This window comes from Melospiza melodia, chromosome 11, assembly GCF_035770615.1.
Source record: "Melospiza melodia melodia isolate bMelMel2 chromosome 11, bMelMel2.pri, whole genome shotgun sequence".
Classification (NCBI taxonomy): Eukaryota; Metazoa; Chordata; class Aves; order Passeriformes; family Passerellidae; genus Melospiza; species Melospiza melodia.
This window is the reverse complement of record NC_086204.1, coordinates 14,069,990-14,551,442: the sequence shown is the minus strand read 5'-3', so window position 1 is coordinate 14,551,442 and position 481,453 is coordinate 14,069,990. Positions and strand designations below refer to the sequence as shown.

Below are 481,453 nucleotides of genomic sequence, written 5' to 3'. Positions count from 1 at the left end.
CGAGCGACAGGCGGCCGCGGTCCGGCGCTGCCGGGCTGCTCACGGGGGCCTCCCGCCCCGAAGCGAAGTGCCGCACGCGGTGGGCAGCCCCCGCCGCACCGGGATGGCGGCACTGAGCACCGGGAAGGCGGGAGCACGGCGGTGGCTCTGCCTGCCTTCGGGGCGATGCTTCCCGCGGGCCTCTCCCGGGCGGAGCGGGACCGGCCGCCGGAGAGGAGGGCTCGGGAGCCCGGCCGTAGTGGGACCGGCCGCGGGCAGGGCTGGATGCTGGGGAAACCCTCGGCCGCTCATGCAAGCCGCTCTCGCGCTGTGCAGGGCTGAGCTACTTGTGGAATTCCTTTAAAAGTTAGAGTATGCGAAACTTGGAACAACTGTGGGAGACGGAGCAAGAGGGACGAAAGAGGCGCGCAATTGTCGCAGTGAGATGTAGCTGAGATGCAGCAGGACGACGGGCTCACGCTCGTCTCGATCTCTGCTCCTCTCCATCTCCATGTACTCCTGGGCGCGGATCCCGCGGAAGGCAGCATCTCCGGAGTTTGTTCGGGTCCCCCTTTCCTTCCTTCCCGCGGCGTTCAGGCACTGAAGGACGGGCTGCGCTGTGTTAGTGGCTGCCGGGAGCCGTGGGAGTCCCGTCCCTCTGTGGAAAGCACAGGGCACACGCGAGGTTTGCGTGCTGGGCATACCAGCGGGATTACACCGGATCCAGCCCGTTCCTGGGAGCCAGCGGTGCACCGCGGCTGGCATCGGCGCTGAAGCCACTCTGGAAAGCGAGTACACAGTGAACACATGGTCCATTGAGTGAAGTCCTGACCCGAAAATACAGCACTGTTTCCTTCAGTGTTAGAGTAACCCTAGGCACGCAAAGTAACCCTTCAAATACGGTTAAATTTTAACATATTTGAAAATAAAAATCGTAAGACGATCCATTGGTAGGACTGGTTGTATAAGGCACAGCAGGCTATAAGGCTGGAGCTGTGGCCCACTTAGCCCCGCACTTGGTATCCCACGGAGAGAACAGGTCTGTGCCTCCATGTCATAGCAAAATATCCGGACTAAACAGTCTTATCTCTGGCTGAAGCCAACGGGGCTCTTTCAAAAGTCTTGTGGTGGGGTTGTAACAGTGCTTAGGGGCGGGCAGGGCAGCCCGCAGGTTGTTTTGTACTGCGGTGCTGTGGATCAGCTCAGCTCAAACCGCTTCTCCACTGCGCTGCCTCTAAGGAAAACAGCCAGGGCTGTTCCTAATTAAAGGAATCAGAACTGCCTAAAGAACCCACTGGGAAAAGGAAACTGTGCAAGAGAAGCAGGAAACTGAAGAATGGGGTGAGGGAATGGCAGTTCACATAAACATAATGAAAGTTCATTAGTTTTTAGACATTCATGTTGGGATAAACTCATCTTTCATAGCCTCAGAGAACATGTGATTTTGGGCTAGATTCAACATCCTCCAAAGTCCTTGGAAATGTTTCCATTGACTTAAATGATGTTGGATCAGGACATACTTTGTTAATGCTCTCAATCATTTTTGCTGCAATACACAGTGGCTTGGGAAGTTTGAGACATTTACAGTTGGTATGATTTCCTCAGCTCCATAAATTATATGTTTCATCAATTTTGGAATAAAATGGTCCTGATTAGTAGCAGACAAAAATATGGCTTACCATTTCCTTGCTGTACAATTAGGTTTAAGTTATCCTCAAACAAATCCTGTAGTTTGTGGGGGTTTTACCTCATCTGAGCTGGGCACAAATACAACTTGTTGGTTTTTCTGTTGATACTGAATATCTGATTAGAAAATAACCAGTGTTTTGGGGTGATGGCTGCCGTTTATTCTGTGACCAGGAATATGCTCACACCCTGAGGGAAGAGGCTGTACAAGAAATATTTGAGTGTAGTTAAAATCACATTCTGTTTTGCATCACTCTGACAACACAAAGCAAATTTAAGCCTGTCAATGCACTACAAAGCAGCTGGAGCATACTGGGCAAGCTGGCTCATTATGGGTAAATCTCTTATCTTTGTCCTATTTTTCCACATTTCTTATTACTAAGGCTGTTTGTATGGAAAGAGGATTTGTAGAAGAATTATTCCCCACCTGAAATCATGATCCTCTTTGTGACACTGTAATAACTTCTTCAGCCACCACACGTAATATCATAAACATGCACTGATGACTTAGTTGGAAACTAGAGAAAAAGAGCTCTGAAGAGACTAAGTCGGTTTTCTTGGAAACATGGACCATAATCTTAGAAATATTCTTGCACATGAATTATTATAAGCATATGTGTAGTCCTGTTAAACTCCCTGAGTTTAAATTATCCTGTGTGTAATTCCACCATAATCTATGGAATTAATGTGGCTCAATCAAACTTCTAAAACACATTTGATTTCTGTGTTCTGCTCAATGACTGAAGACGTGCAAGGGGGTGACTGGTGAGTCCTAGCGGTGGGGGTGAGCCCAGCCATCTCTGAGGTGGAGCGTTGTCTCCTTCCTACCCATCTGATCCTTATAAAGGGCCTTGGTTTAATCAGCTGGCTCAGCTGAGGAGTGGGATGATTTCCCTAAAGGATAAAGGAGATGGTTTGGGAGAGCTAAGCTGCATACAGGAAGATAATTTGCCAGAGTGAGCTCTGAAGGGTGATCCATAAGGGAAGGAGGAGTGTGCTGCTGGGTGCTGTGGCTGGTGTGAGGGAGAGGAATGGAGTTCTGAACTGGGGAGAATGGTGGTGCCAGCCACCGGGCTGCGTGGAAGCTGATGAGGAAATATACCACCATGGGTGTGATTTTTGCCTGGAGCACAGGAGTAGGTTCCTGGGTGGGAGCCACAGAGCTTGGAAGCACAGGAGTGCAGGGAGAAGGAAAGCAGGAGTGGCGCGGCCCCGGCAGGGCAGGAGGTGGCTGAGGGGAGCAGGGGCTCGGCGGGGCAGGAGGTGCCTGAGGGCGGGAGAGGCTCGGTAGGGCAGGAGGTGCCCAAGGGGAGCAGCAGGGGCTTGGTGAGGCAGGAGGCGGCTGAGGGGAGCAGGGCCTCGGTGGGGCAGGAGATGGCCGAGGGGAGCAGGGGCTCGGCGGGGCAGGAGATGGCCGAGGGGAGCAGGGGCTTGGTGAGGCAGGAGATGGCCGAGGGGAGCAGGGGCTTGGTGAGGCAGGAGATGGCCGAGGGGAGCAGGGCCTCGGTGGGGCAGGAGATGGCCGAGGGGAGCAGGGGCTTGGTGAGGCAGGAGGCGGCCGAGGGGAGCAGGGGCTTGGTGAGGCAGCAGGTGGCTGAGGGCCACTGTGCTCTGCTGCCGTCTCGCTGGCCTGCAGGTAATGGGAGGCTGGCTAAAGATAGGGCTGGCCACCAGCCTGGGCCTTGAGGAAGGGGAAAGATACTCTGGAATTTCTGAGTTACAACTGTGCTGTCTCGTAAGGATTAAGGAAAAAAATACCAGTGAGTGAGCTGACCTGGTGAGGCCAAAGCAAGGCTGGGCTGCTGTCCTCCCCTCTGATGTGCCTCAGCTGAGACAAGGAGCTAACCAAGGCCTTTTGCAATTCTCTTGTGTTTGGGGGGTTTTTCTCAGGCTGCCATGTCAGTGTGCTGACTACTCCCAGTGTTGTGAAATGGCCCGTCCCAGATAGGCAGGGACACTGACACTCAGAAATGTTTTAGCCTAATTAACTTACGTGACTAAAGTTATTAAAATTGCTTTAGGATAAATACAACTTGTGACTCCAGTAAGACTTGAATCTTACTGATGGTCAAGGCCAAACATTGGCAGTAGCAATGAAACTGCAAAGAGAGAACTCTACAGAACAGCCTTAGTACTACACAAAACTGTTCCTAATCTTTCATTTATTAGGATTCCTTTTCAAAATAATGCATGTCCTAGGTAAGCTGTTTATTCATATGTTACCTCAAATATCTCCTTTAAAACCTTGCTGTGCTCATACTGCTACTTACTCTGGAACATTCTGGGGATATGCAGCACTGCCTTTGGTACTTTGGTTAGATGTGGTGTGCTGTATTGCCTCTCAACTACTTCACCAGACCATTGTCATCCCATGAGAGATCCTCTTGCCTTGTAGAACAATTGCAGACAGTAAGAGGTGTTCATAGCCCACTCCTCTTTCCTCTGTACCAGACTACAGAAGACAGCATTTTCTCAACAGTCATTAATTCTACCTAAAAGTATTTTGCAAGTGTCTTAAAATCAACATCTGGAAAAACTAAGCACAGAGACTTCTTTCAAATACCACAAACTGAATCATGGGGCCAAATTCAGCCTTGATGGAATTATTATCTGATATCTGTGTTCTGTGTTTTTCCTACGTTGCTTGAGTAAATTCCCTTATATGGAGATGTTTTCTGAGATGCACATGATGCCAAAATGCTCAGAGAATCGCATAGGACCAAGCCTAAAATACTGAAGTAGAAAAAAAAAATCAAACATAGACTTTTCTTGAAAGTGTGTTGTTCAAATCCCTCTTTTGAGAAGGGAACTTAAGTATCAGTTCTGGCAGTATAATACTGGAGCCCAGGTCTTAACTTTGGGAAGACTCCCCTTTGGGATTAATTCTTAAGGACATAAATGTTACTCATGTTTATGATAAAATAACTTGCTGAAGGGAAAGACTTATCTACATGTTTGTGTTTTTAGAGATTAAGCTGTATTTTAACAAAAACAATATATTTAGTTTGTTAGAATATCTAAATGTTTTCTTCTTAATCCATCACTTTTTCATTGATTCCAGCAGTGATGTCAGCTTTTGTCCCCCATACTTTTATGAGGATGGGGGGGGTTGTTACCTGCTCGTGCTAGCTATTCATAAATAAGCTTAAGGCAGACTTTTCTGCTTTTTTAAAATCTTATTTTAGGCTCGTGACCTCCTCTTAAAATGAGATAGCTGCATTCTTATCAGTGGGGGTATCACTCAAGAATAGTTGAATGCTGAAGCACATTCCATAGTAATATAGGGGAAAAAATCAAATATAATTTACGTGCAAGCTTATTACTGTTGGGGGTCCTGTGTTGTCATGTGCCCCTCCCTGCTCTGGTGAAAGGCTTGTTGCTGGTGTGGGTTTTTAACTTGCAAAATCCACTGCACAAGCAGAAGGCAACAAAGGACTTGAGATTGCTTGCTGTGCAACCCAAATGCCTGGCATACTTTAGAGTTCTGTCCTCGAGTAGGGGAGCAGCAGTGTGCTGGCCTGCAGCAGGTGGGTCAGAGTGCCCTTTCTCCCTCCCATTTGCTGCCTTCACTTCCCCATCCCCACCAGTGGGACCTGACCCTCGCAGCCAGGCTGTCCCCAGCACGCAGGTGCTGGAGTGTTTGACTTCCATCAGTTTTATTCACAGCAGTATTTACCTGCAGCTAAAGGAAATGCCTGCAGGGACAGCATGTGCTACCAGAACCCTCCTTGTGAGGAAGACAAGACTTTGTGTGTTTTCCTTCTTTGTTGGATCTCGTGTGTATGAAGAAAAAAAACAACTCAGCTCTTGTATCTCAACTTGAGGCAGACTTTGGTAGGAAAGTAACTTGGCACTGTATCTTTGTGCCACTTTTAATCACTAGACCTAAGTGTGTGCCCTTTTCCTTCTTAATTATTTTGCTTCTGCCGGCTCTTCTTGAACTTCCCCTCAGTCACACTGTAGCTCCTGAGGTTCACCAGGCCACTTCCTTGGGAGCCTGGATGAGCCAAGGCTGGGAGCAAGCAAGCAGCACAGCCCAGGATTTCTCCTCCCCGCAGCAGTGAGCCAGAGGATGGGCACACACAGCCCTCCTGCCACAGCTGTACTGAGCTGCAGTCCTGTGAGGGCAGAGGGAAAGGCCAAGTGGCTTCACACGAGCTGCTCTGTTGGCAGCTGCCTGGGAACTGCTGCCCCGGAGTGCCCTGAGCCACAGGCACCTCTGAAGGGGCTGCTGCCTCAAAATTATAAACACTGAGCATTAGGGACGTGTTCCACTCTTAAACTCTGAATGGATGCAAAAGTTAATGATATAACAGGTTAATTCTAATGCACAATGACTTTGAAGCCTGAAACTCCTTATTTTTCTGTGAAACTTCACAAGTCAGCCCTCTCCTTCAGGGGGGATAACTGCATGAGGAAATCAAAGAAAGGGAGAAAACTCTAACTTTGGTATTTTGTGCTTCTGTAATTCTTGGCTTCCAGCTACCACTTTAACTTTCCATGTATACATACGAAATATAGATTTTTCACATATATATTTTGAAGAAGCAATTTCTATCTCTCCAGGATGCAGAAGTTATTACATTTACTATTTGGCTGAAGCCTGCTCAGCATGATCTGAGATTGATTTCAACACTTTATCTCCTTTCCTGAACCTCCAAACTTGATTTTTATGCCACTTGAGCACATTCTCCTTCCTTTTATTTCCTTAACAGGTCTGGACAAATTCACATCTTTCAAGGTCTGGTGTGTTAACACCAATTCTTTTCTTCATTCTCCATTGTGTTCCCAATAATAACCTCACAATAGGATTGATTCAAGGTAGTACATGGTAACTTTTTTCAGGCAACTTCATGTTGCATTATTCAAATTTATAAATGTGAATGAGAAACACAAAATAATTACAATTGGCCTGTGAATAGAACAGTTATTTGATGGTTAATGGCTTCATGCACACTTATTGGAACAAAACTATTCTTGAACAGTGCTGATATTTTAAAAGGTTGGTTAATTATCCAGTAATAGTAATCTTAATCCAGTCTTAATAACCAAAATGTTAATATAGGAAAAAGGAATAAAACCCTTATCCTTGCTGCCTAATTCCATGACTTCTTCCAATTTTAATTATCTCAGCAGTATTTTCTAAATGAGACTAATTCCATGTCAGAAATATTTTCCACCTCTGACAAGGGATTCTCACAAGCTCAAGAAAATGTACTGGTTTTTGCCTGTTAACTTTAGTTCATTATCCTTCTGTGAAATCTCACATTAAACTTACACTTAGAAATTAAGATAATTTCAAGAGCAAAACAATACATAGCAAGTGATTGTGAGAGTGCTTTACAGGGTTCTTTGGGACTGGGATGGTGCAGTGGAGCAGAGTGCTGAGTGCTGCACATGAGTGACTGGCTGAGGCACAGTGGCATTTAGCCAGAGGCTGGCTACCATGGCATGGAAACTCAGTTATTACAATAGTTTGGATCCCAAATCTGTTTGAATAAGAGAGGTTTCAAATAATCCATGTCACTGTTAATGTACTTCAGTACATGTCAGAGGATGTGATTCAGACTTGGGGGAGAGAAGGGAATTAGGAATAGCTGATGCTCAGATAACTGAGACTGTACCAGAGCACAGAATGCTGAGGTTTTTAGCCACTTTATCCCAGATCATTAATCTTGTCTATTTTATGCTCACATTGCATCCCACAAAACTTCACAATTTCCAGAAGATGTTGAGTGTGGGGTTTTTTTGATGGTTTGGGTGGTTTTTGCTTGTTTATTTTGGCTTTGTGCTTTTTTGGTGCTATGGAAAAGTACTTTTTCCCCTTCTTTTTCTTTTTTTCCCCCTCCCAAACTGAAACAAAGATTTAATATTTTAAATATTTATTTGCTCAAGTTTTAGTGCAAGCAATACCTATTTTTTGAAGCTCAGTGGTATCAATGTGATGTACTTAGTGCCTGCTAGGTGTGCTTGCTCAGTAGTAAATGCAATGTTGGGATGGTTCAGTTCTGTATCTGCAGTTCCCACGTGTGTTGGCCCATCTCCAGAAGGGGCTGTGGGATGGAGTAGAAAGTGCTGGTAAAGATTAGTTGTAGAAATAAAGGAAAATCCTGGTCATGGGGGTTAAAGCTGCAAGTGAACAGGTAAAAAATAAAGTTAAATCTGTGGTCAATAATAAACTTTCTTCAGAGGAAAAGCTTGGCAAAGGAGCATATAGAAATGTTCATTACATCACAGCGCTGCACTGGGTAAATTCAGTCTAACCAGTATAAAACCTTAATTGCTTTGGCATAGATTCTGATTCTTCAATAAACCTGGAAGGATTGATGGGGATGGGAGGTGTGTTAGGGCAGCAAGGCAGCAGTAACAACTGCTTTCCTCTCAGAATTACCTGTTCAGCCTTTCCAAAGTAATACTTTACATGGAAGTAGCTCTCTCTGTATTTCCTCAGCCTTCCTATTCTACCCTAGTGTTATTCAAAGAAAAAGTTAGATGAAGATTTTCAGGAATTATCTCTAGTCTGGAATTTAATGAAAAATTTGTTTAGAATTGTGATGTGCTCTGCTTTGCTTGTCAGTGGTCATCTTCTATCTGCAAGTGACAGAAGAGTGGAGATCCACCAAGAATTTTCCAAGGTTATTTATTTTGTATCTAACTGCATTGAAAAATCTTAGTATGCCTTCTTATGAAGTTACTTTTTAAAGGAATTATTACAAGTGTTAATGCAGAGCTGCTAAGATATCACTTAACTGCTTCTTTACAAATACAGCTACATTACCTTTAATGTTCTGCTTTTCAGTGTGGATATGAAAAGCACATTTAACAGTAATTCCCAGCTGTCATGCTTGCTTTTTTACAAATGGGTGCCTGCAAAAACAGGCCCTGTTTACTGCTGCTGAATAATAATTTCTGGATTTCATCTTGGCAGTGAATGTTGGGGAGATATCCTTTAAGCCACTGAATTGAAGGTTAGGACATTCATTTCAGTGTCAGCTGACATCCCAAGCTGGATCACAAATGAAAAGCAGCAGAGTTCAATTGCAGTGTTTAACAATAAAGCAGGAAACTCTAATTGCCAAGCTCCTGGCAGCTGAAAGTTGAATTTACTGTAATGCTAACAGAGCAGATCTGACTGTTGATGCAGCATCACAAATGTCCACTCCTCCTTAAACCAGGGAGAGGGCTTCTTCATTTTCAGAAGCTACTGTGCACTGATGCATAGAAGGGGTAGGATTATGCACAGCAACTTCACTGTAGGGTCCAAAATACTTCCTAAGTCACAATATTTAAAAAAATACTAGAACCTTTTTATGGACTCCTTTAAAAATTATTTGCTGCATAGTACAAGGCCAATTTAATCAATCCAAGAATATTTTCTTTCTCTTCCTCTGAAGTTTATACAAGATCTCTTTGAGCAGTTTCCTAAATCCAGTACTGTCCAGGTCATCTCACTGCATAGTCATCAATATCTGACTTTTGTATTAAAAAACCCCACACCCCCAACACACTTCCTCAAAAAAACAGAAAGGAATAAAAGGCACTCCAAACTGCAAATGAAACATTCTGGGTGGAACAGTGGGCTAATGTCTGTGCTACTGTTCATTAATTTATCAATTTACAATACACATATGCATAATATCTTAACTGATAAAGTGTTAGAAGTTTTTTTTAAACATTAAACATTCCTCAGAGAGACCCTCATTTTCCCCAATTTTGCCTGTTAAATATTATTACTGCTGTTCTGTCCCTTGTTAGAGAATAACAAACACATCACACCTTGTTTAGCTTTGTTCCTCAGGTACATGTGAAGATAACATGAGGCATGTGTAAAACTCACATTATCAATCAACAAATGCATCTTTTTATAGATGCATGCATGGTTAAAGCCAATCCTTGACACAGCTAAATGTGAGATTGCTTATTTCTGTTGCAGGCATACTTATGTCTGACTAGTTAATGAACTGGATTATAAAACATGTTAAAAAATTTTGGGCAAGGGAGTGAAATAGATACAAGAAATTCTAAATGGGAAATGTTATACTCTGCAGAAAGCGACCTGAGCTGAAATAAGTATGTCAACAAAGGTCCATCTTCACGTATCATATGTCACTTTCATTTCCTTCTCCTTTGCCACTGCAGCATGAAACAGCAATGAGAGGAAAAGTGTCTAAAGCTCTTACTGTGAGAGCTACTGGTTTTCCTGAATTCTTGTGCAAAATTCTGGTTCTTACCGAGCAGCTTATGCAAGATGATTACTTCCTATTGATTTCAACAATACTGGTCATGAGACTACCATTATGCTATCAGGAAGTATGGTCTTTGGAAAAAGTCAAATTCAAGTTTCAGCAAGGTCTAGGGCTCAGTTTGTGCTGAGAGCAGCCTGAGGGCTCAGTGCTTGCTTTGCTAGATCCTCACCCAGCTCTGGAACAAGCAGGAGTTTGCTGGCACAGCCCGTGGGGCCAGCCAAGGAGAGGCTTATCAGAGTACTGAGAGCCAGGCAGCTCCCTCAGCCCTGCAAAGGCAGCACAAGCGTGCTGTGAAGGAGAGACAAGCACTGTGTGTGCAGTGTGTTTGAACAGCCATGGAACATCTACCCAGAACCCTTCATTTCCACTGGGGAGATGTGAGAGACGCAGTTGCTAGAGAGAAATGGTGACAGCGAGTCTTTTGTGCTTTTTCCCTGAAGTGTGGGGCAAAAATGTCTTCAATTGGATGGTGCCTCTTGGCACTAAACAAAGTAAAGTAACTCTGAATATTTAATATTTGTCAGCTAATGCATATCTAGATAAAGCAATCTGATAAAGAAAATTCATTTAGAATTTGGCTTCCATGCTAGGACCCAGAGAACGAGTTTCTGGATGCCTTCTGTTCTCTTTGAAAATATTTGCCAATTTTTATGATGATATTTCCATAAAGTCATATTTGTTTTCTTTAAGAATATATTTCTTCCTCATTTTGCTTCAAATCTATAAGGTATTACTGTTTCCTCTTTTGGAGATGGAGAAAAAGAGGTAATGTATTTCACATCAAACATTCCTTGTATGTAATGCAAATGTGTTTGCCATAATATTAATGTTTAAGGGAAAAAAAATGAGACATAGCAAACCCCAAGAATCTAAACTTAAGGAATCCAGTCAGTGACCTTTAAGTCTTTAGCTAGACCCTGGGAGAGCTGTTTTCTGTTCTGTTCTGGGAGAGGAAGAATGCAGTTTTCCCCTAGAACAATAGACTGTTTGGTTGTACCCACCTTCTAAAAACAAAAGATAAGAAAGAGCTTCTCAATAACAAAATGCTAGTTTACTTCAGCTCCCCTGTGCTTTTGGAGAGAACTAGCAGTTATTTGAGATAATCTTCTCAAGGAAAAGTCACTCTGGTTGATAGCAAAACTTCCTTTAGAAGAATTTGAGCCAAAGTCTTTTTTTCTGAACTGTCTCCTATGACTGTGATGCAGTGTTCTGTTGAAGGCTTTGGTCAGTCAGGCTGTGATCTTCCCATTTTGGTTCTAACTGCTTCAACTCTAGAGACTCCTGGGTCATTTCTAATCCAAGTTTTTACTTGCTAGAACTAATTATAAACTGCTCAAAAGTAAATGCCCTTAACTCAAGTAGGCACTTGAGCCAGTTAGGAAAATAGCAGTCCCAGGGAATGGGTGCCATCCCACACCCTCATAGCCAACAATCTGCATTAAAAACCACTTCATATGTGCTATTTTAACCTGTGTTTCCCAGAGTAAATAACATGCTGTGGGGGACCATAGACTGAGATATTCTTGACTTTGCTCCCCCAGAAGGCAGCCAGTGAGGAAAAGTGGGAAAACTCTTCCCAAATCCTTGAAAATGAGACTACTCCTCATCAGATGGCCTGGAGCAATTCAGTTTTTCAGTATAGCCTCCTGTGAAGAAATCTACTGTTACCTTCAGAGTGTTTACATGGGAGGTGACAAGTCTGAACAGGCAAGTTCTTTCTTTTAGTAGTAGTCATTGCCATGCTGGTGACAGGTGAAAAAAATTCCTGGAACTCCACAGTGTTCAAAGGCAGACTCAAAAGTTTATGAACCCGCAGTTGGGAAGCAACCAAAACCCCAAACCCTGCCCTGGGCAGGGCTCTGAGGGAGTAACGGAGCAGCCAGGGATGATTTTGCTGAGGTGAAAACCCCGAGTGGGACGAGGCCTCCGGGGCCGCTTCTGCTCTGCTCAGGTCGGGGGCAGCGCGGCCCGGCTGTGCTGGGGCAGGGCAGGCCTGGCCTCACTGCTGGGCCTGGGCTGCAGCAATGGCAGCTGCACTGCCCTGCTCCTGCCAGCCTTCTCCAAACCCCAGCACACTGAGCCTGGGCTGCAGCAATGGCAGCTGCACTGCCCTGCTCCTGCCAGCCTTCTCTAAACCCCAGCACATTGCTCTGCTACGGGCTGTGCTGCAGCAATGGCAGCTGCACTGCCCTGCTCCTGCCAGCCTTCTCTAAAGCCCAGCACACTGAGCCTGGGCTGCAGCAATGGCAGCTGCACTGCCCTGCTCCTGCCAGCCTTCTCTAAAGCCCAGCACACTGAGCCTGGGCTGCAGCAATGGCAGCTGCACTGCCCTGCTCCTGCCAGCCTTCTCTAAAGCCCAGCACACTGAGCCTGGGCTGCAGCAATGGCAGCTGCACTGCCCTGCTCTTCTCAGGCTTCTCTAAACGCCTGCACACTGAGCCTGTACTGTTGCCCCTTACCCAGAGCAGAGGAAGAGGCTGCCTCTGTCCCCTTCCCCTCTACTCTAGTTCCCTTGTAAAACAGAAAGCACTGATCTAAAATAAACTACCATTAGCCATAATAGAGTCCAGTGTATCTCCAGCTTATCAAACTATCTGCAACCGTGCAGAAAGTCATGATAAGATAGTCCTCACTTCAGTTCAGGGGAAAAAAGCCCTTGGACACATCAGATTTACTTCAACCAAGTAATTTTCAAGGACCTCAGTATGTGCTACACAAAGTCCTTCTCACATAGCCTTAACCTATTAACTGCTCTTTAATTTCAGACATAATCTTGGTTAAAACCCACAAAACTCCCTGTTCTCACATGTGACCACATCAAGGGACTCTGCTTACGCTGAGGATTATTAAGCCTGTTGGACAGGTTGTAACAGCTGGCTTCCCCACAGGGCCCTGCAATATCATGACAGCAGTTTTCTGCACAATGTTTTCTGATGATTTCTAATGGTTTTCTGCATGAAGCAGCCCATTCCTCTGGACCCTTGTTTCCTAACAGCAGGAACTATTGTTTCTGTTGAGCTGAATTCCACCCAGTTCCCTACCAGAAGAACTGCTGCAATGTTTTGACATCTGATGCTGAGGAAAAGCCCTCCCTGAGTCTCCTCATGAGGAGCTGCTTGGGCTCCACCAGAGCCAGGCTGTGCTCTCTGGAGGGCGTTTCTCCTCTTCTTTGAGCTTTTCTCTTTGTTTATGTTTCTGTAGCCAGCCACAGAGCTCTCTGTGTGTACAGATGACAGATGTGTTTACATTGCCTTATAGGTGGGATAGTTGTAGAATTACACTTTGCCAGATAAATGTGAAATGCTGGAGTATGCTTTCAAACGTTTACTGCCAACAAGATTCCTTTTAAAAGCTGTTCCAATGTACAGGATACCATTTTTCATGGCAAAGCCTTAAGTATAAATTGTACTGTTCAAAGTAAGGTGCTTAAAATGAGAAAACAGGATATACTGGAAGTCAAATTCACTGTATCAGGAAAAGAGGGAAACTCTGTTCTTTCCCTTTTTTTTTTTTCTCTATTTCAGAGCTTGAACCAGTTCAATTTCCCCAACTGACAGTTTTGCTCTGTTTGGTGTAGATTTGGTAAGGCTTTTTGCACATAAGCTTTGAAGAAAGTCTTCTTAAATGGGTAAGTATTGCGCCTGTAGCATGACACTTGTCACCTTTTTTATTCATCTTAAGAAGTGAGCAACAATTTTCAAAAGGTGCACAACAGATTATAAGGACAGCCTTGACAAGACCAGAGGGAAAAATGATACTTGTTTAATGCTCTGGGGGTTTTGGAAGACTGTAAAGTACAAACTGTCATGAAGCCAACTTAATATAACTGTTTCCTTTATTCTCTAAGGATTCACAAGGGACTTCACCACTAGCATGAAGGAAATAAAATCTGTTGTGCTAGAAAAAGACCTTGTTGCCTGCAATTTTAAAAATGACACAAAGTTTCCTTACAGGAAATGTTACATTCATACAAATTCCCATATTTATTTGTAGACAAGAATTACCATTCACATAGCAGAAAAACTAGATGAAAACAGAGACAGGATAGACTTAGAGCCACTATAAGTTATTGGCAAACAGATCTAAATGATAGCAATAAACACAAATGCACACAAATTTTACTTAAATGTAGAGAAATCTTTATTGTCTCATTTTAAGTACCAGCCTAATTTAGTAACAGGAATTCTGGAAAATAAATTACTACAGGAATGCAAGTGAGGAGCAGGTAAAGTTTATCTTGTCTTCTGTTGTTACACTATTCGACCAAGATACACTGACTTGGGATATTTTTTCTTTAGATCAGGCCACTGAACAATGAAATAATCTGAAAAGTAGTAAAGAATCTTTCCAGACAAGGATAAAGTTTCCACACGGCAGATGCTCTCTACATACACAATAATTGTTCTCTTTATTCGTAGAAGGCCAAGAAGAAAAGCAGATAAACAGACAGGAACACATGTTCCTGGTCCATTGCACAATATCTAAAAGAGATGAAACACATTACAAAAGTAAGTAATGAGTTTTTTCATACAGCAAAGAATTAAGTGTATATTTATTTAACATTACATTTACACAAAAAATATATTTCAAAAAATATATTTAAAAACCCAGAAAAGGCAAGTGAATATAAAAAAATAGGAGGGGCAAACAAAACACATTACTTCAAAGTACCAAATAATACAATATGCAAAATACCATATTTTTTTACATGTTATGAAGGAGGAAAAGACCTCTGAGATGGCACAGTTATTTCTATGAAGGAAAAGTTTACAATTCCTTGATTCATGGGTCTATAACCAAAACAACTTCCACTCTCACTCACAGCTTTGTGTTGTGTCAGTCATTAAATCTGTGCACATAATAAAGCCAAAGAAGTTTAATTAGGATTAAACCTGGGATCCAGTTATAAACCTCTTGAACCTTGGCTTAAGTCAGCCAAACACTTAAGAGTTCATCAAAAATGTGCTGATGAATTAGGACCTTCACAAGAATCTATTAGCTGATATATGTGACGAGATTTTATTTTTTATTTTTAATAAACATTGGGAGACAGTTAAAAGCATACACAAGGAAGGAGTTGTGGTAAAAACATGTCATGCCCTTCGAGCAGAGATCTCAAATTCACTTATAAATGTTAACAATAAAAGAAAGTACTCTTTTAATTTTAGACATTCAACTGAAAAACAGATTGCTTAAAAGTACAAGGTTTAAACCAGGGTATATTAGGCACTCCACTTGGTATCCAAATTGATTTCAGGCAAGAAATTTCTTACTAAACTTAAATAATACCATGTAATCAGCACTTTTCTGCACAGCTGGGTTACATGGAAATAAAGAGTTCTTTTATAAAATCATGGCCCTATACCCCATAAACTCACATTTTTTTTGTTCCAAGTTCACCAGCTTGTGAAAGATATTACACTGGTGGGGGGGAAAAGTCTGAATTTCTGCTTCAAGGCTGTTCTGAACTGACAATTAGTTCAGAACATTTCTGCTTCATGGCAAGATCCCACTGATAATCTGGTTAGCAGCACCTTGCCTCAGCAAAAAGCAGCAACAGATTTGGAGTTCCAAATTCTCTCAACTATTCTCTGCCTTTATTATAGCCCCAGAAATACAGCTTGGGGATGTGATGACTGTAATGCTGTGTTTTCTGACCAGAATCAACAGACTGTAATACTGTTTCTAAAAATGTTCTGATTTTATTGTTGATCTCAATTGAACTATTTATTAATGCAAGACTTTGCTGATGTTTTCTCAGAGTCCCTTACAAGTAACGTGCTGTATGCCGTTGTAATCTGGAAATTTTAGGGTATCAACAGCCACAGCTACTTGAATTTGAAACTTGCAACTATGTACTTATTTTGTATTATTTTTGTATTATATAGGTCAGAAGCTGAACACATCATCTTTACATCCTAGAGTTTTGAAATCAGAGAAGAATACTGTGGTTTCAAACCTCCTGCTGAACCTGATTAAAGCACATCCACACTGGGACCTTATAGCCTACTCTACAATCTACTGAAAATGCAGATCTGTTTTTTGTACATTTGACTTGGTGAGTAAGGACACAAACCAACTACACATGCTGCCTTTTTGCATTTCAAAGAAACTTTTCCATATCTGTAAACTAAATAATGCATTTTGCCATATTTCCTGGGAAGTTTGATTAATTTGCATGAATGTTGGCTGTGATGCTGGTACATGGCTACTGACATGTAACTTAAGGCATGTTTAGGTATCTCTATTTGTAATAACACTTGTTTCTGTAGTGTAAATGTAGGTAGGCATAGGAAACAATTTGTTCTCCTGTGTCTGCAGGCAAAACCCACCAGTATCCCTGCAGAAGCTGGCCTGTTCCAGATAAGTGCATAAGAAACACCCAAAGCCCCAAAAAATTATTTACTGGTTATTATTTTTGTGAGTTGAATATACAGTCTAACTACTGATTTCCTATTCAAAATCTGGTTTTAAGGGAACAGACCAAAATGTGCACCACTGCTGAACAGAAACTCCACTTTCCCCTTCCTTAGCAGAGCCACCTGGAGTACACATATTGTTCTATCTTCACTGCTCCCTGGCCCTTTCTCCATTCTATTGCTATCCTTTTCCACCAATTTGTCTGTACCCTACCCAATCCTCTGAGATGTCTCCCACCCATCCTCTCTTTCCTTTTGTTTTGGGATCACTGGTGTTCATCTCTCTTTGCATCCCTGTTCTCAGGCACCCTTCCAGCTGTCTTCCTTCCTGAATAGCTCTGCACTCTTTTAGCCTCCATCTACAATGAAAGCTCAAACATTGGTCCCTTACTTTCCACAGTGTGACACAAAATATACCAATACACAATATATAGTTGAGGATATGACTTAGGTCAGGTAGCCATCCTAACATTCTACTGGGCCCAGAAGTTGAGAACTGTAGAACTGGTTTTAGAAAAAGTTGAATTTTTATTATCATTGTCTTTATCAAGCCATAGACTTCATCCTACTTGTCCCCTTTATTAAGCCTGGCCAGCAGCTCCATTCCTTTTGGTATTTTGGTATTCTTGTGTCTAGATGCACACATAGAGGTAAATGCCACAGTGAATTCCAAACTAAGTGTACTCACAAAAGATGTAATGAAATAAGAATAAATTTGTGAATCTCTGTGTAGCTCTGAAGGCCACAGTGAGCTCTCTTATTACTTTGCTGAGGTACAAAACAGAAAGACAGCTATCAAAATTAAAATAGTAATAAAATACCTCTCCTTTATTCAGGTTTTGATATGATGTATTCAGTTTTTATTTTCTAATGACTGTTTATAATTTGTAAGCTGCCTCTCAGATGCCCTTTGATACACAGAAAAGTACTTGTATACAGGAAAAATGATCAGGAAAATGATGGACTTGGCATCTTAAAAAAAAACATGGTCTGATCATAATTCATGTCCTCTGCTCTTTCCCTTTCCACACATATGAGTTCAAACAGGGCAAAGCAGATGTGGCTCTATAGGATTTCTGTATGCAAAATGCTCATATAATGCTCTGGTATATAACTCTAGATGTTCCTATCCCAAAATGCTTGGATTTAGGAACTGGCCATGAAAAAGACTGTTATAAACCTGCTGAAACCCACAAACAGATTCCTATCTGAACTGGTGGCTGTGTTCTGTAAGTCAGAACTAAAAAGCGACCTTCAGTTGACCTTCAGTACGTGTCTACAGGCATGTCCTGCTTAGAACTGGTGTAGTTGCAATTGCAGTGGCAATTCCTCTCCAAAAATCTGGTCTGACCAGTCCAATTTACTCTCTCTCACACTGCCAGCAGGAAGGGAGACCAGTGGTCCTTCTGCTTGGAGTCCAACATCATAAACTCTTCAAGTGTCATCATACACTCTTCAAGTGTTTGATGTACAGGGAAAACTTCAGAGAAAACAAATATGTACATTATAAAGACAAGGAACCATTGCAGAAGGTGTAAGGTAGAAATGTTGCTGTTCAGCTCCTGCTGTACACAAACTGGAAAGGATGATGGAAAGGAACTGAATCACCTACAGCCTTCCTTAAAGATGAGAAGGTGAGCAGTCCTACTAGTGAATTTCAAAGCACTATTCAAAAGTAAATTTTGGAGAATGATTGATATCTTACACCTTGAAAAGACCAAGGCTTTTGTTTTTCCCCACCAGCAGAATGCCAGTATCTCCCATGGCAATCACCAGTATGCTCTGGGGAGGAGGCAGGCATCTATTGGACAAGGGACCAGGCCCTCTACAAGGTCAAGCAGCTATTGAGGGTGTTTCCCTCAAGCATCTATTTACAAACAGCATTTGCAAATGTTGTTTCCCTCAGAAATCTCGTTCCCTTTATCAGTTTCCCTCAAAATCTATTTACTTTAGCTACAAGGCTGCCTGTAGAATATTTGTATTGCATGAGATATGTCTCTGAAAATCTCTGGGTTCAGCCTACCTTAATGAGGCAGCAGAAAGGGGGGAAAAGGGGGCCCAAGACAATTTTTGTGTCACTTTTTGACCTCTTGAGTTGCAATTGTCCAAGGACGTTGCTGGTCACTGGGGGTTCCTGCTTTGTTGCCAAGAAGCTGTAAGGGATCGTTCCAGAAGCCAGTGCTACAGGTCTCTCTACACCATTCATATGCACCTCTGATGCAAGGAAATGCCCAGCTCTCTGTTAAATTGGCTCACTGGCTGCCTGGGCTCACAGCTAGGTCTATAAACTAAGTCCTACATACTAAAATTCACTGCCAATTCAACCTAACCAAATTCTAAACAGTAAAAGAAACAAATCAAGCTGTATATTAATGGAGGTTTAAAAGTAAAGGATCAGAATACAACATTTACCTTCAGCAACTCTGTAAATCTAATTTCCTATTAACCACTTTTATATAAAAATGGAATAGTTCTTGCCTTTGTGCTTCAGATATTTTCCACAGCTGTTGAAAGAAAATAAGCTAAGCCAGCAGTCTGGGAACACCAGGAACACTGGCACATGGCACCACTGCTGATAAAAGCTACTTTAGAGTTGTAGCAGACTGACATTTACTAGGGAAAACACTGAAAGCAGAGCTTGCAGCTTCACTGGGATTAAATGTCACTGGCCAAAGCAAAAATGAGTAAAGAAGTAAACTTGTAGTTTCTCTCATAAGTACATACAATTGCTGCATATCTTTTAAAGAACAAGTGTTTACTTATGTTCCCAAAGTACAACAATCAAAAGGAGGACAATGTAGTCCCCCTCAATTTAGTAGAAAGTGGAAAACTAATTTGCAATTTGCTTTGCATAGGGAACTGGCAACACCTGCTGCTCTCCTTAATGACTCTGCAGAGATTGGCCTTTTGTCATCTGGTCAAGAGCAGAAAAGCTGCCCTGCTTGCTGGGGCTGATGGTGGTGTGGGGATGTGCATGTGTGAGCTGAAGGTTGTGCTGCTCACCAGGCATGGAGCCACCTCCTGGAGCCCCTGGGGACACTGCCTGGCCTCCTTTGTTCTGGTAATGCTCCCTGCTCCTCAGTGCTGAGCACCTGGAGTCAGACTGAGGGAATAGGAGGTGGTGGTGATAGGCAACCAAAAGGGGCAAAGGCAAGTGGAGTGAATCAAAATGGACCAAAGCTGGGTTAACTGAATGATCCAAATCTATGCAAGCGCTACCTTTTAACTGCTATGCAATACCTACTTTTTAACAATGTAGGAAAAACCTATTAGATATTCCTATGTTAGAGCAATAATGAATTCTTTTGTTTGTGTGGTTTTTGTTTTGATGGGGGGAGGTGGTTGTTTTTGTGGCACAAGAAGAGAGAATCTGCAATGAATTAATTTGTATTCTGCTATGTAAATTACAGCATTTCATGAACTCATCAGCCCTTGCTTGGTTTTAATATTATATTACTATTTCAAAAACTTCACACTCAAATACTTAAGCATGTTGAGAGGGTGTGCTTATGGAAGCTTTTGCTCTTTAGTAGGTCTGAAAATTCAAGTTTTGAACATTGAGAAAAATTAGCTTAGAATTGTTAATACTTTTTACAGTTTAAAAAAGGCAGGAACCTTATTATTGTTATTGATGGGGAGAAAGAAGAATTTCAGGTTCTGTTTGCACAATAGAAAGGTCATTAAACTACCTACTGGTTTATTCTTTTTGAAGAGTGAAGATGAGTGAAGATCTTATCCAGTTCACTTTCCTCCACCACCTGCATATAAAACCAGGTAAAACTTCACACCCTATTTTCTGTTTGAACTTACCTACAGAATGCAAGGCAGGACAAAAAAAAAAAAAGCTAAAACTAGCTGGGTAGTCTGATGTAAATCAGGTAATTAAGGTAGAACTGAATTATACCTGGGTGCACTTTTATCTTCTGCTGTTTAAATCACTTGAATCATCAGGGGTGCAAGAAGGTGGTTGTAGTGTCCTACAGGAACAGCTTGTGTTTGGGCTGTAGCACTGCCATGGAAACCTTTCTTGTTCCCCTCTGGATCTCACTGGTACAGTAGCTGTTATTATTATCATACAATACAGCAGTAAGTGAGGTGCTCTTCAAAACAAGTGCAGACATGTGTGGTCCTACAGGCAGATTACCTAACCAGGATAAATAAGATTAGTGAATGCCAGAGTGGGGAAGAGAGAAGTGGAAGAGCAGGACTCTAAATTAGTACACTACAAAGCTGGGCTCCTCTTTGTTTCTGAGTGTTACTTTCATCATAGAATGAAATAGATTGGGAAGCATCACCTTTGATACAGCTCTCACTTTCAAAAGGTTTGGGGAGAGACAGAAAAAATCCTACCTAGTGGATTTTTCTATGGAGGAAAGGGAGAGCTTCTGCAAACCCACTAGGAACTGCATGTAAGGTTTTAATTGTAACAGCGTTAGGCATTATCACTCCTGCCTTCTAGGCCTGACCCAGGCTACCAACCCACTGTCCTCAGGGGCAAGAGACAAGGGAAGAGGCCCAGCTGATGTGATTTGCATCAGCCTCTGAATACAAAGCAGTGAGGGAAGCTCCCAGCCCCTGGATTTCAGCAGAGCTTAGCTATGCATGTGGCTATTTGACACTGTAAAGACTTAAAACAGCTCAGGCCTGCTTGTGGGTATGCCCAAGGGCTTTACTGATGAAAAGAGAAGATATGATTGGGGTCATTAAGAGTGTCAGAAGTTAGGCAACAGCTTAGTGAGGAAGGTTCATTTGGATACCTAAAGAAACATGCAGGCTTTAATTTTTTCTAAGGAATCTAACCTTAGGCACCATACCTAACTGCCCCTGTATGCCAGGTGACAGGTCTGTCATTGGGATTAAAAGGTCTTTAGAGTGGTAGTTTCCATCAGCAAACTTCCCAGCCTAGTTGCCAAATGTAAAATGAGAAGCATGGAATGATCAATTAAAAATAATAATAAATGACAGCTGTGAGACTGGTACTAAGGCTCAAGTCTGTGAAATTGTTAGTGTTGGTTATTAAAACATTACATCAACACCCAGGCTGTCAGTGCGACCAACAAAACAACCATTGAGTCTTTTGAGACACTGTGGGAGATGGGTTGGTTAAAAAAGAACAAGATTACCAAAGCAGATACTATGTGGAGAAAAAACTAACTCCCTACCTACGTTACTATGGAATGGGTATGTGGTTTATTGCTGCTGACAAATTAGTAGGAAGTAGAGGAAATTTGACTTAGTGTAGATGAAAAAGTTGGTCATAAAAGAATTCAGTAAAAAACTTGTGCCAAGTAAATTAAATGGTAGTTACTGAACTACATCTTTAGCTACAACACTAGGAACTATCTGGCTTTCAGCAATGTCACCTTGGCTGAATGTGAACCTGACCATAGTCTCTTGGTCACCATGAGAAATACCATCCAACCTTTTAGAGCCTCTTTACAAATAATTTTTATATCTCCTCATATAGAAAGTACTGCTTGTTCTAGTAGCCTGCTCCTACTCAAAAGGAGAAATTAAATCCAAGGACTTTAAATAGACCACTAGTAGTAACATATATGAGTATAAAGTTGAGCCTTTAATTGCAAATCTCAGTGTGTCTTTCATTAATCAGACATTTGTTTAACTTCAACTTAAAAGCAGTGTTTTAGGTTAACTAAACATGATATTTAAATGTTCATAAAACATCTCTTGGGCTACTGCCTAATCACTGAAGTTGGTATAGCAAGAATGTGCATCAAATACCTGCCTGAAATATCTTCACAGTGTAAGACCTAGAGGTGTTGGCACTCTGTCTCTGCATACCAGTGGTTAGATTTAGCAAGACTGTTATGCTTTATAACATACATGGAAGTGTGACCAGGGTGTGCATTAGGTTCATAATGACCCTGATACTTGATGAGTTAAGACTTTTACGTCTAAAACTGCTTCCTTAAATCTAAGCTAAGATCTCAGTTCATCTGCTGCTCCTGTCCTCCCTGTGAAAAGCAGTGTCTATAGGCAGTTAATTAGCAGTCACAGAAAGGGCAGAGCTACAACAAAGCTTTCAACCAGCTGACTGGAATAGCTCCAGATGTTTATCTGCGCTCGGCACAGGGTAATTCTGCACTGGGCCTGCAGGGAAGCTGTACACAAGGTAGGAGGGGTGAATAAGACTCATTTTCATCAACACTGACAAGTTAAACAAATTTTGCTGCCTTCATTTTGTTTTCTTTTTGGATGAAAAAAATTGTATTGCTGAAGTTCTTAATCCAACGTTCTCACTCTTGCTTATTTTGACTGTTTTGATCAGAGAAGAACATTAGTAGATCAGACATACAGTCTGGTCCAAAGAATAAACACTGTGGAAAGATGCAGTGTACAAAAGAATGCAGCAGATAGTTCTAATATTACATTATACAAAGATCACTTGTTATAAAATGAATGAAGAAAAAAATGCCACCACCCAGATTTTGTAGCTTTCCACAAAGTTCCAATTAGAACCATGATATAAGGGACAATAACTTACTATTTGTCACAGTAATTTGTGAGAGTGTTATGAACTTAAGGCATTTTGGGCAGAGCACAAAGAATGGAAAATTTTAGCTAAATGAAATAATGATCTCCTTTCATTTAGCTTACTGTGCAAACACTTCTGTAACCAGAAGCTGCCTCAGTCAGATTAACCAGTCAGGGGGTCAGGCGTGTGTGATGGGATGTGCAGTCATAAAAGAAGAGGTGATTGCTCCAAGCATGATCAGCTGTGCAGGTTTCAGGCTCCTAGAAAGAAGTTTCATTCTCATTCTCTGACAGCAGAACATGTACTTGTTGTGCAAACTTACTACAGACTTCCCACAGGAAGGAGGCCCTAATGTGGGAGCACTGCCTTGTTAGCCTGATTTAACCCAGGTTTTCCCAAATAGCAGTCATCTGAAAATATCTGCTTATTTCAGGCTCTGTAGAGCCCCGAGGCAGTGGGAACTGTTCAGAAGAGTCCCCAGGAAAGGGAAAAAAGTCTGGTCCTAAGGGTCCAGGATGTGCAATCTGCTAATGAATGGAGCTCTATGCAGCATTTCTGCACAACTGTAGGTGAAATTTAATTATATTAAAGGATGGCAAATCACTGACCCAATTACATAACCCATCTATGGCTGAAAACAAGGACTGGATACAATATTTTGCAGCTTCTGCTGTATGGTAGGGGCACATTCTTAATTTTCAGTTTGGATTTCAGGTATGCCAGAATGAGCAGGGTAATCATGATCTAGACAAAAGGCTAGATCACCTGAAAACTTAGTTGCAGGCTTGGCAAACTGGCCCAAAGACAATGGTTCTGTAACCAGCAAGAGAACTGAAGACCAGTTTCCTTTGAACTTGTATCTACTGACTGACTTCAAGCATATTAAAGGAAAGGTGTAACTTTAGTTTAGTCCTTCTTGTATATCAAATGATCTATGTAGGATGCAGTAATTTTCTTTATCCTTGGAAAAAATCTCTGTGCAGCTTGTTTAATTTTCTATAAATAAGAAGGATTTGCATCCTTTTCTAGATAATAGATTTTATCTTATTCTAGTTTTATGTTTCTTTTTAGCCTTTCTCTCAAATGAAGACAACAGAAGTCTCTCTTCTCTGACCAGCTGCCTGTTTTCATGGTAGGAATTTGCAATCTCTGAGGCTGCATGCTAAATCTGGCTGCAGCTGATGAATGGTTTTAAAAGCTTTTCTGGGGGAAGGTGGGTGTAAGCAGTGTGTGCTGGCACAAGCCTTTCCGTCCCTGGAATTTCAGACCTTTGTACAGGAAACCTATCTAAGGCAGATAGATGTTATAAAAACTGCTCACCATACATTCACCTGCAAAACACACTGATATTTACATTTCTGTAATTCTTGGCTATAGAAACACAAGCCGATCATCACTTCTGACATCTTAATTGTTACTTGGCTTAATATCTCTAAAGGGACTTAAGCTGCAGAGTGCAGATGCTCATAACTCAGAAACGGCCCTCCTGAAGATGATCCCAAGCTGAACAACTCAATTGACTTTCACATTTCTTAAACTCTCTGGAGGCCCACTTCAAGTGTGGGTAAAGTCCTGCAAGACAGCAAAGATCTCCTGGGAGTTGTTCAGTTCTTTCTGAACTTACTATCTTGATGAAGGGCCAGATGGAACTGATTGCTCAGGAAAACTGATGCAAGAAGCTTTGCCAGATCAGTGTGAGATACAAAAGAGACCCAGTGCTCATCAAGTAAAGCACATATCAAGTGCTCATCAAGTAACTCCAGTGCAGCTGGGTTTGCTGTTTCCCTTTTGCAGCTATTTGCACTCCCCAGACAAGCTTAGGTTGGCATAACTACCATACCTGTACCAAATCTTGCCTTTGTGCACCCAATGGTTTTGGGCTCCCTTTGCAGTACCTTTCTTGTTCTGCATTTCTTGACCACTGCAACACTTCTGTGTTTCTCTAGCTTTAGGCTGCCTACAGAAGACTTCAGTCATTGCTTCATGTGTACACATATTTCTGACAAGCCTGAAAGCAAGTGTAAGGGTTTGGGGATCACTCATACACACAAATGACTTAGAAGCAAGGTTGTCTTTCCCTCCTGCAGTTAAACAAGACCAGTGTCTAGGCTGAAAATGTACAGTACCCATGAGCTCTCCTGTTTAAAAATGTGAAGCTCTCAGCATGATGTAATACAGTGCTAGTTTCTAAACTCAGTTGTTGATTTCCATGCCAAAAGTTATAGATGAACCTGTGAGTGCCAGCATTTATCCCAGCCTTGTTCTAGTTCTTTGCATTACTAAGCATTACATTTTGCTTAGTGAGTGAGTTTCAATTCACTGCAAACATTTTTGTGGAAAGGCAATTAAATACTACCAGTTGCCTCACATACCATACAGTCTTTTCACTGGCAATGTGAGGTATTTTAATCCCTGAAACAGTCTCCTTGGCTAAGTGTTTTAAAATCTTTGCAGCTCTCTGAGTTATTATATTTTAGAGAATTCTTAAACTAAGATATACATACAAGTAGTAGTATGTAAGCAGATTTCAAGTGGTACATGATTTGTCATAATGCCATGGATGCTTCTGCCAGCTGCTATTTTCATTGATAATAGCACCTGACAAAAAGTAATTGGGGTTTGCCTTCCCCTCCAGATCTTTAACCATGGATAAAGACTCTTTGGGTCTCATTTTGAGACAGGGGTTACTTTAAACACTACAGTGGGCTTAAAGGCCTTGCTAAAACCTATCCTTAATTTTACAAGCACAAGTGTTTTCCAAAATGTTAGTTTGATAGCTTACCACAGTTATCAGCTCCAACACCATTTCTAATAACTATGTGTGTAAATCTCTATGTCACTTTAAATTCCTTTGGTAAACAGAAAACATAGAATTAGATTAGTAACTTCCTGCTTCCTTTATTAAGCTACACAGTGAGATTTTTCCAATCAATTTCTTCTGCAATATGTAAAAAAATACATTAACAATACAGTGGTGTAGCAAAGTTATTACTAAATAGTTGCTCACATTTTTCTGTCAGCTCATGTCAACAAGTGTGACTATTACCACTGCCCCAATCAAAACCACTGTAGAAAGAATAGCATGCCACCTTCTCCCCTCTCTCAGTTTTATCTCCAGTTTTCAGAATAGGTTTGAAAAACAGCAACTACCAAAAAAACCCTACTTCTGTTGCCTTGCACACTAAACTGTTTGAAAAGTTCAGCAAGTGAGAAGCTTTTGATCTGACAGGAACTGACCAGTACTATTGAAGCAAATGAGATCACGTTACTCACAGCAGCCTCTCTAAACATTCAATGTACCACAAACTTTTAAAAGCCTCTTTTGAATTAGCCATGCAGTTAACAGAGGGATTTAAAAAGTCTCCTTACAAATATGTGTGTGTATAGATGCTACTACTAAATTTTGAAAAATATTTTGTAACTGCACTAGTTTTTACATGTTTCATTTAAGCATTTTAAACCTCATAAAGTATTAATTTGAAATTCTGCTGAACTAATACTTTTTAAAAAATCCTCAAGTTTAGATTACTGACTCCTTAAGATGACAACAACAGAAGTGAGCTGACTTAAGTGTGTGGAATATTTTAAAATAAATGTAATTAGCGTGAGAGTGCAGTTTTCGGAACAGCTTGAAAAAGCTACTGAAGTGCTGAGGAGTTGCTACTTCAGCAGTGATGCTTTTTGACATTAGATGAGATAATTAATGTCAGCCAAAGACTAAATAAATATGCATTGTAGCTCAGAAGTCCATGTAAGCACAAGAACTGAATCTGTATATATTTGTGCTGGTCTGAACCTGTCTGTGCCAGACTGGTCATACCATTTTAGAAGCAAGTCCAGCCAACAGGATAACCAGGCTTTCAGGCATAGTTTGTGCTGCTGCAATCCTGAAGAGATATTATCAGGAAGCAGCAATCTTGTTTTTGCTGGCTCTACCAGCATAACAAGGGAGTGACTTTGTGAAGGTACTTGCAAACTTTGCGAGGGAAAACTGGTATTTGCTATTCTAATTCACCAGCAGTGCAACCTGTTCTTGCTTTCTTGATGTATTGCTGCTATATTTAATTTAAAATTAAAAATAGTTTTCCTGTGAATTATAAACCTAAGCATACATATGAGATGCAGTCTGCATATGCCAAGTGCTTTTATAATGCGGATTAGCAAGTTCTCAATAAATTAAAATTTTCTTTACCTACCAAATCTGGTTTCCGTTTGTAGGTCAGAGGGAGAGCGTAAAGTATGGAGTACAGTGTTGTTAGCACAGAGGAGACCCAGGACTGTCTGACCTCCCGGCTCCTGGGAATGCGATCCAGGCTGAACTGGAAAAGAGCACGAGGAACGGAGCTGTTACTTTCCTGACAATGTTGTGGCTCCTTCTTGTTAAATCTATCTGTGCCAGCCTTTTTCCCCCTTTCCTTAGTCTAGTTTGGGAAGGTTTGTGTATAAAAAGTCCACAGTGCAGCACAGAGACACACCGGAACTGGTGGCTGTTGCTCGGTGCCGTCTCGGCTTCCCCGAGCGCCGGCAAGCCGCAGCAGCGCCGGGCGAGGGCGGCACCTCGTGGGCACCGGCGGCGCTCGGAGCGCTCCGCGGCTGCCGGGCGTTCACTGCCACTGCGGGAAACGCGCGGCTCTGCTCCGCTGCTGCCCGCCAGAGCCAGCTAACGTGAACAAGCCAATATCATCGCTCCGCGGCTGCCGGGCGTTCACTGCCACTGCGGGAAACGCGCGGCTCTGCTCCGCTGCTGCCCGCCAGAGCCAGCTAACGTGAACAAGCCAACATCACCACCCTTTAAATGAGTACTCAGCGAGTATTTAAAAGATATGCGCAACACATATTCAAAATGCAAAATATCTGCGTAAAGAAAGAGGAAAGAACATCTTATCCTTAAGTAAAAAATAGGTAAAGAAGTAACTTTCTTTGTTCTTTCCCTAAAGGAAGATTATTCATGGTGTGTAAAAGGTATCAAATCAATCAAGCAAGGATGATTCCTTTTGTCTTGAAGGCCCAGGAGCAGGGAGCAGTTGTTAGGCTGCCTCCCTCCTTGCAGGTGCCCTTACCTCAATGGAGAGGAGCTGCACCTAAGAATTATTGCTGTGGCAGAAGGCACTCCTGATGCCAATGACATTTTGGCCTGTGTAAATGAAAGGCAAATGTAGTGGCTGCAGTGCAGGGTTCAGTGATGCTGACATGTGGATAGTGGTGGTTGCCTCACTTCACATGGGGGTAAGAAACTAAACTCTGAAAATTGCCCAGTTACTTCATGTGCACATTGCTAATTGTCATAGCTTAGTCCTGCAGATTTGTGCCCCTGAAAGAGGATGTTAACAAAACCTGTATGGTAAATACAAACTACAAATCTGTCTTGAATAGCAGTAACTGGGACTATTTTTGATATATTAAGTGGAAAGGATTTTAAAAACCCCAATATTTGTAAACGCAGAATGTTAATTTTCTCATCTGAGATTATCCTGTTTCATTGTGATATCTTTCTTCAATAGCTGTGACACTGGAAGGCATTAACAGATGTTACAAACTGATTTTTTAATGTTTTATTTGCAGGTGTTAAAACTCTGATTGCATTACTCTGACAACAGAATATGGAAAGATAAACATACTCCCTGCTCCCTATTCAACAGGTTTCTGGTTATCACTGCCTCTGTTTCTCAAAGCTTTGGATGAGTTCAGATGATAAAAAGAAATGCTCTAAGTGGAGTTTAGACCCTTGCATAGTACTCAGCCCTGCAAGAAATATGGATATGATAAAGGGGTTTTAGGCAATCAGCGTCCAGTGGAACTATTCAGATGAACCTTCACTGTAAGAATGGTGTTAAAGAGCATTTGACAAAAAAACTGTAGGTGATTTTCATCATCATTAAATAACCCAAATAATTTCAGCAGAGCTTGGGAGGAACTCCAAACAGTATCAAAGTAGGAATTTACTTGGAGAGTTCAAGCAAAGATCAAGATGATTTTATCTATACTTTTCAAAAAATATGGTGGAAACTCTGTACATCAGTGTCTATGTCATGTTATGACTTCAGTCCACACATCAAAAAACTCCTAGGTATAAGAATTAGAAACCAGAACTGGGGGGTGTTGTTTTTGTTTGTTTGTTTAGAAGCCATGCCAGATGCTTCTGTAATCCCAGCCTCTCCTCTCATTAAGTGCTGTCAATGTTCCAAAGGTACATCCTGTATATTTTGCTGGAACACTGCATAGTATGTCTGACACCAGAAAAAGATTTCTCCCCTATCTACTATGGTGTCATATTGTTGCATCTTTTTTTCTTTACATCTTTAGGGCACTCAGAATCTTTTTTCTAATTTGAAAACAAATGTTCCAAACTGGCAAATCTGTAATGTAATTTCAAAACCAGTGATGTTGTCCTTTACCTAGTTAATGTTGTTTTGCAAGGATGTAAGGAAAAGCTAGTGGAAAACTGCAACTGCTGTGAATTATTATAATATTCTCAGCTGAATATTGCAAAGAAATTGAGTTTAAATAATGCTTTTTCATTATGAGAAATAAAATTTCTTAGCATAGTACCTCTCATGAAATGGAAAAGAACATATGGTCAGAAGAGGTTTATGTAAAGGTTAGTTAATCTGGTTGCTCATCTCCTATACCATGGGGGGGTGTAGGAATTCATGCTCTTCAATAAGTTGTCTCTCTGCTGCTGGAGTATGTTGCCAGCAGCTGAAACAGGTTCTCTATGAGCACAGAAGGTTCCTGAGTACCAGCTCTGGGGGCATCCACGTGGAATAGTTGTGGTTACAGGTGGGGAGTGATAGAGAACAAAGGCCAGTGAATGCAGGAACAGAGACTTTTCATAGGTGGCATTTTTTAGTTCTTTTTTAAGAGGCTTAGTGGGTTGAGGTGCAGCATTTTTCTTCTTGTAAGCAAGATGCTCATTCTGGCTTCCTTTCCTTCTCCCTGAATTGCTTTTAGAACAGAGCTAGACCACAGATCAAAAAGAGAATTATCTGGAGGGGCGGGGAGGTGTGTGTGTTTAATTTTCTCTTACATCACTGGTATTCTGTTACATCATTATTTTAATTTGTCTTCCATCTGGTCCCTAGTTCTGGAAAAATCTACTTCCTTAGCAGGATGAGGAAGGGAATGACCAGGTGTTGAAGCATTCAGACAGCATTCAGACTTCTCCCTTTCACTTATGCAAAGCTTTAACAAGTTACTAAGGCATAATTTTAAAATTCATGATTTCCAGTGCCCCCAATTACAAAACACACCGTTTGTGTGTGTGTGTGTGTATGTGTTTGTGTGTGTGTGAAAGCACACTCTGAAATTCATCAAATATATGTTACAGGCATGTGATGTTTACTTTCCAAAATTTATCTTTCATTTTCACTCTAAATACTTTTGCTTAGTAGAAAGAGAATGGACAAAGAAAATGAGCATCTGTTATCCAGACATCAACTCACATGCAGCCAAAAATGCTCCTCTGGCTTTCAGTGTTGAGGAAAAATATAACTACAGGATCTGTTAGTAGTTGGAGAGGTTATAAAAGAGAAGCTTAGCAAAAATAAGTGATCTATGAAAACCATATAACCTCTTAATGCTGAAAATATGTGTCTTTAGGAAATCTAATAATTTAGAGTTGGATATTCTTCAGGTAAGTGAATATGACTGTGTGAATGGCTATTTACCCAATCTGAACAGGAAGAACCTCTGGTCACTTTAATAAACATTCATCCTTGGTGCACAATGAGATGTGAAAGTTGCAGTAAACAAACTTAAAAATATCATTCCTTAGTGAGCCTTAGCAGCAGTTGCCTAAATTAACAGGGTTTATTCTGAAAGTCATTGCTACTGAGTCCTACAGTCTTTTCTCCCAACAGCACTGCTGAAAACAGTAGAAGTGCACCATATGGAATCAACACCATGCAAATAATTAATTTACTGTGTGTTGTACTATTTGCTCAAAAGGACCTAAATTTTTTGTAGCCAGAACATTCATTTCCATTGTACTTATTCCACTAAAACTTTCTACTAATTTCACTGGATGTCAGATCACACTTTAAGTCAGCAGTTATGGTGCTGTCTGTTAATCATACAGCAAACGAGCTGAAAGCCAGCAAGCATCTGAGAAAGAAATAAACAAGATATTTTAATGATTTTTTCATGAGTTTTAGGAGTTCAGCATTTGCTCAGGTCATCAGCCAGAAAACTGACATTCAGAGGTCTTGCATCCCTTTCAAACAAACATTTAATACTTTATTTTAAAAATGCAACCAAGACACAGTCTAGAAATATACAGAGCCAATACAATTTAAATTAAGGTTTTCTTAGATAAAATATTTTCATATATAATTTCTTTCAAAAAAATATTATGTGTCTGAGGGAAATGCCAAACTAAAAAAAAAATCCCCTCTGCAATATTTTTGCCCCAATATTTTACAGCTACAAGTAACACTTCAGTGGCTAGCTGGTATAAATGTCCTTTCAAAGAATCATTTCCAAATTGCCTTCAATTAGAATGTCAAGATAATTTTTCTTACATGAGTATTTAACAAGTTACCTGGGACTCAGAGAAGGTTTCAGCCCTTTTTTGTTCAAAAGAACGAATTTTAGCTTCACTCATCTTATCTGAGTCTGCCAAAACATAATGTCTAGGAGAGTATGACTCTGACAAACAGCTGAGTAATCTCAGGATTTCTGTTGTGTGCCCACCTGTAAAACAAAGCAAACTGCAATTAGTGTGTGAAAAATGTCATAACTTTCCATTTCTTCAGCTGAATCAGTCACTTTTCATTTTGAAGCACGTGAGTATTACTACTGCCAGTGAGAAAGTATTTTCTGAGAGTAAAGATTCCATCAGAGGATGGCTGAGACTGTTTACATAACATGGAGGGAACTCAGCTCCCAGGGAAGTGGTATTGATGGATGTTTTCCAGTGAAATGGGATTGAACCAGGGTCACACAGGAGTCTGATGTTTGTGTTTAATGTCCTGTACACGGTGCAGAACAACCAGGCACAGAGTGACACTGCTCTGCACTCAAAGGCCACCCCATGGGCCATGGCCAAAATGCAGCTGGACAGGATCTGGCTCAGGGCTGCACCTTGGAGGCAGAACTGCCACTGACCCTGCCCTGTGCCCAGTGCTGTGCCCTGCCAGGGCAGGCGTGTGCTAGCCCAGCTCCTCACACTGAAACCAGCCAGGCAGCCAGAGCAGTGACAGCCACAGCAGTGTCCCCCTGCAGCCACAGCAGTGACAGCCAGAGCAGTGACAGCCACAGCAGTGTCCCCCTGCAGCCACAGCAGTGTCCCCCTGCAGCCACAGCAGTGCAGCCACAGCAGTGACAGCCACAGCAGTGACAGCCACAGCAGTGTCCCCCTGCAGCCACAGCAGTGACAGCCACAGCAGTGTCCCCCTGCAGCCACAGCAGTGTAGCTGCTGGCTGCTGACAGAACAAACAGTGCTGCTTCAGGCACTGCTCTGAGCACTGCCCTTGAAGAGGCCTTCACCACCTTCTAACTGCAGGGTCACTCTGTCCCAGAGCTGAACTGGCACCAAACCAGAGTGGGGGAGGCTGTACATACTGGGCTTTTTGGCAGCTGGGTAAATTTTTGGTTTCTTTGTCATTTGAGTTCCCTGAAAAGCAGATAGAGGGATATTGTTAGAGTGGAAGGGGGGGAGAAGGAAGATTGTGTGTGTAGGTGAAGTGGAGCAATCTCACCTTTTATCTGCTGGACTGCATCAGACCAACATGAAACCAGACCCACAAATACATCATGTGTTGACTGGATGTGGTGCTTTTGTGGTGCTTTTTTGCAGACCAAAACCAGTAAACTGCACGTATTCCTACTACCTCCTGGTGTTCAGGGTCACTGGGCTCCCAAGGACCTCTGCTGCACAGGTTAAACACTCACAGCTGGTGAACAACTGACAACAAGGAGAATTTGCACTAGCAGTGCAGCATTGCACTAGACTTTGCCACCTTTCCATACAATTTCGTGTGGTATTTTTCAGATATGTTTGGAGATATTTTCTCCTGAGTGGTGTTTGTTAAGGTTTCACAAATTTTAATGCAATCAGCTGAGCACTCACAGAAGAGCAGGAGATTTCTACTTACAAGCCTTAAAGAATAGGCTTGAACATTACGTGGATCTTAACTGACATGTATTATTTCATCTGGTAAGCTTATGTACAGTGGAACTATTCTTTTATTACAGATGAACTAGATGCCAAAGGACTGAAGGAAAAAACCACACATTTCCAGCCCTAGTGGATGTAAAGATGACCTGAAGAATTATAAACCTGCCAGTCAAACTAAGATGCAGAGAGATCTCAAGATTATTAGTTAGTTGGTGTGCAAAAACCAAAGGGATACTGAAGTGCTGAAATCACAGCTGACCTGTATTTGTCAACTGCAAATTTTCAAATAAATTTCTTGGAGGTAAATTAATTGCCCTCAACTCTGATAACAAGGTAACAAGGAGTAGCAGATGTGTATATCCCCTTTAGCGAGGGGTGACATTCTTGTCTCTGAGGGATCCACGTGTGACTCTTGTAAGCAGATCACAGCACCGCGGTTTGGGTAGATTGCAAATGCCACGTGTGTGAGGGGCACGCCAGGGCTTCGGAGCGCCGTGCCTGGCACCGCCTCAGCAACCTGCAGTCAGGCCGAGCAGCTGCACGGCTCAGTCCCGCACCGGTGCTCTCGGTGCCTCCACCGTGACCTCGGTGAAACGCGCAACAATGACTCGAATGGAGAACCAAAACACCCAAGGGCAGGCGGCAGCCCCGAGGACACCCGGCCCGCGCGGGGGCACCACAGGAACTGCCGAGGCGGGGCCCCGGCACCGGCCTCTGACACGCGTAACCGCGACTACAACTCCCGGCATGCACCACGGCATATGGCAGCGTTACGATAGCCGCTCATCGCGCTGCATGTCGGGACTCGTAGTTCCAGGAATCTGGAGCGGCGACTCTAGGGTGCCGCTCGCTCCCGCTGGCGGCAACCGCCACTCACCAGAGCCGGCCACCACCAGGAGACTGAACGGAGGCGTCCGCCGACCGCGGCGCCTCCTATCCAGGAGCACCAGCGGGACAAGCAGTGAGGAGAGGAGGAGGAGCAGGACCACGACGACGGGCAGCTCCTCCATGCCCGTCGGACGCCACCTCTCGCGGAAGCGGCCGTGGCACCTCCCCCGTACGGCGGCCGGCGCGGTTCAAACCTCCGCGCGCTCTGAGCGCGGTGGTGGCTCCGGGGGTGGCAGGGGCCGCGGACGGACAGGCGGGCGGGGCTCTGCGGGGTCGGGGCGCGGTGATGCGGCGTGAGGGGCTCCCCGTGTGCCCGCCCGGTGCTCCCCGCGCCTCCGAGCACCCGCTGCGCCCCAGCCGGCGTTTCGGAGCTGTGAAATACCGCCCTAAGCACGGGGGGAATGAGGGCCCGCAGGCCGAGCCTGTCGACTTTAGCACAGGCTGCAGGAGCCCAGAGAGCCTTGCCGGCTTTAGCGGGGGCTGCAGCGGGAGCCGAGAGGGGCCTGCCGGCTGTGCACGGGCCGCGGCGGGGCCGGGGGCTGCTGCAGGGTGCGGGGGTTGCGGCGGGGGCCGGGCGCTCCGTGACGCGCATGGATGGATGGATGGATGGATGGATGGATGGATGGATGGATGGATGGATGGATGCATTCCTGCGGGAGCATGACTGCTGTATGCACTGATACTGATGCAGGTATGTCTGCTTACATGCAGCTGTAATGTTACACAGCCTACAGTAACGCGTACAATAAAGAATATTAACGTTTCACTGCCTGTCGTGGTTCTATTCTTCATTCACGGTAATACTTAAGCTTTTCATTTCACTAAGAAGCATGGAGCAGCAGATCAGCACTCTTTCTGCCTCCGTCAGCATCCAGCCTTTGTTAAGAGAAAGCGGTGATTCAGCCCCTGGGCAAATCTCAGATGCGACGTGTGTTTGCTAGAAAGAGTAATATTCTGCATGTTATGATTAGGAAAGAGTTTGTTCATCATTGTCCTTAAATTATCTGCCAGGGAGCAAGGCCCTCCTCTTGGCCAGTGAATCAGGAGCTGTGAACTCTGGAGCTTTATGGAGAGGTTTGATGCTACTGCGTTATGGGGTGAGTTGTCAAACACATGAAACGTGAGAGCTGTGCATTGTACCTCGAGTGTACAACCACAATAGATCAAACACATTGCAATTCTGCATCTCCCTGCCATTGTTTCTCTGGCTGTTTTTTTTCCCCTTTTACTCGTCCTGAAAGAATTGCACTTTTTGTGTCCCTACCAGCCTTGGAAGCTTAATGTTTCTTTCTCATTTTAACAAAGGTGTTCCAGTTGTGGATTCCAATGGTTATTATATATCTTAAAAGTAAAAGATACAAGCTCCACCAATCCTTTGCCACCTTAGGATCTGAAGTGAGTCTTTGTGATTCATGCTTCACAGCTCTACAGATTGTTTTTTTTCTTTATGTCACTGTGACATATAATTTTGCAGTTGCTTTAAGCAGAGGGTATTAAAAACAGTATTACTATGGTGAGCTTGTCTTCCACCCAAATGAGTAACCTCACAAAAAGTATTTCACTGCCTAGTCATTATTGACATTTGGAAGCAACAAGGTTTTAATTAAAAGTTCTGTTGATGATGCATAAATTTCCAAAATTCATTTTGATTTCCATTTAATTAGCTACATAAAACTAATAAGTAGGGACAATAGAGGTGCAAGTCAATGACAGAACAAAGTACCGCAATACCTTTTCACGACATAAACTACTAGGTTAAAACGAGACAGTAAGTTCTATAGACAATTTCAATACTAATTTTTGTCTATGGTCATCTTTTCCCCACTTGTAGTCTCTTCAATGAAAATAAATATCATTGATGTAGAATTTATCCCAGTTACCACAGGAGGTGTAGCTAGCAATTGTTTTATTTAAGGTGGGTTTTTTTCAAGATTTCTCAAGATTTTTGCTCTTATTTTTTCCTACCATAAATGTTGAAGAACTGCTTTATATGAGGCATTTGATTCCAAGAAACAGTCCTGGAAACTCAGCAGTAGAGATTGATATAAAAATCTTCAACTTCTTTTGTCCTTTTCATGGTATTTCTTCTGTATGTACACACTTCCCTTTCTAATACAGAATCCTTCTGTAAATGTATCTGGTGAAATTAATGAGAAATTGACCTACAACCAGGGAAGCTGGAAGGCATTTAAAAATAAGAGGAAAAAATTAGTGATGCAGACTTGTTCTTTGGAGTGGACAGTTTCTTGGATGCAAAGCAAAGGTTTTGACTTTCAAGGAGTCTAAAAATCTGAGCAGTGACTTTGCCTCATAAACTTCTACAGCTAGTAAGTCTGCTTACTCATTGTTAAATTTGCAAGAGTAGGAGATATAGTTTTCAAGTAGTATCCACAGAAGATTGCAAGGCTTTAGGGAGGATTCAGAATTTGGTAAGAGTGGTTGAAATAACTAAAGACTGAGGCAACAGTCTGATACCTAGTTGCCATAAAGTTTTGTGGATTTTTTTTTTCTTTGTGAAGACTGAGCAGAGCTCATGAAGATCCCTTTTGTAGTGTGACACTGCTAATCCTGCCTTTTCTCAGTAGGACTTAGGTGTACTTGTGTTCTTTCATCGTGGCAACTCCCTGCTCCCTTGTTACCATGCTCTGGGCCTGGGAGACTTCAGTGCAGCACTGTTAGCAGTTCTGAAGAGAGCAGGTTTCTGTCTGCTCCTCCTGGTGCGTGCTGAATGCTTGGCCATGATTCCAGTCTGGGGAGTGCCCTGAGAAATCTTCATCTCAGCATCAGCAGTGCATAAATGCACAGTTAATATGAAAGTTCATGTGAAATGCCAAGTTTAGCACAGCATGGCTGTGTTAGCTCAGTGATGTCAAGCAGGTGGAGTGCAGGGGTCCATGAGGAAGGCAGTGCTTAGTGCTGATACTGCTCTCCAGTCTGCACAATCACCGATACTGCAGGTGGGTGAGTGGCCTGGGTGTGTGGTGCACTTGGTCTGAAAAGGCAGCTGACAGAAAGTGGTGCAGGTGCAGAGGCTGCCTCTGACACCTCTGCTGCCGATGCAGGAAGTTAGCTTGGAACTTTTCTGGAGGAGAAATGAACCACACTTGTTCTAAATAATTGGTCACTGTTGTCCAACTCTATAACTCCTGAATAGGAAAAAATAGATACGTTATTTTTTCCATGTACCACTTGTGAGACAATGTTCCAAAGGAAGACATGCTGCTCTCCTTTTAAATGTGAATATTCTCTGTGGAAGCCTCCTGGTACCTGGGGTGCATGGCTCCTTTGAAATTTACACTGCTGGGCACTAAAGGGAACTGAGCAAAGCTGGCTCTTTGTGTTTCAGGTTCTTTTGTCTCCAACAGGAAAGGCTGTAATTGGAATATAAATAAAACCATTTTTTCCCCTGAAATGAAATGTAGACAGACAGCTTTGGCTATCTGGCAGTAAGTCCCATTCTGAGTTTCCCTGTAAGTGATCTAACTCTTAACTGTTAAACAAGAATCTTTCCAATACACTGAAATACACCTTATATTCATGATTTCTTAACTGGCACTTTGAATACTTGTGATGTTTGGGGTTTTTTTTCCTTCTAATTACAGGTTCTAAAATTACACCTATGAACAAGAGTGAGTGTACTGCTGTTTTCTAAAATGAGGTCATTTTTTCTCCTTTTGACTTAGAGTGCAGCTCCACAAACAGTTGCATCAGCACTACTGATGACTAAACCAGCGAAATGGTAGAAACAACTGGGAGAGAAAAAGGGCAGGAATCACTTGGCCTTTGCTACTGGAAAAAATTGTAATGTGGAGCCATTTATCATATTAAAGCTCAGTAATTGATTTAAATGTATCTAAATATTATTCTTAGTTTCTGCATGATATTTTTATAGAAGTGATTCATAAGAATATATACACTACATAAGGAAACTTGTTTGATTTTTTTTTTTTTTGCCAGAAGCAGTTATTTCTTTGTATGTGCTAATGGTGTTTTTAGGAGCACTATGAGAAGTGGTGTGCCTTTGGATTAGGCAAAACCTGAAGACTTCTAACTGGGTTCTTCTTTAATATTAGAAATGCAAACTGTATCTGGAAGACTCTAGAAGAGCATTAACATCCTAAGTGTTATAACAAGTTCTGTGGTTGGGTAAGAAAGGTATTTTTAAATTAATCAGTGGAGTAGACCATTTGGGATCAACTGGAGACAAGCTACTGGCTGATCTCACTTGAAGGAAAAATTAGGATGTTATCAGAGCCAGTGTGTGGCAAGATTGTCCCTTTAGACAGCTGCTACTTTCAATAGCTTTGGGCAAAGTGCAGTCACACTTTCTTATGAGTCATTAGAATTAAAGGAATGTAATCTTAGAAGTCCTGATTTGTATTTGCAATCAATAACAGCTGTAATATTTATGTTAACATTACAGTTAATGCTGTGCTTCCTGGTATAAGGGCACTTCTCATATATATTTCAGTCTCTTTTGTTTAGATATAAAAGTTCAGCACTTGCAAACACTTAAACAATGCTTGTGCTAAATACCAAAAAAGTGGAACCAAATAATAAGACTTATTCTGTATTAAAAACTTTTTAAATTTTTCATTTTTTCCCCATTCACATTTGCTTTTCTTTACACTTTAATTTTCAGTGACAGACAGCAAAGTGAATGTGAGTTTACAACAGCTCAATAAATAAGGTATCCTTCGCTCCTACATTTCTCTCTTGTTGGCAATGTCAAGTTTTCTGAAAATAGTCTTTGGAACTGGCAGAGGAGGTTGTTTTTAGAAATTTGTTTGGGTCTAAATACCATGTACAAATTTAGAATCAAAGCAGCAATTTGTAAGGAGAATGTTTTCCTCTGGCAGGCAGGAGCCACAGTGCCAGGCAGTGTTTCTTTAACCTGCTGCACCTGAGGTGTCTGGAGGGCTGGTACGAGTGCCTTTGATGACTCACGGTGCTGTAACCATTTGGGTGCATTCTGAGGGTGCTTTTATGGAGCAGAAACTTTTGTAGTAGACAGCACTGACATGACATAATGCAACTTGTAATTGCTGGGTAGTGTGTTCAGGAGCAGTCCCTGTAATGTAATGTAAAATAATGCTCTTCTCTCTGTTCAAAAGGCCAGGAGAAAGAGATTGATGTTTCACTCCTTAAAAGTACTGAGTGGCCTGGAGGTCACTTGGGTGTCTCAGGCCACTTGGCCTGTAAAAATAAGGTCTTTTTTAAAGCACACACCTAAAAATAGATGTGAAGTCTATTTTTAATCTCCTGGAAATCTGTTTTCTGATCTGTAATGTTAAATGAAACTTGCAGGATACTTGGGGGTTAGGATGTAGGATTCTCTACCTATTCACTGCTGCTTTTTGACTGGGGTTTTCCTGAGCTTTCCACGTAAGCATCTGGAAGGAGGATGAAGAGAAATGCACATTGCTTTAGCCTTTCCTGGGTTCCTGCTGTCAGAAAACTTGACCACTGCTTGTGCAGGGAGATAGATGGGACCAAGCTCTCAGCTTGTTTTGGGTGCAGAGCTTTTCCTCTCTCAGACTGAAACCCAGGCACCTGTGGGGCTGCTGCTGCTGTCACAGCTCTGGCTTTGAGTGCCCAGCCCTCCGCATGGCCAGGCTTGGGGAAAGGGCATCTCATCCCTCTGTGCTCTCTCCCTCCTCTCCTTATGAGGATTCAAAATGCAGCAGAACTGAAACCCTTCTCTGGAAGGTGTCATTTCTACTCAGTTGAAAGTGAGGACAGTTTTCTGAGCTGTTCAGGTTTCTAAAGGTCTAGCATTGAATTAATGCCATGCTGGACTGGAAATAACTGGTCATATTAAAAGAGAAGGGAAGATGTCTTCTGGTTTTGCTCTACACCGTCTTTCATGTTCTTTTCCTCCCGTTTTTCTTCTATCTTTTATTCATGCAGTCTTGTTTAAAAATATATAATCTGTTGATTATTGTTTTGGAGATGTTGCCATGTATGGCTGTGGATTTAGGGATTTGATCAAGTGCTATTTAAGTCAATTGAATGTAATGATTCCACTAGCTCTCAATGGAGATAAATTGAATTCTTTGCAGAGTTTGCAAGAGCTGCCAAAGGTATCTCAGTATTTTAATTTCTGTGTGTTTGTGTGTATGATACTTGCAAGGCAAAATATTATGATTTCAAAATATGAAATTCTTTTTTTCTTCTATCTGTTTAGTTAAAGTATGTATGATATCAGCCATAGCAAAGCCTATTAGCTGACACAGTCTAAAGTCCAGCTATTGCCAACATAATTTGCCCTCTGTACTGTACTTTAACAGTCTTTAATTATGTGATAAGATTTAAAAACAGATATGCCTCGCATTTTTTTTCATCAAGCACAGGTGGGTGATGTGTAATACTGTCCTCTCTCTGTTTGACAGTACAAGGAAAGAATGTCCTTGCCTTTATTACAGTTTTAATGAATGTTAGGAAATTATAAACCATTTGCATTAGTTACTGTGGATTTAATGTGTCGTTAAGGTGTCAGGAGGGTTAGCTGGTCGACTCCAGTGCCTGTGAATTAAACAGTGATAATGAGACAATTGCTTAGGATTAAGTTATGGTGTTAATTATTTAGCTGACTTGTGATTAATATATTACTGAAAAGAAAAAACTTTATACCTGTGGAAACACAAGTTTTAAGTCAGCTTCCAATGTCTGCTTCCAATTTACTAACACTGACTAAAGCAAATAAATAATAGAAATAATTTCCAAAAGGAAATATTACATGTGATTTCATACTCTTTTTAGAATAGTTTGAAGAAAAAATATGTTGTCTTTTTGATTGTATGTTTGTATTGGAGGACTGGTACAATTGTATATGCAAGCAATTGTTTAGTAGCTAATAGTCAAGCCAAGAGCTGGTATAAGTCTTGATGATTATTATTATTATTATTATTATCATTACTATTATTTAATTGATGAATTGTTTGTAACTGCAATCACCTTTAAAGAGTACTGTACACAGAAAAGAGAAAACAGGTTTGTTCCAGGTGAAACTGAGGAGTGCATACGTGTGGAGTACAGTGTGGCCAGAACTCACCTGCCTTGGCACTGCAGAACGTGGCACTGGACTGGAATGTTTTGGTCTGTGTGTGTGCACTACAGTTGTCCAACAAACCTTTAATTGTAAAGTTTCCACTTACAGTGGTGAGATTCCTGTTTCCACTGGAGCATAATTTCCAAACAGAAAAAGAGGACATCACCCGAGGCACTCCAGATGTGTAATGTCCCTTATTCAGCAAATCAGATGAACAGGTGCTGAAATGCTGGCTCTTTGAGCAGTCCCAGTAGAGTTATCACGGAAAAATGTGTATGTTTACAACAAAATAAAAGGAAATGGGCAACACTGAAAAAAAACCACAACCAAGATGTTCTAATTTTTGTATATCACAATGCAATTTTTCTGCAATTTATCCAGTTAGACAGTATATTTAGTGCAATTCACAAAGTGACTTTTCAAATCCACTGATAATGTTTGAGTGATAGATTTTCATGGTGAAACTCTTCCACCTTAACATTTTTAGTCTCTATCTATCTATCTATCTATCTATCTATCTATCTATCTATCTATCTATCTATCTATCTATCTATAGAATTAATTTTGTATTTTCTTTATTTTTAGGTATTCTTGGGTTTTGTAGTCAATGTTTTTCTAGTATTTGTCTAATCAGTAAGGTATGGTGCTGAATAGTGTCATTGGAAGTAGAAGCCTAAACAAAATTCCTCACTTGATTTGAAAGGCAGGCTGTCTTTCTGTACTTTAGCACTGCTGTATTTAATGTAGTTTCATGTCTTTTTGTATGTTTTTTGTAGTTTTGTCTTTTTGTATGTCTTTTTGTAGTTTCATGTCTTTTTGTATGTTTTTACCAGGACTGCTGTCATAAATCTTAGATTTGAAAGAACACTATAGAGCATGATATCCTTCCTAGGACTAGAATTGTACAAAGGAACATGTCTGTGTGAATTAATACACAGAACAAGGCCTTGGGAGGGGAATCACTACAGCTCTTGATATCAATGCAGACTAACAATTAAACCCTAGGTAAGAATCTATAATAGTGCCAATGCAAAATTAGAAAATAATCACAATATTAACAAGTAGCAGTGGTAAAAGCAGGGGCTTTGCTAGAATTCATTATTAGTAATAAAGGAAAAATGAATAATACATTCTGGACCTCCTAAACTGACAAAATTAAGATATAAATTATATTTACTTTTGAAACAATGTATGATACCACTTTAATATCTATTACCAAATATGAAATTTAAAAGTTTTAATATTTAAGAAATATAAATTTTTAAGTCATGTTCTCTGAAAAAAAATTATTGCAAATACTATTGACTACTACTTTTGACAACTATGTGGAAAACAATTTCTTGCTTTCTTACTCAGTTTTTTAAATTTGATTTCAAAAGTATTTAGACATATATAAAGTGAGTATGGATCAAGTTTTATTGTTTCCTTGTGTCATCAAGCCATTTTCATTCCTTGTTTCCTCAAGGCTTTCATAGATCAACAGAAGATCAAAAAATCACTAAACATGATAGAAAGTTTTTTGAAAAATCTGAAAAAATTGACAAAGCATTCAGAGGGAATTGTATTGTCTGAAGCTACTTGACCTGCTCAGGCTGACACATCTGCCATTCAAGTGTCCTTCCCAGCCATTCTTTCCAAGCTGTGGAAGGCTGCAGGAGGCACAGTGACACGCTGTGCAGCTGCTGTGGCGTGTGCCCGAGCTCAGACTGAGCTAAGCCAGGCTTAGGAGCTATCTTTAGCACACAGACGAGTGATGCCATCCAAAGCACGTGCTCTGTCTTTTTACCTGAAAGCCTGATGCTATCACATAAAACAAAATACCTTGTATCAACAAGGACTGTTTTGTTCTGCACTTGAATTGTGCTGATTTTAATTACCAGTCAGAACATTAAAACCTGGATTGCTTTCTGACCCTCTGTATGTTGAATTATTGGGAAACATTTTGTTTGATTTTAGCACTGCTTGGCACCAATTTTATTCTTTCCAATTGTATGCCATTACAAAGTACATATTTTTCAATTTTCTGCTGTTCTGACATCATCAAATTCTAGTTACTACCCTGTTCTACAGTGCTTTTGTTGCTAAGAGCCTCAGCTCACAAAGCAAAAGGAAATACGTGCATGTGAAGAATCGGGTGTTATTTCAAAATTCCTCCTGCTGTTTGTGGTGTGCTTCATGTCAGAGATTAGGGAACCAAGAAGTTTTCTAAATCTCAGAGCTCTCTGGCTTAAACCTTTGGGAATGAAACACTTTCTCTAGACCTTTCTGGTTTGCAGAGCCCAGAGATGCACCCAGTTACTGCTCTGTTTACTGAAGAGCCAAGGGCACGTTTAACAAAGCTGCAGTACTGCCTCCATTACGCTCCTTTGTGCAGGCACATCAGAGGGAAGAAAATGCGTGGAGGAATGTGAGGTGGACACTGAAGGAAACCAGGGGAGGAAGAAAATTAAGTGACAGGAAAGGAAAAGGTGCTAGTAAAATAGAATGTAAAGTAGAAGAGGGGGGGAAAGGGGGAGACAGTGACCTGGAAAATAAAAAGAGAGACGGCGTTCCTGCGAATTCTGTGGATAATACTCAGCACATCTGTCTTAATGTGGTTTGATGTCTTGTCATAATGCTGACGTGGTGCATCAGTGCAGGGGTTTCTAGTGCAGCATGGAAAGCTCACAATGTGCTGTTTTACAGGTCCTCAGTAGCTTCTGGACAGTTATAATCAGGACAATAATACCAGTGGAGAGGGCAATGCTGCAGGTGAGGTGTAAATAGATGAAAGAGACAGCGTGTGATGAGAGACACAAATGGAGAAGACAGAAAAACTGGAAGAAAACTGAAGAAGGGACAGGAAGAGGTTCATGAACAGACAGCTCTCCAGAAACAAGCCTTTGTTCTCTTATGGACAGTAAGTAGTACTGGCAGAAATGCTCTCTCAAGTGGGAGGTGACAGGAGCTGGGAAAGTTAAACTCACTGACTCAGATGAAAAATGGAGCGTGTGTTTACAGGCAGTAAGCTACAGCAGGGAGAGTGAAGGTATGTTACTAGCTAAAAGCGTGGTAGGATATGTTACCTGTGCTGGAAAGGTGTGACACTCGTTCTGCAGCACTTACCTGAGTAGGTGTAGCACAGTATGCATCAACTCATAAAATGTGGCTGCTGTTTGGAAAGCCAAGATAACACTTTCCCTTCAGGGAAGCATACAGCTCAGCCACTGTTAGCTGGGTACCTGCAGGGTGTTAAAAAAAGCCCAAAGCATACAGATTTGTTCTTTGGTCTATGTAAATTTTTTTTTTTGAAAGGGAGGACTTTTTAGAAATGGAGATTTTTGTTTTTTCATTCCACTCACCATTTTCCTGCTATTTTTCAGGGGTTTTTTAACTGAAACCAAATTCAGATCCTTTCTTTTCAGTCTCCTCTTTTCAAGCTTGAGCTTTCTGAATTAAATACTGCAATATTAGCTGCCTGCAGTTCCTGTGATTGGACTCCATGGGTGGCCCAAGTAATTTTCAGACAATGGAGCTGGTTCTTTTCTCACTCACACCACTGTAACTCATTGGCTTCAGTGAAGTTACTCTTGATCCACAGTGTTGTGAAAGAAGAGTTGGCTTGCTCTTTCGTATGTTCTTTAATCTCCATGATATTTTTGCTTACATGTATAATTGATTTTCTGGGAACATATTCTGCTGCTGACAGGTAGACCTAGGAACTTCCTAAGACAGAAATAAATGTAAGCATTTTTTAGGTCACTGAATTCAATCCGCTGCTTCTACAACACCATGTTATATAATTTCTTTCATAAACTGCTCAGGCTTTAAGCATTCATTAAGATCTATTCTTACTACAGTGGGTAAAGGTTAGTTACATCCTGTGTAAATTTAAAACCACAACTGAAATAATCTTCAAATGCTCTATAAGTATTTTTCTTTCTCACCTATGTCTCACTTTTCAGTATAGCAACCATGATAAAGGCTCAGCTCTGGGAAAGCACGATTCTGAAATTACAGGCATACTTTGGAAAGGTTACTGTGTATTTTTCTTTTATGGTCACATCTCTCTTGCAGATTTTAGTGGGAGCAGTCATCTGACAACACATTTTTACCATACTTGAAGTGCCACTCTGAAAGTAATTCCAGAAGGAGAAGGATACAGAACAGGTGTGTACAACTCAGCTGAGGATAGATTACTGCAGAGTTTGACTACTTATCTTGGGTTGCCTTCCAATTACTGCCCTGTTGTAACAAATCCCATCCATTTTATCCAAATTTGCTCTTCATTTATGGAATTAATGGGTCTAATTGACATGAAGTTGAAAATCATCAATATAATCCAGAAGTAATTGTAATTAAAGGATAGATGAAAAGCACAGCCCAATTTTTCTCTTACATAGTACAAATAAGATGATTCTGCAGAAGCCAACAGAATTATGCTGCTACCTGCAAATGCTACTGTGATACCTCCCCATCCTCCCTACCTTTGCTATGCATATGTGTTGATATGGAATACACTGTTATTTTTTGTCTTGTGTTGCTAAATCTCTGTTGTGCAGCTCACCTTAGCAAGCCCAGTGCCAGTACTTCCCTTCTGTTCTGAAGCTTCACTTCAGAAGCTGCAGCTGTTACAGAGGAAAGTCCTTGGCACTTGCTGTTTAGCAGGGGCAGCTTTGTTTGCAGCAGCTGGAAGGTGATGGCTGCACATCACAAGGGAGGGAGGAAGAGGTGTATTAGTTGTGAAGGCCAGGCTGTGGCCACTGTACAGCAGGCAGTGGGCTGTGATACTGCTCTGGTGGCTCTTTATCCCACCCTTTGGCTACTCTATTTCTGATGCAGAAAAGGGTGCTCCAGTTGCATCATGCAAGTATAGTAAGCCTTATACTTACAGGATTTGCTGGAAATGCCCAAAGTAATTGTGTGGTCTGTTCATGCAGCAGTTGCAGGAGTGGTAGAGCACTCCCTTAGTTTTGCTGGCATTACACTGCCTATAGAATATGGGCCTGTGGAGTTTGCTCTGAGGTCTCTCTGGGATTGCTGGACATGGGACATCCAAGCTTGAGACTGCTGCATGTATGCAATAACATGATGAGATTATTAGATACCAAGAATCCTAGATGTACACAATTCGAAATCCTAGACATACACAGTCCTTAAAATCTCCTGGAAAACAGTTCTGGTTGGAAAAGAGGACAGACAACCAATCCAAGACAACCTGGATATGGTAGCCATATCTAACCATGTCTACAGGTCTCCCTTCTACTGCAATGCCTTCACGCTTCCCCATAGCTAGTGTTTTGTTTGCAAAGGTTTGCAGAGGTACCCTGCTGTGTGCTCATGTGGAGAGGGTCAGGAATCCTCAGTGCATCACCATTCTCACCTTTGCAGTCAGCAGCTCTCAGGCCAGCACGTGTTATGGGATGGGGCTGTTGAAAGAGGCCATTGCCCCTGGTCACGATCTGCTGCGTGCCCAACAACGTGCTGGTCTCGGGCCAAGGAGAGAGCAGCGAGGCAGGACAAACTCGTTTTCTTCACCCACACAGCACACTGGGCCAGAGGAATTCTTTGGTAGGCTGTATGCTACTCAGGCCTGATACAGAGGCTTGGGGAGAGTCTGGTTTATCTTCTAGATGCTTCCTAACTTGTAAGTGCATGATGGTGATGGGTCATTTTGAGGCTTAGAGCTCTGATAAGTGGTCTTTGGCAGAGTTACCCATTCAGTTTAAGCCATTACCACTCTCAAGTGTCTATTTTACTCTGCTATTAGGTATTACTACACTCTCACAGTGGAGACTCCAGATCACAGGCTGGCATGTTAAAAGAATACCTAAATTCATTGTTGTACTCTCTTAGAATGATTGTGACCTCAGGCAGTTGAGAAAAATCACATTTTAAAACACAGCAGCTAAATCTGCCAGAGCTTGTTGTTCAGAGCCTTTGGCCTTTGCTTCTTAACCATGAGAGGAAAGAGTCCTTGCCGCTACCTGCAGGCCTGAGGACAACCATTTGTGCCTTTACTGCCACTGCAGGTCCTCTGTCACGCCAGAAGCCCACTGCTGGTCAATATGGAGTACTGGTGTCACAGCCGTTACAACTCAAAAGAGAAAAGGGTATATGTAAAGAAACGTTGAAATCACTGATAATGTATTAAGCAAAAAGTGAGGGCTGTTCTTTGGAAGGTGAATTAATGAAGAAAAAATTCTCTTGGAATTTTTATGGTTTATGTGATCTTAAAAGTGGTTTCTGATCCTACCATGGAGTTCTTTGGATTTAGTGGCTATTCTGATTCACCAAAAATTGCAGATGCAGTAGAAAATAGGTTGAAATATTTATTTATATCAAGAATGATATGACATCAGAGTAAAACATGAGGTTTTAAATTTAATTTCACTAAGAAATTAGATGATTGTGTTGATACTATGTTCACATGGTATTCCTGTCTTTGTTTTTCCATCTGTTTTTGAAATGGAAGGAGATTGGAAACAGGAATGGGATCCCCTTCACTTGTCTGAGGACATCCCATAAAATTTTGTTAACAAAAGTCAATTCAAAAGCTGGTCAGTCAAAAGACACGAGTCTACAGGAAAGCAAACTTCAGTAGTTCTGATGTTTACACAAACACCTGGTCGTTGGTTCATGCCCAGCAATGGATTATGCCAAGCTGGCTGGAAACAGTTAGAGCTGCTGGCAGTGTGCCCTGCCCACCTCCCACAGGTTCCCACTTCTGCAGCAGGAATGGCTCAATGCCTCATTAATCAGCACCTGGGTTTCTGCATTTTCCAGATTGGCACATTAAGGCAAGCCAACATCAGTTTCTGTTCAGGCCAGAGCATTTCTGCTGCAGGAGATGTTTGGCAAGAGAGATCAGCGTACATAGTGGGGTAGATGACTTGCCAGCTGCAGCTTAAACTATAGGGTGAGATGTATAGTAGTACCTTCATCATTATTTTGTTAGAGGAGAATTTTTAATTTAATCAGAAATCATTAATGGAAATGTAAATTTGAGGTGGTTTAGGATGTGGATGATAGCAGAAGAATATCAAGAGGAACAGTCATGACCATTACATTTTCTAGTTGGTGAAACTACGTCTATCTATCATCTTTAATTTTGTCAGCGTAAGATTGCTTCTGTTTTTCAACACAACAGCTCAAAAATGTAAAATAAAAAAAAAAGAAGTTGTCATAAATCATAGCATTGAACTTAGTAAATGGCAAGTATTGGCAATACCTGTTCTCTCTACGATGGGTGTGTTCCCCATGGCTCTGTGCTGTGCAGTGCTCCCAAAGAGTGCATAAATGGATTCCCAGGGCACGAACGGTCACGTCAGCATTTTTCTCATGACACATTACAGACAACCGGGCTGTGCAAGTGAAAGACACAGTGACTAAAATGTTGTTGGAAGGTGAGGTGCAACGGCTGACCGGCCTTTATGCTGGCCCAGCACAAACACCATGAATGTTTAGCGGCGTTCAGGGCCCCGGCGCCCGCGCTGGCCGCTCGCAGGGGCTCGGGTGCCACCGGCGGGGCTCGCTGTGGGCACGGGCGGTGCTGCCCGCGCGCTGTCCCCGCTGGCCGGTCCCGGGCCATCGCCGGGGGCGCCGAGCCCCGCTGTGCGCGGCCCTCCCCGGGGGCGGCTGCGGAGAGGGGGCGGCGGCCTCAGCGCGGGGCGGGCGGGAGGAGGGTCCGGGGAAGCCGCGGCCCCTCGGAGGCGGCGAGCGGAGCCCGGCGGCAGGTGGCGGCGGCGGCTCGGCCCCTTTAAGGCTACGGCTGCCGTAACCCGATCCCCGCCGGAGCATCCTGCGCCCGGGAAGGGCTGTCCCGTCCCCGACGCGGGGAAGGCATGGAGGAGGAGGAGGCGGCGCCGCAGCCCCCGTAACCCCGGTCCCAGGTGCGGCGTGCGGGGAGGGAAGGCGGTAGGGCGCTGAGAGGCCGGGGCTGGCGGGGCGGGGGCGGTGCGGCCCCTTTCCCCCGCCCCGCGGGGCTGCGCGGAGCGGCTCCCTCACTCCCTCCCTCCCTCTCGCAGCGCGGGGCGGCCCCGGGGGCCGAGGGCCGCAAGCGGCGGCGCGGAGCGCGCTGACAGCGCAGGGCTGCGCGGGGCCGCCTCCTCCGCCGCCGCGGCTGGAGCGAGTGCGGAGGGTGCCCGCTGCCTGCCCGCTGCTGTGCTCCCCTGCCCGCTGCTGTGCTCCCTTGCCCGCTGCTGTGCTCCCCTGCCCGCTGCTGTGCTCTCCTGCCCGCCTGCCCCGCGGCCGCCGCGGGTGACCGGCACCGCGAGGTAATGCCCGGCTCGGGGCAGCGTCCCTCGGGGGCAGCCCGGGGCTCTCCGCGCCCACCGAGTATGGGCGGGCTCCCTCCTGGGGGCTTTGCGGCTCCAGACTGCCTGCGGGGTTTGAGGAAATTGGGTAAATGGTATCGCAGCGGCCACCTCATCCTGAGTACACTGCCTTTATGAGAATGCTTCATCCGCCGGTTGCTTTGATGTTCTAAGAGCAGAAAGCTGAGTGGAGTTTAGGGTGTGAATAGCCTTAAATACAAAAGGGAACGGCTTAACTGTGAGTGGCTTGAATTTTGTTGTGTTTCTCCTTAACGCTGCTTACTGAGCTAAATAAGATATCAGACGAATAGGATCTACCATTGAGAACCAAGAGCGCAGCGAAGCTCCGGCACTGCTTTTGTTACTGGGCTTATTATAAAATGCGGGAACAGTCAGTAGTCCAGTGTTGCTCTCTGCAGATTGCTCTGACAAGTTTTACAGCTATTGGATTTGGCTTTCAGTTTTAAGCGGATCGGGAGAGCACAGTATTGCATGCGATGTCCTGGTATCAATAGCAGCTTTACGGTGTAATCTTGTTTGGAAATTGATCCAACTCATCTGGAAATCCAGCCTCGAAGAAAGTAAGGGCTGTGGGCCTTAAACCTTCCACTGCACCTTCTTACCATGTCTCGCTATACTGTTGCATTTCTTATTTTGATGATGTGGAAATAGTAAGAGGAGGAGAACATAAATGCTAAATGCTTTTGATGATACAACACTTGATAACTTTCCTGCTCCTTTATCCTCTTTCATTAAGTGTCAGCTTGTTTCTATCAGGAGTTCATAGTGTTACCGTATTGGGGGTGAATGGATACTGCTTTTTCTTCTAAATCTCAAGTAGAAACAGAATTGCAGGAAAACCGCTGCATGTTAATAGCAAATGAAAACTAATATATTTTTAGCTCTTATGGAGTATAATGAAAAAAACCTGTGTTATTAACCTTTTCAAAGTTATTGGGTCAATGGAGTAATTTGAAATACACAAGGCATGTAAGCAATACCTTGCTGAAAAAAATGTTAGTTTCAAGTGTTTGGTAATGTTTATCTACTGAAGACTCCATTGAAAAGCTACAAGAGTGAAGTTCTGATCATACGTAGTTACTGTCTAACCGAATGTTTATTTGGGTAATTTTGGGTAAGCAAGGCAAATGCTAATGGTGGAGACCCAGCCTGTATATTGTACTGTTTTTCCTGCATACAAAGTGGTTACACTAGACCTCCTGCCCAGCCAGCCTCCCATTAGCTCAAACCCTGTATCAGCTGACAGAACAGTAATCAATGACTATGCAGTTTAGGTGATAGAGTGTCTGTTCATACATAATCCACAAAGTTCTGTATCTTGATCAGACTTTGCTGTACAGCTAATAGAAGATACTTGGAAAAAAAACCCCCACAGTGTAGTTGAAGCTGCCTGGCTTACTAACTTTGGACTTTGTCAAGGAAAATTGTAATCAGAAGCTAATTGTGCTTGTTTTAAGTCAACAAGCACAATGCAACAAGCTGCTTAGGTTCAGCAACATGAATAATTTTTCTTGTAAATGAAAAGAAAATCTGGTAAAAACCAGTAAATTTTCATGTTAAAAAAGATACAGTTGAAAGCAACCTAGGGATATGAGAAAATAACAACCTATAAATATGGGACAATATTTATAGCTGAACACATGTGAAATGCTGTATTTACACCAGGTCATTGAATTGAATTAAAATATGACACTATTAATTGCTGAGGTAAAGCATAAAATTATTCTGGACTTGGTACTTACTATACTTAAACAGCATCTTGATAAGCATATATGAAATCAGGCTTGAAAAACTTGAGCATCTGTTAGACCAACCACAGAGGTTTAGTGATTAATTTTTTGTCTGCCTCTCTTCTTCTCTAAAACCATTGTACCATTCTCCTTCATGGGCATCATGGTTCTGCACTTGCTGAAAGTCAGGTCATGCACTTTGCATGCAAGTACCTTTTTAAAAATGAGTTCCCTCCACAGGCTCCTTAGGTGAAAGATTAGTCTTCTAATGCATTTCTTTCAAGGGATGTTTGCAAGGTTTGCTTAATTCCTTAATCTGTACTAAAATGAACACCTATCAAAAGCTGAAACATTACTTACCTAATATGACCTAATATAATCTTCTGGTACTAAGGAAACAAAACAAAACATGGCTTTCTCTTGTCCAAGAGATTATGTTAGTGTCTTCGAAACTAAGAGATTCTAGTGTAGTCACTGCAGATAAATAAAATGTAGCATCATGGGAATTGCTGTGTTTTCGTCAAAAGGATAAAGTAGGTGTGGTTAATGCCTAGTGGTTTTGCTGTTTTTCTGAAGAGATTGTACTTGACCTGGATTTTGGCTTCCTTCATTAAACCAACTGATAATTTCTTTTTCCTTATGTTGTCCAAGAGAAGACTTGGTTGCTACAAATGAGATAATGTAATAACAAAGCTTTGTCCTTGGGGTTGGAATCTGGAACTCGACACCATACAGCGCTTTTCAGTGGGTTTAAACTGGTAGATACTAAATTGTTTTATTCCTTCAAATGGTAAGGTTTTAGAAAGTTGAGCTTAACACCCATTGTCTCTGGTACTTTACACTATGTGAAAAGGATATGATGTTTGGTTTGTGTTTTGGTGTTCTTGATCAGTGGAGGCAAATGGAGAAGTATGTGGAGGATCAAGAATACAGAATATTCAGGATTGTAATTGAAATTGGATGTTTTGATAGAGTAATGTTAAAAAGTATGCAGGACTTATATGCTGCTGCACTAGAACAGGCCATCAGAAAATACGTGGAATCAATTAGTTTGATGCAATGCACTGCAGTGTGTGTGCATAAAAATTTTAGTTTGGATTAAAAATGCATTTATGAACTGAATCACCCCCTGTGATTTGTGTTGCATAGCTGTCCCAGAGTCTGCAGGCTGGGTTCCTTTTGGGTTCATCTGGGCAGGAAAATAGGCCCTAGGAGCACATCAAATATGTTCCAAGAATTGTGGAGTCCCTAGGACAGAATTAAAGCTGTTCTGAAATAAGCACTTGAAATCTACATGATAGAGGCAGGTTTCACTCAGCAAATCTGCTCTTATTTATCCTGCATTCTGTTTTTATACCTGTAGCTCTGTGGGCACTAGTCAGAGGAAGTTTGTTGTCTTTAGTTCTGGGAGAATAAATAGAAAAGGAGGTAGAGGGGGAAAAGTTTGATACCATTGAACCTTCTGCTTCTAAGTCTTTGAAGATAAAAGTATGTTTTTTCTGATCTATATGTTTCAATATACTCACCATTTACACCCCAAAGTGAGAATATTGTACTTAATTTTAAAAAATGTTATTATTTTGTTATTATGGTGGACTTTATCCTCTGTTTTTTCCTCCTGAAGTTCAAGTTTCTTACTATCTGCAATGCAGATACAATTTCAAAAATATAAGGCCTGTTCACTGGTTCTGTAATGCACGTGAAATAAAGGTAGACATAAATGTATTATGTCATTGTATTGCTCTGCTGACCATTAGGTTGCTGTGGTAACATCAGATTATGCTGTCCTAAAAGTCTTCATTTTATTTTTAGATATTTTCTTAAGTAAAACTAAAATAAGTGACAGCGGGTTTTTAATAGGTATTAATTATTTAAATATTTGAAATGAAGCCATTTGACTTTTTTCCCCCTTTCCAGTTCAACATAATATAAATTGACATTTTTTGAGTTTGTACCTTTTACCAGTCTTGGAGTGTACACCACTTCACTGTCAAATTGGGGATGCATGTCAGAGGTTTGTGGCTTCTGGGAAAATATCATTCTGTGTTGCAAATACTGGCGACTCAGGAAAAACAACTGAAGCATTTAGAGACTGACAGTTCTGTTTGGAATTGTTTTGGTATTCAGACCTCATGAAATAGCTGAGCATCCAGCAATTGAAAAGCCAGGCAGCTCTGATGGCTTTCCACTGAGTGTGGAGGTTGGAGTTCCGTGGAGGAGGAAAGCTCCAATGGCCCACAGCCCGTCCCAAGGACGAGCTCTTGGCTGAGCACAGTGGGAATTGGGAGCTACTGTCCCTGCAAAGTGCACAAACTGGGCTGCAGCAAGGCCACTGCTTCTCTGGGCTGGCCCAAAAACCTCTTTTCTGGGCTTATCTGATTGCTCTGTTGCGTTTTGAGCTCCTGTTGGCAGCAGGCAATCTGGCAATAATGAAACAAGTTTTGACTTTGGAGGTTCTTGGGACAGGAGTGGAGGCTGCAGAGCTGGCAGTTGGCCTGGTCAGTGGTCGTCACTGTTCTTTCTGTGAAGATAAAATACATGCAATTTTAGGCCACAAAAATGTATAATATGCAAATGTTAAAAAAAAACCAAAAAAACAAAACAAAACCAAAATGCAACTTGTGTATCTAAAAGTTTGGGCATACTTTTATACTGTTAATGCTTAAGTAGAGACATTGAAAAAGTAGAAACTTTTAGTGAATAATGTTTCTGTTGATAAGTTTGCTGTCACAAACACTTTCTGTGCTTGCTTAAAATAGTTAAATGGAGAATAGAGTGAAATGACCTTCTGCTTCTCTTCACAGATTGAAGAACAATGGCTTCCTTCAGCAACCTGACTATTGGCATTGCTCTTGCTAGTTTTACTGTATTTCAGCTCCTGTTCCACGTTGTAAGTTCTTGGGTGTCAACACGAATAACACCTGGTTTTAACAATCTCAGCCAAAAAAGGAAGATCGAATGGAATTCAAGGTAAAGTGTTCAAAACAGCGCCAGTTAAAGACTTAGCTGAAATAATGCACACCTGAACCACCTGTGTGTGTGTGTAAGACTGAAGAAAACTCTGTTAGTTAAAGGTAAAGATCAGAGGGCAGGCTCTAGACACTGGACAAATAATGCATGTGAAATGCTGTGGCCCTTTCATGGAAACACAGCATTACTAACACTTGCACATTAAATGCTTCGTTAGACAGTGATGCCCAAGTAAAAGTCAGTACAAAGATAAAACAGTGACTAGTGAGAGGTAATAAACTGAAGAGATGCTCTGTGATGCTTCTAGTAAAGAGAAGAGAGAAAAAATTCCTTTCCAAACATGTATGAAAATCAAAACTATTGCAATTTATTAAAAATCCCAGTGTATCTCTGGTCATGCTTTTGGGAGCAAAGCAGTTTGTTCACCTGCTACAGACTGTTTTATATTGGTTAAGGTTTCCCAAGGAATTTGTTGACACTTGGGTGTAGTATTGAAAAGAGTCAGGGTCATGTGTGTTGTAGGGAAGAAGACTGCAGGAGGAGGAAGGGGAAGCTATAGCAGACACAGGGTACACATGCAGGAAGGAGTTGTGGAAACTCAGTCCAAAAACGTTCCTCGCTCTCTCTGTATGTTTCTGTATTTCAATCAGTGGGATGGATCCACCTGCATTTCACTTGTCCCCTCAGATACAGGACTTCTAGGAACTTGTTTGACCTGTGAGTCTTTTACTTCCCACAAGGGAAGTATAAGATAGTAATTGAAAATGGGGTGAACAATGAGGTTTTATTTGCAACATACTACTCTGCAAGGGTATATATAGTACACAAGGTTCTCCAGTTGAAATGAATAGGTACAGTATACCTTTGCCTATTAGAACTTTAAAATATTTTTTCAGATGTTTCCCAAATTTAAAACTCAAAAATGTGTACTGTGTGGTTGTCACTGCACTCAAAATGCATTAGTTGCAGTTCTGTTCCTCCTCAGTGCTGTTTAGTGTCAGGTGGATACTTTTAAAGTTGTTTCCATTGTTCTAGGCAGCATTAGCAACTCAAATAGCCCTGTCCTTCCGTCTGGCAAATGTCCACTTGCAGTGTTCTTAAAGGCACCATCTTGATTTCAGTTCCATCTTTGAATAATTACCTATCTGCCAGAACAACTGTGTAGGATGCCAGTTCACAGTATCAGTGCAGCTTAGGTTTACCTCTCTGTTCCAATTAACAATAAGAGGCAGACAGGGAAAGTAAACTAAACTGTTCCCATGTGAAGCTATTGTCTATAAGCCACATCAAATGGCCTTTGAATTGCATAATAGGCTTTATGAGAACTTACCCCATGCCTGGTAGTGCTGTGCTGGTGTAGTGCTTTGCATAATAACATGAATTGTTTTACACATCACAAGTGTGCTGGAAATAAGCTGCTCCAAATCTCTGGGCTACTTTGTTCTAAGGTGTTTAACTGCTCAATTGATACAGTACTCCATACTGTGTCCTTTTTTACCTCTTTGCACATTTTTTTCCCTTGGGGTTGATAGCAGGATATAGATGTTAGCACACAGGTGGGTTGTGGTCCCGGGCTTCATCCAGCTCAGGCGTTAGAAGGCATGAAGCACAAAGCATGGTTCATCAGCATCTTGTGGATGTTATAACTGAGGAGGGCACGAAGGGAAAGAAAGGCTAGCTGTGCTTGTGTTACTTCAGCTCTGCTAACCAAACACAGTGTTTGTTAGACTGCCCTGTCACTCCAGTGTTTCACCGAAACGAAGAGAGGCCTCAAGGAGTATCTTGCAAGTTCAGAGAATGCAGATGAGTATGTATTTATTCTGCAGAGAGCTATGAAGGTAGAAACAGTTACTATGTCCTAGTAAAATCTGTTGGTTTCATTTAAATTATTTAAAAGTAGATGGTTGTTATTTTGTCCTATATTGAACTGGTGTAGGGAGTGCACACACAAATGATTCTGTTGGCAGTGCTAAGGAAACTGGCACAGAGGATGGTTATGCATTTTTATCAGCTCAGCTGGGTCTGGAAGAGGGCATCTGCCTGAAATGAGCTGTAGCATTGAAAATATATTGTTACAGTTTGGAGAGCTTTGTAATCAAGCATTTGAGCTGCAGCTCTTGGCTGTATTTTCCATGCTGTCAGTTTGTTCATTCTGACCTTCCAAGAATTATGAACCAATAAAGTAATTGCTTCTGGCATCTGAAGTATATGGACACTCAAATTGAGTTAAAAACTATATTTGGTCATGGATGTAGTATAATTCTTCAAGTTGTGCATATATTCTTGTCACCTCTCCTGTAATAGATGCTTGTACTGCTATTAAGTAGTTATGAAAAAAATATATTCAATAATAAAAAAGCAAGTCTGCAACCTAGCATTGCAGCTTTTTTTGTTTGCAGCTTAATGAGGAGTTAAAGGATGCAAGCTTTGAAAAAGATTTCAAGGAAATATACAGAGCTTGATAGCTTGACCTAGATTCCTTATTAAAATGGACTGTTGTACTATTTCCCTTTTTCTGCCCTGCCTATGGAGAAGCTTCAAAGTCCAGAGTTAAGGAGGAAATCTGCTGCCTTTTCTTTCTTGTTTTTTCTTTTATTTCACTCCCATTCAAGTGTTCTACTTGTGTATAACTTGTATTCTAAACAGAAGGGTTCAGGTTAACGACCTCTTCAAAAACAAATTACAACTGTAAACTAATGAGCTATATTTTAGGACAAATTTTCCTTCTTGTAGCATTATCCTCTCCTCAAGTTCAAAAATTCCAGGTATTTCTCAGACACTAATATTGCATGTTCTGCTTTGTTTTAAAAAAGAAGGAAAGTTCCTATCTTTTTTAATCCAGTGTTACAAGAGTAGACCTTTTAATTAAACTATTAATTATCATTACAATTCTGATAATTAAATTTTCTTTCTTTGTTCAAAAAAGAGAGAGCAGAAGTGCAGCCTGTGCTGTAATGATTATTAATTGTTCTCATCCAATTTTTGACTATCATAATATACTAACCTCCATTCATTTTCTGGCACACTGTTGAAAAAGCTGCTGAAAATAGCACAGTGACACTCTTGAAACAAATTGTAAATACAGTCTCTTTTATGAACAGTTATGGAATCTTCTATTGCCAGTAGATAATAATGCCACTTTTGGAAATGGAGTAGGGATTATAACCCCTTTCTTTGCAAAATCTTCTGCAGGAAGTCACATGTTTTCTTCAACTCTTGCATGGTAGATCTTAGATTCCTGAGAATGCCTTAAGGACATCTAAAATATTAATGACTTTCAAATACATGTATTCAATATGTACAAAGACAGGAATGATAACTAACAGTGTCTGTGCATTTGTGTGTATATGTTGGTGCTGTGAATATGTGTGTGAAGTGAATATGGTGTGGAGTGTTTTCAGTTACACAGCACTGAACTTAGTTCTCATCTTTCAAAAAGTATCTGTGATTCCCTATGGATATTTTTTCACATCTTTTTTCTTTCTAATTACATTTGCAAAGTGGGAAAGCCAACAGTAGCTACACAGTATTAGGTGCAGCTTATAGTTGTGTTAAACCCATGGCTGGAGCAGGAAGGTTACACATTTTGGAGCCATGCCCATTGCATTGTTCTACCTTCCAAGAATACATGTGGACTGAAAGGGCAGGAGGGGCCCTGGCCTGTGTGCTGGCAGAAACCCTGCTGGGCCTTCTGTAAATAGATATTTCTCTAAAAGTGCATGCTTGTTAGCATGTAGAGTTTATCTATACTGTGCATGCAGCCTGTAAACTGGAGACTGTTGTCTTTGGGGGAAAAATGTGTCTAGTACCCAGGTAGGGACAAGGCAACTTTGGTTACTGTGATGTTCATTTTATATTTCCCTTGTCCAGTACAAAGCTGCTAATTGATACAAACCTGTAGCTGTTATACCTTGGGTACTCAGCTACAACCGAGTTATATAAGTTTTCTCTTTGAAAACCAGAATCTACTTCAAATGCACTAGAAATTCTATCTGAAGCTTAGGATTTTTCATTTAATGCCACCTTCCAAATCCAAACTAGACTTATTATGGGTCTTTTAACTTGGTGCCTGAAAGGAGAAACCTGCAGCTGCAGGACTTCTGGGCTAATCTGAGTATGAAATTTCATATACATTTTCCACCAAATGGGACAATACAAAAAACATGTGTTAGAGAGCTAGATGTCATACTGTCTTTAAGGATTCATTAATATATGGGATAATTTGAAGAAAACTTAGATCTCCCTTACTTTTAAGACTCACTTTGTATCTAGTATCACCAATCCCACTCCAATCTAATAGACTTCTTCTTCTGGACTGTTTTTTCCCACCTGTCATTGTAAGGGGTTGGATGTAGCATAGGGAACAGATGATTGTCTCCCACAGAAGTATCTGCAGGTAGTTGAGAATGCCTTGGGATACATCCTACCTTAAGCACAGCATGGGAAGTTGTGAATGGCAGTACCTCCTTGTGACTGTGATCTCTTTTTCAGGACAGTGTCCACATTCCACGCTTTGGTGGTTGGAGGGTTTTGCCTTTACATTTTATTGTACGATGATGCTGTTAATGCTGACCATCTCTGGTAAGGCATGTTGCATGCATGTTGTGGTTACACAATAAAAGAACATAACTGAGAAGAATAAAAAAGAATCCTGCAGTGTATTAAGTATTGAATTATTGTTTTATTTTCCATTAAAATATATAGTTGTGATGTGTTCATTTTTATGTCTGTACTATTTGAAAATTTGATAACTATTGTGTCAGTATTAATGTCTTAGTTCAGTGTGTCTCTGTGAAGTGGAATAGATAAAATACAAGCAGTCGATTTGAAATATTAAATTAAATATTAAAATTTAAAAAGCATATTAAATTATTAAAGAATAAACTGTAACTATAAGTCAGTATGACTGAAACTCTGCTATTTACAGTAATCATTTTTAAGTGGAATTGAAAAGCTGTAGTTGGTCTGGATAGTGTATATCTGTGGGAAAGTTCTCCATTGAACCCTGCAAAGGGTTTGGGTTCCATGGAGAGAGAATGTGGTACCACTGTCAGGTAATGCCTGAAAATAGATACAGTAGATCATAACAGGGACTGGAGCATTGGTAAGCTCCAGGGAGACATCAGTGTTGTGTGTGACATTTTTTGATGGTCTAGGATTTCTCATAAAACTTTTCCTTTTTTCTCAATGTACTAGAGACTAACATAGATGATGTAGAAATTGTTTTTATAGTGGTGAGAATCACATGGTAGAAAATGTGGAGGTGGTAGAGATCAGATAAGGAGAGGGAGAAGACGTAAATAAGTGGATTATGTTGTAGCTTCACAGGAGAACAGGCTCCTTCCTATGAGTCCTTCCTATGACTGTTCACTTCATAGTCATTACAGTTTTTCAAGTGTGATGTTTGATTAGCATTTTATATGACTCTGTATCTGCAAAGAAGTTTGAAGAAAGTCAGTTGCATGGACTTTTGTTTGTTCTATCTGCCCGTGCATCTTCATGTGTAATTCATTTGCGACACATGCCTTCTTAGCAATCACCAAAGAGATAGTTCTTCCCATTTGCTTATTCAAGTCACTCCCTGTTTGTCACTCTGGGCTCGTGCTTGCATCAAAACTGGCCTGCAGACATCAGGGCTCATTAATTCCATTGCACCTTCCATTCAAGAAGATAAAATTTAGTCTAAAATCTTCCAGACTGCCTGACCTAAGTTCTCCATTTATTGAGAATAATTTGGGATTCTGACATAGGGATGTGTCTTGAAGGGATGTGACAGGTGGGACAGTGCAGCCATATATATTGTTGAAGTGTTGGTTTAGAAAGCCTAGAGGAGGTTTGATGCAAATTAACCATTCTCTGGGGGGAAAATAATGAGAGGAGTGAACCATTCCCTGTTCCATCCAGTTAAGTCATGTCTACCATTATCAAGGAACCAATTTCATATACTCGGTCCTTTGCATGTTCTCTGGAGAATACGAAGGCTCTTGAGTGCAGGCTGTCTTGGTAGTGATGTGCTGAAGTGTGTTGGAACCCCTGAGAAGTTCAGTTATGAGGTTGCTGCTGCAGCTGGGAGCTCTAACATGAGGCCTCTATGTAAAGAGTTCCTGCTAAAGTTAGGAGGACATATCTGCCCCTATGTCTAAACCTAAAGAAGCACTCAGCCCACAATATATGTAGCTCATGTAATCAAATTTTGAAGCCATAGAAAAATGTTCCCATTTCAAGCTGTATTTATAAGAACGTCTATGGCCAGTCTTAACAGATGGAGTGAATTCCAGACTCTCCTAGTAATGGTTTTTTTTCACCTAACAGCAGAATTCTGGTTTAGTGAGTCTTATTTTTCTGTAAACTACCCTATCACTGAGGGAACAATTTGTTTTAGACACTAAGAAAGCTTTACAATTTAGTGATCAGATTGTAATAATACAGGAAATCTCTTCCCACTGCTCCATTCCAATAGGATTAAGAAAAATAGTTAAGTAATAGCATTTCACTGTGTTCTGGCTGAGGCAGACTTTCTATTGGAGGTGGCTGTAAGCACAGTTAAGTTCCTTTTTTCTGGAAAGGTTTACAACAAGGATTGTTTTCACAGCTTGTCTTGAGCAGTCTACATTGTATGGATCTATTGACCTCTCACTTGAAGCTCAATTCATATTTACACAAAACATAGCCAGATTAGTTGCATAATTTAATATAAAAATTAAGTTACAATCCTCATGCCAAGGAAAAAAGACTTGCTTACCAAACTCCTCAAAGTAGGAATGCACAGAGAACAGTGGAGAGAAGGACAAACATGGCTTGCTCTAACGTGGATGCTTCCCTTTCTGGAGCTGTATTCACAAGTTTGGGTTTGTTGAACATTCCAGAGAAACTGAAGCTGTGTGTGTGTTACTAAGAGCTTTGCCTGCTGAATGTTTGGCACCAAAAGGGAAGGGATAGAAGGTGTGGAAAGTACTCTGAAAAGCATTTCTGCTCAAAGGTTCTTTGACTCCAAAGAACTGGCAAATAATTCCTTTCCTGTGTCCTTCTACTCTGTTTATCCCTATAAACATCCATCTGATTATGAATATGAAAAGCACCAGCTGAACAAGATATTTTTGTCACCCTTACCAAACTTCTAGCATTGGCAAAAAACAAAAATGGAGACACAGAGTGTCAGTTAAAGGGCTAAGAGACAGAGACTGGGCTGTTCCCTTTTATCCTCAGTTTCCTGAGAAGCCAGCTCAGAGTACTTGCTGGGTTTCAGTTCAAATCTCCAGCAAGGCTCTTGGGGCAGTTTCTGTGCTGAGGCAGGGGTTGATCCTCATTAGGGTAGCTAGTAGGTGTCTTGTGTTTGGGTGGAAAAGGAATTCACTTGTGATTAGAACCCTTCTTAACTAGATTGCATAATCTCTTACTGATGAGCCAAGAATAATGTGCCCTGCTGGCATTGTGTTTGAGATGTGTATGTCCTTTGCAAATTAGGCTGTAACTATGTATTTTTGGTGTGTTTACAGGGGTGACCCTTCAATTGTGAAGCTGAATATTGCTATTACCACAGGCTACCTCATTTCTGGTAATTATGCAACATGTAAACAGCATGCATGACCTGTTTATTTATATTGAGTCACTATACCTTTATGTTTATCCTGAGCCACTGTGGTGGAGATGTGGTATGTGTATACAATACAGTTCTGCTGTGGCTTTTAAAATTGCTGATGGGTTTGTGGGTTGTGGTGAAATCACAGCATCTTGCTAGCAGATGTCAAAGATGGAATACCTCCCCAAGCACTGAGGAAATACCACTGTGTGGCTTTGTCATGGTTTCATGTGCAGCCACCAGCTCCAGATCAGCTTTGTCCTTTGGCCAGCTGAGAAGGTGTTAGAGCAGTGCCCTTCACTCTTCTCAGTGCCTACAGCTCGTATCTCTTCTATCAGGTGTTTCTTCCTGTGACCTCAGAATGCTGGCAGAAGAATTTTAGTAAACCTCAATACAAGCTGAGGCAAATGGATCCTGCCTGCCCATCTTTGTCTCCTTTTAAGCCAAAATTCAATCATGTATAAAACATGGCAATTATTTATTTTGTATGTTATTTATTTCTACATATGTTTTATGTTCTTAATTTTTCTGTCAATTAAAATTGGCAAGGGAATTTTGCTACAAAATGCTTTGGAGCTTTCTTTTATGTTGTGTGGGGATTATACTGGCTTGTCAAAGCAAAACCTTATGACTTGGACTACTTTCAGTGAAAACTTCTCATGTTAGGATGAAGTTTCTGATCAGAGACTGGGCTACAGTCTTGGTTATCTCGTACTGGATTTCTCCACCCAGTGGAAGTGATAATCTGGTGATCAGCATATTCAGTTAAACTGTGCATTACTTTAAGTGTCTGGAGTTTTTCATAGCTTCAGCTGCCATGTTTAAATTAATCAGTATCTATTTTTGAATAATTATACATTAAACTTTCATTATGAATTAATGAATGCCTTTGAACAGGCATCTCAACCTGACCACTCATTCTCTCTCACTTCCCTATATAGCTGATGTTTAATTATTAATAGGAAGTGAGCAGCTATGTCAGATGATGTAGAGCCCTGCCTGAGGATAGCTAATACAAAAGAGATCAAGGCACACTGGACTTTAGAAAGTCACAGGGGTAAAGTCTTTGATTTGGAACCTTGGTCAATAATATTCCAGTCCAAAGTACTCATTTGCAGAAAGTAGGGACAGAAATTGCTTGTTCCAGTAGAGAGAACAAGATCTTCTGAATTCTCAGACCATCATGGGAAAAGAAAGATTTTTTTTTTTTAGGTTTTTTTTTTGGTTTATTATATGTTAAAACTTTCTTTTTAACACTAACTTGCTATGTCACTTTTGCAGTAATTAGAAAATTGGGATTTAATAAAGTAACTATGCTTCTTATTCCAAATGCCTCTTGCAAAATAGTTTTGGTAAATGGTACCAAATTTACTAATGTACTTTACTTTTTGATTCAGAGGTTCTCCATGATAGATCCCTGCATTTGTTGCATGTATTTGTATGTTTGCTATGCCCCCTGCAGACCTGCCTTTTTTTATGTCATATGTTCCAGATTTTTGGGGTTATAAGTGTGAGGTCACTATGAGATTCAGGATCCACCTTTTCCTTCCAAACTACTTTGGCTAAAGTTACTGCATCTGTATTTCCATTGATGTGGAAAGTAATAATTTGTGGAAATTATTGGGAGAATGCTGTTGCCTAATACTTTGACTGAAGTGAAGTCTTTGGGATGAAGATGTTCTCTTCAGACATCATTAATTCAAAGGGTTTCTACTGATGCCATGTCTTGGTATATCTCTAAAATGTAGAGAAGGTATTCTGAGGTCAATGATTGTATAGTAAATAGTTCTTTATAGTTATTTCTGTTCTCTTGTAGATCTATTGCTTATTATTTACTACTGGAAGGCAATTGGTGACAAATTTTTTGTAATACATCACTTGGCAGCTCTGTATGCTTACTATTTCGTACTGGTAAGTGCTGTATTTTCTTGTAATATAAGCAGATGAGATTAAATAAACAGCTTTTATAGATCTCACTTGCTTAATGTTAAAAAAAATTACTGGTTAATGAAAGGCATACTTATACTTTGAATCATTATTTTAACTGTTTTTATCAGTTATTTGTGGTAAATGCATGACTTTTCAATGTTACACTACAACAAAAATGTGTAACTTCGTTGAAATTAAAAACTCTTCTCAATTTTTGCTGTAAAGAGACTTTGACAGAAGAACTTTTTATATGATTATAGAACAGGGTTTTAAATAAAACCACAAGCTTGAATATTTAGTTGGAAAGTTAGAGGGAAGTGGTTTCAAGTGGTTATGTTCTGCTTCTGTCTCCCAGGTAACAAGTGACGGGACAAGGGGAACTGGCCACAAGTTGTGCCAGGGGAGGTTTAGTTTGGATAGAAGGAAGAACTTCTACATTTAAAGGGTGGTCAGGCAAGTGTTCAGGGAAGGGGTGGAATCACCATCCTGGGAAGTTGGAAAGGTGTGTGGATGTGGCACTTGGGGATATGCTTTAGTGGTGAGCACACAGAGCTCAGTTAAGGGTTGGACTCGATCTTAGAGGTCTTTTCCAACCTTAATGATGGCTTCCCTGCCTACTGTGTGAATCGCAGGCTTATAATACTGAAAGTGTTGAGATGCCAGATTACTGTCAGATTTCTCATGTAAGGGTTTAAAGGGGCTGAAGTATGCTGTCAAGTAAATACTCTGTTTCTGGTTGGAGATAATTAAATTTACTATTATTATCATGGATGAAAGTGAATTAGAGCTGAATATTAAATAAATTAAAATACCACTACCAAAGCTAATCCTCTGTGCAGAAAATTCATTAGCTGTTTCTGGAGGAAACAGAAAGCATAATATTAGTGTGAGCTTCTTTAAAAGCATTTATTTCTATGTGGATATAGCTCTGCCTGTGGATGCCAGTGTGTCGTCTTCAGAGAAAGTCACCCCTAAATATGTTATTTCCAAATTGCCTTTTGGGGATAAAAAGAATTTGGTTAAACACACAGATTTTCTCTTTGGTGTAGTGCAAACCGCCATGAAAAGCTTGAAGCAGTGGGTATTTGCTTGCTTGGTGGGGAAAAGAGGAATCATGACGCCCACTCCATAGGTTGTTCAGGGAAGCTAAGGAAAATAAAATCCCCCAATCTTTTTATCTCTACCCTTGTAAACTGGTGCTTACCCAGCAGTTGTGTAAGTGGATAGTGTGTGTCAGCTGGAGGGGATGTGGTGTGGATGTGCCCCACGGAGGAGCTGTGCCCGGCCCAAGGGCAGGACAGGGACTGGCAGAGCCGCTGGCAGAGCTGTCCCTGCCCTCTGCAGGAGGGAAGGAAGGGCTTCCTGTGCCCTTCCCTGCTCTCAAATTAGAGCTGGCAATTCGTCTTTGGCAAAATATGCTTCTACAGCAATGCAGGGAGATTTTTCTTCAGCATAAAGTGTTTCTATTTGGGCTTGTTTAAACGTTGAAAAATCAAAAATGTTTATAATTATTTCAGGCAGTAATGCTATCATGGTTATTAGTAATCTATGACTACTTGTGCAAGTCTTCTCTAGTTAGCTTTTCATGGCCATTTAACTGTAGGTCTTATAAGATTTATTTGAAGTAAGAAGCTACTGATGGGAGATACCTGAAGGACAATTGCAGCTTTTGTGAAAAAAACTTGCTTAGACAGTGCAGGAAACGTGGCCACAGCTGGCAAACTCAGCTTGATTAAAGAAGTTGAGATGATGTATCATTCTGTGTATACTTAAAGGCTCAAATGACAACTTCACATCTACATTGTTGATTTTTGTGTGTCTGTTTTGTTTTGCTAACCAGAGCAAAGGTCTGCTGGCTTATTTTGGAAACTTCCGTCTCCTTGCAGAGTTCTCCACTCCTTTTGTCAATCAGCGGTAAGTGGTTAGGGAGGTTTTCCGTAGCTCTTTTAAAACTGAATCTGCATTACTATTTCTGTCACTTAGGAAGTCTTTTTATAGTTGTGGAATGTCTGCTGACAGGGAATTTATATATATTGAACTAAGGATTACTATATGAAAGTCTTTTTTTGCTATGAAAATGTTTTGCTGCTATAGCTGCAACAGTATAACTAATGTATTCATCTCCCAGTTCCTTTCTGGATTAGACCAGGCTTTGTATGAAATACCAGCTTTTTATGAAAATATCAGACAAAAAAATCACAAATAAAATATTCTTTATTAACTTTTGTATATTCATTCATTTATTTTTTATAATAAAGCCATCTTCAACATGGATGCTTTTTCTTTGTATCATGGATGAGGAAAAGAGGCAACATAATATTGTAATCAGAATCCTAGAATGGAATTGCATTGTCCTGTATAATTTGAAGTTTATTTTCCAGTATTCTACACACATGGATCAATATTTATATATGCATATTAATATCTAGAATAATATAAATGCCTATTCTTTATTTGCCTTCAAAAATAGTTCTGCACGCTATTGTCAGCACTTAACTATAATGGTTATGGTTAATTTTCACACCTGTGGTTAGAGAAGAAAGGGGCTGAAGCTTCTCCTGCAGAACTCGGAGCCTGCCCTGGCTGCTGGTTGAAGTGTTTTCCCTGATGTGCTGCTGTATCAGAAAAGGAGGCTGGTAATGCCTCGTACTGCTGCAAGGGGAAAGCTGTCATTGGAGTTCCATGGTGCTGAGGGGAGGGTGGCCTCTCCCTTACTCTGTAGCCTTCAGGCCACAGCTGGGGCTAGGATCTGCCCCACAGAGACTTCACCTCAGGTGAGGGGCTTAGGTACAGAGCAGGGCTGCAGCCTTCTCCTCTTTCTCCAGTTTTCTGCAAGGTAGGATGAGGACTTTCAGTGTATCAGATGCCATTTTCTTAACCATGCTTTTGGGGTGTATTTCTGCTTTACTGCTTCTACAAGTGTGGCATCTGTTTGCTTTTCCAGATGTCTGATAAAGAAAGGATAAGGCAAATAGAAACTGTGTTCCTCCTGCAGACAGGCTATTGCCCATTACTGCATTGTTACTTAATCTCTGAAGTGTTTTATGACAATGTAGCATTCCTCAGTGCTCTTACAGATAAAAAAGATTGTGCTGTGGTCCCTTTTGAACATCAGTTTGGTAAACTCAAACTCCCAGGAGGACAGGGTGGGATAATGGAGCTCTCCAGAGGCTGCTCTCCTCTGCCTCAGTGCAAATGAATGGGAGATACCAGTCTGTTGTAGCCTGTGCTCTGTGTGCACAGAGGAAATAAAGACTAAATAAACACTTCCTCAAACTTAATGAAAAAAGGGTTTATATTGATATTCATGTCATAGAGAATGGCTGTTGTCCCAGCTTCTATCAAGATAGGATGTCATCCTGGGTTCATGTGGGTTCCTACTCTGATGCTTACCTTTCAGACTGTGGCATTAGAAAGAATTGTGGTGAATCTGGCTATTAAAAGTAATTTATACTTTTAAAAGTAATTTTATACTTTTAAAATGCCCATGGTGAGATTATGGGTCTTTGAATACTGACATTTAGCACTCTCTCAGAAAAGCAGAAATTGCTGCAGGAGATAATAAAGTCCCTTGCACTAAGAGATGTCATCTCATTAGTGCATGATTTTTTTTCCATTAAATTTGAAGTGAATCAGACCCTTAAGAGAGTAAGTAGTGGATAATGATAACGACTTACATTATGCTTCTTGTTTGCATTCTTAGTCTACCAAAAGTGCTCTTATTAAAATATAAAAGATATTCTAATCTTAGAACTGTCTCTGTGTTTCCTGTCTGTGTTGTTAGGGATCTCTAATTGGATGTTGTCTCCATGCCAAGCATTTAGATCTTTTAATGTTAGTATCAACGTTTATGTAATTAATTCTGAACTGTGGCGGGTAAAATTGTAATGGTAACTGTTATTTACAGACTTTTTTTATTTGCTGGGAAAGGGAAGTTGCTAAACAGATGCAAATTACCTATACTGGCACATTGCAGTATGTTTGAAAACCATTTTTTACATTAATTTTCGATTCTGCATTGTATATATCTTTGGAAGTGAGAACTTTGATTGTAAATCTGACCAAACATGTCAGGTCTTTCTCTTCATGTCAGTAAGTGTTTCTATGGTGAGGGCTCTTGCTTCCAGGCTGGACTGCCACCTCGAGTGCCTGGATTTTAATTGTCCTAGTTGCATGCTTAATGAATTCCTACAATATTTCTGTTAGAGCTGGATGTCTGGAAAATCTTTCTAGTGTATTTATAATTACCTAGGTAATTATAAATTATTATAATCTGTAGGTTATTAAATTAAAAATTACTTTTAAAACCAGGTTTAGAACTGTTTTTTTGTTAAATCATTTTAGCCGTGTATCTTATTGGAGAAAAACGGATTATTTAGTTCTCTTCCCCATCCCTCATTATGAATACAGTGATTTAAGTTATTTTGCTCTGGTCCCATCTGCCATTGCTGCACAAATTTTACTTGTTTATTCTGGTTTAAGTGTGAATGACAAAGGATTAGTTTGTTGTTCCTTTTTCAACCCTCAGGTTCTGTGTGCTAGGCAATAGATAAATTAGGCCTGTCTACTATATCCAGGAATAAATATGCAAGAATTCTTTTTTAAAGGCCATTTATGACCCAGCAGTAGATGGAGAGGCAGTTTTTAGATTTATCTTTTTTTATTGGGTAACGTTCCAAGTTGTGACATGATCAAGAGTTGACAATGTCTGGTTCTGAAAATGTTCTGGTTTTGAGCTGAACAGAAGCAGTCAGAAAATCCCAGTTACAGGAAATTAGAGCTCTGTCTGGATTACCAAATCCAAATGCAATTTTAGAGTTGCTTTCAATGAGACAAAGAATTTTAGCTGCTGTTGGTATAAACTATAACAGCAAGTAATAAATATGTCTTTATAGTTTTATTACTGTATTTTATACAATAGTCAGTGAAATGCATGTGGTTTGTCAACTGGTTCACAATTCATATCAGGATTTTCTATGTGTTATTCTGCAGTATACTGGATCTCATACACTGCTTAAGTGGTGGGAAAAAAGTGCAGCCAAGCATAAGGATTTGTAACTAAGCCAAGACAAAGTGCAATAATTTAGAAATTATAAAGGTAGAAGCAATTAATACATGATGAATTAAAAATAAACTTGAAGCGAAATCATTTTTAATGAGATGGCTTCAAGTCTGCCTGGTATTTGTGAACACTTCTTTTGCAGGTGGTTTTTTGAAGTACTGGGATATCCCAAATCTTCAAAGGCCAACATCCTCAATGGTGTGCTGATGACAGTTGTGTTCTTCGTGGTGAGGATTGCCGTCATGCCTGTGTATTACAGCCACGTCATTTCTTCATTTGGAACAGAAGGCTTCCGGAGATTAGGATTTGCAGCCCAGAGCGCCTGGATTATCTCAAGCGTTGTCTTGGATATTATGAATGTGATGTGGATGGTCAAAATTGCAAAAGGATGCTACAAGGTCATTTGTCTTATTGGACAGGAGGAAGCGAAAACTCATAGAAATGGAAAATCTGCCTAGAAATCATACATAAATTAAATTTCTGCTATGAAAATAGTTTGGGAAACAGTGCACATTTCTGCCATGGAATGCTCCTATTATGGAAAAAAGGTATTACCTCTGTACTGACCTTACTCTTTCCCTAGCCACACTGCCTGCACACCCAGGGCCACGCTTTGCGGATCCTGTCCAGTGAGGAATAAAAGCAAAAGCTCACACAGATGAGCTCCACATGCCTGTTGTAAGCAGTTGCAAGCGTCAGAAATTAGAAAGGAGCAGACTGGTTACTGCTTATTGTCCACCAGTGTGTTCAAAGTGTTTCTCTCAGGTTTCTCCGATTAAAATGTTTTATAAATCCAGTGAATACTGACATATCTGTTTTTTTAGGAAATGAAAAATTCCCCAAACTCCTGATATGGTGCAATTTTCCAGGCACGTTTCTATGTTTTCTTCTAGGAGTAACAATCAAGATTTCATTCTTGACAACTTTTTAATTTTTGCAAGAAAAGCTAAAAATTTGGCTTTGATTCTATGAAGTCTTTTACTGCTTTTTGTTCTGCCTTATATGAATGCAAACCATTTTGGGAAATTTTGAAATAATTTTATCTAAAATGCTGTATTATAAGACCACATGATATCTTAAGAGCTGTTAAAATTCTCCCATTGATGGGACGGATTTCCATGTGCTGTCCTAGGTTACATGCAATTGTACATCTTCTAAATTCCTCATGGAACATTTTTTGTAAGTTAATGTTGTAGATGATGTGTGGAAATGGCATAGTTCTTACTGAAGTGCTCTTTCCTTTGCTGCTACTACCTTTGAGAAGTGCTGCAAGTCTTCTCAGAGTATTTTTAACCATTGGCTATTTGGATTCAAAGTTTAACTGCAAAGACATAAAAATCTTGTGTATATGTGATGTGTAACTTTAAGTAATACATTTTTCTTGTATCACAAAAATGACCTGTTTGATATGAATCGTTGAGGGTTTTTGTCACATTTTTGATGCTAATCAAGTCAGAAATCCAAGATCTGACTAAGAACACTATTGAATTAACTGTGCCAAACTCCTCTAAAACTGTGTGGTAATTCTGTAGAAGGAACAGTTGACCTCTGTAGACACAATTTTTTTTTTTTTTGTTTTAAACCACACATTTGTCAATAGATACTCATTTGCTCTGTCTGTGAACTTGAAGACTTGGAGGTCATCACAGAGGATTCTCACCATCTAGGAATAGTCCTAAATCTCATTCGTGATTCAATTTGAGGAAATTCTGAGTTATGTTTTATTTAAATTATTTTGAGAGCTGTATTTATGTGTAAATTTGTTTTGTTTTACTTCTTTTATCTGGAATTGTGACTGATTAACTTCTGGGTTTTTTTTCCTTGGTGTAGGAGTGGTAAAAGTGTCCATTTGCACTGTGACTTCAGTGCACGTCCCAATTATTGTAGCAATCTGTTTAAGCAATTTATTTTTAAACAGAAAAGTAGCATATTGACTCTGTGTAGGGTGATTAGTCCTGTTCCCTCTGACAAAGCTGGGTGACATGAGCTCTCCCCTCGGTAGTCAGAGGTGTGAGTGCCCCATGCTGTCCTCCGTGGTGAGGGACTAGGCATTGCCCTCATCCAGAAATTGCATGTAAGACCCAGGAGAGCTGCACAGGCTGAAATGCCTCCCAACCAAGGCAGCTGCAATGAGTTTAGCTCCCCAGCTGAAATGCTGTCAGGGAGTATTGTTTGGACTTGTGTAAAATGCACTTTTGAAAGCCTAGTTCCATTGCTCAGCTCGGCAGGCTTTTTTCTGAAAGTTTCCCAATCCTGCCTCGTTGAGGGAGATAGCAAGGATTGTCAGTACTTGTGTGTTTGGATCCCATGGTTATTAAAACTTCACAGCCTACAGACAAAAGATTGGGAGAGTTAACAATTCACCTCTTGAGCTGTATGATCTGAGTGAGTGCATTGCCTCTTTTGGGTACCAGTAAATCCACAGAGTCCATCCTGCTCAAAGCAACAGACTCTCTTTTATGCTCATTTGCAGAATCTGGTATCTTTTAAAATGTGATTTCAGTATACCTGATGCAAAATAATCTTTTCTTTACTTTTTACATCACTAGATCCCTGTGATTAATAGTTTTGTAAAAGCTTGTTCCTTTGGAAAATTGAGTAAATTCAAGCGTTTTGGAGAAGTATGCTTGAAAATAGAAGTCTGCTTTTCTTTTTAGGGAAGTAGGATTAAAAAATTGATGAGATGATTTGGAGAAACTCTTAGGGTGATAATTCATAAAAACTTTCTGAAATTTATAATTTCTTACACTGATTTTAATATTTCAGTATTTTAAATATTTTGTTGTCAGTAGAGGCCATTCATTAAAATGCCCTACTTCTTCCACTTCTAGATAGACTTGTGTTTGATAGGGGGGAAAAAAAAGTAAGTCAAGCTATAATAAAATTGATGTTAAAACTAGATTTAGAAACAAAAACCAATCCAAAACTCTTCATACTACACTTTGGCCAACAATCCAGGATTGAAGGGCAGTGAGATAATTCTTTTAGAACAGCTAGTATTTTGCATTGCTGCACAAAATTAGTGTAATTAAAAACCTCTTTTGCAATGCATTAGCTCTAAATTTTATATTTTTTTAAAAAAGTTATTACAGTTATGTCCTGATGCATCAGAAGAAAATTTTCTTATTTAAAAAACTATTAACAGCTGTGGTTTCAGCAAAGACTTCAGTAAACAGGCAGCCAAGTTGTGATGTACTGAATACAGTAGTATATAGGGCACTTTTTACCTGCCATTAAAAGCTTATAATACAGCAAATTAGATAGCTGTGGCACCCATTTTTAAATTGCACTTTATTAATTTTAAAAATGTGGTGAAATATTGATAAAATTTAATGTTGTAAGCTTGTGTCTTTGCTTTTTTAATGCAGAAAAGTAAATGCATGGTAATTAGCATCGTAACAAATGCTTTTGAATGTAATATCTTATTAGTGGCTTAAAAGTTTATTTTTTAACAGATGCATTGTAAAAGCAGACTCTTGGCATGTCACCAGGTGTCTTTTCTATGGGCATATCAAATGGAAGGAGTGATCTTGTAAAAAATAGCTTGGTTTTCTTTTCTTTTCCATTCTTCAATACCAGGTGACAGTAGCTTGCTGATCATGGGACAGACTATTGATTGGTACCAGTTAGGCTGTATGTAGAAATGCAAGTTTCTCTTTTATATGGCTTTAATTTTTCATCAAAAGATGAGTAAATACCACTTTCAGAACTCTGCAGGAGAGTGGTAGGTTAGGTGTTCTGTAACTGATTGTGGAATCAGTACTTGCAGAGAGGAAGTATACTTCAAATACTCATTTTCTCAGAGTGTTTCAGTGGATTTCAGTGGAGGCTCACACAACAGGGATGCTGTATGGGTTAACTGTGTGAATTCTTCAGTGGTAAGAATTACATCTCTGAAGCCTATTTTACCTCTATAAATACATGCTATCTTGAGGGAACTCCATAATTTAATAACTTAATTACTTAAAACATATAATTCATTGAAAAATGAATTATAAAAATGTGCACAGGAAAATAAGGGGAGCTGGCTTCATATATAAATTCTTAACAATTCCAAATTATGTACTAAAGTTTATTAAAAGTTTAAATAGTCACAGTGTTTGGAAGAGAATGACTTCCATCTTTGCTTCAAATATTGTGGGAGAAGATTACTCATATTGCAGAACTAACAACCTAAGGGTAAAAGCCTACACAAGTGAGCAAATGTATTCAGGCAGCATTAAAGAGGAGAGGAGAAGACTTTGAGTACACACCTAGAGATCCAGATGTCTTCCTACTGCCGTGCTTGGGACAACAGCAGACAGATACATAGCAAAAACGTTTAGGTGTTTGTGTCTCTGTTCGTGATGGAAAATGAAATTTTATTCTTTAGAACTTTCAAGCTGTACAAAATGGAATACCAGTTGTTGATTATTGTATGAAGAGGACTTTTTCTCATGGCTTTGTGCGTGTTTAAGCATATGTATGTTCAAGCTTTATGTAAAAGACAATTTAATAGAGAAGTCTGAAAAATTGTTTTGTGATGCTTCTGCTGAGCCAGTCAGGAAAATAAAGGGCTGCTTGACAATGACTCCATCTTAGGGTCTGCTGTGCTGTTGGCTGCTGCTGAAAGCCATCAATGAAGCAAATAGAAAGGACTAGAATTTTCAGATGAAAAAGTGCAAGTATGGAAGACTGAAAACTATTGCAAGCCCCTTTCATATTTTAATACCCTACTGTACAACAGCATTATCTGGCTACAAGGAACTCCACGAGGGAAGGTTTGTTCCTGGTCAGATTTCTCTGTCTGTGGAATACAGGCAGAAAAAGAATGGAACTTCATTGCTGATACCCTGATTGATGGCAGCCAGATGGAAATAGTGATAATATTTGTGAACTTTTAACCTTCATCCAAACCTGGATAAAATCTGTATTAGGTGAAATTCTTAGGATTTTCTGAAAGCAACTTGAAAGTTGTTTCTATGGCAGAGAAGTTGAAATATGTGCTGCCTGGGTTGTTTACAGATCTGGGATAAAGCGTCAAGTCATACTTTTAGATGGTAACACTTGGTAAGGTTTCTTATCCATTAAAAATTCCTACTAGCTACCTCCTTTCAAGTCTTGTTCTATTTATAATAACCAAGCACTTTATAGCTCAGTAAAGAATGGAAGGTAGCTATGAAGAAAAAATCATATTGTTTGGTATAAGAAATATTTTGGCAGAATTTCTTCTGAGAACAGTTTCATTGTGTGATGTCCTGCACTGAGAGAGGGCATCTGTTTAATACTTAGTAAATACATTTTTAACCTAGTTGTGAGTAAAAGAAGTGTCTGTAAGAGAGTGAAGTATGAAGAGATCAGCATGGCTTGGTATCAACCACATAATGATTCAGTGTGCTATTTATAACTTCCTACTTACTGAAATTGAAAACACAAAAGCAAATAAAATATTCTGTATTGTATCTTTATTTTTAATCTATGTGTGGGATGTCAAACATTGTACTTGTCTTGTGGACAGGACATGCTTTTATGAGCCTATAAATATTTAAGTATATGAGAATCTGCACCCAAATGGAACATGTTGCATGTAAATTGTCTTCTAAGTTTTTAAATTTTGGTATTTTTAAAAATTTGCTAGGTTTGAAAGCAACATTTAAATATGAATACTAAGCTGTAATACAGAATACAAAATTTTGAATGCAATGTGGTTTTGTTTATAGTAATCCTATTCCAGTTTCACAAGAAACACCAAATCATAAGGGGAAGGGAGGAAAAGGGCTAATCATGAGCTCGGCTATATAATTTGCACACTTAATATGCACACTTCCAAATGTCCTGGATTTGTTTCTAGCATGCATTTACCAAACAGTGTTTTCTTCAATATTGACAGATACCTATTTATGTAGAATAAGCACAGCTAACCTGTTACAAAATCAAATTAGAAAGCCTGTTTGGAACGAATGAGTTACAAGTTAGGCATAAGTAATGGAGCCTGTAATTTGAAAATGTTTATATTATCTATCTAAGAAGAAACTTGATGAGTTTAGCTAACTTATGTGCAGATTCAGGATGAAAACTGTAGATTCTGCTAGACTGATTTCTGGTAAATCTTGACAATCTGGTTTGCAGTAAATTCTATTACTGTCACAAAATGTCAGGATCACGTTATTAAATTCAGCTAGTAATGTGACCTGATTGGAGTAGCAATCCTTATCATGGCACAAGAACTTAAACATGCAATATAACAATTCTGAAGATTGGTGATAAAAGTAATCCGTCATAGCAAAGTGAATTATTAAGTATTATGGGTTTAAATTTACTTTCTATTACAGGACAGAATCTGAATTATTTGTTAGCATTTCAGTGATATTGTAAAGCATTTCTATATTTTGTTTGAACTGTTTAGGAGCTTGCATAAAATTATATTGGCTGACTTTTTTCCCCTTTGATATATGCAATAATGTCAATAAGCAATAAATTGCATGTTGTATGCAAGGTATTGGTACATCATAATAAAGGAAAGAACACAGCTCCTTATTTTGTGAATCTTTCTTTCTTAATATGGTAAGAGCTTATGTACCTATAATGAGTACTTCATGAAAGAACAGTTTGGGGGGTTAAATTCTGAAACAACTAGCTTTAATGGTATCTTGAGATTTCATGCTGTATCTGATTTATTTTAAAGAAGGTGAAGATGGGTGTATGAGGTCTGAGCCCCACTGTTGCTCAGGTGGCTGGAATTTTGAATGCTGAAATTCTATGTAGGACATCACAGGGGCCAGGAATGTAACTTAAACTACAAATTTGTGTATTGGGGAATTGTACATTATGTAAATTTATGTAGTGGGGAAGAACTTTTGGATTGGATAGTATAATTCTATTGCATTGTCTTGCAATACCACACGTGCCAGGGCATAGACTGGACAGTTTTCTGAAGGCTCTGGGGATAAAGAGCTGCTGTTGTAAGCATGTTATAAATATGATGCACTACACAGTCCCTTACTGAATACTAAAATGGCAATTAAGTTCCTCAGTATGGCAATTCCTAGGTTCTATATGTGCATGGAAGCATGAATTGTGTGGTAAAGCCCACAGGTTTCTTAGAGCATCCCTAGAGATTGCTGCTGTTTTATATCTTAACCACTGGCTTCCAAGCACAGGTTTCTTTGGGTTTTCTTGTGTTATGCAGTGGTTAAATTGCTTGAAGAAAACACAAAGCAGTACTGTGTTTTTACTTTTTTTTCCTTTCATTTTTTGAAGGGTATTTAGTTGCATTTGTAGATTGTATACTTAAGGTACTAATTTTACACTGCTAGTGTAGTAAACTACTCATGAACTAATGGCTCTGTTAGAAAGTGAGTGGGAGTTTCTGGGAACAGATGTTCTTTGGGGTCAGATGCTATATAGGTCAGATTTCCAACTGCTTGAGGAAGGAAAATGGGGCTTGGTAGGAGGCCTTTGTATTGGCACCAGGCAGCTTTTAACACTGAATAGTGGGAAGGAAGGACTGGGCACGGCTGGGAACAAGGGATGCCTTTCAGTGAGCCATTCTTAAACTGATGCATTCAACAAATCTTGCTTAAAGTGTGAGAAACATTATCTCTCCCTAAGATGTAGGATATAGGAAGTATTTTTTATATCCACTTCTTTGTCATATTTGAATGTACAGGTGCTTTTCATTTTTTTCCTAAATTTTTTTATTACTCTTTGAATTCTTGCTGAAAACTTTGGTTTCTCTCCTCATATTGGCGTGATAATTTTGCACTAAGATTAAAACAAAAAATCAATCTTTGCAATGGATATTTGTCATATTTTAGAAGTTGGGGTACTGTGGTGTCTTTTTTTGCTCTACTTTTCTGGAGTTCACAGTGCAATATACCTATGGGCAGACTCTGCTTCATTGAGACTGGGACCTTGGTGTTCTTTGTGAAGAAGCCTTTACATTGAGTAAAAAATATTTTGCTACTTGGCTTATCTTACAATAGTGAAAACTATTATCTATACAATGAGTAATAGTGCAGCTGTTGCTTGTGGTGGAGAGTGATGGTGGAAGCAGAGAGATGGCATACTGACATCTACGGCATTATGTACTTGAAGAGGAAGGAGTAGGAGCAATTTTCCATTTGAGAACATCAGAGAGACAAAATCTATTTTACCATAGAGTCCTTCTGCCACTGACTTGAAATACTTAGAAACAGAGATTTCAGTTGCTCTCTGGGAGGATCTTATTAAACAGTGTCGTTAAGTGAAGACAGGATGGGTGACTTGTGGCTGTTCAACCTGGAGAAGAGAAGGCTCTGTGGACACTCCAGAGCCCCTTCCAGTATGTAAAGGGGCTATAGGAGAGCTGGAGAGAGACCTTTTACAGAGGCATGTGGTGATGGGATAAAGGGGAATGGATTTAAACTGAAAGAGGGCAGGTTTAGATTGGATGTTAAGAGAAATTCTTCCCTGTGAGAGTGGTGAGACAGTGGAACAGGTTGCCCAGTAAAGCTGTGGATGCCCCTGTTGAAGGCCAGGTTGGATGAGGCTTTGAGCTACCTGGTGTAAGTGTCAGGAAAATTAATCCACAAACACCTAAGGTTTATGTCCAAAAAGGAGACAGAGGAGTCCTGTAACTTTGTTCAAATAAAAGGAGAGGTCATGGGGCATTCCCATGGGATCTCAAAAGTTTTAGGGCACACAGCCTCCTTTTTACCCTAATTTCCCGGCTGCATTCTTCCTCTCTCCCCATTGGCTGAGGTACTTCAGAGGTACAGACTCCCTGGAACACCTAATACCCCCCCACCCTCTTTTTCTTTTTCCTTGTGTCTCCATTATTTTTCTCTAAATCCAGAGATTTAGCACAGTCTTGAGTGAGTAGCAGACTGTGTCAATTAGTGGAATTCCTATGGAATTTGTGGTTTCCCCCATTGCTTTTCACCTCTGCATCTGACCATATCTGCCATCAAGCCCACAGCTTGTTTGTTAAGACACCTCCTTCTCATTCCTTTCATGGGGAAGGTGTCCCTGCCTATGGCACAGGGGTTGGAATGAGAGGATCTTTAAGGTCCCTTCTAACCCAAACTGTTCTGTGGTTCTGTATGTGTAGCAAGGGAAGACACAAAATGATTGTTCAGTGCTGCTTACACAGCTGTTACTGTGAGTGTAGTCTCAGATGGATACTGCAGTAAAGCCACATATGCCTGAACTGGGAAATTATGGAGGCAGTCAGAACGTTTTCTAGGGCATATAGTAGAGATTCAGTTCCTGACATAATAGTAAATTTCTATCTTAAGGTTCTCAATATGCTGTGCTAATAATTCCTGCGTGCAGAGGGGGTAGAAAATAATTTCCTCTTAAGTAATCAAGTCTATAAAAGGGCAAAAATGACTGAAAGGATGAATCTTTGGTATTGTTTTATACTTGTATTTTTATTTCATTTTCACACTGAATGGCAATGTCCTTGTTCATAAGAAAGATCCTACTTTGAAAGATGGCATGTAAAAGTTTGGATTTTCTTCATCCTAAACTACTGTAATAACTACGTCACTTGAAGATTAAATTCGTTTACCCTTTAATTCTATTTTAAAATGTTACAATTACATAACTATTTGGAAAAAAAACTGTAGTTATTTCTTACATCAGTTCTAATTGTTGTACATTTATAATGAATGTTTCTTGGCTCCCCACCTGCTTTTTGCACCTGACAGCTTCTTTAGAGAGCACGAGGTGGGATGAACATTGAAATAGTCCTGTGGGATTTGTACCTGCTCTTACAGTGGTTACTGCATAGCCAGGTCTTAGCACTTGTTAGTCAAAAAGGGCTGTGATGAAGTTAATATTCTGTGCTTTGATGCACACTGAGCTCCATCTTCTGTGTGTTATGCACAGTACTTCACACGTGCAGGTAAAATGCATCTTCTGGCTTGGAAATAAGGCAGTTTGCTTAGGAAACCTTAAAAGAGCTATGATACTTTTCTTGGCTAGTTGATGTTTAAAAATAATCTTAAATAACTTTACTATCTCCGCGAGTTAAATACTAAAGAGGATACACCTTCACGGTATCGGTGCTGCTAGTGGGTTCCTTCTATACTTAAGCAATTACTCGCGGTTTTAAGGGGCAATGATTTCACACACAAGCCCTCAGCACGAGGTGCGAGCACAGCTGCCCGGGGCTTCCCGCGAGCCTCTCTTGGCACGGTTCGCTCTCGCTGGCAAGTTCGGACCCGGCTCTCGTTCCCGGGCTGCCAGGCCTGGGCAGCCGTGCGCTGGGCGAGGGCTCAACCCCAGGGCCGCGGGGGACTCAGCCCTGTGCCCGGCGGCGGGAGGGGACCTGCCCCCTGCCCCGCCCCGCTCCCGCAGCCCTGGCGGCGGGCGGAGAGCCGGGCCGGGACCTGGGCGGGGAGCCGGGCCCGTGCCCGCCCCTCGCCGCCGGGCGCAGGCGTGCAGCGGGGCCGCGTTCTCGCGAGGGCTCGGGGCCGCGGAGGCGCGGGCCGGGCCGGGCCGGGCGAGGTGAGGAGAGGAGGATGAGGAGGACGAGGGTGCGGGTGCGGAGGATGTGCGGGGCGCGGCGGGGAGCGGCAGCGCCGGCCTCGGCGGCGCTGGGAGGCGGCGCTGGGGCGGCCGGGGCGCGCGGAGGGGCGGGCCTGCCCTGACCTTGCGGCTCGGTCACGGCGGGGGCCGGGCCGGGGCGGGAGCCGCTGTCCTTCGGGGCATGCGGGCACAGCTCCGACGGGACCGTGAGGAGCCTGGGCAGCAGCTCGGGGCAGCCCCGCTAGGGCCTTGGGTTTTGTTTGGGCTGGAAGCTTGTTACTTAAATCGATTTTTCAGTTAATTTTTTAATTTGTGGTGCAGTACTGCACCTGCACTTGGCGTTCACCTTAATAAATAGCCGGTGTAGTTTTGTGTTACGAATGTTTGCTTTCTTTTTGTTTAGAAATTTGATCTTGAAAGGCCCGGTGTGCAGAGGCCATGGGTTTGTCCGCGTCCTCCCCGGCTGCCACAGAGCAGCCACCGAATGCATCCAGGCAATACCAGACGGCGTCTCCACCTTCAGAATGTCCCATGCACCAAGAAAAAATGAGCGGTAATCATTCTTGAAACCTAAATTAGCTAAACTCTATGTGGAAACAAGACTGAAAAGTCTTGGTGGGGGGGGGGGGGAGGGAGAAATTCTTCGGATAAATTTGAGGTTTTTGTTCAAAAAAGTAATTCTCAAATAAATTTTACTTAGGAGGAGTCACTTGTTCACCAGAACACTGTGCAGGCTGCTTTGTTTGTAGAGACAGGAGGTGCTTACTGTAGAAGCTGTGGGTCGCTTCCAGTTGTCCGGTTTCCTAAGGGCCCTGCAGATCTGTTCCATGGTGTGGCACAGCCACAGAGGGTCAGGGAGCCCCACAGAGATGGTGATGGGTTGATTGGTTGTCATTAAAAACCGTGCATCTGGAAAAGGGCTGCACAAGGGTGGAGTGAGATGGACGCCTGGAGAAGGATGTCAGCTCTTCTGTTGACTCAGTAAATGCACTGGGTCCCTTAGGAAGTCTTAAGTACAAACAGTTCAGTATTGGGACCAGGATGGGGAGTGGGAAATGAGCATTCAGAGACTACACAGGCAACTCAGGGTTGTCATGATTTTTGGGGCCTGACATGCAGGAAAGAGAGCAGTCAAAACTGTTAAAAAGCTCAGAAAAAATAATGAAATACCCATTTGCATTTACATGAGCTTTCAATGAACTTTTCCATTTCATCTATTGGAGTTTTCATCTTGTAACAAAACGTATACTGCTGTTGTGTTTAAGGTTGTCCAATGCACATGAAGAGTGCTGATCATAGAACTGAGAGCACAGATGATGTTCCTGCACATCAAGAAAGAGCTTATGAGTTTGTAGCATGTCCTGTGAAGTCTGGTACAGCTCAAATGAAAGATGACATAGATCCCAGCAATATGGTAACTTTTGGTTACTTCATATGTTTTCTTTAGTCTTCTTTCTTCTGAAGTATTATACCCAAAAATGTAAATAGTGTTACTATGTAAGCTGGAAAGTCTGGGAAATAACATTATTGTTTTATTTTTAAGACTGCATTTTCTCTTTTTTGTGCAATTTTTTATTTAAAAACAAGTCACTTCTTATTTAGCACTGTATTAAAACTTACATCTCTGGTGATTTTCTTGTTTTTAAAGATATCTTTTGCTCTCTATTTACTAGTTACATAAATGTTTTTTATGATACATTGTTGGATTTTAGTTTCTGTGTAACAGCAGTATGGTTAAGTTCTGATTAGCATCTCTGAGATTTCCTCTGATTAACAAAAAGCATTGCTCTTTTGAAAATTGAAGTTTAGGCAGAAAGCTTTCCTGTAGTCTCCTGATGACAAACTTGTGCAAAGAGTTCTGCTGAAAAAAAAAATGGTGGAATTAAGTAAAGGCTGAACTTCTTGATCTTTGTAGGAGTTGATTGATCATGCTTTGATTTTTCTCAAACACTGTAACTTACCAAAATGTTAATAATGTAGTTTGTTTTTGGTTCTCCTTGTTCGCTAGATGCCTCCTCCCAATCAACAGCCATCTCCAGGTCAACCATTTCCATTGTCAACTGTTAGAGAAGAATCTTCCATTCCTAGAGCACATTCTGACAAGAAATGGGTCTATCCTTCAGAGCAAATGTTCTGGAATGCTATGCTAAGAAAAGGGTAAATACACTGTGAACTATCAGATATATCTGTGAGCCTAGAATTCATGAACTAGTATCATTAGTTATTGGTCTTGGGGGGTTTTTTTTTGGGTTTTTTTTTTTTTTTTTGAGAGTTTGTGGCTTTTAACCAGAAAATAATAAAATAGCTCTTTTAAAAAAGAACTTTTCTTATAAACATCTTTATATTTTAAAGGGTGAGTTGGTCTCAAAAAGCCATGTGTCTTCTAGTGATTAGGAGGATGGTAAAAAATGTCAAGCAACTGCTGGTGGCTCAACGTCCCTGTACAGGGGTAGACAAAGTTTGTATGATGGCAATCATGCCAGCTGCACGATTGCCAGTTGGTTTCATGCTATTGCTGTGAAATGACAGTAGAAGTTCTATGTGAGAACTTCTAACTTTGCACAATGGCTAAAACTGAGGAAATTTGCAAGTAAATATTTTTAGTATTTACAAAGATTTAGTGTACGCAAGACTAAAAATCCTCCTGTGCTGATGTTTCTGTGTTCTTTTGTAATGATTTGTCATTCTCTAACAGGTGAAGTTTACAGGTAGTTGACTTTTGGAGCAATAGTAATTCTTTTTCCTACATGTCATATTGAGTTCGTAACTCAATATGACATAAGCAGCCTGGATGGAACATACAGGTTTGGCTCCTGTAAACACTGAAATGTCTTAAGGTTATGCTAGTTGAATAGGAAGCACACATACAGTCAAAATGCAGTGTCAAGATAGATGGAAAGTATTCCTAAGTGTTTGCAAAATGTATTGAATACAGGACTTCTGTGCATTAGGAATGCAAGTGGGATTTTTCCTAAGCATTTTTTATTAATACTGTGGATGTGGTGATGTTTGCACACCCTGATAACTTTCTGATCCAGTTAAGCTGTTAATTTAGCTACATAGAATTTGCAGATCTCTGTGATGGTAAGTTGGATAGCCACACTTGTGCACAGAAAATGAAGTGGTTCTCAAGATGCTTAAGCAGATGAGCCAGAAGTTTGCATACTTGTCTTGTGTCTTGCATACAGCTGTAAATCTTCATTCAAAAGTTTATCAGATAAAGCTAGGAAGGTAGTTATGCTGTAATGTTTATAAACAATTTTCAACTTCTTATTTTTTAGGTGGAGGTGGAAAGATGATGATATAACAAGTGAAGACATGACCAACATTATTAAGATTCATAATCAAAATAATGAGCAAGCTTGGAAGGAGATTTTGAAGTGGGAAGCTCTACATGCTGCGTACGTACCTGTGAAATATGGAATATTTGTTATGACAAAGATATGAGTTGTAAACTTGGATTAGCATGACTGGTGACAAGACTGTCACTTTTTAGATCAGCATAGTCCCTGTTCCTACAAGACACAGACTAGTTAAGCATTTGGTATTGTAATTTTTTCTCTGAAATTCCATGATCATTTTTACACAGTAGTTTGGATTATGGTTTTCTATTCTTTAATCTGTTAAATCTGTGGATTAGATTTGCAGAGAACTGCTTTGTTGACAAATTAGAACAATGGTTTGGAGCAGATCAGGGATACTGATATACCAGCAGTAAATGCTGACAGAAACTGGGTGACTTTTCAAAGCTTTAGAAAAAGGAAAAAATGTTGGGTTATATCACTTGTAATTAATTTTTTACTGTTGCTTTTTTCTACTCAGTTTCTGTGTTGCTAAAACGAATTACCACAGTGGTTTAATCACTGAAAACAAGACTGTGTTAACAGGTGAAAACTCTTTTCTTTTTGAATTGTGTGCACAGGGAATGTCCATGTGGGCCCTCACTGATGCGGTTTGGAGGCAAAGCAAAGGAGTACTCGCCAAGAGCCAGAATACGTTCATGGATGGGGTACGTAGGACTTTTCAGAAAAAAGATCTCCAGTCTCCCATAGTCTTTTTTTGACTATTTTTGACTTTTTTGAATGTTTCTCAGCTCCCCATCTGCTTTTTGCACTTGACAGCCTCTTTAGAGTCTACGTGGTGGGATGAACATTGAAGTGGTCCTGTGGGGTTTGTAGCTACTGTTACAGTGCATTGCCAGGTCTTAGCAGTTGTTGGTCAAAAAGGGAGGCTGGAGAAATGTGTCTGAAAACATGTTGTGGAATTAATTTAAAGATGTTTCAGAACTGGTCTTGCAAGTTAGAATTGCCAGGAGATAGATGTACTAGTGGGATCTTACGGACAAACAAATCCTGAATGGGCGTCCCTCTCCCAGGTTCATAATCGCCGTTAATGTCTCCATGGGGTGTTCCCTGTCCCCTGCAGGTACGAGCTGCCCTTTGACAGGCACGACTGGATCGTTGACCGCTGTGGCAAGGAGGTGCGCTACGTCATCGATTACTACGACGGCGGGGCGGTGGATGAGAACTACCAGTTCACCATCCTGGACGTGCGCCCCGCGCTGGACTCGCTCTCGGCCGTCTGGGACAGAGTCAAGGTGGCCTGGTGGCGCTGGACTTCATAACTGCTCCTGCGGTGTGTACTCGAAAATAACCACTTTGCTCCTAGACAGTGGACTGTCAATATCAGGACTTGAGACAGAGGTTTGCTGCAGCTGTCGTTGCTTTCATCATCACCACTCTTCTTTGGGGGTGGGAAGGGAGGACAGGGAAATCTCTCCCTAAGTACACCAATGCTTTGTGGTGTTTCAAATGGAATAATAAAGTTACAGTGGCAAAAACATGTATCTTAATTTTCTTAAGAACTGGGAAGCCTTTCTTTGTCTCAGATTTTGCGGAAGCTTGCCTTCTTTTCATTTCATGACTTCAGTGCTGCTCCAAGTACATTGAAATTCTGATTCTGACTGGAGCTTTGAGTATTACTTGATTATTGAAAACAGGAAATTTCTGCCATTATTTCACATATTTAAAGTATTTGGATACCTCCGTGATGAATAAATGGTAAAAGATCTGAACTCTTTCAAATTACATGTTTTATTTACATAATAAAACCATGTATTTGTTTTCACATAGACATTTTACCTATTCAAATACAGCCTCAGAAAACTTCAGTTAATTAGTTAAAGGAGGTGTAGTGTGGTATGAGTATTTTAAAGGTATGTTATGTAGAAAAGGAGAACACTCATGCCTTAATCTGCAATTTTTCTTTGAACCGAAGAACACTGCTAGAACCAGGAAATGAGTGTCACTTTTAAAACAGCATTTCTGAAAGGACAAAATTTATATTTAACGGCTATTTATTTGAATATTTAAAAGTTGGTTTTCTGACGTAAGAAAATACATTATTACAGTATTTTCATATCCGTAATGTTTGTCATGTAATGAATTCAGGACAGAGCTAAGCCTTATTTAAAGCACCTCCTGCAGTGCATCTGCATTTGGCATCCTGGCTGCATTAATGATATTTAGTACAGCATAGTTTTTTATATAATAAGGAATTGCACAAGGGGGTGTGGCTACACAGTCAAACACGTGAGTATAGTGAGGTGTATTACAGGTGTGTACATAACTGGGCTAAAAGGGTATCAAAAGTGCCAAGGGAGGAGGTTGATTGGAGTGTTTTCTAAGGGTGATGCATGGCATAAAGATTTGATTATTGTCTGTGCTTAGTAAGGGAAACTAACTTTTTAAAGTCTTCCACTGTAATAGCTTTAAGTTTGCACGACTCAGTAAATTTCAGGTGCTGTGCAAAACACTTGGAAATGGAAAGGAGTAAGAGAATAGCACGTTGTACCTTTTCAAATGAGGGAAGCTGCCTTCTTGAAACTCCCAACCTTAATGGGAAAGTAGCTGTACATTTCATTTTCTGAAAGTGGCCTGTGTTTAACTGACTGGAACTTTCCCTTTCCCTTTCCCTTTCCCTTTCCCTTTCCCTTTCCCTTTCCCTTTCCCTTTCCCTTTCCCTTTCCCTTTCCCTTTCCCTTTCCCTTTCCCTTTCCCTTTCCCTTTCCCTTTCCCTTTCCCTTTCCCTTTCCCTTTCCCTTTCCCTTTCCCTTTCCCTTTCCCTTTCCCTTTCCCTTCCTTTTTTCTTTTGATAGGAAGCCCCTCTTAATGTTTCAGGAAAGTCATTTCCCATTTAGGGAAAAATCAGTCAGGGAAGCTTTCCTCCTTTGGAATTCCAATGATCACAACTAGTTCCCATCTCATAGACAACTGTTGTACATGGTAGGAATAAATATTATCCAGAATCCTAAGAGGTAAAACATGCTCTTACCCGTACGCACTTTGTTCATTCCTTTTTCAGCTTTTCAGTGATACATATATATATGTATATATATATAAAAATTATAAACAGGGAAGATAAAATTTCCATCTAAATAGGCAATATATGGATAAGATAAATGAAAAGAGAGCTTGTATGAAGCAAATGAAGGAACTGACTCATGAAGGAACTGCTCTGTTCTAACAGTAAAGATTGAGGAGTACTCTTTTTGGGGTGGTGGGTTGTTTTCTCTTTTTGGGGTTGTGGGATTATTTTGGTAGTTGTTGGTTTATGTATTTGGCAACTTGCTACACTGAGGATTCTGTATTTCTCATAACTAAATATGGAAAGGCTAAACCACTGTAGGGAGTACTTCAGAAGCTTCAAAAGCACGAGTTTGCTTTGTTGATTTTGGCAGTGTGATGTTGAGAGCATGGAAATTGTAATTGCTGCTCAATCTGGGGAAACTGTCACAAGCCACTTCATGTGTTTACTATCTCCTGTTACCTTTATCTACCACAGATTCAAAATTGTTCTTTTCTGTGCTACTGTTAATGCAATGTACTACTTTGTCATCAAACTAAAAGGAGAATCAAATAAATAGACTTTTCTTAACTTTGGTATTTGGTGATCATGCTTTTAGCTGTAAGAATTATTAAAATGAGCTTTTACATGTGTCATATGAGATTCTAGTCTGTTACAACTAAACTCTTACTATAGAGTATATATTTGATATTGTTATTATCTGTTATTGTATATTACTACAACTTAACTATTGTCACATCTTTGAATATATTCTTACTCATTTTTCAGGTGAATACAAAACAAAAACCCAAGGACCAAATTCAAGTGTTTACTAACCGAAACAGCAGTTCTCAGAATAAGAGCATATGACAAAAAATACATTCATCCTGAGCCTGGCTAACTTGAGAGGAATGCAAGGAAATGTAAAAAAAAATCCTAAAAGACTAAATGAAAATAATTAATTTCTACAAGCAGTAAGACTTAAGGAAGTAAATGGAGCTTTCTTCTTTAGGCTTGGGTTTCTTGATGCATGATGCATGGATGTTAGAATTAAAATTATAATTCCAATGTAAATTTGAAAAATGGTGATTTAAGTTGGGCTTTTTTTAATCCTTAGGAAGAGTGTTTTAACTAAGAAACTATTGTTCAGGCTATATTAAAAGAAATGTGTGTATATATGCATAAATAAATACATTTATATTCTTTGTAAGTATAGGAAGGTCTGGAGAGCTCATGGAGCCCAAGAAAGTGAAGTATCCTGATCAAGTCCTTTCAGGGAATTCTGCAGTGACATCAGGCTCCCAATCCTGGTCAGGCTGAAACAGAATTTTGGAACCTGTCTCAAACTAAGGTTAACCTCGTGCACATTACAAAGGGAAAATGCAGACACTCACTAAAGAAAAGCTGCTTCTATAATTAGTTCTGTATTTAGATACCTGAAGTTCGCCTGTGTTCTGCTTTGCTGTATCAAAGCCCTGCTTGACCTACTGTGTTTGACTCTTGCAGATGAAACAAGTTAGAGGTGCCCTCCTGGCCTGCCCTGTGCTTAAGGATGTCACAGTGCCCAGAAACTGCACTCTCTGGGACTGGTGGAAAAGGACTCCAGCATAACATTCCCAGCTGTAATCACATGCAGTCAGGAGTGGTTCTGACCTTGATTTCCTGGAGCAGGAAGCCATTCTGCATTCAGGTATGGGTTTTGGCCGCTTGCAGTGGTGTCACTCCAGGCTGCAGTGGCTGCCCTGCACAGGGTGCCTGGCACTGCTGCCACTCTGCAGGGGCACCAGACTGCCTGCTCTGCCTCCAGCACCCTCCCTGCTCAGTCACAAGGGACCAGCTCTCTGCTCTCCTGCAGTTTGTCCTGTCAGTATCTGGCCAACAAGAGTGCTCTGTAACTGGGGAGTAATTCCGAGGCTGATCTTTCTGGGATGCTTGGAGTTCCTGACTGAGTCATCCTGCATTTTGCCCTTGGAAGCAGTTTGGAAGGGGGAGCTGTAGCTCTTCTGTCTCTCATTTATTTTTTTTTCCTCTGTCCCCTAGAAACACTTCTGCTCCTTCCTTTCATACTATGCTCATGGTCCTAGCTTCAATCCCTCTAAGAATTTTTCAGCTAAGGCTTAAAATTTCTGCCCTGCTTTGCTGTAAAAGAAAGAGACTCTATTGCTGTAAGATAGTTGTGTCCATTCTTGATTATTGCTACTTTCTACTGCCAAAGCAAAGTGTTCTGGATTACCACTTCTGAATTATGAGGTGAAAGAGGCATGCTAGTTTAGTGTGAAATTTTGTCTAGTGTTTACATAATTTATTTACCACCAGGACTTTAATGTGCTCTGTAAATTTGAAGTCTCAAATGTGCTGATGAATACAGTTCTGCTTTCAAAAGGTGTGAGAGTGACAAAGGATCTCAGTGCTCTGAAAATGGTCATAAATAGTCTGTCATCTTACACGCTCCCATTGTGTTTGTTCCACTCTTGTATCCAAGTGTGGGGGAAGAGGAGCTAATGTGCCAGCTGCAGGAGATGGAGGCAGATATATTGTGTTAGCTCAGCAGCCAAAAATGAACTGCCAGACTAAGAAGCATTTCCTAATATTTGGACTTCTACTAATGTTTGTTTTTTATAGAGGGTAGAAATGCCTCTTTCAGAGCCATCACTTTTTAAAGGTATCTGTTCCCAGCACTCACTAAATGATAGGGCACACTAATTCTCTGTCTCCTTTGCTTACACCTGGAGGAGAATCCATGTAGTGAGGTTCCACAAGCCAATGTACTTGATGTGGCAGCTGAATGTTTTAAGAAAAGATGCTAGATGTGCTCATTTCTTCAGTATCATACCCTTCCCTACCCACAAGTATTTTTACATATGTTATTTTAAAAAATGCACAGGATTGCTAGATTTTTACAAATTTTTAGTAGGCAACTTCATGCATTTTTACTCCCACTGAAAGAAGATGTATTCTGTTTATCATTCTACCTTTGTACAAGGTAAATTGCATGCAAAGATCTTTATGCAGTGAATCAAGTAAGTATTGATTCTGTCATCAGTGGAATCTATGGTCATATTAGACATGTCAGGTCATAAAAAGCAACAATTTTAGTTTGCATTAGATGGCTAATCACTTTTATGTGCTTCTCCTTCGAGAAAAAATGGCTTGTCAAACTCTTAAGGGAAGAATCTTATATTCTTCTATGAATGTGACAGTTACATCTATTTGGTCTTACTACTTGTACATCACATTGCATAGAAGCTTCTGGGCAGAGTCCTGCACCCCAGGCCTTATCATGAGGCCTTGGCCACGTGTGAAATGACACATTATTTCCAGGGAGCCACAGATTCTGATGGCAGCTCCCCCAGTATGGGTCTGCTTATCTGCAGTGTGGGTACAGACTTCTGACTGGAGTTGAAATGAATCCAATTTTCAAAGGATTATGTAAATTTATTGGAAGTATTAGGATAATTATTAGGCTTCATTAAGAAAATTTAAAAGATTAGATTATTATTTTTGCTGACATTCAGTTTGGACCATGGCCTGTCTCATAAAATAGAAACCATCACATTTGTTTTCTACATATTATGGGGGAAAAAAAAAAGACTGTCACGTTTTTGTTTTCCCATGTTATGCCAATTTTGTGGTAACTACAGAAAGTTTTAGCTATTTTGCTAACATGCTGCTGTTCTTGCCTCCAGCTTCTGAAGACTATGACCCCATAAACCTCCTGTCTGCAGAGATAGCTAATGCTTTAATTGATCATTAGTACACTTTCAAAATGAGTTTCCATCTGCCAAAAGATTAAGTGTCTCAGGGAATTGACTGAGAGCAGTTTCATGCATGGAGGATAAATGCAAGTGCCTTTAAAAAGCACTGCTAGATCACAAATCCTTGAAAAACTTGCTTCTAAAATACTTACAAGGAAAAGTAATAGGAAAGGTTTTTCCTCTGCTTTGTTTTGCTCTCAAATTAAGTATTTTTTTATATATCAATGAGAATTTGTTGCCTCATTTTCAAGAATAGAAAAGTGAAACCTCATGAAAATGCTGAATTTAACCTTACAGCAAACCATGCAATTTTCGGCAGCTTTAATTTGCAATGTAAATTTTTTGTTAAATGGGTTCATTTAAACTGTAAAAGAAAAAACACAGGAAAAAAAAAAGAAAATGTTCCAGTAGCTCTATTTAAGAATACTAGGAGAAAAATACTTCCATGTTTTATCATGTGTTTTCACAATTAATGGGTTTGCTTCTCTTTCTATTTTCTTCAAGCTTTTGCCTTAGTTTATTTGAAAAGATTTTTACAAGTTTCCTGTTGGTTTCTCTCTGCCATTTTTGTACAAGGCACTTTGGGTAAGACTTTTACCATTGCAATAGCACTTACAGTTGTTATTAGAGAAATGGTAGCTTCTTTCTCAGGTCTCTGAAAAAGTGGTGCTATTTAACTCAGGCAAGGACAGCTCTGGCTGTGCCATTCTGGCTGCATTAGAGCTGGCAGCACTGTTGTGTCAGAAAATGTGGGCACTGCAGCAGTCCCAAAGGCAGAGTGTTGCACTGGTCAGCTGCCACCTTCACTGTGGTTATGGGTTCCTCATCAGTGTTGGTCTTGTGAACCCCAAATGGGCAACTGCAGTAACCCCCTGCACCTCCTAGTGTCCTTCGTGCCTTCTGGAGGATGTGCTTGTAGCACTGCCTGCACTTAGGATCGAGGAGGTGGCAAAGGGGCTGGCATGGAATTGATGGTAAAAGATACAGATGGATGTTCCAAATTTACTTTTTTCCAAATGTCTGTCTGCTCCTGTGGGAGGATGGATTGTAGAAGAATAAGAGTCAGTGCTGAAGGCAATCTCACCCCTGAGGAGCTGCAGCTGTGCTAATTACCGATATTAGGAACAGGCCTGCCCTTAATAGGCCACAGGTGTATCCAGTGAGTGTTATAAAAGGGTGGGCTGGCAAGTTGAGAGGGAGTTGGAGTCAGTTGGCTGTGAGGAGCTGCCTGTGAGCTATCATAAAAGAAGGTGTGAAAGTTTTATGGTATGACAGTGACATACTCCTTCTCTGATTTGTCACTCAAACAAACTGGTCCAAATGCACTATTTTATATATATTCACTAGAGGTTGTTGAAACAATACCTGGCTGAGGCTGTAATTATACTGAATGGGAGGTAAAGGATACTGTTTTTGCAAATAACCCTGGGGAGATTAATCTAACCTGTGTATGAAAGGTTGCATTCTGTTTGCCTTGTCAGGCAAAGTGGCGATACTGGTGGCACTATTGTTTTGTGACAGGATGTTGGAGCTGGCTTAATGTAGGCTGACTAAGAAGTGAAGCTTTTCTTTTTTAACTTTATTTGCTGTGTGTTCATGGGGAAGTATTCATTTAGAGAATGTGGCTAAAATTCTATCAAACACTTCAATGCTTGAAGAAATAAAGAGAGGAAATAAGATCTTGACTTTCAATTGTAATAATGCAATATGAAGGCCAGATTGTAACTGTAGATGTTCATTTCAAATTTAAATATTTAGCATTTTCAGTTGTCTGTGAATACACGAAAATTTATTACATTAAGATGGAATTTAGAACTTTGACATGAAGCTGATATTTTCATAGAGTGAAAAATATCAAGCTGACATTATACTGTCTCATTTGATGACTTCCAAATGTCAGAGTGCAGTAACTTATTCATAGGGACCTCTATGTCTTGTGATAGTGTCAATTCAAAAGACATTTACATCGACTTTTTTATTTAAACATGTAAAATGGAATATGCAAAGTGGCAGAGAAGAAGAGGGAAAGACCAGGGCAAGGAAGTTCTTAATAATAGAATGGAGGCACTTCTAAGGCTAATTTCCACCACAGCCTCATTTCTGATAGTGGCCTGGCTGTGCTGCTCCCTCCCAGCATCTTCCTCCTCCCCTGCTCAGCCACCACTTAGTTCTTGTAATTTCAACACAAGTTAGGGGGTTAGAAATCCTGAAAAGTAACCCCCCAGCCCTTGCTTTTAAAAGTGATTTTGTACTAATAGGAGATACTGGATGATTTTGCCTGGGAGTTAATTGATGCCTATATAATTAAGATCAAAGTTACAAGGTGCTTATATAGCTTGAGTTATAAGATCTCAGTATAACTTGATGTATCTATATAACCTGATATCAATATAACCTAAATAATCACTTTTTATATATCTATATAACCTGAATCATAGTTTATTTTATACCTATATAACTTGAATCATAACTTTCATACCTATATAACCTGATATAAATAACTTTTTATGTATTGTAATGGCTAGTATATGGTTAACTAGTTGCTTAATGCTGAATAAGCAAAAAGGAAGAAACAGCTTGCCAGGTGGATAGCTTTAGAGATAGGTAAGTATAGTACTAATGAGAAATTGACAAGGGCAAAGCCAATTAGCCACAAAACAAAGAATTTGGGCCGGTCGAGACCAGACAGACCAAGGAACACCATAACTGTGCATGGTCTGATGACAAAGTTGAAAAGTTCAGATGTGAAGAAGACCTTGGAAGCCTTCATCAAAGAGCTCTGACAAACTGGGGAGGCACAAGTGCAGTGCAGAAGAACGGTCTAACAACCACCATATCACACAACGTAAATTAGTTCTGGAGCCTGTGTGATGATGTTGTAGTGACATGGTGATACCAAGCAGTACTTACTGCGTAAATATCCCACAGCACAGACACGGGTGGGTGAGTTAGGGGGAGGCAGCCCCCTCACCCCCAGTGCTGCAATAAGCTAACACCTGCTCTATAGACACTGGTCTACGGGGATTTATTTCCAGCCTGTCTTTCGGGCATCGTAATGGTGCTGTTGGTAATGCACAACCTCGGTGTGAGGGCTGGTAACGGGTTGTGAAGCCACAGTAGTTGATTATAAGAATTATTATTTTGTATTCTAGTAACTGTGCAGGGCTGCGTGTGGCTGCGATCCGTGTACAGCCCAAGGCCGAGCCGGCTCTTCCTCATGTGGGTCAGATCGTCGCACAGCGCTCCGCTGCGAGACAGGGCCGGGCGGAGGCAAAGAGCGACAGAGGGACACGGCGCGGGCCGCACGCAGCGGCCATTTTGTTCCCCTCGCTGCGGCGCGCTCCGGGCCGGCGGCGCCCCCTGGCGGCCATGGTGCAGACCCCGCGGCCGGCAGGGGGCGCGGCGGCGCGCGCCGGCGGCCATGTCGGAGCTGGCTCGGGAGGAGCTGTCGGCGCTCGCCGCCATCTACTGCGAGCCGGGCGCCTGCGAGGTGCTGGCGGCCTCAGGTGATGCGGCCGCGCTCTCTGCCCACAGCCCGGGCTCGCCCGACCAGACCCCGGGAGGAAGCACGGCGGGGCTCAGCACGGGCGCACTCGCTCGCTACGGTCGCTTGTCGCGTGTCCCTACCCCGCCGGTGTCTGTGCTGGCGGCCGCGCTTGGAGCGCGGAGCCCAGCGGGCCCTGCTCGGTTACAGTCAGGGACCTGCTCGGTGCCCTGCGGCCCAGCGCTGGGAGCGGGCTAGCTGCTCTCTAGGCAGACGAGCAAGTGAATCTTGTACGCGTTAGCAAGCCCAGCTGTTGTCTGGTAATAGCGAGTAGGGTACAGCTGTTGCAGTGTCTAAGAAGCATTGGGTTATCTCTGTATTTTTCTGGAGTAAGCTGACTACCTGGGCACTGTGATGTGCCAGATATTACTGCTGCTTCAGCAGGATGTTACGGCTGTAGGTTTTACAGGGTACTGAGGCTGATATTCGTGTCTGCTGTGGGTGGAATGATCAGGTTTGTTGTACTTGCTGCCACTAGCTGCTGGATCCTGTAGACAAGGAGTGCAGTAGATGCCTTCATGGTTTGTGCGCCAGCCATGGTGGCCACTGATCAGAACATAGTATTAAGAGATGGCTTTTTTTAGTCTGTGCTGTACCGTGCTGTGAAGATGCCTCTTCAACAAGGGAGAATAAATCTCAGTAGTTACAGTGTACAATAGCAGCTCTGTCAGGCTGAATTGTCAGGTAGGATATGCAAGTGTTGGTGTCTAGATCCAGGCCATTAGTAAATTTTGCTTGGTGCCTACCACAGATGTGACAACTCTTAGATACTTGTTGGAGAGAGATACACGTGCACATATAAGCCCAGAATATGCCTATGCTGTGTACCACAGGTCCCCGGTGTGTGGGAGCTCTTGCAGGGTCTGCCCGGCTCCTCCACACAGCGATGGACAGGGAGCAGCTTCCTGCAGTGAAGTTATGGGGAATGCTGCTGGAGATGGATGCAGCGGTCAGATTTTGTCTGCACATGCATGTATTCAGCCCTAAAGAACTGAGATTGATAAGGAGAGGTTTTTTGTTCTGAGGGTGACTGAGTGCTGGAGGCTGCCAGGAGAACTTTTGGAGTCTCCCTCACTGGAGATAATCCAAATGTCTGCACATTGTCCTGTTGTAGTGACTGGGCTTGAGGGAGAGGCTGGATGAAGGCATTAGTGTCTGTATTAACCAATTAACCACAGTAATCTAAAACTACCAATTTTCTATCTAGGTACACGACACACCTCCTGCTCCAGTGCAGGCATATAATTCTGCCATTTAATTCTTTTAAGTTGGTATTTAGGCTTGTATTTTTGAAATGTGATTGATGAAATGTTTCAACTGAGCTTTTTTTTAAAGTGAAAATTCCAAGAATGTTATTTTGGGCATAGTTTGAAAAAGCAGTATGCAGGCTTATCAAATGTTAATTTTAAAAAAAGTGAGTATATCCAATCATTGCATATACACATCTGTTCCTCCAAATCTGTTGGAAAATGTAGGCACATTCTTCTCTGTGCTTCATATATGGAAAAATGATTTTGTGTTTATAAGTTACTAGAATCTAAAAGGTTTAAAATCCTTCCTGGACATAAAGTGAGGTGCCACAAGCGCACAGTAGGAGTAGACTATTTTATTTATATTGTTATGTGGTGTTGGAGGGCCTCTAACCAGGCCCTGTGTTCATGATATGGTAGGATCAGGTATATTTGATTGGTTTACATAGTTCTGCTGGAATTGAAAAGATTATTTTACAACAATGGTTATTTGTATTTTTCTAACTCTTGGAATTTACTTGTTGGAGCTGTAGAATCTCTAGTCAGTTTACAATTGACTTGCACTCCAGTCATTAGATTACATTTGCTTTAGCTCTTCAAACCATGTAAATTGTCATTGACCAAGGGTGCACAGGCATAACTTCCAGGAAGACTGTTATGTTATGCAATCTCTAAGACATTAAGAGTAATTTGTGTGTAGATCCATGGGATCAAAAAGGAGGCCATTGGGGATTCGTGGTTTTGAGAAATGTGAGAGAATGCTTTTACAGGTCTCTTAGTATGGTAAAAACTTTGGCTTTTTGGAATTTAAAAATGAAGTATTCAGAATGTAAAATGTGTTTTTATCAAAACCAATGTGTGGATGAATTTAAATAAACTAATTACACTGTATCTTTTTTACCTTACCTATCTATTTGCGAAGATTAGTGTTACAGATAGAAATCCATAATTTAATTGTTAATCTATTCTCTTTTGGTCTGTTCACCAAGCTTGCTATAAAAATATATTTAGATATTCTAAGCTTGTACGTTAGTAGGTGCCATTTTCTGAATTTAAAAATAGACTGCATGTGTTGCATAAAATGCCTTTGGGCAGGAGAGGAGGGGGATATCTGTCTGGTTGACATGGAACATAAGAAAAAATCTGAAGTATGCTAGAGCTAAATATACTGATAAGCATGCAGCTATGGGGGGAAATGAGTTAAAATGTATTGAGTTTGGTCTGATTAGCACATTAAATGCCAGCAGAACAGTCATACCCAAGCTTTTATTTCAGAAATAATCATCATGTTGCTGTGAAGACAACTCGGCCCTTGTAGCATGTGCAAACAAAGGAAATATTTCTTTGGAGCCAGGTTGCGTGGGGTGCCGCTGCTTTGCTCTTTGTTCTGCCACTGTCTGCAGCGCTGGTGCAGAAAATGGATGCTGCAAGGTTTAGTTAAACTTAGATGCTGTAGCCCTGCAAAGGTCTTGAACTGATTCTGCTTTCTAAAAAAGTAAAGTCTGAAGCAGAACTGATTCTGCTTTCTAAAAAAGTAAAGTCTGAAGCAGATGTAAATGAGCATGGCCGGGCTTTTCCTGATGGCTCAGGGTGATACACCTTGGGATGCGAGGCTGTTCTGCCTCCTTCAGATTAGCTCATCATAAGGAGAGGTGTGAGATTTTTGCAGGTTTAAGAATAAGATCACTGCAGCAGGAGGCCCTTGTCAGAGGGGCAGGGTTGGCCTGTCTATCCCTCTGTTCCTTCTGAGTTGGTGAGGTCTGTTGTGACAAGCTAGTGGAAAAATCCTAGGAGGATTATCAGAAAGGTAACATGTATTTCTGTCACTGTAATTAAGCTGGTGATAGAGCAGTATTTTTCAATTTATATAGGCTGTGCATTTTAAAATCTCGTGGCAACATAGTTGGAAACCAAGTGATTCTCAGGCAGGATTCAATAGTGCTGGCCCCATTCAGGCAGGCGCCAGGTGGGGCTGCCCTGAGCGGGGGCAGCTGAGGGGCGTGGGGCAGCAGCACTGTCTGGTGCAGTGGCTGTGTGTGCAGACAGCTCCGTGCTGGCCAGGAGGGTGCTGGGGCCCCAGGACACGCAGGGCAGGTTTGCTGCCTGTGCCTGTGATTGTGTGTGCTGAGCCTAGTGTAATGGCAGAGGAGCTACTGCTGCTGGCACCCAGGAAGAAACACTCGTTAGGGCATGAGAAAACAGAAATTAGGAGTGGGATGGCTTGAGGTCCTCCTCAGTAACTGCTGGCCATGTGCAAGGGTCTTCTTCCAAGGCTGGTGTTTTTCTGAGGAATGCATTTGTCTTAAAAGTAGTCTGGAACCTTTGATAGGGACTTGGAGGATAGAAGATAAAGAGTCATTTCCTGTTGTCTGGAAATGACTCTTTTGACATGTGGTGCCTGTAAATATGGGCACGGTTGGGTGTGATTTCATTGAATTCACTGGAATTGCATCTACTGCTTTCACCACTGGATTTGACTTGGAGACTTCTTCATAGTACTGCTAGAATTTGATTATTGGGTTTGGAGGTATGCGGATTTTATTTTGTGACTTCTCTGACCTGGAGAGTTTTTTGTATGACTCGGGAAGGAGGTTTGAAAACAAGCCCTTGGATAAGCTTTCTAAAGTACTTCTGTCTGTCCAAGTCACTTTTAGATTCTTTCACTTTTTAGTAGGTTTCAGATATAAAATCATACATTTCATGTGAGAGGCACTGTGAGAGGTTGGTTAGTGGCATCAGTAATACTAATCAAACATAATTCATCTGACTGTCATGTAAAGGAAGGGAAGGTAAGGTAGAGGGGGAAGAGTGCAAGTCACTTCAAAAGACCTGCTCTGAAGCTCAGCTCTCCTCTAATCTGCCTTTCAAATCTGGCTTCTTCTGCCCTCATACAGTGAAACAACCTGACATTTTAGCAATTTTTGAAAGAAAAGGAGTGAAGTGTTTAGAATGCATCAAAGGGGTGAAGCAGAGAACATCTGAAGAAGATCATCTTTTGTCTGATTGATACCCTCTTACTTCATGGCAGAGGAGCGAAAGAAAGGTCTTTGTCCGTGCTTTGTACTTTGTCAAGTTTTGTATTGTTTTTCTGTGAAACTTCTAGTTAAGGTTTTATTTCATTAAATGAAATACTGTACATAACTTTAATATTAAGCATCTTTGCATCTTTGATTGTGTGATTTATCAGGATGATGTGATCTTCAGCCTTTCCTGCTGCATACTGAGTGTATCCTTTCCACTCTGAAAATAATTCTATTCTTAAGTAGCCCTACAACAGATTTGAGCAGCTATGAAGATAATAAACATACATTAATATGAGTACATGCATAATTAGATATGTATTATCTAGGGTCAGGTGTCCAACAGAGGTGGTTTCCTTATGTCAGTCCAACTGTTGTAGAGGAGTTGGCAGAAAAGATTTAAGTGTATTTTCTCTGCAAGTTGTGGGGGACAAAGAATCTGACTTCTTTCTTTCCAAGTCTCTGCTTAGTGTGGAAATGCTTTTGAATGATTGTCTTAAAAAATACCTGGTGCAAGTCTGTTTGCCTTGCATTAGTATTGATGTTAGAAGCCTTACAGATTTCTGTAGGAGTAAACTTAGGGCAGTGCTGAGTCCATCCAGAAAAGTCTGTATTTTCAGTTGCCCTTGCTTTTGCTGTTGAGCTGTGGAAGCTGAGTTATGTGTTTGAGAGAGACAATTCTTTATTACTGGCTTGTCTAGACTTTGAAAGAGCCAAAAGGTGTGAATGCTTTTTAGAATGTGTTAATAACTTTTCTTCTACTATGTTATAGAAGTGTTTCATTTCAGGATTCCCTGCAGGTATAGCTTGAGCCATTGGCTGCAAGCCCTCACCCTGCAGAAAAAAAAAATCACCCCCTCTTATTTTATAGGAAATGTGAATTATTTGAGTTGAATTGTTGAAGAAAATAACATGATTTAGTGATATATATCTATTTCAACTTCAAGCAAACTATTAATGTTGGGATTTTTTCTATTTTCCAGAGACGCATGGAATCTCATTTAGAATTCAAATCACTGTGAAGGAAGTGCTGGATACAGATGTACTTTTAAAGCTGTTTTTTCATTTACCAGTCAATTACCCATCAACTGTACCAGATATTTCTGTTACCTCAGACCAGCTTACAAGGGCCCAGTGTGTGGATGTGAGAGAGAAATTACTTGAAGAAGCCAAGCAGCATCTTTCTGAGCCCATGGTACACGATCTGATTCTTTGGGTACAGCAGCATCTTCAAGATGTCATTAAGCAATCAGCAACAGTTTGCAATGAAAAAACTACTTTGTCAAAAGGAACAGAAGATGGTATCTGGATGCTCCTTTTGCATTTAGATCACATGAGAGCAAAGGCAAAATATGTGAAAACTGTGGAAAAATGGGCTTCAGATCTAAGGCTGACTGGAAGACTGATGTTCATGGGCAAGATAATATTGATTCTTCTTCAGGGTGACAGGAACAGCATTAAGGTGCAGGAACAATGAATGCTGACTAGTTGTATTGATTTACCACTGAAACCTCTGTGTCTGAATATTTTGTGTGTGTTTTTCTAAGATTAACAATTTTGGAAGCAAATTGATCATTACGAGAGTAGGAAGACCCAGCGACTTTATTCTGTATTTAGGAAAAAGGTGTTCTGTTCTGTCTACAGTGATACCTGTAGACCTGTGGCATGCATTGCTTTGCTTGCCATTAGAACTATACCCTATATACCCCATATCCCTTTGTTTCCTGACCTTAATATGCCTAGATTCAGTTTCCTATATTTCCCTAATGCCCCAGAAAGTGGAAAAGTTTTTGGTGAGGAATTAGTAACAGACAAATTTCTAACTCATTATTAACTGTCTCTTTCCTTAAAACCACATAGTGTTCCTAGTGCATGCCTGGGCTTTGGAATTCTTGTCTGTACGTACAAACTCCCACTGCTTTAGATGAGCTTTTGTGGTGATGTTGGAGGAGAATGTTTTGGCTTTTGTAACTCCTGTTCTCTTAATCAGTTAGGCCTGCTTCACTTAAAGCTGATGAATAGAAGCAGTTGGGCACTTTTTGGCATGGGCACTTTCAAAGTTTGATTGTGGTGTTTTAAAAAAGAATACATTTTGAGTGAGCTTTTGCATTTGACTAAACTTTGGAAATACTAGGTGACATTTAATATTTTGGGATTTCTTTTTGTCATTTAGGAGTACTTGATTCTTCAGAAAACTTCTAAGGTGGATGTGAACTCAAGTGGAAAGAAATGCAAAGAGAAAATGATGAGAGTACTGTGTGAGACAGAACTACAGTCCCAGCATAAAAGGTATAATTTAGTGCTGTTGGGGGTAGAAAAGTAACAGAATTGATAATAACATTCTGACAAATCCAGGCATATTCATGAGTTTTCCTTTTACAATGTAGGTTTCAGATGTTTGAAGTCAAAGAATATTCAGCACTGGAGGAGCTACAAAAGGAATTTGAAACTGCAGGACTTACAACTCTTTTCTCTGAGTTCGTGCCTCCTCTCTTAAAGTAAAATTAGAAGAAACCACTGGACCTCTGACCAAAGCAGTAGACTGCAGATGGAAGATAGAAGGACTAATGTGGCAAAACAATCTTGAAGCTTTTCTGCAAGAAATACCAGTAGTAGTCAATCTTTTGCAAGAAAAAGGCAATTAATACCTTAAGAACTGATAATTTTTTGCCATTCATGTCAAAAAACAATGTGATGTTGATTGTAATAATTGCATGGCAAGCATGAGAGACTGGGAAGAAATAATGCTAAAAAATAGTCTTGTAGTCAGACTCTGTTTTATAGTCCCTGTTTTCAGTGCTCTGTTTCCTCTCTCTCATGGTAGAATGTGTCAATAATGGCTTGTTAGAACACGTGATTAATTTTGCTTTGGAAGACTGTATGAAGATATTTCCATAAAAACATAGCAAACACACATTTAAATATGTGAGGACAGCATATACTTAATGTCCCTTAGGAGTTCATATGCTAATTTTTCATTCTCCCTTTAATTGATTACAAACACTAGATGGTTGATTTGAAGAAAAAGCTCATGTCACTTGAGGCCTGAAAAAAACTTAGTGTCTTTTTAATATTAGTTTTCATTCTAAAATTTATAAAAACACCCACATAGAGGATTTAAATTGATGAAAAGCTGAGGTAGAGCCAATTGTAATATTTTCTTTGGTAGTTTACAGATGTCTTTTTGCACTTTATCTGGTTTTACTGTCTGTGCAGCTTCAGGTATCTTGATTGAATTAAACTGTTGGAGCAGTATATATGCAGACTTTAGTCTTCCATCTTTCAAGGCTTCTGCCAAGTTGTTTTTGTTTGTTTATTTGGGTTTTTTTGATTGGTCACTGGCCTTGGCCAACCTGTAAATTTTTTTTATCAGTAGTTTGTGCTTTATATCTGTATAATGTTACAAATTATATGCATAATTTTATGAATTGTGCAAGTTCTGTTTACCTAGGGAGGATTGGATACTTATTTATTACAATTATTAATGTGTATCCTTTGGTTTCTATTTTACCTGAAACCATTCTCCACAAGACTAGATAAATTATCCAGTAATAAAAATTTTGCAATCACGATTTTCTTAGTAGCTGGCACTGCCATTTGCCATTTCAATTGGCTTTAGCATGTAGCTAAACATGTGCTTTACTGCTCTCTAAAATTCATTCTCAGAAGCCAAATGTCTCATGTATTCTGTAATTAAACAGATTTGATCAATTCAGTATAAACTAATTTATTTCCATTGTTCTGGGGGAAGACCAGAACTATTTGTTTAGTTCCGAAAGTGTGGTTTGGCAAATCATTATGTAAGATCTGATTTCCTGTTTCATGCTCAGACCATGAGGTCATACATCTTCCTTTATATATTCTAGAGAAGTAACTAAAGCAGACTAGGAAGGTTTTTATATTTTACTCCTTGAGATATCAGATGCATAAAGGGTTCTGTATTGTTTGTGAGTCTCTGAAGTTTTTCAGGAGTTTGGTGATTTTTCTCATATGGAGTGTCTCAAATATGTATGTTGCATGTTATTTTATGCACTGATGCAAATTTACTGAGATAGTAGCAAAGTTCTTCTTAGTGAGTATTTCATGTTTACCACATACAGTACTTCAGGCTCAGAAGAAGAGAGACTGGGTTGAACAGGTTTTACAAATCTGTTCTATGTTATTTTGAAATTGCTTCCTGAGGGACAGGAAATCTAATTTTCTATCATTTTAAGTGCATGTGAAGATGAATCCTCACTTTTACAAAGAAGAATAAAACACAGAAGTATCTTTAAAATATTAAAATAACATGTACTTTAAATTACAGTTTCCAGAATCAAGTTGTTATCAGGTGTTGAAAAATTATATGTCAGTGCAGTATAAAGTTTTGAAAAGCTGCAGGGAGTCTCTCCTTCTACTGTGACACATCTGACAAATACCAAACTCAAGAAAAGACCTATGCCTGTACAGCATAAGGAAACATAATCAGTATCTCTCTGCAAAACTAAATTGTTAAGATTTTGCATTGTGAATCTGCTGATTTTCGGAATCAGGTTGAATGGCATTACCTGCTTGTGTGATCTCAAAATGCATGTGACTTGAAAAATAATTGAGCCATAAGTTGGGGTGATCATCTTTCTTGCAAGATTAGATGCAGACTTACTAAAGTTTTCCTCTCTTCTAGAAAAGCCATTTGTGGTATGAGTGGCTGCCAGTTGCACTTGAATATAAACACGTGTATTTTTTGAGTTTTACTGTCTGATGCCTTCCTGGTCAACTGTTTGGCCAGAGCTGGCATTGGAACAGCCAATTAAAAAGAAAAAGTTAATAATTGGGTAAGTTGCAGCTCTCTCCTGATGTGTGCTCATCTTCCTGCCAAATGAAGCTGTAAGAAGCTGGATGATTTCTGTGTTTCAGGAGATGGAAAATGCAGTTTTTACAATGGATTTTTACCGTAGTTAAATTTGTTACTCACTAGCTCACACTGGACAAATCCACAAGTTCACTGTAGGAAAGGACTACAGTTTATAGCTTGGTTTGATGTGCCTCAGGAAAATTACAAATCTGATCAGCTTGATACAGTTCAGACAGCAGAGAACATGAGAACTGATGTCAGTCTGATTCTGTTAAAGCAAATGCTCTTGCCTACCTATCAATCAGTCACTTATTTTGAAGGGTAGGAGGATATCTTCTGTTCAGACAAGTAAACAATCTGGAAGGATGTTGCAGCTGTCTGTTAACTGATGGTTTGTTTGCATTCATTGTAAAAAGAGATGAGCTAGCCTGTGAATGTCTGGGGCACAAAAATCATCAGAATGGGTCCTGTGCTGCATGTTCTGCCTTCCAAGGGAGCTGAGGCAGACACAGAAGAACAAAATGCACAGATACAGAAGAATAAGAAGCAAGGAAAAAAATGCATCACTGTGTAAAAAGTTAGTGAAGAGGATGTAACTATTGGAATCTGTCAATTCATTTGCAAGGAAGAAGAAATCCACAAATTAAAGTGGTTTAACAAATTAGAAGCTAGCATTCTTGTGGGTGTGATGTTATAAACAGTTCTTCAAACAGCATGGTCAGTAAGGCCTTGTTTCCTGTGGCCTTGCTAGTTTCTAAGCTATAGCACACATGAAGCCTTCACTGCAGGAGATACATTCCTGATGGTGTTCTCCAGGTGGGTTTCCCCGTGCCTGGTATTGATTGTGCATAAATTGATTATTTCTTGCATAAATCTTTAATGGATGAATAGCATTTTTTCACCTGTTGCCTTCTTCATCAAAGTTGTAGGTACTTGGTTTCTTTCAGGTTGTTAACCTTTCATTTTAATTGAAATTACTTAAATTCAAAAGTTATAGGAAAACTTTGTAGTAATAATATGCTTGCTTCTGTATGGACAGCACAGATGTATAATCATAGTTTCCTTTAAAAATCAGGCTAAAATGAAAGATGTTGCAATAGGAATGACAACTTGAAGAATCAAGTTTTTTAGGTTAAAACAGGTTTTTTGGTCTTTTTGAATACCTTGGCTTATTAAGTATGAAGAGAACAAAAAATAGGTTGAGGAAACAAGAACAATCCCGAGGGGGGAGATAAATGGAGAACATCAGTATTGGGAATTCACCTGGTTTTCATGCTTAGTCTCAGTAATTCTTCCCTCCACCACCCCTAAATTTGTTATTTGATATTACAGGGAGGACAGGACACTGTAAGAACTCATACATGAAAATCCTTGACACAATCAATTAAAAATAAATGAAAGTAGATTTGATTGTTTTGTGGATCAGCCTGATTTTTGTGGTTTTGTAGTTACATCTCATTTTCCTATAATAAGAGCATTTGTCTCTTACTTCTGGTGTGAATGACCCACAAAACCCACTGAGATGAGTATGAATTATATGCAGAGGTAATGTAATGAGCCTTAAGAAACTTCATAGTGGAAAAAATATTTTGTTTACGCTGTTTCTTTTAAAAGTAGTTTAATAAACCCTACATATGGATGATTTAAAGCCTAGTGTCCCTTGATTTGTTTAGCTTTATCTGTGAAAATACAAACATAACCATGCTATAGTACATTTGAAATAAGATGATGAAATGTTGCACTCACTATATTTCTGCCAGAGTTTGGGACTGAAATTGCTTATATTATGAAATAGTGCAACTGCTGGAATCAACTTTAATATATCTTATAGTAGTAGTAAGCATTATCTTCCTGTCTTTTTGTGTATAACACATGCAACACTGGCAGCACTCTGCTATGGTATTATATTTTGTGTGTATACTTAATTTTTCGTTATCTTATGCAAGAGTTATGATTGTTTATATTCTTAATTGTAGACGTAAATGGAACTTGGAATATAAATATGCTGATAGATTTTGCAGCTATTTTTCTCTGTGCTCATGTATTGGCTTTTATATTAGTTTGTGTTGTCTAACTTCAAAGTATTAATCTGCAGTGAAGAGAACTCGTTAGGGTAACATAAAAATTTGCTTAAAATACATTAAATTAAGGAATTCTTTGGACTCTAAAGGTGAATCCCTTAATGTCTTGAATTAATTATGCACTCAGATGCTTTAATTTTATGCTAATAAGGTAGCAACTGCTGCACTTTTTGAATTTTCTTTGTGTTTCTTAATGTAACACCAGTAATCAGTTTGTATCCTGTGTTACAACATAGCTGATCATGGAATTGAGGTAATATTTTATTAGTATTTCCCACTGTAAATATCTCTGATTCTTTACAGGTATACGTTATTATCTATTGTAACTTGAATGCAAAGCATTGTTTTAGGATGAGACTTGTTACAAAAGAGCTCTGCATGAGAACATTAACTCTACTTTGTGCTGCTTTTCCTATTGTCAACTTTTACATTCCTATGTATCAGCTATGGGAGGCTGTCCAAGGATCAGTTTTCTGGAGCTGAGCTTAACAGGCCAACCCAGTGTGTCAGACTAGATCTCAGTGCCAGCTGGGTGGAGGCAGGCTGCTCTCCAGGCCTTTGTGGGACCACTTTTGATAACATCTAACTGCCACTGAAGGGATTAGCTGGATATTTCTTGAACTTTGTGTAGAGAATCGATGGATGAATTCCACCAATGCAGAAGGTGAGTGGTTGGCTGCTGCTTGATCTGAGCTTTACATGGGGAAAGCTCTCTGATACTCCTTTTATGTTAGTGCCACAGAGGGTAATAAGCTAAGTTTACACATGTGCTAATCCCAGGGAACGCTGCACAGCAAAATCAGTGCCACGATTTTAAGACTGAAGGTGGTAAACTCAATGTACTTTGACCATTTTTTAGTTGTACTTAGAAAAAAGACCAATGGAAAATGATTTTGTTGGTCTCTGATCAGTCACTCATCTGTAGTGGTATAGAGACAGGGTGTATTTTTATGGGAGATGGTGCTATGTCTACCTTTCAGCCAAGATACAATAAAAAGCAGTTCTTTTTTGAAGTAAAATAACTGAGTTGCTTGTGAGAACACTGTCCATGTGAGATGCTGAACGGAAGCTGAGCTGTGCCAGAGGCTGATTTTTATTTGGTGGAAGTGGAGGTGTTAGAAAGGAACAGGCAGCAATAAAAACACTGGTGATGTGGCTCTCAGAGAAGCCAAAAGGAAGGGTTTTTGCATTGATTTCTCTCTGGAAAGAAGTTCTGAAGTGTAAGCAAAGACATTTCTACTGTATCCAAGCTTCAAGTAGAAATGTCTGAAATAAATATGCAGCTTCATTGTAATTTTCTCTTTTTAGCAGAACCAGCATGTAGAACTGAGAACAAGTAGTGGAAGTTTTCATGAGTATAGAAATGACAAACCTCACTCAAGAGCTGTAGGCTGTCCGTGCAGGAATTAGCACAGTTCTTAGAAATTGTCCTCAAATGACTCAGAAATGACAGAGACTCTGTAGAGACAACAAACTCCAAAAGTATCATGGTTTGAAAACCAAGCTGTTGTGTCTCTGAGCAGTTGGGAGGATTGATGGAAGAGGTGCCCAGCAGCTCCTAGGAGCAGATTTTCTACAAAAATTGAGCGTTCTGGAAAGCAAGGGCTAAGGGGCTAACGAATCACTTTTGGGGAAAAAAGGTTCTGCTTACATGTGGAATCAGAGAATACAGGTAAGTGTTTAATTTTTACAAGACTTTTTCTGCATTGATACTATAGACACATGGAGATTTTAGATGGTCCTTGCTCAAATAGTGTCTAATGTCTTGGGAACCTGATGTATTTCAGTTCATCATCAATTAAGAAGATTTTTGGGTGATATTGGTAGTCAGTGGCATGAAAAGATTTAAGTACTGCAGACCTATTCTGGATCAAGGATTTGCTCTGGAATTAGGAAACATCTTTTAACTATTAATTAGACAAGGCACATCTAATATGAGCAAAAACAGGAGGGGAAGAAAACTTTCCACTGGAATAACTACAGGAAATCCAGAAAGTCATGTTTCTGAGGTGTGGCAAAGGAAAACTTCACGTTACCCTTGCCCCGACAAGGAGCCAAATGCTGTAAACTCATCTAGGTGTGAGGGTGTCAGTCAGAATTTCTGGGCTGTACAGTCAGTGCTGGGCACAGTATTTGTGTCTTCTCTGCCAGCATTGCACCAGATTTCTTTATTTTTTTCAGTCCCTTTAATTTTTTAATTTATTTGAAGGCAGCTGCAGAAAGGGAGCTTGCTATGAATTCTGTTCTTACAATACTAAAAGATGCTACAGGTTTCATTCAGACTAATTTTGAAGAAGCAGGGGAATGCTTTTTAAAACAAATAAGAGAACAGAGATAAAATCTCAGGAGAAGCTGTTAATTTACATATTGGAGCTGTGAAAAAAAAAAGATGTATCACAAGAAGAAGAATCATAAAGCAGAGTGGGAATAAATATGTCCCCCCACTGGTCCAGAGCTGCCATCTCTCTGAGCTGTGGCAGAAGCTGATGTTAGTGCTTAGCAGAGAAGAACAGGTATTTCTACTCAGTAGTGCCTGATGCTGGCACTAAAGAGCTTTTTGTGCTGGAAGACTGGGGACAGCTAAAGGAAAAGCTTGGAAGCACAGGCAGCATGCTGACAAGTTTTGGGGTCTCAGCTTTTGAACAGTCATGAAAGCTGGGCTACTCACTGTGCAACACGTAATACCCACAGGAGCTCTGGTATTGACTCTTATTTAAGAGATCAAGTCTATTAGAAAAGGTAACAAAATTGAATTTGTGTAGTCATTCCCAAAGAGAGGTGGTGATTGTAGAGGCTGAAGCTGTTCAGTACTGGAGAGCACTGGTTTTGGAAAAATGGATAGTTTTCAGCAGTGGGGCAGTGAAAAGCTTAACTGTGGTGTTTTTTTTTTTTTTTTTTTTTAACATGGTTCTTAGCTGTGAAAAAGGAAAAAAAAAACATTGATTCTTGCTTATGTAATTATGGAATTTTTTTTCTAGAAATTTATTGCTAAGTTGAAACAAATGAGTTGTGGATAATTGTTTATCAGCAAAAGTTTTACTGCTTTAGGTAGAATGTGAGAGAGTTCTAAGAGAAATTTTAACTGTTAGGTTTCTTATGGATCTGAAGTAGGAATGAGTTACAGCTTCTTAAAAAGTCTTATTAACAGCAAATCATTAAATAACTGACACAAGCATTAGAAAAATTTCAACTGCTATGGAATAAACTACAGGAAAAAGTTGTGAGTATAACTGCTGTTATTCAGTATTTTTCAGGGACCCTTGATATCAGCAGCAAGGGGGGGTCAGAATTTTCTGAATAGTAATAATTTCATTTTGTTTTCCTTAGCCAGCAAAGACTTTCCATTTATGCCAGCTTTCTGACATCAGAAAGAAAAGGGATATAATTCTGGAATACCATGAAGGGGTAACAAATTTTAACAAATCTGTAGGTCTCATTCATAAATTTCAAAACCAAACACCATCGAACCCCAGAACAGGGAAAGGATTACTTTCATGATAAAATATAGCTTGTGGCAATCTGAAATGATAGCTTTTGGGTTGTGTACATGTATTTGAGAGATTGTCTGCACAGGTGTCTTTTGGTTTGGTTTTGTTCTTTTTTTCCTGTTAAAGCCAGAAGGGATGCTGGAATGTGCTGAAACACTTGAGCCAGAACTGGTATGTGAACAAATAACCTGTAGTAAACCTCAGGTTACTGCTCAAGGTCAGACATGATGTGAGCTGTTCCAAAGGTGTGCTGAGGAATACATTCAGTGCAGGGAGCTCTGGGTGAGCCCCAGCTGCAGGGGAAGGGCCTGAACTGCTGCCCTTGACCTTGGCCCAGCTGGGGACTGGACAGGAGCCCAGGGTCCCCAGACATTCCCACCCTTGGGTTGTGAGGGGTAGAAGCCCTGGTGTTCCTTTGGGGTCCCTCCTCAGAGGCACCAGCTCCAGCTGTTAGTGTGTTATTTAGTTATTGCACAATGATCAAATTATCTTCAGGAGCAGGGATCTGAGGCTGTGCCATGGCACAGCTGGGGTTGAGCTGGTAGGGAAGTGTGGTGTGACTGAGAGTGGGATGTGCAGCTGGGAAGGGGCCTCAGCCCCAGCTCCAGTGGTGTGAGAGGCATGGCCAGAGTGGCTCCTGCATGGCTGGACAGGAACAGGGAAGCTTCCTTAACAGGGGCTAGTTACCCTTGAATACAGAGGAAGAAGGATTGAAGTTCTTCAGAGAACAGGAAGCCTTGGCAATTCTGGAGGATAATTACACAATATGGTAAAAATCATAAATGTGCAGTGGTTAATGTTACTCTTTGCTCCATTTGGCTTTACAACCCCTTGCATAGTGAATGCAGACAGAATGGTAATTAAAGGGCTAGTGATTACTAATTCTAATTTAATTATTAACTGTAAGTAAAGATGTAGTGATTGGCTTATGGTGGCTGCATCCTAAGGTTTTTAGTGATGAAGTGTCATTTCCCTGGAAAGCTGTAGCTGGCATGCTAAAGCCACTGCTTCCCACGGAGGGTGCTTGTGGTCAGGACAGGCTTGGTGTTACTTCAGTGTCTCCATTTGCCAATAATCACCTAGAGAAGAGAACAGAGGTTTGCTTGTTCCAGGAGCAGGCACATGCTGCGAGCAGTGTTCTCTCAGGCTTTCTCTCCTGCAGTTTGTGTTGGTGCAGCTGCTGGCTGAAGGGGCACCAGATGGGTAGAATTTCACTCTGGCTGGCCTCAGAACTGAGGAAGGGGCTCTGGCAGCTGGGGCTGGAAGAAATGGGAAAGCCATGTCTGCTCTGTCCAGGCAAAGGGAGCAGAGGCTGTTCCCAGCCCTGGTTGTTCCTGGCCACCTTGTCACAGGCACAAGGGTCAGGTGGCTATCAGGGCTGGATTTAGGCAGCATGAGGACTGGTACTGACAGTGCCTGTGGGGACACCTGACTGTCACCCCACATACATTATGTGCCACATTGTCCCATCAACTGTCCAATTTGCAGGGGTGCTTTTGTGTATATGGGCATTTCTAGCCCGGACACAAGGGACTGCCTTGCTGTCATGAGGATGGGAACATTCCAGAGCTTTGTGCTACAAATCACCATCCTTTTGTCTTTTTACCATGAAATGCCTTTCCATTTCTACGCAGTAAGAAAATAACCAAATGGTGAAAGTCAACTAGACAGCAAAATACTGACAGCATGGGATGTAACTGTCAATCTGTCACTTATAGAAATGGAACAATAATTGTTGTTCCTCTTCAGAAATGTAGTTTGTGGAGTCTCTATAAAGGCGTATTATTTAGTACAGTGCAAGGAAAATTCGTTTTTCCTATCTGAAACAAATTTAATGTTAACTGATGAAACCATTAGAAGATACTGAGCCCAGTATGAATCCCTTTGGTGGAATACATGATGTGGAGGTGGGGCTTATCTCACAAAATGCCTGCCTCCATTTTGGAGGTAATGGGTTTTTTATTTTTTCGCTTTCTTAATAATAGAGGAAGAGAGAGGGATAGATCTGCTAGAATATTCTCCTTATCATCTTTGCAGCCTATGGTCTCATGGAGAGGAATAGCTGAGAGTTGAAAGGGGAAAAATCCTGACTATTGTGCTTTCCCTGAGATAAGAAATATTTTAGAATCCCTTGTCTCATGCATGAAGCCTGGTAAAAGGGTTCCATATTAACATATGGAAGAATTTTTTGGGAAAAACAGATCTTAGCCTCAGGAGTCTGCTTTTGACTCTTGGCTTGTCTGGGTGTTTTATATGTCTTTGAAAATGAATGTTAAAAGGGGGACTATGAGCCACACAAGCTGAGATTGCTGCATTGACCTCAAGAGGTGAAAAGCACATTTGAAAAGGTCTGTTTTAAATGTTTAAGGAATTAATAATTGCTGAAAAGTGCAGATACTTGAAGAACAAGTATCTTATATGCCGTGTACAGACAGATCTGGCACTCATGGGAGGCATTTGTGACAACAGTCTTCCAGTGGGTGACATTTATGTACATGATAAAGAGACAAGACCTCTTTATGTAAAATTTACAATGAGCTTTCTAATGTCATCAGTTTTTTTAGGCTTACAAAATTGTCTCTCTTATAAAATTAACTCCTCATGTTCGGCCATCGGCCTTTGGGAGGTGTGGAGAACAGTCCCACGGGTGTGTGTGTCAGGGGGTGCACTGGGTGCCAGTGGGGCTGGGGACACTCAGAGACACAGGACAGGATGCTGCTGGCCACGGGCATGTGGCCATCAAAATGGCTCTGGGCAACAGCTGCTGCTGTTAGACAGAGTGCAGTCAGCCTGGAGGAGACTGAGGTGAGACCTCTCTGCAGTTACAGCTTCACCATGCGGGGAAGACAAAGGGCAGACATTGATCTCTTCCCCGTGGTGACAGTGACAGGACCCAAAGCTGTGTCAGGGAAGATTTAGGTTGGATATCAGGAAAAAGTTCTTCACCCAGAGGGTAGTCAGATGCTGGAATAAGGGAAGTGGTCACAGCACCAGCCTGGCAGAATTCAGAAGTGTTTGGACACCACTATCAGGCACATGGTGTGACTTGTGGGGATGGTGCTGTGCAGGGACAGGAGTTGGACTCAGTCCTGTGGGTCCCTTCCAACACAGGATATGCTGTGGTTCTATGAAAGTGCATCATTATTCCCATTTTTTCCTGAAACTCTATTTGAGCGTTGGGAAGACACTTTTTATTGATGAGGGCCAGCAAAGAATTAAAAATAGAGAAGAAATAGTCTGTACTAAATACTAAATGAAGGAGGAAGAAAAAGACATTGGATTAGAAACTGATGCCAAAACCGGTGTGAGGGAGGAGAGCAGAGTGTGCCAGACAGAGCACAGTGTGTTAGAGCAGAAAGTGTGAGTGGAGACCACAGACTGCAGCAAAGTGTGTGTCTGTGTCTCCCTGCAGCCTCCTCTGGGCAGTGTCACTCATGTCACTTGGTCTCCCAACCTCTGTAAACTCCAAGTGTAGGCACTGACTGCTTGGTTCCCTTGTTTGGAGCAGGTGGCTTCTACATGATGGAGATCAAGAGAAAGCTGTGTGTTCTGACTTTAATTAAACTGGGAATTGCCTCTTGTGGTGAGAACCCTGGTGAGAGGTTTGTGGCATTGTTCACCCAGAATGCTTTCTCATTTTCAATGTATGAATTGATAATCACTTTCAGTAGAAAGCCATAAGCATTGTGTCTCTTGAAAGCAACAAGATTCTTTCATCTCTCAAGCCCTTTTAAAAAACGAAACCCAGTAATAGCTAGAGCTGTCCAATCTGAATTAATTTTCTCAAGCAGAACTCTGTATGCTAGAATTTTTTTGTTGGGTGATAGATGGATAAGGCTTTGAATTCAGCCATCAGTTGACATTCGTACCTTCAAAAGTAAGTATTTTGTTTTAGGGTATTGTAGGTGACACCTTTGTGGGTGTTTGAAGGATATGCTCTCTCTGTAGGATACATGTTTTTGTCCAACCTTTCTGCAGGGAAAAGGCAATATGTACAGGGAGGCTATGTTTTGCTGAGCAATGCTCTGGAAGGACAGTTTCAGCTTGAGAAATCCAAGGAGGTGAATGGGTGCTCTGGGGAAGTGGTGGGGGCTCTGACCACATGCTTTGGCTGGCTGTGATCTCTCTTTACTCGTTTTATCCTGTTTAATATGTCAGTAGCATGTACAGGAGAAGGTTTATGGTGCGGAAGTGAGCTCCCCCGGCTCTCACAAAACTCTGCCTTCTTGCTGAGCCTGCTGTGTCTCTGGTTTAAAGCAGAATAAGCTGCATTTTGCTAAGAAGTTCACTAAACCATTCAGATGCTGTCTTAGATCTGGCAGCCTGCAGTGCATCAGAGTATTTTGATAAGCATCATGTCTCCTTGGAAACTACTACTTAGCAGTAACTTGACGCTACATTTGGAGTGTTATGATTAATTTAAGCCTTGCTTCTGCAAAGACACATGGTATGGGCCTCCTCCTACAGAAGTGCAGAGTCTTGTTGAGCTTATCAGAACAGCTCGCGTGTTCCAAAGTGTCCCTGTGGGGTTTAGGAGTTCTTCTCTGCATCTCTTCAGGCTCTGCTTTAAGCTCGTTGGTTATAAATCTCACTTGTTATTCTAAGGTACATTTTTAGGAGTCTGTTGTCTAATTTGATATTTTAAAAACATTTCTAAAAAGTCTACATCCACAGTTATGAATAAATATAAAGCTCCTTCTGAGGCCATTAAATAGTATTTTAATTAGGCTGGCGAAATTGCTTTTGGCTTGTCTTTAAAGTCTTTAGTATCTTATTTCTATTAACAAAATGGTAATCAAGATTAAATTCTAAAATGTAACCAAAGTAGGTCATATTTTTATTAACTGGAGATAGATAATGAATGTGCCCTATATAAAGATTTGGATTAAATCTTCTGAGATGCTGAGGATAGTGTTTTAATTAAGGTAATCCTTATTGCATCTAGCCAACACTATTGCTGCTTAGGAATTTAAGATCTCAGTCATGCATATTAGTATATTACCTCAACGAATCTAATAGAGATTTAATACTTGTATTTGAAGTAGCAATCTGTTATAAATTAAAAGCATTTGAATAATAAATTTAAATCATGTTATTCTTTTCAGAGTTTTATATAATTAAGGAATGCATTCAACACATTCATAAACGCTTTGTAATTTCTGTAGTGCTAAGAAAGTGTGCTTTGTTGTTGCTAGTTGTTGTTTTCACCTGATTGTAATATAGAGAAGTCCAGCTATTGCAGCAGTGTTTTACATATGTGCTGTGTCTCCCTAATCCCCCAGGCATTTGGGATACTTGGCATAAAGGGTGGGACTATGTACTATCCCACTGAATTCTAGAGTGAGGTTTGCAAAATAATGCTTTAAAATTAAAATAAGAATATAAATAATTCATTAATATAGAATAAAAATAAAAGAATGCTTTAAAATGCTTTAAAAATTGACAGAAGGGTTACTGATTTGCGCTGTAAGTTTCAGTGTTTGAAGATTTGGCCTGTGGTACTGGCAAAAGGGCTGTACTTGATGCAGTATGTTGTATTCTCCCAGTATAGATGTGTATGCAAAGGCAGTACTCATCTGATTTCAGTGAGAATTAGCTTAGAAGTCTAGGCAATTTTTATGTATTAAATAACATAACTGGAGGCTTTTACACTGCATACATTCTGAGCATCTTTTTTCCATAAAACATTACTGTTCCTGTGATTTCTCGGTTGCATTTCTGACCTGTGCTCTGTATTAATCTGTGGCAGGAACAGCTCAAAGGGAAGCGGGCAGACACTTTCTCACACAGCTCTGTGCTCTCTGTGTGCATTGTGATGCCAGGGTCAGCTGGAGTTTGAGTAAGAGCTTTTAGAATACCCTGAGTTAGGAGAAATGCCAATGTTTGAACTCAGCTTAGCCTGAGAAATACTGGTTGGAGTGTACTGAGGTGCTGTCTGCCTCAGCACCTGCTCCCAGTGAGCAGTGATGGATGCTTGTAGAACAAGGATAAGGAATGGGCAGTATCTGCGGAAAGGCTCCTTCCTGGTCCGTGTTGCTTTGGTCCTTTTACTTGCACTGGTTTCTCCTGAGGAGACCATCTGTCACTTAAAATAGGTGATGTACAGGGACTTTCTGGCCATGTTACCCACCGAGCCCCACTCCCCATAGGAAGGGAAGAATGTGACAGCAAATCTGCCATCTTCTTCCATTAAAACGTTCCCAATGCTGATGTTACTACCATTGTGCCAGATCTTTCTGTTTCACTGGGATGCACAGAAGAGTCAAAGCACATCCAAAACTGCTTTGTCGAGTTCCTATAGGGGTAGGGGTTTCCTTACCTCTTTTAATTCTGCTTTTCCTCATGGGAGAAAATCATACTGATATTCAAACTTTAATTTTTGTTTGCATAAATGTAACCCTGCTGCTCCTTTGGGAAGCATGCTGCACAATTCTCATCTCGTGGGTATTTATGGCCATCAGAAACAGTATCTTTCTTGCTCACAAATGAAAAACAAATCAATGGGAAGATCATAAAAATTATCTTTATTAGCTTCCTCCCTGCATAACTCCACAACCATAAAACAATGTTCTATAAATTAACATTGTTCTATAAATTAATGTAAAAGAATGTTCCTGTTAGGAGTTTCCTGTTATATATGCAGTCAAGTAATATTAAATAATTTATTTATGTCAAAGTCACTGAACATTACATATTCTTGCTCTCTGTAGATGACAACTACTAGAGTAGTCACAGATGAATAGCTCTCTATTTTGGGATGGATAATTTTGCTATCCTTGATCTGATGTTCTGTTTTGTGGTCTAGTGAGGAATATAAAGATAAGCTGAGACTACTTAGTACAACCAGACAAGCTTGTTTAGGTTCTTCACTAACTGTTAATATTCACTATTTGTTACAGATTTGTAATTTAAATTGGTAATTGATATATAAACTTTACACTAATTTACACTGTTTGATTTTGGCATCATTAGTTAGAAAATTACAACCTTTCCTATGTTTGTTATACTTTGTATTCTGGTTGCAGTGATTCTGCCTCTCTCCTCTATTTTAGCATTCCCTGGATTGATGCTGAAAATTACATGTTATTTTTTTCCTCCTTCATAAAGCAGTGTCACAGAAGTAGAAAGACCTCAGCTATTGAGATCAAAGGTTGCTCAGCTTTGCTGGATAGCATGGCATAAAGTTCGGCCGTGATGAATGGTGCCAGGACTTGAAATAAGAGTAGCAAGTCTAAGAGCATGAGTCACTGTACTAGGTCTTCATGCCTGCAGAAAATTTGTGTGAACTTCTGGCTGAAAGCATTGACAATTTTCCATTAGTAATGAATTACAGTAGTAATTTCATTAATTTCTTCACCTCAGTCAGGATATGTTGGTGTAAGTTGCTTAACCAAGCATCAGAGGAGCCATTGCTGTTAACCTTTAGTCCTTTGCTGTGTAACCAGGACCAGTTAAGAAGTAAATTAACGTAGCATCCCTTTAAAAAAATTACTTTAGATAAGTAGTGGACATAATTTTTGCCTGTTTTTAATTTAATAGCAGGTTTATGGTTTTATGCAAAACCATTCACGTTACAGCTGACCCTCTGGGAACTGGGCTTTTTCGTCTGTGTAATTTGGTGTCTTTAATAATCTGCTGTCTGTTAAATCCAGCACAGGCTTGATTAATGAATTGTGATGAACCAATGCATTAATTTACAGGTTTGGTCTAATACCCTAAAAGGCTACATCAGTGCTTCCAGTTATTAATGTTAATAAACTTGTGAAAGAAAGCAATGTGAGGAGGGGTGAGGGAAGGTAGTATGTAGCAAGTTTTGTCTTTATTCAAGCATTTATTTCTGCAGCTATTTTTCTTACAAGAGAACTGCAAAAGCCCTGAACAACAGACAACATCAAATGGAGAACAGCTTAGTAGTATTTAAAAAGACTGTAGAATTTCTGAAGCTGTCTGTGTTCCATAGTAAAATCTTTTTTTCTGTGCTGAAAGTCCATATTCAACATAGGCTTTCATGCTGTTTTTCTAAATACTGTGTAATAGTTTTGAAACCCATTGCTGTTAAATCTGTGGCTGAAACACAATCTTGAATATGACTGTCTCTGAAAAGTCACTCCAGAAGCCTGGCTAGTAATAGGTAGATGTGCATATAAGGAGGCATATGCATGAGAATGGTGGGTATTTGACATTTATGGCATTTGCTATGATGAGCAGCTCATTTCTAAGATGATATTGAAGCTTTTAAGACTATCCTTTTGAAGACTTTAAATAAATCTGCAAGCTAAATTGCAAAATTTTTTTCCATTTCATTTTTTAAAAAAATCCTTCATGTGTCTATTGCATGTAATGATTCCAAAGAGTAGAGTATATTCTGTTCAGTCTCAAAAGAGCTGGCACATTGAGAAAAGAGAATAGTAATTGAATTTATTTATTTTTTATTGGGAAAGTAGGGTTTGGGAATGGGATAGTAATATGGTTTGAAGATTTTAGGAAGGTGTAAAAAAAGTATGAAATTTTGTCTTTGATGCTGAGCCTTTAGATCTTGAAAACATCTTAAAACAGCATAGAAGTTCAAAGAAGGAGCTATGTGTCCTCTCTCCTTGGATATTAGCTCACAGTACTGGAACTTAGACTTCTTCAAATTACAATTCAAGCCTTTCCTTGTTCTGATAAATATAATCTAAGAATTATTATTTTAGACATTGATGTATCCATCTTTATGTCTATTAAAATATAGCATGACGTTTAAAGCCCATTTTAGCAATCATGCCTCGGGCATTGTCTTTCTAGTGGGGCACAGGAATTTTCACTTGTCCTTGAGATAAATGACACTGGTATTGAATTGGCATCTCTTAAGTCTTGCTTCAGCATCCATGGCACCAAAGTATTGCTGGAAACATTGGAATGAGACAGAGAACATTGTTTAGATTGAACAAAATAAATTCCCCCTGTTTCTGTTGCTTCTTCCACTTCCTTACTGGTAGGGAGAGAATAATTTCTGCTACATCTTGGCTACTTTAATAGGATTCAGAATGCATGATCACATTAGATACTGTACCTGAGGCAATCTGTGTTTAGACTGGTGATAATTACATGCAAAAGTCATTCAACAATGAGGCAATTAATGCTGATGAACTTTAATAAAGTCAGCTGTCAGCAATAGATATTGCTGGCAAGTTTCCTAATCCTATATTTATAATACTTTGAAATTCCCTTCTGTTCTATTCTATAATGCATTTCTGTTTAATGTGTTAAAAAAAGCACCAGAAAATATTGCCAACAACATATTTATATATGGCACAAATATGAACAAAGAGGTCAGAAGTCAGCCTGCTTACCAGATTTACTGCAGTGATTGGTATTTACCAAAGGAGATGATAGACAGAACAAGGCAAATCCTCTAACTCTCTCAGCAGAGGAAAAGGAAAGCATTAGATAAGGAACACAGGGCTTACATTTCCCCTCATTGTTGATTAACAAGCATTAAATTATGCTTAATGTCAAATGTAGGCAGGTCATTGTTATGTGGTGTCACTGTAAATTAGAAGATCAAGCCAGTTAGTGTCTGGGATTTGAAAAATTCTGGAATCTTTGTAATTTGCTGCAGAGACATACTTCTGTGAATTTCTTATTTATCTGAATTGGTTATATGATCAGATGAATTTTGTAATTGGAAAATTTCATTTTAAAACCATTATTCTTTGGAACAGAAAGCAGAAAGTGACTCCCAAGCTTTTTTGCCTTTCCAGCACAGGCAACTATGAAGTTGCAAGGAGTAGCCAAGGGAGGAATGGGCGTCCTCCTCATTAAACTTTATTGAGCATTACAAGGGCAATGCAAACCCCTGTGTGCCTTTTCCTGGGGATGGGTCGTTCCTTTGGTGGGTTGCAGTTCGGGAACCACTCCTCTGATATGAGGAAGATGGAAAATATGGAAAAACCTGCCACAGGCTACAGATGAGAGAGCTAACACAAGGGTATGGAGCCTTCTGTGAAATGATATAAAAAGTCTAAATATGGGAGTTGTTTTAAAATGGCAGAAATATAATTTGTCTCTTTCCTAGTCCAGTCAAATTCAGATAAATCATGTGGCACTGCAGAGCTGCTATGTGTTAGGTTTAGGACATGAGCTTGCTCTGGGTCTCCTGGAAGAGCTGTTCTAACAGGAACACTGCAAACTGCCAGTTTGGGGAAGGACTGCTCTTGTCAGAAGCTTTCTCCCCCCTTTTTAGGAATGCAATGAGAAACAGCAGAGAGGTGTTCTTCCTTGTATGTTTTCTTGTTACTATAAAGGCATTCTCTCTAAGGCCACAGATGGCCAGAGGGACTATCCCTGTAGGTGTGTGTGTTCTCCTCCTTTTCCCTGTTGGCTGGGATGAGAGCCCTTGCCTGGATGCCCTGGTGGTCTAAGCCAACGTGACTCTTCTCACTCTCTTCCTTTATCTGCCTGGAGCAAAAGCAGTGTTGGCAGTCCCACAGGGCAGTGAGCAGCTGTTAAATACAGGTTCAGTAGCTGAAGCTACATAGTATTTTCTATTTTAGCAGTTGTACTATGTTAATCAGTAAAAAACATACACAGCTGAGGAAAATCTGTTTATGGTGGCTGAAAGTGTGTTGTGACTGTTAAGGTTATAGATGATGGTTCATGTGTGTAAGCCTTTGGTTTCAGTTAGAAAATTCTCTGGTATTTGAGATGAGGTTAAGTTTCTAGGGTGAGGCTGGAGATGAATCACAGCTGGATTTTGGCTTTTGGCTTTAACATCTACAATCTCTTTTTGCAGCTGACAGAAAGATCACATTGTACTAGATAAGCTGTACAAAATTCCTGCTGTTTTAACCTGAAATCGTATGATAGAAAGGTTGAGAGTCGGAAATGGAAAATGTAATGGAAATGTTTGTCATGAAATGTTGGAGGCAAGGTGCAGCAAAGCCCCAGCAGGAGACAGGTGAGAGTCAGGACAGTCCCACCTGGGTCTCTCTGACCATGGAAAATGTCTGTTTTGGCCTGTCTGGCTCTGGGTGCTTGTGTCCCACAGGAGTGAAAGTAGAAGGGAGAGAGGAAACTGAGACAGGGACTCTGGGGACAGTGAGGGGATGGGGGCCTTGGCCTAGGGAGGTGGAAAGGCACAGGCAATGGGGACAGAGGAGAGGCAAGTGATGAAGAAAGAAGTTAATGATTTAAAATAAATGGGGTTGGGGGTTCAAATATTTTCCAGCTTGCACTGAAGCAGGTGACAGCAGCATGGAGTGGCTTTTACTTGCTAGTTAGATCTGTAAAGTATTGAAACATCTGTTACACTGGGTAATGACTCCTTGAATTGCTCAGGCACTTATGGCATAAGGCAATGCTGCATAAACAAGCTTGTCTGTAAAGTCAAGTGTAGGACATTCCTGTGGTTTTCCTGCTTCTCCACTCTTTGATAGGAGTAATGGTCTTTTCCAGTGGTTGGATTGCTTATTCTGCCTATGGAGGAGGTTTGGACAGAGACATTTCTTTTTGTGCTATGTCAGTACAAGACAAAGCACTTGTAAATAGGAGGAGGCTGGCAAGCACCCAGCTTAGGATGGTGAGACCTGGATGGGTGGAAAGCAGTGAGGATATAAAGCCAGGGTAGGTCTCAGGAGGTTATGGGTGATGGGTCTTGCTCTGCATGTCACAAGTGTGGTACCAGGGTCTGTCCTGTCTGATATCCCTGTCAGTGACCTGGGGAGGTGATGCAGGGCACTCTCAGCAAGTGTGCAGGTGTCAGCAGCTGCAGCTGAGGGAGGGATACCTGTCAACATAATGGAGGCCTGGGCAGATCTACAGGGAGAATTAGCCAGGCTGGAGAAGGAAGCTGCCAGGGATCTCATTAAATTCAATGGCAACGAATGCGAAGTTGTGCCCTGGGGAAAGAGAAACCCCTGGGGTTCCCCTGGGATGGGCTGTGTGGGGACAGCTCTGTGGAAAAGTGCAGCAGAAATGAAGGCTGATAGCATCCTGGGCTCTTAGCAGGAACAAAGCCAGGAAGCTGAGGAAAGTGATTATTTCCTTCTCTGGACTTGCTAGATCTTGTCTAAATATCCATGAAGTTTGTGCCTCCAATACAGTAATGACATCCTGAACGTGGGTTTCAGTGAAGGGCCAGCAGCTTGCTCTGGGGCTGGAGCCCTGGCAGGGAGGTGAGGGAAGGGGACTTGCTCAGCCAGGGGAGGGCATGGAGGGTGGATTTGGTCACCTTCCAGCAGCCTGCTGAGGCACTGTCCCCATTGTGGGGTGGCTCCAGCAGTGCAGCAGGGGGAGCCTGTGCAGCCTCCACTCCTGGAGGTTTTCAGGAGCCTGACAAAGCCCAGAGTCACCTGGTCTGGTCTCCTGGCTGCCCTGTCCTGAGCACAGGCTGGATAGGATGGACTCCCATGCTCCCTTCCAAGCAGCATTGTCTGACAATTCAGACAACTGAATATAAAAAGGAGGAGGAAAAGAAGAGTTGCTCAAAAATTCAGTGGTAGATACCCTAATGTTGTGACTCTTAGACACTTAGGTGTCTGTGGACTCCCTAGTTCAGAATCTGTTTGCCCAGTGCAGTCTGTTTAGATTAAATTTAACCATTTGCATTTGTTCTGGTTGGATAATTACTTGAAAATAATGCTGTGGGCTAATTTACCTGCTTTTATGTACTTGAATGACCCTGGAGATATTTGTAACTTCAGATGGGGCTCTTAAAGTTTTTTTTTCCTTTTTTTTTTTTTTCCCCTTTTTGAGATTTTTTTGTGAATTTTTTTTTAAGAGATTGATTTTGCCCACTTATTTTTGAAAAAACTGTGTTCTGTGATGGGGTGTGTTTTAAGTACCATACAGGCACAGTGAAATAGACAACTTTCATGAATAGTCTGAAAAATGCAAGGCCTCACTTTTTCATTTTTTTTTGGAGGGAAGCAAACAAAGCTGGAAAACTGGATGTAAAATTCAGCTGCTGGTGCTGCCTGAGCAAACGCAATTCCTTTTCTAGGTGCAAGAATGAGTCATGCATTGTGCTAGAGTTTGTGATTTAGGCAGATGTGCTTCATCTCTCCCTTCCAGCAGTACTGTGTGGCAGTTCTTGCCCTCAGTTCCCACAGCTCAGTGGCAGCACATGAGTTGCTGGTGCTGTCCTAACCCACGGATGGGTCTGTGCCTGCACAGCTCTGCCTGTAAAAAAAAAAAAAAAAAAAAAAAAAAGGCAGGATTAGGACAAGAAATGGTGTGCAGTGGTTTGGTTTGTCCTCATGAAGAGGTCATTGTGAGATGTTGGTCCAGGGTGTGATGGTGCATGGCCTGGGCTCCTGTGCAGGCACTGAGCAGTGGCTCCTGTGTGACCCTGAGTGTGTCCAGAGCGCTGTGTCAGTGGATTACAAGGATGTAGAAGAGATTGTGTAGAGAGCCTATGGGCAGGAGCCTGATAGCCCATGCTTGGGGTTTAACATGAACCCCTCGAGCCTTTGCACAGCAGAGCTGCAGAGCCCCGTCCCCAGGGCTCTCGGGGGCCTTCGGATGTCAGGTAAGTAGCAATTATTAATCGCTAGGGCTGAGATTATTCACACTGTTTGCTTTCTTCACATTCATTCCTCCCTTTCTTGTTCAAATAAAGTGACATTTAGTAGAAACTTAGAGTGGAGCTTTTTATCTCCCTTTCAGTGATTTATTTGATTTCATTGATCTTTTTAACTCATAACCAAACTGATTTTTGTATCCAGAAAGTGTCTGATCTTACCCCTTTTATTTTCCTGTGTACTGAAGGAGCAGTTCAGTCTTGCAGAGCTCAACAGCCGTTGTTAGAACCAAGTTTGGGCCGGGGCTGTGGAGCAGTCTGGGCTTTCTGCATGTCCTGGTGTGGGACAGGAGAGCGGAGCCGTGGGGGACATGGGGGCTCCTCCCGGGCTCCTCGTTGAACAAGGGCTCGTTGCCTAAAATCAGGGTCCATATGCAACGCCTAATATCATATATGGCCTTTTAAACCCAGCGAGGGCCGCGATCGGAGGAAGTTTTGGAGAGGAAATCTTTGCAGAATTGCCAGCTTGTCTGCTAAATCACCTGTCTGAAGATAACGGCATTTTAACGAGACGAATGGACATTTCTGAACCTTCCCCGCTGGTTTTCCCTCGCTGGGTGCCAGGAGGAGCCGGACGGTGAGGAAGCACACGGCGCAGGGAGCGGTACGTGTCCCGGGGAGCAGGGCCGCTGCGGGCGGTGTCGCGGCCGGGGCTGCCCCTGCGGCGGGCGGAGCGGCGGCAGCGCCTCCCCGGCTCCGCCAGGGGCTGCTCGAGCACCGCGGCGGCGGCGGCCGGACCGGGCCCCGCTCCGCACCGAGAGCTCCGAGATCCTCGCTCCGCTCCGAGAGCCCTCCGCCCCGCTCCGCCCCGAGGGCTCTCCCGGCTCCGCATCCCAGGCCCTCCGGCCGCTCCCCTCGCCTCACTCCCTGAGGCGTGCGGGGTTTCCCCTGCCGCCCCCGCCCCCCCTTACATGCAGGCTGTAATTAATTAATTCCCCGAGCCGCACGGGATATTTTTCTTTTTTAAATTTTTTTTTTAAATATTATTATTTTAATTTTTTGGTAAATTCTTCCCCCCCAAGGCATGAGCGCGGTGATTCAAACTCTAGGTCCCGGCCCGCCGGTGCGCTGGGAAGGGCCGGGTGCCGGCGAGCCCCGGCGCTAATCAGAGAGGAGCGTGTTCGCAGGGGATAACTCACGCGTCTCCCTTCCGTGAGGCGCTATCAGCGCGATTTTCATCTTGGCTGTGTGCCAAACACAGTGTCGTGCTGCCTGCTTATTCCTCTTCCCGGGCTCTGGAGTTATTGGCTTCTTTCTGCTTGGTTTCTGTAAAATAATGATTTGGATATGTATTGTTTTAACATTGGAATTAATCTAAAATGCCCTAAAAACGTTTCTAGCAATGCTACCGTTCGAAAGGTTGATCTGGGATGGAGACCACCCCATTAGGTGTTCCTTCAATGCAGAAATACGTAAGGTAATATGGCATTGAGTAATGCATTTTTTGTTTTCCCAAGGCTAATATCTCACTTGTAATAGTTAATGGGTTTACACCAGAGATACAATAGATTGGAATAAGCAAAGGCAAGGCTTTACAGATTTCATTGCAATTTATGGAGAAAATCTGGTGTCAAGCAAAAAGTGCATTTTGTGTTTTCTGAAAGCGAAGTCACGGTAATTAAAATGCTTTGATAAAATGTTTCACCTTCATAATTGGTGTCCTTGGTCTGTTGCTTCTCAAGTGTTGCGTTTTTTGTTTATTTGGTTTTTGGTTTAATTTTGTTTTGTTTTCATCTCCCAAATTTTTACAACAGCTGCAGTAGAAGGACCACAGTCTCAGAGTTTTGGGAGAAAAGGAGTTTGTTCGTCCTGGTTTTGTTTTACTTTTGAGTTGGTTTCAGGAGTTTGTCAGTAATCATGCTGAAAGCATGTTTGTAACTAATAGTGCTCTGTTGTCAAAAACCTTAGCAAACCTTTAAGTGCGTCTAATTAAAGCAGTCTTTGATAATGGAAATAATAAAAGATTGCTTTAATTTACGCTGTAATGAAAGGATTGTGCCATTAAATGCTACAGGAAATAGTAGAACTGCTTTTCCAGACTAGGCAGAAATTGCATGCTGTGCTTTTATGATCTCAGTCAAGTCCCAGTGATTGTCTTTCCGGCCATCAGCCAGAACTTCAGAAATGAGGTAGTTCCTCCCTCTTCTGAGAGAGAGGCATGTGTAGTCCAGTTATCCTGTTTGGTGTTTCCAGTATGTGTTTCTTCTCTAGACCTTGCACATCTGCCCCCAAAGCCTGTCATTTTAATGGAGCCTGGCAGGCTTTGTGCTATCTGAACACCAAGCTTTGGGCTGGAAACACTAAGATTTTTTGGTTGGTTGATTGATTTTTTTTTTTTTTCCTCCTTGACATTTCTTTTCCATTATATTGTTTCTTTATGTTGTCCTTTAAGCCAGGATAGTTCTGGAGACAAGAAATGACAACTTATTTTTTGGACCATGGTTCTAGATACCAGTTGGATTGCCCTTCTCCAGTGAACAGGTTGCCAGCCTGAGAGCAGTGGTGGGGTGCTACAGACATGCCAGCAGGACACGTGGCTTTACACTGCAGGGTAATCCCCAGACAGCCTCATGTCTCTTCTCCACTTTTCTGCTGCAGGTTCTGCTTTCTTTTGTATTGTGTACTGAATTTTATATTTATTTTCATGGGACCCTGGATGAAGCCTGAACTTGTATGTTTTTGAGAGGAGAATCCAAAACAGAAAAGTAAGCAACTTACCGCAGATTATTTCTAAGGTAAATTAGAACATTGTAGTTAAGTTCTATTTCATTTTCTGACATTTCAGTGTTGTAGTGAATGAGCAAATGAGGTTGCCAAAATGTGACTAATTCACACATTGTACTAGTCTTTACATGATAAGCTATTGGAAGGACTAATACCATATAACTTTAAATATTGAGAAACAAGCATAAGAGGAGACTCAGGAACCTCAGAGCAGAATATAAAATGATGCTGCTGCAGCTGGAACTCATGCTGATTCTGTGTATTGTAGAGGAAACACCATCATAACAATAACAAAAAGAAGATAAGAAACTGAACTGTGAATTCCGGGTTCATTTTTCAGTTCTACCTAACTCTTTGTAACTTTACAATGAAAGATTCAGAAATTGGAGCCAATTACCATAATATGTGGTGGTTTGGTGGGAGCATGTTCTACATCAGACAGTTAAAAGGTTTTATTGCTATTAGGAGCTTGTTAATGCCCTTGATAATGTCTTTAGTTGCTTTGTAATGTCTCTTGTTGAAGTATAGAATTCTTTTATCTTCTTATTACATTATGCAGAAACTTGAATTGAAACGATATTTGCAGGAACATTTAAAGTAGTGCATCAATCAGTTTCAAAGAAGGGAAAATGTTCTCAGAATAGGTTATAAAAGGGTAACTGTCAGTTTTATTTTGGATGAACAAAGAAACCAACGTAAAAAGCACTTTATTGTAAAAGCACACTGTGCAATTCAATAAATATTCCATATAAATATAAAGGAAAAGAAAGTTCATAATTATCTGATGGCTTGAATATAATTTAAGTAATACTTCCAGAATACAGCAAGCAGTGAAGCTCCTTCTTCTTTCTTGTGTATTCTAACCCCAGCTCAAGTCCTCAGTAGGAGATAGTTTAAATCGACTTGTTAATGATTTGAATGGCTAAAATATGGTTATAATTTAACATTATCTTGCAGGGATGTAAACCTCCTCACAAAACACCTTGCTGCACAAGAAAAACAGCAGTAGGACCTTTCGTCACTCTCCTTGCCTTTTGTTTGTTTCGTTGGTTTTCTCCCTCAAACGTGATTTCTTGTTGTTTGTTTTCCCTCTGGCATTTTTTACCTGCTTTAATACAAAGTTATTTGAGTATTTATACATTTGGATTCCAACCCTTCTATATGATTTGGTTAGAAAACACTTGCAGGGGGTGTTATCATCCAGGAAAACAGTTGCAAATACTCTGCTCCCTGAACCAGTAGTAGCTTGCTAGACCACACAAAATATGGCATGTTGCAAATCTCATCTTGTAGCCTGTAAACCAGAAGCAGCACTCTGCCCTTCCCCCCTTCTTTATCTTCTAAAAAAAGAAAGAAAAAAAAAAGAAAATACCAAAGACTGCACATTGAGAATTGTAAATGCTCTGCTCACATGGCAAATGTTTCCCAGAGAAATTTGAGTCTTGCCCTTTGGATCCATTGTCTTTTCAGAATCCAATGTTCACCCTGTGACTTCAATAGAATAGAGTATTTCTAGTTTAAGAAATGTATGTTTATTTCTGAAGAGTTTATTAAGGCAGAGAAGTAATTGACTGTGAATGCACAGATTTTGGTTTATTTACTTCAGTCTATTTTGGTAACTAAATTCTATGGGCAAGGCATTTCTAACCTTTTTTGTTGGTCATTCTGAAAGGGTATGCAGCATGTACCTGCATTATTCAACTGTTTATTTTTAACTTCTGAAACTTTGAAAAGAAAATTTATTTTTATTAAATAATCATACCACAATAAACTCGCCTTGTTCATGCCCCATTCTCAATTCTAAGCTTCAACCTAGGTATGTTTTTTAACTTGCAGGTGGTTTTAAAATTGTGGGCTATTAAAAAAAACTCCTGTGGGTTTTAGGAACTTACAATAGTGATTTCATTGAAGTCTGCTATAATTGATCAATCAATGCACAATATTCACAATGAATTTAAGATGAGATTTTACTTGCATGGCACATTTTTCTACATAGGACTTCCCTCCTTTAACTGCTGCCCTGTGTTTCCGTGGCTGTGCAGCAGCTCCAAAGGCTGGGATGCCAGGTGGCCTTTGTCCCTCCATCCCCCTGCCCTTCTCTCTCTGGCCAACACCTGCCTTTTGTGGCACAGGTGTCATTACAGTGCCCCAAAAAGAGTTTATTTCGCAACACTTCACGCAACCTCTGAAGGGGCGCCCCCACAAGTTAGCAAGCTCTTGATAAAACAGTAATTCCCAGTGAGCAAGCTGCTGGGCTGCGTGCATCCGTGAGCTTTGCCTGGGAAAGCAGGGTTCCCATGGCAACTCCCCACGCTGTGCCTGTGGCATCCCGCACAGGTGAGGCTGGGGCTCGCTGTGAGCCCTGCACCCGGCTCTGTGCCTGCTGCATCCAGCCCTGCCTGGCTCCACACTGCTCTCCCAATGGGCAGGCTCCTTCCTTAACACTTGGCAACATCAGCCCTGGGCTAGAAACCCCAAACACCCAAGGTAAACAAACATCACACTCTAAAAATGCACAGAAATCAAAATCGAGCCCAGGATCATCCTGGGATCTTACAGAAGGCATTGGTAAGACATCAGATAATCAGCTCTTTCTTTGTTTGGGAAGGAATGTTTACTTGCCTTAAATTTATTTGGCTTTTAAATTCAGTTATTAATAAAGGAGCTTTTGCTGACCTGAGGTGAGAGCAGAAGAGCAGTGCTTGCTCCAGGAGCACATATCAGAAACCTGACTTGAGCAAGACACTAAAACCAGGCAGTCAGAGCAGTTTGCACTTCATCTGTTCCCAAATGTAGGTTACTGTGCCAAGTGTGATGAAGGTGGCTCTCATTTTGCAGGAGTTCCTAGTGACTAGACCTGATGCCATTTCAGAGCAGGACTTTGGCTGGGGAGGTGGCCAAGCTCTGCTTTCACCTAAAGGTGCAAAAGAGGTAAAACACAGGGCATCCTTGGGGAAATGGGGGTTGAGGCTTTCTAATCCAGTATGGGTTAAACATGAGAGACCTGTGGCATATAAGGAATTACACAAACATATGTAAAATTGTTGCTAGTTGAGTTGGAAAGCCTCTTGTAACATGTAATACTTTAAATATCTGTGAAGATAGGAGAAGGAATCTGGCTTTCCTAGATAGAAGCATTTTTGGAGGAGAAGTAGAAGATGTTATGAATAGATGTGACAAAGGCAATGACAAGACAGACTTTTGCATGAAGCACAGAAAGCTGATCTATAGGAGGAAATGTAGTGGCTTGGGTGACAAGAGTGTGAACCACAAAGAACTTTAGAACGGATGGGTGTTTTACTATTGTATGACAAATAACCAAAAAGAAGGGACAAGCAGCAGCACCCACAACACCCAGCCAAGAACAAGAGATGTGAGAGACTCCTCCTTTAGTTTACCCCTTTCTAAATCAAAATGGAGGGGAGCCTGTAGAAGGGAAAAACCCTTCTGAAGGAATAGCCTTGAATGGTTTCTTCTGGCTGCTAATAATGCTTCTAAAGGTGTGACCTGATGTACAGAATGAAACCTCTGGCCCAGGTAGTGAGCATCACATCACTGTGACAGAACAGGGCTCAGTTCAGATTGCAGCAGAGGAAAAGTGATGTCTTGGCAGAAGAATTGAGTGGGAAGTGACAGCTCTTGCTGTAAAAAAGCAGACAGTGTCTAAGAGTTAAAATAGATTCTTCTCTGAAATGCCCATATAGCTTCAATAGCTCCACAGGAGTTTTAGGATTACGAATGACAGCAAAATTTGTGCCATTCTGCATAATTGTATTCTCTACAAAGAAAGTTTCCTACATCTCCTAGTAAAGACGGTACTTTCATTAGAAGGAAAATAATTTCAAAATTACATCTCTTTGTGCCAAGGATTAAAAAGATCTAACAAGGAGTTCTTAAAAAAAAAGGCATTTACATTGAATCCTTTGGTTTTACAGGTAGAATAATGACATGAAATAAAAGGAAATTTTAATTGGTGAAGGGAAGGGGAAACATCCTAGTTCCTGACTCGTCACTATGTTCACCCTCTCTTGTAGCTCCCACCATTTTCACTCACAATATACAGGACTATATTTGTCTTTACTGAGGTTCAGGTCTATTAAAAACAATCCATTTCTATCTGTCTGACAGTGTAAGATTTCAGCCGTCCTTAACGCAAGTCTCTGACAGACAAGGAACCCAGAATGTCTTGGTTTGGCAGTGGCTCAATCCCCTGTAATTTCGTTAATTTAAATGTAGTGACAGGCTGCACTCTCAGGAAATGCCAGCTCTTTTTGCCCCACCACAGCCTGGAAACTCTCCGTGATGGCTCTGCTGTCATAGCTGGAGAGCACGAACCCTCTGTGCTCAGCTTGCAGTTCCGACTGCCATGTATGGACATTTCTAATTACTTTGGAGGCGCTCCATTTTGTACTGCATGCATAATTAGTTAGTTATTTACATTTTATTTCAGCATTTTTCCTAGCCGGTACACTAATGAAATCCCGGCGTGACATCAGAACCTTCCTGTTGAAGTGGGTCTTCCCTTCAGGGATCAGCCACCCTTTTAAATTAATGAGCCGCTTACAGAAACAGCTTCATGGTTTTATGTGCACTGTTTGCAAGGAAATTTAAAAATGGTCTGGCTCTTTTCAGATCCAAAATCTGTTGAAATGAAAAGAAAATCTCCCACTAGTATTGCACGCTTTGGGTCATCTCTTATGTGGATTTTTTTTTTTCTCATGTATTTACCATAACTCAGGGAAAAAGGTCCTCCTCCATCTTTCACACAGAGGAGCAGATGTATGGGTGGGAAGGAAAAAAAAATGGATGTAAGGAAGCTGATAAGCACTGGACCCCCCCACCAAAAAAAAAAAAAGTATAAAATGGCCTGTAGGTAAGAATCACTAACATCATATTATTAAGAAACTTGTTTTTCATTAAAAGACTTTATTTGAGGAATATAGGAAATACAGTTCAGTTAGTCTCCACAAAAATGAGCTGCTTTTTGAGGCACTGTTTTCATAAAGAAAATGAGATTGTTAATTTTATGTTGTTTTTCTTGTAAGTGCAATTGAACAGAAAAAAGAAAACCAAAACAAAAAACCCCTCCTAAACAAACCAAACCGACCCCAAAAAAACAAACCAAAAGAGAAAGGAAAAAGGTGTTGCTTAGCAACAGCCTCATTCAAATGGTCAGAAATTGGTGTATTTGCTGGAATTTTGGAGATATCTCACAGAGCTTGCCAGGTGCACAGGATAAGGAAAGAAAGAATCAATGTCCAAAGTGGAGAAGGGAGCCACTACTGCCATCAGATTAAGCATGTGCACTTGGCTCAGTGTGGTTTGCAACACACTGCTGATGGCCTGGCTTAAGCACGTTTGCACCTCCTCACGTGCCCCCGTTGTTTCAGTGGCTTGTTATGTTTGTTAGTGTGTTTATTTTCCTTCATTTTTAGGTATGCTCATCTTCTCTCTCCTCAGCCTGGCTTACTCACAGAGCAAGCTTGTCTTGAAGGGTAGAGCAGGAGGACACAGCAGCTGATGTTTGCAGCAGCCACCTCTCCCTTGTGCTTTCTTGCCTGTTCAAGGGTCCAGCCCAGTGTGGAAAAAGAGCAAAACTGCCCAGTGAGCACACCAGTCTGTCTGTATGTAGAGGAGTGGGGGAAAGGAGGGCTTGAGAGTGTTTATTCCTAAGTGAAGTCCTGCACCTGCCATTTTCTCTGTCCCCTAGGAGAGGCAACCCTTACCCTGGAGGCCTGGGAGAGCAGCATCATTGCTGAGTAGGAAGCCCACAGGGCACAGCTGAAGGCTGTATTGGTGCTGTCCTGGCTGTGAGCTGCTGCCTTTGGTTTTTTTTGTCTCCAGTAATGCTGTCAGCTTTGTGCACTGGTAGGTGACCACAGCTGAAGGCTGTATTGGTGCTGTCCTGGCTGTGAGCTGCTGCCTTTGGTTTTTTTTGTCTCCAGTAATGCTGTCAGCTTTGTGCACTGGTAGGTTGTGTTGGGGCTGCCATGGGATTATTGGTTTGTGGCTTGGATTGTTTTTCTTCAGCCTTTTTTGTTCCCTCCCTTTTTTTTTCCTATGGTATTTGAGGAAGGAGAGAGAAGTGACTCAGTACAATTCCTTGTACTCCTGATTTGCCATTCATCAGCCTGGAGAGCGATCTCCAGCCTCCACATATCCTTAAGTCAGCCCGGATGAAGAGAATGTGGCACTGGTATTTTGTATACCTGGGCCTCAGGAAAAGCACCCTTGAGGGTGTGCATTATTCTGCATCCCTGTTGAGAGCTAATTAGCCTTTTGCTTTCCTCAGTATTGCCAGGGATTTCTTTAATATCACTATAAAAAGTGTTTGTAAGTCTGGTTGTGCTCTTTAGACCCTGTAGCTGGGGTATGTTGACTTTGTGGCAGCCAAGTATTTGCGCTCTTTGTACAAGAGAGGGGAGGAACTGCAGGAAGGTGACTGAAACATCAGCTCTGTTTTGGAGTTGACCATTGCTTTATTCCTGCCATTTCTGTTGCTTTTTGGGAATGGCTGCCTTTCCCACACAGCTCCAAGTAAGAAGATGTGCAACAGAAAAGCTAGGAACTTTGCACTTGCACAAAATGAGGAAGGAGCTCTGAGAGGGAGAAAGTGACCAGACCTCACAGGCAATTAGGATTCTGTGGCTCATTCCCTTTGCAGGGGAAGAATCTCATTCCTATGTGGATTGACTTACCAACTCATTTGCAGAAAGAATTATAAAATGCAAATATTTATAAATCAATGCATATGTTGTAATCTTATTTCTAAAACAAACATTGCTTTCTACTGTGCCTCCTGTGTGCTGTGAGTTGAAAGATTTTCCAGTGTTTATCCCATTTTGAGCAATAAGCTGCAGGGAATAAATGCTGTTAGTTAGACTGGGATGCAGTGTCTCCTGGAGCATTTGTCTCCTGGAAAGTTGTCATGTCTTTTCAACAAGTGTTAGTAAAAATATTCAAATTAGCATTAAAACTGGGTAAAAATATTCAAATTAGCATTAAAACTGGGTATTTTCTGATATTTAACTTATAGTTTAGGCAGATGTTATAGCCAAACAGGTGATAGCATTCTTGTTAAAGGTCTGGCTGTGGTTTCTGGTTTGCAGGAAGGAGCTTCCTTCAGTGTGGCGCTTCTCCTGCAGCTGGGTGTGGAGGGCAGGCTGTGGAGACACAAACTGAGCCTGCTGTGTGCTGAGATGGCCTGAGGCAGGGACAGCTGGAGGGGGAGGGAGAAAGGGCTAAAGACCCAGGGGACCATGGAGGTTTGGGATTTGGGTTCCTGCACAGTGAGCCTGCAGGACAGGGAAGGAGGAGTGCTTTGTGTTTTTAGGAAGGCAGGGTCTTGCAGTCAGGCTGGGTGGGATCCCTGATGAGTGGGTGTTTGTTCCTCATTGAGGGGATACCTGCTGGGTGGTGATGGTGACACCACTGCTGCCCCTTGCAGCCCTCCCTGGCAAAGCATTCTGCTGAGCAGCACCGGGCAGGGAACTCTCCTCTTCTTGGTCTTGGCTGTGTCAGAAAACCTCCTGTGAAAAAAGTCAGCTGTGCTGATTTTGAGAGAAAGCAACTTGTGATCCAGTGTATTGGCAACTGGCAGGAAATAAGGCGGCTGCCATAAATTATGCAATGAATATCTCTTTGCACGATGAATTCTGGCACCCTTTCTTGATTATATTTCTTCTTATAAGAGGCTAAATAAATATTGAGGCTAAATAAAAGAGTAGTGTGGCTGCAAGGAGCTGCTTTGTGTCTGGAACAATTGTTAATATGGTTGTATACAAGTGCTGATGGTTTGCATGAAGGCTGAAGACTTCAGTAACTGGGTTGGTTATAAAGATTAAGACCAGTCCTGATGGATGGGTGCAATGTCCTTCATCAAAACAAGAAAGAAAGAAAACAAGAAAAATAGGAGAGAGTAAATCAAAAGGTATGGAGGAAGGAGATTCTTTCATTGTGGAAGATATCTTGAGCATTAATCACTTCCTTTTGCTAGATAGATGCAAGCATGAGAAAAGAGATTATTTCCTTCCAAATTACACAGTGGTTTTTAAGTAAGGTATTAATCCCTGTGCAGAGCAGTAGGTGCTGGTCTCTGAGCTGAAAATTATTATGCACTTCTTAATTTGTCTCCATTTATGATTAAGCTCATATAAATCAGGGTATAAACGCATTATTAGAATGAAGTTATATAATAAGCGTATGCCTCTAATACTAATATGTTATCTGAATGCTATATGCAGCTGCATCACACAGTGTATTTATTAAAAATCTAGCAATTGTACATTCCTGAAATTGCAGATTTTTACTCACCTGCTTGTGAGCCTGGGGATATGCAACAGCTGTTTATCATTGTACTCTGCTGAAACCCTGATAAAAATGAAACTGCTGCAAAGAAATGTGGCCTTACATTGGGAAACTAAGATTTCAGGTACTAATAACACTTCTGCATTTCAAAAATTGACTTATGCCTTTGCTTATTTTCAAATAACTCCTTTATAAAATAGCAAAGAATATGTAGTCTCTGTATGCTCATTATGTCAGAGATAGTAGAAATAGAAAAAAATTTTTAAAAGGCAAATTGAATATAATGTTATGTATTTAGGATGCTTCTCAGCCTGGTTTTGATTGCTCTCGTGTTTCCCCAAGAAGTCAGACTGCTCAAAGAATAAATGAAATAAAAGTTTAAATGACAAGATCCGGCCATGGTCAGAGGTGATGATGAGGAGCAACACATTGGTGAGATTGGTGAGTCAGAGCTTTTCAACTTTCAACTTTTTTCTTTTTTTTTACCTCCTGTGACAGGTCATAAATACTGTTTCTGAAAAAAAAAAAGGTAAAAGTCTACTAATAAGTAAAATCTTATCTGAGAGATTATGAAATGGACTGCAAACACATTTTATTTGATTATATTTCTAACCATTTAGCTTTTGGGCAAAAGACTAAACACAATAAAATTGTCACTCTTTTGAGCAGTCTTACAGGTAATAAGTAAACAGGAGAAGGCAACTGTCTCCCCTCATTACAGTCATCAGGGTTTTTCTTGGAATATAGACAGTGCAACAAGGAGCTTCTCTGTGAGTTACTGGAGGGAGTAATCCACAGGCAGAAGAGCACACACGTGCTTTCAGAAGCAGGATGGCTGTCACAGCTTGCTGAGAGTGGGGTTTGTTGTGGAATACTGTGGGATCCCTTCACTTTTACCAGGCCTGACAACTTCACAGGTGTGGGTATGAAGGAAGACCTAAAATTCCAGTTATGGAATACAGAAAAAGGAGCTATTTTGTGGCACAATCCAAAATCTTTTTCTTCAGCTATCATGTGGTGTTTCTTTTTTTTACTTAAGCCAGACTCCTGAATGATGAGAGCTGGCTTTGTGCTTCATCATTTGCTCTCACAGGAGCAGGGAAGCACAATGTGTTTTATTTCATGTTATTAGCTGGGCTATCACTGGATTGCTTCATGATTGCAGCCCTCTTCCTCTTGCCTCATCGTTTTCTGTCGTGGTGGTAAAAGCATGGCAGTGGTGAAGGAAGCAACCGGCCATCAGGAAGGAATGTAAACACTGTAAATTACAGTAGGGCAGGAGGATCTGTAGCCATCTCTTGTTCCCCTTTGTGGATGTCTCTATAATTCTACTGGCCCTGAGCTGATGTGAGAAGGCAGTAAAATTTCAAATAGAACGGACCGTGGGCAATGGCAGCACGTGGCTGCATGGGTGCTCAGCAGTGGGCAGTGCCTGCAGTGCCAGCAGTGGCAGTGCCACCCATCCTCCTGTCCTGCACTCTTACATAGCTGTGTAGGAGGGCTGGAGCAGACTGAGCCTTCTGCAAGGAATGCAGGTTTCCAAGAACTGCTGCAGTGATCCATGCGCTGCCAGAGGCATAGTGTGGAGTGAGCTTTGTTTGAAAATGCATGTTCCTAGTGAAATGTCTAGAAAGAATTAAAATCAGGATTGTCATAATGAATGAAATGGGAGAGTCACCTCCTTTGACCATTTGAGATCTGAGGACATTGCACAGCTGGTATCAGAAGTAGGGGAAGTCCTTCTATCAGAATTTGCCCTCATCACTCCACAGTTGCGATGTTTTGTAAGAGCTGCTGAGCTTGTATTCTGCATTTGAAAACCAAGTGGCAAAAGTACAGATTATCCAAACCTTCAGTAGGCTGTCAGTTTCCAAAAATGGCCCCAAATATTGGTTACCTTCAGGGTAGCATAGCAGCAAGAGCCTATTTTGAACTTGTCCATGACTATTTAAATGGACAGAGATGCTTCCACTGCGAAGGCAGTGCAGAAATATTATAAATGCAGCTATTCAATAGTTTGTTCTTTTTACTTTTTTTTCAGATTAAAATACTTTATACAGCTAAAGCTTTTCTGAATTTCCCAACTAAAACAGCCAATATGTATATTTTCAGGACTTTAACTGCTTGTATATATTATGGTTTTAAAAGCTATTTTCCCTTGCAGAATGGGAATATTAGAATCAAAATTATTGTGCTCTGTAACTGAAATAAATCACAGTTCCTGGCCTGTGCTGTTGTCTGTCCAGAGATGGGCATAGTGACAGAGAAATCCTAACCAAGAGTAGAGAAATGCAAAGGTTCTGGTCCAAAGGAATGTGTCCATAAACAAATATTTCCTAATGGAGTTTATAAAACAATTGGTTCTGAACTGGTGAAGGGTAAAATTGAGCCTTTATGCTTAGTTTTCCTGGGAATAACTTGTCACAGCAGTTAAGAATTGAAAACTGCATGGTTTGTAAAGCCCCTCAGTGCAATAAAACACCTGCTATTTGCATTGGAGTGTAATTGTGCTGTGTGTACCTGGATATGAGGGCCTGTAGCACCATCAGTGAAAGGTGCTGCCCTCCTGACTTCTGGGAAGTAACCAAGCTTTGGACATAAACCTCAGGGATGAAAAGTATTTCAAGAGAAACAGCTCAGCCTGGTCTTTGGTGACTTCCTGTTGACTCAAAGCAAGAGAGTGGAAGGTCAATGCCTCTGACAGGGCTTCAGAAATAATGCTTAAGGACAACACCAAGAAGCAGTACTGCCGTATTGTGTTTAGCGTGACAATTAAAAGATAAGTTGCTAAAGGACTGAGGATCCAAGAAACAGCAAATCAAAGAGGAAAGAATTGGTCCAGAACAGCAACACATGATGAGCCATGGTACAAAAGAGACAAGAACCACTTTTAAATGAGCACCAAAAGCAAAAGCTGCCATTCCTAAAGCATATTATTGAAGCTATTTTCTGGCAGCACACCGTACAGTTTTGCAACATTGTGTAAGCTTTTAAAGAACAATGGTTTTACCTTGGATCATAGACTAAACTACTTTTTTATTGTATCCCCTGGTGCTAACCTCTTTTGTACTTGACTTTTGAAACTCCTTGCAAGTTTGAACTCCTCCTAGCTTCTCAAGTTAATCTTTTGTCCTCTGAATTGCTGAAATGGGCATCCCAGCCAATGAAAATATTATTTAATTCTTCCCTATGTTTTCCATTATTTCCCTAAAGAACACCAGAAGAAACTTTCATATTATCTCTGTATTTCTCTGTACTCAGTAGGCCTTTGGAAAGAACTGGCTGTGGCAACTCACCCCCAGTCTGTGAGTGGATAAGCAGCATTTAGCTAATTTTTAATTTTTGGATTTTATATTTTTCTGCACTGGCTAGAGCATCTTCTGGGGGAGTTTATGGATTTTCTCCCATTAAACCAGTCCATAGCCTGCATATCTCTCTGTGTGCTAATTGTCATTAATATCTTAGTAGTACCCCTGTTCTAGAATGACATATTGTGTTTAATTTTCCTGCCTTCTTTCAAATAGAAATTACTATATTTGCACATAATGTGGAAACTTGGACTTAATTATTTAAGAGGTTGGGATTGGGCTGAAGAAGGAAGTAGGACACTGGTGTTTTAGGAGTGTGAAAAACCAAGAAATGATTTGGACCTTATAGTAAAAGTGTCTTCTTACCTTAAGTAGACCATGACTCTGACAGAGGATGGAGATGTACCCATCACATTTGCAACAGATTTATGCTTAGATTATCAGAAGGGGAAAGAAGAAATATGTCTGAAAAAATCGTGACTGAACATGACTAAAAAAATGAATCACTTATGTGTAAAAGTCCCATTTAAGGATGGTTCTCTTCTGAAAAGCAGATGTCATCTTCTAACAGCTTTCCAACAGTTGACCAGAACATAATAGCCATTCAATGTTAATATATACTATGCTCGGCTACTCAAATTTGATTTTTATTTCTTTTTTCTGAATGATGCAAAATCTACCAGTCATCATTCAGTGAGCTGTTTTGTCAGAGGCTTGGAGGAAAGTTATTCCCCATGCTAGTGCACCACTAACACAACTTTCTTTCAAAAATGCTTTTAGAAAGTGCCAAAGATTTGATCTTAATTTCGTAAATGCCATTTCAATCACATTTGTGCTTTTGCTACCATCGTTCAGGAGCTCTTTTGTGCTAGCTGTTGAGCATTCCATACCTCTGGTTAGAGATTGAAGATTTTGGTGTTTGAGTTCTCTACATTTTTTTCTTTTTTTTTATGGTCGAAGGCAAATGCATTCCTAGATTTAACAAAGGAAGATTAAAGGAGAAATCCTGGGCCAGTAGTGAGCAGCTCTGGAAACAGGAGATAGAAGGATACTACAGCACTGCATAGTTTTTAGCTTCCAAATGGAAATGCGATTCCTAATGCAACAAGCATGGTAGTTTCCTGGTTTGGGTGAGCAGCGCTGTTGCTGTGGGCCAGGGTCAGGTCCCAGGCAGGCTGTGATGGTCAGTGGGTGACAGGGGTGGCTGTGCCTCATCCGCCCTGGCCAAGGGCAGCCCTGCTCGCCTCCTCTCCCAGGCTCTTACCTCAGCACCTGCATTTTCCCTGCTGTTTCTGCTCAAACATGCTCAGCCAGGCAATAAAACTGGGACAGTGAGTGGAGCATTTGTGATGGATACTGAAAACATGAAGTGTTTCCTTGTGGGATGAGAGCCTGTGTGTCTGCAAGAACAGCACTTTGAAGAAGCAAAGTAAACTCATACTGATACATCCCTTTACATGTTGAAGTCATGTCGTAAGTACAACTCCAAAGGAGCTTTTGATGGCCTTAGAAAAGGCAGACTAAGAAGGAAGACTAGCACAGTTATAAACTACCCACAGTTGTAAATCTTGTTTTTGGTTTTGTTTTCTTTTTTCTGATCAGCACTACCCACGTAGTGTAATGTCTGGCAGACCTAATCTTTTCATGTTGCTGACCAATAAAAATAAGTGTCACTATAAGCCATTTAGATTGAAAGGAGCAAAAAAAATCCCTTTTGTGTTAAAATCATTCTTCAAAGTACAATCTTAAGAATTATGTATAGCCTCAAGCAAGTCTCATTGCTTGATCAGACTCTGTAAAGAATGGCTGGGGCAGTTTTCCTGGCCCAGAAATGGAAAAATGATGCTGTGAGTGTTCAGAGAGTCTATCTCCAGCAAAAGGAGGACATCATTCTCTCCATGCCATGAAGGCATGGTGCTTTCTTACCTCCATAAATACATGTGCTTATTCTGAGGGTATGAATTCCTAAAGCTGGTGTTATCCCTTTCTTTCCCCTAAATGATGAGGAGGATGTTTGGAGAAGCAGAGACTTCAGGTGTGACAGTGCAGTCAGTTTTGCTAGGAATACTGAGGATTGATTTTATGAAAGTTAATTCTTCTTCCTTTCAAGGACTGAAGGTTGTATACAAGGGCATGAGAATATATTGACTGGCTGGGAATGAATGTAGGGTTTAAGGAGTCTGAGCTGCTTTGTGACACATGTCATTTCTGGAAAAATGAGCCATCCAGAGAAACAGTTTGTCTGCCCTGATGTGCCAAGGAACTTTATGTATTGGCAACAGTGATGGAGTGAGAGTGCAGCAAAAGCTAAGCATTGTGAAAGACTTGAATTTTCATGAGGTACATAAGCAAAAGACAGAGCTGTCTCAAACGCAGACCATAAAAACTGTGCTAATTTAGTGAACCTAAGCAACATGCTTAGTAGGTATGTACTGCAGGTGTACCAATAACCTAATCAAGAACAGTCACAGCCCACTCAGTTACATAAAGGACTATACAGGAGGCTTAGGTAGCTTGGGAAGATAAAGAGGGTTTTTTGGTTGTTGTTGTTTGGGAAGGGGGTTTCTTGGTTTGTTTTGTTTTTAATTTATATTCCTTTTGATTGGGGATTTTTTGTAACTACCGATGTCCCACCAAAAGATGTTTTCTGCTGGAAAAAAATAGAGTTTTAGCAGCCTGAGGTGCTATTTCTTAGAAGGAGTCTTTTGAAAGTGATCTTTTTAGTTCTGTTATCCACAAGTTTGAGAGCCATTTCCGCCTGGTGGCTTGGGCTGCCTCCTTCTTAAGGTTATAAATCTTGCCCATCTTCTCAGCAGTTTTAACATATAAGGAGAAAGTGCCTTCACTGGTCCCTGCTTGCTCTGCAGACAGTTATCTTTGATATGCTTAGACTGTGTTTGATCTCATGTCCTGGAATGGGTCTGTTTTTCCTGTTCAGGAGTCAAACACCATATCCTTATGCTCAGTGTCAGATTGGAAGATGGCCAGTGGCTCTCTCTGTTTGGACAGCATTAAAAATATCTGCTTGCAAAGGAAGTTCTGCTGAGATTTCTTCTTCTGACCTACAGACACAAGTCTGCTATTCTTGCCTTCCTTCTGGCAGCGTGGAGGGATGGAGGTGGGTGTAGCAGAATGCAAAGGTATGCATTCTTTGAAGCAAAGAGTAGAGCACAGACAAAGAGAATACTGCAGGGGTAAGAAAAAAAGCCCAGGAAAGCTTAACTATCAAAGAAAAAAAATACCAAATGAAGCAGTTATCATGGTCAGTGGTTTTCAGGGCTTTGGCTGGACTTCTGTCCTTTGTGCCTGCTAGTGCAGTTTTTTGCACATGACTAAAAAATAGAGAACCTAATATCTGGTGGTTTTTTCCCCTTCCCTATTGAGCAAACCTTCTGCTTTTGATTCATGCTTTAATGTAGAACAGGTTAAAATTAAAAAAAAAAAAAAAAAAGAAAGAAAAAAAGATAGTGCACATCCTCCCTGTACTGGTACTGTAGGACTATTGAAATTTGTGAGCCACAACAGATGAAAGCCTGATATTAGATGTTTAATCCTTAAACGTTTCTCCTTCATTTCATCCTAAACCATAAACCATCCATCTCCACTCAGGAAACAAAACATACATGCAAACCTAGAGTATCAAAGCTAATGGTTTTGGCATTATTTTCCTAATACAGGAGCCAAGAGTCTTTTTATTAAAGATGCACAGTGGCTATGCTTCTTTATTTTTTGAAGAACAGCACATTACTTGACTGAATACAGAGGTAATCAAAATTCAGTCAAGTGGGATGACTCTGTGAGTTCTGACATCAAAGGGCAATGTGTTTGATTGATATCAGTCAGATGGCAATATTGTTTGAAGAAATGTAGTCAGAAGACTGGCAATTTAAAGGCTGTAAAAAGTTAGGGGATATGTGAGTGCAGTGTTCCATACTGATTTCCAGTGTACAAGACTGTGTATTAGAGAATTGGAACTAGCATGGCAATCTTGTCTCTCAGACACAGGCATCATTCGAAAGGACAGAGAGGAAGAAAATCAAGCTCCTACTTTTCAGGCAGGACAGTCAGCAAGGCATTAAAGATACAGTAGTAAAAAACTGTTTTCTCATTGTGTTCCTTGGTGCATGAGACCAAGGTTTGCATTTTGCTTGAAATATATGCAGCACACGATATAACAGGGCTTTAATAAGCAATGAGAACCTTGGCATGCCTTTTTGTGGTTTTCAAAAGCCTAACCCAAGGCGTAACCCAAACCTTAGGCAGCCTTTGGCTCAGGTTGGTTCCAAGGAAAAAGCTGTGGAGGAAGGCATGTTGTGGCAGTTTTGTGTTCCCCACTGAGAGTTTGGGTGTTCATGCTCTGAGAATGCTGAGTCACTTTGGATAAAAGGCTCATTGCTCCAAAGCTGTCAGTGCAACAGAAATAACCATCACACACAATGAGTAACTTCTGAGGCATGTTAAGGGTCACACAGTATTCTGTTGCTGTTCAAGAGAGGAGAATCCTTCTTGGAGGTAACATTACCATTTTAGTTCTTTCATAGTAAGCTGTGCAATCTTGCCACTTGTTTAGTTTAGGGATATTTCCTCATAACTGTATGGAAATACTAGCTTGGATTTTCAGCCAGGCAAAATGGCTGGTGTTGCTGTGAAGAATTTGTAGCATGTAAAAGACAGGAGCTGGTAACACTGTCCACCTGATTAGTGTTCCATCTTTCAATTCCAATTAAGTGGTAGTAAACCTGTTAACCTAAAGTTTTTTTTGTCTCTTTTGTTTGTTTGTTTTTTAACCAAAAAAGAAAAAAGAAGAAGAGAAAAAGGCAAAAAAGAGGAGTTTGGAAACTCCTTTGGATCTCTAAACATAGTTTTGTTGCCAACAAGCTGGGGGATGTAGGCTGACATGCATCCTGTTTCTAATAGCACACACACTGTTTCTTTATTTAGAGCCTCTTTACCAGTATCAATTAAACCCCAGTTAAATTTGACACATCTTAACCTTGCGTTGGATCCAATTCATTGCTACAGCAGAACCCATATGGCACTGAGACAGTTGCAGGCATCAATTCATTGCTTATGTAGAGTTACTGGCTAAATGCCAAGCAGTAATCACTGCTTTTTGTTAATAGACATGTTTGCTTTTGCAGTCGTTTCTATACACAGTGCTCTAGATTAATTAGAACAAAATCTGTCATCCATCTAAGAAACAACCAGAACTCTTGGGATTTTTTTGCCTCAGATTTAAAGAGAAATGAGTTTTGGCTACCAAAGGTGGTGGTGGAGGAGAGTTGCTTATTTTATATACTTTGTTTTTTCTAGGGTAACCTATTCTGTCTATTCAACATATAAGTATCTGCTATTTTCTTGCATTACTGGTGTTGCATTTTAAAGATATTTTAACTTGTGATTATACAGTTTTGGCCTCCCACCCCCAGCTTGATGCCTGAATAATTAACATAGTTAAGTGAACTACTGGATATTGAAGTCTTCTGGTTAAATCATTAGCAATTTAAGATCAAATTACTTTATATCCAGATCTGTTCTGGTGAATACATATATGATGCCCTCTGCTAAGCCTGCAATGTACTTGAGAATATTTTACTGTGCTAAAATAGGGCAACCCTTTTAATCTAGTGCATTACATGATAGAAATATCATAAATTCTTTCACCAGAAATTCTTATATTGGTGCCTACCATCATCAAAGAAGTTTAGGAAACCATTTTGGGGCACATTGTTTAATCAATTGTGTAGTTTTTTTATCTCTATAAGGATATTTTTGTGGTGTTTTCTTTAGGGCAACTATTTTTGTTTGCATGAATCCACAGTAAATCATTTTGCTTACTCTGATTTATAAGTAAAGCTTTCTGATACCCAGTTTTTCCATTCAGAACTGTGTCACATAGGACCAGATGAAAAATCTACTGAGACTTTCCAGTGGATTTATTAGGGATTGGATGGTGTCCACTGTCCTGAGTAAAGACCTCAGACTATTGATTGTCCAACTACTCGCTTGACTGTTTCTTGCTAAGGGTTGGATATGCCCCCATTTGAAAGGAAGAGGTTGTTGTGTTCAAGGACCAATGGCAACTCCAGATTTCATTTCAAGTAGCAATGCTGTTTATAAACTTTGAGGTATTTCTGTTTATAGAAGTGATTTAATATGATTTAAACCTTAGCAGAGGATCTCATTAACTGACTCCCTTACTTCTTCCTCAGTATTCCTGATTTATGACCCGTACATGTTACATAAGAAAACATGTGTATATACAGATCCGTCTATCTATCTATCTATCTGTCTATCATAAATAATTTCTCTTTGCATGAAGGGGCAGTAAAAACACCTCTATTTTATGGAAGTTGTTATCTCTTTCAAAACTTTTTCCTAATGTTGCGTTAATGTTTTAGTATTCCAGTGCTGTTGGTCCATTGTTCGGAAGTACAGCTTTATCAGCAGAATGTGTGGCAGATGGTTTACATTTGCATTAGCCTTCTGGAAAAGGAATCAGCTCCCACCAACATAAGCTTCATCTTTTCTTTTCAAAATTTACAACAAATTCGTCAGAATGGCATTTTTAGAGGAAAAAAACCCCAATCCGACTGTCTTTGAGTTTCCTTTTTGAAGAGAAAAAATGAGTCCTGTTCTAATGCCCTCATCTGCATATATATCTTCTGTCCCCTCCCCCAGTGTTTGTTAAAATGATTTAAGTATTTCATTATGCAAAATGACTTTTATAAAAAGACCTTCCTTTTTGCCCCACAGTCATTCTTAATTTCATTTGTCACTTGTTATAGAGTGGAGTTATGTGAAGCTAGGATATATTATTTGTTCTAGTCTGTATTGGATAATTTATTACATTAAGAAACCAATAATTTTCAAATATAATCAGATTTAAGTTTTTAATAAGATTCATCCTCCCATTCACACTTGCTTAATTTAAGGATATTAAATGTGCTCAGGAATGAGCTGCCTCTCAAAGCCTCATGTGCCTATTAAAGGATTTTATTCCTGATGTGTTAATAGGATTTAATTACATTAGCCTTATAGTCCAGAGACACACCACAATTGTTAAACTTGATAAACCAGGCAAATACATGCTAAAAGAGTCATGGCCAGCTCCTCGAAAAGAAAAAAATTACAAGGTGTTAATATTTTAATATCTCTGCTATGTAACTATAGGTTTGCATAATGCTGAAATTTTAAATATTGAATGTTTAACACATTGCTAATACCTTTTTTCTCACAAAAAATGAAAATCAAGGCTAATGCAAAAATTAATAAGGGTTTCTATTGAGTGTTTGTATTTGTTTCTTATTTCTGATTCCAAAAGATTAATTTAGATAAACTTTCAGCTTTTCTCTTCTTATGACATCCTCTTGTGTACAGACAAAAGCTGCAGCAAATCATTCTGGAATTTCAGCATGCTAAACACTGTCTTGATTTCTTGTTTCCTATTGCTAATTAGGTTAATGGCACAGTGACAGAAACAGACAACAATGGTTTGGGACATTTTGCAGAGGTGTGGCTGGGGAGAGGGAGAGAGAAGCAAGCACCGAGGGCTGCAGTGTGTGAGTGTCACCAGGATCTCTGTGGGCAGCAGTGGCTGGAGCAGGAGCTCTGTGGGCAGCAGTGGCTGGAGCAGGAGCTCCCTGGGCAGCAGTGGCTGGAGCAGGAGCTCCTTGGGCAGCAGTGGCGTGGAGCAGGAGCTCTGTGGGCAGCAGTGGCTGGATCAGGAGCTCCTTGGGCAGCAGTGGCTGGATCAGGAGCTCCTTGGGCAGCAGTGGCTGGATCAGGAGCTCCCTGGGCAGCAGTGGCTGGAGCAGGAACTCCCTGGGCAGCAGTGGCTGGAGCAGGAGCTCTGTGGGCAGCAGTGGCTGGAGCAGGAGCTCTGTGGGCAGCAGTGGCTGGAGCAGGAGCTCTGTGGGCAGCAGTGGCTGGAGCAGGAGCTCTGTGGGCAGCAGTGGCTGGAGCAGGATCTCCCTGGGCAGCAGTGGCTGGAGCAGGAGCTCCCTGGGCAGCAGTGGCGTGGAGCAGGATCTCCCTGGGCAGCAGTGGCTGGAGCAGGAACTCCCTGGGCAGCAGTGGCTGGAGCAGGAGCTCTGTGGGCAGCAGTGGCTGGAGCAGGAGCTCTGTGGGCAGCAGTGGCTGGAGCAGGAGCTCTGTGGGCAGCAGTGGCTGGAGCAGGAGCTCTGTGGGCAGCAGTGGCGTGGAGCAGGATCTCTGTGGGCAGCAGTGGCGTGGAGCAGGATCTCCCTGGGCAGCAGTGGCTGGAGCAGGAGCTCCCTGGGCAGCAGTGGCTGGAGCAGGAGCTCCCTGGGCAGCAGTGGCTGGAGCAGGATCTCCCTGGGCAGCAGTGGCTGGAGCAGGATCTCTGTGGGCAGCAGTGGCTGGAGCAGGAGCTCTGTGGGCAGCAGTGGCTGGAGCAGGATCTCCCTGGGCAGCAGTGGCTGGAGCAGGAGCTCTGTGGGCAGCAGTGGCTGCATCAGGAGCGCTGGCTCCTGTCAGTGCTGAATGCTCTGCACACGGCAGGACGTGCAGGGATGGAGGCACTGAGGGGGGTGCAGGGAACCACAGGCAAGGGAAAACAACTTGCAATCTGCCATCCAGTTGGACATCTTGCTTCCAAAATTAGATTGATGTGCGTTATGGCACATTTCTATTGGTGATCACAGACACTCAAGATGTATTTTGAGAAGATTTAGGCCCCGAGTTTTTCTCTTGCTTGCACAGAGTTAGGCTTCAGGCCTCTGAAAACATGGTCCAGGCCACATTTGTTTGGAGGAGCTAAACATGTAAAGTAGGCTTTCATTTCAAAAAAGGAACTTTCTGGCACTTATCCTTGCCATGGTAGCCTTGGAAATGTGAACTGATATAAGCTCTTTTTTGGGTTAAGCGGGAAGTAGGAGCAGGGCTGTGTCCTGCCCGGTGAGCGCTTGGTGTGACTGCCCAGGCTCTGTGCCACCCTCCTGCCCCGGCCTGCCCAGGCTGGAGAGCTCCTGAGCAGGACAAGGAGAGCTGGCACTGGGATGGATCTGCAGGGAGAGGCCTGAGAGAGTGAGCACAGGCTCCACACATGAGAGAACTCCATCCTCACCAGTCTTGTGGCTCTAAATAAAACAGGCTTTCTGAAAATCCCATTACTCTGGGCACTCCAGCTTGTGATTGAAAACACCCAGACCCACACCAAGGTGGGAGATGGATGAGGTGAGCTGCAGCTGAGGTCAGCTCTTGTTAGGGCTTAGGCTGGGCTGCCTTTGGACCACCTACGCCAGACTTGGGAGCTGTTTGATGTAGGAACTGACTGTGGGGTCTGCATCCAAACCTGCAGGGAGGACCTGAGGCAAACTGTGACTCCTAGCTGCCAGACCTTGGTTTCCTGCAGAGTGCAGGCATATAAGCATCTATAAGAGAGAATCTAGTAACAGGCACATAATTATGGTGGCCTTCTTATACTTAAGGTCGGTTCTGCTTTTTTGTACACTTGTAATGCCTTGTCTGTGTCATTCCTAATTTATGAATAGCTTTTTAAGACAGCATTACAGCTTTCACATTTATAGTTTGATAAACTCTTGAAAAAAATTTTCAGGCTTGGTATCTACTGTTTGAGCAGGATTATTTATTGCTTTGTTTGTCTGCATTGGCATATATAAAAAGCTGTGTGTGTTTATTAAAGACAGAAGATATCTTGCTTAAAGATGACTGCCTGTAAACATGCAGCTCGTCACCATTTATACATATATTCACATTTTTTTGCCAGCAATACTGTGCTAGGTCTTTCCTAATTTGACTTGAGATTTATGGCTCTGTGGTGTTTTTTTTCCAGTTAGGTGCCCATATTTCCTTTCACATGAATCTCCCAGGCATTTAAAGGGATATTAGCTGCCTTGTGTTGCCACTAGAAGCTGAAGCTGAAATGGTAGCTGCCGGCAGGGATTAGCTGAGTGTGCCTTTGTTGTATCAGATACCAGGAGCATGAACACAGCCGTCTGGCAGGTCTGGCAAGGCAGTCACCCCGCTCTGCCTCCTCACTGCTCCTGGGGTTTGTTGCTCGGTTTATAAATGATGAAAATGGAAATGACATAGAAATTGTGTTCCTGTGAAAAATATTGAGATTTTGAAATTCACCTTTGTTCCTCTTCCAGAGTTTCAGGACTCATCACTGAAGCAGGAAGGATGGTTACTCAGTGAGATTGCTGCTCCCAGGGGTTATGGGGCTTGTTCTGGGACACTGGGGCCATGCCTTGTCAAATGCCAGAGAAATGCTCACATGGAAAAAGGGTCTGAAACCACATCTCAGGCTGTAAGCAGTGCCAAGGAACTAAACCATAAAAGTTTAATTGCAAAGGAAAAACAGGAGACCTGAGAGTAGGGGGATGCATTTCACAGGGACTCCCAAAGGAGAACTGATATACAGTTTGAAAAATAATAGCAGAGCTGAAGAAATCAATGGTGTTGAGCAGATATAATGATAAAAATTAGGAGTTACTTTCAATGGAGACAAGAATTAGACTGTGATGTGAGCAGAAATAGGTCACAGTGCGCAATGAAATACAGAAGTGGGATGAGTTTCATGGCATTAAGTGTAAGGTCCTCTGGTGCAGGTGTGATAGGGAGAAGAGCAAAACCTTTGTGGGGACATCTGTGATGAGACATTACAGCCCCGAAGGAAAGATTCTTCTGGGCTGAGGCAGGTGGAAAAGACACAAGCCTCCTCACTCCCTCCAGACATACCTCCCATCCTTGGAAAATGTAGCCTGGCTTGGGAAAAAACAGCAACCTGACATGCCCTGCTGGTAGAGTCTGTTGGCAAGCACCACAGTCTTTAACAGTGTTGAATTTACTCTGCACATCCTTTTTATACCCACTGATGCTTCTCTCCAATGCCTCGTATGTTGGTGGGGAGGAGTATCTATTTGCACTTGAGATGCTATTGTTATTCCCATGGTCTGTATCACTCACACTTTACCTCTCACATTATACTGACAAGATGATTTTACTTCTCATCCTTTCAGTGCTATTTTTTAATTGGCTTGCCAGGCTCCTGCCTGCATGTCCTGCATGTCTGGCTCTTTCTACATCTCTGTTCAGGCTTCTAGTAGGACCTTACTGGAGTACAGTAGGAAATTCACAGTTCAGCTGCTTTTCTCTACATCTCTCCTTGCCATTCCCTGCACCCATCCAGCCTGTCTGGCATGTTTTCTGGCTGATGTTCTCCTTTGTGATGCATTCATTTGTTTTTTCTTTTTCCCTGAACCACTTCAGCTGCTGTTTGGAATCCTTTCCACCTTTTTCTTCCAAGTGGGAACCATCTGGTTCTCTGTTTGGTGTGTCTCCCACAGGATTTGGGTGAGAGGAGGTGCAAGGATCCTTGCATCCTGTGCCATTGGGTGCCAGGTCAAGGTCGAGCAGAAGTTGCTGCTTCTGTGTCTTCCTCACACCATGTTTGTCACTGGCAAGTCTTAGCTTCTCTTGCAGTTGTTCCTGAATTCTCATCCTTCTCCTTTTCTTTCAGACTTAAATTGAGGCTGAGGAAAAGGTCACATTAATAACAAAAGTATTAATTTCTAGGCGTCCAGAATAGTTCACTTCAGTGCTACCAGGCATTGTGTCGTCTTGCTTGTGTGGTTCATGAACTACATGCTAATTTTCTTTATATTTAATTACTGTCGAATGCCTCCTGTGCTTCAGGGTACAAGGCATCTTCTGAACTAATTAGGGCTTTTTCTCTGAACAGGCTGTTCCCTACAAGTCTACAAAGGGTTTCTTGTGCTTTCCTTTGAAGCATGTGGTAACCGGCCTCTGCCAGCAGTAAATGGATTGCTGGACACTCTGCTCCCAGAGTTCCTCTGTTATTAAATCCACAAATTTACACAAAGCAAACTCAATAAATGTAGAGCAGGCTTGGATCAAATCTTTGGCACGCAGATGTAATGGACTGCATATTGGACAAGCTACTGTGCTTAAAAGAAAATAAATATATTTTATCTTTAGACAATTACACATTCTTTCATCATAAGAGTGCACTCCATGTTAACCCCTTCTAGTCCAGGCTTTATCAGGCAAGTCTCCCTTGTCATTATGTAAAAGCTGTGCAGATATCAGAATTTCATCTTCTGTACTGCTTGGTCAGTGATTAAATCAGTGCATGCTGAATGCAAAAAGTGCTACAGCAATGTTAAATATTATTATTGATTATGCATATAGCAGTCAATACCAACATATTGTGTTTCAACTGCAAAAATGATCATCTTAATTAGCTAATGATTTTTAGTCTGGTTTCTCAACAAAATGAGAAATGTGGTCACTCTTTCTATCTGACTGTTCTCCCTCTCCGCTGTCCCTGTCACTTCTGAACTTGCTGGGTTCAGACAATGTCAGTCTGGTTTGACTGAGGGTGGAGATTTCAGCGGCATCAGGTCCTCACGTGATTAAACAGGGCATCAGGAAACCTCCCTGATACAGCAGTGATGTGCTCAACCAGGTCAGGCACTGGAGCCACCTGCAGGCACACACCTTGGGAGGAGCAGCAGTGAGGCTTCACTCCAGCTGTTGCTCAACAGTTCAGAGGATGTTATCAAAACTTCAGTTTTTCACTTAAGAAGAGATGATGCTCTCTCCTAAGTAGATGAAATGTTGAGATCATGTGAAGAGCCAAGTCATGGTGACCACCTGCTCAAAAGCAAAACTTTGTATTATTTTTCTTTCTCTTGTAGATGAGGTTATCCATTTCAATTAATGAACGAAACATGCTAGGCTGCTGTAGTCAGTCTTTCAGAAGGAATGAGAGCCATTTAATGTACCAGTTTGTGGTGTAAATGACAAAAAGCTGCCTCCGCAGGCAGGACTCCCCTTCGGGACGGGTTACACCAGGCTTCCTCACACAGCAGTCACTTTCTACTAGGAACTACATCTCCAAAGCCTTTTTACTGACATTAAAGCATCTCATTTTCTGAAGCTGGGTCATGTCCAAGCATATGAGCTTCTTCAAGCATGAAATTCCACTTGACCCCATTAAGGTTTCCTTGGCATCAGATATGTACACCACAGAGTGGATAATGTTCATAACTCATTTCACATTACCCCCGGGTAGTGGCAGTGGAGAAATCCTGTCTAGTCTAATGTAATCAAAGCTGTGAATATGAGGAAATTGAAACATCTGGCCAGGTTCCTTGTTGTGCCCCAGGAGGTGTGACATGAGAGATTCAGGTCAGAAAGAAGGGGAACAAAGGCCTCTCTCTAGGGATGCATGCTCTGCAGAGGACAGATGTCCCAGCAGTGTCACCAGCAGCACCAAGGGGTGCCTTGGCTGAGCCTCTCGCCTCAGCTAATTTCTTACACTTACACTGAAGTTCAAAGGTACAGTTACAGTTCATGTAAACTTGTCTGAGCTAACCTGAGAGTAGGGATCTGCACACAAACAGGGAGATGCTGTGGGCAGGCAGAGCTTTTCTGGACTAGCTGCATGGATTTTGGAGTGCACTCCCTCATTCCAGGGCTGTGGAGGGCTGTGGCTCCAGGACTGCATGCTGAGGGAGCCCAAGGGCAGAGGCTCAGACCAAGAAGGCATGCTTAAATCCTTAGAGAAACTGTTTTCATTACACTTGAAAATTTGTCATCTTTTTTTTAGTGCCCATATTCTAAGCTTGGTCTTGGCCCCTCAATTTTGCAGTGCTGGATATGAGGTTCTCCAGGCTGGTTTCTTACTAAAGGAACAAATATTTTGCTGGAAGTCTCCAGGACGCACTGCTTATGTCTGTCAGGGATGTTTTTGCCTATGCTGAGAAATTTTCCTAATGCTCTTGTTGCTTTTGTCCTTATGTTCATAAATATTTTTAGATTCTTTAACTAGAATTTCCCTATACAATGTGTAGGGTATTATTCTTTCATTTCTTATTTTTAAAGGAGGAGGCATTGTTCTTTGCCTGCAAGCACTGAAACCTAGAGCACTGCCATTTCCTTCTCCATAATTTGATACCCTTGCCAGAGTTTCAACTATTGTGATAGACACAGTTCCTTCTGAAACTGCTGAAACTTACTGCGTGCCTTGAAAAGGAGAGGAGGGAGAGGGGAGAATGGTGTGATCAGATTTCAGCTTTTAAAACCATGACATTTTTTACTGGGTATCTCCTGAAGTGATGCTTTAACAGTGATTGATGACTAGGTATTTCTAGTCTTTACATTTTCTAGCTCAGTGGGTTTCAGTACAGAGGAGACCACAAACTTGTTCTCACACAAGAGTGATGATGGACAGACTAGAAAAAAATAGTTTGTAAAATTGTCCCTCATCCAAGTTTCAGGGAATAATACTTTTACCATTAGTGTTCAGCAGAAGTCACATTAGCTAGGCTGGATGTGATAGCATAGCTGTACTGCCTTAATTAAAGCCGTTAAACTGTTTATTCACAAAGTGCCAGTGTGTCTAGGATATGTGTTTGGAAAGAATGAAAATCAGCTTTCCACAGAGGATGCTTTCTTTTTGAAGGATGTTTATAGCCCAGTCCCCAGGTATTCTTCCTTTCTGAACACATCCAATTTTTTCAGTTATCACTGGCCGTTCACCACGATGATTGATAACAGCACAAAAACAAATAGTTATTTAACCATTATAAAAAAAAGCCTTTCAAAACAAGCCTTGAAGAATGGCTCACTTTGTACAAGTAGGATTTTGCTGGGCTGTCTGAATCAAAATTAACCTGCTTCCTTCTGTGTCAGGGAGGATGTAATGGATGGCTCTCAGGGCTGGCAGGTTACTCCCGCCTGCCTGCCTGAAGTTACTCCTTCGAATGTGGGCCAAGTTGACACAACTTGAAATTTACCCTCAGGCAACATTCAGGACCATATTTGATGATTTTTGGGCTCAGTCCTACTCTCTCTGGGCATATGTTCTCACAATAAAAATATGCTCCCCTTCCCTGGCTTGACACTAATTGCTCAGCCAGGAAGTGAAGGATTCTGACACTGATTTAAGCACGTACTCGAAGCCATCACTCTTCAGCACAAAAATCAGAGGCAGGTAACACATTCTTAGCTGCACTTCAAGTGCAGCAGCATACTTTAACACATGCTGAGGTGCTGTCCTGAGGAAGGGCACTTTCTGGGTCCAGTCTGTGACCTGTCATTTCTTACCTAGATCTCACTGGCTAAAAATGATGTGGCAACATGCATGGATGTCCATGGCACCTACGATTTTTCCACAGCATCAGGAACAGGGAAAAGTCATCAGTGGGGCACTTTCTGGAACAAGTAACTTCCCTTTTATCCTCTCTGCATCTCCTGGGAGCTTTCTCTTGTTTCCCTTCTCCAGTGTTAGCTAGCTGGAGCCTTGGGATACCATATAATGTCTGGAACCTTTTCTTCGGTGTTTTTATTTAAAGCCTTCATAATTTACAAACAGAAATCTAACTCTGAATAGACAACTAGCCAGCCCCATGCTGCATGATTACTAGCTGCACCACAAGGAGGAGTGAATGTGGGAGCCAATGCCTGGAGAAATGTTTTTTTAAATATATTTAATTTTTTTTTTACTTTGGCTTTCACTCCTTGTTTTCAGAATGTCTGTGGTTTTTGACATGTAAATTTGCCTGTCCTGAAATGCATGTGGCTCCTTGAATGCTCTATAGTAAAAATGTGTTTTTGTTTCTCACTACCTTCCTAATCTTCAGCTCTCCTGCCTTTCTCACTGGGGAGGCTCTGTTTTCTCTCCTGTCCTCAGGAGAAGTGTCAGCACTGCATGTCAGAGGGGCAGATCCTTGGGGTCCTCCCCATAAGTACCTACTTGGGATGACTTCTCAACTCTAACTAGTTACTTCAAATTACTAAGATGAAACCTGACTGCCTGTTTTTAACACATTAAGTGCTAACTGTGTTGACCCCATATTATTTGATCCCCTCTATCAGGACTAGCTAGTCAAATATCCTACAGAAGGCTAAGTATATTGCCCTTTTCAATGAAACTTGTATTTTTCTTAAGAAAGGTAACAACTACTTGAAAAGTTCTATTCTTCTCCATAAACCCACATTGTTTTACATCACACCACCTTTCATCACTTTTTTAAAAGCTGCATTCTGTATCAAATGCTTCATTATTTTCCTCTAGTTTCAAGTAGGGCTGAGAAGTCTACAACTATCTCGATTATCTCATTTGCCCCTGTCAAATATTGACACTAAATATTTAATAGTAAGTACTGATAGTAATGGGTAAAATGTTGAATCTGGTGACTGTACCAGATTCCTGGCCCTAATGCAGGCCAGGCAGGCTCTCAGCCCTCACTGTGCTGTCCTGTCAAGGAGCTGAGGGCCTGAGCACCTGAAGGAGACACAGAATGAGAGTCCTACCTCCACTGTGTAACCCTCTCTTCTCTTCACTGTTAGCCATTCCAAGTGCATGCTCACTTTTCCTTTAGACAGTGCCTGAAAGCTATTTAGGAATCAAAACAACAGCACCATCCTCCCAGGTGAGCCCTGGGTTGTCTGTGGCATTTCATGGTTTTAGGCACTTCTACTGAAATCTGGAGCACAAAGCAGATTCCCTTCTGATCAATGTCCCTGGGAGATAAATGTAGGGCTATTCATCAACAGTGTTAGGAGACACCTTGCAAGTGAAGCAGCTGTAGTTTCATCTGTTTGAAAAGTGAAATCAGATCCCATAGGTACTGTGTGTGGATGAAAAATAGTCAAGAGTTTTGTTCTAAGGTTTCCTCCTTTTGTATTTGCCAGGATGTGTGTGTGAAGCATCCAGCATCACCAAACAGGTGGTGCTCTTTGCATCCTGTTCATGTTCCTATTCATGCATTTTTACTGTGATTGCTCTTTCAGGGGCTATCCTCTGTGATAGCTGAACAAATTAAGGCAGCCCTGAATTGGAAGGTCTGCAATCACCAGGTTGACCTATATCAGCCAGTTGTATTACTTTAATTTCTTTGCATGACCTCTGCCTCTTGCATGACAGCCTTCTAGTATATGGATGTTTTGTATTGGAAAGATGCTGAATGAGGAAGAAAAAGCTGGCCACTCACCTTGAATATGAATCATGAAGAGCTTTCTCAGAGCTGCCTCTTCTTAATTTCCTGTGGTCAGTCTGTTAGGGACATTGCTGGTGGAAAGCCAATATGGTCTGTGTTGCTATTTCAAAACAAATGCCTCTTTATCTGGTAAGATTATGTGTTCTTTCAGCTTCCCAAGCAATTCCAACCGGAAATAAAGGAAAATCAAATGGCATTCTATTATTTTTTTTTCTCTTTCATATTATTTTCCTCACTGTTGGAAGTAGAAATGCTTAAAAAATACTTAACACATACAAAATAATAGTAGTAATAATATTATATGGGGATATCTTGTCTGTAAATCAGTGGTGACAGAGTAACCTGCAGCCCAAGCAAAAAAAATGTTCAAATGGCTTTATTGAAAATCAATGTGCATTTGTAACTGAGGATTGTTTTTTAAATCCTTTGTGTTCATTGCTGGCTTTGTAGCGATGACACTTGCAGGGACACTTACAGCTTTGTTTCCAGGAGTTAGTCCTAAATTGCAGGAGCAGATAACTGAACTTCCTCCCTGTTTTCTTTTTCCACTTGCCCTAACTGCCATCATTCTTGAGTAAAAGGAAGCTGGGTGGCAAATGCTGCTGTAGTTTACACTATTGCCTGTGGCACAGGCAAGTCAGCAAAGGCAGGTGGGACACAGGTCCCTGTGAATGGCTGGCAGTCACCTCCCCATCTATAGGAGAGGACATGACATAAAGCTGGAGGATGAGAAGGACCCTGGTGCTTGGCTGTGCCCCTCAGACACTTGCTCTCTTGCCATGGATGTAACACTTCTGACATTGTGGTGGTGGCAAATTTTCCAGCAACAGTGTGAGAAATGTGTGTACCTGGTGTTTTTTCCTCTGCACAAAAGAGAAAAGCACTTGGACCTCAGCCAGTCCAGGGAGTGCAACTAAAACTGATGTCAAAGGCAGATTTCCATTGAAACACTGAGTTTGTGTGGGGCAGCTGAGGTGTTAGTGTGTGAACTTCCTCCATCCCTTGCAGAACCCCAGAGGGGTGGGACTCCTGGGAGCTGCAGCAGCTGATCCTGGGCTTTGATTGCCCAAAGGTCCAACTGGCTCTAGGTGTGAATAGAGCTTTTTAGGGGTCCCTCAGCTGAGTGGGTTTGTAAAGGTTACAGGCTGTGGTTGGGGTGGTAGCTCCTCAAGCTGGATTGTCCAAGAAAAAGTAGGTTGCTTTTTTTTTTTTTTTTTTTTTTTTTTTTAAATTCAGTTTTGTATTTGTGTGTGTCAGCTGTTTGTTGGAGAACTGTTTTTCAGCAATTTCTACTTCTGTCTGTGTTGGCTTCTGGCGACATTTTTAGTTTATGCAATCTGGTGTGTTTTCAAGGTTGTTTTTCCTCACTAGAGATCTCTCCTGCATTGTTATTCTATCCATGTGCACGCTATAAACTTAGGTGACCTTTTCTGTGCACAGCCCTCAGGTACATGTGGATCTCTGGAAATGCTAAATCACAGAACTGCTGTGATCAGGTCTGTGTGCTCTGCACAATCTCCAGTGACTGGGCCAAGCTAGGGTGCATTTTTAGAAACTGAGTAATAGAAATTAGAGTAAAAAGTGTTTTGTCTAGGGAGCATTGTAATTGTCAAGAAAAAAAGACTGTTCTGACCTTTGTAAAAATGCAAGAAGATTGTCCATCTTATGGACTGAAGATTAAAACAGGGAATGCTGCTTTCATTTGACTTTTGCCTGATCGTCTAAGCAGTTTCACATGTATGCCATATGCTTGCATTATTTATACTTTCACATTTCGTTATGTATATATTACTCCATCTGTGTTTTTTTTCCTTTTAGTCTTTACCATTCTACATTAGGATTGTATTTGAATAGAAGTGTGTAAAATAAGTTAAAACACCTGTTTCACTACTTGAAGTGCAGCATGATGTATTTTTCAGACAGGAGTCCTAATTAATGTTTTTTCTGGTTTTCTTACAAGATACAAGATGATGTATTGGGCATAGAAATGCTATCTTAAGTTATGGCCTACTGACTTGTTAAAACAAGACTGAATTAAAAAGAAAAGTCTGCTATAGGCAAATCAACTTGTGTTATCCTTGGTTGCTTTATTTGAATAATTTTGCATATAAAGTGATAACATTCTGGGCATAGTAAAGGCTTTTTGTAGAGTTTCTGAGAATGGCAAAACCCGTTACTTTTCACCTAGTATGTGAAGCAAATACTGTCTAAAGCAGACTGTTGTTAATTATGTTCTATGTGTGGTGTGTTGGCTGAAAGTCCCTATCACCTGTGCTGCTGTAAAAAGAAAGAATTCTTTAAGGTGTGTCCTTTAGCTTCAGAAACCATTCTATCAGCAAAGGCAGTCTCTTTGAAAACACAAGGGAGTGAGAGAGAGAAAAAGCCAGGTACCACTTGATATGTCTGAATCCTATCCTAGCTGCTTACAGAATATCAGTTTTCCAAAAGGAAAAAAGTTGGAAGAAGCTTTTGTGCTCTGCTGTTAGAGATGCCACAGCTCATTACCACCTCTTCTCAAAGAGGAATGAGTTAAACACAGCTGACTTGGGCATCACAAGGATGGACATGGCACAGAAAACCAGGAAAGAAGAAACCTAAAATACAGTGAATTTTATCTAAGAAGCTTTTTAGGGAATATACAAAATTAGATTAAAAATGTCACATAATATGTGTTTGTTTCAGTGTGGAGGGAAAAAATGTTGCTTCTTAATTAATGTACTGGCATGAAACAGTGCTAAGGGTTCAATTGAGTGTTCACACCTGCTGCTTCACCAAACTATGAACCTTCTGAAAGTTCCTTTGTGGCTGAAATATTGAGTTCCATCTGATAAATAACCAGGATTTTACATATATCTGTTCTACATGATGCAATTACTTGAGCTAGCTGTAAATGGGGTAGATAAAATATCCGAAATAGTTGAACTGCTAAAATGTGGCATATGTGGAGAGCTGCTTAATCCCACTGGGCAAACAAAATAATACTGCTGCTTTTATGCAAGTTAGCTGCTGTCTAGACATACCTGTAGCCTCCTAAATCTCTTAGTACTTTTGAAAGTTTTACCGTTGCACTCATCACTCATTTTATATGCTTTAGAAAGCCATGAAATGGCTGTTTAATTATGCAAAGTGAAGGTATAATTAAATTTCACTGGAACTGTGGGGATTTGAATATGATGAAATAAAATGGGTTTAGTTTTACAGGCTCAGTGCGCCACAGAGTAATCACAAAACCTTCTGATCTTCTGATCTTTTTTTTTTTTTTTTTTTTTTTTTTTTTTTTTTTAATTCATATCTGTGTACCTCTGGGGGAAGGGAGAGTGTGTGCCCAAAGTGGGTCTCTGCCTTTATGCCAGGCAATATAGATGTACACTTTAAAAAGTCAGATGTTGCCAAGCACAACTCAAAGATGATATTTGTTTTGCTCTAGAAAAGCTGCCAGTGTTGTTATATGCACATCTGGAACTTCTTGAACCTGGTAATAGGAGCAGTGACAAAGGCCAGATGAAGAGTCTGAGAAAGCAGTTCTACAATGCAACATTCAAACATAGCAGCATGGAACTGGACACCAAAGCATGAGAGCAGAGTACAGTACTGCCAGCGTGAGAGCTGCTAGCTCAGCTGCTCTGGGTAATTGGGCTGCTTGCCTAAAAATGGGTGTAAGAGATTGGCTTTTCCTTGATACTGGCAGCCTTAAATCTTCCTCCATCAGCCTTTTAACATGGGGCTGACTGGTTGCTTCTGTGTTTCACTTTGCTTATTCTGATTTAAGACCCATTTTGGAGAAGACCAAGGTTGTTGCTTTCTAATGGAGTGGAGACTGGGGAGGAAGAAATGGCTGAGATAAGGAAAATGTGGTGGGAATGCAGCATTTCTTATCTAGGCCAGGCTCTCCTGAAGGATGCTCAGTGCTGTGGGTTGGTACATGCTGGCTTTTCTCTGTCTTCAGTGCTATAATTTTGAAAGATAGAGGAGGGTGAAGTGCTTTGTACAGTTGTGGATGGGAGGCACAGCTCAAGATCCTGCTCTGATGTGGTTGTCTACTATTGCAACTGTATTGTACAGTGATATAAAATATGCGCCTGGCATTACATAGGTGTTAAGGGCAAATTTATAGCTAATATCATGACTCTTATTTCTTATAGTGTTGTCTGATTGTACCTGTTGAGTCTGAATTTTTCAACAAGTTGTCTGACTTGAGCTGGACTCCTTTTGTTCTCTCCAAAAAAAGTTTGAATGTAATTCAGCCATTTCCAGAGTGGGCCTATGTAGAAAATGGCTATTTTTTTTTCTGTTTCCATCTTTTGTGGTCTCTTTTGTGGTTTGTCTTTTTTTTTCCTTTTGGGATTAGTATATTATTTTTTCTCCTCAATCTCTATATAATATGTCAAGAATTCAGTTTTATTTGTATGTAGTCACACAGCCCCTGTAATTGTTTAAACAAATGTTTTGGAGATCCTGCTCTACAAATAACTGCTGGTGGGTAGGCAATAAGTGCATATGTCAGGAAAGCCTTGCTGGCCTTGGCAACCCCTGTACCACTGCAAAGCCCTGAGGTGACAAGCAGCAAGAAGTTTCCCTCTACATTATCTGTCAGCTGAGGAGGAAAACTACATTCAGCAGAGATACCCTGCCTTTATTCCCTCAGTACTGCTTCCCAACCTCACCTGTGGGCTTTTTGGGATATGTGTGTGTTTTTCTCTATTCTCTCATAAAGCTGCCTGAGTGTTACTGAGTGGTGTTGGACCATCTCTGATAGAGCTGGCTCCTGCCGTCTGAGGAAGTTTTGACCAACTTGTTAGGTAATAGCTGTGGTGTATAAACCATTTGCTGACTTGCCTTATTTGAGCTATTTTCCTTCAGAAAAAGGAGCAAGGCTCCCCAAGGATAGGTGAAATTGAAATGCAATTGCAGAGGAAAAAGATGCTTTTTGAGACAAAACAGCTGTTTCCCTACATTCTTTTGAGGTAGATGACTGTGCCTCTTTAGGTTTCTCATAATCTTTCTAGACTGCAAAGTAAGGCAAAGGAAAGGCTGAAACCAAAGTGGAATGAAGTTAAAAGCAAATCAAATACTTTAAGAGATGTGCTGGATGCACTTGTGACACTCTTACCTAGACCTGAAATGATGTTGAGAGGGAGGGGTAGTAACCATTGATATCACAAAAATGAAACAAAAAAACCCCAACAAGATGGAATGATTCCTTCCAGAAAACACAGCTACTTGTTTATTCTCCATTTTTTGTCAACACACTTGCAGTGAGGGAAGGAGGAAATCCTAATGGTTCCTTTGAATTTAGTATTTGATATTTTAGTTGTGCTCCTCACTTTAATACTTAAGCTTCAGAACATTTGCACACCTTCCTTCGTAACTGCCCTTGGTTTTTTTCCCCTTCTTTGTGAGAATATCCTGAATTACTGATGAATTGAACATTTTCAATGGTTTCTGTCACTTTGTCAGTGCTGTGTGGTTCCTTCACCTTTTCAAAAATGTGATGTTATGGGAACTTGAGGTAGCATATACAGTAAATGGGTGATATTTTTCTGTCATGTGATTAAACTTCGAACAACAATATTTGGGGCTTGTGAATGCCTGAACTATAATTCCTGCAGGGAGCTTATGGCCAAGCTTGCAGGTGACTAAATAGATTTGTTTGCAGAAGTGCTGAATGGGTAGATAGCATGACTTTCCACTTGGCCCTTGCTTTTCAGATTTTTTTTCCTTTTCAAATATTATTTTTCTCTAGAATACAGAGCAGGTCCTTGTTAATGTTTTCATCTTTATTTGGGCAGGCTCTACAAGAGTGACCTTATGAAAGAATCATCTTTCATTTCTTTGAAAAAAGCTTGTCTACTAAGGAAACCAATTGGTTTGAAGACTTGTGATTATATGTAACTGAGATCTATGAGGGAATGAAAAAATTAAAAGAAGTACAAGCTATTCTGACTTAAAACTGTAATAAAAATAGTTTGTCAGCAACAGGTGTTCCTTTCACGCTGCCAACTTTCTGTTTATTACACTGTTTTCCATCTGTGTAGGTCTGTTGCTCTTGGAGCTTCCTAGTGAAATGAACAGGATATTTTTCTCCCTGAAATCAGTATTCTATTGAAATCTGCAGAGCAGCACAGATGAGGGAGTTGATCTTACCTTGTCCCTTTTCCCACAGGCATTGTTCCAGGGTCTGCGTTTTGCTGGCAGTGTGTGAGGGTTGTGTTAAAACATGAGAAGGGGGAAAGAGGGGTTGAGGTGGTGCTGGCTGTGGGGAGAGATGAGAGGAGCTCTTTAGTACTGGGAGAGAGGGCCAGAGGGGAAAAGGAACTGAACATGTTTTTTGTTAGAAACGTCTTACAGACAAGAAGCCAAAATAAGCAGTGAACAAGGGTTCTCCCTTTTCTGAATTCTGAAGAAGGAGGAAAAAAACAGTGACAAGCTGTAGTACATGGGCTCTATAGTCTATGGGCTAGTATGTTCAGTGACATGAGAGCACATCTTTATAAAGTCAGAGTGCATTTCTGGTTTGGTCTGTGGTGACCACTAAAGGCTTTATACTAATGCTGTTACCAGGGGCAGCTGCACTGTAGTACTGCTTACATGTTTATTCACTGCACTGACAGTCACATTTCATGTAGCAGCTGCTGAAGCCACAAATGTTCAGCAAGGATGAAATGTGATAAAGCTTCAAAGAGGCTTTCTTCTGCAGTATTAATTCTTTATATAGGAACAAATAGTTTTCTATTACTATTTTTAACTTTTCTCTTTAGTATTATCAAAGAAATTCATTAGCTACTGGTTAGGAGTGTCAAGTTCACTTCATAGCATTTTCTTATATATGTATCTGTTCTAGATTTGTACAACCTAATTCAGTAAAGTCTTTACTATGATAGGAACAGCCCACCTCATGTTATGAACACTTGCAAATTTCCTTAATTCCTCTAAGTATAATGAAGACTTAGCCTCTGGGCACAGGGAGGAGAAAATTCAAGTGTAATATACAAATGATTTAAGAAACTCTTGGCATGTGCAGAAAATGGTATCTGTTTTGGAAGGATTATTGATTGTGTCTGCTTTTTATCTAAGCTTCGATGGGGAAAGGGCAAACTCTATCATGCAGGATACCAATGAGATTCTCAGGTTAGTAAGCAAATGTGACCAGAATGTCTGTGGCTTAAGGGTCTTTATTCTGCTGTAATTTTTTAGTGTAGTTGTTTTTTGTTGTGTTGGAAACTAGATCAGACATATCTGGGAGCTGTGTAGGGTTTTGGAGTTAGTGGGGGTTTTTTGGGTTTTTGGTTTGTTTTCGTTTTTTTCCTTTGTTTTGTTTTTTGTTTTGTGGGTGTGTTTTATTGGTGGATTTTTGTCATTGCTTGTGAGTTTTTACTTTGGGGCTGGAAGTAGCAACTTGTATGGCTGTGACTGAAGGTTCTGGGTTTGGTTCCTGCTGGCAGCCATGCTCTCAGGAGCAGCTCCAATGCATTTGATCACGAGTGCTAAAATGTCTTTGCCTGGTTGGGGAGTTTGTGATGTGGTAGCCAGACCTGTGCTGGCAGGATCCTGTGGTGGCTGACCCAAGACAGACCTGCTCCCTGCCTGTGGCAAAGCTCATGGTGCAGGGACCAATCTGCCTTTGGGAAATTACTCCAGAGTAGAGCACAGATAGTTTCTCATCTTTTCTCTGTCTGCATGAGGAGTTTGGTACTGCCCAGCAAAGAACAACACTTAAAGGAAAAGGTTGCTTGGCTTATTTCTGTTCATGATGTGTTGCATCCTTCACTTAAAACTGATACTTAACTTTGAAGGAAAGTGTCTATCACTTCTGGGGAAGTACCAGAAGTCCAGTTCCAAGAAGTCTCCTACCAGAAGTACCAAATCTGTCCAGTTCTAGACTCTGGACAGTAAACACATGTTCCAAGGTAATTGATGCTGTATGTGTAATCAAATCCTGACATAAGTTGCTATCATAGACATGTCAGACTTTCTCATGGTTGAGTACTGGTAGCTCTGAGAAAATACCTTTGATTTGGGATTTGCTGCCCATGATAAAGAAGGCAGTATTGGTACTTGCATTTCACATGCTGAAGGTCCCTGAAAAGCAGAGATGTTTTGTCTTCAGTACATATACATAGGACACCAATAAGGTGACCAAAATGAACACTAATGTGCTGTCTCAAGATGTTGCCCTCACACTTCTCATTTTTTTGTGAGCTGTTACATAGCTGTAGTGATGGAAAACAAGCTGCTATATTTAACTGTATTTTTAATATATATCAGTAACTGACATATGTTTCATATATTTTGCTCTAATTAACAGGTTTCCACATTTATATTATCTAGCTTTCTGTAAGTGTTTATTTTAGTGCAGCACATGTAATGTTATATTCACAGAACTGGTCAGATATTTTTCAACAAAACAAATGTCAGAAAGTGGCAATTTGTTGGAAATTTTTTAGGGAATATGGAATTTTTAATGAAAAACTTTTTTCCTGAGAAGCTTTGACTGGGGTGTAGGAAACTGAAGGAGCTGATATGGGATGTGCTCATTTTGGCAGAGCAGGGAGTTAGTCCTGGTGAATCATCTCTCTTTGGCTCATCTACATCCCAAAAGGGAATGCAGAAATACTAAGTCTCAAACATATCCTATGTAGATCTAATAATCATAATAATTTCACAGCAGAAATTATTAAGGTTCTGCAAGTGATAAAGCCCTGTTAGAACTGTTGCTCTGTTTGTAGGACAGCTGGCACTGGGTGCTGCACACTGAGCTCATGGGCAGTGCTGGGCTCCTGGAACCTGCCTCTGGTTTCATGTGGCAGTCCTGGCTCCTCTTTCAGCTCAGCCATGCTTTGGAAACCAGACCCAGCCTCCATGGAGACCTGTACCTGCCAGGGTGGTACAGGGATAATTCTGCTTGAGAGGGCTTCCTCTGGGCCAGGAGCCAGGGGTGGGATAAACAATACAGTTTTCTGACAGTCTCTTTGAAGGTATCTGGGGGGAAAAGCCATGCCCCAACTCCTCCCTCCTCCCTTGTGTTCCAAACCTCGTGCTCATTTAATTCCTTTTGAACATTGGATATCAAACATCAAATACTGAATCTGCTCCTCATTCACACTGGTCTCAAAGAACAAATTCACAGGAGCTGGTGAGAAGTTTGCCAAACCCATTTGTCTACCTAAAGGTTTATAGGATAAAGGGACACAAAACCATCTTTGTTTGCTTTTCAGGTCATGATCTGTAAAAGGCAGCTGCCTCTGCTGGTTGCTATCAGGTCCCAAGGAAGGGCTGCATTCAAGGGAGGGTGGGACAAACTCATGAGGATGTTTGTGAGCCAAAATGCAAGTCTCCATCCAATAAAGCATTCTTGTTCTTGCAGGGAGTTTGTGACAGAAATGGTGTAATTTACCCTGAGTACAGTTTTTGCCCTCTTTAATTCCTAACAGCAATAGGTGACATTCTTTCCCTATAGAGAAATTTAATAGAAATTCCAAGTTTGTCTCTCTAACACCAGGTGTTTCTGCACTGGACCCAGTGGAGCCAGAGCTTGATATGCCTGGGCTGTGTGAGGTGTTCAGAAAGGTGTTTGTTGCCTTCACTAGGCTGTGGATGTGGCATTGCTGCTTGCCATGCTTTCTGAGCTTTCCTTTAGCACTGGGGCTGGTAGTTCTACTTTTCTGATACCCCAGGCATGTAAAATAACTTTGTTGTTTGGAACCCCATGCCTTAGCTGTGCTCTGTGCAGCTCCTCTCTCCTACGTGATAAAGGTCAAGAAAGCATCAGCATCTCACTTCTGGCTCCCCTACTTGTTGCAGAAGTTTCAGTAAATCACTGCCATATTCACTGCCTATGTAGCATTTGACTTTTTTTATTTTTTTAACTGAGCTCTGTATCTCTCGAATGTGATGCCACGGTTTCCATCATTACCTTCCCTACACAGGGCCTGATTTTGAAACACACATTTTCACTATGGTGAAACCATCTGCTGCGTGTGGGGAATTAGCAGTACTAGGCATAATGTTTCTTTATACTATCTAGAAATGTGCCCAAATAGTGCAATATGATGGGGTATAATAAGATTTAAATGCCTGTTCAGTGCATAGATCTGCAGGAAGGCCATTTTCACATCATCTTGCATTGCCTTACATTATGCAGTATTGAATTTCATTTCAGGTTTTGTTTGCTGGTGTCATACAGGGCCTGCTGTTGTCATTACCTCAGATACATGTGTTTTTAATAACAGTGTTCTGAGAGTCAGATCTAGTTGGGGTTACATGAGCTGAACCATGAATGTGTTATAAGCTGTCTTGTATTTACTGGACAGTAAAAGCATACATGTGGGTAGTTACTGTAGAGTAGAGAATGTATTGTAAATTCACACAACCTCCCAGGTGGAAACTGTTTGTGGTGCCATATCTAAGGGTGGTCAGGAGTTACAATAATATTATTGTTGTTCTTTTCCTAAATCCATAGCATTTATAGGGCTTGGAGCAAGCTATATACTTATTTTCACAATTGCTGTTTTTCTTTAAAGACTTCTGTTTTCTTCTTTGCTTTTATTTCAGCATGTGTCATATACAAATCTGGGTGCATTCTTTTCATAAAGCATTGAATTACACTTTCATGGGCATCATAGAAAATGTTTTCCCCCCCAATACCTGGTGACAATTTTGTGCCTTTTCAAGCCTTAAGTCTCTTTAAAATATTAATTAATCCCTAGCCTGTAATTATAATCTGTAATTTGCAGAAGTTAAAACTGAGGCAGGGAGGTTAACTTGCTGCAGATGTAGTGATAGAGCAGTAAAGCATGAATTAATCATTGCAAGCCTCCTTGTAGCACCACGAGTGCAGAATCTTGTCAGACATCTGAAGTGTGTGTGTGACTTCCCAGCTCCCCAGCCCCAAATTGCAGCAGCAATCTCAGAGCATCCCCTCTGTGTTTGTCTTGTGTCCCTGATGATGGCTGCTCATCCAGAGTGATGTATGCTGTGCTATTAGTTATGTTTCCATACTGCCAGAACATAAAAACTACTGATGGTGAAAGATGTGGGGACACCTTTTGCTCCTTCCCTCCTTGCTGTTTCTGCAAGCCTTTTGCAAATTATCAGTGTTGAAAGAAGTCATGAGGGAAGGAAGATGAACGCATGACTGAAGAGAGCTGGAGATGCTGGAAATCTGATAAGCTTCTCATGTCCTTTGGCTTCCTGGCAGGCTGTGAGGGACCAGAAATCTGTTTTTACTGTTTCTGATTTTATGAAATGCTGTTGGCTGAGAAAAGGAATGTTGAGGCCAAAATATTGGTTATGAAACACTTTATCATTAATTTTGTTCAGGCTGATAGTGTTCAGAAAAAGCAAATGTTTCACATGGATCCTTGGTGTTCTGTGTTGACATACAGAGAAATGTGACTCCATTCTCAGCACACTGGAGCAGGAGTTCTCTCACATGTTTTTTGTCACAGATCAGGCTCTCTCCATACCAGAAGATTGATGTGCTCTCTAATAAATAATAGTAATTATTATCTAATAATATAAATAGTATATTTTTATTTGATTAAATAAAAATATAATAAATAATATAAAATAATCTCCTTTGATTCTGGCCCACTTTTATTTTGTGAAATTATACTCACAAGAAAAATCAAACCAAGTTTTACTTCCTTTTATAGAACCTCCCTGCCTCTACTGCCAAACACCACAACTTGTAGGAGGAGTGGGATTTAGGCTGTGGTGTATTACAGTTGCAAATATTCATCTTGGTACCATGCCAAGTGGTTAGAGGACATTTCATCTCCACAAAGCAATGAAAGAAATACAAAAATCTAATTGGAATTGGTGTTGTTGAGAGGAGTGGGAGGATTTAAGGCTAATATCTAATAACTACAAGCTATGTTCGTCTGCTATTTGTGGAAGTGAAGCACTTGGAAAAAGCAAAATGGCTTCTAAAAGAGCCTTCACAATAATGTACAGACTACAGGTTGAAAACATTTTTATGTCCAGAAGAAAGGCTTGAATCTACTTTTTGTTGTCTTTCATTTGAAATCAATAAGAAAAACTGTTTGCTTGCTAGATTTCCCCAAAAAAGGAGTATTGCCAGCTCTTGAAATGATAGATGTATTTTTCTCATCTCTGTTTCTCCAGACTCTAAATACATTTGGGTCTGCCTTGGACCTAAGCAATGAAGCACTAAGCATTTCCAAGGGGTTTGTGGGGGACTTAGGGGCAGTGTTGGCTGGGCCACAGCATCATCCAGTCCTGCTTGTGTTGTGTCTCTTGTGTCTCTGTGTGCTGAGTTACAGCTGGTGAGGGCACTCCAGATGCAGTCAGTGCTCTCTGGGCTCCAAGGGACAGCTTCTTGGGAAGGCAGTGCTGTGAACCGGATCATGGTTTCAAGTGCATTTTGTGCAGGCTGCTGAAGGCACACCAAGGTGCTTGGATGTTATCCCCCAGTGGCAGATTCAGTGAGTACCCTGCAGCCAGGAGGTTTAATGCTGTTCTACCCCTCCCATCAGATTTCCCTGCCCTGTAAATATCCTCCTCTTCTGCATCCCTCTGCTGCTTCTGCAGACCTGTGCTCTGCTGTTGTGGCAGGAGCTGTACACAGCTTCTGGCTATGCAGCACTTCCAAAGCTAAGTACTAAACTGTCTGGGAAGTACTGAATTGTGTGCACCCCACAATTCTGGGCACTTTCCTTTAATGTTTTAGGACAAAGGATATTATTGAGTTACCTTAAGTTTTGTGGCTCTCAGCTGTTTTATTAGAATTTTTAATTTTTTAAAATTTCAATCAATTTCTCAGTCTGGTGAGCTGATTGGCCATGTACAGACCAATATAAATGGTAGTGGTACCCTGACTGACTGGGGTGTAACCGTGTAGATTGAAAAAAGCTGCTGCCAAATGTAGGGCTTGCACAAGCACACACACCAAGAGCCCTTTTATTCCTGTGGCATCCCACAGCCAGAAGCAGGATGGACAAGATGTGAGGGAAAGAAGAGAGGCAATGTAAGGTTATCCCTGTCGAACAAGATGGAACGCGGCTGTTTGGTCTGGAGACACAGGATTACATTTAGGACTCTTAAGAGAAGCAAATGCTAAAGTCAATCCCACTTTCACCTAGCAGATGGACAGACTGTCTCTTGGTGACAAAGACCCTCTGACAGGCATCAGAGCAAGTGAAGCTTGCTGTGTCACATTTTGTGGAAAATAAGATTGGACTCATTCTATCAATCTTCTTCTCTAAACCTCTTTCTTTTTTTTCTTTTTTTTTTTTTGTTCTGCTGCACACCCCAGAGGACATGATGGTTATTGGATATATTTGTTTGCTGTGTCAGATGAATGAAAAGTTTTTCTCTGATGCTGTGGCTCGTTCTGAGCCCCTGGTTGTGTCTGTTCAGCTGAGGCTCCCATCTGAGCCTGCAGGTGTGAGCGTGAGCACGTGCAGAAGCTGCCCGTGCCTGCCAGGCACAGAGAGAGCTTGCTGTTATTGCTGTCTCATCTCCATGACAGATTTATTTTCTTCTGCATGGTTGCAGTGACTCTTGCTCGTGTTCTATCCTTATTGGTGTCACTAGCCTCTCTGAGTCTGATCTAATGCAGGAAGGAAAATCTTTGCTGAGGCTGTTGGGCTCCTTGGCTTTGTTCCCCTGCTGAATAGCAACTTGAATTTCTTGGCCTCTTGTCCAAAGTCCCACTGTGCTGCTCCACAGCAGGCCAGGCTGTTGTGATTTGCGGCATTCCCTGCAACCATCAGTGCCCAGTGCATAGGTGCCTTGCAGCTTGCTGTGCTGCTCTTCTACTTCCTGCAGCTCCTTGGGGAGCTTGCAAAGCCTCCAGGAGACTTACAAACTCAGATTTCTATGTACCAAGTTTTTGAGACAATAATAAACTTGCCATGAATTTCTGCTGTGTCCATGAGCATCCTTAGTGGCTTGTCTGGTGTTTTCCTTCCTCCCTGGCCTTGTGTGCAGAAACATTCTGTCCAGAATGTTTCCAGTCCTTTCCAGAGTGGGTCCCTGGGAGAGCTGGCAGGATTTGCACAGGTCAAACACATTTCTTGTATTGGTGAGATTTTGTTGGTGTCTTGCTAGCAGAGTTTTCCCAAGGTTATCCCAGGATGATGGAGGGAGCTCCATCACATGGTGTAAAAATAAACTGGAGGCAGTAATGATGGTTAACTGGAGTGTCTTACAGCCAGAAGCTTGTTCTTTCTTTTTTTTTTTTCTCTCAGTGAACCAGAAGCTAAGCATCCAAAAGCAGACCCAGTCCTGAGCCTATCTGCAAGATCTTAAAATGGAGCCAAAATCCCTTCTAAATAGGGCTCCCTGGCTTTCAGTTTCAAGAACATCTGAGCTCTGGGAGTCTGTCACTACCCACACCCAGGCTGGTTTCTGCAGTCTGGTATCAGAGCTCACTCAGCTTTGCTTTCTTAAAAACCAGCCCTTGGGATCCATCACAGCCACTTTTGGCCAAACTGAATATAACCTAGTGGTCTGACAGCAGCACAGTCAGCCATGGCAGGGGCTGTGAAGGGACCAGATACCCAGTTTAAAGCTCTAAATTAAAATGAAACTGCCCAAATAATATAGAAGAAAAAGAGATTTGGCTCCTCATGTTCACTGACTCTTTGCGATGAACAAAACTCAAACCAGTTTTGCAGTGGAAAGCAGTCATTTAACTCTGTACCTAGTTAATTATTGCTTGCTATTGCATTAAGTGAAGAATTATTGTTACAAATGATTCTACTCTGTTAGCAAATATACCCATACTGTCCTAGAAAAGCCCTTCTCAAAAAAACTTACCTTGATTTTGCTGTTCCCAGATCCTAGAATTTCCAGTAAGATCCAGATAGTACTTCAGGTTGTATTTCAATTGACCTGCTTGGTATGTTTCTGCCACTAAACACAAGTTCTTCCCCAAAAGTGCTGCCTGCTCTCCTTGAAATATCTAGGGTAGTGCCTGATGCTGCCAGCAGTAAGTAACAGCCCAGGTAATGGAATTGGTTCCTGCTCAGTGAAGAGATGTGAAGGAGTTAAAATTTCTCAAAAGTGGACTGTAGATGGAACTGAACTGTGCTGATGCTGAGCCTCTGAGATCTATTAGTTTTGACAACCTCAGTTATTCTGGTGCTTCTCATCATCTGTAAAGTTAACAAGGGCTGATAAGAGATGATGAGGTACCACACAGGTTTGTATTTCAGAACTCATAAATATCTCACAATACCATTTTTCTTACAATCAGATACATTAATTTGTCGACTGTAGATGTTGCTGAATATTCACTTGGTGCAGAGGTTTAACAAAGGCACTGCAAGGATAAACATTTTTAAATCAGCAGATGGGAGCCATGGGTTGTGCTGTGTGCTCAGCTGTTACGTGTTTTCAAATGCATGTTCTAATTTTACTGAAATTGTTGATTTCTTTGACCTGCTTTCTTCCTTGAAAGTATGATTCATAGGCAACCTTCTCCTCCAGCTGTATTTCTGTCTCTTTTTGGTATGACTTGGTAATTTCATACTAGCGAGTTAGATACCTGGGAGTGAATTTAATTTGAAATAAACCTTACTCTTGGAAGAACAATTTTTACGAGGGGATCAAACAATGTAACATACAATTTTCTCAGGCTGCATGTCACCTGGAGATGCCTGCAACTCAAGTTAAGATGCTCTTTCAAGCAAAAAAATTATGCGAAATATAGTGTGGACAAACTCTCCAAAGTAGTAGTTATTCTTGCTCCTGCTATAATAAGATGAAGCACACAAATATCACTTGATTAACAGCTGCAGTATTAATTTCCCTTTTTGGTTGCTTGACTCACAGCAAGAATCGTGTCAATGCAGCAGAGAAGCAATTAAATTGATTTTAATCTTTGTCAGAGAAGATAACATGCCTTTTTCTCTTCTCATTTAAATAATTAAAGTTTCAGCAGGTATTATTTCTGGCTTTAAAGAAATTGGTATCTTAATGTAATAGAATCCTTGTAATTATACACTTAATGGATCTTAATAAGTTAATCATGGTTTTTCATTTAAAATGTTTTTTTTTTTACTTATTAAACTTTTATTTGCTTTGATGGTTATGCTTTTAAGAGGGTAGAAAATATTAAAAAAATGAAGTTCTAAAAAAAGCCTCACATCTTTTTTTCCGTATTTCTACATGGCCTTTCAAATTCATTCTCAGTAGCTGGATTTCAACACACGCTTTAAAAATTCTTATCCAGTGAAGCTTTCTGTTATGCTACAGTTAATTATTTTGTTGAAAAAGCTTCATGTAATGAGGACAAACAAATAGTCTTTTATCTTCGTTGTAGTGCAAACTCCAATTCTGCAGGAGTGTAGCAAATATTTTTTTGTCCTCTTTGATCCAAGCTGTCAGGCAGTATTTGGGGTCCTGCAGGTTATTCCCATTAGGCAGGAAAATGGCTGGTGGAGCGAGGCGTGCCTTTGATGTGATGCTCTGTTTACCTGGAGCGTGTGCTCAGCCTTCCCCTGCACCCAGTAAGGAGACACTGTCTGCCTGGCACACCCGAGCCTGCATGCTCAGGCAGCACTTTACCCCACAATCTTTCTCTTGGTAATGACTTGACATTGCAAACTGCATTTATTTCTTTTGCTTTGAGTTTCCCCCACTCCCTTGGAGCAGGATTGCCACCAGTCTTATGTTATTTGTTCTGGTTTTCTGCATGACAGAGCCTTAACCCTTCTTGCTGAGAAAAAAACCAGATCCAGCAGCAAACCACTTTTCTGTGGAGCATCCCTGAATGCTCCGTGCTCTGTAGTGACCCACTTCATGTAGGAAAGGCTGTAGTAAAAAGTTTGCTTGCCTTTTAAAGGGGACAGATGCCCCAGTCTAACTTGGGAGGGCTGTCCCTGGGAAGACTTTATTCTTGGGTTCTGGGACCCCCAGCCCTTCCAGGGCTGTGGTGAGCCCTTGGAGCCATGAGTACCTTGTACTCATCAAGGGCAGGCACTCACTGGTGCAGAGCCAGCTTTGCTTTGGAGTTGCAGCCTGTGTCTCTTGTGATTCTTCCTCTGCTGGCAAGAGAGGGGAAAGGAAAAAATAACAGAGATTAACTACTTTGCAAATAGTTAATCTCTGTTATTTGGTTTAGGTTTAGTACAAAGGGCTCTAGAAATATCTGCAAAGTGAGGATGTTTCTATCTGGTAATCTTACATTTTGAGAATAAAAATAATGCAAAATAACATAGTGACAGATCATGCTAAGTTTCAATAAAAAAAATCATAAATATGACTAACATACTTTGTTTTCTATAAAGAAAAATTGAAAATTCCTGTACCTACTCTATGAATCACTAGAAGTTAACAAATCATTGAAACGGATGTTTTTCCTTGTAGGGGATTTGGTCATGCTCTTTGAGAATTCCCATTTGCCCAGTGACCTCAGTAGAAAATATTTGTTTGTGAGTATCATTGTTCACATTCCTGAATCTGCACTGAAATCAGTTGCATCCTAATTTTTTTTAAATAAGAACTTTTTCCCCATGTATAAATTATGGTAGTGATGAGCAACACCACACCTAAGCAGCAGGGAGCACACCAGCATCTGATTTATGTCCATGCTCGACAGCAGCTCTGTATTTCTTGTTTTTTTTTTACTGCATATTAAGGTTCTTTTTATGATATTTTTTTCTCTTTGTCTAGAAAAATGCTTCATATTTGCTTCTTTTCTTTGAATAGATATAAAATCTTCTCTCCTAAAATACCTTGTTATGTGTGATTTGGAAGCTGTATTAAAGTGACAGATTTCCTTTTCCTTGGATTTCATCACAGGTGATGCAAAAATTTTGGCAGGGTCTAGATGTAACAGATAGTAAAACTACATGAGAGATGTTTATCTGACTTTTGTGTATCCCTAAATCCCAGAATGAAGTAATTAAAAAAAAAAAACCTGAAGAGCAGAGACAGTCACTTGTTTGTAGTCTCTTTCAGCCTGGTTCTAATTTCTCTGTGAGTAAAGCTACTGCAACGTGATTGCTGCACTCTCAGGATTGTCATTGCTTTGCTTGGTAAAGGTCTTCACGTATCTTTTGAGCTCTAGATATGGCTGTGCCAGTTCTTAGGTATGTATACTTCAGGGAGACAAAGTTTCATAAAGCAAATATGCATAGAAAGACTGCTATTCTTTCATTTCCAGTTTATGAAAGGAAGAATTCCTCTCTTCTGTGCACAAATAACTTGTGTGTGCAAGAGCTTGTTGCTCTGTGGCTTGGGTGACACCTCTGTGTTCTGCATTGGTGAAAAAATGCTCATCATTGAACTTAAAATCTGTTTCATGGGGTCTAATACAATCAATTAACTTGGTCTTGTCTTGTTTATATCATTGTGCCATATGGTGTGTGTGCAGGCAAAGATTTAGTCCAGGCAGAAATTTTATGGAAGAGAATTGCAAATGGGGAAGCAAGGGAGAAACAGAGTGGTTAATCAGCAGAGCTGGGTTCTTGATAAATACATACTGTTTACCCTAAACAGGGGAAAGATACGTAACAGATGCTGAATTCTTCAGCACACTTGGCAGCAGAGCATGCTTGGTAGCAGCAGCAGTGTGAACAATGTGAGTGGTGTAGCACATAGGAAGGGATGGATACTCCTTAACTTGGGAACCAAGGGATGGATACTCCTTAACTTGGGAACCAAGGGATGGATACTCCTTAACTTGGGAACCAAGGGATTGATACTCCTTAACTGGGAACCAAGTTGGAAAAGATACTGCTTGTTGCTGTGCCTACCAAGTCATTACTGGGAGTGTTGCAGGCAGTCTGCAGATAAAAGATAACACTGTCTGAATGGAGTAACATTACTACCTACATTGCTCTTTGTTTTTCTTCTTTTAAAATCTCTGCTCAAAATGATTGCAACTGCTTCCTAGTATTAGATTTTGTAGGCCAAATATGCTCTGTCATGTATTCTCAGTTGCATCCTAAGTTTTTGATCAGAAATATAGAGATATAAACCTTTATCTAAATGATTTTTGAGACGTTATTTTAAGAATAATCACTCTTGGCCATCCATGTCTCTTAAATGTCAGCCAGTGGATATTTACCACTAGTAATACAGTGCACAGATTGTTTTGTTTAAACTCTTTAGGTGAAGCCTTTGAATTCTGGTTTTTTTTGTGATGAGCACAACCAAGAATGTTTTTGACTTAATTGGTATATGTTTCAGGTTGATTTCCTTATTTGCATAGTTCTTGCAGTGCTCTGAGGGTTGGGCTCAGCTGTGTCTGGCCAGGCAATGCAGTCTCAGCAAGGTGGCTCTGCTCCAAGGGTGCCTGGGCTGGGTGGCAGCTCCACACGTCTCCATGCCTGTGCAGCCTGGGGCCTGTGCTGCTTTCCATGTCAGATCCTGAAATGCATTTTGTGGCTTCCTAATGCTCCATGCCAACCAGCTGAGATGGAGCATTCAAGAGCTTCAACCTAGAAAATTAATGGTCTGATGTTTCAGGTGTGTTTACCTTTTGTGGCCTGCAGGATACTTACAGCTTGCACAGGAGGAAAAGGAAGCGGAAATTTCACATCTCAATTAGGCTTGGTTTTCAGCCTCTCAGGCTGCTGGCAGTGCCAAACACTTTTAAGTAATACCAGCAGTGTGAGCATAGTTTACAGTCAGTAAATTTGTGTGCTCCAGACTAAGCATGGCTGCTTTATTTTGCCCTCCTTGTGAAATTGCCCATTGTCAATACTGTGAATGGAAGGTGTTTAGAGTAGCAGTGGGAGGATGTAATGTGGTAACAGGTGTGATGAAGGGCAGGAATCTGTTAAAGAAGCCAGAACTGTAGCTGCAGCACAGAGGCCTTTAGGGCACTGTAGTTACAGCAGTGGTAAGATGTGAGCCTCTGGGGAAGAGTTAGAGAATGTGTACTGACAGTTAGACTTGCTTTTCTCTACTTTTATTTATTTGTGTGAAGTTTTACTAACAGTCACTGTTTTCTTTGCCTAGTATGAAGGTCTTGCATTTTTTTTGTCCTGCAGTGCTTTGGTAGGGTGGTAGGCAGGGTAAAAGTGTGGGTGCTCTGCTATGTCCAGTCTTAGTTGAACACTTCCAGGGATGGTGATTCCACCATCTCCCTGGGCATCCCATTCCAATGTCTAATCATCATTTCAGTGAAGAATTTTTTCTTATGTCCAAGCTAAGCTTCCCCTGGTGCAACTGAAACCCGCGTCCTCTGGTCCTGGACTCTCCCCAGGTTTGATCCTTGACCTGACAAAGGATGCTTCCTTTATGGCTTTGGTTATGCCTCTTCAGGGAGAACAGAGTAATAAAGAATAGAAGCCCCCTTTTCAAATGAATTTCTCATTCATAAAGCTTAGATGAGAATGTGGGACTTGCAGAATAGTGAAAATGATATTGAGAGTGTGAGCTCTGATTTTACCTCATAAGTCTGTGCTGCAGTTTTTCCTGCTTTCCTGTTGTGATAATAGTGGAAAGATAACTTTTCTTTCACAGTGTCTATATGTAAAAGCTTTGCTGTTTCATTTCTTGCCAGTTCACCTCTGCAGACCAGTTTTCCTGTGCGCTCCCAGCGTGTTTGTCCCGTGCCAATAACAGAGCCATAACTGGCGGATGGGCAGGTGGGAACTGCTGTGGTGGCTCTGCAGCTCCACAGGTAAAGCTGAACCACAACTGGGCACCTGCAAATTAAATGAAATTCTGGATTTTTTGGATATAACTCTAATACTGTTGCAGTAACTTCTGTAGGCTTTTTCTATATGTCATGTTGTCCACTTCAAAATATATTGCCTTCTTGTATCATTGAGAGCATTGTGTGATATGAAATCTTTGAACACATTGAAGAGTTGTACAGGTGCACCTAGCTGACCTCTCTCACTCCATTCACTATATTTTGTGTCATATTGTTTCATCTTTTGCTCATCTCTTCACTAGCTAACTTTCCCTTCTTTTTAATTGCTCATTATAATGCTTTTTTCCCAAACTTGTAGTACTTTTCATTTTACCTCTGTGAACCTATTTTGATTTTGATTTGTGGTTTTTTTGTCTTCTTTTAATAATTGACTGTGAAAAAATATGGCATTATGTTGGTTTTGGCTGGGGCATAGTTAATTTTCTTCACAGTAGCTGCTCTGGGGCTGTGTTTTGAATTTGTGTTGAAAACAGTGTTGTTAACACAGGGATGTTTCAGCTATTAATGCAGCACTTAGCATCAAGACCCTTTCTGTTCCTCACCTCACCCCACCAGTGAGGAGAATGGGAGTACAAAAGAATTGGGAGGGAAAACAGCTGACCCCAGCTGATAGCCCAGACCATATGGAGATATGCTCAGCACATGAAGCTGGGGGAGAGAGAAGGAAGAAGGGGTGTTTGGAGTGATTACACTCAGCTGCATGGTTTCATGGGCATGGTGGTATTTGGTCAATGGTTGCACTTGATAATATTTGAGGTTTTTTCCAACCTCAATGATTCTGTGATGGTGTTTGTCTTCCCAAGTCAGGATTATGAGCAATAGGGCCTGGCTTTCCTGGAAATGGCTGAGCACCTGCCTGCCTGAAGTTTTGAATGAATTCCTTGCTTTGCTTTGCTTGTGTGTATGGCTTTTACTTTCCCTATTAAACTGTTTTTATCTCAGCCCACAAGTTTTCTCACTTTTACTTCTCTGATTCTCTCTGCCATCCTGCCTGGGGGAGTGAGCAAGTGAGTGGCTGTGTGGTACTTAGTTGTCAGCAGGCATAAAACCATAACCAGTAAAAGATGAAGAATAATGATATAATAGCTCCAGTTGTCTTCACTCCTATACAACCTAATGATTATCACTAGTGTTGGGAAATGAATTTTCAGAATTTATGATTCTCCAGGAAAAGAGGTAAGAGGGAAACAGGAGTTGGGGCATGCTGTTAATAGCAGAAATGACTTCAACAGAGAGATTCTTTTTCACCTTGTGTCTCATCTAATTATGACATGATTGCTGTTCTCTGGTATTTTACTGTATGGGCAGGTGAGCCCATTTCTGAGATGTAACAGATCACAGATGAGAAAGCATAGATTAGCCTGAGCTTTCTTCTCAGTCTTGCTGTCTCCAATGTTGTCTGCACCAGATGCTCCCTTTATTACCAAACTGTTCCTGCTGGGTGTTTGTTGAGGGGTGCTCACATGCAGGGAGTCAGGGGTCTCAGCTCTCACTGACTTCTGCTTGGCAGATTCTTGAATAGCAAACTGGATGAGTTATTGAGAAATAAAGGTGGCGTGCAAGCATAGTGCCCAGAATAACAGCATTTTATCTTCTTGTAAGTATGACTTCAACATTCTAGTTTTGGAAGTCTAATTTAAAAATAATTCAGTGCTTCACTGTTTAATTCTCTTGTGCTGTTGATGTGGGAGACTTCAGAGCGACAACAAAAAAAGGCAATAAAAGCAGACAATGACTTTGGTTATGTATTGTGTATCATAAATATTTGTGTCTCTGACTGGTTTCATTTTAGCTAGCTGAGGAAATATAACTTGCTGAAGGCGGTTACCTTTGTTCAAAGCCAACTGAGACAGCACCAGCACTCAGTAATTACAGCCATACAGTTTCCAGGAGACTCCTTCTTCACCAGACCTGTCGTCTCATGTCCCCATTTGTAACACTGTTCATTATATTCAACCTGCTGCCGTCACTCCAGAGCTTTCAAAAGGTGTTCTGTGGGCGATCGTGCTGCAGGACGTGGATAATGAAATAGTTAGACGTGACTTGTATTATAATGGGCTCACCTAACTTTCATTTGGCTTGAAAAGTAGACTTAATAAAAGCAAGAGTGAAAGGCATTTTATGTTTTTAATAAGGAGTCTCATGTGCTATAACCTGCCGTTTTTCATTGTGTGTCTCTTCTCATGGTTTCTTTTTGAGGCACCTGACAGAAGAAGAGCAGTGAATGTCTCTTAATCTTAAAGCTTTTTGAAAATCTGCAGTGGTAATCAACAGTACTCATCAGTAATTTCCAACTGCAGTAAGTGACTCAAAGTTTTTACATCTACAGCTTCTATTTTAAATGGATAATTATTTGTTGATGGTAAAGATAGTCCTCTTCATCAAAAACAAAACCGAAATATCTACACACTATAGAGCACCACCTCTGTTTAATCACTTATTAGCAAATTTTTTTTCAATATCTAATAATAATTTTTAAAAAATCCCCCTACCTTGCAGTATCTCCAGTTGGACTGTAAAGGAGCTGAAGGAGTTTGTGCTGCTCTGTTCTGTGGCGAGACAGAGCCACGCTTCACATCAAGGTTTAGAAATGCCTAGAAGAGCAATGAATAGAGACGAGTTCAAACACTGAAACCTGGGTGTGATGACTGTTGGAAAATATCTTCCTAATGTAAACCAGAACTCTCTGTTGTAGTGCTGTTGCCTCGGTTTGACTAGACAGTCATTGCTACAGGTGAGCCACAGCGTGGCTCCAGGGAAGCCCCATCCTTGCTGCTGCAGACTTGGATAAGCACACGCACCACAGCGCAGGTGAGAGGCAGGATGCAGGTCTGGGGGCACGATAAATTGGAGGTGATGTAGAAATGCAGCCACTGTAGGAACTTGTAAATAGATACCTGATTTCTGAGGTCATAGGCAATAACAGTAATACAGTTAAGGGGAAGATAAGTTCTGTATCCCAAAATGGGCAGTTGTGCTCTCAGTGGAATAGGTTCAATAAATGCAGGTGTGACTGATGGGATCGCATGGAACAAGAGCTGGCTAAAATACTCATCTTGCTCTGTAAAACCCAGAGGTAGTGTTGGTCAGTGGTGGAAAGCTCTTTGAGGGAGGGCAGCTGGTTACCTGCCCCTTTGATTAAGAACATCTGGGCTTTGGTGAACACTGTCTTCACCTCTTTCTACTTGTATTTCTGGTGGTACAGCTCTGGGTCTGTACCCAGAACTACTTTCAGCTCTGACTGTACTGTCATGGTATTCAGTTTTTCTCAATGTCACAGCTACTAATAAAATAGTCATGTTTCCTGTAAACTTCAGACATCTACTTTCCCCTTCGTCCACTCAATTTTGCCCTAAACTCCATCTGAAATTGATGGAACACTCTTCTCATGATATTAGTTGTGCAAAGTATACATTGGCTTTAGTAACAACTGCCTTCTCTTGATGTTTTTTGATGGATTGGTTCAGGGACTTGTGTCAATACCTTGTCTTTTTAACTCTGCAAGAAGCAGGTAACCAATGGCTGGATTTTCTAGGGTGTTTACATTTGGGTAAGGTATGTGTATGGAAGACAAATAGCAAATAGCTGTAATCATGCAAGAAGATCTTGCCTTTGTGTATTTAGAAATGCCCAGAGAAGTAATCAGAGACATCTTGTGAGAGCTTTAGACAGAGCTAGGAAAAAAAAAATAAAATTAGGAAATCCTTTTAGTTAAAAGTTTATTGCTGAAGAGAGGACCTGGAACAAGAGTCTTGGTCATGGTCTTTGGAACCATGCTGGCATCTTTTAGCTCTCATCCACCCCCTCCCCACAAAACCCATTACTTGTCAACCCTTTCCCACTAACAGTTTGCAAGATTTCCTAGACTTCTTTCAGCTGCACTCACACGACTACTCACTGACCCTTGTAATCCACCCTGTCACTCACACACCATTCTGCAGACCCAGCAAAGCCATGTTTTCTCTTTCCTGCTGCAATGCCTGGAGCTGGTGCAGCCCAGCCGTGCCTTGGTGGCCTTTAACCACTTTGACTTGCTCTGACCTCTCATTCCCAGCTTTGCAGTTGTTATGGTTGGCACAGTGTGGTCACTTGGCACAGGTATGGTCTGTTTTCAGCTCCTTTAGCCAGGCATTGCTTGTGCAGTGTGAAAGGGAGTGCTGCCTCACTGCATTAAATGGTCCAGCTGTTGAAAGAAGTATTTTTAATTACAGGATATTGAATGAAGCATGATTTGTCATATTATGTACTGACTAGTGGATGTAATAATACTTTTTTTTCTGCAATTATACAAGTTAATAACATTTCTATTGACTACAGTTTCAGGAAAGGTCTCTGTGGTGGGAGATATTTAGTCTGTGGAAGTCAGTGACACATGTCTGGTTAAATTCAGTAACACCAGGATTTAACCACTAACTGACAAATCAGATGAAAAATAGCAGTGAAATTATCAGAGCACTTGCAGGTTATTCTTACTCTTCCTCAAGCTGCCAAAGCTTTATATGATACTTAAATCAATTTGGTAAGTCTTTTTCTCTACTACTGTGACATTCACAGCCAGAGGTATTTCTGGACCTTTTCCACAAGTGGTGGCCAATACCTCTGCGGTAGTATGCACCCTTATTTTAAAAATAACAGAATCATATTGGACTAAATCCAGAAGGGGTGTATGTGGAAGTGAGTTGTTGCTCATACCCTGTGTAGGAGGGCTGCTGGACATTGAAGTGGACATAATTTGCTCTCTTTAGGGGGGTTGGTCTGAGTTACTTGTGGGAGAGTTAATGCTCCTTGGAGATGTCAATCAGTTTTCATTTTAATAACATGCCTTGTTGAATTTAAAACTGGCATTTAATATTGACACTGTGTATGAACTGCCCTGTCATTATACACATGCTAACCTAGATTTATAAAATAATAAAATCATTGTGATTTAAATTCTCACAAAATATTGATGGAAAAAAGTGTCATACGCTTATGAGAGTAGCTTACTTGCTAATGTATTTGCCATTTTTTACTGACCTTGCTGTGAATGCAACCTTGCTGCAGGCTCCTGCAAATTGGAGCTCTGCTACAGTATTTCTGTTCAGTTAATACCTGCAGAGCCACATATTTACTGGAAGAGCACTCTATTCTTCCTCCCTTCCTTCTGGAATACATTACCCTAATAACCAAAATGACAGTCTAGAATAATACATCTTTATTTATTGATGTATTTCTTGGTTCTGCTCTGTGATAAGAGGCATAGTGATTTCATTCAAGCAGGGTATTACACTGACAATTTCTTTCTACTTCAGTGTTCATCTACCTGAAGGAAAACCAGCCTGAATCAGGAAGAAAAAGTTTCCCTTTATTTTCTGTGCTAAAATAAAGCTGTGCTAAGGGAACATGAGGGCTGCAAAGGCACGCTTTCAGTAGGGGGAGGAGATTCCGGGATTAACACGGTCAGTGTCATGTTTTAGGACTTTCATACTCATGCATTATGATCCTGCCTTTTGTTAGAATATGCATACTATTTCAGTTGTACAGCAATGCTCATAATGCCATTTCAGTTTAAAATGGTTTTCAATTATGAGTATGGTAGGCCTTTTGGGGAATACTAAAGACAGAAGTCTGATTTTTGTAATTTCTGAGCCAGAAATGGTGGAAGGATTGAAGGAAGACAGAGTGGGATTCATGTGGTAAAAAGGTGGGCTGGTTATTTGGTACTGGGGTGTTACTTATCTCCTAGAGGTAAAAGCTTAAAACTGGAAATGAGGTTAATTTGTGGCACATCCTCCACTGTAAATCAATTACAAATTAAAAAAGAAATTAAGCAACTGGATGGAATTATTGTCCAGCTTGAAAAAAGACCAAGTGTTGATCTTTAACTGGAGCTTTTACTTCCATTTTTTGTTTCTATATTTATCTGATTATGGTATTGGGTAATTTTAGGGATGTCTCTGAATTTTATTGTATCAAAGTTTTATTTTATTCTTGTGACAACAATGCCTTTTTTATTGACTCACTGAAATAATCATGCTACACCGCCTGATTGAATGTCAAAGTCTTGATTATGCATTTAAATAGAAAGCCATGCTTTTAGAAGGGGCTGCATGCTCAGTTTCCCCAGCTCTTGACTTTTTGTTGGCTTCCCTTCCTTGTCTGGTTTTCAATTATGAGCACTGTAGCTTGGATCCCTCCTGGAGGAAATTTCCTTTTGTGGTGGGCACAAACAGCATTGTGCTGATGAGTTGTGTGTATTTAAGAAAAGAAAAATATGAAAAGAGAGAAATTTCTGGAAAAAAAAATTTAATTTGGCCCTGAATTATCAAACTTTATATAAATACTGTGCAGGGAATTTTACTTTTGTGTTTCAATATAACAAAGTGGGATGACAGCTAGAGAAAAAAAATCTAAGAAATTTTAATAAAAATAATATTTTAGGAATTTACATGGAAAAAAATGAGCAAATATTTAATAGAAATATGCCTCTGAGCAGGTAAAGTCATGTTGCCCTGAAAGGATCCTGTCAGATCAAGGCTGTGAAAAGAAATCCAAATTAGTTGTTCCAAGTTGTTTTGGACAGTATGTATCAGGATCATTAAAGCCAACCTTCAGATACAGTGAAAAATTAATTTTCCAACACAGTAGAAAGTGAGAGAGGAACTGAAACTATGACATCTGTATTTGAATATAAAGAGGACACAGAAATTGAGGGAGAACAGATCTGAGATGCTAAGGGAGACACAGGGGGCTTGTAATGACCTTGTCACTTGTATTCTCCAGTAATGTGCAGTTCTTCCCTTCCTGCAGAGATTTCTATTGAAATCACCCATATCTGGACTGTTCTAATAAACCTGCTTGTAATTAGTTGGACCTGACCTGCTTTCTGAGATTCGCTTTGGAAAGAAAAATAGAACTAGCTGTTCTGAAGTGAAATGAACTTGGTATTTGATCACAGAATGGGCTGAGTTAGAATAAAAAGTTCAGTATTTGATGTTTTGAGAAAAAGAAAAGAATATTAGAATTGCCTCTGAAGAAAGTGGAGCAAATTAATTGTTTCTTTGGGTTGGTAAATGGAAGTGTTGCAGTGTCTACAAAAGAGAATGTTTTACGTTTCTCTTGAAAAGAGCAGAAAAATAATTTTGGGTGAGCAGTGCAGATGGTGTTCAGAAGCATTGGAATATATGCTAAGAGTTGAAAGAGGCATTTGAGTTCAATAAGTCATTTATGAATGGCATTGAAATAAAATAATGATCTTTTAACAACAAACATGTTATGCATTTTGAAGAGGTAACTTTTAAAACAGTTCAATAGTTTTCATGTGATTAATTGCTTAGGACTTGAAACCTAATAGATATTTTTGCCTTTCTTTTTAGTAGTGTAAAGGGGACAAATAAAATGAAGAGTAAAGGAAGCAGCAAGACAGAGTGTGTTTCCCTAATTCTTTCCAAAATTATGTATGATTTTACTAATGTTATTGTTCTCCTCCCTTCTACCTCCTCTTTTTATAGATGTACATGGATTAATGTGTTAAAATGGAAATTTGATTTGGGGCTAAGAAAACTATTTCCATGGAAATAATAACATTGTTGTTGTTCTTTGGTTTGGGAAGCATTCCAGAAAATGCAATCCATCAGTTTTTCTTCAGTCTAGACACAGGACAGAAATAATGATCACTTTTGCAAATAAGTGCAGTATTATTAGGAACCTTTGTATTTGGATTTTCATGAATTTTGAACAGCTGAAGTTTATGGGGGGTTTATGTGTGTGTGTGTGTGTATATATATATATATATATATATATATATATATATATATATATACACACACACGCATACAGAAATAAAAAAAATTCATTGTGTTCAGATTTTTTTTTACCATGTCAGTTTTCTTAAAGGACAGTAGATGTCCATGAAATTTTCTTTGACTGTATTTTAGTCTGCGGACTGTTCAGCATAATTTGTATTCTTAGCCATTTATCTAGTTGTGGTGAAGTAAGGACTAAGAACCATTAAGTGTATCTGATCTTGTGTGGGACTAATGGCTTTCTTGAGATTAATCACAAGCAAAAGTCTAGATAAATCTACCCCATTTGAAGAGTTAAGGATAAAGTAGTCTCACAATGAAAAGTTAAAATTTGTGTTCTAGTTCCAGAGCATTGTGTGCTAGGTTTCACCAATGGACACACATTGATGGTGCTGGGAGAGCCAAGAAGTTACATTTCATCTTGGCTAGAAGCAGGGTAGTGTTCAGTGGGCTTCTGTCTGATTCCCTTGGGTACTTCCACATGGCAAAACTAACATGAAAAATGTAGAAACACCTTAATCTGGTGTAATTATTTGTACTTATTTGTTAAGAAAAATACCCTAAGTACTGTTTTGCTGTAAGTGATGGCATGATTTTGTATTGTTAGCAGTAATACGTATGAAACTTATGGACAAAAGGCCATTGTTAAGCCTTTTTAAAAAAAAAAAAACATAAAAGACACAAAGGCATTTTCCTTAAACATCAGGGTATATAAAGCAGTATTTATAAAAGCTTTATAAATTACAGTCTTTACTTATAAGCATATTCATATTGATGTTCAATTTATTTACCCAGGAGACCAATTTATTTTGCTGCCTGGCTGTTAACTGTTCCCATTGACACCCAGGTCTGCTCTGACCAAGCAACTGTGACAAGTGGTTTATTGAACTGTGAACGGGCACTGTCTGCCTCCAAACAATGGCTTTATCTAATTATGAACCCCCTGCACCATTGCAGTCCAGTGTTGTTCGTTAGGCAAACAAGATTTTAATGTTATTGAAAAATTAATTTGAGTCTGCTACGGTGAAAGATAGTCTGCATTGACACTCAATGTGTCTGCATTGTGACTGTATAAGCTCAGGTGAACTGAGTGAGATGTTCTGACTGCAGTTTGTTGGAGACTGTGAATACTTGAGAGGGCAAAAGTGAACTGCCTTAGAAGAACATATAAAGGAAAGGAATTAACTGAACAAAATCTACTGCTTATACTTTAAAGTAATCTGATATTATCAAGATGATTTTTTAAAAATAGCTGTGATAGAAGAAAAATAGGTGTACTTGTGGAAAGGAAAATTGGATCCTCAAGAAGAAGTTAACTGTGAGACTTGGAACTATTAGCAGAAATTGAATATACCCTCTTGAAAACACCTCCACTATTGTCCCTATTGCTTTGCCAGAAGATAATTGATTGCAATCAGAGCTTTTGTTTTCACCTATCAGTAAGTCAGCTTCTTCAAGAACATTCACCAACAACCATAGAAAAAATTCAGAGCGTTTACTTTATTGCAAAAAAAAGATGGAACCAAATGTGTGTATTACAGAACTGAAGAAGAATGATATGTTAATGTTCTAGTAAAATATATGATACATTTGTGAGTAAAAGCAAATCTCCTTTCCAGTGAGAATTTGCACAAACTGGTTTGTAAACAAAATTCACTTAATTCCTTTTTATCACTGAGAACTGTTTGGATTGCTTTTGGAGGCATTGCTTAATGGTCTTGTATAATTGGTTCACATGTTAAGTCCCTATTGGTAGTTTCACTGTGATTTTCTTATGAAATATGAAAGTCTTAAAAATTTAATGGTGAATTAATATTAATTTAATCAAATATTTCAATATTAAACATATTAATATTTCATCTTCTATATGGCTATGCAGATTTTTGAAAGCCACTCCAGTGTTGTCTGGCAAACTACTTGGTTATACAAAGACTGTTTAGAAATTTCCTGGCTCATGTGGTATCTGCACAGTAGTCAGTCTGCCTGGGTCGTTGGTTATTTTTATTCACCCTCCAGAGTGAATATAAATGAGGTGCAGGAAATGGAGAAGCTAAAGAAAGTTTACCAAGTCTGGTGGAGTCTGTGGTTTCGCTGTGCCTGCCTAGAACACACACTTAAAAGGAGCCTTGCATGATTTTGCAGGTCAATCTGCTCGCAGCAGGGTGTGACTTGTATCAAACCTGCTGTGCTTGGGCACCTGAGGGCTGTCACTGACAAGGGGCTGCCAGGGAGGGACTGCCACCCATCGGGGCTAAATGAGTCACTTGCACAGAGCTGATAAAGCCAGAGATTTACTGAAGGAGACAAGCCCGCGCTAAAACAAGCTCCTCTCTCTATTGAAACCCTGTCACTTTAATCAGTCATCTCCCCATGTCAGACACAGCCAGGGCTGAGTGCAGGAGGTGCAGCTGAGGGATGGCAGTGCCCGGTGGCTGGGACACTGCAGGGTGGCTCCCTGTGCCACAGGGCTCTGCTGGGCAGAGGCAGTGCCATGGCACGGTGCTGGGCGTGTTCTGCAGCCCAGGTGCTGTCCAAGAGCTGATAGGTAGTGCTAAAGACAGACTGATTTTCCCAGGTGATCTGTGCCTTTTCCTGGTTTTTTAATACAACGTCATTCTCGTATCCCAGCTGTGCTTTTCATAACCTGGAATAGTCTCCTGGACAATAACTCAGCTCTTCCATCTCTATGATCTCCATTGCCATACAGAGCTGTTGTTGTAGATGCATACCCGGGTTCTATAACAACATTTTGAACCAACAATCAAGCGGTGACTATCGATGTAGTAAGGAATATTCAAAGTAAGGTTTTTTTGGTCCAGGAAATTTCAGTTTTCTAGTCTCTACTTTACACAGAGAAATCAAAATCCATGCACAAACAAGACATAATGACAAATTGTGAAAATGCACGAAAAATGGCTTTGACCTTAGAAGCTCCCCAACTGCAACAGTCAGATCCACTTGCCAAAGCCAAAGTAGTCTGTTGAATCATGTAGGCACCATAAACTTGGCTGAAGCACTAATTAAGTATGGTGATCTTAAAAGAATTCATGTTTCATCCTGGCAAGATGCCCATAAGGAAAAGACAGATCTGTCACAGTCTTGCAGACTTTAGTAATTAAGGTTTAAAATACTTCTCAGTCTAAAACAAGAATAGTTCAGACAGAGATAACTGTTTAAAGAGCATCCCTGATGAATTGACACCGCTTTTCTATTTCAGACTGGCATGCTTTAACTCTTTTTTATTATTGGCATCTATGCAAAATGTAGAGGAAAAACAGAAATTAGGATTTCTGAGTCTTGCATTTCGTCTCACATTCCAACCTGAAGGAGGGAGAATTCTGAAGGAGGGAGATGTCCACCAATACTTTAGTCATATTGCTCTGAGTAGTGACTAAATACAAAATGAAAGGTCAAGTTGATTGCATATGCCCTGACTTAAACAGGATAAACATAAACTTATATGTGAGTATGATCTCCCAGTATAATTTGAAATAACAAGTTATCTTTTTAGATCTTGGAACTCTCACAATCTATTTTCTATTCAAAAAGGTCAGGCTAGTTTTAAGGATTCAGGGGTATTCAGGGTATTCAGGGGCCCAAGATCATGAGCATTTCTGTAGTGCACTATTAGTCTGTGTTACATTTCTGGAGTAATCCAATACTTGTCTCGGAACAGTCTGCCCTCTGGCATAGTCACTCTGCTGTCATAAGAGTTTAGTTTTCTGTGATCTTGGTGGTATTTAACAATAAGGTCTGAACTGTGTGTTTAGCAAAAGCTGTGGGAACATGGATGTCAAGTCCATTAATCTCAGGTAAAAAAATAAAAATCCCCTGGCTGGCCTGTCAACCAAGGATTAGCTGTGTCCTCACTGCAAAAGCTATTCAAACAGCCCACCAGTTAGGTCAGCTAGTCCTCCTGCCCTGAGACTTTTTAGGAGGAACTGGCAGCTACAGCTTACAGTTCTTGAGTCTGTGTGTGGATGGAAGACCACAGGCCACTCCTGTGCAGTGTTTTGTTCACTGATGCCAGGCTGACACTATTGCATTAAATCCATGTCAAACAGCAGGTGCCAAGAGGCAGATGAATGTATGAGATGGATGGGGAATCAGCAGCTTCTGATAGCAGCTTCTGAGCATGTTTCTGTTACTCAGCAATTCATTTTTGATCTGACTTTATTTGGAAGGTAAATATTCGATGTATGCATTTATTAAATGTAATAAATAAGACAAATTTGTTGGCATGTTTTCTAAATGTTTTCTCATATATTGAAAAGATTAATTTTTTGCAGTGATGATGTGACTTTCATATAAGCATGTCTGAGGGCACCTGAGGCAACCAGGCAAATGCTGCAGAAATTTTGTCTGGATCTGCTGCTTTGGTTTGGCTGATGAAAACAGGCAGTGTCTCTTCTGGTGGGGCCTGGTGACCTATCTCTGTCTTTTGAGTGATGTTGTGCTGGTGATTTGTGGTGGATGAATTGAGATGACTTTTTTTTTTATCTGGTTAAAAAGGTCACAAAAATGTCTTGCAATCCTCTGTTGTGGAAAAAACTTTTATTTTTCTCTACTGCAGCTCTCAATCAATGTGGCTGTTCTGCATGGTTAACAACATATCTCCAGAATCCTATTACTATGCAAAGTAATTTCAAATTATTTTGCAATAAAGTGCTCAGACTCTGTTGGATTTCCTGACTTTCTGGAGTTATCTTAAATTCTCAGAACCATTTGGCCCCATTCATTTTCATTTGCAAAATTATCAGTAATATGGAAATCAGTGTTAATTATTTCTCTAGCCACTACTGTCAGCACTAGCCAAAAGTGACATTTTAAATCTTTGTCTTATTAGCAATTCTGATGCAGGGGCGCTCATTCAGCATGGTGATCTGTGTCTCTGGCACCTTCACTGGCCATCTCAGTCCAGGCTGCCCAGGGGGTCAGGGGGAAGCAGAGCTGGTGGGATATTCCCACTCCAGCAGTAAATGCAGCAACATCTTCTCCCTGTCTGGCGTTGGCCTGGCTTTCTAGGAGCTGCTCGAGGTGTTTGCCTCAAACCCTCTGGTGCTGGTTACTTTGCATCCAGGCCTGGCAAGCCTTGTTCCCTTTATTAGCTGGATCCAGCTCCAGCAAACACTGTGGCTGTTTAGTCTTTCTGGCTTGGGACCTGGCTTTGGACCAGGATGTGAGGTAAAGGATGTGGGAGACATGCCCAGGTTGTAGCTCAGTGCACCAGCTTTTGGATGTGTGCTGAGAAGGCCTTTCATTCACATTCGTCCTCTTGGTATAAAGAATTTCTAAGGTGTGCCCTTAACTTTATGGTTTGACACATTAAGATTTATATTTAAAATTCAATTATACATTTATTAAAAGGCTGAGGCGGAGTATGAATATGTAAAGTGAGAATTGAAATTAAATGTTATGTTAGGGTTTTGCTTTAGGGTCTGCAAAATTTGGTGTACCTAGAATATGGCTTAAAAATCTATAGCAGCCTTAATGAGTTTTCAATATACCTGTAATTCTGAAGCTCTTGAGAGAGGTAATAATTTTTCTTTTTTGTTAGATAATGAATGACAGGCCAAGCAGAATAAGTTCTGAAATTTGATTTTTTTTTTTCAGTGAACCATATATATATATCTGGTAAAATGATGACAATAGAACTTGTTTATTAAACTAATGTAGTGATTTTATCACTTCATACTTGGTATCTTAGTACCTGATATTAGCCTGGAATGGTTGTCATGGTAGCAGAACACACTGTTCCTTTAATTTGACCTTAAGTTCAAGCCCTGCTGTTGTGGCAGAAATGCCAAGAACACCTCCGCTTTTATAAAAAACATCCTATGAAATGCATGCAAAACCAAAAACGGCTGAAAAGGAAGGACAATCTGACATGACATTATGAGGCCAAAAAAGAGAAGAGCTTTATTTTAACTAGGGGACCAAGAAATAAACAACTGTGAGGATGCTTTCACTGTTGACAGTATGTTTTCTGTCTAGGCTGACTTGCTCCACCACCACTGTATTCATTATTCCCAGCAGAAGTGGCTTCCCTTCAAAAATTTGCTTTTCTTTATATTTTTGAGGGTCTGTTGAGTTTGCTCTCAGAGAGCACTGACCAAACTGGCCAAGTGCCAAGGCAGCAAATGGTTGGAGGGGTCAGAGGAGGTTCAAATTGGGGTCTGGCCAGAGGAGAGCTCCTGCTGGCTAGTGTTTAGAGATTTCTGTACCCTTTTTGTCTAACCCGGTCACTCCACATGACTTTGTGGTCAGTGATGTTTTTGAGGCTCTGATCCATAACCCAATGGAATACATTTGCTCTTGGATGGAGTTTAGAAAACAAAGAACTTCTTGGTATTGTTGCAGGACATGCCCTTTCCTGAGGCCAGCTAGTGAGATGAGAATGTAGGGAAGATGATCTCAAAGAATACTCTGGAAGTCAGAGCATGCTCAGATCAGTGGAGGCTGAAAATGTATGTTGTGCTGAAGGAGTAATGCTGTTGTAATATTTGGTGAGATTCTGGACACAATGTAAATCTGTGATGCAGCAGAAAGGGTAAAATGTGTCCTGCTGCTTTGTGTCCATGTGCTGTGCTACTCTCGCTTTGTCATTTTTATAGCTTCAAGGAAGGTGTCTGCTTCAAATGCCCTTGGTGATCTAAACTGGTCTAGGTTTTCAAGAAATGATTGAGGTAACAGTTTATAATCTCCAACTTTCAATTTGAGAACTATGGCAATGACTTAAAAAAAGCCTCATGACTTGAGCAAACCTAATGAGATCTTGGTGCTGTACACAGCATGGGAGCTTATGCTTTGCAGCTGCCCAGAGACTTTGCTTTGCCAAGTCATGCAGCAGCTGCTCTATTTTTGTTATTTATTGCTGCTGAACTTCAGCAGGAGCATTTTCAGTGTGATGTGTGTCATCCATGCTGCAGCACATGTGCACATTGCCCACATCAGTGACTGTTTGGCTAAATCAAGGTGAATTAGGTGCCTGGTTGCCTCTTTAGAGTTGAGGGACAGAACTGTGGGACCTCGTTCATCCATGGAATACTGTCCTGGCCCAGGATGTTGGCTGTTGACTGAGGATTCGCTCAAGATTAAAAGAATTAGGAGTGAGCTTCAGCAGTCTTCATGCAGTGGTCATTTGGGATTGGTGAAAAATTCTTCTAATACCCAGAACATTCTATCGGGACTGGACACTGACAGCAAACATGAGCTAAACACTAAACCTTTGATGCATAGCTGTGCTAGAAGCCAAAAATCTGGGAAAAATGTGCTGAGGGTAACATGGACTTGGCTGATCCACAGGGGTTGGCAAACTGGGGCTAGAGGACTAGGGGACCCTTGGAATGGTACCTGTCCTGCAGTGCCCTCACACAGTGACTGGGCCTGGCCCAGGCCAGTAATTGGGGTCAGGCACACATCAGTAGTTGCCAGGCAAGTCCATGGTGGTGAAGCAAGTCTGATGTTCAGAACAGATAAATCCTGTGGTAATGAATAAATGAAATCTTGAGTGAGTTTTCAAGGTCATTTACTGCCCTAAAGATTTAGTGGTTCAATTTTCACACTGCTGTAGTCTAGAAGCATGAAACCTTTGTGGGTATGTGGTTGGTTCCCGCTGGTCCTTTTTGAGACTTACAACTATTTTGGAGCATATTCTAAAGCTGTGAGTTACTAGTCTATTGCTGCATTTACTCAGAACAAAATGCTAGGGAGAATTCTGTGTCCTGGAGAATTATCATTGCCTCCAAAGAGTGAAATATGAATACAAATCAGTTTGCAAATATCATTCTAACGTCAGTAATTTTCAGTTGAAGAAAATGCGAACAAAGTATAAATAACCTAATTATTAGTGTTCTTCCTATCACAAATGATGCCTTGTGAATTCAGATCATAGGGGAAATAGATGGAAGAAAAAGACACAACACAACAAGTACAAGCATGTGAGAGTTACTCTGTTCCATTCTAATAGTAGATCAGCTTAGGCTTATTTGCCATGCAGTGTGCCCTTTGATAAAGCCAAAACCTTCCAGCTTAGTCCTCTTTTCTGTGTTTTCAGGGCTGTGATATAAGCTTGTCTTTTATTTTACAGTAGTAAAAAAGAGTACGAGCTGAACACTAGTGTCAAACAAAACAACATCTCCCAATGTTGCTTCTAATGTTTCTTTTGAAGATGCCTCTTCTCTTTCCCTCTAAAAGTGAGTCCCAGATTTCATCCAATGAGTTGTGCTTGTTGAACCCCTCCCAAAGGGGATGAGTGCCCACTATCAAGGATGCAGCTTTTGGACCATGGTGTGCAGCTCTGGGGCTGTGGAATTTCATGGCTGTGGGATTTCAGGGCTGAAGCACACAGAGGGCCCAAGCTACAGTGTGCAGGCAAATATAGGTACTTCCTTTTTTTCTTTTTCTCCTAAAGTAATGTAAAAAACCCAACCCAAAGCAGCCCTTCCCCTTGTCTTCCAAGCCCTTCAGGTTTGTTTGATAGCTCAGGAGTAGGCACAGCCCTGCTGATCTTTCAGAAGTGCCTAAAGAGTTATCTGTAGCCTTTGCTTGGATATAATACAAATATGATTTTTGCATGTTTCCAAACTGCAAAAATCAGAAGCCTCAACATTTTGGTATGCCCATTACAGCCTGCATATAATGGAGAAAGATCCACTCTTGAAATAATTGACCAAAGATTTTTTTTAGGGTGGTTTAACAAGGGTTTTAAGTGTTCTGTTTTTCACCTTCTGAACTTTAAGTAAATGTTTTGTAAAAGGTGTATAATGGTCTTCAGTTGTTTCTGTTGGGAACTCAGTGTAATGTTCTTGTTGGGTGTTTTATGCCCTGGGCTGTGTTCTAATGCAATTTGTGCTTGCTTGTTGACGAAAGAAAATTTTGAAATGGATAATGAGGATATAGTTGACCTTGAATAAAAAGTTATGGTGTGTAAGAATACTGTTTGTATTATTAAATCAGCTTTGAATTTTGGTAAAAGCAAATAAAGTAGAATGTATATTTCTTTCTCTTACTGTTTCTTTATTGATTTGAAGGTGGGTTTTGCCTTCATTTTTCAAGAATGATGAATCTTGATTCTGAGTCAATCTTGACCAAAAGAAGGGTTAGAACAAGAAAAATTCATTCAGATAATTTTAACTGAAGAAGATAAAAAAAAAATTCTTTAAGCTGCTACCTTAATGACCTTTCCTGAGGAAAAAACCAATCAAATGATAATTCTTTATTAGTAAAAACAAACAACTTTCATTTTGATTCTTATTTTTTTTTGTTTGCATGTCTTTCAGTTAGAAACTTTCATTAGCAGTAGTCTTTGCTACCATTTTCATTGCACTCAAATGCTTAAAAACTACCATACTTTACATTTTTTCCCTAGATTTTTTTGGGGTAGTTTTTGTTTAATGTAACAATCTCACATAAACCATAAACTCTCTTAATGTTCATCGACCAGGAGACAGTTTGACCTATAAGGTACTGTCGTCTTTAGAAATAGCATACTACATGGTGTAAGGACTTTAAAAAACATCTGAAGAATGGAGTAAGAATCAAGGAATATTATTTCAAAATTCTTCCAAAACAGTATGTTCAGTGTGATTTCTGTAGCTGTTCTTGCAGGAAAAAAACCTGCTTTTGATCTAGCTTAAATTTTTTAATTGTTTGTTTTGCAGCATCACTGTTCTAGGCGGAAAGAATCTGAAGTGTGTCATGTTTAGGATAGCTCAGGCTAAGAATTCTCTTGGTCATTCCTCTGTGTGATATGTGCAAAGGTGTCAAGTAGCCTGTGACATCTGATAACAGCATTCCCTTGTAAACAGCCTGTGCAAGGAAACTAGAATATTGCCAAGTTCCATTTGCATAAAAAGAGCATATTTTGTATTATCCATTTATTCCTGTTAAAGGTAATCCAGATAATAGCATGTAATGTGTGTAGGTACATCTTTAAGTAATCTACATTGAAGATATAGTTCATTCTGAGTGACTAATGTGTGTTCTACTAGAAGAGTTCTAAAAGCATTACATGAACTTTTAAAGCATAATCTGGTTAGTTAAACAAGAACTGGAAATTCAGATTTGTTCATTTTTAACTTGACTCTTTCAAGGTGTGTGCAGGAAGGGAATATGAAATTCAGTTTTCTGTAGATTTGCTTGATATTGGGAAAACTTTTTCTTTCAACTCAGCTATTCGTCAAATCCCTTTGTTAGCCTAAGAGAAAATTAATTTAATTGTGGTGTTGAGGTACTTGTACAAATAAATTCTGGAGGTGATTGGAACTCTAATAATTACGGTAGAAGTCAATTATTCATGAAAATGACCATTTATATCTCCTAATTATTTCTAATTTGTGCAACATGAACTGGTGGCAGGGCCCAGTCTCTCCAACACAGGATGGATACGCCACAGATCAGATCATCAGCTGCTCTGTTAGCTCCTGGGGGCAGTGTCGGTGTTGCAGAGAGGTGGGAACTGTGACTGCCAGAACCACCTTGGTTTTCATTTCATTATCATCTGGTTACTGATCACCCAGAGGCCTGTCAGCAAATCAGGTGATGGACTGGAATCTGGTCTCTCACCAGCGAGGTGCCAGGTCGTGCACGTCAGATTTTAAAAGAAAAAACATTTCAAATCTGGCCTTAAGGTTAGTTGGGTCTCTGGTATTAGGAGGCTGGCTAGTGCAGAATGCTGGGCTCAGATGAGCTCTGCTCAAATGTTGGCTTTTTCACAGATATCCTACAAATATTTGTTTTTATTGCTTTGACTCTTTCTGCTGACATGACTGTTACAAGGATAACTATGCATATAGTTGAGTCAAGAATATTTTTTGTCCAAAAGAAAGCTGTATTTTTACATCCTGGTGTTTTGGGGACAAATTATATTTTCCCCACTTTAGCTAGTGGGGAGTATAAATTATTCTTCTGCTTTTCATCTGCTTATCTTTCCAGCCAGCCACTATGGGAGGTAGAGAATCTCTGGGCGTGATACCTCCTTCCCACTGAAATCCTTAATGTTTTTAGGCTTTTTTTTTCTTTCCCTGAAAGACCACAGTTGTATGTAGTGGGTCATACCCAAAGCAGTGTTGATGTTGATAAAATCTAAGGCTGAGGTACATGGTGCTGCTGCCCACACCCTGGGCCCATCCTGCTGCCTTCAACTCCTCCCCTGGCTTTGGGCTGCATCAGCTAGACCGGGATCACTGGGTTGGGTCTGACCAAGGGTGCAAGCTGCTCCTTGCAGTGCCTTTGCCCTTCAGCAGGGAAGGGAGAGCCTGCAGCCTCTGACCATCCCAGGGACATGGGCTGGCTGCCTGTCCAGCTTCCAGCCCACATGGAAAGCAGGGCACCCATGGGAGTCCTTTGAAAGAGGCAAAAGGAGGGATTTACAGGGGAGGGTGATCCTTGCCACAGCTCTTGATTATCAGTGGCATTTCTGTAACTGTCCTAAAAATAACAGACACTGCTGTAGAAATGGCACCACAGCTGGTGGTGCATATTGCATAGGAATTTCTCTCTGAGCTTTTTCTTCTTTTCATTGAAATATATTTTATTAAGGAATATATTGTAATTTTCTTTCAACATTGAAGCTACTCTTAAATTTTAGGGCAGCCACTGTAAGTTGTGCCAAGAACTTTAGTATAGCTGTTAAGTTGGTGGCAGCTGTCAGCCTCACAGTTTGGGAACTTTTTGATGGAGTACAAACCTTGAAAGCATTCAACATGCACAGCTCAAAATATTAGTTCTACTTCTAGGAAAGTGTAGACAAGGATGGTGAAGTTGCCAACTGTCATTTTATTTTGGTGCTTATTTATTTATAAAGTTACCCTATTGTCATCATGCAAGGGTAGTGGTGGGTGGAATGGTGGCTCATTTTTAGCTGCTGCTTGGTATTGAGGCTGCACCTGGAGTTCTAAATAGTTTGCCTAGTTCCAGAGAAAAGATTTTTACCAATCTCAACAGCCTGATGCACTTTTAAACATGGCTTGCATTTTCTGTCATGTTGCACGTGTGAACAACAGATCCCAGGTTATTGTACTGGAGTTAGGCAGGTGTATTGTGGTCATTAGTTTACCTTTTCAAGATCCACCATGGGTATATTGTGGAATTTTGCTCTTAAGAATAATAAAAATAAATGTTTCCATTATTACCAACACCATTTGCAATTCCTGTGTCCCAAGATGAGAATTCTGTGATAAAAATTAGAGGTTAGAGGTTTGGGGAAATGAAGGAAATACTAAAATAACAAGAATATAATAGCAAAGGAATATTGAAGCCTGATTTCTTGAGGAAAAGAGGCTTGGATGGCTGCACTGTTGATATGTCTTAATAACTTCTGAGGTTGCTGGCCAACTTATAAAAATTCAGTGGATGTAGTGGGATCTCAAAGATGTTGAGTTTCTAAAGTTGTATGAGACTAAGAGTCTGGAGAGAAGAGAGATACACCTGGACTCCAGCCATGGGAGTCCATGTAACTGAGCTGCAGAGTGAGCTCAGTTATATGATCAGAGCTTAGAGATTTGGAAAAAAGTAGCTCCGCTGAGGCTGCAGTAGGACAGGATTCCTCCCAGCTTGCTCTCATACTCCATTTCTCCAGGAAATGGAATCCTAACTCAAGACAAGGAGCAGCAGGGAAGCAGGCTGTATGGGGCAAAGGTGTCAGTAAGGAGAGAGGATGCTATGAGCCAATCCCAAATGCAGGAACATGATGCTGAACTTCTTCCCATCAGTTTTGACTGGTGTCTTGCCTGTTGGATCACTTGTAGTATGAAACTGGGCTTGTGTGATTCTCCTGGCTCATTCCTAATGGCTCAGATTGCACTGGGTTGGGAAAATACCTCTGTAATGGAAAGCTTTGTTCGTGGCAATAATTGCATGGGAATAGTCTGCAGTGCTGCTGAAGTTGCTGCATTGTGGGGTGGTTCTGCCCCCCCCTGCTTTATCTTTGAGTGGGGCTACCTGAAGTGCTGGACTCAGCTGCAGGGGCTGGCTGGAGAAGCTCAGCTTTCCACTTCTGTATGAAAACCTATTGGGTAGTTATTACCCTTAGTTTTTCTCTCTTCCTTGCTTTTATTAAAATAGGAGTCATGAAATGACTGCCACAGTTAATTTTGTGAGTTTCGGCTCCTTAATAGATCCCCACGTAATTTTGGTACACATCCTCTTGGGTCTTGCAACTATAAACCAACTCTATAGCTTTCACTATGGCAGCTTTTCTGCAGAATCTGTTTCATAAAATGGCCTGTTAAAGGTCTTCAATATTTCCTTATTGTTGCAGGCTTCCAAAGTACCACCCTGAATGGCTTATTATGTTTCTGTTCTTTCTTATGCTCCTTAAGGAGAGCATTTTTTTTATTAGGCCTTGTTCCTCAAGGACAGACTCACTGTGCTAGGCTTGTTACAATTTTAATAGACTTTCCTGTCACTTAGTCTTGTACATGGGCCATGAAACTTCAGGAATCTCTAAGATGTAATGTTATTTAAAAAGTGCCTCCTGCTTCTCTAATTAATTGCAATCAGAAAGGCTAGTTGGTGGACACATGGTGTCGCAGCTTCTGTGAAATACTGCCTGATGGCTATAAACACTGCCATATGTTCTCTGTGAAATATTGCCATAATCATTGGCAACAGGAACAGCTGATAGGAGATGAAGGATTGGTTTTCTTCTGTGTTTTTGACTTTATTTTCAAAATCTGGGAAACACTTCTTGTTCACCTCAGTGTTTTATGTAGTTGCTGCTACCTATAGTGGGCTTGTTTCCCTATAAAATGATATTTCAATAGCTTTTATCTTTCTTGTTACAGCTGCTAACAGTTTATTTGCATGACATGTCCATTTGCTAAAATCACTGCTTAATCAAAGTTGGCAGTTAAAGGGAGTTTTTTTCCCCAAATGAAACAGATAATCTTGTTATGAAACTAAATAGTTAAAAATTTTATTAGAACTCTCAAAAGCTTGACAGGCACTGAACTGGAAGTTTTCATCTAATGAGAAAGTTCCTGTTCTTCACTCTCACATAGGTAAAAGGACAATTTTTGACAATTAAATAAACAGCTTAGCTATTTACTGACGCTTGATTGTGAAAAATGAAGTCTTCATTAATGTTAGATTTCTTTGCTGCCTTTCATCATAAAAGGGGTGGCTGTTGCAATTTGTAGTAACATCCAACAGTGTTAATAAAACATTATTTCCTCTTCTAATACAACTTCATTACGCTGTAGCCTAGTAAGAAAGATCATCTTTTAGTAAAAGAATGTGTTTCAGGATTGTTCATTGGCATTTCTGAAAAGATTTCCTTTGTACGCTTTGCCTCTGACATTGTTTTGAACACTTTGGCCTCCATTATGAGGAGACCATTCATTAGAGGCAGCAATCCTCCAATTACCTCAAAACAGCTAGAAGTCTCAAAAGACTGTTTCCACAATAAGCATGATTCAATAAGAGGGAAGGCAGTGCATTAAGCATGTAAAGTGTTTCTGTGTCTCTGCTTAGAAGTATAGGGTCTCATGGAAGTAAGTGACAGGATTGATTCTGCTGCTTTTATTAGAATTCGTTTCTTCTAAGCACTGCTTTTCTGTCTCAAATTGCTAATTTTAATATGGTACTTGCTAGCTCTGAGAAATATTTTGTTTTATTAAAGCAACAAATGTTTTTACATGTCCCTCTATACTTCAGGAGTTGTGGGCTATTGAAGCAAGCTCTGTCTTACATGCACAGCTCAGGCTATTAAAGTGTACACAGGTGATTGATCTCTTTAATAAAAACCTGTTCTTTAGTAAGGAAAGAGTGATAAACAAATGTACTTGTTTGTCCAGTGCTTCAGAGATTACAGTAACATGAGGACATCAAGAATGCCATTTTAATGAGTAAGTTAGATGAAACACATCAATACAGTCTTTGTTTTAAGCATGTCTGAAAACCAATATGCTTTAAGTTAATTTGATTCATGCTTTTCATTCATTTGTAACACCATGTACATTATAACAGCAAATATTTTGTACTCAAGCAAAGAAAAGATCTGGCAGGTAAAAGATTCTGGCACTTTCTGCATGAGAATTGAGCCAGTGAGGAACAGCAAGTTTGCAAATCCCCTCTCCTGTGGCTTGTGGCTCTGGCTCCTGCAGAGTTTCGAAGGATATGTCACAAGTGTGCCTGAGGGGGGCTGGCTGCAGAGCTGTGTGTGGTGTAAGGGATAGCTGGAGAGCTGCCCTGAAATGCAGCCCTGTACACATCACCACAGCCCCGATGCCAAAAATTCTCCGCTGTGAACGTATCGGGTCTGTTTGTTCATGCTGACGTTTCTCAGGAATAACTCTACTGAGGTCAATAGTTACACAGATTTGTATCTTTTTTTAAGACAAGTGAGAAAGAGGGAATCAAATCCTCATTTCTTTTGCCATCTACTAAAAAGCTCTACTCTTTCCATGGCAACCCCTGTTTCCATGGTACATGCTGTATTGCCCTTCAGAGAAGCTTTATTAAGAGACACATATACACGCACACACTGTCATGTGAATGTGGTTGCATTTTATAGCACTCTAAAGGAAAGCTATAGTGAATTGTAATTTTTCTTTTTTTAAGTTGTAGTGCTTTTTTCATTATACAGTGTGGTGAAGGATTATTGCTGCCACTGCTTGGCGGTGTCATGGGAGTACAATAAAATGTGGTTCTTTTCACTGTTGTTAAAGGATATTAATCAAACCTCTCTATTTACTAGTACATTAAGATCATTTTCTAAACTCTCTTTAGGCGTAAGTTGCCATACAAAGTAATCAAACTCCTTTTGCAACATCAAAAATAAATATACAATAAAGATTTTCTGCTCCTAGGTTCAATGTGGGAAATAATAAAGACATTGGCAAATTTGGAGTATTATCTAAGAAGGGTTACTCTAATAAGAAAATGTGAATCCACAGAAATTTGTCATCTTTTCAATAATGGCAGCTATTGGAAGTTACTTTGGATGTTTAAAATTTGCTAAATTTATGAAAGTCAGACACCGTACCTTTCTTTTTTTTGATGATAAAGGTGCAACTGTGAAACTGTTAAAAGTTATATTATTACTTTTACCTTAGGAAGGTTCATTTATAATCATCTTTTTAGACTTTACAGCTCATAATGACAGTAGGTAGAAAAGGTTTCTGATACTAAGTGTAATATCAGTCTTTCTCAATATACGCTAATGCATGCTCTAAGTACATGTTAAGGTGACACAGACAGAAATGTATCAAAATTTCCCTGAATTTTGGAGAGCTGCTTCAGGTGCAATAATTGTCTGGGACTGGTGTCTGACAAGGCTCAGTAGCTTCATTTTGGAGACTGTTTAGTGTCTGCTTTTCAAGTGTTCTCTTCAAACTTCGGTCAGAAGATCTGTGTAAATGAAGTAAACCTAAAAGTATAACTGTCTCCAAACAGGTATATATCAGTTGTTAATTTCAAAGGTACCCTGATAGAAACTTTGTAAGTAAGAGTGGATCCTCTGTGCAAAAGGAACTTTGTCTGTGGCCTGAGGCTGCAAAGATAGGATAGTGGTTTCCAGCCATCTGCTCTAGTACATGTTGCCCTCACTTGGTCACTGACAATACAAGTAGGGAAGTAATATTTGAGTTGATATGAAAAAAAAAAAACAACATCAGAAAGCTTGGAGAAACTCTTAAGGATCTGCCACATGAGCAACAGAATGCAGCTATCAGCACGTCTGATGGTGAAGTTGGAAAAGTCCAAGTGATGAGAACTATCAGGAGCTTATTTTGGGGAATTATATGTAACCTTTAAAGTTTAGTCTATTAGTCAGTGGATTTACAGCTTATGTAAAAATTAGAGGTTTTATTCTGCGTTCAGATGTGGTGCCTGTCATTTCATCAGGAACTGTCCTGTAGCAGAGGTTTCATTAATGTCAATTAATGAAAATTTTATATTAGTATTTTAAATATCTTTCTATTATGTTTTTCAATAGAATGAAAAGTACTATTTGAATAAAAAGTTTTACTCTTTTAGAGTAAAACTCTGGGTTGGTGTTTGTGAAAATGCTGAGGAAACAAAAGATTAAAATAGGATTTTTATTTATTTATTTAAATCACCAAATACATCTGTACTAACATTTTTTGCAGTATTACCCTGCAGTGGTGCAAATGAGTCAGAGAAGTCTGTGATAATGCCTTTCACCATAATGCTCTGTTAAATTTCATTTTTGATTTTGCTAAATCTGGGCTGACTCTCCTCAGTGATCAGAGGAGAGAGATAATACTCTGAAGTCAAGCAATCCTCATAAGGAAAGTGTTTTGCTTTCCTTTATCCTTTCCTCAGTGCTGCACAGCCCTTTCTGTGAATGGGGATTTGGCTGCTCTGTGCCACCCTGGATGGAGCACTGGCACCAAAGCAAGGTGTTGGTGGCTGTGGGAGCTGCCGCAGCGCCCGGGGCAGGGCGCAGGAAGAGCTGCTGGTCAGCAGCCAGGGGGGAGGCTGCCATGCCTTGAGCCCCTCGGGATCTGGCTGTGACAGTGCAGGACGGTTTGGAATGGCAGAGCCCTGCCTTGGCGGGTCGGTGACCCAGCCCTGGCACCTGGGGCCTGCAGAGCAGCTCCCTGCTCAGGCCGCTCTCCAGCCCACTGAATGCTCCATGCCACTCTGGAACCATTGCTTGGCTGCAGCCCTGGGGCCTGTAGAGCTTCTCCCTGTCTGGGCTGACCACCCTCTGGCCCTCTGAACACCTCCATGCCACTCTGGAGCCATTGCTTCCTGCTGCTCCCTCTGTGCTGGCAGCAGTGTCTGGGGCCTGACAAGGTCCAGCCCAGCCTCTGAACACCTGTGTTGGAGGGCCAGGTGTGCTTGCCAGTCTGTGTGCTTATACAGACCCTGATGTTCCCTCTGGGTTATCCATTGCAGAGGATTTTGGGGAAGAAGTATTTGTGGAGAAAGATTTCCCCTCCTCTTTGCTCTTCCACTAAGAGAGAATTTATGGTGGGAGTGGAGAGCCCCTGTGCCCTAGGGCTCCTCTTCTGTTCTGGCTTGTGGTGTGCCCAGGGCAGGGCCTCCAGGCTCTGCCAGACCCCGTGGAGGCTGCCTTGCATCCAGTATGGGACCACCTGCACCCCCTTGTTTCCCTCTTCATTCACAGCAATATTTCAGAATCCCAGAGTCTGGAAGTTAAGCAGAAGACATCATTGCTGGTGCTGCAGACACCTGAGGGACATAAAGTTACACGTGATTTTCACATTAACGTGACTTGCCACCAGGCAGAATCCCTCAGCAGAATCCTCCTTGCAGCCTGGGGTCCCGGAGCAGTGTTTGGGCACAGTGCCTGGGGTGCAGCTGAGCATAGGCAGCTCTGCCGTGCTGGCAGCACCCCTGCCCTGCCCTGGGTGCCCGCCCTGGCACTGGGCACTGTGTCTGCAGCCACTCTGTGTCTGCAGCCGCTCTCATTGCAGCAACAGCGTGGGCTGAAGCAGCAATGCAGTCAATTCTTCATAGTAATGGTGCCCTAATAACAACCCAAAATATGTTTTATGGTAGATGTTGATAACTAAATGCTTATCCCATATACAGATATTCAAATAATTGGAAATTCTTATAGCCTGGATCCAGTTGAGACTGCTGAAGGATACCTTGATATTGAAGGTTAAAATCAATAGAGTGTGTTTTGATTATTTTTCAGGTGTCTCTTCTATGTCTAATATAGCATATTTCTATTGTGGACTCTCATTTCTGTAAATCTGAGGTCTCCCATTCTTGAATGAATGAGGAGATAAGCAATTGAATTTGAAAGATACTTTATTCAACAGAAAAGCAATTTGGTTTCTGGTTATCAAAGGCCAAGAAGCAAACTAGCAATTGAATCCTCAGTATATATAACCCTTATGTTGCCAGTGTGCCTGCACTTCTGAGGAGCTCTGGTTTTGACTGTGCTCTCAGGGCCTTGTACTCAACAGGGGTGCCATTCTCTGGCTCAGCATGCTGCTCTGACATCAGGGTGGCTCTTGGCATCCTTGGAAATTTTACAGGATGTCTTCCTCAGTGTTAGTGTTTCCCATAGATTTTTGCTGTAAAAAGTCATTAAGAAGAACAAAGAGGAGGCAGAGCAGCAAGTTGCAAGTTAGTGCCAGGCAACCAGCAGTGAGGTCCCTGTTTTGAGGCCTCTTGAGCCTCTGTGGTGGCTTTCCTCAGCCCATGGCTCCTCTGGCTGCTTGGTGCTGGGACAGGAGCAGAGCAATCATCAGCTATTGCTGCTATTTCATAAACTCGTCATAAAGTCACTGGTAGCTGGTGAAAATGAATATGTCTGGATTTGGCACAGATGCTGTACTTGTTCCTGTAGCATATTAATGATGTTGACTTCACAGTTTTGAGAGATGTGAAAAAAAATAAAGGGCTAGAAGGTTATGTGGGATCAGTGGTTGAGAGTCAGTTTGTCTGCCTGGCTGTGTGTCTACATTTGAAATGATGTAACTCAGCTGTGGCCTTCAGTTGCATTTTCCTTCTGAGAAGGCTGTGATTAACTATCATAATTGATTGTACATAAAATAGAATTATAGGTGTTTCATACCTTAAGTATAGTTAAAAAAGAAAAAGGAAAAAAATGTTAAGAATTCTGGAATTGAGACAGTAATAAAAGTAGCAGCTGGATATGCAGATGTTCATAGTGAATATAATGGATGCAGTAATAGGAAAGTCTTTTTAAGAGGGACTTATCTGAGAAAAAAAAAAAAAGTAATTGTCAGCAGTATAGCTTCATCTCAGTGATGGCTGGGAGCAAAGGAAAGAATGTCTTGCTTAGAAACCTGAGAATTTTCTATCTGTCCTTTGCATGTGGGCTGCTGCTGCAGGTGTTTGAAGGCACCATTGACATCCAGTGGGGGTGGCAGAAGCCTACAGCCAGCAGGCCCAAAGCTGTGCCCTGGTTGTGTTCATTGTGACAGTGAAGGGACACTGCTGGCTTCAACTTTTAAACCTTTTTTTATTAAGCAAAAACCTAAATCAGAGCAAGCACATTTTTTTTTTTTTTGGGAAAAGCTGTTGCAGAATCAAAATAGCATGAGAAAGTCTATATATTATTCTTATCAGTAGTTATTTAATGACTGAAAAATTATAAAAATACTAGATTTGTGGATTTTATAACATGATTGAAGAAAATAATCCATTAACTGGATGTTCTCAGTAAAAGGCAGTGTTGCATATCAAATTTGCTTTCAATTTAAGGATGCCTTTCAAGGTGGTAGCAACAAGCATTTATCAGCTTTTTCATCCACTGTTGCTAAGAATGATGTATAAATGAAAAAATTTTAACACAAGTCAAAACTGCCTGGCCACACTTAAGGTTCCTGTTTTAACATGATAAATATATTCTCTAGGTACTACTTAAAATTCTCCTTAGCAAAGGTAAAAATTAAACTTCTAGAAATTTTTCATAGTGCATAACTGCAGATTTGAAATTGAGATCTGTGGAGTTAAAGGAAGCTGTGCTCATTGCGTGTCATGGAGATGACGCAAAGATTTCTGTGACAGGTCTTGTTTGATGGTTCTGTGGATTTTGTGTTATTACTTCTTCTTTGTGATGATCTTATTTCTAAGGGATACTAGAAAAATGTAAGTACAATAATATATATTGTCAAATGTAGTGACTGTTAAAAAATAGCCAATTTCAATGGCTATTAAAATTGGCTCTTTTCATAGCCAAATGGATATTATCTTTACAGGTACTGTTAATGTGTAAAGGTACAGGATCTGAACTGTTAATGTGTAAAGGCACAGGATCTGAACTTGTGTCAAAGCTTGCAGGAGGCATCTGTGGTGAGCTGCAGAGCTGTGAGGCATGGAGGGTACAGCTGGAGAGGCCCTTAGAGAGATGCAGGTTCCTTTTAGCTAAACAATATTTACTAGCATTGCTTCAGCTTGTAGCATTGAACTAGTTAATGGGGCACATTTCCTCAGTGCTCTATAGCAAAGGTTTTGGGTATTTTTCAAAGAAAATTAATGCACTTTGCTTACCCTTTTTCAGTGGTGGTTACAAATAGAACTGCTATTTCAAGTAATAGTTATAAGCCATTATTTTAATGGTTTTACAAATACCTGGGAGGACAGACTGCAATATTTCATCTGAGAAAGGACTGAATATTAAATAAATGTAACCTCCCATTGGGTCCTGCTTTAACCTCCTGCTGGTTTTGGAAGGGGAATTTAAGAGCTGAAAGCATTTTAGATTAAGTGTTAGGGGAGAGGTTCAGTAGGACTTAGACAGCAGATTAGCACTTTGTGTTCATAACAATCCTTTCCCTCTTTGCCTTATCACTTCAAACACATCTTTGCAAGATGCAGACTTTAACTTTAGTCAGGTATACAGCTGGCTTGTACTTATTTTCTAATAGTTATGGGTAATAGATTAGTCTATTGATTATTAGTATTTTTTTCTTTTATTTAATGTTTTTCCATACTTCTGATATGTTGGACTGAGAACTGGGATTTTCCCATTAATTCAGAAGGCTGAACTTCTAGACACAATTCTTGAGGCTGGTACCCCAGAGAGAAAATTCTCAAGTCATGACCTGTTTTGCTTTAGAAGTTAGAAATAGTGAAGTTGTTGAAAATGTTTAACTCAGGACTAATGCAAGACTTAAATGCAAGCAGATCATTTAACTTCTCAAACCAAAAGGAACTGTTTGCTATAATAAACTATTCCTTCTTTCTATGCTATTCCTTCTTTTTATGGAAAAATACTTCTGGCATTTCAGCTAGGGGTAGCAAGGTATAGCCAGTGTGAAATATTTTTGTCCATTGTGAGAAGTAAAAATGAATTGCTAATTGTAGTAAATTAATGGTTGTGTTTTTTTTTTAATGGTTGTGTTATATAATGGAAATACTTGTCTACATATGGAAAGAGATTTTAGATTAATTGCAAACCATTTTAGTACAAACAACAGCAAAACAGCTATTGGACTATCAAGCCCTTTAATTATATGGAAGAAAAGAGAAAAACATTAGAAGTTGCATGCAATATCTGTTTTCATTCTGTATTTCTTTTGACAAAAGAAGGCTATTTTGAAAGGATTTGATTATTCAGCTTGTAGGTGTTATAGTAGACAGACAACCAAAAGGCAGTTTGTCTTTCTAGAGAAATTCTGCTTATCAATTATGTCATGCAGACCAATTAAAAATATTTTAAAGTTGTTCAGGTCCCTTTATTGCAGTCATAATTCATTAAGTAATGAAATAAACTGATAAACAAAGTCAATAAGCAAAAGTCTCACACTGAAACTAAATTGCTACTATCAAAGTCCCTGTTCAAACCTCTGTTTCTGGTTCCTCTTCTGATCCACTGCAACACCTGGCCTGCACCTGTGACATGTCTTACAGAGCAGTTGATTTCCAAAGTGCCTTGATGGAAACCAAGGGATTTAGTGAGCAACTAACAAATTGCCCCTTGTCTCTGGATGAGGGGTGCATAGCTATTGGGAAACATGAAGAATATGTCCCTGTTGAGCTATCCTGGATGAGGCAGGTTGCCAGCTTGTTTTGCAGATGGATCAGTAGTCACAACAGTATGGTTCTGGTGTCCAGGTGTTCCAGTGGGGTTTTTTTGGAGTTGAGCCAGAAGCCTATCTTTTCTAAGAAAAGAAAGTGATAATGAGTGATTCACAGATGTCTCAAACACACTTAGAAGCTAAATGTCTTCCTACTGTAGTAATAATAACATAATATTAAGAGGTGAAGGCCATCAGCTCAGTCAAATGGAATTAAAAAAGAGTCTCATACTTTCTTTTTCCTTTCCCTTAAGTATTATTTATTACTTAGCAATAGCAACCATGATGGGCTAAATGCTTTCTTGCAGCCATAATATCTTGGTCTCAGCAAGGAGTGCATAATTTGGCAGATGGATGTTGCTGAGGAATGAGTGCAGAACGCAGGCAGGGTTTTTCTGATGAGGTGATGAATATTAGTTAAATTGAAATCGTGGTATCAGTGCTGGCTTCGTATAGCCTGACCTTGCCCATTCAGTGTGTTTTCTTCTTTATCCTTCTTTTCTGCTTTGTTTCCATGACTTGTTTTCGGCACTAAATGAAAGAGCCTCATAGAGCTGCTCTGTGTGTATCTCCCAGTTAGCTGTGCACAAAGCAGTGGGACTCCAGCATGGCTGCAGGTGAAGCCTCCACCATGGCAGCAGCCTCTGCCCTGCTGTGGGGGATGCAAGGTCCAGGTAGTGAAGCACCTGCTAGCAAAGAGTGGCCTGATTGCTCAAATGCAGCTGTTGCCAGCTGCTGCTGTAATTTCTTCTTGCATGTTCCTGTAGCAGGGGCATCTTCATGGGCAGGAATGTCAGAGGTTGCCGAGGGAGCATGGCTGACCTTCAGGGTACACCAAACAAACCTGCATGGGACAAAGAAGAGCACAGTGAAAGAAGAAAGGGAGTCCTCTCAGAACAACTGCAATGCCACTTAACAGAGGCAGTAAGAAGCAGTAATGAGAGATGGAGAAAAGGAAAAACTGGAGTTCTGTCCCACCAGCTTTAAGGTCTGTAAGTAAGATGAGGAATGGTGTGAAATGATAACTTTGGAAAACAGACCTGATGAAAGGAGGGTCATCAATGCTGCCATATCAGCTTTATAGGAAAGGTGAGAGTGACATTCAGTTGTAAGGGAGTGGTTCTGTACATTTTATAAAGCACAACAGCATAAAAAAATATTATGGGAGAAGAGCAGATCCATGGAACTACTGTGGACAGAAATCTTGTGCTCTAATGATAATGCAGTGCTAAGATTGTGTTACCAGCCCCCTGCTCAGACCAGAAATAGTGCTCAGGAAATGTGAAATGAGAATAGGGAAGCTGCAAATTCAGTACAGGCAGCAACAGTGAGACATTTCAGCAGGTGCCCTGTAGAGACTGGATAGGTGCCTTTTCATGATGGGAAAAAGAGGATGCATCCAGATGTGCAAAGTGGCTGCTTCCCAGAACACCTGGTGCATCCAGAAAGGTGTTACTCTGGATGTGCTCCCGAGTGGTGCACTGGAGCTGCTTGGTAACTAGTGACTGCCATAAGATCACATTGAGCTCTGCAGCTGAAGAGAGCAAAATAAACACATGCAGAACATGGTCATTTGATTTTAAGTACAGGAGCTGCAGAACAAGCAGACAACAAACACTTAAAGAATTATTCTAAAAGGCCTATAAGCCTCCTGAGGGCTATTAACAACACAGGTATTTTAATAAAGTTATCAGAAGCCCCCACATATATCTCAAAGTAAAAAAAAGAGAATACTAAATCATGCTCAGGTGCTTACCTCACTAGATAGAAACCTCAGTGGAGGGCACTGTAACAAAATTGCCAGATGCTGGAAACAGGAAAGCCTGCTCAAATGAACCGTAGAGGAAAGTCCTTAAAACATGGCTGGCCAAACGCAAGCAGGAAATTAAAAATCTCATAAAGAACAAGAAAAATGCCTTACAAAAGACTCTCAAGCTGTTGACAAAAAGCTCCTTAGTATATCAAACCCAGGAAATCAGTGAGACTACTTGACAGCAGCAGTGTAACTGGAGACACTCAGTGGAAAGCCTGGGCCAGGGATGGTCAGTGAATTCTTTGTGTTGGTCTCTGCTGCTGAAGGTGCTGGGAAGACCTTTCACAGGAGTTTCTTATTTTCTGTGGGATGATGGTGGTGTGTTTTTTTTTTTCTTTTTATTGTGTTTTGTATTGGTGGTTGTTTGTTTTTCAGCAGGTGAGTCAGAGTAAACAAATCAGCCTGGAGTGACTATCGAGAAGCTGTGCTGCTGCATCATCCCATCCTTGCAGGAAACTGGTGGGCTGTCAGTGTAAGTCCTGTCCATAAATTTGGTTCTAGAGGGTAACCTGGGAATTACTAACCAGTGTGTCTGATCTCCATGTGTGGGGGGATAGAATGTAAGAAAATATAGTGCAGAAGGTAATCTCACCCCTGAGGAGTCACAGCTGTACTAATTACCAGAGATTAGGAACAGGCCTGCCCTTAACAGGCCCCAGCTGTGTCCAATAAGAATGAGTGCCATAAAAGAGTGGGTTAACTGGTTGAGAAGTGAGCTGGAGTGTTTTGTCTGTGCTGTGAAGGAGGAGTCTGTGCTGCGAGGAGCTGCCCATGAGACATCACTGAGAAGGTATGAGAGCTTTACAATAAGACAGCATCCATACTTAGTGAGCTGGTACTTTGAAAGAATAACACTATTCAATATGTGGCTAATCATAAGTACCAGGTCCTTGCAATATGAGCCTGTAGCCCAGAAAGCCAGCTGCCTCCTGGGCTGCATCACAAGCAGTGTGGCCGGCAGGCTGAGGGAGGGGATTCTGCCCTCTGCTCTGGGGGGACTCCACCTGCAGTGCTGCATCCCGTTTTGGAGTGCTCAGCACAGAAAAGACATGGACCTCTTGCAGCAGGCACAGATGAGGCCATGAGGCTGATCAGAGAGCTGGAGTACTTGCCTTCTGAAGACAGGCTGGGAGAGTTGGGATTATTCAGCCTGGAAGTGAAGGCTCTGGGGAGACTTCTTAGCAACATTCCTGTACTCACTGGGGGTTTATAAGAAAGAGGAGCACAGACTTCTTAGCAAGGTGTTGCAATAGGACATGTGGTATTGATTTTAAAGTAGCAGAGGATAGACTGAGACTAGAGATAAGAGCACTGGTGAGGCTGGGCCTCGAGTTCTGTGTCCAGTTCTGGGCCCCTCACTTCAAAAAGGATGTGGAGACATTGGAACATGTCCAGCAAAGCACAGCAAGGCTTGAGAGCCATCACTTGTCTGATGGGAAATGGCTGAGGGAGCTGGGCTTGTTGAGTCTTGAGGATGGGAGGCTCAGGGGACCTCACCACTCTCTAAAGCCACATGGAAGAAGGTTGGAGCAAGTTGGAGGCTGGTCTCTTCTGCAGTGAAAGGGCCTGAGGAAATGGCCTTAAGTTGAGACGGAAGATTCAGATTAGATACGAGAAATTTTTTTTTGCTGTTAGGGTAGTTGGGTTGCCCAGGAGATGGTGGAGTCACCACCCTGGAAATGATTAAGGCACTGGGTAATACAGTTCTGGATCTGGCAGGGAGTAATACAGTTCAGTGGTTACTAGTGGTGGTGCTGGACTGATAGACTGGGTGATCTTAGAACCATAGTCATCAGGGTTGGAAGAGAATGTTAAGTTAGCACACGTAAGTGGATGGTAGAAAAACTGAATGTACAACTGTTCACACAGTCCTGAAGTCCTTCAGCCCCCAAACAAGGAAATTAAGGCCATTATTGCCATTTCTTTTTGAGTCTTGAAGTTTGGGAAGGGAAGAGAGCATAAAGTGGGAACAGGTCTATCAATGTAGGTCTTTAGTTCATCCTCTGTGTATATATTAATTAACTAACAAATAGAGAAACAAAATACAAAGTTGTGCTGCTGGACCTGCAAACTTGAGAGAAATATACTTCCTACTAGTCTCTTCCTTAAATGACTTTTTAAGAAAAAAAATCCTGAACACCAGCCAACTTTATTGTAGCCAACTTAATTGCAGCTAATTTTATGTTCTTTTCAGAAATCAAACTCTTGCAAATGAAAGTGATATTTGTGTTGATTCATTGGGACTATGGTGCACTGTGTGCATAAGCTTAATTGCAGAAGTATTGCTACACAAATACTATTAAATATTGACCACAAATATATGAGTTTATAGCTAGAAAGTGTGTTTTTCATTCACTTCTGCTGAAGTAATTTTCTTTCCTTTTCTCCCTTAGGCAGTGGTGTGATTTGTTTATAATGTTATATGTGGGTCCGAAAACCACCCGATTGAGCAAATAGTTAAAGCAAAATTGACATTACTAGTTATAAGTTTGATACAGAGAATTCTGTTTCTTTTATTAATGTGAGTATCTGTAAAACACCTAGGCAAATCATCAACAGTAAGTCAGTCTTCTCTAGCTGTTAGGATTTTGCTTTTCTGTGGAAAAATAGATATAAATAAATTGAATTCAGGGTGTTTTGCAGAGCCTGGGTCTGACTGACTTGCCTGATGTTGTAATGTGAGGTACCCATGGACCTGGTTTCTTTATAACTGTGTTTGTATATATTTTTTTTGTCTTGCATGAGTCTTTCTACTAAAAATGTCAAAATCTTGGCTCTTCTAAAGTGAAATTGAAGTTTTAATTTTAAAAACCAAACCAACCAAAAGCAGACAAAGCATCCTCTCTAATGTTTCAAATAAAGTTAACTTTTAATGAAAGTATGTTGATCCTCTTAAGAGCTTGTGCAAAAAGATATTTTATATGGAAAAGTAGGCTGGATAGATACTGAATGCTTATAGGACCTTTATACTATCTCTGATGTTCTAGGTAATTTAATGTAAAGCCTCTAAAGTTGCCCTTTGATTACAGTCAACAAGAGGCCAAAACCATTTGTCAGCCAGGATAGACAGTGCTGGGGGATGTGTGTGATGGCTACGCTGCTATTAGATCTGTCTGGTACCTTTGAGGCTCTTGGAAAGATATCTTGTAAAACAGGGAGTAAATAGAAAGTATTGAGCATTAATATGGTCATTTTCCTGGGTGCCCAATAGCCTTCAAGTCATAAAAATGAGTAATAAGTTTTGAAAGAAAATAATTAATACCTACAGTTTCAGAAATTACTCTGTTAATAGATGTTCTCATCAATTAAACTTAGTGGTCTGAACAGTGTTATTGATTGCTTTGATGTTTTATCTAAACACACACAAAAAAAAGGGGGAAAAAAAAGTGATTTGTTTGATTTTATTTGGTGGCTATTTTCATGCCTATCTGTAGTGTGAGGAATGCTGAAAGAAAGTTGTATCAGTCTTTTTTTAGTCTGTGAATCTGTTTGCTCATGTAGTATGGCATGAGTGGGCCTGGCTGCTCTGTGCAGGAGAGACTGATAAGATCATTTTAGGGAGATCTAATTATTCCTTGAACTGGAAACTTTCTTCTGCTGCATGGCTGAGGGAAGCTTGCACACATCTTATATACCTTTACAATCGGTTTATTAAATTAGAGATCTGTGTGACTTGAAGATCAAGTACTGTATTATATGTACTTAGTATCCATAGGGCTTACTTTGACTTCATTATTTACTTGCTAGACTTGATAATTTTTTAGGAGATATTGGGTAATTCCTGTTCTTTTTTCCTTACTTCTCTTTTTTTCCCCCCGGATTTTGTTAGGTGATCCAATCAGAAAGTGGGTTTGGGTAGTGATAGGTAAGGGGATGATGTGGTGTGGCTGCCTCCTGTCTTTGCTTTGCTGTGTCACTGAGTTTGGGGGCAGGCAAAAGCACCAGTATCAGCGACTGAAGTTTATTCAGTTCATTCATTCTGGTCCACAGACCATGCTAAGGTTGGTTGTCATCTTGTGCACAGGGTTGTAAAGCTACTGGATGGGTAATGGTGACTAAAGCTACAGGAGGTATTTGTAAGCCGAACTTACATGTCAATATATTTATGTGGAGGCATGTTTGTAAATGGTGTATCTTTATCTGTGGTAACAGTGATTCATCATGTGCCTTTTTTCCACCTTTTACTTTACGCCATGTCACCATCTCAAGCTGTTGGTTCCTTCATGTGCAGGAAGGGGCTGGAGGTTGCATTTTGATGTTAAACATTACATTTTTATGAACACCGTTATAATCTTTAATCAATTTTAGTTACCTGATTCTTCAATTTCACGTTTTATTCCTGGTTTCTACTGTTACTGCCATTTACTTGGCAGAGACAGGAAGAAGGTGGCTGTTTCATCTAATTTATAACTTAGAAACTCATTTTGAGAAATAAAAAACATATGCAGCTGATTTCTGGGGTTAACTGTATGACCCTGACAACTATCTGCATCTTTCAGGAAATACTTAATAGGCTTAAAATCATGTGGTCTAGACTTTTAGGATTTTATTTTTAATTCTGTATTTGGGAATATAGAAGAGAAAGTTAGGACTATAGATTAATTTGACTGCCTCTTTTTTAGTGCATTTGAGAAGTACTTGACAAAGCTTTCTCCTGTATGTATTTAGAGATTGGGTTTTTGGAGTAGAGGCTCTGACAAGTGATGACTTGTGTTGGATATGTTATACTATCCCTGCTAGAACTGAATTTCCAGGTATTTCCCCACCATTAATTTCCCTGTACTTTTCCATCTGGTATAAAAATCTCATCCATCCCCTGTCAAAAGACCAAAGTAGAGCAACTGAAACCCCAGCTCTGCTCTGCTGTGACCACAGGGAGGCAGCTGCTGAACTAAGTCAGAGGGTGCTCATGTTCTCCCTGCCAGGAGGTGCAAGAAACACTGAGTGACATCCACTCAGTGATTTCTGGAATTTCTCCTTCCTAAATGCAAGGCTACCTGCCAGCATCTCTTCCTTCTGAGCTATGATGCTGTGCCCTTGTGGTTGTGAATAGTCCCTGGCCTCTGCTCAGTCTTTACAAAGAGCTGCTTTAGAAACAATACATTGTTTGTTGCATTCATCTCTGACTTACAGCAGTGACCTTGCTTATATCCACATCTTGTTACAGTTTATTTTCAAAAATCTTTGATCTTCTTTGGTATGTCTGTTGGAGGAGCACTAGTCTGCAGACTCATGTATAGGATATATCAGTTGGCAGCTGAAAATACAGAGCAAGACTGTGCTAGCTTGTTCTTGTAATTCAGAGTTAATTCATTACCCTGAAGATTTTACAGCCTGGAAAGGCTTGAGTGGCAGTAACCATAGCCAATGTTTGTCCTTATGCCTTTTGCCCCTGCTCCCAACCCCAAAATATGCTTGATATTGACTTCTCTTTTCTAGTCTGCTGGTGTGGAGGCAGGCTTGGTTGGATTTATTCTTCTGTGATGAGATTAAAAATAATACCAAGTTTTTTTGTCTTGGATGGGAGGTGGCAGAGTTGGAGAAATGGACCATGCCTCTCTATCCCCTCATATAAACCAACAGGGGGTTTACTCTTTTCATAGAAATGAACAAGCAGTCAAAACTTTAAACCTTGGAAGCGACATACAGGAAAAATTGTTGTTTATGTGCAGGCTGTTGTGTAAAGAAATAGAAAGGGAGAAAGGTTATGAGTAAACATCTGTGTATGTCTTTTGCTCAGTCTTAATTTGGCAATGATCTGAGCAGATAAGAGTTCATTTTGCTGTAGCTGGGAAAAGTTGGTGTATCATATGTAGTGTATACACAGAAAATGAAATGATACCATGCTTCTCTATTAAGGAGTATAATTTTGTGGTATGAGAAACTGTGTCTATACATTTTATGGTAATGAGATGATTAAAACCTGTGTTAAAGTTGTATTCTGAAATTCACTTCAAAAGTACTTGCAATTAACATAGGAAAAAGTAAAAATTCACTTCGGGAAAGATAATGAGATACTTTGCATTAAAATATGCATTGATCATGGTTAACATCGTGTGCTTTAAGAAGTTAAGAAATAAGAATGCTAAGATTTGCACAAACTTGCTCTTGTTATACAGGATTAAATTTTATTAAGGAGTGGAAGAGTTGGGACTACTTTGGTTATTATTGTAGTTTTTTCCTAAGCATTTTCAGTACACACCACACTCACTTCCGTGAGCACAGCTTCCATGCTCACTAAGAACCAAACATGAAGTATTTATTTAAACATTCCTGAACATTTTTAAGTCATCAAGTTCAATGAGAAGGTACAGAACTCCATTGTCTCTATAAGATAATAATTGTCTTCGGTGGAATGAAATGGATGTTAAGAAGTCATATAAAGATGAAATAACAGGAGGAATCTTGCTAATTAGAATAGATGAAGTTTATCAATATCCATTTATTTAGTGGAATTAAGCAGTCTTTTCTTCTCTTTGGTTAGTTTAGATAATAGTCCCATGTGTATGATACTCCAAATCTTTTTCATTGTGGTTTATTTAATTTCTTCTATTAACCTTCTGAACTTTGCTATACAGGTAAAGGGTATGGAGCTGTAATGCAATGTCTGCTGTTTATGCTATATGTTAAGCCGTGGCACTGTATTTAGATGATACACTCTTTTCTTCTCAGTGCTACAGGGAAAAACTTTGATCTTCCAGGAATTGTTTTCTGTCAGTAGTTAAGTGCCTTTTGTGTCTGGGTATTCGCTTTTATTTGAGTACACTTAGTCAGAAATAAAACCGTGAACAAATTACTGGAATTTAATCTTTGCAGATGTGGTTTCCTTCTCAATCCTTTGAATATTGTTCTAAAACCATCTGGTACACTTAAATTCACATTTATGTGGATGCTTTAGAATGAGTATTTTCTGTTAAGGCTATCTCTGAAGCAGACAGTCTTCTTGAAGATGATCTTGTAACTCCTTGCGTTGCACCATTGACTGTTTGGAGTGTACACCCTAAGGCTCATGCTGATGATTTAAACTCCTATTACTATTGATTCCAGAAATCCAGTGAAACTGCACAATACATTTTTTTTCCTGTTTCCATCTATTATAATATCCATGTTTGTAAACAAACCTTCATGATGGAGCAGATTTTTTTCCTAAGAGTCTCTCCTGTTCAGAAGTCTGAATCAAAACCAGCTTGTCATATTGACTAAGAGATAAATTTGATGTTGCCTGGTCCATCTCCTTATACAGACACATTTTGACACAGTGTATTTGAGTGCTAATAATGACATTAGAAGATGTTGGAAAGAGATCTAATTTGGCATGCAGGAGTGACTTTGCTGTCATCTCCTATTTTCTGCACAATTGACAGCAGATACTTGGGGCTGAATTTTTCTTTCAGGTCAGATTTCCAAGGCATGAGGCTGTCTGTTAGAAACAGATAAGACCAAAACCAATACGGAAGTACTTGTTGGAAGTGTCAGCAGTGCTGAGGATTTAAAAAGAGTGCTTCAGTTTTCTGTTTATGACATGACACAACAACACATATTTCACTAGCAATAAAATCCAACCAACAATACCCTGCCAGTTCTTAAAATTTCTCACTGGGAAAATTTTGTATTAGTAGTCTTATCTGGGAAGAACAAAATTTTTTTTCAACCAATATATCTATTTTGTCACACTCCCTAGCTAGTACTGTTAAATTATTTTTCAAGAAATCAAAGTAGGTGTAAATGCCCTCATGATCCAAAATGCTTTCAAGTTTTCACTGTCAGACAAATAAAATTTATATCTGTACTTAATTTTTAGTGTGCAAGACACTGAAAAAGTGCATGAAAACATTATCTGAGGTAAAACCAAAACAATATGCTTTCAAATATTTCCATACATGTTTCATATGCTGTTGTTTCTCAAACAGCCCATTTAATATCCCACCTCTTCCCTTCAGCAAAAACAAGTGGGCTACTTATACGTTCCTGTTGGTGAATGTTACTGTCTAAAACTTCCCTCAAAGAGCACCAGTGAAGAACAGCTGCTACCCAGTCTGCAATCTGAAGAGTGACCAGTTCTGCAGTGGGCCAGGTGCTGTGGATGTCAGTTCAGCCTCTTAGTTGGGGAATTTGTTGTGTGAAAGTGGATTTCTGCTTTTTGGAATAATACTCTTCTTTGAATTCCCCCTGTCCTGACTAATTGTTGTAATTAATTTTAATAGTTTGTGATCAATCTCAATTCTTCATTAAAAATGGTAATGAAAATACTCAAAAGAAATTCTGAAAGTTTTGGGGTGAAATAGTGTTTTCACCACATTTGCTAGGGTGTTCCCAAAATCCAAGAGAATATATATATATATATATATACACACTTTTTTTTTTTTCATCAGATGGGGGAAGAGAGAACTATAGTTTAATCTAGTGAACAGTTTTGCTTCTCAGTTCTTTGTCTGCCAGATCAGGCTTTGAAAAATAGCAAAACTATTTTGAGATTTTTAATAAACAATCCAGGAAATTGGAAGTTTTCATTTTGACAGTTTCAAGATGAAGTGTTTTAACTTTAATATCAAAAATAATTTTTCATCTTTAAGCATCTTTTTAAAAGAGGCAGAAAGCAATTTCATGTGGAGATGACTGATCTTGATCATGGGTGATGTCATGTCCCATTGGATTAACAGTGCAGGGAAAGTAGCTTGGCTGCCACTGAAGATACACTTGCTCTGTAAAAAGTAGATATTTTCTGGTTTGGGGTTGTAATGAAATGTGTTTCATAATTATCTAAGAGTAGAAAGGACATAAAAGGAAAAACTTTATATGGAGTTACCTGGATTATCTGTTCTGCAAGCTGCTGAGCACATAAGGAGTGGAGCATCTTCCCCAGCAGGAAGGAGGATACTTGCCCCTCTGTGCTGGTCAGTAGACCTCAGCCCCAGATTAGAGTAAATCTGACTGATGATGGTTTTTAAATATGAGACCTGAAGCTGAATTATGCATAATATGATGGTTAATTTTTCTCCAACTCTAGGTAACAGTGTTCTGAGTTTTCTTTCCAAAAAAGGCATTTTTGTAATGAGTTGTCAACGAGTAACACTATGGGTAGTGGTCGATGTATATCCAGCTACAAGACCAAATTCCTATATGAATATCTAGTGAAATAGAAAATAGACAGAAAATATATATTTATCCTTTAGTGGTAAAATGCATTATGGGAACATTGACATATGTTTTTTACTAAGCCAATATTTTGAACTGATAAGTGATTATCATCTACTAAAATGGCACCAATAGAACAGAGACCAAAAAGCTAATGCCACAATGAGATATCATCTTACAAACCTGTAAATTTTAATTCCCTATGTTATTAGGGAAGATAGCATGAGCATGTTAAATATTGTCTCATTTCATGATAAGGAATTAAAATAGTTTAAAAATAATTTTCCCATAAACACGGAGTATGTGATCAGCTTACTCCAGGAATAGCTAAAACGAAGTGCATGGCGTATGGCAAAGATGAGATATAAATTGCCTGAATTATTATTTTAGTTTATTTTTGTTTGTGATAAAACTTAATTTCTTTTCCAAACGTATATTTACAGGCTTTTTTGCTACTGCTACCTTGCCTGTAATAATTTTTACACCGTGCTGTATAAGGCAAGTACCACCATAGCCAGCCAGTGATTGGACTTGCAGTAAAAATAAAACACTGTCCCTATTCACAGGGCTGTGGTGAGCTGAAACCACCCCTATGTGTGCTCTGCTGGTCTCAGTCAAGCTCCCAGGGTCTCCAGGAAGAACAGCCTGCTCCAAATCCTCATTATTCAACGTGCTGAACAACGTCCTGCGAATTGCCCGGGTTGCCCGAGGGGCTTGTGCTGTGGCTGGGCCCTGCCCTGTGTGCCTCCAGCACCTGGCACAGGTGGGAGCCAGGGGCTCAGCGCTGCCCTGCCCTGGGGAGCTGAAATCCTGCCCGTGTTCTGCGAGAGGGCAAGGCCCCGGATGCTTCCCCTCTTCTCTCTCTTCCCTCTCTTTCCCTTCTGCACATTGCATACTCCCATGTGGGGAATGCTGGGGAGGTTTAGAGGGTCTAGGTACTACTTTTGTGGAGATATGTTTAAAAGCTGTATCAATAGAACTGTAATATTACCAAGTAATATCTAAGCAATGCAAACCTGTATTGCTTGGGTATTACTTGGTAACCTTTGAAAGTTTTGATGGGAACTTACTGCTGGTCTTTGTATTTTGATGCCTAGATACTTGTTATGTGGATGCCCTAAACTTTCTGTCTATAATAAGACCATTAATTCTTTTGATATTTTGCTTTTTACAAGACTATTATGACTTGAACTGCTTTTCTCATGACTCATGAGAATGGCAATTGGTAACCCACTAATATTTCTGCCCACAAGGGTTTGTAATTTCAGAAGTAATCACTTCGTGGCTGATGTAAATTTTGTAATGAGAAATACTAGATTTATGACTGCAGGATTTCTCACAGACTGTTTTATTGCTTAGAGGAATTGCTTTCTCTGTTGGGAAAATCCATCATTAGATGTCTGCCTCAAATGTTTTGTGGGCGGTTTATGCTTTGAGAATGCTAATGCAATCATTGAAACAATAATGATGATTTGAGATAGTATAATTGTTCCCCTTCCTTCACTCCAGACACAGAATGAGCTGCAAGTGAAGCTAGGTGTGGGTTTGTAAGGGGGACTTTACAGCCAGGATGTGAGTAATTGCAATATCTGGTCATTGGATTCTTGCCCCACCTTTTATGTTCAGTGCACTTTCCTGAAATAGGTAACAGATTTCCATACTTAGAAGCTGAGAAGGGTTGTTAGGAAGAGTGCAGGATTAGTCACAGTGATGATGACAAGTGATTTTGAAGAAGGTCTTTGCTGATGCATTTTTGCACTAAACCTCTCTAGGTAAAAGTACTGCTTGCCTGTGGGACTGATATCCTTGGGCAAAATGTTGGAGGGAGTAAGTCTTTGCAGTTCCTAATGAAGCTCAGGCCTCAAAGATGGGCATTTCCCAACCTGCTGGAAATTGGGATGTTTCTGGACATGCCTGCTGGATGACAAAATTTTGGGACCTCCCAAGCTTTCGTGATAAAAACCTTGGCATTCCCAAGGTTAGTTGATGTAGGCTGTGAGGATTAAAGTTCTGTTTTGAAATACAAAATATGGGTATCTATGACTGAAATCTGTGGCCAAGGTTTGCTGTAGGCAACTTCTAAGCTTTCTGTTAAAATTTAATATAGTTTTGCCAGCTCTATGCCCATAGAACATCTCCGCAGAGAAACTGCTTCTGTCAGCAAGGTCTTTCCTTCATGGGTTGGTGTCCATAAAAAGAAATAGAAAAGAGTGAGAATGATCTTAGAAACATCATGTACCACCATGTAACCTCTCAAATATATATATATTTATATATATATATTTCTCAAATATATTTTTCTATATGTGCTTTAGCAATTCTAAAGGCATCTATTTCCTGGAGTGTGGACAGCAGGGTAGAGAAGAAGGTGGGAACCTATCTTTGAGTCACTATTCCCTTTGCATCCTGCTGTATCTCATTTTGCCCCAATGCCTGCTTTTAAGGACCCAACTGAAGCCCTTCACTGCTTCTGTGAAGCTGCATTGTTGCATGGATTAGCATTTCTTTTCATTTCTGCTTTCTGTGTGCAATAGGTGTATTCTGGGTGGAAACATGTGCTACTGGAGAATCACCTGTGATGTATTGGAGTTTCAATTCTTTGTCTGATTTAGCATATTTTTGCTTTTTAATGTAATTCATTTCTGCACTGCTGATCTTATTCTGTATTGAAACAGCACATTTGTGCATGATTCAAGTTCATTTCTGGAAACCAGTTTCAATAACTTTCATTTATTTAAACTATTAAAGTAGTTTAAAGTACAGAGAACAGTACCACTCGCTTTCTATTTAAATTGCAGCTCTAACCGTTGAAATAGCCTTGAAATAAAGTATCTTGGGTTCTGCTTGACCTGATTCAATATAACACTTAAAAAGTAGAAGTACTGAAAAGATAGTCAGATGCATTCCCTATTTGGCTCAGGCTATTGAAATGGCAAGGGTATGAGTTTGCCATAGCTATTAATATGATATTAATCCAGGGTATATTAGATATTGCTTTAAAGTCTTATCAGGAGGACTGGATATCCTTTTGTAATGTGTTCTTTTGCTTTTTCTATACACTGATATTTTGTAGATGAGCCATTGCTCAATAAGTGAAGTATAAATGGCTCTTCTTATATGATCAAGTATGATGTTATTGAATGCCTTACAAAGAGGCTGTATCCTCTGCACATTAAGATTGAGTCTGGTGCTTATTACAAAATCCAGACTTTTCAGATGCTAAATACATGCTCTATCTTACAAGCTAAAAATGGTAAACTCCTGACAGTTTTGGGCTGTTGAGGCTAAATGACTCTCTTATGTCCATCTTTCTTTCTTTTGTCCTTCTGGTTTCAGTTTAGGCCCTAGTTCTTAGCAGTATGAAATATCGCTGTGGATCCAGATGGCTAGAAAGTAGCAATGCCATTACAGTCTCTAATTTTCTGAATCAGGGCATTTGTTATTTTGACTTTTCCTATAGAATATCACTGTAAAAATATTAGTTTTTGACATGGTGATAGCTTATTTTGTGTATATGATTTGCTGTAGAAACTTTCATTGGTTATTTTTAGGCTGTTGGAGATGTGTACTATAGCTTCACACCACTGAAGTTTGCTTCTACCTTTGTTTTTTGTAGGTGGGTTTTCAGATGCACCAAGGAAAGTTTTAAAATCATCTATATGTACAATTGTTTCTGTGATATCTCCTTCATTCCATGTAAGTAAATAGTTCAAGAATTTCTTGGTTTGTTTCTCGTCTTCTGGTGAGAATCTTGTGAGAAAACTGCATGAAAACCAAAAAAATTTAAACTCTCTTGTCTGCTTTTATGAATAGTCTGTCTCTTTCTGTACTCTAATTTTTTATAATTTATTTTTATAAGAAGTTGTTCTGCACCTGGTTTATCAATTTGTTGGCAGTGCGTTGATAAGAACTTTATTTCCATGGCTTTGTCTCTCTGAGATAATTAAAAGTTCCACTCCTGTGTTCCTGCACTCAGTTCATTCAGTTCAGCACATTGGCTGCAGAGGCACCGTTTAGTCCTTCACCCTGTCCAGTGTTCAGCTTCCCATGTATCAAGATTAATAATAATAGAGAGCTCATACATAGAGGGAGGGAGGTATTGATTGCCATTAAAATGTTGGGTCTTGTCTTAAAGAATCTAGTTTTGCTCCTTACCATCACAGCACCTAATTGAATTTGAGTGGATAAAATTATTTCTAGGCTACATCTGGTGCATGATGGTGCACCAGTGCCCTTACTTGTTTAAATATATGAGCCCTCTGAAATAGGGAACACTAAAAAAAATTAGTGGAGTGACAAGAAAAATGATATTATTTTGGAAGGAATGCAGATACCCTTTAAAAAAGAGAAAATAGAGAAGGAAAAAGCTAATAAGCATGGGTAGTGGAACTGTTTTATAAAGGATTCATAAAAGAGGTCATGAAAAGCAAATCTGCTTTGATTAAAAAAAAAAGTTTAAAGTATGGAAAGTGAGATGTATGCAGATGAGATTGTTCCTGAAAGAGATTATTAAATACAAGTGTCACTTGGTTTTATTTGGTTAGGTTAGTCACAAAATTGACTGCATAGCTATCTCTGGAACTTGCTGAAAAAGCAGGAGAACTCCATAAACCTTTCCCTAGGCCGCTCATTTTCCACAAATTTTGTAGTTTCTGCGTGTGTGAGGAAAAATATTCTTTTGATCTACATCTTAATTCATGCACCAATAATTCCAGAACAAAGATGAAAAACATATCTGAATTGGAAAAAAATAGTTCTATTGTAATGTAAGAAAACTTGGTGGAACTACCACTAAGAGGAGCATAAACAATGTGCAGCAGATGTAGTTTAATACAAAAATAAATAAATAAAAATAATATTATGTACCTTTCAGGTTTGGGTTGGAGCCTTTTCTGTGAATTGCAAATTATGTTTCAGTGATTGTTAATAATTCAAGTTTGTTATTGGTACATTAGTGCATATTTAATTGCATCCATACAAGTAGGAAACAGGTACAGAGTTGTCAGAACTGACAAACACAGAATTGAAGCTGTGTTGTGAAACGAAATAAAGCTTGAATTCAGCCTACAAGTTAAATTGTTTTTGCAAAAGTCAGCAAAACATGAGCTTATTTCATGGATAAACTGAACCTTATGTTGACTGAGTCCTTTTTCAAAATTATTTTGAAATAATTGCACTGCAAAACCTTCTCCTTTCTGCAAGAGGTGTTAATAAATATGCACCCAACTGTCAACCAAATGTAAGATATGTTAGGGAGAAAAAAAGTAGTCTGATTTTTAGTAACAGTAATTTGAAGACCCTTCTCCCTGCCATGGTCTTTGCATCCCTTGTTAGCACATGCAGATTCCAGCTCTTCCTTGAGCAGACAGCAGCTAAGGCCACTCCATTGCACTTACACATTTCCTTTTTTAAAGATTAGCATGTAAAAGGTGGGCAGAAACACATCACAACGTTAAATCTACATGTGTTGTCTTATTTTGAAACTGGAAAATTGAAAAAAAATATCCCAAACCAACACAAACCTAATAAAATCAAACAACCCACTTGCAAATAAATGTTGGGTGACTCCTTTGCTCTCCAGATCCAAAGAGAGGATTTCAGCCACATGCCAGTGGTTGTGTGAGTGTTGCAGAGCAGACCTGGAGAATGAAAATCAGATCTCTTTGTCTATGCCAGGTTGTCCTTTCTTCTTTTGAAATGGACCTGCATATACCTCATAGTTTGGATACTGCCAGTAATTGTTACAGGTAAAATGCTTATTAGTTTTCCTATCAACCACATCTCTCTTTGCCAGTACTCACTTGGACAAGGTGAATTCTTTTTTCTTCATTAATTATGTAGGTGATCAGTGAGAGAGCAGAGTTGTGTGGAGGTGGAGAGAAGCGGGGGAAGTTGTGGAACATGAATTCACAAGTTTGGCCTGAAAAAGATACGTGTCTTGATACACAGCTGACAATGTTTCTTGTCCCATTTGCAGTTTGGACAAATTTGTCTCCTTTGCCATACTCTCTACAGTCTTAAGGAGGAGGCTGGACAGCAGACATCTTTAACATCACAGGCATATTTCTCAAAGGCAGCAGTTGAAATGATCTGACACTGAATATGTTTAAGGCTAAATTGTGCATATTTATCCTTAGTTGAAAAGGATCATTAGATTATGCCTATGCTCATATGAAATCGATAGTAACATGTGCAATGAGCCTGTCCTCTCTTTTATGGCATTACAGACTTGAGTATTTTACACATAAATAGGGCAAGATGTGAAACAGAGTGCATACTGCTTTGGGCTGGGAGACATGGACCATAAATCAGGATATGTGTGCATAATTACAAGGTATCAGAACAAGTCTCAAGGGTATTTTTAGCACTATAAAATGTTGGATAGACCTGTTCTCCTACAGAATATTATCCTTCCCATTTCTTCACTCCTAGGTACCAAACAGTTTTGTTGGCCAGGTTACTTGAAATGGTAGCAGTGTGATAAATGGCAGCTGCAAGAGTATATTGTGTTTAATTGCACAATCAGAGTTTAAAACTTCTTCTGATTACATTGTGCAAAGGCTCTCAACTAATTTTCTGAAAATGTCTCCAGGGTTAAACACTTTAACTAACATTTGGATGTGAAAACCAAAGGCTTAATTTTTTTTTTTTTTCTGCTTATGTGAAATATTTTGGGAGGATAGAATCACAGAACCATTAGGATGGAGAAGTCCTCTATGGTCTGACTATTAACCACCACTAAACCATGTCCTTGAGTGCTATATCTACCCACCTTTTAAATCCCTCCAGGGATGGTAACACATCTGCTTCCTTGGGCAGCCTGTTCCAGTGCTTGGCAACCCTTTCAGTGAAGAACTTTTCCCGAATAACCAGTCTGAACCTCACCTGATGCAAATTGAGGCATTTCCTCTCATGCTACTGCTTCTTTTCCAGGACTGGCCCCACCTTGCTGCAGCCTGTTTTCAGGCAGTTTTAGAGAGTAAGGTCTTCCTCAGCCTCCTTTTCTCCTGACTAAGTGGCCTCAGCTCCCTCAGCTGTAAATTCTAGGCTGCTACTTCAGGATCTACTTGAAAGCCATCAATGAATACCTGGTGCTCAGAATCTGAGTGACACAGACTTTTTCATGCAGGAGTGTCTTGGGCAAAATTCTCATTTCCATGCATGTAAAATGACAGCAGCAAAAACAAAAAATGAAGGAGGAGTGAGATGAATTAGAAATGTCCCCTCTGCTTGTATTGTCCACTTGAACTGCCATTGTCTGAGGTGACAGGAGGGATGAAAGTGGAAAACAAACCATCTCTAAAATTAAAAAGTGTGAGAAGCATCTCAGTGGTAAGAAAAGCTGTGCTTTTTTCTTTTTCACGTAATGGAAGCTTCTGTGCAGCTTGAGAGTGTGTATTCCCCATTGCAGCAGAGTTCACGCTTAGGAGTTTAGTTAGAACTTTTATGTGATTATTTTGCCTAAGATCAGATTTTAACCCTGCAGTTTAGTTAGATTTGAGGCTTAGATTCAAACAGAAGGGGGGTTTTTTGTTTTTTTTTCTGCATTACCTGGCACTAAATATCTAACTCAGCTCCCAATGTAATGAATCCAGATTCAGTTCTCCCTAGTTGTTCAGCTGTTTTTAAGTCCTGTGCCATCCCCTGTACTCTCCTACATTTGCACAAAGTCAAAGCAGGATTCTTATAAGGCCCTAAAAAGCAGTTATCCCATGTAATTTTCATAAGTGACTAACAAGATTGGTTGGAGCTGTCCCTGGTGTCATTCCTGTCTCGGTGTAAAAAGAAGCACCTTGGATGGCAGGATGTTTTCAAATGGGTGCAGCAGGTGCAGTGCTAAGAGGGGATGGAAGAACAGAGCTACCAAGCTGACTCCTTTTTCCTTGAGGAAGATAGAGAGACATCTGAGATAATGGGTATGAGAGATCTTATCCATTTTGTGGAAGAGGATCTGGAAGAAAAAAATTATGCTGTGCTTTTGCCATGAAACTCTCCACTGCTGCTGTAACACTTGTAATCTTCTCAGTGAGTTTCTGAATATGAATAACTTGCCATCCCTTTCTTAAATGCTTATTTTTCTGAAAGTGAAGACAGAAATGTCTTTTAATATGCTTCGAAGATTCAAAAGGAAAGACCTCTGCACTGATCTAATTCTCTGAAAGCCCCTTATTGTGATATACTACTAGCTTTTGTGGAGGAACTAGCTGTCATTTAGCTTGATTCAGCTAATTTATTCATATCAATTAATTGGATAATGAGCCATAGACAGGCTTTTGGTATCTGAAAACTACTATCTTCCTTTTGCCATTCCCCGCAGGAGAAAATAGAATATAAAATTTCCCCAAATATTCAAACCCCATGTTTTTATTTTAATAAAATTGCTACAATGTTATTTGTCTTTGATGTTCAATATTATCTTCAAATCAATTTTGACATTCTTCTTCCCTTATTTGTGCTGCATAAGGATGTTCTCATGTCTTAAAATGGTGGGATCACTTATGATGCCTGAGCATTTGCACCTATTGCTTAAATTGTGTAGCTTGTACTAGTAGTTGTGTAGGTGATACGTAGTAGATAATTTCAAACTAGATTGATAATCATATACCAAATTTGATGTAATTTCATTCCTTGATCTAATAGATTAAAAAACTCAAACTAATGATAGTTACTGCGAAGGATGGCTTGGTGATTTTTTTTGTAGCTTGGTGAAGTATTTGTAACATGGCTTAACATATTTTGAGATTACATGTTCTAAAAGCAGACCTTATCCAGCACTTAGAAATAAATGCAAAGAAAATACTTTGCAAAGGTATTAAACATTTAAAAGTCTTAAAAATACTTTTTTAAATAACCTTACAGAATGGGCTTTTAGATTAACTTCAATACAGTGATAATGTTTCTCAGATTTTCACATATACTGATAATAACATCAAAACACCTTTAAAGTTCACCTTATGAAGCAATTGGGGAACTTTTTTATTACTTCTGATACTTGTAGTTTTATTATTGGTTAGAATTTTTGCTATTTGACTTACACATACCTTTTCTTTATGCTCCCACCTAGGTAAATCAGTCTGTTTAGTCACAGTAAACTACTGATTTTTAACAGGCTAGAGCATTCAGCAACAGTCCAGGATCTCTGGGTTTTTCACACTCTGGATGGACTTCCAGGGTGACTGGAGTTCAAGTTCTTTGCATCTTAGAGACACCTCCTCTGCGAGCAGGTGATGTCAAAATGTATGAGTCATTTTATATGCTGTTATTAATTTCTGTGAGTTTGAAATGTCACACTTTCTATGCAGAAGTGCTGGATCTGTAACTTTTGTGTTTGTCCTCATGACAGCTCTGTTTTCAATGTACAGTTCAAATGTATGCCTGGAGCAAATAAACACACATCTAAAAAAGGTGAGATTTTTTTTCCATATTTGTATTATTCTTATTTATTTCAAACCATGTAAATTGTATGTGTTTCTATCAGGAAGAGCGTAGTGATGAGAAATTTACATTAGCCCTGAGCTAGACCTTGACTATTAAGGGTGAATCTTTTAAGGTTTTAATATGCATTAATATGTGTTTTCCAACAATTAGTTGAAACTCTAAGGGTGCATTTAGTGCTGGCCTGGAGCATTTCCTGAGGGCTCATTATCCTGTCAAAGCCTGGAAGATGTGGACCCTGCAGGAGTGATGTTGGTACTTAGTGAGTTAATATGGAGTTAGATTTTTTTTTTTTTTTTTTTGCATGGTCATAGGAGGGAAAGGCTACAGTAGATACAGATGGAGATGAAAATGCAAGACCCTGGTTCTAAATTTATTTTGGGAAAATTGGATTTGTTGCTCTTCAGCTTTCCTTCTGAAAACTCTCTTGTGGTTGTATTGTCAGCTGAAGTGTTTATTGACTGAGAAGTGCTTGCATTTTAGTGGTGGATACAGTGATCCTAGTAAACACTTTGGGGCTTTCGTGATGCAATATGCTGTGTAAGTGTTTGTGTTGTTTTATGATGGAGTGGGCAGAAGATTATTTAAATAAAAAGTAGAATAAAGCCCACGCAGTTTCAGCAGCCATTAGATTCATTAAAGCTAGTACAAAGATAAGAGTTAAATGATTTGTGGATATATACAAATGTCTTAAAGTATAAAAGCAACACAGAATCCAATGCCATTATTGCTGGGAGAAGTGCCAGCATTCTCATTATTTTTAATGACTTCCAAACTGGGCCCTTAGTGACTGATGAGGTAAGCAATTTCAGATGGGAAATGTGATATACTCAGTACTGGAACGTGCTGAATGCCCTCAGTTGTTAGGGGCCGTGGCTGTGCTGAGGGTACTGTAAGAAGCAGCAGACAAATTGTAGGTTGAAGGTTACTTTAGAAAGAGGAAATTTTTTCTAGGTTGCTGAATAAAATAGAACAATCTAGATGATAAAAATTGTAGGTAATGACACTGCTCATGCAAAAACATTAATCACTGAAGAAAGGTAGATACTAAAGAAAGCAATCTTTGGGTTCATCCCAATATTAAAAAAAAAAAAAAAGGCACCAAACAAAACCTTCAGTAACTGTTTTGTTTATTGAAAAAGATAAGCATCTTATGAAGATATGGAGGCTGTTAATAATGAAGTAACTGCTGTGAGAGGCACTTAGCTCAGGACCAGGTGGCCTGCAGTTGCCATGTGCCCAATGTCCCCCTTCTGCACTGCTGCATGTGCTGGAGAGCTGTGGCCCTCGGAAATCCCACCAGCACTCTCCTTGTCTCCTGGCAGGGACACAGTGCTTTGGTGTCTGCTCCTGGGTAGGAGGGAGTTGGCAGAAGGAGCTTCTCCAAGAGGGCAGGATCTCAGCTGGGAACACCCCTGACTGCCCATGGGGCTGCCTGGGCTTTAAGCAAGACATGCGAGTCAGGAGTGCTGAACACTAAATCAGGAGCACCACAAATCCTGCAAGTGTTTCAACGGTAAAAAAGGGACTTCTGCAGAACCTGGACACATCTTTTCAGTGTGTAGAACAGGAGGCTGGGCAGCCCCTTGTCCCTGTCTGCCCCAGGCAGAGAGCCCAAGTCACCTGCTGGCAAGCCTGGGGACAAGGCATCCCTTACCATCCCTTCTGGTTGGGTGTACCTGCAGAGAAATGCATTCTATTGTGCCAAATATAAAAAACTGATAATACTTTTACAAAGCTGCCTCTTGGGGCTTCAGGCAATGAAAAATATTGCTTGGTCCAGAGCAGGGAAGTTGCATAGTGCCACTTGTGTGATGATGAAGTGTCTGCCTTGGAAGTTAAAATTACTGTGAAGATGACCCAGCAATAGCCAACAAACCTGCAAATTTGTAGCAAACACAAAGCAGTGGTTTTTTTTTCTTTTTTCTCTCTCTTTTTTTTTTTTTTTTAATGATGGAGCTTGTTGCAATGTGATCCTTTGAAAGCTAAAATTATATCTAGTTTGCATAGGTACTAGATAATGTCACAGAATATTGGTCAACTGATGGTTATTAAAAAAGAAGCTGATAGGTGGCCTGATCTTAGGAAACCCATAAATCACTGGTTGCTGAAATTTCAGGAAATGAACCAGAGGCAAGCCCATGCTCTGTCACTCCATTAGTGATCCCCACAGGAATGGGGCACAGTGGTGACCTCACCCTGGAGCCAGTGCTGTGTGCCCCCTCCCGTGTCCAAGGGTGATTTGCAGGGTCAAGTGTGGATGTGAGAAGTTATTATTGTCTCATTTCTATTTCAGCTGGGAGCCTTGCAGTAGTAATCCAAGCTCTTTGTGCCCTGGTGGCCCTGCCTGTTCTCAGGCACCCCAAATGTGGTCCGAGGCCAGGCAAGTGAAGAGCAGCATCTCTCAGGAGTCTAGGTGGGCTCTGCAGCTGAGCCACTGCTTCATGTGGAGTTGTGGCCACTGGAAATTCAGGTGAGCGCTCTGCTGTACAAATTGTCACTGCCCTCCAGTGCGAGTTACTCTACACACACAGAGTAATGTCTATAATTAAAATGCTCCCTTGAAGTAAATAATTAAATGAGGATTACAGTTATGAGCCACCAAGTGACACAGGTGACAGGCTTACTTTAAGTAGGACAATTAAACTGTAAATTAAAATTAAACCTCTCTGTGTAAGTAGGAATATTGTGTTAGGTAATTATCTAAGAGTAATAAGTGTGTATACTGTATCAATAAATCTTAAAGATCTTTAAGAAACAGATTTTCTACTTGGGTTTTTTTGTTATCTGTATTTTTAAAAATATTTCCTAATTTAAATGAGAAATAAAAGCCCAAAGTGCATTTTCAATGCTTTTTGGCAAAATTGGATAATTTTACTGGAGCAGTTTGGTTTAAGTAAGTAGCATTTTTCCTTAACAAATGCCTGTGTTGTTGTTGTTGGGGTTTTTTGTGGGTTTTTTTGTGTGTGTGTTTTTTTTTTTTTTTTTTTTTTAAACATAGTGCAGATACGGAGTCCTTTAGGTGTGCTTGCTGGAGAGGTGCCTATACACTTGAGCAGAGCATGGTTAGAAAGAGAATGTATCATCAATGTTAGAAAGTTACAGCTGCTCACTTACAGGATGGGCAATAATTAGTTCTTGGTATTAGTACCTTGGTACAAGCTCAAAGACTATTTACTGCCAAATTACTGAATTCACTATATTTCACATTTTTGAAAAAGTTCCTGTGCCAGATAAAAGACAAGTTTTATTTTATTCTGTTTTAAAAGAACTAATTTATTCTCTAGGTACAAAGTGGTCTAGATCTTGACAGTCCTTAAAACATGGAGTTATGAGCTGTACAAAATGTTCTCTAGATAGTACAAACATGTTTTTGCTCTTTTTTTTTAAAAATTTTTTAGCAGACCAGTGTTGTAGAAAATACCAGTAGTAAACAAAATTTTGGAAAAAAAAAACCCTGGTGTCCTAGTCCAAATTCAAAAACCTTTTCTGAAAAAACTCCTGATTTTTGGGAAAAAGAAAATATTTTTCAAGAAAATAATGTTTGAAAAACACTGTAAATGAATACTTTAGCTGGAAGTAAAAAAAATAAGGGTTTTTTAATAAAAATAGTGAATTGAATTAAGAATAAATTAGCTTTAGGCAAAGTAGATCTTTAAAAATCAATTTCAGGAGTCCTGGAGGCAATCTTAGAAGCTTTGAGCGCTTTCAGTGCTAACTTCAGTGCCCCTTTTGGAGTTACAGATATTTTTGGCTTTGTCCAAGGGACTAAGGCAACACATTGCAGGGTGCAGCTGGGGCTACTCCAGTGTGTTAATGGCAGGATTGACAAATCCTTGCCTGTTTGATTGTCCCTCCTTACAGAATTAGTCTGGCTTAGCTCATGGAGTTGTTTTGTGAATCACAATGTGCTGAGGTGCTGGCAGGTCACCCTGCTCCTGTCGGGCACAGCCTGGGGAGGGGGCTCTGCTGCTCTCACTGAGCACAACTGCACCATCAGTGTGGTACCTCGTGCTTAGTTTGTGATTTGCTACACGTGCACAGAGTGGGATTTTTATTAAAGGTTTTGTTAAAGTAAATAATCAGAAATTCTGATTTAAAAATCCCCCATAGACTCTGAATAGTGTCCCTATATCCTTTGCTGAGCTGTGCCACACTGCTGAAGCAGAGCATCCAAATGCCTCAAAATATTTTAATACTTTTCATTTTATATGAAGTAATTTTTTGCTCTAATTTTAAAACTCTGCTTCTAATGTTGTTTTTAGCACTTTATTAGGAGAAACAAGAAGCTAATTTTAACATCTTTGTTGTTCTCAATTCAGAAAGAAAGGAACTCTTCTTTCTTTGATGTACAATCTTAAAGCTGGAACAATTCAAATAACTTTTTAGATATTGTACTTTGTTTAGTAAAATATTTAGTACCATTATGATAGTGTAAACAATTAGACTGCAATTACACTAACACAGCACAGAGCCCAATAGTTCTGTTGGAACACAGCAGTGATGCATGATTGCCCCATTAGGATCAGAAGTCTTGGAGAACTAAGGTTATTAAAAAAAAGGAATCATGGTTACAGTTGAGATTTTGTTAGATTTTAATAAAAATATCTTATTTATGCATCTAACTTCTACTGTGTTAACCTCTTAACAAAGTATTAAGAAACCTGCAAGAACTAGTAAGGATTCTTTGAATTATGATTATGAAGCTTTCTGTCTTATTGCAGCTGGAAATGCAGAACCTCATCTGTATTTCCCTAAAAGTGTTATTCAGGCAGGTTGCACTGCATCTTTCCAGGACTTAAATGATACTGTTTTTATGAGATATTTATGAGAGCAGTGTTTTAGAGATTGCAAAAAAACTTTAATTCGTGTTATTGTTGAAATATTCTTTTTTTCAAAAATGCCCAAATGTACAGCCAATGTATTTACATAATTTCAAAGTCAATTATAGATGAAAGGTAGGAGGAAGAGTTTTCTTTTTGCTACCTTGCTTAGCTTTGAAAACATTTAATAAGAGAGTTTATAGACACAGCCAGGTTTTCTCAGCAACAGGGGAATAAGAAGCATTTTGAAAATAAAAAGGAGATAGGAAGATTTTTCAAAATGAGTTTGGGCATTGAAGAGCTGCATTAACACTGGTAGTAACATCTAACTAAAAAACCTGATTTCATTTGAAATTGCTGGCATTCCTTTACATTTGGGCATGTGGATGTCAGTAGCATACCTGAGACTGCAAAAAGACTGAGCTAGTCACCACTGAGATAACTGTTGGGTCTTTCACATTCAAAAGTAGTTCAAGTCAGTGGAAATAAACTTTAATATTAGACTGATTAAATATTGTTTAACTTGCATTCTCTGAAATATGTGTAAAGCATACAGAATATGGGAACTCTCTGCATTTGGAATGAAACCTGTGCTTAAGTTTATGAGAATTATGGCTTTGATTAATAGTGAGTAGGAATTTAAAAATGTGTGAGCATAATTTAAAACACTCTATTAGTGAGAAAGGGGGTGCATTTTAATAGGGAATTAACAAATATGACTCAAGGATATAAGACTTTGCTTTAAAAAAATGATCCCATTTAAATAAGGCAGTGGAAAATAACACATTAAAATGTCTTTAAGGTTGTACATTCTTTGAATTTTGTCCATTAGCTTGACAGAAATATGTAAGAAGTTAATTTGTATGAGCTGTGGTACAGAAGTGACCTAGACCTTGTTAAGGGTACTCTGGAATGATCTCTGAAATAATGCAGAACTGTGCACAAACCCCAAATATTCAGGGTCATGTCACAGTCCCTGGGTTTGGACCAGCAGCTGGACACATCCACCAAACTCCTGTGGGCTTGGGACTGTGCTGACTGCCATAGAAGACAGTCCTATTGCTGATAATCTGCTCCAGTAACTCCAGTTCCTTAACAGCTGCCAGGAAAAGAAAAGTAATTTGAAATTTGGCAGTACTGAAGGAAAAGGCTTCAAAAAGCTGCAAGCCTCTTCCTCACCAAATTACCTTTAAAGAATCCCAGGCAGAATGCCTCAGCATGCACAACATAGACTTGTGATCTTTTCTGTGTATTTTAGAGGCAAGATCTTCCCTGTAATTTAGGATGCTTTCTAACAAGATTTACCTGCCATTGTGCAATTGTCTCTCATCTAGATAATGTGAGAGAACTGCTAAAATGAAGCAACAAAAGTGCTATATAAAGTACTTTGTTGTGTATTAGCAAAAGTGTATGTAAAAGAGTCCTGTATAGCCTTTTAGGGCAGTTCTGGTTCCTTGCCTGTGCTCTGTAGAAGCAGTGATAGCTTTAAGTGGAGCTTGGAGTGAATCTGTACATTGGCAAGTGACTGTAGCTGTCTGTGCCTTGGCTTTGATAGCCTCCTCTGGCTGTTGTTCACAGTGGCTGCTTCTTGTTTTCTAATCTCTTCCCACATTTTATTGTTTAAAGTGAACCCTGGCTTTGAGTATGCAGCTTGATTTTGTTGTTGTTTTGTTTTGTGGCACTCTTGCAAGGATTTTTTTCACCTTATTTTCTAGAGGAAAGAGGTGAATATGGTGTCTCCAGGGCACTCAGTAAGTGTTGTGTGCTGTTGCTGAATTTCAGCCCCATTTGATGGCATGAGATGTGTGGGGTCCTTCCCAGGCTGTGCACCACATATTTATCCACCTGTATCCTTGGGTACCCCCATGTGCCTTGCTGATGTCTTGTGCTGGCAGAGCTAATCTTAGCACTCTCTTTCTTGATTACATTTTAATGTAGTTAGTTAGGATTTTAAAGTTATCTTTGTTTTTTCTCAAATATCAGCTGTCAGAAGCACACATAGGTCTCATGAAACAGGTGCAGTTTTTGAACTGATTTAAATGAAGAAGGGAGAGACATTTGATAAATATTAATTGGAAGGCACTCTGAGTCAGGAGAGCAGACAAAATGAAAAAATGGATGAATTTGAAAGTGCCCAGCAAATGGGGATTTTGGGGGCCTTTTTAGTTGTTTGTTTGTTAGGTGATGTAAATTGTTGATTCTGTGGGACCGTTCATAAGGCTGTGCCCTCTGACTCATTAATGGATAGGAGCATTTGTTAACCAATTTTGTGGTCCCTCTCAGTCATTATCTTTTTCATCAGTCTTCTATTTTTTGATTCCTTCTGTCTTCTATTATTTCAAAGAAGCAAAAATGATAACACAGGAAATAAACATGGAGATGTTTTTTGTCCAAGTAACATAGGTTCACAAAGCTTACCTTGAAGTATTGGACATGAAATGAATACAGGAGTCCAAGCGCCTTTTAAATGCTGTCTTGGTTTTATGACAACTATATTACAGTTTCCTAACCTATGGACCTGCCTTACACAAAATATTTGTAGATAAAACTTCATGGATGGTGATAAAGTAAGGAAAATGTTCCTTTATTCTATGATGATACTGAAATCTAAAACAAAAAAAAATTGTCTACGTGAAAAAACAGGAAAAATGGTATTTATACTAGCTGGTATATTTTTTTGCACATTATTCAGTGTGTTTTTTGTTCATTACTGACTGAAAGGGTAACTTTGACATTGGAAAGAAGAATTCACTATGTTCAGATAGCAAGAAGGCTATGGATTGCATCAGCCTCTCTCCTCCTTGTGACTTCTCTGCATTTGTGAACTAAATCCTCTCGTATTCATGTGTTCAGAGTTTTACATGGAACACTTGAACACAATGAGCCTGCTTGGGGGAGTGGGAGGAGTGGCACACTTTGAACAAGTGTCCTTGAGGCAGAGAACAACAGCAAGGCGCATTGCCATGCATCATCCTTTATTTATGCATATGGAGTGCAAGGTAACCCACACTGGGGTCTGCTGTGGGAGAAGGCACAGCGGTGTCACAGAGCTCTGAAAGTTCAATGAAAGCACTGAAGGATGTGCAGCTTCTCTGTATCTGCTCTGCATAATGGCAGCTCTGGTTTGTACCGCCCTTGGACGCTTGGCTGTCCTGGGATTTAGTGAAGGACATGCAAAACCAGTGCATTTGCTGTGCATACTTCATGCTGATAGTCTGGAAATGGAGCAAGTCAGAGAGAAATGAAGCTTTTGGGATCATTAAAAATCCATTTTCATTAAAAGCCACGTATTGCAGTGACATATTTATACATTCATCCCCTGTCTGCCTATGTCTTACAGATAGAGTGAAAAAGAGGCTTTTCATAACAATTTAAAGCCTAAATGAAAGAAAAGCATTCTATTTCCCTTGAATTACTTACATGCTGCACTTGTTTGGCTTTTTTTCACGCTGTGTTGAATGGCAACTACTCTGCATTCTTTCTTTACCTCCAGTTCCTTTTGTTTCATCTATCTATCATTTGTTTTTATCTGTGTCTCCCACCTATTTCCTCTTTGTGCTTAGAGTTGGTAGCAAATGATATTTGAGATGCAGGGAGCTTACAATCTGACTGTCTTGATATTATTCTATGAAACCATGACTACCGTAAAAATTGGCTTTACCGCCTGTTTTGTGTTATTGATTCAAGCTTGTTTCAGAATTAACTTGTTTGGAATGATCTGGCAATGTTATGTGCCCTAGGTTCTCTCAGGAAAAATTCATCTCTCATAACTAAATGCAATAAAATGTTCAAATATATCTAAACACAGTTATATTTTGAATTTAGATGAAAACCTTATGGAGTCAATCAAATATACAAGGCATGTGCAAGTTTTAGTTCTAGACTTACAAGTACTGTATTGCAGAAAAAAAAGTACTTGGAGACCAGCTTTTTCCTAGAGAGCTGTCCCTTATGTAGGCTTTATGAAATTCCTAATTGCATCATTCATGTTTCAATCCTGAATTGGTTGGACATAATTTTGACATTTTGACTGTAGGACTGTATCTATAATTTGAGATTATTGCCTAAATTCTTTTAGGGATTTGATGTTTCAGATCTATGTTTTACATTTTTCCTCACGCTTAGGTAGGAATATTTGTGTGCTGATAGTCAGTGGAAAGTGATCTACAAAAGTAAATCTTCCCTCATTAATGGCTTGACGGGTCAAGTTTGAACTTTCTCTTACAAATGGACAAAATTTGATGCTGGTATAGACAGGAAAATTTGGAACATGAATTTATTGCAATGTTAAAACATCCAGGTGTTAGAAATTGTTCAGTGACATCAGATACTAGTCCTGACTACCTTTAACTGACTCACAAAACCAGTTAAAAAATAAAAAGCTCATCTCCAATCACAGTTTTCTTCCAGGTACACAAAAATGGGAAGTAAACTTCTAATGTCCTAAGAATTTCAGCTTTTTTATTTCACTGCTATTAAGACTGCCTGGGTAAGAGCTGCACCTCCTTGGTTGCAGATTGCAGGTTTGCTGCTGTCCCTGGCTGCTGACAGAGGCCCAGGAGCTACTGGCGCCTGTGCAGCCCTGCCAGCCCCTGCCCAAGGTGTCCCCAAATGCACTGTGCTCTGCGAGCAGGCAGATTGGCTTTCTTTTGGCTGGTGGAAAAATCTGTATGCCAGCTGCCCTTTGAAATCTTTGGTAGCCCTGGAACCGGGATACAAATTCTTCCTTTGATTCCCTTCATAGTTTTTTTACTTACCATCTTCTTGTCTTTCAGAGAACCAAGCCTTTTCTGAGTGTGTGTTTTAAATGTGTGGAGAGGAAAAAGCTACCCAGGTGAGTAAACAACAGATGCAAGTCAATCCTGAGAGGAGTGCAGTATGGATAAAGAACTATTTTAATTCCTCCCACATTCGTGTTTCCATCTACTTATGAGATATATACGCGTGCCTTGTTAGCGTATATGTTATAATGCAAAAGCTAAAGTTTTCATATCAGAGGAAACATATATTGTTAAATGAGCTGAGAACATTCTCCCAAGGGTTAGCATTTCTCTAGTATGTGTGAAATCCTACTGAAATAAATGGCCCTATTATTTTAATTGGATCTTTTGGTATTAGAGCATTTTTCTTTGTACTGTGGTAAAGAACCTTGTTTTTCTTTTTTTCCTGAAAATGGGAAATGAACAAATGCAGTCGATGGATTTAAACATTTATGACTTCAGCAGTAGATTATATCAATATAAATAGGTGCAGATACACATATATGAATTAAATTCGTATTTTATTATGCATTCCTCCATTCTCTCTGAAAATCTAGAAACAGGCTTTGCACTTTTAAAATAAGTATGATTAAAATTTTGCCTTGTCCTTTTGATTGATACCTTGTTTGCAATGCTAATAATGACAGGGGCACTTAAAAAATCCAACCAAAAGCTACAAGAAAAATTATAATTTTAAAGCAAAATATAGTAAAAATTTTTTGAAAAGGGATTGTAGATTAATTACTGCTTGGAATCTGGCACTCCTTAGAGTCGTGAATAGATTCAGTTGTTGAGCTACTCTGTGCCTAATTTGCTTCTGTGAGTGAGGGATTATGCAATACAACAGGTTAAACTTCTATAGACCACTCTAATTTGTTTTGCAGAAGAACAGAGAAGGAAGGGAGGAACTCTGTTTATCATGTTGTGATCGAAAGCACAATACAGTAGAAATTTTCTGTGAAGATTAGGCTTGAAAACTAATTTGCTGTATGTTTGTTTCCTCTCTTTTCTGCAGCTGTTCAATTACAAACTTACTGCTGGTCAGAAAACCAAATATCTATTCTCTAGGGTAGCTACATTGTACTCTAATATTTGAAGATTTGGTTTCTGTTATAATTGGACTGAAATATTGATATTTTTTTAGAGGAATGCTCCTATGCCTCCATCTGAATACTAGTTGAACATGCTCATGTATGTATGTGCTGTGTTTAATATATCCATAATAGAAACCTGAAAACAAAATAAATTGCACGTATGGAGGCAAAAAATTAATCATACAGAAAAGATCAAGGAACAGTTTGTTAAGAGCAAAACAAAAAAGTCATAGGGTTAGTATTAAATTTTCTTGTTTGTTTTTTACAAATCTGTGCATATGTCCTTTAGAAGGACAAATAAGCTTTGAGGAGAAAACCGCTTGTAGACTGACTAGTAACCAAAATGCGGCTGAACTTCCCTGTTGCAAGTGGCCAAATGTTGCTGTGGATGCCCTCGGTGAGGGGAGTGCTGCGGGGCCGTGCGTGGGTGAGGATGCTCAGGTCCTGCTGCCAGCTGCAGGGGGGGGTGCCTGGGGCAGCACCCCAGCCTCTCCCTCAGCTTGCAGAGAGGGGCTGGCTTCAGTTCTCGTCTCACACGTGTAACCAGAGACTGGCAGGTCATCTGTTTGTTACCCCAGAGAAGAAACTGCAGCTGCAGTGACAGGCGTGCAGTTGTCTCATTTTGGTTGTTCTCCGGCAGTGGAAATGATGGATTTTGTTTTTCATCCCTTCACACAGAATGATCTGCTATTTCGAGCAAATTAATGCGATAAGTTGCTACTTACAAAGTAGGTCAGGGCTGCCCGAGCGTAAGTTGCAGTGGTTTTTGGGAGTTGGTGCTGCTGTCCCGCCCTGCAGGCTGCGTGCGGCAGCTCCTGTCCCGGGGCGCCTGAGCCTCCGCACGGCCCTCCGAGCAAGCGGCGTCTGCTGCTGTTTCCACGGCAACACGCCTGGCACAAAAGAAATACTTGCTCCACTTCCACAATCATCGTTATGCTAAGAATTAATTGATGGTAATGTTTTCCCCCCTTGTGCTTAAGAGCATTTTAGAGATAACCTAGTAGTGTGTACGGGAACCAAACAGCATCGGAGGCCATTGCCGCTGGCTGTGCCCTGCCATGGGTTTGGGCTGGGAGCAGGAGCTGATAAAACCTCTCTGGTTTTGGTTAAAAGGCAGGTCAGATCCTGTTTTGCTCTGGAGAGCAGCTGTGCTGATGGGTCTGGGAGCAGAGAGCAGTATGGCTGTGGGATGGGCAGGGCAGGAAGGGGCTGTGGGATGGACACAGCTTCAGGTGGTCCTTTGCTGGCATCCTCTGCCCAGCATCCCTGTCTCTAGGTGTCCTCCAAACTCTTACTGCCCTCCTGGTGACCCATGTCAGTCCTTAGAAGTTAAATCCCAAGTGTGGGGATGCACTGTGGAAGTCCTGTAACTATGAATACAGTACTCTTGGCTATATGTATGCAATTTTAGGCTATTGTGAAGCACATAATAATGGATAATTGTGTAAAATACTATTTCTTAATAGTACCTGCTCATTTCAGTCCTTAAGGCTATAAATTCTGACTTTTAAAAAATCAGTTACTTCGAGAATTTTTGGAATTCAACCAGTGTTACAAACATTTGGATTTATAAATATTTTTTGAATGTATTTATTTAGTTTTTGTAATAGAGCAAAATTTACTTGTAGGCTTCTTGCTACTGGTTTTTCTTGTGAATAAAGACTTGTAGAAGGCAGGCCATAAGTTCTGCCGTGGCAGCATTAGCAGCTGTGGGAACTGCTGTCACACAGCATATTATTAGCTCAGTTGTATTGTCTTGATCTGTTCTATTAGCAGGACACACTGATTTTGCCTAAAGCCCAAAATGTGGTTTTCTTCTGCTCTGTTTGGATTGTGTTAAGCTGTGCCCACCGGTATGACATCAGTGTGCCATAAACACCATGACTAGCAGCTGTCATTTGTCATGATAAGTGAAACTGATGTTTGTCACCCATGTACACCAGGGACCAAGCAGAATTCACAGGACAGGAGGTTTTGACAGAGCAGTTATTATTGCACCCCATCCAAAGCAGAGATTACTGAAGTTTTTGAGTCCTTGTTTTAACCATGGTTCATTTTCAGCACTATGAAAATCTCTTGTCTGTTAATTCAGGGTGACACAGTGCAAGAGCAGCTCTAGAACAAAACTCCAAGCCTAGGGGACCAGGAATAGTTGAATTGACTCTTGCTGCTGCATTGGCAATGGTATTTTGTCTATAGTTTAAGGGAAGGAAAACAAGGAGAAAGAACTAGTGACAGTAGAAAATTAGGCCCATTTTAAAGAACTTGGGCTTTACACTCCATATGTGTTTACATTAAATAGGTGATTTATGTAAAGATCATACTAAAATGTTTCTTTCGCCCTTCCTCCTCCTTTTTTTTTTTTAATAACTGGGAAGAACATTTAATGCTGAGGAGTAACTGAGGAGTTCTTACTGCAGGAAGCATGGAAACACTGTAGATCTTGTAAAAGACAGGAATTTGGCAGAATAGCTCTCTGTCTTTGGTAATCCCACTGTTCATACTGTGCAAACACTTTCTGAAGATGGTCTTGTAATTTGATGTACACAATGAACTGAATGAACACCTACCAGCTGAAGAAGGTAAATGAAAAGGGCACAGATCTGTTTGATAATTATTAATTTGCTTAATGTCACTGTTCTACCTTTAAATTTGTTCATGAAGAAGTTTTCAATTACATTGATATTGCTGCAAGGAGTAGGTTTAGAGCAGTATTTGAATTGATGACCTGCCTATCGTGCATCCTTTGCCCTTGTTTTTGCATATAATGTTTTATATAGGCTGAGCTGTAACTCATTTAACAGCTGTGCTTGATCTGGGAGGCCTTTTTGGATAAGGTTAGAACAAGCCTGAAGAATGCTGTACAATTGGACTGATAGATCAATATGTTGATATAATGTACCGTAGATGACAGTGTTAATCTTGCTAGAACCCAAATGTGGCTTTTTTAGCAGCTAATGGCTCTATCAACAGAACAGAGGAGGTTTTAATTTAATAATTAGTGTGCTATTTGTATTGTTAGTCTAATCACTAGAGAAAAACAATGCCACATACCTAAGCTAGTAGTCATTGTTGAATATTGACTTCAATATTGATATAGTTGGAAGCTGGAGGGTTTTGGGGCCTTTTTTAATATTTGTGTTTAAATTTGACAAATTGTGAAGAAAGGAATGGTTGTATCTTTTCAAGATTTATGAGCATGAAGTCAAACATGAGTATCAATAAAGAGTGATGACTGCCAGATGGGCAACAGAATAGTGATAGGAGCTGAAGGGCTGTACAATTTACTTTGCAAAATGAAGTGGACATAAGGGGAGTAATGAATTCTTGTGATAAAGTGTTTGAGTTTTGAGACCACATTTGAAATCTGTCCTGTAAATATGCTCCTTCCAAAAAGTCTTTGAAAAATGGCTAATGTTATATTCCAAGACCAATTACAGAAAGAACACTCTTCATTCTTTACATGTATCTGTGCTGTTTTTTTTTTTTTTTTTATAAGGTGACCTACAGAGGCAAATTTTGGAGACTAAAGGGAGCTTTGCTATTGCCTTGAAAGGGAGCGGGATGGATTTCTGAGCACAGCATTTCAACTAAGCTGAGCTGGTTGGGGTTCTCAATAAACTGCTGATGCAAAATGGGACCTCTGCTCTTCCAGGCCTTCTCTGTGCCAAGGACTGACCCAGCAGCAACTTTCAATATTCATGGATGCAAAAAATTCTGCAAATGATAACGTGCAGCTGAGAGGCTGTGAGCCTTGAATGAGACAATTCTGCAGCAGAGCACTGGTTTGTCAGGAATCCTCTCTGCTCCACCTGGGATGCCGTGGTCTGTCAAAGCACAGCAGCAGTGCAGGGAAAGTGGATTCACTTTTCTGTGGAAATAGATAAATGGTGTCCTTACTTGGTTTTTTTCTTTTTCTTAACAGGGCAAAGTGTTTAAGCTGTGTAGCCCAATTATTTTCCCTTACTGCAAGTACACACTGGAAAATTAATAAAGTGGCAGCTCCCAAAGAAAGGTTAGAAGAAACAAAGGAAATCCTTAAAAACAAAACATTATTGATAATGGTATTTGAAATATACATTAGATTCACTTATAAATAAGTGTGTGAAGCAAAAATTGGGACTTCCTTTGGATCTACAATTTTATTCGGTTTATTTTCCTTTAAAGATACAAAATAATAGGTAACTACTTTCAAATGGGAGCCTCTAAACAGTGGTAGATCAGAGATGCCCAAGTTTACTCCAGAACATGGAATTTCGTTCACTTTTGCTGATTGAAATTTCTGAATGCAGGATTTTCAGTCTTCTACATTAAATTTCCACTTAAAATCAAACTCTCTGTGCAATAATCCTTTTATGCCCAGTATTTGTGCTTGGAAGCATTTCCTAACCTATCACAGATGTAGTTAAGACAATTTCAGTTTAATGAGCCAGAGATTCCCCCCCCCAAAGCAGAAGGGTAACTTTATCAGGTTTATATTTTATGATATGCATATGACTTGTTTATAACTTGAAAGTGCCTACTTAGAAAAATCCTGTATCGTATTCAGCAGTGATTTTGTTCTATTATACAGTGTCATTTTCCTCTTCCTTCATTCTTTTGAACCCTTTCCCCCTCTTCTTTCATTTCTTTGTTCTACATCCCTTTTTATATTTTGTACAGATTTCCCTCCCCTCTGACATTTTTATCATTTTGAGGCATAAAATAGGGCCTCTCTTCTCTGGCAGCTGCGACCCCATCCCCTGCTGCACCAAATTGACACTTCTGCAAGCAGCAGCTCTGCTCAGTCACTCCAAGGCTGCTGCTTTCACAAGTGTTGATTTAGTGCAGCAGGGGATGATGTGCCAGCTGTAAAACTCAGACAATAATAGTAATAATGCTTGGGAAAAGTCTTATAATAAGAGAGAAAAATAAAAGGGTGTGGGGAGAAAAGGTAGGAAGGGTCCAGGTGGAGGGAGGAAAGGGAGCAGTGGTCTCTGTTGGGGTGGTGGTGTACTGGGCTGCCCAAGGAGCAGTGGGATGGGCAGGAGAGTGGACCATGAGCTAATTCTCCTCCTTCCCACTCTCTCTCCTTGCAAGAAACTCCTGTGACTGATGGTGAAGATGTTTTGTGTTTCTGTCAAACTGGGGAGTTATTTTGGGATAAAGTCCTAGTGGAAGTGGGTGAAGGACTTAAAATATGATGAGAGAGTGAGGAACACCTGTGCTGTAGAATCACTTATTATTTGCAAATTCAACTTTCTGGATGAAAAGATATTTGATATTTTTATTCTTAAGGTGTATATTGCATGTCTATGGATATAGAGGATGGATGTTTTTTATATATATGAATAGCATGTTGTTATTTAAAGCACACAAATGGGGAGTTCCTTGTGAATCAGCCCTGATTTACCCCCAGTAATGTTCCTAAGGAAATAGTTTACAACTACTTTGTATGTGAGTGTTTAATAAGTTGTTGGCAAGACAAAAATTATTGTAGGTTATATTTACTGACCCCTTTATTTTCATTCTCAACCATAACTCAGCAATTCATTATTTTCATGGATCTGTTTAACTATTTTTCAGTGATCTTGGAGCAGTGAATGAAACACAGTATGTGCTAATATTGATATTGGTGATGATATGCCAATGTGTGGCAGGACAGAACAGTTTCAGATGGACATGCAGAACAGGTCAGTGGAGACTTGAAAGGTGTTTACATACATGTCTACCAAATAGTATTGTTTGCTTAAATCTGCTTACTCATAGTATTTCCCAGGTCTGTGTAGAGAGTATGAAATTTTCCAAAGACTCTTGAGAAGTCTGTTTCTTTTAAGTTTAATTCAGACATGGGTTTGTATTTCTTTAAATTAATGGGAAATAAGGACATACTTAAAACTAAGCATATATTTGAAGGCAAGTGGATTGAGGTTATATTTGTCAGGTCTGGAGTAATACTTCCAATGTCTGAAAAGCATCTCCTTTTTAGTATTTAGAGAGATGCTTTATAATAGGCTTCCACAGTGATCACCTTTGTAATCATGTTGTTCATCATATTAATTCAAGAAGCTCCTTTCTGATAACCTTTGGCTGTTCAAGATATGTTCCTAAAGCATCAAAGCCTGACAAAACTTAGAAAAGACATAATAGATCATCCTGTCTGCTTTTTTGCCAGTGTAGAATTATTTCATTGAGAACACTTTTTTAATGTTATGTCAACTTTAGTTTTTAAAATCTCAAGTGAAAACTTCCATGTATCCTTGGGAGACTATTTCACAGGCTGAGACATCTTGCTGTCAGGAAGACTATCCTGATACTCTGCTGAGCTTAAGCTTTTTCTTTCTATTATTTCTAGTTATGTCCTTTTTCCTCGATAGCTTTTACACATGTTTAAATAATTATAGATTTTTTTTCCCTTAAGAAAATTTCTTCAGTTTATCAATATCTTTTTGGTTTTGAGAAACCTACATAAGACCTTCTAAACTGAGAACTACATTTACCTTCAAACCATACAAGTCAGATGCTCACCACAACATTTTCTTAATGTTCTCTTTCTCAGGGTCCAAAGAACACAGGAGATTCCAACTATGAGAAATCTGATAGGCAGTCCATTTTCATCAGTGACTTGAGATAAGTCCCTTTGCTTTTCTAATTGTCAACGCACAGTTATTCTTGCAGTTGTGAGTGAGGATCCCCAACTGCTACTTGGTTCTAAATTTCTCACCTCTTTCTGCTCTGCTTCACAGAAAACCTGCATAATTCTTTGTCTTTGTACTTCTGCAGCTTGCACAAAATTCACTTCATTCTTGTTAGGTGAAACTGTTGAGGTCAGAACTCAGAATACCTCCCAGGAAACAGAAGGCAAGAGAAAGGAGGGTGATGCTCTCCTTAACTCGAGGTCTGATTTGGAATTCCTGGGTTGAATTTTAGCTCCTTTTTCAGGAGAAATTGAAATATGTTATTGCAGGGAAATGCAGAGAACAAGTTGTCAGGGGGCTTACTCGTGTGGGCCAGTCCTGTGTTTGCATAGTTCAGGATTGCAGGAAGGGATCCAGCTGAGAGCACAGGCAAACCAGTGCATTCCAAAACCACTGAGAGACAGGCTCTGCTTCTCTGCATGTCCTCTCTGCAAGGAAGTAGCTGCAGTCTCCTGCTGCATGCTGGTGGGTACTGGTGCTATACAGACCAAAAAAACTGCAGGCAGCTGGAAAAAAATCACTTTCTTTTTAATGCAAAATTTTTTTGTTATTATCAATTATGAGTGTTCTGGTTTGCAGGAAAGGGGAAGAAATTGAAATGGCTTTACACATCTTTTGGCTGTCATTCTTAGCTTGTTTTCTAAGGAATGGTGTTTGTCTGTCAAACTTCTCTAATTACTTTTGAACACAAGGAATGTTTATACAGCTGAGTTCAGTGGTGGTAGAGATCCCATCCCACAGTGGCCTTGTGTGGTTGCTTTGAAATCAATAGGGACACTTTGGGGTGTCCTGGCTGACGTGCATGGTGTGAACCTCAGAGCATCATGACTGTGTAGCACTGGAGCAGCCCAGGAAGGTTTTGAGGAGACAATGTCAGGAAGCAGGGCATGGATGGAGAGTTTGGTCACTTAGGAGTGAGTCACAAGGCAGAAAGTATTGGTTTTCTGCTCAGAGTACTTGAGCCTTTCCTGAGGAGTTTTCAGACTGTTAGAGACTCAGTGCTTGTCTAATTGTTCTCCCAGAATCAATAGTTAAACTTGCATTGATTTCTGCTGACTTCTCATGCTTGGGATTCCAGCTGTACCATGGAACTTGAGATCTCAGTGTTTCACAGAGGCTTACCTGCCACAGCTGCCTGACACCTCCTGAAATACTGAGGACAGCTTCCCAGAAAGTGTGCAGGTTGGAAACACCACTCCAGGTGCCCTTGCAGCCTTTGTAGGTGCTACCTGCCAGGCTGCTGTTTGTCCACCCATTTTACAGAGATAGCCTGTGCCTGGTGGGCTCATTCCCACATATTCCCAGGTCTGCATCTCAGAATGGCCACTTGCTGCTATCTCCTCATTCTGACTATTCCAAGGAATTTTTACTGAAAATTTTTATTTTAGCTGAATTTTGAATAAGATTATTTTCCAAAGACAATTTTCTATTTTATTCCTTTTTATGTATCTGATGTCTAGGTGCTGCTATGTATATTTTCTTTTTTACTTGCAGTATTTTCTAAATTCACGTCTTCTTCAGCTCTTGACAACAAGATCTACTGCCTAACACATGTTAGTGCCTATATTTCTATATTTAATTGCAAGAGATTACTCTCAAATGTATTTCTGAAACAGGTATAAAGAACAATGTTTACTGGTAAGTTTCCCATAACTTCTTTTCATTGAGAAAAGAGTAAAAAAGAGTAATGATATTGCACTTCTGCTGACTACTCTGCCTGATTCACAGGGTATTTGCTCTTAACATGTTGTAGGAGTTAAAAAAAATGTGTCAAACTTTTTTTGGCACCCAGCTCCAGTAGATCCTGTTAGAAGAAACATATGGCCTCACACTAACAGTGTTAAAGCACTGCTGAAGTATTGCATGCACGACATTGACAAATTTCCTCTAGGCTTTTTGTTTTCTGTGCTATTAAGCATTCAAAGTCCACTATTTCATTACCACTGATGATACAGAGAGCCTTATTGACATTCTATCCATCTGTTCATAACATGCATTATTAAATGTGAAGCAACTAGTAGGTAAGAGTGCACTTGCCAGCTGTACAATGAATTCTCAGTAGTTTGGTGCCCTCTATAAATTTTCTAGTATTCTGCCAGTTTCTCAACATAATTTGCAATGGGGATATTTTTTAATGTTTTACATTGTACAGAGAAAAGTTGCTTCAAAAGAATATTTTTTTTATCCCTAATGTGAAATATTTAGATATAGTTTCAAAAAGCCCAAGAGTCTTTTAATATACAAATATTGTTGCTAATATCAGATCTCACTAACCACAGTTTCTGTCTTTTTCTTTTTTTGGTTTTTTCCCTAGGAGCAAATCTGCTGCATTACCTATGAACAGGACAATGGGGACCCAATGAGTCACCCTATTCATATATTTTTGGAACCCAGAGGAATTGGTTTTACTATTTACAGATTATAACAGTTGGTAGTTGAATGTTTTATTTTCATTCCCAGTTGGTACAATATGTTCACAGCTGATGCTAATGGCTTGCCCATTTGATATCACATATGGTCCACTATTTGGGTCTCCTAAAGCTTTCTTTTGTGGTCAAGCTGCTTTCAAATTGGTGTATGTTTAGGTTTGTTCTGTCTGCTGGAAAGGTGAATATGAAGCTCTGAAACTGGGCAGCTTTATAGTAACTCAGCAGTTCTGATGATAAAGTTTCAAAGAATTTGAGAGTAAATGTTCCATAAAGAATATTTTTATATAGAATGGAATAAATACAAATGTCTTACAACATCAGGTGAAATTCTGAAAGAAATATCCTTTCCTCTTTCTTTGTCTTTGATGCTGTGATTGAGTTACCCTCCAGTGTGGATACCACTGAGCATCATCAGGACTGCTTTTTCTGGGTGTTCAGTTGTTTTGGAAACCAATTTATACATAATTTGTATTGCTTGAATCATGATTTCTATTTTTATTTGAATATTTCTGTTATGATAGTGTTTTGTGAAAAGATGTAAGGATGCAAATTAATTTTTTCTTTTGTTTCTAGAACAAGAGCATAGGAAAAGTGAAATAAAAGAATATGGGTGCAGAAATTAAAATTACAAGCCAGTCTGAAATTGTTCTCCTCTGATACAAAGTGTTTATACTGACTCTGAAACATAACTGATAAAGCCACAATCTCATAAAAAGATTATTTCCAAAACTAATGCATTACCCTCTGAGAGCTAAAATTCTCATTTATTTGTAGGAGTAGATCATAATAGCTCAAATTCCCTGAGAAGTGGGCCTTGTGCGATAATTAAGCAGGGTAGTACATTAATTGTCCTCCACTTCACCTCTAGATGTTTAACTCCTTATCTAGTCAACCAGCAAACAATAATGCTCACTTATTTGTGCCTTATGGTTCAAATATTTTTTTAAACTAGGTAATTTATTTGAAATAAAGCAGAATAAGCATATTGATGTGAAAGGGACATTGAAATTATGTCAGATTACCATTACTTAATACCATTAGGTGGTAGCATGTGGGTTTTATGGTTGTATTTTTTACCCATGCAACTTTAGCTGAGTAAGAGCAATGTGATTTTGCATGTAGGAATATTTTTCTAACTAATGGGAAATTTAACAGATTTAACAGTTTTTGCCACATGGTTTCTGCTTTCTGCTGGCCTTGCTCTCACTGATGCCTTTTAGGAGAGCAGGTACACGTTTGTTGGAAGTGTCACCTGTGCCTGGGACATCTGGCTCCTGGTGCTGGATTAAATCAGGAATCTGGTGGTAGGACAGAGTCTCTGGCTTGTTCAGTTTTGGGGGAAATAGTGCATTTTCTGGTTTAGAGTCAGCCCCTGGAAGGAGACTGAAATGGAACTGAAGTAGGAGGCTCTTTTAAGTTAATCAAGTCAATATTCAACCTGGAGTACTAGGGAAAGAAAAACCCAACTAAACCCAATGTTTTTGCAAATGAAACTAATAGATGAGAAATAATATTCTGCCCTCTACTATAAGCAGTTTCAGGGACTTAGAAAATGACAGAAAACTTTAGCATGCTAAGAACTTCGCTTGAAATGTCTTTAAAAAAAAGACTGAGGGAATCAAATTATTAATGAATGATCTCAGGAACAGACTGGGTACCTGATGATGTAGTAAAAAGTATTTCTTAGACAGGACTTGGTCAAAATTTGGTGAAATTTTGGGTACTCTGATTGTACCCAAGAGAGTTAAAGAAGTTAGTGATGTTGTCTCTCCCAGTTTATTAGATAGAAATGGAAGATTGTGCAAGAAGAATTTGGATTTATTGGATACAAAATTAAGTTATATTCAGGAAAGCGTGTATTTCTCATAAGTAGCACTAAGTGTTAGGAAGTAGAAACAATACTGTTGAAAATTATTTTTGGGGTCTTATAAATAAATCCCAAGCCTGCAAGGCACCAGGAGCAGTAACTTGCTTGGCTGCAGGTATTTGTCAAAACAAGAGTGTAACAATGCAGAAGTGGTCATAGCCTGGGTATCCTGTGACACAGGGTATCCTACAGCATATTCCCAGGAGTCCATACCCATCAGATTTGGGGTGGCTCAGCCTGCTCTGAGCACACTGTGCTGGGCTGGGCACGGTGCTGCAGCTCTGTCAGCAGCACTGGTTCACAGCTGAGCATGGCAGAGCAGCAGGGAACTGCAGAGACAGCCCTGCTGTTCACTGTGTGCCTTGTGCCCTCTCTAACACCCTGCCACCATCTCCAGAGGCTGTCACAGCATGTCCCTGTGTGCTGGACATCGTGTCCTTCCCTCTGCTGTGTTGACTCTGGCCTCACTGTGGCCTCGGGCATTTGCTGCAGGACTCATGTAAAGATGGGTTTTGCAGTGCATCATCCATGCCAAGGGGATTCTGTTGGAAAGAAGTGTTACACTGATTCTAATCTCTGACTAAAAAGATAATTTCTGATTGGTACGTGGAGAATTATGTACTTCCTGGGGGATTCTTTTATTTGTTAATAATTTATTATTGTTATTATTATTGCCATCATTATCATAGTTATTGTTATTATATCATCCAAAATGTGCGAGTGCTCTGGCAGAAGCACCTTCGTGTGGTGCCTCTGTTCTCTCTGGCCCGTGCAGCTGGGCTGAGTGGCAGTGTTGGGCACTGCCCTGCCCTCGGGGGCTGCTGCCCAGCACACGCTGGCAGCCTGTGCTCCTGTGCCTCCTCAGCTGGAGGCTGGCACCCACCCCAGGCCGATGGTGAAGCCGTAGTCAGACCTTCAAAGAGCCACCAGAATACAGACCTCACTCTCTGCCCAACAAATTCTTTTCTTCCCAAAGTGATAAGATCTTTGTCGCTCTCCACTAAATATACTTTCTTCTTGTTTTGACAGAGGAAGAGCCTGAGGCTGGAGCTTGCCGAGAACACCATGTGGAAATGGTTTGCTCAGCTGCCATTGCTCAGCAGGGAAAGTGAGGGGTGGGATGGACTTGATGAAGGCAGCTTCATCTTGAAAAACAGTTGATTAGAAAAATACCATCAAATTGTAATTTATCAGCTCTAGATATGTTTTAGGGAGTCCTCTCTCATGAATGGGATTAAATTACAAATAGTGTTAACCCAGAGTCTTCTGCAACAATGTAAATGAGTTGTTAACATGGTACTTCATTGCAATAATAACTCAAAGCTACTAGCAGGCTTGATGGGTCTGCAATAAATGTTTTATTATTTAGGAAAAATATACTCTACAAGTTGCAATGTGCCATGTTCATTCATGCTGTAAATCAACAAAGATCAGCAGACTGAATAGGGGAAATGAAAAGCTTATTTAGGAACTGACACAAGCTTTCAGATGAGCAGGAATGGCTGAAGTTAACTGCATTCATTTTTCTTTACTTGTCACAGTTGCCACTTGAATTTCACTGCTAAAGATTGTGGGTAGTTTTGCTTTATGAAATTATATCTATGAAAACAGTATTTGCATTTATATAGACTTAGTTATAATAAAGTTAAACCTAGCACACCCCCTTGCCTTCACAAACAAACAAATAAACCAGCCAACCAAAAACCTATATGTTAAAATAACATTTATATGTTACTTTTCCTAGATCTGAACAGGATTCAGCTAAATGGTTCCCACTGGCTGCTTTAAAGACCCAAAGCCTGTGACCATCTGAAATGCAGGAATGCATAGTTTTGGCCATCCCTTCAACCTCAGCTCCCCTGTAAGGCTGCCTCTCTCCTCACCAGGGTAAACCAAGGGTTTTCTTTAAAAATGATCTTGATGTGGGATGAGTTAAAGCACAGAGTGGTGACAGGGGCCAGAGACTAGGAATTAATATGGTCCTCCTGGTATGGTTATAAAGTGCCTGAGATCAGCTCCATTGCCATCCTTTCATGTTCCCTAGCACCTGAAGACCCTTTCTTGAATTTTGCAGAAAATGCAGATCCTGAATGCTGAGCACTGGCTTTCCTGTAAACAGTACATGTTTGAACATGGAGTAAAACCCCTTGCAAACTCTCTACATTGATATCCTCAGAGAGATGTGACATCTTTGGCTGATCCAGGGGAAGGAGAAACCAGGACAAGAAGACAAGTGAGTTAAGATAACTCATCCCGTGCCTCTGTTTAGGCTTGAAAAGGACAAGGTTTTTTAAGACAGCTTTGGAAATGATTCCCCTACCCTGACTTAGGCCCCAGAAAGAATGAAGAGAACATGAAAATACTTTTTAAAGGATTTGCCTGATGATGCCCCACCCCTGGCCATAGGTCTCCAAAGGGAAGAGCTGCTTTTTATTGGGCGATTAAGCTGGACCTGCCCAATGAGGATGGCAGCAGGGATTGAGCATATGATGAGAATGCTTCAGGATCAGCCTGGTATGGTTATGCACAAGGCTCTGACTGCAGTACTATCCTAAGAAAGCAGCTGATGGATGGAGGCAGCAGTAAGCACAAGACCAGTTAGCAGGCTCCTGTTTAGGGTTGTGCCTGCTGGTGTGTGTGTACTCAAATGTGTGTTTATATGAACATGAATGCTTATGGGTGTACCTCTATATGGAAATGAAGCACTTTTTGTTTCTCTGTAGTTATCTGCATATTTGTTCTGGTTTGTCAGGTGCTTGTGTCTGCCACTGAATGGATCCTTTCCTTGGTTGTGGAGTTACCCAGCTACAAGACCAACTGCCTATCTCAAATACCCATTCTCAGTAGGTCAGTTTGCATGACTTAAACATAGTATAATTTTGTTGTGGTGCCCAGTGTGCCTACAGGAGAGGAGCCTAATCTTGTAGCCAGCAAAGCAGGCTCTTACTGCTCAGACTAGAGCTTGGAAATGATGAAAATACAACAGTTTTGCTGCAGGGGTTGCTCCACTGACTTGGTCTTGAACCTGTTGGGTTGAACTGATGGTGTCTCTGGTGTCAGCATCCCATAGCTAGAAGCAGCCTCCTTGAGGCAGGTGCTCTGCACTGCGGTGAGTGGTGGTGGGTTGGGCGTGTTCCTCCAGCCCCTGGGACTGCAGGTGAGGCCCTGCTGCTGCTGGGGTGCTGCTGGCTCCTGTGCCTGGACAAAGCTGAGGCCTGGCCTTCACATCTTGCTGAGGAGGCTTCAGGACTCTTACCCTGAATTTCTCACTTTGAGTTTAAGAATATACCTGATGTGCAAGAAACCCTTGGAAGTGGTGTGTTACCCTCCCCTATTTATTTTGTCAACCATGAAATTGAAATTGCTTTGCCCCTTTGGAAATAATGAGTGGTTTGTTTGTGAGAATAGTATATGCAAAAAAAAATTAATTTGGAGTCCTGTCTTAGACTTTCTTCAGATAGTTATCTGAAGCTTTTGTCATCATAATCACTTTAAAAAAGGCAAATATAAGCCAAAGACTCCAAAGAAGTCACTGAGATAATGCACTGTGAAAGGTTTCAGCTTGCTTCACTGAGAAAAGTTTTGCTTCTTGAGCCAGCTATTTATATGCTTAGGAAAAGTCCAATTAAGATGACTGAATTGTAAGTGTCATAAAATAGAGAAGGCAAGGGACATTTAATTATAGCTGTGCTGCCAGGCACCAATAGAACAAAAGCAAAAATGTTCACCTAAAGCACAAAGTACTGCCTAATACATTTGCTGTAATAAAGGGACACTATATGGTCTAAACACACTCTTCCAAATAGTTCAAAAAGCTGCACCTTCTGATTTCCATGAAGCTGTTCTTATGATTATCAACATAGTTTAAGAAAAAGAAATATCTTTTTAATATTGAGACCTTCAACTTTGGTCACAGGTTGAAAAGGAAGCGTCATGCATTAAGACAAAAATGTTGCCTGAGAAAATGGATTTGTGACCCAGAAGAATGTATAATTGATGTGTGTGGCTGTCTGAATGGTAGAATAACAATAGTAACCATTAGAGATGAGAGCTGGAGCTAGTCAGGCAGTGAGGCAGGATGTATTTTATAGGTCATCTGGGCTCCATTCAGATCTACAGGTTGCTATTCCTTCTCCATACTTGAAAGCATTTAATAGATTATTACAAAAGGAAAAGGATGGTATGCAATAATGGTTTAAATTGAAGCTCTGTATATATATCACCACTGTGTGACTTCTAAATGGATGCTTCATTTTTAAAATTCTCCCATGATCTACTTGAAAGTTTGCCAGAGCATCAACGAATTAAAACAATGAATTGACCAGCAGCAAGAGTAAAAGATCCTGAATAGTACAGTAGAAACAGTTGTTCTCTTCTGTGGCATACACAATAACAAATAAGTCTCCAAGAAAATTTGTTCCAAAGTTGTCTGTTCTCTTCAATGCAGATGAACTGGTTTTCCTCTCTTTTGTTTCATAATGCTAAAATAAGAAAAAAGGACAGAATTTTGGGAAGTGGTTTAACTGTCAAACAATCAAAGCCAAAAGCACGTAATAGTGAAGTTAAATTCAGATTCCCTTCTTGCCTGGAAAATGCTTCTTTCATATCGAAATTGATACAAGTTAAAGGGTGGAGAATCTTTTGTGCTTTGTTTCACATGAACATAAAAGTTTTATTGCTGCTTTTAATGGGTAGTATTTTACAAATGTAATGGAACATAATTTTCCAGGTTTCCCTAAGGGAAAGTCATGGCATGATTACATAGGCAGTCCCATCTCATTTAGTATAATGCTTACAATATAGATGCAAATATACTTATGTAACTCAAGTTAGAGGTAGATTGAATAGCATTCAGATAATCATAGAGCAGTGCAGATGCTGAAGAAAGTTTTGCAGAAGAAATATGCATTGAATGACTGGTCCCTTGCAGCCACATTTGCCCCCAAGTAGTGTTTTCCTGTGAGGCAGAAGATTCAAGCTGTGCCAGACAGAAGTACCTGGCATGTGTACAATTTGCCACTTGAGGGTGAACATTTTAGCTTGTCCCTGTTGATAGCACATCCCAGCAAGCAGTGACAGTGGCAGATCAAGGGGATGGGAACCCTGGTGGCTTGCAGTGTTCCCAGCAGCAGGGACAGCCTGGCAAGGGAGCCATCCTCTCCTGGGCAGAGCTCTGGCACTGTCCCTCAGGGTCATGGGCTGCAGGGTGGCACACAGGGGCTCCATGGGCATGCAAGGAGGGTTAAGCCACCTCAGGTAGAAGCACAGAGTAACAGAGCTGGGAGTGTAAGGATGAAAGTGCGCTCTCCAAACTCCTTGCACAGAGAATTTTTTAGCTAGAGATTAAATAAAAGTTTTTGTTGTGAATAATAATGATTTAATGTAGTGCATGCTGTAATTCTCACACTTTTGGCATAAAAAGCAATTAAAAATCTGTGTTATAAGATAGTATGAAGGATCTTAAATTTATGAGAGTTTTAGGGGTCCTCTTTCTGGCTGGCTTGTGCATTGAAGAAACAGATCTGTAAGAAAAGTCATGTCTTATAGGGGATGATTTAACAAATTTAAAAGATTTTACTAGCACATGTGAGATGGAAATATTCTCTATTTCATGAAAAACAGGTAGTCTTTCAGTTTTTTTTTTTTTTTTATTGCCAGACTGTCTTCTCAGATCTCTTTTTTTAATCTGATGTAGATCACCACAGAATAGAGAAACTATTCCAAGTTTTCATCTAAGTGGTATAACAGCTTAGTGTACATAAACCTAATCTTGATGCTAGTTATTTGGAGATGCACAGCAGAGACAAATGTAACCTGCCTGGAGTCAAAGCAAAAGAATTTTCTAAAGCTCTTCTGCAGGATCACTGGCAGCAGAGCTGCTGCTTCTGCACCAGGTGTGCTGAGGTGTTGCTGTAGCTGTAGCTGGCATATGGATTGCAGGTGCGAGACCAGCAGTGCCTCTGGCAGCTGCTGCCTCCTTCGGTAGGCAGATTCCTTCTCATTCTTTCTGGGGAAGGTCAAGAATTAACAAAGACTAAAAAAAAATGAAGCTCAACATCTCTCTGTGTTAGATTTCTTTTAAACTTTCCCTCTATCAATGTTAATATCTCAGATCCAAAGGTGATAGCAATAGATAGGTTAGCACAAAATCTATGTTACAGGTATATGCTGTGGCGAAAACTGAATAAAGACAGTATTTGGAGAATTAATTGCCTTTTTCTATGTATTTTAGTTAGAGCGCTCTGTTCCCAGCACATTTGGAGCCAAACTATCTTTTAGCAATCAAGAGGAATCTTTGTTTAATGTGTTTTTGCTTTATTTTCTTTGAATTTTTTATTTGCCACATCTCAATTACCTGCCAATACTCAGAAATGTGAATTGCATCAATTTCATTTTAGTCAAGTGTAAAATTTATCATTCAGATAAACTAACATCAGAGTCAGTATCAGACTGTGGAAGTGTTTGCTCTTCCTTGCTCATTAGTTAGCATTTCATCTGTGAGTGTGGGATGGATAAATTTCAGTGTGTATCTGATTTAACCTCTAAAAATGTATCTTTTGGTCATGATTTAACTGCAGACAGCACGGAAGTACCACTTAGTACCTACTGGGATGGGGAGGGAAATCTGGAAAAAGGTAAACCTCATGGGTTGAGATAAGAAAAGCTTAATAATTTAAATAAATTTAAAAAAATAGTAATAATAGGAAAAAGAGAGGGGTCTAAAGAAACACGAGTGATGCACAATAGAACTGTTCAGTTCACCACCGTGTGACTGATGCCCAGCCCATCCCCAGGCAGTGATCAGCAGCTCTTGGCCAACTCCCCTCAGTTTATTTACTGAGCATGACATTCCATGGTGGGGATGTCCCTCTGGCCAGCTGGGGTCAGCTGTGCTCCCTCCCATTCTCTTGTGCACCTGTTTGCTGGCAGAGCATGGGAAACTGAGAGAGCCTTCATTTACAGTAAGCACTGTAGCAACAACTAAAACATCCGTGTGCCACCAGCAGTGTTCTCATACTAAATCCAGAACTCTGCACTGTACGTACTTGGAAGAAAATTAACTCTCTCCCAGCTGGAATCAGGGCACCTCAGGTGAGTGAGGTGGGTACTCCAGTGCTGTCCCAGCCCGGCTCAGGAGGACAAAAATGCCTTCCATCCCAAATTTGTCCCGTGAGAATGCCTTGTCTGTCTTTTCATCTTTAATAAGACATTTCCAGATGGACTGTAATACTGAAATCAAGTTATGCTTCTTTGCTTTTCAAGATTAGCAATAGCTTAGGATGAGCGTTGCAGTTGGTGATCCTGTCAGGTGTCTCAGGTTCCACACCTGCTGTTGGCATTTTCCTCTGCATTATAAAAGGGTGCCTCTGTTTTTGCCGTTTGTAAAACAACTTTAGCTGTTTTATATAGGACATTTGTAAACCAAGTAAACTATTCATGTGGTTTAAAGTCAGCAGAAATTCAGTAAAGGAGCCTTTTGGTTAACTAAGGCTTGTTCCATTCATAGAAAAATTCAGATAAATTAAGGATGTATGTGAAGCAAGTGCACCAAGCCTACAGTGCTTTAAGCTCCTCTGTGGATGATCTAATTCAAAAGGAAAATGGCTGTAGTTCATGGTAGCTTAATCCTCTTTACAGTAAAGTCAGACTACTTTACCTCTCAGTGAGAATATCCACAGAGGGATTTAATGCATTTTGACTTACATGCATTATCATCATGGGTTTAGTTGGTTTATCTTAACTTCCCTGGATGTTCCTTTGTGGAAAAACTACAGACGTAGATATCTAGTGCTAGCTTATTTAAAGTATAGTCATGTAGTCATGTCCTTAATCTGATATGGGTTTTAGTGTAACCATGTTAAGTGATAAGTGGGAACTGCTTTGTTAAGGGATTCATATACTTTCTCATGCCAAAGGATAACAAAGGTAGTTCTTTATTTGTGACTGGGCTACCCAGAAATAATCAAAAAGCCTCAGTGTAAGTGGTTGACATCTGTTCACATGCTGGGCACTGCAATGCCAGTGACTCCTCAGACACAATTACAAATTCTGGAATTTAAAGCTGAGGCTCAACAAAATAATTCACGTGATTATTTTATCTCAGTCCATCCTCTGTGCTGTTTTGCAGGCCAAAGATAAAAGGATTCGATACTTTGGAGGAACTTTGCCTCACGTGGTTGTAAAATCAGCAGAGGTGCTGGAAACACCTCTCATTTTGTGTGGAGAGGTTCAGTCCTATACCTGATGGAGAGGAGAAAGCATTGACTAAACATTTTTCCAGTCCTTGAAGCAGTTTTCTTTGAGAGAATGACATTTTTCATGCCAGACAGTTGGCATCAGCTGTCAAGTTGGGTCATCAAGTTGGGTGAACTGGACAAGACAGAGATGGAGACATGCAATGCTGTATGGTGTCATCAGAACTAAAGATTATGAAATTCTTCTGCACGGATTTTACCCCTGAAGTGAACAGAACACACCAGGGATATCCCATGGCGATGAGAGTCCTTGTTCCAGCTCAACTGATTCAACTGGCCATGTTGCCTTTTATCCAGGTTCCTGTTTTCATCACATGACAGGAGATGCAGAAAGCACTAGGAAAACTACACCACCAGAGGGGTAAGGAATTCTTTGCAGACTTTTAAAACCCTTTTTCTTCTGCAGACTTGTTTGAGTAGTTTACTTTATAGTGACTTTGGCTTGAAGCTGAGGGCACTAATAAAGTTGTTATATAAAAGCATTATTAGTATTTGAGGATTTAAGCCTCTGTTTCAGGAGTTCAAGTTTGCTGTGTCTTATGTTATTTTTTATTTTAGCAGTGTTTGTGTACCATGCTTTTGTGACTTAATGCATAACAACTCAAGTCAGTTAAAAGTCTATGGCATTAGTGAAACTGTGAACCACATAAAAGACTAAATTGCTTTTTCTGTTTCTGTAATTGCCACTACAATAAAAGCTGGCTTTCCTGTAAAATTTTTCAGAGTTAACCCCTGCAGAGCTCCCAGGCTGAGGAGGGAGAAGTGTGATTAGGGGTGTGTAGAAGGGGGAGAACACCCGACTAACAGTAATTAGGGGTGCTCGAGGGCTGTAGGCAGCAGAGGGCAGAACTTGCAACCACACACCCCAGGTCCCAAATGAATTGCAGTGTAATGGGAAAGGGTCAACTGGGATCCCTCAGGACAGCAGCTTTGGCAACCCTGCCCTGCTTGCACCCTTTCCAATAGCCCTGCTGAACATGCCAAGGAAGGATGGGAAGGACACAGGGTAGATGGAACAGTTATGACTGCAACCAAGGAGGAAAAAGGGAATAATTTTTTGGTATATTACTTATGGCCGTTGTTTTGAACAATATTATAAATATTGGGGAATGGGTGGGTGGGTAGGTCAGTCCCATTACATGTGTCTGTGGGCAGAAGTTTCAGCCAGCAGAGTAATGGAAGGATTTGATGGATGTGCAGTATTTCCTGTAGGATAGATTTGCCTCCATATCAATCTTAAATATAAACGAATCTCCTTTTATAGAAACACCAGCAATGTGTGCTTAACTATTATAATAAAGAAATATAATAATTCACTGCATACCAAATGTAGGTAATGTAACACATTGCAAAAGTTAAAAAGAGCACCCACCAGAGCTATACAGGCGTTGAATTAGTTTTAAAAATCTAGTTTTGTTTTTAGAATGTAAAAAAAAAATGCCATATCATTATCATCTAAGGGACTGTCTTCACTAGGGCGATTTGAACATACTTCTTTGTGGTATTCACTTTGTCAAATAATGCAAATACTACCTCTGATGATCAATGCTTGCTCTGCTTTTGGGTTCCTGTATGATTTGTCCTGTTTATTGTTTATTTTTTTCCTTTTCTTCCTATTAGAACAGAATAATAATTTTGACAGCATGAAAAATAGAAAATTTTTTAAATGTCTTAAATATAATTTTGTCTGGATGAAGGTTTGAAATGAGTAATGTTCTGTTTTTAAAAAGGTTGCTAATTATCTAAATTTCACTGTGGTTTAATTAGCAGCATCCACAGTAGAACGTGGGAGGTGGTGCTTATCACCTGCCAGGGAAAATGTTGTCTTCTGAGGAGGGTAAGTTATGTCAACCAAAATACAGCCTGATTTTAGATCTCCAATACCATTCTCCTTGAAATCTTGGTGGGCAAGGGTGACTGAGCCTTAAGCGATTAGGAGAGTGGAGAACAGAGGTATTAATGCCACAACTGTCTCTGGGCAGGTCTGGGAGCCACCGGTATCCTGGGTGCTTGCTGTGGAAGGAGATGGCTCTCACTGAGCATTACAGCCAGCAGCTCCTCACAGTTTGAGCAGAAATTAAACCACATGCCAGTGTGTTCCTGGTAAATCGTACTCTGTCTCCCATGTTATGCCTTCTTTGTTGTCCTTGTTAGCTGTTTTAATAAAGGCAGCCTGTAATTCTCTTTGAATGTATCTGATAGGTAAAGGAGCTGGTACAGGGAGAGGTCATTTGTTATGGACAGCTCTGCCCATAGCAGCTACAAGCATGGAAATGCTGGGATCGCCTTAATGAGGTGGCTGTTCTGAGCTGGAAGTCACTAAGGTCAGCAGAAAGGTGGCATTTAATGTCCACCGGATCAAACAAAACAAGGTTGGATCCTTACCTTAGGTTAGACTTGGTAAAGTTTCTGTAATCTGATATACTAATTTTATTGCCTGCTCTGTGAGTTTTCAAGCATTTTTGTTCTTCCTCCAGGGAACATTGTGGTATTATTGTGGTATCCACAATAATTTTAAATGTATTAGGTAAAGGAGAAAAGCTGATCTGCAGGTCATAGTAAATTATTTTTAATTGAGTCAATCCATGAAAGCTAAGCCAAGAAGAAGACAAAAAAGGGCTTGCTATTAGTTATTTTGATATTTTTGTGACAAGCACACAATTCCAATCTGTGTAGTGGTACTGTTTTGTCTTTCTGTAGTCCAGTTTATTTTTCCATGGCATGGACACACTCACATAGGTACCGGTACTGTGGTAGGCTTCAGTCAGTGCACCAGGTGCATCCATGGAAATGGTGTGAGTGAGATTCAATGAGCCCTATACACCAAAACAAAATCCTTCAGGCATTCAAGAAGGTGTAGAAACATCATTATCACAGCCTGAACATGGTTTTCCAGAAAAACCATCTTTTGTGAGGTTCTGATTTCAAAGCATATTTACAAAACAAGCTGAAGAGGAAACCTGCAAACAAAAAGTATTTCCATTCTAGGAAATACTAAAAAGCAGGGACCATGTAATTTTGTAATTTTCATTCCCTTTCTGTTAGCTTTTCACTTGTGTCCAGCTATCTCTGTTTGTCTCATTGCTGTCCCATGGGAGTGAGTGACTCTGGCATGGCTCCCTGTGCTGTGCCCATTTGCTGCTCCAGAGGTGCTAATTATCCTTTCCTCTCATAATGTCTAATTGATCATATAATAACTTCAACCCAGACCACAGCTCTCCAACATGCTTTTGCTGCAGATTGAAACCTCTGTTTCAGACCTGAAGAATGGCTGCTTTGCTTGTGTATTTTCCCCCCAACTCTAATAGTTGGTCTCATAAAAGATATTACTTCTCTCCATAAACCTTGACTGTCTAGCCTGCATTTGTGTTCCTTGGGGGCAGCAAGCAGGAAAACAACCTCTTCAAGCCTGGAGTTTGCTTATAGCAAAAAATTGTAGCTATTGAATTATAGTTTTAAACATTAAACTACTTCCTTGACCCCATTCCACTGAATTTGAACATGCATTGGTCTTAAGAATGAAACAGAAGGATTGCCAAGATTTTCCAGCCTGATTCTGGTCTGAGTGATCCAGAAGTCCCATCAGGGAAGTTCTTGAACACTTTGGCCATATTTTTAGTGGGCTGTGAGGAACAGAAAAGTCCTGTTCAGATATGGGGACCCCAACTCCAGCTGGGGCAGGAGTCCCACTGTGACAGTGCCAGCAGCGTCCCAGAGAGCCCAAAAGGCATGCAGGGTGGATGGGGACAATCTGTGCAGTGCTGGTGCCCAGCTCTTACCCTGATGTGTCACCTGCAGGGAGATGGGAGCATAGAGGAGTAGAGCAGGGCCATGCCATGGCCATCCCCAAGATCATCAGTTATGAGAATTGTGGCTTTGCCTTCATAGACATGTTTTTGCATTTGGATGTAGTGTGGGGCACAGACCACCCCCTGCATTTCTATTCATGGGCATGATTTGCTCGTGGGAAGTTGACTTGTGGTATCCTTTGCACAGCTCTGAGCCTTTGGGTGGAAATATCTGGAAGAGTGGGTTTCCTCTTACTGTTCTCTAGGCTATTCTAGCTAGTCAGCCTTGCCAGGTGAAAAATCCCTAAGCTGTTTCTTAAACCAGACAATAAAATAGGATGCAGCAAATTAAGAGTGGGTCTGAGCCCATGCTAGGGCAACCTTCTGGGTCATTCAGAGCAGTCAGACTTTAACCTGCTGAAACTGGTAGCTTGGAATGAGCTCAATCCATCCGTATTTTTTTGAAAGTGACTTTATCAATTGGTTGCCTTTAACTTCTGACAAGAGACATTGATGTAAGAGATTGGTAAAGTTTATGACTCATGAAGGTATTTGCTTCACTTACTTGTAATTTCTAGTGCAAATGTGTAGTTCGCTTGTACTCAACTGAGAAAGAAATGGCAGTGTACAAAGTAAGTAGAGCAGATTAATTAAATTGGCTGTTCTTGTTAACTCTTTCTGCTACTATAAAAGCTAGAAAAATTTTCTAAGATTAAAAGGTGACAAGATAATGAATTGTGATTTCTTATTGCTGTCATATGTTATGGGATAGTCTGAATTGATACTTAATTCAAAACATAATCAAACATTTATATAAATAATGGTTCACTATGTTAAGAAGCATTAAAACGTGGTTATAAACACTCTTTAAGTAACTGGCCAGCCACACGACATTGTTTTGACTGTTACTCTTCATTAGACAGCTTTCTTGGTGAGTTTTCTAGCAGTATGGTTGGAGTGTAGTGGTGTCTGATAGGAGCTGGTGAGCAGAGAGCCCCAAGCCATGCAGCACTGTCCCCACCTGCCTGTGCAAGAGGCAATCCTGACACCTAGCTCTGCTCATGCTGCTTCACATCTCCCCATATTGGTGGCTGTTGTGTAAAATTACTGAGTATATTCCTAATTCCCCAAATTTGCTGATTCTTGCTTTTCACAGAAATGCTTCTTGTCACTAAAAGCTGATGAGGAAGGATGATTTAAGGCACTGGGGAAACCTTGTCTCACTCCTAGCTGCACTGTGAATGCTTGGCTTCCAGAAGCTCATGCTGGTCCCACTGAACAGCAGGGTGAAACACAGGTATGGAGGGACTGAACTTCACCCATATTGATACTGGGGAAATGGACAAAAGTGTAAAATAAATGTCATTGGTACAAGATGACTTCCTTGCTTTGAGATGGGAAGTTTTGCTATCTCAGCCCATTGCTATGGAGCCCTGAGCTATTTAGTGTTTGAGGGTTTCCTCTGGGCTACCAGTCATCTGTGGGTCAGTACTAAAAGTTAGTGTTTTCTAGGCTTTTTTCTCGTTCCAGGGTCTGCACAGCAGCTCCCTGCCCCAGTTCCTGCACTGCTGGGGCCATAGGGGTTGAGCAGTGCTGGGTCTTCTGGGTGCAGCTGGCAGGGAGGCACGGTCCCAGCCTGGCTGGGCTGGGATGCAGAGCCTTGCATCAGGTGTGCTCTGGTTTTACTGGGCTGCTGCAGTTTCCATTGCTGCTCTGAGCCAGCCTGTTCTCCTTGCTGAGCCTGCCACCCTGCCCCTGCCCGCCCAGGGGCTGTAATGAGGCCCTGGTTCCCTCATTGCTTTGCTGATGGCTTTGCCTCCTTGCACAGTATGTTAGGAAGAAGTGTATGTGTTGGAAAGCTCAGAAATCAGGGTTTTTTTAAACACCACTGTTCTGCCATTGCCCAAGTAATGGCCAATGTGTACAGACGTGTGCTTCTGGGGCATAAAGACTTTTTCTTGTCTGCTTGGGGTCTGGCCTGACAGTGTGAAGCACAGGAAGGCTCTGCAGCGAGGAAAAATCTTATCATGACAGAGGGCCCAGGAGGGAAGCCCTGCTGTGGGGTCAGAGTGGTGTAAGAGCTGTGCCTGGCAGATGGCGGTCACCGGTAGGGACGGCCACAGAGCCAGGGGGCCGTCAGGTGTGGAGCTGGAATGGCGACTGCAATCACTACATCACAGCACCAGCCAAGGAAAGCCAGTGTTGGAGTGGCCATGGGCAAGCAGCAGGGCTGAGACAAAGGGAGGAGCGAGAGGCGCTGAGCAGGAGGCAGCAGCAGAGAGCAGCATGGAGCCGCGCTGCCGGGCCCTGGGCCTGATGCAGGGCCAGCCCTGCTTGGCAAGGCAATTCCAGCGTGGCTGGTCTGTGTGGGGAGCTCTGCTGAATGCATGGGCACGTTTTGTCCCTTGGCAGTGTTAGTGGGGACCCTCGGTTGGCTTGGCTCGTGCAAGGGGGCATCCCAGCCCTGTGACAAACACTGCACCATGCACTCGCCGTGCCAGCGAGGGCAGCCATGGCTGCCTTACCCCTCTGAGGGCTGCCTGCTCTTAGGTGGCCGCACTGCTGATCTGCTTTGCTGGGTTTTAACCTAACAGAAGGAAAGCCTTCAAATGCTGCTAAAAGGAATAAAATTATAGTTGTGCTTTAGGGAGCAAAAATGATCTCTTTTGGCTGTTGTGCTGTTATTGCAAATTGTGTGTGTGTGATTTATCCTAATTAAAAAAAAATATGACAGACATAAGCCACAGAAATGTCTGTAAATGACACAATCTGGTCCTGTCTTTATTTATCACTATCATAATGCATTGCTAGCTTCCTAAAATTATTAGCCTTTGTGACTTGCTAATAGCCACGGACTCTGTCTTGTGAAATGGAATGGTGTGCAATAGTAAAGGAGAATGTGAGCTTTTCAGTGTGGGATCAACATTTCCCTTGGTTATGCTAGATCCTACTTTATTGCTTTTAAAAAAGTATTTATTTATTTTCTGTCTGTTTGTTTAGTGGGCAGAATTTTTCAAGCTTGTAGTTTAAATACAGAAATCTGGAGGGGGGGGTTCAGAATTTTTCCTTTATTGGAGCAAATTAAATGGTTCTCCATTACATAAGACTGCTCTATCAAATTAATACCAGTCATTTCCCCCTGTGTGTTGAGTGAGTTTTCAGATCAAACCATACCTCTGAAGGCATATACACTGCTGCATTAAAGGAAGGTGCTGTGATATTCTGTATCAAAAAGGTTAAACTCATTGGATTCTATGTAAACACTCATTTTACCCCAGCTAACCTGTAAAGATTTCATTTTGCTTCATTTATCTTCTCCCTTACCCTATGCTAAACCATTCCCAGCTTTGAGGAAAGAATCATGTCTCCATTCATTTCCTATCTTGCTGAATTGCCTTCGCATTTCCTATCATCTGCACATAATCCTATTCTCTCCATTATTGTCTTAATACCAAGTACAGCACAAGATAATGGATAGGCACTGTAATAACAGTGTGGCCTGTAGGAGCCCCTCGAGGGAAATATCTTTGACGCTGGTAGAATATTAATGCATCCCAGGTCCCTGATCTTCCTCTTTCACTTCATCTCCTGTTTTCTAAACTACATAATGACTTTCATATACATGACAAAAGCATTAGAACAGAAAAAGACCCATTGATGAGCAGCAGGGCTGTGTGATATTAAGAAGCACTATTCTCAGTTCTTTGTACAGTTTTTGACCACCATCAGAGACAGTGTGTGCAGGTAATTTCTGATTTGAATAGATACAGGCATAAAGAAGCATTATTGTACTCTGTTAATCCAAATGCCCATCACAGGCACTGCGTGAAAATAAATTAAAATGTAATTCTTCAATAATGCATCTGTCTACAGGATGATTTTCAGCAGATTAAAAACAAACAACTTGATATCACTTAGGCTATTGGATTGCTTCTGAGAAGCTTAATCATCAGCAGATTATGAATGGAACAGTAAATCAAAGCAGGGTATGTTAAACAATGTAGATTATGTTGTAGTGGCAATTTACTGTACATAATTTTTTAATAAAAGGGAAAAATTGATTTTTGTGAGCGTAAACATTGAATCCTATGAGAATTTAGCTGCTGTTATTGGAAAGGGGAATGTAAAAAATGCTATTCTTGTCATGTAGGAGCAATAACCTTTCATTCCTCCTACAAAAAACCAGAAGTTTGCTCCCTTCAGGGCTGCCTTTAAGCATAACTTCTTTTCTCGTTTTTATTTCCTTTTGTGACATGCTCTGTATTTTGCTATAATATTTTGCAAATATGATATGTATTTCTGATTCACACTTCACCCCCACCCATGGGGTGTGCACCCTGGTGAAGTGGGGGAAACACCTAAACTTTCCTTATGCCCGGAAGGAGCTCTCCAATTTCACACTGTGAATTTGCTTTTGCTTTTAAATGGAGATCTGCCAGCAGACATCCCTTCCTGCTTGTCCTCAAGGTCTGGCTATCACTGCTCCTGGTGTTGGGTTTCAGGTGAAACCTCAGGCTGGGGGCTCTGCAGCAGCCCTATCTCCCCCTGCCTGCTGCCAGTTGCTGTAGGAGCAGAGCAGCTCCTGACCATCAATCATTGCCGATAATATCTGAGGAGAAAGGGAGAAATTATTTCAAATCAAGGGAACTGAGTTAGGAGCAGGAGCCAAGCAGCAGTCTGGTACTGGCAGCGTGCTGGAGAGGAGAAACACTGAAGTCTGGAGGAATCAAGGATGAGAGCTAGTCCTGATGGAATGTCATCTTGAGATTAAAATATTGCAAAAGTACTTGAAAATTAGTTATATATTAGATGAAAGATTAGGAAAATTTGCACAAAATGCAGATACCCTGTGCTTTAAGAAGGTGGCTGTTTTCCCTTGTTAACTGCTAAGTAAATGCTAAGAAGCATCTTCTAACTTCAGTGCTCAATCCTGACCCAGCTTTGCAAGGGGCTCTGGGGAGTCCAAGGAAATGTCAGGGTGAGTGACTGAAGCCATACTAAAAGAAATCTCTCCCAAGAGTAAAAGAGGAGACAGCCTGTCTATTCCTGGGCCTACTGTTGTTTTATGCCCTAATTTTATTTTCAGCTAATTCATTTGATTGATTTCACTGCTTTTAATGTTATTTCTTCTGTTTTGAACTCATGTGCACTGTGAAATAGTCTAATACTGAAATATGCTGCTTCTGCATTTTAAACTGTGCTCAGCAGGGTGGAAAAATGCACATGGATCTTAAAGACATTGTACTGTATATCAGAAACCTGAAGCTGTCCTTTTGGAACCTGGTAAAAACTACATTATCGAGCTCTGTTACTATCATTAAAAATGCAATGCCTTTTCTTTCACATGTTTACTTGCCAAGAGAAAAAATGACATCCTGCATGACACTGGTAGTGTGGTATCCCAGTTTATGAGACTGTAAACAAGAAGAGGTGAGAAAGAACTCGGTTTCTGTTAGTATTCACTTAAAAATTATCATCTAAATGTAAGTCCAAAACCAAAATATTAGGTTGTTTCCTTTTGTCTTGAAAATTAGTCTGGTGAATGACTTTTGTTACTCTTGTTGTTGTCCTAAAATGAGGAAAGTAATTTAGGATCATCTGTAAAAACAGTACCTCTCAAAGTGTTTTGCAGCCTTGTTGCCAGCATTTGGGGGACCAGAATTTGGGGCACCCTTGTACAACAGCTCTCTGGAGGCTTTGAGTGGGTCCTTATTAGCCTGATAAACCAAAGTCTGTTTTATGTGCAGAGACCCTTTATAGCTTTCCTTGTATTTATTGACTTCACTGTCTCTGTCACACTTTTGTGATGTTTAGTGTAATATAATAAAGAAGAAGTTATTACTTGCATCATGAATACAGGCAAGTCAATGACCCCTAGCAAAGGCTGGAGACCTGATGTTTTTGGTTTTGCATAGACTTAGATCAGGAGACAAGCAGGTTTGCATTTTCAGGGACACAAAAAAAAAAAAAAAACTGAGAAAAAATAATGGCTTGTTGGTGTTGATTTTGGTTTGGCTTCTTTTATCCCCTCAGTCTTGGAAACCCAAGGACATCATGGTCTCAGGTTGTAAGAGCTGTAAAGAGCTGGATCTTGTACCTTGGATTGACTTTAAGTGAAGAAAGACTTTGATGGTTCTGATTATTCTGTATGAAGGATAAAAATTGATGTATTTGTTTTCAGCCTTGGTTGTAGGTGAAACCAGGACAGGCAGGATAGGAGTCTGCAACAGCCAAGAATTTGTCTGGGTTATGAGAACCGTTTCAGAGTGAGTAAATGGGTCTTCCCTGGGACTTAGAGTTGGGTGGTTGTGACTCCAAAGATGGTTGAATTCTGTTTAAAGAATTTACTTGGCTCTTGTTGGTTCTGACTTACTAAATGCTACTAATTATGGCAGGGTTTTTTTCCTTACAATCACCTTCAGGTTTTGATCAAGGAAAAATGATCCTTTGTAGAGCTGAAGTACAACTTTGATGTCTTTCATGTACTAGCTGCATCTCATGACCTCTGGCATATGGCAAAATTATCTTTTAAATTGGTTCCAAACAATTAAGTGTAATTTTGTAATTCAGAAACAGTTTTATTAAACAAGAGAAACTGTGTTTATGATCCATTTTTTACTTATTTTTTAATATTCAAAATTATGAAGCTGAAATTTGCAGTTTTATTTAACTATTATATCTTGGTTTACAGCTTGTTATGCCTCTTCTTTTAAAATGTATATTACTAGCAAGAAATCTAAATAAATTATGATAAACCTTTTTCTCAATTCTCTCTATATATTTCTACTCTTAGAGAAAAAGATTCCCTCCATTAGAGTGTCTTTGATAGCATCATTTTTCATATCTTAAGAGGTACTGCATGTGTTGTGTAAAATACGCTTGAAAGGATTTTTTTTGACTGATAGTAGTTTATGTTGTTTCTAATCTTAATCCAGGCATCACTAATTTTGTGTTTGCAAGTAAACACGATAATGAATGAGAATCCTCCTAGCATTGTAATTGATGTTGCTCTTTTGTATCCTCGGTTTCAAATCTGTGTGCAATTGTCAGTGCCCTATAGAAATGTTAATTATCCTGAGTAATCCTGTTTGCTTTCATCAGGCTGGAGCAGTCCTAAGCAGTAAGAAGGAGGCGTCCAAGATAGTTAGAAAGAAATACAGCATTAAAATGATGCAAAATACCACACTGGTACAGTTGTAGCCAGGATAAGGAACGGTATAGGACTGAGGAGAGGAGCATAGGCTATAAAAATGGCATGGCATGTGTTTGGTGGAAATGAAGGAGATTACCTAAAAACCAGTAATTTGAAGCCAGCTATAAAATGGAGAGCTGAGGCCACGGAATAACGTCTTCTTCCCACCCAGGCACTTGAGGGGAATAATTTTCTGTTCCTCCTCATGTGCACAGGCACTTTCTGGTGGTGTAGAAAGGAAGGAAGATGACAGACCATGCTTTTGGCAGGATGGCTCCTGGAGCGCTGTGCGTGCTGGTGGGCACTGAGCTGGTGGCAGCACGGATGGGAGGGTGCAGCTGCTGCTCTGCAGGGCTGGGGAGCTGCACGGGCTCTGCTGGTGCTCTGCAGAGAGCTGCCTTTGATGCCAGCTGCGTTTCTGCTTGAGTAGGCAGCTGCCTTGGGCTTTGGAAGTAGAGGGAGAAGGTGCTGCAGCATCTCCCGTGGCATTTGTCCATAGCAGTCAGACTTCTTTTAGAGATGGTGGTTGCTGCTAAGAGTAAGGCGGCTGCAGTGCAGCTGAGTCAGTACATTCAGACAGTTAATCTGGAATGTGTTGGTGCACCAGGCTCTGCTACCTGTAGGACATGTGAACGTGTGTTGGTGAGCCAGGTATGCAGTTAAGTTCTTATTAAAATGTCAGTTCACAGTCAAATTGCAAGTTTAGAAGTCAGTGTGAAAAAATTAACCTTGTCATAGCAGTAAAAAAATCATACTCATGTATTTGCAGAGTGGTGGGTGTGCTAGAAAGCCTATTATCTCAATTATGCAGTCCTCTGAGGTTCCTTGGTGTGGAGGGGACACTCAGTGGATTCTGAGAAAAATAAACTCTGAATGTTGTAATCATCTGAAATCATACAGAACAGGATGTGCTTACTTGAACTTTGAATCAGCATTTGTGAAACTTTGAACCAGTGTGTTCATGATAACATGGACAGCAGACCTCGTGTTGTGCTGAGAAAAGAAAAATTACTGCTATAGAGAAGAAAAATGGCTCTGGCTTGCTTATACTTTTTAATGTAATTTTTTTGGCTAGTTGATACATTGTTGGAATGTCATATTCAGATTTGGACTGCAAAGGCATGGATTTTTGTGGGAAGACCTTATATAATTAAATTTAGAAAGCTGTTAAATAATTTGTGATACTTAATGATTACTTTGAGGATTATGAGGCATGCTTAACAAGTACTATTTTCCCTCTTTGTTATTGAACCTAGGTTGCACAGTTTTGTTTCTTTAGGTTGCAACCATTTTGCTGTGGTGTCTTCTGTAATCATCCATTTTTCTTTCTGGAGACAGTGTCTTGGATAGCAAAGTGGAGGCAGAGCTATTTCTGGTGAATTCAAGCAAAGTGGAACTGTGCCGTGCTGGGCACATTTCTAGAACTTCAGCAGGTACCTGCCATTAGCAGGGGCTCTGCCTCAGTGTGCTTATTTCTGGTGTTGCTCTCTCAGCATTGTTTCTTCAGAAATGTGGGATTACTGTAAATTGCCTGTCAGACACTGATGAAGGAACATTATTTACTGTGGTGCCTTCTAATTTCAAAACTGGAATACTGTAATTTTTTCCTTAATGGACTTCCAGGCTCTACTGTGTGGAGATTAAAGGGAATTTTAAAAATTTACCAAGAAATCTTTCATGGGCACCAAATTTTGTACTCACATTAAACCAACTTCCCATACTCCCTCCTCATATAGTTCCATTTTTTTTTGGAACACAATTGATCTCATTAAAAGGCATTAACATGTTTTTAATCTCATCATCAAATTAATCCTGTTGATATTGTTTGTATCTTCGTAATGCAACACAGAAAAAAACCCCTGTAATTTGGCCTTTTCAGATTTTCAGTGCAGCTAAACTGACATGCTGAATTGTACCAACCCTCAGGCTGTCAAGAGATGCCCTGAAAAAGCTCTTAGCCCTGATTATCCATTGGAACAATGGCTGTGTCTCTAATTTTAGACAGCTGCAAGCGGGGTGACTCTGTGAAGAAGCAGGACATTTTGTGCTGCATTCTCTTCTCGGGAACACAAACTCTTCTCTGCTTGCTTAAAGCCCTGCTGTTTACAAGCCCGAGATCTTCTTGTAAGCATGTGCTGGTGCACTGTGAAGGCTCCAGCCTGTAGCACTGTCCTATTCACAGGGAGCAGCCCCAGATCCCTGCCTCTCTCAGCACTCAGTGCCCTGCTGTTCGCACCTCTGAAATTCTTTTATGTAAAAGCCGCGGTGTCTGACTGAAGTCGTGTTCTGCTGCCCTCTTGCAGAGAATGCTTCATGCGAGCGTCTACGTTTTTCCTGGGTAACATTTTCTTTTCTCCGAAATTCAGAATATAAATATTCGCTTAGACCACGCTTCCTAAATCAATGACGCCTTGTTGATGGGAGTTAAGTTTTCATAAAAATACCATTGTCAGGCAAGAATTTGTGCAGCAGCTACTAACTAGATGGGGGGAAATTGAAACTGTGAATAATTTTTATCTACATATCCCTGATGACTGAATTGCACACCTGTAACTGAGGACACTTCTTGTAACACTGCTTTTAAGTGGGAAAGTAACTGAATATAGAAAAAAAATAAAAATCCCCAAACCCTATAATCATAAAAGAAACTGAGTATAGATTTGGAAAAGGGGATATGTAAAATACCTAGTTAAAAAAAAAAAAGAAAAATCCTGTGTCGAAGTTTCAAAACTCAGATGAGCATTGTGTGTGGAGATAAATCATTCCCAGAGGCAAATGCTGCAAGAAAATTATTGTCATTTTCTATTCACTTCCACTACCTTGATTTTAAAATCGGCTCTTCTAAAATATGTACATTTCAACTGTATCTGCAGTGTGCTGCTGTGTTGCATCGCACTGGGGCAGGCTGTGCTCCACTCTCTTCTAGGTGGGAGATGTGCCATTCCTGGCGCTGTTGTAAATTGCTCTGTCCACCTAATGGAAGTGATGACTGAGAGTAGATGTTGTTCCTGTTTCTTAGCGACCCAGTCATTGTCTTCTGTTGTGATTCTCTAATTTCTAGAGTGTATTTTGGGCATTGCTGTTACACAGCCATCTGGTAGCTCTTGAATTTATGGAATCTGCCAGGGGGACATGTGCTGACATTCAAAAAGAGAGTAAAAGACTGTTAACCAAAATATTCTCCCCTTTGTTTAATAGTTAATAGTTGGCTTGTACTTGTCACACCAGAAAAATAAAAAATCAAATTAAAAAGATGTCATAAAACCTTCTGTAATTCATCAAGCTGTCCTCCAGCTGCTGGTTGACCTGCTTTCATATGGATATTCTTACCATTACACACAAAGTAGTCTTTGTGTGTAGTAAAACCTCTGTGGAATTGATGCAGCAAACCCTTGAAAAGTGCATAAGCAAAGCTACCTGTATTACCTACTTGCCTTCCTGTGTGAAGATTTTAAAGACGTTCCATGAGGGTTTCCATTAGATGGAGCTCTACAGTTGGTGCTTCCAGCCCCTGCCAGGATGCAGCATCTCCCCACATGTAGCTGCCATGGCCGGTCTTTTCTCCCCTGTTGACAGTAGCCCCGAGTCCACCACAAAAGATTTACTTTTTGTATTTGATTAGCAAAGAATGAGTTTTTTTGTACCATGCAGAAGGCACTAAAATAAACTATTTTGCCCAATTGCACCTATGCATTATTTAATTTTCTACTTCTCATTAGTGCTGTAGTGAGCAAAACCTGCATTTCCATATAGAAAGCCTCTAAAGCCAAACCCTTTGCACCAACACCAAAATTAATTTGTCTGAGTTCTGTGGAACTCAGAGCTGGAATATTAGTTCTCTGAAACTAATGGAAGCACGAGGAGAGCCTTCCCCCTGGCAATCTTTTCTTTTGCTATCTCTTATGGATACTAGAAACAATTATGAAATCTTTCAGTGCTAAATTATTTTCCAGATGCAAGTTGGTTATTTGCACTTTCATGTAATTCCTAGAGCAGAAGTTCTGAACTTTTACAGGTTAAATTACCATACTAAGGCTAACTACAATGTATATCAAACTTGTATTAGATAGAGGTACTATTCAGGATTGTCTGTGGTAACCTGCATGTATATGTATACTGCAGAAACTACAGTGATTCTAATGCTACTGACGATTTAATATCAACTCTAAATCATTGGACATAATCATATGATCTTATTGTTAATTCTTTCCTTGTTCTTGCCAGCAGAAAGACACTTGGCTAAAATGAACTGTAGTCTAAAGGGTACCTGGGAGGCAGCAGGACAATAGCACATGTGAAGCCGTTTCCCTTTCAGAAAGGGTGTAAAACCTCTGGGTAAGCAAGAGTTTGCCTATGATGTGACCATGCTAATTTGTGGTTGACGGCTGAAGCAAATAACAGCTTTCTGCTGCAAATAGCAATCAACAAATCCCTGCTGGGCACATGGTTGAGGTGCATTTTCCCACCCTGTGCTTGCAGCAGAGTGCAGCGCACTGAAGCCGCGCTTACAGCATCAGTGGTGGGAATGCAGTGATTTGAATGGTCTGGAGCAAGAGACTCTTCCTGCTGCTTCTGTGGCAGCGTGCCCAGTGGCTGAAATGCTGCACCCTTGAGCTGCTGCACTTACTGACTGTAGGGAAACAAGGGGGGGTTCCCAAAAGGAATTACCCTTCTCCATGATTTTGTGCACTGCAGCGAGGCTCAGTGCGGCACATCCAGGTTGGGATGGGATGTACAACACAGGACATCACTTGATACAGAGCTGCACAGAGAGTGCAAACCACTGGCTGCTGAGATAACCTGTCTGCTGAAGATGCTGCTGTCATTTCATGATGTTGTTGAGAGCATAGAAAATAATACTTAAGAAGTGCTTAAAGTAGACAGCATGCAAGTGAATTGTAATGCATCAAGGGGAAAATGTGATAAACTACTCAGCCTTTGACAGTACTCTGTGACACCTCAATTTTTGGAGAAAATTATAAGCTTCTGATAAAATAATAAGAAAAAAAGAAGGAAACAGAAGTCTATCTTTCATCTGTTTCCATCTCTCTGGTTCACAGGAGTGAATACTGCTATAGTAACAAGAAGCGGAGGGTAAAGGGAGATTGAGTTGGGAAGGATTGTGATTATACCAGGAAAGGGGGATATAATCAAGTAACACAATCAAGATTAAAGAAGAAAAACTTTAATATGCTGCAAAACAAGAGAAGAATAAAAAACTGGTGGCCTATAGTATTCCTCCTGTAAATACATAAACACAGTATAAAAAAAAAAAACATATATATATATATTAGTCTTTCCAGTGGGGCTGCAGCGAAACTTTTGCTAAGGGATGAGCTGACAGAATAATAATGAATAATGTTGCTATAAATTCTCCTAAAACAAAGGGGGAATGTCACTAGCATGACATTCTAAGGATGTTTAGAGCAGAACTCATTTTAGAAGCATCTTTGCAGGTTAACATGAGCATGTTGAAGGCAAAATAGGCAGAAATGGTGTAGTGGTTAGATGTGAACTACCACCAGTATTGAAGTTAAAAGCTAGCAGAAGTACCAGGGTAAGTAGAGGACCATTAACTTTCATCTCACTCATTTCCAGCCTTTGAAAGGAAGGTGAAAAGGCATGAGGAGAAAGCAGTACTACAGAATACAGCAGAAAAAAATAACTTGATTAAAATTATACCAGATCGTAGAACTGGAAAGACTAAAGGACCTATTCCTAATCAATAGCACCTCTGAGATAAAACAGTGGAAAAGACAGAGAAATTATTAATCATCTGAGATGAGACAAGAATGAGAGAAAATACAGGAAATTATTAGGATAAATATTAAGCCAAGTCCTCAGTGGTATGGTTTGCCCATGAAATTGTGTCTGTGCTCTGTGATGTGCCATGTTTCAGCAGAATGCAAAATTCACTCTTGAATGCATTTTGAAAAAGGATCTTGTCATAGCAATACACTGGGGTTCTCCATCATCCTGTGCTTAAACTTTCCTCAAAGCCAGAATATGCAGGATAACTTTTCTCCTTACAGGGTAGGGCCAAAAGCTTTCCAGCAAAGAGAGTAGGATAATTTTTGGGAGATGCAGTTGAATATGCCATGCTAAATACAACTGCAGTTTGACATAAAATTTGGGAACACTTCTGCTGTTAGAAGCTTTGTGAAGAGTGGGATGTACCTGGTGGAAGCTGTGAGACTCCTACTGAATTACATTGGAAAGCCACAGTGCTGTGTTAGACAAAAGGGTTAGGTGTGACCTAGAATTTTCAGGCTTAAAAAATAGATGAAATTAAAAAAGAAAAATATAATTTCAGTGTCTTCAATGAAAACCTTTCCTGTGCTCAGACCATTCAATCTGTTTCATCCATATAATGAATCAGTGCACATGGTATACAGAATGGATGAGTAGCAAAATTTCACTAATATCAGCAGATGTTAACCTGTATCACAGCACTTTTTGTAGCCTGATGTAATGCTGTGTGTTTAGGGTTCAGGGGCAATGACCTGTCCAGGAGGAATTGCTCCTTTTTCCATAATGATGACAGTGAAGAAGTAGGGAAAATACTGGGGACTGTTAGTAGGGATATTTTGTGTTCCTCTCTTATATATTGCCTATTGGGGATGGAAATTCTCATGCCACAATTTTGTGGTGGTTATGTGGAAGAAAGTGGGTAGGTGTGAGGGGGGTGGCTGCTGTGCAGGAGGCTTTCACTCCACAGAGTGTCAGCCTGTCAGTGCCTTTGTGGGAGCTCTGCTTTGTGTTGCAGTGTGGAGAGCTGCCAGGAGAGGGGGGAAAATGGGGAAAAAGGAAGTTTGGTTAATAAAACAGACTTGTCCCTTGAGTGAGAAGCATGAGTGATGTATCAGTGCCTGTACCAGGCTGCAGAGCTGTACATCCTCAATTGTGTATTAAAGACTAAGAAAAGACTCCAAAAGCCTAAACTGCCAGTCTTCTGCATGTATTTCTGTGAGCCTGGGTTTGTGCCATGGGTTCAGGTTATGCTTTTTCTTGTTTATACAACCACAGGCTTCTTGGAGCATCTGCCTTTTGCTCACACCATGATTAAATTGTACAGGGGGAACATGTGTTTCTCAAATCTCCCTGCAGCTCTTTGGATATGACTGTTTTAAGTTTGACAAGAGGAGGCAAGGGTGCACATGAAAGTGTGCCGTTCTGAGTTTGTTCTTTTTGGTGCTTTCATATTGCAAAGATCAATAATTTACTTCCTGTCAAGTGAAACCAGGAGATTAGTTGCACTAATTTTTGAATGCTTTCTTAGTGTGTGTAAATTGATCTTACCTTGCTGAAGTCATGTTTGCAGCCTTACAGTACTGTGGTGGCAGGGGAGCTACACTGAGCTGTACTGGCTGAATGTACAGCTTAAAAAGCACAATATGTGAATAAACATAGCTGTTGTAACAGGAGGCAGGGAATCGTCAACAAACTTGTGGTTTGATGGGGCTGGGCACTGTTTTGGTTTAGGTTGCTTATCAGATTTTTCCTCCAAGGTAATGTTTCATTGTTTTCTTCTCAAGTACATCCTCTGCTCTTGGTTTAGCTCATCATCCATACATATGGCACAGAGCTTTAGGCTGATTTCCAGTCTCAGAATGGCCAGTCAGCCCTTACCCAGCCTGTTGTGATTGCCAGTGTTTTGTGGGTATGACAGGGGTACAGAAATTCTGTGCTAATATGGGGGGGGGGGGGGGGGGGGAGGGTTATGTTTTCAGCTGAACTCTAAGCAAGTGGTGCTGTTCATCCTGAGCACCTTCGTGCTGATGTGCTGTGTGTCTCTGACCCTGTAGGCACTCTGTGGGTCTCACCCTCCTGCTCCTGCCTTGCTGCCCAACAGGAACATGGCCTCAAGTGCCTGTGGCTCCTCCCAGCTCACCACATGGTTCTCTGCATGCAGGTTTGGGCTCATCCAGGGGTTCCTGGTGCTGAGGAGTGCTTGCTGTAGGAGGGGAGTGATGCCTGCCCAGCAGTGTCTGTGGCTGCAGCAGAGGTTCTTCACACCTTCACAAGAGGGGTTTTTGTTGCATTATCCCTCTGCAAGTACCATGCCTGGTAGATATTACTGTGCCACCTAAAACATTCCTTACTTACATTATTCTGAAAAAATGCTGGTGTTAATCACCCACCAGCAGGCAGCAGTTCCCTCTGAATTGAGAGGCATCAAACACCTGATGCAGCACTGCTCCCCTCCAGCAACTGCCCTTGGCCCATGGCACTGCTCTCTGTGCTGCCATGAACAGATGTAATTCTCTGATCACATCTCTCATTTGTGCGTTGGTTTTGAGCTAATGATGTGTTTCTGTGTGCATATCTAGGGGAAAGAAAAAAAAGGTAATACTGGGACTCCTCCTTCATTTTGGACTGTATAGCTCAGACCTGCTGTGGAGGTACTGCACACAGCACTGCTGCTGTGCCTGGGTTTTTATGAAGTCGTTGGAAAGATTTAATTAAAACTGTTTTCTAGATTTCATCTTCTGCAGGAATGGTCTTTTAAAGATTCTACCCGTGGGGTATTGTTTATCCAATTTAAGGTATTGAAATGCAGAATATTATTCTGGTGTATTTATTCTGTGGAAATCTAGACTTAATTTTTTTCCTAAACAGTTTGCCATTATGTGGAGGAGGCACAGTCCATGTTCTGCAACTGCTGTGAGAGGTGAGATTGAAATGAGTTTTATTTGTTGCTGCATTTTATCTAAAGCCTGCAGGTATCTTGGCCTCATTGTATCTAATACCATAAGTATTTATTGTTTTCCTATTAAAACATTTCCATAGATATCACTGTCGCTTATATTGTTCTGTATTTAACTAAAAATATGTTTTCCTCCTTGAGATTTTCTCTAGTTCTGGTCACAGTACTTCTGCTCTGTTTGTCCCCACAAGCTATTCACTCAGTCTCTGATGCTTGCTGACAGGGTTTGTTTAGGAATTGAATATTGTGATATGTTCACAATATATCACAATATTCAGTTGGGTGCTCCCACAAGTGCACCATGAAGGCATAGCTCTTGCACTACCATTGCACCAGCACTCAGATTCCCCAAGTTTCTCAGCTGACAATCCAATGTTTTGTTACCTGTGCTGGTGCTGTAATGAAACCACCCACTGCTCTCCTGGGCTGGAAATCCCATTTTCAGACTCAGTTGCCCACAGCTCTTTCCCCCACACATTATCCTGGTTTTGAAGCCTCCTCTGCTTCAGGGAATTTCTCACCACGTAGTCAATTGATGCTCCTTACTAAAAATTGAGCCACAGTAAATATCTGACATGATCAATTCTGTTCACCCACAAAATATGACCGGCCCTTTTCCTCAGATCCCAATCAATGCCTTCTCCTTTTAATTTGCTTTAATTTCTACCTCACACTTATTTCTGCAGCCATATTCCTCAGTCATTCCCCAGTTCTATTCAGAGGAGTTTGTACCTCTCCTGTGCAGAATGCCTCCAAAGTCAGAAGTTTTCTTTGGGTAAAATGCAGTCCTTATGTCTTTGCAGACCTTCTCCCACGACGGAAGCTCTCCTCCCTCTCAGACACTTGTCCTGGTCCAGCCTGCTCCCATCTCCATGAGACTGTTCCTGCTCTTGCCTAGCCCCAGTCCTTGGTGGGGTCTGTCAGCCCTGCATCTTTCGCCCTTCCAGGCAGGTGGACAGGTCCCAGGGGATGCAGCTGCAGGGCCATGACCAGCGCTGCTCACCCTGCTGGGGAATGACCAGAGAAACTCCTGGTATGTATCTGGTTTTAAACTTGTATGCTTTTGATTTACATGCACAAAACCGTACCAGCTCCTACCCCTACAGTATAATTTCCCTCTGTTAGTTTTCCTTTTCCTGTATGGTGCCAGTTCTCTATTGTTACTCATTTTATGTATCCTTTATCATATTTGTCAGTAAGTCTCCAGCAGACACAAAGCAGCAGGCTCTGTTTGCAGCAGTACAGCTACCAGAGCTTGGCAAAATAGCAGTGCAAAATCATTTGCATTAGAGCTAATAAAGACAGCTGGAATGGGCCCCAAAATATGTTCAATAAACCAATAAGAGTGACTGCTGTTTATACTCCTACTTTAGCAAAACTAACTGGTTTTCATTCAATGTTTATAGTACTGTAATTGTGTAGTGTAGTATTTTCCTGCAATTTAAAACTAATATAATGGTCAATGCCTGTCTTTAAATGCCGACAGTTTGCTAACAATTTCCGGTCTCATGCCTTGTGCATTTTATTTCCTCCATATGAGAGGAGGGTGAATGTCTCACCATGTGCTTTGCTGTAACTCCTGGTAAATGCTGTTTCTTTTATAGTGGCCATTATAGCTATCAGTTTGGGGAATAAAAGCATGTTGTGGTTTTTTTAACTCCAACTCCTGTATTCAAAATTATCCAGAAACCTTCTGGAGGAGTAGAGAGATCATAATTTAGCAAAAGAAATATGTGAATTAACCAGTTAATGGCATTCTTTGAAATTCTAGATGCTAACATACTGCTGTAGCTTCCTTCTGCATTCCCCCTAGCAAGTTTAGCTTATCTATCCCATGGAAACGATTTATTTAAAATAGAAGTGTCAGACCTTGAGACAATATTATCCTACCAAATCTAAATGTCTTGGAAATACGTGCTTATTCTGAAACATGCACATATTGGCTTCCATAAAAGAACATGCCTTTTTTTTAGCTTGCTTGATGCATGCCAGCAGTTTTTTATAAAGAGGATAACAGATAGACATTCTTAATAATAATGAAAAATAAATAACATCCCTTTCTCACAATGCTGGAAAATGCAAGGATAATGTACAGGATTATATAGGCAAAAGTAAGAGGCAGAATTTTCCTTTACCCTCTGCCATACATGAAACAATAAATCAGTCCATACTAAGTTCATTTAGCCATATTTTACATCTTCTAGAACTGGAATTGTGTAGCCTACAAAACAATTTATATTTTATCTGTACCATCTAATTAATTAAATGGCCCCAGAGTACCAGACTCACAAATCTCGTTAATAGCTGAATACAGAAATAAAGACTGTTCAACCCTACTAGAATAATATTTGCATATCTCCACCTGCGATGGGTAATAAGTACCTGCCACAAATCAGAATTATGAATTTTGCACGCCTAACAAAACCGCAGGGGAAATTATACCTCAGACATTCCATAATAATTGCAGCTAAGCTGTTTAGTGCCATCCACTTATTCTGCCTGAAATGTTTAAAGCAGCAACAGTTGTAAATGAATTCAGGCACACATTCAAGAGAAAATGTTTTAAAAAGTTTTTCTGTCTTGCCATATGTAATTATCTTTATAGAAATGTTCATCTACAAGTTATAACATGCTCACATTTAAAATTGCAAATTAAAAAGTAAGCTACTCCAATTAAAGTACATTTTATAAGAGCATCCTTGTAAGTTTACTATGATTATACAGGAAACAGTTTGGGCCATGTTTATCCCATTGATCTCCCAGAATTGGTGATCTGTTCTATAAACAACTGCAGCAAGAGGTTTGATTTTTCAGTTCTTCTTTCCCCAATAACAAGTGATTCCTGGGGGAGGGTTAACAATTAAGGCTTGGACAGAAACATACTGCAATGTGAATAGTCTTTCATAGGCTGGGGAATTGGGACATTAAAGTAGGCAGAGTGAGTTTCCTCTGGTTTGTTTATTTTCGTGACACAAGTGGCAACTTCATATGTAGTATAGCTGGAGGAACAGTGAGATGCTGGTGGCCTCATCTTCTGGTTGAGAGGTAAAGGAATGATATTGCCTGACTTTATATAACAATAGGATTTGGAGGGAGCCCAAGAGTTCTTTAGAATTACAGGTTCTGCTCAGTCAACTGCATTAGGACAACTCTGGGAGCTGGTTCATGAACTGCTTGCTGTAGGAACAGAGGTTGGTCTGTGAGTGTGGTATGGACCAGCCACTGTGTGTGAATCTGCTGCTTGGGCACTGTGGGAGAGCTCCCAATTATCAACAGATGCTAAGAGCACACAGTGCATGTTCCACCTCTGTCTTGGGAGAAGGCACAGAGACATGGGACAGCACCTGTCCCTGTGGGATCCCTGGTCCCAGCCTGCCCCTGCAGGAGCTGACAGGGGACACAGCTGGGCTACTGCAAACATGAGGCATTAGGCAGCAAACTGGTAGTGGCAGCCCTGCTGCCTCTTGTGATATGTATGCATGAATTGTTATATTATAGACTTTAGAGAAGGCAACAGACCAACAAGAATAACTCCTCCTTCACTCTGGGTCTCACTGAACACTTGATGTTTTATGAAGAGCTAGGCTTCCCCTTTTTAGCAGAGGTGAACAGAGCCAGAACTGCAATGTGAACTGTATTTGTGATCACTGAAATCAACTTATAATTTTCTGATTTTGGAGTATTTTCTCTTAGTAATGCATAGCACAAGCAAGCCTGCATATGTACATTTAGGCTGCAGGTGAGAGTACACTAGAGGGAAGTGAGAGGGGAACCCCATTTCCACCAGATGAGAAGGGCAGAGACAGCCCAGAAGAAGGCATTTGGGAGGTGCAGATCAGGCTGTCCATGAGGAAACCATATCCTGGAAGGGGGCTGGCAGTTTGGGTAAGCATTCAAATGCATCCCTTTGTAGACAAGCAAACTCACATCAGGGTTAAGTTTATGTTATTTTAGCAGCAGTCACTGTGGCCTTACAACATGCAAATATAACCTCACTGTAATTCTTGCTGTCATTATAGAAGAGGAGCAGCAGAAGGCAGGAGAGGAGTGCTCCTGGAGAGGCAGCAGTGCCCTCTGCCAAGCCCTGCCAGTGACACACAGCCCCAAGGGAACAGGCCCTGGAGTACTGCAGCTCCTGAGCCTGGAAACTTCCACATCTGTATGCTGGAAAGGGAGCACTCATTTTGCCAGTTTTAGTAAAGGATTAAAAAATAATTAGACTTTATATATGTTCAAAAGGAAGGGGCACGGTGGAGCAAGCCACAAGAAGATGATTAAGTCAGGTTGATTGGCTCTGCCTAGAATGACAGCAGTGAGTGTGAAGGTTTAGGAAAATAACTGATAGCCTATTACCATGATTAAATGCAGCTTAACACTTCTTTTTGTGTTTTAGAGGACCAACAGATGAGGTCCCTATGGATTTTTTTTCCTATTATGTAAAATGGCTACAGAAGCTGAACTATAATCCCTCGCTAACTTACACATTAGCCCAGGGCAATAAAGATGTTTTTATTGCAGGCAAATTTCATGAAAAGTTGTTCAGTTTTATCTCTGAGTACTGTAATGTGCTGAAGGCATTTAAGTGTCCTGTTGGGACACTCTGTCCTGAAAAGCAGTTACTCTCAAAAGGACAGCAAGGTCATTGGAAAAGCTGTATTTTCTGCCAGGGGATCCTGCCCTTTCCCCTCAGTTGATCTGCCACTTTTTTGTCTTGGTTGTGAACAGAAGCCAAGCCAGACTGTCAGACTGCAATCCCTGCTTGCACTCTGATGGATGCAGATCCAGTACCAGACAGACATGCTTGAAAGGGAGGCCCTGGTCCTCTGGCTTGCTTCCTCCAGCTTTGCCAAGTCCTCCTTCCTCTCCTCCTGCCAGCAGTAAAGGGTCCTGTGTCTCTGCAGCAAGGTTTCAAGTTTTCAGTTGACACCTGTTACCTGGGCTGTTCCCCAAAGCAGCAGGCTGGTTCCCTGCCATAAGTGGCCACTTCTCCTGTCTTTTCTAGAAGCAGTTAAAACCTGTAGCCCAATTCTCATCATCTTAACTTGATTTTTGACAGAACCCTTTTCTCTAACCTTGGCAAATGCAGCAGTAGTTCAACCGTGCCTTCCCCAACAGCTCTTACTGTCCAGGCTGCCTCCCTCTGCCTGTCCCTCCTGGCTCATTCCCTTGATTTCACAGATAACATAACCCACTTGTCATCTTTCCCCCATCACTTGGTATCAGACTGCAACTGTCTCTTGGCTCTCACTGTCATTACAGGATGGTTACATTTTCATCAAGACCTTCATGCCTTTTCCTCTTATTCCTGCACTTTCTCTCCCTTCAGCTGGCAGTGGCACATCATAATTACCCATAATCCTGGCTTCTAGCTGTGATTCCGTGCTGCACGTTTGTTTCTGTGGCTTCTCTGTCTGGAGGACTGTTGGCAGTTCAGGGATCCCCTCTCCCTCTTGGGTGTTCCCCGGTCCCCCTCAGAGCCTCCATCTTTCTTTTGGATTTTCTTGTCCAGTTCCATTCTTATAGAAGCTCAGATACATGCAAAAGGTGTGAGGGTGTCCCCTCTCTAGAGCCAAAGACTTTATAATTGCTAGCAGCTAACAGCATCAGGAAGTGCTAATTTACTGCTACATCCATGCAGCAGTGTATGGTCTTAGCAGCAGTGCTGCTTGGGCTGAGTCCCCTTCCAGTTGTATTCATATCAGCTGGCCTCTATCTGGAAGGCAGATGAGGAGCTGGCATTAGTGGTTTCTTTCCATAAACTATTATGCAGAGAATAATCTCTGATTGATGAGGTCATGCCCCACTACCTTACAAAGAAACACATGTGTCTTTCCTAGGTTTAAACATAAGGCCATACTTGGCAATCAGTCAGCAGTTTCTCATTGACTGTGACTGGCAGGGATTTTTATTATGCTTATTTTTGATTTTGTTTCCTTCATTTATCTAAATCTAGGAAATATTTCTATTTAATCTTTCAATCTATAAAAAATACAGATTTCATCTTATAAGATGCTTTAAGTATGTATAATAAAATGATGGTTTTCCCTTTACCTTGCACATTCCATTCATATTGTAATTTTTTGTTCGAGCTTAAGCAGTCCGTGTTTCATTAAAAAACCCCACACTATTCATATTTCTTTCATCCCTTATAAGATGTTAAAAGCAATGTTGCTTTGATGAAATTTGGCAGGTAAGAGGATCTAGTTGAATCATCTCAAACCCCTGGAGTTTTGGGCCTCCAGCTATTATAGTAGAGCAGCTATGAGTATTCAGAAATTGGTCCTTTGTTTGCACTGCATTTCCAAGCCATCTGTAGCGCACAAAAGCCACAGCTCTCTTTATAGTTCAGAATGAATATTTAAAAGTTCAGTTTTAGGTTTTATTTGTAGCACTTCACATCTTCCTATCCCATCTGTCTTGTGTCGCAGAACAGTTTCATTCTACTGTACTAGGCAATGGCAGTACTTGGTCTTAGAACCACAGGTAAATGGTGGCTCCTTTCCATTTGATATCAGAGTGTGTAGTATTTGCGATCAGGATCTACACTGAGCACATATGTGTTTATTTATTCCCATGCACTCAATTTTTATTTGATTATTAACAAGCAGCTGCAAAAAAAAAGTCATCCAGTCTGAAACTTTCCTGCATGTGCCTATAGAGTGGCAGAAAAACCAAGCACGTGCATGAGTGCTGCTGGCCCTGGATGGTGCAGTCTGGCACCATGGCCAGCACCCACCCCAGACTGGGGGAGCTGTCCTTGGACGCGTGTGCTGAGCCTCCAGTTCCCCAGTGAGGCTGGGGAGTTACAGGTGCCCTTGGGAAAAGGGAAGGCACGAGGATACCTCACAGTGAGAGGGAACTCGTGTCATCTGGTGTGGAGGAGGCTCTAGGGAGAGGGCTTGGAGCTGCTCACTTCAGATGGTGTCAGCATATGCATTTGTATATTTTCATATATATGTTCTCGTTGTAGTAATTCACCCTGTTAGAAGTCCATACTTTTAAAGTATTATCATCTGGTTGTATCAGGTTCAGTATTTTGTATCTAAACCTTAGCTACCTCTGACAACAATGTGCCATTTTTTTCTCTTCTATGTTTAACTAGATACCTGAAGTCACCTCTTTTGAGTCAGAGGTATGAAAAGAAAAGCAACCTATCTTACAGGAAAAAAAAAATGAGATTCATCTGCCTCCCATTAAGTCATTCTTCAGTTTTGTTAAATTGATCATCCCTTGTTTTTATTTTGTGCCCTGTCCTGGGCATGGATGGCACATCCTGGTGCGATGTTTGTTAGACTCTTGAGGTGCAAATGAATTATTGCCCTTAATGAAGTTCTTACTTTAATTTTTTTTTTCTAATATAGAAGTGTATAGATTTATATATGTTTATATATATATATCACCATCCCTTTCTAGAAAAAGGAGTGAAATATGTATGTTAACACATATCACTATGGAAAACTTTTCTATCTCAACAGGACCCTAAATATAGCTATCACATTGCAATTCACCATGAAAATTTCACCTAAGAGTTATGTTGTCTTCATATGAAATAGAATTAAAGTGAATGAACGAAGACTGCAGTACCCTGAACTGAGGTCCTGGGATTAACTAAAGAGCAAGAGCTTGTAAAGCCAACAGTTGAGGTTCTTCAGTGTATATTATATATTGCCATCTCATCAAATAAACTTAAAAGGGTAAGAAGTATTCATGTTATTGTACTGTCATTATTTAATAAAATTAAAAATAATTGTTTTAGGACAAGCAATTCTGAAATATTTGATAGTAATTGAAAGTAGGCTGCATTCCCATGAAGAGAAGGGTTGTTTTTGCAGTGGTGGGCCTTTTTCTAATGAAAGGCAGCCTCACCTTCTGGCTTTGCATTTCGTTACATGTTCCTGGTTTTTTTTGCTTAGGCTTTAAAGTAATGAACTTTTCTTTTCCACAGATCTCTGTCATCTTCTCCTAGTGCTCCCTGGAGAATAGATGGTCAAAAAGTGAACTGTTTTTCTGGTTGCATATCACATCCAATTCTTGAGTCTATGCACTGCCTACACAACCATTGCTGTTGCTTCAAACAAGCAGTCCTAAGTAAGTATGAGAATTTCACTTCAAATGTTGTTTTGGTTATTTATTATTTGGGGAACTTTTGTCTGTTATCACTTCATGAGAGACTGAAAAACATAGACAAGTGAAATTGTATAATGCTCCCAAAGCACTTTTTACTGTGAGCAGCTCATCTCCCTTGGCTGCATGAGTGTCATGGGGATGAGCAGATGATGCCTGCTTAGAACTTCTTGTGGCTGGGAAAGAGCTGTGCTAGAGGTAAGGAAGGCATGATAAAGGCATTTATTATACAGTGTCTGTTGTGTCTGTCTATTGCACAAGAGCTCTGCCTTACTCTGCTTTTGTGTGGAAATGGGAAATAAGCTTTAATATTCAGATTGCAAAATCTAAGCTATAAAGAATCTAAAGGAAAGGTGAAAAAAAAGAGAAAAATTTAGCTGTTTCATTTACTTTGGGAAATGAGTGGGGCAAAAGCAAGAATCTATGGGGGATGGGAATGAAAGCTCTTCTGGCTGGATAGCCTGAGTTAGTTTGTTAAGGACAAAACTTGCAGTGTTGTTTGTTAACATGAGCTGGCCACTGTTAGATTGACATCAGGTTTTTGCAAAACTCTTCAAGCAAGGGCTTTCACTTCCCCAAAAGAAAGAAAAAGTGTCACTCTTTTCCTCATAATAAAAGTAGAAAACATAATGGAGCCTCAGACCATGTCTTGTGAAGGAAACACACTTAAACCCAAACATAACAAAAAAGTCTTTCTGTGGGGAGCTCTGTACCCTTTAGTCTCCAGCTGACCTGCCTCGCCCCATTGGAAAGGCCTGAGCTCCCCAGTGAGCAGTCAGGACTCTGGAAGCATCTGGCAGCCTTTGCTCTGACTAATACTTAAAAGTCTCTAGGGCTGCCTATAGTCTCTGGAAATTTTTTTTCATTTATTCTTTTATGAAACCTTTGTTCCTTCCACAGAGTTGTGTGGCTGATCTATTGTGAATCTTTGTTCTATATGGTGTTTTTAATCCTTTTCCTTAGTGTGTGTGAAAAGCTGCAAATTTTCTGTGCCTTGCCTGTCTTTATCCTCAGCAGAGAGGTTCCTTCCACAGCAGTAAGTCAGCGGGGTGGAACGACTGCTCTGCCTGGCTGCTGCCTGCCCATTTGTGCAGGTTGTCCAGACCTGTTCAGCTTTTTCTGCTCTGTAGTGCATTTAAATATCAAGGTGGGGTGGCTTCTAGTCCAGGATTTCTTAAAATGAGGACCTGGACTTAGGTACCGCAGTGGATTCAGAAATACTGAAGCTTTGACTGCTCTCAAAAGAGCTTCTTCATTGTTTAAATTTCACAAGAGATTGTTTTTTAGGCATCTCAAGCATTAATTTTAGGAACCTGGTTTTAGGCACCCAGATTTTTGGCTTTGGCCCTGATCTTGTGTAGGTACATGGTTTAGTCTGTCTGAGCAGAAAGGTGCTGGAATGGGTTTCTGTCCTCCAAGCATACACGTGCTCCCCTCTCCAGCCTCACACCAGGAGCATGCAGACAATGGCAGTGTTTCTCACCGAGTTCATGCGGTCTGATGGCACAATCCAACTGCTTCAGTGTAAATCAAAAAGATTTTAAAAATGTGCAGGTGCCAAATGCTGACAGAACCAACGATTAAAAATACAGGATCTATAAGATCCTAAGAGAACATCTAACCGCCATTTTCCAATTAATTCTAGCTGGTTTTTTTCCTCCTCTTCAAAAAGCAGGACCTGTGGCTGCTGTTTGCCTGGCCTGAGAAAGCCAGCACACGTCTCCAAGGGCTTTCTGAAATGTCATTGTATAATTTTTCTTTTGACGTGGGCTAGGGTAGCCTAGGGACCCGTTTCTTTGGGATAGCTAATTCTGAAATATTCAGCAAAGTTTTTCATTGTCAACTATTTTGCCTTCAATGTCATTTAGTATCAAGGAGTGTGACCAGTTGGGATGAGAGGAGAAAGACAGTTCTCTTTAAATTCTGAACCCTAAGAGGCAGCTGCTTTTCCTGGCCAGTTGTCAGCACCATGGTGCTTTGAGGATGAGGAGGGCTATGGAGAATGAGGCAGAACATACTTTTGCTGTCCCAGCAGCCTGGACTTTCTCCCACAGAGGAAGGAGTGTCCCTACCCCCAGATTGAGGAATCTGCTCTGGTGGAAGAGGACAGGCAGGAGTGTGGGTCCAGCTGGGCCACAGCTACAGAGTAAGATTGAGCTTAAATGCTCTTTTGTCAGCACTTTGTCAGGCTGGGACTTGCTCACTCTGAGTGTGCAATTGCACTTCCACACTTGGTGTGGTCTGTGCTAAAGGCTGGAAGAGGAAAAGCTGAAATAGAGAGACCAATGGCAAGGATGAAAGTCCTCACTCCAGAGTATTGGTGGTTTTGGTTTTTTTACCCACTGTAATTTGTGAATGGCCAGGTCAGGTCAGAAGAGCCTTTCTGTGCAGCATGGCTGGAGCAACAGCCTGAGTCCTACCCTGTCTGGTGCTGCCAGCCTACCTCTTATCCTTGTCTTCCATTAGGAAGTTGTGTAAGTCATCTCAAAATCAACAGGACAAGAAGGTACAATTGAAGTCACAGCATTAAGGTTCAAAATATCTAGAGGATACTTTAAAATTGTTGGGTTTTATTAAAATTTTCCTTTCATAGCATGATCAACATTTGGTGCCCTGTAGCTGACATTTAAATGAATATTAATGTAAATTTTGTAAAAGAATAAATGGTAGACAATAGGAGGTTCATTGATAGTGGTTATGGTTAATGGTGAAAACAAGAATATGCACCTCAAACCACGTGTGATTTCCATAGATCAGTTTATGAAGTTGCAGAAAAGGAGGATATTAAAATATTTACTTGTTTTCGTAAACCCAGAGATTTTTAAACCACATGTTCACTGTACTTCCAGAATTCCATCAGGCTGCATGTATGCACTTCTTAGTCCTTAAAACTAGTAAGATGTCATTAAAACATTCATTGACACAGCCACTGTCTACGTTAGCTAGACCTTCAACATTATTAATTCAGCTCTCCCTGCATTTGCATGCAGCACCTCAACTACAAGGCTTTAATGCTGTTCTCTGTTTTGTTCTGCTGTCAGGTATTCAGCTCTGGTGTCTTCTTCACTGAAGAATTTCTATATTACAGCTCTGAATACAATCTGTTTTGTATGCTCATGAACTAGCTCTAGGACTCAACCCCCCTGTATTTTATATTCTGCCCTGGTTAATTTTTCATTTCTCTGGCACCTTGGTGAAAAGTAGTCAACACAGTTAACAATATACATTGTGCAACAATAAATATTTTATTGGCTATATAATCTGCACAATTCACTAGTTTGATTTTTTGAATAAATCTATAATTTTGAATATTTGGTGAAAACTCATTTTTTATAGTATGCACTATAATCACTGTAAAATGTACGATCTGGTTTTTAGTGGGAGCTGTAGACATTACCTTTACTTTTTTCCTTAACATTGCTAAACTCTAATAAAGCTATTTTATAGGCAGAGTAGTTTGGAGCAAGAAATACAGAGGTTTCACCCTGGGAACAGTATATAATTCATATACTAGTAAATTACAGTGTATTCCTTACACAAGATAGCAGTAAGGAGTGTCTTTTTTCAAATGTGTCTAAATACTTGATATATCTACTTTATATATGAATTTGTTGTACAGTTTTTTGGTTTTGCTGTGTCTCTTGTTTATGCTGTTGGAACAAACAGATTTCTTTATGTCTAGCTTGCGTTTCCTGTCCTTGTCTTAAGCCCATTGTAATTAAGGAAGAAATTCTGTTCTTTTCTACCCCAGCATTTCCCATCTATATTGTGTTTCTGTTCATGGTTTCATATACAGGAATGTAGGGATGAAGATTGCTTGGCTTCCTTATATATTAATAGATTAGGTTTTTATTGTTGCACGCACCTAGAAACTGTACTTGATCCAGGAGACAAAAAGATAAATTACTCTGTATGCAGGTTATTGAACTCCTATCACTATATTGTGATATATTAATTCTTTTTTTAATGCATTCATCCTCACTGTGTGCCTATGAGATAGGGAGTCTAAGTCATAGTTATCTCAAAGATGGGGGATTAAGCCACAAAAAACCCCTAAGCAACTTGACTAAGGCTGCACAGTGTGTTTGGAGCAAAATAGAGAGTGATCAGAGCTCTGAGTGGTGATGTTAAGTATGGGATCACTCCCCCTCTGTTCCAAGGCTTCAGCTCTAGCCTCAGAAGCTATGCTTTCATTCTGTTTGAATAAAATTCTATTTGAAATAAACCAGTATTTCTAAATGAAAGTATCATAGTCTGCAAGCCAACTAAGGGATTTTAAATACTGTTTTACTGGGAATGTAATTCCCCATCATTTTCCCCTGTGACTTCTGTGTTTTTGGAACTATTGACCAAGTCTCTTGATGGGGCCCAGCAACACTGGTGCCTATTTGAATATAAACAAGTTTATGACAAGAAGATGGAGCAGCTGATTTTTGTGGAAGTATTTTAAGCACACAGGGAGAAAAACATTTTCATGTCCTCCAAAGGATGAGTGAAAAAAGGAGAAAATGAACAATGTCTATCAGAGCAAAGTTACTTAGCATAGCTGGCTGCATTTAGGATAGTGAATACTTTCCAGAGAGGAGTAATGAAAGCTCAGGTGCTCAAACAGTTTGAAATGAGACTGGCAAATGTGTTCAGAAAACAATCTGTGATTAAAGAGTGTCTGTTCTGATTATAATGTTTGTTACTGTGAAAGAAACTCATATTTGGTAATGCATTGGTTCCAAAACTGGTAACGTAAATATTGATGAATGTTTGCAAAATTCTGCAGTAGGTGCATGGTTTAGAATTCCCTCAGGTAAGAGGAAGTATCACGTGTTTCTCCCAGATGAAGATAAATGTCTTTGCTGTTGACAAAATAGTTGTCTTTATTCTTGTAATGGAGGACTTTAATACTGCTTCTTTTAAATGTCATCTACTTCCCAATATCTTTCTTTTCCACCTTATCTGCTCTCAAAAACTCAGGATGAGCCTTACTGAACATAAGCATTTGTTGAAGTTTCAGAAACCTCGTCTTGCCTCTATGTGTGCATTTAGTGACCAGAAGGTGTTTACATCCACTTTGAGAGTGGTTCTTGTTCTGACAGTCCCCTCCATGAGGCTTGCCACTGAACTGAATGGGCTGTGCACAGGACACTGCCTTCTGTTTTAGCTGGGAACTGTAACCCACAGATAGAGGAATTCAATCATCTTCCTACACTAAGTAGTGCAATTTATTTGCTTTTAGACCTATGGATCTTTGTGAAAACTCCTTCTGCATTTTCTCCGTCTTTTACTATCCGACCTTCCTGGTTCTAATCATCCTTTCCCAGCTCTTCCTGTTCCTTGTTAAAGATATGGCTGTCACTGAGCTGCCCCTTGCTTATCATCAGCAAACCCACCTTTCAGAAAGATATACTTTTTTGGCATGTCTGAAGTCAGTAAGTTTTAGCCTTGTCATCCTTTGTGAGAGTCCCATCATTGACTATAACCCCATGGTTGACTGCTGTGTTATGCAGAACTAGGCAGGCTGCAAGGATGTCAGATGTGGTATTGAGTCCGTGCTTTGACAATTGGAAAAGACGCCGAGAATGAGATTTCACGATCCCAGAAGACCTTTGAGTGATCAATGAATTCTGAGTAAGTGAACTAGTAAGTGAACTTCTGCCGGTAGAAGGGCAAAATCAAATTAGATCCATCAGCTCTTTCTGTCCTGGATAGCCACTGTCACCTAGAAATTATACAATAAAAAAGTAACTAAATATGATGTATGAGACAGGGAATCAATGATGTGTTAGAATAAATGCAATGTAGCAGTAAATCAAGCATCTAAAACATACATCTACAAACCATAATCTAAAAATGTTGCCAAGGAGAAGACATTTTCTATTTTCAAAATTCATGAAAATTAGGACTGAACAGACTGGGGAATAAGTCCTGTTCAAAGTTCACTTAGTAAACTAGTGATGTTATGAGACTGAGCTTTGATACTCTTGTGCAATACAGGCTCATCACATTACAAGTTGGCATTCTGATGTGAAAACGCTTGTCTCATTATGAATAATTGACAGAGCACATGATGTTATTCACTACAGGAACCTATTAACTGAGCATTGGCAGCAGGATATAGTTGCAGGGAATAGTCTTAAATGAAAGATAAAGGGTATTAACTAATCCTTGTAGTTTCCATTCAGCTCTGAGGACGGTGGTGACCTGCCATGATGGGAGTAGATTGCTGTGGTCAGTCTGGAGAATGCCTTCTCAAAGGCTGTACCATACCCTGGGACTCCTCAAGTGTCCAACATTCTGCATTTAAGGAGGGAATTGGCATTGAAGTGGGGTCACTTTCTACAACTAGTGTTTATTTAATTTCTGTGAAGTGTTGCAGAGAATAACATCCCCTAAAGATCAAAACTGCTTGTGCTTGGCCATATGCCTGTGTTCTGTGATGTTCACCACTTTCTTCCCTCTCTGCCTGACGTGTCAGTGGATGTTGGTCATTGAAAGAGGCAGCTGAGTAGGATCTGGTGATAACCATGGCTTGAGAAAGTTGAAGTCATAATTCAACACTTAGATTTGAATTAACAGCTTCACATCATAAGTTATTATGCAGAGAGGTAGGAACGAGAATTTTTTTTTTGTTTATTTATTTTGTTTTCTTCCCCTAGGAGAAAGAAATTATATTCGCAACCTATAGCTCTAAGGCCCTTAATTGGTTTACAATCAATCTGCAATTGTTCTTTGTTCTTCAGGGAGAAGAAAGCCTAAAATATCCTGTTTTATCATTAAAATAATCAGATTTATAGAACCTGTATTTTGTAATCAGTATAGTCTGTTCTCCCAAGTGGCAGGCAATATTGATGACATGTCTGCAGAAGGTGAGTTAGACCAAAGTGCTGAACAGTAGCAAGGGTACTGAGATTGGTGAAACAGAGTATTCTGTGCTGGAAGGGAGCTGAGAAAAGGGGTATATCTTTTCACCTGGGGAGAGGGAGGGGAATGTTGTTTTTCTCATTCATGTTTATCTTATTTATAAGATGGTAACTTTGTGTCAGTTAAGTTACAAGATGGATTTTTTTTCCTAATAATAAAGCAGTAAGAGACTTGTAGATGTACTGAGTTATACAACATCTCTTGCATCGCATTATGATGTAGTAAATGGTCCCTAGATCCTATAGTATATTCAGACCAAACCTATTCTTCACTTCTGTTCTTAATTAGCAACAAAAAGATAAATAATTTTGCTGTCATTGCAGCACCATAATAACCAGTGCAAGGCAATGACCAACAAGCCTTGCCCTAACTCCTGTAGCAATAAATGTTCAAAAAAAAAAAAAATCCCACTCCCCAACTTTGAGTAATTAACTAGAGATGAGTGATTTGGCTGTCAAAGTCTGTCAGTGCCATGCAATGAAAATAAAATCAGTGGCAGTGCCCTGTGTGTGAAGCCACTCATAGTATCTAGCCTTAAACATTAGCACGGAAGCTCCAACTCCAGCCTGCTCCCCACCCCCATTCATTAGCTGTCTAAATCCTCCTGTCTTTGTGGAATCACTGCAGCAAGTTGAAAATGATATATGTAATGAAAACCCTGTCTGCCTAGTGCAGAGAGGTGGAGAAAAAGCCTTTGCTTAGCAGCCTCTGCTGTGCTGATTCCAGCAACGATTAGTGCAGACTTTGTCAGAGAAGCTCACCAAGAGCAGAATATTAAAGCACAAAAGGGAAACTCATTGTTTCTAAAGGTTTGTCTCTGCCTGGCTGGTTTTGTTGCCTTTTTGGGTGCTATGACCAAATTCACATAGTGACTTCAGTGGGAAAGAAATAGAGATGCCTTTGAGGCTTTGTTGTAGTTTGGGGCTATTTTCAATACTATATTATGAATATGACATTCTCTTTTCAGTACAGGTACCTGATGAGCAAGAAACCATTCAGTTTCTGCTTCAAGTGCAGGCAGAGGAAATGGCACTGCATCAAAGTGCAGTCCAGTTCAACCCAGTAAATGATTGGCATGGGGAAAATACCAAAAGATAAATGTTTCTGAGTTTTTCATGAACTGTGTACACAGAACCATATGTTTGTTATTTTAAAAAAAGATTTCATATGGAAAAGATTTTCTGCAAAAGATTTGATTTTTTAGAAGCATTGGATTTCACAGTGCTGATCTAAGTCAATGACAGTGTGGGTGTTCAGCATCCCTGATGCCAAACTATAATTGTACCTGATAAGTCAGGGTAAGAAACCTGGATGTTTAATTATCTGATGCATAGCAGGGGACTCAAGCACATTCTGACATAATGTGAAATAAAATCTGTCTCATAACTACAAAACAGTGGCTATTTTCTTGGTGGGAATGTAAATTTATTATAGTCCAGATGTAGCATAGCCTAACAGGCCAGCAATGCAGCTTTAGGGCTTCCAGTTCTGTGGCCATGCCTTTGGTTTCAATGAATCTCCATGCAAGCTGTTGTGGTTTGGGCACAGAAGGTTTTGAGATATTTGCATTCACACATACACAACCACATTTTTCCTTCAGGTGTCTGGACAAAATTTCATCTGTTTCTGAAGCTCTTTGGTGTCATGGACTGTAGAATACATCTTGGAGCCAGATGCTGTTCTTGACTGCTAGACTTTATAGTCAGATTGTGTTGTTAAAGATGCTTTTTAATTGACTTGGTATTTATCCCACATATAGCATATAATCCAACTGTTGTTTGTATCCTGGTATACCTTGAGGTGCCCACAGAGATAAAAGCTTGTTTAATACCCAACATGCTGGAAACTTGTATTATGAAAAAGTCCTTCTTGCCCTGAAGAGTTTTATAATTTTCAACTAATGTAATGTGAAAAACAGGAGGAAGGAAAATGGATAGCATGGAGACGTGAAATGAGTTGCCCAAGTTCTGTCAGCTGGTTTCCAGCTTGTAATCCAGTCCCTGAGCAATGAATCACACTGCTTACCAAAGGCCAATTTGTGAAGGAATGAGCTCCTACTGGGAAGCAACAGGCTAGTACATGCCTATTGACTTCCCTGCCAGATCCGCCGTGTCTTGGCTCAGTGCTGTGCTTTACTGCTCAGCACATTGTCCAAAAATGTTTACAGCATAGCTCAGAGGTAGCAACAGACTTGGAAAAAGCCACAGATGACTCTTTTCTCTCTGTGTGTGTATTCTGGATGCATGCACAAAACTCCTCAGGATGGCAGAATATTATTACAAACAGTTACAACTATATTTGATTAATGTCTTGTCTCAAAATCCACTTTGAAAAAATGCCTCAGGTATTAAAATGATAGACATGTAGTGCTAATCAAAATGATGCATATTTTTAGGATACAAGAACCCTGGGCTAACAGTGCTCAGTCTAGAAATGCTTGCTTTTTTTTGTAATCAAAGATGCACATTCACTTCTGCAATCTTAGCATCTGACTTACTGAACCCATTGGGCTTCTGTTGGGGCTGCTCAGACATGGTCAGATATTACTGAAGATTGGGTGGCTTCTTGTTTTGAATTGAGAAAATATGGAGATATTCTTACTTCCATGTTCTATGCCTTTTGAGCTATTGTGATGCTTAATAGAGATTCCTTTGAAAAGATTAATTCTTATTAAGTTTGCTTTCTTTTCCATTATAATTCCTTCATTGCAAACACTACTGATTTTTTTTTAGTTTTTTAGTAAAAACATCAAAAATGTGTTTATGCCAAATGCTCTCAAGTTAGAAATCCTGTGTTCTGTGGACTGTAGGATGTGCTGCTCTGTTGTCTTTTACCTTTGTCCCCTGAAAATTTTATTTAAAAATAGCCAGAGAGAAACAGATGACAGCCTAACAAAAGGTCCACACTGTTCTGTAGTGAGTCCCCTCCTCCCTCCCTGAGCCCCTTGTTCTAGCAAAACTCCTCTGCTTTCTCCTTTGATTTGCATCAATCTACCTTCAGGATTTTTCAAACATTGCAGTGCATTAAACACTACAGCAGATGGTGCTTTTTGACGATGCCTTTCTACATGAAGCAACATTTTGTAGTGTATGCTGCATTATCAAAAAATCAAACATGTAATTATGCAAATATGTATGCCTTTATAATAATCAAGTTTTATTGTAAATGGTTGATGCACATCAATTTGATCCTGTAGTGGTGCTTTAAGTGCAGTTTAAGTGGCTTTTCAGTGTACCCAGAGGCAACACAAATGCATCTCTGGAATATTAATAAAATTCTGAATCTTTGAGACACCAACTGGTACAGCATTGCTTATACTGATTGAAACTAAATGCTAATCCTTTCCTTTATTTTTTTTAAAAAAAGTCCCCTTTGTTATTTAAAACACTGATATTAGTGTGATATAAAGGGCCATTTTATTTTAAATTGTATTGTAATGTAGTTGTTAAAATAATGTCTAATCATACTATATTCAGATTCTACAATGTAAATTTGATGAGACAAGAATCCAATCATTTTACAGCCATGAAAACAGAGACGTATGTTAATATGTCCAGTTGTTCTAATTCTGTAAATTTATTAAGGAAATATCTGGTTTTAGATTTTAATCCTGAAGGCTTCCAAGTGACTGATTCCTGAATGCTCACTCAGAGATGGTTTTGCTTGTGAAACTTAATAAGCTAGATTCTTGCAGTGAAAAAAAATCAGCAAGGATTTTGACATCCATAATGAAGTGTAAACTTTATTACTGATCTGGTCCTGCCTTTTATACCTTGGTTAACGTGGCTGGGCTAATGACAGCCATCTCTCTGAATGCACACATACACATTCTGCTGGGTTTGAACCAGCAGACAGGCTGTGGATATAGATAAACCAAGACTGTAAATTATGTTTTGCCTGTTTATTCCTGCTGTTCTGAAAGCAGGGCACGAAAGGAGCAGATTGCATTGTTCACAGGGAGAAGGCAGGAGCTGCTATACCCTGTCCCCCTTACCAGTTCCAATAGGTTGGATGTTTATTTTTTGGGTTTGCTTTGTTAACCTGAAGGCAGATTGAGAAGGCAAAGAAATGAATATGCTTCCATCGTTGTGCTGCTTGGACTTTGCTCAAAACTAATTTCCTGAAAACTTAATGAAGCTTTATAGGTTGAGCTTTCACTCTGTAAAATTTTTGCCTTTTGGATTTGTTTGCAGTTTACCTTCCTTACCATCTCTCTTCCCTGATGATTTGTTTCATGCAGTTGGTTATTGTCTCTCTGCCCTTTGTCCTTCCTTCACCTCTTTCAGTGGTATTTTTTGGTTCCTTTCTGTGCTTGTTTGTTACCCCTCTTCATTTTTCCCCCTCACAGATTTTGCCTCTTCTGTCAGCCTTCTGCTCCTCAGTTTTTTTTTTTCCCAAATGTTTCTCTAAGTTTTTCCATTTGGTTCCCTAGTCCTTCCACAAATGTGTATTTCCTAGCTCCCATTCTGCTTCCCACATTCCCCTTCCAGGTTTTACTCTGTCTGATTTCTGTGTTTATCTTTTTTATTTTGTCCCTGCTTTTCTCAATTCAGATTGGTTCAAAATATTGCAGGAAAAGCTGCTCTTGAGAAATTTCTTCCAGATTGCTCAAAGAGCAGCTGCTGTTCTGGCACTTCCAATACTGAATCAAACCTGAGCCCAGGGGATAGGAGGTCCTTAAAGGATCAAAGTGCAGCTTCAGAATCCTACCCAAAATATTGGCAAGCAGAATATGAATATAAACCCACAGCCATGAGTAGCTGAAACAGTTTTGACGTGATCTCGTATTTTAAGGGTGGTATTTAGTTTTGGTTTGGATTTTTTTTTCTTCTTCTGAAATAAGGATTTTTTTTCTCTCCTTATTTAGCATTCTTGAGACTCCAAAGCAGGGAAGAGACATCATGCATCTTGAGAAGGCCCTAGGGCCTCTAAAATTTTCAGTACATTTTTGCTGCTTTGCTTAATATATAAACTCATTTAAATACTAAGTTTTGAAAAGCTATCACAAGAAAATTCTGAGTCAATAAACTTTCTGCTCTTACTGGGACTGCAGATTACTTAAAGTAATCAGAGATGCTGAAAAACAATGGAAAGATTTTTCTGAACTGAAAAAAGCTCTTTAGAAACTTCAAATTAATGGAAACATTTTCATAAAATCATGAAATAGAAATATATAAAGAAAAAATTGTTAAAGTAAATGGCTCCTGCCTTCAGGATTTGTGAATAAATTCTTGTGTATGCAAATGTGGAAGTAAAGTTTATTAGCAACAAAATGGAAATTGCTGACTTCCCCTTTTTTTCGACTGTGAACACTGAACTTGATTCCTTTTTAATACTATAGTTTGCCTCATTATCTTAAATTACATTAATGGTAAAGTTACTTGCTTTTTAAAAAGTACCCTTTAAAATATAAATTCTGCATGTCTGTAGCACTGAAACAGAGAAGCTGCCCGAGTTAACTTATTTGACTATTCACAGAAGAAGCCACCAGATTCCTGAAGTGCAATGAGCAAATGATTTTTATCAGTTTCATAAATCTGTTTGTATGTGAAAAATCTATAAGTACCATTACCTTTTGATTGCATTTAGTATTCAGAAACCAAATGGTTCCCTGTTCTGCTTCTGATATTTATTTCAGTTGCATGGCATTTCAAGCTTTATTTAAACACAATAATAACAAAGTCTATTTCTAATGCCTTGATTTCATTTGTAAAGCCACCTACACAGCCACACACTATGGTAGGTTTTTTCTTACTAGTTATATGTCAGGAATGCTTTAGACATACTTTACCTGCGTTTTATGTGGGGCAAAACCTTGATTAAAAGGTTATAGTATTTTAAGGTGTTTTTGCACCAAAAAATTGCAGGAAATCTAAAAAAAAACTTCTTAATAGGGTAAGGCTTGATATATAGACTTGAAAAGTGTGAAATGATAGGCAATGATCTGTCTTCAAAGAAAACATTGAAACTCATGGTCACTGAATACTGTATTTCATAAGATGTTTGTCTTTCCAGGCTGCATCAGTCACATAACAGTGAGTAAACCGTGAATAAAACACAGCTCAGTAATTGCCTGGTGTTTTGTTCTCTATATGCAAACATCTGATTACTGGTGTGGTTGTAGCAATCTGGTAGAAATCCCCATGCAAGCACAGAAGCTTGGTCCAGGCACAAGGGATTTCACTTCTGGCTTATATGCAATGCTGTATAAACTGTTCATATCTCTTCATTTACTTTATCCTCTATTCTGACTACTCTGGTGGTCTGTATTAGACTGCAATTAAATCTTAGTTACAGGTCTTGAAAAGAGTGTGAACAAAGGTTTAATGTGTTTTGGCTCTGCCAAACCCCTTCAAAGGCTTCAGCTGCTTAGCAGCCACCTCCCTGTGCTTTGCTCAGTGGCAAGGCAGCTCATCACTCTGCAGTGAGGGTATCTGGTACCTGCCCAGCAGATACTCCTCAGTGCTTCACTGGCTGAATTCCTCACAAGACCTTCAAATGAACACCCATTCTCATAATAATTTCTTCTGGTTGGTTGAAGTGCTTTAACTCTGACCATCTATGATTCTATTTACCCTTTTGAGGATAACTTAACTGAATTCAAACCCTAAGATGTGTCAGTGCAGGTGTTTTTAAGAGAAGGTGCCTGCCTTAATGGCTGCATTGAAAATAAATGGATTATTATAATGCTCTTTAGAGGAGAAAAGGTAAATAGTAACACTGTTTATGCTTTATTTTTTAATGATCCTATTAAATGCCACTCTTTGCCATTTCACTCTTCTTTTAAATTTCTCTGCAGAGAAATTTAAGTGTTAAATTTAACAGAGATTAAAATCAAGAAAAATATTTTTTCCATGGAGAAACTGAAGTGCAGGAATATATTCTTTTGTACTCATTAATTTTATTCTAATTTTTATATATTGCTTACAGGTGCAGTGAAAAAGTATTTTTGTCAGTGAAATGCCGTCTATGGAATCATGGATAAACCCACATTTTCCTCAACCAGCTTCTTCTAAGGAAGCCCAGGTGCCCTCCTTGCAGCACAGTAAAGGTTTGGAGCCCTGCTGTCAGCCCAGATGTGAAATCTGTCCCTGCAAGGCAGACACGGGCTGGGCACGTTTCTCTGCTCAATCACAGAGGCTCCAGCTTGGCTCAGCCACCTGCAGCCTGGGCAGGAGGATTTCTCCTTTTCCCAGGCTTCAGAAGAGAGTCAGAAACCATCAGGTGGTGTGACAAAGGTGATGACATTCTCTGGATTGGGAAAAAGGCACAAAGAAAACCTTTAGTGAATATTTACATTATGTTGTTGGGCTTTTCCCTCCTTTCCACATGAGGAGGTGATAGAGGACTGTGTCTTCTTTTGGGTTTATGGGAGCAGTTGCAGCCACTCCCCACACCTCAGCTTATAAGGAAATGAGTAAATAAAAGTTATAGGAAGTAGTGAAATAGTCCTGAAATAACATCTGCTCCAGGCTGTGTTCAAGGATAGCTGGGCTTGGTAGGATATTAATTCTGAAATTTCCTTGTAGGAGTAAACTTTTGAGACCTGTGAAGTTCTGCTGAGAGCCCTGGATCTTGCCATGACATGCTGCCCACATGAAAAAACTAGCAGTTGTTTTTCTTTAACTGTGATTAGGACAATGTTTCTTGGGAATTGTTTAATTAAATAGTATTTCTAAAGAAAATCCTTGAGACCAGACTTTCTCCCAAATGTACCAGAAATCTCAGATGCCTGGTGGCCTGTGCCTGGCTAATGGTGTAACCCAGGCACAGTCACTCCATTCACAGATGATGTCTCTGCAGTGGGGAGCCTGGCTGTGAGGGACAGCTCCATCTCACTTTTGATGGAAAGCACCAAAAATTTGACTTCTCAATATATCTCTGCAAGTACTGAAATTACTTGTTGAACAGAATTCATGTTTTCAGACTAGTCCTGTGTTTTAAGTCTGTATTTTCTTCTGAACCTAAAATTCAGATGGAATTTCTAAACTTGTTTGTTGCTATGTTCTAAAAAAATGTAGGTTGAATTTCAGGGACATTTCCACTGCTACTCTGTTCAAGAAGGATTTATGCTCCTGAGAAGTCATCTTAAGTCATCTTAAACAAATTCTTTGGCAGACTCTCACGTTGCATCTTTGGGTTTTAACTTTGACATTGGCAGGAGAGGGGTTTTTTGTCCTGTTTCCAAGTAAAATGAGACTTGTGTGTGTGAGCTGCTTTTCTTTGCTCCTCTTTTTCAGTGCCTTCCATCAAATAATTGCTGAGCCAGTTGATCAATTTCAATCAAGTGGGACAGAAGGAGAGAGCTGTGAGACATGAAGTTACGAAGAAAACAGGTTTTTCAGTATGTCCAAGGGTCCTGGCAGAGTCCTTTTCCCAGGGAAAGTGATCACAACACCAGGAGCTGGCTCACCAGTCATGCCCTGGGCTTTGCACCAGCCCCAGCACAGGCTGTTACCTGCCCCAGTGGAGGGGCTCAGGGGGGATCCTGTGGGAACTGGAACCTCAAGGGCATGGGAGGCCCCTCTGCCACCCCTGGCACAGTGAGGTCTTTGTCAGGGCATTTGCAGTGAGCTATTGCTCAGGAGCAACTTGTTGTCTTGTGCTTGGGCCTGGCTATGTAACATACTTCACATGAGGCCCAAAGAACACACCTATCTTGAGGTGGCTAGGTTAGCCAGAACTGACAATTAGATGATAAATAATTAAATTGTTTTAGCTATTAATTGTAAGTGAATGTTGTTTTTAATTGCACTTTAATAATGCCATGCCCTTTATAACCAAAATTAATGTTTTCTGTCTCTCTGTTTTTGAAGTACATGTCAGTTTAATTAAACTATTAATGGTAGACAGATTTTAAGTACTTTATATTCTTCATTAAATTGTATCTGCTCAACAAGCATAAACAGGAAAATAGACTCAGAAGCAGATTCATGTTCTGCCTGATAAATCATTCATCATCAGATAAGATGATGAGGCATGCTTGTTTTTCTGTAGGCTCACAATGATAAACAAATCCACTTTTGTATTGTAATATTTATTGAGTTCATAGAAAAATAAACAAGGCTGTTCACTTCTCATATCAGCAACAGGCCTGAAAGCTGCTGTTTGCATTTATGACTGGTCAGTCAAGCAATATCTTGATGCTCTGAGGGTCAGTCTTAGTTCATTTTGTCTAGAGTGCTTGTTAGCAGAGCATTTCTCTGGTCTAAGATATAGTTCTTTCAGAGCCATTCAACTGCAGTAATGATGAATATTTCTGCTGTTCCCACTGTGTTACCCAATTGTGTGCAGAAAGAATTAAAATAGCTTTTGATTTGGCAGAAATAATACATTTATAATGCAAATGTTGAGTAAGTCTCAATCCTAGTAGGACTGCAGGAAGGTTGATGGAAACAATTTTTTGAAGATTGTGAAACACAAATTATGGCAAGGTCATTTCTTCTCTATTGGTAAAGTCTGCAAATCCTAGTGGGCTGTTAATGGGGGTAACAGGCAGAAATTAAGAAACACTGCAGCAACTGCTTGTGATACATTCCTGTGCATATTATACAGGCAGACACAGATGTAACTGGTTATAATAGAGACAACAAACGTCCTTCCTTTGTGTGGCAGATCAATCAATAGCCAGGCATGTGATCTTGTTCACCATTATGTTAGTAATGAAACCTTCTTGTGATGTGACAACTGTGGAATAACATTTGGTCACAAAGCTGGTGTTAACAAGCACAACTGGCACTCTGGTAATTAGACTGATTCCTGGTCTACTTTCACAGATTGTCGATAAATGCAGTAAACAACAGTCTGCTTTCTCTCAGAAGAAGTTATATGAAGTTGTCATCCATTTGACGGTATGTACTGCATTCTCCTTCATCTTCTATCAGATTCTGCCAAGGTGGAGATGTGCATATATTTCACTATAAAATAATATTTCACAATAAAAACTTTGAGTTCATTGTTAAGCAACCACCTAATTAATGTCAACCTTTTATTTTCCTCTTGGGAAGAAAGCTGATTTCTCAGTTACAGGCAGGCAGTTAGATGGAGATGTTCTTCCTCAAGTTTTCAATGTTCTCCCCTCTGATACAGCCGTGTCTGCTGTGGACAGCCATTTATATTGTTTAAGGATAAACTGAAACCTCAAAAGCAGTGGATTACCCTTGATTTAAAGGCCAAGAATATAGATCATATACAATTGTAGTAGAATTTTTTACATTAAGCAAAATAACTGCATTCAGCCATGGATGTGCTAGCCAGCTTTTCCATCACTAGTTTAGGGTTGTTATATCAAAACTCATTTGCTGTTTTGCTCTTTCCACAGACCTGCAGTAGTGGAAATCTGAACTGTAGTTTGGTTTTTTCACCCTCATGGCAGAGTAAGAAGGAATGAGAGCTCCTTCCCTAGGCCCTGTACCTCCTCCAAGCCCACAGCCTGGCTCTGCACATAGGAAAATGTGTGAATGCTGTAACTCTGTCTCCTCAGCTTCCAAAGCAGAAGAATTGAATCAACTGAGGTATGTCTGGGGAGCTTTTCAGTTTCTTTTGCATTGGCTAAGTGGCAAAGCTTAAGCTGGAGGCACTGCAAACCAGCAAGGGTTTCTATGCTTGCTCTTCCTTCACATGGTGCACTCAGAAACTGGAAACAGTGCAGATGGGATGATGAGTAGTGGCAATGCCTTGGCATGTCTGGGCACTGGTGCTTCACGGCACTTTGCTCAGATCTGCTAAGTCCAGCTCTGTCCTGATTTCAAGGGTTCTTACTGGTTTGATTTGACCAAGAGGTGTTTCTTTATTGTACTGGGCCATGTTTTGACCATTTGTTGCAACTAAATTAACTCTGAAACATCAAGAGAATAGTGAGCATCTCTTCATGGCCATTATCAATTGCTGCCAGATTGTAATTCCCTTTGTAATTGACAAAAAGCAGAGGGAAGGAGTGTTTTACAGTAGGTACCTAGTTTTATGCAGGTTTAATGCAGGAAGATGCCTCAGTAGCAGTCAGTAAACATAAAAACTAAATTCACACTCATAAACCAGGGAGAGGTTTAGGACACATTCACTGAGCCATAGGTATCAAGAAGTTAGAGAATATAAATAGCAGTGAATGCAGTATGCTAATCTGAATGGTTGGAAATGAATATCAGAGGTGTTTGTTGCTGCTCCCTGCAGATCAGTCTCTGTTCTAACAGACCACTGAGAAACACCAGTGAGGCTCTGTAAGGCTTGTCGGTTTGTACCTACAGGCTCCTAGGAAAGAGCCTGTAGAAAGAAACAAAAGAGTGTGTGGGATTTTGTCTGATGGGTAAGAACCGTGTTTAGGGAGGGATTAGCAAGAGGCCTGTGGGTGCACCAAAATGCCATGTGCTCAGAGAAGGGGCAGTGAGAATCTCTTTTGCCTTGTGGCTGGCTGTAGATGGTGGTATGATTTTGAGTGAGACCTCATGTCACACAGAATCACAGAATGGGTAAGGTTAGAAAGGACTGCAGTGTCTGGTCCAACCTCACTGCTCAGACAGAATCATTGTAGAGCACACTGTGCAAGATTCCATTCAGAGAGTTCTGGAATTTCTCCAGTGGGAGAGACTAGAAGGCAATCTGTTCCAGTGCTTGGTCACCCTCACAGTAAAGAAGTTCTCCATATTTAGGTGGAACTTCCTGTATGTCTGTTTCTGCCCATGGCCTCTTGTCCTGTTGCTCAGCACCCCTGAGCAGAGCCTGGTCCATCCTCTGACACCTCCCTTCAGAAACAGAGAGAGAGGGATATGATTGCCTCTCAGTTTTCTCTTCTCAGCTGAGCAGCCCCAGCTCCCTCAGTCTTTCCTTGTGATTTGCTCCAGTCGCTCCATCATCTTTGTCAGCCTCTGCCAGACATACTCCAGAAGCTCCGTGTCTCTCTTGCTCCATCGCTCTCTGCAACTACAGGGACAGAAATGAACCAGCTTGTGCTCCAGATCCCTTGACCTGTTGACCTAAGGCCCTGAGATCCCTCCTGATTGTTTGCAACCTTCTTGTTGGGACCTTGTCACTGCCTACCTGGAAATCCAGTGCAGGGTAACACTTGATAGGCCCTAGCAGGCTGGGAAGGTCCTGGGTGACGTCTCTTGTGTGGGCCCCAGGGAAACAAAGCAGCTCCCTGTGGGTTGGGTCTGGTCAGTGACTGGGCCCTCCATTCCCCTCAAAAGCCAAGTCACCAATGGCTACTACCTTTCTTTTTTTCTTCATGGAGGAAGTTTTGATGCAGGGGGTAGGCTGCCCAGCCCTAGGTGACACCACCATCTTGGAAGAGCCTTCGTCCATGTACACATTTCCCCAGTCCTTATTTTGCTGCTTCTCAGATATCAAGGCCTCATACTTATTTTGAGGTATGAGGTTAAGGGTACCTGGGAAGGTGAGCTAAGTCAGGGGGAATCATTCCCCACCCCAAGCAGAAACACATTTCCCCTCCACATAGTCCTTCCTTGGTTGGGAGAGTAGGTCTGACCTCCTTCTGAAAGCAGGGCCAGCCATGAGGCCAGACCCAGTTACTCAGTTTGTCTGGTCTGCTGTAGTGAACCTTCAAGAGTGGAGATGATGCAGCCTCCCTAGACGCTGTTGTCCTTCCCAGAAATCACACTTAATGTAAAAATGTGTCTTTTCAATTGTTCCTCCAGTTTCAACTTGATTTTGTTTGGACTCAGTGCTTCCCAGAATTCTACATAGATTTCTATGGCCATCTATTCAAAAAGACTCAAATCTGCTGCTAATGCAACACTGAGATTGCATTGACCTGTCAGTGGGAGTCCATAAGCAATGAATATTTTTTTGCTGCAGGAAGTCAGAAAATAAAGCCTTAGCTTCTAGAAGAGACTGGGTTCAAGTACCACTAGCTGCAGTAGGTAACAAGAATGTTTGTGTCATTTAAAAAAGAGGCACTTGGTCAAGAGCATGTTGAAAGCATCATACATTTGGAGAAAGAACCTCTGCACTTGGGAGGTAACTGAAGAAACAACACAAGGAGATATTTTGCCATTCATATAATTTAAACTCTGCTGTTTTGAGAAGGTTTCACCATGAAGATTACTTTGTAAAATGATGACAGTGCAGAGTGTTTCCAGCACCTGGCTGGAAAATCTTAGCCATGGCTGAGCTATTCAGACCTTGTCAATGCACTGCCTGTAGAAAAGGTTTTTGTCAGGAAAAAGCACAGTGTTCTCCCTTCTTAGGAGCATATTTCACATTCTAAAGTGATTTCTTTGGTAACATTGAATAAATTCTAGTTTACTAGATTTTATTTCTAAAGAAATATAAGGAACAGAGTACAACTAAGTGACAGATAAGATGCCTTGGCATTCTGTGTTTATTTGCCATCAGTTACTTCCATATTAAATTGTTCCATTTACAAGCTAGTATAATTTTTTTCCTAAGCGCCTGCTGCTCTGTCTAGTTGTGGAAAATGAAGCTCAGTTGTTTATGACCTGTGCTGTACTTCATCACTAACCTTCACCAAAAGTACGAGTTCTGGAATGAGAATACAACTTCACCAGTGGTAGCACAGCATGAGGCAATGTATAATGCATATTACTGTGGTGCACCTGTGCTGGCTTTCCCTTGCTTATTGGGATAAAAGTGTGCTTTATTAGCAGGCAAATAGGTAAAGCTTAAGAGGCCAATCTTCTGTGCTTGGCATATAGAGCTGCCATTAACATTAGTGAGTAAAGTGGATGTATTTTGACAAGAGAGAAAGGACTTAAGGGAGCAGATGAGTGCAGAAACAAGATGACACTTTCATAGTCACTTTTCTGACCAAAACGGAATGTTTTGAGTCTCTAAATGTAAAGATTGCATAATATGTTTTATTAGTTAATAACTGTCGAAAACCTAGTGAGGAAGCCAGGTGTAGTCTTTACCTTTGAGAGAACAAAGTGCCAACTTCTCCCCAGCCTGTGCTTTAGCCTGTCCTCAGTAAAACACCTCTCTGCCACCTTTCCCACACTCGTAACAGTTATCTTCTTGTTTTCATCTTCCCTGTGGAAATTATTAATTAAAAATTCTTTAAGAAGAAAGCTTTGTCGCTATCTAGACAGCTCAGATTTTTTTTTTTTTTTTTTTTTTGCATCTTTTGAAGGCTGTGGATGCATGAAAGAAGATGGTGAGAGAAGGATGAAGATATATTCTCCTCAGGTGATGCACAGAGGTGTTGTGCCCTGTGATCTCCAGCAGCCTTTTGTGTCACAGCCCATGCAGACCAGACCTGCTGTTGGGGGAGATGCTCTGGGATGGCTGGAGGGAAGACACCAGTCTCTCCCTGAAATGACAAAGGTGGTTATTCCCCAGTGTTTAGTGTAGGTAAAGAATTCTCTGCATATCCTTCTTCACATGTACAAAGTATCTGTCTTCCCAATTTCTCACAGAGAGTTAGATTCTGAATTTTTAACTTGTCTAGATAAGGCAACTACCTAGAAGAAATGAGAGATCAGCTGAGGAGGTTTCTGAACTAGGTTTGCTGGGGAGCCTCAGGCTTATACTGGCTTTTCAGGATGCAGCAGTAACCAAGAACATTTATTCCCATTTCCACTTGGCAAAGAAGATTTTTTTTCTTCTCTTTTCTTTCAGCTATGGGCTTCATTGCAATTACTTTTTTTTTCTATCTTTCCAAAATCCAATTACTGAAATGCTACTTTTTGGATGCCCTTAGCCAATACCCTGAGTGTCCATTTGAAACAGCTAGACAGATATGATGTATTACAGCTGTTTGGTTGAGTGACAAAACTGAATCCAACCCAGATGAACCTTAATCAGGCAGTTTAATAAGACTTTTACAAAATTAAAAAAATATTATTTATATTCTACATTGAAAGAAAAAAAGCTTAAATATTTGATGATTTCTTTCCCAGGTTTTTTAGTTCATACTTTTTTCAATCATGACACATTTTCATTTCTTAGTGGTAAGGCTATTTTTAGGAAAAAAAATCTCACTTCGGAATCTCACTTTTAATAAAGTAAAAGCTGTTTCAACATTTAAAAAAAGAAAAAAAAAATCCTTTGTACCTTGTCAGCTGAAGCTCTGTCCTGTCCTGAGCACGGTGGCAGGAGCTGCCTGCATTGCTGAGAGCCTCGGGGTGTGGGTGAGAGCAGCCCCGGAGCCCTGCCCGGGGATGGGAGTGCCAGACCTGCGGTGCCCGGCGGCAGTGCCCTGCTCTGTCCTGCCGGTCTCACTGCTGGGCTCCACAGACCAGCTCCATTGAGTTCTAATATTTACCAGGCTCACCTCAGTGCGCTGTGTTTGTGTCTGTGAAGCTCTTGTGGTACAATCTAGGCAGGGCATGATTAAAGAAGACGACCCAACATTCCTGCTGCCCAGCTAAGTTTCATGAAGTTCTTGGAAAATTCAAAGCCTGGTTATTTTTTCAGTGTGTCTGCTGGGGAGGTAGCTTTCTGACACATTTGAGATATTTTGTCACTTGGAAGCATTGAGCCAATTTAGTTAACGTTTTAATTTTTGTTGGATTTTTAATTGTGGCCATATGTCAAGAGGTCAGTTTAGACAGCTTGGTAAGCTGGAAAAGCTAGCAACAAATCGAATCAAGTGAATATCCTTTCATTTCAATGCCTTTTTCTCTCCTTGTTTCAAGCCCAGAAGGAGGTCTTAAAGTTGATGAGAAGATAAATTCAATTATACTTAAAGCTAACTTTGACTCTTAGCTCTCATACTACATTTCCCCATCTTTGCCATCCATCCTATTGCAATCGTTTAGATTTGCCCCAATAGTAGTTTGCCTATTAGCTTTGCTAATGAATTTACTACTGCAGAAGACCACTTGCAAGGCTGTCTTAAACATAATGAATGTAATTATTAAGCACAAAACCAGGGCAGCATCTTTTTCTCTCTTGACAAGAATAATTCTTTATTCTCTCATTAGCTATGTGCTTTGGTCTCAGTAAACTAGTTATTGACCTGTTCATTTAAGGAGCTTCACTCTAAATGCTTCTTCCCTTATTTAACTCAGACAAGTTCCTCTCATTTCCCCTCACCACGCAATGCTAGCCCGTAAAATGTAACCATTGTTCGTTTGTTGTGAAGAGAGCTGGAAGACAGGAAGCTATTCTTAGATGGATGCTCAGCCTCCTGAGCCCTGCTTGCTTGTCCCTGGTTATAATGGATACAAAACTGTATGGGGCTTAGTAGACATCATGTAAACTCTATAGGAAATCTGAGCCAATGAATCATGGAGACAGACCCCCACTGAGCATTGTGTGTCTGAATAGACTGCAAATAGATAGAAAAGCAGCTTAAGCAAGTGGCTTTCATATGACAAGAATGCATAAATTAGAAATGAATTGGGAGTATCTGTTGTTTTAAGGCAGTTGGATTTTTACTTTCTTTATCATTTTCCTCTTGTAAGAAGCCACTAATTGCTCAGACTACACTGAAGGCTGATGCAGAGTCTGTGCATGTGTGTGGGTTTTGTTGCTCTTTAAGCCTTCTCTGCTGGATTGTGCCTGCTCAGCCTGGCAGTGCCATCCCATGCTGCCTCCCCAGCACCTGCACAGCTTCCCCTTCCAATCTAGCAGTGTCTCTTGGGGCATCCTGGGAGACTCCCACCTGAAACATGACATAGATCCCTGGGCAATCAGGAATCCAGTGGTGTCCGGTCTGTAGAGGTGCAGATCCCCAGCCCCAGCCAGGAACACACACCAGCTGAACTGGGATTATCCCTTGGCTGGGGTGGCAGCCTCTCATCTCACCCTTGCAGAACTCAGGCTGAGCAGCCGTCAATTGCTTCCTGTTCTCCTTGGGCCATTAAGTGCTTAGAATTCCCATCAGGTGGGCCCTGACCATCAGTGAAGGAAGCACATGGCATTTCTAGGCAGGTTTCTCCTGAAAGCAGCCATTGCCTGAGCAATGGGGACATGCCAGGGGCACCAAGGTAGAGCCTGCTTGGTCTGAATCCCATGTGGCCTGAGTCAAAGGGTGGGCTCTAGGTAGAGAGGCTCAGATCCAAGGGCCATGAAGCAAGACCAGGATGAGGAGAGTGCAGAAGGGCTGGCAGTTCTGGTACAAGCTCACCTGACAGCTGGGAAAGGGACATGATGCCATGTGGACTGTGGCTGCTCTCATGCCTCCTGCATGTGGTGAGCTGGTCTCACAGACAGGGTTATGGTGCTCTCAGGTCTCAGAGAGCAGGGCCAGGTGTTTGCAGGAGGAGAGCTGCTGCTGGCACCCTCTTAGCAGCAGCAGAAGTCATCCCTCCTCTGAGTCAACTGATGTGGTGAGGGTTCAAGGGCTGGCAAATGTGGCTCTGTGCAGTGGCTGACTGCTGTTTTGTTGCTTGCTTTTTGATTGTTTTCTAGCTTTTTTTCTGTGCCTTTTTGTTAACTTTGCTATTTTCTGAAATGAAATATCCTGTCTCTAATTGTTCACAGATTGTGATAATAGTCTGCAGGCAGATGGCCCATAGTTTGTGGTCCAGCAATCATATGAGAGAGACAGCAGCCCTCAGTTGTGTTTATAGATACTGGTGCTGAAGTGTTGCTGTTACTGGGGGCCCAGTATGGGCTGCCCTCCCTCCTGCTGCAATGCTCTGGGCTCCTGGCTGTGTCCCTTGTGCCAGAGGCCACAGGAGGTCCCTGGCTATCTATAATCTGTATGGCCTCTGATGGGTCTCCAGATGGGCCCGGGGGGTGGCACCACTTTGTCTGGGAAAGCAAAGACGTCTGTGTCTTCTCAGGTGGGAGAAAGGTGACACCTGGGGGACCTGACCGAAAATAGAGCAGGGGAGAACAGGCAGAGCAGCTGAGAGAGACCCAGCTTGGGGGGCTGACACCCTGCAGTGAGGGCAGGCTGGAAAGGAGGGGCTGTGAGCACCTGCCAGACTGTGTGTCCCAGGGACGCATCTCCTCGCCCAGCACCTCTGCTGACAGTGTTCCAAAGGCCAGTGCCAGGAATGCCCTGTCTGAAAGGGGGCAGCTCTTTGTCAGGCAGGTGTCCCCAGTGGGGTAGGGAGCAGCTCCAGGGCAGCAGGCAGAGGCATGAACCACCCTGTGGATATGTCTGGGGCTGTGGCGTGTCTGTGTTTTGACAACTGCAACAAATCTATGGAAATGGGGCTTGCAGAGCATAATGTAAAAAACCATCAGATTTTGTATTAGAACTCAATATAAATTACAGCTTACACACTGCAGAAAGTCAGTTCAAGGTATTTTACAAGGGCATGTATGATAGGACAAGGTGTAATTGCTTTAAACTGAAAGGAGATAGGTTTAGATCAGGTATCAGGACGAAATTCTTTACTGTGAGGCTGGTGGGACACTGGAACTGGTTGCCCAGAGGAGCTGTGGATGCCCCATCCATGGAAGTGTTCAAGGCCAGGTTGGACAGGGCTTTGAGGAACCTGATGTAGTGCAAGGTTCTCTGGCCAGGGCAGGGGCATTGGTGCTAAATGATCTCTAGGATCCTTTCCAACCCAAGCCAGTCTATGACGCTATGGTTTATGTTTAAGAATGGCAGATAAGGCACTGTGTTTTAGCTGATTGTCTTTCTCAAAGTTATCCTTAAAATTCTAGTATTTTTAATAATAAAGCTTTTAGTCAAGTATTTTATATAAGGCAGCTTACTTTCAAGATGTTTTTCCATTTCTCCTAGGTAGATTAAAAAAAAAAAAAAAAGCTTTATTTTCAGCCAAGATTTGTCTGTTTGAATATAATTGTGCTGCAAAAACTGCAAAAACTTAGCAATAAACACCTTCACCTTAGGGAAAGGTTAACAATTTCATTGCATTTTTATGTTTAATGATGCTTTAATATATCTTCTTCTTGACTGTAATTCCAGTTCTCTTTAAGAGAGTAACTTGTCTTGCCAGTGCATGAATTCTCAGATAAAAATTAGACAAATTATGAAGAAGTCTACTGTGAGTGGAGAGCAGGCAGCAGGACAAAGTAGCATGACTATAAAAGTGTTGTTCAGAACTGTCTTAAGGCTGAGCTTTAGAAGGCTGTGTGTCCTAATTCTGTTCAAAACTGCTAAATTAGAGGTTCTTTGGGGCTGATGTTTAGAGAAAAAAGGGTAAAACTGCTTTCATATTGGGCGCAGTGATTGCAGGACCAGGTCTCAGTTCCCTAGTCATGACTCACAGAGCTGCCCACCTTTGTGTGGCCCTGCAAAAGATGGGAGATGTGCAAGTATAAAAATGGTGTGTGAGACACTGATGCCCTGCAGTACCTGAAAAGGGCTTTTCTTTGGATCTTGCTGGGGACATTGCAGGGAGTTCTCATTCTTTCCTGACTTTCTGCTCCCTGAAAGGCGATATTATGGCTTTGTTTTTCTATTGGCCCCAAGCATCACTTGTAATGGCAATAGCTGGCAGGAATGTAAAATATATGGAACACAAGCCCTTCTCAGCCCTCAGCAGAGGGAGCAGTCCTGTGGCATCATGTTTTTCCAATTGGTCAATACATTTCTAGCTCTGATAGCTGTTCTTTGCAAATCCTCATTGGTTATTTCATGTGAAACATCAGTAAGAAAAAAAAACCCAGCATGACTGCAGTCACTTAATTCTACAAGGCTCTTTCTATTTCGTAACAGTCACTGTTTTTCTATGAAAAATGGTTTGACACTGAAATATTAGACTGTAAATTGCAAGAGGAAGATTAATATATCTTCTATCTTGGCAAGTTTTCCCAGTATATCACTAGCACTGAGACCTAAAGTTTAGCTTGTTTTTCGAGGTTTGATATAACTCACAGAAACTTTGATTTGATGCACACAATTGTATTGTCTCTCTTCTACTTCTCAACTGGTCTTCAATGCAGGTTTGGCTAGATTTATTTAATTGCATTTCAGGAGACTAAACTGTGTATCAAGTGATTACCTATAATATGGTTACAGACTTCCACAATTATATAATTGCTAAAATAAGAAGCAGGGCAAAACATGATGAGTATATGTTAGGAAACAGTGCTGAATTATGAGTTCTGCCTGTGAAGACAGCAATGCATAAAGGGATTCCCCAAGATTTATATTTGAAAATGTGAACACAAAAGATGAAGGGTTTAGTATCATTTTTACTTTTAGAGGGAATGTCCTTTTGAGGGTTAAGGTGCAAGCTGTTTCTTCCTCTTTAGCAGTGGGCTTTGCCTCCCACCCACTAAGAGAAGAAAGTGCCCTGCGACACTGTGTGGACCTTTGGTGAAGTTAGCTTTTTTAGTTGCTCTTCAGGAAGCCTTTTCTTGTTCCAGCTTGTGAGACTCTCAGGTAGTCTTGTAAGAGCTGTTATTTCCAGCCTCATTGTCCACTTGTGGTATATTGCCTGAGCACAGGACCCTCCTGTGCAGTGGGGAACACAGGGACACGTGTCCCCCATCACAGACACCTTACTGTTCAGCAGAAAGTGGAAAGGGAGACAAAAAAGCCCTGTCATCACAAAGGCTTGTGCTATGTGTGATAACCTTGAATCCAGGATTTATTTTTCCTCCCTGCAAATACATATTTGTAGCTAAAACCATCCTTTCAAGCTTCTCTCACGAGACTGATAATTTCTTGGCATTCCAAGAGAAGGGGGTCACTGGTGTTCAGAGGAGCAGCTGAAGTAGCAGCATTATACAAAGCATAAACACTTTCAGAGTCGGTAAATGAAAGCAATGTACTTTGCTCCAATACTCATCAAACAGAAAGAAGAATCTGTCTCAGCATGCTGTAGGATGATCATTAATTTTTAATAGTGTTAATGTTTATTAGTGACAGATGATTGACTTTAAGTGCCTTATGAATAATAAATAAATGATGTGGATTTTGGGCATCTGCCTTAGATTTGTATGCAAAGCCAGTGGGACTAACCTTCCCAGTTTGAGAGAAGTGTAGCTTCAATTCCTCAATGTGTGCTGTAACACAGACTGTAGGAGTTCTTGGGCTTTAGCTCTGCTAAATGTGGGAGGCCTTTCTGTCCCCTTTCTGTCCCCATTCTCAGGGCACATTGACTGCTTAGCGGCCTCAGGGTGAGAGGGGAGCTCACTGCAGCTCTTTTGGCTAGGACAGAACTGCTGGAAGGTGCATTATTCACTCTGAGGCTCTGCTGGATTTCATAACACTTAAACACCTGTGTCCATCAAACAGAACGCAGAGAATCGCAGCTAGAGCTGCTCTTGACTTTGTAATTTCATTGACTGACAGTTTAATATCTATTTATTTTCACATCTGACTGGTATAGACAGGCTGGCATCCTGAATGTCAGGATATTGTGCTGACAACTGTGTTTTTTCATTACTATAGAAAAAAAAAAAGGGATTCTTCATAAGTAAAGAGGTTCTTTTCAGGCTCAGCAACTGTAATAAAGACCAAATTATACTTCATATAAATTTGGTAGTAACGAGTGATATGTTATGTGTACATATTTATATAGCAACAAGGGCACACAGTTTTCAACTTTCTGGTAATCTGTCTCTTCCATCCTGTGAAATGCCATGTAATCATATTGTTTAAATAGCTGGAACAACTGCCTTTACCACAGGCTCTCATAAGCAGCACAATCCTTGCTTAAATTAGATATTTAAAATTGCTCTCTTATTTTGATCCAATTTTGTTTGCTTTCTAAACAGAAACAAGTGGCTTACCCCATCTAAAATCTACAATATTTGAAATTATTTAAGAGACTATTTTGAGAAAAGAGAAATATGTGTGTTCTGGTGAGGCTGTGCTGATGTTTAGAGAAAAAAGGGTAGAACTGCTTTCATATTGGGCACTGGCCAAATGGCTGATGACTCTGTAATAATGTTCTCCAGATGTTAGGCAGTTAAACCAGACCAAAATGCTGTTGCTAACTTATTGTTATTCAGCATTTACTATATAAACAGAAAATTTGTATTTAATTCCACTTTAGTTCAATGGATTGTGATTAATATTGTAATTACCCCAATTCAGAGAACTTTTTAGACCAGACTCTTGGTTTTCTCAGAGCATAGCACACCATACATCAGCCCTAATTATATGGTGTATCTGACTGGGATCTGCCCTGTAATCACATGCCCTAGTGTTCCCTGAACTACTGGATATTGTGTCAGCAAGGAGGAGACACAACTGCACTCTGTAAAACATTTCAAGATGCTGAAATTAAATTGCATCTTATCTGGGGAAAAAAAAAAAAAACCTGCTCTCAATATTCACAGCCGTTAGCTGGTCATCAGGTGATGGGAAATTATCTGAACTTGTCTGATTTCTCAGCAGTCGTGGCATTAATTACTTTCATTAACAAAACTCCTTGCTTATGATTTTTGAGGATTTTTCACCCTGCCCAAGGGCCTTCTCTCTGTTTCAGGGTGTAGTCACTCTTACTCCACCAGGTCGGGCCTCCTTTGCCCAGCCCTGGCTTGGTCCATGCACCCATCTTCAGCCTGGCTGCTGCTCTTGGGCGCAGGTAGAAGTCTGGGCTGGGTTGTCTTTAAGGATGTAAATCTAGGCTGCTCCTGTTGCTGGAGAGGCATATCAGTGCCCACAGCGGGTTTCTGCATTGCATTTCCAGAAATCACAGCACAGCTCACATGCTCGGAGAGCCTGGGGTGTCACACATCCCTTCAGGAACCCACTGGGGGTGACAGCACCCCTTGCTTTTCCTCACTGTGCTCCTGGGACTGGTCGCCTCACTGCTCTTAGACTTCAAAATCCTCAAAAATCAGTCCTCTGGCACATGTTGGGTGCTTGCTGTTGCCACACTGTACAAATAGAGATGCGCAGAGACCCACCTTGGTGGTGAAAGGTAAAGAAAACATAGAGCTTGTATCTTTTGGAGTGTATAACCATCAGGGTCAGATTTTGCATGACAAAAGTAAAACTGATTTCTGTACAGCCAATCAAAGGGGCAATATTTTAAGCCCTGGTAAGGGCTTTGTGCTCTGCTTACATTTACAGCAATGTCAAGAGTATAGCAAGGACAAATGGGAATCATGTGTGATCATAATGTTCCTATTTATATACACATAAAATAGAACAGGCTTTTAAAAGCCAATACAATTTTCTATTGTAATGATAACCTTAACAACAATATGGTTTCACTGCAAAGATATCAACAAATATAATAGAAATTGAGATAATGCCATAAAATAGATGCATTATTTTTGGAATTTGAAGGACACCTGCCAGAAAACATTTACCAACTTGTGCAAGCCACAGTTGAAATAAAAACTTACCTTCTGCTGTTGCCTGGTTATGACATATTTACTGTGCAGTTTTCTTATCACTGTGGATTTCTAGGATAATTAGTTGTTGTTGTTTAGTGCAAAATATCTGACCTAGGACTTACCAGTACTCACTAAACAGATATTGAAATAAGAACAGAGGTAATACTCTTCTTAAAATTAGTTGGAAGATGCAAAACTGATAAGTAATGTGTATTTCCACAGTGGAACTCTACATGAGCTAGATATGCTATGATTATCTCAAGCATTTTATTGAAGTCTTCTGTTTAGATTTTGCATGTCCTTTGCTGCTAGCTTAATTGAAATGAACTGCAGTATCAAAGCAAAAATCAGGTCTGTCTCCTTTAATTGCTAATGTTTAAAATATTGTGAAGGAAGAGCTCGCCAAAACACATCCTATGAACATTGTATCTATGTATCTAGAATGTGTTTTTAGAAAATATTGCACATTTTGTTTACAGAAATTAACCTTTTTCCACTTATGACATAAGTTGTCTCTTCTATCTTTGCTTCTTTTGCTGAAATCACAGAATACTAAAATTCTCATAAGACATTGGTTTTCTTAGTAGCTTCTATTTCAGCTCTTTGCTAATGGTGTATGTGTTCCTTTTAATCATTTAGCAGTCTTTTGTCCCATTAATGACCAGTCCTCCTTCTTGCATTATGAAATACCATAACCACGAATGCCAAGTGGATTGCTGGATGGTGTTTACTATCATGTGTTACTTTACCATGTCTTTACTTAGCCACATTCTTGGCACACTGGTAATCTGCTGGTTTTCCCTCCTCTTGGCACTGAAGGATGCCTGGGGAAAAGGTCCCATTTCCCACCAGATCTGAGGTAGCTGAGCTATAAATGTGTAGTAACCAGGGGAGGAAAGTCCCTGGAGTGGAAAATGCAGGGTAAGAAAATCCAGAATTTAGAAAAATCAAGGATGGCTTATGTCTTTATTGTTGCTTGGTGACTCCTGCTTCCTGTCAGGTTTAAGGGTGTCAGAACTTGAACTTCTTTCTCTTATGCATGACAGGAACAAGAAGGAATGAGAAATGTTTGTTTCTTGTTTTCTCAAACAGGGGTTATGATGCCCAATACATTTGGAGGTGTGCTTGGAGTATGTGGCAGGAGACAGAGGACCTGGAGGCCAGAATTGTCTCACCAGTGTAGGAAAATCAGAGCTGGAAGGGGAGGAGTGCTGAGCTGCTGTGCCTGCTGTGGATCTGGGGCAGCAGGTGGGGTGTCAGGACACAGGGCTGCACACACAGCCCCTGGGGCAGCAGCCAGGCCTCCAGCACACAGGACATGGTGCTGCCCTATTCTGCAGGGCTGTGTGTGAAACAGGACCTGGGAAACGGCTGCAACATAGGCAGAATCAATACATCTGCCTTTGGCCCCCCAACAAAGTGTGGGTCTTCTTCTGGTGCTCCCAGTTGTCTTGATTTCACAGATTATCAGGGCAAGACACCATAGATGCTTTCAATATTGTAGAAAAGGCAGTTACGTATGTAAAATGTCAGTCTGAATGCTTCCTTTACCTGTGTGATGGAGGTTTAAATCTTGAGCAGGGCATGTGATTTCAACTTGCCTTGAGCATAATAAGGAAGTAATTATTCAGCTGTTGAGAAAGGTCCTACTATCATTACAGACAGCCTGAATGTCCAGGCAGTATCTGCCTATTATTTGAAATGGTTTCAAAATACTTCAGAAAAAAGAACCCAAACCCTCACATTCAAGACACATGGGGAGAATACGAGTTATCATAAAAAAGGGTTATGAGATGATTCTAAATGTCAGTTTAGCATATTTTAGCCTATTGGATCTTTATACAGAGTTGAGTAACATCTTTCATGAAGTGAATGTCTTTTTGGTAAACTGAAAGGGACAATAATATTTAAAGGTCAGTTAACATGGAGAGTTGGTTCTAGTTATTATTATTAAAGATCCAGCTGTATTACCTTTACACAACATTACCCCACAAATCCTTATTAAAACTGTAAAAGCAAACCACATCTTTCCTTTTTTTCCTCCCTGCCCCTCCTTCCTGCCACGATCCTGAGATCCTTGATTCTGCCTTCTCTTTATATGTAACAATTTCTCTAGTGAATAGCACTGGATGATCCTCACTCTGCTTCTGCCACGCTGCATCTGAAAGAGTCATACATTATAGCTGCTGTCAGTGCTGCCAACCAGAAAAAACCCTCTCATTTCTACATTACAATTCAGCCTCCCACCTATGACATGAGCTACCCTGCAAACAGTTGTTTAATAGTTTTCAGCTGCTTAGGAAATGGTAGTTGATTTCAAAGGGGTTTTTATTCAAGAAGTTGCAGTAGTGTGTTGTGTGACTGCTCCTGTGTTTAATTGGAAGCAGGCAGGCTGTCTGTCTGCCCGTTGCACTGCCCACCCAGCCGTGACCAGCTGGTGTTAATGGGCTGCACAATGAGATGGTTCATTTGTGCATGAGCACCCCCTCCCCAGAAAACTCTCCTGGGAGGGTTTCTGTGGCAGGGTGTGTGTGTACTGGGGCTGGAGGCTTGGGGAGCTGTGCTGCAGGCTGGCATGGAGGGGCACAGGGCTCTGTTCCTACAGGTAACTGTCCTGGGGGTATGGCTGGGACTTCCTCCCACAGCCCTGTGCTGGTGCTCAAGCTGTGCTCTGCTCAGGGAGGTCTCCTCTTGTCTCTTCTCCACTACTCAGAGCAGTGAACCGTGAGGTGGGTCTGGTGCATGGGGTGGAAGAGTTTGCTCTGCATTGATATCTGCATCTGGACACTTCTCTGGGCTGTGTTGCAGCCCTTTTGTTACCAAGATGGCCTCAGACACGAGGCAGTTAGCTGGTTTTGCTGAGGATCCCCGAGGTTTGGTGCTGCAGAGGAGGGTGTTGGTATGAGTGAGGTAGCTGGCCAGGATATGAAACAGAAGTGGAAAAGCAATGACCAAAATAAGGAGATGGGATCATGTTTTCTTTCTTCACAGTGCTGGGTGTAGAGAAACCTGAGAGATTTGGAGCCCTTTCAGTCAAGGTGAACACAGAGCAGGGCTGGGGCAGGCTGTTATCCTGCTCCTGGGCACACAGAGGATGAGCAGGGACAGGATGTGCCAGGCCCTGGTCCTGATGGGCAATTCAGGTGTAAGCCTCATATTTTAACATGTAGAGAGAGTTTAGGTAGAGACATGTGAGCTGTGCTGTGCCTGATGGTGGCAGTGTGTGGGGCAGCCTGGCAGCCCTTTCCTTCAGTAAAGGAGATGTGTGTGCCCAGAAAAAAACAAGGGCAATTGTACAGTGTTCAGAGCAGAGTGTGCTGAACAACTCCACTAAATGCAATATGCAGCTAGTAAAATGGCTTCCATGGAGAGTCTGCAAAAGCTGTGTGTCAGATTTTTTATGCTAAGAAACCTCAAAAAAAAAAAAAAAAAAAATAGTGCCACAGTTTCTAATTTCCCAGAAGCAGAAATGTGATGTTGCACACACAGAATGGTTTGCTGCAAGCTGTGGCTTTGATGAGACAAACCCATGCCATTACCTAATGTCTTGTTACTGATCACATGCACATGAGGATTTGATGGGCAGGGAAGCCCTGGCCAGGGACTCCAGGGAGAGCTGTTGGTCAAGGCAGATGACCACATTGCCTGTAAAATAATTGTCCAGAATCAGGACAGGTCCTTGGATATAAGCTAGTTACCCAAATTACCTCACGGTGACAACCAGGAAAATCACCCGTTTAGAAAAGGACCCTGTAGACCGAGTGTGACTGCTTTCATTCCATGTTGTCGAGGAGCTGATAGTGGCTTTGGGAGTGGGAGGAGGAATTGAGAGCTTCCTGGCATCTCCTCTGCTCCAACGGGTGCCTTGCATCCCCAAGAGCTGCCTCCACATTAGAGAGCAGTGTGAAAGGTTTGGTCTCCTGGGCATACCAGCTTTTGGGTATCAGGTGAGCACAGACAAACTCAGCCACAGACAGGCCACACTCTGGGCACAGAGGATGCTCAGTGAGTTGCCAATACCTGTGCTGTGCCATCTGCAGCCAGCTCTGCTCCTCAGCACTGCACAGCAGCCAGCTGTAGCCTGAGCACGAGCTGCTGGTAAGGCAGCCAGGTTACTGACAGGCATGCAGGTAACAACAGCACAGGCTGGGCAGGGTGGGGAGCAGCTGTGTTGGGAAGTTATTCACCCTTGGTTACTTTTTACACCCCATTAGGCTTGAGGCTGCAGAGATCCAGAGCTAGCACCAGTGGGACGCTGCAGAAATTCCCCCTTTCCATTGCCGTGGGAAGCTTCAGCGTGCCAAACTTTGTGATGCTACTCTAGTAAGCAGTAAAAACATAGGGAGGAGTTCAGTCTTCTGTTTTTCTGTGTTCTGGGCTCCTTCATGACCTCTACATCCATAGTTACACCCCTGTAAGAAAATGTGCCTTCCTGCTTGTCTTTTGTTTCTAGAGCATCCTAACCTCCTTTCTTTCCTTCTTTCATTTCTGGATGAAAATCCAAACCCACACAAGCATTCAGTTTTCCCTGCTTCTGTTGTCCTTGGTTCCTGCTAAATGAAAGGCTTTAAAAGGCTATTTTCCCAGCTTAGTATTCTCTCCCCTCTTGTGCTGGTTCACTGATAACCTCGCTGGTCTAAATATAGGCTCACCTCCCCAGGTGCAGGAGAGCAGGACCACACTGCAGCTGTGGAGGTGATGGGAGTGTTGCCTTTCCTTTTAGCAGCTGTGTTGGCTTCCATGGTAGAAGCCTCACCTCCTCCAAGCCTGCTGCAGCTTGTGCTGCCAAGGTTTGGTGCTGCAGAGCAGGGTGTCTTCAGAAGTGCTCCTGCCCCACCTTAGTGCCCTTGCTTGGGCCTGGGGCAGGCGGAGGTTTGGAGCTGGCCATAAGAGATGGATGGGTGGGAAGGCAGGGCTGAGGGTGGGACACATCTGCCTGCTGGGGAGGAAGGCTGCCCACTGCACAGCTCCTACAGTAGAAGGTTTGTGGTGGGGTAGGAGATGGGGACAGCATCTCTGGGGCCTTGGAGGGCTTTTCTTCCTGAGGAAGCACAGAAAGCTGAAAGATGCTCCACGTGTCCCTTACCCCTCCAATAAATATTCTGCCCTGTGCCCTCTAGATGTGAGAAAGAAAATGTGATTAAAAAGGTAAAATGCTTTTATTTGTGAGATATTAGCTTTGTGTAATATGTATTCAAAAGCAGATTCTCATTTAAAGGTTATATTTAATATAGCTCTGCTCCAGTTTTTCTTTTTTGTTATTTTCTTATACATCTTTTCACTTTCTAAGGCAATGCTCCAGTGACTACTGCAATATAATAGCTGCTTTCTCTCTCAGTACACAATTTGACAGCATTTATTCTTTCCTTCAGTGAACATAATTACTTCACATATGGAACCTGTGATAGCCTACAGGCATCTGAGAGAAACCAGAATCATACAATCTGTCCCCTTTGTGAGCTTAATTTACATTCACAAGTGTCATTTTAATAGTGCTGGCAACATGTAGGATAAAAATTACAGGTCAGCTGCAGCATGTCACAGGGAACTGTGCTTAAGTCAATAACATGGTATTATTACATTCTGGATAATTTTACAAGGTAGATCTCACAGAAGGAATTTGACCCCTATTTCTTTAGTTTCCTGCCTTTTGGTTTCTTTCATAAGGTAATTCACTTAGAAATGGATGTTGCAAAACTGCAAACATGTTGACAAAGAGGTTAGACTGTAGCAGGCATTTCCAAATCTGAAAGCAACACCTTTCCCTTGCTGTAACTTGTAACAGGGCTTAGAATTGCCATGCTCTGGCATATTTAAAAATTTGCACTGTTAATTCTTGAAATTTGTTTTTCTGATCCGTGTAATAAAAATACTGAGGGGCATAGCCCTCTGCCTTCTCATTTCATACAGTTGACAGAAGTTTGAGCTTTCTGCAACTGATTATTTTTTAGCCAGCAGAAGCAGTCTCTGGCTAGGCATCTTACAGACATTTTGTACAAGAAAAATAGTGACTGTCACAGAGACATGCTGCATACAGACCTGTGTGTGATTCATGATTTAATGTATATATTTATAAGACCTAAAAATAATAGCTCATTTTTTATACAGGCATATAATATAGATAAAGGTACAATAAATAATCCAGTAAACATCAGGTGATTTTTTTTAGTGAAAACTTCTTTGGGGTAGAGCACTCAATTCAAGTATAAAATCAATCTTAGTTACCATTAATGATTATTTTCTGTTTTTCCAGACCCCATAATTTACTGCATTTTAAGCTTTCAAAGTTTGTTTAGGGCTTCTACAGTTTGTCCATAGTACTATAACATTCAAAAAGTCCATGTATGCACAAACAAGGCAAATACACCCCCAGGTGCCCCCCTGCACACATACCCAAGCACATCCATTACCTGAACCACACAGCCATTTACTCCTCCTGAAATTTGCATCCTTCTCTTGCTGTAAGCCTTTTTAATCATTTGAGAAACACAAGGGGGAAAACATCTTTTATCTAACAATTCATTTTCATATCACTGACAATGTTGGAGTTTGAGTGAGTTTTTTAACTAAGCCCACGCACCCGCCCCACTCCCCTCCCCTCCCCTCAAAAATAAAAGCATATTTTTCCTGTGATGAAACTAGATAGAACATACTTGAATCTGCAGTAAAAAATATGATAAAGTAACAGCAAGGAACTGGATGCATAAATAACTAGATATAGTGAAGATGCCCACTACCTGAAGACTCGTAACATGGCTGAGGATGAAGCCAAAATGCATATAAACTCCCCAGATAATTGAGGTAAAAATCAGGAAAATTACAACTTGAGTACATCGCATGTTTTTGAGAGTGAAGGTAGGTAGGCACAGAAAAGGCTGCCTTTTGAGACTGGTGGAATGCCAATCAAAACTCTGTGTTTTTCTAAAGGATGTGTCCCACTCAACCAGTGGTCTGATGTAGGAAGTCAATCAGTTTTGGTTCACTGTCCATGTTTAAGTCCACCCAGGCCTTAAATGCCCTAAAACACACAGCCAATCTCTGAAGTCTAATGTCAGCCTTTAATTGGGAAAATATGTATTTGGGGCACTGGGAAATGTTTTCATGTAAGGAAAGTGTCTTTTAGTCGTGTTCTTCAGAGTCTGGCATAGGAAAGTGTTTGCATTTCACTCTTCACCCTAGCAGGAGGCTCTGGTTTTGTTTCAAGCTCTCGGTTGCTGCAAGGGTGTAGGCTGGGAAACAAGAGCCACAAAGGGCAAGCTGGAAGTGTTCATTCCACCTCTGGAGCTCTCCCACACACCCATCTTAGCATAAAAATTTCTGTCTCTGATACACGTGACAATATATGTGCAAATATAATATTCTATGTGCCAAATGACTTGTTGATCAAACTCTTTACCAGTGGAATATTTGAAACATGGTAATTTTGGTTCTTTGTGAGGATCTTGTATGAGCTACTGTTCAATTGCGGAAAAGTCTCATTTATTCCACTGGAGATGTGCTGGAGTGTCTTGTCTGCCGCTCCTCAGCTTCTGTCTTCTCCCTTGGCTGATACTAAGTTTATTATTTACTTAATTAATGGTTGCCATATCTGGTTTTTCTATTTTAGATGAGGAAAAATAGAAGAGGAAAAAAAGAGTGTTTACAGGGGAGACTTTGCAGCTAGAAGGAAGCTGGGTGCAAGGCCCTGCCTATGAATGGGGATTACTTAAAAGGTGAGGGACACAATCAAGCTTTTGGCCTGACATCCACTTTTCACCAGTAGAACACAATTGTGCTGATAACGTTTGGTAGAAGGAGCTGAATATGCAGTAGATTAATTCTGTTCTTGGGCCTAGAACTTGAGCCTTTGAGCTCTCTCTCTGTGTCAGCTTGTGATGCTGGGCCCTAGAAGTCCTTTTTCTGTCACCTCCTGTTGAGCAGATGTTTATTGGTAAGAAAACTTATCTTAAGAGCTGTTAAGGTTTCATCAGCATAGTTTGGAAAAAGGTTTTGTATTTCATCAGCAATGCTTTTGAACCAAAGTGAAATCTTTGTGGGTTGGTTTCAGGGAAGTTGCCAGGCAACTGGGAGGTTATAGCTTGTAGTCATACCTGGTGGCTTGTGGACATAATCAGTTGATTTTGCTTTGCAAAGTAAAATAAGAAATTACTATGGTGAGATTGCCAAAAATTGAGTATTTTCCCATATTAGGGAGGAGTTCTGTGCTTGGCTGGGATGATGATACTTGGCCGTGCTTGCCTGGTGGCACCTGGGGCTCCCTCCATGTGCTGCAGGCAGCACAGTGCCACAGTTCAGGCCCTCTGCCCCAGTGTGCAGCATCAGGACAGATGCAGGAGCCTGGATTAATGCAGACAGTCTTTCATGTTATATTTTCTGAGTGATGGGTAAAGGAGCAAATCTACAGATTGCATGTGTGCTGTTTTAATTTACTACTTAAAGGATGAAGCAGAACCGAGTCTGTGGTTAATACAGATTTAAAAAAGATAATGAGATGTTTTGCCTCCCAAGCTGGCATACAATCTTATTTTCTTTACTCCTCCTCATCCAAAAAAAACCCCCTACCAAGCTCTTGTCTCCGATTTGTTCATGAATACAGTATCAAACACCTCCTCTGTGCCTCTGATGTGCGCTCCAGGCCGTGTGCCACTGTTGATTCATCTGGAGGATGCCCGGCGTGTGAGTGCCTTGGCACAGTGTGCTACATGGAGGAACCTGATAGTGAGAAAGGCAGAGGCACTGGCATAATTATGAAGGATTTCTTCCCCTCATACTGCTTCTTGTTATTTATTCTTCTCTCCATGTTTCCCCTGGTTATTTCTCTTCCTGAAATGAAAATAACCTGGCAAGAAAACAATGTTTCCACTCCCATCATTTTTAGGCAAGGAACACCAGGCATGTTTTTTTTAGCGTTGCTAACTGACGGATGATTATTCACCAATATTTTTTGTTGAAGCAAGCAGGCTTGTTAACTGTGGTGACATTTTTAGTGATGCTATGATATCCCAGTGTCATTGTTGCTTGATTTATCAGTGTCTAAAGGATTATTTTGTTGAAAAACCTACCATGGATCTTGTGTTTAAGGCTGACTTTATATGCGAATGACTACAAGTGTGTGAATTTGTATGAAAATAAGGAACAGAACTGTTAAGATGCTTCTTCTGTTTTGGGCTTTTGGCTCTGTGTCATAAAATACAAACTGGAGCCTTGAATTTCCATGCTTTAAACTGAGAAATACTGTAATTGAGATCAGCTGAGCCACAGCCATCCTTCAGTTTGCATCTATGTACTCTCCATCTTCTCCCAATTCCTGACTCACCTTCTCTTATTACTGTACTTCTACAGGACTATCACTTGCAATCTCTGCTCCCTCCAGCTATAGACAAAGGCTATCCTTGACTTCTCCAGCTTGTTCAGCACCACCTGCTAACCAGGCACACCTGGATCCACTGCTGAGGTTTGGCACGTGGCTTCCAGGGGTCTTTGAAGGGTTACAGCCAGTGTGGCTGGAGGAGTGGGATGGCAGGAGCCTGTGGGGTCACCCTTCCTAGGAAGGGGTGAGGACAAGTAGGGATCCATTCCCTTGAAGAAAGAACACTTGGTGAGAAATCCCTCGGAGCAAAGCATTGCTGAAGGGTTGGGAATGAGAAGCCCAGGAGCGTTTCCCTGCTCCAAGCATTTGTTGCGCAGGAATGCAAGGGTGCAACTCTGTGGGCACAGCTTGGTGCAGCCTGGCAGGTGGAGTCTGAAGCAGTGGCTAGGATAATACGAATGCTGGGTATCTGCTTGGAGATGCAGCAGTCACAGACAGTTTGAAGGAACAAAAATTCAAAATGGAAAAGATGTGACCTTGATGCGTTTTAAACTCAGTGAAAGCAAATGTGCTTAGATTTCCTGGGAAAAAGATGCTATTGGAAATTCTGTGTAAGTGTAAATATATGAAAGCCAAAGGAGGTAAAGTTTTTCCTAATTAGGATAATTAAAAAGAAAAGCAGTCAGCAGGCTGAATGCCAGACACAGAGCACCACAGCTCCTTTGCTAAAGCGGGAGCAGATGTATTCATGGAGTGATGTGTCCTGCTCTTTTTCTCTCTTCTGGCACCCTGGTTGCCCTCCCTGGGCAAAACCTCTGCACTCCAGATGGTGTAATCCAGCTTAGGTTGTACAGCATTGCCGGTCAAGATTATGACATTTCCCCTTTGACATTTCCCCTTCTTCCTAATTTTAAAGTGACAAAAAACACGTCAGTCTTACTGTGGCTCAGCTCACCCATCATCTCCAGTTCCCCAAAAATCTCTCTGGGAAATTTAGGTGCTTTCCAGCTCTATGAAGTAGGTCCACAGGGTTTGCAGCATTAAATCCAGATCACAATGTTAAAGTTACATAGAGGGGACAAATATGCCTATTCTAGATAAGCCTGCAAAATTAGATCAACTGTCAAAAAATTGTTTTGTCCTGAAGAGAGATGGCAGAAAGGCAGAGCACCTTTTAGGACCACTTGGGAGCCCTTTATGTGGGTTCTGGCCATTCAGTCTTCAATAAAAAATGAATGCTAACCATGGCAACCACATCAGCCCCCTTTGAGAGAGCCACTGCTTGAATGAAGATGGGCGCTCACTGAAGAAAGCCTAACAAACACATGTAGACCTTTTACAGAGCTGTTCAAGAAAACAATCTCACTTGAAGAAGCAGACATAATTTCCCAGGAAGCGTGTAAGAGGTAATGCAATGTGCTGCTAGCTTTCCCTGCCTCTGCTGCCTGCCTGCTCCTGGGAATTGCTGTTATTTGGGTGGTACAGGGGGTACAGAAATGGCAAAGGTGTGGGCCTGCTACCTGCACCGCTGTGAGGGCTCGCTGCCCAAAATATTTTGGATCCTTGCCCATTAAAGCTTCCCCCAAAGTCCACACATGCCCATTGAGTCACTGTTTTCCTGAAATCTTATGCCTGGTAGGTATTTTCCTGAAGTGCACCCTTTTTCTTTAATCCCTGCTTAATCTTACAGAAAGATGCAATTTTGTAACATCTCTGCCTTGGGAAGTCTCATGGATGTTCAACAAACTCTTCTGTGGCTCTTTATTCATGTGCCCCAAGAGCAGATTGGGGTCCCCTCCCCTGTCTGCAGGTTTGGATATAAAATACTAATAGATCAACCTTCTGGAAAGAGAATGCTTTGATTTGTAAAACTGGAGAGAAAATGTTTATCTGGGCAGTATTAGATTAGTCACAGATTAATTACAATTGAAAAGTATAATTCATCTGTAATAAGAGTGAATTCTTCACTCAAGATTCATAGCAAAATAACATTATTTTTCAAATAGAAGTAATTTAAATGGAAGTAAGACCTTCTAATGCCACCATCTGTACAAGTAAATTACTTTCAAAGTAATTAAATATGCATATCTGGGCTGTGTACTGTACTGATGAACCAAGTTTTATGGAAGCAATATGCTTAAAAATCCCTTAGGTATTAAAGATGAAGAACCCATGGCATTTTGCATTCATATAACCATGAATAAGAAAAAATATTTTCTCTGCTGCATAATTTCGGGGAATATATTTTTATTAACTTTTCCAGGTTAATTAATACTTTTGCCAAATAGCAAATACGATCATCATATTTATTAGTCTGACATTTCACAGGGACTTAAAGCTCTATAAGAAGTTTCAGCATTGTGTGCGCCTGAATTTATGATTGTGACACAGTCACTCATCTTCTGCAGATTCCCAGGAAGCAGAGCAGTGCAGTGAAACCGAAATCATTATGTTGACTGAATTCATTACTGCCGGACTTGTCCCTCCATGAAATAGCACTGCTCAGCCAATTGGGATTCATGGTCACAGCCCTTCATGGGATCATCAGGGTTTATAGTCCATAACAAATACAAATACAGCCAGGAACAATAACAGTCTGATACACCTGATCTATTACCCCACCTTGTGAGACTGTCGCGGGCGCCAGAGGCAGTGACGGGCCGCGTGTTTTCCCTTGTGCGGATGGATGGCACAGTCCTGTGGAAGCAGAGGCTGGGCCTCAGAACACAGCACTGGCAGCATGCTCTTCAGTGACTAAAGCCCATCTTTGTGCTGGCAACACAATGTTCGTGACTGGTGTGTAGGGGAGCTTTGAATATTTGCTGGAAGCATCTGAACACTGCAGAAATTCTTGGTTAAAGAAATACCTGAAGTCAGTTGTGTGGAGCGCTTCAGAAGTCTGAAATCCCAGCTCAACCCTGTCAAAGCAGCAAATAGAGCTGTCTACATGCTACCAAAATGCAAGAGCATATTCAAGCATAAAGACACACAGTCGGCACAATCTCTCTTTGCAAGTCAGCCACTGCATTCTGCGTGTGATGTGTGTTTTACGTCAATGTAACATTGCTTATAAAATGTGCAGAGGTTCCCTGACATCAAGTGATTTAGTCTACCTGCAGCACTTTCACAGTTATCTCCTCAGATTAATTGCAGGACTTTGACAACAGGGGACGACAATAGATCAATTCTTCCTGCACCCCAAATGTGAAATAAGAAATGGTGGCCTGAAACACAGAAAAGAAACGATGAAAGCATCATTTCTCTACTCTCCCTGTGCTAAAACGCGTGAACTAATATGTTATGTCCACCCTTTGGGACCTGCCTATGTGTGTTTTAGATCATGCTTTGTGATAGATGGAGGTGGAGTATATGTAGCCAAGAGGAGAACCATTAGAAAGGTTTTAATATGGGAGGTATTGAAGCTTGGATGCCGTGAGTTCTCATCTAGCATAAAGCAGTAATTTGGTGTCAGGTTCAGCTGCATCCACTCTAATCATGCACAAATATGATGCTGGAGGTAGCCTGCATGAGTTTTCTTAAATTCCTTTCGTGTATCTTGTCACCTTTGTCTCTTCTGTCCCTGAACCTCAGTTCATGCCCAGTCTGCAAACCCCAGCCTCTGCAACATACTCTGCTTTCAGCAATTCATTTTCTGTCCCTACCACTGGAAGACAAGACTTCTAGAAGATTTTCTATGAGGGTTGATGTTGAAAGAGAACAAAAGGAGGAATTTAGGTGTGATTGTGCTGAGCGAATCCTTGACAAAGGGGCTTTTGGCTCTGTGGGCCAGCTCCTATCAGGGCTGCATATGAAAGACTTTTATAGTACTCCTGAGAAGGCCTGATTTTCAGGTCAGGGTCTGACCTGTAACAGACAATATTTACATAATGCTTATTGCTTTTGGGCAGCAAATTGCTTTTGGGAATTTAGGAATTATAGCAAAATGCAAAAGAAACTCTGCATGGCCAAAAAGAAACAATTTAAATGTGACTCACTTCAGCTTCTGAATGTGGCCACTTTGCCATGGCAAAGTCCATGTTTATGCTAAAAACATTCTTACACTAGCATTATTAGCATAATGTGACACATTTCCCAATAATTTGAAAGTGAATCTTCCATGTGTTTGAAAATGACAAGGCAGGACAAGAACATTAAAATCATCTTTTCCTCCTGTGTAAGAGTGACTTGTGTTCAGTATGTCTCCAATTCGCACAGAGGCTGGAGCATTATTTTTCACACCCTTTTCTCCCCATTTAGCTTCTAGTTACTTAGACAAAATTGAGAGAACTTTTTTACTTGCCATGCTTTTAAAGCTTTAAAAGCTTTTGCTGAAAAGGTACCTATTTTCTTATCACTTTTTTTTTTCTTTCTCTAGAAAAGGGCTTAATTTGAAGTTCTTTTTTGGCAGCTGTATTTCATTGTGATGCATTATGTCAGGGCACATCAGTCACATGAAGATTTATGGAAAAAAACATACCCTTTTTAGATGTCCCTCTCTGCAGCCCTCTTCAAAACACAGTGTTTTTTTCAAGAAATTCAACAGAAACTATCAACAGTGGTATGATTCTTGAAACATTTTGAGTGTAATGGCTTCATCTTACTCAATTATATAAATGTCGCTTAAAGAACGAATACAGAAATTAGTAATTCTAAAAAAATTTTAGTGAACTTAGTAATTCTAAAAAAAATTGACCATTTTCACCTATTTGTGATGTTTACTTTTTAGTGTTGAGCAAGGGCTTCTCTTCTTTGTAACCAAGATAATCCTATGCTGTTCCTTATTTTACCATTAAATGAAATACATTCTGAATTCAGATGAAAATGAGTGACCTTGATGAAAGTGGGCTTCAGGTGTCGCACACTAAGCATTGTACGTTTTTCTTTGCTCTGATCCTCCAGCACACATAAGATTTCACCTCTTCACCTTTGAACAAGATTGCACTAACTTTGATCTTTTCAATTTTGTTCAACTCCAGGAAAGGAACAGCTACTTGAAACATGTTATCATTTAGAGTTTCAGAGGTTCTTTAAAAAAAAAGAAAAAAAAAAAAAGGAAAAAAAAGGAGGGGAAAGGAAAAAAAAAAACCTTGAAAGCATGAACTAAAAGCTGTAGATTTTTATCTTGAGCATCAGCTTTGTAGGTAGTGTGTAATGGTTTAATGTCAAAAACTGTCTCCACATAGAACAAAACAAAATACAGATTTTAAAAGCACACAGAATTATTAAATACAAATCTCATTTTTGGCAAGCATTTTTCTGCAGTAGTGATGTGGGTATCCTATCCCAGGTCAAAGCATAAGCTTTGTGTTCTTGCTCCTTTGCCTATGACCTAAACATATTATTTGAGCCTCTGTACTTATGTGATACTAATTCATGGTACTGACAGTTAATCTATTTTTATAACTGTTATTATCTGAGCAAAATAAGGTTCTTCATTTTCTCTTCAAGTCTGAGAGCATCTAACAGTGGGGAGCAAAGTTAAAAGTATGATATTTTCAAGATCTTACATGGTTTAGCAATATTCTTAAAATGATTATCACCATATGCCAACATGGTAGTTATTTTGCTGTTATTTCAGTATTATTTGGGTTTATTTAGAGTTTTTTTTGCTATTACAAGACAGATTTTTCACCCAAATACTTAAAAATTTTAAATCACAGAGCACTAGTGTACCAGCCCCAATGAGGCTTTAAAGTCCTAGGAAGTTTAATCAAAATTCTTAATGATTACTAAAAGTTTACATTTTTTTCCCATTGGCTCCTCTTTATTCTTGCCTAGTTTACTCAGATGTGCATTATTTCATCCCTGTCTTCTCTGCTGAGACTGCAGTTGTTTAGGGAGGCTCATGATAAGTAGCTCTTTGTGTCCATCCTCTTGCTTTATTTTGAGGTTTGCTTTGCACAACAGTACAAACGGGGGCAGTTTCTCCCTTCTTGGATGTGATGCTTATTGAATTTGTTTCCATTAACAAGCTGTTGGAAACAAGTTAATGCCACATTAATTTACTCTTACATCTGATTTGTCCTGCCTATTCTAAGGGTTGCTTAGACAACAGATCATCCCCTAAATATCTCATAAAAGGTCTGAATTCCACTCTCTGCAAAAGTGGAATTATGATTAATAATTTATACCACATTAAAACACTAATGACAAAAGACATAAAAAAGATATTGGTGTGCAGGTGAAATTATTGGCAGAGCTAATCTCTGCAGAGATCCTTGACATGGTTACTCGGAGGGACTAAGTAATATATTGCTATTCATCAGCTGTTTATCCATTTTTCTTTTTCTTCACAGTTTCCTAGGTGTCAGACAATCCTGGAACCAAGAACCTCTGAGAACATTTCATCCTCTGGTTTCCCTGAAACTTTCAGTTACACCCTGAAGTTACTGGAATCCACGTTCTGTTCAAGGTATTTGCCTCCCCACTCCTCTTCAAGAGCCTTTGATCTGTTGTGAACTGAAGGTTCATTGAGACTTTCATTTGTTACTTTTCATAGCTCTGATTTCTTGAGGTTAATCAGATATCTTATTTGGAGCTGTACTTGATTTTTTGGCCTCCCCATGACATGCCTTTTGCAGGTGAGCCCCATTTCCAAGCAACTTCTGTAATAGCCAGTGCCTCATGTCACCACTTGGCTGCCACCTACTCAGACGTCTCTGTGGGAGGTTTGTGGTGAAGCCACGTGGGCTCTTGGGTCCTACAGGACGTTGGCAGGTGTAGCAGAAAACTTCAGGTTCTCTAGTGACGATGGGGTTAGCACCAGTGTAAAATCAAAGTGGAAATGCCCTAAAGCAGTAGTACTGAAAGAGAGATTAGTCACTGCCAGTTATGGGGAGAAAATATGACAGCCTGTGAGAGCTGATCCTTTTAGTGTTGCCCAGGTACCCAGCAGTGCAGTGTGTGGTGAGAAATTACCTGTGAGTGAGACAGGCTATTGCTTACAGCCTTCAGGGCCAAGAAAATCCGCTCATACCCCAGTGTCTGCTGGCTGTAGTTCCAGGCTCTCTCAGTGTCACAGGAGCAACCTGTCTGTAGTTTCCTTCTCCAGACAGTTTGCTGCTGCCAGGAAGCACGCCCAGGAAGCACTGACATTTCCCAAGCACTCAAGCAATAAGCATGGCTAACAAACTCATAGATTTGTGACGGTTTGAGGTAGATGTCCCCATCCAGGTTTAGTGGCATCATTCTGCTCCACTTAAATGCTTCCATTTTCCTAATTTTTCCAGGAAAAAGTGCAATCCCCAAATTTCAATCGTCAAATCAAAGATTTCTCATTGCAGAACAACACAAAAATTTTTAAGCAATACATTTTAATTTCAATTTTCTTGAGTCCATGCATAACAAAATGATTGCGGTATATAGGACAATAGCTATCTTAAACTATTGTCTAGATAGATTTTCTTTTAGAGTAGTTGGTAGTTGAAAGCTATCCTTATTGCACCGAGGGAGTAAAATCCACACTTGTTAGACTCTTATTTCATCCTCTTTCCTTTGGTCTCACCTTTTTGGCCCTGCTAACTTTCATGTCCATAATGAACTCCATTTAGCTTCCCAGCAGCAGGACCTTGTCTTTGTTAATCACTGACCCAGCGGCATGAAGCTGCATAGGAGAGCAGGTTATTTTTTTTTTCTTGGATTTTCTCTACTTCCTTCAGCAGTTGTAACTTCTAAGAAACTGCAGAACAAACAAGTATAAAAGATCAGGAAGATGGCCTGAAAAAAAATAATGTTTAAAAGATGTTTCATTGTACTCAGTTCTCCAGTAGCTGCCAGCTACAGACTGATGGCTGAAATCTTAGAAGTTGTTAATGAGATTAGGTCTTTGGCAACTGATTGCTTAATGCTGTCTTCTCATTGAGTGGTATCATGTTTGTGGGTTTTTTACTTTTTTTCTTTTTTTTCAGTGACCATATATAAACTTGTCATGGAGATCAGCTGAGACCTCATGGCAGAAATCTCGTTTGAAACAACTGGAAATTACTTTACCTTGGTTCAAGCCACAGCACAACAGATACTTTCTCCTCCTTCTCCAGCCCTGCTGTGAGTCAAAGGCATTTTCTGGGCTGCAACTTTCCTGTGCTGAATGACCTTGAGCCTCTTGCTGTTGCCCTGTCTTGGCTTGGCTCAGCATGTGCATCCCTTGCTCTTTTAAATATGCCTGCATGCTCACCTTTGCTGTCTTCCTTTTTCTCCACTGCTGAAGGTATTGGTCCTTTGTCAGGCTTTGAGACTCGCACGTGTTAGCTCATAAATGCCTATAGCGATTCTCCATGCTTTTGACAGCAAGGATTTTTTCACCTTATTAAAAGAATGTTGGTATTGTCAAACGCATAGTACTTGCCTACTAGTATGTTTCCTTTCTGCCCATGCTTGCAGAGCAAGGGAAAATTAGGTGAAAAAGTAGAGTAGTAGCATTTTATACTTGTTTTGCTGGGACATAAATTTGCAGATCTGTGAAGCGGGGGAGAATCAGCGCACCGTGACTCACAGCCCAAGCACAGCACAGTGGGAAGAGCCCAGCTTGGGTTGTGTGTATCCTTTACTAACAGGGAAAGCTGAAATGCTAATTGACGTTGCAATCTGCTTCAGGTCAGGTAAAGGCCATCAGACCCCTGCAAACGCTTAATCCTTCCCATGGAAGCTTTATGGGATTCCCAAGGATCCTACAAAAATAGCCTTTATGTTTGTTTACATGGAGAATCTCTGCAGGAAGCAGAGCTAGCAGAGTGGTGGTGGGGAGGCTCGGGGATGGCAGTGGTGTCAGAGGGATGGTGAGGCTGGGCAGAGTCATCACCCTTTGCTCTTTTTTTAATGTTAAACAACATGTAAATACTCCTGTAAAACAAAGGAGCCACTCTTTGCTACCAATCATTTCTGACATCTTCAGCCTCCTTGTAAAAGGCTGCGTCAGCTTTTCCCAGAGACGAGCACTAGGATAGATTCAAGCACAAGCTGAATGTAACAGGGTGTAAGATGGGGTAGATGCAATACTGAGCACTGTGTAACTTCCAAACAGTGTGATGAAGCCAGTCCATACCTTCAGCAAGGTACTCTAGCACAAGCATGACCTAAAAGTATGTCTTGCTGAAATACAGGGGCTGTGTTACACATACTGTACATGCTGAAGTGTTCTGCTGGGTCGAGGCCAGGATGTTCAGCACTGTGCAGGCTTAGCCCTTCCAGATGTCTCCAAAGATAAAATGGAAAGAAAGTGACAGTCAGTCCCAGTCACGTGGAACACAACCCGGTTTTAAAAGGCTACTTTTGATAATTAGGTATTTTGTGTACTGTGGCAAGATGTGAATTACAAAACCCCTAATAATAATGTAGTTCAGTCAGGGTAGCCTTGAAATTAGACCCCTAGCAGAGAGGTTGCACTGTATAATGATAGTACAGTACCATTTGTTTCAACACATTTAGCACTTCAGAATGGGATTTTTTGTTAAACACCAGATGTTCTGGTGACCCGAGTGCTGACTCTAAGAGAATACACAATAGAATAGTGCATCAAGGTCAATGGCACAAATTAATCTGTATTATCATGCTGTCATATTGTACTGTATGCCCCATATGAGCAAGATCTATGGCTGGTTCCTTCTTTACGTGCAACTGTATGGGGTGTTGCATACACAGATTTAGAGTTTCCCAAGCCTTTAAACCCCCCTGAAAGAAATCTGATTCTTGCTTTGATAGTTTAAATTGTAAATGTGACATTCTTACAGCGGGTGAGGGCTGTGTGGGTATGTGACTGTAATCTCACAGAACCAGAGAGATGTGCAGGAGCACAGTGAGAATTACATCTCTTAATTGTAAATTCTGCCTTTAAGGACTTCAAAATAATAACCTAGGTAGCTTGGTTGTCTGCATTTTTCCTTTGACTTAACAATGTGATAAGGCACAAATGAATAATTGTTTACAAAATTTTAAATGATAGTTTATCTGCAGTAGATACTTCTGTCTCCATGAGTCCCCCATATTCCTTCTCCCTGCCCTGTGACTTCTAAGCTATTGCTGCAAGATGGCAGGATGTCAATGCCCCCCAGATTGAACCTGTGATTTGTTTTTCTTTGATTTATGGGCTTGTAGTCAATAAACTTTATAAAGGAAAGTATCAGACTGAGCAATCAATCAAAGATAAGCAGATTCTTGTCCTTTAAAAGCATTTCACCCCAGTAAGCAAGGGTCTCATTCATCTTTCACAACCATTCTTGCAGCTTTCAGCTGAGAAAGGACTTGCTGCTGACTACATTCCCTTCTGCTGAAAACTCCCCTGTTCTGAGCTGAGATTTTTAAAATTCATTGCAGCAGTACATTTCCTTCCCATGTTTTTTCTATCTCTAAAAGGGCAAATTGCATGTTGTTACTAAAGGTAAATCTCCTTGCTGTGTAGAAGAAAAAAGGTTCATGTTTTTAAGTGTGAGAGGCATGGACTATTGTTTTACAGAAACAGTATTCATTTTCTTTGTTATTTTACAAAACAAAACATAAAAACAGGTTCCCATTTGTTTTTTATTAGTATCTGAATTTCATTTTGAGTAAGGCAAATGTTATCCTGCATGTTTTGCTTCTCTGAAGCACAGATGGTGTGCATATGCAGATTGGTGATTTTTTAATCAAAACAGTGACACTTGGGAATATATGTAAGTATTGTAATAATGCATTAGTCAGGAGTGATGTTGTAACACACTGAGATCATACACATAAATCTAAGACACCATGTCTAGACACCCCAGGGAAGATGGCATGCCATGGGTTAGAGCAAGCATTAAGGAAGTGCAATATTTCAAATATGATGGGAAAATAATGCAATTTGCAGACTTTAATAAAACCATTGGGGAATTAATTTTACTAAGCATACACTCTCTCCAAAAAACATCGATGTTTCTACATTTGCTTCATAGATAATCAGAAGGCGAGACACTGTACCTGCTGTCTCAGGCATAAGCACAGTACGGTATCTATGAATTGTGCTGTACCTTTAATATGCTGAATATGAAAATAATCCCTTTATAGTGCTTTAGTAGTACAAAACTGCCTTATGCAAACAATGCACAGGCAGCATAAACCTTGGAGATTCAGAATTTGAAGAGCTTTTAAATTAATCTCATAAGTGTTGATTTGGGCATGCTCAGGGAGTGCGCTCAGCTGTAAAACTTGACTGACCTAACCCTCCCAGTTTTAATTATTAGCTTTTTGATTATCAAATATTAAATGAAGAGGTGCAATTTATGACTTTTGCATGTATAATTTTCCTTTCTCACTAAAGGTTTTCTAAATTTTATTTAAAGAATCCTTGCTGTCTTTGGCTGATTTTTGTTATCTGTTCTCTTGTATAGCTCTTGGTATATAATTTTAATCAGCCAACCACTTTTTAAATTTTTGCCAGCTGATAACTATTCACAAGCAAGTAACTTGCAATACTATGCCAGGAATGTTGTGATAAAAATGTCAGTTTAAACCTGGCCAGGGATGACAATCATAACTATTTCCAAGTGAAAAACTTGAACAGAATATATAACACAATAGCACTTGTTACTTTCTGCTAGTGTAGTACATGCAGGAACTTTAGAGGTTCCCATAATGATAACCTTCAGAGTCAAAACCCCACTTCAAAATTGGCTGCATTGGTGACTCCATCAACCTCATCATCTCTTGTCATCTGAAAGGCTAATAGTAAAAAATCTTCAATACAGCTGAACATTTTCAATTAAAATATCATCAACTCAAATGCTAGCTGTAATCAGTCCAGTAAATTCGGCAGCTATAGAAGTCAGTGAATGAGGGAACTCAGGTTTTGCCAATAGTGACCATGGGTTATATCCTGACCAACTGAACTCTGTTTCAGAAAACTAGGTGCATATGTTACCGTGGAATAAACCCAAGCAATTTGGTATTTGCTGTCCCCTCATCTGTCTTTTCCTCTCTGGACTATAAAGACACTCATCCAGAATCCTTTATTAGGACAGTAATGCAGTGGGAAGATATTTGAAATCAAAACCTGAAACATGATGGGTTGGGACGTAAGCAATACTTGGAAGTTGTCAGGAGATTTTTGGAAAAGGTGAGTTCACAGATTTGGGAGCAATATGGTGTAGTTGCAGTGTTGTGAGGCTTCTCTGCACACAGCCCACCTCCTTCTTCAGAAAATTGTAAACCACCTCTTGTATTCAGCTTTTCCCATTTTAAAGTAGATTTAACCTTCTAGGATGTTCAGGAAATGTGAATGGGCTTCAGGGCTTGTGCAGGGGTATAAATACGTCTGCAAAATAATAATAACGAGCAGCTTTCATGAATCTCCATGGAGATTTCTTCTCTTTGAGTATCTTCCAAGGTCTTTGCCACAGTCAGGGCACAATATCTCTGGCTTTAGACCAATCTTCCTGTTGCCCTTTTCCTTTTCCCATCTAGCTAGTGCTACACAAATATTACTAGTGTATATTATAGTTATTATATATTTGTTTACACAGTCTTCATTTTTCTTTCTCTTTCCTTCATATTCTCTTACTCTGAAACTTGATGTTTGTTAAATTTCTGTTTCCACCAGCACTTCATCTGTGTTAATTTTTGTCATCCTTCATATTACAGTATTACATCCTTCATTCTTCGTATTACAGTCTACCCAGTACCACATAAAAATGCACTAATGTTTTAATTTCAAGATGGTGTTGCTAATATCAGTTCTTGTGAATGAAATGTATTACAGTCAGGTTGAATAAATATAATCCTTACTGTTTGCTAGACGAGAACTCAAATCCTGGATTCTTCTATTCTGTAGAAGCTGCTGCAGTTTACTTTTAGCATTTTCCCCCTATTAGATGGATCTTTGCTCTACTTCTTGGTACATAGGAAGAGGTTCCATTTTTCTCTATAACTCCTGGCTGCATCCCACTATGGCTGATCTTCAGCAGCACACTTGCACTGCTCCTCCTCCTCATGGACATCCACAGCGGAGAGAACGGGGTGAGGAAGGTGGGCTTACCTTCTCTCCTGGTGCATATCCACGTGTGGTTTGGATCAAAACATGCTATAGATCTAGTTCTCCAGCTGTGGGGGTGTAAGCGATGGCCCTGTTGTTGGACTGGGCTCAGCAGAGGGTCGGCCATGGTTGGAGATGGGGTGTGATGGGGACGGTGGCTCCTGGTGCCTCCCTGCCGTGAGTGCACAGCCTTCCCTGCACAGTCTGAGATGGTCATTTAACCTGGCCAGGGAGAGCAGCTTGTCATCCTGCAGGAATGTCAGACGCTAGACAGACCACTTTAACCTTGCTTAACCTTTCGCTGTGCTCCTCAGCTAATGAGATGAATGAGAGTTTTATTGGTGCTTCTTGACCTAGATCTTTTACATGACAGTTCCATGTATCTGAGCAGCCTAATGCCTTGTGTTTTGTAAATCAGTATAGCCTTATCTATTTTTTTAAAAGCTAGAAATGTTTATTTTAGGCCTAGTATCATATCCTATAAATAATATTGATATTGTTTAGCCTGAAAAACTATTTAATTTTGAATTGGCTCACCTTGTTAGTCAAATACAGTTCTTGGGTAAGTCCAAGCATGATTCTCATTACTTTTATCCCTATGGTGTTTGCAAACCTGGTGTCAATAAATTGCAAATGGGATCTCCTCTGCATAAACCACATCTTAGTTTTCAATTTATGGAAGTTTTTCAGACTCTGAGATTTAATGGGCAAACACAAGAAAGCAGTTATAGCAGATTGCACAGCCTCAAATAATGCAAATGTTATAGGACAGTGATGGGAATGTGCAACATTAAGCCAGCCTTTCATGGTGTTATGTGAATTGCACTGGCTCAGCTAAAATGGAAAACTTAAACATTTATTTTATATTTACATCTTCAACACACACTTTTCCTAGTTATTATTTTATTTCTGTCCTTCCATCCTTGCCATCCTTCCATCGATTGAAGTATAAATACTCTCATTGCCATTTGTGATGTTGTGAAATGAAAATTTCAAGGCAAGAGAACAAAATATTGTTATTCAGGGTTAGGGTCATTGCTCCATCTGTTGTCTGCTGTGTTTGACACAAGCAGTATTGTACTGCATGTACAACTAGAAAGGACCTGTACAGTGATGTTTCTTACAGGTGCTTCAGACGCTCCTGAAGGCTTTTTTGAACACAACTTCTGACATTTCCTCCCCATGTGTTCAAGATTTCTGTACCAGTACATTCTCAGTTTCTATTCTGAATTAAAATGAATTCCTGTCTATTTACATGCTTGATGTAAGTAAACAAAATTTCCAAGACCGAGTCAAATGAGACAGTATATTAAAATGCATTTCTCATTGTCCAATTCTGTGATAAGATTCTTATACAAGCCTTTGGATTGCAGGGTAAATAGATACCCATTTGATCTGTTCATGTATAAGACACAAAATCTGATTCAATTTTCCTTTCATAATAAATGTTTGACACTTTAGGTACCAAATAGATGATACAAAGGTTGACTCTGAAAGTACAGGCTGAATTCATATACAAATGCAGGCATGATAATGATTTTCAGGCTCATTTTTTATGTTAGCATTACACAAATGCAACCAAGGAAGTGATTAATACATTTCTCTGTTGAACTTCTGAGACATTAGTTTGTGTATTATTACTCGCAACTAGCTTTTCAATTTTACTGTTATTTGCCTTTCTCACTTGGTAAGGACAAAGTATCAGATTGATGATTTACATTTTATATGGGAAAAAATAGGAACTGCAAGAAGGTTGGTCTGTGAATTTTTATAGAAACATCAGAGAAGCTAAACAGCTTTAGCTCTTTAGTTCCAGAAATTAATGTATAATATTGTTTTCCAAAACCACAGCATCATCTCATGGCATTAAAAATGACTGTGGGAAAAGCACATAAGTCTATTTTGTATTAAAATGAAGCAGAAAGTATTAATTCCTGCTTCCAAGATGCCCATGTGAATTTGTGATAGGTGTCTAAATGCGGAGGTAAGTAATAAGCAGGTATTGACTTCTATTGAGATCAGTATCGAGATTTGTTGACCCAAAGAGGTTACAATTGACTGAAGAGTGGGGCAGTAAATCTTGTTATTGAACAAAAAGCTGAAGTCAATATATGTATTATTATAAACCTTTTTCTTTTGGAAGAGATAATAAGGGTTGAGTGGTTTAAGGCTTTAGATTTATACGGCCATGATAGCATACAGTTCTTTTATGTAGTCACACGAGGAAAATGCCTGGAGGGAGGTTGTGGGGGATTTTTTGGTGGGTTTTTTTTTGTTTGGTTGGGAGGTTTTTTGATTTTTTTTTTTTTTTGTGTGTGTGTGCCTTTTTAAAATTTTTATTTATTTATTTTTAATACAGATTCACCAATCATGCCAAAGCAGTAAAGCCTGCATCAACTTTCACATCATAAACCCTTATTCTCATTGTTTTATAACTCAGCTATAAAGGTTATTTTCAGATTGAAATTTGGCCTGCAAGCTCTTTGGCTAAGAATCATTTTTTCCCCAGAAGGGTGAAAGGAATAAAGATGATCTATTGAACTATTTATTGAATTTTAGAGGAGCACAGAAAATACGTGTTGTGATTTTTATATAATTCAAGATTTAGATTGTATTCCTTATTGAATATTATTTTCTGCATAAAGCTAGGATTTACTTGATCATAAAGGTGGTGGCTGAAAATGTTCTTTCAGTGGTTTAAAACACTTGCTAATATTAATCCATGCCTTGTATTGTAAACAAGTATGATTTTTATGATTTTTATATTTTAGTCCGTTCTATTATGCTCTGGTCAGTACATTATATTTTAGGTTATTGATTGAAAAAATAAAGAGGAGACAGAGCATAGAAGTAAAGAGAAATCCATCCATCTGAAGACATTAAACTTATAAATTAAAATCACATACATTCTATAGTGAGTGACTGACTGAAGAAATAGATGTTGAATTGCAGTTTTATAACATTTATATCTGTTAGTATCTAGACTGCCAGTAGAAATGATCCTTCAGTAACTCAGAAATCCTCTAATAAAAATAATTTGTTGCTTTCCATTGCAGAAACCATCTGCCTCCTTCCTTAGTTCACAAGACCCTCTTATGTTTCTCTAGGATTCAGGAACTTGTACTAATTTAGGAGACTCACTGAATCTCTTTAGCAGCACAGGCTATGATGAATGCATCAAACATCTTCTCCGCTCTTTGCACTGTCTTGCTGTGAATGTGAGAACAAACCCCACGTTGGCACCCTTGTCCTGGAGCCATTTGGTGTCCTGGTGTCAGCGCCCAGGGGCTGCCCCAGGCTGGCAGTGGAGCCCTGGCTGTGCCCAGTGCCCGTGCTGGGCAGCACCCTGCTCTTCCTTCTGCACAGGGCAGAGAGGAGCAACCACCCCAGCCAAACCCTGGGTCCCAGCTCTGCTCTGCGGCCTGGGGAGGTTCTCCCTGCTGCTGACCCTCAATTCAGTTCCCTTCTGTGCTCCCAGCCTGGTGGCATCCCTTGCAGGGGCATTCCGAGCTGGGAATTACTGCACTGTGGCTGATGGCCAGCACCTTTCCCCTCCTTGGAGAAGTTCTGCTGCTGTCTCTGTATACCTTCATAGAAATATCATGGAAATTATCTGCTCTTTTGTCAGACCTCAGTATGGTAAAAGAGACCTTGAGAAGTGTACATCCCACAAGAGCAGTATTTCCAAATGACCTGCAGAAAAAAAACAGACTTGTTTTGAATTGAATGCTATTTCCTCTCTCTGTTTATGCAGTTTCTGTTCTGGAAATGTGTAGGAGGGAAGGGTAATTGTCTCATCCTCAATTTTGCCCCATTTAAAATATGCAGGCAGATAAGCTCTCTTTCTCTAACTAAAACTGTGTCCTGAGGCCTTAGCTTTCCACAAGGCTGACAATTTCTTTTGGTCCTTTGACTTTTGTCCTTTAAGTAGCAAAGAGTAAAAGTACAGAAAAAACATTTTGTAATCCCTAAATATGTCATAGCTACATTTTCCTTTGTAATGTGGAGTGACCTTTGTGTTTACGGTGCATCAGGAATGCATCTGGCTGGGGATGCTGGTAGTGGCACACAGTGCAGTGGCCTTCCTCCCGGACAGCAGTGACAGCTCAGCTTGCACTCTTACCCAACATGGACATGCAGACTGGGACATTTTTGCTTATTTCATCACAATTAAATAAATTTCTCTGTTTGAGTTGATGTTTGAGTTTAGCTACAGAAGGTTGCTACGAAGAAGTTTGGCTCAAAGTACCTTGGGCTCCAATCACCATCAAACAAATCTATGGATTTTTGTGCTTTTTCTGAGGCTTTTCATTCACTATAAGATAATGTACTTCAACACTGTCTCTACAGTATGTGAAGAAAATTTTTTTTTGTTTCAAAAGCATGCATGTCCCTGGAAGTGTGCTTTGAGACACCACAGCATCTGGCTATGCTTTGCCCACCTTACTGCAGTTTCTGTCTGTAGATGCTGATGCATTTAAATCAGTTGCCATTTCTAAGCTATTATAAAGGCTATTGATGAAAATCTTCTATAGCTACAAAGTGCCCACAGATTTATTCAAACCTACTGAAACTTTATTCATTTCCATTCCCAAGACAGCTTCCAGCCTTCCCCTATGGATATGCATGCTGTTTAATGGCACATGAATTAGCATGTCTGCTTGTTGGCACCAGTGTGGTAATGGTGGCAGTTGCTGATAAAGCTCATTAGATGGAAATAAAGGATCTCAAGTAAGTTAATGGTGAAAAACATCTGAATTTAGTAGGAGTAGATCTGTGAGCATAAAATGAGTGTGTAATATATTGAGCTTCAGCATGGTCAGGCTCTGGCTTGTGGCTTCTTCTTGTGAGGAGATTTTTTTAAATTCAGTTTTTATGTAATTTTATTTTAGAAAATCACATGCTTTTTGGTGTATGAGCTGTCTAAAAAACTTTGCTGGTCTCTATTTAAGATGTGCTTATAGCAAGTGAATTGGAAGCTGGATTTGTGAAGTTGAAGGGCAAATCTATTTATGATGACATCCATTTCCTAAAGCTTGTGCTGGCAAGCTCTGCTGCTTCTGAATGAGATACACCTTTTTGAATATATGCTATTTAAGCACAGTATTGTGAGATAATACAAAAACACATATTCAACCAATAAGCATTGGGCTGAATGCCCCATCTGAAAATGACATCTTCTTTTCCAGTTTGAAAATGTTGCTTCTGCTCTCATTTTCCCATAAATACACTTTGCCTTCTTTGGTCATACTGAACTAATTTTTGTTTGCAATACAAGGTAATATGGTGTCAGAACAGGGCCATGCTTATCTAGAATGTGGTTTTTAGAAGAAACATGCTAGGGTGATGTATATGGGGCTTATTAGTGTTCACAGAGATAGCCAGATCATGATTGATTTGCTCCTTCTGATGATAATTTGCTCCTTCTGATTTTTCACTCTTCAGAAATTAGTGTGTTTAAGCTAGAGATGTGTTGCTCTCACCACTGTTTGCCAGAGTGGGATTAATAGTAGAATGATGCCGAGCCAGACAAACTTAAGTGGTAAAGTTACTTACTTTTTAAAAAGGAGATGGAATTAGTGGGTTATGCGGGTGAAAATCTTTCCAGTATCACAAGCCTTGTAAGCCCAAAGAACGCTTTTATTATAGGCAGTGGGGGATGTTCAAACAATGAGAAGTTGAAGAGCAAAATGTGATTCTAGCTGATTCTTGATCTTGCTGGGGGAGGCAGTGCTTTGATTTCTTTCAGGAAAGCACAGTGCACACCTGTGGTATTATATAAAATATTACATAATTATGAGAATAACACCCTGAATTTTCTCCCTCCAGCTCTGGCCTAGTCCACCTTTAATGAAGCAGCAAGTGTGTGGTGACTTATGTTCAGATCTGTCTTTGTGCCTTAGCTTGCAAAGTGAGTGAATTTATACATGTTGCCCTTGGCATTTATTTTCTGGGGTTGCTTTGCTTATTTCAGGGAGAAAGCCTACTAATGTTCCCTTAAAATAAGTTTACTATTCAGGCCAGATTGTTGCCTTTTCTTTCCTGCCATGCTTGCAGCCTAATTGTATTTAATATCACAGTTCAGGGCTTTCCTCTCTCTGCTCCTTGTCACTCAGAGGTATTTAAAAGAGGATTTAAACCAGCTATTTTTTGTACTTAATCCTTGATCCCTTCTGCCCGCCCCCTGCCCAAGCTTGCTCATTCACTGGAAATAGCAACCTATGTCCACATTTTACTGCTCTAGTTTATAGTAATTTTGTCTTATGCCTTTGGTGTATAAATGATTGTTCAATTCAGACATTCAAAATGAAAGTGAAGTTGCCAGTGGAAACGGGTGACTCATTATACAATGAGTGAGTACAAATAAAAAGGTGCCTGAGTATAATAATCAGAAGATATTGACTTTTGTTGAGGTCAGGATCACAATTTATTAACCCAAGAGATAAATATTGACTGAAACTTTGGGCAGATTTTTTTCCCCCTCTTTTCCTTATAGCTGAGAGAAGACTGTAGAGGATTTACTAAATAACTCCATCTGCCTGCACAGTGAGATGGAGACTTTTGCATTTTGCCTGCAGTTTTATGCTCATCTTTTGTTCTGGCTCTCCCAAGGGCAAAACGATTTATAGCGTATTTTAGAGGAATATTTAAAATCATGCTAATTGCTGTTTCTTTGTCATTAATTCTGCTCTTGACAAGCCAGAATCCTGCTCCTGAAAGCAGGTTTTGCTTCTGAGCACTTCTGCAGATGATCCCAGCCCCAGACTGGCTGTCTGCAGTTTCTTTTCTGTCCTGGCCATTGCCCTGTCTGATGTCTCAGGGATCATTTTTTGTGTGTGTCTAAAAACACCAGGGTACTGAAGCAGCCATCAGACTGATGCCCTTGGGAATGGTGACTTCTTGTGCTGCTGACATTCTGTTCACTCTCTAGAAGGGGCTGTACAATCAAATTATTTGCCAGAGCAGAAGCAGCTCCTTCATTTGGCTGAAATGAGCACCCTGAAAGCTCTATTCTGCTGTCTTTGAAAACCAGGCTTTTCCAGGTTTTCTCCCTTTCTGACTGCTCTGTGCCTTCTAGGGACTACACAGTTTGTGCTGAAGGATATGTTTGGGATTTACGTTTGGCATTTGAGCCTTTTCCGAGCAGGGCACTTACCTGTTTTTCATTCAGTCGCGTTTTTTGTTTGTGCTTACTTGTTGGTTGTTTTTTTTGCTAGTTACATGAGCGGCATTTTGCAGGGTCTGGTCCCTGCCTCAGGAGCCACACGGGTGCAGAGCTCCCACAGGGCTGGCTGGGGACCAAGGGGTGTTGGCTGCCAGGTGCCACCTCACAGCTGCTGCCACCACACCTGGGCAACGATTGGAGCCCTTGTCCTTGCTGTGTTCCAAGCTAAACGAGATGGTGTAGAGAGAATTAATGTGGCTTTCTACTCTTACAGGCTAATTTCTAGATTTGCTTCTTTTCTGTCCTGCCTTTCCTCCCTCTCCTTCTCCTTCCTCAGTCTTTTATTTTGTCAAATAATCTGCTTCTTTTTTGGTGTTCTCATTGCCCATTGTCTTGTGGTTTTGCTTCTGCATCCTCCTTAGAGTAAGATCTTTTTCTGTTCAGAGTCTGATTTACATGAATAATGCCTCAGGATAATCAGGCAGGATTGAATTTTCACACAATTTTAAATACTACAAAAGCTCCAGTGAGCTTTTAGCAGGAGAGGCTGCTTAGTGAGCACTGGAAAAGTGTTCTGAACCTGTTGATAAAATTTATCTGTGAAAAAGGGACTGCAAAGTATTAGTATCAAATTGTTATATCTGGGAGCAAAGTCTTAAATCAAACTTTGTAATCCATGGATTTTGGTGGAAGTGTGGATATCTGCATTGCAAACATAAGCCTACTGAAAATGCCTCCCTACCTCTGCAGAGCCTTCAGAATGGATCTGCAGATTCCTGAGCATTCACGGACCCCAGACTGGAGCTACAGCATAAAATCAGGGTAATGTTCTGGGAGGATCTTCCCTGCTGAAGCTCAGCTTTGCTGAGCTGAGGAACCCGCCCCAAATGGTGACACAGGCTGATTTAAACAGTGCTTAAATCACTCTGTAGTGTTAGAGGCTCTGGTGCTTCTGCTGCACCTTGGAGACTCCAAGTCTGTTCTGCACACTTCTGTGTGTCTGACTTGTGTCTGGTGTAATGCAGCCTGCATGACCCCATCCATGGACTCCCATTACCTCTACCAGTCAGGCCCATAAAACACTTTTGGGCTCAGACCAAAGTAAAAGGGCCAGAGGAAATGGGTTTAAAAGCCTGAGCACATCTCCCAGTGGACATAACAGTCCACATCACACAATTTATATACATAATTTAAAATAATTGGCAACTTTAGGAAGCAAAGCAAAGAGCAAAATGGAGCTACTTTAGCTGATTATTTATGATCGCCTTTTGTCTCAGATGTTTCTGTAAGGAAAATCTTGCCTGTTTGGTAGATCAAATCACTAATGCTGAACCTGAACTACTCTGTTTTCTGCTCTAAATGAGAATCACACATTCACTGTCTATTTAACAAGTGCATTTGTGGTATTTTTAAATTTAAATTTAAATTATTTGTCTCCCTTTATTTCCCAATGCTTAGGTGAAGACTCTGTCCCCAGACTCTGCTACCTCTCTATTGCCCTCTAAGTACTTCATATGAAAGGTCACAGGCTCACAATACTGACTCCTTGCAAAGTTCAACTGGCTCTCTTTTGTAGGCTAAAGCCATTCCCCATCTCTGTAGCAAGGGAGGTCCCCTGGCAGCAAAACAAATGTGGTTAGTTATGTGTGGCATGAACCTCAGCTGCAGTGGGAGCTGAGCTCCGGAAAACATGTAATGGTAATGTATCGAGAATTACAAGGCTAACCCATCAGCCTCTCTCAAGAAATTTAACTCTAAAATGCTTTATTTTGCCTAGGGAAAATCTGTTTGGGTCTATCACCTGGTTTCCAGGAAGGTCCAGCACTCCCCCCCTCCCCTGCCCCTTAGCAGGACGGATGGCATATAAAGGGGTCAAAGAGACTACCAGTGTCGTGCCATAAATCAGTGGTTCAGCTTAGAGGAGAGCCCAAAAGGCTCCTGCTCATCTGGTGTAAACTGACTCATTCTGCTGCAGTCAACAGAGGATCTGACAGCAGCAGATTTGCCTCAAGAGCTTCAGAATTCCCACTTTAGTTTTATCTAACTGGTATTTCAGACATTCTTTCTCCGTTGTCAATGGCAGAGATTGTATTAATATCTTGATAAATATATTTCAACTACTGCTTCACAGAATATCCAAACTTCCCCCCCACCCACAAATAAGATGTTATGTATATGTGATTATAAAAATACCAGTAGCCAATTTAGTTTAATTTAAATTTAGATTTTGCCCTAAACAAATACTGATGTGCCCTGTATATTTTTACTGCCAGATCATGATTTACTAACTCCGTTTTGGGGGTTAAAGAGAGTATGACCTTGCCCCACATTAATATTTAAAGATTACCGTGCACATGAAATCGGATGCTGACACAAGTCTCAAAGGACTAAGAGGTTTTTAATCTTTAGAAGAAGCAGTGCCACACTGAAATATGTATTACTACATTCAAAACAGAGCATGTAACAAATGTCCCACTAGCAGGCATCAGAGACTGCAAATTTCATTCAGTGTAATATGGTCCACAAATACCAACTTGTTTCCAGAAGGGAAATTGCAATGCCACTAAGGCTGATGCTTGACACCATAGCAAAGGCCAGCAGATACAGCAGTAAAAGAGTTTGCCATCCAGTTCTAAATGCAGGGGCCATTTAGTGCCCTTTTCAAGGCAATACATAGATTTTACTCTTTCAAAAAGGTGAAAGTTTATGTACATTTCTTTTCAAATGCAATTTAGAACAGTTTAGGAACCATGTGATTCTTTGGTTTTTTTGTGTGTTAGCATAAGCCTAACACATTAAAACCTCCTGATTTTCTTTTAATGCAGTAAAAAAGAAAGCCAGAGCTGTTTTAATAGAAAACAGAAACATCTGATATTTAAGATAAATGAATAATTTGATGCCTTTTTTAAGAGCACAGTTATTTTCTTTAAAAAAATTCAAGCTTAGCCTATCAGCATTTTTAACACGTCTTTCTACTGCACCCAAGCTTCAAACAAAAATATGAACTAGCAAGCTGCAGAAGAGTCTAATTAGTTTCTCATTGCATTTTGTGTGTGCTCAATTTGTATGAAAATGCTGTAGGTGAGGTCTCTGATTACAATAGTCCTGTGTTTTGATAACATCATACAGATGTTACAGGACTTGAAGAATCATGACTGAAGGCTCTATCCAGTCTTCTTTTTGGCGAGTGACAGAGGTGGCAGACTGCCACTCCTGGTCTCTTGTCATAATTCTGGCAGGTAGTTGCAGACTGGTGCCTCTGGGAGCTTGCTATGGTGCTGCCAGGGAGCACTGGTCCGGTTTGGAGATAATTCAACCAAAAGTTAGATAGATGTAGAAGAATTTGGGTACTAGAGGTTTCCAGCCCTGAGGAATTAGGAGCCTGTGAATGTGCGTGTTCATTTCCCAGATCATCAGCTGAGGGTCACCACTATGTTTGCTGATGGGGGATGTCCCCACCTCCACCCCTGGCAGTAGTGATTAAAAGGAAAAGGAGCCAGACCTATTGTTTGGAAGTTAGGGAGGCAGTGCTGGAAAATTTGGTGCTAGGAGAGCAAGAGCATCCCTTCCTGGAGAGGCAGCTCTCCTTGCCATGGGGCATTGAAGGCTGACCATCCTCTCCATGTTGGCTGTGCTGTTGATACAGCATTGTTGTAACCTAACCCTCACCTGGACATATCACAAGCAGGGTACGCTTTCTTTGTTCCTTTAAAAGGAAAAAAGGCCTTTTAACCTTCCTTTTCCCTTAGCATGCCTGTCCTAGACCCATCCTCCTTCTGTTTGTGTCCTCCTTCAGCAAGGTCATGGGAGCAGATGCCAGAGAAATGTGCACCTTCTGAGTTGAGTGAGTGTGTAAAAGGGGACGGGAAAAACTGCATGAAGGCTTCTGCTTTCAGTGCTTCCCAAACATGTGGTCTCACTTCAATACATTTGCCAGTCAGCTAATCTATTTCTCTCTAAATTTGGTTGTCTTGTCAGATTTTGTGGGGGCAATATTTATTGGAAGTTTTTTGGTCACTGTAAACACAATTTGATCTATTTTATCCAAAATGAGTGTTTCTCTCTGCATGACTTACTTAGAACTTCATACTGCTAAGTCTCAAAAAAAGAATTTCAGTGAGTCACAAGTGCTGCAGGATGGCATGATGCCCTTCACAGAAATAACAACTACAGATGCATAGGAAAAAAATTAGAATTTGAGAATCTGAAGTTCTTTGCAAAATCTGCAACACTTTTATTATCAGCATTGCTGATAGTACAAATGAGGCTGAAGCAACAGATAAGTGTTCTGGTCCAATGAATTCACCTACTGCTTATGATCCTTCCAGTCATATTTTTAACTGTTTTGGCATTCCCCATTAAATCTCCCTAAACAGTCTTCTTGCTGGTTCAGTGCTCTCGACCAGGAAGCTTGTGAGTTTGTGAGGATTTGTACTTGATCATGAATGATTCATGAAACAAGCTTAGAAAACTAAGTTTAACATCTTATTCAATGCTGAGGAAAAAAAAGAGCATCTTCTCCCATACTCGTAACAACTTGCTAAAAAGGAAGAGTCTCAATGTCTCATTTTAAACACTGAAATTGAGAGCATCTGTTGCCTTTCCAGCTAAACCTCATCTCTACTAAGAAGCAAGAGGAAGCATTTTAATTTACTACTGTAGCTGGTTTTGTTTTTCATTCTGCTGATCCATTTGACCACATCCCAGCAGCAGGCACAGCCGGGCTATTGGGGCACAGCTGACAGCTGGGAGCTGCCCATGTCGGTCACCATTTCTCACTGCCCTTTAACCATGTGTTAGATTTTTCTCTAAAACCTCTGTCTGAGATCAGTTGATCTTTTATATATTTTGCAACTCTTTCTATATGCTCCTTAGGACAACAGAAAGCTTAAACTCCAGGTTGTTATATTCTAGTGCCTCTCCTTCTCCTCTCCCTTGACCTCTCTCTCTGTGCATGGCAGACAGAAGGGTGTGTTTGACACTCATAGCCTGGGAGCACACAGCACCATTTCCTGCCATGCCTATTCCACACAGACCATGTTTGGGTCTTGGTTTTCACACCAGTGAAATGGGGATAATTGTGTTGCTTTGATGTGCTGATAAAAGTGCCTCATGAGAGCTAAATATTTCTTTGTGGAACATGCCATGGCATGTTTGGAAACTCTGTATAGCAAAGGGTAGGTAGACAGCAGAGACATGGATCTGATGCAAAAAAATCAGGAAAAAACAGAAGGACGTCCATGGTTATTCCTTTGCTGTCCTTTGTCTCCTATTCTAGATCTGCAAGAGGATAAGGAACCTTTTCCTCTTCCTTTGCTGAATGAAAAGACCACAACACAGCCTACATCTGGGGACACCTGCTGAGAGAATAAAACACAATAAACATGAGCATGCTATGGTGAGAGACATATTTTGCTTGTACAATAGACATTTTGATCCAGAGTTACAGAAAGTTTAAAGCCATAAATTAAAATCAATTCAAATGGTTTTGTTATTCAATCTGAGGTTTTTTTGTTGTGCTTTGCGGTTTTTTTTAAGCTCGAAAAATTTTGATCTCATGGTTAATAGAATTATGAAAAAGAAGAAAGTACTTCTAAATAAGGTCTTCTAAGGTGTCCCCTGGGACTATGATTTGAAACTGGTCTTGCATTAATTGCAGTTTCTCTGGCTGTTTGTCAGGCCATTGCCATGCTGCGTTAAGGTCTCGATGCTTTTATCTAGCCTTCCCCTATTCCCTGTTTGTTCTTCAGCAAGGATGAGAGGAACCCTTACAGTATGCAAATACATAATGCTTTCTATGCTTCTTTCTTTAGAGACATAAAAGGATTTTTTTAAAAAGGCAAGTTGAATACATGGCAATAAAGACATAAATCTTCAGAAGCAGGCAAGCTACACTCCCTCTGCACTTCACAAATGAAGCATGGTTTTTGCAAAGAAAGAGTTTGTTAGGAGAACCAGAGGAAGCAGGATTTCCATAATGATTTGCAAGAAAGAATTCTGTAACACATGGCGCTGTATTTCCTTCAGAACTGCAATCCCCTTGGGACCAAATTCTTTACTACTTAATCACTGCAGTAATTAGAGATGATGTTGGCAAGTGTTCATTGAACGTTGTGTCATTTTACATCTTAAAACATTTTGGCGTTACTTTCCATTTCCTTTATTTGGTGTGTTCTGGTCCATCCCCTGGATGATTAGACACAGCTGGCCTTTGCTTTGGGACCAGGTCAGTTTTGCAATTAAGAACTGTGTTGGTCTGCACTGATAAAACCAGGGACTAAGTAGTTCTATTTATGGTTTATAAATGACTTTTCCACCAAACATTTTTTATAATGACTTGTACACAAGAGACTTGATGTGAAACAAATCTGAGTGAAACAGGATTCCAGCCACAAAAAATGGCTCTGTCCTACAGCGAGCCTTCAGATGTGGAAAACTGCAGTAAAAAAGTATTAAGATGAGACTGCATGAAGCAGAGCTCTGTAGATGGAGAATAATGTTGCAGCACCAAACCTGTGTGCAGAACATGGCTGTGATTATGAGGAGTGCCCTGGGGATGTGGGCAGCAAGGGGCAACCATCAGCAGCTTCTGCCGAATGCTGCTCCTTCCTTCTCTGCTGCTCTGTCTAGGCTGGCCAATGTCATGTCAGATGAGGAGAAAGGGAAAAGTGAAATGGCTGTTCAACCCCTAAATCTGTCAATTGAAACTTCTGTTGGTAAGGCTGGGGGGACGGTGCTTGAGTGTTAATAATACATCTGGAAATAGTGCAGCCTGACTTCTCTGCATTTCAGGTCTGTGCCTGAACCTGTCACTTCAGAAAAGTAGGAGAGGTTCTTACAATATATCATAATAGCTGAAGACCGCAGGTGTACATTTCAGTTTTCTAAAATCCAAGTGTCATTAACCATGTTGAGTGGCATATCAAGGCAACAGTGCATGGTGGAATGTCCCTGCACTGCTCTTGCAGGCTCAGATTGTCCTTTTACACTCTAGATCTTAATCTTCATTTTTCAAAATGTTCATGTGTCTGTTACTTTTTTAAAATAGGCTTTGATGAGGCACTGGAGCCTTTCAAAGGTTAGACTGGAGGGTGCAGCAATGGCCTGGCTGTGATGCACACTTCTCCCTGGCCCCACGTGTTTGAGCATCCTTTCAGCTGGGCAGGAATTGCAGTGCCCCTCATAATTGGGCTTGGGCTTGGATAAAGGCTCTTTCCACTTTCAGTCTCATTTCTTGCAGGCTGAAACAGAAAATTCATCAGATGTAAAGTTCAGCTTAAATGACAATTTGTGTGACTAATGATCTTCTAAAAGACAAGGTGGTAGATTATGATGTCTTCTGAAATGCTTTCAGAGGAGAAAAACACACAGTAAAAATTATATGACAAATATAAAAAAGGGAAAAGAAAACAAAGTTAGTAACATAAGCAAGCACTAGCAGCCATTATGCTTTTAAATTATCTCTCCCCAGCCTACAAATCTTTGCTTTGACTCACGCACACCATACATCTAGCAAAGAGAGAAATAATATTTTTTATTGCCACTCAATTATAACTGATATACTACTGTATCATTGTAAAATGTGTGAAAGCTGAAATGTACACACACAAAAATTTAAAATGGCAGGCAAGGAACAGCATATTAAAAGTGAGAGAACTTTCTGAGCTGGTTTTATATACATCCTTTTCTCCCCTTATATGCATGTTCCAGGCAGGCAAAAAGTACTAATGAAAATTGGGAATGTGTAATAGCTCAAAACCAATTAAAGAAAATTACCTCTCCTTTTAATTCTGCTTACAAGCCTTTTCTGCAATATTGATTATTTTCCAGAGGTAAGTGATAGTATCTATTCTTTCTGCAATTAATCCATATGTTCATTTTGCATGGTGGTTTTAGAAATCCTCTGAGGTCCAGAATTAGGATACTGGTAGCTAGAATAAAGCGAATTCTGTGACAGTTTCTGAGAAAAAATCTGGCCAAAGGCTGATTGTGCTGCTGCTGTGACAAAGACATCTAGTAGTGTATTAGTTGTCTGACATACCACAGGACAGGTTCCGGAATAATTTGAAACTAGAATTCAGATTGCACCTGGCCAATAACTTCCTTTCTGCAACACTAGCACTGAAAATTCCAGAGCTGTGGCTATATGGCAAATGCATGACAAAACCACTGTTTATCATTTTGTTTGCTACTCTTAAATAATTCTGATGTTCCTTTTTTTCTTCCATTTCAGAGTCTGACACTTAGGAATATCTTCCAAGGGGTGATGCTAGTTTTGTACTGAAAGTTGTATCTCTCAGTCTTTGTTACATTCATCACATATGCCCAACTGATACTAAAAGGGGGAGTATGTTTTTAAGCATTTTTATGTAGACAATTCAAGCACTACTTTTGGTCATTTTTCCTGTGCAAATGCTCCTAAATCATCATGAGACAGGAGGTATTATGGGATGCACCTTAGGCAAAGTGCTGAACACATTCTGAGTGGCTGCAAGGCCAGGTACCTTGATAGTGCACATGGGAGTGTAAGAGCACTGGAGGTTCCCCTAGCTAGTGGCAATGGTACAATATAGACAGGTGTCTGTGTCTTACTTTACCTAGGTTTCCATTCCTTTTAGTGCTTCTACATCCATTTAATGGATTAATAACCACAGGATGTGCCAATCCCTGCTGTTCAGTCTGTCCAATATGACCAACCCTCCTTTTGTTTAGAAGAAACCTGAGAAGAGTAAATGTGAGTGCTTACAGCTTGGCTCTGTCCTACAGCCCCTGTTGCTGGGCAAACCTTTTGCAACCTTGAGGGCAGGGGCTTTGTCCCAGGATTGCTCCCTCATGGTTCCCCCAGGAGCCAGGATCCAGATGAATCCTAGAGGCAAGCCCAGTCCTTGCCTCTAGGAAGAAGGACGCTCTTTCTCCAGTATTCTGCCATGCTGTGTTCTTGTTGTTTTTCTTTTTTTTCTTCTTTTTTTTTTTTTGTAATAAGAATCTCCTTGTAACACTTGAAGACTGAGTTTAAAATCAGCCTGGAAAGACAAATGGCAGAAATACAGCTGACCTCACCAGGTTTTCTGCTCTTAAGCTCAGGATGCATTTTGTTACTAGCTGTGGGAAAACAAAATGAGCCAAGATGCATCCTTTTCTCATTGACATAAATGACCTATTTTCTCTTCTGAGGCTCAAGACACCCTGCTCCAGGCCTCCCCAAAAAGAATTTGTGTTCTATAGCAATGATAATTATAAACTAGCCTCTGCTTTTGGTCACTTTAAATCCACATGGTATTTCACATGCTATTCTTTGTGCTGTCAGGCATACAGGAATTCTATCCTGCTGCAGAAAAACCCCATACACTGTAAAAATGAGCTTCACTTTTTAAGTCATGTCAAGTAAATTGCCTTTGAGTGCATTATAAAAAACTGTTATACTTTCTAGGAGAAAAGTTTCCTATTCCATATTTTAAATTTCTGTCTGTTTCTTCAGAAGATAGAAAATCTTTAAAATTTGAAATTATGTTTGTCTATAAAAGCAGTATATTCAGAAATGTTCTCTGTATTTTAAATGTATTTTACATGAAGTTATAAATTACAACAGTGCCACAATTTCCAGATGTGTTTTATATAAATATGGATTAAGATAAATGTAGCAGGTTGAGCTAAAATTACCAATCCAAATTCCAATGCTTTTCATTATTCAGTTTCTGGATAAGAGCTTAAGTGATGTTTCCTTTAAAGAGGTATACCCTGGAATGAGGGATGCATATGCCTTCCAGCCAGGAGACCCAGCAGAGCACGGGCGAGAATCAGCAGCAGTTGTGCAGTGGGTTTTGTCTGTGTGAGAGTTATTTCTATCCCAGCAGACTGTCACAGGGAGTGCCCCTCTGCTTGGGAGCCTCAGCAGCGAGGTCACGGCTCCAGGCAGAGGGAGACTGAGTTTCCTTCTCAGGCTTTGATGGACTTTATCAGGCCTCTCTCTGTTACCATAGTTTCCATTTTGTTCTCTAGATAAGAAATGGAAATGTATAGTTCACAGAGGCCTTGATCAGTCGGTTGACATAGGGTCCCTGCCTGTGGTGAGGTTTAAGGGAATGAGAAGTAACTATGCAGAGTCCTGTTGTGTGCAGGTAAAAGTCTTTTCTTTCCTCCTTCCTTTTTTTCTTGCCTTGTTTGCTTGCTTTTAGCCATATCTCTGTTCACAGAAACTTGGTGGGACATCTGAACCACCAGCTAGGTAAAAGGATATCTTTACACAGTTTTACAAGAAGTATTGTCTAGTGATTGTGCATTCAGAAACTCAGCTGTTGTGTGCCCTTTAGTGAGCTTGTTCAGCTCCACCCCTTTTGGCTATGGACATTTTATTGGGAGTCCTACTCACATCTCTCTTTTTGTACTGCTGTTCCCTTCCTGTTCTTGGGCTTCCTGCACTTGCAGCTCCAGTCTGAAATTTCAGAGCAGCCAGGGCAGTGTCTGTACTGAAGCACTAAGAAGTTATAAAAGCAGTGGCTGCAGTTAACCACCACTAATACTACCTCTCTCACAGAAGCAGTCATTGCCTTCAAATGTCCTCTCCCTCCCTAAAATCCCAGGGAAGAATCACCGCTCCTTCCAGCACAAGAAAGGCTACATGAAGGTTAGGGACAATCCTCCACTGCCCATTGCTCTCCCTCTTTTACTGTCAGTGGAAATTTCAGATCACTTTATTCCCATGCCAGTATCATTCTCCCTACTTTCTTTATCTCTGGGCAGTGGCCAGGACTTTGGAGTCAATACAAGTATTGTTGTGCAGAGGCAGTATTCTCTGTCACTGTTCCTTTTACCTTAATAAATAGATACTATCTGCAAGTGAAGGAAGGCAGTATGTGTTTTCTTTTAATTTATTTTGCAGGCACTGTTAAAAGGTAGAGAACTCATTATGTTCCATCCAGACAGGAAGTTTTATTTACAATTTCTTACCTCAGTGCAGCTGTGGCAAATTATATCAGCCCTTCAATTCGTGCATTATCATTACTTCCTCACTTTCATACCCTTTCCGGAATTACACTACCACTAACCTGATGAACCCATTTTCCTTTAAAATCACTCCTATTTTATGTTTAGAGATTGCTTGGGAAAACTCAACAGCAGCAGCTAAAAGAGCAGGCAGGTTGGCTGTGTATAATCTAAAGGTCAGTCTATTTTCAGGTACTTCTTCAGGCTCCTGCTGAAGAAAGCATGGAGCCATCTGTGCCCATACAGGTGTCAGAAGTTTGTTCTTGCACACAGCGCAAAAGGCAAAGCCAGGGGAAACAGCCACTGACTCCCCTGGTGCCTCCTCTTTGATCCTGGAGGCTGCAGGGTGCCTGAGAAGATACTCATCCCAGGACACAGCAATTCACCTCCCACCAGTGATTCCCTTTTTGTGCTGTTGCTTTGAAGGAAGGGATCTCATTCCCATGCTCTGACAGCAGGACTCAGAGATGGAGCTGGAGTGGATAGGTGTCAGTATGATAGGGATCAATGGCTCTTTGAGGGTTATCTGCCTCTTCTGCAGAATTCAAAACTTTTGTAGTTTACCCATCTGTTCACCTATCCCTGCTAACTACATCATCATGGAACTGTAATCCCAACCTCCAGTTCTGTATTTGTGGGCTACATCTATAGAAATGAGCTCCAGCAACACAGGATCCCTTCCCTTTTCTTGTGGCTCCTTAGCCACTTCTGCCTCTACCTAAAAAACATGCTTTGACACCACAGATACCAAACCTCCAATTCTCCAGCTGGGCCAGGCAGCATGGCAGGATGAAAAGCTTTGTCTTCTCTTGCATTTGCAATAGCTTTCCCTTCCAGCCCAAGTCCCTCTTTGGCTCCCTGCATCTCCATCTCCATTGTACATTTTGTGCTCCTTTTACACAGTAACTAATATGCTAAAATATTAGAGAATATACTAGAGAAATGTACTGTTTTATTGAGTAAACTCTGAATTGCTGCTGCTCAGTTTGCTGTGAGTTGTGACTTTGCTCTGAGTTATTTTTACCACTGAGAATTGCCAGGCTTTATACCATGTTTTGCACAGGAACTCAGCGGCCCTTTCACTGTTGTGTTTGTAATTCCAAGGAAGCTGCCTGCTCTTGCAAGGTTTCTCTTTCTTTCTCACTCTTAGTATCCTGTTTAAATACAAGAAATGCAAATAAATTATTTAAATTCTGTATTTTGCAGGGAAACTTCCTGCTGAGACTTCACTTAGACCAACTGATATCTTCTCCCTGCCTGGAGAAAACCTTTGTTCTCGAGACTGAAAACAGGCACTTAAAAGTAAGCCTGTTTGGTCTGCCCCTATTAACCAGCAGTGCTGACAGAGAAAATCGCTTTTCCCCAGTGTTCAGCACTTGAGAACCACAGGATTGAGATTGTTTATTCAGACTGCTTGATTCTTTGGTATCATCCAGTGGGACAGGCTGAGTCACTACTCGATTCTCATTTCTCTTCACATGAAGGTTTCAGCTCCCTTGGACTGCCATGAATCCCAAGCAATGATCCTGGTTTTGTCCTGACAGCCCCCCCAGGTTTCCATTGGACTTCCTGGACTGGTGGTCAGAGAGACCCCTCCCATGGGCTCTGAACCCCTCCTCTGCTGGGATGATGGGGGAAGGCATCAGCACAAGCTGCCAGATGGCACCACCTGGGAGATTTTGTTTCTTTTTGTGCTGCCCTTCTCTCAACAGGGCAAGCTCTTGGGGCAGATAAGGATGTATTAAGTGACGGGAAGATGTGCAATTGTCTCCTAAAAGATGTCAGTTCAGTATTGCTGCAGATGAGAGGCAACTGTTCTATTTCTGTCCTTAGTCTGAAATAATTTTTGTTGGGATTGCTGAGGGTCCTTCTTTGCTGAATGGGACCTCTGTGTAATGCTAAAAGGAATATTCTGTTTAATGTTCTGTTTCCCAACCCTTTGTCTTTCCTTCACCCAAGATAACTGCCAGTATGTTCATGAGTTTTTCATTTGAATGAAATTTTGCTCTAGCTGTGGGCAGAATATAGAAAGAAATCAATAGCTATTAAGATACGTGATACTGCAGGATATGGGATCCTACTGGTAGAAAAAGCAAGGCCCATTTATTTATTCACATACCCGAGTGCCTGCATTCACAGTCTGACCTCACTGCCCAGGTCCTGCTCTTCCCCCAGGTTTTCAGTGGGGTTTTTGTTGCCAAATGCTGAGCAGAGGATGTTTTGCCCATTGCATTCTGCTATGTTCTGTGCTAGTTTCCTGTGAAAGTGCCTTCAGGTATTTTCCCAGGGCTCACATTTATTTGTTCAAGAACAAGTTAAGAAAGAAGAGTGACTGGAGGTTTTAAAACCCATTTTCTTTTTATCTAGTGTTCTGTTAAAGCTTTCCTCCTAAGCAGCTTACAATAATATAAACAACCTGCAGAAAAAACTTCCTGTCAATCTACTGCTATAAATTCCTGCAAGTCCAGGGGCTTCAGGAGCTGTATATTGCACCGAGAGCCCTTGGAGTCAGAGATAACTATCAGATAATTCACTCCTCTAAAAAATACTCCCCTATATTCAGAGTGAGTGGAGAGCAGGAGGGGGAAGAGGAGATGGGAGGGGATGTGGAGGGGCAGGAGGGGGGTACCTGGCGTGTGGGACAGGCATGGAGACCAAGGGACACACAGGAACAGCAGCTGAGTGAGTGTTTGCCTTTCCCAGTGCCCCTGGCTGTTGCTTTACCAGGCTCCTCGGCTGCACACCTTCTGGTTGGCATAAAAGACACTTTTCTTTCTTCCAGCTTGTGTGGGTGCAGCACAGGATTCAGCCCCTGGGGCTGCTTTAGCACAGAGAGCAGCCATGGCTCTGTGCTGCTTCGGCTTTGGAGGGGCTCAGGAGTAACGAGCAAAATCTAATTAAGAAGAGTGAAATACAGTAGGGTAAGTCAGCTGCATTGGAGTGTGAAATGGAGCCATTATAAAACAAAACACTGTACAGCAGCATCTCAGGACCTCCACAGCATTGCAGGGTGCTGACAGACTTCCCTGGCACCTGAGCAGGAATGCACCGGTGAGAGCTGGTGATGGGTCAGGCTGCCCTGCCAGGGCACTCAGCTCCTGCTCAAGGGGCAGTAGGATAGGGGACATGCCAGGGCAGCACAGCTCCTGCTCAAGGGGCAGTAGGATAGGGGACATGCCAGGGCAGCACAGCTCCTGCTCAAGGGGCAGTAGGATAGGGGACATGCCATGGCAGCACAGCTCCTGCTCAAGGGGCAGCAGGACAGGGGACATGCCAGGGCACTCAGCTCCTGCTCAAGGGGCAGCAGGACAGGGGACATGCCAGGGCAGCACAGCTCCTGCTCAAGGGGCAGCAGGACAGGGGACATGCCAGGGCACTCAGCTCCTGCTCAAGGGGCAGCAGGACAGGGGACATGCCAGGGCACTCAGCTCCTGCTCAAGGGGCAGTAGGACAGGGGACATGCCAGGGCACTCAGCTCCTGCTCAAGGGGCAGCAGGACAGGGGACATGCCAGGGCAGCACATGGCCTGGCCAGGCTGGCACAGGAGGGGTGGAAAGGGGGTCCTGAGAAAGCACTAGTGCAATCAAAAGAGGAGGGAAAGGAAAACAAGCTGGGCAGTGAGGGGTGACCATGAAGGGCAGGTGTGGAGCAAGGCTGGGCCTTCCCCCTCAGAAAATGAAAGACTCTGAAGCTATTAGAGCACAGGTTTCCATCCACTGGTAATGGCTGTGAGAGCTGCTCTGCTCTGCTCTGCTCTGCTCTGCTCTCAGGGTGCCACGCTGAGGGCAGCGTGGGCCACCACTCTGCTCTGGGAGGAACTCAGCAGCTCCATGTGTGTGAAAATTTGCCTCTTTGGGGACAATTTTTTGAAAAAACTCCAAACAACACCCTCCCACAACACACACTTTTTGAGCTGGCAGTGTTCTGAGATCAACAAGTAAACCTTTAAAATACAGAAGTTGTATTTGTTCTTCATGACACTAGAATTTATGAAATTATAGCATTAGCTCTATTATTTGAATTTATGAAAAAAGATGAAAAAAATTGGTCTTGCTGGAAAAACAGCTTTTGAAACAGGAAGGAATGGTTTCAGTATCCTTAAAATATTTTTTATAGTAATTGCTTGCAGTTGCTTCTCTCTTAAAGTTGGAGAAAGGGCATCTTGAATGCATTACAGTAAGTTCAGCCCAAGTGAATCTGCTTTCAAGTATGCAATAAAGGATACCCACACTAATAGGATTACTACAAACAGAACTTGTTGTCTTTGTATTTAAAATCCTACGGTTAATTTGTCTTAGTTCCACCCCTCTAAAAATTTTTGTAACAAATTTCTATTGACAGTCATTACTTAATGATGTTTCACTGTTAAATGCTCACAAGAAATATCTAATACCTGCTGGGAAAAATTATCCGTAAAGGTTATCTCAGTAAGGCGTGGATGTAAAATGTCAAAGGACAACTTCATCTCTTTCTCCTCCTTCATCCCCCACCCTTTCAACAGGCAGGAAAACCAGGGGAATGTTTGCAAAGCTGTGCTTCCCTCCAGCCTCTCTTCTCTCTCAAGAGAGCCTTGGGATATACTTATTTAAGCTATCAGGGTGTCCAAAGGTAGAAAACTGAATGCAGATAAAATTAATAATTTACTAAAGCTTTGCTGGAGAGCAGCAGACCACACCACCCACCACTGCCAGTGAAGGACAACTGAGCCATGAGGGCAAGGGGTACCTCCTGCCACTGTGGAGGGGAGCAGCAGCCAGGGACCCTGCGGGCACAGGAGCACAGGCAGATTACCCCTGGCTTCAGATGACAACTTGTTGGCTGCAGTCCCCTTTTCTTATTGTTTCAGCATTCTGCTGTTCCTGTGGTCTGGAAAAAATGTGGCTAAACACTTCCCTTTGTGGCCCCCACAAATCCCACTGTATTTCATGCACTGACTTGTGTCTCAGGGGTATGTAGTAGGGTTTCCAGTCCTGCCCCCAAAACCAAGACACTGCAGACCAACTGAGAGATTCAGATTCAAATAGTGAATTTTATTTTTTTTCTTGCTACAGTTAGATGTTTTGGGGGGTTTTGTATTTGATTACTTCTATTCATATTTGTGAATGCACCTGTTAATGTAGGTGGTAGGCCTATGCAGGAGATCAAAGCTGCTCACAGAAAAGTCTTTGCAGAATCAGTTTTATGTTATACCCCACATTTCTCCAAAGCAGCAAGGTAGAGAGTCTTTTTGCTTCTGAGATCAAAATTCATTCTCCAGAACAGTCTAGGTGTTTGTTTTTAATCATCTGTGTTACTATCTGTGGCCTGTTTGTAAATGGAGAGCAAGAGGCAGCAATTATGATCAAGCCTGGCTGCAGTCTTGGGCCTCGTGTGCTGGTTTTGCCTGGGGTGCAGAAAATCTGCTTCATCTTCCTTCCATGAAGATAGCAGTCCAAAGCTTGGCACATTCTGTACTTTGCAGGGCTCTTTTTGACCTGTGTCTCTCTTGCACCTTACAGCAGGAACTCCTGGTAGCTGAGTGTGCTCTTTGTGGTTCCCATCGGTTGCTTTGTGCAATTGTAGAGCCCCTTCATGTGGCTGATCATCGTGGCACCTCGTTGTGAGTGCTAGCAAGGGTTCACAACTGGCCAGGCAGCTTTGCAGTGCAAACTGATTAAAACAGAAATGTTCTGGAAACCAGAGGATCTGAGAGTCTGATGAAGGTCTGGGATTTGTGACTGCAGAGATTTTTCATTGGTAAATGCAGCCCATGGCGGGAGACACATTGATTTAGGTCAGAACTTCAACATTTTTGTCTTCTCTGTTCCTGGTATTTCTCATATTGATTTTACCTTTTCTGTTATTTGAGTTTCACATATTTATTTACTTTGTCTCCTGTAGCCAATGAACAGAGCGAGTGTCTGATTATCAGAGGTCTGATTGCATTCAGTGGCTGAGTGTTACAGCCAGTGCTCTCTGCTCTTCCTCTTGAGTATGCTGTGTTGTGTATTGATGGAACTGGGTAAAATACCTCTTGTGTATCTCCTGGAATCAACCCAAGGCAGTTTTGCCAATGCAGTGTCTCTCTGTCAGTACCATCTTTCCTATCTTGATGTTGTTGTGACAAGAATTTTTTTCTGCCTACACAATATCTTGATAATGATATTTATTGACTCTACCTGATAGAGACATTTTGCACCTATACCAAAGAATTTTGGAGAAAGAAAGTCTTTACAACCTCCCAGAAAACCTGTCCAGGTAAAGTTTGATGTGTGACATGTGTAAGCATATTCCCATTCATTGTGGTTTTAGATAAGTGTGCTCATGATGGGTAACAAAAGCATAGAAATACCTTGGGAGTATGAAGGGACTGTTTCTGTTCCTTAAGCTTTGATAACATGTTGACATCCTTAGTGAAACTACAGAAAGGTCAATATCCTTTGCTGTCTTTTCCAGTGACATGTTTTGGAATATTTTTCTTTTTGTTCACATTCCCTCTCTGTTCTCAGGTGAATACAGTTGTAGCTCTCTCTTATGGACAGCTCTTCTCTGTTTTGTGCTGTGTCATAGAGATACAGATATCTGACAGCTGCAAAACATGCCTCAGAAAATTCACTGAATCCTGGTGGTGTGACAAGCAAAACCCTTGAAAATCCCCACTGCTTTTGTAACTGCATAACAGGAAACCCCTGATGTTGGGTTCATAAAGGATGGCTTTGCAGGACTCTGAGAAAATCCTCACTGTGGTTTTGGAGGTTTTAAAAAAATCTCTATTATTTTTGTAACAAAGTTTGCATTTCCTTTCAAGTTCGTGACCTTGCCAACATAAATGCATACAAAACTTCATCACTGGGATGATATATATTTTGTATTTTTTTTCTTAAACAGCCATTTTCCCTCACATCCTTGTCCCTTATCCCAGTCTCCCCTGCTTCTTTTTCTGCAATATGTGAAAGCATTGGCTCCAGCTCTTCTGTTGTTTGCAAAGACCTCAACACAGCTGGTGATTATAGGGAGAAATGTTGTTTGATGGGCACAACAGGGCCTGAAGGCTGCTAGCAGGTTCCTGGTCCTGACCCTGCTGGGACAGGCCCTGTGCCAGGGTCCCCTCTGGGTGTGCCGCAGGGCACAGCTCTGGCACAGTGGCACTGGTGCCTGCTGCCACCCCTCAGCTCTGGGACACAAGCTCTTCCCACCCTCAGCAAGTCCCTTCACTCTTCTGGTGCTTGTGTTTCCTGGGGTGCCTACAAACCTGCCAAGAAAGGCAGATTATTATTCTGGACCCTCTTTTTCAGTGTGAGTGTTGGGAAGGGAAGTAAGGTGTAAGCAAGCACAGCCTTTCCTCTGCTGGGATCAAAGTCACTGCTCTTACTGTGGTTTCTCACTTGGCACATTGTTCCCCTTTCCTGGATTAATCCCCAAAGTATACAGAGGTTTCTCATAGGCCTGGATGTGTTATCAGATATCTTTGTAATTGCAGGAGCATGAGCTGTGGGGTGGACATCTGTATACCCCCAAACAACTCTACTGCAAAGAAAGTTTCTCATTATATTCTTAAGTAATAAATCTTTTGCAGCCACCCCCATATTGTTAATATTCATCAGGGAAGGGATAGTCAAGAGCAGAATCCACAGAAGGGTTGCATGTATGGTCACAGAAGCAGAAGGGTTGTCTCAGAGCTGGAGCACCCACTCTGTCCCATAAATGTCTCCTGAATCTCTGCATTGAGGCCATCCCTGAAAGCTGGGGGTGTTAGCAGCAGTTCTTGTGCACCAAATGACCTCAAGCACAGATTCTCTGTTGCTCACCCACAGCTTTTTGCCCTTGATCTGCATGTATTTGGACCTACTCACTTGGAGGGGAAGGGCTTGTGTGTGCGTATGGCTTGCCAAGGAGCCAGCTTGCAGCACACTCTTACAATGGAAAAGCTCCTCTTTCTGAATGTTTTCTGCAAGAATAGCTGAGATAATCAAGCCTTCAAAGTAAATGGAGGGGGAAAAAAAAACCCTCAGACCAAACCTCAAAATTTCAATAGGGCTATTTCCAAGCTCTGTCAGCAATACTTAAGTGAGCTGGGACATCTCTGAGAGCAGAAGATGTGGGTGGAAAAATTTAAAAGAACCCCAAAAAACAAAAAAGGAAAAGTATATGCACAGCAGGCCTGTGAAAAAGCAGTGCTAGAAGACAATTTTTAAAGGTCAGAATTATTATAGGGCATTAATTAGCAGACTGATAATGCTCAAGTTGCCTTAGCAAATTTAGACACTGTGTAAGGCCACATGCTGCAAGGGCTGCAGCCACCTGAAAAGAATTTGGACACTTTAACAGAAAATATGTCCTGCTCAGAACAGAGCTAGAAGAACATAATGACAAAACAATATGACTTCCCTAAAGTAATTAGGAGGTGGTAGTGAGAGTAAATAAGCTTTTGCAGAACATAGTGAACCAAATGAGAGCAAATAAACTGTGTGCCAGTGCAGGAAGAGAAGGTAGCTAATCCTGTATTTTAACAGTGGTACTTGAGCTGCTAGCAAAAACAAACGTGTCATTGCAAAGCAGGGGAATTACAAAACAGATTGAATATATTTATTTACCAGTTCCTGATCCCAAATGTTCTCCAACCATAAGAAGTCTTTGATGCATTAGTGAGGTCTTCATTTGGCCCCTAGAGAGCTCAGGTAGGTTACATAATTGTCGGGGATAGTACTTACCATGCGTTTACATTTCTAAGATACATTAATAAAAAGTAAATCTGAAACATATTTATTTTTTCTTGCTCTTAAATTCAAAGTAGATCATGGCTGGACTTTTATTCCTTGCAATTCAGGAGTTATTTTTCTACTTCTTTTTGGTAATATATTGACTAAAGAAATACTTAGATACTTATTTATCTGGTAATTTTGTGCATCTTTTAACAAGATAGTAGCTGTTGGAGGGGAGTAATAACCGACTTTTAAGTTTTCTTCCTTTTTATGGGTGGCTGAACTGCAGAATTATAACTGAAATTTGAAGATGGTTATATTTAGGAAATTGGCTTCATTCATTGTAGACAGAGTATTTCTGAAATTTGGAGTATCATTTGGCTTCCATCTCCAGGCTTTCAGCTTGTAAAAGTGCACAATGCAGGGCAGGTGTGTGAGTGTATTTGTACTCAACTTACCTGTAAATATAAAGGCTTTGTATATCATAGGTACATATGGAAGACATGTATGTGTATGAGATATGTGTGTGTGTGTGTATTCTTAGCAGTATTTGCCATGAAATGGTTCTAGCACTGCAACATTATCTTAAATTACCTGTTAGAGGTACTTGTGAAAACTATGTCTAATTTATCTTCTCAACTGCATGAAGAAAATTCTAGTTAATGCTTTACTGTGACTTCTGTGATAGAGTATAAAAATAGTTGGAAGGAGAACCATGTCTAATATTTTTCCATTATGAATTTCCATTGAATTGACTTAACAGTCCAAGATAAAGTGAGCTGAAAATTTCTTTTTTTTTTTTCATTTTTGATGGGGACACGTAGGTTGAGGTTAGAACTCTCCAAAGATTATCTGCTGAGTGCCAGCATTTAATGAATCTCATTTGTTTTCTTGATTAAGTCTGCTATTACCCCTGTTTAGTCTTGTCATGAGCCCATTAGCCAGAATTCTCATATCATGATTTAGAAGAAAAATTAGCCTAGAAGAGCAGCAGTCATCATCAGTCAATTTTCAGTTTACAATTTATGAATCCAGGAACCTGTAGCCTCATACATATCTATTAAAAATAAAAAACAAACCAACAACCCAAACAATTGTTTTTTGTGGTGAAATTCACAGGCCAATAAGGGCTGCAGTCAAATACCAAGTCCTGGTGATAATGTTGTGTATCACTTGTTTACACACAGTCACGAGGGCTGCTTGGTGAACCTGCATCTGACAGGTCTAGGATTTGTGTGACAGAAGCTTCTTCAGCAAGAATTAACTCTCAAAAAGTTTGGCCTCTTATTTTCAAAAGGTAGGTGTACAGGAGGCTTACTGAGGTAACAAAGTATTCAAGAGCTTTGGAAGTGCTTAAAAGCCATGTCATGGGTACAGTGAAAAGTGTACTCAGGTGTAGCAGGGTTTCTGAAATTCTTGACTTTCTTGAAAATGTTATGAGAATAACCCTTTAGGAATTTAAATATCTTCATCCCTTTTCAGAGTCTCTAAATGAAAAGAGCAGCATAGGGTGAGGAGTACTTTTTAAATGACATTTTGTAAATTTCAAGGGATGCCATTTCAACCTCTCCTGGAAGTGTGAAAACTTGGACAGTGGAATTTGCAGAACTGCCACAGAAGTATTTCTGTGGTGAAAAGAGAATGAACTGCAGCTGAATCAGGGGGTTGTGCCCTGCCATTATCCTGTAATGGGAAACATGACTTGGCCATGTGCATGGAAGCCAACATTGCAAATATTTGGACATAATGCCATTACTTAATATTACCCATTCAATGCCCTCTTTCTCTTTTCTTGTTTTCTTTGTGCCACTCTAAATGACTAGGCTGGCCTGCTGGCATTTCCTTTTTTCTTTCTGCTTTTGCTGCTTTCTATCTCCTTTTCTGTAATTTCTGAAACTGAGTGGGATCTTGATGCTTAGAGCTCCCACATTGCTTTGTATTGGATGAGCAGTGTGAGCAACATCCAGTAATCAAAGTGAAAACAGCTCCAATCATATGACTGTTCCACAGGAGCTCCTGAAGATGCCTGGAAGAATTTGCTGCATTTCTGGCCCCAGAGGCTGTTATGGAGAACACCACTTGGTAATCACAGTTTGTTTTTCTTTCTTTCTTTCTTTTTTTAATTTTTTTTTCTCTAAACCTATGGAAATTACTGAAGGAAAATATTTCCCCTATCCTTACTAGAGTTGGATCAAAACAGAAGGACCCATTTCAGCACTAACCACATCTAAATTACTTAATTTCTTGGCTGGATGGCAGAGAAATATCTTTACAGAACTGGTAAATGACCATGACTACCTCTCAAAAAAATTATCTCCTAAGAATAATTCAGATGCTGTAAGAGAAATGTACTCTCACCAAAAGCAGCTTTTCCAAACCTCTGTAGTCTCCCTGCACAATATTCTCTCTAGCTACAAGCCTCTCTTCCTTTAGTAAATGTATTATAACCCTTTCAGTCTGTTCTGCTTTACGTACTCAACACCATGAATCTATAACAAGGTTATGGGTGAGTAACAGTTTAAATTACTTTCAAATACAGCTGAAAAGCCTATTATAGATGCAACCTTGAACTTTAATTGTATAAAGGCAGCTACTTCCTTAGCATTCACATTAGTGATAAGAGTTCCTTGCTTGTAAGCCTGCCGGGACTTTCTGGCTGTGTTGGCAGCTATTTATTCTGCCTCTAGACTTTGAGAAAAGAAATGCATATGTTTAAACACTGTAACGTCCCAATATCTATTGAAATTTGTAATGATGAAGGTTGTAACATATTTGAGTTGGAGTCTCAGTCTGGTTGATTATATGTTATTCTTCCTGCTATTTTCCTAGGCTACACAAGAGGTTGCTGAAATCCAACGTTTGTTTTCAGATATACATTCATGCTTTTTAAGGAAATGATTGTAAGGAGCTGGAGAACCTTTGAAATGATGTTGCTCAAAGATTTCCCAGCATTGGCACAAACTAAGCAAATAAGGGTAAGCTCAAAGGATCCATTAAAGGTAAACAAAGAATCTCCTTAAGGCTGGCTTATAGTTGGTAATGGAAAAATATGGGAGTGCTTTTGTGGTCTCATAAGTGCTTCTGTGGTCTCATGGTTTCAAAGCTTTTTGGTACATCTGATTGAAAAAATCACTACCAAAACAAAACAAGCAAGACCCAAACAAACCCCACCCAATTCCCCAGATCAGTGTGTTGGACTGGAACACCCATGGGCTGGAAGCTCTCTTCACAGCAATGGCCATAGGCATGGACTTGATGGAGGGATTATTTCCAGAGCTGAAATTTTGTATTTCATACCCAAGACTGAGTTCCATGGGTATGGAACTTCAATGGGAAGTTCCATTGAACTTTACAATGAGGGTAGCTGCAGCTAACATCTCGATGAGGGTGGAAGTGAGGTTGCTGCTCATGCAGTGCAAACAGCTTACAAACACATCTCAGACACTGGTATCAGCCCAGGGTCTGCTCAGTCCTGGAGGAGCTGAGTAAAACACCAAGTGAAGTTTTATTTGTTTTGTTTTTACCAACAATGAGCCATGCTATCTCATGTTTGTTAAGCAGAGGTATAAAAATTTTGCCTTGAATATATTTGATCAAATAATTAACGTCTTCTTTAGATTAAAATACACTTATCAAGCTAATTAACTTTGATTAAATCAAGGATAATGGGGTATGAGTATAGCTCCCCAAGAGGTAAAGATGGAGAGCTCTGTAATCCTTCCACTGCCTGCAGTATTCCTTGAGCCTCCAAGACACAAAGCAATGCTCTGAGCCACTGGTCCCTCTGTGGGAGCACATTTGCTCTCCCTTAGTTGAAACTTTTAAAGGCATTTTTAGGCTTTAGAGTTTAATAATTACTATCCATTTTAGCTAAAATATTCTAATTCAGAATATTAGAACACAAAGAGTAACACTTGGAAAAAGAAAATTGGATTCAGAGTTGTACTGAAGTTTTGTGATCCCTAGGCAGAGATTTGAGATCTCTGTATTTCCTCTTCATTCAGAAAATGAGATGCGAATTTTAAAAATGAGACACATTTTGGAAGATTATTTTCTAATTTTATAATTCAGCTAATGAAATGCAGCTAAGTGAATACAGCACATGTTATTAATTAACAGGAAGATGCATGTCCTCTTTAGGATACTTAGCAGCATTGGTGCAGAGGTGTCAGCAGGGGCACTGTGGTGACAGCATTGGGGTAGTATGTAATGTTGCATGGACCAATCCTGAGTAATATTGCCTGATGCCAACTCCTACATCAGCTCAGCCCCTTCCTCTTACCCAAAGCCTTCCTATCTGAAAAACAGATTAATTTCTAGGAAGAATGTAATGAGACAGTCCTCATGGTGTGGGCTTTTGACTGATTAAACAGTCATATGTCAAGTCCCTTTATGGTGCCACAGAAGAAAGAAAAACTAGTGGAAAAAAGAGAATTGATATACTACATTGAATAATAAACAGTGTAATTTTCCTGCTATATTGTAAGCTGGTAGAAATGTCTAAAAATGCAAAGAAACATTTTAATTCCTTAAATGTTTTTTCTTTTGAATAATGAACAATTATGCATCTTAGAGGGGGTTAATTTTGTGAGCAGAATATTAATAATTTATGAATGTGTTAAAGGTATTGATCATACAAGAGTAGAAGCATTATGCTTGAGCTCCTTCTGTAATCCATTAAAAAGGAAGTAAATTGTTTCAGTTTCATACTAAAATATGAGGCTAGCAGACTGTAGTTTAAAACATATGTAAAGTTGTTTTCCTGTTTAAACTGCAGTCATCCATCACTGGTGTGGTGGTAGCACACAGGGATTTGCTGGGACTCAGCCCCAGACAATCAGCCCAGAGGCTCTTTCTCCTTCCCCCAGTGCCCTGCCCATGCCCACTCCTTGCTCTGGGCACCTTCAGGGGCTGATCTGCAGCCACAGCAGCTGGGCTCCATTTCACCTGCGGGTGGCCTGTTTCTGGGCTTGGGACACAACCCTTGGGGTCAGCAGAAGTTATGTGAATTCTCCTGAAGAAATGGTGGGGAGATATCAACTGTGGAACCAGATCTATAGCTTGTCTGTTTTGGTTTTTACCAGCCCTGACCATTTTTTCGTGGTTGAACACAAATACCATAAATATTGTATTTATGCAAGGTGAGTACTTACAGCAAAATCCATAAGACTTCTATGGATCCAGGAATCTTCCCTGAATTTAACTGCATAGAGACTTAGGTGGCTTTGAATTGTTACCCCATTTTATCATGGTTGCATGAATAAAGCTTTAATCCTCAGGCTCAGGACTGTAGGGTGTTTCTGCCAGGAAGGAACATGGGCATGGAAACCAATAAGTGCAATCCCTCTCCTTCTATTCCTGTTCTAAGGTAGAAGAAAGAATGATATAAACCAGAGGAAATAAATAATTGGTGAATAATTTTATTAATCAAATTCCTTCTAGACCACCAATCTCATTATTTGTTTATCAGCCAGGCTTCTACTAAATCTATTCACAATTAAAAAAAAAATTACCAAGTGAACAGTATTGACCCAATCCTTAATTAGGGCAGCTTAGATGTCTTGTATAATTAACTGGACTTTGTTCATAATTATTTCCTGATAGTTGGAATTGTTTTCCACAAGTAACAGAGCAATAGTAATGGTAACACCAAGAAATCTTTGATTTTTCAGAGTAGAATAATGACTTGGCTTATTGTGCTTAAGTTGCATAAGACTTTTTTGTTCCCACTGATAGCTAAAAGTAATCACATCAATTTGTCTGGGCCACACAGGGAGGTTTTGCAAAATTAGTTCTTTCAATGTAGAAATAAGTATGCATCCAAATATTTGAAATGTGTCTTTTCTAATGTATGTTTTGTGATGGCCAGCCTGAGGTGACTCCTCAGACACATGTGAATCTTGGTCTTAAAAAAAGAGAGACACAGATTAAAGCTGGTGCCCACTATGACCATGCTGGGTCCTGCTCAGTTGAAATTAATGAAATTAATAACTGAAATCAGCTGTCACTGATACTACAGAGATTAAAAAGCTGCAACTCAATGAAGATCTTCCTGGGCCTCCTAACCAGCAGGGCCCCTGAGTGCCTCTGTGTCTGGGTGCAGGGATGAGGCTGTCCAGGAGCTGTGCCCACCCTGGTGCCACCCGCTGCCACCAGCACCGCGCACCCAGCCCCTGGCACGGTGCCCTGCGTGCAGGGACCGCACAGAGCACCTGTGGGCTGGTGCCTCTGGAATTCAACAACACCTCACCAGTGGAAGGGATTCTTTGTGGAAACAAGGTAAACAGATTTTATTCACAGTTTATCACTACTCCTTTAGTGCTGCCTTTTGAAGCTGGCTTGGGGCACAGTGTCAGGAAGCTGGAGGGATGCTGCAGGAGTGCCAAACGTGGTCACTCTCAGGTGGGAATACACGCTGAGGGGAAGCTTCAGCAGGCTCCAATCTATGGGCCTCTTGGAAAGAGGTGTTTGCTAGACCACTGTCTCTGATTTCAAGAGAATGAGCGTCTGCTCTAATATGAGAAAATAGTAGTCATGTTACAACTCAGGGTTGTTTGGAATTCATTATGAAGCTGCAAGAAAGAGCATGAGGGTCAAAGAGGTTCACTGCTAATTAATACCTTTACTCCTAACGAAGTAGCTGCTTGCTCCTGGGGTTAGGCAGAGTGTGAGAAGAAAAAGAAGCAGGCAGTTGTCTGCAGGCTCTTTCAGGCCTGAAACAGCAGATGAGTACATGTAAAGTTTAGGGAGACAAGCACTAGGACAAGGTGTAACTCATTGCCACCAGACTTGCAACAGCCCTAAGGCAGCAGGGCTGAATGTGTATGATTAGAATAAGACTTCTTTTCTAAAACTCCAAACTTCAGAAGACCAACAAGGGTTTTCTTTGTATAATTTTCTGTGAGATTTGCTAAACCTGAGTAGTCTTCCCACAAGAGGTCTTGGATGGTGCTATGTTGTGTTCAGGCTAGAAAACACAGAATGAGTTATGACAATTATTCATCTGCCTCTGTCATCTCTTCCTGGCAAAGATGCCTCTGATCTGCTCATCTATAAAGAGCCAGGTGAATTTGGGTCATTGCTTGCAGATCACCCTGTTGCCACCAGTGTAGCCAAAGTCCATAAGCAGTTGGACACTTTCAGGATGTTGGGAGGATGTGAGCAGTGTGACTCCTGGAGCATGGAAAGCATGGTGTGCTGTGTTGCCCTGACAGCCATTCCTGTTTGCATCCTGCTTATGAATCCACTGACCCATTGCCTATGCATTTTATGTTACTAACTAATATCTAATTATTTTTTTCACTGTTGAATTTCTTGCAGCTCTCTTTAAAGTTTAGTAGGTAAGAAGATTAAAACATAAATGCCATTAAATATGCTTTAAATATCAGACCTATTGAAATACTTCCAGGTTCTGTATCCTCTTAAAAAATAATCCCTATTCAAAACAGAGGAAATGTCATCTGCATTAGTGTCTTCTGAGTTTAAGATTGGATTATACGGGGAATTATGTAAAATAGCTTTGGAAATCTGATAATTAAAAAAAACTTTGGACTATGTTATTTATGACATTTTAAACCTCTGTGACATTTGGGGATGTTTTCTGTGCCGTACATGTACTGTTAACTTCACATGTAAGATTTTCTTGCATAACTTCGTGTCAATTAATGGTCATAGAGTCTGTATTCAGATTCAGTCAAGCTGGATGTGCTGGGATTTGGAGTCAATTACTGGATCTACATGAAGTTAAAGCTGGGGTGTGGGCAGATCAGGATGTTGTTCTCAGACCACTTTGTGGGTTGTCCTCTGTCTCCATAGGGAAGTCAGGAAGAAAAGAACCAGAGGCTAATGTTAGCTGAATTACTTAAGAATGTCCTCCCATATCATCCTGTATTGGAGCCCCACAACATCCCCAAAAGTCCTCAAAATTTCAGTGCCCATTTATTAATGAGCACAGTTACTCCCGTGAGTCCCTCTGAAAAGGGCAAATGAAGTCCCATTACGGCCATTCCAGTTTGCACATTTAAGTGTTGTAGTACAAAAGGCAAATGGTCAGGACAGGGCTGCTTGGCTGCTCCAAGCCCTGCAGGTTGTGTCCAACACAGAATGCCAGAGCATCTGTAGGATGTTTCCATGGGTCTGCTACCAGAGCTGGGAGATGGAGGGGTCCTTGCATCAGTGTGAAGTGCCAGGGAACAGAGCTCATTTCTGGGAAGGGCAGACAGGATTTCTCTCCAAGGCCGGTAGATTCTCTGCTTTGTGGGGCAGAAAGAAAAACCCTTACACCAGCTTGGTTTCTTGCATCAATGAATACACAGCACAGGCTTTGGCAAAACGTCACAAGCTCTGGAGGAGAGTACTGAGATGCACCCTGGAGCCTGGGTGTGGCCTTGCCATCTCTCTCTTCCCAGGATACACCCATCCAGGGCCACACAAACCGTGATGGCTCTCTCTGTGTCTGTGGTCACCTCCCCAGGTGCTGGCTGTGGCTCCCTGTGCCTTGCCCCTCACAGCAGCTGAGCTGGGAGCCATGAACACTTATGCAGAAGTGCTCCTGATAAATATTGACCAGAAAACTTAGCATAAATATGCAATGAATTTATGAGCCAGTGGGAAATGTTAAACCAAACATATTTAGGACAGAGGCTTTCAAAACAGGCCAGGAAAATTCTTTTTCCAGCAAGAGGTGATATGAGCCTATTCTTTCTTCAGCTGGCTAAGCAACAGCGGGAGTGTTTCCTACTAAACAGCCTCATTAGCATAAGAATAACTACAGGGTAAATTTTCAAGCTCATTCCAAGTGAATTCAAAGGGAGGGGGGGAAATATTCTTTTAATATGCGCAACTCATGCAAACAATGATATGAAACTAATTCATTTCATCATATTATCACCATATCATATTAACTTAAAAGAAATAATAATGCAACATGGAAATGTTTGCATATTAGAGAGAACTCTCATTGTACCCTATTAGCACCATATCGTATTAGTATTAGTATTGCATTAGGCTATTATGCTACAGTGCTAAAATGATGAAATCCCACTGTGAAAACTGATATTGAATTCTTGTAATGTTTTGGAACCATTTTTAGCACTGAATATAAATAATTCATGGGAGCATATCTAATGAATTGATGAAAACCCCCCCATCCCTTGACATTGTGAGAGTATTTATGAATGTAAAGTCATGAACAGGATTTTTTTTTAATGGAGATGCGCTGGGACTGAAATATCTGGCTTATCACTTGACCCAGTGTGCTTATGTCACACAGAGCGTTGGGTTGAGTTGCCACATTTCTCAGGTAACACGGCAAAGGTGGCATCTAAGAAGTGGCCTGTTCCAGGATCAGGGGTGCACAGCTCACCTTTCCAGATGGGCTGCCTCCAGGACACGCTGAGACCCATGAGCAGCCAGACCCTGTCCAGCACAGGGTCACTGCACTAATACCACTCTGGTCCATCTGCATTGACTTCTTGAGTTGTTAAGATCTGAGACTAATGGCTAAATGCTAATGAGAAAATATGTATTTGCCTCACAGGCTTTTATGGAATTATCCTTTCACTTACCCAGCATTTGGTGCTGTTGTGTGATTGCAAGGGTAGTTATTACCACAAGCAGTGCTGAACTTTGTTTTATGCAGACGTATTGCTGGCAGACTGGTTCCCATGACTCTTTAGGAAGGTAGAGGGCTGTACGATGAACTAGTGAGCATTAACTCAGCCTTTAAGGGCCCCACGAGGAACAGCTGAAGCAGACAGCAGTGTCTGTCCCTGTTCCTGGGAGGAAAGAGCGGCTGTGCTGGCACAGGAAGGAGGTGAACTGTGTTCTGGGTTAGTCACTGATTTATGATCTCAATTACCATCACCTTGTTCCTTTCGTGCTGCTCTCCAGCATCTCTTGGCCTATGCAGCAGATCTCTCCTCTCTCTCCTCTGGCTCCTGCATTTGTGTCTGATTCCATGCAGCACTGATGACCCTCAATCTAAACCATGGTGCTGCATGACCTGTAGGAGAAATGGTAACAGGGGACCCCTTCACAAATCCTTCAGTTTCTTTCTCACTGAGGTGTAAATTCAGAGCAGGAGATGCAGGGAAAACAAAGCTGGGTTACTGTTTCCACTGCTTTCCAAAAGCACATGAGGACACTGGCATGCTGTGTACCCTGCCTGCCAGGCTCAGAGAGAAGAGCCCATGTGTGCCCTGTCGTGAAAGTTTATTGTGCTCTTCAGGCTTGTCCTTTCTTCAGCAGTCTGGGATGCATCTGCTGTGCTTGCAGTGGGAAACATCAATCAGGTGGGAGGAATGACTCTGGTTTCAGTGCATGAGGCAGCAATGTGGGGGAAGTTTCTCTAAAGGTCATCAGGAGTCACACACTCTCAATACTTTCACCTAGTCTGGAGGTTTCAAGGAAAAAATACAGCAGCAAGCTGGGGGATGTTTTTGGTTTTGCAGGATACAAGGTCAGAGCATTGTGACCTTGTTCAGAGCAGAGAAGGAGTTGATGGGAGTGAGATCCCAGGAACAGCATTATGCAGAGTAAGAGCAGGTGAAGAAATATGAACTGTATCCTGTAACCCTTGACAGATGTGTTATGCACATGGTGTTTGCTTCTCAACTGGCTTGAGCAATGAATCCATTCAAGAGAAGTTTGATGGCAGGGTAGTGGGGGAGTGTTTATTTTCTCTCTGTTCATTTTTTTCCTCACACACAGGTTTGGTTTTCTGTTCTTTCCTCTAGAAAATACTGCTATAATCACTGCAGAGATGGAGAGTCCTGCTTAACTCCCATTTTTGTATTCAAAACTGGAAAAATTACAAGTGCTTGAAGTTTATCCTGGCCGGTAAGCTCCTAGTTTTCACTGGTGATATTAAATTACACATATGTTGCTAGTGAAAATAATTTCAGTTCTTCCTGTAGTCAGTATATAAAGTGTATAAATAACATGTTTGAGAGCTGCTTTTTTTTTTTTTTTCTGTGCTGTGTTTTTCTGCTAAGTTGAATACCAGACCTAACATTTATTTATAAGGTAGCTAGAAGAGAATTTTCCTCTGAGAGTAGCAGAGACACTTCAGTATTCACCTAATTCATACTAAAAGCAATGGATTTTTTTGTGGATGAACCACAGTAGCAACACATCTCATCTCTATATCAGCAAATAAAAACATGCACTTATTTCACCAGGATAGATAGATAGATAGATAGATAGATAGATAGATAGATAGATAGATAGATAGATAGATATAGATAGATAGATATAGATAGATAGATAGATAGATATAGATAGATAGATAGATATAGATAGATATAGATATAGAGATAGATAGATAGATAGATAGATAGATAGATAGATAGATAGATAGATAGATAGATAGATAGATAGATAGATAGATAGGAAATTGACCCTAAGGTAACTAAACAGTCAGTAATTTTTTGCTGTGCTTCCAAAGCAGTATTTTAAATAGATTCCAGCAGCTTGTTGTGGCTTACTGAATTTGTTTGTATGGGTCAGTATGGCCTAATTTTTCATGAAGAAGCTCTTCTCCAGTTATATCTGTGGATAATTTAAGGTGAATGTGACAATTCATGATTTTTTTCCATAACTATAAATATCAGACATTTACAAACTGCACCTTAACCTCCAAACATTTACTCCTACAATTATCATTGAATGTTGTGGTAAGCTGGAAACAACTGTTGCTAGTGAAGATCACCATATTTTGTTGGAAAAGCGAGTGAGATTGTGGCTGAGATGCTCCCTGTGCCCAGGAAGGAAAACTCTGTGCTCCTGCAGACACAGGAGGTGGGTCCTGGTCTTGGGGCACAAGCAATCCCCAGGGATGGAGCCCACGGGGGTTTGCAGTCACTGCCTGCACTGGGGCTTGCTCTGAGTGGTACACAGGGAACATCCCTGGCTGATTTCCCACCCGTCCTTGCTGCTGGCACCTGCCAGGCTGCAGAAGGGGGAGCTCCCACTCTGGGGAGATGCAATTTCCTCTGCCCATGAAGTAAACTGCATCCTGTGAGCTGTTTGCCAGGCAACAGGTATGGCGTATCCCACCTTTAGGAAATGCCTTTTCCATTGTTAACTAAAAATTGCCATATTCTTCATTAAAATTCTGGCTGTTGCAGTGAAATATCTAATAGAAAATATTATTGCAGATTGGACTGTTTCAGTGCTGGCATTATTTTTGACTTTCATGAACAGTTCTTTCTGCAGCATATTGGATCTCCCACAGAGATGGGTATTCAAACTGTTTGAAGCCTACTGTTTTCTGGGCACAAGTGTTCAGGTCTACTTGCCACTCTAGAACCCTGTTTTAATCATGAGTTTGAAGCTTAGATTTTGTTTCTGCTGCCTGTGAATGAATAAGACTGGCGAGATTCTGCTTTTACACTTGCTTCCATTTGGCTGCTGTGAGGATAGGAATGGTTGCTGTATAAGTTAGCAGCTTCCAAATGCATTTTGCTATTTCAGTATTCCACAGCTCTGGAATAGCTTCCTATCATCCCCCATAACTGAGGACTGCAAGCTTCTCCTTTGCTGCTGCAAGCTTTGGTCCCACTGCAGGTGAGGGAGACACATCTGCATGGCACATTGCAGTAGGGCATCAGGAATAACCCAGTGGGGCTGTGAAAGAGCCATCAGATACACAGACTTCCCTTCCTTTTGGGTAGCCTGAATCTCTGTACATTTCCTTGGGATGCAGACACACTCCAGTGATAACTGAGTTGTATTGCTCTAGGAAAAACTCTTCTTGTGTGTGCTGTACTCCTTCATCTTGCCAGGGATCACTGAGAGGCCAGGGCAAGGGCCAATGTCCCAGACTGTTCCCCTGAATATCTGTCCAACCTTTTTTCTTCTGTGCCGCTGATACATCTCCACCATGCATCTCCTATAGTCTTTGTTTCCCTGTTCATTCATGCTTCTGATGCCAAAAATCTAAAACCAGACCCCCAGAAGTATTGACCTCCTTGTGCCTGTGTCTGTTTCTAAATAGCAGGGGGGAGAATTTCTATCAGAATCAGAAAGTACATGGGTTGAAGATGTCCGTAGCTGTGTGTGAGCTGGATTGAAAACAGCTCAGCTCCTTAAAAACTCTGTTGGGTTTATCATGGTGAATACAGCAAACTTGTTTTGTTTTCCAGAGCATCTCTCAAATAAGTGTGTGCTCAGCCACCAAGGCAGGCCTCAACCTGAGCTTTTAGGCTGGGACTGTGAGCTGAGGTCCCCAGGAGCTGGAGAAGCCTGGATCCAGTGTGATATTAGTGTCTCTGTGCAAGGTGCAGCAGGAGGGAGGTGGTGAGGTGGGAGACAGCCTCTCTTCCCAGCACCTGGCAGGATGGTGAGAGTGAGCCCTGCCACCCCAGGCAGCCAAATGTGACAGTACTGTCACTGCTCCAAGGGGTCTGCAGAAGCTGCCTTTGGTCTTTGGAAAACAAATGCCACAATCTTAGGAGGCTGCAGGAATCTGAGCAGTTCTTCAGAGTATTTGGTTTAGGTAAGTAGAAGTCATCGGCATAATCTGGTTTTTGTGGTAACTATTATGAGTTCTCATCTGATGAAATGCCAAATGAGCTATGCCATGTCACTGCTGCAAATATTTCTTTACATGAAGGAAGTTCTGGGTGCTCATTTATTGCACACAAAAATTTCTCAGATCAGTGACTCTCTCCAGCAGCTCTGTTATTTGAAAGGAGCACCGAGATTGGTGCAGTGATAGAGAGAACCATAAACTTGTGAACATTCATGGATGTGACAGTGAGGGGACAAAATCATGGAAATGAAATGGATCTTAGGCAGATGCTGAGCTGGTTCTGAAAACAGTCAATGAGCTGGAAGGTTAGACTCATAGAGGGATGGGAAGATTGTGCTGGTGCCCAGTTCAGGAAGGGATTAAAGCCAGCAGGGAGCTGCATGCACAGATCTGTGTGTAGGTGGAATTGGTGATACTGCTGGGCCCACATTCAGTCATGCCTGGACAGAATTTCTTGGCTCTATGGAAGGGCACCCATACATGTAAAGAAAGCAATGGCTTGGGAAAGCAGACCCAAAATTGTCACTGGAAGCTAAGCCTGAGTCATAGCCTGGCCCTGCTTTAGATGAACTCCGGCACTGACCTGGGATCAGGTCTAACCCCAGCTCCCGAGGCAGGATTCCCCTGCCAGTGCAGGGGGACAGCCCATCATGCCCTGGCAGGATCCTGGCAGGCAGAAGATGCTCTACACCTTCTGCAGCACAAGGCTCTGCCAAGTACAGCAAAGGCAGTGGGAGCATGCCTGTGGATTTCATGTGGATTCCATGCCACTTTAACAGGCTTCTGCGCAGAGAAAACACCTTGCACTTGGCAGAATAATAGCTGCATTGCTCAAAGTCCAATTACAATCAAATCTTGCTAATTTGTGCCCATAACTGGAGATTCAGTGAAAATAACAAAACTTTTGCAAGTTATGGAGTAAGTGGTACACACATTTAAGAAGTGTGGCTAATGCATTACGAAATTCATTATCACCTTACAAACTTCTTCACACTCTGGAAAAGCATGAATGCTCTTAATTCATTTATTTTGACAAGCTTTGTTTCTTAAACATCTTTTGTTATAGCTGACAAGTTTGTACTGTTAAAAAAAGAAGCAACGAATCATAATTAAGGAGACATTATATAGCCCCTTCTTAGCAAGCCTGTGCCATTTTTTTGGCTACAGCTTGTGGCAGGCATGGATAGAAGTGATTGTGTGGCACTGCACTCTGCCCACAAAAGCTGCTGATGCAGCCAGTGCCTGGGAAGTTATTTCTGCAAAACAACAATTGCAGCGACTCCATTTGTCCTTCTGTTGAGGAACTGCTGCTTTTTACAAAATTGATAACATAAACAAACAAAATAGTTCTCATTTGGCATAATATCTTAGGGAAAAAAAATTATAAAGGAATCTTTTCTGTCATGAGGAGGATATCTCTGCCACTCTGACAATGTGTCCAAGGAAAGAGTTTGACTGAATGTTTGTTGCTATTAAAATCTTACTGTTTTGTTCCCTGCTAACATAGCATCTCATTGAATAAGAAATACAGTTTGGAGGAGAACATATCAGATTTGCAGGTCAGAGGCTCTGCAAAAATGGGATTTGAACCTAAGCAAAGCAAACTTGAGGCAAGGCTGCCCTTCGTTGAATGCCAGATGTGCAGTGAGGGTAATTACCATGGCCCACGCCAGCGCAGGGTTGGGATGGGAGCCAGGCAAAGGTCAGCTCCTGGCAGGAATCTCCCTCGCATTCCTGGCTGCCCCGGGCTGCAGGATGCTGTTTGTCTTTCCAACCAGCAGCACAGTGGGCACAGGTACCTGTGTCTGCCTGTAAATCCATAACCAGCTACCACAGGTTAAACAGACCGAGGGAATAACTGCAGTCTTCCCGAGGAAATGTGATTGTCAATATAGCAAGACCCCTGAATTATGAATTCAGCAATGATTGCTATTACAGAAATAGCGTTAAATGAGTATCATTTTGTCAATTAACCTTTTACAATTCATAGTTTATTATAGCCTAGAACAATCTACTTTTAAATACCTTTTTTTTAACACGACTCTTGCTGCTTTAAACACTTACTACCTGCTCTTTAGCCTTTGAACATAGACTGTTCTACTTGCTTAGCATAATGTATAACCCTAGGTCACAAAGCTAAAGAAAACCTGTTTAATTTATGGAGGATTTCATTGTAGCTGAATATTTTGAAAAATTTCCGAACTTTTTGATGGCATCCAGGCTGACCAAAGATACAAATGTATCTGTGTTCCTAGGTCCAACCACTTTACCCTACTATAATTTAAGCTTTTAATTTCACAACCTACAGTGCCCTGGCTACTTAGCAAAAGAAAAAAGCATCCTTTGTGAAGACTCTGTAATAGAGAATTTTTCTGCTGCAGCAGATAAAATGACAATGACCAAGTAATTATCATAAAAATTATTATTTTCTAAAAATACTCTACTTTAAAAATAAAATCTCTATTATAGGAAAGGGAACAGACAGTAGTTTTGATGAAAAACACTTGAAAAATGGTGATACGCTTTCTTTGCTATATTAATACTATTTTTTTTTCTATAAATACTGTTGCTGTAGCTGTAATAGTAAAAGGATAGGAGAGAGGAAAGGTTTGCAGAGAGAAGTAGTATTTTTTATTAGAACAGTTGATATAGATGAGAAAATAGAAATGCTTTCAGAGGGCTTGTGTGACTGAGAGCTTTTCCTTTTTTTCCCCCCAACTATATCAGCTGGTCCAATAAAATGTACTCTCTCTGCCTGTAAACCTTACTATATTTGTATATAGCTGTTTCTGTGCATGTGATTTGTCCACTAAGAGGACAAATATTTCTACAATTCTTGAAACTGGTATAGTCAGTAAAAGTTGATTATCAAACACTAAAAAAAAAATTAAAATGCTTCCTTCAAATGCTGAGAACTTGGGATTGGCTTTGTCTGTGAAAGAGAATAATTGCAACCGATGAAGGAACTGCACACAAATAATAAAATGTGGTCAACTCTTCCTTTCAGCAGCTTTGAAGCAGCAGTAATCTAACAAAGCACCTTGCTCTTGCTGTGCTGACAATGAGTCCAGTGTACAAAAAAAGAAATTAAACAAAAAAAGACATTTTAATTTCAAGGTTCACTGGAAAAAAACATGAAAAAAAAATCAATGTTTGCCAAAGAGAAAGACAAACTCTGAAGGGAAATGAAAAAATGTATTTACAAGATTCAAAGAGAACTCTATAAATAATGGGACAATAAAAAAAGGAAATAAAATATTTGTCCCTCTTAACTCTAAATATGCAGGTAATATTCCCAATAAATCTTGTACATGAAATGGCCTTAAGGACTCATCCAATTATATTGTTATCAAGAAATTATTAGGAAAAGCAAAATAACCCTCAAATCAAAGGAATGTTTGGAGCATTTACATCTCCAGTGCATGGCTGCATCACCCCAGGGCTCGAAGGAGGCAGTGACAGCCCTGAGGGCTGCCCTTGGCACAGGCAGGGCCCCTGGGAGGGGTGGCCCAGGGCTCGTGGGGCAGCTCTGGATGTGGTGGTCGTGCTTGGGATGTCGAGACAGGATCGAGCCCTTCTGCCTGGAGCTCCCAGTGCTTGGGCTGTGCCCTTGGCCTTGGCCGGGCTCCCTGGGGCCTCGTGCCCTGGCACAGGGGCTGCAGCCACCCTGGCCACAGCCAGGACAGGGCAGCACGGTCTGTGTTCACCCAGCCCTGGCGTGGCCATGGGCCCTGGGCATGGTGTCCATGCACACCCAGCCCTGGTGCTGTGCACACCCAGCCCTGGTGCCCCTGCACACCCAGCCCTGGTGCCGTGCACGCCCAGCCCTGGTGCCGTGCACGCCCAGCCCTGGTGCTGTGCACGCCCAGCCCTGGTGCCCGTGCACACCCAGCCCTGGTGCTGTGCACACCCAGCCCTGGTGCTGTGCACGCCCAGCCCTGGTGCCGTGCACGCCCAGCCCTGGTGCCCCTGCACACCCAGCCCTGGTGCTGTGCACGCCCAGCCCTGGTGCCCGTGCACACCCAGCCCTGGTGCTGTGCACACCCAGCCCTGGTGCCGTGCACGCCCAGCCCTGGTGCTGTGCACACCCAGCCCTGGTGCCCGTGCACACCCAGCCCTGGTGCTGTGCACACCCAGCCCTGGTGCCCGTGCCCACCCAGCCCTGGTGCCCCTGCACACCCAGCCCTGGTGCTGTGCCCACCCAGCCCTGGTGCTGTGCCCACCCAGCCCTGGTGCCCCTGCACCCCCAGCCCTGGTGCCCCTGCATGCCCAGCCCTGGTGCCCTGGTGTCCAAGGCTGCTTTCCTCTGAGATTAAATTGATTTTCCATGAGCACTAGTGCCAAAGATCAGGCCTAGTCTCTCTGCCAGGTCTCTAATGCCTTTCTCCCTATTAGTTTTCTGATATTCAGCTATTGGAGCTTTCAGTAAGAATGTTCAGGTCTTATATATACTTTGTCTGATACATAAAACATTTTATAAACTTTATCCATTTAATTCTCCTACAGTGTGCAGTATGCTGAAGTGGCATTATCTTCACTTCACTGGTAAGAAGATTTACATCCACACAAAGCCAGACTGGAAGGTCTGGGGTAAGGGCTGGGTCCAGAGCTGCAGATGTGGTGATTACCAGCTGCCTGCTTATGGTGGTAGCTTGAGTGGATCTGTCTCACCCCAGAGTGACCCTGAAGGTCGGGCACCTTTAGAGGCACCTTTTTATTTCAGCTTTGGCTAAACCTCACTGAATGTAGGGGGTTGTATTGGCCCTAGCTAGAGGCTACCCTTCACTTTAGATAACAGAGCAGATAAGCTTCCTTAGGAAACCAGAGGGGCTGCAAACTGAAAAGGGGGCATGGATCACCAGATGCAACAACTGCATGTGTAAAAGTATTCAAAAATTATCTTCTAGGTACAGCTGCACAGTGATGCTTCTGTCTGTAAAAGACAAAAGGAAGCAGCACAGCAGCTCAGGGACAGAACAGTGCAAGTGTTGGCCACTAAATATTCCCATGACTATGGCCTAGAGGGAAGTGACAGGGATAGGATTTATTGGCTAACTCCTGACTTGTATTAAAGACCTCATCTTGTGTATTTAAGTGTGTAAAAGGGAATTCATCCTGAACCCAAAACCCAAACAACTTCATTTGATGTTCCGAACTCAAAAAAGGCAACTTGGTTTGGCTTTCCTTTCTTTTTGTTTGTTTGTTTGTTTTGGGGTTTTTTGTTTTCCTGGTTAATTGCATGTGCCAGAAGGGATCATGGTACTTAATTTATAGCCACTATATTGGACTGCCTGATCAGCATCAAAACCATTTACAAAGTGTAGATTCACCTAAGCATATCAGCTATGTGTGCTGTCCTCAGCCCTCCAGAGCATGCACTGATGCTCTTGGATTTGGAAATGGTGTCGGTGCTGCTTGGCTGGTTTGCATCTTACTCCAAGAAGCTTTTAAAGAACTCAGCTCCTGAGATAGACAGAAATTTAATGATTTAAGTGAAGCAATGTCATGTCAGTTGAAGGGTTGGTTCAGGGTCTGTAAATATGATCAAATGCACTGAACGCTGTTCAGCTTGGATTCACAACTCTGGGAGGAGGAATCAGCTCTTACTGGACAAGGGGATTTTATACCCAATAATTAGGCTAAATGAAGCTGTAGCACAGAATGGTGGCAAAGAGCCTCATTTTGTTGGCATGCTATAACATCACATAATACATGAATGTGTTGCAGTAGGTGCTGCTTTCTCCTTCCAAATTTTTTATTACAGCCCTAACCATTGACACTTCATTCCCTGCCAATTCCTCTGCTCCCTTCTCTCATGCTGGCAAAAATATAGCAGGAGACCTAAAGCTGTAGGCCTTGGCAGGATCATGTGAATCTGCTGAACACATACATGCTGATTAATTCATTGCCTTAGCAACTGGAAAGTCTCAGAATATTCTTCCTTGCTTATTGGCCCTTTCAGAGTTAATGTGAGCACTAATGATCATACATGGGCAAAATACAGCAACCATTACCTGACTGCACCTGCAAGGGCCAAAAAACTCCTTTAATCCCAAAAGGTTACCTGTTTCACAAAGTCAGATAGGCATCCTTTGGAGCACCAGCCCAGCTGCCATACTACATACACTGTACATGTCACCCAGCTAAATTTTACGTGGTGGCACCAGTGTCCATGTACAGCAGTTTGCTTTTTGGGCACACACGTGACTGCTCCATGTGCAAGGGGGAGGGAATCTGGCTTTTGGAAAGCAGTGTGCAGATGGAACCCTTGATTGTGCAATTCACCTTTGTTTCGTCTCAGAAGACTCGTGGGTCTGCAGAGGAAGAGATGTCCAGGGTGTTAGTGTAGGCAGGGCTCGTGAGTGCCTGTCTGGGTGTGCTGGCCCTTGGCAGCAGCCTCGCAGGAGTCCCACAGGAGCTGGTGGCAGCTGGAGCTGGTGGCACAGCCTGTGCAGCGTGGGGCCGTGGTGCTGTGCTGCCAGGGAAGCTGTGCCGACAGCTCCCTGCTCCCCTGGGAGAGCCTGGGGAGGGAAGGGCAGATGGGCTCCCTGGGTGTTGAGTAAACACTGCAAAGGAGCTGGTTCAGTAGATGGGCATGTCTCTGTTCAAGAGCAAACATTATGTTCATGTTTCATTCTTTTGATTTAGCTTTAACAGTGCTTATTAAAACAACATTCTTGGCTGAACCCTTGCTGCCTGATGAGCGTGTTCCTTGACTCAAAGTCCAAGAATGAAAATCTCTCCAGCTCTGCTGTGATGGATTATGGCAGCTCTAGACTATTTTTCATAGTCTTTTAGAACTTCTGCATGGTTTTCACTCAAGAGTGACGCTCTGTCCCTCATTCGGATCATTTTGTTACTGGGGCCATCTAAGAGAAGTAATTGGATTGCCTGATTCTCCAAGCTGTCTTTCATCTAGATCCAAAGGCTGTCACACAGGCATCTTCACATACATCAGTCCTAAGAGAAGCCCGGTTTCTTCAGGAAGACTTTCCAGAAAGTCTCCTTTTCTCTGACCATCTGTAGTTGTGGGCTCCCTTTTCAGCTGTCCTCACACATTCTATAGTGCTTTAAGACCCTGAAAATACACAGGAAAAAAGCACTCCCCCCTTTTCTCTAGCAACTTTCAAAACCTGCCAGCCCTGTGGCAGATTCTCCTGCCTGTTTTGGGGAGCCCACACCAGCAAAAGGTCCTGTAATTTCTGTTATTCCCAGGAAGTACAGGAAGGTTCCAGAGCTCATGCTGCTTTCTCTATGAGACCTACAACATTTTCACCACCTCTAAAGTAGCTGCTTCTCTCTTTTTCTATTTTTGTGTAAACACAAGCTGCCCATTGGTAAACTCTGAGCTTAAAAATCCAAGTGCTGTCAGGAGGAATCTACATTTGCTTCAAGGCAATTAGGTGACTCATGGCTGTGTCCTTTCTTCAGCTGCATGGAGAGAAGTCAAATCTCCCACGGCTGGATGAAGCCAACTCCCAGCCATCCCTCTATGAATAAGCCCAACACAAATGCCTACGAACATTTCCCAGACTGAGCTCAGAAATGTGCTCCCCAACACAGAGCCACCAAATTAAAGGTGTTGAAGTGCAAGCTGTGTAAGCCTGAGGAAATGTGCAGAGCTAATGAAAGGAATGCTGCATACTCCAGGTTTTTTAGAGTACAACGTGAAATAGGCATCTGGATTTCTTCACAGACTTTTTTTTTTTCATGTCTGTGAAAACTCTGATTCCATATTTACTAATAAATAACTAGCTAACAGCCTCTTACTCTGGTGAGACAGTTCCATACTGGGAGATTTACTTTAAAATTGCAACTGCTGGCTATCAGATATGATTTGAGAGTATTGATTTTGGAGGCAGGTATTTTTCCCTACGTACTCTTTCCACTGCCCTTCTTGAAAGATGCACCATTTCTTGTGAGTTTTTTTGGGGGAAAAACAGAGTTTCAGGCTACAGTTTTTATGAAAAGAATGCAATGCATCCTGGAGCTCAGAGACTACTGTGCTTGTATTAATTGATGTCCAGAGATGAGGAAGTCTTCTATTTTAAATCAGTCCTCCCCCTGCAAGAAGCATGGAATAATAAGAGGGACTGTCAGCAGAGTACCAGGTAAATGTTGCCATGGGCCAAAGGACTCTCCCTTTCCCTAGAGCTCCTCTTGGAAACAAGCAGCTATCAAATCAAAACATATTTACTTGATGCAACCAGTAGTGAAAAGACTGATGTTTGCAAATGCCACAGTACAAACAACAAATTTTGCCTCTAATAGACTGGTTTCCACCAATGTATTTTAATGGTTTTTTAATGGTTAGAATATGGGCAGGGAGAAAAGCCAATGTTTTAGAAGCTCCCCTCAGCCAGATAAAGGTGAGGAATTAATGCTATTTCAAGTCAATGCTCTTCCAAAAGCACTCTATAACAGTAGTTAGTTAATCTTTTTGTTTCTGCCTGTTTGTGGTTGATCACATTGGGTTTGTCTTCAGCCTGGTTTGCTTGAACAGCACAGAAAGCCCAGCTTAAATACTTATTTTGGTCAAGCAGCACTTCAGAAAATTACTGATGCTGCCTTTGAAAGCTCTGCCTATTTTACAAAGGGGGGGAGGGAGAGATTATTTAAAAGTCAATGATATGAAACTAACTAGATATATTTGAAATATTGATTACATATATCTTCTGAAATAGGGTAATGGGATATTCCTAGATGCTGTATGCATGTTTATACATCTCTGAAATGTTTGATTAATGTGCACCTAATCTTTCTTTCTGTTAATAGACCATCATATTTCTTACTAAGAAATGAATTATTCGACCACTGGTACAAGTGGCTGAGAGAAGACCATTTATAATGCTGCATCTTCAGCTAGTGTTTCTTCAGCAAGTAATCTTTGACCTGGAAAGCTGTTTCACTGAAAATGACTAATTTTGCCAATTTTATTTTTTGCTTTGAATATGTTTTTCTGGTGGCAGTTTAATCTATCCTAAAAGACTTATTTTATACTGTACAATATTGGTAAAACATAAATAGAAAATAGACAAAGGAAAACCTTCATGAAGTAAAACTTCAATTCCATTTATGGAGATGCTATCCCAGAACTCTGAATTTGGAAGTGCAAAGTGATGTATTGGTATGCAGAAAGTTTAAAAAACCCAAACAAACAAACAAAACAAAAAAAAAAAAAAAAAAAAAAAAAAAAAAAGAAAAGAAAAGAAAAAGACAATCCAGAATTCAATCCAGAATTGACTGACTCATAGTTTTCTTTGTTCATAAAATATATTGTCATTCTACACTGGTTTTGAGTTTGCTTTCCATTTTTATTCTAAGATTATCTCACATTTGAGTATTTTCATCATTTTCTATACCACTTGTTTCAAGCAATACCACTTTTCACATCTCTCAAAATTGCTTAGTTAGGACATTCAACAAATCACAGGTACTGATAACAACAGTTGCTCTCTGCCAGCCTTGTCTGTATCAGCCCCAATCTTGCCATTAAGACTCTATAAGCAGCACTTCTGTATGCAGTGATTTTCAAAATTACAGTGCTAAACTTCGAGAAACAGGGATGTTCATCACTTTTGCACATTTGGTCGTAGGCTCAGCTGGAAACACTGAGCATTATGCAGGCAAACAAACCATGACAAGCTACAGTTGTGGGAGTGGGTGAATTTTGTGGAAAGGCTGCTGAGGGTTAGTTTGCTCCTTGGCAACTTCTGTAAGATAAATTGAGCATTTGCACTTGTGGTTTTGAGAGCTCAGTAAAGATCAATACAAAAGTCCAAGCTCTCTGAGTTTGGGTCATAGCCCTGAAGACAAGTCCTACTGTCCACATTCTCCTTTGAACCCACAATTAAAAGTAGTAGTTTGGAATTTCCATCCACTTTAATGAATTTCAGATTTCAGCCCAATCCACATTTGACATTTAGAACCCTTTACAGAATGTTGAATTGTCACTAAAAAGCCGACACATTTTAAAATGCAGACTTTTTGCTTTGAGAACAGAAAACACCCACTGAATCCACCTATCAGTAAAATCCAGCCTTGCATTGTCTTCAGCTTCAGTCTGGGGATGCTTGGGCCTTTTCTGCACCTTATTTTGCTCTGGAATGACAAGAAGTAGCAGTAGGTTGCATGGTATCTGTGGGCTTTGACATGGAGATTTTTTGATCCATTTTATGAAGTTCTTCCTATGGTGTCAACTCTGACTTTTGTAAAGCAGAAGAGGAGAACTTTAAATAAGGCTTTCTTCCTTTCTTCCTATCCCTCTCTTCAGCTCTCTCCAGACCTTAGACCTCCCAAGGGCTTTTGGAAGCAGGGAAAGAGAAATAAAGTTTACCCTGGCTGGAGAAGGGTACAGTAGATGTGATCAGACTCTTAATAAAATATTTTAGGACCTCTCTTGAAAGGAAGGTGGAAGGGGGAGGAGAAAGTTTCCAGAAACCATCTGTATAGGAAAAGCAAAAGATTATGCATAGCTGGAGCATGTGAGATAATGAATTGCTGCCCCATCCCTTCTTCCTCCTCTTCCCTCCATGCTGTTACTTGGGGAGGTGATAAACTCTCTGATGGTGAAAAAGGTCGAGGAAAGTGTTTGGTTACTTCTTTTAAGATGTGATTTTGTAATTCAGCCAGCTCCTTCTGAGCTGAGAGAGTTGGGAAGGACCAGCTGCACCTGCCCAGGGAGTGAGGAAGTACTTGTGTTAAGGGCTGATATTGATACTTTTTAGCTGTGCAAGTACTATAGTTAGCTATGTGTACTTAGCAAATGAAAGGTAAACCAGTCTTTTTGTTGTAGCAAAAAACAAACATGGGTCATTGGTTTTTATTCTCAAAAGCTTCTGCTGAAATGGAGAAGTTATCTCTGTGGGAAGTATCCACTTCTTTCCCATTCAAAACATTCCAAAACATTTCCATCTATGCCAGTCTAAAACCCTGGGGTAAATCTCTGCTCTGTTTTGAAGCACAAGGAATGCAGGAGAAGCTGGAGAGGGTCTGACCTCCGGTGAAGACAGTTCAGCTCTGCCATGGTCCTCTGGTTAGCAAAGGAATCAGAGAGAAGCCTTGCTTGAGGGAAGTGATGTAAGAAATTCTTTCTGGAGATTTCTAGTCCTCTCTATTTTGAAAAAGGCCTATACTTTGCTACAAAGAAAAAAAAAAGCAGTTTTTATTATTTAAGAAAGATAGCTCCTAAGAGTTTTTGACAAGCTCAATACTAAAAAAAGGGAAAAGAAGCATTGAGCATAGCACAGGAAACTTTCAAAAATTGGCTATTACAGGAAACATTATTGTGAAGTACATTTCTCTGAAGAACATGCAAAAATGTTCTCTTTTCCATTTTTCTACCTTACTGCTAAGGTCTGGCAGAGGCAGCTTCTAACGTGCAGCTCCTGTACCTGAGGTGACATTGAAGCCTGCTGGCACTGGGGCTGTGGATGTTGGGCTGGGTGCTTCCTGGCCTGAGTGGGGTGCTTGGGTCCTGATGATCAGAGGGAATGAGTGGCACCAAGCAAGAAGCCTTGTCCTGGAAGCCCCAGCTCCTGCAGGCTCCTGGAGCTGCTCCTCCCCTCACCAGGCTGGCACTGAGCTGGGAGCAGGGCCCTCCTTGCCAGGGTGGTGTCAGCATGTGCTGCAGGGCGGCACCATGAGCTGCTAATTAATGGAAGGAAAAGGCAGCTGCTGAGGAAGTGCCTGATTAATCCACACTGGAGCAAAAGAGGGTGTATGAAGCCTCTAAATTTAACACAACTTTAGGAAAGTGTGTCTTTCTTCAGGCTTGCTTGTGAGTCAACAGCTCTTGACTTCCAATAAAGCTGAAGGAAAACCTGGAAAAGCAATGCTAAGCTTTTGAGTGAAAAGTTCAGACACAAGAGGCAGAGAAATGCAGACACTTTGTTTTTTCCTTGCTGAATTGCTTGAAATTTTTGGGTTTTTGAGCTGTGATTTTTATGTTCATAGCCTTTCCTAGGAGAAAGCCCCAGCACCACAGCTGAGTGCTGGTGCAGCTGAGCTGTGCTTACATTCCAAGGGCTGGGGGACTGCAGTTCCAAACTGTGCCCATATTCCAGGGGAACATGATGCCATGGGAGCAGCAGGCAAACCTGCCAGACAGGGCACAACATCTGCTTCTTGCATGGAGTAATAGGCACCTTCCCACAGAGGCAAGTTTCACCTCCCTGGAAATGAGTTTGGCACCATTTTTCTCTTCTATAGATTCTTGTTCTCTTGTGTCCATATTGATCTGTTCCACTTGGTTTGGTTTTAGAAGTAACTTTTTTATGCATGCAGCTTCTAACCCTGGGGTCCCTGCTTGTCACTCCTCAGCAGACAAGGAAGGGCAGGCCAGGACAAGGTCCTGGGGTTGCTCAGGCACCTCTTGGACTGAGGCTGTGGGAAACACTGCACAGAAAGATTGGAAGGGGGTAGTTATGCTAAGAATAATGAATATCAGCTATTCCAGGGGAAAAACTTAACTGGGTACTTAGGCACCCAGTGTGATAGTTAAATGATCTTAATTTTCCTTAATTAGCTTCTGTTACCTCCCCTTCCTCTCCAGTGGGGCTACTAGCAGAAAGGAGACAGGGGCCTCTGTAAAGTATCCTACAGAAAGCCTCCTGTAAGGCCTTCACATGTCACAAATCAAGATTTTTGTCCCATGGGTAGAAGGTGTTTCAAATGACAGTGAAACATTAGAAATAGGAAAGGATAGGGTTTTTTCCCTTCCTTACTGGTTTCTGAAAAGTGTGATTTATAAGCTGTCAATAATTTCCAATGATCTCAGTCCAGTGTTTACTCAAAAATCATGTTTGGTGTAGCTGGAAATTGTTACTCACTGATGAGCAAGTCTGAATGCTGAGAATGAGAAATGATTGACATTCTTTAAGGTAAAGGGGGAGACTCTTCATCCAGCAGAAGCTGCCACTGCAACAGATGCTGTTATAGCTTCTGACACTGATCGTGATGAGTGGTGTGTAATGTCAGTAAAAGATGAGAGGCTACAACAACAAAGTGAAAAAGAAGCCTCTGAACACAAATCCCATGGCACCCCGGTAGCAGTTAATAGCCATGACTTCCGTGGCTGGAAATATGACTTTAAAAGGTCAGGCATATATTGGTTAACTTATCACCTAATCAGTAAATAAGCACAAGAGCTTGCTAATTAGTGATCTATTATTATTTGACTCTAGGTTTGTTGGGGTTTTTTTAATAATTTTGGTTCCATTTTTTCCTATGGCTTTTGGCAAATATTGCCCAGTTCTCTTTTTATTTCAGGTTCTCCTTTTGGTTAAATATAGCAGATATTTACAGAGAATAATTCATAGCAGAGCTGCACATCGTCCTGAATACTGTGATGCACTCAGGGGTAATGCTGCATTTTGGGCATCTCACTAGCAATATCAAACAGCAAGTTTCCATCTGCAGTTATAAACTTTGTCCCTAAGTAGGAGGAACAGGCTTGGGTTTCACACCCCCTCCCTCATTTTGCTGCAGAGTCCCTTGCCAGGTTAGTGGAGCAGCATGTGCCTGATGAAAGCACCCAGGAAGCTGTTGGGAGTCACACCAGGACTCCCAGTTGCAAGGAAATCTCTCCTGAGCAAGGAAACTTGAGTTACCATGAATGAAGGTCCCTTTTCTGAGTAGCCTTTCACTAAACCCCCCAAAATGTGGATAGTGTTCACTTAAAGAACCATGTAATCTGCTAGATGGCAGAGTGGGTGGACTTTTTTACTGTCTTTCTGGAGGGATGTTCACCTTCAAGCCATGATATAACACTTGTCCTCCCAGCTTTATTTTTACAAGTGGAATTAAAGTCTTTAAATTGTTCTGTAAGTTGACAAATATTTACACTGCTGCAATGTGTAAATCAGTCCCTTGTATGCATTAGTAGTAAAGCTTGGTGTGGTTATATCCAGGTCTCTTGACAATTGTGCACATGGTAAGAATGAAGTGAGAGGAGATGCAGGGCTGAAATGTGACCCCCCTTGCCAGCCCACAGTGCTGTGGCCGTGTGCTTGTCCCTGGCTGGAGATGTGGCCCTGGTCTGTGATGGGGATGTGTTGCTCTGTTTGCTCCTGCAGTGAGGCACGCCAAGGGTGCCCCTCCTGTCTGCCCACAAGGACAGAGCCCCCCACCCTCAGTGGGGCTCGGCTGGAGGCCAGGCACCCCTGGGTGCTGCTCAGGAGCCAGCCCTTGCCTCTGCTGCCCGCAGGGAAATGCCACAAGGCAGAGCACAGACACCTCCACTGCTGCCCTTCACTTCTCATCCTTCTCTTTTTGTTCCTTTGTGCTTCAACTTCTTTAATTGCTGAACTTACTGTTGGGCTCTGGGCTATCATAATTCTGTTTTCTTTAAATGCAAGAGTTCTCAGTGTTGCCTGTTGGGGACAGTGTGTTCAACAGTGCAATTTTTATTCATAAAAGCGCTTTCCCTCACATGATAAATTTCACATGTGTTTCTCCAGGAGCTACAGCAAATCCAGTTGAGGGTACATGTTTTCATATGATCAGAGCTTAAAAAAAAAACCACCATCTTCTTCCTTATTTTTCTCTTTTTCCATTTTGCTTCCTTTGGGTCTGGAATTTGTGCCCATATCTGTCTGCACTCAGAAGGTTTTGGGGATCCAGATGCATTCTCAAGGGCTGGATTACTGCTTCTCACTCCCTTCTGTTGTTGCAGTGCCCCATGGAAACAGCTGTGGAGCTGGGTGATGGGATCTGGGTGTGTTTTAAGTGGTAACTGCTGCATTTATCATGCTTAATGCCTGTAATCAACAGCACATTTCTGTCTCCCAGTAGTGCAGAGGGTTTGTTGCAGCAGGTTTTTTTGTGTAGGCACAGACCCCCTGGATGTCCACAAGTGAGCCAGGACACCTAATTCTCTCTCTTCCCCTCCCATTTTGGAGGGGAAATGGGCCACTTTGGAGGATGTTTGGCCTCACCACGTAGCTAAGCTGAGGATTCTGCTGCCCAAGGACCATGCTGTGATTGGTAGAGCAGTTTCACCTGGCAATAGGAGCTGGTGTAGGAGTTCTCTGCCAGAGTTTCCAGCCTGTCCCCTGTTCCCACGCCATGAGCCCTGAGTGTTGGGAGCTGCTGCTGCACAGTGCTTGGGGCTCAGTTATTTCAGCCCCTCAATTCCACACTCCTTCCAGCCTCCTGCACCGAGGCTGACTCTGTACCTGACACTGAGCCAGGGGGACAACATTTTAGTTATTTGTTAGTGAAACACAGACAAACAAAACTTTTCAGGAGGCTCTTGCAGAAGCCTGGTAAGGCAGCATTTCTCTCCTCCCAGCTGTGATCCCTGCTAGGTGCTGTGACTTTCTGGAGTTTCTGTTGCTGGCTGCACACCAAACAAGGCTTCCTTTCCTACTCCAGCCTTCCCCTTGGGAATTGTCCCTGGTTCAAAGACTCCTCTGTAGGTCCATGGGCCTTCAAAGAAGACCTTTCCTTTGTATGGCAGCTTTGATACAAATGAACCTCGGAGTTTTAACTGCCAGATAAAAGTAGAGTGCATTAACCCCCTCAATTGCTCTAATGAAGCCAAGGTGAAGTTGTAAAGTCTGGGTCACAACTAATGGATGAGCCATTAACACTTCCCAGGCACAAAAGCACTTAAAAATATCAAACAGAAAATGCATTTAGTGACTTTCAGGTGCAGAGCTGGTCACGGTGTTTTGAGAGCAAACCATCATGAAAAGATTGCAATTTCATTGCCTCTCCCCTACTCTGCCCTACATATATTTACATTTAAGGTCAACTCTTCACAGGAGGGTTTTTGCCATCATGAATCTGACAGATGGCAGGTAACTTTTGTCTAAGTGCTTAACACTTCAAGAACTCATGTTGAGCCAGAAACTTGATTTCCAAATTTCAGTACTGATTAACAGTGCTGTACTGGCATGTATTATTGCTGGCTTATTCACTGAATTTATAACAGAAAGGATCGAGATCCTAGTCTCTCTTTGAAAGGATATCCTGCTGGATGAGTTAATTTTTTCCTCTGACACCAAGAAACTGGATTAAGATCAGTTGCTTTCCTCCATGATGCTGAATGTCCTGGGTGGATGGGCAGTGGAACCCTGTTCCAGCAGAGAGTACCATTTGTATATGTTTTACTGCAAAAGTTACTGCTCACCCTCAGTGTACTTTCAGAGACAGAGGAGCCTGTTTAAATAACATATGTGGCTGTTGAACAATGCAGAATGTTTCAGAGGGCAGCAGGCTTTTCCTGACAGGGGTTTGCTGCCTTGGACTAGGATTCAAGCTCCAAACGTGGCTTTGTGGAGGTGAAGACCTGAAAAGAACAACTCCCCAAAATTCGGTGAGGTTGCTTCTTCTGACAGGATCTTTTACACAAAGCCTGGTTATGCTGCAGGCCTTGTTCTGAGCCTTGGCACTGACTGCAACCTGGATTATGTTCTCCATAAAACAGAGCTATTGAGTGCTTTTCTCCCTGTTTCCCCCCACCCTGGCACAAAGCTAAGTGAGCTGCAGCCAGCCTGTGAGCTGACCCAGTGTCCCCATGGCTGAGCCTCTGCCCTGCTCACAGTGCCCACGTGTGGGGAGAGGCTCAGCTGTGGGTCTCCTGCCACCCCTGAGCCGCTGTGCTGGGGCAGTGCTGAGGGCTGTGATCCCTCTCTCAGCCTTTACAGGTGCTGTTTCCTTGCTGGTCTCTGGGAATTTTTCATCCAGGGCACTCCTGGAAGACAATTCTGTTGCACTTGGGAAACACTTCCACGCTGAGGCTGAGTGCATGTCTTATGCATGTGGCCTTGTTGCAGCTGTGAGTTAATTCTACCCACCTGGGAGAGGATGTGGGTCACTGGCAAAGCTGAGGGGAGCACCCTGTGGCACTGGAGATACACCAGCCCCTGCCCCAGGAGCTGGATGATTGCATAAGGCTGTAAATGAGGAATTCCCTTCCAGCTCAGCAATGCTGTGGTAAACTGTGTCATAAGCCTAAGCTTTCACCTGCTTGTGAAGAGCCTCCCTTCCTCAGCTGTGCATCTTTTGCACATCTGCCTGGCACAGACAGGCTGATGCAACAGCCCCTGTGGAACCTCACTGTACTGTGCTGGCATCTCCTGGAGCTGCAGATGAAGGTTTGGTTGCACAAAATGCTCTCTGCTACTCCCTCAGTGTGCTGGAGCACACAGGTTGGATTATGGAGCTGTAAAGGGAAGATGTATGTCTTAATTACCTACCAGCAGTTTGTTAGTCTATAAAAGAGAAATACAGAATTGTTATTTAAGCCTCCTTTGTATGATTGTTTTCATACTGAGCAAATACTGCCGACTAAAATTACAAGGTGGGACAAGAACAGAGTCAGTAGCACTCCTGTTAAAACCTCATCCTGCTTGGTAAGATATATCTCCTGTCTAATTCTCCACTTGCCTGTCAAACTTGTACCACTATCCACAAGCAGAAGAAGGAACTGCTGCTGTAAAACTACACAACCTTTAGACTTCCAGATGAATCCTTAGGGCATAATTTAAGGAAACAGGGTCATGTGTTGGACACCGTGTCTTGCACGATGGTGTCATTATCTCTTATGTATTAGCAGGCTACTAATGCTGACATCTAATTAGCACCAAGAAACTGATTAACTCTCAATAGGGTCAAGAGAAAGAAGAAAAATAGATCTCAGGCAAGCAATTAGGTCATTTATTTAATAAATTAAAATACTTGTGATTATAAGCTCACTCTGTCATTTTATTTCTGTACTGCTCAGCTGAAGGCAGAAACAATGACAAAATAATAAATGTAACACCAGGTAATGGCAGCTTATTCAAAACACAGAACGCAAAATAAACCCACCTGAATTTCCTCTAATGGACAGTTTATCATCCAAAACAGATGTATTTATTAGGCAAAAAGTTGCATTCAAATACCAGTAAAATAAATGAAGTCTATTCAGATTTTTTATTCTCATGATTGGGCTGTTCCACACTATGGAGGCCAAGTACATAAACAATGCTTCAAGAAACCTTTGTTACGTGGCAGACATTTATGTTTATTGTGTACTTTTTGCAAACTAGCCTGAATGCTCAGAAATGGCAAGTCAGATGAATATTGTGCACGCAGCAGTCACCATCTTCTTATGTATCACCTTTGCCAATTAATCTTAATTTTTAAAAAAAATTAGGTACACAGTGTGTGGTAATTGGGAGTGAGTGGGGCTGTGGCTGAGCCTCATCCCTAATGGGTACAGCTGTGAGCAGCAGGTGAGCAGCACTGACAGCAACGAGCCAGGGAGTGCCCAGGGGCACTGAGCAACCACCAAAGGGAACAGAGGGCACACAGGTGCAGGGCATCAACAGGAGGGGATAAAAGAGCAAGAAGGGCAGATGTTTGAAGCTTTCTGGAGTGGTGTGATGTTACTGTGTGTGGGCAGAGACCTGAAACCTTCTGCTGTGGTAAGGTGTTGCTCTGTTTGGCTGAATGCTTAAAGCTTTCTGAAATTGTTTGATGTTACTCTGTGTATTGTGGCCATCTGAACAATGACATAGGCTGTGGTGTATGATGTGACAAGGCAAGACTTTTTGTTTGTTTTTGTGAAAATGAAGTAAAAAGTGCCTATCTGTGCTATCAGGTAGTGCATTCCACCCACAGAACCTGGTGTTTTCTGCTCTGGTTATAGTGACCCAAAAGGATTTTGCTTTCTATGCTGGAGTAGCCCTTCAGAGCTTTATAACAGACAAGTTGCCCATACTCCCTTCTTGCAGACTCAGTTTGAAGCATTTCTTAATTGGGTTCATTTAAATGCTAATTTTATTGAATTCAGACTCCTCTAAATCACAGAGGTGAGTTCTTGTCAGACTTCTCCAGTAATAATAATAATATTTCAAAAGGTTTGGACCTCAGATTAGGTTTGGACAAACGCTAGAAGGTCTGATTGTGTGTCCAACATTGACTGCAAACCGTGAGGTTTCTGGTGCCTTGTTTCCTGTGCAAGATCTCTTCTTCCTTGCTGTAGGCTCTGCTTCTTTGTCTCTGGGTTTGAAACTCTCTTACTTGCAATTTAAAGATTGCCCTTTTTCCCCCCCAACAAATCTGTCCATCTGATGTACATGTACTACAAGGAAGTGCCCAGATTTTTGCTGATTGGGACCTGTACTGCCCTTCACAGCCATTTTTATACTTTGCTGGCTATAACCTTTTGCCTGAGCACTGCATTTCAGTGCACACTTGATGGCACCCCATGGTTGCCCTGTGCATGTTACATGGCATTTAGCTCACTTGTGCAGGTGTCTGTGCAGGCTTGTGGCTGTGCTGGAACTTGTGGAAGTGTGGTTCTCTGTTCAGAGTGATGCCTGCAGTGTCTGCTGGAGGGAGCAGGGGCTGGCAATGCTTTCTCCCCTGGCCTTTCCTGCTTGTGCTCTGGCCACATGAAGCACAGGTTCTGCTCTTGGAAAGAGAGCTTCCCCCACCCTTTCTCCAAAGAGACTTTTAGAAGACCAAAAGGATAATCAGACCTTTACCAAGGCCCAAGATCAGTTTGGAGCTGTTAGGGACAGGCTTGGAGGGAACTGCTGCTTCTTCCTAACCTGCTTCAGTTGCAGTGGCCAGGGAGGAACCCGGTAGGGCCAAGCTCGTGCCCCCATGAGCAGCCTCCAGCAGCTGCCCTCTCCCCTGGCCGAGCTCACCCGAGTGCCACTCTGGGCATGGGGCTGGTCCTGGTGCTCAGAGGCAGGGAAATTCCCAGGGCCAGTGGAGCTGAGTCACTGCTGGGCTCCCTCAGTACTGGTGCTCCAATAAATGGTCTGACAAGTCCCTGGAAGCAGCAGCACACTCTGAATGCCTGTGGCAGGCCCAGAATTAAACTGGGGCTTACACAACTGTCTCTAAATGTAAAAATCAACACAGCAAAGGTCATTTAAAAGAACAGGAAAATAACCCCTCAAAATGTTTTTCTTTTCTTAACGTTTTCTTCTTGTTATTAAAACAAATATATCAAGGATGAAGTAGAGTATGTAGCATTAAGCAGTGAGAAATTAATCATTGGTACCTAGTCTTAAACAGTTGATTTTTTTTTTTTGAGAATGTCTTGAAACAGTTGTCATAAACACCAACAAATGCAAAGCAGCTTTCAAGATGACTTTTTGTTATAGGCATATTCCTGAACTATTCATCTGTGTTAAATGCATTTTGCCTTGAATCATATGTCATGTTGCCAGAAAAGAGTTGTTTCCATGCCAACTCATTTGCAACATGGGGGAAAAAAATCAAAGCTACTAACATCTGCAAGATGTCAGTACTGATATAAGCCACTTGCAATGAAAAACACAGAACTGCAGGAGGGTTTGCCAAATAGGCACTATATATAGGGTAGAATGTCATAAACTAATCGCCGAACAGTGCATTTCCATTCCTTTTTTGGCTGTATTCTTGATCTAATCTCTTTGCCAGAAAAGGCTTGCAGCAAAAGGAGCATCAGTGTCATCCACATGCATTTCTCTTGTAAAGAAGGAATTACTCAGATTTGTTTTTCTGACTCAAGCCTCCACAAAAGCCACTTAATTTAAAACATATAAGAACTTGTACAAGAAACTGCTGCTTCACTTTCCATACTATTTCCTTTCAATTTTCTCGGCTGCGGGGTCTCCTTTTATAAAGGTCCTATTCATCAGCAAGATTAATGAGACCTGGTGTCTGAAACTGTGGATTCCATTTCACAGCTACTATTTCCTCAGCATTCTTCTTCCCACCCCCATCCCTTTCTCTTTTTTTTTTTATAAAAGAAGATTGTTCGTTTATTATCTAAGTACTATGAAATGCCAGAGGCTGAGGCTCTGGAGCCTGAGCAGTTCAAATATCGAGGTATATTTAATTTTAAGATGATCCAAGCATTGCTATATTTGGAGAGACATTGGAGGTGGCATTACCTGGGTTTTTTTTCCTTTTTGGAGGTATTAAAGCAGTTCTAATTTTCAAAAGGTGTTTTTAATACATTGTTGTAAATCCTTTCTTTTTATATCTGGAGGATGTAGCAGGTTGCCAGGGTATAGCAGGTCACCTGTAGCACGTGCTGCCAGGTCCATTGTCTCCTCTCACACGGCTGTCAGGGCGTTTGCTCGGTGTGGCACACGGGGTTTGGCTTGCAGGCTGGGACGGGACTGGGGGCAGCCACGCCAACAGCGGCACCTCCACGGCGAGGGGCTCTGCTGGACACGGAGCTGGGGTGCCCAGGGTCCCTGCAGCAGCTCTGTGCCCCCCTCCCCGCTGGGCCAGGCCGAGGGAGGATGTTCTCCTCCCCTGCCATCCCCTGAGTGCAGGGTGCCAGGGCACGGTGCTGCTGGCACTGCTGCCCCTGCACAGAGCTGTCAGCACACGCCTCAGCTCTGCAGTTAGGTACAGGCAAGTGCTAGCTCCCACAAAGGAGCAGTCATGCTCTCTCAGTATTGCTTACCCCATGAAAGCAATTACCTGAGTTGTCACGGCGGCGGGGAACAGAAAGGAGTTAATTTCATGGGAGTCATCTTTGCATAAGAGAGATTTGAAATATCAAATTGAAACATTTATGGCAAAACCTTTTGCAAAGAGAAGGTCTTGACTACCTATGCTTGTTAGTAGGGTAGAGGGGGATGGGACATAACTAATCTACTGCATTTCAGGTATTTCCATAATTTTACTTCTACTATCTTTAGACTGATAAAATTCTCATAGAGATCATTTTTATACTTCATAAAGATCTCAATCCAAATTCATATAACTTTGCTTTATTAGAATGCGTCTGCTGAGACTTTTTAATAGAAGACTATCACAGGCGAGCAAAATTGAGAGCAAATGTAGGAATTGATTCCTATAGCACGTTATTTATTTCACTGAGTTTTGAAAATTAAACCTCAAGTAAGAGCATTTAAGGATATGAAAGATTACCTGATTTTTTTTTTTTTGAATGAGGATGAAATGCTGTGAGCTTTGCTATTACTGAGAAGAAGTTTAGGTTATATCACCAAGAGCATATAGCACACACTTCAGTGTTGTTTTTCCATGCAAGTTTAGTGTGTGTGTGTATTTATATGTATATACATACCTTACATAGATGTCAAAATGCACATTAATATATGTAGTAGGCTGGGTAAACAATGTTAAATTGGCTTCCATCTGAAATACATTGTATTTAATTTCTGATACAAATGTAATTGAAAGAGTAGAAGGTATTGAGCTTCTGCTTCTTAAAATGTATGTGCTTTGTGCAGTGTCAACAGCATCCTTTTAACTAAGCAGTTTCTTTTTTTCCTGTGTGTGTACTAACTCAGTAGAGCAGGAAAACATCTTTAGAAGAGGAAAATATGACTGTAAAATGATTTTTAAGAGTTCATTTGAAGTCAGTCAGGCACAACACCTAGAAATGCTTTAAATTGGATTTTTTCTTAAATCAGATTTCAGGTTGACAGTGTCCTACACTGTTATGCCTAGAATTATAACCTGGAATTCTGTTGCACTTTGCCTATCTCCACTCTCAAACACGTGCTGCATCTCCTTCCCTTTGCACTAGCAATAATGCAACAAGAATAGCTCAGTCTGCGTATGCTGACCCTTGAAGAAAACTGAGTATATTTAAAAAGGGTTTCAGTTTCTAGAAAATGACTTGACGAGGCAGTCTCTGTAAGGAAGGGTGGGGTGTGTTCAGATGGAGATGGGGCTCACGGGGTGTGCTGGGGAGAGCCTGTGAGCCCCTGCCTCGCTGGTGACTCCCTGGGCAGCACCAGCCCTTCCTCTTGTCCCCTTTTGGCCCTGCTAACGAAGGTGCAGGTGAGGCGAGGTCGTGGTGAGACAAGAGCAGCCCTGGCCTTTCTGCAGCAGGCCTCAAAGTGCTCCTTGTGGGATAATTGACACAGTTATGCAATTACGGACACTTAGCATGAGGTTGGATGAGCTCTTGACCAAAGGGGCTGATCATGTCATGCTTTTTGAAATAAATATTCCTTACTGCCTAGCTGTACTATTGAGAGAAAATGACCAGCTGCAGGAACCTGAACACACAAGTTCCCAGATTAGAATCCTGTCTGAGAACAAAATGCAGAAATGTGTGCAGGGGAATGCAGAAAGGTAAAAACCCCTAGTCCTGAGACACCCCAACCTGTGCTGTAGCTTATGATACTGGCTACAATTCCTGCATCATCCTCCGTTCTCATTCCAGGGGTTTGGCTTCAAATGAAGTTGACCCAAAACTTAAGTTACAGTATTAAGGCACAGCTGTGCCCTAACAGACTATTCTGGTAGATAGGATTTCTTAAGGTGAAACTCTCATTCTTTATTTTTCAGAGAGATGAAAATGGCAGACAAAGCAAATCTGCTGCTACTTGTCTCTAGCCTTTTGCTTCATCTGAACTCCTGTGGCTTCCCCTCTCTGAATGTCAGGCAGTGCCATTGCCCAGGTCCTGCTCTATCTCCATGCTGAGCCTTTACCCACCATCTGATTCATCACGGTGATTTTTCATCTCAATTTGATGTGTGAGCTGCTGGCTCCACTGCTGTGTCACGGCTGTCGCTAATTTGGCATGACTCGCATCAGGGTAGGTTATTCAGTCTCTGTTTTTTCTTTTTAAGAATTTTGAACCCGAGTCCATCTCCTAGGTAGGGCATTGTCCTCACTTAACACAAGCACTTTACTGATTTTGCTGTGTTGTGATCACAGAGTTAGTTTTAAAATAACATTTGTGTCTACTACCTGCATTTTCTAAGGCAGTGGTTACTTGATGGAATCAAGGATTGCTGCTAGACTCTTCTGCTGGAAGTGCCTTCCTCTCTCTGGCCTGTAGCAGGAAGGAACTAAAAGGACTTGCTCCACTTAAATAAAAAATCCAGGATAGCTTGATTTTTATCGAGGTTTTGTTTTTATGATTCAGTTGTCCTGATGATCTTTGATCCATCAGTAAGAGATGTCACTGAGCTTCTGAGGCGTGCTGTGTGATGAGAGCATGACAATGGGTTCAGCAGGTGATGTGTTCTGGTGCTCTTCTCTGTGAAGACTGGGGGCTGTGATACTGGTTTATTTTTCAGGACAGGTCAAAGACCTTTTCTTTGGTGTAGGCCCTAAGCATTTATTTTCTTAAAATCTTACTATTGTTAAGTAATCTTTTGTAGCTCCTCTTTGTAATAAGCAAGTTTCATTGTGTCTTCACCTGATGATTTAATATTTTGATCAAATTACCTTTGAATGCTGAGCCTTTGAGTGTATTTCTGACTTGGATGATCTTCCACATACAGCCTTTCAAGAGAATAGTTTTTAGAGGGTTTCAAGCCAGTCATTCAAATGAGATCTTTACAAAATTGTTAATTCATCAGTTTTTTGAAGCTAGAGTGGCTTTTACATTGGACCAACAATGTCAAGGTAACTGAGCCCAGGGTGAGCATGCTGTAACTGTCCCCTTTAGTGTCCCAATTGACTGCACACTATAGTCTGTGAGCTTGTATTTCTGCATGTATTTTCTATGATTGTGTCTTTTTTTTCCTCTTGCTTTGAGTGAAGGAGTTGCTCTTTTTTATTAGAAAACAGGCATCTTCCTCAGGTTTTCATGCTGTGCTTCTTACTCTCTTTGCTAAACGTACCAGCTACTGTTATCAGTCCCGAATCTGAACTTCTCTGCCATTTGAGGACCCAGGGTGCCAGGTATTATCTCAGGATGTTATTACTCCTACTCTCAGGATTTTTGGCTAGAATTATTTCAGAGTAATTCTTAAAAACAAAAAAAAAAAAAAAAAAAGAGAGAGACACTCAAACACTACTCAAACACTAGCCCTTTCTTCTTTATTCTTAGTAAACCCTTTTTCTTTGAGTCTTGTTTTGTTCCTGATGGGCTTTGCTTTGAGAAAATTTGTGCTGTATATTTCAGTGGGTTGCACAGGGCTCTTGCTTAGGAAGCCATCAAGACCTCTCCAATCTTTATGTTCTATTACTGATGTTAGTGCTTTAAAAAAAAGGCAGTAAATCAAGTTGTCATTAAAAATATGCCTTTTTAAGGTGACTGTAGTGAGGTTTCTGTACCTGTAATTTTTCAGTTAAACTTTAAATATAAAATAATCAAGGAACATGTTCTGCTTGCAGCTTTTTCTCAGCATCCTGGTAATTTTGAATGAGCTTATCTACTATTCTCTTCTCTTTTAATACAGTAAGAGCCTTGCAACTATTTTTGGACCAGCTTTTTTTTCAAGTGTTCAGTCACATTTAAGCTGCACGAGGTTCATGAGGAGATATATGGTTTCAAAGAGAAAGCAAGCTTTGAAGAATTTCTTGTCTGTAGAAAGATTTGTATGTATGAACTCCTTTTCTTCCTATATTCCCATGTCTAGTGTTAGGAATTATTTCAATTTAGAAAACTTGTTTTGCCTCGATTTTGAGGTCATTCTACTTAATGATTCTCATTGCTGCAGATACGTTTATACACTTTAAATTTGTTTCAGTTCTAGCAGTGCCCATGACAAGCGATAAGTATTTCCAAACACTCAAATGCAGCTCTGAGGATTTTACAATCATCTGTCTCCAGGAATTCACATTGGATGCTTGTTTTAAATGCCTTGCTGTCCACTAAGGGAAATATCTGTTGGAGAGCCATGCAAGCTCTAGGGGTACCTGTGCTCCCCGGATAAGAATTATCTCCTGCATGTCTGCTTGGATGGGTTTGCTGTATAACAAAACATGATTTGATCAGACACAGTTGCTTTAGGTGTTGGTCAGGCTTTGGTACTCCCTGGCTAAACAAGGTGCAACACCTCCAGTTTGGACATTCCTGCTGCAGGGATTGTCCCCTCAGAGGCATTTCTGAGACCCTCAACTGCAAGTCCTCTGAGCTGAATGAGGGTTTATTTGCCCTGTGCCTTGGTAAGATCAGTCTCGCTTCCTGATGGAGCTCTGTCGCATCAGGAATGGTGTTGCTCTGCAGATGTTAAAATAGCACAGCTTTGCTTCCTGCAAGCAGCCCCAGTGTTGTTCCACCCACCCATTCCCTGCATGTAGGGGAGCCTACATCATCAACAAGAAACACCATGCCACTTTCTGCCTGCAAACAGAAATGTACTTGCTTTCATTTCCCTCTGTAAATGCTTTGTTTTGTATTTCAGCACATTTTAAGCTTTCTATTCTGTGTTAGCAGTTAGAATTTTCAGATTGGAGCACAGGTATTACAGAGGAGGGCCAGAATTAATTCTGTGCTGAAAGAGCTGTTCTAAACAGAAATAGTGCTGATGCACTTTCCCTTTTCACCTTACAGGGAGAGATTATGCATGCATCACCTTGGGTTTGCAGTAGGCTGTGCAAACATCCCTTTTGCAACAGCTTGAGCCTATGCCATATTTAAATACTACAAAAATGCAGTTGTTACAAGCATGCTTTACTGCCACGAAGTGCTTTGATCAAATGTTCAATAGATATTGTGACTGAGCAGCACAGGAACACACAAAGCATTAGCTGGTATTGTTAGTGGAAAACAAAACCAAACAAAGCCAACATTATGTAGTGCAGTCTTCTCTGGAGATAGCATTCCTATTAAGAATGAGGTTATTAAGTTCAAAAAGCCCAAATTCATGTACTTCTTTTTAACCTTTAATCTCTTCTTTGAGAACCTTATATGAAGCTATTAGCACTGAGAAGAAATCTACTGTCAAGAAATTGCAGTAAGAGCCTAAATTGAAAACAGAATGGGAGAGTCTTTTTGCTCCACTATGCCAATTATGTTGCCACTTTTGTTTCTGCACTGCAAGACTGATAGGGATCTACAAATGCTTAGATCCCAAGGGATTTGAGCACATCTGGTAAAAATTGGAAATCAATAGGTTTTTATAATTCCAAGCAAACTGCATCATTTTCATGGGGGTGAAAGATGGCAGCTATCCAGAGATGCCATGGACGTGGGTCCATCAGGTGTATTTGTTGGAGCCTTCTGCTCAACATGACAAGTACAAGGTCCTGGTTTCTCGGCAAATTAAGCCTATGACTTGCCTCTCAATTAGCAAGGGGAGAGAAAAATGTTCACTGACCTTTCCATTCAGATGAATATTTTGAAGCTAAAGAGGAGGATTCACTTTCTGGATGTGAATTTTAAATGTACTGGCAGTCCTGCTGAGGAGGCAAATGTTTAGTTTTCAGTCCTGTCACTAGACTGCAAATTCATCCCAGGTCTGGCTTGAAGCAAGTTTCATCTCCAAAGCTGGGAGGTAATTTAGTTTCCAGGGTTATTCTGTCCTGGCTTTTGCTTAAGCAGAGGCTACCAATTCAATGTGACAATGAGAATTACTATCCACTAGGGGCCAAACTATGCCCACCAAAGGCTTGATTTCCTTTCTGAAGCACATTTCTTCACTAGCAGTTGAAATTGCATGCTTTTTTACCTTTTTTTTCCTGAACCCACTATTTGATATATTCAATTCCAGACTGTCCTTGAGCTCTCCAAGTCTCACCCTGAATCCACAAGATACAGTTCACTTGTTCTAGAGAAATGTGCAGCAATTATGAATATTATGACTGTATTTGTCTATAGGGCAGGCAAGATATAAAAGTCAGTCTATTGATGACAAACATAAAAGAGATGTCAGTTTTCAGAGATGGGTGAAATTATGTCTATTGCAGGCTCAAATCCAATTTTTTCAATGTGTGTAATAGCTGAAATGATCCTGCTTCTGTGTTGAAGAAGGGATTGTGAAAGACCTCACCCAGAGATGGCTCAGTAAAGGTCTGAATCAAAGCTCAGGGAAATCACTGGGCAGTTTTACAAGCCAGACATGCTCCTGGACCATGCGTCCCTTGTACACCTCTCTGCTTCCTTCAGTGTTTGAGAAAACTGACAAATGGAAGCAAGCACTGCTGAGCCACACCAAGGCACAGACCTGTTTACGTGTCCATGGTTTGTGGTCACTGGCCAGCAAACTCTAATGCTGTGGGCTGTTACTGGGAACTTGGCATAACCATTGACGTGCATCTTTCCGTAGACTCCAAAACCAAGAATTCTGAGAGTGTTCTTGAGCTTTTCTTTCTCCCACAAGGTACTAACAAATGAGCTATTGGATTAGTTACAGCTTTCATTAAAATGTAATTAAAAGATGTCATACTTTTATAGTCGGACTCAGCTGTAGCCAAACATATGGGCACAGTAAAACATTTCAGAGAACGGAGAGATTTTGTGGTCCTGCTGAGAAAATGATAGCCTTATGGCTTCTCACTTAATTATTTCAAAATTAATAATAGCAATTGTTTAAGTTCTCCTTGTTCTAACAGAGCAGCTTTTAATATTCCTGGCTGAAATGCTCAGTTGTGAAGGTAGTTAGTGTGCTGTGGATATGGAGAGCAGCTCAGGGTCCTCAGTCCTGCTGGTTCCTACAAAAGACATCTTGGCTCCTTGTGCACATGCATGGGACATTGCAGGTGCTCAGGGGAAGGGCCCTGAAGCCCTGCCACTCCTGTCTGGAGAGGACCAGGCCAGGTCTGACATACTTGCTGTGCTCTCCACTGCTGTAGCTGTGCCTTTGGCAAATTACTCCGAGATGGAGACAGGCTGGGATGTTGAGTATTTAGGTCACTTCCCTAGAATGGGAAGTATGTCTGTGGCTTTATTACAGTGATTTGAAGTTCTACAAAGTCAAGTAGCTGGCAGAGGAGGGAGATCTCTGCTAATAGCCTGGTCCCAGTGCAGTCAGGGCACAGGACTGGCAGTTCAAACCATTGTTCCAGAGCAGGGATCCCAGCAGGGCTCCTGTGCCACAGAAGGCTTTGGTTTATACAGCTTTCCATGCTGGCTCTGTGCTGTGACACAAGAGCAGCTCCTGGGTGTGAGGAGGGCAGTGCTGTGCAGGTGAGCTGTGCCCTGGGCTCCTGCTGGCTGCAGCTCTCCGTGTATGCCCAGGTGTAAGGAGGGGAAAGTGCTGCTGCCTGTGCAGGGCACTCCTCTCCATGGAGCTGGTTGTAGGCTTAAACACGGGGGGAAATTGTAGGGGGAGCCACGGGCCTGAGACACAATGAGACAGGGGCATCCTCAGCCTGCACAACTGGAGATGGGGAGCCAGGCTGCCCCTGCCCCAGACAGAGAGAGGAGCTGCAGCTGCTGCATCTGGGAGTGCAGGGACACAGGGTGGGTCCCCACGGCACCCTGCTCTGCCTCCTCCTCTGCCTCAGCCTCTGCAACACCAGGCAGGGTGGAAGTGACACCTTGGGATGCAGGCTTTGTTCCCCTCATTTTTCAGAAGAAAATAATATTCAGCTTCTCGGAAGATGTTATCTATATGCAATGTTCTCTGTACCCCACTCTGGGATACAGCTAGGGCACTTTGAATTATAAATGCAGAGAGAGTTCTCTCTGAAAGTAGTCGGGGGATGCTCATTTATTCTAAAAGGTCCACAAATTTTAACACAGATTCAAAAATTTAATTTAAATATGCATTACTTATTGTTATACACTTTTTCCACTTGCTTGTAAAACTTGTTCAGAAATGAGAAATCACATTCTGGACCCATTGCAGGACAGAAAAAAATATAATAAACAACCTTACCACAATCTATTTGCATGGATTACCTGAACACTTATAAGTAACTAATCTGTTCAGGAGAACCAGAATCAGCCCTCATACATGAAAAATGCAGAAGTTGCAAAATATAATTTGGGGAGGAATTAATGACTCTCCAGTAGCATCATGTATTTCTAGTCCCAGGAAAAAAAGACACTGTCACCTTGTATCTAATATTGGGATGTTGAGAGCACTTGCTCAGTGTAGATACTGCAGTCGGTATGTATGCAACACAACAAGCCCTACTCTTAGTGGTGTTAATATTAATTAATTATCATTAATATCTGGGTCACAAAGCAGTGACAACAAGGGAGAGAGGTTTCTCTGTGCCAGTAGCTCCTGCACGTGTCCCCCTGCCAAGTCCTGCTCAGCCAGGAGTGAGCTGCTGGGCACTCCATGCCTGCGTGCACCTGGATCCTGCCAGAGTGAGACTGTCACCACTGGGGGCCAAGATAAAGATTTCAGTGGGAGAGTGAGACCAGTAGCATTGTCAGGATTTGAAACGGTAAGAGAAGGAAGTACGTTCCTGCACTCTTGTCACTGGTACATGGAAAATGCTTCCATTTCACGAAAGCTGTTTTCCTGCAGGAAGCTATGAAAGTATTACTTTAATCAAACTATCTTCTTCAAAGGGCTGAACCAAACCTATTTCATCATCTGTGCAGTTTTCTAATGGCCTGAATGTGAGCTTGAGCCCTCCAATTGCTGTGATTCAGGGAAGGCTAGAACATAAGACTGGCTAAAATATTCAGAAGTTAGAAATTAAACAGATTATAGTGAAGTCAGTTTTATTTGGGATATGAATTCCAAATAAATGATACAGTGTGCAACTGACTGCTCAGCTATCATGGACATCTGTCTGGAGATTATTCCTTAACAAAAGAGTCTTAGAAATCATTCATATAGTTTGCATTCATGTCAGGTTTTGGTCACAGACAAATTCACACACTCAGCAATGCAGTTAATCTCCTAGATACCCACCACAGAAGAATAGGGATTAATACATTTATCTTGTAAAACAATGCAGTCCTCCTCTGAATTACAACCAGAAATTAGACTGGAGTTATCAAATATGCTCAGTGAGGTTATGACTCAAGTCACTGCATTGTTAAAATTCCCATCTCTCATCACCTCCTGTTTTGAAGGCTGAGGCCATTGAGTGTCAGTGGCCAACTGGGTTTGCTGCAGTCAGGGAAGGGCCTTCAGCAGGGAATTTCTGCACCAGGGCTTTGCCTTGCAAATGTTATCCACAAGTCCAGGAAAGGTATCGGGAGACGCCCCTGGACTCGGTAATCCGTAAAACCTTTATGAAAGTCAATGACTGCTCCGTCAGGGACTGAAGCCATCATTTGCATGGCATGCCAGCAGTGATAAATCTGTCCTGCAGATGTGTGGAGGACTGGTGAGTGTCATGCTGTTTGCTTACTGAAGCCTCTGTAAGCTCAGAAAAACTTGCACTTAACTCTATATCCTAAAAAAACCCAGAACAAAAATCCTCCAGACAAACAAAACCAACCCAAAATAGAAATCAAAAAGCCATGGCTATCTGTAAGGGAAGAAAATTTCCTAGTTTTTAGTGTTGGGGAGGGGAGAGAGGAAGGGCTCCTTCATTTTCTATTCCTTCTGAATGTATGTGGCACATGCACTTATAGGTTAATGGTACCTTTGAGGAAATACAAATCTCGCAGTGATTAACAGAATTTTTATTTTCTACAAGCCTTGTTACAAAATCCACACAGTTCCTGCCTCCGAAATGATAATTAATCTGCTGGTGTGCGTGGTCCGTCTCCAGATTTCCACGGTGGGACACTGGCGTTTCTCATTAAAATGAATCCTGGAGGCACTTTGTTATTGTTTAGACTGTGAAAACCACGGGCGGGTTTTTTTTCCCCCTCTGTATGTTTTGTAAGTGCTAAACGCAGGAGGAATTTAGCACATTCTTTAAAGGACTGCACATTAATAATACATTCTCGACCACAAAAAGAAAGTCGAACTGCTAAATGGTAGTTGTTTAAGTCAACAGCATACAGGAAAAGGCACTTTCCCTTTAATCTTTGCTACAAAGGGATGCCCTTGTAGTCGAGACAGTATCATCTACAAGTCGGCCAATTCTTGCTTGATGTGTTGATCTTGTGCCTTTTAACAGTGCTTTAGGGGGTTATTTCAACAGCATTGTAGATGACAAGGCTCGGATTAGTGAAACTTTTCAACTCCATCTTTGTTTTTGAAAAGGCTGCCTGCTGTATGAGAGCGCTTGTAAGGCCTTTTTGTGCATCTCAGTCTCTTGCCAGAGGTAATTATTTATTAATGCAAACCCTGCAAGAAAGATTGACTGTGTCAAGAAGAGAGCAAGGCAATAATAACCTAATAAAATTCCACCCTGATGCCCTTGTCTGATCCCAGTATGAGAGTCGGTAGTTCTGCCTTTTTCCCCCATTGCATCAGCTAATTCCCAAATTCAAAAGCAGTTTTGTTCAGTAGTGCTAAGACTGTACCAAAACAGTCCCACAACTGGGACGGTGCTCCTGCCAGCTGATCAGCGTTGATAGCGTTAGTGCTGCTCTGCTCTAAGCCTGTGGCAATGCTGCAGCATTCACACAATGCAGGGGATTAGGGCTGTGGAGCCACTGGTGCTAGTCTGAAATCAGCTGCCACATGGATCAGATGAGCAGGGGAATGCATGCTAGGGAAGTGGTTTACTCTGGGTTCAGGTTTTGTTTTCACCCCTAGCCCCAGCAGTGCTGTGAGCTTCTCTCAAGCTGCTTTGATTCCAGCCCTTCCTGCTTTGGGCTTGGGCAGGCAGCGCTGCCCCCGCTGTGTGCTGGGGCTCCAGGCTCTGCCTGTGGGCGTGGAAACCCTGCTACAGCAAATCTTGGGGCCCAGAGGAGGAGGCTGGAATGAGCCTCGCTCCATTTGGCACTTTGGCTAATTTCTGAACATCCATGTGCTCTGTGAGCTACAACCTTCTGTCTGGGTTTAGGGACCTTGCTGACCATGAATGTGTTTGAGCCCCTCTTGCACCTGCTGGCATGGGCCTCCTCCAGGCTCCTGTGGCAGCACCTCCCATCACCTTGCTGCTCCCTGTGCAAGGAAGTGCTTGCTCTCACCTCTTGTGAATTAGTCTTCATATTCCACCAGGTACCTCCTCATTCTCACACCACAGGGGTAAATTCTGACTAAAACCAGGATGCTGCTCTGCACTTGTTCCACTCACAAGCAGGAGACAGGCTTTATTAAAAACTAAATTTAAACCTTACAGCTCTGTGGAGAGAGAAGGTAGAGTGAGGTTTGCACAGGCTCCTGGCAGACAGGGAGGTTTTGAGCTGTCAGGTTTGAATAGGCAGAGGTTTTGCACAGGCTCTTAAATTACATGTAAATGTTCAGTTTCAGATGACTCTGGATATGGCTTCTTTTAGTCATCTTAGGGAGGGATTGCTCAGACCACACAAAGCATCAACTTCCGAATTTTGTGTTAAAATAACTGGCAAGTCAACTGTCCCCTCAGTCAAGCTGTGTGGCACAGGGACAGTGTGACTTCATCAGGTAAAGTTTCCCTTATACAGAAAAACTTTGGGTTAGTTACAAAGCAAAACTTGATGACTTCCTTCTTAGGTTTTTGATTTATTTTTTATTTTTTCCCCTAATGGCAAAATGCCCGGCGCAAATCAAATCTTTCAATTCAGTTTCCAGAAAAGAAGATGCTATCCTGTATGCCTGAAATATTAATTAAAAAGAAGCAAAAAGAGAAAGATTTGGACAGATCCCAAACCAGCTACTCAAATATAAATGTCTGCAACTGTCATGTGAACTTCTCAGTAAATGAAACTGTAATCCATCCTTCCTAATGTGGAAATGCTACTTGATTAGCCCAATTAAGAGCAGATTTCTGACAGAATATTACTTTAGGGTGTAGTTTCCTTAAGGATGAAAAGATGCCAATTTAGAAACAACTGTATGTGACTCTTGTTAATAAAAATTAGAAACAAGGAATGACATAGTAAATTAACCATTGGAATTACACGTTGGTTTGAGTTTCCCTTCAAAGAAATATAAAATATGTAGAGCAATTAGGCTATTTTTACATGGACTGATTTGGTGAATCAACATCCTCCATTAAACTTTTAATTTGCCCAAGTAGAACACTGATGTATTTTGGTTTGTTTGGTGATGTGTTGATTGATTGGGTTGGTTTTTATTGCTCCATTTGAAGAAACGGTTCACTTGAACAAAACCCCTTATTTGATCCTGGTAACCTCTATTTTTTGGTATTATTTTGGTTTGCTGTTATAGGGGTCTGTTTGTTGATGAGAGTTGTTTTAGGATGCCTGTGTTTAATTGCGGTGCCCATGCATGTGAGCGGCTCTGAGCTGCCCACTTATGCACTTAACTGCTTGTGATGGGCTGGGACCCTCCCTTTTCCCACCTGCGTGGCCTTTGGTTTATTTTAAACACTCTGCTTAGCTGCCCCATGACCAAGTTAGCCTGAGATCTCCTTGCAAGTATTTGTGAGCTCTGCATGTGGCACAGAGGAGGTGGGGAAGCCGTGCCCTGGGCAGTGGTGTGGGGCTGCGAGGGCTCCCTTGGGGCGAGCAGCAGGGTGTGCCATGAGGATGTGCCATCAAGGTGCGCCATCGTTTTGTGCCATCAGGGTGTGCCAGGCAGTGCCAGCAGCCTGGGAATTGCCCAGTAGCTGTGGGGTGAGTGCTGAAGGGACACACTCTGCTCTCGCCCCAGCCAAGCTCTTCTCGGCATCTGCAACGTGGGGAGCCAATTTCAAAACCTTTATTGTTTTGTACAATATAGTGTAAATGTTTAACAGGGTTGCTTAAAGTTCTTTGTGTTTGCTTAACTGAATAGAGGCAAGGAACATTAATTTTCTGGGAAGAGTTCTGCTCTGCACGATCAACAGAATTTCATATTGAAAGATAGTTTATCCATGCAGTCACGCTTATTTTCCAGTTGCCCAAATTAAGACAATCTATAAAGAAATGTTCATTTATTAGCAACTGGTGTTTGACAGTTTATTTCATGTAAGCCTCCAGCTTTCCTTGGCAAGCTTATTTGCATAATGTGTTATTATGTCTAAATGGAAAACTAAATGCCTCCATGTGGTCTTTAAATGACAAGTGCTTGTCAGCTTCATGCAATATTCAGAAGTAATAGATCCAAATCACAACAGCACTCACTATGATGTACAAGAAGAAAAAGAAACAAAGCCCAAAAACTTGTTGCATATCCTTCCCTGACAAATTTACACTTTGGTACAGAATTGTCAATTAGAGTTTTCATTTGTTAAACAGTTGAGTTCAACTGTGAAGGCATTTACTGAAGCTTTATTCTGCACTGCTTTTGAGTAATTACAATTCACACTGCTGGTTTTGTTTTCTTCGTGTTTTTTGCCCCCTTTCAAACAATGCAGCTCAGGGAATAAGCTTCAGAAAACCTTGGCAAGGTATAGCCAAGAATTTCTGCCTTAATTACTTCTTAATTACTTCTGGAAATGTGAATGCTCCTTGACAATGGTTACAATAGCTTTGGAAGATCTATTATGAAGTTCACATTTGAAAGTGTCCTTGGGTCTTAAATTTGTGCAGTTATGTATTAATAATTTTTTAAAAACAGAAAAGTGATGTGTTTGTGTGTGGTTCCAGGTTATTTGAGGATTCAGTGAGGATGAAAAGTCACAGTGCTCATGTAAACATTGTCTTTATGCCCTTTCTTTATATGTTTGTAATGTGCTACTCGGTCCCTCCCAGCCCCTCTACCCTGAGCACAGCAGAAACATCAAAGTGGCTTCCACCAAAGGAGGAAAATCTAAACTCTGCTTTTACACCAGGGTGGGATGGGGTGTGCTGGCACAATGAAGGGCTGGGGGCTGGAGCTCAGCCAGGAAAAAACCTGCTAGCAATTAACGCTACAACATGATACTGTCAAGGGGCAGTTGTGACCTTTAGCAGTGCCACATCTCCTTTTTGATAAATGCTATTATTTCCATCTCATGTTGAAGGTTAGGAAAAGTAAACAATATTTTACATATAAGATTAATTTTTAACTTTTAAAACAGATTGTTTTCTTGTTTCCTATTCATTGTGTGGTGTGGAGTGGTCTCAGTTGAATTTGACATTAGCAAGTGCTATTTAAGTTGGCATTAACTAATGAAATGGTTTGGAGCAGAGGTTGGGGTTTTTTTGTGTTACACAACAGAAGTCCAGAAAGAAGATAGGGAGGAAACAGAAAATATTAGAAGGAATATGCTGTCTCCTGGGTAAATCTGGTGCAGGGAGAGAAAGAAAAACTTTTAGCACTAGTCTAAAACCCAGATACTTTTAGCACTAGTCTAAAACCCAGGAAAAATGTATGAGTGTTGGACTGTTGAGTTTGTTGCTTTTAACTGTCCTTTTTGGTTACTCAGTGTTGCAGGACAAGGAGATGTGGCTGAAAAGGACAGAAGGAAAAGAGAGGAGACCAACTGACAGGAGGAAACTAGCACAAGGGAAGGACAAGTAGCAAGGACTCGTGGGCTGGCCTTGGGGTCAGACTGCTCTTGGGTACCATCAGTCACCACCATCTGGTCACTTTGCCTCTTAGTGGCTGAACACTGCAGGCTCAGAGAAATGCCTGGTGGTGTAGGTTTTAGGGTTTGGGAAGTGATGGAGATAATAAGCAGGCAAACAAAAATACCACCCGTTCTTCTGATGTGCTATCCTGCCTAACCACCACTAAGCACTGTGGCCAAACAAGTCACCATCAGCCACACATGGTTGACATTAGTTACTAGAAGATTTTTGGGGGGTTTGTGCCTGTTCTCTCTGCATGTGCTAGGTCACCTTTGTGCATTGTGTTCAATAAAAAGGGACCGAATGCTGCTTCCAGAAGCCAAGAGGGGCTGGAAGCACTCAGGGTTCATGCCTTATGTTGGATGCCTGGCAGGCTCCTGAGTGAGCCCTCATTAGGGGAGCAGCACCAGGAGCTGCAGTTAATGAGGGAGTCCTGCCTCAGCAGCGTGTCTGCTGTGAGAGAAGGTCCTGGGCTGGTAATTCCCTCTGGGAGGTCAGGGTCAGGCATAAAGCAAGGCAACAGTTTGTCAGTGTTATTAAATGATGTTCCAGTCCCAGGCCATGGCTTCCCTCCATGATTTCAGCAGCTGCTCTGCTTGATGCAATTGCTGTAATCAAAGTGGTTGTGTCACTTGCAGCAGGCCTGGTGTCAGTGGGACAGGAGGTGTTTCCAGCAGTGCTGACCTGAGCCTGGTGCTGCCCCTGCCTGCCTGAGCTGGGCTGCTGGAGGCTGCTGTGGCTCTGCTCGCTGGGTTCGACACAAGGCCACTCACATGTTGTGCTCCAGTGACCCACCTTGATGGGGACACTGTCATTTCCTCCACCTCGGGTTATGACTTTCACTCACCCAGTGAAAGGAAGCACACCACCAGTTGCAAACAGCAAGTTTGTGTTGGCTTGGACCCGTCCTGCACCCGGCTCTCTCATTAAACCCCTCAGTGCCTCCCCAGGACTGGCCCCAGGGGACATGGAAGGCTCCTGCCAGGGCTTCCCTTTGGGCTGGGATCAAATGGGGCTCCCCTGGCTGCCCAAATGTGTCCCAGGTGCTGGTCAGGCAGAGCAGGCAGCTGACTGGCACTTTGACCAACAGGAGCCATTAGGGGAATGCTCAAATATCCTGAACAGCACATAAGTTATCCAGGAAAGCCCATAGACTTGCTCACAAATATGTAAAAAGTAGCCAAAAAGTAGCCATGTGCTCCATGAGCATGCAAATAACACTATTGCTGTAAAAATCAGAGGTGGATTGCAGAGACTTGACAGCAGGTGACTTGCATGCTCCATCTCCAGTTGGTCTTTTAGATCCTTTGGCTCCAAATGCTGTGCAGCATCATATCTTCTGCACCTCACAGCCCAGGGTACTTTCAACAGTTCTTGTAAAGAGTAACATAAGAGTTCTCATCTTGGCCTGAGAGGTATTTGTAGGTGCATGAAAACAAGGATAAACTCTGCATCAGTATGTACTTTTTCCCTGCTAAAAGAACAGGTAAAATTATCTGAAGGAAATGGCAATCAGACTGGATCTCAGAGTAAAGTGTCCAACAGGGTGAACTTTTCAAACTACCACCTCTGATTTTACAGCTATTAAAGGGCATTTATTTAAAAATCTTCACCTTTTTTATGGTACCCTTATTTGAGATTAATTATGTATGTAAAATTCTCAATGAAGAATGCAGTATTTGAGGAACTCATGTTGAGTTTCAGCAGTTAGTCCAGTGATATTAAAATGAAACAGGACCAACTTTGTAGGGAGCAATTATAACATATTACGGTGTGAATTGCACACTGTGATTAAACTCATAGGAGGTACTCAGCAGTAGCATTTGCTTTGAAAGGGGCACTGATTACCATTTGTACTATGCATTTTGGTAATCAGAAATCATTATGGAAAATATTACATCAACTAAACAAATACCCCCTTAGCATCATGAAATATACAGATTTTATTTTTTTTAAGTAGCCGTATGCACATAAATAAATACTTTTTTTTTGCATGGGACTAGCACTTAATCAGCACATGGAATTAGTATGCTGTCAGCCTACAGCAGGACCATGAGCTGCAGAATGAATGGTTTAAAGTTAAAATATCTCCTGGGGTTGGGTTTGTCTTCATGACTTAACTTCAGGCTGGTTGCAATGACACTCTAAACCATCATTTACTTGTGATTTATAAAAATAGCCTTGTGAAAGAATTAAACTAGCAAGAGGTGTTAACATTTACTTTGGAAGTCCTGAGTTATTTCTATTAAATGGCTTTCCCTAGGATTTAAGATGGGGGAGTCTTAAAGCTCTTACTACCTATAAAATACTAATGGGCCTGTGTTGCAAAGGTACTATATTTTTCTGGCATGTTTTGACACCTAATATTTTCAGGGATTTGAGGAGAGCTCCTGTCTAATGGCATTAACCAGTTTTATTAAGGCACTTTTGCCACTGCCTTCTGAGGGTGCTTCACATTGTCTCATGCAGCACCAGAGGGTTTTTGCATCCCCCCAAGTCTCCTGAGCCAGGGCTACACCTTCCCCCAGGCCAGGGGTCCAGAGCACAGCACAGAGGGTCAGCCTGGCAACAGATCCCACCCCTGATGGCCCAAAGCAAAACTTCATCCCAAGCCAGCAAACCAAACAGCTGCATGCTCAGGGATCCCTCCTTCCTTTCCCTTTCCCTCCTTCCTTCCTTTGACAGGATGTAATATAGATAAATCCTGTAACATTTCTGGCAGTTGGGGACCATGTGATTGCTTTAAGGATGTAAACTCATCTTCACTGTATCTTGATCATTTTGCCTCCTTCTCTTTCTGCCATACCATTTTGATTGCTTAACATAAGGTCTAATGTCAAGTAATAATAAAGCAATTACAAGAAATACAATTCATTCTAAAGTGCATTAAGCAAGAACTAAATTAAGGCACATAATTAACAACAACCAAAAAAAAAAAAAAAAAGGAAGATACATTAAGGACAAAATGTTTTAACCCCTATATTTCTTCCAGCATTAACTACCTTGGCATTAACTCAAAACCGGTAGGGAAAAATATAGATTCTATGCAGATACAGTAGGGCTTTTACTGATTTATGAAGGGAGATTCACAGATCTGTCAGGCATGATCCTTTCTATATAGTAATAGACTCAGTTTAAACTGTCATGCTAATTTTTTTTTACTTGTCCATCTGGTCCAATTATTAGAAAATTGTACTCAAGGAGGCTCCAATAACAAACATGAAACAGTTCAATATTTCAGGTTGCCAGTAGTTTTCTCATATTTGTTCTTTTTAATTAGAGAGCATACCAAGTTCCAACCACAGGACCCAGGCATTTATTAAGTGATAGAGAAACAGCACTATTTTATTGACTAATTCCCCAGGCTTTTATTATGTTTCCTAGCAAAATGTGATTTATAGGAAAGTTAATAAAGGTATCCTCACCTACTGCTCCTGGAGACAGGACATCTACAAGGGGCAGACATTCAGACTAATAAGTGAAATCACAAATCTGGAAGCTGAAATTGGATTTTATTTGTGTGAGTGCAGCAAAGAACTGATGCAGACTTGGGCATTTAACATCTCTATCTTAACTGGCTTTGCCTACAAATGAATGTAATAGTTTTTCTAGATTTTCACATTCTGCTAACTAATTATAGAACTTACATTTTTTTAAAGATTCAATGCCAAAAAAAATCATTAAAGTTTTGTTTCCTCTATACCATGACCCATTTCTTCCTCTCAAATGTCTGAGACTTTTTTTTAGTGACTGCATTCCTGAATTGAAAGTAACAACTTGAAAAGTGTGTTATTCTCAATTTCTTGCCATGCTTTGACTGATTTTTTTCCCCTTTTTATAGCATTTCCTGTGTGATTAGTTCATGAAGGGAGCGTTGTGGCACGGGGACATTCTGTGGGCTCTGCTGATGCCTGAAGGGTGGCATCAGGACAGAGGAACACTGGAGGCTTGGCCCTGGTACATACATCCTTTCCAAATCCAGCTAGAAAAAAGAAATAGTACAAATTGGACAAAGGCAATTTAAAATAAATGCATTGATTCTCATTCTTAATAAGGTTAGGCATGCAATTGTGTGATGACTAATTTGTGTGCCTAATTACCATGATTGTATGTGCAAATCAAGTAATTATGGAAGTAAATAACCATAATCATTTATTTTCATGGGTAATTATTCAATTTTATGCACAATGCCAATAATTGGGTGTGCAAATTAAGCATGCAATTGTGCATGCATATTCAACACACACTTGTGTGTCTAATCTTTCCATAAATCTTTTTTTTTTCTGATTATTTTTCTTGTTTTCCATCCTTTACTCTGGTGTAGCATTACTGGGACACTCTTGCTTGAGGTAAGGATTTGAAAACTCTTCTATTCCAAACCTTCCTGACTTTTTAGTGGTTAATAGTTCTCCAGTGCAAGTGGACTGCTCTCTTGAAAGATGGCTTTTCATTCTCAGTCTTAGTGCAGGTGTACTCTTTTCCTAATTAGGCAGGGAATTTCTAAATGGGAGACTGAAATAGATACATTCTAAATAATATCCTAAAATATCTAAATAATATCCTAAAATTTCCAAATAATATCCTAAAATTTCAAATACATCATTTTGTAACCTATTAAGCATGTTTTATAGAAAAGGGTTTTTTCTGCACACATATCCACAATTACCTTGGGGTTTCAGACATAATAGTGCCTTTGTCATGAAGAGGGACTTCATACTGCACTGCACTGGAGGAGATGTCCCTAAGCTGCCATTAAAGGCAAGGAAAACATTGTACCTCTTTGCTTACCACACAGGTCTGATTTACAAAGCACTTTGGCACTGACCTAATTCAGTTCCCACTTAAGACACGTAGCAAGAAATCCCATTGACCTCAATACAAGCGAAGTTTATCACCGCTGAGCGCTTCTAAAAATGTCACCCCACTTTTCTGTCTTAAGACCTGAATTTGTAGGCACACAATCATCTTTAAGCATAAAGCATAAGCATATCTGTTATATGGTCAAGTTCTTGCAGCTGCAGGAGCCCGGGTGAGGTGTCTGACAGCAAGGTGCTGATCCCCAGGTGCCAGGTTGGTTATTCCCGTGTGGTTCCAGGGAAGGTGCCCCAGACAGAGCTGCTGGGCTGTTCCCAAGTCATGCCTGTGGCCAGGATGCAGCTCTGCCCAGTCTGGGCAGCTGTTCAGGGTCCTGCTTGTACAGTACCCATGCCATAGGGGCTCTAGTTTGTCACTCTTTCCTCCCCTGCTCTTCCTGCAGCAGGGAGGCAGAGGAAGCACCCTGGCTTCACTCTGCCTTAGGAGTGGCTCATTGCTCTGTTTAACCATGGGATTTAATTTCCATTGTTTGTCTTTTGTGTCCCTTTTCATTCAGATAAATTTCCCCAGCCTCACTGATGCTAATCTCATTGTTCAGGAATCAGCAAAGGGTAATTAGTTTCTGCAGTAATGATCTATCTGTCACAAGATCATGGCCTTTCATCACACACTACCTCAGGTGTTTTCTAACTAAGCCCAGGGAAAAGGAGCAGAGCTGTTCCATGATGTTCAGTCAGGTGGGGAGGTGCCATGGTACATGGCAGCAAGTCCCACCACCCATACAGGGTATCCAGCCAGCAAAGCCTTCCAGTCCCAGCCCCAAACATCATCACCCCAGAAAGGACTTCCTAATGTCAGAACCTGACCTTCTGGGTGGGTAAGAAAATAGTAACAAGAAGAACCAAACCTCCCATCCTCAACATGTTTTGATATTTCAGAAGAGAAATGAATTCTCTTTTTAGCTATGAAGTAATTTTCCTCAGCATGGTATGGTTTCCTATGGCCAGAGATTATAAAGGTCAAAACCAGAATACAGCTCATTTTTGTTGAGATAAGACAGCTTGCTCATGTTGCAAAGCATTTCTCCCAGCTGTTCCATTTCATAGGGAATTTTTAAATTTTAGGGTTTAAAGCATTCTGAAGTAAAAAAAAAAAAAAAAAAAAAAAAGACTCAAAAGCAGAGCTTTGTATCAAACAAAGCTGTTTTGCTGAGTATTCTCCTGGCAGCAGTGTCAGACCTTTGTCACAGCTGGGCTTCCCAGCTTGGGATGGGACCTGCAGCCCTGGGCAGTGTCACACATCGTGCCCTGTCTCTGGGGCTGAGCCATCTCAGCTCAAAGTGGTGTCCCACCCTAACATGCCCTTTTCCCATAACCATGAGCACTTTCTGGGCTCTTTCTCTCTGCCAAAGAGTCCAGATGTTTCTTCATGTGTAGTCTTTAATTGCCAGGCTAACTTGGCTTTCTACTGGAGCCCATCAGAAGGTTGCATGCTCAGTTCTACATGTCCCATCACTGAGAACCTATGTAATGTAATCTATTCTTTAAAAATATAATGAACAAGAAACTTTCATTCCAGAAAAAGTTTAGCTACACTTTTAGGAAAGGGCTGTTATTGTTAAATTTTATGTATCCTCCCCATAATATTGCCACCTTTAAATATACATACACACACACAAAGACATTTTGAATTATAATGTCTAGGAGAAGATAGTTTTCAAAATATTCATAAATGAGGATAATTAAGCTGGGCTCCTACATAGTAATATGGCCACTGAAGTCAAAGTGGAGAGATAAGTCACTAATTATAAACAATAAACACTGAATGTTGTCATTTTACAATTCTGCTGACTTGACAGGGCTGCAGCTGCCTTATGGAAAGTCTCACTAAATGTTTCTTTGTGTAAGAACAATTCTGCTTATATAGCCTATATTTTCCATATTTCCCTATCCTTATTCTGACTTACTGGAAACATTTGCATTAAAAAAAGTATCTTTGTTTCTTAAGAGTTCATCTGCTTTCCTGCTTGTCATGCACATGCTGAGAAAATTAGCTCAGCAGCCACAAGAAATGCCTGTTTCCCCAGGTCAGAAATCCTTCTGCCGTAATGAATTGGAGTGACTTGGAGACAACACCTGATCTGCTTTTTCAGACAGATTCAGTGTCCTGCCTCCTGCTTTTTCAGATTCAGTCAAAGATAGTGCTCCAACCTGACAGGATGTGACCTTGGAGAACTTTGGAGAACACAGGGCAAACTGAAATTCCAAGTTATTTATTTGGAGTTAAAAAATTCCTCTGGATATTCACAGAAATATTCCTGCTGAAGAAGTATTGCTGTCCAAAAGTGGCAGAATAAACAGCTGAACAAGAATCCTAGAAAGCCAATTGGTGCCTTGGCAGGGTTTGAACACCAGAGCTCAAGGAGCATCTACATCTGCAAAAAGGCTCAAAATAATACAGTTGCATTAGGTATTTCCTTGTCTGGAACAAGTGTCTGAACAGGAGATGGCTTTGTGGTGAGCTGAACAGCAAAGGAAAGTGATTTCTGGTGAGATTGGAACCTTTTGTTTCTTGGTAGCTTAACCAAGAAGAAAAAAGGATTTGCTGGAGAATTAAGGATGTTGCCCTGAATGTTTGGAAACAGAACACAAAATAGAGCATTCACTAGGAAACAAAACCAATGTTAATTTAGTAAAAATATTTTTAAATGCCTTTATATGAGAGGCAGCCAACCCACTAACAGTCATATGTCTTGAAAATTACCACTAATCAAATCATGCCCTTCCCTTCCCGAGTAAAATGCCTTGTGCCCTGCTGTTTGCCACACTTGTCTTGTTACTCCTGATTATACCTGTTTGAGATTTATTCTTTTACTTAAATAGAACAATGCTGTTGTCTCAGTGAGGCTGTTACTTGTTTCTTATGACCACTTAATGCCATCCTGTGGAGCAAAATCATTCCTTTGTTTGCTCATCTTGGCTTTTGTGGTACTGGAATTTGAATAAGAAGTGATCACTTGGGCATCCTGTTTCTTACCAGTCTGGTGCTGTCCTCCTGGCAATGGCAGGAGTATTGATATGGTGAAATTAGGGCTTGGTTGATATCAGTGTCTTGGGCAGCAGAGAGAAGGGTGACCACCGAGAGAACCCAGCTCAGACCAGTTGCTACAGTACAGACAGTGGGTTTCTACTTCACGTGCATTTGAGAAGTTGCCCTCTGCCAGCAGCTAATTGTGCTACCTGCTTCTTGTTTTGTGTGAATGAGCTCTCTGTTTGCAGTGGCTGTGCTTCACAGGATGTCTCCTGCCCTCTGGCCCGTGCAGAGTGACAGAGGCAGGGCTGCAGGATGCCCTGAACAGCAATGGGAACAGGTACCGTGCAGGGGAGGACAGCTGCCAACTCTGCCTCCTGCCTTACCAGGCTCCTGTTTGTTTCCTCTGGTGCCTTGGACGAGATCCTTTCTCTTGAGCAGCAGAAGCCAGAGCACCTTCCTTTTGTTTCCTACCTGTACAATAAATTCAGAGTGCTGCTTGCTCAGTAGTATTCTCTTGGTGAGGCAGTAAGGAGATTCTGTGACCATTTGCTTGAGGGCAAGATTTGCATCTGTATTTGTCTTGCTATCATTTAGCTATAAAACACAGGAAGTAATCTTTTCCTATGTCACAGACATGATATAGGCAGCTCAATTAAAGTTTATGAAGCATGATCTGAGATCTTTTTAACTCAGAGCTTTACAGATATGCAAAGCAAGATTTTCAGTTATTCATTTCTGTTTGCAATAGTTCACATCTTACTTTTTTCAAGCAGAGCAGTACCTTGATCAGGAAATAAGTCTGATTTCATGGGAAAGAATGGGATTTGAGAAGGAAACAAAAATGGTAATTATTAATTACATATTATAGCTTCCCTAGCACACAGTTGTATCCACATCCATGGAATACACTACATGGACTGGATGGTAGGACTTCATGCTGTGATTTCTCTGCTTCAAAATATATCATGCTCATGTATGCTAGTCTGTGGAAATATGCTTGGAAATATTTTGGGATGTAGCATCTGATTTTTCTGTTGACAGTAATCTGCCTGTGGTCATATAAAATACCTCCTAGCTTAGATGTGACAATGAACAGTGAGGATTTGTTTGAGAATGGTTTAGAAAAGAAGATTTACTTTGCTTTGAGGGCAGCTGGGAAGACTCATTTTATTGGATTACAGAAAGTGAGAGCAGTAAATAAAACCTGATCCCCAATATTTAATATATGAGTGTCATGAAAGAAGTAAAGATTAACTGTCATGTCAAGATGCAGTAACTGTAAGTCTGCTGGTTAGCTGTTTAACTGATAGAATTAAAGGAGGAGCAAACAGAACCCATCTGCCCACCCTTTGTTTTTCAGAGGACTGAGAAATGGAAGCTTTGAATTCTAACAGGCAAAAGGTTTTCTGATCATTTGCCAGCCCTGTCTCATCTCACTGATTTGAGTGATCCTGCCAAGTTACATGAAAACAGTATCTTTAAACTGTCTCAAGACACTCTGTTAGATCACCGTAGCTCCAATATTTTAACAAAAGCATGTAATTTTCATCATCAGAGCACTATTCTTTATTTAGGCTCACCATTAAACTGGGAAATCCTTATCTAATGAATTTTGTTGTGTAGCACTCGTGGCATTATTAGGAGCAGGTGAAGCATCTCTAACTCACACCCCCTAAATTGAATCTGAGTTTTTTGCTTCAAACTTTGTACAGATTGAAATGCTAAAGCTTTTTTACTGGCTTCATTTGAGCCTCTGTCACAGTCCTGAATCAGTTGTGGAGCCCCTGTATCAATGAATAAGGTAAATTATGTATATGAACTAAAAATAACAGGGTGATACACTGTGACCTGCCACAGACTCTTTCTGAATTTATATGAACCAAAATACATTAGCAGTGAATAACATCTTGTTATGGAATCCTTAGAAGTGATATAAAACCAGTTTTGTTGGCACATCACAGTAAGAACTGGGGTCATGACAGTCTATTTGATGGAACAGCAGATACAGTGGAAAAGCTCAGCACTGTGCCTCAGACCCTGCTGTTGTTTTCCTGAGATGACCTAACATCTGTGGCTTGAAAACCCTCAACATTTCAATCTGCCTTTGGCTTATATTAGTAAGTTCTGTCAATAAATGAGTATTTATTTTAGTTAAATATCAGGCATGTACAAAAAGCATGGGAGCATGATCATAATTCCATTATAACTATGTTTTCTCTGTCATCTTTTCTTTGACTCTGTGTCAACAGTGTTCATACAAAGAACTAAAGGCACTTTGGCTGTAGGCTCAGTGCTGCCACTTCAGATTTCTGGCTTTTGAGCTAAGATTTAACCACAAAGCCTCAGCTGAACTTTGTGGCTATGTACTTAAAAGATGAGTTGGCACCTTTAAATCAGTTCAGCCCATGGGCCCAGAGGAGAGAAAAGTCAGCTCCAGAGTGCACACAGATGCACTGAAGCTTTTTCATCCACATGTGGGCAAACTTTTATGTTGAAGCTATATTAAATTGCCAAAGGCAAACAAAACTACTTTGCTAGGTAGTCTTAAAGTTTATTTTTACCTGATGATGACATTTGCATTGGGAGTGAGGTACAGCAGCAGAAAGCCCACAAGGGCAGCATCAATGGAACAGATATTGAAAAGAACAAAAAAAACCTGTTTCTTTTTAAGTCCTCCATACTTGTAAATGTGAGACCTATTGCTGTGATAAATGAAAGGGTCATGAGCCAATGCACCAGAGGAGGATGAAATAGCACAGCTGTGTGGAATACAATACTGACTTTTCAAAGTTTGTTTAAAATCAGGGCAGCCAGTCCAGCCCAGTCTGGCTTGGCCCAGGGTTTACTGAGGGGAATGTGCACTGCCCTGGGCAGCTGCGCAGCTCTTGCTGTCTGGGACAGCATTTTCATAATGAGCAGTGTGTCACTAATGATGCATCCCCAGCCTGCCCTTCCCTGGGGCCTGGAGCTCTGGCTCCCCAGCCCTTCCCATCCTTTCCCAGCCAGTCTGGCTGCCATGGAGTCAGAGCAGGTTCTCCTCCCCTGTCTCAGGCCCAGCTGGAGCTCCAGCCCCCAGTAAAACCCTAGGTGGGTCCCACTGCTCAGGGCTGGGCTGCTCCTCAGCACTGCAGGGCCGCCTCTGCAGAGGGGACCAGGAAAAACTGGGAGCACCAGGGACCATTAGCTGCACGTACAGGGCTGCTGCCAGAGTGTCTGGAAAGCTTGTTTTAAAAACCAATCTGATTGCAAGTAGGAGTAATTTCAGTGGTCTGCACTTCTTTGCTCTTATTTTGTGTATTGCAGTATGTGTCAGTGAGCAGAACTTAATAATACTTCACCCATATGAACCTTGGTGATTGCATGCAGCTTCAACAGAATAACAAAATTAATTCTCTGATGACTTCACAGCAGTTTTGGGGAATAATAAGCTGACCTTTTGCATTTATTTTGTACACAGAAACCACTACAAATTTATTAAAAAAAGGGATCTGCAGATTAATGTTTTAAGTGTTATTGAAAACAGCAACTTTTGTTATTTATATAGATTTAAAATTCTACCTACTTGAACCTGTTAGGGCACATGATTTAAAACACAAGTATAAAAATGTCATATAAGATTCAAATATTATAGGCTTCTAAAATGTACATGCTCTGAATAGCAACTCCAAATAATGTCAGTGAAGAATACAGGTAATGTAAAACTTTACTGCCTTCTATCTCACAATAAATCATACACCAATCAGTGTAAGTCTATTGCCTCATTTAAAAATCAGTTATGTAGTTGAATCATGCTACTTTTAGGTCATTCTTTTAATGAGTAATTTCACTGGTATATCACCATCCAATATCACAGTATTATAATCAATTAAAATAAAAACAACTCAATTATTTGTAGCTAAACATAACAAACACTGTTTTGTATATATGCAAACTTCATTTCCACCAGAATTAGAGTAGACCCTTGTCCTAAGAGCCAGTATAATTTCTCATTTTCAATCTTAAAGAATTGTTATAGCTTGAGAGAGAAATTTATAGAGATGTGAGTTCCATCACTTGTTATAATCAACTGTACAGTCTGCTCTGGAATGTTTTGGTCCTCAGAGTGGGGATTATGGCCAGTGCTTGTACTATGATCTACATTGCTTGAATTCTCTGGCCTACCCCTTCTATTAGAAAAAGGTCCAAGTACACAGAAGAAGTCTGTTTGTAAGTCAGACAGGAAAACTTGTCAGGAGGTTTGCTGACCGCAAATTTCATTTAACTAGTTTTACTAAAAGCAACTTAGTCCACAGGTGCACTTTGCATTCAAACTATTTTTCAGCAAGATCTTTTCCTAGAAATATTAAAATCTGTTTATAAAGCCTGTAAGTGGTTTATATAATAAGATTTTTAATGAGTTGGAATATTAAATTAATTTGTGTAGAAGTGCTCCAGGTGCTGATATAACCAACTTACACACTGTACATCGTTAACTTTATCATAAACTTTAGCTTCTCTTCATGCAACAATATACAGCTCTGCAGTAGTAACTATCAGCTACTCTGCCCTGCAAACTGTTTTGTGGACTGCTCGGCAGGATTTCTGTGGCTGGGGTGCCTGAGCCCCACTGCCAGCGTCACCCATGTGCTCAGTCAGCCCCGGGTGGGCTCATCTGGGCTGGTCCTCAGGCCCTGTGCTCTTTGCTGCAGGACACAAGCGAGAGCAGCCCAGTGGCACCACAGCCTCATCTGCTGAAGCCCAGCTGAGATCAGCTCTGTGTCCTGTGGGAGCCTGGGGAGTCACATTTTCATTCCTCTGCTTGTAGCTGAGATTTGCTTTCTTTGAAAGCAAAGCTGTGGAAATGAGCCCCCATGTTTGCTGTGTGAATGACCAGGGCACACCAGATGAAGCATATCTTAACCTTACCTTGCAAATCTTAACTTTGATTTACCTTGTTTGTAAATCAGAATCAGTTATGGGATTGCACAGCAAGCAGAAAGCCAGAGTTTTGCATTCTGCAGTTAATACTGAAGTGTCTGGCATTACATGTGCAAATTATGTTGTCCTTTCATTACCATCTACTGGTTTGATAGGAAAATTATGCTCCTAACTTTTAAAAAGCAGGGGTTTGCCTGCTCAGAGGAAACCTACCTCAGGGTTTTCCAGAGCAACTAATCTTCCTTGAGAGTTGCTGGCAGAAAAGCCATGTGTTACTGCTTGATGATCTCATGCCTGTTCATGTAACTGGGACTTGGAGTATGTCTTGTCATATGACCAAATTGTCTTCCCCATAATGGGGAAAATTTCTCTTTACCTAGTGATGAGGGTATAGGGTATGCTTCAGTGTTTGGATAACTGGCCAACAGTAGGTGAGGAGTGAAACAATCCTCATCACACTTAATTTGCCAGAAGTTGCCTAAAACAGACAATGTGAGTACCATTCCTAGAGGTCACCTAATTAATTTATATGTCTGTGGTAGCATTCTCTTTGTTGTTTGCATTTTGCTTCACTTCATATACTCTGCATTTGCCTCCTTACATTTTGTTCTTCTGTCTGAGGTTTGTTATTGTAGCTCAGTACCTGAGGTTTCAGGCACTGAAAAATCACCTGGTGAGTTGGAAGTATAACATGTTTTGTCTTGATTTTGATTTTGGCTTCAAGAAGCTTGAGCTGGCATGAGAAAAGCTCCATTTCTCCAACACTCTTTGCTGGGCCAGTCACAATAGCTCACCCTGTCTCAACTCCTTGAGCCACCAAATGATGTTAATGATATGTACCTCTGTCATGTGCCGGAAGAACAGCAGCATTATAAATAAAAACAAAGCAGTGTAGTGCTTCATGGCACAGATTTAGCATCTGGCGTTGGCTGAAGTTTCTTACCCTGGGGAACCAAGGGGCTGCTGGCTAGACAGGCTTGGAAGGGTAACATTATGTGTCGGTCACTCTGGCAAGATCTACATCCTAACCAGAGAATAAAATAGCTAGACAGGCTACTTTTGCCATAGGGATGATAATGGCGATCTCACTCCAAACAAAAAAGAAAAGAAAATCATTTTTTATTGATAACGTTTGGTTAAGGTATATGGTTATTGCCACTCACTCTTAATTAGAAGATATTAAATGGTGTCAGTGAATCGGTAGTGCTGAGGAACACAGAGCTGCTGAATATTCAGCAAGGTTAAGTGCAGCTATTGAGGCACCCACCATTGCAGCAAATGGGCTGCAACATCAGATTTTCACATATAGGGCCAGTGCTCTCAAACTGTGGTGCAGCTCAGCTGTTCTGCCTCCCTTCATGAGATTGATGGGGATTCTGCTGTGCTTGCCACACTCCAGTGCAGAGCACTGGAGGGCATTCGGCATGTTGAGAAAGGTCAAAACAAGACTACATCAGCTTCTGAACCTAAAAACTCTGAACTCTTTGCTACCTATTAGGATGAATGAACAAAAGCTGTGTTTTGATGTGTGACATCCCAAAGAATTGCTTGAGGCAGATGAGAAAGTTACTGCTACTTAAAGGATGGAGCAGTTGTCTGCAAGCTTTATCCCTCAGTGCAAGCACTGCAGCACAGCTCCAGCAGGCTTCAAACAAAGCTGTGTCCTCAGTGAACTGGCTGTAGGTTTGGTAATGAAGTGCTCATCCCAACAGTCATTAAAATTTTGACATCTTTAATTTGGTTCACAGGAAAATATTAATTGTTTATTTTCAGGTACTATGAAAGCTGAGATAAACAATGCTTAAAGAAATTTACCACAGCCTGGCACGTGCTACCAGTAAATCACAGTTTCTGCATTTTCAAACTTGTAATATGCCCTGTTCCAGCCTGTTGAGAGGTATGGTAATCTCTGTTGGCAGAATGTATAAATAAACCTAAAATAAAGACAGCTCAGTGTGCAAAGCCCCGGTCACAGAGCAGGAACAGCAGCAGGAGGGAAGGAAAGCAGCGTCTCCCAGCCTGGGCTGGGGCACACAGCAGCTGTGGGAGGTTCTCCTCTGTTCGGGGAAAATACTAATTAAGTAGTTTGTTTACTCCTGGCCAGACACCCTCTCCTCAGAGCTGAGTGTGAGCACAGGCTCCAGGCTCGCTGGGTGAATCACCTCACCCTCCAGCCCTGGCTGGTCCTTCCCTGTGCCAGGGGCTCTGCAGGGGAGCCTGGGCTGCACACAGTGCTGGCTCTGCCGTTTCAGCTGCTGTCTCTATGCTAACATGGGTCATATACAGTCTTGACCTACACTTATGTGTAAATATGTTAATTTTTTGCAGGTCACTAACTGCCCTGTTTGACTTTGAAAAAATATTTTTCATGTATTTCTTCCTCACATAAAAATTATATTCTAGACACTGGCTTCTAATATCCTGGCTATTATGCTATCAGCACTGATGAGTTTAAAACTAGGAATTAAAAAAGCAAAATAAATGTTTAGCTTTTTGCCTGAGTCCTCATCCATGCACACTTATTAATTTGAATATACAAGCTATTTTTTTTTTCTATTTATATTACAATAAATGAAGGTTGCCCAGAGGAGAAGAAAAACCTGTGCTTGTCTGGGAGGAATGTGATGCACAACAAGCAAGAGACTGACCCTCTTAATGTCATGCTGCTATTGATGATGTGCTTAAGTTCTGCTTCTTTCTTTATATGGGCGCAGGCTGAGGCAGGGCAGCCAGGCTGCCTCAGAGTGTGACTCAGGGAACAAGTATGTAACTCACAGCTCGCTGTGGTCAGCATTACACCCGCCAGGAATTTCTTCTGGCAGCTCTACCAAGTTGTGAAAGAAATACTGTGGAAAGTTTCTGTTCCTCAGATTTTCCTCTCATCAGATCAGAAATTCCATGGCATAAATGTAACAGATTCGTAGAGAGGCTTCTATAATTGCTTTTCTTCTTGGTCTTTTCCGGAGTGCAGTTTTCTAGTTTTTGTTAAAATTTAATCAAGGGTGAATTAATACAGTGTATAATGTTTTTCAGTTACAAGTTGCGTTAGAATTCCTCGTAGTTTAATTACTTTTACATTTGGTAAAAACCTGAACTCAGGAGCAGCTATCCCTGTCTTCAGACTACATTTACTCTTGTGACATTTAATAAAAGCCCCATAAATCCAGAATTAAAAACAATTTAAATTCTGCAGCCAGATCTGTGGAGTCAGTGCTGCTTTGCTGAAACCTATACATCACCTCCAGCTTAATTAAAATCTGCCTGCTTTTATTAATTGACAATTGCAAATGTAGAGACTAGACCAGAATGTAGTTATTTTCTGGCACTCTTCTCTCTCCTTTCAGCGTGTTCTGCTGTCTACATGGCTCACACATGTCATCCAAGGGAATTTCTTGAGTCACCATTGCCTAAATTGTGCAGCTAATACAATACCAGATGCTTAATGCTTTCAATACCTTGAGAAACGAAGAGTGGGCATTCCAAAAGGGTTCCAGTAAGCTGGATTTACAGATCATTACAGCTACAGACATGGAATGGTGTGAATTTATCTACTAACCTTGAAATCTTGCCCTTAACGGAAACCATGTTAAAGTGAAGCATTTCTTTACAAAATCCAAAATAGAAGAAGCTACGATGGCAAATACAGAAAGAGAAGTACACTTGCCTGGAAATCAAATTTAATTGCTTGTCCTGCCTCTCTGTATGCAGCTGACAGGCTGTGGGTGGCTAATGGATCCACGCTGTAAGGCAGTGCCTTCCCTGAGACCCTGGGCTGCAGGGAGCCACCAGCTGACACCCCCAGCTTCCTTTTCTGCCCTCCTCACTCTCTCGTGGGCATTCAACATCACATCTTCTCTCTTTGCCTCGTGTGTTATTGATTCTCAGCTAATTTAGGAGGCAATTTCAAAGTTGTTCTGGGTGATCAAAGGCCCCTACTTTTTTTGAGATGCCTACTTCCCTTTGGTAGACTTGGCACCAAAATCCCCTGTACTTAATGAGGCAACTTAAAACTATTGGCCATTGAGAAGTGATTTACTTTTGTGGTAAGACAGTGTCCAAATCTGCACTGAATCTATACATGTGTCATACTTTACACAAACCTATAATGGAGATTAATGCTTGTGGCTTATTATTGACTCTTGATTGGCATCATGTGTGAAAGATGGATATTTGGATCACTTTAGGATGATGATAGATTTGGGGTGTTCCACCTAATGTCCTGTGTTTTAGAGATATTCTGATAGTCTCAGTTAAAAATCTTGATTTGTGTATTGCTAAGTTCATGTTTCAGATCAGTTTAGTAAGGCAGCTCACACACCTTAGACAGCTTAATACATTAGACTGACTGTACTTCCAGGACTGAAATTATTTAAAAATTATCTTTCTGACCATGACCATTGAGATCATTATGTTATTTACTGAAAACTGGTCATATAAAGTGTAAAATCACCACAAGGGAAGGAGCCTGTAGCTGATCAGAATCTTCTTGAATACTTGGGAATTCAAAATACAATTTTTTTAAGTCCCATAAAATTTGCGTTTTAATTAATTTTTTGAATGGGGTATTTTCTTGTTGCAGATAAATTCAAAGGCATGACTGTCCAGTTACCAAGGACCTCCACTGTGTGTATTACAGTTTGGAAGGTAACATTGTAGTTACATTGAAATTTTGGACTCAACTCTAAAGCTCTTTTTCTTCCTCAGCTATTCCACTGTTGTTCTCAAGACTTGAAAGAATCAGTTTGTCCAACAATAGGAATATATTATAATAATAATTATTATTATTGTTACATGTTTTACAGAGGACAAGTCAGACTTAATTTATACTGGTAGGTATTTGTGGTCTTGGATGAAAGCTTATGTGTTAATAAAACTTGACATGACTTGTTGCAAACCTCTCCAAAATAGTACTTTGGTCAAACCTGCTTGGTTTGCTTGTGTCCTTAAAGAGAGAAATAGAGCAAAAAGAAAACAGAAGACTGTAAAAATCAGTCCTGAACTTTTTGTTGGCTTTGCCTTTTGCATGATTAATGCATTGTTCAGCTGAGTGTGGTTTCAACAGGGCACAGAGCAAGCACGATGCAAGTAAGAAGCAAGCTGAGGAGTAGGCACACCTTGGACACTGTAATGACAGCCCGGTGCTTCCCTGTTTACTGGTAACAAAAACCTGTGGGGCCTGAACAAGAACTGTTGTGTACTAAATCTTTCCCTTTAACTCAGCATGAGTGACTGCTGTTTCCCTGCTATTAAGAACTTGCCTTTAGCAAGGTTAGACAATCAGAATCCAGAGTTCTTAGAGTTTAGGTCTAGTGGTCCCTGAGCTTGAAGTTTGGGATTATCACAGCAACATTTTGATTGCAACTAGGAGTGAAAATCAGTGCAGGGCAATTCCTGCCTGAACTGAAATAATAAGCCAGAGCTGAAAAAAGGACTGTAAAGATAGGTAAGCAGAGTCTCTACAGCTTTCAGAACCATGTTTGGGCAGAGCCATATTTTGTTCAGCGTTGCACGCCTTTAATCGGAGCCAGCTGCCTTGCCTCAGGTTGGGCTGGAGCTGGGAGATCTTTTGTGCCTCCAAATACCCTGTTCATCCTGTCTAGCACTTGTATGTGTCAGTGGCCTTGATCCCTTCTCACTCCTGTCAGAGAGCTCCTGTGCCCTGAGGCCAAGGTTTAGCTCTGCCTGCCCTTGTGCAGAAAACAGGAGGGATATGACTGCCCTGACTCCAATCCCCTAGAAAACCTGCACCAGGACTGCTGCAGCAGTATTTTGATTACTTACTACAGGATGATGGCTTCTACTTTACATGCTCTGTGCCTACAGTGGTTGTAAGCTATCAATTTTGCCCTTTTAAAATAATATTTTGCATCTGCTAAGTCACGACATTAGACAGCAAGCACAAAATTGGACTGATAGCTGAATTAAGAAATTAGTAGAGAAATACAGACATGTAATTTTGACACAAAGATGATTACTATAGTCCAAGCCACGAGGAATCAGCCTATCACTGGATGGCATCTCATATTGCTGATGGTATTTGTTAAAAGTTGCTGCTATTCATGATGGAAGTTGAGATGATAGCTGCTGTTTATTCTGAAAATGCAGATATCTTTGTTGGGTTCATATATTGCAAAAGGTTAATGAGATGTTATGTCACAAGTGGCCAGAAATTCTCTGAAATTTGCAAGCAGACGGTTTGTAATGCAGTGTGACAAGCTGCTCTTGTTCTCCAGCTACATCAGCACTCCTAAAGGACAGTAGACTACACAGAAGATTACTCTTGAAATTATAAAGTAAATTAGTTTAGGGGATGGCAAACTGATTTTTTTTTTTTTAAACAATATCCATCTGGATACATAATGAATTTAGGAACAGAATTATTTCTGACTTCCATCTCTCATCTATAGCTCTTCTACTCAGCACCCATTTTCAAATTTCCAGTGGGTTGTTTTGCCTTTTACCACTTAACATTTCTGTAACTCTTCATGCTGCATATGAAAGAAAACTATATCTACTTTGTATGGTTGATAGAGCAACTTACAATTTTTTAATGGAAAATATAATTTAGTCTAGAGAAGAATATTTGTAACCTCAGAAACACTGGGGATTTTTCTATTATTTCCAAATTGAAAAGAGTTAGGTTGACAAGGAAAATTACTGAGGTGCCTTGATCTGTTGTCCATACTTCACCATCTGTGAGATTTTTGTTTGCTGTAGCAGGTCAACTTTAAATTACAGCTAACATATCACGAAGTTTCTGTGGTGCATGAGGAATAGAAAAAAAACCTTGCAAAACCTTATTCAGGGATCAGAGCTGCACCTCTCCCAGAATCTCATTTGGAGCATGGGAGCACATGTACCGGTCCCAGCCTGAGCAGAGCCTGGGAAGGGGCTTTGGTGTTTTCTCAAGGATTGATGTGAGGCTCTGGCTACACTGCAGGGAGAGTTTTAGCTGCACAAAAGCTCACCAGTGCCCCAGTTCAGGTGGCAGCCCTAGGGGCTGTGTGGTGGCTGCAGGGTGGCAGCAGGGAGGACACTGTGCTGTCCCCAGCGTGGGCTGCTGTGTGTCAGTGCCACAGGGCCGGGCCCTGCAGCTGCCCTGGCTTGGTGGCACCCCTGCAGCCTGGGTCAGGAGTTTTGGTTTTGAGAGGCAGTGCTGCAGAAAGGTTTTCATGTGCAGCTGCTTGGGCAGATCATCTTCAAATGGTCTCACAAGGTATTTGTATCTTTCACTTAAATTCTCTGAGCATTGCCAGCTGCAGTGACTGCTGTATTCAGTGAGTGAAAAGATTAACAGCAACTGAGCATGGTAATTGGTCCTTGCAACCTGGATTTCTTTTCTGCTATAAGCAAAACCACTATTCACATCTACCTTTTAGCATGAAAGCAACTTCTACTTTTTGTGGTAATCTTTTTATTTTTTTCTAAAATGCAAACCCCAATCCCCGCTAAAGGGTGTTATTTATAAAGTTTATTTAACTTTGTTGTATAGGTTGTGTCAGTTGGGTCAAATTTGCCTCCTGTGTTGAACCTCCCCGTACTTCACTCCACAGAAACCACAGTTCTGTGAAATTGATATGCTAAAAACTAATTCAGCTGAGTAGATCTGAAAGACTAATGTTATATATAATATTTAATACAGAAAGATGCTTAAGTGATCTCTGTTAAATTTGCTGCTAGACTAACAGACCAGTGGGAAAAGTATGTACAGTAAAGCAATTAAAAACCAGAGTGTCACAATGTATCCCCATAGCTACATTTTCCTAGGGGTATTTATGATGCCCAAATCCTGAAGTGAAGAGTGTGTGAGGACAGCATGAAAAGATAATAAAGGAGAGGGGAAGAGACTGTCCCTTGTTGTGTGTTTCTGATGTAGGAACAGTATGGAGGTGGTGGTACTATTGTAGGTTCACTCCACCAGGAGTAGATGACTAAAATGTTGCTTCCATGAGTCTCATGGGTAAGAGACAAAGTGGCCACTCAAGAAAGCAATTATGTATTTTATCTGTTAATTTCTAATTTCTTCATTTAAAAAAGCCTGTGTCTCCCCAGGATGCTTTAAACTCCAGTGCCTCGCCCTGCAAATAATTCTGGCTTGCTGTTGGCTTTGGGTCAGCTGCAGCTCCCTCACAGCCCAACAGCTTGTGTAGTGCCCCAGCAGTCAGCCTCCTTAAATGATGCTATAGATCCACCTCCCTGCATTGCTCAAGGAAACACTTTAACAGCAGTCATCTTCAAGGCCATGATATTTCAGTGTGGCAAAATGAACAAATTGTCTTTTCATTGTTTCCTTTCTAAGCTATATAGAGGCTATTTGCTTTGCTTGTCACAGCTTTGCTTCTATAGCACTTCCCTGAAAAGCTTTTGACCAGCAAGCACTCCATGGAATGTGCTAGATGGGAAAATATCTGAATATGCATTTCCTGCAGAAATCATCCAGGTTCCAAAATCATACAGTTCTTAAGTGGAAAAACATACTGCAAAGCTGCTATTTCCTGTCTTTTAGGGGGGGAAAAAAGGAATTCCATGGGAATATTATTCACAGAAATACTTCCAATAAGCTCTATTTCATGGACTTTCTTACTTACATCTTCAGAAATTAATGATTTCTTTTTAAGTCAGCAATGGCTTGCCCAGTGAGAAAGAGTATACTGCCACCAATACTATTAATTGTTTAAAATATTGTCATAATGTATTTTAATAACTTTGTGAAGATGATAAGGATTTTAAATTATACTTATTCCTCTTGTAAGAGAAGAAGCATTGTTTGGCTCTATAGTTAACAATGGTGCAGTTATTTCTCTCTTTAGGAACACCATATACTCTCCCAAGGAAATACTGCTTTCAGTTTTAGGAATGGTTTATTACTTTCAAAGTTTTCAGATCATTTAAGAGATTTCATTTTCAAAGATTCTCACTCTGGAGGAATGCCCCTTTGAGGATTTCCTCACAGAAAGAGGTGTCTGCTTTGAAGATTTTCATTTTTTAAAAAATAGTCACATTTCTGGGATGTCCTCTTTGAAGACATTTTCTGTATCACTTAAAAGGTTTCCATTCTAAATATCTTCTACCACCATGGACAGCATCCACTTGAAAATATTTTTCCTCTGTGATATTCTTTTTGATAATTTATACGTCTTGTAGGAGTCCATAAAATAATCCCTATCAAAAAACCCAGGAACATAATGCTATTCCTACATAAGGTGCAAAAGCATGTGGAAGAACTTAGGATAGGATGTTATGAGAGCACAGTTTTGGAAAAATTGTACAAAAATAATTTCATTTTCTAACATCAAAGGATAAAGTGGAAAGGTGAGCTCATCTGTCACTTATATGGCCTTTTAAAAATTACTGTGAGACACTTTTTACTCCTTTTAAATTATTTGAGTTCAGAGTTCAAGTTCTGGTATTCCTGAAATCAATAGCAAAAGTCCCATTTCAGTCTAGCTGTACAAAGGATATTCTTTAAAATTGCTATGAGTTTTCTTTCCTTGTTTGAGACTGTATTGCTTTAATTTGCTACTATTTTATTAGAGATTTGGAATATTTTCCTTTGTGATGTTTATTTTTTTTTAAAAAATGTGTTCTCCATTACTTTTTTGGTCACCATTTTAGTAATCATAATTATCATATCTGCAAAACTAGGCAGCTTCAGAGCTTGTACAAGACTGGGCTCATTGTGTATATTACATAAAGTCGTCTCTCAGATGTTGGTCTGGGATTAAGAAGCAGAGAAGTTCTACCCTTTTTTTTTATAACATCAACACACACATTTGCATTCAGGGAAAAAAAAAGGCAAAGGAAAAAAAAACAAAGAAGAAAAAAGCTAAAGAAAAATATTCATTTCACTTCTTGCCCCTGACAGAAAACAGCTGCAGCCATGGCTGAACATGACCCACAACATGATCTTTGCTCCACCACCTCTCTAAGACAAAACCAAGGAAGCCCTGTGGAATGAAGGATGTTTGCAAACACCACTGGCACATATTGTTTGTAATAAAAAGTAAAATTGATCTTCAGTCCTGAAGAAAGTAAGTGTACATGTTTTTAATCACAGTGATAGAAAAAGGTGAATTTGGTGTGGAAAATAAATTTCCAGGTGGATATCCTAGAAGCCAGAGAGAGAGTGGGCAGACTGATAATAATCTGGTTGTCATGACCAGACCTTTGGACACAAATGAATGTTCACTTAAGTCCAGGATGAGCTATGCCACATATTTCAATGCTTGAAATGGTAGAGAGCAGTAACATTCCCAGCCTGCCCAAGGTAAGCTGTCTTTCTAGCAAGGATGCTAGAAATAAAATGCTGGAGCCAGCCTGTGGGATTCAGGCCAGCAAGACAAGTTCTGACCTGAACTTGAAAAAGAGACATTTATTTAGGGCACTGTGCTTGTAAGAGCTACACAATAGTTTCAAAACTTAGTTTAAAAAAACAAAGTAAATCAACATAGAGTGCTGGGAAGAAATGTTGATTAAGGACATTGTTTACAGGAGCACAAAAAGATGAATAGCTACTAATAAATGCTGGGACTTCGCTCAAAGGCATCTGGGGAATTTATGAAGATGATAAGGACTGGCTTAAGATAGAATAATGTGGTTTAATATAACAAAGACTGGTAAACCAAATGATCAACCTTTCCCATAATAACCCGAGGATCTGTTGTTCTAAGCAACACCATTTAATGACACTACTATTAACAATTTGGGGAAACTGAAAAATGGGGCTGTTTGGAGATAAGGACAAATGAAGAATTGTTACTGTGTAAGTGCCTCTAATAGCAAGAAGCATCATATTCTTTGAAGGAATCACTGAGTTTTAGCATAGTCTGATTGAAACAACACGATAACATTCTCTTAAAAAAAGAATTTGCTTAAGTTCTCTGCCCAAAGCTCTTGAGAGAAACTAAGCTGACACAAGATTAACAAGTACATTCCTTGATATATTATTAAACTGTTAATTATTAGTTATTAATACTAGATTAATAAAAGATGTTAAATGAAGGACAAGAAAAATGTTCTATTTTGTTACAGTATAGGGAGGTCATTGGTAGTGTACCACAGGGACCTGTGTTGTTCAGCATATTCTTAAATGATCTGGAAAAAAGAGCGATTATCGAGGCAACCAAGTTTGCTGATGATGCTGAATTATTCATGGTAATAAAAACAAAAGCTGACCGTGAAGAATTGTGGAAAGCTCTCATGATACTGTGTGACTGAATGATAAAATGGCAAGTTACATTCTGTGCTGAAAAATGGAAGTAATATGTGAGAGAGAAAACAAGCCAAAATATAAGTGCAAAGTCCTGGAATGTAAATAAATGGCTTTCACACAGCAAAGAGTGCTTCAGTTATGGGGGGTTCTGTGAAAACACCAGTTCATGGCTCAGTAGGATTCAAACATGCAAATGAGATTGGTGTTATAAGAAAGAAAAATAATATAAAACCAGAAAGCATTTATTATGCACCTATATAAAGCCATTGAGTGTGTAACTTGAATAATGAAAACCATTTTGGTCTTCTAGAATAGGATTATGAAAGGTATTAAAAAAACCAAAACAAATCATTGAAAACAGGGAATAACTTTTAATAGAGGAAACATGAAATTTACTAGAACAGCTGAAAGATAACTGAAGACAGTATAATGGAGGTATGTGCGTTCAGGAACAGCAAGAATAGGTACACAGAAAAAATGATCCATCTATTTTTTTTTAAAAAGGAGAACTAGTAGACATCACAGGAAATTATCAGGCAGTGGGCTTGACACAACCAAAAGAAAATATTTTTCAGACACTGATTTCCTAAATTGCAAGACTTCTTGCCCTAGAGTGCTGGGGATGTCAAAAAGTGCTCAGGCAAACTCTGGACAAGCTGTTCTCTGAGAGTGCGGATGCTGTTTTATCCCCAGCAACTCCAGAGAATCAGTCTGTGACAATGTAAAGCAGAAAATATCTTTGTGTGCTTTCTAATTCCTACAATCTTCCATGAAGCAAACATCATTAACTACTCACACTGCTACTGAACTACACAGATGGTTATTTATTAGCTGTTCTTGAAATAAAACAGAAACAACTGATCAAAGTGAAACATCTAAGTGTATCAATGATCAAAGGAAAATATTTAGGAAAACAAGATATTGTTGCAGCAGTAAGGGTATGGAACTTTGAACAGCTGATAATAGTATCTGCACTTAAATTTTACTTAGAATAAAATGGAGAGAGTATATAAGCCCATGTGCTTTGTAATGTAACAACTGAATGTGGAGGGCTTTGCTCGAGGTATTTTACTTAATGCTTGTCTCTTACAGGACATTTCAGCTGCCTTCTCAAACGTCTGATGCAGAACTTCAGCAAAGAGTTTACAGCTCCTAAGGACAAGAGGGGGTTTTTTGGGAACAATTTCTTTCTGACTATCTGAAACATGAGAAAGACAAAGCAAAAACACACTCTAGCAACAGAGAAAACAGACAACCAGATAAACAGATGATGCTATCACAGTGTTCCAAATGTGGCAGACATTTCACAAGGCATTCAGAAGTGTACTAAAAATGATCTAATAGTATAAAAAGGCAAAGCTACATGAACAGGAAAGTGGAACACCACACTGCATGAACTGATCAAGAGGGTACCATGGCATTTTATTAGAAATGCGCTGAATACTCGTATCTTTTTTATTCCTTTTTAAATTAAATGCTCTAGGTAAAATCCTGATTGATTATCACTTTTATTGATGCTTTGTGGGGGACCAGAGTTTTGCTGTATAAAGTCACATCCGTAATTTCAACCAGATTTGCAGACTCAGTTCCAATGTCCTTTCTGCTATACTCAACAGGTACTCCCCAGCCTCCTTTATGTGGAAGATCTTCTAACTCAGAGGATAAACTGAATGAGTATTAGCTCACTTAGATTTTTGTAGGTGTCATGAAAGAAGGAGAAAAAAGAAATATTACAGAAGAGAAAACCAGGTTGGAAGATGGCATTACTATAAAGGCAAAGAAGGTAAGCAAATTAGGCTGTTGGAAAAATGAGATGGAAATCAGATTTTCCACTAATTGCTAAGAAGTGGAAGGATTAGTACCTCTACCAATACAAAATTGCATAAGATATATTTTGATTTATAAGGGGGAAAAAAGACAAAAAAATTCCCAGTACAATATGGCATCAAAAGGCAATGGAAAGCAAGAGCAGCCAATTATAAACCCAACCTCCAATGCTGCAAAGCCTAGCAAGTATGCCAGAATATACAGGGATTGTACTTAGAGAGAGAGAGTAAATATATAAATACGCCCTGGATTTATGGAGATTGTTACATGCACTCCTATGTCTCTGATGTCTTCAATGTTACTTTCTATCATGATCATAGTACTTTATCACCTGTAATCAGGAAAGAATGCTACAACCACAGACTTAAAAAAAAACAACCAAAACATAATGTAGAAGAAAAAACCCTTAAAGCATAGCATGTGGCATGATGAGCTTTAGATACAATCTCAGCAAATCAAATATTTAAGAGGGGTTTTCTAAGAAAGTGAATAAATAGTAATTTAGTCTAGTGGTCAGTGATGGGTGCTGAAGACAATTTCTGAAAGAGGAAGTAGTTGCAGATATCCAAGTGATAATGGCACTAAGGGGAAGCATTATCAGTAAACTGCTGTAGAGAATCAGAGTGGCTTTTCCAGAACAGAACAACAAAAAGTTGCAGAGTAGAATGAGAATTTGTACACACTCCTAATTGTTAATCCAGTTATGAGTTATTTGTGGTGTCAGCTAGAGGATGATACTGGAGTATTAAAGCATAGTGAAAATTTTCCAGTTATGGACATGTGTATAGTTTTGTAGTTTTTGGTTCCTAAATTCTTTATCAGGCTTCATTGCAATAGTTTTGATGGCAGACTCCAAAAAATGCAATCAAGTAATGGGCTACCTTCTCTAAAGATATTCTTTCTAGATCAAAATATAGAAATCACAGAAGATGTTTTGAATACTTCTGGGTTTGGAATCTTACAGGAACATTTGGATCACAATTTCGAATTTTCTTTCATAGGTATAAAATCTTTAGTTTGACTTTTTTGTTTTGAGTGCAATCCAGGGTCTTGTCATGCACAGCTTTTCTAGGAAACTTAGAAACGTGTCGAACATTTGAAGTTTTGTGATGAAACACTGAGATCTGGCAAAAGATAATGAGGAGAAAATGTGTATTTCGCAATAGCCACGTATTTTGTACCCTGACATGACAGTTTACAGAGAACCACAGAGACACTTATTTCTGTGAAGAAACAGCCCAATTCACTGCAGTAGTTCCTTTGGACGTTCCTCTTTATTATGTTTATTAGTGTTAGTGATCAGTTATATAGTCAACAGGTTGTTTCTGGGAAGTGACAGCGCGGTCGAGGTTAGGAGCGATGGGCACAAGGCTCCCTGTGGGGCTGGAGCGCGGCGCGGGTCCCTCTGATCGCTTTCCCTGAGGAGAAGGGCCGGGACCAAGCCCGGAACTCTCTCCCTTCAACAAGTGGGGTCCGGCGGCTCAGCCCGGGCGGGCGGCAGGGAAGGCCGGGGGGCGGAGGAGCCCCTGCCACCCCCCGCGCACTCCGGGCGCGGCGCTGGGATTGGAGCGGTGGCGGGGCGGGCCGCGGCCGGGCGGGGAACGCTAAGCTCCGCCGCCGCCGCCGCCGCTCCCGCCGCGGGCGGGGCAGCTCGCGCCGCCTCAAGGGCCGGCTCGGGCCGGGCAGCTGAGGGCAAGAGCTTCAGCGGGGCGCACGGCGCATGCGCGTTCTGCCGGCGCGTGCGCGGAAGCGGAGGGGGACGCGGAGCGGAGCCCGGCACTCGGCAACGCTCGGCGGTTTCCGTGCAGGCCAGGCCGCCATTTTCTCTCAGCTCCCCGTGCGCGGCTCCTGTCCCGCTGCCCGCGCTCTGTCCTGCTCGGCGATGGACGGGTGAGTGGGCACCGGGGCGCTGGGAGCGAGTGCACTGCCGCGCCGTGTGCTGCCGGCCGCTGGTGGCACCTGTCCCGGCGCCGGGCGCTCGCTGGCTGTCGGCGGGCGTCTCCGAGGGTGTGGGGAGCGAGGAGCTTCCCGCCGCGGGACAGCTGAAGCCTGAGGCCCCACGCAGGCTGCGAGCGGGGCCGGACGGGCTCAGCCTCTCCGTAACGCGGGCCCCTCTGTAGGGTGCCCCTTTCAAATCGCCGAGGGCCTCGGGCTGCCCGCTAATTAAGTGCAGTGCCCGAGACGGCGAGTCCCGATGTAAAGAAGGGGCGATCTGCCCTCATCCTCGACCCTCGGAGCCTCTCGCTCCCTCCTGCCCCCCGCCTTTGGCATCTCTCCTCTGGCCAGGGGGCGAGGAGGGGCGCGTTGCTGGGCTCGGGTTTGTTTTGGAGCTGGCTGGAGGGGAGGAGCGATGCCAGCAGGAGCCAGATGTCGAGCTCTTTTGTTTTCAGAAACTGCCTAATAAGCCCTTCGGCTTCCCCCCCTCTCCAGGTGGAGAGATGCCTTTGTATATACAGTGGAGTGGCTGTAAAAACCAAAGAAGGGAAGGTTGGAAGCAGTCGGCATTAGGGGACAGTAGGGGCTGGGATGGGCAGGCACCACACGCCAGGCCTGCTTTTTGTTGCACCTGGAAAGCGGGGCTGCTGGCTGTAGCCTTCAGTGTAAACACAACAGCTTTCAGCTTCCAAACCTCCCATTAGGTTGTTTACTCTGCTTCAAACAGAGAAGCCATCTCTTTGGTATGCTTTAAGCATATATAACCTTTCAACTGTGAGACTTCCCAAGGCTTTTTATGGTTGTGGTTATAATGGTAGGAGTTACAAATCCTGTCTGAGAACTAGGAATGAGTACTGCATTGTGGAATGCTGTCCCATATTCTTTTTTGTGTGTATGTGTTTGTGCACTGAGGTTTCTTTTAGGATTGTGGTGTACACTGTGAGTGGTGATGTCACAAGCTCTAAGGAGGAGATGCACCTTGACATACCTGTTGCAATGTTTTTCATCGGTGTACCTCATTACGTTTCGTACAGGTGTAGCTGCCAATGGGGGTTTTTTCCAAGCTAATTAAAAAAAAAAAAAAAGATTGCTTTCTGCTGTTCAAAGAGTAGGTCAAACAAAGGTTCAGCTATGTTGCTGAGTTAGCTGTTTAGTTAATAGAGGTATGTAAGAAGTTTTGTACTTACTTTTAAATTACTCTATTTCTACCCTGTAATCCTATATCCAGAGACCCAAGTTTCCTAAATAAATTTCCTGGCGGTGCTGCATTGGAGTAACATTTACTTGAAACTTTGTACTCTTGGAAAGGCCTATAAGCTGTGGGAGCTCAGTAGCATTTCAAAGTTTCTTTTGCATTCCAGTCCTATATGTTTTTGACATTGTTTCTTGCTCGGGGAACTTGTTGCCTGTTTGTTTCCTCATAATTTTGTCATTACAAGACATTGAAAAGCTTGGTTTATGAGGATAAATTGGGTGACTTATGTTCTTGTTTTTTTCTTTTTTTGCAGCATTGTCACTGATGTTGCCGTTGGTGTGAAGGTAGGATGTACACTTAACAAATAAGGGGGTAGAGTGCTGATACAAAATGAACTACTTTGAGCATCAGTAATTGCCTGTTGGAAGATACTAACTGGTCCTTGTGAGCTGATATCTAGTCAGCCGTGTATGCTTTATTAAACAAAAATCCCTAGAGGTAAATTGGAGCCTCTACACAAAAGACTTTTCTAGGCACTGAACTATAAACAGTGGTTCTGGATTAATGCAGTGGTGTCAGCTTCTTACTTTGAAACTTGATTTATCATACTTTTTTTCAAAGCACCACTCCCACATTGTTGCATGGGGCCTGTAAAAGTCATACTTTCTCTGTCCCTCCCCCTCCTTTTTTCAAAACAGTTCCCACTGAAGTGAAAAAAGAAGTGACTATCTATGAGGACAGAAAAATGGGAGCTAGAGTTTGTTATGTAGACACAGAAGTGGGTGTTTGCTGTAACTTTTATTTCTCAAGTTAAGTTGTGAATTTTCATAAAAAGGAAAGGGCTTCTAAATAGCAGTTAATTTACTATTTATTTTGCTTTTTATTCAAATCTATCACAGGAATTAGATCAGTACTCCGTCGTAGTAGATAAATAATGTTTATGCAAAGGGATATGGGACAAGAGAACTTCAATGAATGCATGAGAGCAATTGTATTTCAGTGGTAGAAGCAGGAGTTTTCTAGTGCATACAGTTAAGTCTTTGTTCAGAGACTTTGTAGCTTGTGCTGTGTACCTGCCTTTTCACCTGGAGCTGATCAGTGCTAGCTGCTTGCTCAGCCCAGCTTTGTCTAGAAAGGCCCAGTTGCTCAGATTCAGTATTGGTCCAGCTGGATTGGGACTAGTTCCTATATAATGCAGTCAGCCTGTGGATACAGCAGCTGTTCTGTTGGATCTACCTGTGTAATGTTTCTGGGTAAGCTTGCTTGTAGGAAGGGCTGTGAGAAGTCAGTTATGTGGATTCTGCACCCATCCAGCTCCATGTGTTCATGCACTATTGCAGACAAGCTTAAACTCATCTCTGAATCATGAGTAAAGTGTGGTTGTTAAGGTACTTCCGTGGGAGCTAAGCACAATAGAGCTGACATGATTATTTCTCTGATGCCTGGGAGGACAAAGTGTTAACTAATTAAAACATAGCAATGTATTTAGTAGTTTGGAGAGATACCTGAGGATGTTCCAAGTCTTTCAGCAGCAAACTGTGCCCCATGTACACAGCTTCAGGGCAAAAAATCTAAAATCATTAATTATCCATAGTAATTTTTCTTTCTAGTGAAGAAGTAGTTTCAAGTGGACCATGTATTACTTGGATCTTTAATTCTAACATTTGTCACTTCAGGAGAAGTAAATTGATTCAGTATCCCTTTTACTCTTTACTATGAGCAACTTCAGTCTGTGAGAACTTGAGTGTTACAAACTGTGTCTAAGTGGGTAGTACCATTTTAGAGCCAAATTTTAAGATAGTAGCCAGACAATGAAATAAAGATACTTGAGATGATGTAACTGCTTTCTTCTGTTGATTGTAGAAGTCATATTATGAGTGTAAAAAAGAAGGCAAGACAGGTGTATTGGAGGCAGTGATTAAAAACTACAAGGAAAAGCTCAGAAGTATCAAAAAGTTGTGCTTTTTGCTTGTAAAAATGGACTTGCTGTCTGGTTTCTGGAGAAAACAGTCTATGCATGGAAGTAGTGCAAATAAATAAGGATGATGATTTCCTGAAGAAAGCTGTTAAATATGGGAGGAATAAACTGGATTGTATTCTGGAGCTTCTTTAATTATCTCAAGGTACTGCTGAGCATGGAGAATGGGATTTCTGTCTAATGGAGTGTGCATAGTGATGTAATGCCAGCTTCACTCGTGCTTTGTGGAAGGACATGTGGAACATTTGTCCTTATGGTGGCTATTCATTGCTCTTGATGGACTGATGTTTTCAAGTTGAGGAATGCTTTGCCTGTCAAGTGTATATAAACAACTGGGATCAGTCATCTGGCCTTCCCTTGGAAGTTTTCTTTTCATGGAGTGCTGTGGGAATGTGTAGAATGTGTAAGAATTAAGTTTTGAATCCAAGGAGTTGCATTAGCAATTTTAATGTTCTTCCAACACTGCTTTTGTTGAGACTGGATAGTCATTGGGTGTGGGCAGGGATTTAGCTGTGAGAAGTTGCCTTATCCAGAATGTTTCTTTTACTTGATGCTTTCTGATATTTTTCACTTAAAGTGTATGTGCTGATCACTTGCAAAACATGTTTGTGATATATTCAGTTATACTCAGAGAAATGGATGGTGACATGTGACTCCTCTGTTTGGAAAATTTGCTTTATTTTATCATCATCAGTCGTGTCAATGCAAATTTAAAAGTTACATTAACTGTTATCTACCTGGTTGTTCTCTTAAACAACAAAATGCACGTTATACTTTTAAAATTCATAAAAGAGTAAGAGAAGTTAATTATTGTAGTCTGGGTATTGTCTTTCCATTAAAGGAGGACTTTGTAGTTTAGGGGACTGCATGTGGTCAAGGCAAGTATAAAGTGAAAGGAAGGCTTCCTTATAATGCTTTATTAACAGTTTTATAATCAGAGTTACCTACAAATGAGGGATAAATTTGAAACTATACCATTTATTTGTATTGTGTACTTAAATTGTTTTAAAACATTCTTGTTCATCTGATGTTTGGTCTTCATTTGATTTACATGTTGAGTCACCAGAAATTAACACTAGAAACCAGTACAAAACTTAAAACTTAAAATGGAGCTAGAAAAAATGATGAATGCAACTTGAGAACTTGGTTTACAAAGAATTAATGTGAGGATTTGTGCAATTCAAAATATGCAGTGGAAACACGCTTCCTCACTCAAATCTGTCAGAGGAGCAGCGAGCTTTAATTTCTGAAAGCATTAGAACATGTCACAACCCAGTCATCTTGTAAATACAAATGAGATAACTCATACTTGATTTGGTCTGTAATGTCTTGTTTTGCTTACCTAGAATTCATGGAGGCAGGGAAATGTCACTGCACACAGTTCACCCCTCACATTACATTTTGCAAAATCATGCAAGAAGGAATGAGCTTTAGCTCTCTGTCTGATGCTGATTTGTGAACTTGCATTGTATATGAGCAGTTTGTGCAAAGTATACTTGAATAAAGGAGAGCTGAGGATTCCAGGAATGGTAATATTTACATAGTTCATAAATTTTAAAAAAATTTAGTTCCCTGGAGAAATTTTATACATTTTATAGATTTCTTTGTGCATAATTTCAAAAATTTATCATATTCTATAAGATATTTGCTTTTTTTAAAAAAAAAGTACATTAGGATTGCTCTGCTCTTATTACATCAGGTCCTTAGTTACTCTGTGGTTATACAGTTTTGAGCATCAACATCTAATAACTGTACTTTGAATTGTTCTCTTGTGTTCTCTTTACATTACCGTGCTTTAATCTTGATATCTGATTGGCACTTGGTGTGATAGAGCCTTTTTCGGCCATTTGATGTATGAAGTATTAATGTATCTTTCCTATGGAGTAATTAAAAGACTCTTTGGATAGATATGAAAGCATAAGGAATATATGTCACACAGGTGTAGGGAATAACTTAGGTGAACTTTGGGTGCATATTGAGGGTGATCTCTCCTACTGTGTTTCAGTGTGTGCCACTTCAGTCTGATGGATGTTTCTCCTGGATGGGATGGGTAGCTGTGCAGTAAATGGGCTTTGAACAATTGAGTGACTCATTCTGTGTGTATGCATTGCATGTTTCACAGTGGCTGAGGTGTTCTTCTGTCTGACAGGAGAACAGAAGCAGCCATTTCTTCCTGGAGTGTTATTTGGTACACAGCATTTAGGAAATTTTTGACCTTCTTGACGGTGCTATGGATGCTGGCCAAAAGCCAAGCTTCAGCTGCCAAGCATGGACAGCCCCAGTTGTAGCCAGGAGAGAGAGCTCATTCCTGTGAAGAGTTTTGGAATGGTCAAAGATGTGGGGATGGCCTTCTTCCCCCCATGGTCAGGGATTCGGCCATTGCTTAAGAGATGAGGGAATTGGTGGTGTGTGTTTAGTTGGTTGTGTTTGGGATGGATAGAACATGCTAAGAAACACATCCTGTACTTTCTAAGTTTTCCAAACAGGAAAGTATCACTTAGTCCCCCTTTTTCCTGGTTACTGAAACTTAACATGGAGGAATATGGTAGTATGGGGGAAGGACAGTAGCTGAGAACTGAGGGAGAAAGGGGAGAGGACACCAAGTAGCAGTCTAAGTGCTCTTGAATCGCTGTCCGCTTCGGTTTTTTAACTCATGTTCTGAGGCATAGTCTTCTCTTACTAAACTATATTCTGAACCTTTTTGCTAGTAATAACTGAGAATTTGTTCATGGTGGAAACAAGTAGATACTGTAGATGTGCTGTGACTTTTTGTTTCAGCTGTACATGGTATAATGAAAATAGGATTGAAAGTCAGATTCTAGCAAGTTGTCAGAAGATAAACTCCCACTTCTAAAATTTAGTCTAAACTTATTTCACAAGCCTGTTCCTTTCAGTTTTGTACTCTCTCAGATTTTTTGCCTTCACTGTTGTAATTTTGGCTGCTTAAAAGGAAGGGAGTGGTAGGATAAAAAAATCAGTTTATTCATACAGACAAATGCCATGTGATACTCTGTTGTATTTAAAATGTTAGTATTAGAGTTTTGGACTAACCTTATATGTCTAATATAATTGCTGGTAGACCAGACAAAGAGACAGTGATATGAGAAAAATGGGTTGTTTGTGAATTTTAGAGGTGCTTTAATCTTGTGTTAGGTGTGATAATATTTTTAGACAACCTTTGGTTTTAATAATATTTAAGATACTTAAGTTGTGCTAGCAGCAGTAAACAGCAAAAAAGACGTGTGGAGCATTATAGCAGTGAAGTAAGGCTGAAGTCTGACCATGTTCAAAAGTTTAGAAGTGGCATCTGGATTTGTTTTTCCAGCAGTGGTATGGGGAACATGTCCATAATGACAAAAAATAGCTTCTTACAATGAAAGATATCTATTAACAGTAAAGATATCTGATAACAGTAACTTCTGTAAATTGGCCCTGTTTGAAATAGCTTTCATATTTATTCTCAGAACATCTGACTCCAGTTCTTTTTTTCTTTGTACTTTTTTTTTTGTGATGCCCATTCTGTCACTGTAATATATGTGAAGAAGTAAGAAAAGCTGAAAATGGGAAGAAAGGAAACATGTTGAAACTTAGTTTGTTCTCTCTAGTAGGTATGCTCACTGTGTGTAAGGAAGTTTTAGTGTACCTGTTTGATAAATTTTGATGTCTTTCACTAATTTAAAATCATGCAGTTTTCATTTGTAGCAGAAGACTTAGTTCTGCATCTTAATTGAGGGGTTATACAAAGAGAAACGCAATCACATGCACCACCTCTGACAACATGCACTAATTCCATTTCCTAGAGCTTCAGGCCATGTTTTCACAAGCAAATCAAGCTGCATTCCATTTTTCTGTCACTGTAATACTTGTGCAACAGTAGCCAATTCACAAACCTTTTTTGGGAACTCAATACTGGATGAAAAGCAAGTGATGGTATAAGTGAGTTACTAAGCACCCATGGAGTTCACGACCTCAACTGATTTCATGCCAGTATAAAATGGTGTATTCTTTAAAATTATTCAAGTAGCTGTGCTCCATGCATGTAAGGTTCTGGTGAAGTAACAGCAAGCTTATAATTAAACTGTATGCTTTGTAAAATAATTATGAACCTGCATGGAGTTTCTTCTGAATATATATCCTGTCCTGCATGGGTATTCTGTGATCCTGTACTTATGAGAGGTGTAACAAATTCCTCAGGGTAGTTTGGATTATGTGTTTTGACAGTTGTGCATATAAGCAGAGCATAAGGCAGATCAAGTGTTTTTTCTTGACAAAAGAATATGTGAGGGTATATTTATGCAGTGTTTCATATAAAAATTTATCGTGTTAGAAACGAAGCATCCTTTTAAATTCTAATCCATCACAAGTAAACTGAACAAAGTTTATAAATGCTGTGTTTGGGGGTTCAAAGTGTGTTTTCTGTTGTTTCTAACATCCAGTCCCCAAAGTTACTTCAGATATTGAAGCAGTGTGTTTACAATGTGTAACTGTTAGAGGAGAATGTTTTAATGTCTGGGTTGAAACTGTCATGTGCTTATTCCTCTCCCATACCATCAGGTTTCTGGCTCTTTCTTTTAAATTGCCCCCAGATGATGTTAGAAATAAAGTGTTTTACAGTGCTGTTGGATTTCCTTAAATCACAAGATCTGTCTCCTGGCTCGTCATACCCCTTGAGAAATTCATGCCTGTAGGCTGAGAATGACTGTGGTGAATGTGCAGTGCAGCTGAAGTTCTCTTACTTATCTTTCCTTTGGTGGGGGGGGGAAAGGCAGAGAGAGGGAAATGGGAAGGGCAGAATCATCCTGGTTTTGAGAGAGGTTTCTAATATCAGCAAATATAAACACCACAAATGAGAGTATTTGTAAAAAAATGTATTTTTCAATATTTTTGAGTGTTGTAATTTTATTTTCTAGTGCAGGTTTAAGAATTTTTTTTAGGTGATACTCTTGACTTTTTAACAGAAGTTAACTGTTTCTAGGAGTCACTTGTTTACTGTTTCTAGGAGTATTGTAGTGCTTCTACACATGCTGTTTGTAATACACTGCTAGGTTAGGTTTAGCCAAAACTTCTGATCAGTCTCCATAGCCCTGAATTACTGGGGAAAAAACCTATGGGTCTCTGATGTAAACAGTTGTCAAAAAGTATTCTGGTGCATAAAAGACTAAACCCTTGGATGTAATAAAATCTGGGGAATGTGTTAAGTATTTAAAGCCTAATCTGGAATATGAGGCAAATAGTTTGCAAAGACTTCTAAATAGTATATTTTTAATTAGCTTGGAAGCATAGTATGACTGTAATGACTTCCTGAAATTATATAGATACGTAATAAAACCTGTGATAGCACAAAGCTTTATAATAGTCTTTAATGGAGGGAAAAAATCTGAAATTCTGCAATGTAAACCCAGCTTGTGTTGTGAAGGATTTTGAGTTATATCTAACTTAAAGCAAAGACCTGGGACATTCATTTGCTGAGCTAGGGGCTTCTTCTTTCGCTTTGTTTAATTGATTTTGTAAATTGCAGAAGTGACGGTGTAAGAAATAAGTGTTCACTTAGGGAAATTAGCTAAAACATCAAAGTGGTGTCTTTAATTTACAGTATGTAACATAATTTTTGTATATATAACTTTGAATTTTCACTTAAATATGCACTAAAAGTCTGATTTGGTTTATTTTTTGTCTATTTTGAAAGTGGTCCTACATGTCAGTTTTACATAAATCCATTGATTGACGCCGTGCATTAAACATGATGTTTTCCCACCATGCATGGAGATGCTCTCATGGGGTCTTGGGGTGATAAGGGGCTGATAACATGGGCTGAAGTGAAAGGGTGGTATTGACTGTGACAAATTCAGGGTTTGCTTGCTGCAAGATGTAAGCCTGGAAATTTCCTTGTTTATTTTGTGTACTCATATTTTGGTAGATGCTGGTTTCATAAAGAAATTGTATAGATTGCTCTGATCTGAGCAGTTAGTTGGTAGTTTTTCTGGAAGATTTATGTAAGTTTATCTTCTTGACACTGCTAGGAATAGAAATATGGCTTTGAAGACTGGTGCTGTTGAGGTCTAGATGTCAGAAGATGAGGTATTAATAGTATAATAGCAGTTTGTACTTCTTATTTTGTTCTTAATAATCTCCCTGCCTCATGCTAAAATGGATATTGAATTAGTCTCTACCGTATTGCTTTTACAGTAACTTTCCTTTGCAGTTTATGGTGAAATGTAATCATAGTGTGGTTTTTTATTTTTTTGTTATAACTTAGATGAGAATGTTTTTTCCATCTCTGTATTTGTGATCTTCAGTACTGTTTTACAGTCTCAAACTTGGTTTGATTCTTTAGAACACAGCAGTTTGCACAGACAGGGAAAAGAGTGAAGTGAATGTTGCTGTTGGATCTTCCTTCCTTGAGTCTGATTCTGTGTGCTCTTCAAATATCTCAGTTTGGTTTCCTTAGCTCTGAAACATTCAATACAATTACCTAATTTAGTTTAAAGGTTTGTACCATTCAACTAACAGAATTTCTGTGATTGAGACTAATTAAATATTTGAGATGCTTGGAAAATTGGATATGATTTTGAAATTCATGTGTGACATAGCAGAGTGATGAAAAGCTTTGCTCGTGGAGCATGGTGTTAGTCCTTTTTGGCTTAGCACCCTCTAAAAGAGTATGCACATAAAACCAATACCAAGCACCCAAATCACAAATTGAATACTCCCTTATCTCTGCTGAATAAATGTAAGTAAAATAAGTATTTATGTCTATGTAATTTGGGAGGGATTGTGTTACACAGTAGTGGCAGTCTAAGAGCACACATTGGCTTACTTTAGATGCTTATATGAATTTGCTTTACTAGCCAACCAAGATCTTCAGACAACCCTTTTGAAGTAAAGCACAAAAACCGGGCAGGTACTGCTTTTGATTTTGTAATTTACCACTCTGTATCCAAGTCCATCGTGTCTTTTGCTGCAGGGCAGATTCTAAAGTTACATACTGAAGTACAGAAGGATCTAGGCTGCTTAAGAACCAATTAGGAAAAATAAGCATGTATATCTATAGGATCATTACACTCATGGTAAGAGAGCTCTTTGACCAAAAGCTTGGGAAATACATACAGGGGTTATAGAGATTTGCTATACATTTGTGATTTCACAGGGGAATTGGAAGAACATTTCATGTATGAACCTGTACCTATGTGAATCAGACTTTTGAACACTAATTTATGCAGATAAGACAAGTGTAGATTTTATGATACAGGCCAGCGCAAGAAATTCACATTTAATTGTTCTTCGGAAGCAAAAATGTTAAAACTTCCAAGTGCAATGACAAAGTCTTGTGATTGACTGTGAAGGTGTTCATGAAATGTAAAATGATATGTTTGTAAATGAAGAGAGAACTGTTCATGAAACACAAATACAGGAACTGAATATCTACTCTGAGTAATTTGTGCTCCTTTTGGATTTTTCTGCTGTGGATTAAGTAATTAACAGTTTTTTTGAAAGCCAGATTTACTAGGAACCAGAAGTTTATATAATCATTCTTGCACACTTTCATTCAGCAGTTGCTGTTGTAAGTAACTTTCTGAAGCTGGAGGCAATTGAAATCTGAAATTTTTCAGATTTGTGAAGTTCCTACAGGTTTTGGGAAGAGCATTCATTTGGTACTGGGGTTACTTCAGCTGTTTATGTAGTAATTGCTGTACCATTACAAATTTATGCATGCTGTATTAAGGGGGAAAAATGCTGGTGAATGATCTTAATCAGCTGGACTGTGAGCAGAGTCAGTGTCTGCTGCTGCTGCTGCCTGTTCAGCTGGGCTGGCCCGGCTGCAGACAGGGGCTCCCAAGCAAAGCCCGATGGGTATTGCAAGCACTTACCACTGAGTAACCTAATGCTGCTAGTAAACTTCAACTTTGCAGCATTCTACCCTTGCCAATATTATGTTAGATAAAGTAGAACATGAAAGGGAAAGAATGTTTGTTTCAACTTACACCTGCATATTATGTCAGTAGTAGAAAGTAGTGTAGTTAGAAAAACAGAATTTCTATAACTTGCCTATAAATTGCTTCTCAGTTCTATCCAGCTAAATTTTTCTTAGTTATATCTGTTTAGAAATGCATCCTTGCATTGAAAAGAACAACACATAGTCCCTCTCATGGTTCTATCTGGTCTTGGTATTAGGAATGATGCAATCTTAAGGAAACTCTTGCTCATTTGATAGGCACAGCTTTGTTGCTTGCTATGTACCCTTACAAGCTTAGAGCATTCAGTAAACTGTATAGAGATTCTTCAGAGCTGATGTTGAAAACCAAGTAAACTTTAATGGCTCTATATGTGTGTACACATATATAAACTTTAACATACTGCTCTCTGTGTGGACACAAATATAGTGCAGTATGAGAAAAAGGTAAGGGTTTGATTTTTATAAGTCTTTTAACTGTGCTGTCTGTGAAGGTAATAGTCTCAGATGAATTTATTATGAAGTGCCCTGTAAAACATACTCATGAACTATTCTCGATTCTCTTGTAGTGTCCACAACAGAATTAAACACATTTATTTTAATAAGGATGTGTAGAAACTTTTTTTTTCCTCATTGTCATTTTAGCAGTGACCTGGATTTGTAGGCTTTTTGAGGGATGGAGTCTTTAGAATGAAGAGGGTTGGGGCATAAAAGAAAAAAAGAAACAACAAGGTGTGAAAAGAAGCGCCTCTTCAGCTGCGTCAAGTGCCCATCTTACCATTTGTGGAAAGGGTTATCTTGTATGGTTTTAATATAAACCCTCCTGATTTTTGCAGCTCACTTTTAAGTCATTCATTAATTTATATTTTTCATGTTTTAAGAACTACAATGGAGATGTAATTCCCTGCCCTAAGTTGTGTTTTGCAGAAAAAATGAATGTCCCCAAAATGAAAACTGATTTAATTTCCTGTGATCATTAAATATTTGTTTTTAAATAGGGGTGTTAAAATTGAGCTAAACTCCATATTTCTTTCTGCATAGATTTCCCTTGTAGTTTCAGCTAGATATAATAGTTTAATATATATGTGTATTAAAATATTAAAACTTAAATTAATTTAAATGTTATTGAAGTAGAATAAATTTATTTAATTATATTTTAATTTGAAATGCTGGACAAAATTATTGTTCAGCAGTTCTCATCGTGTCCAGAGATGGCTTTATTTCAGTGGTGGGTTAAACAACTGTGCTTAAGCTGCTCTCATTTCAGATTGCCGTGTAAATATTCCGCTTTACTTAGATTTCAAATTGTTGCACTTATCTGAAAAGAGGAAGTATCATCTTTAAAAATCACAAAATAGAGGAAAAAAATCTCTTACTGTCTCTTTCTTTTTAGAGAGGATCTGACGAACTTCTTTCAGGCAGTGTACTCAGTAGCCCGAACTCTAACATGAGCAGCATGGTAGTTACTGGTAAGTGATGCCCTTTCAAAGGAGAAATCTATCATTTATACTTGGACTCATTTCCTGTTTACAAGGGGAGAACACCAAATGAGAATCCATTGTGCTATAGAGGGATAAACTGTTGGCTTATATTAGAATATAGTGACTTTGTATTTCCTACAAACCTTGGGTGTCTGAGAAGAATAATCCCACAATCAACAGGCAACTTTGAGATGTCTGCACACAAAATTGTTGGTGGGTGATGGGATGAAAAATCACAGTTCTCTTGTACAGCTACCTTTAAAGTAAGGACTCTCAGCTGCAAAGGTAAACAGCCCAGTAAAATCTCAGGCAAAGGTAAAGAGCCCAGTTCCTGTGTGACATCAACTTCTTTACTCATGGTCATCCACAAGTGTGGGTGTTACAGGGAAGACCACTGTGCCAGTTTGATAATGCAGTGTGGATTCAGGAAGAGAGAGTTCTGGGTCACTGCTCAAGCAGGAAGCTTCACTTTGCTCCTTCAGTTTGAGATTGCAGTGGTAGAATATCAGAGCAAAGTGACTGTGGCTGTTCTTGAATCAGTTTTCTGGTGATGCAAGATAGAAAGGTTTTTTTCATTAATTGGCACACACTAAAATGCCTTTTTTTGCACTTGATGCTTCTGTATGTTGAATGTACATTGAGTTCCCTTGGAAAGCTCATTTCAGAGGTCTTGCTTTTTCTCTTTTTTCTTTTTCTACCGTACTATTAATTTTTTGTGCGTTTTTTCTCTTTTTTTTCCCTCTTGCCTTAGAGATGTGGAGGAGTTAATTCATGACATAGAGGGTTGCTGCACTTTCCAGTCACTTGCCTCTTTCACTGTTCTACTGTGCCTGATTTTCTGTATTCATGGGGTCAGCAGTATAATCACTGATATTAATAGCAGACTATTTCCATTTTAATTTATTAGTAAGAGGTTGGGATTCAGGGCGCAATTTCATGTTACCATTAGGGTGCTGTGGTGACAACTCTTGCCAGAATGGATGGCTCTGTGCTTTCTCATCCTACATCTTTAGCACAAGCAGAAAAACTCCAAATCCACATTTCTGCTACACTCTTCTGTTGGAGTGCTTATACACTTGCAGAGTAAGTTAATGCAGCATTAAACTATTCTAACAAAATAAAGTAGTTTTCCCTTACTGATCAGTCATGTGATTGCACAGTTGTAGACACAGTGTGGTGTTGAGTGGAGGAGTGTGGCAGCACAACAAAGCCACTTCCACTGGCAGTTCTGTCACCAAAGGTGACAAGGTTATTACTTTGGAGTAAGTCAGAAATGTAGTGCAGTGTAGTGCATTCACAGCCATTTTGGAACCCTGGAACATATGTCTCTCTTCTCTGTTTTTCTTCCTTCCTTCTGGTTCTGAAAGAGGTCCCTCTTTTGTTCATTTTCTTGATGTCCTCTTCAGTCCTGGATATTTAGTGCTTCATCAGTTTGCTATACTTAAATGAGAAGCAGCTATGGAAAGAGTTGTGTGCCAAGGGTTTGGGTATCAGCAGAGGACATTAAGACAGGACTCAGTCCTAAACATTACCAAATTATAAATATATTTTTAGATAAACTTTTAGTTCCAGGAAATTAAATGCAAATTAATTTATGAAAGGAAAAAGGAGGTAAAGGAAAAAAAATTGAAATAAGAATTATAATTTTTGAGGTTTTGAAACAAGAAATACGAAAGCTTGTCTAAGCAGCCCCTACATACAAATTCTTCCTTAAAAATTGTGAGAATGGAAAAACATGTTTTGATCCCATTAGGTTGATCTATGGGATAGAACTTTGATGTATTTAACAGATATATTGCTTCTCATTTTGTTTTTATTTCCCAGCTGATTAAGGGTTTGGGTTTTATTTTTGGGAGTTTGTTTGTTGTGTGTGGGAGTATTCTTGGTGTGGGTGGGGTTTCTCTGTTTGGGTTTTTTTGACATCCATAACCATAACTCAAGAAACAATCTCATTAGCAGCAGTACTTAGAGTAGTGATCTGGCTCCTGTAGTATCAGATGCCTGTCCTTAAAAGTTTCATATAAATTCATTAATATGTAAAGAAGGTTGGTGGAAAAATAATTCCAAACAAACAAAAACTCACAGTCTGAATGCAGTGCTGTAGTTCAAGTCATTCTCTACAGCAGTCTGTAAAAAGGGGATTGGTTTGTTTGGGTGTTCTATTTTTTAAACATTTTCTTGGTATTGAATTCAAATTTCATTCTGCTTGTCTTTTTGAAGTAGCACTAAAACCCCCTGTAGAGAAGGATAAATCTGCTCTTCAGCTTCTGAATATATCCTCCCATAGCTCTTTTTTTTACTGTGAACAAGGAAGTACTTTTTCCAGACTTGCACTGTTTACAAGTTCAGATTGTAACCTCAGAAGTAGTTAGATGTGAAATTGAAGCCTGTGTTAATTTTTTTGTAGCCATTTCCAGAAGCCAAATGAGTGCAAGTATTCTTTCTATCTGAATTGATGTCCTCCTTTTGCTTCAGTTCTGCTATTACTTTTTCTCTTCAGAAGAATTTAAAACTTCAGTCAATTAAACAATTATTTTTTTCTGTAGCCAAGGTGATGAATCTTTCCCAAATTTTCTAGGGCTTCAAGGATCCTGTGATCATTTATTAAGTCCCTTGTAAATGAGACATGTTGTCGATACTTGCCTATGTAAAACTAATACTTGTTCTTGCCCTTTCATTTTTAGGGTTGGGAAGTGTCGTGGTATTCTTATGAGGTTTGGCCATTGTTTCCCAGAGAATATAGAAACCTATTCTGGTTCTGACTGTGATATTTCCAATATCTGATTCTGTGATATTTTTCTAAGTAGGTAGCTAGGGGAACAGAAGAAAGAGGTGGTTTGTCTTTGTAATCCTCTGGGCCTTCTATTGGTGAAAGTGTACACAGTCAAAAAAGCAGTTATCAATAGCAGTGCCTTAGCAGGCCTAAACTTTGAACAAAGCACAGCCTCATTTCTCTCTCTGCTATAAAAATATTAACCTAAACCAAAATGCCTAAGTTGTCAAAAAAACCCCTACCTTTTCTTGTAAGGGAGGGGTTTTGGTGGAACTGAGGGCAGTGTCATTATGGGTGAGACTGGAGATGATTTTTTAAAAATGAACATCCTACCTTTTTATCATAGGAAGAGTTCTTTTAGTGAGTTGTGGTTTTTTTTGGTTTTTTTTTTCTTTTTTTTGGGTTTTTTTTTTGTTTGTTTTGTTTTTGTTTGTTTTTTTGTTTGTTTGTTTTGTTTTTTAATTCAGCTGCCATTCAGTGAGAATACTGTAGTACTCTAATGCTTTTAGTACTTTAATGCTTTTATGAATACTCTTGCTCTAATCTTCTCTCCTAGTGAAAGGCATGAAAGAGGAATGGTTTCTCTGCCCTATAGGGAGTCTTGCAGATGAATCCTTTCCTATTTCTTTGTGAAAGAAACTTGTGAAATTGGTGAGCAAATGCTTGATTTGCATTCTTACTGATAGTTTGAACCAATGGTAATTCTCTAAAAAAGGCCAGCATGTTTGACATGATTCAAAATGCAAGGCCTGTTCCTTGGGCCTTTTCTGAACAGTTTTGTCATCTGTATCCATCTCCAGACTGTGTAGGTGACAGCAGGGTACAATAGCAGTCACTACAGGTGAAGTTGCTGTTTTAGGTACTTTCTGTGTCTTTTGTAAAAGAGCAGTCTTAAGACTGTAAAGGAGCAGAATTCTACACTTGGATTAAGATGACTTTTATCTCTTAATTCTGAGCACTGTTTTGGACGAATTTGATTACTGTTATTGTAAGGAATTTCATATTAGTTAACTGTTTATATTTAAATATACAAGATTTATTCTTGTTCCTGAACCAGGTTGGACAGGATGGCAGAATATTATTCTGTAAATATTAAGTGAAGGATCCCATACACTAGATTAGAATTTGTAGCAAGGGAGAACAGCTTGTAAAGTACAAGATCAGTAAATATCTAAGCTTAAGAAGTTCTTTTGTTATGTTACATGTGTAAGTTTCTGATGTTTTTAACACCAGCTGACTTGAGTATATTAAAGTTGTGTTCTCAGAACTACAGGCCTTTTACTACTGCTTAAAGTACTGCTAGTTTTCCTTTAGCTTTTTTTGAAAATATTGTCAAAGTCTGTTCTTATTTTCTTCCACTATCTTGCTTGACTCTGATTTCGTTAGAGAGCATAATCTTCTCATAAAGATCCATGAGTTAATTTTTTTTTTTTTGTGTTGGTGCACAATGACTAGAAAGGCTCTTTAAGTAAGCTAAAATATGATTTGGTAACAGGATTTTGAGAAACCAGAGCTGAAACCAGGATCTTCAAATACATATTGCTGATTCTGACATCGCTAATGGTTTTGAAGACATTAGTAAGGCGGATTGCAAATGATTGTACATAAATAATTTTTTTACCTTTCAGTGCTGTATGTTCAGTAAGTACATAGTTGTTTATTCTGCAGATTTTAAATGCAAGGAAAAAAAAATCCCATATCCTTCAAAACTGGAAAAGTTGTTTCCTGTGTAAAGGAGTAACCTCTGTAAAGGCGTTACTTTTTCACTGAACTTGGTGTGAGGCTTTGGCTGTTCAAGATGGAGGATTGCTTAATGGAAGTTGTAGGAAGAGTTATGTGTGTGGAGATGCTCATGCCATGAACTCCTTGCTGAAATCCACATACCAAAAAGGTAAAATTTTTAAGGGATGTAGATAAAAAGTGAAAGATGTTGATGAAGGTTTTATGAAAATTGGCTTGTCAAAGATAAGAAGAGTTGGCAGGTTTTCTTGTTGCAGCTGCCATCAATTTCATTGTTCACATTTGTGTGTTTAAAGTAGATCTGTAGAAACGTTCCAAAATCGTTTTGCAGCTGAGCTCACCAAACTCCTGGAGCTTTGAATGATACTGTTGATCTTGTTTTTACTTAATTAGCAGGGAATGTTAGGAGTGACTTTGGTAGGTACTTCATTGTATTAACAGAATAATTAGCACTGAGGCATACAAACTAATAATATTTCAAGTGCTGTATTTAACTTGGGCAGTAAACATAGATGTGTCATAGATGTGCCATTTTTGCTAGCATATTAAGTAAAATTAGTTATTAGTTAAAATTAATGATGCCTAAACTTAGGTAATTTACTTCTGAAGTTTTCAAATTGATTACAATTACTAATAATTTGAAAGATTTTAAGAAGTACATTACGTGTGACTGGAAGATATTGTAATTTAATAATACTGTATACTTTACATATTTCTACAGATACGCAGATTTAGAAACGTACAAAAATAAAAAATCTCCAGATGGGAGCAATAAAATGTGGCTGTTATTATCAATTTGGATAACTTCTGTCTGCATTGCTATGCTTTGGTAACTCCTTGTTCTGCTTCAGTTGGATTTCACTCTAGCCTGTGGTATTTTTACGTATTTTTAAGGACCAAATTAGGTGCATTCATGTTAGACTGCAGCATTGAACTGTAGCCACTATACCATACTGTAAATGTGTTATCATAGTGCTTAGAAAACTCAGTGCTCAGTGCATTTTGGAACAGGCAGTCTATGTGCAGATGTGCCACTTAAAAACTGTATTAAAGTTTTCTTTGTTTTACTGTGTTTACTTATTTAAGCTCAAATTCCTCTTAAGCAATAGTCTTTGTAGTATAAGATAGTTTTAATATTGGCTGATCAAGATTTTTGTATGTACATGGCTCATGTCTGTGATAAACAGCAAAAAAACCCTATTAACAAAAGCGTAATTAACCCTGACCAGTGTAACCTAACCTTCAAGGTTAACGAATGTGGACTTCAGACAATTTCATATTCTATGTATTTTTATTGTATTTTGAGTGTATGTCTCCTTTTCTTGTTCTTTCAAACGTTTTGAATTCCAGATTTTATCTTTAGGTTGAACTTTTGATGATTTACATGCTAAAGCAAAGGTCCTGTATATTTGCGTTTGGGAGCCTGGGAGAGGTCACTGGTCAGCTCCCTTCCTACATTCTATCACATCAGGGTAGGGTACGGATAGGAAAACTTTCCATGAGAAAAGAACTTTCCAGAAATAAAACCACAGTGGTCTCTATTACACAATTTGTGATGGTCTGCAGTTTGTTACTGGTTGGTTGAGGCAGATGATTGTGTTCAGTAGCCAGTGCAACATTTTACTATTTGTCTAATAAACTAGATATCTTCAGTTGCATTGCCTTTCTCTTAGTCACTTATTTCCTGTCTGGATATGTGTCTGATGTTCTGCAGTTGATAACCTGAAATCACATATATTTAGCCAAGGTAAAGCAAGAAGTGCTTTCTGCATAGAACAGCACTGAATACTACTGCTATTAAGCTTCTTTTCTCTAGTATGTACAAACTGAAAGTTACTTTTTTTTTTAATTGGTTGTTGGTATGTACTGGCAGTTGTGAACCAAAGTGATTTCTGCATGAAGTGTGTGTATTTTTATATTATTTCACTACTGCAGATATGCAGGAATTTATAGCCAGTGTCTTGTAGTAATTTTTACTTTTTTTTTTCCCCTTTTCAGGAACTAATGGGTGAAAGCAACTTTATGTTGTATCCAATTTTTTTTACCTGTACCCACAGAGTTACATTTCTGTATTAGGAGATTGTGTGCTTACGAAAAAAGTTTATGATACAGAAAAATTATGCATCTAAAATAAAGGTCTCAGAACTCTTAGGTCATATTTATATATTTCTTTTTAAAAAGTGCAGAGAAAAGCTCCTCTAGGATGAAATTTTATTAAAATATGTTTTCAAAAACAGTTATTATCAGGTAGTAAGCTATTCATTCTTTGCTAGAACTTAGGCTGAACTTAAAGAACAGTTTTTCTGCAAAAACTGCTGGGTTTCATTGAATATTCATAGCTTGAATTGGACTTAAAATATGCCTTGTGTATACTGCAGTTCATTTTGTTGCTTTTTTATATAGGTTCCTATTTCTTTGTTTAATAAAATAGGAGTATCTCACTGAATATGCCAGGACCCAAGTTGCTCACATTATGGCCATTTAAAGACTTTGTCAACCTGTAAATATTCAATTTCAACAAGTTGATCTATGCTGAATTGAAGGAACTCTATGCAGCAGGGATGTGGCTTATGTATCCATTATATTTAAATTGTAGTATCCTATTTGGATGTGAGAATAATGCTTTGAATATCATTAGTAAAGATGACATCTTGTTTAAGATATAATTGCCTGATGTCACATGGAAACTGAATTCTTCATCTCCTTGGTGGAGAGATGCAGAGGACTTAGATCAGTGCTATGGGTGTTACAGAACATGGGTTTTTACAATAGTCTGAATTGAATAAAACCATTCCTGTGCTCAGGATATCGGCAGTGCAGGATTAATGGTTGGGCTTGATCTTCAAGGTCTTCTCCAACCCAAATGTTTCTATGATTCAGAACTAGGTTTTTGATTTTTTTTGTTTTATATATTTTTTAAACTATGCATTTGCAGCTATAACTTGATTTGTAAAGAGCTAACACTGTGTTTTAGTCATTCTCTCAGTGCTTCTTAAAACTTGTTCTCCCAATGCAAATATTGTAGCCTGCTGTTTTCAGTGCATATTTATGTTTGTTAAAGTTTTAGCAGTAAAATGTTTGAATTGGATCAAGATTTTCAAGTCCAGTGAAAGCCAGACTACGTCATGAAATAGCTACTTGCCAGTGAGTCTCCAGTTTAACAGCAGTTTCAGCAGTAGTTATTAGTCAGGCTGTGAGGTCTCCTCCAACATCCCTTGGCCTCTCCCCAGGTTTCAGCAGTTTTGTTTTAAGTGCTGTATAGGGAAGGTTCTTTCAGGTTTGTTGCTGCTTAGGCATAGACTCTATTTCTACCAAAAGACCATGTTACTCTTCTAGTACCTTGCTCCCCTTGGACTTGGCTTTTAACCTTTATGGACACTGATTCTGCTAATAAAATTTGTTAGAGGATGAGATTGTTGATTTAACAGTAGTTAACTTCACCTTTCAATGACTCTGAACAAGTTGTGCTCCTGTGTCATAAATGTGGTTTTCTATTCCCAAGTGCAATTTAATGATGCATCTTCAGCCGAGAAGTACCATTTATAATGACAAATAAGAGACTACAGTAAGAGAGGTGTCATACAGTGCCAGAATCTCTCAATAACTCTCCTAAAAGCTAAATTTAATTTGTTCCATGAATGTCTTTAAAAGTTCACTTCTGCACGTGCATGCATATTTAGTGTATGATACAACACTTCATTACTGGAACGGGAAATTACTGTTAGGTGATGCTGAATGGATAACCAAAAGTAGTAAAAGTACATATTCTCTTTGCATTCAGCAGCTGACACGTTCATTTCTTCTGTCTTCCAAAATCCATTGTTACATTTTTTGGCATAAATTTTTCTTTAAGAAAGTGGGGTTCATTTTTTAATGAATGGCACCAGTTCAGCTTTCATTGCACAAGAGGTGCTTTTGCCTATAAGTAATAAACAGCTTTTGTCATGTTTATCTGCCCTACAGCTAGAATCATTTTTTGGGCAATTCCATAGCACTGAGAATGCTTGTTACCAGTCCTCCCATGCTGTCTCTCCACCCCCCATTTTCTGATTGCCATATGTTCTTTTGTGCCTAATTCTGTATTTTTTGTATATATTACTGTAATATATTTATCTGCTCTTTTACGTAAATGTTTTTACCCAGGCACTTGTCTACATAGCTTTTTTTACAGTAAGTAAAAAAAGTTACAAGTATAGTGTAGTTTAGGTTTAAGACCATGTAAGAATAAAATTGTGTGGGGGGTTGTGTATGTGAACTAAGTTAAAGCTCTTAGTTGCTGTTTAGGAAAATATACACATTAGTACATCAAAATGCTTCTTTTAAGCTTCTTTAAACTTACTGCAGCAAAAGGTGAAAAACTGTGTAAAATGCCAGTGTTAGTAGCAATGCTAATAGATGCAAAATCAATTGGGTAATACAGTAATTAATAAATTATTGTGTTAAATAATTATTAGAGAAACATTTGATATACATATATGTGAATAATAATTTTACGCTGGCCAGTGCTACCTTTACTAGAAATGCTGGGATTACCTGAAGCCTAATTTAAATAAGAACTTTAGTGTAACAAATAGTAAATTCCTGAACATTATGGTGTGGAGAGGTTAATATGTTAAAATTGTCTGTTGAAAAGCACACAAAAGAGAAAACATTTCTGCCAGTACTGATCTGAGCCATCATGTTGAATATTTTTCTGGTGATGTAAAAAAAAAGAGGTTTCTTAATTTCAGAAAATCCTTTAGTTTGAAAACTTTTGCTCGTTTTCATTTCTGATTGGTTTCATATTTTTTGAAACTTTAATGAATTGAAATTATTCAGAAAACTGAAGTATGAAGGGCATTGGACATCTAGTCTCAGTATCACCTTAATTCTTTTATCCTTTGCAAGTTTGTTTTTAGCATGTTTGTAATGCATAGTCCAGCCTATCATACTTCACCTTGTTTCTTCTGTTCATTTTTTTTTTTACTTTTTTAGAGCTTTAAATTAAGAACTAGAGAAGACTGTTGTGTGATGATCTTCAGGTGAAAAGTAAAAGTACTTTTTTTCCACAAACTTTGGCTGTCTATCTCTTTGAGATAGTGTTATAATGTATAATTTTGAGCAAGTGAAATCTGGTTACCTGGAAGCTCAGTCTCACCATGTTTGCCAAAATGGTTCAGGTTAGAGTCCTGTGTAGACTTCAGATCCTAGGTCAGTGTGTATTTTTTCAAATTTTACTCTTCTGCGTTCCACCAAAATTTCTTTCTCTGCAGCAGACCAAAATAAAAAAAACTACTATTGCATGGATTCTAGCATTGTCAGTTGGAGATACTGCTGGCTGAGTTTTGACCAGTCTTGAATGTTGTTAGGTTTTTATTGGTTTGTCTGCTGTAGTAAGGTGGAAAACACTTTGTGTTTTTCAGTGCAAGAACTTTTTAAAAGCTTAGTCATGGAAATTTTTTGGAGGAGGGTTGATGGTAGTGGTACAGGGTGTGGGTATGGAGTTACTGCATGATGTACCTCTAAGACATACTGGTTTTAACTGATAGGATATTTTGAATTTTGTATTTAGATAAATCTAAACATCTTTTTTGATAGAAGAAAGGGAAGTCTTATCACTTGTTTCACTAATGTCTCAGTGCATGCTGATTTCCAGCACTGATTAATTTGTTAATATTATATCTTATGACAGTGTTGTTCTTTAGCTCTTGACTCAGGTGTTTACTAACATATTTTTAACCTAAGTTAATAATTTTTTTCTGGCCTTCTTTCAAAGGCAAGATTTCTTCCATCCAGCTGGTTAGCTGCTTATCATATGCAAAAGGAATTCCAGTTGGAATTTTGCTGTAATTCTTTGCAAGAATTCTGGAGAGTAATCTAAATAGTCTTTCTGGTGTTTTGTACATTGATGCTAATGCTTCCCTGATTCTTTTAGGGAAATGTATCTGGATCTTCCCCCATCCCTGTCTGTGTTGGCTGCATCATGTTATTAGTTGGTTTTTCCTTTTTTATGAGTGAGCTCGTGGTTCAGAATGGATATTTTCTTACCTTAAATTGTTGGTTTCATCAGCTTTTTGTGATGTCAGTCCTCTGGGTCATCCCCTTTCTCCACTCAGATCTTTCCCAGCATTAATGATGCTTCCTGTCTTGCTTTGTTACTTTTCTACTTTTTGTGTCCAGTTCCTTAGTGCAAGCAGTTCTTAAAAAAACTTTAGGATCTATTAATGGTCCACCACTATTTTACTTCTTTCAAAAGATCTCTAGGTAGCCACTAACTGTTTTTACTTTAATGTATGTTGGAGTTCTTATGTGAGCCCTTGTTAGATTAATAAGTTGTTATATGAGATGGTTTACTGAAAGTGAGGTGTAAAAGATTTGCTGAGGTCTCTGTCAGATGACTATGTCTTGAACAATCTGCCTTCCATGAAACTAGCATTTGTTTCTGCAGAATTTTTTCTGAAGCCTTGAATTGGACCTAAACCAAATGAGATGGCTAGCTTAAAATTAATTTCATGTTTATAATTAAAAGCATTTTTAATAAAGCATTAGTAACATCAGTAAACTTTTCAAATAGAGTCTGAATATGTCTTTCAGCCAATGGTAATGACAACAAGAAATTCAAAGGTGATGATAAAATGGATGGGGCTCCTTCTCGTGTTCTTCATATCAGGAAATTGCCTGGGGAAGTGACAGAAACAGAAGTTATTGCTTTAGGTTTACCTTTTGGTAAAGTAACCAACATCCTGATGCTGAAAGGGAAAAACCAGGTAATTTGATGCTTTTTGTTTTTTTCGTATGCTTACTGTCAGATTTTAAAATATATTGTTAAAATGGTGTTGAAGTAAGTGTGAAGCAGTAAGTGTTCTAGAAAAAAAGTGCTTTTGTTCCTTTATTTTTTAAAATTAATTTACACTCTCTTTTAGTAAATTTTGGGGGCAAACGGGGTGGTTGGCAGCTACATAAAGCAAAAACTTAGTTGGAAGAGAAATATTTATTCTTGCATCTTCACTGATGAATTTTTTGAGATGAAGTAGCTTAGCAAGTAAAGTTGAAATGTGTAGAATGACATTTTCTGAAGACTGATACAAATTGTTAAAATGTGTTATCAAACCCTTTGTTTTTTTTATGTATGTCTAATATGAAGACTACCTACTTTGTAAATACTGAAAATTTTAATTCTTTTAATTGCAGGCATTTTTGGAACTTGCCACAGAAGAAGCAGCTATCACTATGGTTAATTACTACTCTGCTGTGACACCTCATCTTCGTAACCAACCCATTTATATCCAGTATTCCAATCATAAAGAACTAAAGACTGATAACACACTTAACCAGGTATATTTGCTGTTCAGTAGTATCACAAATGCAGACACTGTAGAAGATGAGGCATGGAACGTGTTCTTGGCTCATGTGCCATGTTTGAATCATTTGGTTTTGTCCACATTCTAACACTCCTGTGGTCTTACCTATGATTGTTCCATTTTGTGGCACTGAAAGGTGTTTGCTTTCTGTGCCATCTTTCCATTACAATAAATTTTCTTAATGTGTCCTTGATGTCAAGAGGCAGAGGTTCTCAAGTGTGTTTTTAATAGTTATTTAAAAGTTCTAAATAACTTCAAAGTTTTTGTCTTAGTTTAGAGACTGTGGGATGGTAGAATTACCTTGTTCTGACAGCTGAGATTCCAATGCCAATTTGAATTCCCCTAGTGGTAGTGGCTAATGCCAGTGCCTAAATTTCAGTGCTTTGCATGATCACTACCACTGGTAACCTCAGCTTGTGATCTGCTTTTTCTGGAGAATAATACCATAATGGTCACTCTAGAGACAAATGTACTCAATAAAAACCACTATTTTGATCTCCATTTTGCTCTTGCCTCCCCGGGACCTATTTCATGACAAATACAGATACATATGTCTATTTTTAGTAGAATTGAAGAATTGGCGCAGGTAATGTGGTGACCAATTAATGCAAACTATAGAGAGATAAGAGACTCAAACCTACCAGAAGTCTGATGGTTATTTTAAGATTAATTTCTTATGTTGCATTTTTGATGATACAAAAAACAGTGTAAGTGCCAAATTAATTTCTATTAATTGTGTCCTCTGTTAGGACATGTAAATAGTAAAGTTATGGCTGTTGCCTTTGGAAGCAATTTCAGGGTAATCTATTGAAAGACATTTTGGTTCAGATCAAGTATAGTGTTGATTTTTCTGTTGGTCTTTCTAAATAGTCTTGTTCCTTAGAATACTTTGATTAATTTTTATAGAGGTTACCCACCCTCCCAAATGACTACTTAGGTATGATGCTAGATGTTATTTTGAGCTTGTTTCACAAAATACTCATAAGAACTTTAATATTTACCATTTTTTAGTCCTGTGTTCCTTCATGTACTCACGTTAATTTTAATGGAATGAAATATGATGTATAAGTACATATAGACAGTGCTGACAAGGGTCATATGTTAAAATTGGCTTTGCAAGTTGTAGTTCATTGTGTTATACAGTTTGAACTTTTCCAGTCACTGTAAGGACTGATATTTAATTGATATGTGCTTATAGAAAGAATAGGAAATAATTATGCAACTCAGCCGAGTATCTGGCTATCTTGAAAGTTGTGTTTCATGCATTAGGGAAAAGAAGTGTAATTGAAAGACATTTCAATGTAATTAATGTTAAATGTAGAGGTAAATTTTGTTTTCCCAACTGGTGTTCACCAGGTCTTTTTTTTTCCCCCCTTTCCTTATTCATTGATTTGATTCAATATGAGGAATATCATGTAAGTTGTGAGACATGAAATGGTGTAGTATCTCTAATACCTTTAAAATATGCAGTATGCATTAATATGATGGTTATTATTTTTACCTGGCATGCTCACTTCTCTCTCTTGTTTTGTATTGTTTTGCTTCATAAGGCGACTGTAATGAAAGTATTAAATGGAACCTCTTTTTTCTGCACTTTTTCTTTCTTAGAAGAAGACATCTAATATTTCTGATACTGTCAGTTTTGGCAGTGGAAGTAGTTACATAGATGTGTGGTTTTGTGGTATCATGGTTACCTGTGAATTTCTAAAATCCTACGTGTGTTTAAAAACAAAAAACCCCATATGTGGAGAGGATTTTGTTTTTCTTTTTACAAAAGAGGGTGGATAACAGACACCTGTTTGTTTACCTCTCTGGATACCGCTTTCTGACATGTTAGTATTTTGAATTATTTCATTGTGTTAAAACTGAGAAGTTTGGACATGTTAGTTTAGAATTTTCCCTTCCTATTATAACCTTCTACATAATTAAAATGGCAGTGAAATGTTAGCTGAGATACAATCTTTTGAACTTAAGATAAGTACTTCTGCTTTCCGTAGCATTGGGGTTTTTCCTTGGTTGGTTTGTGGGTTAGTTTAGCTTTATTTCCTGTAAAGGAACGAATCTTGAAACCTACAAAATCCTCACTTTCTTTATCCTTACTAGTAGAACAATAAGCTTTCTACTAGAAAGATTGATATTGGTGCCTTTTGAAGTTCCTCCTTAATGTGACATAAGGATTAATTGCTGTTTTCATTTTTGTTGGCCCTTCTCACAGAGTCAGACTGCATTGCACTTAACGTTGTGTTATGTCTGTAGCTCTGAGTTTTAAATTAGTGGACTATTTTGTGTTTCTGGAGTTAACTATATTAATATTTCTGACTAATTGCAAGCTGTTATCTTGAAATATTAAGAAAATCTCTCTTCTGTCATTTTTTTAAGCGGGCCCAGGCTGTTCTTCAGGCAGTGACAGCTGTGCAGGCATCAAACGCTCCCATTAGTGGGACCACTGTTAGTGAGAGTGCAGTGACTCCAGCTCAGAGTCCAGTACTTAGAATAATTATTGACAACATGTACTATCCAGTAACCCTGGACGTTCTTCATCAGGTAAGTCAGATTTCACTGTAGCTTGAGCTATGGTTGGGAGAAACAGATGTGTAAAACTGTACTATGTGTTTTGGCAGATATTCTCTAAATTTGGTGCTGTATTGAAGATAATCACATTCACAAAGAATAATCAGTTTCAAGCTTTACTGCAGTTTGGTGATCCAGTAAACGCACAGCAAGCAAAACAAGTAAGTATAGTTCTCTTCTAAGGCTAGAGATCTTCCTGTACTCTCAGTATTTGTAAAATGTTGATGTAACAGAGTACTGCCATAACAATGTGTCATACTCCTCCACCATGTGTGTGAATCTTCTGAGATTAAAAAAAATAGTAGTTGTTATACTGTGTGAAATCAATGTTTAATGATAGTATGTTTATGGATACTGTGTCTAAAATATTTCAGACATTTGTATGAACAAATATTATAGCAAGACTGCACAGAGATGAAATAATATGCAAGACTGCAATAGTAAAAATGTCTACCAGAAGTAAGAATGTAGGATGGCAGGGTGATGCATAATTAATTCACTGTAAGCAGCAAATTTAGTAACCCTATTGAATTGTTGTTGGCAGGTGCTTTTAAGCATCCATACAAAAATGTGATTTGTGGATTAGTTACAGATTTGTGAAAGTATTTAGTTATAGTATCCTTAAAAAAAAAAAAAAAAAAAAAAGAAAATCTAAACGTATTTGTAACCATAAATGCCCAGAAGAAAGAGTGCAGTTTACTCATGTGACCAGAGTGTGAAGAAGCTCTGCAGCAGTCATGGATGAGCAGGATCTTGCTTTTGTTTTATAGAAACTCTCCTATCCTGGGTAGGAGAGGCAAGAACAGGTAGCTGGTTTTATTCATTATAGCAGGAGAAAGCCTATGGATAAATTATGGCAAAGATCAACAGCATGTCATCTAGACCAGATGGTTTGAATTAATTGAATGGCATATGTTCACATTTGTGGCAGTAGAAAAGGTGAACCAAAGGGGAAGGTGAGATTTTTATTATTTTTATTATAATCTTCAAGAGATAAATGGAATTAATTTGTATTTTCAAACTTTCACATGCAGTCTGAGTTTGAGGAAGGCTGATTAAAATTGATGTGCTGGTTAAGTGTTGCTTGGCAGCATAGAAAGTGCTTATTGCCTGTAGATGACAGACTAGCTGAGAACTTCACAAAATTGAAAAGCTCACACCTCAGGCTAAGTTGGCAAATTTTCTTCTTGGTAGAGGAAAGACAAAAATGGTCTTAATTTTCTGTTGCAAAGAATGAGGACTATATTGAAATAAAGACTTTGTTAAGTGGTGGACGGTGGTCATTTTTGTCCCTATCACCAAATGAAATACTCGGCACTGAGTCAAGAACTGTGAGATGGTCAAGACAGGGGATCACAAAGAATTGGACATGTTTTCAAAAAACAGAGTGTAAGTTTTCATGCTATTGTGGAAAACAAGAGAGAAGAGATGATTTGCACCTTGATTTATGGTGGCTTTAAGATAATCTACTCCAGAAAAACAGTCTGGAAATACTTGTAGATCTGGAACACAATTTAAATTAGGGGTGTCCTTTTCAGAGTTGAAATAATATCAAATATTAGATTGTGCCTCAGAATCAAGAGAGATGCAGATATATCACTGTACTACATAAGAATTGGTATGGTTGGAATGGACCTTGCAGGTTTAAATTAGTGGTACAGAAACTACATCATAACCTACAAGTTCTGCAGAAATCAATTGTAGACATTTAGATTTCTATTTGAAATATTTGATAAATAGTTGGATGCTAAATATATTTGTTACAGAAGGTTGTAATTCAGGCTTCACTTGTGTTTGGAAAGCCATTTTTCAGTAGTAGATGTTACTGCTGCTTTCAAAGTGCTTTTCTGATGCAAAGTATGACATCAAGTGTTAAAGCTTTTGACCTCATTTTTCAAGTCATTTATATTATCAGAAAATTTAATGGAAAAATGACGTCTGCAAAATGGACTGTAGTGATATGAAAATTATCAGTGTAATTCTAGGAATATATTATAAAGAAGTTACAAATGGAAGGATGAGGTATGTAAAAGTGTGAAAGGAATCTAAGAATCTCTTGCTGTTTTTGACTTCAGACAAACTGATACTAGCTTGCGGGACTCTATTGATGTTAAAAAACCCAGCATGTATTTGTTTCTCCAGTTTTGCATGTTTTCATTAGGGTGCCTGTTCACTTGTAGTGTGGGTGTGAATGACAAAACTTCATTAAATAAGTGACTCCTGTATGTGCAGTGATTGTCAGAGTAATGTTGGGGCTTTATTGTCAAAATGAAATAGTCTTAGGTTTATGGTTTCATATTTTAACCAGTCTATGCATAAACATACAAAATGTTAAGAGTAGTACCAAGTGCAATTACTAAAGGATGCTAAATTGGAAGGAAGGTTTGATTTCCCCACTGCCTTACAAACTAAATAGAATAGAATACAGTTCTTACAGTTAAGCCACTGTGATAAAACATGTAGTGCCACCAGAACAAAAATACCTGAAGGAAAGAAGCAGTCAGGTGATAGGGAAAAAAACCTCTTCAGCTTATATACGTCTGGATGTAGAAGCAAGATGATGTGGTGGCTGCAATTAAGTTGCATGGAGTTCAAGATCAAACACATGGTAAAAGAGTAAGATTTTCAATTTGTTTTCCATCCAAGTTACTGTAGAAGATAATGGGGAAATTTAATTTTCCAGTGGCCCTCTTCACAGGAAATCTGAATATGGCCTTAATAGAAATTGAAGACTTATTAAGGAAGTTAAAGAGCAATTTGAAAAACTCAAGTGATGTAAGTACCAAGGAGAGATGCTAAGCATTTGAAGGTTTTGAGAAAACAGTGACACTGACAAGAATGTGCAATATGAGGCCTCTAGCCCTGTGGGATCTCTTTTGCAATTTGAATGAGCAGCTAGTGAAAAACCTCATTCCTCCTCTGCTTATTTTGTAAGAAACTCATTTCCTGTAAAAGGACAGTGGCTTCACTGATACTTGTTTCATCACCACTTTCAGGCTGGATCGTTATGGGTTCCTGGGGTGAAAACCAGGAGCTTCAGGTTCTGTATAATGCAGCAGTCTAGCCAGGGTGGAGAATGTAACTGAGAATGGGCAGGAGTAGAGCACATTGAGCTCCTGTGCTTCTGCTAATGAAGGTTTTGTCTGGAGATGTCTGTATGCATATGGAGATACCTAAGCATTAAAAATAGCCCATTTTCATTGTAAACGATGAGTACTCTTAGCATAAGCAGCAGATTTAAATATTTGAACACCAGTACTTTGGTGTACCATGAGATGAGAGTGCTGGTGGTTGTGTCTGAGAAGCTGACTAATTCAGAGCATTGCCTTCATGCAGATGTACTGGAAGTATTCTTGCCAAATCACGGATATTAACAGTCATTAATGACTCATCTATAGACAATCAGCAGAGGCTCATATGTAGTGCATGCAGGTCATCTTGACCCAGCATGGGTTAAAAATAACACTAGAGGTTCTGTTACAGTGTGCCAGTTGATCCTTCCTTGGCCTGCACGTGATTCAAAGATTCCAGTGAAGTTTGACTGCACATGTCATCTTTCCCGTTGTTTTGCCTCTCAGCTTCAGGGTAGCTCTGTGCTGGTAGCAGTCTGCAAAAGATCTCTGCCAGTCTGCATTGCCCTAAAATATGTTGTAGGAACTTCAGGTGGTTATTGCAGAATGGAAGAAAGGACATCTTCAGATAGGATACTGAGCTGCAGGGCTATTATCCACTATTATTGTATTAGGCTTTTTTGGTCATCTGTAGTTCTAAGGAGCACAATTTATGCTCCATTCAGATGCACAGATCTGTGGGATGCACTTGACACATATTTCTCCCAAGAGATACTTACCGTACAACCTTCAGTTACCGTGAGGTACTTACTTGAGCTGGAGTATGTTTTGGAGAATGTTTCCTTCCTTGGGTTTGAGGGGTTTTTATGCCTTTAGCTCTTAACACCCTTCTGAAAATCTTAGATTTAGTTTTTTGGGTTTGCTGATACAGGCAAGATGAAGAATGGTGCTCGCATTTGTAGAAGGTCTCATGATTCTTGATCTCCTTGGTTTGGCCCGTGTGTGATGTGGTGTGGTATCACATGTGAAATAAATACACAAAAGAAAAGTTTCTTAGCAGTAACTGGAGTTCTTGGAGATGATGTTGTATTTACATTCACTAGCAGTGAATGGCTGGTGTCATGTTTTTCAGGATGTCTGAGAGGAACAGTGTTTGAGGGTTTGTTGCACATTCTTTTGCTATACAAGTAAGAGCTCAGGACACACATTCGCATTTGTGACTTTAGATGTGAACAATTAATCTTGAAAAAAATGCTGGTTGGCGAGAATCTTTCTTGCATTGTTAGGTGTATGAGGTGTATGATGCTGCTGGTAGAGATGGTTGGGGTGAGGGTCTTTGTTTTTTGTTCTTGTATCCTTTCCTAGAGTTTGACTGCAGTCCTTATTAAGAGTGCATCTCCTTCCTTTCTTGTTCAAGATGTTCTTTCAGCCCATCTATCCTCCAGCTACAAGCAATTTCACTTGTGCAGTACCTTTTATATGTATTTTTGGTCACTTTGATTTTGGAAGAAAGAGGAGCTTTTGCTGTTTCAGTAGAAGTTTAGTTACTTGTATAGCTCCCTTTAAACCCTGACTACTCTAGAAACTCCAGACACAGATATATCTTGGTTTGCTACTTCTTAAGTGTGAAATATTTCCATCAACTTAGCAGCTTTCTGCAAGCCACCAGTCAGTATTTCTACAGACTCCACACAGAGATAAAGTATGAATCTTGTTGGGTCCTATGATTCAGATTAGGCTAAAGAATATATCCTTTCAGTCTCAAGAGTTCACACCTGTTTGCTTCATCATGGATTGGGTGTTCCCTTGCTGAGCAGTGACATTGTATTGACCGTAAGTAAACTCTGGCTGGATAATTTGCACCTTCCTCTAGTCCATGTCTTAGTGGATTTTAGAAGGTAGGAAGTCTTCTAAAAGTGATGGTAGATTCTCAATATAAACTTTTTTAGGTGTAAGTGTTCAAGTGATACTCTTTTCCCAAATACCAACAGGAGTCTTGGATTGTGCTTTGCCACCATGTATTAAAGAGTTAGCAAATGGTGTGTGCTGTAATGGTGGTGCTCACCACCACCCCAACAATACCGATTTAATTAATGAAGCTTGTTCTATGAATAAGGACAGTAAATTTTGCTTTTGAAATATTGTATGAAGCATTTTTAAGCTGAATTTCAAGCATAGGAGTTTCTCTTTAATTGCTATTTGTTGATACAATGCTTAGATTTTCCAGTTAAATTTTTCTTCTATATGTTGTTAGACCTTCTGAGCTATGGCAAAATAATTACATTGACTTACACATTCTTTTACATTGACTGCTAATGGTGGTCGTTCTTTTAAGTGGTTTTGTGAGCCCTGGAGATGTCAGGTGTGATAATGTTTTGTGGTGACAGCCTTGATGGCCCAGGCCTAGCAGAGGGGTGTCTGCAAGATGTTCAGTTTCCAGATGCATCACTGTATGAAAATAGCAGGCACACAAGGTTTGTGCAGTGCTAAGCTTAAAATAGTAAGCCCTACTAGAACTTGGATGAGTTGGCAGGTATGCTACAGATGTAACCCTGCTAACTGCAAGAGCTAGCTCAGGTCCAGAAGTGGTACATTTCAGTCTAACTTTTCAGTCCAAACAAATGTGTGTATTTGAAAATTTGCTTTGTCTGTTTTTTTTTTTTAAGTGCATATATGTATATATATAGTAGCTTCATATTTAAATAATTAATTGATTGAATGCTAATTTGCTAATTTTTAAGATGAGCTGCATCGTCACTTCCTAGCACTCCCTAAGAATTAAACTTTTATTACAAAAGTTTCTGTATTTTTAACTCTCCCATATTCAACTTGTAGTGCTTAGAGTGAAAGGAGGATATGCCCAAAATGTAAATGGACTCAAATCCAGGTACTGACTTGCCTGGTGGCTAAGGGAGACACACATATATATGAGTGTGTGTGTGTGTGTATATATGTTGAATTCTTTTACAAAAGTGTTTTCATAGAGTCCTAGTTGTCATGTTAATACACGTTCTTTTAGAAGTACCAATTAATTGTGAAAATGGGATTTCTAAAAAAGAGTATTAGGAACATCAGGTTAGCAGTTAAAGTTGGTTTTGTCTCATTTTTGGCACTAACTGCCTTTAAGCGGAGAAGGGAAGCATGCAGGAATAATCTATATATTATGCTTTAACAGATGGCTGTCTAACATGGTAGTTAAGTCTAGATTTTTTTTCTCAGTTGATTTTCCATGTAAAATTCTTGACTTTTTGTTTTTGTTCTTTTTTTTTTTTTTTTTTTTTTGAGAAATCTCTTTGGCATTATGTCTAATTTTAAGCTGTGCTATGGAATGCAGGTTAATTAGCTGTATTCGACAGACAAAATTTAAGTTTTTAACTTCGACAGTGTTAAAATGTCCCTTGCCACTTTAGTGCATAAAAACAGTTTCTAGGTAAGAAGGGAACATGGAGCTTCCGGGCATCATGTTGAGAGGTTAATGCATTTTAATTGGTTTTAAGCTAGACAGTAAGACAGATAAATATCTATACACTGATTTTGTTTAAAATAAAACAACCAAAAACCCCAACCTTGTGCAACCAACTGTTACTGTGTCTTTTAAATAAACTGTGATCTTTTTTTCAGGCCTTAGACGGTCAGAATATTTATAATGCTTGCTGTACCCTACGAATTGATTTTTCCAAATTGGTGAATTTGAATGTCAAGTACAACAATGATAAGAGCAGGGACTACACTCGTCCTGACCTTCCATCTGGCGATGGACAGCCAACTCTGGACCCAGCTATTGCTGCTGCATTTGCCAAGGAGACCTCTCTTCTAGGTATGATGTTTACATTCTTCTTCTGTATTGCACAGCCACTTCATGCAAATATTCATTAATCCTTCTAGCAACTTAAATTACAATAGTGTCCAAAGGCCCAGGCATGGTTCAGTCTAGACTGTGATCTGAATTGTAGTAACATAATTATATTGCCTTTAGAAGTACTGCAAAAAATGAATGAAAACTTGCATGACAAATTGACAAACGCATAAAGTACTAGAAAAGGTCGTTAGTTCAGTTTGTATCCCAAAGTCTGTCCTTGCCTCTTTCATGTGTTCCTGTCTGTGACCACCTTGCCCACCTTCCCTCCTAATTTGTAAGAGAGACTTAACATGGTTTGCATGATTTCTTCATGCTAAATGGTTATTTGTAATATTAGATTATGAAACTAACATTTTGCTGGTTTCCTTCAAAGGGGAAAGATTATGCTCTTTGCTTAAAATACCCAAACCCTTTGGTGCTACCTGTAGTTTCTGTGAATAAAAGAAAAAAATCTATAGTTGCACTTCTAGTGATGTGTTATAGGAGTTCTGTATATCCTGCCTCAGCCTTTGAGTTCATCAGAAGTTGTTGAAATGCTCTGAAAAAGGTACAGATATATCTATCTTCTGACTATTACCAAAATAATCAATGCATGCTCCTACTCCTGTCAAATTGTTTTTTGGGAAGAGCACCTTTCACTCTTTAAAATGTAATAGCACTCAGATATAGAATCATTATTTTTATACAAGCTGATTTATTATGTTGTAATCATTGTTCTTCCCACTTAGTCGTTTTTTTTTTTGCTTTCTTGGATAATTTCTCATTTTTGTTTTGAAGAAAACATAAAAACAACATAGATTTCATGGGTTTTTGTACAGTCTGGGCCAAACTGAAGTAAGTTTGAGTTACTCTACAAAAGAGGGGCCTCTGCTCTCTGTTATGAAAGATAGAAGGCACTTAGTGAATGATGTGAACCCAGAAGAGGTAAATATTGTAGCTAGGGCTACTGAATATTGCACTGTATTTGACAATTTTCTGAAATTCTCAGGATACATTTGAAAGATACATTTCATATCTACTGTTGTAAAGTACACACAAAGGCTGTGCCTTATTCACATGTGATTCTCAGAGGGCATATTTCCCCATGAAAGAGTGGAGCTCCATTTGGAGTTTAGTGTGCTGTTCTTCAGAAAGAATACCATGAGATGGACATGTGGCATTGCTGTAAAAATTCTTGCTGTAGCAATCTTTTATATGTATGTCATGAGATTGCCGACAGAGAATTCATTAAGGACTCACTTCTTCCTTTTGCTTATGTTATACTTTTATTTGCTGCAAACTTGTACAAAGCATGGGTGCAACTTTGTTGTTGGCTTTCTAAGAGTGTACTGTACTCCATATGTCAAAAGCGAGATTTAGGTTCAACACAATTTTGTGGCTTTAGTTTTAGTGACAGGATGTAAATCTTGTTAGTCTTGATGCTGAAATCTGCACTAGTTCCATACCAGACATATCTCGGTTTCCTTTTGGGTGAAGTGAATGCTCCACTTCAGTAAATGTAACTTGATGATGTAACTCTTGTAGCTTTGTGAGCTGTTAAGCAGAGGTGTTAAGCTGCTGTCTCCCCCAAAGCCATAGGAAGCATGACAGGAACTAGTCAGTACAAGTAGATGGTGATTACTTGACATAGAGCCACAAAAAGGGTTCATAACAGGTCTATAAACCCTTGTTTATAGACTTTAAAAAGTTCTTGGTCAGTTTTACTTATCTGCATTAAGATGATTATAGTGCCTGTGCTTTTCATGGAAGTTGATAAATATATTTTTAGTATACTTCAATCTGCCTACTATGAAAATGGCATTAGCAATTTGCATTTTGGAAGTCACAGGAAAGGATAAGCTGAGAGGGAATAAATAATGTGATATGTTGTGTTTTAACTTCATTGGGGAAAAGGCCTCAAAAGGCTAGAAAGAAGATATGTAATATTTGTATGTTTCCAGTAATATTTTGAAAAAAACAAAAGCCTGTTATCTGTAGTTGTAGGAAGCTAAAATAAAGCTAATGACAAAGATTTCTAATACTAGTTAATCATGTTGACAACATAGCTAACATTTCTAAATAGTTTCATACAAGTCCTAAACAGTGTTACATGGTAACTTTTTCATAATAGAAACTCTTCTTATTTTTATTTATTAAAAAGCTTCTCATTGCTTTAATCAGAATGGCAAATCAAAGTACAGTGGAGACTGCAGACCAAAAATTCTGTTTCACAGCTATTTGCTGTGGCTTTGTAATTTGTCTGACCTTTTCAAAAAATGAGATCTGTGTATGCTAAGTAATCAGTTAAAAACATATCAATCAAATAGATGGTCTAGCCTGCATGCATCATCACTCATTCATCTACTACATCCTCACCTGTGATAAAATAAGGTTTTAGAAATCTTTGAGTCTGTAAACTGGACAATATTCAATGAGTGTTAATGTTTTTTGAAAGAAGGAGGAAATTACTAGTGGACTAAATGAGCTGGTTTCAGATGAATGATCAGAGGCAATTTTTTTTTCTTCTGCTTTTTACCTCATATATGAAACAATAGATATAGTCTCCCTCCTCTTCAACCCCCCTAAAAATGTTACAGATGTCACAGAAAAAAGCTTTGGATAAACAACAGCTGTGTTATACTGAACCACAACATACAAAATATTTTATATAAGAACTACTCAAAATAGCAAATACTGATATACGTTACTCACAATTTAGATATTTGTTTACTATTACAGCTGCAAATACACTGTTGTGCTGGAAATACTCTGTTGTGTTTAGGGCTCACACAGCTTTATCCCTTACTGTCATTGCTGACATTCTTTGTTAGCACTTTTCATTAGTGCCCCTTTTTGAGATTGTTGCTGACAGTTTTGAAGGACAATAATTGAAAATGCTTTTATACAAATGGTGTTTAATAAATCATTGTTTTTAACTTCTTTGGTGGGACCAAAGAATGTCCTTAGGAGAGTCTGATGCTGTGAAGAATTTTTGCCTTTTAAAGTATGAGTTACTTGGCTGTGCTGTGCCCAGCTATGGAAAGAACCGTAAGCACTTCACTGGCCTTCTTTAGATTCCTTTACTCCTGAAAATGCTGGACTGGCTTAAAGTTTCTTAGGTTATGTAGAAATGTCTAGACATACTAGAAGACTGGGTGTGCTCTAGTAAGACCTGGTAGCTTGACATTTTCTAAAATGTAAGTGATTACTATTGACCTAGTATAAAATTTCCTTCAGGTGGGGATCTGTCATGCCATACTGTCCTGGAAAAGTGTTTTGATTCAATAGTGCTCATTTACTGAACCCTGCATGATGTGCAAATGGCAGTGTTGATCAAATACAATCAAGCTGTTCCTATATAAACCATGTATAGTGCAAATGTATCACAAGAACCTTTCCTGAATCCTGGGAGTAGCACACTCAGCTCATGCCCCGCTGACATGAGCAGACAAAATCAGCGTTTCTGTACAGGGCCTGAGTTTCCTTGAGGAAGAAAACGTAGAGGCACAACTGAAGCTATAGCTGAGGGTAACATGCTTCTTCAGAGAACTGAATTACTAAAGCCACAGAGCATGTTGAATATTGGATTTAGAGGGTTGCCTCCCCACCTCATACTAAGCTTGTGAGGTGTGTAAACCTCTTCACATGGACAAATGCACAGTTGGGGATTGAGTCAAGCACAAAGTTGAAGTGAGGAATGTCTCTCAAATGATGAGAAATAAGGATGTAATGATGCAGAGAGCCCAATTAGTGTTTATTCTTGCTGATTTAATCAACATTTACTTTAGACCATCTTGATAAACTAGACACTTCAAGCATTTTGGGGTGCAGTGAAAACAGTTTTGCTGCACAATAATGGTTATTAGAATAGAAAGTACTTTTTATACCTCATAACTCTGCAGACTTGATCTGAAAAGAATTTTCTACATTTCTCTTATGTTAATTTACCAACCTATTTCATAACCCTTTGGATAACTTTACAGTGGTATTGTTTGCTGTGTAGAGTGTGTATACAGCCCTAGTAGTGATATAGGAACTTCTTAAAAAATGACTTGTGTGTGTTTCGTAAAATATGCTTTATTTTAAAATTAGGGCTTCCTGTTGCAGCTGTTCCAGGAGCTCTGAGTCCTTTGGCCATTCCAAATGCTGCTGCTGCAGCTGCAGCTGCTGCTGCTGGCCGTGTGGGAATGCCTGGAGTTTCAGCTGGTGGCAATACAGTCCTCCTGGTTAGCAATTTAAATGAAGAGGTAAGTGAAACAATTTTACTTTTCTTTCCCTCCCTCTTTAGTCACACTTCATTTGTCAGTATTTTATAATTTCTTTGCATTTGGCCTCTTATATTTGGATTATAAGCTCCAAGTATTTTTGCTGTTTTTTTAGTAATCCCCAGTTTATTTTAAAGCCATTTTTAAATACATTTTTGTTCCTAGGTAGCTAACAACTTAAAGTATCCTTTGACAGTCAGCTACCTATTTTTTTTCTAAGAAAGATTTGGTAACTTCATGTTTGAATACCAACTATTCTTTCCTTTGTAACTGTAATCATGTAAACTAGAATTTCTGTTTTGTTTCTAATTGTTTGCTGTTTCATTTCATGCTTGTATCTCACATTTTTGAGTCTTAATTTATGTGAACTACTCTAATACATTTTTCTTTGAAGGTTCTCCCAAAGATCTTGACGAGGCACTCTTCCAGTCTCTCTTAGTAATTTTTTTTTCTTTGCAGTTACTCATTTGTCTTAAAAATAAAAAAGTGGTGGCAAAGCATTTTCACCTTAACTGTATCTTTCTTGCTAACTCTGAAATCTAAAGGGATTAATTTAGTTTTGCATTTTTACTGTCCTTTACATTTATTTTGATGGCTGTGAACGCTGGTATGAAATGTGGGAAGCTTGTATCAGTCTAGCTGTTCCATTTTTAACTGGCCTCTGTCACTGTAAATCATTAAGCTTTTTTTATCATCTAGTACTATTTTGTCATCCACAGTCTTGCATGTAAAAATGTTTCAGATCAGAGTGCCATTTTGAAAGATATTTTGCCTGCATTTCATAACCAGCCATGCTTACGCAGTTAAAGTTTTAAAATTTAAATTTCTATTGCATGCTTTTTTTTAATTTATTTTCATGTTGAGATGAAATGCTGTAGTTTACTCTTGATATGAATGTACTTTACCCATATGTCTTGGGTGACTACATTTTACTCAGTTTTTCTCGTACAGTACATAAACCAACCATTTTCTGACCAAATTCCTACATTTCCTATGTACTGACCTATATTTTATTTTTTTTTTTGTTCCCCACTTCCTTATTTTTTTTTCTTCTGCATTGCTGTATTCCCTTCCCCATTTCATCCTTTTCCCTGTGTGTTCAACTTCCCTTTCCTTGTCTTTACCCAAATTCCCGTGCCCTTCCCTGTCTTACCCTTCTCCTGGTCTTTGTGTACGTTCCCTGTCTCCATTCCCTATGTTCATGCTTCTGTGCTTGAACAAAATGTTCCTCGGACCAACTTGCCCCAATTAACCGCCTTGAAACCATGATCCATGACCACCTCACCATTCTGCGGGAACCACCCTTCGTTATGGATGATCTGTTCATCTCCGCTCTTCCTCGACTCTTCTCTCTTCTTGTCTTACGCTGCTTGCTCTTCTCTCCTTCTAAAGATGGTTACGCCCCAAAGTCTGTTTACCCTCTTCGGTATGTTATTGTTAGCACTATACTTTTATTATTGATTTGGTTTTGTTTTTATGGTTTTTGTTTGGTTGGTTTTTTTTTGTTTCACCTTAATTCTTATTTGTAGCTAGCACTTTGGCTTAAAGTTGAATAGTAAATCTTTTGCTATTTTTCTTTTGCTGTTTAAATCTCTCCATAGACACAGATTTTCTTTTAATGCATGCTAATATATTTTGCATGGTCTTTAATTTTATATCATTCACATAGCTTTGAGGGTTTATCAGAAATTATTCTTTTCAAAATTCACTATTCAAAATCTTTATCTCCTTTATTCATTTGTGAGTGTGTTGAGTTTGAGCGAGTGATCTTGTTGCTGTCTGAATGTTCCATTGATATGTCAAAATATATTACTTAGGTGGTTGGCTTTAAAATGAACTTTTTCTTTTGGGTTACTTTTGACTTTAAAAAGGTGTTTATGGTGATGTGCAGCGTGTGAAGATTTTATACAATAAGAAAGATAGTGCTCTTATACAGATGGCTGATGGAAACCAGTCCCAGCTGGGTAAGATTAGTTTTCTGTTTATATTCCTATTAGTCTAAGTACTTGGAAATTAGGCTGTGTAAGATCAGGTGAACTAAATGTGTTTACATTTGTTAGTCTGTCTCTTATCTTGGTTATCCACCAGATCCAAAATTTTTTGTGTGTAGTTGTGTTCCAGAAGGTCTGCACTTAAATGGATACCCTAAGTGAATTCAACAGCTGAATCAAATATGATGGTCCCTGAATAAAATTAAGTATTGACAAAGAGTCTGCAGACCTAGTTCTTGATTCTAGTCCTTTAGCACACTGACCCTTTGATTTGCTTGAGTGCTTTTCTTCTTTGCATGTGTGATGTACCACAGGCTATTGAAAAGTAGCACTCAATTGAGTAAACTTGTCTTTTTCAGCCATGAGCCATCTTAATGGACAAAAAATGTATGGAAAGATCATTCGAGTTACCCTTTCTAAACATCAGACAGTACAACTACCTCGAGAGGGACTGGATGACCAAGGGCTGACTAAAGATTTTGGTAATTCACCTTTGCACCGCTTCAAGAAACCTGGTTCCAAAAACTTCCAAAATATATTTCCTCCTTCTGCAACACTTCATCTGTCCAATATTCCGTAAGTGTTCGCTGTCAGCAATCTGATAATATTTCTGTGAATCACAGCACTCTGAACTGACTAATGATTTCCCACTTATGCTGATTTTCTTCCTGTCTGTAGACCATCAGTAGCAGAAGAGGATCTACGCACATTGTTTGCTAACACTGGAGGCACTGTGAAAGCATTTAAATTTTTTCAGTAAGTACCTTTTCTGCACATAGCTCTAAAAAAAAGAATTTTGCAGCACATCTTAAGAAAAAGTATATATCAAATTGCAAACATTAGGAGCAACCCTGTAGTGTTCAAGTTCCTAATTCCATTATTTTGTTTCAGAAGAGATCACAAGATGGCGCTTCTTCAGATGTCAACAGTAGAAGAAGCTATTCAGGCTTTGATTGATCTTCACAATTACAATCTGGGAGAAAGTCACCATCTGAGAGTCTCTTTCTCTAAGTCAACTATTTAAAAAGGCAGATAGAGAATGAAGGTGTATTGCATTGTTTGGTGTTGTCACCTTTTGACTGTTCAGGAAAGTGGGGACCAGAGTTTGTCTTCTGTTTTTTTATTTTTTCATGCTGTTACCATTCCTTGATTGTTTTAAAAAAATAATTAAAAAAAGGCAGTGCTCTTAACTGCTTTTCAAGTGTTCAACTGTTGTTTAGATAAACCATTGTTTTGTTTAAAAGATTTCAAGTTAATACGACATTTTTTCAACTTAGTTGACGTACGTGCCTTAAAAAGGAAAATTAGTACTGCTGGAATTGCATAACTAGTAAAAAGCAAATTTGGTTGTCTGGGGCACATTGTTACATGATAATTTAAATATGTTTAGGCAGGGGTGTGTAAAAAGGTTAAGTTTTTGTTTTCTCCTGCTTGATAGATTTCTTTATCTGCTGACTTATCACTTATTTCCTTTTTAATTGGATAAAATGCATTACGCTGAAAGAGTAAAATGATTTTATTTGATTTTTGCTACTTTTTGCTATGTGTTCTTTTTTATAAAAAGCCTTTTGTATTTCATTGTTCTGGTCTAGATTCAGTTATGAATGTAGGCATTAGTTAAAATTAACAAGGTACAGAATATTAATTTCTTAAAGGACAAAAAGTGACTTCTGTGACTTTGAGCCCTACGTGAAAAGCATTGTGGAATCTTAACCTTTTTGTACACACTCTTGTGGGATGTATCATATAAATGTCAGCACTAAGTAATGTCTTGTTTGTGGCTGAATATTTTTCGTAGATGTTTTTGAAGTTGACATGACTTACGTGCATTTCAGTATATATTGCCATCTTTAGTTTGTAATTAAGATATGGAATATGGTTGTGGATTTCTGAGCATGTACAGACTGGTCAAGCTAGTTCAGGAAATGGTGCATGTATTTTTCAATGATGAAGAAAGTTTGCTGCAGATGCTTGCAGGAAATTTTGTGGCAGTTTTCTAAAACTGACAACCAGGTGGGACCAAAGTTTATGTGCCTTTAGTCTTAATTTACCTTGCATTGTAATATTCAGTTTTAATAAATCTCTTCAAAATATTTTGTATTTAGAAATTGATCTGACTTTACTATAAACATGGCTCAGAATCTGCAGATCCAGTTAATTTGAAAGCAGTTCACTGACAGTCTGAACTGTTACCTTGATTCTGTTTAAATGACCAATACTTTTTGAAATTGATGTACTTAGTTTCAAGATTCATAGATTCTGTTATCTATGTAGAAAAAAAAGGTCATGTATATTTTCTATTAGTTGAGTTTTTACATCTTTAGAATTGTAAAATTCAGTATAGTTTGGAAGTGGCACAATTAAAAATTAATTTTCTAACAAAGTTGGGAGGTTTGATGGTTGTTTAATTTCATTTTGTGTGTACTCTGCTTACCTCTGTAGCATGCTCAATAAACACTTCTGTAGCTCTGTATTCACCTTTTCTGTCTTTCTCTGCTGCTATCTCTTCTCTTCTTTGTTTTCCACTTCTACTGTGCTTCTAAATTCATGTTATTCTCTGCCAGGGTGGGAAAAGCATAACATTAAAAACTACTATTTATGGCTTTTTACCATAAATCTGATGCTGTGAAAAATACCAACTCTTTATGTTCAGATAGTGACCCCTTTGCAGGCATATGTGCAAATTAAACATTTCCCACCCTGTTATAACTTACTGCTTTAAAGACATAACCTTTATTGTAGTTTGTTAGCTCTCTCTTTCTATCTTTTTAGTTTTTAAGCAGATTTATGCACTAATAGATCTCTCAGGTTTGCCATGCTCTCTTGCTGCAAGTTTCATCTTTCATTTTTTTTGTGTGTGCTATAAAGATTTTCTACTAATCATACAGTACGCTCATGGGTGAAAGTAACAAAGGATTTCGCATGAGATCCGTGAACCATACATGTTTGAGAACAGGATGCTTCACCTTTTCAGAGTCATGGGTTCAAATGAATATTAGAACAGTTTGGGCACTTCAGTAGTTTTCCTGTATATTACTTTGAACTGATTGTTGTGGGGGTTTTTTCCCTTTCAGTTAGAAATAGGATTTTGCACAGTTGCCATTTAAGAGCAACTGAATGATCCTGGAGCATTCAGTAAAAGCTGTCAGCATTAAAATCAAAGCATTTTTCAGTCACTTTCCAGTACAACCTCTGTAGGTACATTGATGTCAGAATACTTTGTGAACTGATGTCTTCCTTTGGGTGGCTTTCAAATCAGTAAATAGCTCTCAGCTTTTTAAGGTCATGGTATAATGTAGGGGCTTGCATTAGTCTTAGTATGTTAAATAAAATACATTTTATCAGAATTACACCCAATATATGATTTAAGTCATACTCCAGGTAATGCAGTGATCACCCAATCTGAAGTGCTGATAGAATCCTATTCATCCATACTCAAAGTTTTGGAATCAGCATCTTTTTCCAATTTGAGCACCCAAACGCAGAGATGTGACTATTTCCAGTGATTTAAGCAGTAGTTAAGGGTCTGACTGAGCTG

General features: G+C 40.5%; 5 protein-coding genes and 2 long non-coding RNA genes across 19 annotated transcripts; 6 read left to right on the top strand and 1 right to left on the bottom strand.

The window, feature by feature from the left end:
- Positions 1-14,027: 14,027 nt before the first annotated feature.
- Positions 14,028-33,986, bottom strand: ALG14 (ALG14 UDP-N-acetylglucosaminyltransferase subunit). The gene is made up of 4 exons (XM_063165666.1): positions 33,822-33,986; positions 31,366-31,517; positions 27,023-27,145; positions 14,028-14,392 (listed from the first exon to the last, which is right to left on the bottom strand). The coding sequence occupies exons 1-4, from the start codon at positions 33,952-33,954 to the stop codon at positions 14,162-14,164; spliced, it is 639 nt and encodes a 212-aa protein (XP_063021736.1). The 5' UTR covers positions 33,955-33,986; the 3' UTR covers positions 14,028-14,161.
- Positions 33,987-48,565: 14,579 nt separating this feature from the next.
- Positions 48,566-74,984, top strand: TLCD4 (TLC domain containing 4). 3 transcript variants are annotated; one of them, XM_063165663.1, is made up of 7 exons: positions 48,566-48,754; positions 53,733-53,898; positions 58,390-58,479; positions 61,395-61,453; positions 63,294-63,388; positions 65,247-65,320; positions 68,611-74,984. In XM_063165663.1, exons 2-7 carry the CDS (start codon positions 53,744-53,746, stop codon positions 68,924-68,926), a joined length of 789 nt encoding a protein of 262 aa, XP_063021733.1. In that variant the 5' UTR covers positions 48,566-48,754; positions 53,733-53,743; the 3' UTR covers positions 68,927-74,984. The 3 variants fall into 3 exon arrangements, with proteins under 3 accessions (XP_063021733.1, XP_063021735.1, XP_063021734.1); XM_063165665.1 differs by lacking the exon at positions 48,566-48,754 and adding an exon at positions 49,104-49,138; XM_063165664.1 differs by lacking the exon at positions 48,566-48,754 and adding an exon at positions 49,498-49,758.
- Positions 74,985-78,855: 3,871 nt separating this feature from the next.
- LOC134423053 (holocytochrome c-type synthase) lies at positions 78,856-83,802 on the top strand. 2 transcript variants are annotated; one of them, XM_063165657.1, is made up of 7 exons: positions 78,856-78,941; positions 79,366-79,515; positions 80,228-80,376; positions 80,971-81,119; positions 82,244-82,363; positions 82,885-82,971; positions 83,388-83,802. In XM_063165657.1, exons 2-7 carry the CDS (start codon positions 79,401-79,403, stop codon positions 83,584-83,586), a joined length of 819 nt encoding a protein of 272 aa, XP_063021727.1. In that variant the 5' UTR covers positions 78,856-78,941; positions 79,366-79,400; the 3' UTR covers positions 83,587-83,802. The 2 variants fall into 2 exon arrangements, with proteins under 2 accessions (XP_063021727.1, XP_063021726.1); XM_063165656.1 differs by lacking the exon at positions 78,856-78,941 and adding an exon at positions 78,949-78,970.
- Positions 83,803-92,480: 8,678 nt separating this feature from the next.
- On the top strand, positions 92,481-99,645 carry RWDD3 (RWD domain containing 3). Of its 4 annotated transcripts, none has more exons than XM_063165661.1 (5): positions 92,481-92,568; positions 96,751-96,899; positions 97,860-98,338; positions 99,050-99,165; positions 99,264-99,645. In XM_063165661.1, exons 2-5 carry the CDS (start codon positions 96,878-96,880, stop codon positions 99,376-99,378), a joined length of 732 nt encoding a protein of 243 aa, XP_063021731.1. In that variant the 5' UTR covers positions 92,481-92,568; positions 96,751-96,877; the 3' UTR covers positions 99,379-99,645. The 4 variants fall into 4 exon arrangements, with proteins under 4 accessions (XP_063021731.1, XP_063021729.1, XP_063021730.1 ...); XM_063165662.1 differs by lacking the exon at positions 92,481-92,568 and adding an exon at positions 92,831-92,866; XM_063165659.1 differs by lacking the exon at positions 96,751-96,899 and having other exon boundaries at positions 92,484-92,568.
- Positions 99,646-173,856: 74,211 nt separating this feature from the next.
- LOC134423052 (uncharacterized) lies at positions 173,857-435,558 on the top strand. Of its 2 annotated transcripts, XR_010028994.1 has the most exons (33): positions 173,857-174,011; positions 205,304-205,400; positions 217,680-217,759; positions 223,128-223,287; positions 223,407-223,468; positions 225,795-225,971; positions 233,097-233,155; positions 237,675-238,032; positions 239,741-239,847; positions 240,714-243,283; positions 246,178-246,224; positions 246,893-247,035; positions 247,223-247,381; positions 247,901-247,995; positions 253,277-253,764; positions 255,171-255,240; positions 255,386-255,506; positions 258,348-258,488; positions 273,003-273,054; positions 273,894-274,123; positions 280,566-280,784; positions 281,036-281,178; positions 295,060-295,367; positions 296,370-296,473; positions 297,906-297,980; positions 298,451-298,643; positions 326,881-326,996; positions 328,492-328,627; positions 362,403-362,474; positions 363,222-363,367; positions 371,129-371,231; positions 432,613-432,778; positions 435,052-435,558. It is a non-coding gene; the product is annotated as an uncharacterized LOC134423052 (long non-coding RNA). The 2 variants fall into 2 exon arrangements; XR_010028995.1 differs by lacking the exons at positions 432,613-432,778; positions 435,052-435,558 and adding an exon at positions 424,521-424,644.
- On the top strand, positions 372,872-378,770 carry LOC134422777 (uncharacterized). Its single transcript, XR_010028934.1, has 3 exons — positions 372,872-372,959; positions 373,538-373,890; positions 378,433-378,770. It is a non-coding gene; the product is annotated as an uncharacterized LOC134422777 (long non-coding RNA).
- A 165-nt stretch (positions 435,559-435,723) lies between the features above and the next one.
- PTBP2 (polypyrimidine tract binding protein 2) lies at positions 435,724-480,388 on the top strand. Of its 6 annotated transcripts, none has more exons than XM_063165654.1 (14): positions 435,724-435,742; positions 439,230-439,260; positions 450,239-450,314; positions 461,413-461,585; positions 462,010-462,153; positions 464,559-464,723; positions 464,801-464,911; positions 471,443-471,638; positions 475,752-475,906; positions 477,317-477,350; positions 477,796-477,888; positions 478,275-478,491; positions 478,594-478,671; positions 478,807-480,388. In XM_063165654.1, exons 3-14 carry the CDS (start codon positions 450,293-450,295, stop codon positions 478,937-478,939), a joined length of 1,521 nt encoding a protein of 506 aa, XP_063021724.1. In that variant the 5' UTR covers positions 435,724-435,742; positions 439,230-439,260; positions 450,239-450,292; the 3' UTR covers positions 478,940-480,388. The 6 variants fall into 6 exon arrangements, with proteins under 6 accessions (XP_063021724.1, XP_063021719.1, XP_063021723.1 ...); XM_063165649.1 differs by lacking the exon at positions 435,724-435,742 and adding an exon at positions 437,539-437,676; XM_063165653.1 differs by lacking the exon at positions 435,724-435,742 and adding an exon at positions 437,540-437,676 and having other exon boundaries at positions 475,767-475,906; positions 478,810-480,388.
- The last annotated feature ends 1,065 nt before the right edge of the window (positions 480,389-481,453 follow it).

Bases quoted from the DNA above. Each gene is read 5' to 3' on its own strand.
- ALG14 (XM_063165666.1), bottom strand. From the start codon at position 33,954: ATGGAGGAGCTGCCCGTCGTCGTGGTCCTGCTCCTCCTCCTCTCCTCA. The intron at 31,518-33,821 runs GTGAGTGGCGGT...TTTGTTTTACAG, and splicing joins CCTGGTGGTGGCCGGCTCTG to GTGGGCACACAACAGAAATC. The intron at 27,146-31,365 runs GTAACTTGTTAA...GCTCTTTTCCAG, and splicing joins AAACCTTCTCTGAGTCCCAG to TTCAGCCTGGATCGCATTCC.
- TLCD4 (XM_063165663.1), top strand. From the start codon at position 53,744: ATGGCTTCCTTCAGCAACCTGACTATTGGCATTGCTCTTGCTAGTTTT. The intron at 61,454-63,293 runs GTAATTATGCAA...GTTCTCTTGTAG, and splicing joins CACAGGCTACCTCATTTCTG to ATCTATTGCTTATTATTTAC. The intron at 63,389-65,246 runs GTAAGTGCTGTA...TTTGCTAACCAG, and splicing joins ATGCTTACTATTTCGTACTG to AGCAAAGGTCTGCTGGCTTA.
- LOC134423053 (XM_063165657.1), top strand. From the start codon at position 79,401: ATGGGTTTGTCCGCGTCCTCCCCGGCTGCCACAGAGCAGCCACCGAAT. The intron at 80,377-80,970 runs GTAACTTTTGGT...CTTGTTCGCTAG, and splicing joins ACATAGATCCCAGCAATATG to ATGCCTCCTCCCAATCAACA. The intron at 82,972-83,387 runs GTACGTAGGACT...TGTCCCCTGCAG, and splicing joins AGAATACGTTCATGGATGGG to GTACGAGCTGCCCTTTGACA.
- RWDD3 (XM_063165659.1), top strand. From the start codon at position 92,484: ATGTCGGAGCTGGCTCGGGAGGAGCTGTCGGCGCTCGCCGCCATCTAC. The intron at 92,569-97,859 runs GTGATGCGGCCG...TCTATTTTCCAG, and splicing joins CGAGGTGCTGGCGGCCTCAG to AGACGCATGGAATCTCATTT. The intron at 99,166-99,263 runs GTATAATTTAGT...TTTACAATGTAG, and splicing joins CTACAGTCCCAGCATAAAAG to GTTTCAGATGTTTGAAGTCA.
- PTBP2 (XM_063165649.1), top strand. The intron at 461,586-462,009 runs GTAATTTGATGC...TTTTAATTGCAG, and splicing joins TGCTGAAAGGGAAAAACCAG to GCATTTTTGGAACTTGCCAC. The intron at 471,639-475,751 runs GTATGATGTTTA...TTTTAAAATTAG, and splicing joins CAAGGAGACCTCTCTTCTAG to GGCTTCCTGTTGCAGCTGTT.